General features: G+C 55.8%; 3 protein-coding genes and 1 long non-coding RNA gene across 31 annotated transcripts; 3 read left to right on the forward strand and 1 right to left on the reverse strand.

Annotated features, from left to right (window-relative positions):
• The first annotated feature begins 23,224 nt into the window (after positions 1-23,224).
• IGSF9B (immunoglobulin superfamily member 9B) lies at positions 23,225-75,096 on the forward strand. Of its 9 annotated transcripts, none has more exons than XR_010826144.1 (21): positions 23,225-23,470; positions 30,904-31,101; positions 31,738-31,884; positions 34,260-34,411; positions 35,609-35,726; positions 37,115-37,256; positions 37,378-37,523; positions 39,856-39,998; positions 41,726-41,866; positions 42,819-42,935; positions 44,774-44,924; positions 45,275-45,398; positions 48,267-48,442; positions 49,201-49,427; positions 49,548-49,632; positions 51,218-51,379; positions 52,131-52,176; positions 53,526-55,151; positions 55,282-55,559; positions 56,730-56,775; positions 64,025-64,100. XR_010826144.1 is itself a non-coding variant. In XM_066981104.1 (20 exons), exons 1-20 carry the CDS (start codon positions 23,407-23,409, stop codon positions 64,863-64,865), a joined length of 4,311 nt encoding a protein of 1,436 aa, XP_066837205.1. In that variant the 5' UTR covers positions 23,226-23,406; the 3' UTR covers positions 64,866-75,096. The 9 variants fall into 9 exon arrangements, 6 of the variants coding, with proteins under 6 accessions (XP_066837207.1, XP_066837208.1, XP_066837205.1 ...); XR_010826145.1 differs by lacking the exon at positions 55,282-55,559 and adding an exon at positions 64,642-64,656 and having other exon boundaries at positions 23,226-23,470; positions 64,025-64,146; XR_010826146.1 differs by lacking the exon at positions 55,282-55,559 and adding an exon at positions 55,601-55,925 and having other exon boundaries at positions 23,226-23,470; positions 64,025-64,115.
• A 1,666-nt stretch (positions 75,097-76,762) lies between these two features.
• On the forward strand, positions 76,763-82,969 carry SPATA19 (spermatogenesis associated 19). 7 transcript variants are annotated; one of them, XM_066981110.1, is made up of 8 exons: positions 76,763-76,921; positions 77,016-77,051; positions 77,224-77,388; positions 77,673-77,752; positions 77,844-77,921; positions 78,162-78,219; positions 78,268-78,462; positions 78,566-78,709. In XM_066981110.1, the coding sequence occupies exons 1-7, from the start codon at positions 76,844-76,846 to the stop codon at positions 78,457-78,459; spliced, it is 687 nt and encodes a 228-aa protein (XP_066837211.1). In that variant the 5' UTR covers positions 76,763-76,843; the 3' UTR covers positions 78,460-78,462; positions 78,566-78,709. The 7 variants fall into 7 exon arrangements, with proteins under 7 accessions (XP_066837211.1, XP_047919396.1, XP_047919399.1 ...); XM_048063441.2 differs by having other exon boundaries at positions 76,764-76,921; positions 78,162-78,256; positions 78,305-78,462; XM_048063439.2 differs by lacking the exon at positions 78,566-78,709 and adding an exon at positions 82,704-82,969 and having other exon boundaries at positions 78,162-78,462.
• A 12,919-nt stretch (positions 82,970-95,888) lies between these two features.
• On the forward strand, positions 95,889-431,852 carry OPCML (opioid binding protein/cell adhesion molecule like). 14 transcript variants are annotated; one of them, XM_066981359.1, is made up of 9 exons: positions 95,889-95,905; positions 139,697-139,902; positions 327,549-327,633; positions 410,014-410,246; positions 426,431-426,556; positions 426,779-426,913; positions 427,014-427,134; positions 427,477-427,628; positions 428,356-431,852. In XM_066981359.1, the coding sequence occupies exons 2-9, from the start codon at positions 139,842-139,844 to the stop codon at positions 428,454-428,456; spliced, it is 1,014 nt and encodes a 337-aa protein (XP_066837460.1). In that variant the 5' UTR covers positions 95,889-95,905; positions 139,697-139,841; the 3' UTR covers positions 428,457-431,852. The 14 variants fall into 14 exon arrangements, with proteins under 14 accessions (XP_066837460.1, XP_066837459.1, XP_066837455.1 ...); XM_066981358.1 differs by lacking the exon at positions 95,889-95,905 and adding an exon at positions 97,040-97,133; XM_066981354.1 differs by lacking the exon at positions 95,889-95,905 and adding an exon at positions 99,953-100,134.
• Positions 264,485-267,659, reverse strand: LOC106040600 (uncharacterized). The gene is made up of 3 exons (XR_007163191.2): positions 267,419-267,659; positions 265,813-266,328; positions 264,485-265,356 (listed from the first exon to the last, which is right to left on the reverse strand). It is a non-coding gene; the product is annotated as an uncharacterized lncRNA (long non-coding RNA).
• Positions 431,853-432,130: the final 278 nt, after the last annotated feature.

Consider the following 432,130-nt stretch of genomic DNA (forward strand, 5'->3'; position numbering starts at 1 on the left):
TTGGGGTGGGTGCCCCCATCCCCACGGCCACGAGCGGAGGCTGCACCCCACGGGGCTCCGCGGAGGAGGAGCCCCCCCCCCCCCCATTTAGGAACAAACCCAGGGGCTTCGCAGCTGCACCCTGAGCCCTGCGGCCGGGCACGGGGGGGAGGCCGCCAAGCGCCCCGCAGCCTCGCCGAGGCCCAGCCTCTCTCCCTTTTGGCAAGAGGGAGGCTGGAGGCGAAGGAGCCGGTGCCCGCGAGCCGAGATGAATCAGCGCCTCGCCGGGGCGCGGAGGCGAGCAGCACCCGGGCAGGATCGGTGCTTACTGACGGCGGTGCTGGGGGTGCTGGTTAGTCACCGCACCCACGGAGCCCGAGCGGATCGCTGCTGTCCTCAGGAGACACCCGAGGCACCCCGGGCACCAGCACCACCTGTCACACTCACAGCCAGGTCCCGTGAGAGGTTTCGGGGAGGCTGCAGAGGTTTTTTTTTCCCGATGCTGCCTGGGGTGCTGCTGCTCCTGCTGGGTGCTTGCTGTGTCGCTCAGTGCTGCAGCAGAGTAGCAGGGCAATTCTCGCTCGGGAGAGGGGAAACCGAGGCACGGGGGTGGGACGTGGCAGGGGGTGATGGCTGGACGGTGTCTGGCTCATCTGGTCTCCTAGGGACCAACACCTCTGCCCGCATCTGCCCCATCGGGAGGGATTTGTGGATGTGGGAGTGCTGCAGATTTCCGTGGGGTGAGTGAGATGCCAGCAAAGGGGTTAGAGGAGGGGGAGAGGAGAAGGGCAGCCCTTCAAGTGTTCAGCCGTGGGGATGCTGGGGACGCAGCGTCGCTGTCAGCCACCGCAGCCCTCCCCAGGGAGGACCGGCTCAAGAGCCAGGTGCTGGTGTTAAAAATCCCTTGGATGGGCGTTTTCCAGCTCCGCCATCTGCAGGGCCACAAAATGAGCACGGGATTTGCGATGAGATGTCTGGGTTTTTTTTTTTGGAATGATGCTTTAATAAGATCAAATGGGAAAAATAAAAAGGGAGCGAGCAGACTCATCCACTCTTCATCTGAAAGGCGACGCTGGTCGAGCCCGCAGGGATGGCGACCTGCAGCTGGCCCATTGTGATACTGGCTGCGTTCCTTTGCATCCTCCTGCGCGTCTGCCTGGCACAACTCAGCACCAAGTGGCTTGGGGAGCCAGGATCAGGCCCTTCTCCAGCCTGCGAGGTGGGGCTGGCCGTGCCCTGCTCGGGGGGGCCCAGGGTGCATCCTACAGCAAGACTCTCCGGCGTCCCCGTGGCGGGGCGAAGCGCCCTCCCGCCGACGTGGCCTTCAAAGCTGGGAAGCTCCGAAGTGCAAAGCCTTAATTAAGCAGCTCTTTGAAAGCTAATTTGAATGAATTTAAGTGGAGTCTCTGGCGGATCGAGGCTGGGCGGGAGGAAGGGGCTGAAGGAGGGAGCGCAGGGATGCTCTGCAGTGCCCGGCAGCGTGGGGCAGAGTGGTGGGGAGATGCTGGGGACCCCTGGAGGATGTTCCCGAAGTGATGGTGCCAGATTTGGGGCCCAGCCCCGAGCAGTGCGGTGCCAGGCGGGGTGCAAGGTGGAAACCTCTGCGCAGGGCTGCACCATGCCTCAGTTTCCCCATCTGCCAAGGCAGGAGCACAGCCACACGCTTGCCCAGCCTGGTGGCCACGCAGGACAGCGGGTGGCACCCACGCGTGGCCGGGGCCACCAGGGGGAGACCTCGGCCGTGGCAACGGGGCTGGGGCCGGCCACCGGGGTGGTTTGCCCAGAGGATGGCCAGGAGCATCCCTCACCCCTTGCTGTGTGAGCAGGGCGATGTCTGGGGGGGCTCCAGGGCTCCCCCCTGCAGGTCTCTGGGGAGAAGGGAGCCAGCTCGTCTGTCCAGTGTGCTCGTCTTGGCACGCTGATGCCTGGCTGCTGTCTCATCAGCTCATTAAAAAACCATCTCTCGCCGGCCTTCCTCACTGCTGCCAAATTCTGCATCGATGGCAGAGCGACGGCGCTGCCCCAGCTGGAAGGGATCACCTCTGCCATGGGCTGAGAGGCCGAGGAAGAAGGGGAGACGCTCCCCGGAGCGCAGGGAATTTGCTGGAGCAGGAGCAGCAGCCCTGGGAAAGCAGGCAGAGATTCAATTAGCTCGGCAGCGTGGGCTGGATCCTGCTGCTGGATCCTCCACCCTGCATCCTGAGCGAGTGTGATGGCCGTGGAGGTGGTGGCTGTTTCGAGCAGGCGCCCGGCTCCTCGCCTCTCCCCCGCTCCACGTGCCCGGCCGCTCGCAGGCAGCGCTGCCGCTGCCCTTCACGGGCACCCGGTGCCTGAGCTCTGCCAGCAGGCACCAGGGACGTGCAGGGGGATGAGAAGCTGCAGAGGAATCAGCATGGAGAGAGCTCGCCGTGCTCGGGGACATCGCACCCAGGCTCGATTTGGGCACCTGCAGCGTGTGTCCGGCTGTCCCTGCCCCGGGGTTTCCCCTCTCCGTGGAGCTGTGGGCGCAGAGGGACGCGTTTTAAACCCTCGGATGGGTAATAAATAGAAGCAGGCCCGGTGCCTTTTGTTTTGATTGATTCCATTTGTTCGGTATAAACAGCTCCTTCCCCTTGCCAAGGCTTGGCTCCCGGGGAAGGTTTGGAGGTGGCGTGGGTAGATGGTGCGCCCTGGGAGCCGGAGGGGACACAGCTCTCGTGCCATGGGGGTCCACCTGGGTGCTCCCCCTGCCCTGACCATGGCAAAATGGCCAGGGGTGAGGCCAAGCCTTAATTCCAGCATGGGGGAAACTGAGGCAATGACAGCGCTCCATGCCATCCATGTAGCATGTGAGGTTACCCCCAGGTCCCCAGCACAGGTCCCCCTGAGGGGACAGGTCACTGGCAGCCCTGTGCCCCCTCCTTGAGGGGATGCTCTGCCCCCAGGGCACCATCCAAAATTCTGGCAGCAGCAGGAGCCGGGGAGGGGGGACTGAGAGGCACCACCGGGAATCAGCATTGGCAGCCAGCCCCATGTCCCCCCTTTCCTGGGGGTCCTGGCACCCCCATTCCCGGCAGGAGGAGGGATGGATGCTCTGGGGACGGGAGGATTTAAAAGCTCCCTGCTCGGGCTGCTCCCCCTGCTCTGGTGCTGCCGTGCCCCCGGGTGAATCAGAGCAGCTGGGGCAGTGGGTGAGGACCAGGAGGCCACAGCTGCCTCCCCGCCACGCCTGCTCCTCGCCTCTCCTCTCCTCCTTCAGCTCCGCTTCATCATCTCCTGAGTCACCGCCGCTCCCTCCTCCGCCGCAGCCTCACGCAGCCGAGCGGAGCGGGGCGGCCGCGGGGCTGCCGGACAGGCTGCGGCTGCAGGGACCCCTCCTGCTTCCCAAAAGCAGCCCCTGGGGTTTTGGGGAGGGCGTGGGGGGGGTCTCTCAGGTTGTGCCCGCTCGGGTGCGCAGCGCTGCAGAGCATCCCCAAGGCAGGAGGGAGCCGGAGCCCCGTGCGCTGCCGGGTGCCCAGGTGGCTGCAGGGGCTCATGGTTGCCGCTGCCCGCTGGGGACAGGTCCCCGGGTGCTGGTGCTGCCTTGCAGCAACGCTGCGGATGTGCTGCTCCCCCGACAGGTCAGGATCCGGCCGCTGGCATTGCTGAACACACAGGGCTGGTGCAAATCCTGCCTCCGCACCTCCCGGCTGTGCCCCTGCTTGTCCGGGGATGCTGCGGGGCTTCATCCTGTGGATCCCTTCTGGCTGCTCGGAGCTGCACGGAAGCCCAGGCTGCCTCTCCCCCCGTGCCCCTGAGCAGCCTCTTCCCGGAAATAATCCCTTTCGCCGCTGACAATTTGTGCCTTATTAATTCTAATTTGGGCTTGCCTGCCTTTCTCCCGCAGCCATTGCTTCTTGCGCTGCCTTCCCCGTGGCGCAGCGGGCAGCAGCGGGGGCATCTCAGCCCCCTCGTCAAGCCGGGCTTTCTGCTCAGCCCCGGGCTTTCTGCCGGCTCCTGGAGCTGTGCTGGGGCTCTTTGCTGGCTCTGTGTCACCGTCGGGGATGTGCCACGGTGTCTGACAGCTTCTGAGCCCACGCGTCCTGCGGCGAGGAGTTCCCCGCACGGAGAGCCTCGCTCCGAGCCCCCCTGCTTGTGCCGCCCCCCAGCTCTGCTCAGCATCCCTCGAGGTGCTGGGCTCGGCTGCTCTGGGGACCTACAGATGCCACCTCCCCGTGGCAAAGCTCCCGTCAAGCTTTCCTGGAGCTCCCTGTCCGTATCCCCTTTATTTCTGCTTCTCTGGACCTGCCCAGCTCGGCTCTGTGCTTCACCTCCCTGCCTCGTAACTAGGTCACGGGGCCCGGAGAGCTGCAGCCGGGCGGGCGGACATCTCCCATCTGCTTTCTCCTTTCTCCTCGTCCTCCTCCCTCTCTGGCTGGCAGGGCAAGGAGGCCCTCCTGGCCCTCCTCTTCCTCAGGGCCGTGGAGGAGAAGGAGCCTTGGTGGCCTCAGGGCCGGCCAGGACCTCCTTTCTGCTCCACCCTTGGGTGCCCCATCCCTGCCCCTGCCCCATCCCATTCCCCCCTGCTCCCATCACCCCAAATCTCCCCCATCCGCAGGGCTTTGCTGCAAGAGAAGGACTTAGAAACGGGGCCAAATCCTTCCTGTGAGCTTCCCCTTGGCTGCATCCCCCTCTGCTGCCCCCAGGGAGCCGTCCTTGCAGCTCCCGGGGGCTGTCAGACACGAAGCTGAGGCTGGCAGCCCCGCAGAGCATCACCTGGGTGGCTGGACACCGTGCACTGCTCAGCACCCTGTGCCCCAGGCCCACGAGGGATATTGCAAACGGGAGGACGCTGAGAACAAAGCGCCGGGAGCCGCGTGGGGGCCGATGGATGAATTGTGTGAAGGTGACAGCGAGCGGCTGAGCGCCCGAGGGTGAGCTTGGATCTGCAGCTCGGGGAGGGGAGAGGCTGCTCCTAGGAGGGGGCTCGGGTGAGGACGCAACTCACCCACCCTGCCTGCAGCACCCGCCTCCAGCCAGCACTTGGGGCGACAACAGCTCCCGAAGCCTCGTCCTGAGCCCAAGGCAGGGTCTTGGCTTCCCCGTGCCTCAGTTTCCCTGTGCAAAAAGGGAAAGGTGCAAACCTGGGTGTGGGCGGGGTGCCCTGTGGGGGTCCCTCAGCATCACCGGGCTGCCCGCTCCGTGCAGCAAGGGCTCTTGCGCTGCCCAGGGCTGGGAAGGCGCTAGCAGCCCGCCGCTGCCTCCGAACAGGCGGCCCCTTGTGCGGCGAGGCCGGCCGGCGGCTCTGACCCTCCGCGGGGAGCGGGGAACAAGGGCGGCTGTGTGCGCCCAGCACCGCGCTGGCCCGCGGCCCCGGCACGCATTCCTGCCACGGGCTGGGCTTTCCGGGCTGCTGGGATGCACTGTGGGGCTGGTTGTGCTTTTGTTTGTCTGTTTGCCTCTTTTTTTTTTTTTTTTTCTTTTATTAGCAGCCTTTGGGTGTTGTTTTTTTGTTTTTTTGTTTTTTTAGCAATTAATCCGGGTCATGACTTTCACCGAGGCTGGAGAGCCCGGGGCTCATTAGCACCAGACCGAACGTCGCTGGAGATGCTCTGGGTGGCTCCGTGCCTCTGCCTGCTTGGTATTCCGGGCCAGTCGGGGGCTGCGGCAGCGGGAGCATCCCCATGGACCGCGGGCAGCATGGGGTGCGCAGGGTCCCTGTCCCCTGCAGGGACATGTCCAGAGCCATAGCACCAGTGTGGGACCGGGGTGGGCGCTGATTATTAGGACACACACCGTGCTGCAGGGTTCAAGGACTTCTGGGGGTCTCAGCCTCCCTGCTTCGGCTTCGGATTGACTTGCTTCCCTCTCCCATCAGCTGCTACAGTCCTCAGCAGTCACCTGCAGCTGCTGCCCCAGCACCAGGAGCAGCGTTTGGTCCAGCGTTGGGTTTTCCTTCCACGACACCTTTCCCGAGCTCCCACTGCCACCCTCCCGGCGCAGCTGGGTCCCCCCCGTGGGGACGGGGCGATGGGGACCGCCGGAGCCTCCCTGCGCTTGGCTGTGCACGGAGCAGCATATGTGCTCAGATCTGCTCCGTGCCTGCTGTTTATCCGCTTCCTTTGAGTTAACTTATGTTTCCATCGCTGCCCATCTGTCTCCTTCTCTTCCGCTCTTCCCTCGTCTCGCCGCACGCCGGTGCAGCGCGGGGTCCCCGTCCCCAGCATCTCCCGGCGCCACAGGACCAGCCGTCACTTCGCCTCCTTCCCCTGCTCCCCCACGGCTGCCTGCTCCTCGTGGCATTTTTTTGGGGGGGCTCCTGCTTTGGATGTGCCCCCGAGGCTGAGATGTGCTGAGCCCTGGTGGTTCCCCCATCCATGATTTACTCTGGGCTCACTTTGGCTGGAGAAGCCCCATCCCTCTGCAGGCGGGATGCGGTTCAGGCACGCAGTTTTCTCACCCAGCCCAAGCCTCTCCACCCCCACAGCCCCCGAATTTCACCCAGCAAAGCCTTTTCTGCTGGTGCAGTCCCTGCCCAAGCCCCCGTGGCCTTGCTCCATCCCTCCCGGCACCGCTCAGAGCTCCCAGGAGGGCAGCAGCCCTGAGACAGCTCCTGCAAAACTGCTCCCACTGGGTTTTGTGTCCTCATCCTGCCGCGCACGGGGAACACGGAGGCTCCCCGTTCCTCCTCTGTTCTCCAGCCTGAAGGCCGTGTGAAGCGTTGCAGCAGTCTCCGAGCCCGTTTCCTCTCTCTTTCTCCCTCTTCCTCCTCTCCCTTTGTTCGCCGCAGCGCTCCCCCTGCTCTGCGCACTATTTGCCTTTCAGATTTATTTGACTTTTCAGCAGCGAGGGAGGGAAGCCCCGTCGGCGCAGCACTTCCACCCGGAGATCGGCTATTAGGGATACCCGGGCTTCTTCAGGAAACACAAAGGCACCGAGTGCCATAGCCAGAATGCACCTGCTTTTCTTGCAGCTTCAAAAAGCCCTTGTGGCTGCTGCCTCCCACTTCTCCAGCTTTTATTTATAGCCTGTCTTGCTCTCGCTGCTTTTTTCTTCTCCTTTCCCCAGCACAGCTGAGCCGCTGAACTCGTAACGTCGCGGAGATATTTCTCCATCGGCTTCGTGCAGCCATTGCAAAGGACGCGGAGAAGAAACCGGGTCCATGCAGGAGCTCCTGGGAGCCTCGTTACCGTGCTCTTCGTTAGCACTGATCACCCTTTGTGGGTGGCCGGGGAGGGGCTGAGGCCCTGCACACCCGTGCCGCTGATGGTGCTTGGGCAGAGCTGGCTGCTTGCAGCCCCCTCCTGCAGCGAGCTGTGGCCCAGCTGGGGTTTTCTGTATTTTTTTTTCAAATTTTTCCTTTTTTTTTTAATCTTTCCAGAGTGTTGCTCGGTGCCGCGCCGATGGGGCCGGTGTTCATCTCTGCAAAAACTCGGTGCTCGCCGCGGCCGCCCGCTCCTCTCCTCCCAGGGGAGGGTGGCGAGAGGACACGGCAGGGGGAAGGGCGGGAGAGGGGGGCCGCGGACCGAAATAACAGCCAAGAAATTAAACAAAAACAACAACAACAATAAAAAAAACCCTATCACAAGGCGAGAGGCTTGCCATCTGCCGCGTGGGTGCCGGAGCAGGAGCCGCACGCCAGCCCCGCGCTGCCTGGGTACCGCCGGCGCCAAGTGACTCAGCACCGGGAGGGATGTGCTGGGATTCCTCGGCCCCGCGCACCCCGAGAAATGCCCCCAGCCCGCCGAAGGGACCCAAAAAGGGGGAAAAAAAGAAAAAAATCCCCTGGGTACCCGCTCGTAGCCAGGGCTGCGAACCCATCCTGCCGGGGTCGGCCCCTTCGCACCTCCGGTGGGACCTCGGGGAGGAGGAAATCCAGGTGGAAGCGGGGATTTTTCGCAGGAGCCGCGTTTCCATGGCACCCAGCAGGGAGGTGTCATCCACGGCCCTGCCGCTTCGTGGGGTCCAGCAGCGAGAGCAGCCCCGGAGCCCCCCCGTGCCACCAACGCCCACAGCCCGCGGGGCCCATCCGGTGGCACAGCTGCCACCCAAACGTCCCCAGATGTCCCCAGATGCAGGCTGGGCACTGCTCACCGCGATCCGTTTGGGGTGGCACCTGCATGGCTTTGAAACCCCTGCGTGCCCCCCTCCCCGAGCTGTCCCCTGGGTCCCACCGTGCTGGGGCTGAGCACCACCGGGGTGCGGGGCCGGCAGCGCCGTGTCCCCATATAACACAGCCCTCGGCGTGCTGGGGAGGGAGACAAAAGCCCTATTACTCACTGCCGGGGAGGAGCGCACGGCACATTACTCAGCCCCTCCATCAGACGGGTTTATTCTCTGCCCATCAACCTGGGGGAGCAGCGAGGAGGAGGAGGAGGGTGCCGGGGGGGAGATGGATCCCCCTGAGCGGTGACAGCCCCTTTTCCCCCCTGCCTGCGGGGTGCTGAGCCCGGGGGACACGGTCCTGGGTCACTGCCCCCCTCCAGGGACAGCTGGGGCAATGGTCCGAGCACAAACTGGTGCTGCGGTTCCTACTGGGGGAAAGGTGGGTGTGGGAATGGGGTAAATCTCAGCCACGGGGGTGGCAGCACAATGCTGGGGGGGTTTATGGAGGGGCAGGGGAGGAGGCTGGTGTCCCAGATGCCAAAATCCCTGATGGCTCAGGGCAGGGAGCAACGTGCTGGGGTTGCTCCTGGCCAGAAGGACTTTCCACGAGCTCCTGCTGGCCCTACAGCCCTATGTGTGTCCTCAGCGCATGGATCGAGGCACTGGTAGCATGGCACTCGGAGCTGAGTCACGGGCGAGGGATGAGCCAGCGGCGGATTTGCAGCTGTGCACTTCTTAACGGAGCAAAATCACAATCATCAATGGGGGTTCGAGCTGGGAAGGGGATTTTACGTGGGGCAGAGCATCGCTGCTTTAACTTGGGGGTGCAGGGAGGCAGGGTGATGGGGACAAATGGGGATGGCTTAGGGGACATCCGCCGGGATGGGTTGGGAGGCAGCAGCGATGAATGGCCACGACGAGGAGCACCTGGAGCCTCCAAACCCCATGGGGTCACAGCTGTGGGTGGTGAGCCCCTAAATAGGGGAGCAGGGACCCTCCCAGCCCCTCGGCTGCTCTGCACCACCTCCGCCACCCCAGGCTCTCCTGGCCAGGTACCGGGGACACTGCGGGGCTGCGCGACGAGGGGATGCTCAATGGGTTTGGGCAGCGCCACGGCTTTGGGAAACTTGCTGCCTTTGCTCCGCGTGCAGAAGATCTGTTTCTCCCTCCTTCTTTTCCTGCTCTCGGCATGTTTGTCCCCACCAGACCTGGCTGGGGGAAGCCCCCGTCCGTCTGGAGGCTGGGTACCCCGCGGATGGTTGCCCGAGCGACTCTCGCTCCCTGCAGCATCCATCGCAGGAGCTGTCGGAGCCATTAGCATGCTCTCAGTGCTGCGGTGCTGGAGAGCTGCCGGGGGCTGAGGGTCACCCGCGTCACCTTGCTGTTTATCTAGCAGCTCTGCTAAGGACCTGCTGGCATCCCCGTGTCCCGCTGCCCCCATCTCCTCATGTGCTGCCCTTGAGACGAGGTGCCCGAGCAGAGACCTGTGGCTGTAGGAGATTTGGTGGAAAACCAATTAGGATTTTAGAAGCAAAGGAGTGCTGTTAATTGACTCTATCCTTGCAAATTAATAAGGCGTCGATGCTATTGTTTAACTCTGCGTTTGGAAATTCAGGATGAGCCTGGTGATGTCTGGGGGGCTGAGAGATGAGCAGGGGGCTGCGGAGCAAGGAGCATGGGGCACGTTGGGGGCTGCTCTGTGTGCTCGGGGTATTTCCATGGGGGTATTTGCCTGGAGACTTCCCCAGGGGATCTCCAGTGGGGTATGCAACCCCTTAGGGCTGCTTTACCTCTCCTCTGCATCTCCCTATGTGCTTATATAGCCCGGTGCTGATGGCTGCTACCAGCTGACAAGGGCAGCCCTGCCCCTCTAGGATAAAACCGGCCGAGGTGTCCGGGTGCTGCGGAGGGCAGCCCGGGAACGGAGCTGCTGGAGCTGCTGTTGGGCTCTCCCGTGCGTGAGGATGACGGCACACAGGAGGGGCTGTCAGGGAGAGTGATGAACATGGGCGGACGGCAGCTGGTGTGACAAACAGGTTGGCTGGGGTGGGAGGCATCCGAAGGTGTTTGTTTTCCAGGGGAAGGGAGGCATCTGAGGAGAGGGGTGCAGCGAGGCGGGCGCTTGGCAGCGCTGCGTCCCCAGCGGGGCTGGGGGCCGACCCTGGGGGGTTCCCGTCGGGTGGCGATGACAGCGGAGGTGTTGGGGTGCCTGGCACGTCCCAAAGGAGAAGCAGCGTGGGGAGGTGGTTTCCCAGCCCCTGCAGTGGTCAGAGGCAGGATGAGGCGCTGGTCCCTTGGGGATGCTTAGATGGGGCAGTCCCATCTGAGCATCCCTCCAGGGAACTGAGGCACACTGCCCACCCCTATCCTTCTCCCAGCACGGAGCACAACTCCCCCAGACCATAATTCTTTCCCAACCTGTAAGGCAAGAGGTGGGCTGAAAACCCTGCTGATTTTTTTTCCCCTCTTAAGGACTTCTTTTGGTGCCTTTATTTTACTTTCTTTGCCCCCTAGTACCTAACCTGGCTTAAGCTGGGATGTTTCAGCTTCTTTTTCTGAGCCTGACCCACTCATGAACCAGCATTTTGTCACCAAATGACTTAATTTTGAGTCAAAAATATATCAGTAAAATGCATCTGATCAGTGCCATCTAAAAATAAGCAGCCTCTGTGGGTCGGAGCTCCAGCTGGGGAAGAGCAGCAGGTATCTGGGGCTGATTTATCTCAGGGGTGCCCGGTCCTCCTTCATTAAGCTGAAAGGCCTTCTCTTCTGCTTTTTTCCTCCCCAAAACACCTGGTTTTGGGTCTCAGCATGCCTCCCGAAGGGAAGCCCAGCACGGAGCGAAGACACCCGCTCAGCTCTCAGCTCCGTCCTCATCCCAGGCTGTGCGAGGGATGCCTGGAGAAAAGCATGAATCAGCCTTTCTCGGAGCACACGGCGTGACGAGCTCCCGGCAGCTCCCCCGTGGGTTTGCCTCGCAGCCCTGCCTGCTGCGGGTGGGTTCTTTACGGGGCTGATTTCTTTGGGCATCGCTGGCGAGGCAGAGCCACAGCTCCGGCGTCCTCACCGGGGGACGGTTGCGCACCAAATGCTTTTGCATCTCTGCAGGCGTTGCAAAGAGCAGGGCTGCATTCTGTTGCCATTAGAAGAAATAAAAATCAGGGTTTCTTTTTTCCCCTCTTTTCTTGCTAATGAGGAGTCAGGCACAGGTGGGGAGAGCAGAATGCAATTGGAGGCGGAGGACACAGCGCTGGGGATGTCAGCCCAGGGTTTCTGTCCCCAAACCACGGCACGGTCAGTGCCTGGCTGCTTTGGCGAGGCCACACTGCCTTGAGCCTGGTGCAGGACCCGCAGGAAAAGCAGGCAGCAGCACAGGGCACAGCGATGCCTGTGCAAAGCACGCGCAGCCCGCGGGAAACCCTGCAAGGCCACCGTGTCCTTGCCAGCTGGAGGTGACACAGGTGCGTGCGGCTGCTCCGCTGCTTTCCCTGGGACCCGTGCTTGCAGCAGAGCAGATCTCGGGCTCCCCTTCCCCGCCGTGCTGGGGGACGTGGTGGCCGTGCGAGTGCAGAGCAGTGGCCGGCACCGGTGGAGCCGCAGCACAGCAGGGGAACGGCGTTTTTTTGCTGCGACAGCTTTGCAACAGATTCTCTGGCGGAGCTGACTGCAAACTGCAATCCTAAACTGTAGGACGACTCCTTTTTCCAGCCTGGGAGTGTGAGAAACAAATTTGTTTGGGTTATAAAAACATATTAAAAAGCAACACATTTTGTTTTGCAATATACATAGTTCTTCATGCCAATTTTTTTCTTTTTTTCTTTTTTTTTTTTGTAATGAGTGCCTTCCAGACAAAGACGTTCCTTAATAACTTTTTGTGGAGGTAATTGCTGGGGAGATGTTTCGGAGCGCTGTGCAGGGAGCTGTCAGTCACAGCCTCCGCTGACGGCTGGGTGTCACCGGGTACGGGAGCAGAAGGCTGGGAAGTGCCTGGGTCCCTCTCCTGGAAGAGGAGCCAGTGCTCGGAGAGGTGGTGCCCGGCTGCAGGAACCGGGGTTGCTGGAGCAGCACCAAAGTGGGTTTTTGCTCACCGGGTGTGCCCAGAAGCATGAAGGTCTAGTGCCCGGAAGGTTGAAGTCTTGCTGTCTGTAGTTCTGTAATACTTCACTGATGCTGCTTAGCTCTGCCCCGGACCCTGGGTTATGATTGTCATGCTTTGAGGAGCATTTTGTGGGTGCCACCAGCCCCTTTCACCCCTGGACTGGGGGACAGCATCCTCCTGCTGGCTTGCTTCATGCCCAGGTGACAGCTCGGGTCACCAGCAAGGAAGGAACAATGTGCAAGGGACCCCCAGGAGCCGAGGGCAGGCTTGGACCCCGAGCCTTCAGATCTCAGTCAACTCCTCTAAAAGTCACCCCAAGGAGAGGGGCCGAGAGGCAGGGGCTGGGGAATGGCTCCGGGAGGCGGCATCTCCAAGGGGTTCTGGGCTCGCCTCCCCTCGTGGTGTCCGGCTGCCTGTAGCTGGTTTGGTTTTGTGTTTTTTCTTGGAGGAGACGCAGGAGAAGCTCAACACGTGCTGGTTGGAGCTCTTACAGCTGGGATCCTCTGTTAAAAATAAGCACAACATGTTTATGGAAGGCCATCCCACCAGGCTAACCAGGCACTGCCATCAATTCTTTGTCTGGTTTAGAAGTGCTCCATCTCCTCCTGGTTTCCTCGCTACAAGAGGTTAAAAGCAGAGTTTGGCACCGCTTCTTCCCATCAGCTTTGGTTTCATGGAGCTGCTTTTCCTCCTTGCCTCTCTGGGCTGGCCCTTGCCCATCTCTCCCAGGTCCTGCCATGCCCGTGGCCCATCTCAGGGGTTTTCGTGGGTCTGTTTTGGTGTTGTTGCAAACGAACCGATCGCAGCTGACCCCTGCACCATTTTCTTGGCAACGCTGTTTTCCCAAGTTGGCTTCAGCTGCTCTTCAAATCAAGGAAAATGCCTGTGGGTTATTTTTTTAAATGGCACTAACTTTGATTTGTAATTAAAACACACTCCATTTAATTAGGAAGGTACCACACAACCTTTAGAAACATGACTATCTTTATATATTTACTCCCATTGCTTGTGTTTTCCTTGGTGACTCGAGTTCCAATTAAAACAACCTCCTTATTAAACCGTCAGCTCTTAAATAAAACCCAGGAGCTAAAAATACAGCAAGGCCACCGAGTGCCCTCCCCATCCCTTCCCCACACCTCTCCCGCATATCCCTGGCTCGGTGCTCGCTGTGTTTGCGGGCAGAGCACCGACTGCTCCAGGTCTGTCTCCATCCGTGCTCCGATGGTCCCTGCCTGCCCCCTGCGATGGGCACGCTGCTCCTGCTTGTTTAGGGTTTGCTCCCCGTTAGGGTTTTCAGCTGCTGCGATCTCAATTCCCTGGCTCATTTCCTTCGAGCTTTCTCCCTGCGTAATGCAAAAACTTGCTGGGTTCAAATGCACCGAGAGGAGCCCAGCTGAGACGGGACGGAGGGGCTGGGTTGGCCCCAGCAGCGATGCTGCGGTGGGGAAGATCCTGATGCAAACGTTTTTGGGAAGCCTTTGCTGGCAGGAGGAGGCAGCTTCGCCGTGCAAAGCTCGGCTTGATGTGCATCCAGCTGTAATGTGGTGCTTGCCGTTGCTTTAGCAGGACCAAGGGGAACAGTCTGCTTTCGCTCACAACATTTCGGTATGATACATGCATTTGCAATATAGGAACAATAGCCGTCCTGCCAAGCTAAACATGAGCTGTTCCCCAAGTTGTTGGCATTTCGCTTTTTGCCAAGGGTCTAGAGAGGAGGCGGGTAAACAGCCATTAACTCTTAGCGGCAGCAGAAAGGTGGCAAGGAGAAAATGAATCAGAGAAGGAACAGGGCTGGAGGTGGAGGAACCCCTCCTGGGTTGCTTTGACATCAGTGGACGCTGACGGGCTTACCCTTGGAGCCAAAAGGGCTTTGTGCTTTGGGAAACTGAGGCACGGGCTCCACCAGCACTGCAGGGAGACGTACGGTACCCCAAGGACCATCCTATTGCCTGGCTTTGGGGCCAAATCCTGCACGGAGCTGGCTGGGACGGGATGCTGGGCTCGCCCCCCAGGCACGGCGCTCACCGGCGAGGTGATTTCCCAGAGGTGCTGGAAGTTGCCTTAAAGCGAGCTGTCAAAATGATGTCAAATCGCGCCTGGCGGGCTGCGCGGGCTCCCTCTCTCCCGATACATCGATGTGACAATTTTGTCAAAGCTCCTTTTTGAAAAGCTGTTTTGACGGGGTGCTAATGGCTCCTTCTTAATCAGGCAGTTGTGAGCGCGGACGTCCCCAAACGCATCGAGCGGAAGCCGCTGCGTTCTGTTATAATTAACAAAAATGATAATAATGGGCTTAAAGGAGAACAACCAAGGGGCTGGAGCATCTCGGAGCCAGGGCATGTTGGCAGCTCGTGCATTCCGGTGATGCTCCCAGTCTGCAGAGGCCCAAGGTGATGTCAGCCCATTTTTTGGGAACATTTCAAGGTGCGCACTGCACCTCTGAGGCTTTGTTCGGGGTGGGGGGTACAGGGCTGGGGCTGCCCCTGTGAGCAGGGAGCTGCCTCGGCTCGCCTTAATAAAATGCCAGGTTAAAAATAAAAATCAATAAACGTCAGATTACCGAGATGGGATTAATATCAATTTTAAAGAGCCCCCGAACATAAATAACTACCCGGCGTAGCCCAGCTAATGAGATTGGGAGCCTCAGCAATCAAGGCGGAGGATTAGAGATGATCAGAATAAATCCCAAATGATGAGGGGCGCTTCCAAAGTTTATCCTTGCGAGACCCCACCACCGTGGCCATGGATATTGGGGTCTGGGCACCAGCTCTGCCACCTGGCTGCGGCAGTGGGTCCTCGGTGCCTGCTTGGACATCGGTGCCGGCCGCCCCAAATTCTGCAGCCCCCTGCTTCTGTTGCACGCCGCGGTCACATCCCAGCTGTCCTGCAGCATCTTGTGGGTTCCCACCACCCTGGGCTCTGCTCGAGGCTGCAGGGGCACTGGGGACCCGTGGGGTGGCATTTGGACCTTGCCTGAAGCCTGCGTGCCCACGGCCACCTCGCCACCACCCTTGGGTGCCCCCAAGCACCTCCTGCAGCCACCCGTGGTCTCCAGCTGTGCTCTCCCTTCCCGGTTCCTGGCTTAATCCCCATGTGTGTTTTTAATGTCTCTGCGTGCCTCTAAGCTCTTCCGCACCCAGAGGCCAAATGCTCCTTGTAGGATTCAGACGGCTCCCCTGTGGATTAGATGGGATGGCTGCAAATTCCTTGTAATTTCCTAGCGCGGCTGTGTTATCTGCTCGGGGCTGGTGGGGGCTGCAGGGGCGGCCCCCCCATTTCCCATCCATGTAACACGTGCCGAGGGTTAGCGAGCGATCCCGTGCCTGGGCTCTGGTTGAATTAATCAGCTGGAGTCGGGCACGGGGGGGAGATTTGGGGGGGAATTCCCTTGATGCTGGGGCTTTCTGGGTGCTCGGGGTTGTGTGGTCCTGCAGATGCGTTCCCTGCCGGCAGGTCTCTCGTATGGAGCAGCGAGCTGGTGTTTTCAGGTCCTCGAAGGCTTTTGCCCTAACCATAAAAACCATGCACGGTGCTAGGGATGGAGAGCACTGCGTAAAGCTGGCCCCCCGGTGTTTGGGGTGCTGGGGCCGTGGTGTGGGGGCATCCCCAGCGAGGCCACCACTGCCTTCCCAGGGTGGGAGCGTGGATTTGTCTTTCTGATGCCTCAGTCAATGGCATCGACTGGGCTCGAGCGAGGGATCGATTGTAATTTGGTCGGAGGGCCCCACGCAGGGTGCCAGAGGAGTAATTAGAGCAGCAGGGGCGGCACGGGGCTGGCTGCTGCGAGGTCAGGGTCTGGTGGGGATGGGAGAAACGTCCTGGGGTCCCTGCAGCACCCTGGGGGCGGCTCCTGCACCCCCAGCAGCTGGGACACCCCTTGAAGACCCCGGGCTGGTGGGAACAAGGGGATTTCCATGGCTAAGGGAATCTCCCAGAAGCTTGGCAAAGAAAAATCATTTCCTTAGCGTGCTGCAGGAGGCTTCCCCCATCCCTGCCCAAAAAGAGGGGTCTGGGGACCCCAAGGACCCCGGGGGCGGGTGACGGGTCTCCCGGTGGGGACCAGATCTTGCTGTTCTGAGGGAAATAGGTGAAATTTCCCCGCAGCCCAAGGCAGCCAAGCAGCCCGAAGCTGGGATGCAATCGATGCTCTCGCACAGAAGCTGTTCCGGCTCTCCCTTGCCCTCGCAGCCTGCAGCTCGCTGGCAGATCCCACCCACACAGAGCCCGGCTGCTGCTTCCAGCGCTGGGGCTGCGCCGAAATGGCCTCGCTGCGCTCCCCCGGCGAGGATTTCTGCCTGTCTGGGCAGGGGGGTTAGCTCCGAGCTGTTCCACGCAGAAGGGAAGGGGGGCTCGTGCCTGACGGACACCCCCAGATTTCTCCTCCCGTGCTTTTTAGGGGATGCTGGCACCGCGCATCCCGGCCGGGCCCCGGGGGATGCTGCACGCAGCCGGGCTGGGAGAAAGGCGGGGGCGGCTTTCGGGGCTGGGTGGGCGGAAGGGAAGGGAAAGGAGGATGTAAACTTGGGGAAAAGGTCAGGCGCGCTATAAATAAGTGGCATCCGGGGAAAAAATGTCAGCGTGCAGCGGCAGTGACACACACCAGGGCCCGAGATGGAGAGGGTGCGGTGGCTGTGGTCCGATCCGGATGATCGTATCCATGGGGATTGGGGTAACGGGGTCTCGGGTGTCAGGGCACAAAGGGGACTTTCCCTCTGCTCACCAGCCAGGGATGGGACCAGGCTGCTCCTGCCTCTGCTGGGGGAGGCGGAGAGGAGGAGGCTGGGGAGGAGGAAGGTGCTAATAGAGACAGATGAGCAGCGCTTTCTGTTAAATGTCCTTATCCATTCTGCTCCAAGAGCTGTGCAGGAGGGCCCTGGAGGTGAATTTGGTGGGTCAAAGCACAGCTCTGCTGCTAGCTGGGTGGTTACTGGGGATGCTGCTACAGCCAAGCAGGGTTTGGACATGCATTAGTTGCAAGCTGTCCCATGGTTCAGCTTCTCGGGGCCCCAAAAACTGTCCTGCTGCTGCCTAACGGGGAAAAAAACATTTCTGGGTTTGGGTGATGGAGCGATGGGTGGGCAACCTGGAGCCTCAGAGCATCCTTGGGGGGTTTGGGGCTGGGGGCAGGCAGCAGCACAGGGTGCTGCACAGCCTGCTCTGCCCATGCTGCTGCCGGGACATCCCCTGGGCTGCGCGGTGCGCTGTGCTCGAAGGCTGATTGCACATTTGTCCCAAAGTGGTGTGACTCGCTGCCTAATCATCCTCCCCAGCAGCCCTCTGAATGCAGGGCTGATTGCTGCCTGCTGCGGGGGGAGCGGACTCGGGGCCAAGCCCAGCTGCGGGGAAGCGGTGCCGGCAGCCGTGCGCCGCTGGCGCCGGTTCAGCGGCGAGCTGAGGACCGGCAAACTCGCCCCTCGGGTTCGTGCCCGTCTGGAGCTGTGGCCTGCAGCATCCCGGGTCTTGGGAGGCACAGAGCGAGGAAGGAAAATCTCCCAGCTTCTTGCCCCCCAGGCAAATCAAAGGCAGAGGGAGAAGGGCAAGTGGGAAGTGGTGCAGTGGGTAACGAGAGCTGGGTTCGTGATTTCTGCCTGGGGATTTCCTCCCCGTCACTGCACTGCAGGGTCACCTGGCTGTCACCCGCAGCCTCCGGGGCCCTTGTGGCTCGGGAAAGGTTTTGGGCTGTGGCTGCGATGCCCTGAGCTCGGTGCAGGGCTGAGCCACGTGTCCTGGGGCTGTGTGCTGTGGGGCAGCGTGGGGAGCGGGCACGTGGGGTTTCCTTGAGCCCATCCTCGTGGTGTCTGGGCTGCAGCCGTCGGGGGGCCGTGGCCTCTTTTCCCTCTGCCTCCGCTCACATGCGCACGCAGGAGCAGGTAGCTGGGAGCATGGTGGCCTTGGGCAATCCCACCCCAGGTCGTTCTGCTCTGCAGGAGCTCGTTTGCAGCAGGCATCAATTTGCCCACCTAGCGAGGGGCAGCGAGCCGCGTGTCCCTGCCCGGGGCAGAGGGGAAGCAGCTCTGGCTGCAGGGACACGGCTCGTCCCTCCTGCAGGTTCAGCTCCCCATGCAGCCCCCGGGTTGTTCCATTTTCTGGAGGCTATCTCCAGGATGGGGGGTGGGGAGGTTTGGTTATTTGGTGCTGGGGACAGCCCCGAGACCCCGCTCAGCCCCCCGCGGTGCCCCTGCTTAGGGCCACTTGCAGCCTCCTCTTTGCAGCAGCATCACTGCAGCAGGGATGTGCACGGCTCCAGCCCCCCACCGCCTGCTCCCCTCCGAACAAAGGCGGCTCTGAGCCTCCCCTGCCTCTTGGCACGCTACAACAGAGCCCTTCTCTCCGGCAGCAAAAGCCCTTTCCAGTCCCCGAGCCTGCTGCAGCCCCCTTCCCTTCCCCAGCTCCCTCCTCCCCGCTTCCCCAGCCAGCCCTGCCGCGGGGACTGCTGCCAGCCTGGCACCTGCTTGTCCCCGTCCCTTTTTTGGGGGGATCCAGGGGACCTGATCCCCTTTTTGGGGGATCCAGAGGACCTGGCCACGGGGGCTGGGGAGCCCGGCTGCAGCCTGCGGCAAGGAGTGGCGCGGGGGGGGAGCGCTCCTGCCACCGGTAATTACCGGAGAGGCTGCTGCCACATGATTAGGGGACGTCAGCAGAGTGTGTCACTGCTGATGACACGCCGCATGTGCAGGGGCTGGAGAGGGTGCCAGGGCGAGAGGTTGGAGCACCGGGACTGGGCGCTGAGCCAGCCTGCCCGCCCGACCTTCAGCGAGTCACCCGTGCCTCAGTTTCCCCATAGAAGCTCAGCAGCTGCAGTGGGGCTGCGCCCCCCCCCCCCCCGAGGAGAGCTGCACGCTCCTGGCTTTTTTGGGGGGTGTTCTAGGGGAAGCCAGGACAAAGTGTCGTTACTCACGGCGATGACAGCGCCGATGACAAGTCCCCAGCCTCCAGGAGCACGTGCTGTGCCCATGCTCCTCGCGTGGGGCTGCGTTCCCCGTGCCAAGAGGCCCAGTGAGTAACGGGGTGGGCGGCAGCACCGGGGTGCTGAGTGGGAGCAGGAGCTTTCGCACAGCAAAAGCTGGAAAAAGTTTGCCCCATCTGAGGGCAAACCCCGACCCGCGGGCTGGGTGGGGGTCTCCTGCCCCGCCTGGGCTGCCTCTGCTCCAGCCCAAGGTCCCGTGGAGCTGAGCCCGGCTCCCCAAAAAGTTGGGGTGCAGGTGCTGAGCCCATCCCCAAGGTGGGGACACCTCGCACCCGGGGCTGCCGAGAGCTGCGTTTTGGCTGGAGAGGTGCTTGAGGAGATAAGGATGGGGTATGGCATTCCGGGAGCCAGATCCTTCTCGGAGGTTAATAAGACAAGACAGGCAATTGCTGCTGCTTGATACAGGGAGCGTCGTGTGAGTGAGTCTATTAGTGGGCTGATGAGTAATCAGCTACGTTGGAGACCTGCTAACGGGAGGAAAAAGTTGCTAACGTGACTCAGCTGACCCCTCTCCGCAGAAGTTAGCGTGTCTTTTCTGAAATACCGCAGGTGGATTGCTCCACGCCTTGGACGCGCAGCCGGGAAGGCATGGCAGGATCTTCCTCCTTGCTTGCCAGCTGGAGTCACGCGCCGGCGATGAGCCACCGGGAGAGGAGAGGGGCCGGCAGCTCTCGAGCCTAACCCCAGCCCCGAGCCCGTCTGCCTGCTCGTCCTCCGGCAGCTCCAGCGAGGAGCTTTTCAGTATTTCCAGCCCCGCTGTGCTGGCAGCGATGCTTCGGGCTGGCTCAGCACTTCGGCTCCCGTCCTCCCGCGTGCCTCGGGTGGGGATGGGGCAGGCTCCCTCCTCCCGGTCCCCTCCCGGAGCAGGGAGGAGGTGACAGCTGGGCGATGTGGGATGCTGTGAGACACCGAGTCCCACTTTCCAAATGTGGGCCGTTGCCTCCCGAAGTGCAGGAGGCAGCTCTCCCGGGAGATCAGGTGTTGCGAGACTCGTGACTGTACCATGCAAATGCTGGGGGCTGTGAATAAGCACGTACTTGTGCTCCACGTGGGCTGGAGATGCCGTGGTCCAGGCGGCACAGCCCGGGGCTCGCGCTCCCCGGCCGGGTCACGGCACGAGGGGCTGGCAGCGGAGCCACAGGCACCGGCACCCCGGGAGATGCTGTTTGCAGGTCAGCCCCTCTCCGACCGGGCAGGTTAATCAAGAGCAGGGCTTACATAAAGCACGCTGGGTCTCCTCCTGCAGCCCGTGCCCTCGCCGTACCACAGAGCCTCCCTAGGGTCAGCTTTTTTGTTGTTTTTGCAGCCCCAAATGGAGGGCTGAACCCAAAGCGTGCTGCTCTGAGGGCTGGCCAGTTCTGAATTTCTAGCCTCAACCTGCACCTCGTTCCTGTTTTTCTGGTGGCACCCAACCCTTTTTCCTCCTCCCTTGATCCCAGGAGCCAGGGTGCAGGGAGCTGGCAGCAGGACGTGGCCCCAGTGCCCCAAAGTGCAATGGGGAGAGCCGCGTCCCCAAAGTCTCTTGGCTCGAGCAGCGCCCTTGTGCTAGCTTGAGGATTCCTTCCTCTTGCAACTGTCAGTGCACTGAAAAAAGAAAGAAAATAAATAAAAAGCAATGACATTTTTATCCCTCTTGTTAGGCAAAGTGGTAAATTTATCGCTGGGCAGTTGTCAAGTGACTCAGCCGTACGCGGCGGGCTCTGCTCTCCATGGCTGCTCAAGGGGCAGAGGGAAGGGCTGTCACCGGGCGCTGCCCTACAGTGACTTTTTCCCCTTTTTTGTGGCCTTCTGAGCTGGGGAACAGCGGGGGTCCCCAGCCCAGCGGTGTGAAGGATGGATACCAGCAGAAAGCTGCTCCCAAAGCTGCTCCCCTTGGAAAGAGATGCGCTTTCCCTGCGGGGTGGGAAAGTGCTGACCCCATGGCGGTGGCACCGCTGTGCCCTGCGGGGACGTGTCCCGGGCGTAGAGGTGTGTGTACGGCCGGGCTGGATCTGACCCCGGGCACGGGTGGGCTGGCAGCTCCCTTGGGGTCGAGGGTCCGGGCGCTTCTTGCCTCGCCGGCTGCCTTCACCCGCACCCGGCTCCGGCACAGCCGAGTGGTGGGAAAGTACACGGAGTGCCCTGCTCATGTAAATAAACCCGGCTATAAATAGAGAGGGAGAGAAGTGTGAAAACAGTGGGGAAGGGATTTTATAAAACTAGCAAATTAGTCTGGAAAAACAAGGGTGTGAACCGGCAGCCGCGCTCCAACCCGAGCCCATATTTCCAGTTCCTTGATGGATGATGGGGCCGCGGTTGGGCGCGCGGCTTGGAGAGGTGCGGGGCTGGGTCGCCCCCATCCATCACGGGCGAACACCGCTCCTGGTGCCTCCCACCTTGGGCTGTGTTGGCGTGTGTGTAATCAATGCCCTTGGCGCTTACTTTGTTCTTTTTCAAATCATGGCGAAGCCCAACTAAAGCCATAAAGATCTGGTAACGCTGACCAGAGCGTGGTCCCTTGCAGACGGGCTGGCCTCTCACTCCCGAGCGCGCGGCACCAGCTCTCCCGTGCAGATTTGCAAGCTTTCACTTCAGACCCGAGGGCTCGGAGCTGAGTCAGGCTCTTCGGAGGTCGGGGGTTTTGCTGGGGAAGCAAACTGCCGGGAAGTCTGCACGAGCCGGGGCAGCGGTGCAGGCCCCGCGCTGCCCGCCGGCGTCACCGTGAGCGGGGCACGGGGTGCTCCCGGTGCTCCCCAGACCCTGTGGCCCTTTTTCCTCCTCGCCAGGGCACGCATGGGAAGAAGAAGGGGGAGAGCAGCAGCTGCTCGGAGCTCTTTCCAGATCCTCTCCCGATGGCTTGGGCATCGGGACCTGGCGAGTGCTGGGGACAAGGCCGTGCCAGGCTGTCCCCTCCTGGGCTGTCACCCCGGGGAGCTTCAGTGTCCCGTTTCTGTCACTGTCACGCTCCTGTTTGCCAACCTGGCATCGCCAGAGGCCTTTGCCGAGAGGAGAGGGATCCCACGGACCCGTTCCTGCCGTTTTCTGCGGTCTTCCAGAGGCGACGCGGGCGGCGCAGGTGGCGGTGACACGCGGCGGGTGACGCGTGGCGGTGACCGAGCTGCGTCGGGCAGGTGGCACAGCTGGTGCCAGGGGTGGCGTCGGCACCGAGCTGTGGTGCCGGCGGTGACGGCTGTGGGGCGGTGGGTGCGCGTCACGCCAAGCTGGGGCTGGGGCGCAGGTGACAGCGAGGTGGCACAGCGGGGCAGGTGGCTGATGCGGGGCGGTGACACGGAACCAGCGCAGCGACGCGGGGACGCGCACAGATGGCGGCAGGGATGTGGGCCCCTGCGGGGTGGCAGGGCCAGATGGCAGGGCTGGTGGCGGGCAGGGTGGCACAGGGGGACAGGGAGGTGGCGCGGCGTGGGGTGAGGTGGCACACCTGGAGCTGGGGGTGGCACGTGAGGGACAAGGGGGGTGGCACTGCGTGGAGGCAGGGGGCACGTTTGGGGATGGAGGGGACGCATTTGGGTATGGGGGCGGACAGGAGGGGACACATCTGGGGATGGGGGACGCATTTGGAGGCCAGGAGGGGACGCATTTGGGGGACAGGAGGGGACACGTGGGGGTGGAGGGGCCGTATTTGGGGACGGAGGGGACAGGAAGGGAGAGATTTGGGGACGGGAGGGGACACATCTGAGGCCAGGGGGGGACGCATTTGGGGACTGGGGGGGGGGACAGATTTGGGGGTGGAGGGCACATCTGGGGACAGAGGGGACACATCTGGGGACGCAGAGGACGCCTTTGGGGCCAGGAGGGGACACAGCCGGGTACAGAGGGGACAAATTTGGGACGGGGGGGGGCAGCGGGGGACACGGGGGGTGGCAGCAGCGCGGCCCCGGCCCCGCACGGCCCGGGCACTGCGCACCACACTGCGGCGCACTTGGGGGGGGGGGGGGCCGCGGAGCGCGCGCGCGCGCACCAGCCAACCCACCTTGAACCGGCCCCCCCCCCCCCCCGACCAATCACCGCCCACTCCGCCGGGGGCCGGGCCAATGGCGGGCCGGCGGGGGCGGCACCGAGCGGCTAAAGGGGCCGGGGTTAGGCTGCGCCCCCCGCGCCGGGCGGCGGAGGCAGGTGCGGCACCGGCACCGGCAGCGGCGGGATGGGAGCGGCGGCGGCGGGCGGCGGCCGGCCCTGAGCCGCCCCCTCCGGCCCCACCGGCCCCGGGGAGCCCTGTCCCGGCCCGGCCAAACCCGCCCCGCCCCGGCCGGGCCGCCCGGCGGGCGGAAGATGCGGCGCACCGGGGGCCGGTAGTACTATGATTTGGTATGTGGCCGCTTGGGTTGCAAGTGTGCTCGGCGCCCGCGGGGTGCCCGTGCAAGGTGAGCGTGCGGGGCGGGGGGGGGGGGGGTCCTTGGCGTGCACCGGTTGGGAGCGGGGGGGGGTTGCACCGGGGGGTTTGCGCCCGGATCGCGCCGGGGTTTTGCGCCCCGGGCTCGCCCCGCGGCGTGCGGCGGGGTTTTGGGGCGGGGGGGGGGGCGGGGGGAGCGCGCCCCGGCGGTGCGGTGCGGTGCGGGGCGGGGCGGTGCGGTGCGGTGCTCGCGGCTCGGCACGGGGCCGGTTTCCCCTCGGCGCTGGTGCCTGGCGAGCGCCGGGCGCGGTGGGGGGGGGGTCTCGGTGCTTTTTTTTTTTATTCCCACCTTTTTAGGAAAAAAAAAAAAAAAGGAAAAAAAAATTAAAAAAATAAAATAAATAGAGGGGCTGTGTGCTGTCAGGGCTTCGCGCCCGGCGCGTCTCCTGGAGGCGCCCCCCGTTTTTGCGGTGACCTCCCCGGAGGGCAGCGGCTGCGGGTCGGGGAGTTGGGGAGGCAGCAGCAGCGCCGAGCTGCGCTGCGGGCGCCGGGGTGCTGCGGGCGCTGCGTGTGTGCCTGCGTCCGCGCCCCGCGCTCGGAAATCCGCTTCGGAAGAAGTTGGTCGGGGAGAGTCCTCGCGCGGGGACGCGGCCGGCCGGGTGTCCCAGGGGGGTGCCTGTCCCCCCGGGGGGTCTCTTGCTCCCCGTTTTTTTTTTTTTTTCCCTTCCAGCCTCCCTGGGGAGCGGGACGGAGCTCGCCCTTCTCCGCAGGGCTGTGCAAGGGTAGGCTGGGAGAGCGAGGAGAAACGCAGAGGGGATTCGGTGCCTGCCCTCTCTGCTTCCCCTGCAGTACCCTGGCGAGGTCAGCGCTTCCTTCTGCAGCCTTTGGGGGTGATTTTGTCCCCCCGACGTCCCTGCCCCGGGGAAGGCATCCTTCCTCCTCCCCTCCCCGGGTGGCTGCAGCACCAGCCAGGGTAAAGTGAGGCGCAGGGTTGTCCAAGGTCAGGAAGGAGACAGCAGCAGGGGATCACCCTGCTTTTCCTGCTCTGCCTTCCCTCCCGTCAGCCGCCAGCCCCCAGCCATCCCCGCAGGTAGCAGGTGAGCTGCAAGCTGCCTGCGCTCTCCTGCTGCTGCTGCAGCACCGGCTCCCAACCCCGCCGGGCTCCCCAGCCCCCGGGCGCACCGCAGCCCACCCGTGGGGCTCCCCCCCAGCGGGTACGTGTGGGATTGGGGTCGGGATGGGGCTGCCCTAAATGGGGTTGGGGCCCCCCGGCAGGGTGGGCTGCAGGGGCGCGCGTACGGCGAGGCGCGTACGTGATGAATGAGTGTGCCGTGAGTAATGCGTGGGTGGGCGCCGCGCGCGGCGGGCGAGGGGGCGCTGCGGGCCAGCGCGTCCCCCGCGGGGACATGGCGCGGGGACGGGGAACAAGCGGGCGCTGCGGTGCCGCGCGCCCCCATCACCCCAAAGCAGGGGCTGGAGCAGGAGAGCAGGGGTTTTATGGTGGGGGTGGCATCCCTCCCCCCCCCCCTCAATTCCTCCTAAGCACGGTGGTGGGGGTGTAGGGTGTTGGGGACCCTGGTGGAGGGGCGGGAAGCAGGGACACAAGTGGGTGGCTGTCACCCCGCATCGCTCAGCACCGACTGGAGATGATGTTTGCAGGGGATGTGGCTGCGGGGAGGGAGCCCACGGCGTGTGCCGAGCCGCCTGGCTGGTGGCAGCGCCCCGTGGGTCTGCTGGTGTCCTGGGGGCCGTGGGCGTCCCCTGGGAGTGCTGCGTGGCTCTGCCCCATGCCAGGCTCTGCTGCGGTGGCCGCTGCGGTGCCGTCCCCGCGGTGTGTCCGTCCTGAGTCACTGCGCCCTGGGCGTGCGGGCAGAGCGAGCCAGGGCTGCCGTGCGCTGTCCTGCCAGGCTGGCGACGCTCTCGGGCTGAGATCTCCCTCTGCACGCTGAACACGATGCTGTTTTTGACACCCCTAGGCTCGGTTTCAACCCTCCCTGCCTTGCTGGGAGAGGTGGCCTTCCTCCCCCTGCCTCCTCCTCCTCCTTGCGGAGCTGGGCAGAAGCACGGTGCCTTGCAGCCCTGCTTTCCCCGGGCAGTCCCCCGGCCTGGCGAGGCTCTCCGAGGGCTTTCCAGGCGTTAATCCGCTCAGAGAGCGCACGTTATCCCCTCTTACAGCATGGGGGAGGAGAGCGGGGACGTGCCCGTGCCAGGGCGCGTCGGGAGTGGGTGTCGGGGGGAGGTTTAGGGGGGGCCCATCCTCCCGGCGTTCCCGTGGCGCTGTGACGCTGGGGCTTTCCTCCATCTCCCACCGGTGCGGTGTTGCAGAGATGCTTGTGGGCACGGCGTGCCGAGGGGTGGCTCGGTTTTGGGCAAGGCTGCCATCGAGGGGGCCGCCCGGCCCGTGGCGGTGACCTTGGCTCGGGGAGATACTTGCCTACCCGTGGCGGTGCCGCCGCTCGGGTGCTGCATCCCGCGGGCTGCCGCTGCTCTCCCAGCACCTCCCTGGCAAGGGGTTGGCTTGGCACCGGCGTTGGCCAGCGGGGGCTTGGCCCAGTTCCCCTTTTTTATCCTTTCCTGGAGGATTTTTTGCTCCTCTTGACCTGTTGGATGGAAGGGCAGGGAGGGGCGTGTGCGCCGTGGCGCTCAGCGGAGGATTCTCGCGGTGATGCTTTTCTGGCTTGGTTGCCTTTCGGCTTGGACGATGCGGCTTCCCCCGTGCTGGGAGGACTCTGCAAGCCTGCGTTCCCCTCCGGAGCTGCTGCAGGACAGGTCAGCGCGTTCACCTCCCTGCTGGAGGGTGGCAGCGAGGCCCTGGAGCTGGGCGAGCAGCCGGCGCGGTCCCTTCCCGCGTGGATGGAGGAGCCTCTCTCCCTTTCCTTCCCTTCCCTTCCCTGCGGCAGGCGTCTCCCGAGCCCGAGGCCCTGGGTGACCAGCTGGCCTCGGAAAAACAACTCCGTTCCTCCTGCTTCCTGCTGGAGAGGCTGGCATTCGTGGGAGGATTGCCTGAGCCAGGAACAGCGTGATTCAGGAGCTGCTGGCGGGCGGCTCGGCTGTCAGCACGCCGAGTGCTCGCATCAGAGTTATGAGCCGGAGGACCGTGACAGCGGCGGGGCGGTGGGACCGGGGCGCGGGGCTGCCGTGGGTGCGCGGGCGCCAGATGCAGCAGCAGGTCTCCCCCGGGGCCGTTCCTGCTCCGGCGGCTGCTCGGGGAGCTGCTGGTTGTTGCTGGGAGATGGCTCCCGGGAGGTGCCCGGCCGCTGGTGTCGAGCGCGGGGATGCACCAGCTCCGATCCCTCCCGGTGGGATGGCACCGGGGCGATGGGGACGGTGCGGTCACCGCCGGCAGGTCGCCTTGTGCGCTTCATCCCTGCACCCCCAATGGGTGGCACGGCGTTGGGTGCGCACCCACGGGTGCCGATGCGCCTGATGGGCACCATCCCAGCGGTGTCATCGCCGTGGGGCAGCACCTGGGCTCGGGATGGCACCGGCTGCTGCACGGGGCTGTCCCTTGTCCCCACGACGGGGTTCGAGCTCGCCGCCAAGCTGCTGATCCCGCGCCGCCGCCGCCTCTCCCTGCGTGACCTTGAGGCGAGTCGCTTGACCTCCGCGCGGCGCAGTCCGTCCATCTGGAAAATCGGGTTTAAAACGCAGGAATCTGGCTGAAAAAAAAACAAAACAGATGCTGCTTTGAAGCTGGGGGAAGGGGAGCGGGCTGTGTGGTGGCCGCCTGGGGATGGGGACAGGCAGTTCCTCTCGGGGGCCTGCGAGCACCCCTGGGTGCACGGGGGGTGCCGTGCTCGTGGCTTGCAGGGTTGGGCTGGCTCTCTGGGTGGTTTTATTGAGGAGCGAGCAGCTCCTTGCAGCTTTCTGCCTTCTGCGTGCATCCCGTGCCCTGCAGAGCTGCATCCCCAGCTGGTGTCCCGGTGCCAGCCCCTCCTGGCCCAGCATCGCCGGCTTCTTCAGAGCTCCTCAGCCTCTGCTTGTCCTTGGGGCGACCCTGCTCTTCCCTGGGATGCTTTCTGCTGGCCCCATCCTTCCCATCCTTCATGGGATGGGTCCTCCAAGCACATCCAAAGGGATATCCCCCATTTTTACAGCCAAGCCTCGTGCCGCCGTGGCTTTGCCTCCCTCTTTATGGGACAGGAGGGATTGAAAGCCCGGATCTGGGTGGCCCCAGCCTCGTTGGGAGCCCCGTGATGGCATCGTCTTACGTGATGGCAGCCTTCCCTCTCCCGTTGGGATGTGTTCAACTCCACCTCCACATCTTGTATTCTTGCCTCCTGGCACACTGTGTGCTTTTATTTTTCCTGGATCCGCTCTGATGACGAAGCCTGTTGATTGCTTGTTTTTTCTTTACAAAGCGCCCCCAGCTTGGTGTGAGCTACTGCTCCGGGGGGGCACTTGGGGTTCGCATCCCCGCCGTGGCTCTTGCTGCTGACCCCGTTTTGAAACCGCAGGTTAAGTCTCGAACCCCCCTGAACTTGGCTGGGAAAATCAAGCGCGTTTAAAAATACCCTTTCTGTTTGTGCTCTGTTTCTTCTGGCATCTGCGGGTTGTTTTCAAGCATTTCTCCACAAATGTGAGGGTGAGAATCACTTCTTTTAATGGAAAGCTGCAGTCTCCATTATTTATACGCTTTCAGGAGCTGGGGCGTCAAGGGAAGCCTGAATGCAGCGGGGTCGGGAGCAGCACCTGGGCTGCGTTTGTGGGTTGGGAAGGGGCAGAGCCCGTGTCCCTGACCCGACGGGTGCCCCATTGCTTCCTGATGGGCACAGAGCTGGGTGCTGTCCCCGTTCCCCTCTGGAAGTGGGGACGCAAGGACACGAGGGGGGTTCCTGCGTGCCCATCCTTGACGTTCAGCCCTGGAGTGGGGAACCCGTCTCCAGGACCTTCATTTTGGGTGGAAGAGTGCTGGTTTGGAGGCAGCGGAGCTGATTTGGGGGATGCTGGGGGCTCGTTTGCTGCGCTGCCCATCGCCCAGCTTTGTCTGCGTGGGGCTGAGCGCAGCCACGCGTGCCGTCACCCGCCGGCCTGCGGAGGGGACACCGGCGCTGCGAGCTGCCAGCACTGACCTATTTTTCCTCCACGCACGTTCTGGCGCTTGCAATCCCCAGGCCGTGGGTGTTCGGTGAGTGCTGGGCCTTTGGGTGAGGCAGGAGCTGCTTGGGGTCACCTTTGGGGGACCCGGGAGCAAGCGGCTTCCAAGCAGGAGCTCCCCAGGGCCCGTCCCCGTGGTGTCTGGGTGTGTGGCAGTGGTGAGCCTCACGGGCAGCGTGCTTCTGTATTTCTGCAAGCTCAGCTATGTGCAGACCGATGCTCTGCTGGGCTTTTGGGAGCTGAAAACCAACGTCCCGTCCCCCTGTGGGCTCGGGCAGGAGCGGGGTGCTAGGGGTGGAGCTGGGGAGCGAAGGGGTTCGGGCTGGCTGCTCCCTGCTGCCTCGGTGGTGGGTTGGTGGGGAGGTTTTGTCCTCTGCTGCTGGTGGAAAGCAGGGACGCTGTCCCTTGGAAGGTCGTGGACGATGCTGCGGCACCCGGCGGGGTGCTGGGGACCCGCTGGGGTGAGACAGCCGCCCGCGCCAGGGAGGCAGGGCGAGCGCTGTCCTTGGATGCTCTTGAGCTGCACGTGACAGCTGCCGGCCCCGCTCAGCGCAGGGGGGCTGTGGGCAGCCGGGGGGGGGGGGAATCCCAGTGCTCCCAGTGCCATCTCCGCTCCTGCTGGGAGGCTGGCTGCATCCCAAGGCTGCTCTGCTACCCGTCCCCTCCTGCTGCCGCGGCCGGGCACGTGCGGGTGGGAGCAAGGGCAGGGCAGCCCGGGGAGCCGGGGGTGCTGGCGAGGTCCCGGGGGTGCTGGTGAGGTTCCTGGGGTGCTGCTGGGGCAGGGCCGGATCCTTGCAGCTCTTCACCATCAGGGCAGAGCCGATGCTGTCTCTGCTGACAGGGTGCGAAAGCCTGAGCTCATCGGCGATGCAGCGATAAGGAGGCCCGGGAGGTGCGAGCGTGCCACCGGGGCGGTGCGAAGGGGGCCAAGGTGGCCCCGTCCCCGCCACCACCCCCCGCCTGCACGGATGGGGCCGGGCAGGACCCCGGCGGCAGGGATGAGCTCTAGCAAGGGATGAGCGCTAGCAGAGGGCGTGCAATGCAGCAAAGGCTCCTCGCGAGCGGCTTGCGGCGCGATGCCTTCACCCTCCCCTCTGCCTGCGAGCGGCAATCCGGTGCCGCAGGGAGCGGGGACGCCTGGCCTGACGCAGGGCCGAGGGCTGCCGTCCTCCCCGGGCACCCGCTTTGTGGCGCACCGAGGGGGGTCTGGGTGCAGCCGGCGGAGCTCCCATCCCGCGGGACACCGGGAGGGACGGCGGCACGGCACAGCTGGTGGTGCGCGCTTGTGCCGGAGCCAAAAATAGCCGGTGATGCTCGGCTCCCGCGGCGGGGAAGCGGTGATGTCACTCGCCGCCAATCACCGGCGGCCCCGAAGAGCGGCGCGGAGGAGTGGGAACGTGCCTCCCCGAGCATCCCTCCCCGAGCAGAGCATCCCTCCCCGAGCATCCCCCGGGGAGCGGGCAGTGGCTGGGTGTTGGCGGATGTTTGGGGAAAAAGGGGGTCCCCCCCCCCCCCCGCCGCGACGCGCCGGAGGAGAGGTGCTCGGCCAGCCCAAACCCCGCATCTGCAGTTTCGGGAATCCCCAGCCTGCAGTGCTGCAGGAAGGGAAGGGGCGTGAGGTGGTGCGTGGAGCTGCTGCGGAGCCCCGTGCTGCATCGCCCACCCCCACCCACCCCCCCAGCCCCGTCATATCGATGTTTTGGGGTTGCAGGGAGCCCTGAAAGCCCAGCCTGGGTTTTTCTCCTCGTGCTGGCTGTGCCGGTGCTTTCTCACTGCTGCTGCTCCCCCCTCCAAAGGCGTGAGCTCCCTTTCTGCAGGGGGTGAAGCCGTAGGAAAGAGGCGATTCGGGGCCGGGCACCTCCCTGCCCTGGTTCCCCGTCTCCCTTTTTGAAAGCTGTGCTGAGGAATGTGCCGAGCTTTGCTGCTGATGAAAAGAGCAGGATGATAACAGGCTGCAGCCGAGCTGGGAGATGCAGCCAGGGTGGAGCAGAGCCTTGGCTGAAGGCTGAGAGCAGCGAGTTTAATTGCTCCAGCCAGGGGAGAAGCGGGGTGCCAGAGTGGCAAGTCGCAGACGAGTTTCGAGCCTGGGGCTCTCGGTGACACCCAGGGACAGCGACTGGGCCACCTGGAATGGCTCCTGCGGGACAGCCACATCCCAGGGCATGCCACAGCTGCAGATGCTTGGCCCTGCTCACCAAACTCCTGTGGATTTTGGGGAGGATGAGGGGGTTCAAGCGGGTTTGCTTCTGTTTTTTGGGGTGGAGGAGCCCTTGGGGTTGGCACTTGGGCTTTCCCAAGGGGGTCCAGTGGTTGGCAGCAGGCTCAGCCCCTGCAACGGCCGCAATTTCTGCCTTCCTCCCCTTGCAGGTGCCCTCGGCTCGAGGGAGGAGCCCGAGTTTGTGACCGCTCGCGCTGGCGAGAGCGTGATCCTGGGATGCGACGTTATCCACCCGCTCACGGGGCAGCCGCCTCCCTATGTGGTGGAGTGGTTCAAGTTCGGCGTCCCCATCCCCATCTTCATCAAGTTCGGGTTCTACCCTCCCCATGTCGACCCGGGGTATGCAGGTGAGGCCGGGGGGGGCGCGGGGCTTGGGGGCCGGGGGGCCGCGAGGTGAGCGGTGCTGTGCCGCCGAGCGCGCGGCTCTGCTCAATCTGCTCCTCCATAGGAAACCGCGCGCGCTCTGCCTCTCATCGCTTTCTTTCCACCCAGTTGGTTTTAATTAAGCAGCAGCACTAGGAAGCCAGCTGGGCTGCGTGGGACGGGAGCAACCGAGGCAGAGAAACCCAGGGTGACGCGTGGTGGCGGCGGCGGCTGCTGCCGCTGCACCCCGGAGCAGCTGCGAGCCCGGGGAATGCTCGGGGGAGCGGGGCACGGGATCGGACCACCCCAGGGACATCTCCCCGTGGAGGTGGCCAGGAGGAGGTGGCAGGGCTCTGCTGGAGGTGCAGTGCCCACGTGGCTGCACACCAACGCGTGTCACCCTCCCCGTGTGGCTTCTGGTGGCACCTCTGAGGGCTGGGGGCGGCCCGCTGGGGCAGACCCATCGCCACGTGCTGCTGCCTTGGGGAGCCCGATTTTGGTGTTTGCAGCGGGTTGAGATATCCCCCGTAAGGATGCGTTTGTGGGGTTGGGGCAGCCGGTGAGGGATGAGGGGTCTGGGGGCCGCAGAGCTGATGGGCTGTGCCCTCTCCCCCCCGCAGGCAGGGCCAGCCTGCACGACAAGGCGTCCCTGCGCATTGAGCAGGTGCGCTCCGAGGACCAAGGCTGGTACGAGTGCAAGGTGCTGATGCTGGACCAGCAGTACGACACCTTCCACAACGGCAGCTGGGTGCACCTCACGGTCAACGGTGAGTCCCAAACAGCGGCACGGGGTGGGCTCAGGGTTCGTGGGCAGCTCTACATCCAGCCCGTTTCGGCGCCGGTGTCGCTGCTCCGTTCCGGGGGTGGCCCGTGGGGTGGGATGCGGCGGGGTGCTGTGCGCTCGGAGAGCGCAGTAGTGCTGGGAGTGGTCTGCGGATGAGCTGAGCCAAAAGGGGTGGTGACGGATAGGGGATGAGTGTGCTGTGGGTGCCAGGAGGAGGGCAGGGCTGCTCTTACGCTGGGACTTGGGGTCAAAATCAGCATCCGTCGCTTGCCCACCCCGTTCACATCCCCATGGTGAGGGGCCTTGCGTCCTTGCAGCGCTGGCGTTTCACGGCGGTGCATGAGGATGGTGCTGCTTGTTGAGCTGGGCTGCAGGGTGTGATTTTGTGCGTGGCTTTCTAGTCCTGATAGGTAACGAGGATGGTAACGAGCCCTCCAGGTTTGGCAAGCCCGACCGCACAGGCTGCCGGGGCTGGGGCTTGGCAGAGGGCGGTGCGGGAGGGCACCCAGCACCCGCAGAGCCGCAGATGGTGCTGGGCAGCAGTGCCAGGGCACGTGCGGAGCGAAGGCCAGGTCCCTGTCACCGTCACTGCCGTGGTTTGGGGCCGTTCCCTAGGTTGATGCCTCGTCCAGGGAGGACAGAGGGCCCCGGCGCAGCCGTGCCGGGCGCAGGATTGCTGCAGGGCTGGGGCGGTTTTCCCTTTGATTTCTGACTCACGCTGGACCTCGATTGCATCTGCACCTCCTAAACAAATGAGAAGCCGTCCAGGCCAGCTCCAAGCAGGAACTCCGCTTACAGAAGGGACAAACTTTTATTAGCAATCACGCAGTTTAATTACGCCAAGCTTGTTTAAAGGAAAAGACATCAAGAAGCAGGGCTGGGGCCGCATCTCCTCTTAACAAACAGATCAGAAAATCAAATCTTTGTTTTCTCCGAATTCAGATTTACTCCAATTACTTTTTCATTTTATTAGCGCCGCGCATTAAACTAATTAGCAATTTGTCGTCTTCCACGTCGGGAGACGTCTTTATTTTTAGCGGCAGCCACGCTTTGAAGCAGGACGCGGCCGTGGGGCGCTGCCGGCTCCTCGCCGCCGCCGTGCCCGACCTTGAGCGATTTATTTAACCTTTGGGGGGGGGGACGCTGGGGCTGCGGCGCGGTGCAGAGCTGCCTAATTGAGCCCAATTAGCGGGAAGGAGCTGCGCAAGCAGGGCTCGTGGTGGCGGGGAGCGCAGCAGCTCCGTCCTTGCCTGCTCCCCTGCGACGCGGGGCTGAGCTGCTGGTGTGCTCGGAGAGCTTGGGAAGGGAGGGAGGAAGGAGGAGGAGGAGGAGCGTGGGGAAAAAGGGAGGAAGGCGGCTCTGGTGGCTGGTGGGGCTGGCTTCATGCTCCAGCCGCCCGGGCGAGGTGCAGGAGGAGGAGAGGATCCTGCAAAGGGGCTGGGAGCGCTTGGGGAATGCCCTTGGGCTGCGCAGGGCGGTGGCAGGGAGCTGAACCTTGATTTAAAAAAAAAAAAAACCCTGCAGAGCTGCAGGCTGGCCAGCTCCTGGTTTGCCACCGGCTGGTTTTATATCCTCCTCCCTGCCCAGCCCCAAAGGGCTCTGGGGTGCCTGGGAGCTGCTGGGTGGTGCCTGCAGCGTCCCAGGCTACTCCGAGCATCCCGTCCCTGCACGGAGGGGTCTCAAAATGGGTTTTATTGGGCACACGCGGGTTTAATAACGAAATAATAACCGTAATCCTCCAGGCCCAGGAAACAGCTTTCAGGGGGAGGGCTGTGGCTTTCCCCCGGCGCATTAGGATGCTTAATTTTCTTAGGGGGGAAATAAAAAAAAATCATTTTGGGAGACACAAAATATAATTCTTTTTTTTTTTCCGAGCAGATTAAATTGCCAACCTGTCTTCCTCGAAAGTGGGCTTTAACAACTGCTGGTAATTAGGGGCGGGCTGTAATCCTGCCAGCCTCTTTAATCAGAAAGGAGCCTTTCGATCTGCACTGCGGTGTTTTCTTATGTTTTGACAATAGCAAGTTAATGTGTGATGGGAATAGGGGGCGGAAAGCTGCACATGGAGCCACTGGGGAGGAGGGTGCGGAAGGGGCTGGCGCCCTGGGGTGCCCTCCAGGGGTTTCTGGCTCTCCCCTTGACCGCTGGGCTGTAGGGCACGGTGGGGACAGCCCCTGTGACGTTGCTGTCCCCGCAGCCTGAGCCCCGTTTGCATTTCGGAGCCCCCTTTCGGGGACGTGGGGGCTCGTGGGGTGTCCCCAGCTTGCGTGTGGCCACCCCAACTCCGTCACCGTGCCACCACGAGGCTGACAGTGCGTGGGACCGGGGGGGTGACGGGGTCTCCCTCTGCCCCCCCAGCTCCCCCCACCTTCACGGAGACGCCGCCGCAGTACGTGGAGGCGAAGGAAGGCAGCAGCGTCACCCTGACCTGCATGGCATTCGGGAACCCCAAGCCCATCGTCACCTGGCTGAGAGAGGGAGAGCTGCTGGCTGCCAGCAGCAAGTACCAGGTAGGTGCGTGGCGGGGAAACAGCCTGGCCCAGCTGCACGGAGGGGGGGGTGGCACCCCACGGACCCCCCCCCACGTGTCCCTTAAATCAGGGACGGGATGGGTGACAACGTGGTGGTGGCAGCTGCGGCGTGTCTGCAGCCAGCCTTGCTTTCTCAGCTCTTCTCCCTGCTTCTTGGCCGTGGGAGAGGGGTTTTCTGGTGGTGGGGCTGCTGGGGGCTCTGCTGGACCCTCCCCCGGGTTTTGGGTGGGGGCTACGCCTTGGGAACGTGGTGGCTGTGGGGGGGAGAAGGGGGACGGTTTGGGCATGGGGGGCTTTCCCCGCCCCAGGACCCGTTTCCCATCCCAGAGGCTCCCACTCCTCTCCCAGGCAGCGATTCCACCCGAGCCGTAATTGGTAAATCAGGCATTGGAATCAGCGCAGGCACTAATGAGAGTAATTAGGAATCATTTGTTACTAATTGAAATAGAAGGATGAGGCAGAGTGAGCGGCGGGGAGGGAGCCTGCCTGGGAGCGCGGCTCTCGCTTGCTTGGGGGGGGATGCTGCAGCCCCTGGGGGTGACGCTCCCCGGCCCTTTTTTGCCGTGTCCCCGGGGTCCCGATGGGGATTTGGCCACTTGTGGGGCTGTGGGGCAGCGTTGTGGGGCCAGGCTGGGGCTGGCGGCTTGTGCGGGGCCGTGGGTCTCACCGTGCCCATGGGACGCGGGTGCTTGGCTTGGCTTTTGTGCCCCCTGCACGTCCCCAGGCCCTGATTGCAGCGGGGCTCGGCCGCTCCCTGGGGACACGGTGCGGGTCCTGTGGGATCGGGGCAGGCAGGGATCCTCCCGTGGGACTCCCCGCTCATTGCAGAGCAGAGCACGGCTTGTTGCGAGGCGTTTGGCAGGAGCGGAGCAGTTTGGAGTCTGCTGTGCGTCAGTCACTCCTGCAGGAGACGAATACGTTGCAAGGGTTTTTTTTATTTTTTTATTTTTTTCCCCCCCCTTGGCGTCGAGCAGCAGCGCGTGTGTTGGTTTATTAATATCGAAGTCTTGCAGAGTTGGGGAAGCCCATTTCTCAGCCGGCTCTAGCAGCAGCCGCGGCTCCTCTCCATCTCCACCCTCCCTGCCCTTGAGGAAGCGGGGAGGGAGCCAGCGTCCCTGTGCGGGGGGGGTCCCCGTGGGGTCCCCACGTGCTCCAGGGTCCCCTCCTGTTCCCCAGGTGAGCGACGGCAGCCTGACGGTGCTCTCAATCAGTCGGGAGGACAGGGGTGCCTACACCTGCCGAGCCTACAGCATCCAGGGGGAGGCCGTGCACACCACGCGCCTGCTCGTCCAAGGTAGGATCCCCACGCGGTGCCTGCGGGGTTGTCGTCTGTGTCCCTGGGGGGCTGGGGGGGGAGTCACTGAATGCACTGTGTCTCCGTGGTTCTGGGAGCTGGGAGAGGGCGGATTGCCCTGATGCATCCCGCTTTGTTCGTGGGGAAGGGGCTTGCCTGCATCCGGCTGATCCCAAGACACCTTCTGGTGCCAGTCCTGGGCTGGCTGGAGGTTGGGGACAAATAAAGCGACCGACAGGAGGGTTTGGGGATGGTGCTGGGAGGAGGCGAGGAGGGCTCTGACGGTGCCCTGATGTGCTCGGGGCCATGTGGGTGCGTTAGGGAGGATGTTAGGGCTGTGCCACTGCAGAATTATCCCCGGGAGCACCCCAGCTACCTACCCATGGCACGGCGGGGACCCCGAGCAGCGGGTGGTGCAGCCCCGGGCCGGTCCCCGGCACGCCTTGGCCGCAGCAGGCTTCCACCCCTCCTGCCCGCAGCCTTCCATTAAAAACGCCATCAATAAATAAACAAGGAAATGAAGCCCAAACCCCAGACGTTTAAATAACATCAGAGCCTGCCAGCTCATCCGACAGCACGGGGAGCAGGATTACGGCCGGTGCTGCCTCCTGCGGAAGCGGCCGGGCTGGGCACCCGGCCAGCACCGGCACGGTCCCCACGGCGTGTGCCTCCATCCCCCTCGTCCCCAGCACGGATGTGGCAGGAGATTTTGGGGGGGACCGGGATGGAGCTGTTAAAGCCAGGGCCGAAATGACTCGCCGGCACCGCGCCCGGTGCCCGATGCTTTGTGTCCTGTTTGTAGGGCAGAGAAATCCACGTAATTGGGGCACCCCGGTGGCCGGGCTGTCAGCTTGCTGGAGCAGCTGTGCCGATTAGCAGCCGGGCCATGATTGCAGCTCGGTTTTGTTTGGAAAGCGGGGAAAGATTGAGCATGTCACAAAGCGCCTCGTCAGATAGCGGTGATGCATGGCCGGCCTCCCGCTCCTCGGCGCTCGGCTCCCTCTTTTATTAAATCAACCTTTAATTAGGTCAACAGCTACCGGCAGAGAGAGGAGCTGGAGGTGTCCTGCGCTCCGCTGTGCGCCCAGGCAGCGAGCCGTGCCCCTCTCCGCTGTGTCTGGGCAGCTTGCTCTTTTCCCCTGGGTTGTTCCTGCGGGTGGTGAGACCAAGGAAATGTGCTCGGGATCGAGAGAGGTGGGAGCCTGTGTGCCCAGGGAGAGGCAGCAGAGCTCTGAGGGTGCAGGGATGGACCCCAGGACCGCCGTGCCCCTTGGGAAAGCCCCGCTGTCCTGGGGGATGGGGTCCCCCACGGCTCATTGGGCACGTTTGGGGGGATGCTGGCTCCAGCCCATGTCCCCACGGGGGTGACGCTTGCTCTCCACCCCCAGGCCCACCCTTCATCGTTTCCCCTCCGGAGAACATCACGGTCAACATCTCCCAGGATGCGCTGTTCACCTGCCAGGCCGAGGCGTACCCAGGGAACCTCACCTACCTGTGGTACTGGGAGGAGGAGAACGTCTACTTCAAGAAGTGAGTTTGGGACGGCGCCTTCCCCTCGTCCTGCGCCGGGGCTGCCCTCGCTCCCTGCTGCTCCTCCTCCGGCTTTCTCCCCCCCCCCCCCCCTCACCTCTCCTCCCCTGGTCTCTCGCAGCGACCTGAAGCTGCGGGTGCGGATCCTGATCGACGGGACGCTGATCATTTTCCGGGTGAAGCCAGAGGATGCTGGAAAATACACCTGCATCCCGAGCAACAGCCTGGGCCGCTCGCCATCCGCCTCCGCCTACCTGACGGTGCAGTGTGAGTGTGGGAAGCAGGGCCAAGTCCTGATGGATGAGCACGTGCTGGATGGGGTGGGGACGCCTGGCTCTGAGCCAGCCCGGAGGTGCTGCCATCCCAGTACGACCCACAGGGGGACTGGGAGGCTTGGGCAGCAGCCTTTGGGTGGCTCCGTGCTGGGTGCCACCACCCCGGGCAGAAGGGATCCCTCTCCTTTTAATGAGGGCGGGCATCTCGTGGGCGCTCCCAGGGCTCTGTTCCCTTTTGTTGTCCCTGCAAACACCCCATCAGGGCTCTTAATATCAAATCCCCGCTTTATTTCTCGGTATTTGTCGTGGGGGCTCGTTGCTGTGACGTGGTTTTCTGTGAATTTGTAGGGCTGCGTGTAATAATTTCAGGCGGTAACTGATCTAAACAAACGGAGGGGAACAGCTCTGAAAGGAGCGTTTCTTCCCACGCTTGTTCTTTCCGGCTCCCCCTGCTTTAATGGGTAGTGTGCCACCAGCATCCTATGGCATTCGACAGTAATGGCCCAAATTTCTGCAGTCTGCAATTGCAATATTGCTCTGCTGTAAAAGGCTGCAGTGATTTTATTTTATTATGAAAGATAGGCTCGAACAAACGGGGCTTGGAGCTCGGTTTCTGAAGACCTTTCAGCCTGTGACTACAGGCCCACCGCTGGGAGCTGCCTGTTAGTGAAAACCCCCACGTCCGCGGGGCGCTGGGGCTGGCGGTCCTGTGCGCTCCCTTAGGGCACGGGAAAAGGGGCAGGATGCGGCCGGGAGGACGGCGGCAGGGTTCCTGCTGACCTCGCAGGGAGCCTCTCTATCCCATTACCTCCTCCCCGGCTGCCCCACCACTTGATTACATTTCCCTAAGCCGGTCCCGTGCATGCTGCTCCCTAATCTGGGTTATGGGGTCAGTGCTGGGGTGCCCCGTGGCAGCAGGAGGTTTTGGGGAGCTGTTGGGGTCGCGTTTGCCATCCGGTGCTCACAGCTTTGGAAACTTGCACGGCTCCCGAGCTTGGGTGCTTTTACCTCAAAAAAGCTCCAGTGAGGGGTCTTAATTCTGGTGTCAGGCTTTAATAACCCTGAACTTTTTTTTTGCCCATAACTTTGGGGTAGGCTTTTAGCAAACTGGAGCTGGAATGGTTCTGAGCCCCCTCTTTGGCCAGAGAAGCCACAATGAATTTTTCTCATTGACTTTTATGTGTTCTCCTCGGTTGCGGGATGAGATTTCTCTTCCCCTCTGGGTTTTCTCTCGCGGATACCCTTGCCCTAGCGCAGAGGGGACAGATCTGCACATCCTGGGCCCTGCATCCCTCCGTCACCCATCCCTTCCATCCCAACCCCGTAGTTTTACCCCGAGCTTTGCCTCTGTGCATCAGCAGCACGGGGACGCCGCTCCCCAAAAAAGCGATTTCCTTCCCCAGCGCAGCGTAAGCCCCGTTAGGATTTTCCCGTAACCTTGTGCTGCTGGTGTCTAGACGAGATTTGTAGAAATACTCGCTCTCCTTATTAGAAGTAACTTTTTTTTTTTAAAAGCTTCTTATTAAAGAAAGTCTAGGTTCTCTCCAACCCACTCGCATTTAATTAAAAAGCTCTTAGAAGCGCTGTTAATGACACGTTCTAGACTTGAGGATTGCGAGACGTCTTGCTGCGTGGGTGGTGAAACGTGGGGAGGTTAGATACATATTTTAAGCTTTTTTGCATCCTATTTGGAAGGGTGGAGGTGGCTGATTTTTTCCACGCAACCCAGCCTCAATTAGGCATGGGCTGCGAGTACAAACAAATAGGAGGGAAGCGGCTCACGCTGGCCTGACCGCAGGTCCCTTCTCGGTCTCGGCTGCTGCCCTTGGTGTGTTTTAGGGTGCTGGGGTTGGAACAGTTTTTGTTTGCTGGGTTGGAGTTGTTTCCCCTATACACAGCAGGAGGAACAGAAGCGTTGTCGTCGCCTTGGGAGGCGCCTCCAGGCTTGCCCACAGCCTTTTTTTCCTTCTGGCGAGAGCGGGCTGCAGGGCGGTGTCGCTCGGGGTGTGGGAACGGGTGTTTGGTGCTGCCTTTTAAAGGCGGCTTTTAATGAAGCGCAGCTCTTAATGAGCTCCAGGTAGGGACCCACTGGGTGCAAATAAAGCCCCCCAGAAACTCCAGCTGTTGCAGTGGATGTGAGCGCGAGCCCGAAGATATCAGCTGGTGGGAGACTTAGGAGCATTTGGGGTTTGGACTCGCATTTAGGGGATTTGGACTCGTATTTGGGGGTTTGGACTCCTTGCACGAGCAGTATTGGTCCTCCGCAGCCGGGTGGGGAGGGAGACGGGCTCCTTCCCGGTGTTAACCTGGTGCTGCTCTCCCAGATCCTGCCCGCGTGGTGAACATGCCCCCCGTCATCTACGTTCCCATCGGGATACACGGGTACATCCGCTGCCCCGTGGAGGCAGAGCCCCCCGTCACGCTGGTCAAGTGGAACAAGGACGGCCGGCCCCTGCGCGTCGAGAAGGTGAGGGAGCAGCGGGGAGGGGGGGATGAGGGTAAGGGGTGTCTGTGCTGTCCTCCACCCGAGCTGCTGAGCCCCAGCCTTCGTGTCCAGGGAGGAGAAAGCCCCTGGGTGGGCTGACGCCGTTTTTTCCCTACCAGAGCAGCTTGGGCTGAGTTAATTCAGGTTCCTTCGGGCAGCCCACGGCGCCTGTAGACATGCTGTCTGAATCTCCCAGACCTCTGAAATGACCTTCCGATGGCCCTGTTTTCTTCCAAGGGCACCTAATGGTTAAAAGACCCTTTTAACAAGTCTCTGTCTTCCTGTAATCGTGCTTTGATAGTCTCAGCAAGGATATTAGCCATTAAATATTTAAGGAAAACACTCAGTATTTAAATTTTTTTTTTGTTTAAATATTAACGATCTGGAGTTTTCCCTTGGTTTAAACCTGCTGCCCGTGCGGGTTCTTGGTCGCTGGTGCCCGCGGCTTCTCATGTGGGGTCATCTTGGTGCCACCAGGTTTGGGGGCCCTCAGCCCTTGGTCTCCCCAGGGCCCAGCAGGGCTGTGTTCCCCTTCCGTGGGGTGCCGAAGAGCCTGAGTGGAGGCTCCTGGTCCCCCCCCCCAGTTTACAAAAGGTGTGAGCTGGGACTTGGCCTTACTCTGGCCAGGGAAAACCCGGCTGTGGCCATGCTCGGTGAGCTGCTCAGGTTTTTATCACAAAATGTCCCGCCCGTACCAGCGAAATGGCTCCTTTTGTTAAGTTAATTTTAAGAATGCATTTAAAAAGGAGGGAGTGAAGGGATGAGGGGGATTTTAATGTGTCTACTCAAGACATAGGGAGGTGAGGGCAGGCTGCTGTGCTTGCTGCCATGGCATCCTTCCTATGAGGTCCTTGCTGTGTGGCTGCTCTTCTTAGGATGTGGGTTTTTTTGTTAAGAGACAGAAGTCTGAGTCACAGGAGGCTTTTTTAATGAACACCAAACAGGAGAGCTTTGAAAGAAAAAAAAATCTTCAGTGCCTTTAGGCATGTGTTTTGCAATAGAATAGTTCAGCTGGAAGGGACCTATGAAGATCATTGAACCCATCTGTTTTACCTGAGGTACGGTACTGTCATTGAATCTGTTGGGCCACTTGAAGAAGCCTGACTGTATGTAAGGAGGAAAGCATCAGCGAGACAAACCCCTGCGTCATCGGTGTGTTCAGGGCTGGGAAATCCTTCCTGGGGAGCAGGCACAAGCTGTGCCTTCACCTCCTGCTCACCGCTGCTGGCGGGAGCTCGCCGGGTGTTCGGGCTCCGTGGGTGGCGTTTGTCTCGCCTGATTTTAGACATTTCCAGAGCTGATGCCGGTGTCGAGGACTAGTCATCCAGGCTGCTTTTGCAGTCCTTGGAGAGAGAGCAGTGCTTCCAGGAAACGGGTCTGTGCTCGAGCTGAGGCATCTACTCCTGGAAGGGATAAATCACGTCGCGGGGTTTACCAAAGTCTCCTGGTTAACTGGAAAAGAAATCTAGACCCAAGGCTGAGATGTGGATTTCCTTGCTGTCTGCACTCGGGCAGGCTGATCTCGCCTGCTTTTCCCCTCTCTGTGTTTGAGGAGGTGGCTTGGGTGCTGGGAATGGGACTCGAAAGCAATTTGGGCACCTCCGGGAGATGCGCCAGCCGCCCTGGGCTTAGTTTTTGGGGTTGGCTGAAGGGCAAATAAGCGGTGGTGTGAGCGGGATGCTGCAGCTGCCTCTTCCTCCCCGCCGCAGTACTCTGGCTGGAACCTGCTGGAAGATGGGTCGATCCGAATCGAGGAGGCAACCGAAGATGCTCTCGGCACTTACACCTGTGTGCCTTATAACGCCCTGGGTACGATGGGCCAGTCTCCCCCTGCCCGACTGGTACTGAAGGTAACGTTCCTGCTGCCCCAGCACATCTGCCGTGGGGGGTGGCCCCAGGGGAGCTCTTGGGGTGTGCAGGGGGCTGGGGTCCCGGGCTGGGTGCTGTGGATGTGTGCATTTCACCAAACTGTGCTACTGTGTGGCTGGGTGAGCCTTCCTGTTCAGCACAGTGCCGCAGAGGTAGATTACCGTTTTTTAAGATTATTACTATTTTTTTAAAGTCTGCCTGCAGTTGTCGTTCATTACCGAGTGTAGGTTAGTGGGGAAGTGCTGGCCCTTGTGTGTCAAACCAAAATAAGGTGCTGGCGCGTCGCATCGAGCCTTAGCAGACCTGCACCAGGACGCTTTGACGAAGCATCGTTCCCATCCCCGGGATGGCCTGTTTGCCAACAAATGTTCAGTCCTGCTGACCCGGGCTTGGATTTGCAGAGGATTTTAATAAAAAGATGATTTAAGCTGTAGAAAAGCTCCGTGGGCTTTTGCTGCTCCGCTGTAGCCACCGGCACTGCTGGAGTAGGAGCTTTGTTCCCTGAACAAAAAGACACATGTGAGCTGTGGCGAGGAGTGTTTGATTGCTGAGATTCACACGATAGAGCTCTGCAAACCTCCTCGTACATACACACATCCGCCGAGCTGACTAATCAGGCTGATATCTGATGTGACGTGGGCGTTGTTTTGTTTTTTTTTTTTTCCTGTTTACCTCCTTAAAATTTAAACAAGGTGGCTCGGTGGCTTTTCAGCAGAAACTTCCCTCGATGCGTGTGATTTCGGTGTGCCATAAAGCCTCGTTCGCACCCGCTTTCTGCTGCTCACCTCGGCCTTACCCAAACCACCGATGAATTCGTTTTGGGAGGGTTTGGTGGTGTGGAGCCGGAGGCGTGAGCTGCCAGGCGGGATGTTGGTGAGCGGTGGGATGTTGGTGGTGTGGGCTCACGCTCCTTGCCTTTTCCCTTGGCTGCAGGACCCCCCCTATTTCACGGTGCTACCAGGCTGGGAGTACAGACAGGAGGCAGGGAGGGAGCTGTTGATTCCTTGTGCTGCTGCGGGAGACCCCTTTCCTATCATCACCTGGAGAAAGGTACCCGGCCTGCCAGACAAATCTGCAGTGCCTTTGGCTTTTGGTGAATATTGCAGACAGAGAAGCCACACTCTGTCCCGGTAAGAACAAACTGCAGGTACAGCTGCTTCGCTTTGGGCTGAGCCACTGCCGTCCTGTCCCGCAGGTGGGTGGGGGAGCCCGGCTTGTGGCCACTGAGTTCTTTCTGATACCGTGAAAAAAACCTTCACAGCAGCATCTGCAAAGCTGAGCACTGCCCCCGCCCCGGCCCCTTCCTCCTCTTCCTCGCTGGCACTGCCTGTGGGACACCTTCCTCTTCCTCCTCCTCTTCCCGGTGAAGCTGGCACCGGCGACGCTTGTCCCTCAAGAGGGGACGTGCTACCAGAGCCTGCCCAGGGGGGCTCTGCCCTGGGGCTTGGCTGAATTTTTGGCAAGGGCCTGGACCTGTCAGTGCCTCCTTTGGTGCCCTGTGACTCGGAAGACCATGGGAAGAAGCTGGTTTAACCGTGCTGGACTGTACATAACGATTTGAGGATGTTTCTTCCTTTAGAGCAGGGTAGGGCCTGGTGTGGTGTCACCGGAGCTTTCCAGTCCCCTCTTCCCTTTGCTTCCCACCTTTGCTGCGCCCGTAGGAGAGCCACAATGCAGGGCACCTCCTGGGCTCTTTGTCCCACTGCCAGGATCTTCTCTCCAAGCCGCCTGCCCCCTTCCAGCCCTCCCAGGAGGGCTCCTCAGGATCCTTGCATCGCCCTGGGGGCACCATCCTCGCTCCCTGCAGCGTGAGGTTCTCCGTCTGTTCACAGTTTTACCAGCACAAGGAGGACTGTAGCTTGGGCAGATCTCAAGCGACCTACCTGAAAGTTGTTAGCTCTTTAGTTTTCTTATCGATCTTATTTTTCCTTCCTTCCCCGCCCCCTTCTTATTTAGGTTTCTTTCCAACTTCTTTTGTGCTTTCTGGCCCTCCTCCTCACATCACGGCTTTGGGCTTTCCCTCCCCTGCCTTCAGCCAGGGCTGGCTTGGGCTGAGAGGAGTTTCCCAGGGAAAGAAGAAAGCTCCCTCGCTCCCCACCAGCCCCCGAGAGCTGACCTGCCTCCTCCTGAAGGACCCCACAAGACCTGGGCCAGGCACCGGTAACCCCCGTGCCCATCCGCTCCCCCTGCGCAGGAGCGGGCTGCTTGCAGGCGCTGCAGGTCCCCGGAGCCCATCAGTGGGATCCACGCGTGAAGAACAGCCAGAGAGGACCGGGAGCGACGGGGGATTTGCACGGCTTCAGATACTGGGCAGAAACACGAGTTGTTGCAAGATCCATCTTTCCGCTCGGCTTGAGAGCTGCCAGGCACCTTCGTGCATGTCAGCTTCCCACGTGCCCGGGGTCCCTCCTGCCGAAACCTCTGCCAGGAGTGGTCCTGCCTCTCCTCCGCCGCTGGCTGGGGGCGAGAGGGGCCATTGGGACATCTCCTGGGGGCAGGCCCCCACCTCGGAGGGCATTTGCTGGGGACAGCTGGTGCGCCGTCCCCCGCGGCGGTGGCAGTTTCAGCTTTGGATGCTGGAGGACCCGGATCGAGTTCTTGCGAAGGTCTCGGTGCCCGTCCGAGCGCCGTGGGGTTTTTCCGCTTGTGTACGGGTTGAGAACACCGGCCCCCGTCCGCATGTCCCTCGCGTTACCGTGCCAGGTCCTCTCTGGAAACCGGGGAGACCTCGCAGGGAGCGGAGAGCCGAGAGCCCCGCTCGTGCCTGGTGGCGCCCTGTAGGCCTTGCAGATAGCTCAGTTAACGCGTTGCCGCCTCGCCCTGCTTGGCGTGCTGCTGAGTTGTGGTTTTTTCTCTCTTTGCCTTGCTCCCCCCGCTCCTTGCCCAAGGTAGGGAAGCCCAGCAGGAGCAAGCACAACACGCTGCCCGGCGGCACCCTGCAGATCCGCTCCCTCGGCAAGGACGACCATGGCGAGTGGGAGTGCGTCGCCACCAACGTCGTCGCAAGCATTACTGCCAGCACTCACCTTACAGTCGTAGGTACGGGCAGGAGGGGGAAACGGGGCCTTGGGGACAGCTGGTGGAGGGCACCGGGGGGTCACCGCACCGAGCAGGGTGTCACACATGGGATAGGGATGCTTCCCGTGGTGAGCGATGTCTCCTTTTCGTGTTAGTTACTGGTGGTGCTGCGTTTTCTGCTCCTTTATTTTGGCCACCTGTGGATGTGGATTAGCAGAAATCCTGCATGAAACAAAGGCTTTCCTATTTCGGAGGAGTCCCCTCGTATCGTGGCTGGGAGCAAATCCCTCCCAGGAGCTGTGGGGCTGCATTAATGCCAGGAATCCCTCCCGTGCCCCTGCTCCCGCTGCAACCCGTCTCTCTCCCCGCAGGCACAAGCCCTCATGCCCCCACCAGTGTGCATGTTGTGGTTGCCATGACCTCTGCCAACGTCTCCTGGGAGCCCGGCTACGACGGTGGATACGAGCAGACTTTCTCAGTTTGGTACGGCCCTCTGTGAGTCATCCCCGCATGCTTTGCTCTCTGCTTCTTTTCCTTCCTAGCCGACCCCAGCTTCCAGCAGCGGGGCCGTGCCGCGGCGGGGGGGGAACGGGTGGTGAGGGGCAACGTGCTTGGGTCGTGCCGTGACGTGGCGTAGAGCCCCCGATGCCCTGGTGCAAGCCCCGGCCCTGAGATGGGAGGGATGGGGAGGGTGGAGGTGGCCCTGGGCTGCTCCCTGCAGCTTTTTTCCATTTTTTCCCCACCTTTTCTGAGTGCAGAGGAGCTGCCGGCGCTGCGGTCCCCTCCAGTGCCTCGGAGAGACGGGCAGCAGTAGTGCTGTAGGTCTCCTGTGTTCCCTTTCCCTTTTGTGCTAGCCACTACATCTGTCTGCCCCAGCAAATTCTATTCTGCTTACAAGGGGAGACGCTTTGCATTCTTGTAACTTTGCCTCTGGCGTCTAATTTCAAGATAAACTGTTTATGAAGCTTAGCAGCCACGGAGAGGACGGCAAATGCAATCTTTAGAGTGCCTCCTGAAGAAATGTGACTAAGCAGAAACGATCTCTCCCTCCTCTCTGACTCCCCGGGGGCTGCTAAATCCCAGCTGAGCGTGCGACCAGCCGCCGGGCGGTGCTGGCCGGGAGACTTTGCTCCCTTAGCTGCTGGTACCCAAAGCAAAGGGGCACATCCAGCCTTCCCACGTCAGGGAGGGCGAAACGTAGCTGCAGCAAGGTCAGGCTCTTCTCCAGGCTCTGCACTCGTTGTCCTTCTCCTCTGAAGAGCCGTCCTTTGAAATGCGGAGGGGATGGCACCTTGCCTTTCACAGGCTGGTGCTGACGTCCTCCTCCGCTTCTTGAGCCTTTCTTCTCGCTCCCTTTCTTTCCTTCCTTTCCTTAATTTGCCCAGATGGGGTCTGCTGATAGAGTGGGGATTGGAGAGATGCTGCCTGTAATGAATTCTGTTCTCCTCTGGACTGAGGACAGGCTCGGCGCTCGCACGGTGGGGCCGGATAATTGTGTCGGGAGGCAGAGGACAGGAGATGGAAGAAACTGAATGAGCGGAAGAGAAAAATGAGGGAGCGAGTGGGGAGGAGTGGATGGAGTGGTGCAGACCTCACGTGGCTGCCTCTAAAAGCGTCCTTGGGAAGGACTGATCTGACCTCCTTGCTCCTGAGACGTGCCTCACCTTGGAGGGAGGTGGCAGCTGCTGTTCCCGCTGCCCCAGCTGCCTGCCCAGCCCTCTTTTCTCCAGACCCCCCACGAAAAGAGAGGCAGCCAGGGGCAGGGAAGGGCGTTAGGAAATTTACAGGGTGCTGTGGGGAGCCCGGGAAGGAGGGAGAGACCCATCTTGTCCTGTAGGATGTGAGTCCTTGGGGCTGTGCTGGTCCTTGGGCCCAGAGAGCCCAGGAGAGATGGGGATGGGGATGGTGCTGGGGGGAGGATCACGAGTGGAAGGTGACAGCAGAGCTGCTCCTTGCTTGGGTGCTGCTCTCTCGGCTTTATTTGGTGCTATCTGGAGAGCTGGCTGGCCAGTGGTCACGTATGTTCCTCCATGCTGCGGTACGGGATGCTCAAGCAAAGCATTGCTTCACCTCCTGGGGAGTCCACGCTTCCCTCCTGCTTCTGCAGTTGCTGGAAATGCTGTTCCTGTTCCTGACACAGCCAGGGCCACCGGAGCATCCCACCTGTGCGTGCGTGCCCCCTCGGTGAGGGCGTTCTCCCCCGGCTGGGGCGAAGAGCATTGCATCTACCATCCGCTCTCCCTGCCCACAGCAGCACCCAGGAGCAGGGACGTGACGACAGGGGGGTGTTAAATACTGCGGGATCACCTGCCCTGGGTGGCAGGCAGCTCTGCCGTGCAGCTCCTGGGAGCTGTAGTCCCCACCGGAGCTGTGGTGATTTCGGGGCTTTCCTGCCCGCAGCCTCTGGGTTTGGTCGAAGCACTCTGCACATGCGTGGCGCTCTGCCAGCCTGCTGCTTTCCATAGCTTGCTGCTGCCTCACCTTTTGCTCCCTTTACAGCGACATTACTCGTCTTTGCTCCAGCCCTTCCTACCCAGTGGGTTTCCCTGGCAGTGCACTGATGGCTATAGACATGCCTGCATAACTATGCAGAACAGACCTGCTGCAGTAATCTTTCCCAAATCCTCTGCGGACACGACAGAAACCTGCAGATGAGGGCTGGGGCTCGCTGGAGCATCTCTCTAGGACGTGCATGGGGTTCGGTGGTTTTTGCAGTATCACCGCAGTGCAGGGGTGCTGCTCTGAGACCCGGGACTCATTCACCAGGGTGCTTCCCCTGGTGGCTGTGACTTGGAGGTGGATGCGTGGGATGGCTCCGGATGCAGAAAAAAAGCCCTGGGTTTGTTGGTTAGACCCCTGGCAAAAATGGTGAGTTAGTTAACTGTCTCCTGTGGGGTTGTATGTACAGGGGTACAGCTAAGGGGATGCTGCTTTGCTCTGGCTTGGGAATTGTTGAGGTATAAACGAGAACAGGGCCCATCACTTTTGCATCACTTAAAGTGGAAAAAATAACCGAATTTGCCCTTTTGCCTTCGGGATCTGATGGAGATAACCCTTAGAGAGGGGCTGCTGGCCATGCTTTTGTATACGACCCTGCCATAAGGGCACAGGGGTTGCGAGACAGCAGGGAGGGCTGGTAGCAGTGCCCTTGGTGTGATGGGATGGTGCTCCAGGTCCTCGTGTGCGCTGACCCTGAGCCAGCTCTTGGGTGGCGAGTGTCAGCGCCACGTCCATGCACATCGCTGCTGCCAAACCAAACCATCTCTCGGGACAGCTCCATTATCACTCGAGAAGTTAACGCGGCATCGTCGTCCTCCCGGTTGGAGGCACCTTCCCTGAGGATGCTCTCCTCTCTCTTGGCAGGGTGAAGAGAGCCCAGTTTGGCCCCCATGACTGGCTGTCTCTCCCTGTGCCAGCTGGTTCCAGCTGGCTCCTGGTGGATACCTTGGAACCGGAGACCGCGTACCAGTTCAGCGTCTTGGCTCAGAACAAGCTGGGCACCAGCTCCTTCAGTGAGGTGGTCACTGTGAACACTCTAGGTGGGTCCTGCATAAACACTTGGGGCGGAGGGCGAGGGGGGCTTTGGGAGGCCCGCAGAGCAGGGGAGCTGGCTCCTTGCCACCTGTCCTGTCTGCTGGGATGGAGCTGGCGGCCGGCAGCAGAGGTTTCCAGCCACAGAGGTGTTTTTTGGAGCGTCCTGGATGAAACTTGTGGACTTTGCTGGGTGCTCAGGACACCTAAAAGCTTGTCCTAATGGTTCAGGGGAGGTGAGCTGGTCACCTTACAGATCTTCCTTAGGTTCATCTTGGGTCAGGAGTTATTAACAGAGCTCAAAACCACTTGCGTGCAGCTCAGAGCGGGAGCATCACAAAGGGCCTTGCGCTGGGTACCCGCCTGGGGGCTGTCTCACAAGTAGGTCGGGGAAGGAGGAGGCTTTCAGATGCTGTGCCCCTTTCTGTAGTCGGTGCATCTTTAGTCTTCCCCTTTTTGGAAAGCTGCCTTTGTGTCTCTGAGACAGAGCACGTGCTGAGACATGTCCTGACCCCCTGGGAGGAGGGAGCTGCTGCTGCAGTCATGGACTGTCTGTGCTGGTGCCAGCACGCGGGAGAGATCCCGGCATGCTGCTGTTGTGCAGGCTCACCTGCACCTCGCAGGACACGGTGTGCAGGTGCACGAGGAGCCCCTGCTTCGAAATGCAAGGGAGAGATCGTGGCTATCACCCCAGGGAGGAGAGCATCCTCTGCGCTTCCCTTACCCCCACCTCAGAGGCGCCTTGTTCCATCTTCCCTGTCCGCAGCATTCCCTGTAACAACTCCAGAGCCTCTGGTGTTGGTTACCCCACCGAGGTGCCTCACAGCCAACCGGACACAGCAAGGCGTCCTCCTGTCGTGGCTCCCTCCTGCCAACCACAGCTTTCCCATCGACCGCTACATCATGGAGTTCCGCGTTGCGGAGAGGTGGGAGATCTTGGACGATGCCATCCTCGGGACCGAGAACGAGTTTTTTGCCAAGGACTTGTCCCAGGTGAGCGGGGACCGACCTGACACTGCTCCGGCAGTGTGCGGGCACTGCGCTGCCTGCTGCGGCCCTGGGGAGGTGCTTTTTGGGGTGCTCCGCTTCTGACGGATGTGCTTGGTGTTTCAGGACACTTGGTACGAGTTCCGCGTCCTGGCGGTCATGCAGGATCTCATCAGCGAACCCAGTAACGTTGCTGGCGTGTCCAGTACAGGTAAGGGGTGCTGCTTCCTCTTCCCTCCCCGTGCCTGGCGGCCGTGGGACCGTTTCTGCTGTCTGCAGCTGGTGCTGTGCCCAGGCGGTGCAGCAGCAACACAGCAGCGGGTTGGGAGCACTGGGTTTGTGTTTTTGCCTGAGAACCCTGGCTGTGAGCTGGGCTGATGGGCACAGGCTTTGGATTAGTGTCCCGGCACAGCTGCTGCCCTTCTGATCGCAGGAAGCCTTGGTCTTGGGCTCTGTGCTGGAAATGAGCACTGCAGTGCAGGGGCTGATGCTGTCAGTGCTTTCCACAGCCAAGGGGAGATCTGGGAGGTGGTGGGGGAAGCTGTGGCCGTGCTGCCTTCCCAGCACAAACAGAGGAGGGGTGCTCGGAGCAGGCGAGGACAAACCCCCCGTTTGTTCCTTTCCAACGGGTGCGGTGCAGCATCTGTCGGAGCAGAGGGGCAGCTCAGCTCTGTGGGATGCCCTGAGAACAAAGCTGGGAGCCGGGCGCTGCGCAGCCTAGAAATGGAAATGAAAGGTGCAGAGAGGGAAACGCAGCACTGCAGTGCGGTGTCTGAGAGGGGAAAAAAAAAAAACACAAACACAGCAGAGCTTTGCAATAGGAGATGGTGACTCGCTGCAGCGTGTCCCCTGCACCCCGGTGCAGCTCGGAGGAGCGATTTTCAGCCAGGGCCAGGCAGAGCAGATGATGGCGATGGGAAGGGAAGGTCTGCAGGAGGAGAGGATGCGACGAGCCCTGCTTGTATGGCTTTCCCGGAAAAAAAGCGAGGAGCCGCCCAGCTCGGCTGCGCGCAGGAATGAAGCGGTCTCTCTCTGCCCCCAAGTGGTGCTGGCGCGATGCAGGGAGCCTGCTTGCTGCCGGCAGCCTGCTCGCTGCCCTCCCGGAGCTGCTGCTCTCCTCTTGCACGATGTTTCTGATGGGGTTTGACAGCTCAGGGTGCACGGAGCCAGCTGCAGCCTCAGGGTGTGTGCGTGCCCCGGCCCTCCTGGGCCGCTGTCTGCGGCTGAGCGCCAGTGCTCCCAGCAAGCAGATGCGCGCTGACCCTGTGCGGGTGCGTGGCAGGAGCACTGGTGTGTGCAGGATGCGATAACCGCTCTTGTGTCTGCAAATGGAGGCAGCTAAATAAGCTCCGGTGGTGGTTCTGATTCACTCGTGGCTAGCGAAGTGGTGTGATGAGGGCTCGGAGGGAGATACCTGGTGCTGCTGCAGCGAGTTATTACAGGAACCAAAATAACTGTGGGTGTTGTGCAGCTGTGTTCATCCGTGCATAACCGTGCATTTGTGTGGTGTGGGCATTTCTTCCCGATGTGTCCATCACCAGAGACAAAGGGTCCGTCCCGTGTGAGGTCGCTGAATTACTCTGTGTCGGCCTGCAGCAGCACTCACAGGCCTCCCCACGTGGGCTCGGTTTAAGGCAGGGTTTTTGCTTCAAGGTTATCCTCAGTACCAGGAGCGAGCGAGTTGCCTTGCGTCAAGACAGCTTTGCCCTTCAGACTGCAGCTGATCCCCTAGGGAGAAGCAGCAGGCAGGAGCATGTGTGTGTCTAACACCTGATGGCTTTTTTTTTTTTTCCCAGACGTATTCCCTCAGCCTGACCTGACGGACGAGGGTTTAGCCCGCCCGGTGCTGGCTGGCATCGTTGCCACCATCTGCTTCCTGGCTGCCGCCATCCTCTTCAGCACACTCGCCGCCTGCTTCGTCAACAAGCAACGCAAACGCAAACTCAAGCGCAAGAAAGGTGAGCCCGGCCCCGGCGTGCTTCCCTCCTCCTTCCTGTCCCCTCGTTGTCTCTCTCCTTCTCCTCCCTGGCTGCGTTGTGGTGGTAATGTTCTTCCCTGTCTGTCTCTTCTTCCACCCGTGCGCGTCTTCAGGTGAAGCCCTGACTTCATCCCCCAGCTGTGCCTGAAAGCGTCCGTGGTCGGGAGTGGGAGAGGAAGGGTGGGTGAAGAGGCAGCAGAGAACCCCTAGCCTGGGATGTCCGAGGGCGCGCTTTCGCGTGGTGACAACTCCTAGAGCTTGGGGGCTAGGGCTGGGATGTCCCCTTGGCCGGGGAGGGGACCGTGGCCCTCCCCGAGGTCCCCCTGGCGCTGGGCTCTGCCTCGCCTGCACGGGCAGTGCCCGATGGCCGCGCTAGGCTAGAGAAGACCCCATGAAGGAGACTCCGCCGCCCCACTTCCCTAAAGCTGGGACTGCAGCCGCCTTGCAGGAGCGCCCGGTAGGGAAACCACCACCCGTCCAGGCGGCCGGGGAGCTGGAGAGGGCAGGGGAATCGGCTCCTTCGCCTCTAGCGTGCGAGACTGCGGCCGCAGGACTGATAGGAAACTGTGACGGGAGCCGTTTGTTGTCAGCAACCATTAAAGCACTGGAGCGATGAAACCTTGGCCTCTTGTTGAGTGTCTTCTTTTGTGGTTGTGATGTTGTTTGTCTGTCTCTGTCTTGTTGCGCCTCCTTAGCGTTCTCTCTTCTTTCCCCTTTTTATTCTTTTCCAGACCCTCCTCTCTCGATAACCCACTGCAGGAAGAGTTTGGAGTCCCCGTAAGTATCTGTCTTAGATGCGGCACCAGGCTGTGGGTCTTCAAGGTGCCTCTTTCTACAGTTGTTGCAAAGGTCAAATGGAAATATCTGGCCTTGTTTTATTGCTTCTGATGGTTTGGTTTTCGTGTTCCCTAAACTTGCGGGAACAGAACGGTTCACAAGAGACAAACAGGCTTTGGAGCAGAAAGCAGCAGGGACAAACACAGCAAACTTTAAGACTTTAAGAGACGACCGGTGGATCCGTACACCTTGACCAGGTGGAAAGGAATTACACGCCCAGCTTGAAGTGGCTCCTCAGGAAACGGGCTACTGCTGCGTACGGAGTCCTTCATGCAAGCCCGGTGTAGTTTTGAGTTGTGCTGTTTGTTTTTTCTTGGGAAATTCAGACTCTTAACTGCTTATCTTGTCATTTCCCATGAAGAGTCCCCTGCCAAAGCCTCTTTCCACGTGTGCCCAAAGGCAGTGGATCGTGATGCTGCGCTAGCCACAACTCTAAGAGCCTGTCAAAAGCACTTGTAGGTACTAAACAGCGGGAGCATCTTCCCCATGGGAGTGCAAGAAAGAGTCTGAGGTGTGGACTCCTCACGCTTAGTCTCCTGGACAGCTGCAAAATGTCCCAGTGCTGGTGGATCTTAGTCTTGCTCTTTTCAGTTCATCCACGGCACTGAAATACCATGCCCACACCGTCTCTGTTGGATCTGCTACCTTTTGCCCTTCAATCCTGTTTGTCCAAGGCTTTCTGACAAGGGATGCTGTTCTGATGTTTGTCTTTCCCTGCCACCTCCGTGTCTTTTAAGGCTCTCAGCCTTCAATTTGAGTATTCTGAAGAGGGAAAAAGTTGATTTGAGATCATCCGTCGGCAGCTCCAAGTGAGATGCTGAGGTCTGCAGGAGGGGATGCTTATCTGACATCCCTCTGGAGCCCTAGAAATCGGGGAGCCCCTCCTCTTGGGGGCTTTCCCAGGTGTGGATAGCTCAGGTGAACGTAGAAAACTTTTGAAGGAGTTGGAAGTGAGCTCTGGATCTGTCTTTCATTTTGATGGGACTGTGGAGCTTGTTGCAAGGCACTGGAGTGAACTGCCAGCCCTAAGGGGATGCGAAGGTGTACCCGAGGAGCAGGTATGGTGTGTGGTGCTTCTGGCTCCTCTCTTCCACTTGCTTCTCGCAGCCTGTGTTGGAGCTGGGCAAGGCTCTACCGTCTTGGTAGTCCCCGCAAATTTCTTCTAGCAGTTCCTCCTTGGAGAGCTGGTAACGCTTTGTTTTCCGGATCCGGCAGCTCTTCTGGGCGAGAAGAGCTCGTTTCCCCTCGGTGACTGCCCCCTCTCTTGGTTTTTCTCCCCTGTGGTCCAGGTTGTCTTCCGGCAAGGTGAGTCCTGAGAGCATCCGCACGCTCCGTCCCCCCTCCGAGTCCTCCGACGACCAAGGCCCGCAGGCCAAGCGGATGCTGAGCCCCACCAAGGAGAAGGAGCTCTCCCTCTACAAGAAGACCAAGCGGGCCATCAGCAGCAAGAAGTACAGCGTCTCCAAGGCGGAGGCCGAAGCTGAGGCCACCACCCCCATCGAGCTCATCAGCCGCGGGCCGGACGGCCGCTTTGTCATGGACCCGGCGGAGATGGAGCCCTCCCTGAAGACGCGGCGGATCGAGGGCTTCCCCTTCGTGGAGGAGACGGACATGTACCCCGAGTTCCGGCAGTCGGACGAGGAGAACGACGACCCCGTCGTCCCCGCCTCTGTCACGGCCCTCAAAGCCCAGCTCACCCCTCTCTCATCCAGCCAGGAGTCCTACCTTCAGCCACCAGCATACAGCCCCCGGTTCCACCGGGCGCTGGAGGGTCCCGGCGCCCTGCAGGCCACCGGCCAGGCCCGCCCGCCGGCCCCCCGGGCTTTCCACCACCAGTTTTACGGTTACCTCAGCAGCAGCAGCCCCGGGGAGGTGGACCCGCCGCCCTTCTACATGCCAGAAGTCAGCCCGCTCAGCTCGGTCATGTCCTCCCCGCCTCTGCACCCCGAGGGGCCCTTCGGACACCCCACCATCCCTGAGGAGAACGGGGAGAACGCCTCCAACAGCACGCTGCCCCTGGCCCAGACCCCCACGGGGGGCCGGTCCCCCGAGCCCTGGGGCGGGGCTGAATTCCCCTTCGGCAGCCTGGAGGCGTCCCCCGCGGCGTTCCCCCCCCAGCTCCAGCAGTGCGAGGCGACCGAGGGCTCCCAGCCCACCGGTTGTCTTCCTCGGGGGCCGCCCCCTTCCTCTCTCCAGGTCGTCCCCGCGTCCTACCCGGGCATCCTGCCCCTGGAGGCACCAAAGAGTTGGACTGGCAAGTCACCCGGCAGGGGCCAACCCTCCGTGCCCCCCACCACCAAGTGGCAGGACAAACCTATGCAACCCATGGGATGTCAAGGGCAGCTAAGACATACCAGTCAAGGTATGGGCATACCCGTGTTGCCTTACCACGAACCGTCCGAGCCCGTCGGCCACAGCGGCACAAGCACATTCAGCCTGGACACCAGGTGGTACGAGCCCCAACCCCGACCTCGGCCCAGCCCTCGGCAGGTCAGGAGGGCTGAGCCCAGTTTACATCAGGTGGTGCTACAACCTTCGAGGCTTTCTCCTCTGACCCAAAGCCCCCTCAGCTCCCGCAACAGCTCCCCGGAGCTGACCGCCCGCGCCCGGCCCCGGCCGGGCCTCATCCAGCAGGCGGAAGTGTCGGAGATCACCCTGCAGCCCCCCGCGGCGGTCAGCTTCTCCCGCAAGTCCACGCCGTCGACCGGATCCCCCGCGCCGAGCAGCCGGGGAGAGAGCCCCAGCTACCGACCCACCACGGCCTTCACCCCCCTGGCCACCGGCTATTCTGGCTCCCAGGGCTCCTCCCTGCCCGCGGACACCATGGATGTTTTCGGAGACATCCCTTCTCCGAGGAGGGCTAGCGAGGAGATCCTCAGACCGGAGCCCACATCGACAACGGTAGCCACCTCGGGGTAAGTGCGTGAGACCCCGTGGTCCCCCCCCGCCAAAAACCTTGCCCCCGGCCCCCTCCCGCCTTTCCCTCCCTGCCTTGCCCCCCCATCCCTCCGACTCCCTCCCCACCATCATCATCCCAACTCGTAGGGTCGGTCTGGGTACGCTGCAGCATCCCTTTTGGAGATGGCGTCCCGCGGGCTTTGCTAGGACGTGGCTCTGAAGAGGCTCGTGCTGCGGGCGCAGGGTGCATGGCCGCTGCCCGAGCCGGCTCAGGGTTAGGCAGACGGCCTTCCCGGTGCTGCCGGCGCGCTTTCCTCCTCCCCGACCTCTCACGTGGGAACCGGGAGCTCTGTGACTCGGGCTGCGGGCCGTCTGCCAGGCTGGCAAAGACCTGGGCCACCGGGCCCGGCTCCCGGCTCGCGTAGGTAAGTGTCCTGGTGTCACCGGCGGTTGTTTCCTCTTCTAGCTGCTGGCTCTTGGCTTTCTTCGAACGTTAGGGCCGCCGCGCTTTTGTCTTCCTTCTGTTCCTTCCCGCGGAGTCTAGAGAGCTTTAATGCATGACAGAAACAGCTATAAAAGTCACCGCCCCATCTGCAAAAGGGATGCTGCAGCCCCAGGACGCGGGCAGGGAGAGATCGAGGACTTAGCCCCACCAGCAGCATGTCAGGAGAGGAAAAAAAAAAAACAAAACAAAAACCCCAGCGGAAATCAGGAGGCCGCCGGCACGCTCAGATCCTGCCCTAAAGAGGGATGTGGCTGCACTAGACAGACAGTAGCGGCTGGTTTTCCAGGTACCAGGGTTGCTCCAGGCAAAAGTGTCTTTCTCTCTGTATTTCTCCTCTCTCCCTCCGTCTCTTTCACAGCACCCTAGATCCCGTAGCCGTGCTTTCGTTCCATCCTTTCGTCTCGCTTCATTTCGGCTTGTTGTGTTGGGGGGGCCGAACCCCTCGGCTCGTGGTGGAGCCCCGCGGGGAGCCGGGGCGCCCAGCCCCGCGGCGCCGGCGCGGTCGGAGGCGTTCGGAGAAGAGCCGTGGTTTTTGGGGAGGGGGGAGGCAGCCTTTCACCCCGCAGCGCCCTCCGCATTTCACTCCCACCCTCTGGTACCTGGAAGCGTTTATGGCCTTAGGAAGTCCCTCCGGCACGGCTGGGGATGGGGTGCGTAGGGTGCAGGAGGGGCTCACGGGAGAGGCCGGGGAGGGAGAAGACCTGGAGGAGCCTGAGATGACTTCTGCGTGGCTTTTTTGGGAAGGCAGATCCGTAGCCATGCAGGCACGCACGGTCACGTAGGTCCACGTCTCCACGCAGTCTCAGAGCCAGGGCGCCCCGAGGAGCTCCAGGTGCAGGACAAGTCTGTGTTAGAGCACTGTTGTCCGTGCTTTTATGCAGTGTATCCATTCGCTTCGTCGATTATTACTTTTGTTCTTTTTCCTTTCTCTTCTGTTTCTTTCCCCCTTTCTTCTCCAGCCTTGTTTCGTTTGTGTTTCAGTTCGGTTTCTTTCCCTCCTTTTTCCTTTGGAGTTGTTGACGTGCTGATGTGTTGCGGAGCTCGGCTCCTTGCGGGTGTTGATAACTGCTTTGTTTTTGATTAATCTCAGCTATCTGGGCAGTGTTGTCGAGACAAGCTTCTCCTCAGCTCAATAGGTAAGGGTGATCCATGTCCGAAAGGATGGTGTGGGCGCTGTGGAGGGTGGCCGGGAGCGGGGCATGAGAGGGGACATGGAAGGGGCTTTTCCAATACCATCTCTTCCTTTAAAGGGGAATAAGGAATTGTAAAACACTAGGCAACACCTCTGGACGTACAGTCTCTGTGGCTTTTGGGTTTCCCCTCTCCCTTTGGGGAGGCAGTGTGGCTGGAGAGCCCGGTGGTGCAGCTGTATCAGGCGTGGGGTGCTCGTGGCGATGCTCACGTGTGTGCCGGGGCTCGCCGAGCTGATATCTGCCCGTGGCTGTGGCTTCTTTGGCAGAGGATGATGCTGGGAGGCACCCCTGGCTCCGGCAGGGCTGGTGCTGTGCGGCGTGGGCGAGGCGTGTGCTGGGACCTGCTTTCTCCAAAGCTCGGAGTCTTGTACCTTGAGCCAGATGAAACAGCCACCTCTGGAGCAAGCTGGCTCCTAACAGTGCTCCTGGGCTGCAGCTCCAAAATAAGTCCCAGTTCTGTTCCAGGAAACGGAGATTTTTGGTCCTGTTGTTACCTGGGTCTATTTTCTTCTTCCCAAGGTTTCTCTGTTATGGAAAGTGGGAGAAGCCTTTTTTCAAGGTGGTCTTTATGGTCGGCAGCATTGTAGCTACAGTTTGAGGCTGCCGGTGAGGTGCTTCATCGTTCCTGTGGCAAACAGAGTTGTAGCGAAAGCCCTCCCTCTCTGGAATACTCCTTGGAGTAATCTGTAAGACTTCTTCTGACCCAGTTGTAATTAAACAGCCCTAAGCAAATCTGTAAAGAGGCTCCCAACAAAATACCTCTCAGGGGCTCCCCGGTGGGGCCGGTTTTCTAGAAGGCCACAGGCATCCCTGGAACAGCAATGGAGCAGTCCGGGGATGGTTTCCAGACCCTATAAGCAGATAACTTTATCCTTTTTTCCCCTTTCACTAAAACTGATAAAATGAGGTGGGATAAATCTCATTCCCAACCCAGAGGAACAGAACACTGACCCATTCTGCTGTCAGCCGGGCTGGTTATGAAAGAAGAGGTGGGACTGCAGATGGGATGGTTTGTGGGGCCTGGCCATGCCCCAGCCTTGTTAGGACAGGTCTTCAAAAACAGAAGCTTGTAGCCTTGGATGGGAAGAGTCAAGGTCCTGGCTGATGCTCTCCAGAAAGCCTGAGGAGCCTTGCAAGAGTGGAAGGGAGCCCTGTGAGAGGGAGGTGAGGTGCCTGGGGAAACCGGGTAGATTATTTCCAGGAGAGGGGAATTCCTCCAGCTCACCTGGAGGGTTTGTCCTGGGGTGGGGAGAGCAGCAGGGGGAGAGAGGGGAGGAAGGATCGTGGAGCAGGTATGGGATGTGTGCTCCATGGAGGAGCCAAAAACCTCTTGGCACAGCAAAACCCGTTAGGTTTGAGCCTTCCAGTCTCCAAAGCTCTGTGCTTGGCCACCTTCTGTTCTCTTTGGCTGATCCCAGAGCAGGGTGTCCCATGCTGAGCCTTGTTAAAATCACCTGGGTTGTTCCAGACTTCTCGAGAAAGAGGGAAACCCTTGTGGCTGTTTTGTGTCTCCTTTATCCCCAGTGCTTCCCCTGATCCAGGAGAACTGGGTACCTGAGCGAGTGAGACCTCAGCCCAGCCTGGGTCAGTCCAGGCTCATGTCCTTGATTGGTGTGGCTGCTGCATGGGTCCCAGTTTGCTCCCACCTGAGCTGGAGGGGTTTGGGGAGCAGGGTCCCGTCATCCAGCAGGACGCTGGCTGGGGAGCAGCCCTCTGTCCGGCTCTGAGACGCTGCCAGGGGTTGGAGTTGCAGGAGCGAGTCCAGAGTCATTATCCCAAAAAAAGAGAAGCCATAAGGAAAATAAATCTCGCTCTAATAAGCGAGGAATCCTGTAAAGAGCCCAGCCAAGTAATTTCTTGATGATTTGGGGTCGTAAAATTTGTCAGTGGATGCAGAGCACCGGGATTATTTTATACTAGAGCAGCCAGCTCTCTGTACTGCAGCAATAAAAGCTGAGAGGAGGGGAGGGAGAGGCAGTTTGCGAGCTCGGTGGTGCTGGGAGCAGGAGCCGTCGCACGGTGGCTTTTTCTGGGTGAAGCCTGGGTAGTTTTTACTGACAAACAGGGATAAATAATGCCATTCGTGGGCTAGCACTAGCACTTTTTCATCTTCTGCTCGGATGCAGCGAGCGGCAACGCATCGCTTTAAGAGGCAAGAGGGCATTGTTGCCTCCCTGCAGAGGGAAACCCAAAAACCACAGACCAGGCACCAAGCCCCCGCGCCCCTCGGCATCGCAGCCTGCTCCGGGCGGCCCCCCCGGCCCCCCCTGGCCGGGGCAGTGCTGCTGACACCGGGAGCTCGCGGGCTCGGGCACGTCGGAGCCTCGGGTGACGCAGGGACGTCGGCGCCAGGCGTGCGGGAGGAGCAGCACCCCTCGCTCCCCGCTTGAAAGCAACCAGGTTCCCCTTTAAAGACTGTCCATGTGCTGATCCTCTGCATGTGTTTCATGCCTCCTCCCGCTTGGAGAAGTTGTGAGTCCTCCTGTCTGAGTGCGTTTTTCTTTCCTTTCTTAATTATTATTTCTTTCTTTTCAGTCTTTTTTTTTTCCTTTATATATTTTCTCACTCCTGTTTTTCATTTATCTTCCTCTCTCCCCCCCCTTGCTTTCCCCGTGACTGTATCCCCATTTTCTCTCTCCGCTCCAGTCCCTTTTTCCCTCGCCCTCTCTCCTCCCTGCTCCTCTCCCGTCAGCATGGTGGAGTCCGTGGTGTAGCCGAGTTGTGCTGTCTGCAGACCTGTAGGAGGGCCCCCCCCTTCTCCGGTGTGCCCCCCGCTCTCACCAGCCCCTTCCACCCTCCGGTGCCGTGGCTGTGCTCTGGGGACAGGGGCCGTGACCGCCGCGTTTCTCCAGCGCTGCTCGTGCTCAAGGATCTCAAGCGATGCGCAGTGGCGTCCCGGGATGGCACCGCCTCAGGGCCGAGGGCAAATTCCCACTTGCAGGACACCTTGGGGGATCCCACGGGGACTCGAGCTTGAGATGGAGCCTCGTGTAGGCAGCTTGGGCGCTTCACATGAGGAGGACGAAGGGTTGAAGGAGCCTGGCTGGGGCATGGTGGGCTCTGATGATTGCCAAGAGGATGCTCTGATGTGTCCAAGCTGTTCCTGGATGTCGCTGTCTTGGCTCAAGGAGAGGAGGAGGCAGGGGACGGGTGTGAGACCTCCAGGAGGGGACATCACGCGCCGTGTCCTTGAATGTCACAGCCTGTATTTTCTCATGGGTTCCCCCTTGTGGGCTGAAAAGGAGTAGTGATGCTTTTCGGGGCCTTCTCCCTTACATCTTCGCTTCAAATGTGGAATAATGTTTGAAGAAGGCATAGCTGAGATACGTGTGGTCTGGATAACTCTTTCCCTGTAGCCACCTCCTCCTGTCCTGGGGTGCCTGGAGCTCCCTCGGTACCTTTGCAGTCTCTCCAGGACCACATAATTCAGACCCTTTCTCGTTCAGAAGGGTTGTCCTTTGAGGACTCGAGGAAAATTCTGTGCTGGGTGTTTTGTGGCATCTCGCAGAAGGCTTACGGCAGGAAATTGTGTGTTTCTTGAAGCTCCTTTGCTTGGCAATACGCTGAAGTCTCCAGAAGTTCACCCGCCTCCCTCAACCTCTCGTCTGTCGGTATGCAGGATCTCTCGCGCACGGGCAGCTGCCCAAAACACCAACTCTGGGGGCAGGAAGAGGCTTTTGGCTGGGCTTAAAATGAAAATTAATTCGAATGAATCGGAGACCTTTGAAGAAATAAAGGGTGGGTAGAGCAGATGAAATTTGGCTGGTGAGTAGCGGTGTTTCGTCCTCCACTCCCTCTCTTCCTTGCCAGAGGTCAAACAGTATTTATAGTGACACATGGGTTCAGTGCGCTCGCTGTTGATATTTGTGTGCATAAATACAAGCCCAATTAGGGAGAACTAGTGGAAGCGAGCTCCAGGCAATTTCCTCATAATCCCTTGCGTAAATCTGTCTAGTTTTGTCAACATGCCACGGTCACTAGCAGCTTCTTAGAGGGGAAAAAAAGAATGGAAATAGTGAGAGGCTTTTACGTGTGGAGCTCTGGTAACAGTAGTAAAGTTGTTTGGGTGGTGGAAGAGGGATGCTGATGGACAGTGGCAGGATCTCTGAGCTCTCTGGCATCCGGGGCTTGGTGCACGTGAGCTCCACAGGCACGGGGCTGGAGCTGGAGTAGCTGAGGCTGTGACTGACCACGGACTTGCCCAAGTGCAACTGGTGTGCGGTTATTCGTGCCCAGTGGGCGTAAAATGGAAAAAGTCTGCTATTGAATGTTCCTGCAGGGATTACTGCAGGGATGTCCCATGCTCTTGGCTCTTTGGGTCGCTGTGGTCTTACTCCAGGCCAGCACGTGCCCAGGGTGCAGCACGGCGGCTGTCAGCGTTGGTGCAAGTCAGCAGGGAGAGCCCCAGCAGAGCTCGGAGCTGCTGCTGGCAGCATTTCTCGCTGGAGGCTGCCAGTACGTGGCAGCCGGGGCCTTGGGAAGAACACGTTTAGGCACAGCGACTGTACAAGCTTGTAAATGTCTTTCCTACAAGGGGAGGCTTGCGTGGATCCAGCCGGCAGGACTACCAGCTCGTCTGAAGAGGTGCTTCATCTTCGGCTGATGTGCTGCTCCGCTGGGAGCTGGAAGAGAGGATCGCCAGGAGCATCTCATCTACGCCGTGATGTCTCTGTGATGGGAAGCATGAAAGGGGCTTTTCTATACCCCAGTCGTTGGGTTCCCATTGCATCTGCTGTGCCCCAGCTGCTTCATCAAATGATGCTGCGCTTTCCTTGGTGCTCTCCAAAGCTAACAGCAAGAGGGAGAGGCTTTGTAGTCACGTGCATCTTCAAAAACAACCCCTTCTGCTCCTCACGGGGGAAAGGAACCCTTGGGAGCTCTTTGCCTGCGCCACTCCAGCTGAAGTGTGCGCTGCTCCAGCAGCCGCTTGGGATCTCGGATGGAAAGCGTTGCCTTTGAGCCGTGCTCACACCGGTGTTTTGTGGCACACGTGGAGACTCGCAGAGGAAAGCCTTCTGCTGGAGGGGCTCCCCCCGAAACCATGGGGAGATGAGGGGTCCTGTCCTCGAAGGTCACAGCACTCCTCGGTCTGGGTTTGCTCTTGGCAATGCGTTCATCTGTTTAAATAAAAAAGCACATATAGCCCAAACCTGTTGGTATTTCCAGTTTTGGTGGACAGTGCCTTAGCTGGCATCCTGCCCACAATCCTCATTTGCTTCTTATCACCTTCCTCGTCTGCAGCAGTGTTAAAAGGGGAAGGTGGGAGTGCCTTCCTTGTGCTGCTGTCACGAGGATCCTCGCTGTTTCCTATGCACATTTTTTTCAGCATGCCGTGTGTTTTGAGCCTGTCATGGTTATTCGCTGCTGTTGGCTTCCTGGACTGGATAATCCGAATTCCTGGAGTGAATAATCCAAAGAGCGATGAAGTGGGAACAGAAGAAAAGCATCCTGTGTTTGGGTGGAAGTCAGCCTGTTGAGAAGAAGGATTTGCCCTCTAGAAGATGTGGGCTCTTGTTCCTGCTGAGTCGCGCTCTAACTGTGCTGGGGATGTGCCACGTACTCGCTCCGTGCTGGTGGCTGACTTGGAAACTGCCCTGGGGAACAGCTTAGCTCCAGATTTCTGCTGTCGATAGCTCTGGAGGCATGAGGAGCTGCACACAGCTTCAGAGGCGCTGGAGGAGGAGGCTTGGAGCGCGCTGGCTGCGAGCAGGGGATGGCATGAGCTGGTGTCTGAGCCCTGCCACGAGCACAGAAGCCTGAAGCTCCGGGAGCTGCTGTCAGCACGGACAGTGCTATCTGTGTGACTGACTCAGTGACAAGGTTTGGGCACTGACCTGCAGTGACTGGGTTGTTAGACCAGACGTGTGCATCTCCTTCTCCGCAGGGTGGGTTGGGGTGAGCGCAGGCTTGTCGGAGGCACGCTGCATTAAATCTCCAGGTTCTCCTCTCTGCCTGGCTTTACTGCAATGGGAGGTGCTTTGTGGATGCTCCCCGTGCCACCTCTGGGCACCTCGTGTGCAGGTTGCTCCGATGACTCGGTTTGATCCCAGGTCGCTACCCGGGGCTTAGCTGCCTAGACTGACTTCTGCTTGCGTGGCCTGAGGTGCTTGTGGAACTCCGAGACGTGAAAGTAAAACTAAGGGGGAGGAGAGGGGAAGCAGGAAAAGAGGGGATGCTGTGGTGTGTTATAGATGAGAGCTGGACCAGCTCCTCTCCTAAGGAAAAGGTTTTCTTTTGCTGCCCTGCTCTCTACAGCGGTTCTACCTTCCACTCCTTGGCCAGGGAAAAACAGGTATAGGGAAGGAAAATAGAGCAAGAGCCCTTTGCGAAGGGGAGGCCACTTCACCTTGAGCAGGTTCCCGTACTGAATAGGTTCCTGTACAACAGTTACCTGGGGACTAAGTCTGGGAAACTTGCTTTTAACTACTGACTCTCCCATCAGAAAAATCTCTGTGCAAATCCCCTCCTTGTCCCTTGCAATGAAATCTCGTTGGCGTTTTTGTCTCCAAGTCCCGGTGCACCCCGTCCTGCCGGGCCAGAGCATCCCGCTCTCAGCGTTACAGAGCAGGAGCTCCTGTGCTGCTGTATCCTGTTGTCGCTTCTAGCAGGGACCTGGGAGCGAGGTGCTGACCCCAGCTGTGCCCTTCGTGTCCCTGTCTGTCGTGTGGCCCTGTTTCTTCTTTTCCACGTGAGCGGGGGCCAGGCAGGATCCCTGCCACCGTCCTGTTTGTTGCGCCGGTGTCACCCGCCCTTTGTCACACACAGCCCCAGTCTCGGAGCTGTCGTGCTGCTTCTCCGTCTCCCCCTCCCTCTCCATCCCAAGGGGTTTCCCACCACTTCCCAAAAATGCCTTATCGGACATGGGATCTGCCCCGTCCTTTGTGTGTAGCAGTGCTGGCGTGGCAGGCAGGTGAGCCGGGTGCTGGCTGCGCCCTCTCCGCACTTGGACTTTGCGACGCAGCTGAGCTGGGGGCACAAGGGAGGGGACGGTGGCGCACACGTGTGGAGCCTCCCGTCTCCTGCAGCGTGTGCCCAGCATGCCTGGCTGGCCGTGCTGCCTCCTCCCGGGCTTCTCACCTTTTCCTTCTCCATGGCAGAGCTGGCTGGGGTCGACCGCCCCCCGCCTGGGACGCCCCACGGTCCGAGCGTGGCCCGGAGCCGCTGATGGCGCGTGTCTGCTTTTCCTTTCTAGAAAACGTCCATCTCCGTCTGGGGACGCTGCTGCACCTGAGAGGCTCGAAGCTCTGAAATACCAGCGGATAAAGAAGCCCAAAAAGTCATCCAAGGGCTCCTCGAAAAACAGAAAACAATCCAGTGAGTGTGAGGACCCCATGGTCCCCAGCAGCGTCTCCTCGGTGCCCCGTGGACCGCTCAGGCTGGTCCCCACTGGCTCCAGCACTGGGTTGGTCTCTGGGCTCCTGCCCAGCTCCTGCCTCCCAAATGGATGGCTGCGTGCCCCCATGCTGTCCCTCCCTTGCCTCCAAACTACTCTTCCATCCTTTAACATCTACCCATCTCTAGTGGCTTTCCTTAGGATTTTGTGTTCGTTTTTTCTGCTGCCCAACCTGCTTCTTGCGTGGCGGAGCCCCCATCCTGACCTCTCTTCCTGTCTATCCTCCCCTCGAGGTGACTTTCCCTTTCCTCCCTTGAAAACACCCTTTTTCCTTCCAGCTGAAGTCTCCCCCTTCCCCACCTCTCGGGCGGCAGGGTTTGGGGTGGCACAGGGAGGAGGACCAGGACTCGATGTAATCATTTTATGGCACGCAGGTGGGTGCTGGCTCTCATCCGTCTGCCTTCTCTCCTCCGCAGACGGCTCTGCCTCCCAGGTTCAGCACCTTCCCAGCTCTCAGGTACTGTGGCCTGACGAAGCTGTCTGCCTCCGCAAGAAGAAGAGACACCCTCGTCAGGACCCCTTCGCCCGCCTCTCGGCGCTCAAGGACGACCTCTGCCACCGGCAGCTCCCCGAAGACCAGACAGCCATCCTCAACAGCGTGGACCACGACGACCCCAGCGGGCACGCCACTTTGCTTTAGCCTCGCGCCGGCCCAAGAAGGTTAAAAAATAATAATAATAATAGGGGTTTGGAGGGAGCTGGAGCCTCGTCTGCGTGCACGCCGGGCCGGGGGGTCATGGCAAGGATGAGCTGGGGGGGACCCTGGGGTGGGCTGGGGTCCAGGGGGGTTGCCTGGGGCTGCTCGGATCTGCATCTCCCCCTTACGGCTTCAGTGGGGCGGGAAGGGGGTGTTGCACCTTGGTTTCGGAAAAGATCTCCAGATGTAAAAGGCACAGGCGGAGCTTTTGACATCTGCTTCTGCAGCGTGCGCGTAGGTAGAAATTGTGGAGTTAAGCAGCTGGCCCTGAATCGCTGGAAGAAATGACGCGGGGCGTAATTAATTGACATGAAACTACCGGTCCAACTAACAACTGGTAATCCCCTGAATCTGATTATGATAGAATGAGACCAAATAATCCCAGGAAAGCTGTAATTGTGAAAATCTCCTTGCCTCCCCCTTCCCAGCCTCCCTTTATGTGAAGATAACAGCAACAACAATGTCACTGACATCTTTCCTTACCTATCTCTGAAAGGGAAAACCAGAAAGACCCCAAGGCTTCAAACCAGCCTGAGATTGAGAAATCACAATCTGTCTGTGCATATGCGTTTTAACCTTGTTAACGTGTGCCGAACACTTTGCAAGCACGCAGGTGTGGGACTGTTTTCACCCACGGGTGTCTTCCCCCCGAGTGTGGCTTGTGTCAACCTTGGTGAGGGTGGTTTTGATCAATTCTTCCCGACGCTCCGTGTATCACTAGCAAATGTTCTCCAGTGCCGTGCAGTGATGTGATTTCTTACTACGGTAACGTTTGTAAACTTTATCCGTAACTGCAGAACGGGGCGACGCCGTTGTAGGGGTGCGAGCGAACGGGGTTTGGCTGCGTAGACCCCAAAGCCTCTTGTTGGCAGCTCGCTGATCCCGAGCGAGAGCGGCTGGGAAGTGCCCGGCTCTGTGGCTCACAACGGACGGCTTCTCCGAGCAGCCTCGCAAAGCTCAGCCCAGCATTTCGCATCGGTCTGACCCGTGTTGCTGCTGGTTTCGCTGCGTGCCCCTTCCTCCTGCTTCAGCCCAGCTGCCCAGGCGACCTGCGACACCTGCTTTGGGACTTGTCCCTCTCTTTGCCCCGTCCCAGGAGACCCGCTGTTCCCCTCTTGGTAATGCTGTCCTAACTCTTCACCAGAATGTATTTCCTCTTCCTAGGGCAGGTTCCTTTGGCAATTGATGTTTCTCTGGGTTACGTAGGCCTTTTTTCGGCAGGGAAGCTGTAGCCTGCTCCGAGAACACCTGGCTTTGGCTTCTCTTCCCTGCTCTGCCTCCGCTCTCTAACTGCGTGGCCTTGGGCAAGTCACCGAACCTCTCTGTGCCTCAGTTCTCCCATCTGTAAAATGGGGATAAGTCATATCTGAGCACTTTTGTCAAGCACTTGGCTGTCCACGGGCTGCAAGTGCTACCTACGTACTGAGTGCTATTACTACCACGTGAACCCTACCTTCAAAATAGTTAGATTTTTTTTGAAGTGGTAAGATCAAACACTTAATTCAGGTTTGCACACTTCTTCCTCTCTGGTAAAGTGCTAAACCCGCCAGCCTGCCTGGGAATAAATACCAAGTATTTCCTGTGAGTATCCTTGCTTTAAGTGGATTCGGGCTGTGGAAAAATCATCAGGAGAATCCAAGAGCCTGTAGGCATTTCTTTTGCCATGGGCTTGCCATTTGCTTACAAAACTTTAGTTTATTCCCAGGTAGAATCGCCAAGAGATGCTCTGCCGTCTCGCCTTTAATTGTGGTTTGCCTTGGTTATTGCTCTTGCTGCTGGTTGAACCTCAAAGGGCTTCGATGTTTGGAGAAACGTGCGAGCTCTCGCCTGCCTGGCCAGAGTGAGGGGTCGGGGGAAGGCAATGCCAACAAGCCAAGCTCCCCAGGAGGTTTTAGGTATAAATCTGTTTGTCAGTCTGCCTAGAAATTTCTGTTTTTTCCAGAACGTTGTGCTTCCTCTTCCATCGGGATGTTCAGAAACCTGCGACAGTGGCAGCAGAGCACCACGTCTTTCCAAATCTCAAAGCCCTGACTTAGGTTCGAACCACTTGACAGAATCCTCTAATCGATAAAGAGATATTTTCAAGCTTTAACAACTTCATTTAGGTGGTCTTCAAACCGTGAGCGGATTTGTCTCGGGAAGGAGGGAGGGTCGCTTAGAAATGCCTCTCTCTTTAAGCCTGCATCAGGGCTCTTTTTTTATTTTGAGAACCTCGTGACCTGATGTAATACCATCAACCACCAGAGCGAGACTTCAACTTTGCTAACAGTATGACCGAGTGTTTCTTTTATTTGAGTGTGTTTTAGGGCTTTACCTAGAATCCACTTGGATCTGAATTGATTTAATGCCATTTGCCCGTTCGGCAGTGGGAAATCTCTGTCCGGGTGACTTCAGCTCACTGGCGTAGGTGTGAGAGGAGCTGATTTCTGCCCCAGACCGTGGCTGATGTTGCAGCGGAGGAGGACACGGGGCCGCGGGGGGCCGCATCCAGCCTCCCTGAGGACGCCCGATGGGGCGAGCGGGTGCCTCGGTCGTGGCCGCCCTCTCTGCGTGGACGTGAGCCCCACAGGTGACGTTCACCCCGCGCGGGGCCGGGGACGCTCCGCGGCGCGATGCCCCGCTGGGTGGGGGGCGCGTAGGCTCCGTGCCGCAGCTCGCTCGCTCGTCCTTTCGCTCTCGTGGCCTGGACCTCTCTAGCAGAAAGCTTCCTTTTTCATTTGAGTGCTTTCCAAACTATTTGCAATGCCCGTTTGTTACGGGCGAGGCAGCGTCTTCGGGCTCTTGAGGTTTTGACCTCGGGACCGTGCCCCCGTCCCCGCCGTAAGGAGGAGGATTTGGAGCGCAGGGAAGGTTGACGGAGCGCGCCAGCTTGCTTGGTCAATCTTTTGAGAGTTTGTTTTCCTTTTGCAGGTGTTTTGAGCCGATGGGCCCCCCTGCTTTTCATGGTCTTCGACCTTTAAAGGCTGGAGCTGCAGCCCTCTCTCTTTCAGCCGTGTACCTGCCACGCTGCTGGAGTGGGAAATCCCGCCAGGGCGCCTCGTGGACGCGTCTCTTCCCTAAACCATCCTTACCTCCTTTCCCCGCTAGACCGAGTTACCTTCTGATAGACTCTTGCCACGTGCTGGGCCGTGCTTTGGCAGATGGGCTCGCCTCTTGCTTTGGCAACTTCCTCGCTTCTCCCAGCTCTCTGGTTTCCATGCCCTTACGGGGTTTCTCTCCTCTCCTCCCGCGGACCTGGGACATCGAAGCTGTGTCAGACGATGCCAAACGTTTTCCCCCATTCCATCCCTGTTTGAACTCCGTTTTGTTTTGGTTGTTTGCAAACACGGCTGCTGCTGCTTTTTTCCTTTTTCTTTCGTGCTGCAAAATATATCTTGATTTTTTTTATCTTCATGGGCCAAACTCTCTTATTTTGTAAGCTTGTCCAAGGTAGATGGTTCTTGCTGCGTTGGTAAACGTGCGGTTCCTCCTTGCATGGCGCAGACGCGACGTGTTCCATTAGGTCTCACGCAAAGAGCTGGGCTGCGGTGGATAAAATGCTTCTGTATCTGACGAGGGCATTGTCCTTGGGCTGTGCCAATGTGTCCGTGCAGCGAGCACCAGCTCTGGGGGCCCGGTGCTGCTGGTGGGTGGGAGCAGTGCCCTAGGGGTTTCTGATGGGCTCTGCCTGCCGCAGCCAGGCTGAGAGGCTGGAGGAGCACCGAGGCTGCCGCAGGTTTGTTCTGCGAGCATTAGGAAGTGAGAAATGGGCAGCATAAGGCTGCCCCCAGCTGGGGGTGGATAATGTAGGGAGGTATTCACAAGGGTGTCGTGTGGACCCCTTGAAAGGACGGCTGTAGGGTGCCACCCTGCACACCCTGCCCGTGAAATCGGTGCTTTCCCTTTGCAGGCAGGTCTGGATGTGACGTGCTGCCTGGTTTTGTGGCAGGAGCTGTTGAGTGATTTAGGCCAGGTATTTTTAAGGTAACTTTGCTGTGCAAACCCACTGATGGTTTGTTTTTTTTTTTTGTTTTTTCCATGGTTTGGTTTTGCAGTGTTTACGTAAGTGAAAAGGCGAGTTAGTGCTGGTGGGGAGAGCAGGAGCATTTTCTGCTCGCTGGTAGGGCTCCGTTCCTGCGCCTGCCTGGGGCTGTGTACGTGTACTGAGATGGGGTCTGTAGGGTGGGAGCCTGCAGCTGTCTTTGCAGCCCTCTCATGGACTTGCACCCTGACTCCCCCTGGGCTGGAGCCTCCGGGAGGTGCCGGGGGCACCTCTGGCGCAGGAGGGCACCTTGCGGCGCCGCTGCTGTGGGTGGCTCCACGTGGAAGCCCCCCCATGCAGGATGGGACACAGTTTGCTCCCGGGATGCTGGGAAGTGTTTGTGTGGGTACCTGGTGATTTTCCTAGGGCAGGGAGCTCCCCGTTGCTGCTGTGTGTTGGTCACTTGGGGCTTCGAGGCCGTTCTGGGTGGCTGGTGGGCACGAGGCTGTTGCGTCTCTGTGCGTTCCCTTGTCACCCCATCCAGCGCCACCACGCTGTGCTTGTCACTGCCCGTCAGGGAGTTTTGGTAGGTACCAAACTGCAGGGAAGGGTTTGCCCAGAAGGACCTCTGCCTCGGTTTCCCCAGCTCTACAGCGGGAATAACAGCACTGCTGTGCCTACCTCCAGGGGTGCTGAGGGCTCAGCACTCCAGCTCACCGTCCCAGCAGGGCTGAGTCATGTCCATGGCACCTGGGCATGACACACGCCTTTGAGCTTACTGCTGCTCATATCCTGCAGTTTGGGTTAGGATGAAACCTGCCTGGCATTTTGGTTTCTCCTCCTCCTCAAGGCAGCGAGGGAGAATTTAGGTTTCTCCGAGTTCTGGGCTGGTTTCAGCGCGTGTTTTCAGCTGTGCTTCTGGGCTTGGGGTATTTTTTTGGAGAGCAGGGAGGTTTTCCTGGGAGGCCTGAAGGCTTGCGGTCTGCAGGGATTTCTCCACGCCCCGCTTGGGCTCGCTGCAGCCCGGAGCTGGCAGAGCTGATGCTTTTTGTGCGGAAGGAAGTCTTTTCAAGGAGCCGGAGCTAAAAGCAATGTATATATGAGATATAAATATATAGAGAAGTGTAGGACAAGGGTAGATTATGTATGCGAAGTCTGGTATATTTGCATGTAAAGGCTATGTTTGTCTATAGGGGGAGAGTGTTTAGAGCTCTATTGGTAGTGGGGGGGGGGATTGGGATGGCCAAAGTCGGGCAGGGGGTGGGAGCAGCCAGATTTGGGATTTGGGAACGGATGGGCACAGGGCACCTCTCTGCTGCCCCGTGGCAGCAGGCCTGCCCTTCACTGTGTCCCCATCCCTGCTATGCAGGACCAGGTTTCTTTTTTATGTTCCACCCCCCCCTTTTTTTTTGCTGTGTTCATTGTACGTGACTCATCACTGGGCCGTGATAATGAGAAGCAGGTAGGAGCGAGGGGCCTTTTGCCTGCATGTGGGGCATTAAAGCGGAAAGAAACATCATGTTGCCTCAGCTGTGGTGTCACTGCAATCGTTCAAAGGGAAAGCAACGCCGTGCAGAATCCCTTATCTAAAATCCACGCAGATGCTGCTCTCTGGTTACTCACGTTGAAGCATTTTGCTTTTGCATCTGTTCTTCCCAGAAGAGCGTGAGTCAGACGAGATGAGAGGGATACGGCTAAATCGGCTGCGAAGCGCCGCGCGGGCTGAGCCAGGCTGTCCCAGCGGCGGTTCCTCCGCGGGACGAGATGTTCTGCCTCCCTCCCAGGCACCGCATGGAGCCGTGTCTTTTTTTAAAACTCGTTAGCAGGACTTTTGGGGCAGGGGATTCATCCACTAAAGACATCAGAGCTCACCCGCCTGATGCTCTGCAGCGTCGCCGCTTTGCGCACCGAATCGGGAGCCCCTTGCAGGGCACAAAGGCAGGCTGGACCCGCTGTGGTCGCAGGCAGCGATGACGTGGGCTGAAATTGCAAAGTATGCGATGGCTCCGGGCATGGGGATGGCTGAATTTTTTTTTTTTTTGGATGCTCATCGCCCACCAAGGAGCCCATCCCCGTGCTGCTTGGGCACGGGGTAACCCTTTAAAGGGAATGTCGACTCCCATTTCCACCCTTCAGCTTAGTTTTGTTTTCTTTTTCTGGATGTCTTTGCTTCTCTTTGCCTGTCCTTGCAGAGGAGGAGAGGCTGCGAGGTGTAGTTGGTTCCTATGAGAGGTGATTGCTGAAATCTGTAGGGGAACTATCTGTAGGGGAAATACATGAGTCAGGTACTCCAGGGCTGTTACTGGATGAGGAAGCAGTGATGGCACGTGTGATTTGGCACCTTCTGTGCATGGAAGAGGAGAAAGCTAGCACTGACCTTTATTTCCATGACACCCACTGCTGCGTGGCAGAACTGCACGGCTTCGGGCTCCTGGGAGAGGCTGGAGGACGGAGCCTGCTCCCCTCTCCGAGTGACCGGGACGAGCTGGAGCCACACGAAGCAGTATTTCCCCAATTTCCCCATTTTTGTGTGTTTTGGCCTGGCAGGTTTGTGCTGTCTAAACTGCCCGTCCCTTGTCGTGTGCGGCAGCAGGTGTCTCGCCCAGCCGTGCTGGGTGACCTCAGGACGTGTGCCCAAAGCGTCCCAAATCCCCGGGGCTCTGGGCGTTTTTTTGATACGTGCATGGATGGATGAAGGACCGAATACGGGGAGGGGGCAGAGGGATTGCTCAGGGTTTGGGGGTTTTGGATGCTGCAAGCATGCACCGTAGTGGTAGGTGATAGGGGTTTTATACTGGTTGCAATGGGGCAGGGCGTGCGGTACGGAGGGGCTGGCATCCTGCAGTTTTTGCACTGGTCGGAGCAGGAGGGGCTCGTGCCTGTCCCCTGCGGTGTCCCTTTGTGAGGCTGGGGGCTCTGGGGACACCAGGAACCGGGGGGAGGGCCAGCCCCTGCTCACGCCACGGGGAGGAGAATTTGCCCAGGTTTTTGCTCTACCATCGAAATCCCGATTTCTCTCCCGGGGGGAGTTTTGTTTCGGTTCTCTTGAAGCTACAGGCAAGCAAGAGAGCTGCCGAGGGGGTGCCCATCGCCCAAGTCCCAGGCTTCAGCCCTGTGGTCTCGAAGCCCCTGTGATTCCCACCCACCCAGCACTTTGAAGAGAAAATGACCAGAGAAACGAGCCCCAGTATCTCTATCTAAATAAACGATATTGGTGTATCGAAACCGCGTTGTACATAAAATTATACAAATATATAGTTACTTTCTATTTTAGAAGGGGGGGGGGAGAATAAATATTTAAAATAATTCCTTAGTACTAGGTGTCAGAAACTTCTGTGCAGCATGAGAGAGGCTGTCAGAGGTGGAAAGAGTCTAAAACAGCGGGAGCAGAGCGAGTATTTTTACATTATATTGCGCTTAGGCTTCTCTGCTTCTCCATCCACCTATAAATAGACAAAAAAAATATATATATACAAATATATATATAAAAATATATATATCTAAGCCACATAGCTGTTTTATTTTTGTATCCATGCCTAGTGCTGTCTGAGCAATACGGTGGCGAGGGGGGGAGAGGGCTGGCTGAGGCTGGGGGCTTTGTGCGGGGTCTGCCCTCCGAGATGGTCTGCTCTGCTTCGCCTGCTGTCCCGCCGCGCGGTCGTCGTCGCTGCTGCTCGCTGTCGCCTTGCTGCTTCAGTAGAAAAAGTGGAAAAAAAAATAAAATAAAAATAGGAGCGGGGTGGGGGGCTCCCAGGGGAGCCCTGGCTGCTGCCAGCTTGACTCGTGCCGTGGCGAGGTGATGGTGCCCGGTGGCGCTTCCACGGAGGGGCACGCGTCTTGCTTTTTGTTTTTTATTTTTCGGAGAAACAAGTGGAATTTTAGCTCAAAGGGTGCTATTGGCGGTGGGGAGGACGTGGCTGCTTGCAGCCCGGTGGCACAGGACGTGGTGTGGGGGTGCTGTGGGGACGGGCTCCCCGTGCATCCCTCCCGTAGGGCACACCGCTGCCTCGCCGGGCGCTGCCGGCGACCCGTCCTCGTCCTCGCTGCCTTTTGGAAACCCACACGCCTTGGGGAGAGGGGGGCAGAGCCGGTGCCACCCCAGCGCAGCCCCCTCGGTGTGGGCCAAGGGGATTTGGTCCCTTAGGTGCTCCTGCAGTCCTGGCTGGGCGGCCTCGGTGCTGTCTCCCGGCGTAGGGCCTGGCCCCGGCACTTAAATACCTCTTTGGGAAGAGAAGATCTCGGAGCGTGGAGGCGGAGCGGTGCCGCGCAGGCTGCTGTTACCGGCACGGGTAACACGGGGGGGTCGGGTCACCAATGCCCTGCTTGGCACAGGGGGGACCCGTGCCCGCAGCAGCCCTTGCGGGGAAGGTGGTGGGGGTGCTCTGGGATTTTTCTTCAAAGCAATACAGACCCGCCACGTCCCCTGATGCTCGCCATGACCCCCCTGTTTCCTTGGGGTCACATCTCCCCCTGGGCATCCGCCTGTGGGGTCTGCGCTCTCCCGAGGCTCCAGCTGCGGTTTCGGCACCGAGCCCAGCCTGGGCAAGATGCTGGAGCCGTGCCTCTGCTCCCCTCTTCGGGGGCCAGGATTTAGGGATTGCTGCGCAATGGGACCAGGGGATGCTGCTCCCCTCCGTGGGCTCGGTCCCATGGCCCCGTGCGGGACCCCGGTGCTGTTTTGGGCTCAGTTCCCCCTGCGGAGGTGCCAGGCACGCAGGACCTCTTTTCTTCTGTCTCGCCGCGTCCCCAACCGACCGAGGCACGAATGTAACGCGTTTGGGAGGGCGAAGGGTGCCCGGAGCTGGCCCCCTGGCAGCGGCACCGTCTCCTCCGTAGGTGTCACCTGTATTTTCCATGATATTTCTGTCTTCTTCGTTGGGGTGGGTCGGGGGGAGGGTGTTTCTAAATATCAAGCCAAGATTTGTTCAGCACCACTTCTTGATAGCAAAGCGAAGCATGTTTGATGGAACTAACTTGCATTTATTAGCGGTAAATACATAAGTGAAGTATTTTATATGTTTAAAAAAGAAAAAGAAAGCGAAGGGACGGGACGTCTCTGCGGCCGCTCCCTGGCGGCGGTCGGGCCGGCTGGCTTTGGGGTATCTCTCGGGGAGGGTGGGCTGGGTCGTGGGCAGCTTTCTCCTTTTCCCCATCTCCCCTTGAATCACTTACAGAAAAAAAAACAGGAACAATGTTTACAAAGCACACTTTCCACAGTACCGTTAACCCTCTGGATGCCAAACAGACACAAAGAGCCGCTCCTCCCCTGGGCGCCGCGGGACCAAGGGGCGGCCGCGGGGCCAGCATCATCCCGCTTCCCTCATTGACATATTTATGTATTTTTTTTGGTACACACAACCCCGCTTCCTCCATCCGCCGTAGCTGAGCGCATTTCTGGGGGGGAGCTTGCTTCTCGCTGGGTATTTACTTCCTGGGGGCTTCCTGCCCCCTCCCAGGCTCTTCCTGCAGGGAAAGGGGCAGAGCTGCGGGGCAAAGCGCCCGTCTCTGCTCGGAGAGGTGTCAGCTCGGCTGGGAGAGGCCAGCGCCCTCCCAGATGCACTTTAAGGCCAAACTTCTCCCTTTTTAAAACTTTTTCCCAGCCACTTGGTGAAACAACCCTGCCTCGGCTTCTCCGTGGGGCCGGCAGAAAGCAGCCGGGGGGATGCTCCCGTGCCCCTGGAGGTGACGTGGGACCTTCTGCCCAGCTCTGGGGACCCTGCTCCCTCGGCGCTTCCCTTGTGGGAAAGCCCTCCAGGAACCAAACGGAAACACCGACGTTTCTGTAGGTTTCTCGAGCCATCCTTTGGGCATCCAGAGAGAATTTCATCCGCGCGCCAGCTCCCTAGGAGGGTCCCCAGCCCCCGTGGGGACCGCAGACTTTTTAACCCCCTTCGGTAGGTTTATAGTCTCTGAACCCTCTTAGACTTCCATAGGTAGGTCTTGATATAATTTCCTCCTAACTCTACAGTATTTTCCCAGCATTTTCTTTACAACTCAACAGGTCTCTGGTTGTGTGGGACAACTGTTATTATTTTTTTAAGAGTTCTCGCCTATTGACACACAGACTAGACCATCCAACCTTGTTTCCATTTCTCGAACGTCGAGTATTACGATGTATAACACACATTAGGGTGCTCTTTGGTGCTGTTTCCATGGTAACCAGTGGAACTGACTTTTTTTAATAACAGTAACAATAAAGAAAACTTTAGTAAACTTTAGTACCGCTGGTTCCATACTCTTTGTCGTCGTGACTTTTTTTTTTCCTCCTATTTTTTTTTAAAAAAACTAAAAGTTAGTAGCGATCAGCTGCTGAATCTCTGTGGTGTTGGGTGCTGCCTTGTGCACTTGTTGGCTGCTGCATGGGCAGCTGGAGGGGGTGGCTGCGGAACAGTTTTCAGCAGCTGGGTTTGATTTGTGTAGTTTTTAACTTGCACAGATGCACACAGCAAAAATAGCATTTGGTGTGAGCCCAGACGGCAACTAGAGGGTTAATTTTTGAACTTCAGGTATGTTCCTCAAGAGAAGAAAAAAATTAAAAATTAAAAAAAAAATAAAAAAAGAGAAACAAAACACTATTTTTTCAGTAAGCTTTTTTTTTTTCTGTAAACGATTTAGAAATAAATCTGAGACATGATGGTGCTGTACCAAAGCCTTATACGAAAACTTATTCTGCGCTCTGTATAATCTCTGTATCTGTATTGTTGCTCTCGGCCTCCGTTCTCGTGAAGGCCTCCGAAATGCCAGCAGCAGGGACCGGCGGTGGCCTCGCAGGTGCCACTTGGCACCGGGGTCCCCGGGAAGGACCCCGGGGCCGCGGGGAGGGGAAGCCACCGTCCGCCCTGCGCAGCACGGGGCAGAATTGGGGTCCTTCGCCCCCCTGTTCTTCTTCCAATCGGGTGCTAACCTGCCCTGGGCAGGGAAATGAGACCTCCTCGCTGTCCTCCCCGCCTGCCTCGGGGGGGTTTTTACATCTTCCAGCTTGGCCAACGCAGACCTCCCGGAGCCAGCCTGCTGCTGGGGGTGGCCCCGAGCGTCTGCTTTGATAGCTCTAAGCAATAAACCTGCTCTGCCAAGGCAAACCGGCCCCTCTGGCTCCTGGACTGGTGTTGGCTCCCAAGTAAATGCCGACAAGCCAACCAAAAGTGGAAGAGAATAGCTTGAAGCCCTGCCTTACTGGAAGTAGCTGGTCCCTCGGTCTCCACCTGCTGGGATTTTAAGGCCTGCTGGGTACTTAACAATTTATTGCCGGTAACATTGCATGTTCATAGATTGACTTCTTTTATTTTTTTTGTTTGTTTTCTCCTCTAATGTACCCACTTAAGAAATTATGGCGGTGTTGCAATGTTACGTACAACTAGCCATTCTGTAGGAGAATGATGGGTTTTGGAACTGATTAACTTGCTCCTCATGTAACATTACCCTGCTTCAGAAATGTTTTGTATTTTGATATAAATAAACATTTGCTAAAAAAAAAAAAATAATAATAAAGTCCGTTTGACGTCATTGAGTTGGGTTGGGGCTCTTGGGAGCAGACGGGCTGCTCTGGGGTTGTTGCCGGGGGGGCGGGGGGATGCTTGTCCCTTGGGGTCTAGGGGGGATGCTTGTCCCTTGGGGTCAGGGAGTCGGGTGGGTGCCAAGGCTTGAATTCCCTCGGGTGCCCTCAATCCCACAGCCACAGGGGTGTGATGGGGTGGAGGTGCTTCTCCCCAATCTCCAGCCCTGTTTCATGAGTTCTTCAGGGCAGATTGCTGGTGGGGCGAGAGGTTTGCTCTCTGCCACCCCCTCCAAGCGATGCTGCAGCTCGGGGCAATGGCAGCTTTGTGCTGAGCGTGGCAGGATTGGGCCCCCCCACCCATTCTCCCCGTTGCTCCGGGAGCCCCCTGGTGCTGGTTCCGGCTCTGACCCAACAATCCGGGGGTGCCGGCGGTGCCAGGGGCTGCCCCGGGGCAGGGTGCCCAGGATGATCGTGTCCCTGTGGCTGGCGTACATCGCGGCACGGAAAGGCACCGGCGTGCACATCCCCACCGACAGCGCACCGGTAAGCAGGGGGCGGCGGGGGCTGTGGCCCTGGCTCTTGGGGCACGTTTGGTCCCTGGGTGAGTCCCGGGGCTCGCCGGGTTCCCCTCTTCCAGGATGGCCCCGTGGTGGAGGTGGACGCGTTGGCCACGGTCAGTTGGTGTCTGCGCAAGGCGAAGACGAGGCAGGAGAATGCCCGCAGGGGCGCGGGGGAGCCTGGACTTTACGTCCAGGGCATTTTTTTGAGGACCGAGCCAGCACTGCGTGTCGGGATGCAACCCTTGGTGCACCCACAGCCAGCCTGCAGCTTTGCTCCCTTCGCAGGGTGAAGAGCTGCTCTCCAGGCTGTTCCAGAGGGTGCTGGAAATCTGGGCAGAGCCCCGGGCAGAGCCCCAAGGAGAGCCACGGGCAGAGCCCCAGGCAGAGCCCCAGGCAGAGCCTGCAGCGGCTCCCCCAGCCTCCCAGCAAGCCGATGGTCCAAGCCCCCAGGTCAGCACCCTTGGCAACACCTGGGACCCCAATAAACCCCTCTGGGGTGTCGGGATGGGGGGCCCTGGGGGGGCCGCCTGAATCCCAACATTCCCTAAGGTAGGAAACCCTCCTGCCTGCACCCTCAGAGGCAGCAGGCTTCAGCCACCCTGTGCCCATGCCAACGGGGCCCAGGGGAGGTTTCCTCACCCCCCCTTCCCACCCCAGGGTCCCTCCATCCCCTGTCCCACCCACCCCGAGGACCTGCTGCCGTGGTTAACTTGCCCCCCCTCCACTTTCCCCAGGGTGATGCTGACCGTGGGGTGCAGGCACCCGGGCAGGTCCTTGTGGAGGACAGGATGAAGGTCCAGTACTTGAGGTGGAGGTAAAGCCCTGGGGGGGGCACAGGACACCACCGGGATGGGGTGCTGGGGGCAGCGGTGGCTGGGGCAGCATATGAGGAGAGATTTTTGCAGCCAGACCCGTGTCCATCGCGTCTCGAGCCTGCTGGAGGGTGATCTGGTGGAGGACAGGAAGGAGCAAACTGAAAACGGGTGAGGTCCTCTTGGCGTGGATTTTTGGGGGGGCTCCCTTTGCCCAGAGACCCCCCACGTTTGTGGCTTTTGGTCCCTCAGTAGGGGAGAGGCCCAGATCCCTTTCACCTTGCTGTCATTTTGTCAGCCAGGAATTAAAAGCAGGAGGGCATCAAACCCTGGCTCCCTGCAAGGAGAAAGGGGGTGCCCGATCCTGGTGGGGTCCTGTGCCCCCTGCCCCGTAACCTCTGCTCGCCGCAGCGTGTCCCAGGTGCTGCTCCAAGGCATGCCGGACACCGTGATGGAGGCCGTGATGGAGGCTGTGAAGGACACCGTGATGGAGGCCGTGACAGAGGCTGTGACAGAAGCTGTGAAGGGCACCGGGATGGAGGCCATGACAGACACTGTGATGGACACCGGGACGGACACTGGGCTGGACACCGAGACGGACACGGGGACAGACACCGGGATGGACTCCGTGATGGACCCCATGATGGACCCCGTGATGGACTCCACGCTGGACACCAAGAGCCAGGTCCAGCTTCCCAGCGAGGACTAGGAGGTAAGCGAGCCCTGCCCCACTGCTCGCCTCCCCCAGCACCCCCCGTGCCCCTGCCCCAGCTGCTGCCACCTCTTCCCTTACGGCTCTCCGCTTCTCCCTGCAGGTCGCCGCTCTCCCCGCTCCCCTTCCCTGGCTGCATTTGGACCTTTTTGTCACCTCCGCGGTGCTGGCTTGCCCAGATGTGGCTCCCCCCCCAAAAAAAATAAAAGGCTGCGTGCACCGGCTGGGCTGCGCCTGCTGTGTCCAGGTGCCACGTCCAGGGCTGGTGGCCGGTGCCGCGGGGCCTCCAGCCCTCCTGGTGGCCGTGCCACAAGGCGGCGGTGCCGGCGTGGTGGCGGTGAGATGACAAGGAGGGGATGGGAGAGGGGAAAAAAAAAAAAGAGGCATCTCCGTGGGAGGCCTCCTACAGCATCGCTGGCCATGGGTTATCCTGCTGCGGAGCCGGGACGGAGGGGCTGCGCCGGTCCATCCACCCCTTTTCCCTTCACCATCCTTGCTGTCCCCACGGCACCAGGTCCCTCTGTGTCCCCCCAGCCTCCCTGCAACGATGGATTTGAGGGGCGGGTTGCTCTCTGGGAGGATGCCCCAACTTTTTACGCCTCGGTGTGTTTGGTGGGTGCTCGGGGCGGTGCAGCACCCAGCTCGGGGTGCTGCCTTTCCTGCTCAGCCCTCTGCTCACCGGGAGGCAGGGGAAGGCCACAAGCATCCCCCTCGCTGGCTGCCTTCCTCCTGCCCGTGGGAGGGGGTTGATGGGGTCATTAAGGAGCTCTAATCAAGCTTTGCTCCATGCCTGATTAAGCCCTGCGGGAAGGAGGAGGGGAACCAACGCGCCCACTTGCACCTGTACTCCAGGGGAAAGGAGTTGCAAGGAATTAGAGGGAAACAACCAGCAAATACGAGGTTTTTCAGCCGTGACCGAGGCATTTATGGAGCTAAGTGATGCTGGAGGAGCTAATTGAGGTGCTCGTGGGTCAGGGGTTTCAGTACAGTGGGGTGACAGCTGGGGCAGGGGCTCCCTGTGGCTGAGGAGCATCGAGGTGTGTGGGACCCCCGAGCTTGGCACCCCCAACGTTACGGGGTCAGCTCAGCTGTGCTGGTGGGGCTGGGGAACGCGCAGGTGCCCCGGGGTCACACGTTGTCCCTCAGCAGGACAAAATGCCTTTCAAGGCGGCGAGGAGAGCTCGGGCTGCCTGGGAGGGGTCTGGGCTCTGCGGCGCCTCCGTGGGTGCAGGAACTGAGCCTGGAGCCAGGGGGGCACAGAGAAGGTGCCCTGGCTGCGATGAGCCATGAATTGGGGCACTTCCAGAGTCTGAAGGTCCCCTTTTTGCAGCCAGGTAACAGGTTTGTCTCTTCTCCTCCCATCGCCAGCACCATGCATCCTCCTCCTTCTTCTTCTCCTCCTTTCCCTCCTCCTCCTCCTCTTTCTCCCCTTCCTTCTCCTCCTCCTCCTCCTTCTCCTCCTTCTCCTCCTCGGGCTCTTGTCCAAGGGTCTTGCCTAGCAGAGCAAAGGGAGGAAGAGGTCTCGTGGAGCCGAGGGGCTGCTCCGGAGGAGGCGCCGTGTCTGCAGGTGCCTCCGAGCGCAGGCACGTCGCAGCCCCTCGGGGAGCCATCGATCGGAGCGAGCGCTGCGGCTCTGACAGCGCCGTTCCTGCTCTGACTTCATGTTTAAATCATCGCTCTGGCAGCTCCGAAACGCACAGCCTGGGATTCAAAGTGCGCTCGGGGGCTCCTCCTGATCGCCCGGCTGGGGTGTGCTGCAGGGGGGGGAGGCAAGAGGGGGTGGTGAGAGCAGGGCTCTGGGTGCTTGGTGTCCCCAGCAGAGGCTGCAGGGAGGTGGGGGACGCTTGGGTCGCTGGTGGCCACTGCCCCTCCCCAGGGGCCCTGGGAACTCCTGCAGGGGAGCCCAGCTGTGTTTGGGTGGGGTTAGGGTTAGGGTTAGGGTTAGGGTTAGGGTCCTGCCCTTAGGGTTAGGGTCTGTGCAGCCCCCGCTCTCCTCCAGCGCTCCCTGCCTCGCTCTTCCCTGCTGCAAAATGGGAGCAATGGGGTGTGAGGACACCGCGGGACGAATTGAGGCAGTGGGTGAGGGAGGTCCCTTGCAGCTTTATGTTGAATTTCCGTGTCTGGCGCCTCCCATACAGCTTCACTTGTTCCTCCTGAGGAGACCAAAAGGGCTGTACACGATGTCAGATGCAACCACCAGCCCTGCCACGAGAGCTGGGGCCCCTTCCCCGCGCAGTGCTCTCCCCCTTAGCGCACACATCCCCAGGGAGCAACCTGTGCATGCCGCCACGCCGTCCCCCGCATCCCTGAGCACCACTGAGGCTGCGAGGGAACAAACATCCCTCTTGCACACTCAGGATCGGGTGAAAGGTGATGGGCAAGGCCAGGAGGCTCTCAGCCTGCAGAGCAGCAGCTGCAGGGTGAAACCCTCTGCCCTCGACTCCTCCTTCAGCCCTGGCCCTTCCAGGGGCTAAATCCAGCAGAAATCCCCACCACACGTTGCTGCAGGGGTGCCAGATGCCTGATGCTGTTCCCCACCCCGGGAAGCAGGCAGGGCTATCAGCAGCCTGTTGTCGAGGCAGTCCCTGTAGCATTTTTATCAGCATTACCATCCAATATTCCCCGGCTGCTTTGTCTTTGCTTTACATTTATCAATATTACCAGCTGATCCTCCGGTCCCCCTCCGTGGGTTTATTAATATTGCCCTCTGATCTGCGGGTGGCAGCCGCGCTTTATATTCCAGCCCCATCCCCGGCTCCTCCAAGCCCCAACGCCATGTTTAATTAGATTTTCATCTTGGCTCAGGCAAACACAAATTGAGCTCCTGGTATCTCCCGCGCAGAGCCGGTGCCTGGCCAAGGCAGACGCCGTCCTCCTGCGCATTAATATTCCAGCTTCATCCAGGGCTGGTGTGAATCTCAGGGCGACGCTGCCTCGGAGGCTCGGCAGCACGAAGGTGCTGGTTTTAAACCCCTCCCCATTTCGTGACATCTAACCCGGTGGGGAAACGCATCCCCTGCTTTTGGAGGGGTGCTCTCTCTCTCTTCTCATCGTTGCCCTGGTGTGGGGCTGTGGTTTCCCTGCCCCAGAAATCAGAAACTGAGCTCAGGGCAGGCACAGCTGGACCCCATCCCATTGCACTGCCCCTTCCTAGCGCCCTCTGCTCCTTAATATATATATATATCTATCTGGGGTTGGGTTTGGGGGCTAGCTGCTGGTCTCCTCCACAGGCTGGCAGCAGCTTTGCCAGATCAGAGGGAAGGGAAGTGGTTTGTGCAAAGTCTGTCACTTCCTGCAGGCACGAAGGGGACGATGATTGTTCTCCAGCTATCTCAAATCTTTTGCCAATTTTGAAGATTAAAAATTTCCCCTGCGCCTCGCAGATGTATTTGGTGTTTGTGCTCTGATTTCCCGCCCCGCTCTCTAGCAGGCTCTTGATTATTTTGAGTCTTATTTTCTTTTCCTCTGGTTTGCCTTTTCGCCATGTGTCCTTACTGGACAGCCTGTGCGCACGCTGGAGCTGCCCCACCGAGGGCACGGATCACCCCTGGGTTGCTTTCCTGACTCCTTCACGATGCAAAGATGAGCAATGAAATATTTTCCAAGCAGAAAAGTTGGTGCTGTTTAGAATAGTGCCTGGTGTGATGGAGGACGGTGTTTGCTCGTGGGGGAGCAGAGCAGGTCTGCAGCGTGGTGCAGCTCCGCGCAGGGCACCCAAAAGCTCTGCTTTCTGCAGAGCTCAGCCCTTTAGCTAAGTAGGCTGCACCTGAACTTTAAATTGACTTTTCTTAGCTAAGCCCTGAGAGGCTCTTTGGAGTTGCACAGTCTATTCTTTGGGGCTTTTAGAAGCCTTTGGTGGCTTAAGATGAAACTAGGTTTCCCCTAATCTCCCACAAAAGCAGGTCGGTTTCTGCCCTTCTCTTGCATCAAGGTCTTAGCTCTGTGCTCTCCTTCGCTGCTGTGTTTGTTTCAAAGACTGGAAGGAAACGCCTCTGAAATCTCCCCCTTTAAAATCCCAGATCCTCAGATAAAACCCATCAGTGGTGGCTCGGTGGGGAGGAGGTGGGATCCCCACGACGGGTGCGATGTCTAAAGGCTGACACCTTCCTGTCCCTGCTGCGGCAGCCCCAGTCCCCTGGTTTCACCACACCTGGGCCCACGTGAAGGCGTTCTGCTGGGTCAGCGACTGTCCTGAGCTCACCCTTCTGCTGGGGATACCTGCCAGCTCTTTCACTTTGCAGGTGCTGGGATCAAAACTGCAGCAAGCAAGCCCAAGGGCAGGCGGTGAACAGCATGGAGAGGCCAGGAGCCAGCAGGGCAGCGGCACAGGGACACCCTAAACAAGTCCCTGTCCCAAGCAGGACTGGGACCCCCCTCCCCGCCTCCAGAAGCAGGAGCTGTGGCTGTGCCAGGAGCATGGAGCAGGAGCTGGGTGCCCGCAGACCCCCACTTTGCATGTTACCGGGGACTTCATGAATTATGCAGCCGCCACAGCATGGCAGGACAAATCAGCTGCAACACGCAAGCACTAAAAAGCGTATTTATCTTTGCGTCCTATTGATTTATTTTCCTCTCCTGTTTTTCAAGCTCAGGAAGCTGCAGTGAGGATGGGAAAACAAGCCAGGCATTTGGGGGGCTCCTGGAGTCCGATGGGTTCCCCCTGCTAACCGAGCAGTCCCAATGGGTTTCTCCACTTCCAGGCTGAAGCCCCAAAGCTCAGCGCTGCCTTGGAGAGAGCGAAGTCCTCTGAGCAGCCTGGCGCTTGTTTCGATGGAGCAGGAGCCTGGGAATATTGCAGAGAAGATGGGATGAGCAGGATGCACCAAGGCATGCACAGCCCAGGGGCTCCAAAGGCTCCGTGGTTGCTCCTGGCATCTGTCCCTCTGCCCCCTGCCCCTGCTTTTTGGGCTCCAGAGACAAAGAGGTGTTACGTGTGTGTGAGCATCAGAGCCACAGGAGTTAAGGGAGTGATCTGTAGCTGGTTCTGGAGCACCGGGGTGCTCCCTGCTTTGCCATCGCTCAGCTTTTGGACCGATGGGAGAGGCAGGGCAGGGCTGTAACGCCAGCAGCAGACAGAGCCCTCTCCCACCTGGTGGGGATGTCCTGCTCCTCACCTGCCCTGCAGCTGGCTGGGAGCCCACCCTCCGTGGGGAGCATCGCTGGCACATTTGTCCTCATCCCAATCGAAGTGCGACCATCCGTTGCGACAAAAATGCCTTTTTGTCCATCCATCTATCCTTTCCGTTCATTAACTCCACCATCTGCTCCTTCCTTTATCTGCTCTCCCCACCAGGACTCACTCCCTCACTGCACTGTCCCCTTCCCTCTACACACTTGTCCCTTGGGGAAGGACACTGGGACCCCTCCTCACCCCATACCTCTGATCACGGCCCTGTTTTAAGCCTGAAATTCAGGGCTCCATCCTGAAGGAAAGCTCACAAGCCTCGCGGGGCCCCTCTCGTGACAGCTCTGAAACACTCAGGAACCCAAAAGGGGATGGTGCTGCTCTGTCCCTGGGCTGTGGATGCAAGCCCACGGGGACCACGTGGATCGGTGCTCCTCCTTCATCCCCCTCCATCCTCCCCAGCCCCAGCTCGAAGCTCTTCTGCCCCCCACAGCAAAGGTCAGCCGGGATCACACAGCCAGCCGGATGCCCAGATTCCTGCTCCCTGGGGCTAATTATGGAACAACGTCAGATAAAAGTCAACATATGTTGTAAAAGACACCATGTATCACTGCCTGACAGTTCTTAACAATGTGCTCATGTAACAGCTGTCAGGCTGCAATGCTCGAAAATGAGTAATATGTTGATTTATGTATATCAGAGCTGCCCTTACGCTCACCAGCGGCAACACGCGAGGCCGGCGCGGTGCCAGCTGCGTGGCGGTGCAGGGACGGGCTGCGATACTGCACCTCAAACACAACCCATACACGTGTGCAAGGCCCGTCGAGCTCTCCTTCTCCTTCTTCCCCTCTCTGTTTCAGAGCTCTTGACGCTCAGACCTCTTTGTTTTGATCCAGCCAAGCACCGGGCTTCCTCGGGATGAGAGTGGACCATTTGGCACCAGCTCGCAGCCCCGGATCCCCACCAGCAGAAACGTTTGGGTACTGGGATTGCTCATGGTTAGTGGGACATGCATTACCTGCAGAGATACTCAGTCCTATCTGTCCCCTTAGGAAAACCTGAAGCCGAGTGCTGGGAGACCAGTTTGCTTCATTCTTTGTGGCCCCAAGGACTCCGTACCTGGTGGCGAAGTACGGAGGAGTTGGGACTCGGGAGAGCTGCGCGGGGTGAGAGGTGTGAGCTGGCAGCAGGCGGCAGCTCTGCACCGCGGGGCTCTCCTCCGGCTCTGCTTTTTGCTCTCCTCTCCCCCGGTAAGATTTGGGGGGGGGCCCTCAGTCGGAATCAGTGCAGCAAAGGGCAGGGAAGGCCCAGTCCAGCTGCTGGCAGAGGCTCGTTAGAGGTTCACACTAATTAGCTTCAATGGGGGAAGGAGGTGGGAGCTTCCCCCTTGCCTTTATCAGGTACCCTCAGAAGGATGCTCTAGGGGTGCAGGAGTGGGCAAGGTGATGTGGGATGCACGCTTTGAGCAGACCCGGCTGCCTGCTGGCTGCTTGCTTGAAGGATCCAAAACTGAGTTGAGGTGGTGATATATTTTCAGCTCTCCTTAACGTCAGGAGACATCATTGCTCTTCAGAATGGCGAATTCTAGCAGAATTTACATCACCCTCCCTCTCTTTAATTTGTTCCAACTCACATGTTTCTTGTATGCGCATGCTAGTTTTCCAGCCTTTTTGTGTGGCTGTTTTCTTTTTTTATATTTTATTTATTTATTTATTTATTTTGGCAAATATGAATACAGATATGAGCTCTACTTGCTTTGACTCTCGTTTTGGAGCCAGGGTCTCACAACCCGTAAGAAGACCTCTAAGTTTCACATGCTACAGGGGAATGTGTAAATCTCGGTTAAACTGTTCATTTCATTGAGACTTGAGAATACAATGAAACCAGTTATGTCGTTCCACAAGAAGTAATAAAAAAGGCTGATGTTGTTCCTCAACTACCAGCTTGTGCTTTTAATCTGAAAAAAAAAAAAAAAGGAAAATTCCATTTATGGAGCTGTTGAGTAGGTTGGCCTGAGCCTTCATGAAACCTCACATCAGACTACATAAACCAAGTCTGTACAGCAATTTTCTCTTTATAGACTGATATTTACCAGCCTAGCAACTACTCTACTTTCTAAGTGAGTATATTCAATTTTTCAAATACATATTCATTATTTGCAAAGCTATTTCCACTCCCAGACTTTTGCTCCTTTGTCTGATTTCTCTTGGGGAATTTTTTAATAAGCAGATGTCATATAAAATATATTTTACATACATCTATTTTGGCTGTTTAAGTGGCTGGTCCTATTGTGCTTAATTCTAAATACAACTTTTAAATTAGTTAAATAAAAAGACAATTTGTGCCCCCTTTCTGAGGAAGTTGTTAACCAAAATGTTGGAACCTGCCTGGAGGCTTGGTGGTGCTTGTGGACCCTGGGAAGCTGGAGGTGAACCCTAACCCTAATGATAATTATGACCCTAACCCAACACATACATAGCCAAATTTTCCCATCGAAAAGTGATTAAAACAAAAACCTTTTGAAAGACCTGAACTCCCTTTGGAAGCCTTTACACAACCCCACACACAACTGGACTCTACGCTTTCTCTCTCCATACCCTAACAACCCTAACCCTAATTCTGGCCCAAACCCAACATGTATGCCACCAATTTCTCCCATCAAAAAGTGCTCACAACTCTTGCTCCACTTTTTTTTTTTTTTTTCCCAAATTCAGTGCCAAGCAGGAGAAGCCAGAAGCCGCGTGTCCTTCCCAGCGGCTCTGCAACCTCTGGGCTTCGCAATGCCCTCTCCAAGTCCGTACACGGTGGCCACATCCACCGCCACCGATCTGTGCAACACTTATCCATATCGTATTTAAGGCTGTCCCTGTGGGGGGAAATAACAACAGTGCTCTAATCTTTAATTAGGCAGTTAATTATCCTCAGGAGCTGTGTACTGCATTGCAAAGGGAGTTGTTGGACACGGGATGAAGACGCTTTGTGAGTGTGATAGAAGGCAAAGACCTTTCTCTTCATTTCTGCTGACGTTTTTTGCTTTTTTCTTCGCTCGCAGCCCAAATAATCCGGTTTAATCGCCCCGTAGCGCTGTAGGGCCCCAGCACAGGGATGGTTCGGGCAGGGATTTAGGCTCGGATCCCGGTCCCTGCTCCTGTGCCACCTCCGTGCTCCTTCGCAGGGACAGGAGCCGGGGGGACACAGCACGGGGGGGCTGCGCCACCTCTGCCGCCCGGCACAGGTACAGGAGCAGGGGTCACCCCAATTCCCGGCCCGACCCTATTCTCTCCTCGTCCGGGCTCTCCACCAGGTGCAGGGCTCCGCTTTGCCCAGATGAGGGTGCTCCAAGCCCGCAATTGCCCCCGAATAGCACTATGATTTCACCCCCCTGCCCCCAGACTCCATCCTGACCCAGGAAAGTGACCCCAAACCCATCCCATCACAACCCTCGTGTTCCCCCTACCCCCAGCCTCCCCTTTTCTCCCTGTGGGGTCACCCAGGTCCCTGAACCCTTTGCTCACAGGTAGCATCCGCTGCAAAAATCTCACTGGGAGAAAAAAAAATACAACAAGCATTGGGGTGGTGTCCTGCTGCTGCTCCCCCCTCACCCTGGGGGTTTTGGGGTCTGGGTGGAGGCGTTTTGCACTTGTAGGGTGAGTCTGAGCACAGCAGGGGGATGCAGCACCCCCGGGGTGGCTCAGCTGCTGGAGGAGCGTGATCGCGTTCGTCACTAAAAAGAGAGAAAGTAGAGAATCAGCACAACAAAGTTGACTAAACCAAATATTTCCATGCCTGTAGGAGGGAGCGGGGATGACTGGAATGCTAAAATCACCTCTATTTGCATCTTTTTAAATGGGAGCCGATAAAAGCAAACACTCCACCACCAATAATTATAATATTTTAATTGTGTTTCTTCAGGGCTTTTGTTTTTGCAAGAGACAAAGGCAGCGTTGCAAACTGGAGAAAACACAATCCTTGCTGGTGCTGCTTCAGCTGGGTCCCGGAGCACGCTGGCAGGAGGCCGCAGGGCTCCTCTGAGCATCCTTGGGGTCGGGGCCAGCCCCAGCAGCACATCGTGGAGGGGGAGAGAGGGGTAAATCATGCTCCTTTTCCTCACTTTGGGGTTTTGGTAGCACATCCCCCCATTTCCCTGCATGCCCCTTGCTGCTGCTGTACAGCATTTTTATTATGGTGGTTTTGGGGTCTGTCCCCAGTGCCCCCAAACCCCCAAAACCAAGGTTTGGGCGGGATGGTGGGCTTGGGGCCTCTGTCGGCAGGGAGCTGCAGCAGGGATGATGTGTGCCCTGTCCCCGACCCTATCCCTCCTTCTGTGAGAAACTCACTGACAAATGGATGCTAACCAAAGTGATAAACTGCATTTTCAGTTCTGACAGGGCTTTGGAGGTTTCTTTGGGGTGACATCCCCGTGCTTCTTTTCCTTAATGCCATTTTATGGGGTTTATAGGGTTACCAAGAAGCGTTCCCACACATCACCCTCAGGAACATGCCTGGTTTTAGGTGTTTTTTACTACAGGCTACCCAACGTGCCTGCGATTTCCCCTCCTGTCCCCACCTGTGTCCCCCCCTGCATTGCTCAGGGAGCACGAGGTGCCCACGCGTGAAACCTGGCTGCTCCAGAGCTGCGTGTCCAGGGGGAAGCAGAGCTGGGCTTGCCCTTTGCCACCCAGGGTAATATTTTTTCCCCATTTCTGGCTGGTTTGGGTGATATTAAAATATTTGGACGGTGTGAAAGGCAAGAGCTGGATTCCTGGGCAGTGATGCCGGGGAAGGTGTTCTGGCTGCTCATCTCCCCGGTCCCTGGGGAATTGCTCTATGTGCAGTGAGCATTTCCCAAGGGAATCGTGAGCAAGGGATGAGGAGAGCGCTCTTCCCAGCAGCATTCCTCCTCCTCTGGACCACAACTCACCCCTTTCCCAGGGGTTCCCAGCCCCTCTGTGTTGGGGTGCACCCCTGGGGTTTCTCTGGTGCTGCCCCCTGTACTTGGGGTCCACTCCTTCTGTCCTTGCTCCCTAGGGCAGCAGGGTTGGATCCAGCAGCTGCAAGGAGGGACCCTTTTGGGGTAAGGGGGTGTTAGGGTCTGTTCTGGGGTTTGGGAAAGAGCCAGGTCTGCCTACCTCAGTGGGGAAAGGGACCGAAGGCGAAGGTGAGCAGTGAGGTTTGAAGGCAGGCTCTAGCCTGCTTTTGGGTCTGCGGGGCTTCTGAACCGACCCCATTTTAACCAAGTTCAGGGCATCCCAAAAGCACAACCAGTGGCCCCCCACTTCCCCGAGCCCTCACCATGGGCTCTGCTCTTGCCCGCACCTGAGGCCTGAAAGTCGTTAGTCCAGGAGGCATAAATCTAGGGGAAAGCAGGGCTCATTAACTCCAGTGCCCATGGAATGACTTGTTTTATTTAGGTTTTCATTTCAGGAAAGAAAATTAGACTTTTTTTTTTTTTTTCTCCTTTACTGCTTCAGCTTGATATGAAGCAGTTTTTTTTCCCCATTTTCTTTGTGTCTGTCCGGTCACTGAGCTAGCCAAGGCTGCTGAGCTGGGATGGATCAGAGCAGGAGGGGATGGTTTGTTCTCTTTCCTGGGTGCCTGCGGGCTCCTCTCTTTGCCAGTCCCTTCCCCAAGCTCTTGGGACTCAGAACAGCCTCTGCCTTCACCCCACGGTGAGCACCAGGTGCTCCCGTCCCTTCCCCATCCATTTCCCTGCTCTCCAAAAGCAGGAGGGGAGCTGCTACCCTCCTGGCAAACCTGGCACTGGCCTCTGCATTCAGAAGGTGTCAGAAATGGATGTGCCCATTTCTTTTGCATTTCAGGTTAAAACACTCTGACCAGTTCACACCAAAGCACCCCCGTTTCCTTCCTGCAAACAACCCCCCGGCCCCATCCTGCCACCAGCCCAACACGTTTTGCTTGCGTGCGCTGCGACACACATACCGTAAGATATTTGCAGGGTCGAGGACTAATAATTTAAACTGCCGAGCAAAATAAATAAGTGTAAAGCAAAACCAAACCCAGAGCGCCACGAGAGCAGGCAATATTGTTTGCTTTTCAAATAGACACACAAAAAATACAAACAGTAGTGGGAGGATACAGAGATTAAAATTTTTATCAAAACAAAATACCAGCAATCCCACCAGGAAGTGGCGTTTCCATTTTGTGTGTGCACAAGATTAGCAACACTTTGCTGCCTGCTGTGAGCGGCCCTCTCCCCCTCCCGGTGGAAAACTTTGACAAAATTATCTTTTTTGGGAGGAAAAAAAAAAAAAGATTGAAATTTCCTATGGAAAATATTGACTTTTTAAATTGGAAACTGCCCCAGCTTTGGTCTGGAAGGCAGCCAGGAAACAATCCATTTTTTTTCCTTTTCCGATACAAAAATTGAAAATTTGAAAGGAAATGAGACACTTTCCCTGCAAATCTTTACGTTGTCATAAACCCAAAATCCATTTGGGGAGGGGGCTGCAAGGAAGGGAGAAGCGAGCTTTCCTCTAGCACCAGGGGGGAGCCGGGAGGCGCATCTCACCACCCCTAAGGCAGCACCTGAACTTCCAAACCCTCCTTTCTTTTGTGCGTGCATCATCCAGCACCCAGCGTCATCGGCAGGGGTGCTCGGTGTGACGCCAGCTGCTGCCTCGGTGCCAAAACCTCTCTGAGCCAGGATGTAAACGGCTTTGGGGCTTTTCGGTGCCACGTCCCCGTGCAGCTCGTGTCTGTGCACCCCTGGCAGTCCCCACAGGTTTTTCCCCTCAGTAGGGGAACGTTTTCTGTCCTGGCCTGTTTTTAGGATCCCCCAAACATTTGACTTCTGCAGTTTCAAAAGTGTTTTACTATATTTTAAGATAATATCCGTTCTGAAAGCAGAAAGATGTAAAGTGAGCAAAACTGGATTTATTTTCATTGAAAACAATGCTGAAATGGGTGGTTCAGCTGAGAAAAAGCTCAAGTTGATTTGTTTTTCAAATAACACTTTCTCCATTTAGCCTATTTCTACCACTACATTTTTATATTTGACCAAGTGGAAATTTTGGGGTAGGAGCAGAAGAACCCAGGCCAAGCCCCTCCTTACCACGCCGGCACAGGGCTCTGATCATTCCCCAGACCCTGAGGCCCCGCTGGCTCTTCCCACTCGTGCTGTCACGCATCCAAATCGAGCTCGGGAACTGGCTGGTAGGGCAGAGCTGGGGTTTGGGGCTTTCTGGACCCTCTGTGGGGTGACCTTGGCTGCTGGAGACCCTGGTGGGTGCAGAGCAAGCAAGCTCAGCACAAGGCGAGCCCACGGCCGTGCTGTTTTGGGTTGCTGACGCATCCCGATCTCAATCTTGCACCAGAACCCAGGAGCTGGTCCCTCACCACCCCCAGCCCTGTGGGATGAAGCTCCTCTAGGGCACGCATTCCCCCAGTCCCAGCCAAAGCAACGGGAGAGGCAGCGGGGCAGCTTTGACAAGCAGATCCCACCGTCGTCCTCGCCTTCCCCCAAACATTTGTTGCTCGCTGTGGCTGCGGGGAGCCCGCGGCGCCCATGCCCAGCCCACCGCAGAAGGCTGGAGCAGGCATTTGAATAATGAATTCTGTTTAAGACTGAAAGCTCGGAGATCCATCTGTAACAAGACTCGAAATAATTACAGCTGATGATTGCCTGGTACCTCAGCCAGAAAAAACAGAACAGATTTTGGCCGCCAGCAATTACAAGCAGCACCCGCTCGAGCACAGAGAGAACTTTCTAAACGAATTCATGAATACATTTGCTCGGGTTGGGAGCGATGGGGACGGCATTTTGGGGTGCAGGTGGGACCGCAGGGATGGGGGGTCCATGCTCACATGGCTCCAGCACCCTATCCCTTCAGGGCATGTGTCCCAGCCGTGCCTGCCCGCAGCATCATTTGGGGCTGGGAGGAGAAGGAATCGACCTTGCTGCCCCGGACCCGTGCCTTCCCACCTTTGGTGCTACAAACTGAGATGAACATTGGTGGTCATGTGAGGGAATGGGAGAAACACGGGGAAAAGGTGTATTATTTTCTCATCTCCACACAAAATTGCAGCTATTTTGTCCTCATCTCCCTGTTGCGGGTGCCCCGAGTGTTGCTGGTGGTTGCGCACTGCTCAGTTATCCCTGCCCGCCCTAAGCATGGAGGGGTGGGTGACCAGTGTCGGACCCAATCTGCCAAACATTTATCCCTGGTCCTTTTACTTGTTTTATGGCTTCATGAGCAAGGGCTGAGCACTGAGGAGGGCTTCTGTGTCCCGTGGTGATGCCCTTTGGTGGCTGGCAAAAACATGTGCGCTGCCCGCAGCAGTGCTTTGCATCCCCTGTGCTCAGATTTGCTTCCCGTGTAATGGCGATAATTTATCAGATAGTGAATAATACACTTTCCTTCTTCCGTATCTCTTCCACGTATCATTTCAACTAGCTGAAAATTGTCAAATTAGACTATTTTCCTTGACTGTTCCATTTAGGAGTGGGGGGAGCCGAAAGCTTTGATAATTGTGCTGTGCGCTCCATGCCCGTCTTGTAAAATAAATAAGTAAAAATGTTGTTGCCCAAGCTTTGAGGAACGCCCTTGCTGCTGAAGCCTCGAATTCCTCTCCTGAGGTTAGATGCTGATGATTTTAGCATGTGTTTTCTTTGCCTCTTAGAGCATGACGGCCCGAGCTTGGTTGAGATTGACACAGGCAAACCTTGGCCGCCGGCTTTGCGAACCGCTCGGGGACTGTAAGTACATGGCACTATCGCTTTTTCCCATGAGCCAAAATTGCATGTGCTTTGAATTGTCCTAGCGTAATGTGTCTATATTCATCATTGCTCCCTTATCTTGTTCGGCTCCAATCTACAAGGATCTGCTTAGCTCTCCTCTGCACCTTAAATTCTCTTTTATCTCAACTCGTGTCACCGCCAAGCCTGCAGGCAGCTGGAGCATCTTCCCGCCTGCAGCTAGAAAAAGCCCCAGTGGGTGAATGGGGCTCCCCGCTCCATCCTCATCCCCATTTTTTGCACCAAGAGCGGCAGCGTTGCAGCTGCACAGCCCCATTGGACCAGTTGAGGTGCTGTGGGTTGGTGTCAAGGCGGATGCGATGGTCTGCGGCACCTCGGCTTTGCTCGTTCCTGTGCGTGTGTCCCAGGAGGCTTGGGGGCTTTGGGGGTGGCGGGGTGAGAGCCTAACAAAAAGAACCCATTCAAAGAGGGACCTGGGTGCTCTTGGTTTTTCTCCTGCCCCCTGACATTATGAGATTTGAATTCATTACACGGTGAGAATTGGTGCAGCGCTGCATCGCAGGAGAGGAGAAAGCAGGATGGTGTTAGGGCAGCATAAAGGGTTCATGTGGGGGTGTCCCCACAGCTGAGAATTAGGGAGTCTCTTGGGGAGTCTCTTGCACTTGCACTTTCCACACAAGCTAATGCGAATGCAGGAAAGCACTTTGTCTTACGCCAAAGCAGCCATCCAGCCCTGAGTGAATGTGCAAGGAGGTTTTGCTGGTCCTTATGTTTTGAGCTGATCTTGTACTGCCAATGAGTTTTTCTGGGTCCTTTATTTCTGTCATATTAAGATGGGAGGATTTCTTCTTCATGGATCCAATCTATTTCCTCCTCTTCTGTCTTTATCACTCGAGCTGGTTAAGTAAAACAGAACCTGCAAAATGACTTGTGATGTTGGATGCCCAGTTTGAATTATACCTGAGCTACCCAGCCTCGTTCTGTGTCTCCATTATCCTGCTCCGGGACATTGCAGGATGAGTCTGCACCGAGGCACTGTCCTGAGCTGATCTGCCTCCCCACTAAATCCCCATTTATGCCCTCCTCATCGCCACCAGACAGGAGCTGCCTGGGCCATACAGGCGGCACAATGTTGTCGAACAGGGGCCCACAGAAAGAGAACATCTGGTTAATCGGTTCAAGTGGCTGGGAACCAGTTTACCGTGTATTAAGTATTCTTTGATTCTGTTTAATTGGGACATTGCAGAGACCCTGATGTCCAGTAATAAGGACAGTGGGAAGCTGATCAGACAGCTCGTTAACACTCAATTAATGTCGCTCCGTACGGCACAGCAGTAACTTTTAAAAAATGGATGTGTGCAGCCGAGGTGGAATTAAATTGCGATGGCAATTTCCAGAGTGCACGATCCGAGATTTCCACGTGGCGCAGTGTTAACTTTGTGCATGTGTGCAATTGAAGTGGAATTAAAAGTTGAAGTGCAATTTTTTTAGGTGAACGCAGTCACTTTACACAGTACAGAATTAGCTCATTTCTAATTTATAGGTGCAATTAAAGTGCACTAAGAATAAAATTCATAAATCTTTAGCTAACTGACCATGATTTTTCTGAAATCTCTTTTTGTTCCTTTTGATGCAGGCAATGTGGGCACCCAGTGTGCCTGGAATAATAATAGTTAGCTCTTTCCCTTCATGCTCTTCCTTGTCAATCTTCGTAGACTTTATTAATCTTATCTGGATGCAGTGGCTGTGTGTCTGTGGCGAGGTTGCATACCTGCAGCTCTACAGAGGTCTCAGCTCTCTGGGTTTGGCTTTCCTCCCTCCGGGTCACTTTGCCGTCATTTTCCCCCGGGCGATATCACATCCACGCTCGCATGGCGTGGCTGGAGGGGAGATTCCCATCTCTTCATCTCCCTAACGAGCTCCGGGCCTGCTAATGAGCCTGTTGCTCCTTAGCTGAGAGCCTCTGCTCCGAGGGGGGCACAGCTTTGACCAAGGGACCCGTCTCATCCCCGCTGTGGCCAGAGCAGGACAATTACCCACCGGGTGCTTCGTAGCGCAGCTCCCTCCAGCTGAGCATCTTTGTCAATTGCGATTCATTTAAGGGCCTGAATTCCCTACCTCCCCTCTTCTTTCTTCTCTCTTTTTTTTTTTTTTTTTTTTTTTTATTACATCTGCACGCTCAGTCATGCAAAAAATTACATGATTTCGGAGATTCAGCTGACTCTGGTCTTGGATGGCGAGGGCTGCTTAGTAGCGCCATCACCATTCAATTAGCCCCGGCGCACGGAGGAGATGTACCGGAATAACACGGCCTTCGCTTCGACACCGAGCACTCAGCGGAGAGCGTGAGCCACGTCCCAAGCCGTGGTGCTTGATATTAGGGCTGGCGAGCAGCACGGCTTGGAGGGAGCTGCTTCTCCTCTCCTCCTTCCCTGCCTCAATTTCCCCTCCAGTGTCAGGACATGTGGTTTCTGGAGATTTGGCTGGAAAGGTGGTTTGGGCCATCTTCATCCTCCCAGAGGACAAACGGGTATATCGGGGTGGAGAAGTGCTTCTGTGCCTCCAGCTCTAGGGGATGCTCGGACCAAGCACCCCCAGCCTCCCACCCCAAACCCCAAACCTGTGGCTGTCTCGTCCTGCCTTCACGGCGTTTAGGGGTGGGCAGCTGGCAGCGGGGCTGCGATGAAACACGGGGCTGTAGCCAGCTCGGGGAGGCGGCGTGATATTTCCCTAGCAGTTTATAGACTAGAAAAAAAAAAAATGCTTTTCCAACACGTTCCTCTCTTCACTGCTGAAAGCCTGCTGTTAAAACGCAGGAGCGGGGCGGTGGCTGGTGCCGAGGCCAGGAGCAAGGCGAGGCCAGTCTTGGGTCGGAGGCAGCTCCTTGGTCTCCCCTCCACGTGCTGCTAAACGCTTCGCAGGCCAGGTGTCGGCTCACAGCAGAAAAGCCTGTATTTTTAGCATGGCGATGATTTAAGTAAATCTGTTGCTTTGAAAGGAGGGGCAGAGGGCAGAATAAAAGTTATTTCTTCCCTTCCACCTCTCGCCCCTTGAGTTAGAGCTGATAAAAATCCAAAAGCAGGCCTGTGCTCCGCCAGGAAATCAGACTCCACTCCGCCTTTGCCTAGGAGCCGTGTGGATAAAATATTAAGCACTGGGGCTGGAGCAATGCGGGTACAGCAGGCATAATCAGATGAGTAGTTAAAGGTCTGGCATCCTTTGGGGACACGTGTGATTGATCAGCCCTTGCAAAAATAAATAACCCGGCTCTTCAGATCTATGTAGCAATTTTAAATTTTTAATAAATCTGTATGTATGGTGAAGGATAAGTCGTCACCCTGCACTCTGTGCCTGTGATTGTGGGTGAATTCATCATACTCTTCCCTTCAAAGGACTTCAGATCCTGCTGATAGACAGCGGTGGCGGCATTTTAAATTCTTTTCCCATCTTTATCTTGCCAAGGTGCGACAGGGAGCCAGGCTGGGGACCGGCCGTGCTTGGGATGCTCCGACGCTGACTGGGGAGAGGGGGGACCCCAAAACGCGGTGCCACTGCTTTTGCTGACCCTGGGCTTGCAGAGGGAGGACCCGAAAGGTGTTTTGGTAAGAAATCCTCACAGGCCTCTCCTGCAGGGAAGCGCACGGAGCAGGGGCAGCTGCTGGCACTGCAGCATCGAAATGATGCAGCAGCCTTCGGGGCACGGGGAAATCACGGGGAAATCGTGGCACCGGGCGGACGGCATTTGCAAACTAATTACGGCAGTGTCAGACTCTGCCAGCGTATCCCCCGCATGGCCCTGCAGGTGGGGGAGGACCAGGTGAGGGGCAAAGCATCCTTGGCTTGCTGAGGTGGGCTGCAGACAGCAAAGGTGGCAGGTGCCAGCCCTGTCCCGTGCCGACGGGGAGCAGATGGCTCTTGGGCTCTGTCCACCCCGCTGCGTGCTCAGGCTGGGGCACCCGAGGCCGTCACAGCCCAGGGGGCTTTCCATGGGAATGAGGAGCCGGGGACCTGGGCAAAAGGTTTGCTCCTCTTCATGGCAGAGGGGTGGAGGGGGAGGCTGGGGGATCCGGCCAGCTGCAGCCGGGAAGCACAGCTGTATGACTGCAAAATGGGCCTTTTCTGTGCCTACATGCCTCCTGCCTTAGTCTGGAGGCTGAGGGGGATTCCCCCTAGTTTTAAACTAGGTTTGACGGGGAAGACAGGGGAGTTGGAAGTGATAGAGAAGGGCTGGGGGGATATTGTCACTGCTGTCACTGTTGAAGATAGTAGGGAAAAAACTCTGAGTTGTCCCATAGGATCAGCTGAGGGCTCCTCAGAGAAGGTAATATTCCCAATACCCTGTCTGGAATCTTCTTGCGTCCCTCTAGGGGTAAACGAGCCTGCTGCTTGCCTAAAGTGCCTGTATACCAATGTGTGAAGCATGGGGAATAAACACGACGAGCTCGAGGTCTGTGTAGAGTCGCGGGGCCACGATCTTACTGCGGTCACGGAGCCGTGGTGGGACAGCTCGCGTGACTGGAAGGCTGTCATGGAGGCCTACGTCCCTTTAGGAAACACAGGCTGGGGAAGCGGGGGGGAGGAGTTGCCCTTCATGTGAGGGAGCCATGAGAGTGCGCCCAGCTCCACCCGGTGGAGGGAGACAGATGCGTGGAGAGCTTGTGGGTGAGAATTAAGGGGCGGGCTGGTACGAGCGACACCGCTGTGGGGGTGTACCACAGCTCACCAGAGCAGGAGGAGGTGGATGAGGCCTTGTACAAGCAGCTGGAAGCGGCCTCACAATCCCGGACGCTGGTTCTCGTGGGGGACTTTAATCATCCAGACATCTGCTGGGTAAGCAACTCGGCCAGGCACGCGCAGTCCAAACGGTTCCTTCAGTGCGTTGAAGACAATTTTCCGATGCCTGGGGGTCCTGGCGGACGACAGGTTAGCCGTGAGCCAGCAGTGTGCCCTCGTGGCCAAGAAGGCCAACGGGATCCTGGGGTGCATTAAAAGGAGCGTGGCCAGCAGGTCAGGGGAGGTGATCCTCCCCCTCTGCTCTGCCCTGGTCAGGCCTCACCTGGAGCACTGTGTCCGGTTCTGGGCTCCCCAGCACAAAAAAGACAGGGATCTCCTGGAAAGAGTCCAGAGGAGAGCCACAAAGATGATACGGGGCCTGGAGCATCTGCCCTGTGAGGAGAGGCTGAGAGGGGATCTTATCAATGTTTACAAATACCTGAAGTGTGGGACACAGAGGGATTTGGCCAACCTCTTTTCAGTGGTTTGTGGGGACAGGACAAGGGGCGATGGCCACAAAATGGAGCCCAGGATGTTCCGCAACAACATGCGGAAGAACTTCTTCACAGTGAGGGTGACGGAGCACTGGGACAGGCTGCCCAGGGAGGTTGTGGGGTCTCCTTCTCTGGAGATATTCAAGGCCTGTCTGGACGCCTACCTGGGCAGCCTGCTCTAGGGAACCTGCTTTGGCGGGGGGGTTTGGACCCGACGATCTCTTGAGGTCCCTTCCAGCCCCTACAATTCTGTGATTCTGTGATTCCCGTGGGCAGGGAGGTGCTGAGCTCCCTGGGCATCACCAGAGCATCACCAGGTTCCCCACCTCCCTGCCCAGGCCTGGCAGCACACAGCCAGGGGAACATCTGGACGGCGATTTCGGGACTCTCATCTTTGCAACTCGAAGCCTGGATGGCCCCTGTGGCTGGGATGTGCGTGATCTCCCTGGGAAGAGATGCTGCCAGCAGCAGAGAGCGATCAGCAAATGCTTGGTGTTCCCCATAGGTGCCCGTCCGTGGGTGCAGAGGGGTGCACGTGGAGAGGGAGGTTTCTCCGCAGTATCTGGAGCCAGATGAGGGGTGTTGGTTGGGTTCGTGTTTGTCTCCTGGGGTCTGAATGTGAGCATGGGCTCCCCAAGAGGTGTGCGAGCATCCTCAGCACCGATGTGCATGGGTGCTGCCCTTGCAGACACAGCAACGTGTCTCATCTCCTGGTCAGCAGCATTTTGTCATCTGCTGCAAAGATTAAACATTTGCTAGGTAAAATTTCTCCCGGCTGTGCGGTTAAAGAGCATATCCCTGCTTGGCGATACAAGTTCCATGCTTAATGGGGAGGTGATTCTGAGCTCAGAAAGGCTGAGTGCCTTCTGCGTGCGGGCAGGGACCGGCTGCGCTCCAGGCAGGTGTGTGCCTTGTCTGTGCTGGGCACTGTGGGTTTCAGATGGGGTGAGTGCCAGTGCTAGGGCAAGGGGAAACGCCTAGCTGAGCTAGGTCATTTGACATGACCCTCCAGTCCCACCGCCAGCGAAACGGGTCCCAAAAGCAAATTGCTGCTTGTCACTGCACCGTGAGAAGGAGCCTGACGCATCCCCAGGGAGCCACCAGTGATGTGCTGTTGTAGGGTCAGGCTCTGGGGCTGCACGTGCACTCCCTGCTCGGTGGCTTTGTGCTCCATTCCCATTTCCACCCACCTGGCCGGTGGAAAAGAAGCAGAGCCCAGTATGGTACAGGAGGCACAGCGAGTGTCCCCAGGGACAGGGGACAGCATGCACGGTGCTGTGACAGGCAGAGGGAGCCGCAGGCTATAAAGCAAAGTGAGTGAGCAGGAAAGGTGTCCAAAGCAGGGATGTGCGGGATTAGAGGGGCTGCTGCCTTCGGAGGCTGGGGGCAGCCCTGCCAGCAGTGCTGGGGGGACAGCAGCGTGTGTTTTGTGCACGTGAGACCATCTCTGGGTGGGTTTTTCTCCTCCCTCTGAAGCAGCCCCTGGTAGTGGTTACGTGCCTCCTCTTCTGCTAAAGCAGGACCAGATGTGACTCCCAGGGGAGTTGCTCCAGGCTGGTTGTATGGCAAACCTTCCTGCTGGTTTTTAAATACTCTCATCAGCTGATCCCTGATCTGGCAGCCAGATCTCTTGCTCAGGTTTAAATGAGTGATTGCATCCCTCCTGTGCTCTGTTTGTTGTCTCAATTTCTCTGATCACCAGCAAAGATGGTTTTTAGCCATTCTGTTTCTTGCAGATAATATTCCTCCTTGAGCAGTCCTGCTTTTCCATATTCCCTAGCCCTTTCTGATGTGCTCGATCTGTCTCACACAGCCTCCAGCTCCTGCAAAAAGACTCCAGCATCATTTCTCCTCTCTGCTTCTGCTCCTTGCTGGGGGCAAACTCTCAAGAGCTGCACAGCATCGCCCACCATGCGTTCAGTGCCCACAAGCTGTATGATGCTGAGCAAGCCAAAGAGGACTTCTGCAGGCCCTCCAGAGCTGCTGGACCCTTGTGGTTGAGAGGACCTCTTAGCTGGAGGCTTAGAGGGGATATGAGCTCTTTTAGGAAACCGTGGTGAGCACCTCAAGCAGCCCCATCCCTCCCCAGTCCCACCTGGGCTGGTGCAAGGTGTCAGGGGAAGGTCATACAGGTGGTTTTGCAGGCAAGAAGTTGTCACCTTCATTAGGTTGGCTCCAGATAACGAGATAGCGATGGGTGAGGACTAGTTGTGCAACCTGTCTGCAGGTTTTTATAGGAGATAACACAAATCAGCTGCAGTCCCGTTTTCACTTGGTGTCTGCACAGGTGGATTGGGTTGGCCCAGCTCAGGTTCTGGTCTGCCCCAGAGGCCGTAATTAGTGCTCTGGTCTTAAATAGGGGATGTGGTGCAGTGTCTGGGGTTTGCTGAGCTGCTTTGGGGGGATGGTGTGGTGAGGGTTCTGCCCCCCAAAATACCGCAAAAGGGAGTGGCAGGGAGGTGAAGAGGAGCTGCTGCTGCTGAAGATGCTGATTTGGGGGCGCTCCAGGAAGGACAGCAGTGAGGGGTAGGCTGCTGGTAACGGCAGCCCAGCCCTGTGCAGAGGTGAGTGGCTTTCTCCTAGCTAGTTATGATGGCACCGTGATTTTGGGCACGGTTTTGTGCCATGGCCACCCAACTTCTCCCTGAGGGCAGGCAGGCTGCAATCCCTGTGTGGCAGAAACCGTGGCATGAGTGGCTGCGGATGTTCTCTCCACCCCTCTTTGCATCCTTCCTCTTGTGAATGTATGTAACAGCTGCTTTTATCTCCCAGCTCCTTTAGCATTCCCCGCCATTTCTGTCTTTCTTTTTTTTATAAAAAGCAAATTTTTTTTTCAAATTGAATTGAGAGAGAAGGAGAGAAAGCAAGCCCAGATGCAAGTTTTTGCTCATGAAAGGGAAAGCATGGAATACAACAAATTAAATAGCCACCCGGTGAGAAGAAAGGAATCGGAGTGAAAAATGGGTTGGGGGGGAATAAAACCCAGATGAAAAAGGCAGGCTGGTGCTGGAGTGTGCCAGGCAGGGCTGGGAATAGAAGTGTAGCATGGTGGTGAAATAATTGTGCCCCTTCAGCTGAAGTCCACCACTTGCTTTCTGCCTCGCTAACCCAAGCCTGCCATCCTCTGTTAGCTCCTGCAATATTTTATCTGCCGGCTCCGGCTCTGTTTCACCGCGATGGAGAGGACTTGATTAATTAGAAGAGATCTCTTTTTACCCAGCCAGCCTGGCTCTGTGGGGGAAGGCTGGGAACTATTTAAAGGGATGAAGATGTACTGCAGCAGCTGCCATCTCTCTGGTTCCGTGCTCACTCACCTATCTGAAAATTCATCTCCTTTTGCCCTCTGCCAGTAATTCCCCGTGATCTCTGGTGCAGATAAATGAAAGCAGGGTGAGCTCCAAGGGTAGTGCATGATGTATAGGTGGGGCGTTTGGTGCAAGCCAGGGAGAGCAAGTGTGGAGAAGAAGACAGCAAGGATATCTCTGGATGGGGTTTGGGACTTGCAAAACTCACCTCTGCATTCCTTTTGTTTATTATATTGGAAATAGGGGTGTGGGGGCCGTGGGTCTCCCCACTTCCAGGACAAACCCCGCTGCCTGGAGTGGGTGCAGGAGCATCCTCCCTGTGTTTCTCGGCTCATTAAGGCCCAGCCTTGCCTTCAAGTGACACAGGTAATGAATCCTCTGCAGGGTGCCTGCTGGCTTTAATAAGCTGGAATGAACTGAGGGAGAGAATTAACCTGGCGGGATGCTGGGGATGTCTCCTCCTGTGCTGTGCGGGGAATCTTAACGCCTCTCCTGCTTCAGGAAGCACCCAGCAGCCCCAAACCCCCCTGGGACAGGGAGGGGTGGTCAGGGGGGCAGCACCCTGCTCGGGGATGCTCTCTGGACCCCGTGCCCCTTTTGCCAGGCGTGCAGCAGCTGGCCCTGCTGCCTTCCCTCCCCGTGCCTTCTGCCACCAGCTTTTCTCCTCTGGAGACCCAGAAGCAGGTAGGACTGACGAAGCTGTGTGCCTGTTTGGGAGGCATTTCAAGCAGCAGACAGGGCTGTTTTTGGCTAGGGCTCCCAAAGCCTAGTTTATCACAGCACTCGTATGCAGAGTAAGAAAGCCCAGTGCCTGAAAACCCTGTAATTATGGTGCATTTGGTTGGGTATTTTGGCTTTTTATTTTCAGTAAATGGCTTTGTAATGCAGACCCCTGCGGGGCACTCCCTGTGGGGCAGGCAATGTACTTAATGCCCTAAAAGCCAGTGGGATGCTCTGCTGGCTGTGTGGAGGGGCTGCAGCTGTGCTGGAGCTGCTGATGCTGCTTTATGGCCCTGAGCCCCCCATCCTGGGCTCCCCAGGTCCGAGGAAGGGGGTTTCTGTGTTGAACAATGGGCATTGCACAGGGCTTTTGATAGAGGGAGTGGTGAGGTTTTGACACCCCCCTGCTCTGTATCATCCTCCCTCTGTGCTGCTGTCACTGCATGTCCCTGGGAAAAGCTCCTGGCACCTGGCAGAGCCCCCGAGCGATGCTATGGGACCCCAAGATATTTGGGCAAGGCGAGTCCAACCGATGCAGCCCAGGACCTAGGGGAGCAGCGGGAAGGAGGTGAGGGACATCTGCGAGCAGGTCGGGGTGCTCGCGGGAGCCCTGCTTCTTGCAAGGCTGCTCAGCTTCCCGTGGGAGACCTCGCTCTGCGTGCGCATGGTGCGTGCATACTAATGCGCCCTGCAAGCCTTTCCCTGGCAGATCCTTTAAGAACAGACGTGGGTTTTGAGAAACCCTCGATGGCACCGCTTGTAATTATAATGTAATCGGCGTAATTGAGAGCCCGGGGCCCTTCGTAGAGGCTGATTTGCATGTTTGTAATGCTATATGGAGACTTGTGGGGTTAGCCCCCCCACCTTCCCCTGCCTGTTTATGTGGGTTTTAGGGTCCTTCCTCCTGCCTGCTGGTGGGAGCAGGGGTAGATGAGGGGGAAGGAGGTTTGCAGACGGTTCCTTGTGGCACCGCAGGTCCCGGTTCGGGGGCCACCGCAGCCATCCATTATTGATAACACCCCGGCTGTAATGAGCTCCCAGTCTGGATTAGCAAATCATTTGCAAGCCGATCTGGCTTTCCACCAGGCTTGTCCTCTGAAGGGTTTTCGGGCTTTGGGCTGCTGCTGCTAGTCATTCAGAGCAGGATGGGGTAAGGCAGAAGGTAACGTTTGCACCCCTGAGTGGACGTTTTCCTAGGAACAGTCCCGTGGGCGAAGCGCATGGTTAGCCGTGCGGTACAGAAACGAGAGGAAACAACCCAAATTACATGCGAGGTCACGCAGGGTGACTGTAAACAGCTCCCTGCAGCCTGAGCTGGCAGTCAGGGTACGGCTGGTGCTGCAGGGCTTGAGCAGCAGCAGCCCTGGTGGCCCCAGGGGACACGTCCTGCTCCTGTCCTTCCAGTCCTGGGTCTGGCTCCTGGGAGCAGGATGCAGCCAGGACCATTTTCATTCCCATACAGTGTTTTTTTGGGAGCTGCTTTGTGCATGGTCCTGCTCCTCGTGGGCATGGTCCTAATCTTCTGTCCACCTGGCCTGCAGAAGGAGAACAACCCCAGGAAAATGGGGTGGGAGATGCTCTTAAATCTGCTGGGGCTTTGGGAGGACACTGTGCTTCTTGAATAATGGCTTTTGATATGTAATAATATATTGCGCAGTTTTTGATGGCCAATATTACATTTATTTTAAATGATATAATCAGCCCTCAGTGTCTCAGTTGATTTAGTCAATTAAGTTTTTAACCTCATGTCTTCAATCTCATCTGTGAGTAATTTAAATGTGGTGATTTTAATGAAAGTACATCTACCTGTTCATTTATCCAGACATATCGTTGCCCTTTGGATCTTTTGTGTTAGGGACTGGAGGTGCTTTTTCCCTTCTTCTGCATGGAAATGTTTACTGGGGTGAGGAGACAATAAATTGATTGGCATTAGGGAGTTGATTTCTTTCTCAGAGCAATCCAAATATAACAGATGCAGCGATTTCCGAAGCGAAGTGACACGTACATTAAGGCTTTCAGAAAGGACAGCAGGCTTGCCTCTAATTCTGGGCTTGCATTTAAATCCGAGAGGAGACAGCAGTTATTACCTACCCGAAGCCGATATGTGCACAGCAGCTCTCGGCTGCTTGTGCAAATGCTGCAGTTTTTGGCCCTGTAATTGCGGCAGCTGCCAAAAGCTTGCTGGGAGCATCTCAGCCTGGGCTGAGGTTCACCCCCTGAGTCCCCTGTGTGGTTTTCTGCCTCGTAATGTGGGCTTGGGGGATGCAGAGCGGTGATGTCCCAGGGGAAGCAGTGTTTTGGGTCCTTGCTCCGTCTCTTTGCAGGCGGGATGGGGTGAAGGCTGGCCCTGGGGAAATGCTGGAGCCCCGCAGCGCTCGGTGCTTTCGGCTCCCATGAAATTCAAAATGAGAAAACGAAGCCAATGTGTTCCAGCCTTCGCGGGTGTTGCTAAGAGAAATCAAGATAAATGACCTGGCGCTCCTTGTTGGCTGGCTCTGCCTGCTCCCAGCCACGCTTACTCCTCTGGATGTAATTTTTTGGCTGAGCAGTGAGAGCTCAGCAGCACCGGCGCAGCCTGGGGGATGCACGGAGGTGTGGGGTGGGGGCACGGGGTCCTGCTGCGGGCATGGGAGCACCCCCGGTCCCTGGGGAGGCAGCTGATCTGGTGGGGTTGTCTGCGGTGAAGTTATTGGAAACCAAGCTCGGGAAGGCTGCTATTGGTGTTTTGTTCCCGTCTCATAGGCTGGCAATCTTAAAATACATTTTCTTTGGGGTTTTGAAATGAAAATGCTCAGAAGGGGCATTATACGTGGTTTTCTCACAGAAGGCAACCTCCCCTCCACCAGCCGAAAATACTTATTTTAAAATTTAGAGTGGAAAATGCAAGCAGTTTTTGATAAAAGCATTTCTATTCATGAGCAGTCGCTCGCAGAGATTTGCAAGAAATAAATAGGTTTTGGCAGCATAAAAGTCTGATGAACAAGGGGATGGGGAAGGTTTGAAACTTGATTTGGTGTTGTTTCATGTGGAATTTCAGGAAAAATTTTGCCAACAAAAGTGTCAGGGGATGTTTTTCTGCCGCTCCCAGGCCCAAGTCTCCTGTTGCTGGTGAGAGCTACGATGCTCGTAGGTTAATTATCCTCTGATCCTCTTTTTGAGGCCTCGCTCCCTGGAGATTTATCTCCATCTAGCCCTGGGACATGCTCGTTGCTTGCTGGCCGCATTGAGGAGTTTGTCTTGAACTCCTTCCAGCCTATTAGCCAGGTGAAGGTCGTCGTGCAGTGTCTCATTGGAAAGTCGATTTCTCCTAGGCTTTCAATACACGCGCCACCTTATTATTGCGCTTCTTAACGAACTCCGTGCGTACCGTAAGGCAGCGAGGTGCGGTGACATTGCCTGTGTCTGTCCAAAGCCACTTCTGCAGCGCTGAGCTTTTTGCTTTGCAGTTCCGTTGCTCCATTTCCTCCTGACGTGGACCTTGAGCAGAGGGCTGTCGCTCTCCTCGGCAGGACACTGGTATAAAGTCGATCACGTGCAGATGAGGGGGGGGAAATAAATGACAAGTGTGCCGGGAGTCCCCCGCAGCAGTTTCCATCCAGCATGACCCCTGCCGTGGTGGGGAGCATCTCCACGATGGCCTGGTGGCCAAGCCTCTCGCTCAGGTGCTCCTGTGCCAGGTTTCCATCCTGGTGCTGGGTCTGCCCTGCCCTTGCTCTCCCAGATCAAGCGTGGGGTCTCCTTTTCTTGCTGGTTTGGGGCTCTTTCTCCTGCTGCCGTGGGCGTGATGGAGCTGGCGATGCCTGGGAGTGCGAGCTGAGCTGGCAAGCCGGCCCCCAGTCAACCTGGAGCGGCAGCTACCCCGCGCATCTGCGCTGCCTCCCCTGCTCATCCCTCCAGGGCTGCTCGTGAGGAGGCTAAATCGTGCTTGAAGCCTGCATAAAGCAGGGTATTTGCATCTCTGGTAAGGAAAAGCTCGGAGCCAGGGACGCTTGGAGCTGCCTCGCTAGCTCCAGCTCGTCCCCCACACCCCATGTGTGTTGCGTGTACTCCCGAGCATGGAGGGGAGAGGAGAAGAGAGTTGCCCATGCCATTTTCTTTTAAACAGATTCAACTGTGGCTCTGAAAACAGAATTAGAGGTAGGGTTTAATCATACAAGCTCTGGAAATAGGGTAGATTATAAATCTTTTTAAGGAGGGTGGCTAAGCACTTTATTTGCTGTGCAGGAATCTTCAGGGGGTCAGATACCAGAGAACTAGATTTAAAGCTTTTAAATTCCTTCCCTTTTTTCTTTTTTGAAAAAAAAAAATGTTCTTTGACAATGCACGGTTGGCAAGGAAAGACTTTAAAGTGATGGTTAAAAAGACAGAAAGGGGGGGAGAGAGAAAGACGGGTGGAATGGAGATATTTGTCGAAAATAGACATTAATAATGTTGTGTTGACTTGTTCGGCCACTTTTAATCCTTAAAACACGGTTCTGCTCTGAGAATTGATTTTTTGGGGGGGGTGGGGAGACCTTTTGGTGGTTCTGTGCAGTTTTGCAGTGCCTTTGAGGAAGAGTTTGAGCGTACAAATGGTAGAGGTGCTGCCAGCCCCGTTCCCTCCCCTGCCTGCTGCTACCTCCAGCTGGGATCCCCCTGCAGATCCGTGTGGGTGCCGGTAATACCGGGCGCTGTGTCCCCTAATTTGGGGGGACCGAGGACACAACGTGTAAGCCAAGGCTGGCCTTAGTCTGGAATAGGGCTTTATTATTTTATTTTTATTTTTCACAGCTAGGCACTCCCCGTGTCTTGCTCAGGGACTCTCGCTTGTGTTTGCCCTGCGTTTTTCTTAATTTCATGGAGCCGAGGCGATCGATGGGGAGGCTGGGCTGGGATTTGGGGCAGCCCGCTGTGACTGATGGCCTGGGCAGCCCCGGCCCCGCTGCCCCTGTCGAGGGTGGGGAGCTGATGGGGCTGGGGTCGGTGCTGCGGGATGGGTGCTGTCCCCCAGGGGATGCTGCATCCCTCCTGTAGGGTCTTCCTGGAGCCCGAGGGGGCATTTTGTGCAGGTGGTGATGCCGTGAGTGCCGCAGGAGAGGAGCAATGGGATGAGTTTTAAACCTCACGAGGGCTGGGCTCTGCCTTGGGAGCCCTGGTGGGGCCGGGAGCAAGGCAACCCCAGGGACCCTTGCCTCTGGTGTCAGCAGAGCGGTGCTGGCGTCTCGGTGCCGTCTATATGGGAAATGTTGGTTTCCATAGGAACGGCCTGTGGCAGCGCTGGCTTTTGGGGGAGGTGGCATCTGGATGGTGGCAGGAGCCTGGCGTGGCTGCGCGTGAGCCTCTGGGGCTGAGCTGTGGCGGGGTCGCTCCGTGTGGGGTGACGGGAGGAGGGGTTTGTGTGGGTGGCTGTATAGGGGTGGCTGTGCAGCCCAGTCCTTACGGTGATGGGGCTGCAGGCACCTGGGACAAGGTGGTGATGCTCTGTGTCATCAGCACAGGCAGCCCCGAAGCACCTCGATCCCACTCTCTCTGCACCAAGGGCTGCTTCGGGCTTTTAAAAGGTTTTGCAGAGACCCCTCTGCATCCCTCAAGCAGCGTGGCAGCCTCGGTGGCCGACCCATCTCCAGAACCCGATTCCACCCAGCGGACAAGACAGTGCATCTGAGCCCTCCCCTTGGTCTGCCAAGCAAATTAGTGCTCCGTTAACTTAACGAGGACTCTCCTGGCCACCCTGGATGTGGGCAGTGGTGGGAGGACATGGATGAGGGAGAGGTGGGAGCCGAGAGAAGCTGCGGCAGAGCCCTTGCAGCTTTGCCTGGGGGTTTTGGGGTTGTCAGGGCTCTGTGCTGCTGCTCGGGTCAGTGTTGGGGATGGGCATGAAGGGAAGGGGTGCTGCCAGAAGCTCCGGGTGTAGGCAGTGATGCTGGGGACGCTGCGATGCTCCAGCCTTTATCCTTCACCGCAGAGCCCCGTGTCACTGCCCCGTGCCAAGGGGACCGAGTGGGGCATGGTGTCCCCCGGAGGGATGTGCCGGGTGTGTGGCAGCTCTGCCTCCGGCAGCACTGGCTCCCTGCCAAGCCTTTGTCTGTTGACAGAGGTAAATGTGCAATTTCATGGTTTGGTTCCAGTGAATTTAGCTGACAAAATTCATGAGCTGTTAGGAGGAGGTGAGAGGAGGGGCATGACATGAGAAAAACACAGGAGTCAGTGCTCACCGGCGTGGGGCCGCATCCGGATGGGGCTGCTGGCTTTGGGGACGGGGTGGGGGCCAGAGGGACAGGTCCCTGCCAGAGAGGGGACATTTGCTTCTCCTGGTGACACTGAACGTGCTCACATGGCTAGGAGATCTGCAGGGCCCTGCTGCCTTCTCAGCTGGCCTTGGGAGAGCCGTTGGTTAAACAGAGATGCTCTCGGGGATGGAGCCCAGATGCTGTGGTGATGGGTGCTTGGAAATAGCAGGGCTTGGCCTGCTGCAGGACCCTGGTGCTGTTCCTAAATAAGAATTTGTGAGGGTTTGGGGCTTGGTACGGAAACCCCCAAAATGAGCTCTGTTACCTGGAGCCATGCAGCTCCCCCGGCAGTCACCGTGCGGCTGCTGTTTGAGCTGTTCTTTCCCCTTGTATTCAACTTCCCCACGGGATTTCTTTGCAGACTGTCTCGTGGCTGCAGGAGCTGATGAAGGAGCAATGCAGAGGTCCCCCATGGCCCCCCCATCCCTGGTCAGCCCCTGCTCCCCCCAGCGAAGGCAAGGTTTCCCTCCTCCAGCAACCCGCCGCTGATGCGCCGCAGCGGGAACCCAAAGGCGAAGTGTCAGGAACGGTCTAAACAAATATTAGCCAATTAATATTACATGCGGGGGAGCTCGGGGGGAGGAGGAAGGGGAGGTCTCGCCGGAGGATGCGCAGCCTGCGTGTACCTGTCCTGCATGGCAATGCCTGAGAGCCCCGGGCAGCGCGGGCGTGCTCTGGAATGGCAATGTGGGGATGTTGTGCACCCTGCGTGGCTCGTGCCGGCTTCCCTGCTAGACCGGGAGGGGGCTGGTGTGTTTCCAGCTTGCTTACTGGCCAGAAAAGGCAATGGTGGATTTTACCAGGTTTTGGTGTTGCTCAAAAACCCCTCTTTATTAGTCACTGAGCAGTCTGTTGCTGCGCATGGTTGTTTGTAGGGTCAGGCCCTTAACAGGTACCAAACACCCCTCTTCCCAAAGGAAGGGCTGTTTATAGGACAGTGGGCTCCCAGGGGTGTGTGATCTCAGAAGGTTTGGCACCCTCCCTACCTCTCCTCCATGGATGTGGTAAATGAAGCCCAGGAGAAGCTGATGGAGACTGAACCATAGGGCAAAGCAGGCAGCCAGGTCTCACCATCATCTCTGAGATGCCAAAAACCTATAAAGGGGATGTGGTCCAGGCGGATGCCCAGTGCATCAACCTCGTGCTGGTGACCTCTCCAGCAGTGCTGTTGTTGCAAACAATCCTGCAGTTGCTCTCTGTGCTTGCTTACCATTGCCTTTGGGTAGTAATTAGTACCCTCTGATGGGGAAATAGGGCCTCGAGCTGCTGCATTCCCTGTGGGCCAGCGCGGAAGGAGGAGCGCGCTCCAGCTGTTGGTTTGCTGCTCTGGGGGAAGCTGGCAGATGCTGGGTGGAAATGACAGCTCGTTACAAGTCCAGCTGTTAAATAAATAAACAGAACAGCTCTCACCCCTGATTCTGTGGGTGAAAAAGTGATTGCAGGGTGGGCTTAATTAAGTGTGAGGAACACGGCTCACCAGCAGCCTGCCTCCTCTCCTGCAGTCAGGCAATCTTCCACTGACCTAACCTGGGGCTGTGGCAATTCAGAGGCAGAGAATTTGTGTGTCCATCTGACTGCATCGGAGCATGGGCAGCACGAAAGGGGACACGGAAATCAACGTACTGCTGCCTGGCTCCGTGTCCACCTGCCTTCCCTTTTCCCCCAGTTGTAGGCTCCCCAGTAAACGGGAGCTGTGGCTACTTCCCTGTTCTGCAGTGGTCACCCCTGATGTTGTCGAGTCTCTCATCTCCAGATTTGAGCCGAAGAGCCCAAGTTTGAGGGCAGCAGCTTGGTGCTGAGACAGAGGTGGACCTCATGGGTCCCTTTGGCTCCGGCCACTGCTCCCCCCTTAGCTTGGTGAACCTCATTTTGTAAGGAATTCGCTCATGAATGTCTCCCTGTGAAGCCATTGGGCTTTCTGGAGATCCTTTTGGTTTAATTGTCTGGTTTCTTGTTCTCAGCAAGCCTCTGTACATGATATATGTTGACATGCAAGAGGTAGGAGCCAAGTGGGGTCTGTGGTCCTTCAGTGTGGCTGGAGCCTGTCGGGAGGGATCTGCAGGGGCCTTGCTGTTGTACCTTGTGTTTGGGGCACTTATTGTACTTAATCACCCATTTGTGTTAAGGAACACCAGATTTGGGGTTCCAGCTGTGCTGCCACAGAAGACACTGCCTTGTTAATGAATCCCAGACTCTAAATGTCTCTGTGCACGCGGGGGGAATGGAAGCCCAGGGAGGGCAGGGAACTTCAAGGTGCCTCAGGAAACTGGGGGCAAGGCCGGAGCTGAGAGACGAGACCACCCGCAGGCCGCGCTGCATTGTACTCAGTCCGGTATCCAAATTTTAGTCTTTTAAGAGGATTATCAGGTGCCTGTTTGAATTACTCCGACATGAACAGTCAGTCAGAAAATGTACATTCATTTGAAAGGTCAAGTACATCTGATTTCTGCATTTGGTATGCTGGGGCTTATCCTTTCAACTCTGCCTCCCTTAATGAGATTCTTGTTTCAAAGTGTTGCATTGCACGCTCAGGATCTGCCGAAGTCAAGTGTGGTGAGGGTGGTTTTTGTTAACATGTTTACCCTTTCATCTGGCTGTCCTTTGAAAGCAGCCTTCGCTCCGTGCCAGACAATAGGGATGCCGCAGGACGGCCAGCCGGGGCGTGTTTGCCAGCAGAAATGAGCCTTTTTTTTTTTTTCGGGAGGAGAGATGGAGACGCGATAGCGAGGCCCTGCCACGCCAAGAATTTTGATTCGCGCCTGCGAGCGAATGTGACAAACGCATGCAAATGGCGAGGGGACTCGGAGGCGTCTCCGCTGCCTTCAGGAGGCCGCTGGCCGCTGCAGGTGGCTGTGGGCAGGCAGCGGGGTGCTCGCGGCTCCCTCGGAAACTGCGGCAGAAACGAAGCTGAGTTTGGCCTGGAATGGCAGAAGAGTGTTTCTTGATTAAATTAATGTGTATTGATATTTCTCCTGTTGTTTTGACTTCACAGGCTGTTTAAATTCAGTCTTGTCACAACAAAATACAAAGGAGGTTGCTCTGAGATTGATTTTTTTCTTTAATCCTGTCTCTGAAGAAGAGTGTTTTAAAATTTTATTTTTTTTGTTACTTCCAGGTTGACAGCCGGGGAAGGCTGCAAATGTTAAAACTGTTGCGTAAATAATTATGTTAAAATGTCGAGCATACATTATGGAGGAAGATGCTTGTTGATTGTAAAGCACGAATCAATTTTCTGCGTCACAAAATTACCGACAGCGGAGTTTGCTTTGGTGATTTATTCCCTCAAATGATGATCTTTGTGACTACCAGCGTACTTTCCCCGGAGAGTTTTCTTGATGGGTGAAGCTTTGGTTTCCCCTTTGTTGTCACTGCTGAAGTGCTCTCCTCCCCGCCCGCACGACGGTGCCCCCCCGGTTCTTAAAAGCAGAGCCTTTCATGCAAGCTGCATCCCAAAACGCTCTGCCAAGTTAAATAATGTAGTCACAAAACCAAATATTGAATAATGACTGAGGAAGGGATTAAGGGAGACAGTCGAGCAACAGAAGAGATGCTCGAGTGTTTTGAGCACAAGACGGGGAAGGCAAGGATGCTCACGGCTGGGCTGCGCAGGGTGCTGCAGCCCCCCAGGACCGTGTCCCCCAGCTGCAACCCAAACCTCTCTGCCAAGCCCTCCTTGTTTAAGCCATTTCTGTTGGAAAAGTCAAAAAGGTCTACAATAAATGTCCAGGTTTTGAGATGGGAAGTGTCAGTGGAGGTCTTCCTGCTTGGTTTTTAGGCTCTGCTACGAAGCAAACATTGCATTGTGCTCTTTCCTAGGGAAGGCTCCAGTGTGGACAGTGCAAATGACCCTAACCCCTGACTTGATTCTCATTCTGGGGGAGGATTTAAACAAAAATTGCCAGCAGGGAAAAAAGAAGTCACAATATCTTGTGAGATTCATGACATTTTGCAGTCCAGCTGTAACTTGTTGGGTGCAGTAACCACGTGGTAGGTAGTTATTGGATACTCGTTCAGTGAGAAATGTATTTACAGAACGAGAGCTCTTGATGTGGCACAAAACCTTACATAACTGGCTTTTGTATAGCTAGAAGAAAATCTAGGATTCCTCCAACACTAAGAGCTGGAAATTCAACTGGGAAGCCATGAATTCAGATGTCTTCTCTGTGATAAATTGAAAATCCTGGTGAGGAAAGGAGCATCCCTTTTCAGCCGTGGCAGCCAGGGCTGTGGGACCTTCTGCTAGATTCCTTTTTTTCTGGTCGGTCCAGAGCAGTTAGAAATGTAGCTTAGAATAAATTCCAAGGTGATGATTTACATGGCAGGTGACACTGGCAAGCAAATTATTCGAGGAAGAGGCATGAGATGGGATGTATTTACTGCCTGTCTGGGCAAATTATCCACTCTTAGATGTCAGCCGTGTGTTTGTGTAGAAAATGCCTATGTCCAAAATAGCATATAAAGTGGTTGCACGAAATGACAGTCAATAAAAAGCAAAACCTCTGTGGCTGCAGCCCCTGCACTGAACTCTTTTTAGCTCGCTCTCTGGAGAAACTGATGTCGGGGATGATCTGAAATGAAGGAGCTGGTTGTGAGCGAGCGAGCACACAGACAAATTTCATTTCCACTGCTGAGGTGAGACGAGCCCGGCTTTTGCTGGGAACAGGCGGGTGATGTGGATTTGTGTGGGCATCGCTGCCCGTAGCCCTGCGTGCTGTGGATATTGGAGCTGCAAAGGGCGGCTTCTCCTCTCGCCTCTCCTGCTTAACCGGGTTGTAATGTCCTGTCCCATGGGGGAAACCTCTCATTTGAGCTCAAGCAAATTACCTGGCGCTGGCTACTACTTCTCAGTCTCGTCAGGCCGGCTGTGATTTACTCTAAATATTTATCCCTCTTCACCTCGTGTTTCTGATTGATGAGCTTAAAATAAATGAAGTAAGAGAGCGAAGCGCAGGTGGCAAACTCTCCAGGCTGGTGCTGTCGGTACGGCTCCCGGGCTGTGATGGCTGGGGAAATGAAATGCAGTTTTCCAGACCCGACCTCCAGCACGCTCATCGTTTGTGACCTTTCTCACAGGGACTGCTGCAGGCCACATCTATTATGGAAGGATCGTGCCTTGTGTGTCTTTCCAGAGAAGTTTATTTTTTTTCCTATCCCTAGGTGGGTTTCGGGAGGATTGCTTTTTATTTGTGTGTGTGCCCACGGAGAGCTCAGGATCTCATCTGGCTTTTAAGCATACACTTCTGTTATCTAGCAGGTATTGTAGGTGGATGTGTAAATTAGCGTGCTTCTGTTTACATAGCAATGGATGTATGGTATAAAAACAATTTACTTGTAAAAGACTCATCCTGTCTCCAGAACATGTTTGAATCGTAACACAATACAAAGTAATTTAATCCCCCAAACCCATACGTTGTTTGCTTCTCATTTTTCCAGCAAATTTTACCTTCATCAAAAGATAAATCAATTTGTAGCAGCTATTGGCAGCTATTTAAGCTGGTGAATTGAATAGCTTAATTAGAGAAAGTATATTAAAGGCTCCGGATGAGGCTGACATCTTCGGTGCTTCCTCCGGGGCTCTTGGCGTGACAAGGATGCCTTGTGCTGGTGGGAGGAAGCTGCTGGGACCCCAGTCCCAGCCACTGGGAGAAAAAATATTAAAAGGGGCTTTTTGGAAGGGGTTAAGCTGCCATTTAGGAGCGTGGTTATTAGGGTAGGTTTCCCCGAAGCCATACTTTGCTGCAGGGTTTGCCAGAGCTGCCCTGTAAAGGATTTTCCCCGGGGTGGGTGCAAGTCCAGGGTACCTGGGCTGGCTTCAGCAAACATGATCTTGTTCTTGCACTGGCTGAGAATTTGCTGAGCTGAACTCCCCGAGGCGCTCAGCGTGTGGGATGGTGATGGGTTACGATAAAAAAAAAAACACCCTACAGTGTTCAGTTAATTTAAGCTTGAACTCGAGGTGCTCAGATATGTCGAGTTGATATTAGGATAGTCTTGCTTAAAAAAGGAAAGTATTGTCAGTGCAGACCAAGGCGTTATCCATCTGTTCCCGAATCTGCTGGCAGCCTGCGTTCGATGTCTCCGCTGCAGTCTGGGAACCCTGAAGTGAGGCAGAAGCTTCACGTGGGCAGCTCCTTCCCTGCTTTGCCTTGCTGGGGGTTAGCTCACACCCCAGCCACCCAGGCTGTGCAAATCGAGCTGTTCCTGGCGATGTCTGGTACCCATTCAGTGCCCTTCTGAGGGGCCAAGGCTGCAGATGAAGGTGAACTGCCAGCTAGGAAACCTCCTTGTGAGCAATGTGAGACCTCCCAGTGACCCCAGAAGCGTTTTGCTTGCTCTTAATGCTTGTAACAAAGGGCAGACCCCAAGATTTGTGCTCCCCCTCTTCGCATTTTTGCAAAGCTCCACTGTTGAGCGAAATTCCAAAAGTTATAAGACTTAGATAGGTCTTGTGATGGGCCAACACCTCAGGTTGCCTCGAGCTTCATATTAGTATACGTTTCTACATGTTTTTTCATTGCAGATGCACATTTGACTGCAGAATAAGCCATCTGTGCACATGCACCACGTGTGTGCACGCGTGTTGGTGCACACACGCACCATTATTCTTGCCTCCGCACAACGATTTCCTAACGATCTCTTACCCATCTAAGACAGATTGCTTTTCATGGTTCAGTGGCCACAGCTCAGACATCCATTTCAATCAATAAAACAGTCAAAAGAGAGAATAGATTTACTTGTTTCTGGTTTTTTACATTTAATTGAAAAATTTCGAGTGATTACAAACATAGATATTGTACAGATTGCAGAGTTTAGGAAGACAATAAGCATCAAAAGAAAAATCTCCTGAGCACCCCTCTTCTCCCTGGCTTGTGCCTGGTCGTGCAGTTTCTTCTTCTTTCTCGTGGCTTGTAAAACCTGGCTGGATTTAATGGGGTTTCACCCAGGCATTGCTTGAAGCATATGTGGTAGTATGGGATGAGCATTAAATCCTTTTACCTGTGACACGGAGGTGGTAAATCCCAAGAGGAATCCAGAGATGCCATCATCCCCTGAGCCACCCCACGGTGGAACGTGTGTGAGAGCAGACTGGAAAAGCTCACCGGCTCCAGCAAAATGGGTTTAATTCCAATGAGAGCTGATTGAAAAGCATTTTCAGGGGAAAAGTGGTTTTGGTCATAAATAGGGGGAAAAAAAATATCTTTTCCGTTGTATTTTCAGGGGGCTGGGTGGGAAGTGGTATTTTAAAGCTAAAAGTTGATGTGGAGACCTGATTTTGTGACTTCAGCCTGCAAATGAAGATGCTTAAGGAAAGGGACTTTTGGAGAAGGGATCAGCTGCTGTGTCCCTGAGATCTGAACATGGCTCGTGCTGTGTGTCTAACGTGTGCGGGCACCAGGCATGTAGACACTTTCCTGAAATGTGCGTGGCCATGCTGGATTCACGCATGGAGCAGCATCTGCCTGGTTTGTCGTGTGGTCTGCCACTCTCTGTCCCCCATAGTTTCCTAGATCACAGCTTGGAGCGATGCCTGGGAAACTTCCCTTTCTCCTGGGGTTCTTTGGGAAAAAGAAAAAGCCATCCTGTCTCCCTGGCTGTGAATTTAATAAACCTGGGGGCAGCGCAGCAGCTGAACGTATAAAAGTCATAGACTGTTAGCTCGAATATGGGAAAACTTTAAGAAGTCAGTGAGACCCCTGCGCTCCCTGCGAAATGAGATCTGATTTCTCTTTGAATTGTTTTTAATAGCTGGAATTACCAAAGATTGGTGTTTACCAGTTAATGGATTTGTGAGCAAGCTGCCTGTTTGGTGCCCATGGTGATATTGCTTACACCGGTGCTCACGCGATAACCTCCCGAGCGCGTGGGTCTGCTCACAAATTAAAGCTGAACCCGGTGTGCCGGGCGCGCTCTGCCTCCCAGACGGAGAATTTCCTGGATGCTTTTATTGTCATGTCTGATTTACTCAGCTTCGTTGCCTGCTGGAAGCGTATTTGTTCCGGCATGGGCCAGGATGTGGCTCCGGAGGAGTGGCTGTCAGCCTCCATCTAGTCAAGGGCAGCGGTGCCGGAGCGGGGCTCCGTCCTCATCGTCAAACCAGGCTGCACATCCTGGCAAGGAGATGCCGGTAGGCAAGAAAACTTGGTGATAGGAAGGTTGGGTGAGTCCCGAGAAGAAGGGATGGGCCTCGGTGTGGTTTTATTCACATAAGGCATTTTGGTCTTGCGTGACCCCGGTATGATGGGGACAACCGGGGAGCGCTGGTGGTGCGAGGAGTGCTGTGCTAAGATGCAATCAACCACGGCCCCCGTCCTCGTCAGCTTGCGGTAAAAACAATTTCCCTGCCACCGTGGAGGTTTTTAGATGAGTGGCAATTCCTCTTCTGCCATTTTGACTTTTCATTCCCGTAGCATTTTCATGGGTTTTGGGCAGGTTTTTCCCCCCGTGTGCACCCTCCCCGGGAGGGAAATGAACACCTTCAGGAAGAACAGACCCTCTGTGCGATTTTCTGTTTGAGCACACAATCAGATTCTTCTTAAGGAAGAAGCTTCAAATGGAAAACTCTGCCCAGCCCAAATTAGGGGGACTTAATTTACTATGGTAAAACACTTTGAGAGCCGCAGATGAAAACTGCAATTTAAGTGCCTAATATCATAATTATATACTGATGTGTTTTATTAATGGGATTGAATGCTCATAGCTTTGTAGTAATGAGCTTTTTTTGAAGATCCGCATAATAGAGTTTTCTGATGGTGAAGGACCCTGGCATGCTGTTCCTTCTCAAAAGCTCCTCGAAACTCATGGATTAGCCAGGGACAGGGTTAATTGTTGACTCGAGTAGTAATTAGTCGCCCATCTGCTGCAGGAGCCCTTCTTGGGGGGCAGAGGAACCCAAACTTCCTCCTCGAGGCACCGTGTGGATGATCCGAAACCTTATTGTGGTGGGACAAGTGACTCTTGAGCAAATGAAGTGTTTTGGGAAGCCTGGAGATGAAAGGTATCATGTTGACAAATTAGCACTTAGCAGATTGCTAGTATTAAAGATCTGTGGTTCTGAACACTGTGCACACTCAGTCCTTTGTAACATGGGGGAAGAAATAATTTTCCCATCCTGTAGCACCGTTTTGAATGCACTTCTGATAATGAATGGGAACAAAACATCAAAACCTTGAACGTTTTCGTGGGCCAAGAGATCCCCTCCCGCAAAATTAGGCTGGGTCAGTTAAAATGGTGTGTGTTTGTAGCTAGCATGTTCCACCATTTATCTGAAAAAAAAAAAATCCTGACCGATGATAACCTGGATTTTGAAAGGAGGAGAGACTTTGAAACAGCTTTCAGCTTTAAAGAAAAATGTTGAAATATGATATTTTGATTATTTCAGTTTTTCCATGTAGTCAGTTTATCACAACTGACTTTGCTGTGAATAAATTTTGACTTGGATAAATCAACTTGCAGTTTTAATTGTATTAACAGACACATTAATTATATAACTGTTAGTGCCGAAGAATTCAAGGCTTTCTAAGGCTGAATAGAGAGAGCAAAGAAAATAAAGTAGCAAATTGGAGAAGTATTGAGTGGGAACTGGATACTTCTTATTAGGTATTTTTTGACAGGAAAAAGTGGTTTGTCAAAAGACACCACAGCGTTCTTTACAAATCCTGCTTTTCTTCTAAACACTTCCCTTTTATCTAAGAGCATAATTAGCTTTTGTTAACTTCTGTATGGGCAGTTTTCGTTTTGCACTTTCTTTGGAGGCTGCGGCTGTTTTTCTAAAAGAGCTGGTAGTTCTGCTGCTTCCCTTGGCGCATCCTCAAGATGCCAAGTAATTCCCAGACTTCCAGCAAAAGAGAGATTCATGCTTGGATTGCCCTCACTAGTTAGGCATCCTTGATGCGTTTATTTAGGAAATGCAAAGTCAGGCTAGTTTTGCCCCTTCTCCCTTTGTTAATTAGCCCAACGTGTGGGGGTTATATTTTATACCATATTTTACAATATTTTAGTTGGTAACTTCGTGTGGGAGCCCGGCTGCTGGGAGAGGAGCCACAAGTGGCAAAGCAGAAACTTTGTGTTCCTGCATGGATTTTGTACTTGTTGATGCTCTTGCAATCTTGTCTATCTGTCTCAACCCAGATATTGCCAGAAATGATGAAACAACGTTTAAAGGAGGGAGCAAATGAGAAATCAGGAATGCGAAGCAGGCAGGCTTTCACCCAGTGCTGAGCGCATGCAGGTAGCTGCTTGTGTAGACGATGCCTTGTGTAAAATAGCAAAATCTTTAGAACTTCTTCAGGGCAAAACCTATTTCTGTCTTCTCAGAGCCAAGAAACCGTGTCCTGCTTTCTGCATCATCCTCGGTCAGCTGCATCAAGCTGGGGCTGGGCTGGGTGGAAGGCAGGAGGTGGCAGGACACCATCCCTTGTGCTCACCTCCACGCCCCCATCCCTTCTGCTCTTCTCGTTCGTGGTTGCTGTCAGTAATGAGATGGGATAACTGGGCAGGGAGACAGCTCCAGCACCGCCCTGTCCACCTCCACATTATCCTGACTTATTGCGTTGTAATAAATTGAACCATTCCACTTCATCATTTCATATTTGAGGAGATTTATAGATTGTCCTGGTGGCTGAAGAGGCAGTGATTAAAGGAGCAGTGTGCTAATGAATGAGCCTCAGCACAAAGCCTTTTTAATTAATGCACAGCCCAGGGGCTGTAAACGGCTTGCTGATAACAAGCCTGGCCCATTCAGGACATGAACTGACAACTTTGCACAAAATGAAGGCTTATGTGGAGACATGGGTATGGTATTGAAACGGCAATTAAGGCTAATAGGATGACTCCTCTGCCCATCCATCGCCGTGGTGCTGGCCCTCCTTCAGCAGTCCTGGCCCTCGCTCTGCTCGGGAGTAATGGCAGGTGGAGATTTCATTTGGCTCTTCCAACCTTTCCTCCGCGACTTAATTTATGGGCTGGCTGCTGCATCTGTTCCTTCGTGTGGCTCTCAGTCGTGCTAGACAAGGATTTTCACTCAAGGCCTTTCTGAACTTGCTGGAAAAAAAAAATTTCCCTGAGTCAGATGATTTTGTCTAGTGTTTTCTACTTTTTAAAAAAAAACTTTTTTTGATGGAGCATCTTGCTGGGAGAGGGCGGTGAATTTGTCTGCGGCTGCGGTCCGTCCATCCATCCTCCCACTGCAGTCCTGTCAGATCGCTCGGCTGTGCAGGGGGGGACCTGTGTGGATCCGTGATGGGAGGGAGGGAGATGAACACAGCAGCTTGCTGCAGGACAGCCTCTAACCTGTTGGGTTTTAATGGGTTTTCTGTCCCCTTCCTGCACGTCCTCTGGTTTGCGGTGTTTGAGTGCTGTTAAACAGGCTCCATGCTAGATATCTTGATGTGATGTGATAAGAGGCTTCTGTAAGGGCATTGAGAAGTGAGTCACAGCTTTGATAAACAGTTGTGATAAGGTGCAAGTACCCCCAGCACCAGCCAATCCTCCTAGGCACCTTGAGCAGCTGTTTATGCCAAATTCCCTGAATCTTCACCAATAACCTCCTCACCCAAGTCTTTCTGGTGCTGGCCGTGCTACAAATACCTTAATTCTGCCTGCACCTGCATGGGGACAGCCAGAGCGTGGTGTTTGTGGCAGAGCTTTGTCCTCGGGAAGCTTGGTGAGATGAACGCCGCAGGTAGAGGATCGTAACTCCGCAGGATTCAGTGGAGAAGCACGGGCTTGTGCCCAGCTCTGCTCGTGGTCCTCCTGCCGCGGTGGTACTTGGGTGCTGTGCCCCATGTCAGTCGTGGAGCAAAACTCCCTGAGCCCATCCAGCAGCATGCAGCTGTCATGAGCTGAACCAAATAACAGCTTTGCTGTTGTATGGGGCCACATCTCTGTGCTTGGGAACACTCTGAGCTTCCCCTGCATCCTGGGAGGGAAGAGGGACACAAAGCCCTCCCGTGTCCCATCTTACCAGGGCTCAGCTTCTCCGTTTCCCCTTGCCGAATCCCCAGCAAGTGGAAGCACCATTTTTCAGTAAAGGGTGTGGGGACAGGAGCTGGCAAACTTTTGAAACACAAAAGAGAAAAAAGGAAAATATAAATGATGCTGCCTGTGGCCTGCAGATTTAATGATATTTACCCATTTGATTGATGAAGATGATGAACGAGGCTTCGTGGCCTGTTGAGGGTGAAATGTCTAAGTACCAGGATGGAGAGTGAATCAATCACTTCTCTGGTTCCCCTGCCAGATGGGTTCATCAGTTAACGGCAGCTCCCAACAGGGTCGTACATTACCCCTGGCTGAGGGACGGCGTGTCAGCCGTGCCTGCTGACTCCTCTCTGCAGAGATCAATAACCCACGGCGAGGGGAAGCAACACAGCCTAAATGCAGCCGCTAAAACTGCTCTCCAACTTTATTCTTGTGTTAAATTTTGTTTCCTAATATACATGGTTCCCATCAAACAAATAGCAAGGGGTGGACTAGACCATGCCACGCGGTGCTGCCTTCCTCAGGGCTGGGTCCTCCACTGGGAGGAAGGTGGAGGAAGGTGCTGGGGGTTTGCTGGAGAATAGGCTGAGTAGTCCTCTGGGTGCTTGCAGTGGAACTATATTTTTTTGGAGGGGAAGACGTTTTTTTCATGGTGTTTATTTAGTATTTGAGCATTTGCTCATCATTTCCATGGCGAAACCCATAACTTCGTTGTGAAGACTTGTCCTGTCCCTGATTTTTGGGCAATAGGATTTGGGTCACAGAGGCTGAAATGTTCTCCTGCAGCATCCAGAGAACTCATTCCTTTCGCATCATGAAACCTACCCTCATTGTGCAATTTAAATGTCACATTTTTTGGGGGGGGAGGACTCTATCTTTATTATTTTGAATACTATTTACCTTGTGTCGGGTCCTCAGTAGAAGTAGGTGAAATATTTGTGGACATGTTGGTCAATGCACTTTGAAAAATAGTTGCACAGAACCACGTAGCAAGCTCGGGACTTGGGACGTTCATCAAAAAGTTTTGGGGCTTTATATTTCCCGAATTCTACCAACCTTGTAAGCCAAGCCATTGTGATTTATGGCTCTGTGTTACTCTCCTGTGGAACTCGCAGGATTTTGATATAAAATTCTCCTGGCTTTAACTGTCAAGTTTCACCTGAGTCCTGCTTGGAGCCCATTATTCTTTATGTTGTCATTTCTGAAGAGCCTTTTACAGCGGGAGCTTGCCGTTCTATAGCACTTAATAACGAGCAGGTTACACTCCCGAGTAAAGAACGTTCTGCTATGTTCAAACCTTTTACAGTGATCATTGCGCCTGTTGATGTCCGGGACAGATATGCAGAGTTCTTTGCAATGTGTTCGGGTAGGGAAGTGCCATTCTGCTCAAGTAGTTTTCGCTGTGATTTAACGCTTAGAGAGGTGCTGGAGGATTTTCAGCTATGGGAAAAGTCCCAAATTGTGTCAGCAGAGAACGGGAGGCTCCTGCCTTTGGTGCTGCGAGCTGCCCTTGGATGGAATCTGGCCCTCTGTTGGACTTGGTCTATTTAATCAGGATCCACTGGGGATCTAACCTTAATTATCTGGCCTTAATATGATGGCCTTAATGTCTTGGTCAGGCATAGGTGCTGTCGCATGCAGAGGTCCTTGCCAGGCATTAAGAACACGAGGGAGGAAAATGTTGCAGAATGCTAGAAATTAAGAGCGATGTCCTTGCAAATTGCATGTCCAGACCCCAAATTATAAGGAGGAAGATGCTGTTGGCCAGGCCTGGTCAGCGAAATAAAAAAACAACAGAAATGTCATGGTCACCTCTCAGCCAAGGGTGGCATGAACAAAAGGAAGAGAAGGGGTGATTTTGGGGCAAGGCTGATGGACAGGGATGTCTCAGCACTGGTGATTTTGTGTATTTTTTTTCCCTTCACTGTCTGTGCTGCAGACTCCCAGTGTGACCTTGTGGATGTTTTCAAATCTTTCTTTTCCTCTTGTATCTGTGCAGTGTGTTTAAGCTGCTTCCTGGGGCAAGGAGTGTGTCTTACAGTGTGTACTTAATCGAGATTTGACTCTCATTTGAGGTTTCTGGGCACCACTTTTGTTATCAATAATAATCACGGTAGCAAGAGACCAAAGACAAAGCAACAATTCCCAGGAAAAACAGAGCAGCAGTGTCCTGCTGTGTTGGTAATTCAGGGGTAAGGAACATAGATGGGACTTAACAAGAATCCAGGAGCACTGGAGAGCTCCGGACTGCAGTCCCAGGGTGGGCAGATAGCTGGTGTCAACTGGCTGTTGTAGGACAAACAGAGCTCCCTGAGCTCTTTGTGGGCAAGAAGAGGGGAAGGAGAAGGCAAATATTTCAGAGGGAGGTGTTCAGGAATTCACGGGGGCAGAGCAGAGCTCAGACTCAGCCTGGTCCAGCTGTGAGATGGGTCCTGAGTCACAGGTAAGGGTGGAGGAATTGGGGAGAACCCCCGTCAGCCCCAGGATATCCTTGCCAAGCCTAACTTGCAAATATCATGTGAATTAGAGCTTTTCCAGGTCGGAACTGCTGGCTAAACTCCACAAGTTACATTCAGCCCAATGCAGCCATCAGAGATTGGCTTAAACTCATTATCCTCTTTTCATTAGCATTAGCCATTAGCTCTGGTAGCCCTGTTATTGATATAAATGTCTCTGAAACCTTCTGAGCTCTTGGCTTCAACAGATTTCATAGGCTGGTTGGGGAAAGTGTTTCTTTTCATCAGCTCTGAATTTGTCACTATTTCAGGGGAATCAAAGGGGACCGCTTGTGTTGCGAGGCGGGGAGGATGGAAATACCAGATGTACTTTGTCTCTCTCATTCATTAATTCATATACATTTATCATAAGGCTTCCTATTTGTCTCCTTTTTAAGATAAATAATCTCAGCCCTTCCAATCCCTTGTCATACGGTGACAAGAGTGATTTAAGGACCTGGAAAAATCCTATATGACAATACAGCAACTGGTGTATTTCGCCTGGTCATCTCGTTTCCTGAGGGATGGAGCAGAAGATGCAGATGACCGGATTGAATATGTTGTTTTTCTGAAGACGCCCCACTGAGCAGTAACACGGGGACAAACGCACTGGTACACATCTGTCCAAACACTATTTTTCATTTTTTAACACATTTCTGTAGCTTTGGGCTGTGTTAAGTGTGGCTTGAGTAGGGAATAAGATTAATTTGGGGGGGCTGCCTGTGTAGCACCGTGGGTCCTGAGCCCAGAAGTGGATGCTGAAAGTGCCAGGGTCGTTCACAGCACGGGCATGATTTTATAACTCGAGCGAGGTTATAGCTGTGGCATTTGGTTAAGATGTGATATAAATTGCAAGGCGCCTCCTGGATGATTTGAAAGAGCTTGGCGGCCTTGTTCCTTTTCTCCTGGTTTGAAGGCTGTGCATCCCTTTTCCCCCCCAGACTACCTAAGTCTTTCTGGGGTTATTCGGGCAGGCTCAGCGGGGCACCGCTACTTGCGCCCCGGTTAGAAGCAGCTCTGTTTCAGGACGCTAATCCTATTGTAAACCCCAGCGCTTGGGTATCTCTAATAACAATTCCTGGCACTTGAATGGTGGCTTGCGCACATCCCTAAAGCCATCAGTAAACACGGAGCTAATCCTCCCAGCACCCTGGGAGCGGCAGGGTGAACAATTAGTTAACCTTTGGGCAACAATTGGCGTGCCAAGGGGGGGCTGGTGTTGTTTTCAGGGCAGGACGAAGACCCTGGGGGTGTCTGGGTGCCCCCAAGGGGTGTCTGGGTGCCCCCAACAGGAGTCCAGCCAGGAGCACAACTCGGCCAAGGGATGTCTCAGCACCCTTGCTGTTTCCCAGGTGCTCCCAGGTTTTTTTGTTGTTTATGAGCTCTCTGTGAGCTCAGACGGAACAAACTGTTTGAGAAATCTCTCCCTGCAGCCCGGCCTAATTTGCCCTGTCAATCCAGTGCTCGCCTTCCTTTGCTCGTATTTAGCGCCATTGATTTATCGGATGGCAGGAATATTAAGAACCTCAAACTATTAGTCCTGATTACAACTTCTTGGCGGCTTCATCACTCCCCGAGCCTCGCCGTGCTCCTGGCGAGACTTGCCCCTTCGCCGGCTCTCGAGCACGGGTTTTGCTGCTCTCCTCAATGCGCCGTGCTCTCAGGGAAAGGTGAGCCCCTGTGGCTTGGTTTTGGGGAAGAGGGGGGGTGGAGTGAAAGGAAACGACTTTCTCAAGCTGAGATAGACTCATCTATAGCAGAGCCAAAGAAATGAGGTTACTTGGGTGTTTGCCTTTGGAGCTCTCTTCATTTCCTCGCTGCTTCCAGTCCCTTTACTCCCTCTGGCTGCTGCCAGTCCTGTACTAGCACTAGCTCCTCTTTCCTGCAATTAACAAGCTCGTTAAAGATCTCAAGGTCTTTTTTCTTGGAGTGGCCTGCACTATGTCCTCCTTCTCCTCCCTTTTCTGGCTCCTGAATGCTTCCAGGGAGAAATGGGGTCTTCGCAGGCGTTTTCTCACTGGGAGCTCATGAAGCTCCACTGGAGAGCAGGAGCGAACTGCAAAGACGTGCTGCAGGAGCCCTGCTTTTGAAGCTGTCACTGGCCTGGATCGGGAGAAAAATAGCCTCAGGCAGCAAGGGGAGGGGGAGAGCGGGGAATTTGGGGTGAGAAAAGTGCTGAAAGGAACAATCTGCAGGCAGGCGTGCTGCAAAGGGGGGGATACGTGGGTGGGCAGCGGGCTGTGTGCGCATTTCCCAGGACCAGGAGGTGTGCGGTGGGGATGCTTAGCCCCAGACACGTGCTGCAGTGCGAGGGTGCTGCGGAGCTCGTAACCCCGTGGGTGGCTGCAGGAGGCCGTGTCCTCGCCTGCGCCGATGGATGCGGGGCAGAGCCCGGCCTGTGTCTGTCCAAGGGGCTGCACGTGCCCGGGCTGGTAATGCATGAGCTTGTTTGTGAGGAGGTGAGCCAGGGACTGCCGGTGCTGACAGCTCCTCCTGTCACCCTACCCTTCCATCTGTCCTCGTCGGCTTTGCCAACTGTCCCGGCCCCTTGCTCGGCTTCCTCTGTGGTCAGCACCCCGTGGGCAGGAGGAAAAGCTCCCCAAAAGGAATTCATTAGCGGGGGCAAAAAGGGAGAGGAAAGGCTTGTAGCTGAACCCGAAAGCACCACGCTGTTTATGCTGTCGGTCGGGGAGGCTCTTACCTCTGCAGGGCCTTCTCAGTGATGTTGGGCATGCGGAGATCCCCCAAAAGCAGTGCCCAGCTCCCTGCTTGGGGTTACCAGCTATGAAACGCTTCAGAAATGATGTCTCAGCCCAGGCTGCATTTCACAGTGGGGGGAGAAGAAGAAATAAGCTCCCCCCACCCCTGTCTGCCCTCAGTGAGGGGTCTGCAGCCCAGGCAGCAGGAGATGGATGGGTTCCTCCGGCGGCACAGCGCTCGGAGAAGCAGGACCCGGACCCCAGAGCCTCCTTTCTCCAGAGGCTTCCTGCTGAGACAAGAGCTTCGTCTCCGGGCCCGTCCGTCCTCAATCACTCGTGGCCTCAGAAATGTTTCACAGGCAGAGTTTCCAGTCTGCTGGTTTGAGCCTCGCTACGTCGTCTCGGCCCACGGCTGGGATGTTGTGTCCAGCACTAGGGAATGAAGAGATGGGCAGGTTGAGTAGGAATTCACCTTTCTCCTGACCTGCTTTGACTTAAATTTAGTTTTTTTGCTCTATTTCAGTCCCACTACACAGTTTGTGGGAGCACTGGTGCCAGCTGGGACACCAAATACCGATGTGATGGGAGCGGGCTGAGATAAGCCAACCTCGCTGGGGACAGTGGAGAATATTTGCTCTTTACTTGGGACATTTGGACCTGTAAATCTGTTGTGAACAATCCTTCAGTGCCCTCCCACACCTCGCGCTGCCCTTTCCCTCGGCCGTCCCCTGGTCTTGTGGCTCGGCAGACGGGAGAGCAGCGAGCACGTTCCTCACCGAGCAGCCAGCCTGCTTAAGGAGCTAAATTTATTTCATTTTCTAAACTGCAGCTGGGAAAAAATAAGGAGCCATTAGGCTGTCAGTTGTCAGAGCTTTACGGGAGCATCGACGCATCATGTTTTTCTTTACTGAGACATTAAATGTGTCGAGACCCATGATGGACTGCCTGGATCAAATGCAGAGGGCAGACGGGATGGCGAGCCGGGGCAGGAGGGCTTGCTCCGTCCTCCCAGCCTGTGCCAACTTTCCAAAAGGGAAGGGCCAAATCCTGGCCTCTTTGTGACCACACTGGGTGGCTGGGGTTCAGACGGGGTGGGGACGCCGCGACTGGGCAGGCTCTTGTAGTTTGAATTTATTTTTTTAAGAGTTTTTAGGATGCACAGAAACCTCCCCGAGCCCCTGATGAGTGGATTTGTGAGGTTCTCCCGTACGCGGTGTTTGGTCTGCATGCACGCGAGATGTATGGCAAATATTTTATTTCAGATGCTGGCATATTTGCACTGGCACTGACTGCATTACATGTGAGTGATGAAAGGCCCTGTATAAATACGGTGTTTCCATCGGCATCGATTGCATTAGGATTGCAATTACATTTGCAACGGAGCCGGCTGCGTTACGCGTGTCGTTACGTTGGCTGTCATCCTCAGAGCTTGCCCGTGGCTGGTTTTGTTTCCCTGGAGCAGGGACGGAGCTGTGGGGGTCAGGGTGTGCAGGGGCACCTCGGTGCTGTGCCTGCCCCGTGCCACCAGCCACGTGTCCCCCGTGCTGGGGACAGAGCTGGCTCCTGCCACTTCCCGCAGGGACAGCAGTGAGGAAGGAAGGACCTCCGGACTCGCAGGATGCCCTTGAAAAGTTCCTCCTCGCGCTCTGTGCTGGCCTCCTTATTACAGAAGCTAATTTCTTCGCATCATCTGGGTAGTAAAACGTCCTTCCTGCTTCGATTCAGCCTCTGTCTCATGCTGCCTTTTCTTGTTTAGCAAGGAGAGGTGCTGCGGGCTCGGGGGTGGTTTTGATATTTTCCAAGTCAATATCCCTTCCCGGTAAGAACAAGATGTGATCTCCGTGCGTGCGTGTCCGCGGGCTTGTGCAGAGGCAGCCTGTTGCTGGGAGAGGAAGAAAGGGACGTGCATTTCCCCAAAGCAGGCGGGGAGGGATGGCTTTGCCTTTTGTTGTTCTCTGAAGCTCGTGTGGAGGATGCCCTTTGCTGCCCTGCTCGGGAAACGTCGTCTTGCTTTCTCTGGCTGGACGGGAGGGAGCTCTGTGACTGTTCCTTGCCCGAGGCCAAGGAAGTCTCTGTTTCTAACAGATTAAAAGCAGCTGCCTTCAGCTCAGGCAGCTTTCCCCCTGCCTGAGCGGGTGTTAATGGGAGAGGTTACGGGGCGATGAGAGCGAGGGCTGCAGCAAGAAGGGGCAGAGGGTAGGGACGGTGGGAGATGAGGCGGTGAGAGGAGCGGCCATGGCTTTGGAGGTTTCCTTCAGCTGCTTTCTTAATTATGGAGGTGATGAGGAGCTGGCCTGGTGGCCCTGCCTTGGCCACCCCCGGCCCTTTGGAGGGTGGGGGCTCTGCCTCTGGCCCTCAGCCGCTGCCCTGAGGGTTTGCATGGAGAGAGCCAAAAAATAAAATCCACGAAGGGGTGAAAATGGTGAGGGGGAGGAAGAGAAGAGGAAGGGACACAAAATACACTCCCTCTCTGACAATCCACATGAGTTTGAAGTCAAAACATTCTGTGCATGTCTGCTTTTTTCCTCGCTCACCACCTGGTAGCTATTATCAGATGACAATTTATTCCAGGCATCCTCTTGGGGAGAGATTTCATGAGCAGAAAGATTTTTAAACCCGGGAAAGGGCCCTGCTGAGCCTCGAGTGGCTCTTGACTCCCACCCGAGCTGTGTCCCTTGCTGCTGGCTCTGGTCCCCTCGTGCCAAGCCGTGGAGCTGTGCCTTCACATCCAGCATCCTCCTCTGGCTCCGGACCAGCTCTGCAGCAGGGAGCCTTGGTGGCACGGCTGGGACAAGGGGGTAGGGGTGGTGCACGGGCTCTGTGGGTGTGCTTAACAAAGAATTCCCATTTTTTATAACCGCTGGAGGTACGGCGTGTGATGCAGATATAAATAGCTGGTGCCAGGGAGCAGCTCCTGCACCTCCCTGGACGGATGCTTCCCGCTGTTGTCTCCCACTCAGGAGTTTGTGGGGACAAATTGCTGGTTCGAGCAGCGCCTTTTGTCTTAGCTTTTGCCTTTGTCACAAAGGCTTATTAGTCAAATCATCAACCGCTAGAATATTACTTCGTTGCTAATGACACAGTAATGGGTTGCACTGGGATAACGCGACTCCAAAAAAGCCTGTATCTTATCACAGCGGCCACCTTGTCCCTGCGTGTTACGGCTTTCCCCTCGTCAGTGGGGTTGTGCTATCAGAGCATTGCCGTGCTGCCTTCCCCTTGTGCTCTCCCCGAGCTCCTTGCGAGCACCGCGCTGAATCCGCACGGGGCTGCCCGTACCTGGTGCCGGCGGCTTCGCCTCCCGGACGGTGAGAACAGACTCACTGCGCGTGGTTTGGTTCCCAGCGCGTGCACTCACAAATCACTTCGTTTGGTGGCGATGATGGGGAAAGAAAAAATCATCCCGATCGCTTTGAGTGTTATCCCATGATGAGCTAGTCAGAAATTAAAATATATATATAATTGTGACTAATTTGACGAGAACGTCCGTGTTTCTTGAGTGAGTTACTTGCAGCACGTAATACAACTGGCTTGAGTTTGCAGTGCACTTTGGTGCTGGTTCCCGAGCAGTCGGGCAGGGCCGTGCAGTCTGCCTTCCCAGCACAAATGGGGACAGCGCACATTAAAATGAATTCTGAATAACGTGGCCTTTATTGTCCCTCTTAGGGTTGGGGGGAAGATGCTGAGGGAGGGGAGGGGAGGGGAGGATGCCTTCAGGTTGGCTTGGCCCCAGCTGCCCTGCTCCTGCCCATGCATGTGGGACCACAGCCAGGTTGTCTGTGCCCACAAGTCCCGTAACAGCGACAGGGCGGGGGTTTGTCTCTGCAGGGTCCTCTTTTGAGATGGATTACGATGTGCTTTAATTTAAAAGGTGGATTTGCTGGCAGGCGGTGGATGAGGGAGCAGTGCCTATACAGCCGCCGGCCAGCCCCCAGTCACTGCATCACTGTGATGCTGGATAAAAGCAGCATGAAGCGAGGAGAAGTAAAAAAAAAAAATGAGGTGGAAGGAAAAAAGGCTGTAGCAAGACCTAGTGCAAACCCCCTCCTTGTCCCAGCTGTAGGGGTGTCCAGCGAGGGGGGCTTGGTCGGCAGGCATGCGGCTCTGCGATGGGGCTGCTCCCCAACAGCAGGAGGCAGAGCACGGTGCACAGCCGCTTGTTTAGAGAGCTTTGGTTTTCCGAAGTTCAAAATGAGATGGCAAATTGAATTTGTTCATGAGCACGGAGGCTCTCGAGGGATTCCTCTTTAATTCACTAGGCTTGCTTTAAGGGACTTTCTGTTTTAGCACAGAAAGGACGGGCTTGCTTCATTTTTGTTTCCTTCTTGCTTCCTTTATGATTTTCCCTTTCCTCATGGATTATGCAGTCTGTCCAAGAGCAGAAGTGTCCCTTCCCGTGGTCCTTATCCCAGTGCCAAGCAGTCCCTTGTCCCTTTGTGTGCAGGACTTCCAGGCAGGACTTCCCTGCAAGCAGGGGGCACCTGTTGAAGGGGATGCAGAGTGGGGGGGCTAGCAAAGCCCTGCTGTGCTTTTGGGGCTGGCAGAGGTTGCAGGGCCTTGGTCTTTCTCCCAGTTCTCTTTGCACCTAGCAGGAGCTTTTGGGGTGAAACACTGCCTCCAGATAGCAGCTTTGCACAGGGGGACGACGTGCACCGTGCAGCAGCACCCGGGCCAGCAGCAGTGCACGTGCTGCAGCCTGCCCCAGCGCCCGGCTCTTCCCCAAACCCTCCCCATGGTTGCAGGGATTAAAAATAACCACACACAGCTTTTGTACAGCTTTGGGAGGTGGGTGATTTCTGTTTTCCCCTCCCGTTTTCAAAATGAACACGAGTGCAGCTGAACAGGTGGAGATCTCCAGCACATGACCATGGTATGGTTTTGTCTCGCACTTAACCCGACAGCACCGCGGTTTGCTAAACTCAGGGGGCTGCTGGTTAAAGCCTACCCAGCGTGCGTTACCAACCAGGAAACCGGGTGATTTTTGCTGTGTTTTAGGTTTCGCTATGGTTTGAATGTCAGCCTGGATTTGTTGTCCTTCTGGGAGCGTCGGGAAGCGGCAGACGGAAAGGTGCAGCAGTAAAATTCATTGCCTGCCGAGCCTGACGGTGGTGTGGGTGTGAGCCCTGCACTTCAGGCAGGTCCTCGAGGTTGTAAACCCTGTGGAGAGGAGGCGATAAACCCAGAGGCTCCCCAGCAGACCTGCACCTCTGCGCCCCCCGCGCAGCCGGTGGGGCTCTGGTGCACACCAAAATGTGCCCTGGAAGGTGCTACTGAAGGACAAAGCCTGACGATGTTTGGATCTTAATGTTTTACAGCTCCCCTGCCTTCGAACAATGCCTAAAAATACAAGTGTATGCAAATTATAAACTAATTTAGATGATGGAGCATGGGAATATTGCTCATACTCCCCAAGCATGGCATTTCCAATCATATCTTCGTTTCGTTTTTAAGCAAAGAAATCATAATCTTGACATGTTTATCATTCAGTGCCTGCACCAATTATCTCTTTGGGTTCATTCTATAGTTCATAGAACTGATAGATTATGATCATGTTGTTAAGAGAATTGTGCAGTCATTATTCCTCCAGCTGGAGGAGAAGTTGAAAAACAATTATAAAGAATGATTCTCCTTTGGATTGCTTTCTGAGTTCATGAAATAGGCAAGTTCCTATTACCGGGGCCATGAGCTGCAAGGCTGCTGCCACTCCTGGTTTTGATCTCCTGTGATCCAAACCAGATGACTTGTAAAGCTGATTTTTCCCTAGCAAGCTTCAGTTGTAGTTATTATTTTTTTATGGGTTGATTTTAGAGAGACGAATGCTGCACAGGACCTGAAACCACGCAGAGGGGTGGTTTCCAGTTTAATTAGCACAGGGGCGGGGGGGATGTGCCAGCGGTTGCCTTTTGGGAAGTGACGGGGTGAGGTCTCGAGGCCCAAGGTTTGCAAGGAAACAGCACAGCGCTGGCATCGGCGTGTGACTTTGACTTGGAACCGGATGAAGCGCGGTTCCTTCAAATTAAGCCCTGCTCGGAGATTTGTTTCCTTTCACAGTCCTTAATGAGGCTCAGGGGACTGCGACCCCCAAAGAAAACACTTGCGGAGCTCCTGCAGAAGGAGCCCGCTGGGACTTGGGCTGCTGACGGCAGCAGCGTGCTCCTGGGGGAGAGCTTCCCTTTGATCCCCAGAAGGAGCTCTCTAATCCCTTCCATTAGCGCGTGTGAGCAGCCAGAGGCCTTCCTCCTGTGACTGATTGTCCCCAGAGGAATACATTCCCTTTCCGTTCCTTCCTTGCCCCAGCTCTCCGCGTGCGCTATTGAATTTGTGAGTTACTTGACCAGAAGGGAACAGGCTCAGACAAACAAATGGCTTGTCAAGGCATCATTGCCAGGCTTAGATTTCACCTCCTTGTCTCTCCAGGGCCTCCTTTCCCTTTCCTCTCCCAGCTGGTGCTCAGGGCACAAGCAAATGGCCCTACTCGGGGCACCGGCTGCGTGTATGCTTATCCGATTTGGGGCTGGCTGAAAACCGCCGTCCCCCAGGCCTTGTTTCGCCTTCTCCAGGCGGTCAATATTGAACGCGTGCGCAGATCTATTTATTTAATAACGCACCTTGTCAATATTTATGTAGCGTGTACGGGGCTGGGTGTTCCCGAGCAGTGTGGGCAGTGCCTGGTGCTCAGAAGAAGCTCTCCAGGAGGGGCTCGAGAGACTTTGTCATGCCTCAGAGCAGCAGCTCGCCTTTCTTTTCTCCATCCCCTCCCCAGAGGGCTGCCACGGGTTTTCCTCTGGGAAAGACTTTAGCCAGGAGACCACGTGCTTGCTGTGAGCCCCGGATTTTTTGGAGGGCTGTTAGTGTGGGTTTAGCTGCTCCATCCTCCTGTGCCAGCCCTGGGTGAGGATATTTGGGTGCATGCTCATGCAAGAGGGATGTGTGGCCCCAAACTACGCCCATGATTTAACACAGAAGCTGTTTTAATTGGGTGCTGCACCGGCGGTGCCAATTTGCCATGCAAAGCGTGGATCTTTCTCCTGGCATTACTGGGAGCATGCAGAAATGGGATCCCTCCCAGTCCCACCAGCGTCTTGGAGCTGCTGGTGCCACTGGAGCAGCTTTTTCGGGTGGAAGCAGGCAAGCCTGGGGTCCCCCCCTTTGCGGGAGGCTGGCCTGGATTTGGCAGCAGAGGAAAAGCAAGGGCTCAGCACCGGGGTACGGGGAGGCCGGCTGGGGGCTGCTCGCTCAGGTTTGGCAGAGGAGCCAAGGGTCCTTGAAACTTTAGAGGAAAGCTGGAGAAGCAAACATTTATTATTTCTGAACACCTACCACCCCGAGCTCCTGGAGCTAACGGGCTCCCTGTAGCTCTCGGCTTGTTAGTATTTGGTAGATGGATAAACATGCTTTATTTCTTTATAAAGGGGAAAGGTTGTTTACAAGTTTTAAAACAGAATGGAAATGCTGTTTTCCATCAGAAGTGTTTCGTGAACAATAACAAAATAATGTTTAAAAAGCCCTTGAAGTGTCCCTTTCAAATGAAAAATCAGAGTGCTGGGAAGAATATTAAGCGCTCACAAAAACAAGGTGTTAATGCTTATTAATGAACTAAGAAAAAAAATAATAAAATACAGTTGAAAGCAGAAAAAGACGCCCGGTGCCAAAACCTTTGTGAAAATGCTTGAGCCGGAATACAGATCTCCCCAGGAGCTGGTTGTGTCTCTTTTTTAAAAACAAAAAAAGGCCCCAAATCTCCCCCTGCTCCCAACTCCTGCGCTCGCTGCATGGCCACGGGCTGCCCTGGAAACGCGGGGAATGGCCCCGGGGCTGCAGCACCTGGGCAGGTGCCTCCCGGGGTGAGGAAAAACAAGCCCTGGGGCTTGGGGAACTGAGGTGCTGCCTTATTAATGAGGGTCAGGAGGAGATCTTTCTGGGTAGGAAATGCCCTGGGGGTTGGCTATGGGGTTCTTGCATCTTCCTCCGCAGCATTCAGAGCAGGTCGCGGGAAGAAATGCACTGGGGATGTGGTCAGGTGCTTGCAATCCTGTTTCTCCGAGTGTATGGCTCCTTTTTTAGCATTAGAGGCAGGGATAATATTCGTGGTGAATTGTCCTTTCCTCTTAATTGCTGTAGCAGGGACAGAAAAAGCAGCTTTTAAAAACAGACTGACGGCACGTGGTGAGTCAGAGCAAGGCTCCCTCGCCTCGAAGAGCAGGGCCAAGGAGGATGCCGGATGTATTTCCCTTTACTTCATGGCCAAACCAATTACAAAATAAAAATATTTCCAAGTGCCAGAGGAGGGAGCCAGCCAAACACAGGAAATCTGACAGATTTTACTTTTTAATGTCTCTTTTCCTAATAAAATGAGGATAAATTGATCGGAGCGGCACCGAGCTTTGCGCACGCGGCGTCTGGCACTTGCGAAGGAGTCGGTAAAAAACTGGAGATGGTGCCTGACTGGTGCCATGGGTGCACTTGCTTTAAATGGTGAAACTTTGTGATCTCTTATCCTAGAGGGCTGGGCTTGCTCTCTTTGCCCTGTTCACGGGCTCCGGGTAGTTTCTTGCAATAGCAGCTTCCCTTGCTGGGAGGGTTTGCACGGCGAGAGGAGCTCTGGTGCTGTTTGTTGGTGTGCTGGGGAGCGGGGGGACTGTGGTGCCGCCAGGAAAAGCTGGGGGAGGCAGGGAAAGGGCCATCTGGGAGATGCTGGAGGCGTCTCTCCTCCCTGCGGCGTTGCTGTCGCAGGCAGGGATGCAGTGGGAGAGCCGGGGGAAGAAGCGCTCTGCCCTGGGCGATGCAGGTGTTGCTGCAAGGTGGCCCTCCCAAAATGGCTAAATCCAGCCCCAAATCTCCGCTCTGGTATTAGGGATGGGTGAGAGCTGGCACTGCTGGGCTCTTGCCACTCGTCTGTGGGCCTCTCCTTTTGATTTACTTGCACTCCATCCCTCTGCAAATTCCCATTCCCCGTCAACTTGCCTCGCAATGTGCCGCATACGAAATGGAGGAGATAAAATTACAGAATCTCAGAATTGGCCGGGCTCAGTGCAATATATAACATACCAGATGGCACTACATGATGCCTCTGAAATATCTGTGCAATAGCATTTTAAGAAACGTATAAGTGATCAGGCAGCATATGGAAAATACTTTCTGTGCTGCGCGAGGGAGCGGTGCCCCCTCTCCCGGCACCTGCTCGCTTTGCGGTGCGCTCGAAGGGTCGCATCCTGACCCTGGTTGTGCCCGTGGAGCAGGGCACCTGAGCCGTGACGGAGGTCAGGATTTCAGCCTGATGTCCCCAGGTTTTGTGTCCCCAGCCCTGCTGGGTGCCTCTGTGCAGCAGCAAGGGCTGGGGCACGCCGCAGGGCTGGGTTTGCAGCGGCGGGGCGTGCTTGGGACGTGAGCTCTCTGCGCTACCCACGCTCGTGCAGAGAGGTATTTGGAGCTGTCAGTCTAGCGTGCTGTCTGTCTGTCCACCCACCTAAATGTCTATAAAAATCCAGGGTTTATTAAATGTCTGTGAGCCCAGGACAGGCTGAGTCCTGCTGCTGAGGCTGGGGCTCCTGATCTGCTTTATTCTGTATCCACGTGTTTGGCCCGAGAGGTTGGAGTCTGAAATGCGCACCTTGGTCCCCATTTCTGGGTTAACCCACAGAAAAGCCCAAAGTGGGAATCTTGCAGAACACAGACTTAGTTCCCTTTTTCATCTTCCCTCACTTTGTCCTCTGTTACCTTGATGGTTTTGTTTGCTGCTACGTTTCCCTTTAATCTGGAGCCCTCTGTTCTTACCTGAGCTATGGAGGACTGACAAGGAGAGCCACTGAGCACAGGGAAAAATGAAAGGGGCAGAGCTTAAAAAAATAAAAATGCTTTTTTCCCCCCTCTTATTGAAAAATACAAACATCCCCCTGTCCCTCCCCTTCCCCCCCCAAGCACACAGCCAGTAATTGATACCTGAGTTATCCTTCAACCATCTTATGGCTCAGAATGCACCGTTTCTGCTGTTTTTTTTTTCTTCCCCTCATTTTTTCCCTGAAGTTCAGTCATTTTGATCAAAGCTGTGCTCAGAGGCATTGTGGAGTCTCCATCCTTGGAAATACCCAGGAGTGACATGGTCCTGGGCGACCTGCTCTAATGTGAATATGGCTTTACCCCATGAAAGCCTTCATTGGGGTTGTGGGGAGGTGTGGAAGGTGCTCAGTCGGGGACGTGGCGATGGTCTGGGGACATGAGCAGCTCCTTGCTGGCTGTGCGAGGTGATGGGCGCGGGGCTGGGATCTGCCGTGGGCTCTTGGCCTCGCCGTGCCGCTGCTCCTTGCTCCTTTGGAGGCTCCTTGCTCCTTTGGAGGTGCCTCATCCAGTGCTTGTGGTAATGATTCGTGACGGGAATTAGTACCCTGTCCGTCTGGCCCCATTCTGCCATCTAACAAGAGGAGATAAGTGCACTTAACAACACACCAGCTCTTGTTCAGGCCCCTTCTTCCCAAGCCAGAATCAATAGCAGGTCTCTCCAGCTTTTAGAGACTTAGATCCAGTCTTTTCATCTCTCTCTCTCTCACTTTCCCCAAGCAGCACGTGCTTGATTTTTCTCTTTTTTCCCTTCCTTCACGCCGCAGAAATTTTCCCCTTCTCCCTTTCATCTGAGCCCGCGCGGCGCTGGCCCAGCCGGGGCTGCAGCTTGAGCGGGCGATAAGGAGCCCCGCCGCGCCCGGCTTCCCCCGTCCCCACCTCGCTCCTCCGGCCGCCTTTATCTTCAAAGTGCGTTATTACGAGCACTAATTAATCCTCCCGGCACCCCGCTGCGGGAGGCGAGGGAGATGCTCACCTTCACCCGTGGTGCCCGTTCCCGTGCCGGGGGGTTTCTCTCCTCGGGCGTCCCCGCTCTCTGCTTTGCTCGCCTGGGTTTTTGGGGAGCAGGAGCCCCTCGGGCAGGCCGGCAGGATGGGTTATTTCTGTGGTGGCACCTGTAGGAAAGCAGAAAGCCTTCAGTTGTCCTGTCCTCGGCCACGGCTGGAGCCGAAGCAGCACGAGGTGACGGCGGAGGCCGTGCAGCTGCTGGGGACAGCGGCGACGCTGCAGGAGTTTGGGGCAGATCCCGGTCTCCCTGGGGTGTCTGAGCTGAAATACCATCCTCTGGGCTGGGTGCTGAGAGCCAGGAGCCGAGTCCTCAGCTCAGCTGCCTTCGCCTGCGTTTTCTGTTTACTCCTTCAGTAGCTCCGAGTTCAGAGAGCCTCCTTTTTTTTTTTTTAAACTACTTTTTTTTTTTCTTCTTTCCTTGCATGAAATGCAAATCAATAGATGTTGTATTCACATTCTAACAAGATGTCAAGGAGAAAAGGGTAGCCTTTCATTCGGGGAGAGACGCAAACACGGGGGAAGGGGAGGAGGGAGCAGCGAGGGGACAGGAAGAAGGGCGGGGGGGGGCCGGGGGAGGCCCAGCCGCTCCTGGGGCCGGGGCTGCGGGGCTGCAGCTGCTCCGGGGCCTTGTGCAGGGCATCGCCAGGGGGAGAGCACCAGCTAGGGACGAGGTGAGGGAGGCTCAGCCCGTAGGCAGGCAGGTTTCGGGGTAATTCCTTCACCCCAGGCCCGTGGAGGCGGCTGTAGGCAGGGCGAGGCCTGGAAGGAGCAAGGGGCAGCCGCCGCGGTGAGGCCGTGAGGAGACGGCGGGGGAAAAGACCCCCTGTGAAAGGCTTGTAAGGCGGTGAGGTATTTACCCCCCCCGAATCGGGGTGGTCCCGGGTGGAAGCGTGCACCCGGCTTGGAAAAAAATACTGGAAATACGCACCGAAACCGCGCTTAAATGTGCCCGGCAGACCATAATGCCTCCTTTCAGAGCTGGTGCTGCCTGTCAGATGCGAACGTACACTTCTGATCCCCTGCTTGTTAAAAACAACCAAGCAAGGCCGCACATCCCCAGATATTCCCGAGAAGCTCTGCCAGCTAAGTACGTATTTATACATCTTTTCATTTGTCTTGGAAACCAGGCGAAACAGCCCGGTGCCCCGCTGAGCCCTGCAGAGAGCTGGGGAGCAGCTATAGATGCGTCTGCCCGACCAAAACGCGTTTGTTCCCATTTTGCAGGTGGGAAAGCGAAGGCATCGACGTGCTGAAGGCCTGGTCCCAGCTCGTACCCAGAGCTGTGCCCGGTAATTTAGGTGCCAGCCTAGTTGGCCAAAATAGATACAAGGAGACGAGCTAAATGTGCCTTGGGTTTGTTTAATAGTCACTGCAAGGTGGAGAAAAAAAATAGCATACGGGAGAAATGCTGTGGGAGGGGAAAAAAAAAAAAAAAAGAATGTGTTGTTTTGAAATTTGCCCAAATATAGCTTTTCAACTCCGGTTTTTGAAAGCAGAGCAACATGTTTGTTCTGAGCCCATCAAACATCTCTGTTAATTAGAAATGAGCTCTTTGTTCGTTTCCTTTGGTTCCTCGAGGATAACAATATTTCCTTTTGCCTCGGGTGGTTCCGAGCTCCCGCTGCAGGTTTCGGAGCTGAGCCCTGCGCAGCCCCGCTCTGAGCTGGGGCGGGTGTGGAAATCCCAAACGCCTCCGTGCTGCAAGAAGCTGGGTTCCCAACCCCCTTGTGATGCCTTTGGGGTCGGGGGGGGGAACTGGGGGAAGCTGGTTCACCTGAGGGATTTTGCTCTGTGCCCCCAAATGCCTCTTGCATTGGGAAGAGGGGTGCTGAGCCTCTTGGGCTCGCTCCAGTGGTGCGCACGTGGCTCGGGATGAGGGGAAATTCACTTGGTTGAATTATCCAAGCCGGCTGGGTGTCAGCGAGGGGACAACTCAGCAGAGAAGTGTTGCCATGCTCGTCTCACGCTGAACAAGGCTGCTTGTTTTTTCCTCGGTGCAGTGATTTAGCTCTTCCAGAGGTCAAGGCTGCCGCGAACAATGTAGCTTTACTCCTCCTGAAAGGAGAAGTCCCTCGGCACGTTTCCTTCAGCATGCTCAAACCCACCGAAAGATGTGGGAGACGGGGTGCCTGCCTTCAGCAGATGATGTGGGAACGAGGCTGAGTTAAAAGCTTCTTAAAAACTTGTGGTTTATTCATGGCGAGCAGAAAATGAATGGAGATTGAGGGCTAAAAACCAGAGGGAGTTTGGCCTGGCGTTTCCCAGCCCTCGCTGGGTGAGCATCGTCGGGGTGGCTTTGCACATGAGGTGCGCCCATCCTGCTCCTTGGGGTGCTGCTCTGGGCTAACTTTTATTTTTTGGGGGGTGGGGGGTGTGTTTTTTTCTTCTTCAGCTAATGAATTTAATGCAAAAAGGCGTCTAGAAGGAGAAGAGCCCAGGGAATGGTGGTGTGTGTCCTTGGGGGGGGGGGTCAGAGGTGGTGGAAGGATGCCCAGGCAGATGAGAACAGGGACCAAAGGGAGGAGCGGAACAAAACCCTGGGATGGGGGAGGACGGGCTGGAGGAGTTCACCACCACTGGTGCCAAAAAGCTGTGGTGGGTTCGCAGCTGAAATTCCTTGAAATTTTTGGCCTAAAAGCACACTTGGGCTGGCCTGCAACAACAAAAAGAGACCTTTAGCCCCAAGGTAATGGGGAAAGAGGTTGGTTTGAGCAAAACTAGCCGTTTTAGTTTGTCTTTCAGCCTTTTAAAATGCTTACGATATATTTTTAACAAAGCTGCGATGAATATGAAATAAGAAACTCTGTTTTTTAAAAAATGTCAAAAAATAAGCATTCCTTTTGGATTTTTTTTTCCACTTGGAGCCTTTTTTTTTTTTTTTTGGCAGTGCAGCAAACCCAATCCCTAGCCTGTAAATGCTTTGAGTTGGGGGTGGCTGTGCGAGGGGGGCACATCTCAGCTGGAAAATGTCACTCAGCCCCCGTGAGGGAGCTGTGGATGCAGCCAGGGAGCTATGGCACACGGCAGAGAGATGGACGGCCGCGGCCGGTGCTGCGCGTCGGCGGTGCTCGGTGCTCGATGTGGGAACGTGCTGAGAGGGTCTGGGGGAAGGCAGGGATCAGGGAGAAGCCGGAGGCTTGGGAGGGAGAGGATTGTGTTAAAAAGCTTGAGAAAACTCTCCTTTGCCTTGGTGGAGGCTGGATGGTAGCGGGCTGGGGTCAGGGAGAGTAGATACCCCGGGCTCCGCGTCCTTTTGCTGCTCGGTGAGCCCACGGGAGGGGAAAAACGCAGCTCTGTTGGGATGCTCGGAGACGGCTCCTTCTCGGTTCCAGAGATTTTTGTGCAAAAGCCTCCCACTCACGTTAAAAAGCCGGGAGCACTCGCCTCCCTCGGCTGAAAGGCAGAGCTGCCGGCGTGTCCCCGGGGAGGGCACCCTGCGGAGGGGCGAGCCGGGGGGCAAAGAGCTCTCAACCCCCCCCCCCCCGCAGCACACGCAGCACAGCGCGGCACCGGGCTGCTGGCGCTAGGGCACCGGTGGGACGAGCGCGTCCCCAACCCCGGCACGGTGCCGGGAGGGGTGCCCGGGGGTCGATGCCCACATTTAGGGCCCCGGTGGCAGAGGGAGCCCCAGAGAAGAGCGAGAGCGTGCGCGTCAGTCAGCAACCCGAACCAATGGGTGCCTGGTAGGAGGTCTGCGTCCCCGCTGCACCGACGGAGCCTGGTGCTCCTTCTGCTAGCTGTGCGTGTGTGTGCGAGGCAAAATCAGAGACACTGACTGCCTGCTCCCGTCTCTCTCTCTCTCTCTCTCTCTCTCCAGCTCGCTAACTCAGTCTCCCTCCCTCTGCAAACATTGGATTTAAACCTGCTCAGAATTCAGCGCAGACGAAAGCGGCAGCAGCGGCGGCGGCGGCAGCAGCAGCAAGCAGCAAGCAAATCAGCCGCTAGCCTAGCGCAGCTCCAAGATGTACCATCCTGCCTGCTGGATCGTCTTCACCGCCACAACTGCCCTGCTCTTCATCCCAGGTAGTGCGAAAAGCTTTCTCTGCAGGGGGCTGCGAGGGAAGCGGCGCGGAGGGTGGGAGAGCCAGGCGGTGCGTGCCGGGGGGACCCGGACTTCATGCCCACAGCGCACGGACGCCCGCAGGCAGCGAGTTGCTCTGCAGCAGGCATTGCCAAGCGCTTCCAGCGGGGTTCAAAGCACAGGGGCTGGCCCTCCCGGGTGGGTGCCGGGTCCCGGCAGTGCTGGTACCTGCGGCGGGGGCTGGCCGGCATCGAACGGTGTGCGCAGACCCTGGCTGGGGGGAGCCGGTCCCCTCTGGCTGTGTGTGATGGGGTCACGCAGCTTTTTCCCCTTCCAAGTTGGGCACCTCCTGTGTCTCTCCCTCCCTCCCGTGCTATTCCCCGTGCTCTCCCCGCGTCCCTGCTGATTGCTGCCTGCATACCCGGGTGCCAGCCTGCCTCTGCCCCTTGCTCCCCTCTGCAAAGTGCAAACGAAGCCCCCGCTGCGGGCACCTGCAGGAGCCTCGTCTGTCTGCGCCGGAGGTGCCGCAACCTCTGTGAGCTGAGCAGGTGGCTCCCAAAACGTGGGCTGGTCTCAACCCTGCCTCTCGCCAGGCCAGGGAGGATGAGGGGGAGATGCCGGGGTTTGGGTCGAGCGCTGGCTCCGCGCTGATGCTCGGCGGTGGGGCAGCGAGCGCAGCCCCGCGCTGCATCCAGGGGAGGGGGCGGTGGGGGCAGCCAGCAGGGCTGTGCGCCGGGGGGAAGAAGCCTCTGGCATTTCTGGGCGATGATGTGCACTTCTGGCAGCTGAAAAGATCGCAGTCCCTGTTCTGAACAGACAGGGGCTGTGTGTTGAGGCTCAGACCCGATCTCGACCCAACGTGCGTTTTTCGCGACTGTCAGCCAGAATTATGTCGGGCTCGGAAGGGCAGGGACGAGGCACGGCTGTAATTTCCGCAGCTTTCCGTGGTTTGGTTCCAGCGCTCGTCTGCGCGGGGCTGGCGTGCGTGGGAGGATGAGGCTGGAGGGGGAGAGGTTGGCGGTGCCACAGCCGTGACGAGCACGGGGGGGACTCAGCCTGCAACTTGCTTCTGGAGGCTCGTGCCACGGGACCGCGCACGTCCAGGGGTCCCTTGGCAGGGCGGTGCCACGTTAAAACTTGAGCTGTCAGCGCGGGAAGGAGCCGGGGACAAGGTCCCAGTGATGTTTGGCGTGATGGCAGCGGGGTCGATGTGTACCAGCCCTCAGAGGGCACGCGTGGGCTGCGGGACCTCCTGTGGCAGAGCCTTTCACGTGCAGCCTCCGGCTCTCCAGCAGCGCCTTGAGCCAAAATGGTGCACCCGTGGTTTAACGGAGAGCGTGAGGATGACGTGGCTGCGCGAGCTGCTCGTTTTTGGAGAATACAAGGGGGTCTGATGGAAAACATTACGACGCCTTACCTTGAAAAAGGTACGGCAGCGGGTTTTCCTGGCACGGGGGCAGCTTGCCTCCCCAGAGCTGTGCTGAGCAGAGCGCCAGCTCTTCCACCCTCTTGCCACTTGGGTCAAAATGGCAAAGAAATGGATGCGAGGTAACTCAAATGGCGGACCAGGCAGGGGGAATGGCAGTGGATGGGCTGCCATCGAGGTGAGCCGAACCTGCAGGAGCTGGCAGGGGCCTGGCATGGAGCGCCTGGCGTTTGGGTGCCCTGCTGCAGTTCCCTTTGGGCCCGGGTGCCTGGCCCGAGGCTCGTGCTGGCTTTGACCTCTGTGCGCAGCAGGGAGGAAAAAGGACCGCGCGTTTAATCCTCTGGCAACTTGGGAGAGGTTCCTTGATCTGCACTTTGCAGTTGTAGCTTTCCCTTCTTATTTATATTAAGCAGCAATATCTGCTTGGGCTCTGAATGTCCCCTGAGCCGAACCAGCCTAGGAATTTGCCCAGCCGGGCTCAGCCGTTAATCCATCAAGCTGAAACCTGCTGCCTGCGTTAGAGGAAGGGAAACCTTCCAGTGCTGCCTTCTCGGTCCTTTTCCGACCCTTGGGGCCCGCACCTTCCCGGAGGCTTTTAGGGCTGTTTATTATTTGCGAGCGTAATCCCACGTGTCTTGTGCAGGTGACGCTCCCCCGGGATATGCAGAGGCTGTTTGTGAAGTGCGAACTCTTTTCCTCGCCATTTTTATGTGAATCCTGCGGGAGTTTCGCACGGGGTGGTTAAAGTGAGAAGGGAACCTGCTTTTAGAAGGTGTAATTAGAGTGAAGGGAAACATCACAACTTGAAGGCTCCTGCAGAAAATAGCATTGCAAAGTTATTATTAGCTGTAATAGCTTATTTGCCAGTTTTTTTCCCCCTCTCTCTCTCCCACCCCTGTTCTTTTCTTTTCCCTTTTTTTTTCCGCTCTTACTTTTGTTAGGAAAGATGCGTTTTTCCCACCGGGGCTCGTGTCGTCTCGTTACCAATTCACTCTTCTGGAATCTAAAGACACGAAAGGTTAATGCAGTAATGAAACCCTGACCCCTCCGGTCACGGCTAGCGTCTTACTCTGCGGCGTTTTATTTCGTTGTAAGACAAGTTCCCATCCAAAATAATGCCGGAGCCTAACGCTGTTGGCATCTGATGCCTTTGGGGAGGCGGGTTCCTGGGCATTGGTTGCTCTTTGAGGTGGGCTCTTGCTGCTGGGGAGGATGCTGAGGGTTTTTAATGAGCTGCAGGACGGGGAGGTGCAGCGGGTAATTTGTTTGCCAAGCCAACGGCAAACGCTTCGAGCTGCTGGGGTGTTTTGGGTGCTGAGCAGGGAGCTGTACGGGGTGGGCTGTGCTAGGGGATGATGTGGGGTGGGATATTTTGGTTATTCTGCAGTTGTGGCGTGACATCATGGCTCTACAGGTGGCAAAAATCAACGCGCGTCAGGTTCTTTAGACATTTATATTGCTGCCTTTGCTGCCCTGCAGGCTCAGAAGCGTGGCAGTGCAGGCTGCGAGACGTCCTCCTGGGCATCTGGCAGCCCGCCGAGGCTTGCAGAGCTGTCCCAGGGCGCTGCTGGCACCCCCTGCACCCAGCACCTGCTTTCTGCACCCCCCCTGGTGACCGTGCAACCCCTCAGCTCGTGTGGGCTGTGCAGCTTTGGTGGTGGTTGTAAATTCGGTCTAAAATTAAGGAATAGACACTGCGGGGGTTAAAAATGCCTTTCGCTCCCAATTCAGGAGAGGTGGCCGGGCTGGGGAGCTGCTTCCCGTGGAGGCTGAGCGATGGCTTTGTTGTCCTCTCCGGAGCTGCAGTCTGTCTGTCCCCAAGCAGTGCCACGGCGCAGGCAGGCAGCCGGGAAACGGGGCTGAGGCTGGCCCCCAAATTGCCTCCCGGTCCCCTCTGCACCCCCCTGGCCGCCCCCCCTCTGCGGCAGGGGATGCAGGACTGGCGGAGGGCGGCTGATCCCTGCAACTAAACCCGAGGATAAGTACCTGGAGCACATTGGTTCCACCTTAGCGTCATTTCAGCGTGAGCGAGAGGGACTTAAAGGGATTTCCTGTGCTCTCCCAGAGGCCGGGGTTGGTAGTGGGTAAGGTGCCGCTGCCATCAGCCCTCCGTCACCCGGAGATGCTGGGGAGAGGTCCCAGCGCTGGTCAGTGCCTCCATGCCCTGGTTCCCATTTTCTTCCCTTTCCGGATGACATCAGGAGGGAACGTGATGGGAGGACTGCTAACGCAGGTTTTGCTCTGGGCAGGTTTTCACAAGAACTCTTTCCGGGGGCTTTGGGGCCGCTCTCTCCGGTGGCCGCTTTCCAGGACGCACCAAACTGGTGAATCTCGCCTCGCCTCTTCCAGCAGGTTCTCTGTGTCCCCTCGGTGCGTTCGCTGGCTGCAGCCAGCTGGGTGGAGGAGCCGTCTGCTGCCGTGAGTCCCTGGGAAAAGCTGAGAAGGGAGAAACGTTTTCAAAGGCACCGGTGGGAGCTGGGTACCTTAACCCCAGTGCCTTTGAAAATCTTCCCCAAAGGCCTGAATGTTTGGTTATGGTGAATTTCAAGCTGCAGAAACAGCCGTGTTTGTATTTTACACTTGAATTTGCAATTTGAAGGTAGTGCTCGGCTGGGTTAGAGCGCGAACCCCGGTGTGTTTGCGGGGAGGGGGGCGACCTCTAGGTGCTCCAGGCAGGCAGGTCACTCACCACCTTATCCCCAAAGCCAAACACTTGTGTGGGGGTGGTTTTTTGTTTTGTTTTTCCCCTGTAGCATCCCACAGGGTCATCTGGGTGCAAAGCTGGCTGCTTTCCCTGCTGCCTGTGGCCAGCCTGGGCTTTGCAGCCCTCTCCTTCTCCCACCCCTCTCCAGCAGCGCCGGAGCCCGGTCCCAGCTCTCCCCTGAGATGCTCCCAGCCGCTGGTGCGCGCAGGATGGGCTGTGATCTCAGCTGGCACCCTTCTCTTTTTTTTGTTTAACCTTAAAAAAATAACAGCTCTGCTGCAAAGCTCCTTCCCTCCAGTCATCCCCCCCTTTCTGTAATGAAGGCATGGTACTTATAATTACCAACGCAGCAACTGCGCGTACAGAGGTGGCTTTGACACTTGCTGCTCAGTGGGTGGGATTTTCAGGGAGCTCCTCTTTGCTTCTGACTTGGAGGAGGGAAATACTTCGCTCCTGCTTCCCAGAAGTGCAGGGACTGGGTTATCACCCTCCAGGGGTGGCCAGGCGAGGAGGCTTGTTGGGTCTAGAGAGGTCAGCGCGGCAGGGGATGCGCCGCTGTCACTTGTGCCGCTGTGACCTGATGGGGAGTTTGGGTTTGGTGGGCTCTGAGCAGGACCCTGGGGCTGGCGGTTCCCCCTGGTTTAGTGGGGTGGTGGAGGACGGTGGTGTGGGGCGCTGATTGGAGCTGCGCGGAGGTGACGCTCCCCTGGCAGGGTCAGGGATGCGTGGTTAGCAGAGGAGGCGTTTCGTCACGTTCATCTAAAACAAGGAGCGGGCTGGGAAAGGGACGTGGTGCCTCTCACATCTCACGGCCTGGGTCTGTCTCCGTGGGCCGAGTTTCCCAAAAGGGCAGCGGGGTGCAGCTACCTGCAGCGACCTCGGTGCATCCGTGGCCCGGTGGGGCCGACAGCCCCCGGGAGGAGCCGTGCTGGGGACGCAGGGGATGGGGACTTGGTGGTGTGCGGCACAGCCGTGTGCCTGCAGGGCACGTGTGAGATGAGGCGAGGGAAGGGGGAAAAGAAGAGTTATTTTTAGGTTTACTTTTCTGTGAATTCAGCGCTAGCGAGAAGTGCTGGATTGACAGCTCTGGAGACGGAAGCGCTCCGCACACCGCGGGGAAGGGGCAGCCCAGCACGTCCCCCAGCAAGGTCCGCGGCTCGGGTGGGGTGCTGAGCCTGGACCTCACCTCTCTGGAGAGTGAAACCGTGGGGATTGTCCACTCTGTCAGCCAGAGCTGGGGTGCTGCTGGGATTTAACATGGGATAGAAGCTGCCTGGGGGGCAGGTGGGGTTACCTGCGTGTGGTGTGGCTGCGGGGTCCTGCCTGGCTCACCCTGCGGTGACCAACCACTTGAGGACCAAGTAAGCCTGCAGCAGGAGGACCTCTAAGCTTCCTTCTGGTGCAGCAAGAACATTCCCGTTTCCACACAATCGCCCAGGCACGTTTCATCCCTTCCTTGCGGAGCATGGAAGGACGATGAAGTCTTCGTCTGGGGCTCCCAGAGCGGCACCGACTGGTGGGCCTGGGGGCAGCCGGGCTGTGTGCGCCCCCCAGGAGCCTTCGTGTGCCGTCCGCCGGCCCGCCCATCGCCTCTCCTCCCGCAACTGCTCACTTCTGGCTTTTGCCTCCCGTACTTGTTGCTATGCATGCAGCGTGTGGAAGGAGCGCCGGCGAATATAGGCCACACTTTGATTGTTCAGCAAGCTGGAAAATGATGATTATAATTTTTGACAGAAGGGAAGGAGGGGGAAGGAGATCTCTGGGCTTTCAAATCTGCTCTGTCATAAGCAGGATCTTGCGAGGGCCTTCTGATGACTTCTCCCTCCCCAAAGGAAATGGTGTTTGCATAGCAAGAGGGGTTACAGGAAAAATTCCTCTCTTCACAAGGACAAAACAGCGCTGCTTTCACCAAGCCTTCCACCTTGTGCAGCGGTCCTGTCACTGCACATAAGCACAACGCGGGCGGTGGTGGCCGGTAATTGAACGGGAAGCATCCGAGAGAAACCTGGAGTTGGATGCCGCTAAAAAAACCCCACAGTCCCTGACAAAGCCGCGTGCAGACATACCCCAGACAGGAGGCTGGCCACGTTTGGCTGTGCTGGCATAAGCATTGGGGCACATTTGGGCTGGACCTGACCCTACACCTCTGTTTTTCCCCTCTCCTGGGCGGCAGCAGAGCCCCTGGAGACCTCCACACTGCCCTTTCCCTTCTGCAGTCCCAGGCGCTGGCAGCTGGCGTTGGCCGCCTGCTCCCCGCTGCCCCAGCCCGTTTATTTATTTTATTTAATGGCTTTGGCTAATTTCCACCTTAATTTATTTTTTTTTTTTACATATTATTTATTTTAACGTGATCGCTTCTAATGAGGCTAATGACATTTAGTCTCCGCTACGGCGCATGTTAATTTGGGCACCGAAATGTCAGCGCGAGGCAGCTGCCTCCTATCTGCCCGCCACAAGCGGCACGGCAAACAAAGGGGCTCCCTCCCCGGCCGTCCCCTTCCCTCCTTATCTCGGGGCACCCAGGGACGGGACATTTGCCAGAGCCACCCTCCTGCTGTCCCACAGGCACCTTGGCCGCGAGGCTGGAAGGTGAGGGCTGCCAAAAGGGAACCTTTGGAGCGAGCCGGCGCGGCGTAATTAATCAGGTGTCGAAACCTCGGAGCAAAGTTAGCTTTGATCAGCGGGGCAATCTGTCAAAGAGGTCGTTCTGCTGCCCGTGGCGTTCTTCTCGCTGTCTCTGCCCATCCATCTACCTTGCCACCTCTCCTTTCTGTGGCCAAGGTGGCGGTCTCGTAGGGCCAGGTGGCACCGTGCATCCTACAGAGCCTGGGCCGGCATCTCCTTGCCCTCCCTGGCGGTGCTGGCATGGGATGGAGCGATGCGGGTGCTTGCTTTGCTGAAATGGGGTGCCCCTAACGCAGACCACCATGGTTTGGGGATGGTGCCACTGCTGTGGCATGGGGAGGAAGTCAGTAAATGTAGATGTTTGCTGCAGAGGTGGTTGAATGCTGCGGTGCAAACGGGGCTGGCTGCAGAGCTGGGTGTCAGGATCAGCCCCGAAGCGAAGGGAGGTGGTGCTGAGGTTGCAGGTGGCTGCAGGAGAGGCAGTAACTTCTCCGAGGTATGTCGTACTCGAGTCCTCTCAAGATGTTGAACCTTAGAAGCCCGAGCCGTTTTGCTTAAGAATGAGCCCTTTTTTCTGCAATCTGGGCCCAAATGCAGCTGAATTTGATCTGTTCTCCTTTGATCTGTTCCTCCCTCTCCATTCCGTGTACCAGGAACGGATGAAGATTAAAGTTTGTAGCTTCTGAGCAAACTAGGTTGCTCATCACTGCGTGATACCCAATTACCTGCTGGTACCTCAGGAGCGAGAAGGTATTGATCCTGCTTGGATTTGAACTTGTTGAACCGAAGAGCCCGGGTATTTCAGGCGCGTGGCTCAGGACGTGCCGTTTCCTTCAGGAATCAAAGCGCAGCTTCTGCACCCCGCGGTACCGCCGGTGGGAGGGGGCCTGTTGTCTCTGCCCTGTGGGAAATAACCAAGAAGTGGTAAATAATAGCATCTGCACTCCCCGAAGTGCAGGAGGGACGGGGCTGTAATGACTTCTGTGATGTACACGAGGAATATCTCCATTTTGCAGGAAATGAGTGCCCTGAAGCTGATTTTCCCCCTACGCCCATGGCTTTCTGTGCCCTCCTCCCTTTGTGAGAACCGCAGGCTGCGAAGTCTTTGATGGCGTCCCCCGTGTTGGTCTTCCTCTTGTCTCCTGCTGGCTGTGATGTTCCCAACCAGAAATCGCATTTTAATGCCAAATAAAAACAAAAATTCTCTCCAAATCGGGTGGAAAGAGAAGGCTTGAGGGACTGGATTGAAACGTTTCTGAAACGCGGTGGCACCAGGTCTTGCTTGTGTTTAGTGGTTGTTCCCGTAGCTCTTAAAACGCTTCACAAAGAAGAGAAATTTCATGGTCCCCATGTTTGCGGACAGGGAAGCCGAGGAATAAAGAGGGAAAATGACTCGCCTAAGGCGTGCACGGAGACACGTGTTGAAATACGCGTCCTTGCTGTAGCTTCAAATCTACGGGAGGCTCCTACACGTGTTCCCTTGTGAAGCAGCGAGCTGCGGCTTCCTCCTTTGAGAGCCACGAGAGAAAAGGCTGCGAGATCAGTGCGCTGGAGCCCAGCGCTGCTGTGCTGTGCTGATGTGGAGCTGGGGCACGAAGGGCTCTTGGGCTTGCACTTTGGGGACCGTCAGAGCCGGCAATGCCCTGGTCAGTGCCACCAGCAGGAGAGGCGATGTCTGGGGGTAGGCAAGCAGGAGCTGATGAGCAGCAGGCAGTGCAGCCTGTTTTTTCGGGTCAGTGGGCACCCTTATCTGCCCTCGATGTCACCAGGAGGGCAGCACGTCCTTGATCCCCCCGTCCTTCCGTGCCTCGCCTCCGTCCGCTTTCCTCGAAGCTTTGAAAGCGCCGATCTCGGAGCTGAAACCGGGAGGTGAACGCGGCGGAGATCTCAAGCACGCTCTTCACTCAACCCTGGGGCTCAAAATGGAAATGCTCTCTGCAATTTAACTGAGAGCACGCGTTTGTCCCGGTAATTCCTGTTGTGCTTCTGCTCGGTGTGCTCAAGTGTCCGCTGGCTGCCTCGGGGCTGCTCCTCGGTGCCTTCGCCAGCCTCTCCCTGCGGCCGGGGCACTTTATCTTTATGAAGTAGCAATAAGTGGACGGTATAATATATTTCACTTCTAATAAGGTGTTGCCAGTTGCGCACACTCCGCAGAGCAATTAGTGTCAAAAGCAGCTAAGCAATGGCGGGGAGCCGTAATTCGGCTGTTTACTGACGCGGAGGATTTATGGGCAGGCGTTGGGGGGAGCCGCGGTCGCGGCTTGGCCGGGGAGCCGGGAGGTGCTGTGCACTGGCTGCAAAACCACAAAAACCCACAAGCCTCCGAGCCCTGGGAGTCCTGCGGGGACGTGGCAGCTCTTGAAAGGCCGAAGCGAGCTGCCCCAGCGTTTTGTTGGCTCCAGGGTCTGAGGTTTGGGAGGAAGCCTCCGAAAAAGGGTGCTGAGCCGCTCAGATGTGCCAGCCAGCCGGGCTGGTGCCCAGAATCCAGGCTGGGAGGACCTGACTGCTTTTTGTGTTGTGGGTCTGGCAGCCCTGGGACTTTGGGGTCTGGCAGCCCTGGGGCTTTGGGGTCTGTCAGCCTGGAGCTGTGCAGTGTGATTTTGTCCTCGGCGCCCAGCGGGGAAGGGTCGCATCTGGATCTAAGCAGGACTTGGCTTGGTTGGCACGTGGGCATTGCACTGATCAACGTGGTGCCACCAGCTGGGTGGAGGTGGATGGAGAGAGGAGCATTCAGGTCCAAGCGAGGCTTTTTCTTTTATCCTTCCAGCCCATGAAATAGGTGGTAATGTCCAGGACTCGTTTTCTCTTTTATTTATTTGGGGTTGCCGTATGTTGGGCGCAGAGCTTCAGCGTGCCCGCCCCGGTCGGGCGCTGCTCCCCGTGCCTCGTTCCCGCGAGCTGCACGTCCCCGCCTTTGTGCGGGGGCTCTGTGATGGCGGCGGGCTGTGCGGTGCCGCGGGAAGGCAGTTCCTACAGAGGCCGGCCCTGCGTTGATCTCTGCCGAGGCAGGCAGCTCCGCGAGCCGCAGCAGCCCTCCTGCCCAGATCTAACCGGGCTCCTGCTGCTGCTGCTGGGTCGGGCTGGAAGGCTGCAGGCTCGACTCACCCTGGGTTGAACGCAGCATGAGCCTCCTGTAGCCCCCTTCTTTGGGACAGCCCTGCCCTGAAGCCTTTCTCTTCCCCCCCCCAGAGGGGCTAATCCAAGCGTTTGGTGTCTGACGGGAAAATAGGGGGTGTTGCTGAGCCCGTGCCCCGATCTGCTTCCCCTTTCCCCACCCCCTGTTTCGCAGTTCAGTGAAGTTGCAGCTCCTCGGGTTTGTTCTCCGAATTGAAAGCCTTCCATTTTCACACCTCTGTAATTGGTGCTATCTGTTGAGAGAAACTCCGCAACGCCAGCCAGCCAAGGTCAGGAGGAGCTGAATTGAATTAAAAGGAGGCGAAATTGGTTCAAGGTGGGCAGAGGGCCGCCGAGGGAACGATGCAATTTCTCTCCTCGGGGCTCCTGATGAGCAGAGAGAGCGGCAGCTTCCCCGCGCAGCCTGCGGGGCGCTGACACCGGCCCACCCACGCCTCCGTCCGCGCACGGAGGTGGGCACCTCGCGACGGAAAACAAGGAAATGAGGCCCAGCACCCCGTCCTTTTATCTGGTCAGCGGGACGGGGCTCGGCTCCTCTGGTTCCGTGGCTGGGATGCTGACAACTGTCACCGAAATGACCTCGCGGTGATTAAATACAGAAAGAAACGGGGATTTTAATAGGAAACCGAAGCTGCGATGCGAGCCGGTGGGGAGGAGATGTAAAGTGCCGTGCGCCGACCCTGCCCCTAGCTCCAACCCCAGCGCCGTCAGGCCGAGCTGAGGGGCAGGCAGATCCTCAGCCCTGCCGTCTCCTCTGGGTGTAAAACCGGAGAATTTCAGCTGAATCCGATGGGTTTCCAGCCCCGTGCCTTGCGAGGCTGTTGGAGATCGCTGCTTTGTACGGCGGTGTGTGTTAGGGGAAGGGATGTGAAGCCTGAAGCTCTTACAGCGCCGCTTGGAAGTTTTCCCACTATTTTTTTTCCTTGAAAAATGTGTATTTCTTCGCTCACCGAACGTATTAGCGCTGAGTACTCTGCTGGCAGAAGTTGCTGGGCTCTGGGAAGTTTGCTTGGCCAGAGGATGAGCTTTCGAGGAGCAGGAGGAGACCTGTCCTGGGCTTCCCGTCCCGCTCCGCCCTTGATCCTCAGCCCAGAAAGTCCCTCACCGGGCCGGGCGAGCGGCTGCAGCTCTTCCACCGGGTGTATAATTGGGGTTTTTAAGGGATTTGGCCCCAAATCCTCCCCAGCCCAGCTAAATGTCTGCGGCTCTTCAGAAGTAGAGCGGCGCTGGCCTGGCGAGCGCTCAGAGCAGAGTGGCTCCACCAGGACGCTGCAGGAAGGGGGAGAAGTTCCGAATGGAGACGTTCCAGGGAACAAGGGAGCGATTTTCCACCCACTTCGGAGCTGGAGCAAAGCCCTTGCAGCCTCTTTCTCTCGCTCCCCAGCTGGGCTGGCACGGGGGACGCGGCATTTCGCAGCAGCGGCGAGGAGGCAAGTGGCCAAGGGAGCCTTGGCGGGTGCCAGGCTGCCCAGCCACCGCTGGGCTCGGAGGAGCTGCTGCTGGCTGCGCTCGGGGGATGCCCCCAAGCCCTTTCTTTAATCCCCTGGGGGATTCGATGCTCATGGCCTCGCCGTGTCCTGCTCCCATCCGGGGCAGGAGCAGGGCACTGGTGTGGTTGGAGGCAACAGAGCGCCCCGTGGCTGCCCCGGCCCCAGCTCTGCCTCTCCCGTAATTTATACAAGAGCAAGCCGATGTTCCCTTTTAAATTGACAAAGGCAGAGAAAGGAGCCCGGGAAGCCCTCTGACCCCGGAGCCCTGGTCCATGAAAATTACAGGCGCTGTACAGCGCGTTTCCTCTTGATGTACTTGCAGTGGGGAGATGCTGGTTAATTTGCCAGGCCTCAGAGGTGACCTGGGTTTAATAAAGAGGATTAATGGATTTGAGCTAAAGGTCTCGGCTGCGCGGAGCTGATAGCTTTCTCCTTCGAAGACACCGCGGCAGGCTCGGCTCAGCCTCTTGCAGGGAAGGCAGAGGCGGCTCGAAAGGAGCGCGCTGCTGCTGCTGCCGGGGATTTCCTCGGGGGTAACCAGCAAAGCGCCAGCCCCTGCCTCGGCCGTGCTGTACGGCTCCTACCCAGGCTGGGGATGTCCCCATCCCTTCCCACCTCCCGTGCCCGTGTGCCACCCCCGGGTGCATCTTGTGCCGGTGCCACGACCGGGTGGTGGAAGGAAAGGGTGTGGCAGGCTTAGGTGCTCAGCCTTCTGCTCCTCTTGTGGGGTTTGACGCCCAGTTTGGGCTCAGAGCCATTTTCTTGGCAGCTAGCCGCCCCGGTGGCGGCAGTTCTAGGCTAGGTGATGGCAGCGGTGTCATCCGGCCCGTGTGTTCCTATGGGTGCTGGTCTCACCGAGCTGTGTCCGCGTCTGGGACCAGGACCCGCCGTGCTTCTCCTGCCCCATGTCTGCTCCGCAGACCGTGGGTGAGGAAGATGAGGCAACAAGACTGCGCTGGGCACAGCAGCGGTTGCTCACACTGTTTCCTACGCCCTCCGGGAGGAGAGGCAGGGATTTAGGGATGGAGACGGGTACAGGCCACTCCGTGGCAGTGGGGGCCGTGGGAGCAGTGAAGGGGATGTTTCAGCTGTGGGGTTGGATGCCTGAGCGTTGTCCCAGCCCAGCTGGGAGCGGGGATGTGGGTAGGATGAAAGTGTCTCCTGCTAGGTGGAGAGGGGGATCAGCATCCGATGGTGGTGTAAGGGAAGGTGCTGGCAGGGGTTTGGGCAGGAGCTATATGGGGGCTGTTCATCTTTGCGGATCCACGCTGCTCCTCCCGCAGGCACGCTTCTCCGCGCCACTCTCAGAAGGGTTAACGGCAGTGGGGTGAGAAGGATCCCACGGGGCTGCCAAAACCCATAGCACCGGTGATGGGGAAAAGGCTGAGCCTCTGCTGTTCCCGTGCCCCACTGCTGTGCCCCCTCTCTTCATGTTTCTACCCCTCGGGGAGCGACGAATTCCCTGCAGCGTCCCGCTCCCTGGCCCCGCAGTCGCTGGCGATGTTCCCGCAATAAGACAGCGGAGCTCTTCGGGAGGGAGCAGCCGCGGACGGGGCCGCTATCCCCGCCACGAAAACGTGTGCACGATCGATGCAATCACCTCCCCCTTCAGGTCCTTTTTGGGTCGGGTGGAAGAGATGCTCTGACTGAAACCCATTTATTGAGCAGAGAAGGTGCAATGAAATTACAAGCTGTAGCTTTTACCAGCTCCTGCCTTGTCTTTTCTTTATCCAACAGCCTGTCCGGTATTATGAAGCATTATTCTCTTAAAACTCCATTTCTCCTCTTTTCAGAGGGGTAGGTGAGCGCCCAGCAATGCATCCTCTGCCAGCCACGTGTGGGAGCGTTCAGCAAGAGATCCCAGCCTCTGGATGCTCTGGCATGGAGCTGCTTCGTCCCTAAGCCATTATTTATGTCTGCGGGGCTGGATACTGACCTGCTTTACCTTAGTGCTCATCAGGGAAATCCAAATGAATGATTTCCTTGCAAAGCTGAGCGCGAGGTCAGAGCCGAAGCTGTTTGCACTCTCCACGCAGCGAGTCCCAGAGCTCTTTAGGACAGAACGAAGGTACTAAACGCGGGGCGGAGGAATTAAGTGCAGGACTCTGAAGACGTGATTCAGCAAATACGCTTGAAGCTGATGCTCAGCCCCGTTGCGGGGGGGTTGTGCTGTGCTGCTGGGCCATAGCTTTGGGTGGAAACCAGCCCCGAGCATCAGCTTTCCTGGCCTTTCTGTGGAGAAGCCTGGGGAAAGGGAAGCCTGGCTTCCACCGCTGGGTTTGGGTCTGTAGTGACAAGCTCGTGGCTGGGCATTTTTCGATTAGGCACGAAGTCAAATTTCATCCCTTGGAGCAGCGCGTTATGGTCACTTCAGTCTATTTTTCTGGCTGAGAGCGGCGTTCCTTCACAAACAAGGCTATTTTCAAGCTGGTGCTGGAATGAAATGAAAAAAAAATCATGAGTTTGCTGTCACTTAATCACTCGCGCTGCTCCTAATAACCCGCCGCCAGAGCCCGGTGCGCCGGCCTGTCTTGCAAATAATCTGTAGTGCTCACGAGTGGCCAGGACGTGGCTCTTGTCTTGTGATGCCCCTGGAAAGGCAGCATCATCCCACGTCATCCTCTTCCTCAGGGTGCTGCGTCCCTGCTGAAGGCTCCTGATGTGACACAAGTGGTCTGGTTCAGTCCAGGCACTGAATTCAGCTGGGTGCAGTGTCCATTTTGGGCCACGGCAGCCAGTGGTGGGGATTTGTCCCGCACGCAGCCAGCAGCCCCGCGGTCACCTCTTTCTGCAGCAGCACCTTGCAAATGAGCTGCCCTGCAGCGGGGCTGCTGCCTTAATGCGTTCAGCCAGCACTGCCTTCCCTCTGCTGCTGCCCGTAATTTATCCCTGACGCTGTCCTGTGTTATTTAGCTCGCTGTTAGGGAATAGAAACGGCTCCTGTGAGGGACTGGCTGCAGGGCACAGCGTCCCCAGCACCAGGGCTGGTTTTTGCCTGCTTGCAACAGGGAATTGAACGGCCCCGATCCTGCTGCGCATCCCAGGCTCGCTGCCACCCCGTGCGTGGCAGAGCCTGGCCAGAAATTGCTGCTCACCCCTGCAGCAGGAGATTTAATTATCATTAGCTTAGCTTGCGCAGCTCCACGTGGTGTCGTGCAGCTGCAAGTTTAGCTGGGCCTTTTAAAAATCCAGCTGCAATGATTTTTTTTCCCCCCGTTTCCTTGTGGTTTAATTCTTTGCCTCTCACAAAAGCCTTGCTATCGTATAACGTTTTGGGCCACTTTGGCAGCGTGTTCGAAGGGGGAAGAAGATGCGTTTCGAGGAGCCTTGCAGCCCGGCGGTGATATTTAATGTTTTATTCTGTACCCTATCAGTTACACCGCGGGAAAAAGTCGGAAGCACCCCCAAATTGTCGTCGTCTTCCTGGCAGCTTGTGAGCAGGAGCCGGGGCAGTGTGGGACGGAGGGGAGCTCGGAGCTGCAGCCTCTGCTTCTCACCTCCCTCGGTAATCCCTCAAGTCTGAGTTCTGACATTTCCAAAAACTGCCTGGCGATGACTCAGGGCAGAAATGGGAGATGCTGACATTTTGCTGAGAAAGGGCAGTTCCCAACCAAACCCCGGGTTTCTGCTGCAGCTTCCCCTGGTGCTGTGGAGCTCCCCCCTGCCCCGTCCCTTGGGGGGGCTGTGGGGAATTTCCCTTTGCGGGGCTGGGAAGACCAGATTTCCCCCAGTTACCCAAATTTTCAAGCTTTCTTTGAGACCCCAGCAGCCTGCGTACAGGCTGGCAAAAAACCAGCCCAGTTTCTCCAAGAGACGGCCGCCTTTTAGCAGCAGGCTTTTTGTGCGTCGAGCGGTTTCCGCGAAACTTTTTCCCCCCGAAATTGTTTGATATTTCTGCTGAAAATCCACTTTTCTTGGGAAATCCTAGGTGGGTCTTTGGGCCAAACCCGTGGCGCAATGCCCTTTTTTTGGGGTGTTTCCTCCCCCTTCCCCACCCGTCCTGCGCCGCCCTCCAAGCCGCTTTACCCCCATCGCCAATAAAGGCAAACAAAAATTAAATCTATAATTCTCATTACTAATTCCACTTAATTAGTCACAAGCCAGCAGCCAAATTGGCTTTCTCATAATTATCAGATAAGCAGTAAGCACATCTCATAGATTATAATTAACACTGCTTAATTAAAATCTAATATACATGCACCCTTCCCTCAGCATATGCCTAATTGGGTTCATGAGCAGAGGGGGTGCGAAGCCCGTGTCCCCCCCTAAAAAAAATAACACAGAAGTGGCGCTGAGCGAATCTTCAAGTTGGTTGAGTTTGGGGAGCTCACGGTGAAGTTTGGTGGCATGCTGTGAGCCGGGGCTGGCCGCATCCTGCTGCTCCCCCCCCCCGGCCAGCACGCTCGGGCTGCGCTCTCGGGGGGCAAAATTAGCAGCAAGCTTGGAAAGGAGCCGAAAAGGGGGGGATTGGCGCCCTGAGGGGGTTTGTGCTGTCCGCAGCTGGCTGGGTTTTGGCTGTGCGTGGAGCTGAGCCTTGGCATCTTCTCCGTGCGAAGAGAGTTTGCTTAAAAAAGGGGGGGGAAAAGGGCAAAAAGAGGGGAGCTGGGTACACGAGCCCGGCTGCGCGTGCGCTGGTTGAGCAAGAGTTAGTGCAGGATGCCTGCGGGAGCCGTGGGATGGCTTTTTTTCCCCGTCCTTGCTCCTGAGCACCCTCCCTTGCCTTCTCTCTTCGTTTTCTTTGAAACACCTTGGCTAGAAAAAAGGCAGCTCCCTGATGGATGATGAACTCGTCCAAGACTCTCCTCTGACTTAAATATTTTTTTATTATTATTGTTATTGCTCCAGCTGTGACCTCTCCATAATCCCCCGTCTATGCTGGGCTCGGCAATAATAAAGCAGCTTGAATAAATTATACTTTCAAAGGCGAAGGCTGGATTTTTGGCGCTGAGCTCTGGAAATTGATGTCTCTCTTATTTCCTTCACCTGAGCGGGGTCGGGGGGAGCTGCTGGCGTCGCAGCTCTCCTGGCAACGGCGGCCTGGCCCCGGGTGAAGCCCCAGCTGGTATCTCTTTTCCCCTTTTCCTGCTGTGGGGAGGAGATAATGCTGTCGCCGGGGGGTGATCGGTGATGTCCGTGGCCTCCTGGCGCTTCGCAGATGGGATCTGAGCATCGTGTAGCAGGGGAGGGAAGGGAGACGCGGGCGGAGGTGGGAGAAGAGAGGGAAGCGGGAGGCAGATACGGGGAGATGAACGAAGCACTGCCTCGGACAGCCCCTGCGTCGGGGGCGAGCAGCTGGGAAGGGTCCTGCTGGTGACGGTCTCGCTCCTGGGGGCGTTGCTTCTGCTCCGCCGTCCCCTTTTGCCCTCCCCGTGTGGCTCCCCAAGTGGCACTGCTGATTGCAGAGGACCAGGGCTGTGCTGGGGGCAAATCCTGGTGGCTCCGAGTTGCTCGTTTGCTTGCTTCCCCCCTGGCTCTTTGTCTTCCTGCTCAAAAAGCTCTCGTTAGCCCCCACCCACGGGTGCTGCCGTGGGGCTGGGTGCCGGGAGGACCCGGGTCCTCTCCAGGGCTTGGTGCTCGCAGGGGAGAGCCCACGGGTGGCGGTCTGCACGTGGGGTTAGCCCTTAGCTCCTCTCTTCCTGCCTTTGGAAAGGGGAAAGCGGCACCTGGGCCGGCTGAGCTCCCTGGGGAGCCCCAGCCTGGCCGGGTGTCACGAGGGCCACCAAAGCCTTGCAGGAGGGGACTTGGGTGCTGGTTGCTGGCGGCACCTGCACCCTCCGACCTTGTCTCGCCGTGCAGCGAGGCCCCCGCTTTGCACAGAAGCTGCCACGAGAAAAGCGGAAAGCACTGCTCGTGCTGGTTATTAATTAGATCGTTTGCCTGCCGGTTTTTGCTGAGCTCACATCTGAGTGGGGAGTTCACGCGCCGTGGGAGATGGGCGAGATGCGGCCGCCGCCTGAGGGATGCTGAGCCGAGCACCCTGCAGCCGGGCTGGGGGCAGGAGCCTCTCCGGGACCTCGCTGCAAGGGTTTCGTCCTGGCGGCTGGCGTGGGAGCTGCCCTGGGGTCTGAGCCTCGCAGCTGCTGGGGCCCGGAGGGCATCGAGGAGCCAGGAAAGAAAAAGACCTTTAATGCGGCGGGAAGTAAAGGCTTGGCACGTGTGCTGGTGTCGGGGGAGGATTTGCGGATTAGAGATGTGTAATTGTATGTAGTGCATGACAAAACAAAATAAGTGGCAAGAAGAACTCGGTCGTATTAAGAATTCAAAGCGAGCATGAGGCTTTCTTACGTTAAAAAAAATAATAAAAAAGGCGAAACGTGTGAGGCAAAATCCCCGTCCGTCTCCGCGCGCGCCCCGCGCAGCGCTGCTGGCCCGAAGGTCCCCGAGGCTGCTCGTCCCACGGGAGGACGCCGAGGGCTCGGCACGAGCAGCTCCAGCGGCCGAGCACGGCCGAGCCCCGTCGGCACCCAGCCGGGCCCTCGGGCCCAATTCTGGCTGCTGTTACGCCGGCAGAGCTCAGAGCCCGTTTGGCGGCGGCGCCGCTGCTGAGCGCGTATCGGGGCTCCGGCTGGGGAGAGACGCGCGTTTGGAAAATGAGGGAGAAGCATGGCCGGGGCTTCCTGGCTGCTTTTCCTGGAGATTTTGGCGTAAATTGGATCGGCGGAAGAGCTGGGAGCAGAACCCAGGTGCTCTCGTGGCCCAAATCCCGTGGCAGGATGGGTCCCGTCCCCCCAGTCCCCCTGTGCCCGCTTGGTGCTCCAGCAACCGCTTGCTCGCAGGCTCCTGCTAGCCCGTGCGAGACAGCTGTGTGCTTTTTCCGTGGGGATTTCTTGCCATCATAAGATCTTCCCAGATTAAGTAAATAATTTCACATTAGCTTAATTAAGTCTAATAGACTCATTAGTTCACTCTTTGCGCACGTTCCCGAGGGATTGATGGCCGGGAACCGTGACGAGTTGCTGCGTGGGATCCCGGGGCACCCCGAAGGCAGCGGCGGGGAGCTGGGCTCCGGGCTGGGGGCAGCTCCTTGCTGCCGGGAGGCTCCCGAGGTGGGAAATGCCATCCCCTGGGGGCCTGCAGGCAGGATTTGCTGCTCAAAGGGGTGCTGGGTGCTGAGCTGGGTGCTGGCTCAGCGTGGGTGCAGTGTCCCGAGCAGGAGCCAGGCCCAAACCATCTCCTGGTGTCCCTACAGCATCCACGTGCTCGGGGGGAAGCCTTGAGTGGCTCTGAGCCTCGTGGCACCGTGAGAGCAGTTTGGCAGCCCTGTAGGATCAAGCTCTGGGGCTAATTTTGGGGTGTTTTTGCAGCACTTGGGTTGCTTCTACCTGATGCTGGCTTCGTGAAGCCAAGAGGTCGCTAAGCCAGCTGCGTCTCGGTGCGCAGGCACGTGGAGAAAAGTGAGGGGCCCCGATCTGATGGCAGGGTTCGCGTGGGGGCTGCAAGGGTGGGCTACGGCAGGGGCGGCTCCTGTATGACCCAAAAGTGCATGACCCAAAGGCACGGATGGGAGGGCACGGGGCGGCCAGTAGGGCACAGATGTTGATCTGAGCAGCGGGTGGAGGGGGGAAGAGGCTGAGGCTTCCCTGGGTGGAAGACGAGGGAAAGGCAAGAGCTGGGGGAAGCTAAAACAGAAGCGTGCAGGTATTTGCCCAGGGAGGGGGCGTAGCTGGTAGCTGTACGGGGGGATTTAGGCTTTTTCTGTTCCCTTCCTTCCCGGTGGTGTGCGATATTAAATTATACTGCTGCGCGCAGGGTGTTTTTGTGATGCATTTTAAAGTTATGTCAAGGGCATCGAGAGCATACGGGTAGGTGACCTCTTCAGGCGTTTGCATAAATCTAAATAAATAAAATCACATTGAGGGAGGAAGGCAGGGACCTGCGGATCTCCTCGTGCTCGTGGCAAGCTTCCATCTCCTGCAGACAATGCTGGGGGGCGGCATCCACCGAAAAGGGAGGCAGACAGCTGGTTTCCCTTTCAAAAGTGTCGCCTGTTCTTTATTTATAAAGAAATTATTGTATTTAAAGCAAATACTCATCTCTTGTAGCAGCAGAAGAGCAGAGATAGGGGGATAGATTAGAGGGAAGTGGCTCGTGCATATAAATGGGAGTTAATTTTCTGACTCTTTGGAAAAGTGAGCACGAGCTGAAGGCTGCGGGGTGGGGAGTGCCCGGCTCTGTTTTTGCCTTCAAAAGCAGCAGAAAAGGGACCTGTCCCTGCCTGAGACGTGGGCGCCGTGCGGGAGAGAGCTGGGGAGTCAGCTTTGGCCGATACTTTTAGTTCTGAGACTCGTGCCTCCAAATCCTGCCCGCGGCATTTCTCCCTGCCCCATGGCGTGGCGCAGCCGTGCAGGGGCGGCGGGGTCTGGCTCTGGCCGTGCAGCACCCCTGGCAGGGATGGGAACGGGGGGAAAACAAATGGAAATGGGAAACGCACCCAGCAGGAACCAGCTGGAGCCAGTGGAAAGCCTGAGCATATACCTGGAGAAGGAGAACACAATGTTTCATTTGTTTTGTTTTATTTCACAAGAAAAATCTTCACAGCCCAAACTGTCACTTTGGAAATAATTCGTGGCTGAGGATTTCAACACCCACTCCAATGATATTTTATTCTGACCCTAAACAAAATCAATAGCTTTTTTTTTTCCTCCTCCTTTTTCTTTTCCTTGAGAAAACAGTATTTTTCAGCTCAGTGGAAGAAGAAAATAGATTCTGCCCAGCGTTGTTAAAAAGATATTATAACCAGTGTCTCTGGAAGTGTAAAAAGTACATGATCTAATACATCTGAAGCAATTTTGAAAGGCTGCTTTATTTAGGATAATGGAGAAGCAGCAGTAAACCTCATAATCTTCCTGGATAGGGAGTGCAGCAGGGAGGGCCCAGAGCTGCGGCGCTTTGCCCTGGATGCTTTTTACCTGTCGGAGAGGCAGGGTTCAATCCTGCCTGGGGGTGTAAGGCAGGAGCCTGGGTGTGTGGGGCGGGGGGGGGGGGGGGGGGATTTGGGATGCAGGAGCGTCTCTGGGGGGGCGTAGGGCAGCAGGGACGAGGGGGCTCTGGCGCCGAAGCCGCGTCTTTTCATGTTGCCAAGCTCTGAAGGCAGAGAGGAGCCTTCAGCGATGTTGTGCAGTCGTTTGCTCTTCTTGGGAATTGCAGCGAGTCTTGTTTGTCGGGAGGGAGGGGGGGGGGGGGAAAAAAAGAGGAGTCTGGTGAATTTAGGAATAAATTATAAATTATTTTTTTAATAAATTATGAATACATTTTCTCTGTCAGGATTTGAGCCTCTCTGCTCTGATCAAAAAGTTTCCGAGCGTGTTCTCTCCCTGCTTACTCGAGCGTAGATGTGTGCATTTCTGCTTCTGATTTTACTTTATTTTAGTTTGATGAATTTTTTACTCCACCGCCGACAAATACTTTGTTTGTTCTTGACGGGCACCGAGGGAGGGAAGTTGTGAGCTCCTGCTCAAACACTCCGCCTGCGATCGGGGCAGCGCCCAGAGGCTGCTCCGTGCAGCCCCAGCCCCTCGGGGGCTCGGGCAGGAGCGGTGGGAGGTGGCGGGGATGCGGTGGAAGGGGACGGGGAGGAGGGATGGAGTCGGGGCGAGGTGGGCATGGCTCGTGCCACCGGTCCCTGGGGCTGCTTGGGGTGGGCCAGCAGCTTCCTGAGGGTGTTTGCAGGGTCCTTTCCCAGTAAACGCAGGGAAAAGGCACGTGTGTGACTTTGTTACGGAAAGTCTGGACTGGTTAAAGGCGTTGATGTTTCTCGTTTCTGGTTGCTGAGGTCCTGCGTCTCTTCTACTGCCTCCGTCCTAGATGCTCCTGCCTTTGCATCGGCAAATTTGCATTTGCAAACGCTGCAGCGTGCCCGGCTGCTTTCTCTGCTGCGCCCTCCGTGCAAGTTCACATCCTCTTGCCCCGTGCCCAAACCTTCCCGTGCGTGGGTTTCGCACCCACGCTGAGCTCTGGGTCTGACCCCTTCAGGGCCCTGTGCCCGCGTCGCTTTTCCACCCCGGTGCAGGGCAGGACCCGGTTCCTCACCGGCCCTGCCGCTGCCCAGGCTGCTGAGCCCGGTGCCCAGCAGCACGTCCTTGGGCCGCTCGCTGGCCTGGAGAGAAGGGACTTTATTAGCCTTCCCTCCGCAGGATGACAGGAGCAATCACTCTTGTGGGTTTTAATTAAAACGTTTAATTAAGCACAGTTCTAGCGGGCGGAAAAGTTAGCGCTGCTTCTGGCCAGGTCCCCAGGCTTGGAGCTGGAGGAGGTGGAGGAGAGCGGCAGGAGGAGGCGCAGCGAGCTGCCCGGCGGGCACGTCGCGGGGCTCCCGGGAGCAGCAGGGAGGGCAGGAGGTGGCACAGGGGAAGGCAGATATCGTGGGTGCTCCTCTTTGTTTTGAAGAACGCAGCTGCTGTAAAAAATAAGGTCTTGAACTGTGCTGAGGTTTCTTAAACTCTTCCTCGGTGGAAGTGCAAGAGACAGCGGTGCTTGGAGTGGCAGAAGAGCGCAGCCAGTGGCCGGGCTAATTGCATCGTGCTGGCTGCTGCTCCTTGTGGCTGGGCTGGCTCTGAGCTCTTCTGCTTGTTGCCTCGCAGTATTTGGAGCCACGGCTCTTCCATGCAGGTACATCCATGGCTTTTAAAAAAAAAAAGAATCAGAAACCACTTCCTGAAATAGACCGTGGGGAGGGAGGAAAGGAACCAGCGCGAGGTACAGCCTCTCCCCAGGGAGCAATTACCAGCCTGGGAGAAAGCTGCGAGCGCTCCGCTCCTTTCAGCGCCTTCCCGTGTGCGGGCAGCCTCTGCAGCTCCCGTCCTGCTCGCCCCGAGCAGCGGGGACACGAGGGGACAGCAGAGCGGGGACGGGGCCCCCCAGCTCCCCAGAGACCTCCCCGAGCACGGGGCCAGCGGCACGGCGCGCTCCCCGGTCCCTTACCCCATTCTGTCACCTCTCCTTAGGCTCAAAGGAGAGGAGAGCTCGGTGGATGCAGGAGCCCTTGGACGCCTCCATCCTCGTCTCACAAGCGCTCTCCTTCCCGAGCAGGCTTGCTCCTGAGGCACGGCCCCATTGCTGGGGAGAATAAATTGCAGGGAGTTTTTTGAAGTCGCCAAGAGCAGGGTGCAAAAGGCAGGTTTTAGCATTGCAAAAAGGGCTCCCGTGAAAAACGAAGGTGCAGGTTGCTTGCTAAAATGGGATGGTTTTTTCCACGCCGTGCAGAACTGCATTTTGTCTAAACCACCCGAAGCTGGCGTGGGTACCCCTCATTCCGGCCCCTTTCTGACCTGCTGTGGGTCCTGAAAAACCTCGTCACCCTCCTGGTGCTGGTGACCTGCCGCCAGCACCGCCGTTTCTCACCGTGCGTGGCCAGGAAGCCCCACGGCTGCCAACTTTATTAACCTCTAATGGATTGCAAGCCATTTCCCTTTTTCTAAATATCCCTAATGAGGCGCCGTGTCCTCACGTACCTTTAGGGCAGGGCTTTAGGACTCCTGTTGGCTGGGCGTGAGGTGCTGCCACCCCCAGGGCCGGTGGCCAGGAGCTGCCAGCAGGGCTGAGGTCGCAGGGTGATAGCCGGAGAGCTGGAGAGCACGGCGCTGGTGTTGCCACTTAATGCCTCGTGGAGCCGGGGGATATTTAGCTGGCTAGCAGAGCCGTGGGGTTAGAGGCGGAGGATTTTAAAGCCAGAGGGTCAGTGCAGAAAAGCCAGGGTTCGCGCCGAGTCGAGGGCTGCGAACGGCTGTCCCCGGTCCCCCGGTCAGCACCCAGCGCCGAGGTCGGCCTTCTCCATCTCGGAGGCAGGCTCCTCTGCTTCCCTTCTCCGTGGCGATCGCTGACGTGTTTATTTCTCTGATTAATGAACTCGGCAAATTAACCTCCACGCTGCTCTATAATTGCTATTAAGGCTTCAAAAATCACTTAAGCGTTTCCGGCGCTCGCGAGCCCATTCCGTCCGGATGGCCAGCGCAGCGTGCTGATTGCGGGGAGATAGAGCCAGTCTCCTGACCTCCACGTTTACAATTAATTATTGCATTCAGCACCCAAATTACCCCCAGACTCCACGTGCTCAGCTTTATCTCTCTGCACACACAGGCTTGGCTTTTAATTAAAGGCCCTTCAAATTAAATGAAAACAAATTCAATTATTGCCTCTCATTGGAACAGCTCACAGCAGACTCCTGACTACAGTACTTTGGTGGAAAACCTGGGGAACGTCGGTCTCCCATAATCCAGCGTAACTAAATTTGCCTGGTGTACTATTTTCCTTATCAGCTGAGCTGCTCCCTTGCACCGGGTCGGATGCCGGCTTGGTTGTTGCAGAGGAAGCAGAGTTTTAAGTGGTATCGCCCTCTCATCTGCGTCTTCGTACCGTTGACCTTCAAGGAGGAGATGCTCTCGGATGCGGTGGGGGAGCGGGAGCATTGTCGTTTGTCTTCATTTGGGCTGCAGCGGAAGGCAGAGGGCCCCAAAAATGAGGGTCTGGGCTCCTTAGGGCTGGGTACCAGGCAGCAGGGGGGTCCCAAGGGGACTGGAGTATATAGTCATATATATATATATACATACAGCTATATGGTCAAGTATATAGTCATATATATATATATACCTATAGTTATATGGTCAAGTGGGGAGCTCGGTGAGCCCCCGGTCTTCTTGAAGGGGGAAGTGTCTACAGGAACAAGGGCAAACGTTTTCCAGAAGCATTGTGACTTGTGCCATTGTAGCTGGGAAAGCATCGAGAGTCGGCGTTATTTCTGTTGCCCTTCTGCATGGCAAAAACCCAAGTGGCTGAGAAGGTTTTACAGCAGGTGGTCACCTTGGGAAAGCTTGGCTTAAGCAGGAGGGCTTGGCTGGAGATAAGCTTCCTTCAACCCGGACAGTGCCTCCTATCTCTTACATGCCTCGTCAAGCGATGCTCTTACCTCCCCGCTCCATCTGCCCCAGGGTTTTGCAGCTAGCAAGGCGCTTATCTGCCCCATTTTAGTGACCCCCCCTAAAAAATCCTTGTTCATCTCCTGTGTGAAGGAGAGGGAGAGAGAGACAGCGGCTGTGGCACTGCTCTGCCAGGTCTTTCTGTCCCCGTTGTTATTTTTTATCCCTTTGTGGAGTTGGTGCCATCATCTGTGCTGGCTGCAGCTGGCAGGGGGGGGAGCAGCTCCAGCCTCGCTGACACGGAGGGGGAAAGCGTCCAGCACGTCCAGCTCGGGGAGGAGAGGAACCCGAAGTCATCAAGCATGCCCGAAACCGAATGATAATTAATGTCTGGGGCAGGACTCTCTGGTGGTGTAAATTAGCGAAAGCTGCGCCGCGTTTTGCCAAGCACCATCAGCTGATGGTGTGCCTCATTAGCTTCACCCACGGCAAAACGTTCCCTGGCTTGCAGGGGCGGCCTGGCTGCGGGGCGGGCGGCAATAACACGCACGGGTGCGTCGGGGGGAGCGGGGCTCCAAAAAGCCCCAGCCTGGCGCTTTGCAGAGCAGCCAAAGCCCTCATAACTCTCCTGCTGCGCTGGAGCCTCTCGGCGCGCCGCTCTGGATGGTAATAACACAAGATTATATTGCTCTTTAAAAGGCCACGGCGATCTCCTCCGTGTTGCTCACAGCCAAGCACCGCTGCCTCGCGGTGATTGAAGGGAAGGCTGCCGTGACCGCCCGCTCCCCTCGTCCCTCTTAGCCCCATGCCGGGGGGCAGGATTGGTCCGGGCTCTGCTCCTCTGCCCTCCGGTGCTGTGCTCCACGCAGCCAGCTCGCCGACAGACCTCGTCCTGTGCCGGGGTAGCCCTGGTGGGTTGGGCTCGCAGGGCTTGCACAATGGTCTCCGCAAAAGGGTGGGTGTGGAGGAGGTTCAGTGGGGCCTCGAGACCTTGCTCTGGTCCCAGCAGCGTCTCCAGGAGCTGCACCGAGCGCTTGGTGCGGACGCTTTGCCCTAGGTGCAAGATCAGAAAGGGTCTGATTCGGGGCCGGGGGTTTTCCGTGCACCAGGGATGCGCCAGCGTTGCTCGGGGCTGGGCTCTGTGCTCGCTCTGATGCAATGTCAACTATCAGCAAGGTGCAGAGAGAGGGAGAAGCGCCTGCAAATAACCACGCTGCAGAGCAAAAACAGGCTTGGGGATCTTTTCATCCAAGCTGGGTGCATGGGGGGGGGGACCGCAGAGGGGGGACATGCTGTGAGAGCCTGGGCAGCTCATCCCACTGTCCCCAGGGAGCCCCCGAGCCAGTCAGTTTCACTAGCATTGAATTTTTGTGCTCCTCCTCGGGGTGGGACAGACTCGATGCCACCAGGTTGAGGAGCAGGGGCTGTTTCGAAGCCAGGCGTTGCTTTTTTTTCCTGTTTTGCTACCACCCGGCGTTTGGGCAATTATTAGTCTGGAGCAGTCGCGGAGGATTTTCTGCTTCAGTTCACGAGTTCCCCCTTGCTGCACAGACACGCTGGTGGGGAGCTGATTTTCTCTGTGATGTTCCTGCAGCTGCTGAGATGTCAGCTCGGTGTCCGGGGTACCGAAATGAATGTCCTCCCCATCAGAACCATCTGGAGTGCTTTAATAACACGGGGCGAGAGCCCAAGGTAGCGCTCCTGTCGCGGCCGAGGATTAAGATAGGACGTCAGAGTTCGTGTCCGAGTGTCGCGTTTTCCCTGGCCGTAACATCTTCCCATCAGCGCTCCGCGGGGCTTGTTAAATCCTCACCGCCCGCCTGCCGGGCTCGGCGGCGTCGGCATCCGCCTGCTGCCGCTGGGGGGAATTGGGCACGCGGGGAGGAATCGCTGGGAGGGCAGCAGGGCTCGGCCAGGAGCTGCTCCCATCCGCCCCGTGCCAGCTGCGGCGATCCCTTCCCCTTTGGGATCCCTTCCCCTTTGGGATCCCTTCCCCTTTGGGATCCCTTCCCCTTTGGGATCCCTTCCCCTTTGGGATCCCTTCCCCTTTGGGATCCCTTCCCCTTTGGGATCCCTTCCCCTTTGGGATCCCTTCCCCTTTGGGATCCCTTCCCCTTTGGGATCCCTTCCCCTTTGGGATCCCTTCCCCTTTGGGATCCCTTCCCCTTTGGGATCCCTTCCCCTTTGGGATCCCTTCCCTTTGCTTTTCGTTAAGTAACAGCAGCAATAAAGGGAAGGCTCCTCCAGGTGCTCGCAGCCTTTCCCCTCGCTGCCTGCTTGTCGCCCTGGATTTCGGCAGCGGGTGGAAGGAGCGCTGAGGTCTGAGCACGGGTTTGACGGCGGCTGGGTGCTTTTCGCGTGCAGCTGGAGCGAAGTTATTAGGCGTTTTGGAAAACGTTTGTTTGGGGCATGCGTTTGCCTTTGGAGGCCCATTACCGAGAGCCCGTGCTTTGCAGGGCGGTGGTGGCAAAGTGTGGTTTATAGGCCTAATGGAGGAAATTTGTCACTGGAGCAAGGAGGTGTGACTCTACTCAAGCTGGAAAATTGTCCCCCTGTTTCTGCGGACTGCTGTTTTTTTCTCTCCTTTTCCCCCCTTTCCTCTGCCATCCATCATCATTCAGCACTTGCCGCAGTGATTTCCCCAAAGTCATCTATCCCGAGGCTGTGCCATTAAGGCTCAGGCTTCGGTGTGATAGGTTTGTTTGTTCTTGGAAAGCTATAAATATTGCTGAAGCAATGGCTCGGAGGACGAAGCTGGCCTTTTTTTTGCGTGTCTGGATTCCAGGGGGCTCAAACTTAATTAAAAAAAAAAATAAGTGACCAAGCTGCTTTGACGCAATATATGGGGGTGAAGGTGTAGGGTAGGGTTTTGCGTTGCGTGTTGGGGCAGAAGAAGTCCCCTTTGGGTTTGGGCTGGAGGTGAAGGTGGTTTTGCATCCTCTTTGGGGTCCGTGAGGGGCTGCCCTGGCAGGGTGGCATGGAGGGGTTTCGACGGTGTCATATGGAGGGGTTTTGGCGGAGCGGAAATGCCTTTGAAATGCCCTGCCTGTAGGAGAGCCTCCCTCAGGGACATGGTCCCTGCGGCTCCTGCTGGGTTTGCTCCGCTGGGTTTGCAGCACCATGGCCAGGTTCTGCAGCGGGGTCCTGAACGTCCCCTGGAGGGTGGGTGTATCCCAGGGAGCGGTGCTCAGCGGTCACAAGATGTAATTTGGCCACCATTTTGTGCTTTACCACAAAGGGAGTCTCTCTTCTGTTGTATTTGCTTAGGTTTGATTTTTTATTTTTTTTTTATTTTCTATTTTTGCATAGCTATCTTTGAAAAGTATTATGTGGGGTGAGGGTGTAGCTTGCTTTAAGCCAGATTGGTTTCCGCGATGTGGTGTGCGCGTAACTTAGTCCTTAGAGTTACCGCCCTGCCGCCCGATAGTCTCCGGGGCGAGAGCTTTGCCGCCTGGCAGAGGCTGTGCCACCGCCGTGGCGCAGCGTTGTGGCCACGTGCGCGACATCTCAGGGGGTTAGGAGTCGTAGGCCAAAATATTAAACGGGATTTTCCGTGACAAGTCAAGCGTTGTTCTGCGGGATCCCCGACGAGAAGCCGTGGGGGTGCGGTGCTGGAGGAGAGCCTGCCCTCTGAGTCCAGGGGCCTTTTTCCCAGCAGTGCCAAAGCATCCTCTTGTGTTGCAGACATCCCCGCAGAGCCTGGAAACGGAGATCGCTGGAGTTATCTCATCAACCTTTCACTCCAGGGAGAGAAAACACGTCAGGGGAGCTGGCTGGGCGGGATGGCTTGGCCGGGCGCTGCTGGGCATGCTGATGACGGATGCGTGCAAAAGGGGAAAGAGAGGTTTGGTTATGGCCGCTTCTCAAACGGGTCTGAATCCCCCTTGTCGTGAAGGACTCGGTCAGCTCGGGATCGGTAGCGAGTTGTGCAGCCGGGGACTCGGGATTTCCGAGCCGTCTGGAGACCTGCAGCCACCTGGCCACGGGGGTGTGACGAGGATGCGTGTCGGTGCCCGTGTGAAATGCCTTGCTTGCACAACCTGGCTCGGGCTCCTACCGAAGGGCAGAGCAGCTCGCTAAGGAGCGAGAAACGACTCGTGAGCCCGGAGCGTGGCACTGCCACCGCTTCTGGAGGAGGAGAAGCCGTTGTGGGGTGGAAATCCTACTTTTTGGCTCCTCGCCACTGATTGCCTTTTTCTCCCCTAGGGAGAGCAGAGGCTAACTGTTATTTATCCCCGGCTTTATTAGCACAGAGGAGCAAGTGGACGCGAGATTGATAGGCCTGTGGTGCGCCTTTGCCTCGTTCGGAGAGGCACGGCTCTGGAGGCATTTGTGCGGTGAGAGATGGGCATTGTACGAGTGGTTTTGCTTTCTCCTTCCTCCCAGGAAGCTGGCGCCATAGTCTGCAGCTGTGTAGCGAAGCAGAGAAGAGAGAGAGATAAGATGGAGAGAGAGCAGCGTCGAGGAATGAGTTAGGCCTATAATAGACCATCTTCCTTGAAAGAAGCTGTTACTGAAAACCCTCCTCTATTATCGTGCACCGAGAGGAGAAATGAGGCAGTGGGCATGGCGTCGGTTCGCATTTGGAAGCTTCCACGTTGCAAATCGTTTAATGGGGTCCCCTCAGCACTGCTCATGTGCCTGGGAAGCGCTGTGCCAACAGGGTGCCCAGCCGGGCTGCGTGGCGTGGATGTGTCCCAGGGCTGGGGGGATGCCCGTGGGTGGCAGTGGAAATTACAGAGGGGGAGAGATGGGCTGAAATAGTCCAGTTTTGCACGGTTTTGGATGAGGATCAGCTCCAAAATTCAGCTTTAAGCTTCTGACGCAGGCTGGCGTTTCGATGGGAACATCTCAGCCTGCTGGGCTCTGGCGTGCCCGGGGCTGAGCGTCACTTAGACGAGGGCTCTCGGAGAGCCAAAGCAGACCGACCCTTTGGCTTCACCCACGTCTTCGGGTGTGCGAGGAGGTTTTGCCCGATCCCTGGTGATTGATGGTCCACGTTTCACACCACGCCACTTCGGGGAGTCCTGGCGATGCCTCTGAGCGTGAGCCCTTGTGTGAGACGCGCACACACGGGTTTACATCCCGCTAAGTAAAAGCAAAGACGAGAAAATCTTGCCAGTGAGTCCAAACTTCATTTTTCTGCCTAACCTGCATGCCGCCCAAGGCATGGCTAAGGTTAAATCTTTCCTTTTCATCCCCGACTTCTGCGAAGACTGGATGGCTTCGCTAAGTGTGATTGGAGCAGTTTGTTTTTAAGCTCCACATAAGCACTATGCTGGATTTATAGCGTTTTCATTCTTTCTGAATCGACCCGCTGGGAGCCATTAAACTTTTATTGCTCTCTGCAGTTGCCTGGCCGGAGCGGGATGGAGCGGCCTGCTGCTGGAAACGCTCCGTCCTCGCCTGCCTGCGTCACGCTGGGGAAGAGGAGAGGAAGGGGGACGCTGGGGAGATGCCTTCCCACGCTCAAGGCCACCCAGGGTTTGCTCGTTAGCTCCAAGGTGCAACGGTTTTCGAGTCCAGGAGGCGTAGGAGTCTGTCCTCCCCGAGGTCTGGCTGCCTCCCAGCTCTCCCCGTCGTTGCCCCAGCGCCGAGCTTGCAGGGATGGTTTCTTCCCTGGGTGGCCTAAGGGAGGCAGCTCAGCGTGGCGTGCCCAGCATCTCCCCCAAGGTGCTCGTCCGGGAATATCTGCTGCTCGTCTCTGAGAGCTGGCAATTGGCCTCTTGGAGATTTAATGCTGTTATTTTGTTCTCTCACGTAAAGAAAACTCCTGGAGTGAAGGAAGGGGGAGTAGCAGCAAAGGGGCAGCAGGGAGGTGGCAGGAGCGGGGGCTCCAGGAGCCAGATCCTCCGAAACCGTGCTCGGGGTGTTGGTTGTGCAACACAATCCTTCGATTTCCAGGCACCCTGGGCTAGAGAGTGCTGGTGCTGCCATTGAGACGGAAACAGGCTTAGGACTGCGTGATCTTCCTAATGCGATTCTCTCGTGCAGCTCGTGTTGCTTCTCGTGAGCACGTGTGAATCTCGTTGGGCTGGAAACCAGGGGCAGTTCCTTGGGCTGTAGTGCAGCTCTGGTCCCGGGTGATAGCTGGGATGGTGCTTTTGTTTGGTTAGTTGTCTGGTAAAATATGGAAACCCTGGGAGGTGAACACCTTGGTGCTCCCTGATGGAAAGGAGCCGGGCTGGCAGGCTGTGTATTTTGGGCTCTGGCAGCCTAAGCTCTGCTTCTCGCCCTGCCTGGCTCTCCTGCCTCCCCGGTGGCACCCTTGGGCTTCCTAGCTCCCCCAGTGCCCGGTGCGGGCTGACTGATGCCACGTGCCGTGCCTGGTGCTGGTGAGGACCTCGAAGCGTGTCCTGTGGAGCAGAGCTAGGTTCAGGCCTTTCGTGCCCTGGTTGCTGTCTCGAATGCAGCTGCTGTAGAAGTTCCTGGTAGGAATTCATCTCGGCAATGCAACCTGTGGCTCCTGTCCCACCCTGCGCACCGTACCCAGACCTTCACCACCCAGGGCTTTCTCTCCAGCAAGGTCCTTCTGCAATAGAAAACATCACTTCTGGATTTTTCTTCTTCAGCTGAACTTTCTGCAACCCTCTCCCTTGTTTCCCTCCTTCAATCCCGAGCGCGTTGGGTCCAGGATCAGAGCCCCTGGGGCTCTGGTGCAGAAATGGCAATTTTGGGCAACCGGAGTCCTGCGGCCGGTAATTGAGCAGACCCCCAGTGGACACTTTCCCCCGATGAAGGAAGGTTTGCGTTAGCCTCTTGTAGCTCAGAGAAGGCCAGGCTGGGGTACTTCTGCCGGCATGTTTTCTAATTTAATTACTTATCCTTGTCTCAAATTGTTTATGGTACACTAGGCTATTAAATGTGCCATAAGCAAATGGCTCTTGAAAGAGGAAGAGGATTTATTTGTTTTAGCAACCACTCCAACAAAAGTCTATTTCCTCAGCTAATTAAGATTCCATTCGCTAATTTAAATGTTATGCTAATTAAAGCATAATTCTGAAACTGTAAAAAGGAACTTAAAAAAGAAAAAAAAAGGGAAAGAAAGAAGCAGCAAGTAAGAAAGAAAACTGGTTGGCCTTTAGGAATTACACTGAATTTATTGCGTCGTTGTAACAATGGTGAGCAGAGTAATTATTTCATTTGCCTCTCATGTGCTATTCATGCCGTTGCTTTTATTCGTTTTCCCCCCATTCTCACACTTCATCTCATTAACACCCGTTCTCTCCCCTCTAATGGGCAGCGTTGGAGATGAGTTGTGGATGCGATCCTTGGGGCGCTCCGTGCGCTGCTCACAGAGGGACGCACGGGGCGTTTGTGCTCCTTCGGCTTCTGACCCAGGTGGCGACAGTGCCTGGTGGCCAAACTCTTTATAGTGACATTGTGTTCACTTTAGTTAAAATATAAATATTATTTATTTTTTTTTTGGAAAAAAAAAGAGTAGAAGGAGCAAGGTCCGCGGTGTTTGTTATTGAATGAGAGATCCAGCTGTACAGCAGAGACTGGCTCCTATTCTCCGTTTTTTACCCCTTGGCTTCTTGCCTCCCAACTGTTCACTTTCTTTATGTAGAAAATGGTATCACTGAGTTCCTAAAAGGCAGTTGTAATTCACCGAGGGCTTTGGTAAAGTTGTTGAGCTGAAACTTAGCTATGCAGGGGAGCAAGGGAAGGCCCGTGTGAAGTATGGGCACATTTGGACCTGGGCTTGCTGTTTTTCCTTTGGCTGTTGGTTGCACGCCGTGCACAGGAGCGCTTCCCCAGCCTGGCTTGTCCCACCAAGGCTTATTGCTGCCGGTGGCCTTCGTGGCCCTGGGGCAGCTGGGGACGTTTCACCTCTGGGGTCGAGGCAGCATTGAGCCCGCAGTCCGAGCATCATCTCCTTGCTGTGCCTTGCTGGTGTTGCATGGCCTGGGGTACCAGGGGCGAGACTCTGATGTTCGTTCCAGTTTCTGGAGACCACGATGCCAAGGGCAGGGCTGTCTGCAAAATGGAGAGGAGTGACGGTACTGAGAGCAAGTGGGAGCCCTGCTGGGAAGGAGATTATGGAAGGAGGGGGGGAGATGAAAGATGAGCATGAGGAGGCCTGTCTGGGAGAAACAGACAGTGAATACCGGCAAACCAGAGGTTGTAACAAACCCAGTTTACATCCCAGTATGTCTTCTTGCAGCCAGTCAGGCTCTCCACCTTCCTCCAGCTCTCCCCATCCTGCCCTGGCTGCGGCACCTTTCCCCATCCTGGCTGCTCCATCTTGGGTTAGAGGATCTGCTGCAAGTTGTTTTGCTGTGTTTCCTCGCTTTGTTAATATTATTAATAATGAAAAACAGCCAGGAGTTTATTATTTTGCTTTAATTTATGCATTTGGGTTTTTTTAAGAGGAAACCAATTAAGATTCTCTGATGAGCCCTCCAGCTTCCAGCAGCTTTCAGAAACACTTGCCATGAACCGCATTCAATCTGCAGCCAGTACCTTTGTGTGTGGTCTTGATAAGTAAATTTGGGTGCTACCGTAATCATGGAAATGTCTCCTTCTCCTTTTCCTGTCCTTCGCCAGCCCTAGCTGCTCCCTGCCAGGCGCCTTGTCCTGCAGGCTGAGTCCCTTGGTGGTAGGGATGGGACTGGAGCGAACTGGGGTTTGGAGAGAAGCCAGCGTGAAACTGGAGGCAGGGCTGGGGGACTTTCCGCCCTGCTCATCGGTGCGGCTGGGGAGTTTGTAGCTGGGGTGTGGGGCTCTGGATGTGGGTGGCATCCCCTTGGTGTGCGGGTGCTCCCGGTCGGACGCAGGCAGCTCCGGGGAGTTGTGCTGTGCCTGCGGAGCGACGGGCACTGAGCGGTGCTTGTTCCTGGAGCAAAACATCTTCAGTATGGTCTGGGTTCTCGTTCTGGTTCTGCCCCACCTTGCTGATGGCCAGAGATAAGTCGTTCTGCTTCGGTTTCCCCACCTGTAAAACAGGCTGTCAGCCCACAAGCTCTAAGTGCTGCGGTGCCCTGAACGGCCCAGGAGAGAGGCCTGCAAATGAATGAGGACACCGCCTTGTTTCCCATCCCTGCTCCGTAATTTCGTGCAGGCGTTGAGTGATTTGCAGATTTCAGAGGGGAGGGGAGAGAAGGGGCGAGAGAAACCAGTTCTGCGGTGACCGCGGTGTCCGTGCTGTGAGCCACGGGGCAGGCAGCGGGGCTGCAACCCGGCTGGGCTTTCTGCTGGCACCGTAAGGGTGTCTGTGCAGGATGAGCTGTCCCTTTGTGCTGCTTCGTCATCTTTGTTGTTCCTCTTCTTGGCACGACTCGACTCGCAAGGCTCTGCTTCTCCTCCGTGCCAGGGAGCCAAGGCTCACACGAGCACCTAGGAAACGCTCTTGGGCCCTTCCCTACAAACCACGGCGCTCTTTCTGGCTGGTGGATGAGCAGTTGGCTCGTGCCCTTTCCCAACCACCCGTCCCTGCATCCGTCTCCATTTCCCCCCCTGCAGCTGTGCTCCAGATGTGGAGCACCTCATCCCCACCCTTGCGCTGCTGAGCCGGGTCCCTGGGTCCGGCCCCACGAGCAGCACCTGCTGTTCCCGGCCTAAGCCACGGGTATATTTAAACCTTGATCCTGATGGGAAGTGACTGGTGATACATTAAAGCCATATGTTTTAGAAGGAACGGCGAGGACGTGTAAGCTCAGTGATATTCACATCTAGAGAGAGCTGGGAACTTGTAGTGCCACCCACGCCTGGTATTTCTGCTAGCTCTGCGAGGCTTACACAGCTGTGGAAGGCAGAGTGGGAGCAAGATCTTCTGCTTAAGGGATTTTATATAGAGATGGATTAGATAGATTTGATGGAAACTGATAGTTTATGAAAATGAATTCACCTGCATCTCAATTCAGTTCTTGATGCCAGGAGAGGAAAAAAAGGAGAAGAAAAAAAGGCGAGGGGAGAGGGGGGAAAAAAACAATGCAAAGTTAATTAAAGTGTTGTTTTGATGAGCTGGGCCACACCGCTTTCTTTTTAACCGTTTAGCAAGTGGATCTCCTCGTGTCGGGTTGCCGGAGAGGAGTAAGCGAGGCTCTGCCACTTCTCATCATCCCTCGTCGTCTCCGTCGCCTGCCTAATCGGCAGCTTAGGGGGATGAAGTGGGGCTGCGGCGAAGGAAGCGAGGAGAACTGCATCGGCCATGGGTACTTGGCGGCATGAAAAACATCGGCTGTAACGGGCGTGCTCATCTCCAAGGGTGTTGGAAGTCTCCCTCCAGGAGCTGGGTGTACGGCTGCTAGCTCAGCACCCAGCAGGATGGGGCTGTCACACTGCCCCGGCACGTTTGGCCCCTGGGAGCTTTGGGAGGGGGACTAATGTCGGGTGGGAGAAGAAAAACCTTCCCAAGGTGTTCCCCAGGTCACCAGGAAGATGGGAGAGCAAACCGGGAGCGCTGGGTGGTCAGGGAGGAGCGCAGGAGAACTTCCAGGGAGAAATGCCTTTAAAGCACTTCATAAATAGTCATACAACGAGCCCTGCAAGCACAGCGAGGGAAATAGGATTATCTCCATTTTGAAGAGCATGGGGAGAATCAGAACCTGATTTTTCAAAGGCTTTTGGTATGCAAAGGTAGTCCTGCCTTCAGTGTGCAGTCGAGCGTGGGGCACAGGCAAGGAGCGCGCGTGGATTTGCAGCAAGCCCATTAGGAGTGAGAGTTCAGGTAGTCCTTGCCTCTCAGCCTGAGCGTTTGCAGAGGAGGGGAGGTTCAGGTGCCTGGTGCTGGGCTGGGCCAGGAAACCCAGCTTTTGCCTCGCTCTGGGTGCTCAGGCAGCGGTTTTGGCCCCGGCAAGCCGCACAGCTCCCTTTTTTTTTTTGCCTTTTCTTTTTTTTGCCTGTAATAGAAAGCACGGCGAGCAGCCTCCGGTCCTGGGGAGCTTGTGTGCGGGTGCAGTTAGGTCCCGTTGTCAGGGAAATGAGGGCTGGGTTGCTGCGTGGGGTGTCATCAGACCAGGGAGATCCAGGAACTAAACCGTGTCCTTCGTTGCCATCTATTGATACTCGTGTTGCTAAATAACTCCTGGCATGGGTAGGCGCAGGCAGCTCCTCCAACTCCGCCTGACCTTAGGCAAATCACTTCATCTCCGTGCTTCAGTTCCTTCGTCTATACAACAGGAATAATAATCCCGATTTTCTCGGAGCCGGTGTTGCTCTCAGTATAAATATTAACTGCTTTGGGCAAGAAGCATCTCTGGGAGCATGTGAAGAATAGCGAGTGTTGGGAGGTGGCACTGCGTGTACGAGCAGGACGTGTGCTGCTCATACACGAGAGCGTTTTGGAAGGAGAATGGGGGAAAAAAAGCACAGAAAAATTAAGCTGTGTGGGTAAATTGGGGCATGTCAGTCTTGTCTTGGAGCGCGAGGGAAGTGACTCTGCCTGGTGAGCTTATCGGAGGGAGGGTAAGGGGTGATTTGGTTGTGGACTACTTATTTAAGGGGTGATTTGGTTGTGGTCTGCATATTTCTCCGTGGGGAAGAGGCTGCTGCAGATCGACAGGTCTTTAATCCAGCAGAAAAGAGTGCACAAGGATCCAGAGTTGGAAGGTGAAGCTGGACTCATTTACAGGAGAAGTGGAGCCCAATTTCTGAAGATAGGGTAATTAATCATTGCAACAACATACTCGGAGCCACAGCTGGGCTGACATAAGCTGTAAGCTTTAAGCTGAGACTGGGCAGGGGAGAGGGTTTCGGGAGCCACAGGGAAAGGCAGGAGCTTGGGCAGAAGCAGCTGGCTGCAGGACCCTGTGGGGAAGGGGGCGGTGCTGTCCCATGGTGCTGGCTATGGGAAATTGGGGTTTGCTTGGGTTTGGGGGGGATGGGATCACCCGAATTTGGGTGCCTGAACGGTGCTTGGAGGTCCCCAGGTGCATGGAGGACTTGCAGACGCACTAAGCACTGATCCCTGCCGGGCCTCCAGGCATCAGGAGAGCCATTGTGCCTTTTTTTTTTAAAAAAGTGCTTTTAAAAATCAATAGAAATAAATAAAAGGGCCATAAATCTGGAAAGACACCCGCAGCCCCCTCTGGAGCCCTCTGTGTTGTGGGGATGGGTAGGAAGGGTGGCGGAGCATCGATCTGCCCGAGACAGCCAGGAGGAGGAGTGCTGCCCGAATTTGGGGGCAGAGATTTCTTGAAAAACAGGAGCCCAAGCCAAGGCAGACCTCAACAGCAGCCCCCATCTTCGCTTCCCCCTCACTCATCTGCTTGGATTTGCTTTTGCAAAGCCTGAGCTTCCAGCTCTGGGGGCACGTGCTACTCCCAGTCTAATTTATTTGTGCTGAAGGGCGTCGCTTTCCTTCGGCATAGATGGGTGGAAGCAACGGGCACGTTCCTGTCGGGGGACCCATCCGGCTTTCTCTCATTTCTCTCCGCTTCTCGGCATGTTTTTGTGGGAATGGGTTTGGGAATACCCTAGGAACTTGGGGTTAATGATGAAGTGCGTTGTCCCGCTGCTGCGGGTTAACTGGGAAGCCACAGATTCATTGTCGGATGCGGTGCAGGAGGTCGCTTCCAGCGCTCCTTCGTCCGTGGCTGATGGTACAAACTAGTTACAGCTCTTAACCAGGGGGCTCTCTTGTTCCTCCCTCTCCATCTTCCTCTTGCTGGAGGCTGCTCCCTTCCTCCCTCCGGGGCACGGGGCAGCGCCCTGGGGCTGCCTGGTTTTGCAGCAAGCCCTGCGCTGCGCGGTGATGTTGGGCTGCCGGCAGCCTGCGGAGCGGAGCCCGGCTCCACCGCCAACGCTGCGAGGAGAGGTAATGGTAAATAACCAGCAGCTGGTGGGGAAGGTTGAAGGGGGGAAAAAAAAGTGAACACGATTTTCTGTTCTTTCATTTATTTATATATTTATTCCTGCTCCTTCCCTCGCCGCCCTGTGTGATGGGAGAGCAATCTCGCCGCTGGCTGCAGGGCCAGGGAGCCGTGCAAGCAAGCCGAGGGTGCCCTGCTCTTCTTGGGGAGGTGATGGGTATCCCCCAACAAGCTTCACGTTTCCAGGTATTGAGGGGGAGGCAAAAAAAAAAAAAAAAAAAAGCCAATCTGGCTCCCCAGGTAACGCAGCTCATTTTGTCAAAGGATAAGCTGGGAAGGAAAACTCCTGATTGCTGTTAAATGGTTGGAGGAGGGGAAAAAGGGCTCAAAACATCTCATAATGTCTGAAATAAATCTTTTCTTTTCCCCGGTCTTGCTTCCCACACACAAACAAAATGCATTTTCAAACCGTTCTTTCTGCACCCTTGTCGTCCTGGCGGCGATTTTCGTCAGAAGCCGTCGGGGGCTGGTGGAGACGTGGGGGGAAGGCAGTGTCCGAGCACCCTGCAGGGGCTGTGGGGATCGCTGCGGGCACTGCCGGCCTCTGCTTCGGGCCCTGCGACTCTCGGCTCGGCGCTCTGTCCTCATGTGTGAGCAAAACAGAACAGCTTCCCACCTTGCACATCCTCCTTGTCAAAACAGAGATGTTTTTCGCAGGACTTCATCCAGCACTCGCTTACCTCTCGCGGTTCCTCTGCTGCAGCTCGCTTTTCTGTTTTCCATCCAGAAGCGTTGCTTCTCTCTGCTTTTCCTCCTCCTCGGCATCTCTTTCTCATTACTGCCCGCTGGTTTTAGGGAAAGGGGAGGAGGCGATCCTGGTTGCCCTGCTGGTGCCTTCTGCCAAGCCCTGGGCTCACGCATTCCCACCCGGGCGTGTTGCAGAGTAGGGGCGGGAGCTGGCCCTGCTGTTGGATGGGACAGGGGGTGCTCCGGATCCCCCTGCACTTTGTGAAGTGTTTGTGGGGTCAGGGTGAGGTGCTGCGAGTGGGATGGGTGCTTGGGGTCTGTGCCATGGGGCACTGCTGGCGCCTCCCTGTCTGCAGGTTTCACGCCAGCACCTTCCAGCTCTGCTCGGTTTCCCGGGGCTCGGGAATGACAAATGTGAAAAGCACGGTTTAATTAAACACGCGATGCGCTGGCTCATTAAGTGGCTGCTTGGAGTGAAGAGGAAGCCGTGCTGACAGCCCCATCAGCCTGGCCTCTGAAGCAGCGCTGGCAGGAGCAGCGGCCGACGCGGTGACGCACGGCACGGCACAGTACGGCTCTCACCGCGAAGGCAAGTTTGGTTTTAAGCCCTGCCTGCAGGCGATGCGTTGTCTGCAGTGCCCCTGCAAGAGCCTGCCACGTTTCGTGGGGAGCTTTTGAAATCCCCATTCCCTTCACTGATGCTGACCCTCCGTGGTGTTCAGGGCAGCGTGTGCTGCAGAGCGGGGTCGCAGCACGCTGTGGCATTGCCCTGTCCACAAAAAAAAAACACAAAAAACCCATGTGGGTTTTGCCCAGTGAGGCTCTGGGGGCTTTTTGCAGAGCTGCTGCCTGTGGTGCCCACCTCTGAGGAGTCCCTGGGGAGGCTCCGCCGAGGCTGCCCGCAGATACCTGCCTCTGAGCCCTTCAGGAAGACGTGAGAGGAGTCAGAGAATCAAATGTCATCGGGGCACTGCCTCAAACAGCAAGGTCACCTCCGAAAGGAGGCAAGATTAAGAGGCTCTTGGGCACTTTTTTTGAAGCTGAAGAGTCCCTCGGCTCAGAAGCGCACCCTTGCCAGCGCGCCGCCCCCCTCTCTCAAAGCACAGGCGGCTCTCGTGACCGCGGTGCGTGGTGCCCAAGCCCTTTCCTTCTCCCCGTGTTGGGATTTGCATTTTACATGCAGCTAACCCCGGACCTCTGGCGAAGGGAGCCGGGAACGGAGGCTTCTTCTGAACAGTCGTAGGGAGATGAGACGAATAAGGTCTTCTCTCTGCTCTTTAAGGCCTCTCTTGCCTTTTCTTTTTCCTTGAGCCTGTGAGTGAAATTCCATGAGGGCTCTGCGAAGGAGAACTCACACAAGACTCTAATTTCAGGTGTGAATATGGAGACGTTTTTCATTAGGTAGCATATGGTGTTAAGGTTAAAAAAAGAGATGAAGTTTGACAGCCAGGAACAAAGCAATGAAATAATAACTACAGGTGGGCAAAGCCTCCAGCAGGGTTTGCAAACAACAAAACCAAGCCAGGGGCGGTTCACATCCAAGTGTTATTGTTACTTATTAGAGTTGGAAAATTTTGCAGGGGAACAGGTTTTTTTTTGATGGAAACTTGGGTGAAATTTCCATGGGAAGCCCTCACCTCACCTTCTGCAGGAAATCGAACATCTGTTAGGAGGAAAAGAAAAGCAAAAATTGAAAGCGGAAAGCAGCTGAGAAATGTGTGTGCTGAGAGGTGCATGGAGTTCCTCCTCGTTGCTAGTGCAGGGCACCGCAAATACCGACTGCAAAGGCTGCTGATGGGTAAGTGGGCTGCTGCTACCTCAACCTGCGCTGAGCTGGCCTTCGGCTCGGGGTGCAGGTCGCTGGCTCTGTCCCTGGTAGCAGGCACTGGTCTCACCTCCTGGTTACGGCAACTTTGTCATCTTGTGTGAAATAAATGGCGATGTTCCCACTTAGAAATAAGGGGGTGTTCCCTTGCTCCGTTCCTTTGGGGCTTTGAGGAAATCTTCTTCCTCCCCATCTGATGCTTTGTCCTTATCTGTTGGAAGCATCACCTGCGGTTGGATCTGGTTGTCTGCGAGGCAGCTCTTCTCTCCGAAATCTTTGCTTTCTCTCTGCCTATTAAAATGGGGTTAAAGATATTAATCTCCTCATTAAAATACCGGGGGAGATGCTGATTGAAAGCACAGGACGGGAGGCAGATCATCGCTGCCCGAGCGTTGCGGCTGGCCTCCATCCCTCCTCGGGGCCTGGGGAGAAAGTTGAGCTCGGGAGCTGAATGTCATTGCAGAGGCTCCGCTTTCTTCTCGGCGCTTTGAATTCCAGGTCCCGAGTGGCACCGCAATTTATGGTGAATATTTTATACCTCCAAATGATGTTTTGTGGGATTCCGCTCATCTCGCCTGCTGTGCCTCTGTCAGTCTCGGAGGAAGGCTGCCTTTGTTGTACGTGTCAGCCTGACGAGGCGCCGTTTTTCCAAATGGATAATTCTGTTCCTTTGCCATCGAGGAAATTGTTTCCTTCCTGGAAAGGCTGCTCTGCCGTTTAAACAAGGCTTTGGCTGCCAGCGAGCCGACTGGAGAAAACATGTCAACTGACGGCAGGTGACCTTGAGAAAAGGCACATATGGGTGGGAGTGGGGGTGGCTCGCTTATATTTTTTCCCGGTCCTCCTTTGTAGCACATTGTGAATGGAAGGAGCTTCAGTGGATGGGAAGGCAGGCGGTTGTGCGGAGCGTCGAGCCCCGCGTTGCTGCCCCTTTCCATCAGCAGGCACGGCAGCGCAGAGGAAGGGCCGGGGATGGTGCAGACAGCAGATTGCTCCCCAAAAGGGAGAAACCTCAGGGACTTGAAAAAAGAAAAACCGATGTGCAGCACATATTTAAATAGAAATAAACAGGAGGAGGAACAAGCCAGCAGAAAAACCCAAGTCAGGAGCTGAGATTTGGAGGATGCTGCTCGTCTTCTGACTGCAGTCGGTACCTTCAGCCTTCAGCTGGACATGAGAGGCGTGGGGCTGCTTATATCAGCCTGTCGATAGCGGAGCCGTTCCCCTCATGCACCCCAGTGATGTAGGAGGAGGATCGGACCCGGACGCCTTCACTTGCTGCCGTAAGGGCTGGAGCGATGCTCGCTGCAGGTGGCTGCGCCCCAGCGCCCTCGGTGTTGGTGCGCCCGTGAGGTCTGCAAAGGCTTTGACTCGAAGAACCCGTGGGACGAAAGGTGCCATAGAAACATGAGTTTTATTAACACCGTGGAAGGTTGCCAGTCGTAATTAAAGCCGTGAGAAGCTTGGCGGTTTCACTTCACGGAGCTCTGTGCAAATATTTCGGTTGGGTTCGATCCATGCTGCTTCGCAGCCCCTTGGTTTCACCTTGCGCTGCTGAGCGCCGCGGGGTCTCCTCGCGGAGCCTGGCCGAGCTGCGTGCGGTCAGAGATGCAGGAGGCGAGGAGAACGTGATCTGAAGGCTGAACGCCGGCCGCGTTCGCTCGCAGCGGGCTGTGGCTCGCTTGCAAAGTTAGGGTAAATTGGAGAGGAGCGAAGCAACTTGGAGAAGTCAGTCAAGTAGCGCCTTGTGTGGGCTTTCACCGGCATACTTCCCGCATCCCTCTCCGTCGGAGAGGAGGAGTGTGGGGAAGGAGGTGGGGAAGAAGCAGACTACGAAGAGGAGGCAACCTTTCGTAACTGCGCAGAGCTTTCTCTCCTCCTTCCCGGCTCTTGCAGCAAGCCATCTGCTGCAACTCAGCAGGCTTTAGCCGAGGCAAACTGTTTCTCCCCCCCCGCCCCGCCTCATGAATTGTTGCTTGCAAACTCAGGCAGGTGTCGTCGTGCCAGCCCCACACGCGCCGTTTAGGAGGACCGCTTTGCAAACACGGGGTTTAGAGACCTGGGTTTAGCTTTGTCTTGGCCTGGAGGTCCGGTCCGTGGGTGCCTGGGTTCCTTCATAGTCCCCAGAGAGCCGTGGATGGCCCAAGAGTTACTGCTCGCTTCTTGCATCTCTGGGGGCAGTGGAGGAGGCCTGGAGCCTTCCCTTGACTTGGCACCTAGCGTTCGGAAGGCAAAAGCTGGATGAGGTGACTCCTGGTGGGGGTGTAGGAGGGAATCTTGTTCCTATTTGAATGGAGGGGCCAACTGAGAGCTCTCTTTGGGCTCCCACACCAAAATGTGAATCAAGTCCCGAGGAATTCTCTTGCCCTTGGTGAATGGAGATGAAGGCTTAACCTCAGCATGGCAGAAACATTTGATAGAGGATACAGTAACGGTGACATTAGATTTCTGAGAACAGATGGATCATCCCCAAGATGGTGAGAGATTCCTCTCAATTCTTCAAGCCCTCTTTCTCCATACCGTTGAGCTGTTGGATCCAGCCTACGGACACAGTCCCGCCGATCTTCCCCTCTGTTTTGCTGGTTGGAGGTACCTCCACGTTGTACAAGGACCCTTTACAGGTGGGTTTCTTGCAAGCGCCGCCTTCTCCCTCGACGACAGCTCCCCAGCCGCTCGCGGCGGGGTTAAAAATGGAGAAAGAGCCGAAGAGCTCCTTCCTTCCATCTGGTGCCCACCTCTCCTCGCAAATCAGCCGGGAGTGCAGCAGAGCGGCTGCCCGCACTGCGACAGCCTCCCCGCAGCAGGCAGAGCAAAGGGGGCGCAGCTGAAAGCGCGCCCGTGGGAGGCTCGGTGGTGAGGGCGCAGGCGTTGCGGGTATTTTTAACGCCGCTCCCCAAACGTGCGGTCGGCGCCGGCGGGAAGTGCCAGATTGCCAGCCCAGGCAAGGAGCGCGGGCTTGCGGCTTGCCAGGGAGGAAACCGAGGCGAGATTTGGAGGCAGCGTGCTTTTTCGTAGGATTGCACCACGCAGGGACCTCGTGGCTGCCCTGCAGCCGTGTCTGTGCGTGGAGAGGGTCTGAGGGTGCTTCCATCAATACCGAGTCCTGCCCTGCCTGGGGACACCCCTGTTTGCCCCACGCACCTGATTCGGGGCATCCTTCTGCAGCGTTCCCATTTCTGCTCCTAGAAACGCCTGCTCCTCAGTGTCGATGCCTCACAGCCCTGCAGCAGGGTGTGACGTGTCCCTGTGGACGATTTGTGTGGCGCTGTGACGCCATCCAGGAGGGGACAGCTGATGGCAGGGCGCCGCCGCGGAGCCTGCTGCGACAGACGGGCTGTGTTGCCGGCTCCCGACCTAGAAACCAGGCCAGCCACCCAGGGGTGGGAAGCGCTGTTCCCCGTCTCGGGAGCGTTTCAATCTTGCGAGCTGAGGATCTTTTGATGTGAGCAGCTCTGCGGCGCAGCCCGCGCTGGCCGGGTGGTGTTGAATGTTTAAAAACCCTCGACTGCTTTCGCTGCAGGGAGAGGCACGGACTTGAAACGGGTTTGCAGTTCCTCCCGTGGCTGGGACGTGCACTGGGGAGGTCGGGGACGATGACACCTGGCAGAAGCCTGGGGTGCCTGTACCTAAAGGTGGTCCCGGTGCTGTTCCTCGGAGCAGTGTCCCCAGGGTGCTGGGCTGCTCCCCTGTGATGGGGGCAGGCTCAGGAGCGTGCCCGTGGCTGCTGACCCTTTGCTTTCCTTACAAAACCCCTGCCTTGTTTTCAAGCCCACCAGCAGCGCCTGAATATCTCCAACCATGGTGATAAAGGCTTGGAAAAAAACACGGAGGATTGGGAAGTGCCGTCCTTGAGGCACTTTCTTTGCCGTCTGGGTGCTGGCTGCTTTGCTGGGGCTTTTGGGGAGAGGCAGCCTCCTTTTCTGCACCCCTCAAACTGCGACACTTGCTCCCTGGCTCTGCCCTAACCCCAGAGAGCTCCTGGGGGGTGAGCGCCAGCTGGAGCCGTGTCCTTAGAGCCACCTCAGAAATGTAATTCTGAGTGCCCAGAGCTGTACATCGGAGCTGCCTCTCCAGCAGCACTGAGTGGTTTTTGGAGAGCCCGCGTGCACAAAATGCCGTTGGAGTTGCCAAGATGTTTGTCTGCTGCCTTCCCCCTCCAAGCACTTTCCTTGCTGCGAGTGCAGGCTGTTTGTCCGCAGCTCGGGGTGGGTTTGGGGACGGTGCCGTGCTTCGGTGGCTCGAGGAGGGCTTTGTGGCGTGGCAGGGCATGACCTTGGACTCCGACCTGGCCGGATCTTTGCGCAGCGCTTGCTGCCTAATGAGGCTTAGGCAGCTCTAATGCTGCACGGAGGATCGTTGGAGGAAGAGCAGCTATTATTGGAATCGGTGCAGATGATTCGAGAGATGATTTGCTCCTCTCTCAAAATACAATTAGTCACTTCCACCAGCACGGGGAGAGCAAGGGCTTGAACTATTTGTGGCTGCAGGCTGAGGAAGCTGAAGAGCCAGTGCTGCTGCAGCTCTGGCCCTGCTCCGGACGGCTGCAGATGAGCTTTGCCTCCCTGTGGCTGTTGTTGCTGCCTCTTGAGTCGTGCTCGGTGTTAACACAGCTGCCTTTTTAGCCCTGCTCTCCCTTACATTGGCAGTCATTCCCCTGGTTTCGGGTGGAGGGGCGCTGATGGAGCACGGAGGGGCTGGTTTTTGTTGTTCCCTATACCAGGGAAAAGCTGTATACATTTTTTGCCCTTTCCATCCCTCTGTGCTGGTGCCAGCTCTCCACCCGGGGCTGCTGCTCTTCTCCTCGGCGGGAGCTAAGGAGCAGCTTTGGGGCTGGCAGGCTGCCTGGCCGCCCCGCAGAGCCACGCTGGCTGCAGCTTTGCTCGTTTGTAGGTGAGCTCGGGCTCGGCTGGAGGCAGCGGGGCGGTGCTCCGTGCCAAGACATCGCCCGCGCGAGGGTTTTTCTGCTTTGGTTCCCAGGGCTGGGTGCCTTCAAGCAGCCTTCCTCGCTCTGCGCTGCACTTCTCCTTGAAACCTTCCCTCTCTGTTGGTCGCTCAGAAAACACAAGTACGTCAAGGCAACGGGTGTTCCTGAAAACCTTAATTAAGGGCGTTTTGCGACTATTGAGCTCCACCTTTAAAAACCAGCCTTGAAATTGCAAGACATTACGGGCACATCAAGGTTCATCATCTTCACTTTCTGCTTACAGTTTCTTCTTCTCTGGAGCTGTCGCTTCTGCCCCCTCTTCCCCACACCCAAGCCTGTGGGATCTCCTCGGGACTTCTCCAGCCTGCTGAGACCCTTCCCCTGCCAGGCTGGCTGTAAAAACAGGGAGGCATTTTTCTGCAGGTGGGATGCACTTAGGTCTGCAGGCTCCCGGAGCTTTGGCTCGTGCAGCATCCTTGGGCTGGGCTCGGCGTCGTGCTGAGCCGAAACCAGGTGAGATTTGCAGGGTCTCCCATTTTCCCCTTGGTGCCCCATGTGCGGGCTTGCACCCCATCCCGACGCCGTGCCAGCAGCAGCCCGCCTGCCTCCCCTCCTCCTCTCTTCTTATTATAGCAGCCTTATTGTTTTAAGCCATGAGCGTGGCGCATTGTGAGTTTGCATAAAGGCCGTTGTGGAAGGGAATTGCATTGTGTATCCCGGCTGCGTGCTTCCTTTTAAACCATAGCCCTGTCACCAGGCGGCTTTCTACAGGTTGGTTGCTGAGCGAACAGCTGAGAACCTGTGGGAAGACCCAAATGGCACTTAAATTATATTTGCTCTTTGATTTCGAAGACATTTAGTACCATTTAATAGAATCAGAATGCAATTTAACTCCGTGAAGTGGGGGAGGCTGCCTCGGGAGAAGTGACACTGCCAGAGCTGGGGAAACAAAAAAATTTAAGTGAGCAAAACAGCAGGGTCGGGTTTACTATCCGGATAATTATTATTAAATAAAGAGCAGAGTGGGACTGTGTCTGTCAGCTTCCCCGCGTGCTTGAAATGGCGTTAACCGCTTCGGCAGCACGTGAGGGGCTGGCGTAGCTGCGCCGTGGGGGACACCCGGAGACCTGGCGCCCGACGAGGCCGTGGTGATCAAGGGTTGGTGCTGAGCCAGAACGACCCCGGGGGATTTTCAGCTGGGAGCTGCTGTCGGTGCACGCTGCTCTGCTGCGCCCGCAGCGCTCCTCATTCTCTCCTTGCCCCACTGGTGTCGCTCCCCTCACCGCGTGGCACCAGCGCGTTGGTGCTGGTAGACTTGGCTCCACCGGCAGCTGGTTAGAGATAAAGCGTGCAGAAAAAGGGACGTATTTCTGAGGCAGCAGCAGTGCCCTGCTGGCTAGGCTCTCCAGCACACCCAGGAGGTGCACGGTGGGCAGGTCTGCCTTTCCAGTTCCCCTGGTTCCTGGCTTAATGGTGAGGTGAGGACTTTTTGTTTGAATTCAGGCAATTTTTAGTTATTTTTTGATATATTCATACTCTAAACTAGCTAGTTCAGCCTCTAGGTTTGGCAGCACCGAGTTCTCCCCAGTCTCTCCTGGACACCCCAACCCTGCTGAGATTCGGGTTTCGGTGGGCAGGTCTGCGGCACGGCCAGACCCCGCCGTGGGCACGCTGCTTCCAGCAGCCATTCCCTGCCTGGTTAAAGGAGATAATAACGCTTCCCTCCCTCGCCAACGGGTTTGCAGAGGACAAATCTATTAAAGATTGTGAGGCGCTAAAGATGCTTTGCTGATTGGGGCCACGCAAGTAGCGGAGGTAGCTGGCTTAGGAAAAGGTTTGCGGTTGAGAAATGACAAGGCTCTCTTCGTTATTGCCTGCCCGCTCTGCCTGGCACCTGGAAAGCGAAATGAGTTTTTAAAATTTATTTTTTGCCTTCAAAAAATAGAGTAAACTGGGAGATAACTTAAGCGCGGTGATAATACGTTGCGTTCCTTGACCGTGCTTTGGCTAATAGTCCCAACGCTGTAGGGAAAGACGCTGAGCTGAGGGGTGGGGAACTGAGGTGGGGGCATTTACCGACCCCACAAGGAGGTGGGGAGCAGTGCCATGCTGAGCCCTTGGCTTTTGCTGCCCCAGTTGCCCAGACGGGCAGCCAGGCACTGCTGGTGGACCAACAGGTCTACGGGTCCCAACATCTGTCTGATGGACGGGGGTTGTGGTGAGCAAAGATCTCCCCAAGATGTCCGTGGTCGTCTTCTGCTCTATCCAAGCCGTCCAGGTCGAATCCGTGATCATTGCAGCTTGGTTCTGGTGGGTATCAGCACGGCTGCGCGGGCACTGGCTGCTGGCAGCACCGCAGCCTGGCCGCTTTTGGATGAGTTCCCCCTGCAAAGCGTTGAGTTCCCGTAGAAGAGCCATGACAGATGCAGACACCAGGCCCACGTCCCTCTGCTCATAATAGGTGTGAATTTATGTCTGCATCTCTAAAATAGCTTGGTATGGCCAATCCTCCTGGATAAAGGCGAGGGATTGAATTATTACAAAAGGACAATTTTTCATTTCCTATAAGTGCCTTAATCTCATGAGTAAATATTACAGCTTTGTGCTATAATCCCTAAGCTGGTATATCTCTTCCCTTCCCAGTTACCTTTTGTGTTGATTTACATTTAATATGTTGCCATTAAATCTCTTTCTCTCTCTGAGGCCTATTATAAGTGCAGTATTTATTCTGTTGAGTCTTTTTTAGTCACATTTGTATTGTATTCTAATGTGCTCGCACAAAAGACCGCTGGGCACATTCCTCAGATATTTGCATCTTTTCTTCCCTACTTTTGTCTGCGCTGCCGAAAACACGTGCTATTTTGGCCCTGCACCCAGAGTGGCGTTCCTCATACCGACGAGACGCCTGGAGGAAATCCTCTCCGGTTCCCAGCCTCCTGGGCTTTCCTGGCCCCGCTGCCCCACGAGGAGCATCTCGCCTGGTCCGCCCGAACGTCCCGGTGCGTGGAGCAAGCGGAAGCACCCGGGGAGGTCTCCATCTCCTCCTTTCATCCTTGGGCTGGGGTTTTGTGCAAATCCACCCAGTCTGTGGTTCAGCAGAGGTTTTGGGGAGGTCTCCATCTCCTCCTTTCATCCTTGGGCTCGGGTTTTGCGCAAATCCACCCAGTCTGTGGTTCAGCAGAGGTTTTCAGTGCTCTGCTCTCAAAACCAGCGGCTGCAGGGCAGCGGCTGCGGTCCCTGCCCGAGCACCAGGTAGGACAAAACGGTTTTTGCCCACCTGCAGGAGGGAAGCCAGAAAGCGTCGAAAAGACGCTTGAAAGAAAACTTGCTCCTTGGCTCCGACTGAGGGTCTTTGCACCCAGCTGGCACTTCGGGAGGACAAAGACGCCTCTGTGCTTGCGCAGCACGAGGTAGAAGGTCTCAGGCGATTTACTGAGAAAGCTGGAGGCCAAGTTAGCGGGGTTGTCTGCAAACGGACTGGGGGCAGGGGAGCAGTGATGGGGTTTGTGAAGAATTGAAAGGTTTTTTTGAGCTGAGCACGCTCGGGGCACCTGCCCTTGGTGGCAGGATGGTGGCAGGAGGAGGCTGGGGTCGGGGTGGCGGAGGTGGATGGCCCCGTACTTGGGGGGTGAGGCTGGGGCTCACCTCTGCCTCCTTTTCCTCCCTGAAAAGAAGGGGGCTGTGGATGAGGTCCTGAGAGCAGCATGAAAACCTTTTCCTGCTCCTAAAATCCACCCTGGGCACTGCTCTGACCCTGCAGCCCGGCACTTTTTGGGCTGGAAGCGTGGGTACAGCTCAGTTTTGGGGGGGGGGTTGAGCGATCGGGGTGTATGCTGCTCAGGTTGCCGATTTCCTTGTGCAAATCCCAGTGTCCGGGTTCTTTTCTCCTCTGTCCCCTCGATGTAATTGCTTTGCTCCTTTCTTAAAGTGCCTGGATCTCCACAGATTAAGGGTGCTCAGCAGGAACTATTATTATTGTGATGTTTTTATTGCATAGAGAGACTGAGATATTAAAGGACTCCTTCAGCGTAGGCTCTTGGAGGTAGGGAAGATTGGCCAGAGCACAGCTGGGCAGAGGCCTCTGCCCCCAGGGACAAGCTGAAGCTGCGAAGAGCTGAGGTTGTCTGCCAGGGGTGGAAGAGACCCCTGCTTTTGCCTGCGGGTTGCCTTCAGGAGTGTGAACGGGAGGTTGGCAGCTCCTCCATGGAGCCTCCCTGCTGGTGGGGAGCAGCCAGAAGCTCCCCCGGTTCCCATGGGGCCCCTTGCAGAGGTCCCCTTGGGTGTGGAGCCGGGAATGAAAGCCTGGCCCACTCAGAAAAACCCCCGCAATGTGCTGCTTGTTGGTCCTCGTCGCGTTCAGGGGGTGCATCCTGCGTCCCCAGTCCCACACCACTGCCGCTTTTCCCGGGGACAGGCGGTGGTACGGAGCCGGTGCTGGTTCCCGTGCCAGAGCTGCTCCAGCAACGGTCGTGGAGCAGGCATCGCAGCCTGGCAGGCCTCCCCCTGCCTTCTCACTTCTGAGGGTAGGGCTCTGCAGGATTTAAAAGAAAATGAGTCCGTAAAAGTATCCAGGGGTAGCTGGAAGATGGCTGCATTTCTTCAGCTGTTCCAACGAGGCGTGCAGAAAAGGAAGAAAAAACAAACGTTGGCGGCTTGGGGGGGGGGGGGGGGGGGGGGAAGGACACAGAAACGCTGCTTTTATCTCCTTTAAAATAACCCCGCTCTGCCTGATTTTAAATCTTCCACTCTCACCGGAGTCGTTCTGCTGCTCGGTGCAAAGCTACCGGGGGAGTTGGGGGGGGGAGAGGGAAAAAAAGTTAATTGAATCCTTATGTTTGAGTGATGGCTACTCTGAGAGCTTGTCAGCCTGATGGTAAATCTTGGGGGTGTTAATTGCTTTGAAATCCCTTTCCTCTCCGACTCTGCTCGTCAGCAGCTCCCCACCTTCTGCAGTCCCCCCGCCGGCGCGCACGATCCGCTGCTGATGCGCAGCCCACGGCGCGGCTCCGAGCATCCAGGGAAGGCTTTGGGGTAAGCAGGAGAGAGAAGCCTTTGCCTTATTCTATTTCAAATGGCTCCTGTTTGCTGATAAGGTTAATTGATTTCTTTTGCTTTAATTAACGAAATTCAATTTCCACTTAATGAGAAAGATTTTTGGTGTGACACGTGTAAATGGCAAAGTGACGAGTGCCGGGCACGGCGAAAGGGAAGGGAGGGGGCGGCTTGTGTGGGGGCAGCGAGGCAGGGGGAGGCAGGGGGAGGTGATGCTGGTCCCCCCCAGCACCCTGCCCATCTCCGCAGCGAGACGCAGCCCATCGCTGCGCCTCCTTTGATACCCAGGCGCCTTCGTGTTGGTCACCGAGCGTGCTTTGCACTCAGCGTAGCTTTGACATGCTCTGCTTGAACCGTTTCCCCCCCGTTCGGTAAGGAGCTGCCCCTGGGGTGGAAAATACCCTCATTTTCTGCTTTTGGAGTGCGGAGGTGACACAGGCAGGGCCGGAGTGTAATGTCACGGGGGTAACTCTGCACTGGGGAGGGCAATAACTCCGCTGGTTTGAGGCATGCCTGCCTTGGGACCGTCTGTGCACCCTGTGGAATACCCCGCTCTCCCGTGGAGACCCTCTCGGACCACGGCTTTGAGTTATTTGGGAGCTGTCGCTGCCCAAACCAGTGCCCTGCCCAGTGCCAAGACTCAGGGGTGACCCCTGGAAGATGCTCCCAGCCAGCCGGGGGCAGCCCTGTCCCCAGGCACGGGGCCGGGTGCCCGCAGCATCACCTCGGGGCGCTGCAGCCCCTGCTCGCACCAAGTGGGCTCCTCTCCTGCTCCTCGCCTGCCTTGTTTGCACCGAAACTGCTATCAACAGGAGAGGGGGGGGGCGAGAGGATGGCAGAGAGCGCGAGAGAGTCACTTCTCATCAAGTTGATCAATCTTTCTGCTGTTGAAGCCTCTCAATGAGTTGAATGTGATTTTCTCTGCCTCCCGCGCAAGGTGGAAGTCGATCACTTTCAATTTTCAGCATGCAGAACAGGCACTCTATCAAGCTGTTGCCTCGCATCACCATGATTGCTGCTGGCGAGGGCTTCCAGCGCGCGCCGAGCCGCCGTGGCAGCAGCTCCCCCCGTGCCGGGGGGACTCTCGCTGCCGGCCGGGGCTGCAGCCCTGTAAGGTGAGGGCGAGCTCTGTGGGGCCGAGCGAAGGCCGTGGCAGGCTGCGGGGTGGGATGTGGGATCGGAGTGGTGTGGTCGCCCGGCCACCAAGGTGCTGGGGTGATCCTGCACTGGCTTCAGGGTGCGGGCGTGAGGAAGGTTTGATCTGGTTACCTTCCTGCCCGGGGTTTGTCGGGATGCTGTTTCGGGCGTGGGTGCAAGGCGATGCAGCTCATGGGGTGTGCAGGATGCCGTGGTGCCAGCCCTGCAGAGCCACGGGGAGCGCTCCCCTCTTCCGTTTCATCCTCCCAGCATCCCAAACCAGAGCTCCGACACCACTACACTTACTGCACATGAGCCAAGAAGCAGAAGCGTTTGGCCCTGCAGCTGAGGGGAAGGCAGCGAGCGGCGTTATCCCACCGAGCAGCTCCTGGCTGCCCCGCACCTTCCCGGCTCCCCAGCCCCGAGCCCCGAGGAGGGTGCTCCGGGCAGCGGCAGGGTTATCGGCACGGCGTGTCGGGGCCCTTGTCTGCGGCCCCGGGGCCGAGCGCGCTGGGAAGCCTCCTGCCCGCCGCACACAGGCCAGAGGCTGCAGATAAGGGAAAGTGATTTCTGGTTTTAATTAACTGAGCTTTCATTTAAGGATAAACAAAGGCCATGTTTGTGTGCTGACAGCTGGCTGTCCTTCTGGGTCAGATAAGAAGGCAAGTTATTGCCTCCAAGCTGCGAGAGGGACCAGGAGAGAGTCCAAGAAATGGGAAACGTGAACAAATGCCGAGCGAGCGTGCGTGCCGGCAGCCCGCAGGCTTTGTTGTGCGCGGTAAATGGCCGGCCTTGTGCCTTAGTCATCTGCCTGCCCCCGGGTAGGCAGTGTGGGAGCTGCGTCCTGCCATTGTCTGGGCAAATCCCCAAAGCAGCGTCGGGGAAGGTTTCCAGGGTTTGCTCTGCAAAGGCGGGGCCGTGCTGGCTTTGGAAAGGCCGCTTGTCCCTCCCTGTGTGAACGGCACCTCATCCAGAGCTCGCTGGCACCCTGTGCCCGTGGGGCAGCACCAGGGCTTCAAATCTTCCCTCCAGCAAAGGGATGCGTGGGCATTGCCCCCGGGCAGGACGCGTGCCGCGTTGTGCTTGGAGCCCAGGCGCCTCCGGGAGGAGCGGCAGGTGCTAGGGTAAAGCCAGCCTCACGTTTCGGTGTCACCTCCGAGATGAATTAAGTGTTCGGAGACCTGAGAAATTGCAGCATTCCCGGGCTTGTCATCTAAACAATTGTGCGCAGAGGGGGAAAATGAGCGCTCCCAGGTCGTCGGTAGTCACCTTCCGATGCCGGTAGGTAGCAGTTAAACTGATGGAGGAGCGAAAAAGCCTCTGGGCAGCTGATGGTTCAGAAATCCAGGCAGCCCACACCGCACCTCTCCCCAGCCTCGCAAGGAGCGGCACTTCGCAGCCTGCGCTGCCCGTCTTGCTGGGCTCTGCGTCGGCAGGGAGGAACGTGCGACACGACAGGGTGCGGGTAGGCTGCGAGCACCCAGCCGGCGGTGTCACAGTGTCACCGTGTCACCATCAGTGACCAGCGGGCACCGTCGCGGTGCACTTCTGGCGGACCAAAGCACCAGGACAGTCACCTGCGCGCCTCGGGGGCTCACGGCACGTGAAAGCCAGCAGCTGCCTGGCAGGGGCAGCAGGCACGTTGCTCGCTCAGAGCCTTCCCAAGCTTTGCTTTTAACAGGGTCAGGGAGCAGGGAGCCTTCCCGACTCCCTGAAATACTTCCTGAAATCTCCGCTGATTGGGTTCAGCGCCTGTCTGAGGAGCGTGCTGAAAGGAAGAACGCGCTGGATCTTTTCTAAGCTAGAATAGGGTTTTTATGTTGCGTTTCTTTCTGCCGCTGTCAGAAAGTCTTTTTGAGCAAAATGAACGTATTTGCTGAAAGTTTTTCTATAGGTCAGGGCTTTCGGTTGTGTTTGTGAGAAATCAGAAAGCAAAGCCCAATGATTTTCAGGCTGTGGCCTCAAGGAGCATGGCTTTTGTACCGCTGCCCCTTTGTAACTAAAATAAAGTGGAATTTCTTAACTAATTTTTTTTTTCTGGGCTTTTTGCTTGTTCTTTTTCGCTAGAGAGGGAGAGAAGCAAATATGTCATAGATGACTGTGGGTTGTAGAGGGAAGAAAGTTTGTTTTTCCTCTAATCTTCAGCAAAACAAGTTGGCGGTTTTGGTCCACTTGTAGTCTTGGCACATTTTCTCCCTGTGCCTAATTTAAGGTGACCGCTGTGAGATCCGCTCTAGTTTCACATTCCTCAGCCTTGTGTTTTTGCACTTCCAAGACTGTGTGATGGATCTTAAGGAGCCTGCATTATGCAGCCCTGTATCCATCTGTTGTCCTTACAAGTTAAACAGCCTGAAAAAAATGGATTAGAGCCTCAGCTCCTATAATGAAGCAGCAATTTGTCTCCAGATCCTGATCCAGGTGTAGCAGAGCTAACGAGCTGGCTGGCCTTGAGCATCAGAGAATGTTAAATACGTTTTTTGGTGGAGGAAAGCTTGAGCGGAGGTGAGAATACGGGAGGGAGGGAGAAGAGGAAAGGAAATGGGATGGGGCCGTTCCCACTGAGCACCAGCCGTCTGCGGGGAACGTGCCCCCATGGCAGCCCGTTGGGCATCGGGGGGGTCATGGCTGGTGCAAAATCACCTTATAAATGCACCCAGGGTGGCAGGGGCTGTCCTGTCACCTCTGTCTTCTTGCTGGGATCTGGAAACCTCGCTGTCGTCCCTAGGCTGTCTCTGAAGGCAGAGCTGCAGGCAGCTGGGAAATGCCCAGTGGTGCCGTGCGTTAGCGGGATGGGGGGAGAAAACCCCACTAATCACACCGGGTTGCCTTTCCTCCCGTGGGGCACAAGGGCTCGCCTGGTATCAGGGCTCTCCGGCAGGGTGTAGGTTAATGGAGGTGGTCCCCCAGATCTGCTCCGGCTGGCTTGCAGGGGAGAAAGCAGGCTGTAGTAAACCAGGTAAAAATAAACCGGGTGGAAACGGTGGTGAGGAAATGAGGAGGGGAGAAGGTCTCGTCCCATTATGTGGGAGAAAATACCTCCCAATTAAAGAGAATGAGCTGCAAGCGGTAGGTGTGGGGGGAGAGGGGAGAAAAACTCGTGCAGGCTCCTGGAAGAAAGAAAGTCGTCTATGGTGGGGCTGATTTGCCCGCAGTGGAGTGGCGAGAGGAGAGGGAGGACGGCTGGTACGATCGCTCTGCCGTGGTGAGGAAGGTTTGGGTATGAAAGCAGGAGGAGGAGGGAGGGGAGGGACGGGGAGGCCAGGTTGATGGAGATCACGTTCCATTCAATTTGGAGAAAAGGAGAGAGAGAAAAGAAGATGAGCCTGAAATGAGGCTTAATTTTAATGAAGGAAAATTCTCCGCTAAGTAAGGAGAGTGGAAAGGGAGGGGAGAGGAGGCTTTGAAAATGATAGGAGCCTGACATGCTATTGTGGTGGAGAGATTTCCTTTTCTTTCTTTTCCCTATGGCTGAAAAATAATATATGTATAGATAAAGACGGTGGCAGGTGGGGGAGAGAGGAGAGGAAAGATCTAACAGATGAGTCGCAACACCCGGCAGGAGGTGCCCTTACGGCAGGGGTGGTGGCCCCGCGGTGACACCGACGTCCTGCTCAGGACTCCGGGCACGGGCTGCACATCGCTCCCTCGTGGCCGTGTCCCCCATCGGTGCCGTGCCGGGGGGAGCTGGGCTCTCACCCCAGGCGTTATCCCGTTTCTTTCTCCTGGAAGGGTGGGGGACGGGTGCCAGCAGCCGCGGCGCAGGGGAAGGACCCGCGCGGTGCTGGGCAGCCGTGCGTTGCAGCCGGTGCCTTCCGCCGAGCAGCTCCCATCGCGCCGCCCGGGGTGGGTTTTCTGCCGGCCCCCCGAGAGCGGGCTGCACTCAGGATGCTCCCGCTGCTTCCCGTTAGGAAAAGTTAAAAATACATGAACGGTTCTCCTTGCATTACTCCTTCTTTCGAGCATGGCAATTACGGTGCCTTGCACACAGCCGCGGCACGGCCAGGACCGAGGGGAGGTAGAAGCGGGGACGCTTGGCAAAGCGATGCCTCCTGGCACTGCCACAGCTGTGAAATCCCTCCTGCAGCGGCAGCTTGTGGCTCTGGGTGCTGGTGTAGCGACACCGGGAACCTTTGTGATCCTCTGCTGGCACCAGCCCTTCAGATACGCTTGAAATGTTTGGCTGAATACCTGTTGCCTTTGTCGGTCTGCATCGTAGTCCTGGCTGCCCTTGAGTTGGTGGCGATTACTGAGTATTTACAGGTTTCATTTTAATATATTTCTCAGATTTCTGCTCTTTCCAAAATCCCCCACCTGGCCTCTAGATCGGGGGCGCACAGGCTGAGAGCAAACAGGGGAGCGTGCTTCCAAGCTCATTTCCCGTTCTGCACAAACCACGTTATGGGACTTGGTTGGCTTAGGGCTTTTTGCGAGAAGAACACATCCTCTGGGGACAAAGAAATCCATCCTGCTTCAAAACGCATCCAAGTTTGTGAGTACAGATCCAAATGCTTGGCCATTTGCTAATTCATCCTCTCGCTCAGGTGATTTTCGTGCCGCAGACATCTTGTTCTGTATGAATAATGCTTAGTAGGTGTTAAAATAGTATTCGGATAAAGCTAGCCGAAGAAATAGGAGGCAAATTGCCCAAATTTGCCGGTTTCTAATCAAGAAGCAAAGCGGCTGCTGGGCGCGAGCAGGTGGCGAGGAGCAGAGGTGCTGCTCCCGCGGGTGGGAGGCCGTGCCCGACAAAATTCTGACCCTGGGTGGTAAAGGCGTGTAATCAAGGGGAAATGCTCCTTCGGAAAGAAGCGTGATGATTTTGCCCCACGTCTCCTGTTTTTGGGAGGGGATGGAAGTGGGATAAGGAGGTTTGCTCCCCCCCGTACTTGATGGGTGCTGCTTGCTTTGCGAAGGGATGGAGCTCGGAGGATGGAGCCCCTCTGGGGGCTCAGGACAGGTTGCTTTGGTCGTGTCTTCATGATCGGATGCCATCGTCCTGTCTGCAGCTGACCCTGTGTGGGTAAAACCTCCACCTCCCTCTTACAGGGCCTAAAAATGCATTTTGAGAGCGTCTGAGCCGTGACTTCTGGGAGGTGGCTCTGAAATGGGGCAGGGCCCTCCCTCCCTTACCTCATCTCAGGCTTGGGACCTTTTTTCTCCGTAATCCGAGGCGCTTAGATCCTCGATTTGGTGTGGACGATTCCCTCCTGCCCCCTGCTTCCCACAAATCCTTTCCCTTTGAAGTAACACCTGCTCATATCCTTGCGTCTGTCGTGGGGAGGCAGAGAGATCTCATCACGGGGAAATGCAGCCCCCGCCATCCCCCCCACTGCCACATATCCTCTTCCAAAATACTGCATAATGTCAGCCTAAATCCTTATCAGAAATTTTAATGAGCAAAATAAAACCTGAAATCTGTGTGATTAAAATCAAATCTTCCCTCTTCTGCTCTGCTGGAGCCGGCTGCCAAAACAGAGCCACGACGCTGACAATGGGAGGCCCCTTGTATTTAATTACCTCCGGCTTTAGTCGGTGCTTCAGATAGACGTCCTCTGCAGCCCCTGCTGGGGCCGTGGGTAACCTCGAAGAACAAACGGAGGAGAGTTAAAGTGGTCTTCGCTAAAATATCTGGCGAGAGCTGCTGCTGCTGGAGACGAACCCTTCGTGGCCCGCTTCTGGCCCCAGGGTAAGTCCAGCGCCTCCAGGGCTCCCCGGGGACTTGAGTTGGCCAACACTGGCCACCAGCTGGTGATGGCTGCTGGGTGGTGGCCTTCACTTGACCCTTACGGGAGACTAACGTGGGCGATGGCTGCTCACAGCGTCTGCCCTGAAGGTACTCCGCCTGTTCCCTCACCTCTCTGCCAAGTTTCCTTTGGCTTCCCCCTCAGCCTTGCAGCACCCGTGCTGCTAGGTGCCCGGCTGTCTTCTTGTACCCCACAGAGGTCCCTGTCATCCTTCAGCAGCTACCTCTAAGGCCTTGAAGACCTAGTGGATATAGTTGCCACCATCCCAAGGCTTCTCCCTTCAGACCCAAGTTGTTGGAGGATCACCAAAGGGAGGAGAGGAGGGGAGGGATCCTGGTGGCCTGTGCCCATCCCTTTGGTGCTGCTCCAGTTCCTCATCCCTGCTCCATGCACGACAAATCCCCCTTTCAGCCTCTGTCTTGAAAACGTGGTGCTCCCCCTGCCCCAGACTGCCTTCCAACCTCTCCGGGACACTTTTTGCAGCAGCCTTGCCGTCCGTGTGTGTTTCAGTCAGTTAATTGACTTATTCCCCTGTTACTTTCCTTCCTGGATTAATTCCTTGGGTACCTTTCAAAATCGCCACCTGACTCCACCAAAGTCCCCTGAGTGATGTCTTCGCCCATATCCTCCGTTTGTCTCCTTCCAGGAGGCTGTTTCATTTCATTTGTCCTTCGAATGAAGCAGGAGCATATTTCATGAGCCGTAGAATTGAATCAAATAGAGGAGAGCAAGGAGCACTCACCTGAGCTCCGACCTCCCCCCGTTAGGAAGAGGGAGAGATAATTAAAGCAGCTCGGGAGGTGCAGCCAGCCCGCGGTCCTGGCAGGCATCCTGGCTGGCGATCTGTCTGCTTTGCCCAGAACGCAGGAGGCTTAAATTTCCATAATTTAATGGCACTAATAGAAGAACCTAGATAGAAACGAGCTAGAACAAATGCTGGGACGTGAGCGGCAGAACCTCGCTGGCAATGACCTTGCCGCATCTTAAAACCCGCTGAGCCGCGGCGCCGTGAGCTGGGGAGGCAGCGGTGAGGTGGCTGTGTGCAGGTGGTTCCTCGTGACATTGCTCACGAGCACTTGGGGCTGTCATTGCGGCTCGTCCTGTAGGCAGCTGGCTCCCAAAGCGTGGCGTGACGGTGGGGTATCGACTCCTCGCTGCTCTTCCGCTTTGTCTTTTTTTTTTTTTTTTTAAATTGAGAGGCAGGAGTAATTATGCCAAGATTAGAGCGCTAATCATCGCTTGCAAATGGGGGAGTCGTTGCTGGAGAAGCAATAATACATTGAGAGAGGGTACGGAATGACTGACAGCGCGAGTCGGAGAGGAGCCGTGCAACTGTCATCCCTCCAGCATACGTCTGCCTGACCCCGCACGTCTAACGGGGCTGACGTGTGGGCAGCGTCGGGGCAGAGCTGAGTCAGAAATCTGTAAAAATCTTGGGAGAAATCCTGTCTCAATTAATGTCAGCGTGGCCAGCTATGCTCCCCGTCGCTGCAACTAAATGCTCAGCTTGTTGAGCGTACTGGAAGGGAAACGCTCCGCGTCTGGGCTCGTGAGACAGCTCTGTGTGTGCTTCGCTTCGCGTGCTCCGAGCTGCCTCCCAAGGATGCTGGGCTGGAATAAAGCCTCTCCTCTCCGAAAAGGGTAGCGAAACCGGGTGGGAGAGGAGGGCTTTGCACGGGCTGCTGTTGTACAGTGCATTGCCTGCAGTCCCCTCGGCTTTGTGGTTTCTGCAGCAAACCTTTTCATCAAAAAGAGCAGAGAGAGGGAGAGGTCTTGCTGAAATTGGTGCTCGCTGTTTGCCTTCCCCTGTAAGTAAAAGCCCTCGGGGGCTGGAGGTGTAGCCAGTTCCTGGAGGACCAGGAGGACTCCTTCCTTCTAATTTCATTTCAGTTGATGATGACAAAATATAAACCCACAATTATATCCGCATTAATAGGTACAGATGCACACGGTCACGGGGGCTGTTGAATTAAAGTCCAATCCTGCCTGGTCCCGAGTGCCTTTCCTTCCTGCTGGTCGCGGGGGAGGCTCGAGAGTTTGCGGGCTGTCGGGGGGGGTTCTCAGCATCTTGCAGGGTTGGGGCTTTTAATTTTGCAAATCATCAAAGGCAAACCAATCCATCAATTATCAACGCTTCAGCTTGCTGCTGAGTAAATGAGAGTATTACCGTGTATCAATTAGTGGCATCTGATGCCCTGAAACGATAACAGAGGAGCCAGCTTCTGAGACGTGCCTGGCATCTGCGCTTTGCGTGCCCGCCGGCTGCGACAGCGGGTGCCCAGGGGTGCCGAAAACTGGCAGTGAGCCGTGGCCTGCGTGGGGAGAGTGTCTGCGTGGTCTGTGTCCGCCTACTTTTCAAGTGGCTTGGCTCCTGCGTGCCGTCGGGCTTCTTAATGCTTTATCAGGCTCCCTGGATGCTGCAGGGTCCCTTCGGTGCCCAAACCTTTGGGTTTACCTTCGCCCCCCTGAGCTGGGGGCAGTTTGCAGGCTGGCACCCACATCACTGTGGGATGTTACGGGATGATCCTTATGGGTCCCTTCCAGCTTGGGATATTCTATGTTCTTGGGCTGGTGTGAGCACCAGCCTTGGCCCGTTGGACTGTGCATGGCTGCAGGCGATCTAATTATTCTTGGGATACTTAAGAGAATTTTTTTTATAAGGCATCCACTTCAGTAATATCAAATCAGCATTAAATTCAGCTAAAGGAGAAGCGTTCCTGACCTCGCGCTCCACAGTCTGTGTCCTTTTCCCCTCTCTCCAAGCCTCCGTGTTCGGGGTGTGACATGAATAAGTTCGTTGCAGATGCTAAGCTGGGTTTCCCAGCCCTTCCCAATTCCTGGGCGCTGCAGACCCAGCGCCAGGTCCTGCTCCCTGCCCCGCTCCTCGGTGCTCGTTTGTCCTGCATCCCCCGCGGCTCATCACCGCCGGGCTCTCATTATATGCATGGATCGATGCGCTCCTTCTCCTCTTATTTATTTATTATTATTTTTCTGTGCATCGAGCAGAGCTTGGTGAGTATCACTTTTTTTTTTTCCCCGCTCGTTTGCTGGATGGAAAAGTTCCTTTTAAAAGAAAAAGGTAGGAAAAGACACACAAAGCTCGGCCCCTCCTGCAGAAAGCCCCACTGTTTTGTTTTGATTTCCTCCATTTAAATATGTTCCCAAAGGGTTTAAATAAAACAGAAGGAAACTCTGAGGCAGGCCTTTGAACTGAGTGCTCTGCATGTTTTCGTGCTTCAGCATTTTCTCAAGTTGTTCTTTTCTTCCCCTTCCTTGAAACGATCAAGTGTGTTCAGTGCAGGAAGCGCTTTGGGGTCACCAAACCCTTAGTTTCTAGGGAAAGAAGTCTGATAGTTCAGGTTTTTTCCCCTGTGGTTACAAAAAATGAGTCTTGCAGCCTCTCCTGGGCGGGGTGGATGGGTGCTGCCGATTTAGGTTCACATTGCTGCTGCACGGAACCACGTAACCCAAGTTAATGGGGTTGTGCCGATGACGCAGATGTTAATTCCGCTGCCTGTCTCGTATAACCTCAGATGCATTCTGTAAACATTTCCCTCTTGAATTCCTCTTACCGGCACCTTTTAGCATCTCCCTTTTTTTCTTTTTCAGGCTGGGGAAACTGAGTCACAGAGCTCGGGCTGCCCAGCCTCGTGCCACGGGTGGTGTGGGGTAGGGTGTCGTGTCCGTGCCTTGGGTAATTCGGGGACGTTCTTGGTGACCTGATGCCGATCATAGGAGAAACCTTCGTGCACATCCAGGGGCACCCAGCAGCTTCCCAGCTCTCCTGGGATTTCGGAGTTGTGCCTAACGTGCGGTAGCCTGAAACATTCCCGGCGTGTTGTGTATCTGAAGAGTAGTCACACAGCACTTCTCCTAACAGCTCCAGCACTGCACCTGGGGGATTAGAGCTGATCTTTGTCACAAGTGTTTAGTGCTTGATACACACGTTTATTATATATTTCAACTAAATTGGAGTCAATAAACTATCTGCATAAATATAATGTATGTGAACAAAACGCGCATCCCCTCCCCAGATAAGCTATTTGCTATGCAGGAGCTCTGAAGAGTTGCAGGGATGTCTGATTCTTACTTCTGTTGTAATTGGCATTAAAATATAATACCCTCCCTTCAAAGAGAGGCTCCCATACTGTGAAAATGCCTTTTCTGTCCAAGCAGGGGCCAAATAATAGCAAATTATAAGCATGGAAAATATTTAGAACAAAAAAAAAAAAAGAGGGGGAAAAAAAAGAGGAAAGAGGACTCTGAATTATCAGAGCTGATCCATAGCTTGCAGTCTCGTACAATTTGTCTTTTGAATACACCGTATGAACCAGCTATGAATAAAATCAGTCAATTTAACCCAAAATCAATGCTCTTTTGTAGAAGTGCTTAAAATCTAAGTGGAAGGGAAAGCTTTGAAGCTGCCTTCCCTTGGTAAACGCAGCACTTACTCAACGTTTGATTTCAGCAGAAAGTCCCTCGGTCTCCCGGTGCCCAGCACAGTACCTTCATTAGAAAAGCTGATGAGTAATTAGCAAATGTGCGGAAAATGACTAAATTAATTTTTTTTAAAGGAAAACAGTGTTTTTTCCTTTCCGTGTTTGGCACATGTGGCTTCCACGAGCCCTTCTGCGGTGCCTGTGCGGGAGGGGGGGGTACCTCTTCCCTAGGGAGCGTGCGCCGGGATGGGGACTTGTCAGGGGCACGTGTCCCCTGGCATGGGCTGGTAAGGACCGCGGTGCTTCTTCTGTCTGCTCGGTGCCTCTAGGGAAAAGCCCGTCGCTTCTCCGCCTTGGGATTGCTGCCAAGGCCGGGAGCGCTGGCAGCCCCTCGGCAGGTTGGCAGCCTGCGTCTTGGTGCGGGATCCAGGCAAGGCAGGTTGGCTCCCGCCGCCGGATCGGGGCCCGCTGCGTGATAGAGACGTGCAAAGCGGTTCCCTCGCCTTCCTGCCCCCAAGGGGAGCTCGTGGGAGCAGGGGTGACCGCGGCGGAGGTGCTGCTCGTGCCGCGGGGCTCTCATGGCTTCGAGCCCTGCCCTTGCCCGCTGGCCGTTGGCTTCGCTGGCTGGCGACCGCCGGTTTTATCCGAGCCAAATTCGCAGCCCGGGCGAGATGCTGGTCCCTGCGCAGTGCAGATGGTTGAAACCCCATTGAATGAGATGTTCAGAGATGGACAGGGTGTCCCAGCCAAGCAATCGAGCTGACAGGTCACTGCAGAGGTGCGCAGCGACCCCAAACTCTCTGTTTTAAGGCCAAGTCGAGAGTGCTGGGACTCAGCAGCTGTGATCTGGCAGGGCTGAGAGGATTAAAGGGCTGCTTGCTGAAATCATTTTGCCCCTTCTGCTGCCGTATCTTGGCACCCCAGGCTTGCGAATGTGCTGTCTCCAAAGCACCCTGAGGAGATCCTAACCCCAATGGCAGCTGAGATCAGAGAGGCTGCGAGATGTGCTCGGAGCAAAGCAGGACCGCTCCTATCCACAGCCCCGGCTCCCGATTCCATCCGTAACATCTCTGATTGTCTCGCTTCACCCGTTTACCCGTTACATCAAGGTGATGAAGGGTTTTGCATGAGATGCTCACAGGATGATAGCTGCGTTAAGGCTGAAAGGGTCCCTGCTGCCTGGAGCAGGTCCACGAGATGGATTTACTCCACCTGTGGTGCCAGGTCTGACTGTGCTGTGAACGTCCACGTCTGGGGAGGTGCTTTGGCAGGGTGAAGCCCTGGGGGGCCTTGAGCGAGCTGCGCACATGGGGAGGTGGCGAGGGAGGTGTTGGGCCTGCTCCCGTGAGTCCTTGGTATCGATTACTGGAGCGAAAGGTTCTGTTCGCCCTCTTTGTGTTGATCAATTGTTGATAAATAGCTCGGCGCTGTAATGGATGTGGCCATCACAAGTTTGAACTCACCCCGCAGCTGCCAAATGTGACGAATTCCTGATGTCTGCGCTAATTTATACAAACGCTTTGCAGTGCTAGAAGAAATCAACGTATTGGGAGCACAAGAATTTGACCAAAGAGGGACCAGCTTTTCTCTCCCTGTCCCCAGAGACCTCGTGGTATTTCAGTGGTACTCTTGGGCACTGCGATGGCCGTGGCATTGACGCGTTGAGATGTGCAGCCCGGTTTTGAACCAGTGTGGTCGAGCCGCGCGTACTTACAGACATCAATGCCTGGAGACCCCAGCCAAAGCCAGGGTCCTGCGGCGTAGCTGCTGTATGCACACACAAGAAGACACAATCTTCATTTCAGAGAGCTTCCTTCAAAATAAACACAGCTGCTGAAGGGAAAGCATGGAAACACTGGCGTGCCGCGGCTTGCAGAAGGGCGTGCAGCTGCTTGGTAGCGTGGCCGTGAGTTTGACCTGGTCTTTCAGGCTTTGTCTTCGCTAGATCTGCTGCGTCCGGCTCCCAAGCTGGCAGTTCGAGCAGGTTAAAAAAGAGAAATAAAAAAGCAACTCTCGCTAAATTCCCCAAATAAGAACATTTTGTGGCTTCGCCTATTTATAGCTGTGTGAGTGAAAGCAGCGCTCAGTCAGAGGGACGTTGGGAGGTTAATATGTGTACAGCTGGTTTGGCCAATTGATTTCTGTGACCATTAAATTCCACTTCTGAAAGCCTTGCATATACATTTTAGTTGATACGTCGTGCATGGTGGCGTGCTTGAAATGCTCACTGCTCAAAGCTTTGTTTTTTTATTTTTTTATTTTTTCTGGTTTAGAGGCGGTAAGATGTTGCTGGTGAAAGGTGCTGGAGATAAACACGGCAGGGTTTTCTTTTCGTTGTTGTTGTTTTTGCGTTTTAATTGGCTGGCAACTCTTCCCATTTCTCCCCCATCCAGTCCTTATTTAGTTCAGTGTGTAATTCCATACACAATACACACACGCTGAGGTGTGGTTTCAAGGTCTTAGTGTGTTTAGCAAATATTTCAGCCGAAACGATCTGTTCAGCTGTTACATTGATTGCCAAGATTACAGCACGACAACAAACATTATTTGGGGGATCGGAGACGAAATTACAGCCCACTCTCTCCGGCGTCTGCAGCGAGGAGCAGATGCACCGTTAATTTCGTGCTGCAATGTCCATTACTCCACGCGGCGGAATCGCAGTGCATTAGCATCGCAGCCAGCCGTGCCTGATGGTGCCGTGGCGGAGGCTGTAAACCCCACTGCTCGCTGGAAGGAGCCATGCAATACCAGGGTATTTTTTTGGGTTTTATTTTTTAACTACAGAGGGCTGCGGCAGCCGGGGCCAAGGCAAGGAGAGCAGAGCAGGTGGTAGAGGCTGGCAGCGCCTTGTGAATGGCTTGGATGCAAAAAGTCACTCTGGAAGTGGTGCCAGACCCACAGCCTCTCTGCTGAGTGCAGGACAGCGGCGCTGGCCGTGCTGGAGGTTGTTTTTTCCATAGGAGTAGCTCCTCTTGGCCGGCTATAACAAGTGTGATGATAAACCTATTTATTTTGGACGCGGGAGTGATGGGCAACGGGGTGGCTCTGAAGTTGGTGCAGAGCGAGCCCCGCTGGAGGAGCCGGGCTTTGGCGTGGGATCTGGCTCCAGCCCTGCAGGACGTGTGAACGCTGCTGACACAAGCTGCCCCCGAGAGCTGAGCTGGCAACAAACAGCTCCAAAGGCAGTCGAAACCTGGCCGCTGCGAGCCAGCCTGCCTCAGTTTCCCCCATTTATTGGGTTGGGCTGGCAGAAGGTTGCAGACAAAGAGGACGACCTCCGTCAGGGAAGGGAGATCTGCCTTCCTGCTGGCTTGCGCCGTGGTGCCTTCCCTAAATACACGCTTTTCACCTCTAATATAGAAAGAGTAAAATATCTACTGCAACACATGAAGCTGCCGCATGCAGAATGAGGTCACTGCACTTGAGCTTGTTAAGAACTTTTTTTTTTTTTTCACGGGTTGGAACTTGAATATCAACTGTGTAGGGGCTGCGGCGGAGAGGAAGGGAACGCACAGCCTGGTGCACGGTTCTGCCTCGAGGTTTGGGGCAGGGGCTCTGCAGTCCCAAGGACAAAGCTGGCACGGATGCTCTGACCTTGAGCGAGCTGATTTGCCGCGTTTTAGCTCAGCTTCTTCCACCGGAGGAAATTATTTCTAGTTGCAACATTTCTGAGGAGGGTGAACGAGATGCCCCAAAATACTGGGCTCGACCTCAGATCCCTTTTGCCTTCTCTTGCCCCTTCTCTTGCCTTTTGCTGTGCTAGTCGAGGAGCACGCGTGGCCGTCCCTGCCTGCACAGCGTGGTGCTCCTGGAGGAACTGGAAGCAGAAGGGATCAGTTCTTCACGCGCGGGGCAGGCGCTGCTCCGATCCTGCCCGATGCTCTCCTGAGATTGCTGGCAGAGATGAGATGCCCTGCTAGGAAAGTTGATTTAATGAGATTTCTGCTTCTGTTCTGATGCTAGCAACAGGGTCACCCTTCTTATTAAAGTTACATTTATTGATAGCTCTTCAGGAGTCTATATAGAGTTAATAAGTGGTTAGCAGATGTTAGAAACATATTGCAGATATTAGTAGTAGATTGGTATAAATCCATCAGTAGATGATGCTGCTGATGGCTACGCGCCATGGTTATAAGCTGAGCACTGACTCATTGGCCGAGTGTTCAGCAATCCATTAACTGGTAACTATTTGCCTTGCTTAACTCCCTGCTAACCAGCAGAGAGCCCCTCTCCGGATCGTCTGGCCCGAAATATCACGAAGTACACCGATCTCTCAACGCCTCTGCCAAAATCTTGGCTGCGCCCGTAGCAAGCGCTGTGTAAATCTGATTCATGCCGTTGCCTTGGATCCCTCTTGGAGCTCCCTCCGCAGCCCATCGCTCCCGTTTGTTAAGCATCTTTGTCCTGCCGGTGACAGAGGTGCAAGGTGATCAAAGGCGAGGAGAAGGAGGAGGGAGATCAAATATTAGGTTTCTGAATGTTTTCTGCTCGGTGACAGGGAGGGAGCGGGAACGAACGAAGACTACGGATCCAGTGGCCGATGCCGCAGCTTTCAAGGGCTTTGTCTTCCAAATGTCACCAAGTAAATATAAAACGGGAGGGAAAGAGGAAAACCCAACAGCAAGAGGGGACACATCACAGTCCTGGCTCTTGCTAAATGACACGCACCGAATGCTAGATTGTTTCGGTGCCTTTTATAGGAGCTGCTCCCATCTCAGCGCAGTTAATGAGTATCCAGCTTTCGCTGCCTGCTGGGTAATGTCAGCTCTGAAATACAGCACAGCCCGTCTGCGGCAGCCGCTCGAGGGAGCAACAAATACTGCGGCTGGGCCGAGGCGGCCGGCTGGTGGAGGTGGGTCAGGGTTGCTCACTGCGGCCCCCACCTTTTGCTGAGACTCGTGCTCCTCGGGGGCAGTGGGGAAGGATGTCAAAAGTGGCCTTGAGCTGGTGCCCAGCTGTGGTGCGCGCTGGGGCCGCGTCCTTTGCCGAGCTCGGGAGGTGTTCCTGCCTTTCTCTGGTTGCCCCTTGTTCTTCCGTGTCCCTCTTCCTCCAGCCCAGCTGGAGGCCAGCACAGGGATGTCCCTTACGGGTTTTCCCCTGCGTCACGGAAGGTCTTCAAAGCATTTAACCATCTCGGTTTATCTGACCAGCATCACTGTGGGGCTGGTGGCAAGGCAGGAAAGCTCTGCTGGAGAACCCTCATCGGGATGACTCACGAACGTGTAGACCTTGCATTGACATTTCTGATTTCCTTCTTTTCTGCGTGGCCAGCCTGTAGTTAAAATTTCTGCTCTATTGTCCGCCGTACCGTTGATTAATCCATTCATCTGCAGAGCAGATGATGTGACCCAGGCGGCCCCAAAGTTTCCCCGGGGTGTGCCATCCTCCTGATGACCGTGCTCACTAATTACCTGCGGTGCGGCCGGTTGGGATGTATTTACGAAATCAGTAGGTTGGCACGGTGGTGGGGTGAGCTGGGCTGGGGCTGAGCTCTGGGAAGTTCTCCCAAGGAGAAAAACCCAGGCGACAGCCACTGATACCCCATCGCTCGTAAAAAAAAGGAGTCGGGAGCAGGGTGAGGTGTTCCAGGTGCTGTTGCCCATCCTTTATCCTTCATCCATCCTTCGTCCAGCGTGGAAGGAGGTTTCTCCTGGCCGGGCTGCTGGTCTGGCTGCTTTCTGCTGAATAATCGAGTCAGCATGGGGGAGCGTGGGTGGGTGTAATGTCGCCTGTTACCATAGCATCTAAGTGCTTCTGAAACGCTAATGTGTCTATGAAATGGGTCGGTGTTATTATTCCCATTAGACAGATGGGAAACTGAGGTGCGGAGAAATCAGGAGCTGACTTGGGCTCAGTGATACTGCCACTATTTTGGGAGCACGGACCCCGCGTGGAAACCGTAGCTCTCAATTAAATGCTGCGCTCCCTCCGCGGCGCTTGGGAGGGTTGGGTACTTGTAACGGGGGGGCCTTCAAATCCAGGGACAGGCTCTTTCAGAAGCATTGTTATGGTTGCACTCGTTTGCAACAGTCACAATGGCCTACTCTTCGTTATTTTCTGTATTTTCATAATCCCCACTTGTAGGAGAGATCTCCAGAGCGGGAATTAGTGACCCCGGCAAGGCGACCTCTCACCCTTTTCACCCAGGGCACCTGGTTAGCTGATGCGAGGGATACTTCTGGAAAGAATTGTTTGGAGCCCCTAATCCATTTGTTATTTATTTTAAAACATTCAGGTATTATTTGCCTCTTTTGAGCCATCCTGAGTCTTAGGCAGTTGACATTATTTTGTCCCTAATTACCTTTATTTTTGATGAAAGGGAAGGTAATCAACATCCAAAAGTACCTGAAGTCAGGCATTTCCAGAATTTGTTCCTTTCCAGGAATTCTGTTTATCATGACTCCAGCTTTTTTGTCTTGTTTGTTGTTTATTTGTTTTGATACTTTTTTTTTTTTTTTAAATCTATATAAAGCTCATTATGTCTTTTATTTTAGCAATTTATGTATTTTGGGTCTGTTTCTCTACCACTGGTGTCTGGAACGAGTGGGGATGCTTATATTGAATTTCATGCTCACTTATGCCCCAGCACAGGTTTTGCTTAACTGGCCGACATCGTTTTAAGAACCGTGGATGGTTACATATTGTGCTTCCAATTTCTGCTGTCATCGTGGTGGGATTTTTGTGGATTTTGAGCCATTCACAATAACCATAGCATGCTGCCAGTTTATTACCCAGGCAATGTTTAAAATACCTGCGCCTTGTTAAAGATAATAAAGTTTTAAAGTGGTTTTTTTTTTTTCTGTTGGAGTGTCTTGAGCTGTAATGGCCTTTCTACTTCTGCGGAGCCCTCGGGTGAAGGAACGATGCGGTTGTTCCTCCTGCTGAAGGAGCCAAACCAAGCCACATTTGCCAATGTCAAATTGCTCGCGAGCTGTTTGACCTCCTATTTACTTCTAATTTCTGCAAGCTGTTAGCAAGAGCTACACTAAATCAAGCTGTCATTTGATCTTGGCTTCTGCTACTGTACCTGAAAGATTTTCTACTTATGAGCATCAGAGAGGAACTGCGCAAAACTCCTTAAGAGCATATTAGAGTTTACAAAGTGTGTAGGAAGTTGTTCATGGATATAAGTGGTACAATTTATAGAGCAGGGGCTGTGGGAGTGGAGAGAAGAGAAGACAAGCTGGTGTCTAGCCTGAGATGCTCTTGCAGGGGGAACGCAGCAAGGGAAAACAGGGACTTTAAAGCAGGGCTTCACCTGGGAGGCGGCAGTGGGATTCCATATTTATGCTCGCTCGATGATTTCAACAGCAAGTTTGCACCGATTACAGGTTTATGAGATTTATTCTTTTTCCCTAAGTGCTGGAGCTGCAAAATCAAGCTGTATTCACTCCGCTTCTTAGCTCATCACTAATAATAAAGATCCTGCAGTCGGAGGGAGGGTTGGCAGTTGTGCTGAGGACGGTCGGCGCGGAAGCCAGCGCTAAGAGCGAGAACGCGTTATTGTTCGTGGTGAACCATTGTACTGACATAACGCCGCTCCTTCAAAGGCTCCTCAAGTGTTGCTCGATTGTTCGGCGTCTCAGTATCTCCGTTAGTGAGCTGCCGCTCGAGATGTCCTGCGGTGGGGGAAACAGAGGCCGAGGGAGGGAGGGAAGGGAAGTGCTGGGGTTGGATTGCCAACCGAAGCAGCAAGCCTGCGCCGTGCGCATCGGAGCGGGACGCGGGGGGCTTGCTCCGTGGCTTTGGGCTGGAAGCGGTCTCATTTTCCTTCGTTCGCAGAATTTCAGCCCAATGCTGGTCTGCCAGCACTCGTATGTTATGGTAAATAAGCACTGATAGGGGCTGGATGCAAATAGCTTAATAAATGCGTGCGTGATGGCAGAGCAGCGTGCATCCCAGTCCTGCTCCGTCGCTCTCTAACTACTGGAAGCCCACCTTTGGCCAGTAAGCAACTCTTTTGGAGCATTTTTTAAAAGCGTGAAATTACAGTGATGTACCTGCACTTGGAAAATAGCGGGCAAAAGGTGTTGTACAGAAGACTTACTCTATTAAAGTGTTTCTTGATATATGTACATATAAAAAACGCTGCAGAAGGCAAAGCCATAACAGGTCCCTTTAGTAGGTATTTATGGCCAGGTTCTGCTGTATCGTCTTCCCCATCCCTCTTTCTGTCTCCGAGGACCGTTTTGCAGACACAGTTTTCAAAGCAAGCTGTCCATGCGAAAACAACCCGTGGAGCAGCGTGTTTCGTGTGGGCACGACCACTTTGCTGGGCGTGGGGAAGCTTCTGGCGTGGGGCTGTAAACGAGACACGACTGTGCGAGATTGCTGGCATCAGAGAAGAGTAAATCCTTCTGGAGGGCTAACGCTGACCCCGAGCGCAGGGTCTGCTTGTTCTGCAGCATGAGGAGAAGGGGACCAACAAAAGACAGAGCTGAAATGCGAGATAGGGCTGGGAAGGAAAGCTCCTGACCTGTTCCATTGTGGAGATAAGTGGGGTATAAAATTGGGTCCATATTTAAGTGTTCACAAATGTAAGGGGGAATTGCTTTTCAGGAATAAGGGCACGCTCTGGCCAGCACCTGCTGAAGTGCTGCCGTGTCTCCTAATTGGGCTGTTAAAGTGTTACAGAGCACAGAAGTGGTAATGACCTTCCTTGAAACAAAGCTTGAGAGGAGAGGAAAGATGTGGAAGTGTCTCAGCAGTCTGCGGCCGAGTGCTTAGCACTGGGCGCTTGGATATGGGAAAGATGAGGGCGATATCTGTCTCCAAAGAGATAGCAGCATTGTGAAAACACAGCAAAGTAAATCACCGCTCCCTAAGCAGAGCCAGCCCGTATAAATCAACAATAATATCTCAGCCCTGGCTGAGTGCACGTCTGAGACACTGTACACAGCTCTAGTCACCGTGTTATAAAGAAGGAAATTACAAAATAAGAGAAGGTGAGAATTAGGGCAACAGGACCAGAGCTCTGTGAATATCAGATTTTTTTTTTCATAGCTCTTCTGAACAATTGGGGTCAGATTGTTTTTGATTTTTTTTTATATAAAATCAAAGCAACACCCAAAATGAAATACCAGTCGAAAAGAAACAAAGTGTTTCGAAAAAAATCATGCCCTTCTCCAGGCATGGCTCTTATTTTTCTGGAAGCCAAAAAAATGCTCCGAGGAACCGGTATGAATTCCTTCGGAGTTTCAGCCGAGTCTGGTGTGAGTTTCTGGTGGAGCCAGTTCTCCCTGCCTTGGACTCCAAAATAAAATGGAGAAAGGATGGTGGATGGGGGATCCAACAGACCTAAACCTTATCATTTGTGTAACATCCAGAAGGAGAGGAGTGTGACGGAGGACAGCAGGGCTGCATTGGTGGCGCTGAGAAAAAGCCAGTTTGGGCTGCAAGGGGGTTGGAGAAGACGAGGGGAAGAATTTTAGAAGTTGAGTGTACCTGAACGATATGCACGTAGGCGGTCACGACTTCTTACATGATGAAATAAATCAGTATTTCTTACCAAAAAAAAAAAAAAAGGAAAAAGGCTGGCTGTATTTGGCCTGGATGGCTGCAACAGCGAAAGCCCGGGCCAGCGGGTCTGGGATGTGAGAGACTGCTGCGCTCATCGTCTCTGAACAGAGAAGGTGGGAAATGCAATATTGCTGAGTGATATGTTCATAATAAGACTCCTTTATTAATGCTCTGTAATGACCTTGCTGGGGCACAGTTGAGTGCCTTATCATCTGTCCTGATCTTATTAGAAGCGTCGGCAGGATTCAGTGTGCTGGAGTGCAAGTTACTCTTTATCTCGGTTGCCATCAATATCGCGCGCCATAAGCGTGTAGTCATGATGGGCTTGTTCCCAAGGGCCTTGGATGTGTCTGAAGCCCTCTTCGTGACTTGTTATTTTAAGAGTCACATTTATAAGGAAAAAAATAGATAGTTGCAGCAGGCCAACAGCGTCTTTCCTATCAACAGCAGATACATCACAGATAAAGCACCCCTTCTCCTTCCTTTTCGTCTGCCACGCGGGGAAGAAATCCCGTTGATTCATGGGCTGGGAGAGCTGGGGTGGCCGTGGTCTCCAGAGCCCACTCATCACAGATATTAACGGGGCCAGATGGAGGAGCGGGTCAGTGCTCAGCCGGGGCTGGAAGGAGCGGGTGTCACGGGGAAGAAAAACGAATGTGAGGCCGGGAGAAGGAGGTGGGGGGATTTCTGCAGGAGGAGGCTGGGGGAGAGCCGAGAGGCTCCGGTATCTGCACGGCAGATATGAGCAAACGTCTTCTGCCGTTGTAAATGGGTGAAATTGAATTGCTTGCTTGCTTGTAAATTTAAAAAGATAGTGTGTTTCTATCAATAACCGGAGGCTTAAATAATAGACTTCGGTCTGGCTACCAATCTCATTTCCCCATTTAGGGAGAAAGTCTCTTAGAGCAGCGGCAAGGGGCTCCACGCGGCAGCGTGTAGCTCTATCTATCACGCACCTTATCGGTGGGTGTACTACATGTTTTTGTACAAAGTCATCATCTTTTCCTTTGTCTCTTCATCCTCTTATGTGCTTTAATTTGTGGTTTCTGTAATGCTACTTACCGGCAGGCAACGTGGTGGCTGAGCCCAAAACATTACTCAGATGCAGCCGTCGCAAAGGAGCTGGAAGGAAAGCATGGGTGGTTCGGAGAGGGCAAACATTTGGGTTGGCACGTCTGGGTTTTACCTGTTGGGCTCTTTCTGACTACCTGAGCTAATCTGGGCCATAAAAAAGCTATGGCGTTTATTTGTGCGTTTATGGAACGAATGGGGAAGATGTCTGTGGATTTCCCAGAGTGGCTATAGGAGCTTCTGGGGCCTAGAAATAACCAAGTCTTTCTCCGTACCTGTGCCTAAAAGTGCCCGGTAGCATCCCCAGCTTGGCCTAATGTTGTATGTCCCGGCGTTGCTTTTCCAGGGAAGGCAGACCGAAGCTGGGACTGTTGCAGGGCAAGAAATCCATCTGGTGGAAGCTTGCTGCGTGCCGGCTAAATGGGATCGTAGCCGGGAGCTCTCCCGTTGTCTTCTCAGCTGCGCCATTTTGTGCCCTACTGACACCCTATTAAAACAAGCACGAATTGAGAATTAGTGCAGCACAGTGGAAGGGAAAGGCAAAACAAGTCCGAGGCTCCAAACAACAAATTATTCTTGAATCAAACATCTCATTAATGGCTGCAGTGTCGCCACTCTGCTTTGCATAATTAAGTTTCATGGGGCGTTACAATTAACAGTTGTGCCGCAACGTAGGTAGGAACAATCTCCCGTTTATTTACCCTGGCTGTATCTGAAAGTGCTGTGTGGTGAATAAGACGCATTTACAAGTAGATTAGGGTGCATTCTGGGTCATAAATTGAGTAAGGCTGTAATTGCTTTCCAACAAAGGAGAGCTGCAAATAAGACAGGCCGCCTCTTTTTTTTTCCCCCTCCCGAAACCCCTTTTTTCCTGTTGATGTGTGTCTGAAAATTCTCATCCTGAGCTAAATAACACAGTTATGGCATTGAAAACCTTGTAGAAGCTTTTTCAACTTGACAGCTCCTACTCTGTAATATTTCAAGGCATATTTTCCTATTTTCCCCCTTCTTTTTCTTCCTTCTTGAGACTCCGCTGCAGAGACTTGCTTTAAAACCGCATATTATGGCTTTGTACATTATCAGTCAAATATCTGCGTGTGCATCCATGATGTTAGGGAGGGGAGGGGGAGAGGGGAGCTGCTTGGGTTTCAGGCACTTGGAATTAACTGGGAAAGAAGCCAAAATGTCATTAGAAGCACTTGGATACGGCAGAATGCAAACCACCTCCAGTCTATATTCAGATGCTACGGCAGGACCAGGAATTAAACATTTATCAAGGCAGGGGGATTAAAGCCTGACCAGCAAATGCTCTTCTTCGTGAAGGGCTTTCCCTGCAAGGAAGGAAGGATCCGGAGGGTTAGCAGCAGCTCCACCAATAACGTTTGCACGCCGTTGAGGAGCAATAGAAGCTCTCACCGTCTAGAAACTCTCTAGGCCAAATGAGCTTTTCTTGCTTCAAATATTTCTTAATCGTAGTTTCTTATAGGATTATGAAGAGACTGGTGGAGAATTTAAAAAAAAAAGGAAAAAAAGAATGTTTTTTCAGCCTCGCAAGTATTTCTTGGGTGGTTGGTAAGATTTGGAGCTGGAGCAGCTGAAAAGGGAGAGAAAGATTCAGCTTCCGACAAATTCTGCTCCTCGTTATACACTTAAGGAAAAGCTGCCATTTCCTGCTAAAAACCCATTTGTCTTGCAAATTTCTGTAATGAGCAGATTTTGGAATAAATACCATGTAATCTGCAGTGACAGTTCTCTCATTTCTTTTTTATTAGTTCAATCTTTTCAGCATCTGAAACACATAGCAGCGGAGTCTCAGAAGAGGGTTAGGCAGCTCGCTGGGAGTTTTTTTTTTTTAACACCTTGGCACGCGGCTCTGCCAATCGCTCTCCAATTGCATTCCTCCCCTTCCCTCTTTGTTACCTTCCATTTATTTATTCAATTGTGTATTTTAGCAGCATCTGTCCATAGCCCCAGGCACCCTTTAAGTAATTTAGAGTACACACAGTCGCACATTAACGAGACGTGCCCTGTCACATCATCCTCAATTCCTACAACAGCCTACAGAGCAACAGCTGGATGGGTACAGCCACTGCCTCGCTCACTTTCCGTGTTCCCAGATGCCTGGGAAAAAAAAAAAAAAATCTGGAAGGGTTTCCTGCCTGTCTAGAGGGGACATCTATCACGTCTTTATATTTATGAAGCAGATTTGTGATGGGGATAGGCAGCAGTGGAATTTCTCTCTGCTCTGCAGAAGGTCTGACTGCTCTTTGATGGTGAAGGATTGACGGCTCGTGGTGCTTCTGGTTGGGTTTGTCCCATGGATGTGGGCTGGGTGGGATGTCCCCAGCAGGAGGGCGAGCTCAGGAGCCGGGGGTCCCCTTGGGGGCTGTAGCAGGTCGTGTAGGGGCTTCTCTGCAGGCGGTGGGGCTGGATGGGGGCTGCACCCCATGGGGGCTGGCTTTGGGAACGGCTGGTGGGGCGCCCTGCTTGGCGTTGTGCCGTGCCTGCAATGGGACGTGCAGGGCTGCTGGTAGGGCACAAGTGCTGCAAGGGAAACCAGAAAGCGTCCCCGTGTCTGGTTGGGTTTTGGGACTGGATGGTGGCCGAGGAGCTGTGCAACGTAGCGGGAGCTGCCTCCGATGCCGCATCCTCCTCTTCTGCAAGCCCGCATACTGGGGTGGAAAAAGCAGCTAAATGAGGCTGCGAGAAATAAATAAGAAAACAAACAGCATGCAGGGTGGCCTTTGTAACAGTGTGCCATTCACGCTGACCTTTGCTAAAGTGTGTTTAAAACTCGAGTTTTTCCCTCTGTGTTCACTCTGGTTTAAAAGCAAATTCCATCGCTTTTTAAATGCGTTGTCCTAGTGCTATAAAACTTGGTGAACTTTAACGTTTAATTTTTTTCTTCTTTTCCCTCACAGGTAAGTGGCATTCATTTATTGTTGAACTACTTGAAGGCCCACAGTGGGAGATGTAAAACATCCTTGCCTGGTTGGCGGTTCCTTGGCAGGTAAACCCGAACCTTTTTATTCCTTTTTATTTTTTCCCCCCTTGTCCAACCCAAGCTGTTTTCTCTTTCTTCTGATGTTACTGAAGCGGGCTGATGCTGCAGGGGAAGGGCGTGAAGGTGTGCGAGCTTCATTCACAGTTCACCGCTTTGAGGAGTTGAGTTGCGATCGGGATTGGCAGCGCCGTCTGCCTCCTGCACGGGGTCGAGCGTCGCAGCGCGGGGAAGTGGAGGTTCGGCGTCCCCCAGGAAGGTGACGCTCAGCCCTGCTGCTCTTGGGGCCAGCCGAGTTTTAGAGCAACTCCGCAAACTTGTCACCAAGCCCACCGCTGTCATGCAATCGGGATTTTTCCGCCCCCAAACCAGGGACTGTCGGGATTGCACTAGGCAGGGTGGGTTCCCCAGGGGAAGCGCCGAGTGAAGTTTGCAAAGCTTTGGAGCTGTGTTTCCAGGAAAATGATGCTCGAACTTGCTCTCACCTCCCTCTGACCACCCGAAGCACCTCTGTGGTTGAGCCCCAGCAGGCAGCTCAGCACCACGCAGCCCCTCGCTCTCTCTCCCCCCCCCAGGTGGGATGGGGGAGAGAACTGGGAAGGTAAAAGTGCCAGAACTCGTGGGTTAAGATAAAAGACAGTTTATTAGGTAAAGTAAAAGCCACACACGCAAGCAAAGCAAGGAATTCATTTGCTGGCAGACCGGTGTTCAGCCACCTCCAGGAAAGCAGGGCTCATCGTGCGTAATGGTTTCTTGGGAAGATAACTGCCATCACTCCTAGTGCGCTTCCTTTCCTCCTTCTTTACCCCGGCTTTCATTGCTGAGCGTGACGCCCTGTGGTATGGGACATCCCCTTGGTCCTTTGGGGCCACCTGTCCTGGCTGCGTCCCCTCCCCGCCCCTGGTGTACCCGTTCCCCTCGCTGGCTGGGCAGTGCAAAGAGCTTAAAACTCCTTGCCTCTGTGCGAGCACTGCTCTGCTACAACGAAACCATCGGCGTGTTATCACCGCTATGTACATCAAAAATCCCAAACGCAGCATCCTGCAAGCCTCTTCAAAGACAATTAACTCTGTCCCGGCCAAAACCATGGCAGCAAACACGCAGCATGTGCGTGGTTTCCAAATGTTTCCCTTGTCCAGCGATTTCCGTGCTTTGCAGCAGTTTTCTCCCTCAGGCTCTCAGAGCCCCAAACCCCATGCAAGTTTTATTTTCTTTGCCCAGAGCTCGTGGCCCTTTTGGGTGCCGCTTGCGGGGCGGGCAGCGGCGTGCTGGGCAGGGCTGGCTTTGTCACATAACTCAGTGGCTCGTTCCCAGCGCGTCACTTGTCCTCGGGTTGGCGCATTATCTCGCCCTGGCAGACGCGGCGAGGTAGAAATACAAGGCTATTTGCAATGAGGTTTATTAAGACGTGCTTTAGAGGCAGTGTGAGGGAGCGCGGGCTGGAAATGTTAATCGTTATCTCCAGCAATGCAGTGACCTGCCTCCCGCGCTGCCCCGCGGCATCGCCTGCCCCGTGCGGCTCAGCCAGCATCGCTGCTGGGGGGAGAAGAAACTTTCCCCCCCTGGAAAAACACCGGCTCCTTCCCCATTTGTGTATGGGGGAGGCAGTGGAAAAGAAGATATTTAAAAAAAAATAAAAAAATAACTTTTTGGAGCTGGCAGTTGTCGTGCGTGGAGAGCGATGTGAGGTGTGTGGGAGCAAATGGTGCTGCGCGGCTCCTGCGCTGCCTTTCCCCTCCTGCTCCGCCAGGAAAGCTGTCATCATTTTTCCCCTTTTGTTTTAGACTTCTGTGAACCAAAAGGGCTTGAGGATTTTAATGGTCCATCTCAAAGATTGAGAGGCCCTTTATATGTCAAGCCACAATCCCATCCCAGGCTGTCCTGGCCTCTGTTTGATTTTATGAAGCTTATTTTGGATAGATGGTATTTTTATAGCTCCTGCCTTGCTTCACCGATGGCCGTATTGATGTAGCGCTACAGGACAGGGCTAATAAATAGTTTATAAAACTGTAGGTTCATTCTCCCAAGTGATCTACGGCTGCGTCTGAGCAGACTGCAAATCACAGCCCTGGCGAGTCCCGGCCTGGGGCGAGCGGTGCCGTGCCGTGCCGAGGGAGGGGCAGAGAGAAGCAAATCCCTCTCCATCCTAAAACTCACGCCGAGCTTCCCCTGTGGGTGCAATTCTGCCCCACCAGCAGATCGGGGAGCCCGTGTCCAAGCAGACTTCCTGACGTGCCCTTGGGGGGATGCCGAAGCTTTGGAAAGATTTTGCATGTGCTTAGGAAGTTGTGAGCAGGGCTGTCACCTCTCCGTGCCTTTCCTTGCTGCCTCGGTGTGTGCCTGGGCCCTGAAATTCCTCTCCGTTTCTGGCTGTCGCCCATCCTGGTCCTTTGCTAATGAGACAGCTCTGCCTGTACCCTGAAGCGTGCAACCGAGCCCGGCCACTGCTTCTGGAGCTCCCCGCACCCCGTCCCTCCTGCCTCCCCCCCCCAGAGCCTCATTTTTATTCCTCCCACCCACCGAGTTTGCTTCCAGAGGGCAAATTGTCTTGCTTTTGGAGGGGATGAAATTGCACAGCGCGGAGGATATTTGAAGTGCGGCGCTGGGGGCAAACCGTCCCCTGCCCTGCGCTCTGGTGTCTTCATGCTTAATTCCGCCTCGGATGAAATTCTGCCAGGAGGTTCTCCCAGACAGGGACGTGGCTCGCTCTGCCTTGACGCAGATGCAGGAGCTGTCGGGATGGGTTGTAAGGAGCGTGCTGTTGGAGCCTCGCGCTCCTTGGTTCCCCTTTGACGTGCCAGCTGCACCGACCGGGTTTTGTGGTGTAAGGAGAGGAGAAGCAAGGGGTGGGGGACAGCTCGGTGGCTGGTGGCTGATGGGGGACAGCTCGGTGGCCTCCTGCCCTTGCTTCTGCTCTTCCCAAGCTGCGCCGGGTACCAGGCCACCCGCCTCGTGCTCAGGTAGGCAGCTCTAATGGAAATTACATTCTTTATTGCTCTCATTTTACACCGTGAATTTTTAGGCAATTAATTAGAGGCTTAGCAAGGTTTCCACGCAGTCCTGGAGGTGGAGAAAAAGCAGCTGACCTTGTCCAAGATGTGAATCAGCCCTGCGCCTTCCCAGCGACGACAGAGGGGCTGTCCTTTGAGCGCAGCCTTCTTCTAAAAATGTTTCACTGGAATGTGGGTGAACAAAACTTGAGCCCCCCTTTCACACGTGCTTGGGTGAGAGATGCGGGTCTTAAAACCGCGCACCTCCCTCCCAACGAACCCTTCCCCTGGCTCGTTGGTCTGTGCTGTAATCGACGCAGTTACGAACGCATCCATCGCTGCTGGAACTGGATGCTTGCACCAGGCGTACCTAAAAACATTGAAATCCCCAGGGGCAGCTTTCCTTCGCTGCCGTTTTCTCGGGCTGCTCTTAGGGCGCTGCTGGGCATCCCCGCTGTCGCGTCACACGAGATTTTCCCCACCTTCCCCAGGGGTGAGCGTTTCACTCTTTGCACAGAGAGCAGGCAAATTTTCTCCCCCCCCACCCCCGGTGCGTGATCCTTCTGTGGGAGAGAAGTGGCTGCTCGGGGATGGGGTGACCCGAGAGGCTCGGCGGGGGGATGTGGTTCCCACCTCCACTGGGGCCCCGCAGGGGGTGAACTCCCTGCCTGTCCCGCCGTGTCCCTGCCGTCCAGCTGTGGCAGTGGCTTGGCCCCCGGTACTTAATGCAGGTGGTTTTGGTGCCCGGGTTGGGGTCTGCTGGTGCAGTGCTGCACCCGATGGGATTTGCAGGAGGGCTTCACCCGACCTGTGTGCTTAGGCAGGGGGATCCTTTGGGTCTCTGCTCGAAGCACTGGGGTCTTGCTTGGCTTGTTCTTCGCCCTCCATAGCTTTTTTACTCCTTCCTGGGAGCTGTGTGTGTGTGCGGGCAAACCCCCAGCTGCCTGCTTGGATCAAAGGCTGCGTCGCGCTGCTTCCTGCCGGGTAGCGGAGCCGCAAGCCTCGCTCCCTCCTCTCACGTTGCAATCGTACCAGGCTCGGGATGGAGGAGTCAGTGAGGCTTTTTCGTCACGGATATCGGTGAGCTCTGTAATGGGATCTGAGGAGGGACGTGAGGCATCCTTATTAGTCGGTATTCGACGAAGCTAGGTGAGGTTTCTAGAGGCACGGGTTGATTAAATTGTGTGCAGAGGTGAGGACAGACGCACGCACACGCGGACCTGCTGGTCTGTGCGGTGCCATCGCATGGGGGTGCCGAGCACCCCCTCGGGGTCTGTGCTCGCTTTGTGTGGGTCTCGGTGCATTAGGTAGCCAAAAGACTTGTCCCCTCGTCGATGGGGATTTTATTCCCTTGCACACGGATCAGAAGAAGAAAGCCAAACCAACCCCCGGCCCTCCTACACCCACCGTCCACACCCCGCTAGCGTTTGGCAGCCGATGAAATATGAAAGCCATATTTTGCAGCGCTGTGCTCAGCTACCGCGTTGTCCTTTTCTTTGGGAAGGAAACGCAGTCGGGGAGACATATGGAAGCGCTTGTTCTTCTCGTTGCCATGGGTATGTCTTCGGAGCCTGCAAGCACGTGGCTCTGGGTGCCTGGTTTTGGCTTGCTCCCCTCGGCCCCACCACTGCTGCTCTGGGTATTGCTGGTTGCCGTGCTGGGCACCCCTCCCTCTCCAGTGGGGCTCCATCAGGCTTCTCTTACTGCTTTTTTTCACTGATACGTGTATAATTTGAAGGCCAATTTGGCGATTACCACCTCGTTGCTATTGCCACGGTGTTATTAGAGGTGCCTGTTGCCGTCGCTGTAGCGATGAGCATGGCTCAGCTGCGGCTTTGCCTCACGTGGGGAGGTTTGCCTGGCTCAGGGGCGCTCAGCCTCTGTTTTCTCCAGGGCGAGCCTGAAGCACCCCAGATCCCAAAAAGGGATTTGAGGGCTGTGGGAACGGCCAAGGAAGAACCCGAGCGCATCCCCAGGGGTGGTGTATCCAAGCAGTGGGACCTCCTGAAGAGAGGCTGGGGCTTTTGAGGGAAAACTGGCTAAAAGGGAGCAGAGCCTGGTACGGGTACAGCTTACTGCAAGCACGCATCGTGTTTGACGTGAGCTTGCACAGGGAAAGGTGAGAAAAGCCCCACGGGGGCTGCAGTGGCTTTTCATTTGCGCCTTGAACCGGTCCAGGACAAATTGGTGTAGGAACCCTTTAGCTGTCCCTGCTTGTTTTGTGCATTGTTATAGCTGCTTTATGGTTGAATTTAAAAGACTTTCGGTCTCCAGATAGCTCAGCTGAATGTTTTTTCTTTAGTGCTGTGCATGAAAGAGAAGCACGGCGCTCCTTCCAGCTCCACAGTAGAGTGCAATGAGAGGGAGGCTTGGAGTCTGTGCATTTATTAGTAGCATTAGGGCAGAGGAATGTGCACACATACCCTGCCAGCTCCATGCTTTAAACTGCCATTTTTTCCCTCAATTTAGATTGCTCTCACTCTTTCTGTTCTGATACAGGAAAGTCCCAGCATGGGATGATGAGATCAAGTGCACATCGGTAGCAAATGCAATTTGTAAAGCGTTGGTTGTATAAATGACATTGTGTATAAAAGAAATGTTGCAACACAACCATACTAATGCAGCCATGTGACACCAATTTAATGCATTTTCCCCATTAAGCTGCTTGTTCAAGACATCTTTCAACCATTTTGAGTACGGCAGTGGTGTGTAAGACCTCTATTTTCCGAGTATTACTCATTTTGCAGCTAACAGATGTCAGAGTATATTTGTCCCTTATGGAAAAGTCCCCGTAAAGTTCAATAGGGATTAAACTTGTCAGGCTCTATAGAAACATAACAGGATTCTATGGAAATGACTCTGCAATCCTATAAAATTTAATAGATAATCTCCTCGTCTCTGGAGGTATTTTAACTCTTGCATAATTGTGGACCAGAATAGAAAATCTCCATTAAATTCAACAAGATGGTTCAAAAATCCTATAGGAAAATGATCATTCTCTATTAAAATCGGTAGGACTTTTTCATCAGACCGTTGGTATTCATCGGGAGGTTTTATTCGTTTGCCAATCCTACTAAAAAGTGTTTTGTCAGGAGGCTGATACTTGCTTTGTTCTAGGGAACAGTGATTTGTGCATAAATGATGCTCGTGTCCAACGCTCGTATAATTTACGGCGAGGCGCTGAATCCCCTTTCAGAATAACTGGAGCAGGGTGAGGTTTTAAGCCCTGCGGGGAGGGAAGATTTTTGCCGGGGATTTGGCGGAGGGTCTGCCTCGCCGAGGCACCTCGGTGTGCTGCTATTATGTTGTCCAGGTCGTCAGCAGCTGAGCAGCAGCCCGCAGGCAGGGCGTTGCGTGCGCGCACAGATGTGCCACAGACACAAGCTTTTCTCTGTCATCTCTCTGGCTCCGGCGCCGCTTATCTGAAGTGCTCAGCTCGGGATGCTGCAAATTAATGTGGGATCGAGGCTCTGTTTCTGTTCGACTGCCCGGCTCGGGTTTGAATGGCTCTGCTGCCTCTCGCAGCTGCATTCGGCTTTCTGTGCTGGTGGTGGGGAGCGTGGGCTCCTCCGAAAGCCAGGGCTTCGCTCCCGGGGGTTGTGCTGGTGCCTCCCTGCTGGGGGAGCAGAGCCAGCAGAGGGGCTGGAGAGGTTAATTCCAGAGAGAAGGCTCTGCTTGGTTTCGGGGTGAAGAGCCGCCCCTGGAAGGATCAGCTCCCTGCTCTCCAGCCTCGGCAGGTGCTGCTGTGCATTTTGATGAAGGCAGAGCACCGAAGTGCTGCAAAAGGCATCCTGCAGGTCACCTGCCCGAGGTGCCACCCCGGGGAGCTTCACCTGGGAGCTCGCCCGAAGGCGGTGGGGACGCCTGGGCAGGGGCCGGGGGTGTGGGTGATGCTGGGGGGCTGAATCAGAGAGGGGCGCGCCGTCCCTGCGGCAGCCTGACACGGCAGCGTGACTGCTCCTTTCACGGTCCGTCGTGTGGGAGGATGAGTCACGGCGGAGAAAGGAGCCGCTGCCTCCTCGGGGGGTGTTTACAAAGGATAATTTCAGCGAGGAAGGTTGCTTTATTTTGGCGAAGCGCAACGAGAAGAACTTTCTTGAAAGGATGGCAAATCAACCTGTCGGCTGAACGCCAGCGATGTTGGTGCCATTGCCAAGGGCAACGGCATCCTGTGCTGTGATGTAGTACAAAGCAAAGGGCAACGGGGCCGTATTAAGGGGCAGGGCTGGGCTCGGTTTCATTCTGACGTCCTCGGCCCCGCTACACACGTGGGGGGCAGATTCTGGGTTTCGGTCTGTCCTGGAAACGCAGGCCACGGCTGCAGCCCCCCTGCAGCAGGAGGCAGGTCGGAGAGAAAGGTTTGCACAGCGGAGGCTGCGCCGTGGGATCTGCCGATAAGGTTGGGAAGGTCCGTGGCCGGGAGAAGCTTAATGTCAGAAGGTGAAGGTCAGGACGTGCCTCCTGGTGGAGTGCTGTGCGGGGAGCAGGAGCCCCGTCCGATCTCAGTGCCCGCATTCCTTCGCACAGCCCCCGTGCAAGCGTGCGCAAAGCCGGGCTAGAAAAATCAATTGACACAACAGATGTAACGGTCTCATTTAGTGGCGAATGGAAACGTGTGTAAATCTGGCATTAAACATGAGTTTACACTGCTCCCCTTCTTGGGAGAGCAGTGATTGACGGCGCTGTGTAAATGACATGAGCACGCAGGCAGAAGCAGGGAAACATTTACCCTTCCGAGGAGCGTGTGTACATTGGAGAATTGCTTGCCTTGCCACGAGCTCTAACGCACCCGGAGGGATCACTTCTCGCACAGCTCCTTGCCGCTGCGTACAATTAATACCGTGGTGCGTGGAGAGGGAGCCCTGGCTTGAGTAAACGGGACGGAGCGTCTTCTTGTGAGCCTCAGCTCCTCGAAGGTGCCGGAGCAAAAGCTCTCCCCCAGATGCCTCGGCAGCAGCGGGTTGTCAGACTGCAGGAGCGGGGAGGCCGCGCGGGCCCACAGGGGCTGCTGGCTGCTATTACCGCGCCCATCAGACAGCTAGTCCGAGCAAAATCCAGTAACAGCCATTTGAGATTAAATTCGGAGCACTTGAGTAATCTAAAGCCAGCAAGGAGTCAGTGTCTCAGCAGTCAGTCGAATGGTCTGGACTGTCATCTTATTAGAGGGAGAGAGAAACTTTGATTTAACCGAAGACCCTTAATTTTCAAACAAGGAGGCAAGCCAATAAAGTTTCCCGGCTCCCACTGGCTGTTACCATTTCACGAGACCTTCGGCTTCTGAAATTCGTTGCTGTCTTCAGGATCTGGACTTGTCAGGCAATTTCCTTTGACAGGAGGTTCTGCACAAATCAATTAATGGAAGCAGGGGTGGGGAGCGGCGGGCTGTACGGAGGGAAAGTGCTGCAGCCGACTCCCTGGGATTAAAGACAAAAAAGTTGTCATTAGCAATGTCTGTGCATAACCGTACAGGAAGGGGGAAAAAAAAAAAAAAAGAGAAGAGAGCTTGATAGAAAACCGTGCTGAAATTCCTTGCAGCAGCAGGGACTGGTTTTGTAGCTCTCCTCCTTCTTTGCAGAGGTCTGGGCTTGCCTCCTGCTCCTCGGTGCCGTGGCAGTGCCACTGTCACCGCCTGGTCCGGAGGGTACGTGTTGTGTTAAATAGCTGCCGTCGACATGTTAACTTATCAGAGCCTTCAGAAATGACTGGAAATTAATTGCGAGCTTAAATACTTCCTTGGCCTTTAGCTCCGCGCCACACTGAGTGCAGCAAAGGTTTTGTCTCATCAGAAAGATATTTTTTTGAAGAGGGGGAAGTTGTTCTTTTTCCTGCTGGAATCCATTTTCCTTTTAATTGCTTTGTGCAGAGCTCCGGCCCCTTGCCAAATGTGAAAATCAGCCATGGGCCTTTTATTTATTTAACTATGCATTTATTTTTATTGCAAATCCCCGTTTCCTGGCTGAGGACGAGGTCTTTTTCGCCCTCGGAGGTGGCGCGTCCGAAACAAGCCCCGGTGACCCCTCTGCTCCTCTCCACCTGTGCAAACCAAGGGGGCTGAGATTTCCAAGGGATGAGACTTCGGCGTGGTCGCTCCCCCTTCCCTGCCCTGCCTGGGGATGTCCCCTCCCTCCTTGCTGTCCTTGCATTTCTTGCCATCATTTCCACGGCGAGCCCGGCGTCCGGCACCCGGGCTGCGGGGCTGCGTCCTGCCGCACAGCTCGCCGCTGGAAGGAGTGACCCAGAGAGATGGAGCTTTTTCGGACAAAGCAATAAACGACGGCTTCCCTAACGGCGTGCCTGGCTGCTAATCCGCTCTGAGGAGGGCTCGGGTGTAACACTAGCGAAATATTCACTTTGAGGCAGATTATCTAAGGGACTCGGATGCCCCCTATTACCATAGTGTCTGAGCACCTTGCAGGTTTCGAAGATGCCTGTTTGCACGTTAACCCTGTGAGGCAGGGCTGAGTTGCCAGCCTTTAGTTTTTAAAGACTGGGAGCTGGAGCTCCAGGAGTCTGGGGAAAGCTCGGTGCGTGGGGATTTTGGGGCTGGAATGGCTCTTTTGGTAAGAAACGTTGCATTTATTTTCAAACAGTGGTGCTGGGATGACTTGTAGGAAGGTGGCCGGGCTGAGCCGTGGGCGTTAATGCCAGGACTACGGGGTGCTGTGTCCCTACCTTTCACGCCCCGTCTGAACGCGTTTCCTTGCTCTAGGAGAAGCTGATGCCTCCTCCTCGGCTGCCGTAAATCAGCCCAGCTCCGCTGCCATCAGCGCAATCACCCCGCAGCTCTAAAGCTCTCCTGGATGCTCCAGGAGCTCCGGGGTCCCATAAAAACCATGTCTCCTTCCCCGACATGAAGCCGCCGGCTCATTTGTCCCAGTTCGTGCCAGTCCCGTCACCTGGAGACTTCTTTTCCCCACCTATGCCGAGCTGCAGGAGGGTAATTTACTGCCCCACGCTGCTTCCTTTATCTCCGTTTATACTCGCTTAATGTGGTTGGGAATCCACAAATTCCCTTTTACGCTGTTCTGAACGTAACCTACTAAACCTTAATCACGGTTCGGGGAGTAGTAATTCTTTCTGTTATATGACTCTCTTTTTATTTTTTCTTATATAATTTTTCCTTTAAGAAAAGATCATTAATCCAAGTTTCTGAGACTTCCCATCAATCTATAATTGAATCATATAAAAAAGACTTGATTTTACGTCCATATAAGAAAGAATCCAATTCTCTCTAATGTCTGCAGATTTATAAGTCTTAATCTCCAGATTTCTCTTAATTTTTTTTTCCCTAATAATCCAGCTTGTCTGGAGTTATCTAAATTAATTGTGAACTTTAATATACTGTGATCTGAGCAGATCAGTTATCTTGTCTGCAGAGGAGACGCCGGCAGCTTAACAGGGCCATCTCAGAGGGAAAACAAACCCACTTCTAATAGCTACCTAACCTTGGTGTGTCGGAAGCACCCCTGGCAGACAGCTTCAAAAGATGCTCGCTTAATTATTGCATTTTAATCGCCGCGGGGCTGGCCGCTGCTAAGGCTCTGCCGCTCTCTCGCTGCCGTCACCTTCTTTAAAAGCCCAACGGGAGCAGGCAGTACCTTGCCAGCTCGCCGCCTGGGAGGAGAAATTCGGCCTTTCCGGCCATGATGTTGCCATAAAAGTGGTTTCCGAACCCCATTTGGGTTTTTGCTGTTTCGCTCGAGGCGCCTGCGCTGCTGGTAGCAGCAGCCCCCGGGGAGCGCAGTCGTGGGGGCGAAGGGGCTGCGGTACCCGGTGCACTGCACCCGTCCTGTGGCACATTTCGGGTGGGTTCTCCCTGCTGCGGGCGCTGAGGGCTGCGGTTGTGGATGCTCCCCCTGGTTTTGGAGCCCCAGGGCTTTGGCTGGTGCAGCCTGGCCCCCCCTGGGCTCAGGGCTCCCCCCTCGGAGCCCGATGGGCGCGCTGCCTCCTGGCCAGCTGGATGCTGCCGGGGAGGGAGGCGCAGCGAGGTAATTGTGCTGTCTCTGCAGACAGTAAATTCCAGCCCGGGTGTCCATTTTGAGCCTGCTGTTTGGAGACTTGACAGTGGCACGTGTGCAGGAAATTGCTCTGAATCCCTCCCGCCTCCGCTGTCTGTCCGTTCCTGGGAAAGGTGTTTAGAAAAGCGATGTCTGATGTTTGCTCTAAGTTTCTTGCACCGGGAAGAGGAGCAAAACCCGGGGCTTGCCGTGCGTGCATTTACCAGCTTCCATCCCTCTCTTCTCTCGTAGACTCACAGTCCCATCTGCTAGAGGTTTCTGGAGCTGTTGTGCTTTTTTCTCTGTTTTCGTTCCGTGCCCGCGCTGCAGCTTCAGCCTCTGTAAATGAGGCGTGTGGGTCTGGTAGCAGGTCTCCTGCTGTCCGTCTCTCCTTCCAGGCACACTGTGCTCATTCCCTTCTCCTTAGCCCTGAGCATCTGGGGGAAATTTCACCCTCGGTACTTTGCAGGGCACGGCCAAAGGCAAAGCAGGACCAGGGGAGGGCTGGTTTGGGGTTGTGCAGGAGCTCGGAGGGTGGAGAGTGAGGCTCTGGAGACTCCAGCTCTGCGAGGAAAGAGCGAAGCAGGATTAAAATCCTGGCCACGGCTCCCTCCGTGTGTTCCCCTCCTGTTGTCTGTGAGCAGGCTGTATGTCTGGATACAATTACCCAGGCAGCCTAATTACCCCCTGGCTCCCAGTAATGTATCACTGGCTACCGGAGGAACTCCTAGGTCTGCTGGAGGTAAACCTGCTGCTCGGGGCGGCTGCGGTTTTCTGCTCCTTTTTATTTTGTTCATCACTTTCCCTCCCTCCCTCCTTCCTACTCCCTTCATTGCTTTCTGAGTTTCAGATGGATTATCCAGATTGCAAACTCCAAACCCTCTGCTGCCTGCCAGGTCCTTCTGTTCCCTCCCTGGTAATTCCTTAAAGCAAACGACGCAGCTCGCTCCTTCCACGGCATGGACCTGGGGGGCTCCCTTGGGTGGAGAAGGTGCAGGAACAGCTTTGGTGCCATCCAGGTGGCCTTGGGGCCATGCAGGTGGCCTTGGGGCCATCCAGGTGGCCTTGGTGCCCTGGGCTACGGGTCACTTGTTGGGCCACTGGAGGCTCTGCTGATAGGGGAGCATTTATTTGGTTGCAGGAGCCTCAGAGCATCACTGTCTCCCCAGGAGGGATGCCTCCTGGAGGGGCCACTGCTTCCCCCAGCACAGCCCTATGGCTTCTCCCTCCAGGGGATAAAAAGAGAAAAAAAAGGTATTTTTAATCCCTTTTATTTATCTTTGGGCTCAGGAATCTGGTTCTTCCCATGAGGAGCTGGGTCTCCAGCTCGCTCCTTTGGCTTGGCAGAAGGGGGGTGTTGTTCTCCGTGCTGGGAAGGGAACCGAGGTGAACATTTTCTTTCTGTATTGATTAAAAACAATAACATCCTCGAGTGATACTGAGCTTCATTAGGTAGAGGGAGAGAACAAAAGGCAGGTTTTTTGTTTGCTCATCAGCATCGTGGGGCTGTGCTCTGTGTTGCCTGCAGAGCTGGGAGGGAAGCGCACTTAATCACTGCCGCGGGGGGGGTCCACCGAAAAGTGCCTGTGCCCAGCGTGCGTTGGCAAAAATAAATGACTTTCCTGGCTGGGGTCAGAGGGGAAAGCAAAGCAGTGTGATCTGCTGACGGAGTGACCGGACTGCGGGTAGAATAAATGGATTTTAGCCTCGGGACACCGGGCAGGTCGCTGTGCTGCTGGCCTGCCTCAGTTTCCCCATCAGCGAAGCTTGAAGTGTTCATTCCAGCACTCCCCCCCTTTTTTCTTTTTTTCTGTGTGTGATACTTTCTAGCTGGGAACGCAGGTATGACATCCACACACAGACCTGGCAGATTTACCCTGTTTCACTTTAGGTGTATTAACCTCCAGGTGATGTCCCTGGTGCCATTAGGTGGCGGTGAGGCAGCTCAGGGGGCCCCAGCCCAAGAGCTTTGATTTAAAAACCCATACAGGGGGGCACAGTTGTTAAAAACTTTCTTGTGATTATACAGCCCCGTCTTGCTGGTGTTTGCAGCGGATGATGGATGACTACTGAACAGCTGAGATTCTTTGAAATGTTCTGCTTGCTGTCAAGCCCTGTCTTTTTGCCTGTCTATCCATCTTCTCAGAATAACTGCGTTGCGCAGTCCTCCTGCACACGTGTTCGCCTGGCTCCGTGGGGAGATCCTTGAGCGGGATAGCTGCAGGACTGCGAGGATTACGTGATTAAAAGTGGCGTCTGTGGTGCTCTTTGTGAGGGTCTCAGCAGCTGGCTGGGGTGGGTGAGCCTCCCCTGCCCCCTTTATGCACCGGGAAGAGCCCAAAATTGCGCAGCGAGCCAGGAGTGGTTTGGAAATGGAGCTCGATGGTTCTTTGGTTTGGAAATGGAGCTCAACGGTTCTCCCATCCAGGGGTTGTGCTCTTTTCTAGGACTGGGAGGAGGAAAGTGTACTTCAGAGCAGGTAGAAGGGGTGTGGGGTGGGCCCTGGAGGGAGGCTGGGAGCTGTGGGATGACAAACCAAGTCACCGCGCCCAAGCGTTGGTGCCGGCTCCATCCTCCTCCTCCTGCTGTGCTTCTCTTTGTGCTATCCCTCTGGGAGTCCAGCTTCAGGATGGAAGAAATTGCCTGGAAAAGCCATCAGCCCACTTCTAATTCCCTTCTGAATTGTTGTTCCGGGCTCTGAACCTTTGCATTTAAGCCGGCGACTTTGGAATAACAATTGTTTTCCACCATGAGCTGGCGCTTCCAGCTCAGAAGGCTCCCCTAGGTCCGGCCACCTCCTGGATCTGGGCTCGTTTTCTCGCTCAGGTTGTCTGAAGGAGCTTTTTTCAGGCGTTGAGACATGGGGGTGCCCGTGGAGCAGCCCCAGCAGGGTCTGGCAGGCTGCAGCTCGGTGTGCCGGAGAGCGGAGCCGAGGCAGAACAACGTGGGTGACGGCACGGAGCCGTGCTCCGCAGCTCCGCTACCTGCAAGCCCCTCGGGGTGCCCAGCTGCCCCGCAATTAGGTAATAAAAATATCAAATGGCAATGTAATATTAAATATCATGAGGAGAGTGCCAGCCATGCTTTCCCAAACCCCCAGGTACTTTTATTTTAATTATAGGGTTGGAAGGTTCGGTGTTGTTTTTTTTTTTTTCTCCTCTCGGAGTTTTATTCGAGTAACTTTACATGAGCAAAGCTGCGCGAGAGAGCTCCTCCGTGCTCGCGTTTGTTTACCAGAAAATGTAAATGTGTGGAGCTTGCAGAAATCCTTACTCCCCCGTGGGCAGTGCTCCCTGCCTTCGACGGGTAGGAAGAGCTGGGTTTGCAGCCAGGGCCAGAGCTGGGTAGCGGGGTCTTGTGGCGCTGTAGCAAGTGCCTCTGCAGCACGCTCCTCGCTCTCCCCTTTCTCAGTCTCCCGGATGGAGATGTTGAACCTCACCTTCCTCGCTCCGGGTGACGCTCGCAGTTTAATTAGCAACTGCCACTTCCTTTGACGTCCCCCCTCTCTTTGTAGGAAAGGCCCGTAGAGCTTCATGGCTGCTAATGAACGCCTGGGGAAATGGCTCCTCGAACATATGGCAGGGAACATTTCCGGGGGGTTCGTTGCGGCCATCCCGTCAGACGCTGTGACGGGGAGACGATTCCCGTTTTGCTTTGGGCACAGAGCTCACACGCACCCGGTCTGTAACGCTTCCGTGGGATTTTTCCGTGGAGATGGAAAGCGTGCGAGGAAAGGAAAAATACATTACTGATTTTTAATTATTTTTAATGATTGGTTTGCTTTAATAACCTGGAGCTTTGGGCACAGAACAGAAGTCTTTGCTTCCCATCACCTTCTCCCCCTTTAGCTTGGGGTCCTCTTCCCTGGTCCTGACCCCCTGCACTGCTCCGACAGCTCTGCCGTGCCCGACACCCCGAGGACCGAGCAAAGCTCCTGTGCAAGCACCCGTGCAGCCCTTTCCCCTGGCCAGCTCCAGCACCGGGGTGCAGGATTCGGCCCGTCGTGGCAGCACGGCGCGGGGAGAGCTGTTACCGTGCGAACAGCCGCCGTCGCCTGTCAGCGCAGTCATATCCTTTGTCGGGAAGATAAACCGCGGAGTTGTGCCGCGCGGCGATCGGGGCCTGATCAAAACCTTGCGCAAACTGATGGGATCCTTCAGCGGCGTCTCAAAGGCAAGAAGCGGTGACAGCAGGCAGGCTGGAGGGCTCCTCCTCGTTCTCTGTCATCCTGCCTGTAGCTACGTCTGTCTGCCTGCCGCGAGCCGTGCGGGAGCCGGCGCGGGTCCTGCTACTGGCGCTGCCCTGGTGCTTACTGGTGGTGCAGCTGCAGGCCTGGGGATGGCAAAGCTTGGCGGTTTCCATTGTCACTGCAGAGGATTTCGTGTGCCTTTTTGGGCCGGTGAGCAGTGGAGAGTCTCCTTTGGAAAGCTTGTTCCAGAGACTTGAGTTTCTGCTGAGCTGGTGGGGAAAGGCGCCAGCCTGAGCACAGCACCAGCCAAGGCGCTGGCCCCGATACCCTCAGTATCTGTTCATCCAAATGACCACAGCCCTGTGTGAGGACCTCCCCGCGAGCCAAAAACCCCACCAGGTGTCTGTAAGGCCCGTATCTGCTGGCTGGTGACCCCTGTGTGGATCGCAGGGCACGGTGAGCGTGTTCAGACCCCTCGTGGCAGCCCGGGGGGGACGTCCTCTCGCTGCTCCTTTTAGGATCCTCCGTGCCAAGGTGCCCAGCTCGTAGGTGCTGGATGAAAGTGCTTTGCAGAGCAAAGCCTCTTCCCTGCGCACCACGCTCACTTCTGAAAGATGTTGCGTAAGCAACTTGGCAAGCAAGTAAGTTTTGTATTTAGATTGTAATTGGCTTTAAATTCCAAAGGTCCACTGCTAATGATATTCAGAGCGGTTTAATTAAAGGGGCACTGTCAAGTACTTCCTTTATAGTTTCTCTTTCTTGTGTGCTCTCGGTTGTAATACCTTTTTTTTTTTTTTTTTGCAAGCTTGAAGGTAATAATTAAAGTAATTCTCTGCTGATTTTGTCCTTTTCTATTTGGCCAACTTTGATCCATTATTATTTTTTAATGGAGCCGAGATTAACATGGCCACTTTTGTTCCGCCACCACCTCGCTTCGAGGCGGCGTCTCCTTGTGCTGAAACCTCTCAGCCCTCGTGCCGGAGCTCCAGAGCTCCACCAAACCACCTCCGAGTTGGGAAGAATCCGAATTTTTGGAGAAAGGGGTTGTTTTGAATGCCTCAAGGTGAGGCAAAGACAAGCCTGTCCCCTCCCTCGCTTGGAAAGCCCGTCTTTGTAAACGTAATGGCATTTCCGGAGAGAAAACGCATTCACGAGGTGTCAGCTCACAGAAGGAGCAATCTCATGATCTGAGTTACAAAAACGCACAGTTCCAAGCTGTCTCTTTCCAGTTTTCAACCCCAGGCTTAAATCAGGGATAAACAATTTGTCTTGGGCTCCAAACTCCCCCATTTCAGTGCTTTTTTTGAGGGAAACGAGTAGGGCTGAGGGATCGCAGCTGGGTGCCGTGCAGTTCAGCTTCCCCGGTGCCCTTCCTTGCCACGTGTCCCCTCTGCAGGACGAGACGTGTGTGATGCCCGGGGCCAGAGGAGAGCTGCATGGTGTGAGCACCCACCCTCTGAGAGCATGGTGGGACGGAGCAGCGACGCTTTGCCCTGGTTTTGGGCTCCCATGTGGCCCGTGGACCCTGCGAGATGAGTTTTGAGGGAAACGGCGAGCGACCCAAATCCTCTGCATTCAGCCTCCGCTCCGAGCCGCTCTGCTTCCTTAGTGCAGCCGAGTGTGAAGAGAGCTATTTAGATCGGAGAGGATAAGGCAATAACCATTTTAAGAAAGATATTCGCAGTGGGTCAAACTTTAAACAATGGGAACGTTTCCACATGGCAGCCTCTGCCAATAATTGCTTGTAATTGCTTTCCCTTCGGCGCTGCCTTTGCCCTCGTCTCTTTTACGGGAGCTGCAGAGCCGCTGTCCTCTGCCCACCCCGCTGGCTTTCTCCCCACCCCGCGCCGAGCAGGAGCACGTCTGCAATAGGTTTTTTTTTGCAGACACTGTAAATCGCTCGATTGCATCTAGAGGGATAAAGAGTTCCTGCTTCCTGTCTCCCGGATCAAATTATTTGGCAGCTGGTTATTGCGGCAGCAGTGAATCCGCGCAGGGTTGGCGTTGGGGTGCAGCCCGGGAACGAGCTGATGGAACCAGAAGCTTTTTTCTTCTCCAGGAACAGGGTGTCTGAAGGGGGGTGAGCACGGGGAGCAATGTGGGGAGGGGTCCTGCGCCTTCCTGCGTTGAGTGTGAGCACCCCCGGCCTTGCTCTTGCACGGCGGGTGTTTCTGAAGGTGCAAGGAGACCCCGCACGTACCCGCACGGAGTCAAAAGTCACCGAGCTTTGCGTTGGGCTGTAGACATCCCTGAAGCTCAGCCCCGTTCCAAATCCAGTGATGTTTGGGGGCGCTTTGGGCTGGAGGTGGTGGCTACGTGGGTGACAGCGTGGGGACATCCTCGTCCTCGTTCCCTGGTCTGTGCCTGCCCTGGGCTGGGTGGGCCAGCCCCCCGAGCCGCGCTCGCCTTTATCCCATTAAGCCCGGCTTCCTTTTTCTCTGCTGAATCAATTTCCCAGTCGTTAAATGCTACCTTCCTCGTGCTAATCATACAATGGGACCACTAATGAATGTCTCAATTATTTAATGTTTGAACTGAGTAATTATTTTCTTGAGGTAGCAAATTGAAGTTTTGAGGAGGAAAAACACAGTCTCCCTCCCTCCCCCCCCCCTTTTTTTTTTTGCTGCTACATAATTAAGTAATTGTATAGCCAGTGATTTAATAGCTACACGATCAGGAGTGACATATTTTATTCAGCTTAAGCAGGAGTGTCTCATGTCTCCTCTTTTTTTGCTAGGAGAAGCCCTGGCCACCCCCTGGGAAGGCAGGGAAACCAGCTGCAAAGCCTCCCCACTGGCTCTGCGGCATTTCTGTCGGCATTTAAGGATTTTCTCTGCTGCACTGAGCCACCTCGCGTGCTGGCTCCCAGCGGATGCTTACCTGAGCGTGGAGGTTGCTCCTGGGCCGGGAGGGATGCTCAGGGGGTTTGCTGTGTGCTCGTGGTGCTGGGTACCATCACCATGCCCCAACCCCCCTTTGAGGCTTGTGTCCCATCCTTCCCACGTGTGTCAGGGCTGCACCTAATGCACTTTGTGTAAGGGTCTTGCACTTTTTTTGGCATGAATCCGGATGGAGGGCAGGAGCCCAGGCACTGAGCATCATTTGACCTGTGGGTGTGAGGCAGGGGACACCTTGCCGTCAGCGCAGGGCATTGGTCACACCATTCCCATATCGTCCTGCTGCCAGTGAGAGGTGCCAAGCTTGTGAAAACTTCCCTACTCGTTTCAAATAAATCAAGAGGTTAGGCACCAGGGAATTGCCGTGCTCAGGGGCTGAGACATCCCGGGGATGAGAGAAGTGTCTAAGGAACAGGCGTGTTTGGCGTTGACTGAGCGTAAATCCTGGTTGCCTTTGCTTGCCGGAACACCAGCTGTGTGTATCGGGGACGGAGAGCAGGGGAAGGGCTGGGTGATGATCCCTGTCCCACAACCCCACTGCTTGGTGTCCCCCTGGTGTGCAGACCGTGGCTTCTTCAGCACTGGGCGATGTTTGCTGGTGGGACTCGGTCTGTAGCTTGTCAGCAGTGCCGTGGGCGCAGAATCTTCCTGTAGCCATAAAATACCCGATAAAAAAAAAAAAAAGGCTGATGTCACGTTCTCGTTCTCCGCTGCCACAGACTCGCAGGCAGGGCAGGATTGTTCCCTCCTGGGATGAGCACAGCGTTACGCTCTGTTCCTGGCGCGAGCACCCGCGGCCCCGCAGCCGAAATGGGCTTTCTTGGCTCCATCCTCCTGATTTCCGTCAAGTTCCCGACAGCCAACCGGTTGGCGAGAGCGCTGGCAGAGGGGGAGCACAAATGTGCTGCGAATAGGCATCGGAGGGAATTCATTAACAGTACTTAATTAGCGGATTCTCAGTGACAGCGCTCCGGGGGGGTGGGAATGTGGGTGCGTGCAGCGCCGGACCGACGGGAGCCGGGTGAGCATCCCAGTGCCCAGGTGGGTGTGAGGGGGCTTTGTGCACGCCTGAGCCTCGTGGAGGAGCCGCCTGCGTGGGGACAGGCAGTGGCTTTGCACGGATGTGTCCCCACGTGGCCCCTCGGATGGGGTCGTGTTGGCCTTGCTGTAGCCTCAACGCCGTTCGGTCCCTGGGGATTGCGCAGCCCTTAGGCGTGGTGGCCGCCCTTTCGGAAACTAAAACAGAAAATGGAAAACCGAGGAGGAGGAAACCAGGAGCAGCAGTCATGCCTTTGCAACCTTTCTCCAGGTATTTTAAAATGCTGCTTTCTGCTGTCCTTATTTAACACGCACATTGTAATTAAGAAGAATTTCCTGTACTCCTCTGGGGCTGCTGAGAAATCCGAGTGCTCGAGGGTTTTGTATGTTATGTTAACATGCTTGTTACGAAGGAGAGGTCTCTGCAGAGCCGAGCAGGGGCCCTGCGATGTTGGAGGACCTTGGGAAGCACAGGCAGGTGGTGATATCCTGCAGCGCGAACCGGGAGGGTGCAAACATCCTGCTGGGTGCTGCCGTGGTGTCTTGGGGCCTTCCTTTAGCAGAAGCTTTGCAAGGAGCAGCCACGCACCGTAGGCAGATTTCAGCCCAAAGCTCAACGACGGTATTGACGTTTTGGGAGGAAGAAGGGACTGGGTTTCTTCCTGGAAAATCAGCTTCTTATTTTTGCTTTCTTTTTAGTTCATTTGTGCACAGCCAGGGGTTAGGTAGCAAAAAGAAACTTGGGGTGTCTTCATCCAGGACCATCCTGCTTGTCGCCGAAGGTCTCCTTGTGGGTTTTGTTTCTGCTTCTTCCCAAAGGTGAGGGCTGCAGGAGTCCCCGGTTATCTTAATTTCACCTTGCGTTTCCTCAGCCGCAGACTTGTGGTATTTGGCTTTTCTCAGACGGTAAAATCTGAGATTTCACTCGTGAAGGTTTCACTCAGCTGAAAATCCCCGCTGAATGCCATCTGAATAAGGGGCATGGGATCAGACCCCTCGTTCAGATCAGCGTGCATTCAAAAATAAAAAAAAATAATAAAAGAAAAAGAGATGAACTCTCAGCCCGTGAAGAAAACGTGGTAGGGGGATAAGGGAGGAGGGGGAGAGCTGAGTTAATGGAAGAGAGACATCTGCAGCCTGCGCATGGATGAAGGGAAAGGGAACGTATCTTGCCTCGTCCTCCTGGGATTAATTTTGAATATCAAACGCTTGATCTCAAGCCGTTCCTTAGGCAGCCGGTCGTGTTTCTGTGAAAGCTGTATTTTGAAAAGAATTTTTCTGATGCCTTAAAACACAGGAAAGCAAAGCAAATGACCTTATCCTGCTTTGCATTATGTCACACTTGATGATATTCTTTTGCGGTACTTGCAGATAGCTTGACACATCGAGGCAGACAGCCCCTTATTATTAAATCTGTTTGCAAATGTGCTCCGATTGCCCTTCACATCCGCCCCTGGTTATGAGCGGTGGCAGCCCGTGGCTGTGAATCGCAGGTCCCCCCGAACACGTGCCGTGCTGCCTCCCCTTCCCCAGCCTCTCCGCTCGTCGACAGTTTGGGAATTAATTAAACGTCTGGGGGAAACCAGAGCGCTTTCTCCTCCCTGCGTGGTGCATTAGGGATGGATCCCGTAACGCTCCCTTCCCATGGGTCCTCCTCGTCCTTTTCGGGCTCGGAAGCCAGCCGAGACGCTGCCCTCATTAATCCTCCTGCACGGCGATCCCATAAGCGGCGCCGAATAAACCCTCGGAAGCTGTGTCATGCCTCCCTTCGCTCTCGGTGCGGGGTCAGATGAGGCCAGTGGCACTTTTTGCTGTCCGTCAAACCTGGATCAATAGTGCCTCATGCTGCCGGGCCCTGCTACTGCTGCTGCTGCTGCTGCTGGGGGCTCCTGCCCGGAGAGGTGAGGAGCAGGGTGAGGAGCACCCTGGGGGCCCCGATTTGGGTCCTCCCCGGGCAGGTCTCCGCTGGGCAAAGCGGCTGTGCCTGGGTCAGCATCCCCTAACCTGCTCCAGCTGCTGCCATTTGGGGCTTGCAGGGAGATGGGCGGCCTCCCTGCGAGGGGAAGAGTCCTCTCCGGGGACGACTAAGGGGAAATCCTCTTTCCGAACTCCAGGCCACGAGTAGTTGGCCTCAGACCTCTGTAAGGAGCTGGCATGAAATAAATACCAGGCTACCCAAAACCGCAAATGGAAAGGGCTCCTAGGGGTTTCAGTTTGGCCTCCGTTCAGATCCTAATAGATTTTGATCCTATAAGCAAGTCTTTGGACTTCAACGCTTGTGCCCGTGCCTAACGCCGCTGCAGAAGCTGATCATCTCCGGGCATCACCGGTGGTTCGTGGCAGAGGCCCCCAGAGCGGGCTGTGCATTCCTGCTGGGATGCCCCGCGCTGCTTCCAGACTTGTTGGCTTTCGGTTTCATCGAATACCCACTTGTCTTTTCATTACTGCAGGATGAATATAAGGTACCACTTAACCTTGATTTTTTTATTTATTTATTTTTGTTCTACAATATTTTTTCTTCTTTCCTATCCCTCTTTTGAATTACACACCCCTTGTTTTTTTTTTTTTTTTTTTCATTTGCCATGGAAATGCGTTTGGGATCAGATTTTGTTGTTGTTTCCTCCTTCCCCTCTTACGTACATCTATCTGTCTGAGACCAAAGATGATATTGGACGTTGGGAATGTTGTTTTCCTCTGTAACAGCATCGCAATATTTCCAGTTATTGTTGTCTCTCCCTTTCTTCATCCGTTTTGCTTTCTTGGCCACCGCGGTCTGTTGAGCAGACGTTTTTGTTAAGTTGTCCGCAGTGATGTCTAGTTTTTTTCTCTTTTTTTTTTTGAGCGGTTACAATTAAGTTAGAATCCATCAATGTGTATGAATTGTTGGAAATGTTTCTTTGATAGGCATTACCTTGTACTTGTCTGTATTAAATTTCAGCTGTCATTGTTTTCTTAATTGCCTGTGTTAGATAATGTTGAATTTCCCACAGTCCTCTCCTCCTGCCTAAAATGAATAGCGTTCGGATCACAAACGCTTCAAACTTGACACCTTTTTTCCCCATGCCATTTAAAACCTCACCCCGCGGTGGCTGATTTAATCTGCTATCAACGTGCGCTCGTCTCCGTAGTCATGGTTTTCGTGCCTTTCCCTCTCACCTCTAAAGGTGGAGAGGTGAAGATGCAGTGGGAGCAGGGCAAACCCTGCAGGAGCTCGGGGGCTTGGGTCTGGGTTGTTCCCGTGGGCTCGGGTCCGTGCTTCTCCCAGCCGAGGGGGCTCGAACCGAGCTAACGCGTGTTGTCACGTTTCCTCCAGGCACGGCAGACGTAGGGTCTGCCCGACGCAGGGGTGGACGAGCCATGACTCAGGTCTGGCTTTGATTTTTCACTCTGCCGCATCCCTGCCTTGACAAGCTGCTGCCCTCCTCCAGCTGTTGTCTGCTCCGCGCGTCTCACGCTCCAAGCTCCCCGTGGGAGTGACGTCCCTTCGCCAGGCAGCTGCAGGACGGCGGTTTTCATCTTCGGAGCCTGCTGCTTCTTCGGGGGCACCGGTAATTATTAATTAAGACATTTTTGCAGGTCCCATAAATTATACCGCCTTTCTGGAAGGTATTGTCGACGTCCTCAAAGAATTCTAATAGATTAGAGAGGTGCAACTTTATTTTGTGGAAGCCGTGCTGTTTGCCGTGTCATGTTCATCTGGGTAGTTTATTACAACCTCCAAGCCACTAATTTAACAAGTTTGCTTAACGTTGAAATAAGCCTTTGAAGTCTGGCATCATCCGTTCGCTACCAAAGCAAGGTGCGATCATTCCCATGCCAGCAAAAATTACCGAGTGAAATTGTGCGGTAATTTTAGTCTCGATTTAGTTTCCAATCTATGAAAGTTTCTCGGTATTTTTAAATGACATGGAAACATCTACTCTGCTCTGTCGCTGCCCAGAAATCCCCACTACGAAGCCATTTGGTAGCGTGGCATTTCTAGGAAACGTGCTGGAGCTTCTCTCCCTTTGCAGCACCTCTTTGGGAAGGACCTGGCCGGCACGTTAGCTGCCTGGCAAACTTTTAGCCCAGCCGTGTCCTGCAGCAGGGGCTGGGGGGCCGTAAAGAGCTGCAGACCCCCCCTGGCAGTGCCCCGGAGGCAGCCAAGGGCTCGGAGTTTATAGACCCATCTGCGGGAGGACGGTGGCAAGCTTGCTGGTTCAACAAAGCTCGGTTGAGTCCTTCCTAGTCAGAGTAGCTCCAAAGTTAATCACGGGGAGGTATGTCGGTATTTTTATCGCCGCATTTATATTTTATGGAACCATCTGGTCCCGTTAAAGCTCTGCGAGTCGGCTTAGGCTGTACCGAGTTCCCAGGAACTGAGAAGAAGAGGAGCAAGAGTACGTGAGGTGCGGGAACGAAGCATTTCTTGTAGCGAACACCACCTAGGTATACCTCGACAGGCCCTCGGGGAGAGGAGCAGTGCAGATTCTGAGTGCAGCATTTAAATCCAGGCACCAGCAGTAATGGGGCTCGGTGCTGGGCCCCCCTGCAGGTAACTGGTTTTCCAGCTGCCCTGCTCCTGCCAGCATCTTCTCCTCTGGCGTCATTCAGAGGGAACGAGGCCTGGGTGACCCTTTGGGAAGGTGGCAGTGACACCTTGAGAAACGGCCAGCCTAGAGCACGAGTGCCTTTCGCAGGCAGCCGGTGTAACGAGCTGCTGCAGGACACGAATCCCTTCGGCCGGTCCCCATCCCCGTGGGGCGCACGCAGCGGTGCCACCGCCTCGTTCCCCCCTGTCCTTACCCCGTCCTTCCCTCTGCTGTCAGCTTTTGATAAAATCACCGCTGTCGGGAGCGGGGCTGAGCCCCTCGCAGCTCCCCGCTCGGGTCGTTGCTCCTGTTCCTCCCGCGGGGACGCTGGCGGTGCCAGTCCTGCGAGCGGAGCAGCTGCGGCGTTACGGAGACTTGGAGCTCTCCCGTCCTCGCTGTGGTGTTTGCTTGCCGGGAAAGCTCTTGGAGCCCTTCCCCTTCCCACACGTTGACTTTCCAGGGCTATGGCCTGGAAAATGGGAGCAGAGGGGTGTGCGTGGGCTAAATGAGCTCCTGCTGGCAGTGCCGGTGGCTTTCCTGGAGCTGGCCGCGCTCAGCGAGCTCTGGTGGCCGTCCCAGTGCCACTGGGCTGTGGGTCCTGCCCAGAAAATCTGCTATCCCTGAGGCGTGTGGTGGTAGGGAAGGAAATCGTGGGTGTTTTGGTTTTTCGTGAGCACCTCAGGTGTCATGGTAATTCGACAATGAAAACATTTTTCTCTCCGCTGCAAACAAAACTTGCTCTTCCTAGCTGGATCCGACGGTCCCCTGCAGATTTGAAAGGTACAAAACAAAACTTTTATTGATTTCTGCCGGAGAATAGCTGTGTATTTCCTCTGTAAATGCTTCTGCAACCCCCTGTGGTTTATCAAACACCCCTAACCCGGCTCCACCACCTGCTCCCGCGTTGGGATCCCGCAGCCCCAGTCCTAGGTAACCCCTTGCTCCCCAGAGGTCCGGGATGGGCGATTAGGGCCTGAGAAGCCCCTTGAGATGCAAAGGGAACCTGCTAATTCCTTACAAAGGGAGGCTTTTGCCAACCCAGGGCACCTCCTCTTTGCAGTAAGCGGTGTTCGGTGGCGATAACTTGACCTAGTTTATCTGGGTCCTGATTTTCCCTCTTGCCCCCGAGCTCCTCGGGGCTGCTGATCACTCTGCGGTTTGGGGCAGCCGCTTTTAAGCGGTTCTGCCCGCGTCAGAAGCGAGCCAATAATTCAAGTAAGCAATTTATTCATCGAGTCCAGCAGCCTTAAGCTCAGGGTATATCTGCTGGGCAAGCTGCTATTTCCTTCAATTTATTAGTCTCGGAGTAATATGCTAATATATATTGAGACTCCTTTATTAGAAGCATTTGTCACTCAGAAAGCCGGGCTGCTCCAGGTGACTGGTGGCTGCCGGTGTCCCCCCCCCGTGGCAGGGCTGCCCTGAGTTTTGGGGGAAGCATCCTTCCCCTCCACAAGCCCAGGTTCTCTGCAGGCTTTATTTTCCCTGCCACTCGCAGGGGCAGCCGCTTGGCGAACTGCTCCTGCGGGGTGCCCAGTGCGTGAGATGCTCCCGGGGCTGGGGACAAGAAGGGCAAAAGCTGGTGGGTCCTGAGAGCAGCACGGGGGGCTTCACTCACTCCCTGCTCCTCCAGACCCGGGGGAATCGCGGCTCCTGTTGTTATTTAAGTGGCTTTCCAGCTGCTCCTTCCCGTCCTGTCATCTCGCTGCCCATCTTTGATTAATGACCGCACCGTCCGTTCCAGTGCTTCCCTCTCTCCTTCACTTAATTCCCCTTTTTTTTTTTTTTCTCTCCTTCCCCCCACCCCGGCTTCTATTTTTTTTAAATTTATTTTTTTCTTGCACAAACTGCTGATCTAAATGTTCGAAATAAATTATGCTGAATAATGGATGAGGACAGCTGCATAATTTATAGTGCCACGGGGTGAGGTGATGCCGTGCGCGCTCTCTCTCTCTGCTGCCTGTCCCCTGTGCCACCCCCTGCCCAAGGGCCTGGTGACACCAGATTTGCTGCAGACTGTAGCCTGGGGATGCTGGCCCCTATTTAGATCCTCTATTAACTCAAAGAAGCGATTTAACATCCCAGGATGGGTGTGCTTGTTCCTTTTGGGGTCTCGCTTTGCCCCAAGTGTCACCATGAGAATATCTTTGGAAGTGCTGCTGTTAGCGTGCTACGTTCTGGCACGTCGAGGCATTTCTTTTTTCTGTCTTTCATATTATATTCTGAATTTCTCTCCATATGGATATCAGATATAATTATAATATGTTGAAATGAAGTACTTCAACCTTATCAAAAATAACATTTTGATAATTTTTCTCGGAAAATGTCAACACAATCAATAGGTTCTTGCAAACGTTTTGATTTCATTAAATTCAGCAGATTGTTCTGCTGGAATGTTTTAACCCACACTAAATATCCTTTTTTCCATATTGGGATGAACTTAGATAATAAGGTCGCCTTTTACAAAGCCACATCATGATGAAGTGGAGCTTTTTAGCAGTAACCCTCCAAGTTCTTTGGTAAAAGGGAGGAAAGAGTGGCAGAGACGACTGAGACGGGGAAAGAGAAAGGGATAGGCAGAGAGACATCATTTTTCTTTATCGAAGTTTATTATTCCATCCATTCGCCTCCGTCTTTTTCTGATGTCTTGTCCATCAGCCACTAAAACCTAATTCCGTGAGAAATAAATACAACTTGAGTGAATTAAGTGAAAAGGCTTCACAGAACCCAATTACTCTCTGTCCCCGGGACGCTGGGGAGCAGAGTTCATTTCCCTGTAATGAACAAAACGGTGAGTGACAGCCTGGCAAAACGAGCCGTGGCGCGGAGCTGCTTTCATCCGCGGGGCTGGGGAGCAGCTGGGAAGAGGTCCGGCCGTGTAGACGTAGGAGGGGATGCTCAGGTCCTTGCCTTCCCCTGGAACATGCTCGTTTTGCTCCAGTTTTGCTCGTTTTGCTTTGCAGTCTGGGTGGAGGGGTGCAAAAGTCGTGCAAGCAAACGCAGAGGAGTGTGTATGGGAGCTGGGAAGTGGCACGGCTCAGGAATTGAGCTGGGACGCGGGACTAATCCCTGCTCTGTCACTGCCTTGACTGCGTGACCTTCAGCAAATCATTTTACAGTCTGCTTCTCTCTTCCCCAGCAGTGCGTCATTTTGCTCACTCTTCTTGTCTGATTGCAGGCAGGCTTAGTAAAAGATTTTGTTCCTCTGTGTGTGTATTGAACTTTGCACAAAAGCCTCTCATTCCAGCTGTTGCTGTAATACAGGTAGTGCGCTTTTTGAGGAAAAGGAGCATACTAGAATAAAGCAGGAGGGAACCCGCGCTGAAACCCTCCACTTCTTTTTCTGCACTCTGTGTGCGCACATGCGGTGCTCCATGTTTGTAGTAGGAGGGACTAAACCCAAGAGCTTTCGGATGGAAGCATGCAAGGAGATCAAGAGGGTTCCAGTTCTCAAAATCAGAGGGGGATGGAGGGGTGTAAGCCTGGTGTAACGCGGTAGTTGGTGCCTTTGCTGGTGACTGCAAGCCGAGTTGGTTGCATTTGTTGCTGCCATGAGATGAGGATGAGTGAGGCATCTTTCTCTTGGATGCATGGGCATTGCTCTTCTGTACAGCTCCCGAATGCTCCTCCAAATCCATAGGGGCAGGATACTGAAGCGGATGGGCTCTCGCTGTCCTTGCAGCACGTACCTGTTCCCTGCTGCGTGCTGGTTTTAAGCAGGGCTGCCTGCAGCAAGGCTGAGCCAGCAGAGCTTGTTTGCAAGAGTCATCGTGGTGCATCGAGTAATAACTGCACGAGAGAAGGAACTTGCAGTGCTTTATTATGCGTGGTATCCAGCCGGTGAAAGACAGCTGCTGCTGCTCTGTGGAGTATTATATCCCCATAATCAATATCAGGGAGGAGGAACCGTTGGGCAACCTGTTCCCTATTATGGGCACTTAGGCAATGCTTGGGTTGACAAAGAACCGTGTACCAACTGCAGGCAGCACATGTTCAACATGCTCCTCGTATATCAGGGAGCGCTCCAGCCAAATGCCCAGATGCTCTTGACAGCTAACTTTGGAGAGGGGAGATGACAAAGCAGCCTTTTCAGCCTCCCTTTGCTCTGGATGCTCGGCGATCGGCTTTGTTCGAGTCTCGCGACCCAGGGCAGGGAGGCGGTAGTCGCCTGCAATTAAGTCAATAAATATCAGCCACGCGGGCGGCTGGAGTGGTGTGATCTGATGTCAGGTGTGAAGGACCGGGAGGCAGGACTGCTGGGCTATTTTTCTGGCGCCGCCGCTGATTCGTTTTGACTTTGAGCAAGTCATTTAATCTCTCAGTAATTAATCCTATTCATACAGCTAAATTGAGTACTGCTAGGTACACGAGTTCTCACTGCAGGCACACTGTGTCCATTCAGGAAATCACAGCAACACCTATAATAGCGTAGAAGGTGTTTGATTTCAAAGTAGCCCGTGTCCTGCCACTTGAATCCTTCCCGTCAGATACCTCTGAAGGGCCTGGGGCCAGGCTCCGAGCAGCTCTGCTTCCTTGCTGCAAGGAGGAAAGATGCCTGCTGGCCAGAGAGGGGAAATATTTCCCCGACCTTGGCAAAGAAGCGTTAATGAAGTTCACGGGGAGCCGGGGAGGGATGGCACTAGGAAATGGCAGATAACTCGTGCCCTTTTAGGACCGATCTGCTCCGTGGCCCCTTGGTTTGAAGCTGCTGTAAGAGCCACGGGGCCGTTTGCAGCGCACGCACGCCCGGCCCTGGGCTCCTGTGCCGACCTGCCCTCCCGCCTGCTAATCCGGGCACCGCTTAACCAGGTGGCTGCGGAGTCAATGGGAGAGCAGCGATCGCAAGCGGGGCCAGCGCCTCGTGCTGAATGTTTTTATTAGCTCAATACAAACTGCAGCAGAGCACTTATTGATCCTGGTGATCCATTGCCATAAGTAACAGCATTTGTAAACTTTTGGGGAAGCAGAAGTGGTAGGAAAGCCTGACGCACGAGCCGAGCTGCTCGGGCATTCAAATTGCCTTCACAGAGAGGAGGATTTACTCTCGGAGACTTGACTCCGGGCTCTGCTGGCAGCTTAGGAAAGGCCCGGCCAGCAGCATCCGATCTTTCTTCCCACCTTTTGCACAGTTTCGAGACAGCTGCGAGTGGATGAAAAGAGCTGCAGACCCAGTCCTTGCCCCCAGCCCTGCGGGTCCAGCACCGAGCTGGAGGCCGAGCACGTACTTCTTAACCTCTGTGCTGCAGGGCAGGATGGAGACCTCTTCATTCCCGCCTGCCCAGCCTGCAACTAATGCCCTTGGCAATGCTTTCTTGTGCTCACAGTGAGAAAAATTTTAGATCTGTGGACCTTTGGCTGCAGGGCTTCGCTCAAATTCCCCTGTACTTACTCTTACTCCTGGCAGACCCGTGTAATTGAAGTGTGCCTCTATACATTTATTCATATATATACATATATATATATTGTATGTCAGTCTGCTGCCAAATGGGCCACTTCATTGCCTAAAGCCATCACGCGGCAGCCCTGTTCAGGGCATTTCATTTACCAGCCGTGGCACCGCTGCCCCGTTGGGGAAGTTTCCCCATTTTTTGGCTGTTGTGCGCGGAGCTGAGCGATGCGAGAGGCCGGGGCTCTACCAAGATGGAAAAGCGGGATAAGCATCTGGTTCCTTTCGCTCCGGAAAAGTGCAGATCTCTATCGCCCGCGGGAGTTTCAGCACTAAATAGCGGCGGTGGCTGCGCTGCGTTCTCTGGGGGAGCGATGAGCTTAATGCAAAGTCCAGGCGGTTTAAGTGGGATTTAGGAATCCACCTGGGAGCCATGGGTGCGTGCTTTGTTGGAATCAGGATTTAATGCCGGCGTTCCCCCAAAAGGCTTAGAAAGTTTTGTCTGGTTACATGGTTTCTGAAGGAGAAAAAATAAAAAGCTGTGAAACCTCCTATAAATGCATTTTGTTGGAATAACAGGGAGTTTGAGCTGACCAGCTTTTAACTTATTAGGGACTATGGGAGGTTGGAGCTAAGCAGAGGGTGCTATCATGAAATGAAACGAGAGATATCCCCTTCTGTGCGACTTTTACCTGACACGGAGATGTCAGTTTGTTCGGTACAATTTAGGAACACACATCCACGCATATTTTTTCTCGCTACATCTGACTAGTCAAGCTGTTTGGAGGGCGGAGCTGAAGTGACAGCGTGTGTACTTTTAGAGATGCTAAATTGCGTTTAGAAGAAGGAGTTGGGAACAAAAAATGAATAAACGGCGAGGCAAGGTGGTACCGGCAGCACCGCCTGTGAATCACCCTCAGCCGTGGATCCCGACTCGTCTTTGTAGGCACATCGACCATCCTTCCCCTCCAGGTCACGCTTCCAGGGCATTTCCGTAGTCCTGTCTTCAAATATTCTCCCCTTTGCCTCTTCCCTCTCAGACGAAGGCAGCGATGGCTGGTGGAATAATTGCTCTGGGGATAACGCGGGGCTCCGAGCTGGACCGGGAGCCATCTGACACTGCCTTGCCTCCAGTCCTGCCCTCCTCGGGGAGATTTTAAGTGCGCTGGATGATGGCTTTGCACAAATTCCCAGCTGACGGGATGCGTGTTTGGGCTGGCTGGCTGGGCTGGAATTCATTAGGAACTTTTGTGTTTGCAGCTGTCTCTCGGATTATATCTTTATTGATCCTGCCTGCCCATGGCCAATGGGAAATATGTGGAAATGATGAAGCTCTTCTGAAAGGGAGTTCATAATCTTGCTCAAACAAAGCCAGGCCCCCGGAGGGAAGGATGAATGGCCTGTGTGTAGGCTATTTTGAGACGATATGGCTATCGCATCTTGTTCCCCTTGTTTTAGTGGGATAACATTCAATTACCCCTGCCAACAACAGCTTCCTGTAAGGGTTGTTGAGACAGCTCATCGCTTGCCCCAGTGACTCCCAGTGAGGGATACCAGCGGCTCCCACCAGCTCTGTGCGGTTCTAGGACCCTGATCCCGTAAGGAGATCGGGGGCAAGTCGCTTTGTGTCGTGGCAGGGTTCGGGCAGGAGCAGAAGGCATCGATGCTGACTGCGGGATGAGAAGAAAACGGGTCGAGATGGATTTTCTGCTCCCTGCCCGTTAGGAGCAGGCCGTCCTTCTCGATCCTTGCAGCACGGGGACATGTGGGAGGATGATGAGATGGCTCTGCGGGGTGCGAGGGGCTATTTGGGCTCTGCTGACCTGCCTGCTAGGACTGCCAGGCTCCAGGAAAGGGGCAGCTGCCTCGGGAGGAGAGCTTTTCCGCAGCCCGCGTCGCTTGTGCGCGTGTGTGCGGGCGGAGGGAGCCCTGCAGAGCTGTCAGGAGGTAACAGCTTTCACTTGCTATTAGCCTGGGCTGGATTCGTGTGGGCACCCGAGAGAGGGAAAGGCCCAGCAGCCCCATATCAATGCCTGACAGCACCTTCCTATTTGTATACCCAAGCAAGGAGACAACCTGCGAGACAACTGCACTTAGCCCCTGCCAAAGCCAAGCGCCGGAGAAGTCCCTGATGTATTTAGAGAAACACGCTGTCTTGCCGCGTCTGCTTTGGAGAAACCTTGCTAATCCTTCCTGAAAAGCCCAAAGGGGAATCCAAAGCAGCTTTTCATTAGCCAGACAAGCCCTACAAGTTCCCCAGCAAAATACAACACCGATAGGGATGCCGGCGCCTGCTGCCGCGCGGGGCCGGGTGATGGAGGGGAGGCAGCGGCAGCCTTTGCTGTGCTCTGGCGGTGCTGTGCGTGCACGGAGAGGGCTGTGGATGCCTGTGCTGCGCCAGGAAGGTGTGTGTGATCACTGGGGGCTCTGCAGTGTGAGCAAAGGGGGAGAAAAATTGGGGTTCCTGGGGTCTCCTCCCTGGGACTGCGCAGGCACCATGCACTTTGGGCAAGAGTTTGCATTTTTGCAGGGTGGGAAGGGGCCAGCTCCTGTCCCCAGGGGCCAGCTCCTGTCCTGGCTCACTCTCAGGGAGTAAGACCAAAGCCTTTCCACTGCTGAGAGGGGAATCTGCCATCCCTGCTCCTTCGTGCAGCTGCCCCAGCTGCTCTTGCTTGCAGCAGGGACGAGGACAGCAGGCGCTTCGAAGTAATGTGCTGGAAAACTCAAGTGACTGCGTAGACTTGGAGCCAAACCTATATTTGGTGATTTTAGACTGATCTAGACCCCAAAATAGCACTAGTGGCTTTTCACTGCCTGTCCAGTGTCATCTTTCCCCTCTTATAACTGTACTGAAGCACCAGGCACCCCTGGGGCCGCAGACCCCGGCAGCACATGCCTGCTCGGGTCCCACAGGAGCGTGTCCACCTCCTTCCCGGACCTCCCCGTGACGAACATCCCTTGCTGCTGCCCTCGGGCAGGGCTTCCCGTCGTGTTCCTCTCCGTGCGTGCAAACAAGCTGCCCCGACGCGGCGCCTGTACGGCAGAATTACTCCATCCATTGGCCTCGGCAGCGCTGCTTCTTGCTGAGCCCGTCCAGCTAGCGGAGGAGCTGCGTGTGAAGCAGCCGACGTGCAGGGCGAGCACTTATGCAGACTTCCAACTGCATCAGAGAAAGGGTAGGAATTCATTTCCCTGTGAGGCTAGCTGAGTCAGTGTTGATTGCGCTGTATATCCTCAGGACCTTGAGCAGATGAGTGCAAGCAGCAAGGCCATTAGCAAGGCTGTGCACATGTAAATATCGTGCCTCTTGCTTTCAGTTGTACCTGCTGCGTGCCAGCCCCTGGGCCGCTGCCTCTGCTTTCCCCTCATCTCTCCTAGCTGAAAGGCCCGTGAGCTGCAGCAGGTTGGACTGCGGCGCCCTCGGGATCAGGCTAATAGGTGATGCTAACAGGTTGTCAGCTCTGGGGCTGCGAGAGGATGCATTTCCCAGGCTTCGGGAGCTAAATCCGGATGGACGTGACTCGCATGTCCGCAGTTCCCCCCTCAAGTTGCGAGACTCGCAATAGCAGGGACGGTGCCTCGGTGATACCTGCAGGCATGGCATAAAATCATTGTCGGCGGTGGGAAGTGACTTTGCTGCGCGGATAAAATCATGTGAAATTACTGTGGGGTAAGAACACTTTGTTTCAGTCTCCGTCTCCCAAGGCAGCGATGTTGGAAACGTCCAGATTTGCCAGACCTGCTGTCTGTGCAGCCATTTCAAACGCTGGCTATTTTTTTTTTTCTGTTGTTTTTCATGGGCATACCTGTGGCCTCGGGGACAGGAGTTCCACTAAAGCAGATAAAGGGCTTTTAAATATGCAGGCGTGCTCCCACAGATGTGTGAGTGCCTGCTGAGGCAATTTGGTGTGATTAAAAATATAAATCCTTCGGAGGCCAGGAGAATACCTGGGCGAAACTAAGCCTCTGCTAAAGATCTCCGTGTGCACATATATATATAAATATACACATATATGCATGAATCTGTGTGTGTTTGTATATATACTGGTATGTATAGGTATGGGCATGGATGTATAGGTGTCACCTTGGGCTGTGCAGGCGAGCCAGACCTGCCCATCGGGCACAAAGGCTGATATTCTGGAGGTGTAGGTGTGCAATAAAAGACCTTTCAGTGCTGGGGGAAATCAAATAATCTTCTGCAAACACAAATGCTTCTGGACTGTGATTACCCTAATGAGATCGGTTAATCGGCTCCGACTGCGTGCGTCTCCTTGCCTTTTCTCGAGGTGTTTTTCCCCAGTCCGTTTCCCGACGGATTGACGCCCGAGCGCCTTTGTTGTCGGGAGCTTGTCATTAGCGCTCTGCGTGTTGCGCAGAATTTGGGCTAACCTGCGCTTTTCTGGCCATGGGATATTTTGGGGAAGGTTTATGAATTTTATGAGATGGACCCAAGCGATGATAATGAAGACTTCAGCATGGTAAAAAGACCAGGAGGATGTTACGAACCTTGACATCTCCCCCACTCCGGAGGCAGCCTCTGAAGTCATAATGGTGGAAAATTCCTTGGAGAGCACGTCACAGGGATTTGTTACCTATTTTCTGTCGTGCCTCCTCTTTTACACCCTCTCCCGGCTTGGGAGGGCTGCAAGCTGTCTGTAAAGGAGAGCAAAATCATTTTTCTGGGCTCAGGGAGCAGCAGCCCCTCAGCTGCGGTACTTGGTGGGGGCAGCGCACGCGGTGCTGATGCTCTGAGGAACCCAAGCACCTTAGGGTGCTCTGGCAGCCCCCAGGCATCAGCGCGTACCTGGTGGCTCTTGGCACCACATCCCGCAGAGGAAGGTGCGTGGAGCCCGATATAATCATCTGCCTGGGAAGGATTTTCTTTGCAAATCTCAGTCCGTTAGTGAGCGACTTCTGTGCCAAGGCGTAAGGGCTTATATCCCTTATGCATTTTTATCTCTTCTAATATAACGATGAGCTTTTTTTTAATGGGTCTCCTCTATCTCTGACTCCTGTGAAGCTTTATTTCTGCTCTGCCGTCGTTGCAGAGCTCCAGCCAGGCTTGGCAGGGGCAAGTGGGATAAAAAGCCCCAGACCTGTGGCGTTAGGGACATGCTCCTGTAGGCGTCCTGAGGGCACAGGGTCTGCACCACCACACCGCCAGTGAAGTAACCACACTTTGTGTAAACTGTTTAACCTCTTTGTACCTCTGTTTATCCTTTATAAAAAAAGTGTAATACCCGCAGAGGTGCTGAGAGGATCAATTACTGTTTCTGTGCTCCGAGATCCCCGGATAAAAGGGTAGAGAATTGTCCTGCCGGCCTGCCTCAAACATTGTTTTCATTAAGGTTAACACCGCTCGGTCAACAGAGCTGCTAAAGCCAGGTCAGTGTTTAAAAAGCGATACGTAGCTGGGATCCGTCACGTTGTCTCTGTGTAGTGGGCTGCTGGGCAGTGCCCAGTAACCGGCCGGGTGAAGTGGAGCATCCCGCTCTCATTGCCCGTCGCTGGCTGTTTGATTCGTGGCGCTTAGGTCTGTGGGAGGATGATGGGGTGAGCCTCGTCGACGTTCCTCGTCTCAAGGGCGCAAAGGGAAGGGGAGCAGCATCAAAAACCGTGGAGACTGCTCAGGCCAAGGTGTGCAAACTCGGCTCTGTCTCGCGGTCCCTCTCCTGCACCCGGAGGGGGCTCTGGTGGCTGGGCTGGGATCCTCGCGGTGAAATAAATCTCCCCGTTGCCCGCAGGCAGTGTCTGCACACGTTTGACACACGGTTATGAAATCAAGGCTGCCGTATCTAGCATCACGGAAGCGGAGCGCTTTTGTTCCCGGGCTCTTCAGGAGCTGCACTCCCACTCCCTGTCATTGAACTCCGTGGGGATGGCGGAGTTCACAAGGGGAAGAGTTCTGGCTGTGTCGCATCCGCTGCTCTTTAAATTTACTTTGGTTTTTGCTTCTTCACATGCTCCCAGACCCTTCCAGGCCAGAACCTCTCAAAACCTCCTCCTCCTCCTCGCTTATGGAGGCTGTCCTGCAGCCTTGACCACATGAATAGTTTTTTTTTACTCCACACCTGAGTTTTTCTTGAGTTATTCTCAGCTGGCACAAACTGCCTTGCAGATCCCACTGCTGGAGGAAAATAAAGGCTTAGCAGCCGACAGCCAGAGCTGGGTCTTCGTCTGAGTCAAATGTGAGTGTGCTGAGCTGAACTGGTTTTACACTGCCGGAGGTTCTGGCCCATGATCTTCGGTGATCTATCGCAAATCTGAGGCTGATTTAAAATTACGAGGCCTGTCTCAAACTTGGCTGAGCACTCGGTATAAATAGCTCAACCTTTGGAAACCCGCTTCCATTTCGTCCTTGCTGCCCGTGCAGACATAACTCTCGCTTAACACTAATGGTTTGGTAACAGAAGGGATTTTTCTTGCCTCCAAACACCGAACGGAGCAGCTGTCAGTGCAAACAGGGATTTGCCACCTTCCTGACCCCCAGTCCTCTACCTTAAAAAGGGAAAGTGAGAGATGGGGGCTCTTTGGAAAGAATTTTGCTCAAGCTTGGAGGTCTTGTCTTTGGCGAGGGCTGGGCAGGGAGGCAGACCTTGGTCCCTGGTTTCACTCCATCATCTTACAGCAGCTCCCCTCAGCTCTGGAAGAAGCGGTGCTGGCACCGTGTGCCTGGCTGTGCCCTTGCAAAGTCCCTGATGGCAGCTGCTGGGTGCTGAAGTGCACCCGGGGGGAGATGGGGACGTTACGGCCGGGACCTGCCATGCTCACAGAGCCCCCTGCCTGGCAGACTTGAGTGAGCTTTTAGCTCAGGCTGACGTTTGGATAACAGGTAGGAAAGCCAGCCGAGTTTCTGAGAAATCCCCTTAGTCTCACAGCATTCCCTGACCCTGTATCGGTGCAGGGGACCTGGCGCTGTCCCAGATATTGACAGCAGCAGTCAGATTTGGTGGCAGGGGGATTGGGTGTGCTCTGCTTCGACATCTGTGGGGTCAGCGCAGGCAGGCGGGGGCTGGGTGCCGTCCCTAACCCACACAGCAGGGACTAACGAAGACGGCTCCATCCTTCAGCTCTCCGTGGCGCGGCAGAGGGCATCGCTGCTGTGCTCCAGGCAGGCGTGAAATGACGGCGCCTGCAAGCCTTTGGCGGCGGGTTCCTGCCCCCGGGAGGTACGTACTGAGGTACCACTGACTCGCTACTGCTCTCAGCTAAGTCCCAAGGAAATCCCATCCTGCCCACCAGCCAGACAGGGAGTCTGCGGGATTTCTACCAGCCTGGAAATAATGGGAGAGTAACACCAATTAAGAGAACAGGCTCAGCCCGTCTCCCGCTGCTCGGCGGAGAAGATCAAGGCAGGTTTGTCGCTGTTTGAAGACCGGCCTTTGAGAAAATTGCCAGTGAGGGTGTTCTGAAACAGCTCCAAACCTTGTAAGTTGCCGCTGCGATGAATACAAATAGGTGAAGCGGAGTTTCGTCTGAAGAGGTGCCAGCGGGGCGCAGCCCCGTAGCATCGTGCTGGGGGGGTTGGCACCCAGCACCGCGGCGTGGGGCGAGGGGGAGAGCCCTGCGTGGTGCAGGGCAGGGGGTCCTGGCTGGCCAGAGGGGAGCCTTCCCCTCTGGGAAAATGCTGGGGCAGGAGGGAGTGGGACCAGGGTGAAGGCAAGGCTGTTCTTCGGCTTGGGCTTGAGGGGGAGAAGGAAGGGGCCCAGGGATGGGGAGGAAGAGCTGTTGTTCCCGTGCGCTGGCAACCTTCGTGCTTTGGGGGGGGGGTTGCCTCGCCAGGTGATGTATCAGAGGCTGCCTCGTGGTCCACACACCTCCTTCTTTGCCTCTTGAGTCTTGCCGTGAGCCCCAAACGACCCGTTCCTTTGCCGTTCTCCTTCCACAATGCCCTTACTCGCACGTGGATCCTGCACTGCAGACGAGTTTGCCCCCCAAGATTGCCTTCATCCTACACCTTCTGGCACGGGGCGAGGGCTGAGGAAGGCAACGGGGATGGCAGGTCTGCATCCACGTTAGCCACACGATCCGACAGCCTTGTCTCCCCCAGTAGGTGAACACAGAGCCGGCACTGAGCCTGGCATCCCCCAGCAGAAGCTCCCTGGGAGCGGAGGAGAGCTGTGAGAACATCTCCATCACCTTGGTGCCTCGTTAGGGAACGCCCACGAGCATGTTTTGGTGCTTGGGCCGACGGCAGAGCGTACAGCCTCATGTAGCATCTCTAGCTGGGCCTCTTCAGCTCTTCATTGTGTAACGGAGCACACAGATACACGTTTTATTTCCAAACCACGGGGCCACCAAGCCCTTATCTCCATCACCTGAGCTGCCTTTGCTTGCCTGCATGCCAGCAGCCCCGTACTGGCAAGGAGCTGCTGGGGCAGCACGCTGACTGCAGCCCCGGCTCTTCGCAGCCTTCTGGCGCTGGGTGGAGATGCCCAGAGCAGCGGTGCCTTGCCGTGCCACCCTCTGACCCGGTGGTTTAGGTAAGGAATGGTCGCAGAGCTCGCCTCGCCAAAAGCCAAGCCTGGAAGATGGCTCCGGCAGTCTGCAGGGCGGAATTAAACACGTGCTGCCGCCTCTTGCAGGCTCTTGCTTATTTTGTGCAGGGAGGGAGGGGGAGAGCTCAGACGGAGACGTGTCTCAGCAAAGGCCAGATGGCCCAAGTACCGAGCTCGCCGTCTCTTACCTCCTTACTGAATAAATGAGCGGTGCAGGGAGCAATTCGGGATGTGCAGTGCGCTCTGCTTGTACGCTTCCCAGGAAAAACTGGGTTGTCTGAGGCCGCTGGGGTCAGGTGGATGTTACCCTTATACCCTTTTGTCTTGAGATGCCGGATAATTTATGCAGCTCTTGATCAGCCTCTCAGTACTAGGAGATTCAGCAGGGATAGCTAGCTTGGGATTTCTTTCTTTTCCCTGCTCCATGTTCATTTAGTTCGGTGATTTCTTTCCTTCAAGGAAGCCTGGGCTCGGACGCAGCATCTGGGCTTTCAGTGAGGTCCGCCTTTATTTGCTGGCTGCAACAGGCATTCGGTTCTCCAGCTGTGGAAGACAAAAGCAGAAGCAGCCCCCAGCATTTTGAAGGCTGGCTGGCGAGGGCGACGGGTGGGAAATGGCAGCTGCAGGCCGGGATCAGAGGCACGCCGCCGCGTCGGGAAGGTGTCGGGCAAAGTTTTCCTGGTGTCGAGCGGCTCCAGCTGCCGGGGATGCCGGGGGCCCACGCACGCGCCGCGGCCGGAGGGCGGCAGGCAGAGGCGACGTGGGGAAGGGCCAGCAGCTGCTGGCGGAACGGAAAACGCTGACATAAATTAATCAAACGAGGCACCTCGCGAGATTGAATTAGGTCCTGATTTATGACTGCAGCGCTGCTGCTTCTGCAGTTCCCGTGTTCCGCGCCTGTTGCTCACCCCCCGATTTATGGGGAGGCCGCCTCTGGGAAGGGGCCCTACGGGAAGGAGGGTGGTGGGTGGATGGCGATGCCAGCCGGGCTAGCACCGGCCGCCAGGCCGTGGTGTTCCCCAGGACTTCGCCTGTTCAGCTGCTTTGTGAGCTCAGTTTCTAAGCATTTTAGATGGATTGCACAGCTCTTTAAAGGGTGATGCCTGGAAAGGGAAGAGAGCCTCCACTCCTGCATCGTGCTCATCCTCTGGGTCCTGCAAGAAAGGCCTTTCCCATCCCTTTGGGTCGGGCCTGGTCTCTCTTCCAAGAGAGTTTCCACCGTCTGGGACCCAAATCCATTTCTATTCCACCCGTCTTGAGCTGCGGGAGAGCTCCTGTAGCTGCTGGCTTCCTTATCACGTCTGTAGAGCAGCCCCTGATTTGTCTGGACGTGCCCAATACGTTCGCACGCTGCACAAGGCAGCAGGTCACCGGAGCATGAAGGGGGCTGAGCACCAGTGGCTTCTCTTCCTTTGCGTTCAGAGGGGAGCGGGGTAGCTGGAGGAGCGTAATGCCGAGGCGCTTTCGGAGATGTTTATGGGGACTTCACTCCCCACGCGGGGGGAGCGAGGGCAGGTAAAGGGATTAGGGTGAAAACGGAACGCTTTGGTAACGGAGGAGCTCAGAGCAGAAGGCCGGGGCGCGGATGCTGCTGGGCAGGGGAGGGAAGGGATGCGGGCGATGTGCGTGGCCGAGGGCTGCCTGGTTTGCTTCCCCTCGTGCCACCCAACCACGTAGGATTCATTCAGCTTCTTTAATTCGTGTAGGAAAAGCGTTTCCCAAAGAGCCAGCCCCTTCCCTGGCGGAGCGTCCCTCTGCGTGGTGCCCGGGGTGGGGAACCGGAGGACTTGGCTTTAGCAGGAGGGCAGCAGCCCCCAGCCTTGTTTTCAGTGATGCTCCCTGGGTACCCGATGTCAGAGATGAAGAATAGAAACAGATCTTCTGTCTTCCTGCAGCGTATTGATTTTTTGCTCCCTGCTCCGGCCTTTCGCTCGTCCTTTTCAGCAGCTGGTGGTGGAATGAAATATAAGGTTTGAAAAACTAAAAATACAAAAAGTGACAGCTTCATTGCTCCGAGTGATGGTATTTCAAGGGGAAGCGTGACCTGAAAAAACGGAGACGCCGCCGCCCTGGCCTGCCTCCTCTCGCTGGGCGAAGAAGGGAGCGGGGCAAGGCGGGGGGCTCGGGGCCGGGGTGCTGAGTCAGGCTGAGGAGCGCTGAGTCACCGCGGAGCAGCAGCCCTGCTCCTCCTGCTGGGGCAGGTCGGGGTTGTTTGAGAGGTTTGGGAGCTGGAAGGGAGGTTTGAGGCCCCAGGACGTGGAGCGAGCTGCTCTTGTCCGTGCAAGACGTTCGTGGGCAAGCGCCCCTGTGCCTGGTAAGAGATATGGAGGGGGCTCGCGCCCGACCCGGGACCCTCAGGTGGGGGGAGCTGGGCTAAACGCGCACAGCGTTGCTTTACGTCTCGCACCGCCCTACCTGGGGCAGGATTTGGAGGCTTTTTGCAGCGCTCTGAGTGGATACCAATTAGTGACTGCTGCAGATCACCGCAATGTGGCAGGCTGCGTTTGGTAAGAGAGTGCCCAGCAGGATTTAAATTACTTGTCATTTGCCTTGTTTTGCTTGGCCATTTGAATGGTTGACTCTCTCTTAATTGCTGTCGTAACCACTGGGGTGATGTGCTTAGAGGGTCTTGATTGGATTCCCTTTTATTTTTTGGAGGAGGAGGGGGGAGACCCTGGCAGATGCAGCAGAAATTAAGCAACGGGAATTAATTCCTCTGTGTCATTACAGAGACAGGCAGTGCAGAAACGAGAAATCCCTCGAGTTTTCCGTGTTGGGGAGAACTCAGCGTGGGGTTTGGGTGGCGCGGGATGGCGCGGGGGTGTGCAGATGTATGGCAAGCCTGGCTCCAGCCCTGCCAGCCTCCCCGGCCAGGCTTGGTGGGCTCACGAGCTGAAGGCAGAAGCGTGGTGCCCAAGGAGCTGAGGATCTGCGAGAGCCCCTGGGATTCTCCGTGCCACGCCGCCCGAGCCCAGCGCTGCGGTGCTGCTCTTATTAAACCCGCTGGCGAGGAATGGGACGTGACACCTGCGCGTGTGATTCAGATCGAGTCATCCCATTACGCGGCGTAAATCAATAAACAAAATGTAGCCACTGACAGCATTTACAGTTCCCCCTATTACTGCCGAGCAGCCCATTTTCTGCGCATGAAAAAGGCATTTACACCCCATTTAGCTGTGCTCTGATGCGGGATCCTGTTCCCCGGCAGAGCGGAGGCTTTGACAGGTGACGTTAGGAGGGGGGGAGATCTACAGCGCTCGTTTGCAGGGGACCTGAGCAAGGGGTTGTGAAACACGGCTCGACGTGGTGGTGCCGTCCGTCACCCCGCCTGGCGTTCTGCGGGGTTGGGAAACGGAGCTTGGACACGGCAGGGGCGATGTCGGGGAGGCTGGGCCGCCGCCGTGCTGGTGTTTGCCAACAATTTGCGTCCTCGGGGAAGAGGGAAATGTTGGGTTTCCCCCTTTGTCCAGGCTGGAGAAATGTCTTTGTCCTGAGCTAAGCGACGGATAGGGAAAGACAGACAGGAAAAGACAGAAAGGGAGAAGCAGGCTGGGAGACGTGGCTCGCGGAGCACCTCAGCTGTCTGCCTTGATTTTATTTAATGGGCTCTGCAATCTGCTGATTAATCTGGTAATCAGAGCAAATGTTACAGTAACGGCTGGCAATAAAAATATAACCTAAACTAGATACAAACCCTCTTTTTCTTCTTTTTTTTTTTTTTTCTTCTTTTTTTCTTGCCGAGAAATTGGCAGCCGATCTCTCTCCCCCTTTATGAGAGACGGCGGGAGGCAGAGAGAGATGCGGGCGGTGGGAACGCGTGGTCCCTGCTGCACCGCGCCACGGCTCAGAAAATATCCCGGCTGATGCTGTGGGGCCGAGCAGCTCCTCCACCCCAAATTTAGGCCGACAGGGCTTGGGCACAAGCAGAGTGCCTGAGATGGAGGCAGAAAGGAAAGCCTTCTCCTGGAGACACCGGGCACCGAATCGCACAAGTGGTTCGTTGGGGTGGGCGTAGGCAGGGATCGGGTCAGCTGTCCTTGGAGCTGAGGATTGGCGTTTTTGTCTCATTTCCTGGAACGCCACCAAATCTCTGAATTATTCCAAAAAGGGCAAGAAGGGCAGCCTTTCCTCTCCGCCTTTGTTGTTCGCTGATTTTGTTTGTGTTTTGCTGCTGCAACCGGCTACGTGGATGAAAAGGGCAGCTCGTGACCAAGAAGAGAGACAGAAAACAGGAGCGGGGATTTAGCAAAAAGTACCGACTGTTACCACTTGAGCGTCATTTTGTCAGGCTGCGGACTAAATCTAGGCATGTTTTCTACCTTCCCGATCCCATTTTCCTGCAGATTTCCACTAAAAAGTCCCCTAAGCCCCCAAACGCAGCTTGGAGAGCGAGCCAGCACTGGATGCACTCTATTCCCATATGCTTCGCCGTTCCAGATCTGCTTCCAGTAAATCCCCTCAGCAACTGGTATTGAAGTCTGCCTGGCTGCCACTCATCCACATCTAAGGCTGAGGTTTATTTATCCTCCGCAATCCCCCCGGCGAACGTCTGGGGCAACAGCACTCCTTCCTCCCCCCGGCTCCCCGAGCTTTTATCGTACTCCTCGGGGGAACGGGGAGGCGAGCAGCCTCCGCGTGCTGTGCCGAGGGCTGGCGGGGCGTTATCGGGGTGCCTACGATGGGAAACCGGTGGCCACAAAGTCGTCGGAGCTTCTGGAAGGTGACCTGGCACTTGTGCAGCGGGGAGTGAGCGAGCGAGCTGCCGGCGCGTTTGCCTGCCAGCGCACAGCCCTTGCACCCTCTGGCACCGAGCAGCGTCATTAGCCGTGCCTGATTTCGCTTTGCCACCTTGGGAAAGGTGTTTCTTAATGCCTCGGTGTCCTGCCTCCCCTCCTCTGCCCTTCTTCGGGCTGCTGAGCACCACGTTTCAGCTCGGAGGGGCCCGCGCCGTTCTTCTGCATCTTCCCCGTCTTTCTTTGGCTGCCTATCACCTTTTGCTGCCAAATTTCCTGGACTGTGAAATGAAGCTTTTATTATCTTCCGAGAAAGGGGGGGGGACAGAAATTAAATTAGTGAAATTAGAAAGATGATGATGATGACGACTGTAACCTAACTTCAACCCTTTTCATTACGCCTCACATAACAAGACAGCAGGCTGTGTTCTGGGGCTTCTGCTTGGATTGTTGTAAAGAACCCAACTTTTACTTTCAAATTAACCTGTCAAATCAGATATTTATAAAGGAATTGAAGGCAGGAGAATGAGGGTCCCGGGTATTCCCACGCATCAATTAGGGGGAAAATTAATTACAATTTACCAGCATTGCCGCGTTAGCACTCCCTCGGTTAGCGAGCAGATCGCTCCGCGCTGGGGGAGAAGTTAAAAGCCAGGGTGCGGAGGGAGCGGGGCCCCGGCTGGCTCTGCAGCCTGGCAGCCTCGAGGATGGCCATTCGGGGCTGGTGTCGCCCACCGAGGCTTGGTTCCCACTTGGTTTTGGGGCACCGAGTGAGGTGTGGGGGTGTAGGGTGCTGCAGGATGGTGATTAGAGCTTGGTGGAGCCTGTAGCTTGGGGCTGCGGCAATCCCGACCGTGGGGAAGGCAAAAGCTGGTTGTTGTCGGCGTCTTTATCCCTTCCTTGCGCTGCCTCCCTGGCTGATGAGGTCCGTGCTTGAACCCACTGCTCGTGATGGGTGGCGGGGTCTGCGGCACGTGGAGGGCCGCCGACACGCCGTGACGCTGGCAGGGATGGAGGGAGGACAGATTTCTGTCTGTCTGCAACGTGCCGCCCGCGCTGAATGGTACAGGGGCGGGGATGGCTTGGAGGAGGACAGGAGCCTTTGGAGAGCTGTCCTTTGTCTCTTCTGTGCGCTTCCCTCCGTGGTGAGATAGCCACTTCAGTGCCACGTGCACCCAGAGGTGGTCACCGTGCTGCGGATGGGATAAAAGCAAAATTCTGCCGCTATCCCAGCAAGGGTCAGAGCGGGGCCGGTGCTCTGAGCCCATTGCTCAGCCTCGCCCTTTGCTGAGGCTCCAGCAGCCGACGCAACGTCTCTGCCTATGGCCGGGGAGTCCCGGAGGGCCATGAGATCTTGTGCGTGTGTTTATTCTGGGGGCTATTGAATATTTAATGCGCCTAAATTAGTGCTGCGAGGAGCTCCCAGGCAGCGGTTCCCCCGGCGGCTGCTAAATGGGACCCAGGGCCGCTCAGCAGCCGCCGGGAGAAATCGCTGCAAAGCTGCCGTTGATGGGAAAGCCGATATCATCCCCGCGCCTCAGCGGCGGTCCATTAGCAATTTGCTGCTGTAATAAAAGGCTGCGGCACGGGCAGAGGCCACGGGGCGAGGAGAGGCCCAGGCGGCGCCCTGCCTCCCGCGGGTCAATCCGAGCCCACTTTATCCTTCGCCCCCGGGCAGCTCCATGCCCGAGTGGAAGCGGTTTGGGCGGAAGGGGGAGGTCAGGGGGGTCTTTTTGGGGGGCCGGGAGTGAGGGCAGGCAGGCTGCTCGCTTGCTGCGGGAGGAGGGATGGGTTTCACCAGACTTCCACGAAGTTTTGGGACGGATGAAGCGGGCACGCGGCCGCCTGGCGAAGCTCTGCTGTTTGTGGGGGTGGCGGGTTTTAATTCCCGGCATCAGCTGTGAGCGACGATGAACTTCTTAGGCTCAGCAGGACCCGACTCGGAGGTCGCGCTGCAGGCAGCGATGCAAAGTGCGGGCTGCGAGTGCAATCACACAGCGCTTGAAATCGCCCAGAGAGGCAGAGTTAGCACCCCTGACAGCGCGGGGCGGTGTGGCTGCTTTGTGTCCGGATAAAAGAGCGACCTGTGCCTGCGGGCCCCTTCCCAGGCAGCTGGGGTGGGGATATTATTCATATCTGCCCTGGGAAGGTGAGACGAGGTGTGCGTTTTCTCAGATAAAGCGGGTCAGGCTGCTTTGTGGCCGGGCTGGGCCTTTTTGTGCCAGGGATGCTGCCGCGGCTGTGCCGGACCCGGCCCCAGCCCTGCTGCTGGGCAGGAGCCGCCTGGGTGGGATGTGCCCTCGTCTCCCCCAGCCTTTTGTTGTTTTTTTTTTTTTTTTACTGTATAAAATAGCTGTGGTTTGATGTGCTCAGGGAAGCCAGCGTGGAAGGGATGCTGCCCTCCAGCCGTGAGGATCAGCGCGCTGCGCTGCGCTGTCGGGGGCACAGCAGCCTCCACCCGAGGAGTTTTTCCTTAACCTAATTTATCGCCAGTTAACGCAAGCTTCTAATCAATGACGTGACGAAAGAAACAACAACGAGGCACTAAAGCAAGCGCCTTTCCTCCCCCTTCCGGGGCTGCAGTCCCGCGGGTGCACGCGGTGGGCGCGAGCAGGGAACCTGGCCGGGCACGAAGGGTGCTGCAACCTCCCCGCGGTGACGTCCCGCTGCCTGAGGTGCAGAGGTGGCTGCTCCCCATGGGCTCCGGGGACCGGAGGGGATACAGGGAGCAGTGTGGAGTCAGCCGAGATGAGTTCGGGCTACGGCAATAGCAAAGCAGAGTCTTAATTTTGGGGGGGAAATGCTGGGGGCTGCTTGGCTGGAGTGCCCGGGTCACTCCTCCCGCTGCATCGCCGAGCCTGCGGGAGCGCGGGGAGCTCTCTGCACGAGCACGGGGAGCTCTCTGCGGCAGCTCCAGGCTGGTGTACACCCGTGGAGGATGCGGCTCTCACCACCACGGGCCTGGGGAGGTTGGGAAAGGCAGCGGGCGAGGGGTGCCGGCGGCGCGAGCGTCCCCTGACAAGCTGTTTGAAGCCGAGCTGATCAGAGGAGGTGACGGCCCCGCCACGTCTGGGAACAGTTTCCGTGTCTTCCTTGCTTGACAGGAGGAGTTTTGAGTCCTTTAATATTTGATGCGTTCTGCCTTCTGCAATGTTTGGCTTCTGCGTTATGGGTTTTGGCTTTTATTTTTTTTATTTTTTTTCTTCCCTCTAACCTGCGCCGCTGCCTGCTTGCAGCGGGCACAGCAGCTCTCCGCGGGGGTCAGGGACAGGGGCAGCGCGGTGACATGTGACGTGCTGGGAGCTCTGCCTGGCCGGTGAGGTTCCTGCTGCTTCTCCCCGTCCTCCTCCAGCCACCACCCTTCTGGCAGGAGCTAGGTGGCCGTGTCCTTCCCGTGTGCAGGGGGGATAAAGGGACCCCACTGCCTGCGTGCCCGAGCACCAGGCTGCAGGTGGCCCCGCGCTGTGTGTGCTCAGGGGTCTCCCAGCGGGTGCAGCCCCCTCTGGGTGCCCACCCTGGGGAAGCGAGGGGCTGAGCGAGCTCCGGCTGCGCCGCAAGTCCCCTGGCTCCTTGCCTTTACGGGGGAAAAATGGATGTAGTGCTGTTGCACGAGGTGACAACGGGGTGACAGCGCACAAGGTGACACAGGGTGCCCTCGGTGTCCCCCGGGCAGAGCTGGCATCGGGGATGTTGCCACTCAGAGGCTGGCACTTGAAAAACCTCCTGCGTGACCGGGATGCTAATGAGGCTTTCCGTCCTCCCCCCGTGCCCGGTCCCCTCCCGGTGGCACCGCGGTGTCACGCTGCGTGGAAGGGGGGCGGCAGGGACGAGGTGACCTCCTGGGAAGCCGCTTCACATCCTCCTTCCCCAGCCCGGCCCCTGCTCCCGCAGGACGGTGCCCTTCTGGCGGCTCTGTGGGAGCGTTTCCAGCAGCTGGGCGCCCCTGGGCTCGGCGCTGCAGCTGTGCCAGGCGCAGAAGTGACACCTGCAGCACGCCGTGCTCCTCCCTGGTCCGGCAGCATCCGCCGCTGCAGATGGGCAAAGCTCCCACCTGGAGAGCAAATCTGCCCGCAGCTGGGACTTGTTCTGCTCCCCCGCCAGCTGCCTTCCCTCTCCTGGCACAGCCCTGCAGAGGGAAATGTTTGTGCGTCTCGAGATGCTGAGCTGCAGCTGTCTGGGAGAGAGGAGAGGGCAGGCAGAGTGCGTGCTGAAGTCGTTCCGGGAGCTTTAGGGAGCCTGCGTGAAGAGCAAGCATCACGTTCTCCGGCTTTTTCAGCGTAAATCATGCGTGGCTTGACGAGCCTCTGCCAGCTCCTTGCAGGCAGGACAGGGTGCTCAGGGCTGCTGTGCTTTTCGGATGGGGTTTTGGAGTAGGACTGAGCTGGGAACGTGGTCCCAAGAGGGGCTCTGCTCAGCAGCATCTTTCCCAGAGCCAAACCCGGTGATGAGGAGCGAGCGACGTGCCAGGCTGCGTGCTGGCAGGGCGAGCTTGCCTCCGTACAAAGGCTTCCTCTCTTTGACATAAATTTAAGTGGGTGCCGCAATTACTGCGGGCTCTGACATCTGAAACGAGCGGAGCCACCCTTGCTGTAATTCACTGCCAGTCTGATTACAAGGCAGAGCAGGGAGAAGTCAAATTATCAAACGAAGCAGAAGGAGAAGGAGAGAAGTCATGCCTTGCCTCGTGGGACAGAGCCCCTGCCGTGCTCAAGTGATGTTCGGGCTTGGGTCCGGCACCTCGGGCATTGCGGGGCGGTGAGGCTTGTGCAGGATTTGGAGCTGTGGGTGCCAGCTTCAGACAGCCCAAAGCAGAGGGAGTCAAGGACGCGCGCTAGCAGGCAGTTGCATGGGCAAATTACTTAAAAAACTGCTTCTGGAGAAGCAGGGCTTGCGGGAAGCACGTGGGGCTGGATGGAGACGGCCGTCGGTGGCGCCAGGTCAGGCGCACGCCCCCTGCTCTGGGCGCACCAGGCGCGATGTGCCCGAGCTGTGCCCAAAGACGCCCGATAACCCAAATCCAGCTATGTGAAGTCTCTGCCAGCATCTCCCATGGGATTTTCCTGGGATCAGGGCACCGATTCTGCCCCGCTGGGAAGAGCAGGGCCACCGCTGAACCTTCCTTCTCGCCTGCTGTGTCCCCCCCTCGCCCCCTGCGCGCTCACCGGAGCCGTGCGGGGAGCAGCACCGAGCCCTGGGCATCCGTCGCTCCTCTTCTTTCCTCTCTCTCCTCCTTTTTCTCCTCCCAAGGTGCATTTCTACATCTGTTAGACATGGCAGCGTTCCAGCTCGGTTAATTACATTCTGCTTACCTGAATTCCCCGTGTAATTCCAGCTGGAGAGCGTTATTCTTCGCTGGCTGGCCTTAAAGAAACACGGGCGGCGGAGGGGCTTCGAGACCCCTCTGCTCCCGGGTGGGAAAGTGCATTTCGGGCTGCTTTCCTGGAGCTTTCCGCATGGGGGAAGCCGGGTGGTCGTGGCAAAAGGTTTCAGGCCCAGCGTGGTGCCTGTTTGCTCGCTGCTTGGCTCTGGGACGGATCCAGGTCCATCTGTCCCTGCGAGCAGCCGGCCAGGGCCACGGTGAGCGCAGCCCTCCCGAGCAGCCCTGGGAGCTGCGGGCGTCGCAGGAGGTGAATGAATGCGCTCCAGAGCTCCTCTGATGGCTGAGTGGACAAGATAAGGCGATACTTTTTTTTTCTTATTGGCCCAACAGATGAGTTATTAAAGCACGAGCCTTCAAGCAGCGCCCGTGAGCTGCATGGACACAATAGAGCGAGGGTTTCGTTACTTGGTGGGGCGCCGCTGGATCATGGGCTGCTGAAAGGAGCTCGGGGCTGATCTCGTGCACCGGTTGTCGTTCTGCATTGCCAGCCGGCCGGGCGCTTTGTCCTGCACCAGCTCAGCACCTCTCCGGTGTATCGTTAGCAAAGGGGAACGGTTTCACAAGTGTCGTGTCGGATGATGAAGTTATCAAGGTCCACGCTTACTTTGCTTGGGTTCTGGGCCAGCCCCGGTTCAGGTGTTGTTGGAGGCAGTGGGTGTGATTTTTTTTAGCAAAATCATTTATCCACTGCGTGCCGGATGGGACAGCCACGCGTCCCGATGTCCCCAGAAGAAGAGGAGCTGAGGAGGCACTGGAGGCCCTCTCTCCATCACCGCGATGGCCCCTTTGAGGCAGCCAGGCGGGGGTCAAGGCAGAGGAAGGATTCCCGGAGCCCCCACAGCAGCACCCCTCAGCCCAGGGCGAAGCCTGGAGCCTGCTCACCGCGGCCACAGGCAGGGCTGAGCTCCAGGAGCACCCCTGATGGCCTCGTGGAGAGCCTGCAAGCAGCCTCCTGCCTTCCAGGGCAGCTCCTCTGCGCCCGCCTGGAGCGGTGGCGCCGAGCACATCTCCCTTCCTGCCCCAATCCCCCCCAGGATGGGCAGGGATGGCAAAGCTTCATCTGCCTACGTGCACGGCTCGCAGAGCCCCTCGCTGAGCCCCTGCTGTCCTCCAGCTCGGTCACTCCCTGGGGGAGCTCAAAGCCACCCCGTGGCACCTGCCTGCTCCCCTGCAAACCCCTCTCGGCTGCCCGCAAGCACCAGGCGCTGCATTCCTGCTCCAAAGCAGCAGCTCTTCCCTCCAACTGTTTTTTTTTTTTTGCACTCCCTCTGGAAGCCGATGTAATCTCCCTCCTTATTGACACTCGCTGCGGATCTTTATTGAGAACGCTGCCCGGGGGCGATGCCCACAGCTCGGGAGCTGGGCCCGGGCCTTGCCGGAGCCCTGTTATTTGATGCTGGGATCGCTGCCTGCTCTCGGGCTGCCTGGGAGCAGTGTCCTGTGCTGGGACCGCGGGGTGGGACCTCAGCAGGGATCCTCAGGGATGCAAATTGCTGGATTTGAGGGATTAGGGGCTTCTGAGCTATTCCTTGCTCTGGCATCCCAGCCTATGAAGAGCAAAGGCTCAGGGAAGCTCCTGTTATCCCCCCAGCCCGCTCTCCCCAGCCTGGGGTTCAGGGCTGCTGGCGATGGGGAGGATTTGATATTCAAGGCGCAGGGTCAGGAAAGCATCATCTGGAAGGTGTCAGTCCAATCTCACCGGCCTTTGTGGCTTTATTTATCTGAAATCCCGCAGAGCCATCCTTCACTGCAGCTTCTATCGAAATCCATCTGATTGTGGTGTGGGTTTTGCAAGGTGTTTTTTCCTTAAAGCCCCAGTCCCCGCGCGCCGGCGATTGCTCAGGAATCCCGGGCTGTGTCCTGCGTGTAATCAGCAAGGGGCCTCACGGGGGTCTCGGGGTGCCGGAGGGCAAAGGGGGAGAGCAGCTGAGGTACCTGGGGGGGTCGTGGGTGCGCTGAGCCCTGCGTGGCAGATTTTGGGAGGCACCTGGGCACTGACCACGGTGCAGTTCCCCCTTTCGGGCGGCGCTGTGAGCAGCATCAGGATGTGACGAGGTGGCTCGTGCTGAGGAGTGGGTGTCGTGGTGGGGCTGCGGCAAAGGGGCTTGGCTCAGAAGACGCTCGGACATCCTGAGGGGGGGATCATGCCTGGCACCGAGCTGCCCTGAATGCAGCACGAGTTGCGGAAGGGATGGGGGGACTGAGGACCCTCTGGAGGTGATGCCGAGCTTTCGGAATGAGAAGAATCCACACTTCCAGGCAGGTTGTGCCGGCGGGGTTTATTTCCCGAAAGCAGCTGGCTTCTGTGCCACCGAGGTCGTTCGTGAGATGCTCGGAGCCAAGTCCCGGTTGTTGTGCAGGGTAATCGGCCAGGTGCCTGTGCTGAAAGTGGGCGTGAGCGGGGCCCAAACCTAACCCTGCAGCGGGAGCATCCTCCTCTCCCTGCCCTCCTTGTTTTAGCTCATAGCTGGGAGCTCAAGGGCAGCGTGACCCCTGCCCCCGAGCACCTGGGAGATCAGGACGCGGTGTGCAAGCTGGAGACTGCCCAGAATCTCACATCTCGCTCTGGTTGTTGGGTTTTAGGCAGAGACGGGGCAGCTCCTGGAGGCGTTTGCAGGCCCTCGGCAGGTGAGGAGCGCTGCAGCCCGTGTGGGATGCTGCCCGTGGCCGCGCCAAGGAAGGAGGGTCGTGGAACAGCTCGGCGAGCTGGCCGGCCCTTTGGCATATGGCAGCGTTGTGCTTGGGTGCCTCGTTTTAAAGAATTATCAAGGAAGCCGTCCATCTGGGCCCCCCTCGCCGCTGCCGTGCACGGTGGGGCGCTGAGCAGATGGTTTGCAACAAAACAGCTTCAGAGGAGGAAAGGGAAGGAGCCTTGTCCAAAGTGCCGCGTGCGGTGGCCGTGGCTGGAGCGCTGCCTCCTCCCGGCCCCTGGTGCCACCAGCAAAGGGCTCATGCAGGGACATCTGCCCCGCGGGCTGCAGCAAGCAGGCTGGGCAGCTGCCCAGCGCCTTTTTCCTTGTGCTCGTGCCCCTGTAAAGTGCCTCACATCCGCACCGTCAGGGTTTTGCTCACAAATACAGCCCCGGGGATCCGGCCGTGCCCTGCCCGTCCCTTTGCGCAGAGCTGTGCGAAGCAGCACGCCGATGCTGCTCGGCACAAACCTGCATCCTGCTGCCTCTGGAGGCATCGCTGAGGTGAGGAAGGTCGAGGAAGACACGCTGCAGCTCCCAGAGGAAGGTCCAGGCAGCTGCTTCGCTGTCCCGAAGTCTGCTTCGGTTTCGCTGCCGGCGTCATCATTTCCTTGCTCCCTCCTTCGCCTTGCAGGCAGTTCTCTAGAAAAGAAGCTTTGGGAGTACAGGATCCTGGGTCTGCAAAGAGCCCCGAAGCACAACACCGGGCAGGACCCTCTTCATTTTGCGGGGACACCCCGACATTCACACACGGCCACATTTTCCCTGTTTTGCTAGCTGTGGCGGGTTTGCAGCGTCACGGCTTGGGCCATTTACTCGGCGCAACGCGCGATCGCTTCGCAGAAGTCAGCGCTGAGTAGGTTAGGGAAGGGCTGGCCTGCTTCTTGCCTTCCCTGAGCTTTCCCTCAAAATCCTTCATCCATCCAGTGGCTGACCCCGAGCTGTGACAAGCACACAGCTCTTGCCAATACAGCGGCGACTTGGTTTGAATAATATCTGACAATTACGTGCTGGGCCCCGGCACTATGCAATATTTATGCGCGCGCCTGGCCTGTAAAACAGTGATTATCTAAGAGGAGTAATTGTTTGCAATCTTACACTGGATTTCTTTTCTTCTTTGGCCTCAGAGACCCATACCAGTAATCAGTGGCACGCGTGCAGCTCTTCAGCTGCGCGCCAACGCCAGCCCGGCCATTAGCACAGCGGGGCACCGCGGCGCGGAGCGCGGCCCCGGGCTTTGTGCGGAGCTGGGGCTTCGGCGGCAGCACGGAGCTTTCCTTCCTTGCCTGGGGCTGCCTGAGAGCTGGGGATTAGGAGGCAAGGGGAGGTAAAGGGGGTCCGCTGATTCTTCCCTGCTCTCGCGAGTGAAGATGGGGCTTTGAAGCAGCGAAGAGCAAGGTCGTGGTGCCAGGAGCATCCCTGCCTCTCGCCGCCGTTCCCTCTTGGGTGCATGGTGCTGGCGGTGTGCTGGAGCGGGGCTGTGCCGCTCGCTGGCGGGGTGGTGAACGAAAACCAGCTGCCGCTCGGCTTTGCTTTTCTTTTCTTTCCCTCCCTGCCTCCTCTTCTTCCTCCAAGTGCTGGTTGCCGTCACCCCGGGCCGGGGAGAAGCCGGAGCTGCGGAGACAAATGGGTGCTGTCAGGCTGCAGGGCTGGGCTGGGAGGAGAGGGCAGCGAGCCAGCCTGCCCTGTGCTACACGGGGGGGCTGCAGGGATGCTGCTGCCTGGTGATGCACAGCACCGGCAGGGGTTACTTGGGAGAAGTCTCTGTTTCGGGGAGAAAAGGAGCTTTTCCTTGTATTTGGCTCTCTGCACCAGACAAAAGGGTTTTGCCACTTCCACTTCAGCCCAGACTCACAACAGCCTGGTTGCAGCTCGCTGGGACCAGCAAAACTGAACCCGAATTTGGCCCAGAACGAATCCTAGGATAATTCCCCCAGGGGTGCTCGTGTCTGAGACGGAGGAAGGCTCCGAGGACCGGGAACCACGTCTCGGTTTGTCTCGCAGCCTGCAGAGACAACCGATGTGCCTGGTCAGCAGAAGAGGCGGCGAGGCCAGGCTTACTGCTGCCACAGCTTGTTAACATAAACTAATACAGGCTGCCGTGTTGGAGGCAGGGAGATAGGAGGGAGAAAAATGGGAAGCGTGCGCAGGAATAAGGACCCTGATAATGAACCTGGCAATGAGAATGCAAAGCAAAACAAAACAGGAAAAAATGCTTTTGTTGGAGAGCCCGGGGGTTCTGCCTGCTCTAGCTTCTGGCTGGTTTTCATCGCTGGGTTTCTCTGTGGCTGTCCCGCCTGGGATTTGGGTTTCCAGCAATCTGGGGTCCTCTGGGAGCTGTGGGAAGAGAGGAAAGTCCCATGCGGGGCCCTGCTGCCACCAACCTTGGTTGGGTGGCGATGCCCCATCATCGCAGTGGGGCTGCGAGCAGCTCCAGCTTTACAGACCAAAGCCGCCATGGCCTGGGCAGGCTCCTGCACCATTTCCAGCCCGTGCAGGGCCAGTTGCCTGTTGCAGAAGTAGAAAAGCCGGCGCTGAAATGGCTCCGGGCTCCGGCAGCAAAGAGCAGGGGCAGTTTGCAGGGCGCCCACCCCGGTGCCGCGGGACCCGGCTGTGCCGGAAGGCAGCGGCGGTTTTACGGAGTGCGCCTCCGTGCCTAAAGGGTCCTGGCTTATCACAGGTCCCTCAGCCGGGGCCGATTCACCTGTTTTTATGGTGGTGACGGAAGAATCCAATCTGCAGCCTGTAGCCGGAAAGCTGGGAGCCACGCAAGGCCGGCTGGGGAGGAGAGCAGCCTTTATTGATGGGCTGGGCTCGCGCAGGTTGTGTGGGAGGAATCTTGTTAATGGGCCCCTTGGGCCATTGCCTCCCGACTCTGCCGTATCTCCTTATCTACCAGCCACAGCTCAGAGGGTTTCCCGGTTTATTTATTTATTTTTTTTCCCTCCTCTCTTCTGGAATGAAAGCTGCTGCTTGCAAGGGCTGTGCAAAGCGCTGCAGGAGCGGCTGCTGCGGGGCTGAGCCTCCTCCGGCTGCTGTCCGTTTTCAGAGCCCTTTTGGGAGCTGCCCCACCTCCGGCATCGCCCTGTGCAATGCCGCGGGCTGCTGGAAAAGATTTTTGGGGTTTTGTGACGTGGCTGCCCGTTCCCTGACATCACAGAGCCTCGGCTCCAAGGTGAGCAGGGCGCTCCCGCTGGCTAGCAGCCCCTCCTGGTGCTGGTGCGGAGGGGCGGAAGGACGAGACCTTGCAGGAACCCTGCCGTGAGCTGGTGCTCGGCGCCGAAATTGTGATGGACAGCGGTGGCCGCGCTCCGAGGTCTGAATTCCCCACCCGTCACCGCGTCCAGCTTTCTGCTGGGCAAGGGGCTCTGCGTCGCCGGGTGCCTGCATCAGGCTCCAGCCTCCCGGCCGGGTTTTGATAATTAATTGATAGCTGGAAACGTCTGACAAACAGACAACGACCAGCAATCAAACCCGCTCACGCAGGCGTTAACATTTCATGGGCCTTTCTTGTTTGTTTGCTTTTAAATCACAAAACACTGTGATACATTTTTAATCGAAAGTGCTATTGGCTGTCTCCGTCACTATTTCAATAACTTTCTTGGTAAAAAAAAAAAAAAAAGGAGTTCAATACAGCAGCATAATGGGATCTTTTAGGAGGTGGCTGATAGGTTTCTGACAACCATTTTCATTTCTACAAAGGACGTTTTTGTCAGGGAGATATTTATTTAAAAACATGCTTATTTGAGGAAGCACGCGGCGCTCTCGGGATGCTCTTTGATGGCTCCGTGCGGCACCGCGCTAAGCGAGGGGCTGAGCAGGGGAGGAATTTGGGGGGGGGAGGATGGCTCAGCCACGTCCTCCCCTCGTGCTCGTGATTTCTTTGCAATCCCGCGTTGCAAGCGGCCTTCGGGTGCTCTCGGAGGGAAATCCTCCCTTGGCAGCCTAAAGCCCGGACTCGCACATGACTCTCTTATCTCGAAAGCTTAACTAAGGTGGTTTTTATTTTTTTTTCTCTCCTCCTTTCAAGGCAGGAGATGAAAGGCGTGTTTGCGTGTCTCCGTGTGTGTATGCAAGCGCGGTAAATAGTGGGTGGGGAATATTAATACCGGGCTAAAGCCGTCCCTGGCATGAAGCACGGGGAAGACATATGTTGCGACAACTTTCCTAAGGGGGTTCTGGCCAAGGTAGATACCAGGAGCTCCCCGGAGGGAAGAAGGAGGGAACGACAGCTCTTTTCTCTCCAAGACTGATGTAATTAAAGAGTTATAATGTCCTTTAACTTCCCTGCCCTTGGCACTGTTGTGCGCTGGCGAATTTATTTATTTTTTTTTTTCAGCCCCGGTGAAGCTAATAGGCTTGGTGCCGGGGAGGCAGGAGGCCCAAGATGCAGTTCAGCATTGCAAACGGGGGATATTATTCTCTTTCCCTCGGAGTGCGCCTCCATCCATCTTCCCTCCACGCCTGGCGCTGTGGCTGAGCGTGAGGTTAAAGTCCCCGTCCTTCCAGCTGTTGCTTAACGTGCCGAACCTTTAAGGGGAATCTTATTTTAACTTAATAGAGAAATAAGTTGTACATAATCCTTGCAATAAATTCCCCTCTGATCTGAAGGAGAATCTCGTGGGGTAATCCGTCCGCCCAGCCCAGCCCAGGTACCTGCAGATTTGTGGCTGCATGGCTTAAATAATAACACTAACAATAACGGCAGCAATAATATCCTTTGCTGCTGTCCTTGAGTGCCAAAGATGATGGAAAATGAAGTTGTAGATAGCGGGAGATGACAATGTAAGTATCCTCTACCCATCTTCCAGGTTATTAGCAGGTGTCAGTCACTGGAAGCAATCTAATCATTTCCAGACGCGTCCTCCTGCCCGTGTCTCCCAGCGTCAGCTGCGGTGCTGTGGCTGCAGCAAGCAAATGGTTTCTGTCGGCCTGGTTCCCGTGTCCGTGCAGACCCAGTGGGGAGATGTGTGTGGCCACATGGGGTCACTGGGTGCAGGGGTCCTGGCCTGTGACAGCGCTCCTGCTGGCACCCCAACTCGTGCACAGCACCCGTTGCTCCTCTCTTTGTCATTGTGGAGTCGCACCACCGCTGTTGGTGGTGTGCCACCCTTCATCCCTGCTTAATCGGAGCAAGGCGGTGATGGTGAGAGCATAGCGTTGGGCTGAGGGAGCGTTTCCCTACCCACATCCCCGTTTGCACCACCCCTGTGCGCACAGCGGGCGTTTCACGACATCTTTAGGAGTAATTCTTTCTGGGAATCAGCACCTCGCTCCCTGTGCGTCAGCAACCGTCACACTTCTCAGGACCAGTCCTCAGCAGACCATGGGGCGGCCGTGCAATGGCAACGACTGCTCAAAGGAGGGGACATCGGGGTGTGCAGCCGGGCAGAGGGATGGTGTGGGTGCTGCTGGTGCCCCCCACGCCTTCCCCGCGGGGTCCGGCGGCTCTGCAGGACCGGGGACCTGCGCAGGTTCATTGTTTTCCAAGCAGGTGGTGCTCCGCGAGCTTAAAGTGAGCACCAGATGGGCAGAGATGATGAAAGAGGCATCGGCGTGAAAGGCTTCCCTCTAGGGTGTTAAATATTACATTCACCGAGTCCGCCGAACTGTTGAAACCAATAGAACTAATTAGGGAGCCGATGCCCGGGAAGGACGCGCCTCCGCTAACGGCTGAAAGAGATGCCAGATCATACAGCCCCCTGCCTTTGCATGCCTGGCTGTCTCGTGTGAACCTGGTGGGCAGGGCACGTGGCACGGTCAGTCATTTTGGGGACGGCACCAGAAAGCGTCCCCAGGGCCCTCCCTGCGGCGTGGATGCGTCCGAGCCCGAGGGCTGGGAGGCGGAGGGGCAGCCGGCTCCGTGCAGCGGGGTTTGTTCCCTTCTCACCTGTTAAGCTGATGGAGGGGACCTCACTGCTGCTTGTGTGCCTTCGGAGAGCTGGCTGGGTCCTGTGCTCGTGCACAAGGTCCGTGAGGAGCTGCTGGGGGGGAGAGGAGGAGTGGGGCTTGCTGGGGCCACACGGGGCACGTCCTGGGGTGCTAACATCCCCGTCGTGTGGCTGCCACCCTGGTGGTACCGCAGCAAGAGCATACTCCTGTGTTCTGGTGGCAATTCAGGGTTTAGAAGCAGAAATACCCGGTGAGCCCATCAGCACAGGCTGTGCTCCACATACACGTGGGTTTTGACGGATTTGAGGTCTTAATGCCACCTCTCGCACCCTGCTCCCCGGGAGGACCTGAGCGGGGCGCATGGGCAGCGCTGCACCCCGCGGCCCCAAAGCTACTGGAGCCTTTCTCCAGGTGTGCCCGCTGCAGATGCTCCCACCACGGCACGCAGGAGGATCGTCTCGTCGTCGTGAGCAGGAATAAATCCATTACTGCGCCCTTGTCAGCCTGGGGTCCTATTCTCTTAATGGGCTTGTTAAGAGCGTGCACGCCAACAGCTGCCCTAAACGAGGGCAGAATTAGCCAAGCCAGCCCATACCATCTGTGGCCTCAGCCAGAGCTACTTCGTGTCTTTGTGCTCTAAGTGCCCCTCTGCCTCTCCCTCCCTGGCAGTCTTTGCGATGGAAATAATAATAATAATAAAAAAAAAAGGAATTAAGACAAGTAGGCAAACATAAAAATGAGTTGTTGCGTGGCGTCTGTGCAGATTCTGATCTCAATGTCAAGAGAGCATCGTTCCAGCCTAATGGCATCTCTTCGCGAAAGCACTCTGTAGCAGTCATAAATAAACATGCTGGCTGAAAGGCACGATAACAAAAAATGGAAACTGAGGCACCCGGGCTCTTTATTGTTGTGCAAACAAAGCATCTGTGATTAGTAAGAACAGGGGAGAGGAGAGAGGAAAAATAAAAGGCAGACGATTGTATTGCTGCCTTGTCCGTGTCAACAGGATCTGGCTGTGGTAGGTTGACAGGTTGTCTGGATAAATACTTTGGGGGCAGAACATGCATTTGTGATGGAACTTTCTTTTTACAGCCGAGATCAGGAGCTCCAGAGGTACTGTCAAGGACGGACGGAGCTCTATAAATCAGGACAGGCTTTTTTGTCTGTCTGAAAAGTCTTATCTCGGAGTTCGTCCAGGCAATTTTTTGAGGTCTCTCTAGCTTCCTCCCTTCTCCTTATCAGAGCGGCACAGCTTTAAATGCAGATAGATACCCTCTAATGGAAGCACAAGCCAGAGCCCTCACTCCTTGTAAGTGCCAGCTCGTAATTTAGTTGTGTGCCCTTTGGCACTGAGGCATCCATCAGTAAGAGCGGACCCAGCGTCCCCTCCGGACACGGTGGCAGCGGGGGCTCGGCCTTGGCACGGGGACACCCAGCTCATGTCCTCCCTTGCATAAGCAAGTCTGTAAAATGGGCTGGGATTATATTATTATTATTATTATTTATTTTTTTTCCATGCAGTGGTGTTGGGAGGATTAGGGAACGATAAGGAAATCCTGTATGTGCGGCAGCAGGGAGGAGATGGGCAGCGTTCCTCGCTGTCAGGCGATTCCGTGAGCAGCCATTTCTCTGAATCCTCTGGGTTTGCTCTCGCTGTGCCTCTTTTTGTATGGAAACAAAACGTGATTTGTGAGCTCGGGAGGAGCGGCCAACTCCTGGCTGGCCAGGGGCTGCAAGGATGTCACGGGATTGAAACCAGAGCTGCCCGAGCGAGCGAGGATGAGGATGAACGGCGAGGCACAGCAGGCTGCTGCCGCTCCGAAGTTTCCTCGGGGCGGATCTGCTCAGCCGGCCGGCCAAACCCGAGCCCTACCCACACCTCACATCCCTCTGAAGTTCACCTGCCAGCTCCCGCGCTCCATCTCGCCGTCTCCTCTAATGAAGAGCGCGCCGCTAATGGCGACACTTCACCATTCCGGACAGCTCCCGCCGCTGCCGTGCCGCAGCTCCAGATTGTTAATTTCCCTTGCTTTCCCCCCAAATAGCATTTTGCCTTCTGGCTAAAGCAGCGTGTTGCATCAGCCCACCAGCTCCTCACCTGCGGACATGTGAAGCGGGTTTAATAGGTTTCTTCTCTTTGCCCCACTGGGCTGTGACCGGGAGGGAAGGCAGAGCCGCGTGAGCCGCTAATTGCTTTGGCCCTGCAACTCCCGAGCGATGAGAAAGATTAAAAGGGAAGGAAAACAGCTATTATATCTCTTTCTTGAAAAAACTTGCGGCATGAAAGGCTCATTAACATCATTAGTGTTTCATTAACCTCTAGCCAGACAAATAAGCTGGAGGTAATTTAACAGTAGAGGGAAAAGGAAGAAAATTAAAAATTACCCAGGTGTAGGTGACATTCTCCAGCTCACCTCCGCGGCGCGGTTGGGGAGGTGGCTGCAGCATCCCCGTGCCAGCCTGGGGCTTGGAGGGGAGCCAGGGCGCTGCCTGCTCCGCAGGGCCGGAGGTAATAGTGAGCGGGGAGAGGCTTGGAGTGGGACAAAACGGAACTGGTCTGAACACGGCAACGCCTGAACATCTCGGAAAGGAGCACGGCTCCGCGCAACGCCAACTTCGGGAGATAAAAAAGAGGGGGAGGGAGAGAGACAACAACACCAAAAAGGAAATCAGTGGCTGCAAAATGACTTAGTTTGAGGAGAATGCTCTCTCCCCTTGTTATTTTTTTTTGCGGGGGTTTTATCTGACTTTTATTTCTCCCCCGGTTTGTGAGGTCCACCCCCGCCCCGCTCACCGAAAGCCCATATGCGTGTGTACACACAGCGATGTGTTTATGTACATGCAAACACACACTGCCTGCTGCTTTGTGCCAGCTTCGTGAGCCCAGTTGTAACTCAGCTCCGCTCTCTGTTGCCTTTCCTTTAGCGAGACCTTAAGGGAACGTTGTTGGTTCCTCCCCGAAATCTGAAGTTGGACTGAAAGCATAAAGCAGTAGCAATGCTTTTTGCCATTTGTCGTCGCGCGCTCTGGTAGCTTCCAGAATTGCCTAATTAATCTGGGTCGCCCATAAACATGGTGAAGGCAGTTTCTGCCTCTCAGAGAGGAGACCCTACGGGATGTTACCCGCGGGGAGAGGTTTCTCCCCATTTGGCTGATCCCCAGTGGCAGAGAGACGGAGGGGGCTTGCCCGAGGTCACCCAGAGGAGGCTGTGCTGGAGCTGAGCACTGAACGTGCTCCCGGCGGCTCTCCACCCCGTCTCTTCCCCTTGTCCTCCGGGCCCACAGACCACATCCAGCACGACCTTGCTCCTTCCCGTGCAAAGTTGGCCTGGCTGCAGTGGTGTGGGTTTGTGCCGTTAGGGCCAGCAGGTTGTGGTGTTACGGGGGGTATCGCTGTCGCTGCGTTAGCTCTAACCCTGGCTCCCCTATTTACTCCAGCGGTGGCTCTGAGTTGCCTGATTTCCATGGCTCCCTTCTCCCTACCCGTGAAATGTGGCTAATTGTTACTGCTGTGCGGATTAGCGCTTACAAGGAGCTTTAAGCAGGAAATACCCACTAGTGCCAATCTGGGGTCTTTACCCACTTTTGCCCGGTGATTACCGAGACGAGAAATCTCAGCGGGCGGCTGTTGACGTGAGCAGGGGTTGGGACCGAGCTGTTGTGTTGCACAAGGAAGGGATGGGAGAGGCCAAACAATATCACACCGCTAGCTCTGTGCACTCAAAGTAGCACCTTGAGCCCTTGAACCACTTGAAAACGTGGCAGCTTTTGGAGTTAGAGGCAGGTTTCTGTCTGGCGTGAGTCAGTCTGAAACCTCCGTGCTTCACAGGATCCCGAAGCAGCCCGCAGGCACAAATAACCTTTACGGTGAGCTCTCCGCTGTTCATGTACACTTAGCTTCTGCTGCTTTCTGTCGCGCTGTGCCTGCGCTCTCGTTCCTACGAGGATGGAGCAGTGGACAGAGCAGGCAAAGTTTCCCCATAAAAGGCTCTCCCGCGTGGACTGCAAAGGAAAAAAAGCATCACTAGGAAATGGGAGCTGCATGTTTCTGCACCCTGCCCCAGGTGCAGCTCGCCCATCGGTGTCTGTGCTGGTAAGGACTGCGGCAATGCCTCTGTCTCTGTAAGCCCAGCAGAGCCCGACCCGCACCCATCCTGGGGAGCGATGGCTGGAGGGGGGACGGGGAAGGTGCTTCCCTTCCGATGTAGCCTCCAGCCCTGGTGAGACACCCAGCTGCAGCTCCTGGGGCTGAGCAGGCGACAGGTACAGCTGGGGACCTCACGTAGCCACACCTGCAGGCCCAAAGCCCAATTCTCACTTTAGGCAGGACAGGCAAGTCAGAAGAAGCCCAGGAAATGCCTTTAAGCACCTCCAAATTAGCCTATATAATCCCAAACTCAGCCAAATCTTGCAGACAACCTGGTATCGAGGAATTGAGCCGAGACTTCTGCCAGTGGGCGGTGATTTTTGGTGCATATTTGGCTGGGCGGCCTGCAGGTGAGTAGTTATTAAAAGCTTTCTGAAAACCGAGACCCTTCTCAGGTAATGCTGGGTGAACCCTTTGAACGTGGCAGTGGTCAAAATTACCTGGAGAAACCTTGGTCTTAGTTTTGCCATCGTGAAGCAGCACAGCCTGAAACGCTACAGAGCTCGTTTTGTTGCCATCTATCTGTGCTTCTATCTGTGCTTCCCTCCCATCCTTTTGACAAGGGTGGGTAAGCAGCCAGGATTTATCCTTCCCACCTAAATCTTTGTCAACCCGTGCAAGAAACCCAGGAAATGACTTGACAAAAATACAGAGTTCACGGAAATTATTCAGCCCTCCAGCACTCAGGTTTAGGTCAGTGTAAATTTGGAATAAATATTTGTTCTGGGTCTTATCTGAGCCAAGCTGATTCACCCAGCAGCAGCTGATAACTCTCCTTAAATTCATTGCAGAATCAGCTTCTTCTAAGTGCTTATTCCCCCTTCTCCCCCGTGTCCGTGCCTGGGTTCCTTATCGTGGGGTGGCACACACGGGCGCCAGGTTGCTGACAAGCTCTGCTGGGTCCCTCTGCTCCGTGATTGTCGCCTTTTCCAGAACAGCTCGGTGGTGCGCAGAAATTGGGGTTGCTGTCGGAGGGCTGGGATCTGAGCCTGGAGGAAATAACGGGTCTGGGGACTTGCCTTGACCTCCTCGGTCATCGGGGTGCATGGGAAATTTTGTTTTAATAGGGTTTCATCAATGCATTAGGAAAAGGTGTTTCGAGTTTCCTTTAAATCCACTTGTTTAGCTGGTTTTCGCTGTCTTTCCACTCCACTTTCCACTTCCAAGCAGATTTTTTTCCCCCTCTGAACCTAAGCGTTTCCTTTTCCAGCCACAAATCCCTTGCTTGAGATGGAGAGCGCTTTGAACGGGGCTGTTCACCCATCTCTCTCTCCACGAGCAGACCGAAAATGAGCTGAAAACCAGGAGCTGCACCCCGGCTGTGCCCCCCCTCCCCGTTTCTTGCACCCCCCTTTTGCTTTGCGCCGCGCGGGGGCACGGGGGGGCTGCGAGCATCCCTGGCTGAGCCTGGGGACGCAGCACCATCTCGCGTCGCTCCGCGGCTGGCACAGCCGAGCACAAAATGCGCACAGCAGCGCCCGGGGGGAGGAAAAAAAGGGGGAAAAAGCTCTGCAGGGAAGGTCCTGGGGGTGTCCCGGGGGGCACCGAGTGGAGCAGGAGCCGGCCACGCGTCCTCGCTGTGAAAAAAGGTTTAATGATATTCTTGGCTGCATCAGGCAGTGTTTTGGCAGCAGGTCGGGGGGGGGGGGGGGGGGGGGGGTGTGATCCTGCCTCATGCTCAGCACCGGCGTGCTGGGTGCAGGTCTGTGCCCCCCAGGAGGAGAGAGCCCACCATGGGGAGCTTGTTGAGGTCTGTAAATACCCAAAGGGACAGCAGAGCCTTGCTGTTTTCGGTGGTGCCCAGCGCCAGGACAAGAGGCACTGGGCACAAGCTGGGGACGCAAGGGCTTCTGTCCGAGCATCACGAAAATCTTTTTTATTGTGCAGGACCTCCGGAGGTCCCTTACAACCATCCGTGACCCTGCCTGCTCCTCCTGGGGAACCCGGGGGTCTCGGCCCCCATCACCAGCCCCTTTCCGCCTGCCCCGCTCTGCCCTCGCAGCACCTGGACCTCGCTTTCCTCCTTTTTTTTTTTCCATCCTGGGTGTCAAGGGCAGGGACGCCCGCAGCCTTCTGCTGCCCACGGGGGTGCTGAAGGGTTTGAAAGTGCTGCAGCTGTCCTGGGGAGGTGGGGTTGCGTCGGGCTCAGGGTGTGCAGAGGTGCTGAGGTCCTTTTGCTGAATCCTTTTATACCGGCCTGATGTATTTATATATGTTTATATATACATATTTACACCTGCCTGAAACAATAACTGCAAATAATCGAATTAGGAGGCCTGTTCCGATTGGGAAATGGGTTTCAGGGGTACGTAGGACCCAGACTTTATCACACTGAGGAACAAGGAGTTGCCGCACTGCCTAAGGCTCCAACAGCTGGGGGCAGGGGGAGGTTTTCTCCTCTGTAAGGCTGCTGCCCTGGAGGCCAGGACGCCTGGAGCTGGTGGGTTAAAAGGGTTCCTGATGAAACCAGGGCTGGGGGCAGAAGAAAGTCCGAAGAAGCTGCTTTTGATCAGCTACTTTGAGCAGTACTTCTGGTGCTGCGAGATGCTGAAAGGGAAAGGCAGCGCGCAGCCACGCCATGCATGCCTCGTGCTGAGGGGCTGCGAAGAGCAGGGCTTGCACCTGGAGGCCTGGAGGTGGCAGGTCTGAGACGCAAACAGTATTTCCTCTGCTGGCAACAGCTGAGCTCAGGCTGGCGATGGGGTGCTGCCGTCCCCAAAAGATGGGCTCGGTCCCTCCCTGGGAGCAACCCCCTCTTAGGGGAAACTGAGGCACGTTGTCTGGAACAGCTGCCTCCTTCGTAAGGCAGCTCTGGGCACTGTGGGTGTCAGTTCTGAAGGGTTTTTGTTAGATTTCGTGCTCCATCTCCGGGAGCTCAGCACCCCTGGGTGCCGGAGCCGTGCCGAGCGGTTAACCGAGCACCCAGCGCGCCCCTGCGCAAGGCGTGCAGAGGAGCAGGGGGCTGGGGAACCCACGCGGGTGGCAGCTAACGCATCACGCTGAGAGCCCCCATTCGTCACAAGCAGCTCTCGCCGCGACACGGGACGCACGGGCACCCCGTGTTGCGTGCTGGGTGCTGCCGAGCCGCTGCACTGCTGCGTGCGGCTGCCTGGCAGACAGCTGGGCCGTGCCCTGCGCCACCTCCTGGTGCGCAAATCCTCCTTGGCATCTCCCCTGGCCGAGGGTTCTCGGAAAAGGAAAGGGTGGCGGGGTGGAAGCCTTTGGGAAGCTGCCTGCAGCATGAGGGATTTAAGACAGCGAGTTTTATTCAAGCAATACATATATATATATATGTATTTTTTTTTTCCTGAAAAACTGTGAAAAAATATCAAAGAAAACATTTGGAGAGACAAAACCCAGCCTCTCCCCAACCTGCGAATGTGTTTTTGTCTCTTGTGCCTGAACTGTGATAATCGTGTTTGAAACGCACCTGCAAATAGACGATCTTTACGGATAGAGCCCCAGAAGATGAAACTTGTGGTTTCAGCGAAAAGACTAAAATAGCCTCATGTTTTCCCCTTTATTTTGGCATTCTGGCTAGCGAAGAGTCTGTTATTGGCACAACGCTACCTGGAAAATGCCAGTCTGGGAAGCATCAGCGTGAACCGGTTCCATATTTCTGGGGGCCAGATTGGGTAGATGGAGAATGAAGATAATTCCCTTTATCACCACTTTTTTCCTTCATCGTGGCATTGCTAGACAGCAAACATCTTTTTCTTGCGTCTTCTTTCGATCCCATTTTGGGAATCGCGTTGTCTAAAGGCTTAATTGGCAGCAGGGGTGTGGGAGGGGGAGCTGGAGGGAGGTAGCGTTTGGGGTGGGATGGAGAGAGGCGCCGAATGGCTCGGGACTGCTCTGAGCTGGGACTTTCGGGGCTCTTTGGAGCCAACTCCACTGATGCACCAGGGAAAGAAACTATCTGTGCAATGCAGGAACTATCCAGGTGGCGAAGTTTGCTTGCCAAAAGCCCTTCCCAGGAGCTCTCCTGTGCTTCCCAGCCCCGGAGCTGCCCTGGGGACCAGGCAGGGCGTCCGTGGGTCCCCGACACCCGCGATGGCGTCGGGGAACTCGCAGGCTCTGCCCAACGCCCCGCAGCAACTCGCTGCCGGAGGGCCCCAGGCAGGAGCCAAATTGGGGCTGGATATTGACATTGAAAGTTGGCTTTCTGAAAGGCACAACAGCCTTTGCTTGCTGCAGAGCTAATTATTATGCAAATTCATGCTAATAAACTCTGCCTTGCATGTTGTCGAGAAGCTGCCTTCCCCGGTTAACATACCAGTAATGAGAGGTAGATTTGTAATTCAGATGCTGGTGGTAATATCCTAAATTACTCCGCGCTATAATGGACTTTATTTCTTTCTCCCTTCAGCTCCCCCCCAAGTCCAAATGTCAATGCAAATCAGTTACAACTTTGCATATTTATTGCAGATGTAGTTATCGTTGATACGGGGTGAGACCCTCAGCCAAACATCCCCCTGGTCCTGCCCCGCTGCCGGGGCTCGGGGGCACACACGGGGTGGTTTTACCTGGCCAGCACCAACCTCGGAGGGTGTTCGGCCACTCTCCACCCCTCCTGCCGTTCTGTGCCCTGGCTCTTGCACTGATTTTGGAAAGGGGAACTTTGTGGCTTGTTTTGGGGAGTTTTTGGCAGGGGGGCGCTGGTGGCTGCGGGGCTGAGAAACCCCCAAAGGATGCGCTTGTGCCCTGCGGGACATCCAGCCCCGCATCTCCTGCCTGGTGCCTTTTATTCTGAGGAGCAGGGAGCGCTTCCGAGGTGGGGAGAGCATCTGGTGTCTTTTTATTCATTAATTCACTTCCTCACCATCTTTCAGCATGTGGTTTTACATGACTGCTTATTCCCTGAGTTGGTAGAGATAACCAAGGAAGCACGGATCATTTCCAGACTCAGCTAGGATTTAGGCCTAAAGCTAGTGAACTGAGGCTTAGATTAGATGGCATCAGCCCTCTGTAATCTGTTTTTGTAAGATTTTGGCCCAACTTTGTCATCTTAATCAATGGAAAATCATGCAAGTCAGCTGTGCTTGACGTCTCAGCTACCGTTGGGCCGCTTCTGCGCCAGAAATACCCTTCTGTTACTCAGTGTCCCATGCATCCAAAATGTAAGCGCAGGTTTCTGTCTGGAACTACGAGCCCGTGCTCCGAAAGCCCTGTTCTAGGGCCATATGAGAAGGAAAAGCAACCCCATCCCTGTGTCCCACAGAGAGCGCTCGGTCTAGACAGCTGCCACCCTCGGATTTGCTCCGTTTAAGGTGGACGGAGCGACGCCACTCGCTGGTGCCCGAGGGTGTTTTGCTTTCGTTCAGGGAACATTGCCAAAAGAGACAAAAAATTAAAAAAAATAATCGATTCATATTTGGTGTTTCTTGGCTTCCTGGCTTTAGAGCTTTTGAGAGGGGGGAAAAAAAAAAGGAATAACAGGAGTAAGATGCTGGCCTGCGGTAAGTGATTGCAGAAGGGAAATCTGGAAATATCTTTTGGGGTGGTTGCACGCAGAGGAAAGCTCCCCGGTGCCTGCTCCTGCCCAGCAGCACCCGGAGCACCCCGGTCCTGCAGCGGTGGCCTTGCAGCAGCTCCTCTGCAGGTGGCAGCAAGAAAAAAGTGGATTTCAGTGGTCCCAGACAAACGCGTGTTGGAAATGCTTGTTTCACGCTTAATTTCTGCTCCGTTTGTGCAACGGCAATTTAGGGATGAAATTTTGGGTTAATCAGCCGAGAGCCCTTTGTCTCACCCTTCCTTAGGAGTAAGCCCTGAATCCTGCAGGAAATCAAGCCCAGCATTTAGGAGAGGCTGATAGGATGCTGTCAGGACACGAAGATGCTGCCTGTGGAGATTCTGAGGTGCCAGCAGTTAAATCTCAGCTGGTTTCTTCCACTGCTCCTTCCCCTGGGGACCCTCAGTGTTGCTTTTGTACCCGTTCCCCCTGCCTGTCACCCTGCCAGAGCCTGTCCCCCTGCCTCAGAGGGCAGAGCTCGGATTTGTATGTGCCGGTTTGCAATATCAGGAGGAAGGGAGCACACGTCAGGCTGTGTCTGAGCTCGCAGGTGCCCAAATCCCAAAGGTTTTGCCCCATCTGCCGGTGTAGTTTGCAGCACACCAGGAGGAAGGTGCCAGGGGTGCTGGCAGGCTCCTGCTCTCACCCAGTAAATTCGTCTTATTACTTTGCTGTAGAAGAGACAGCTCCAGAGCTTGGGGATATTCATGGCTCTCCAAACCCTTTACTTCAGCAGGGACAAATTGCCTTTTGGGGGGAGATTCCCCACTGCTGGCTCTCGGGGCAGTACTTCGGGAGGGAGCGTGCAGAGGCAGTGGTGTGTCTGTGTTGGTGCCAGTGCTCCCGCGGAGCTCGTGTGGCCCTCGTAGGTGACACATTTCCTCCTTTGGGCTTGCTGAAGCGTGGGGTCAGTGTGCACCCATGTGAAATAGCACGGGGGAGCAGGGAGGCTGCTCTGGGGCGAGCTGGTGCACGAGTGGGGGCAGGAACAGGGGCATCCCCATGCCTGGTTGAGCCAAGTGCGGAGATTTTTGAAGCCTTTGAACACTTTGACTTTGCTTCCATTTGAATTCTGGCATTAGAGCTGTGAGAAACCAGCCAGGCTGAGGGTGGGGAGGCTCCTGGGAGGACATGGGGGCTGCTCGGCTCCCCCCAGCCCTTCTCTCCTGCCCTCCACCAGACCTGGCACCGGGAGCGCAGAAGTGCGGGGCCATTGCCCGGTGCCCGGTGTTAGCTCTGAGCCAGCTCACGGAAGGTTTTGCAATTATTTGGGGATGCTTTTGGGCCACGTCTGGCTGGTCTGCAGCGTGCAGTGCCGCAGCTCTTCCACACGGTGCTGACAAAACTCCACCACACCGCCGGCTCACTGCTCCTCGCCACCAGCACGCATCGCACCGCCACCAGCCCGCTGCTGCGCTCCCCATCCCGTGGGGTTTTGCTGGCACGGTGGGCAAGGCTGGCTCTGTCCCCAGGGCAGCGATAACCGTGACCCCGGGGATGCAGGACAGAGCCAGAGCTGCCTGCTTGGATGCTCGGGCTTTGTTTTTTTGCTCCCTGCTTGCTGTGGGCTCTGGGGGTGTCCTGCTCCCCTTGCTCTTGCTTTGCAGCGTCAGAGTGGAGAGGCCACCGTGTGCTTTCTGCCCCAATTCCAGGCCAGAAGCTGAGGCTGGACGGGCACAGCGATGCCCCAGGCAGCAGGGTGCAGCCAGAGGACAGTTTAATGTCCTACAGGCCCAGGAGGACTCAGAGGCAGCAATTCTGCAAGTTCCCACGGTGGCACAGGGGGGTGAAATCTCACCTCTGTGCCCCGTGGCTTCACCAAAGAGCCAACCTCCCTTGGAGCATCGACATCGGTTTCTTAATTGCTTCCTTAACTTTGTTACCCTTCTTCTGTTGGCAGTGCCCTGAAGCAAGGAGTCCCCCAGGTGCATTAGCTCTTGCATGCCAAAATTAGCTGCTTTTATTTAATTTTAAATAAACGTAGCTTCCTTTGAGTGCCTCCCAGCATCTGCCACAGAAGGGGGCAGAGGGACCGCTATGTAAATCTTGCATGCGCTGTTCCTTAAAGAGCCGTGTATAATTCGGACTTGTGAGAGTTTTTAATGTTTCTTGCAGGTGTCCTCCGTGACCCTGTGCCAGTCACTGTCTGCGGCTCCAAAACGCGGCTCTGAATCCTTCATCTCCCCGAGCTGTGTCAGTCTGGGCTGCTCAGAGCCTACGCGTTGCGGGGCGGGCACATCAGCTCTGGTGCACACTGCGCAGAGCTCGAAGTGGATTTTGGAGGTGCTGCAGCCCAGGCTGGGTCAGGCTGAGCCCCAGGACTGGTTTTTCCTGGGCAGAAGTGCACGAGAAAGGCAGAGCAAGTGGCCCGGAGGTGCCTCCTCCGCCCCTCTGTGCCCACATGGCCTTGGGCAGGGCACTTGGGAGGTCCGTGCCTCGGTTTCTCGCTGTTTGGGGTCATGATGCTGAACCAGAGGGGCAGCGGGTTGGCAAAACGTGTAGTCCAGCACTATGAGGACGTGGAAATGTCCGGGAAGAGAGGAGCCGGGAGGGACGGGGCCGGCAGGTCTCTCCCCTCTCCAAGTTTACCAGGAGGCAATCTGGGGGCGGCGTGCCTGCGCGTGTTTTACATAGGGCGTTAAAATAATTTATGGAGAGCTTCTCCCTTTCGGCAGAGGAGGTGGTCAAGACGAGTGAATAAATCTTTAAAAGAATAATGTTTTCAAAATCAGGCTCCTTGTCCTCGAACCCTTTGATGTATGAGAGCAATAGTAGGTAGGACACATAGTGAAATATACATGAGATCTCCCTGGAAGAGAATAGCGGAGTGGAGAAAATATTAGTGTTTACATCAAAACTCAATTGGAGCACTCGTTTCAAGATGATAGTTTATTATCCCGAATGCAATTTAGTCCCGCAAGGATGTTTCTTGTGTGTGAGCCGCGTGGGCTCGCTCCCAACCTCCTCCCCTCTCCTCCGCCTCGCTGCACCTGGGCGCTGCCGCCCCGAAGGATAATTCGCTCCCTCCCTCTCGCTGCAATTGCAGCCTCCTGGGAAGGGAGTGGGAAGGAAGAGCTGGCTTTTGGCAGCTTGTTTGTCTCGTAAATGCCACGGGCTGGCATCAGCTCGAGACATCTTGACCCCAGGGTGGGATGGATGGTAGGGGATGAGAGGATGCGGAGGAATTGCAGATGGAAGAGGTGTTTGGTTAAGTGGAGAGCTGGGTTTCGGTGCCTCTGCTCTGCCCTGCTGCCTTCGAAACCGAAGCAGCAGCAGTCCACGTAGCCGTGATAAATGGACGGGAGAGGCTCGCTCCTGCTCTCTGCTCTGCCGGGAGCTTCACGCCTCTTTGCTGAGCCTGGACCGCAGCAGGTCACCGGCGGGCTGTCGGGTGGCTTAATGCTGCACCACGCGACGGGGGATTTGGAGAGGAGAAAGCTCTGCCAGACCTCTCCTGCCTCTAACACGATGAGGACAGGGGCGGGCGGTGTTTCCAGACCGATGGCGCCAGCCTCTTCTACTGGAGACGCAACAGAAGCAGAGGTCTGCAGCCCTGCGGGGTGCACTCGCGCCTTTATTAGCAGCGGGTGCACAGTGTGACTTTCAAAGGACAGGTGGCAGGTATCTTTGGTAGGGCAGAGCATCCTGTAAGGCCTGCCTGGAGGAAATAGTTCCCCCAGACCATGCAGGTACCCATGGCAGCTTGCATGGCCTGGCTGTGCGCGATGCCGCAGCTGCCTGCAGAGCCCTGAGCATCCTCTGCAGCGCGGCTGGGCTGGGAAACTCTCAGTGTCCAGCTCAGCCAAGGTGAGGAATATTTTAAAGCCTCCTGGGCATGCAGTGCAGCAGAAGTGTATCATTCTGTTCACTCTTCTTCTTCTCGGTGCTCTTTTCTCCCGGTTATAAAGAGCAGCGTCAGAAATCACTCCTGCCTAGTGCATTTTTTCCTGCTATATTAGCCGCTCTGGATGGTGGGGACCTAAGCTGGTCTTGAATAATATTGGCTGTAATCTGTGCACATTTCCTGGGCTTGCAGTTGATGTGATTCCCCAGGGCTGGGGCTGTCAGGGCCGGCAAGTGTGATTTGCTTTGCAGGCAGAGGATGAGTGCCCCGAGCAGAGTTATTAGTTCTGCCGGCGGCTGCCGTGCGGGGAGCCCACGGGGCCGGGCAGGGATGTGTCCCCTAGGACGGGCACTGTCCTACCTGTCCCCTCCTCATCCTCTGTTTCCTAATGTGCAATTAGTTCTGTGCATGTAAATGACAGAACAGGAGAGAGGGAGATAAGTTTGATAATAATAATAAAAAAAAAAAAAGAATAATTTATTCTGCTGCAAATGCTTTGTTTTTTTTTGTAGCCCTGTTTCCCTCAGCAGCCCCAAGGTGGGAGGGAGGGAGGCGGTGATGTGGGCGCTGGGCAGAAAATGGGAAGCTAGGAGGAGATTTTCAAAGTCACCTGGGAGATGGGGATGCTCAGTTGCCATTAATTTTAATAAGAACAGGACATCTGTCTCGTCGCTGACTTTGAAAATATCAGCCCAAACTTTGCCTAACCCTTGGTTCCTCCTCCACCTGTTGTTATCTTGTAACGTCGCTTTGATGGCATTTAGCAATAAAAGCAGCTTTTAAACACGCGGGTGCTTCCCAGCCAGCTGCAGCGGTGGATTTATAGGGACCTTGTTAAAGAGAGAACAGCTTTTTTTGTGATTTCAGATCTGCTGCGAGGCAGTGGAGAGAACACTCCTCGTTTTTTTCAGGTGATGAAGAGATCAGCCACCGTCTCGGTAGCGTAGGGTCAAGAATATCTCCGGTAGATCTTTATTCTAAAAACCTCCTGGAAGAACACTCCACTTCCTCCTGGTGTAACTGCTCAGGAGCAGGCACGAGTTTCTTACGGCATCCCTCCCTCCTCCCTGCCCCGTGAATTTTCCCTTTCCTGCACCACCCAGCCCAACGTCCTTCAGCCAGAGATCCTGGGTGATCCTTCCCCAGGGTGTTTGCGACTTCCTTGGGATTTGGCATCCGCAATTGGGCTCTGCCGCACCTCCCATGCCCGAGTTACTTCTCCAGACCCATCCCCAGCTTCCTTGCAGCCCCGCGGTGGTCGGCCTGTGTTTGCCCTGTGATTGACTGTCTGTTTGCACACCCTGCTTCGCGGTTCCGCTGTCTATCCGCCGTTTGATTTCTTCATCCTAAGTGTATTACTTTGCAGCCGTCTATATTGAATTTCATCTTGCTGATTTTTCGGCTGTTTGTCTAATTCATCGTGAGTATTTTGATTTCTAATCCTCGCTTCTGGAGGGCGTGCAGCTCCTCCCAGTCTAGGCTCATCTGTGCAGGATCCGATGTGTTTTCTGCTTTATTGTCCCCATCCCCGCTGAAATGCAAACTGAACGGACCCCAGCCCGGGGCAGACAGGGGAACCCATGTGAAATGCCCTCCCTGGGGAAGAGCACGTGCTCGGCAGCTCTTCCTCCGGTGGGATTTCCACCCGTGGTGCAGCCCGTGTCGTCTTCCCTAAGTTCACTTGTAGGACGGTGCGAGATGCTTTAATGAAGCCAAGGTATATCGCATCTGCTGCCCTCCCCCCCGGATCCGCGAGACCAATTACACCGTCAAAAAAGGAAATTAAGTTGGTTTGACATGATTTGCTATTGACAAATCCACAGTGGCTGTTTCTTATCACTCCATTATCTCCTCAGTGCTCCCAAAATTGATTGCCGTGTAATTGGGCCACGCGTCTTGCGGAGGATAGGGCAATATGTGCACAGCCTGTCGGGCAGCGAGAGAAGTTGAGGCGAAAAGCTCTTTTTCCATCAGTTTTCAGGTTTTTCAGCCCTGGGTGTGCTCGGCATCGCTGTCATGGGAAGGGTGCTCAGTGACGGTGCACCCGGCCGCGAGCACCTCACTTGGAGGAGAAACTCTTTTGCACCAGCCTGGGTGGGCACCTTGGTCATTTCCATTTTGTCAGTGTCAAAAAGGCCTGCTTTGTTATTTAGGGATTTATGGCATCTCGGGGAAGCTCCGCATTGACCCAATTTACCCCATCGACTCCTAAATCCCAGAGGACCATGAGCAGGTATCGAGAGAGCTGCTCGTGCAGCTCGTCACCCCGCGTGCATGTCCCTGCGGTCCCGCCGCGCTCTCCCTCCCTGGCTCCCTTGTTTACTCTTATTATGAGCACCACGATTTAGTTTTATGACCCAGCGATCAATTCTCCATCAGGAGCCCTGGAAAGGCTACTGATGTGTTTCCAATAAATGGTACGTCAAGGAAAATATATACGATCCTGTCCTGTCACCACCTCGTTTCCTTCTGCGCGGCACCCAGCCTTCGCAAACGTTCCTGTCCGTAGGATGCAGAAATGGGAACGCGACGTTAGTTCAAGGCATGGCGTGCTGGTAACGAGGGGATATCGATTCCTGGGAGAGGAAATCCATGCAACAGGCAGCTGAAAGCTGCATTTCGTAGAGCAGAGCCCAAAGGGTGTGGGGAGGAGCGGGCATGGAAGGAAAAGAGGGCACTTGGGCTCTCTGGGCGCAATGGAGCGATGCTTCTGGGCACCCCGGGGATGGCCGTGGTGGCACCGGTGGGGACATCGGTCCCCTGAGATGTTGCTGCCATGCCGGAGGTTTGCAAAGAGCAGTGATGTCAGAAACGCAATGAATGTCAGGGAAAAGATCTGGAGGCTGATGTTAATAATTAAGCTTTTCTAATGAGAGCATCCGTTTTCCTCCAGTAGATGGATTCAGCCTTTCCCGTCCCAGTTCTGTTGTGCAAACTGAGCTAAGTTTTCCAGCTGCCTTTGTTGCTGGGGACAAAACACAGCGCAGGCAGTAATTGCCTCCTCTCGGCCTTCCGTGATGGACAGGCCAGAAGAGGACGGGAACAATTATATTTAATGTGCTCGCGCTCTGCGGGAGCTTGCTCCTGCCTCTGCGAGCCTTGGGCTTCCTCCTCCGGCAGCTAGACGCCAGGGATGCTGCAGCTGGGCGAGCGTTGTTGAGCAAAGTCCTTTCCGAAAGCAATCTGGGTTTTCACTTGGATTTACATTTGTGATGGTAGGAGGAGGGGACTGGAAACAGGAGCATCTCTCGTGCCCCACTTTTTGTTTTTTTTCTTTTCTCCCCTTTTCCTGGGGAAAATCCAACCTAAGACATTTTGTTTGAAACTGGCACATCAAAACATTGCAAATGTGGTTTGGTACAACACACCGGTTTGATGAAACAAAGGAAAAAGTCCCTGTTTCTGTATTTCAGCGTTGTGGAACTGATGATTCCAGAAAAACCTTTCAACTTCTCACCCTATCGCAAGATGAAAACAAATGTTGAACTACTGAGATTTCCCAGAGGAAGGAAATTCTGCTTTCCTAACACCTCTAACACTTACTTTTTGTTGTAAATCATTTTGAGCTCCACAGATGAAAAGCTCTTGGTAGATGCAAAATATTGCTGCTTTTTATTTTATTTATTATTCATCATGATAGTTCATGCCCAAGGAGGAATTCAGATTCTTTCCTTCTTTAGCTGCTGGGACCTATGAAAATCACCCAGCTATGGAGCCCGAACGCCTGTAGTTGCGGAAGAAATGGGGAAATTCATTAAAATTTCATCCTTTCTGGCTTAAAGTGTTTACTTTATTTGACCACCTCTGCTGGGGGATGTCTCCTCGCCCCCAAAGACCCGGTGGGCTCCGCGCCGCGAGGACCGGGCGCTTCCTACGTGCTCTTGGCACGGGACGGGGACCCCCAGGGGAGCCGGGGAGGGGGGAACAGCCGACGAGCTTTGCTAATTGCCAACTGCTCGCTGGATTTGCTTTGGCAGGAGGCAACCGTAGCACCTGCTCCCCGCCGGTCTCGGGAGGCGCAGGTAGCCGGGAAGTGGATATTAAAGGACGCCTGGCACAGCGCCCGCGCGGCGGCAGAGGGGAGGGAGCCTTCGGTGAAGTTTCCCCAAATATGCAATTAATTTTGACTTAATAAGACATTTATTGTATAATAAACAACAACCGATTCATGGAAAAATATTTATCGAGGATTTACGGCTAGGTAATGAATTTGTAGCTCAGTTTGCTTCGACTAGATTTATTTACATAGCAGTTAAACCTCAATCAATAATATGCTTTTAATAATCACTATATTTAAGTGGTATTTCAACAATGCTCTGTAATTAGGCCATGAATTCTGCTGTAATTCTTTAGATTTAGTATACTTTGGGGTTCAAAGTCTCTCCTTGATCGTGATGCCAGTGCTCCATTAACATTAATTAAGTGCGTGCCAATCAAGCAGAGAACAAACCTCACCGTGTGTGATCCGGCAGTGAATAGAAATAGGTTAGCGGGAGGGAGGCAGCTTGGGCTTCTTGGGATAGAGAGCAACTGTTCCACTCCAGCATCCTTCGCTGCCTTATATATATATATATATCCTCAGGTCGGTCATCACCAGAAATTGCTCGGGTCCTGGGGACGTAGGGCATGGATCAGCTCCTGCACGGGTCAGTAGAGCCCAGCGCTCCTGGTGGGTGCTTTTCCACCCACCTGCGCCACGCTCTCCTGTGATTTGCACCAATGTGGTACCCCAATAAAGCTGTATTTGCCTTTGAGATTCAATTAGTGGTTTGTGACCACAGCTCTGGTCAGGGGAAAGGAGGCCCCCGTGAGCTTGGGTTCATTCTTTGGCCCCAGGAGTGCCCTGGGGCTTGTTCTCTCTGTGTCTGGGCAGGGGTGCTGCACCGGGGAGGACACGGGGTGCTCATCCTGCTCCCGGGGCAGGTGGCGTGGAGGTCTCAGGGGATGGGTCCTGCCCTTGGGGGCCGTTGTAGCTCCAGGTGCAATGCAAATGACTGCAGGAGGGCTGGCGCTTTGCTTCCCTCTACCTGAGATAATTTTAGCTTGGCTTTTTAGTCTGGTTTAGTATTCCGCTGGGCGAGCTGATAAACATGAGCGTGGAGTGGGTGCACTTTAGAGCATGATTCTGCAAAGTTTTCCTCTATTTGCAAGGCACTTGGAAGTCTTTCTAGATGAATAATGCTTTAAATCCACATTTTTCTCCTGCTCTTGGTCTGTCTGTCTGTCTAATCTCTCTTTGTCTGGGCAATTGTGCCTCCTGTCTCTGTCTGCAGCCGCTGATAGCGCTCCTGAGATAGATACGGGTGTGTGTGGTTAGAAGACGTCTCCTGCATTCCTCTCCCACAAGGGACACTTGAAATGGCTTAGGAAAAGAAAAAAAAAAAGCCAAAAATATGGCCCTTCACTCCCCTGCTTCTGCCTTATTAGAACAGTGCCCTAGGCAGGAGTGCCGCCGCGCTCGGTGGCGGGGATGGCAGCGGAGGAGCCGATGCGCTGGTGAATATTTATGGCACCTGGAGAAAAAATTCAGCACAAAGTACTTTTTAATTCTGTGAATCGTCTCGGCTGTGCTAGCCGGAGGAGGGCAGGAGGCGGGTGCTGCTGGTGCCCATCCGCCCGGCCCCTCCTGGTGCCATGGGGCAGAGCCCTGAGCCCTTCGGGTTAAGGGATGGGCGTGCGAAGCCCCGCACAAACTTTCCCCGGGAAGGTGCCGAGACGGGAAGCGAAGCAAGGGAGCAGACAGGCAAGAAGGATGTGTTATGGTAATCGTTCTTCTTAATTGCTTTGACTCCAATGACCACTCATTTCTTATCCTAACAAAGACATGACATCCATCCGGTCGTGGCAGCAAGGCAAATCCCAAAGGTGGTTTCTCTTCTGGCTCTGTCGCCGACCCGGCCCGCCTCGTGCTGCTGTGTGGCAGGAGATAGCGGGGTCACACCTGGGGTCACAGTCCCAAAGGGGCTCTGTCTGATGAGCCCCGTGGGATTTTTAATTAGACAGGTTCCTGATGAACCCCGTGGGATCTTTAACTGGACAGGATCGTGCTGCTCAGCTCCACAGTTTGCACCGATTCCTCGGTAATCCCATGAGAGGAGCTGGTGGAGAGGTGCCTGTCGATTTTGGGGCTGGGTTTGATCCAAAGCAGGGTAATTGCAATGCCTGTTGCGCTCTGTGCCTGACACTTCGAGGCTTAGAAATGTGCCATAAAAGACCTGCGCACGGGAACTTGACTCTGAATCCAAAGCGAGCTGCAACTGGCAGAAGTGCAGAGCGTCGGGCTCAATCAGATGCATAAAGACAGGCAGGCAAAGCTGAGATGGGAATATGTTGCTTCAGCTGCGCACAGAAAGCTGCTGAAATTTTCCATATCAGAGAGATGCTTTACAAAAAGAGAGAGTCTGGCCTGGGGTTTGCAGGGAGGAAAACAACAGTGATGACGATAGCAACAACAAAAAGCTCCCTCTGCTTTCCACACTGGTGGGAATTGCTTGTTTATTCTCTTCCAGTGGCTTTCTGAGGCAGCGTTCTCCATTTACAAGTCAAAAAGCATCTTCCCATTTGGCCCTGGTGTGGCACAAGCTCTAGCAGCCCCCTGGGGACGTTGTGTGCCACCAAGCCACCCGTGGCAGTGGGTCCAGCCCGGCTGCATCGCCAGTGCAAGAGGAGGGCTGGGGATGCGTTTGGGCCGGGTTGATTCCAGGGCTTGCAAGTGTAGGACTTGGGGCTGTCTTGGAAACCCCCCGAGCTGTAGGGGAGTGTTGGGCAGGCTCCGAATTGGGCTGGAGACCTTCAAAAGCAACCCAGAGAGGAGAGAAAGGTGCAACATTGCCCTGCAAGAGGTTTTAAACTCCTCCTAGCCCTCCAGTCCGAGCGGGAGAGGTGTTTTAGGAGGGGAAACCTTCGTGGCCAGCTCCCTTCTCCCCAGCCTTGCAGCCAGGAGGCCGGGCTGGCCGGACACCGGCCCCGGGAGGACTTTGGCCTCGGTGCTGCATTGTCATTCCCCCGGCGCTGCGGCAGCGGTGGACACTCGGACATCAGTTGCATTAAACATGGGGTCAGTCATCTCCCTGCCTTCATTCTTTGTCTGTAATTCTGCATCTAATGGCAGCAATTAGTCACTGTCCAAGAAGGGATGAGCAAGCTCCTGGCTTGTCCCAGCTCTCTGACGGATCTGCTCCTCCAGAGGGAAGGAAAGGTCATTAGCAGAGGGTTAGTTATTGATCGGCCTGGGGGACAGAGGGGGTCCAGAGGTGAATCTCAGCACCTAGCTTAAGTGATGGGCAGGAGAAAGGAGAAGAAAAATCGGCTGGCAGCAGCCCCAGGGAGCCCACAGCCACCGTGCCACAGATGCAAAGGACAAATGCTTATTGATTGGAGAGGTGGTTTTGGATGTAGGTTATTTCTTTTTCCTCCGTAAAGCGGGGACCAATTATGGCTTGCGACTGGCAGAGACAAATGCCGCCTCGCCCAGCCTGCATTGCCTCGGGCCAGCCTGCCTCTCCTTACCGTGTGCTCGCAGCTGGAGCCAGCACCCTGCTCCCCAGGGTGGGCAGGGGGCTCCCAGCGCGTGTCCCTGGGGGAAAAGGGGCTCAGGAATGGCAGCTGGGCACCGCCAAACCCATTGGGAAACTGCACCAGTCTCCTTACTCTTGCCTGAGTGTGAGGCTCACACCCCGTGTTGTTATTACACCCCGTGTTGTTATTACACCCTGTGTTGTAACCCCTAGCCTCCCTTTTGCTTCTTCCTCCTATTTTATTGTTACCACCTGGAAGGAAGCAATGATGTCCCTGGAAGGGGATGGGGCAGGCTTCGGGCACGCACTCCTCTGCCTGCTGGGCAGAGCTCAGCTCTGTGCTGCAGCTCGGGGCTTGCCAAACGCCGTGGAGGAGAGCAAATAAGGAAGACGTAGCTTTGGTCGAGGAAAACCGCAAATCAAACGAAGCCCTGAGCGCCAGGCGGGGAAGGAGCCGGGTGCTCGGGGCAGTGACAGCGCAGGATCCGGGGCGGCATCGATGATTCGATCAGCTCCGCTCTGGCACTGACTTTAATTAAGTTGTGCAGCAGATAGATTATGGCCATTACCGAGTTCCTGGGAAGGAGCTGGGAGTGGATAAGGGCGCAGGGCGGGAGAGGACTGAGCTGCCTTTGGGGTGGGAGCCCGGGGGAGGCTGCTTGATGGCTTGGTTGGGCGCACGTCAGGGCCCGTGAAATGCCTGCCGGCCACCTCTTCCATCACGGCCGTGTCACAAAGAGGGATGAGGTTACCGACCGCGTCCACGGGGCTGATAAATCACAGCCCCCGGGCCCGGCGCTGCGGCACGCCGCCCGGGCAGAGCCTGGTACCCCTGGGCTGCCCTCCGACCGCTCGGGCCGGACCCGGTCGCTGATGAGCGGTCCCAAAAACCCATCCCGTGACCCCTGAGACAAGGAGGTGCCCGAGGGCTGCCCACGAAGACGGGGCACAGCAGAGAGCCGACCAGCCTACCCAACCCTTGCAAGCAATGCCGCCCCCGTCCCTCGGATGCCCCATCCTGTGGGGACGGCCAGCGGCTCGGGTGGAAAACGGGTTGGCTTCACCTGGAGGAGCGAGGTGGGACACCAGCACCCTGCCCGTGTCGTCTCCGCCCTGCGAGTGATGGAGCACGGCCCTCTTGGTGGTGATTCTCCCATCCTCGGGGGCTTCTTCGACCTTCAGCACCAGACGGATGGTGCTGCGGGCACGCCGGGGGGCGGCTCGGGGAAGCGCTGCCTTCAGCGCGGCTTCGCCCTTCTGATTTATCCGGGGGAGAGAGCGGTGCTGATGCACGCTGCCGCTCATAGATTATCTTCGTTCCGGCAGCAGGCAGGCAGACAGGAGAGGTAAACGGAGAGCCATCCGCTCCCCTATCCGTCACCTTCCCTCCGGCAGCGGCGGTGCCTGCCGCGGAGCCGTCTCTGCTGAGGGAGCTTTCCGTCTCCATCAAACACCGCAAAAAAAAAAAGTCACATCCTGCAAGCGGGTTCATGCGTCTCTCCGGGGCCTGGCGTGGCTGGGTCTCTCCCCAGCCTCCCTGGAGGGCAGGGAGGGGAGGACACCAAAATGCCGGAGAGGAGACAGGAATTGTCCTTTTGGGGTGGGGGAATTGGGGTCCAGGGCTCTGTTCAGCCAGGGGCTGAGCGGTGCTGGGGCTCGGGACACGGCAGTTCAAGCAGAGGAAGGTAAATCGAAGGCACTGGGGCCTCGGAGTGATTTCTTGCCTTGTATTTTTTTTTTTTTTTACCCTCTCCTCACTTCTCAGGCTGTAGTTTCCTGAACTGGGATTAATCCTACTTACTGCCCTCCTCGGGGAGCAGGGAGGCTCATTCTGTTCATGTCTGGAAAATGCTCCGAAATCCTCTGATGAAAGGCAGTTACAGATCACCAAGGATTTTCAGGATTCCCGCTTTTAAATAAATAGACGGGCTGACAACTGGTGGGAAGAGGCTGAGGAGGTGGATTTGGCAGCCGAGCCGTGTCGGGGCTCGGGGTGCTGGGCAGCCCAGCAGTGGGGTCCCTGCCAGCTGCCCCCAGCAAAGGGCATAGAGGAGCCGATTTTTGGAGCAGAAAGCAGAAAACCCTGCACCGGCACCAGGCAGGAGCATCTCGGGAGGAGGGGGGTGGGAAGCCTGAAGGCAAGTTTTACCTTTCTTCTTCTCTCGCTGCCTCGGAGTGCATGAATTATCCAGCCTTGGCTGCCCGGAGACTAGGATCAAACCCACACGTGGGGAGCTCGGGCTTTGAGGCTGGGCAGAGCGGGGATGCGGCGCGGGCGGGCACGGAGGCGTGAAGCATCCCTCGTGGAGAGCATCGTGTCTTCTGGGTCCGAATTTAATTTTAATTCCCTCTTTTTTGGAGGTGGTGGTGGGAAAGTAGTCATGCTTTAGATCTCTGTACGCTTATATATATATATTTATTTATATATTTACCAGCTGTATTCAAAATGTGCCCAGTAGCCCAGACATAATGAGTCTTTTCCAGTGCAGAGCGTGCAAAGCCCAGCTCTGCAGGATCCCAGGGCGGCGGCTTTGCCACGCGTGGCGGGCAGCTCTGGATGAAGTCTTTCCACCCAGACCTCCAGGGAAGATGCGAGGCTGTGTATCCCAGTCCTCCGTGGGCTCGGGGGGCTCCTGTTCCCATCACAAATCCGATCAGCATCCCGTGGCCGACTAGCCTGGCCTTTGGTGCGTTCAGAATCGCCCTGCGGCATGAGATGAGCAGAATTTGAATGCCTGGTGAGCAGCAGCACATTGAGTAGAAGCAGTGGGATATATAACCCCAAATGGAAATGATTTCCACGGGTAGAAAAAAGAGTGGACTGTTCTGAGCTACTGCGCTGGGCTGCTCGGTTTTGCATGGCAAGGACTTGGAGGAGAGAGCTTTATTCCGAGAGCAAGCTCGAGTCCAATCGTTAGGAAAGAAACCTACTTAGAAACAGCCAAGAAGTATAAAGATCAAAGTTGAAAATCATTTACATTTCATCAAGAGCTTGTGGAAGAAGGAGGAGAAAAAAAAAAACCCTTCAGTTATGCTGTTTTCTCAGTAAGAGGATATGATTTAGAATAGGAGGAAAACATGCAGAAATTGACGTTTCCCTGTATTTTCAAAGTGAGAATCGACTGCTTAGCCAGAAGTGTTACTTGAAGTGACATTTGTGGACACGTTGTGAAAATCCTCAAGCAGCAAAAAGCCGCGTTCAAGACGGCCACCAAATGTCACCGCCGAGCTGGCGTGCGCGCTCTGACGGCAGGAAGGCATCGCGGTGCCCAGGGAGACGTGGTGGCCGCGTGTGCCCCAATTAACCCGGCAGCAGGAGAGGGGCTGTGGCACGGGCAGAGGACGGTGCAGGCCTGGAGCAGATGATACTGAGGCTACCTGCAGACGTGGCTTGGTTTTGGGTCTCCTTTCGGTCTTTGGTGTCTAATATTCGGGGCAGGGAGAGCTGGGGGCACCCGGCACGAGGCGCTGGGGACTCCAAGTGCCACCGTGGTGCAAAGGGAGAAGCAGACGCGTGCAGTGCCTTGTTGGGAGGCAGTTTGTCGTCCTGCCCAACTCCTCTGAACATTCATTGTTTCGCTATCTGTAGCATTTTAATGCCTTTATAAAACGTTTCCTAACGACAGAAAGATAATTTGGCTAATGCAGCTCTGCACAATTAGGTTCCCTAGTTAACATCATGTTCCTGCGTCAGATGCCCTTTCATCTCCTAGCCTATTTTTCATACCCTCAGTAAATATGTTTAATAATCAATTGGCATATTATTAACGCACAGTAACGATCCTACTAAATCGAAGCTCAATCTTTATTTGAGACACTTACAGTAAATATTGACTGTTCTGCAGAATTATGGCACGGCCCTGAGCAGTCTGTTCCAATGGGAACTGGATCCATTTTTTAATACTAGTTATTGATTTTCAGCGAGCAAACTGCCTGGAGGCATCTGTGGTTTTCTCCTCCCTTGCGAGCTGTTGGGGGGTGATGGACAAGCACCAGGTACACAATTTCCATTTGCTCCATTAATTGTGCCATCGCCGGAGTGGAGCTGGGCGCTTCTCCATCTCCCTTTGGAGCTGGCTGTGCCCCTGCAGGCTCAAAGTTTCCTCTCCCTCTTTGGGATAACCAGGCTGATCGGTCAAACCGTACCGGGTTTGGTATGGTTTTGGTATTGGTATGGTTTGGTAGGGTTTTGCTATCGGTCAAACCAAACCCACACCCAGGACTCTCGGACATCCATCCATAGGTGTCCTTTTTGTTAGGAAGACTTCTTGCTCCTCTCTATATAGAGAAAACGGGGTTGTGTTGGTGGGAAGGGATCAGTCGCACGGGGTGGGATGTGCAGGGGCAATCACAGCCCTAGGAAGGGAGCTGGCAGTGGTCTAATGGGCAGGAGTATGTATAAATCCTAATTATTTCTGGGTGTGAAGGTTTTGTGTTGGTGTGCGTACGCGTGTCCTCACCGGCATAGCTGTGCTGAGTTAATGTGCCTTATGTTAGATGGATCTGGGGGGACAGAAAAATCCTGCTTTAAAACTTTAATGGCAAAATCCCAATTTTTTAATGTTTCCACGCTCCTGAGATAACAGGGAGAGGACATCATTGCTTCCCGTGCCTCAGTTTCCCCTGTGGTCCTGCCTGGCAAAGCCATACAAGCCCCTTGCCGTTGTCACGCACCCAGCAGACAACTGCCCCTGCCAAGGAGCCTGCTGAATTTTCTGCCCCTAATTGCTGCTCAGGAGCAAACCCAGCCCTGTTTGGTCTTTGGCTGAAGGCTCCCTGCCAGCTCCCATTTTCCTCCCCTCCTGTGACCTGTCCGCATGAGGCCTGATGAGAACTGGCACCCGCTTCTCCCCCCGTGTCCTTTCGGGCTTCAGGCAGGGCATCGCCCATCCCCGGTGCCGCAGGTTCCCGAGCGGGGCAGCTCGGCACGGGTCGCCTCACCCCAAAGACCTCGGACTTAGGTCCGGCAACTTCTGCTGGGGTTTTGGGTGCTGTGTCCTGCTTTGGGTGCCCTCAGGGCAAATTGCATTGGATCGAGTGCCCCCTTCGCACCTGGTTTTGGAGCTGGGATTTGGGAGGGTGGTGGTTGGGGCGGTTTTGGGGTGGTGGTGGTTGCTTTTCTGATTGCAGCTTGCCTTTGCTGGCCTCTGAGCCCTGTAGCAGCGCTGTGGAGCCTGTAGGGCTCTGGGGAGGGAGATGGCCTCGTGGTATTGCCATGATGCGGGACCTGAGAGCGATTTCCCATCCCCAGGAGCATGCCAGGATGGTGATCCCACCAGCACGACTTGTTGGGTTGATTTCCCCGGAGGAGAGGGTTTTAGCTCTCCCCTAATGCTTACAAAAGCCGAGGGAAAAAATGTTATCACCGCTTTTCCCTCGGGTGGGAGATGGAGATTAACCCTGTCGCATGCAAGACCTGTTGCCAAATGCCTTGAGGGGAGCAGCCAAGGCATTGTGCACTGTTATTATTTTTGCAAGAGCTCTGTGCTCTTCCATGGCGAGAGGTTTGAAAGGAAGGCTGGCCGTGGGTTATGGCATGGCACGTACCCTGCCCACGGGGTTATTTGGGGTGACTTCCCACACCCCTCTCATTCCACCCGATGTATCCGTAGAAGCAAAGCAAGCTAGGGGGGCACAAGGCTCGGTGCCCGTGCATGACTGCAAGCGGAGGTGTCCGTTCTCCATCTGAATCCTGGGGAGCCTCCAGATGCAGACAAGCCCTTACAAATGATGCCCCTTAACGACCGCAGCTAATTGCGGGGCGGTGGGCTTGTCCCCACGCCCACCGCCGGGGAAGGCTGCGCCTCGGCCATAGCTCATTGAGATGTGAAGTCCATTGGCGTGGCTGCCTGTCTATGTATATTTATGTAGAATACCTCGCGTCCCTGGAAGGTGCTGTTGCTTGTTATTTTGACTGATTACAGGAGAGTGACTGTACTACAATAGCAGCAGCCACTCATTAGCTTTGGCGTAGCGAGAGAGAAATCAGCAACTCATTCCAGCCACATCCGCCCCTGGAGGTGAATATTAAACAGGAATTGATCCCGGGTAATGAGAACACAGCCCGGACTGCTGCGATTAGCACCGGTAGAATTTTAAATAGTTAATTATTACAAAAGGCAGAAGGAGCGTGAGTTGGGGGGGGAGTTGCCTTTGGGGTGGCGGGCGTGTGTTAGGGGACGAGTTCGTGTTGTTGCGATGAGGTTTTTGTTTTGGGGGGGATGTTGGGGGTGTGGATGGGTCGCAATGGGCAGCCCTGTCCTTTTTGGGGGGTTCGGAGGTGTGTCATGGAGCAAACAGGCTCATGGGCGTGATGGGCAGGGGTTCAGGTTGCTGCTGGAGAGGAGCGCGCGGGGACGCGTGCATGCGTGCTCCTTCCTTTGGGCTCAGGTAAAGCCCCGAGGGCTCGGGGCAGGCTGAGCTTTTTGGCAGGCAGCGGGTCTGGAAAGCTGCGATGGGAATATTTTAAAGACAGCTCTTCTCACGTTCCCCATCTCCGCCGGCGTCCTTCTGCTGGAGCTGTGCAGAGACAAAGGGGAGGCGAGAGAAGGTGGCAGGTGCCAGGGGAAGGCACGCTGCCTGGAGCCTGGGGAACCATCCAGCTCAAATAAATATCTTTTAAAAAGAGAGGAAGAAAGAGAATTTTGCCCTTCTCCTCACCCCACGCCTCCCAAAATACCAAATCACCATGATTAAAAATTGACTCAAATGGACAAGCAGGCGCGGTAATTGATTGTGGCCTTTCATTCTTGCAGCCACACTTAATTAACCTTTAGACTCAAATACCAAGCGCTGGTTAGACAGAAAGGTGTGGGCAGGGAAGAGGAAGGCGGTGCCTGTTGGGAGCCCGGACTGCAAGGAGTCCTTCGGGGTGAGGACGCCCGGGTGGCACCGGGATGCTCCGGGGATAACACGAGGGTTGGGAATGGAGGTTTCCCTCTGCAGGGCTGCAGAAGGCAGAACAACTCAGATCTGGCTTCCCCCAGCGTGGTCCAGCTGGGGATGTTTTTGGGATATTTGGGTATTTATTGCTGTCGTGGTGCTTAGGGCCGTAGTCAGGAGCCAAGCTGTGCTCGGGGCTGTGCGAAACACGGAGCAGCCCCGGTGCCATCGAGCTGACGGACTCTGCTCCGGTGCTTTTGGCTTCGTGCTGTGAGTGCTTCCTCACAGCAGTGAAAAAATAGCACCGTAATTTCTGGCGAGGAGAGCTCTAAACGGACCCGCCAGGAGTAAAAAGCTGTCGAGTGAAGGCTCCCCTTATTTCCAGCGATGTGTCAGTCTCACGGTGCTGAATCTGGTGGTTCAGATGCTTGCAGAACTGTCTTGCTGGGGGTGGTTTCCGTTGACCAAGGGCAGCGTCCCGCTGTGTCTCCCCTTAAATCAGCCCCCAGAATCAAACCACGAGCATGCGGCAAGCAGGGACAGCTGTGGCCGTCCCTTTAGTGAAGAGCTCAAGAATAAATGTCCTAACGTGGGGTTCTGTGCAGCTTGGTCTGCCCACAGTGCTACCTCCGAGGCAGGCTTTCACAGACTTCTCCCGAGGATCTGAGCTTTTATGCGTGTGATCTTCAATGCAGAGCTCCTCTGGACTCCTTGCAGCATGGTTTGTCTCTGCTCCGTGCACTGAAAAAGCGCTTTGACCCGGGAAGTCGTTGCCAGCAGCAGATGGAGTGGACCTGCAGGCCAGCCTGGCTGTGCCCTGCCAGACGCTGGGGTTGTTTTGGCTCTAAATGCTGGGGTTTAAGGAAACTCGGAGTCCGCTCTGCAGCTGGGGGTGCATCAGAGGAGACGTGGGGTGAGACACAATGCATCGAAAGGGTTCCTGTAGGAACAGTGGCAGCTCTTGAATACCTGTGGGAATCCTTTCCTCCCAGCCATTTGGATGCCGCTGAGGAAGCCCGGACCCAAAGGCTTGGCCAGGGTTGGGCTGGGCGCGAGCCTGGGCCCTGCTCCCCCCGCAGGCTCCTGTCGGGGAGCTGCGTCCTCCCTGCAGCTCTTTCTGTATGCATCGCCCCGCCATCGGGGGCCTCGGGAGGCTCCGAGACAAATTGCATTTGTGCACATCAGATGGAGACTTTGGGGGGCTGAGCGGGAGCTCTCTGCCTTTTGTCTTTTATCATTAGGAGTCAGGGATGGAGGTGACAACGGAGCCGTGTATGAATGTGAAGTAAACAAAGCTGCGTGTGGGTGTGATGACATGTTTCTTTTGTCCGTAATGTATTCATCCTCCAAGTGCTCCAGGGTTATGCATTTAATTTGCTGTGCAGTTGGCAGCTTTAGAAGTGCTTAAACATCCAGCTACCCTCGCCTAAAAATAACCGAGAAGAAAGCCTGTGTTTTTCAGGAAGAGGGGTGGGTCAAGGAGACAGGTGGATTCGGCAAGCCAGGGATGCAGCGCACAAACCTGACAGGCCAGCCACTTTTCTGGTTATTTTAGTCTTTTCTGCTTCCCTTCCCCGTTGAGAAGCAGCTCTGGCCATGAGTGAATACAGCGGCAGGAGTAGGATGGGCTTTTTGCCTGCCTCCCCGGCTGGGCTCCCTGTTTCCAGCTTCACATCTGGTCTTTGCAATTTAGTTCTCACTTCCCAGCACCGTGGGACTCGGCTTTCACAGAGACAGAAAGCGAGGTGTCTGTCCTGCTACGGAGAGAAGTAGCTGGGTGCTTAGAGCTGGGATTTAGAAGATTTGGGCTTTTAATCACTCATTCTGCTCCTGTCTTTCGGTGTGATCCCAAGCTTTCTGGGCCTCTCAGCAGCTGTAATAATATCGCTTCTGCACAGGGGTGTTGTAAGAGTAAATATATTAAAGGTTTGGAGGCATTAAGGTACGGTGGTAAAGCAAGGGGACACGCACTCAGATACCTCAGCAGCTCCAAAGCTAGAAGAATGCAGCCTCAAATTTATTATTTTAATATCTCATGATTTCTGAGTCAACCAGAAGGGTCTGGGCTGATGTTGGCACAGAGATCTCTGTCTTGCCGCGTGACCAGGGCCACCGGAGCTGCTTTGGTGGCACTGTCGGTGCCGTAGGGTCCCAGCTCTGGGCCCATGCTGCAAGTTTCTGCAGTACCTGCACGGTGCCTTCCACTGTGCACCACTGGCACGACCCGTGCTGGCCATTTTGTGAGCTTTATGGCATCCCTCAGTGTTCTTCCTGAGTGTTTTGAGGCAAGCAAAGGCTCAGGGTCTGGGAGGTAGGTTGTAACGTGGATTTCATCAGAAGCAGCCCCTGGAGGAGCGTCTCCAGCTGCCAGTGCCCGCAGTGCGGCTGGTTGGGGTGCTCTGGGGTTTGGGGCAGGGATTTGAGCTGCTTGGCACTATCCAGAGCCTGTCCCACAGGGGTCAGGGCAATGCTAGCCAAAGACATCTTAAATCCCTCTGTTTGTTGAACCTAGCAGGGACACGGGCTGCGGCAGAGCTGTGGACTTGGTGCCCCTTGCGCAAGGGCTGCTGCCCACCCAAATTCAGCAGCTGGAGCAGTTTCTGAAATGCTGCCCCGCGTCTGGGCGGCTGCTGATGGGGGCGAGCTTTTGCTTCAGATCCTACAGAGGTTGGAAGCTCAAAGCCTTGTGAGCCCAGGGCCTGAACCCCCAGGAAGATTCAAATTCCCCATCCCTACTTTGCAAAAGCGCTGGGAGTCTGTCTGGCAAGACAGGTTCATTAACAAATTAATAGAATAATCAGCGGGGCTTTGTGTGCGTTTTGCAGATAAAAAACTGGTAACAGCATTCTTTGACTCTTTAATGGGTTGATAAGAGCCAACTATCTGCTCTGTGGCTGGGCTAATCGCGGAGATAACCGAGGTTAAATCAATTGCGGGGCTCTGGTGTGGGGATTCGCGGAGGGAGCTGCTTTTCGGGATGCGTGCAGGGGGAGCCCGAGGTTTTTAAGCACGATAAAAGGGAAAAGGGCAGCGAAGGGAGGGAAACGTAATGCTGGCTGTGGGGACATTTCGAGGAGCGCTGTGCGGGTCCTGGGGGACCTCTAGGAGGTTTCTGCAGGTAAAAAATAAGGTCGGTGAGGTTGCGGGGAGCCCAGCCTGCTGCCCGTCCTTTTGGCTGTGAGCGGAAAGAGGAAGGGGGTTGCAAACCTCTCTGCCTGGGGGCTGGCCCACCGTGAAGAGTCCCGTAGCTGACACCATTGACAGCCTTTTGCCACAAATTAGACCCGGAGGAAGGGTTTTTTCTGCCCAGCTGAGAAACCAAACTGCCCCCGGGCATGCTTTTTGCAGGTCCCAGCCCAGTAGGAACCCGGTGCCCCATCCCCGAAGCCCAGCAGGGATGGAGCTGCTTGCAGGTGAGGCCAAGGTGGGCGGCGCATCCCATCCCTTGGGTTAAATCAGGTGTCTCAAAAGGTTTTTGAGCAAAGACCCCAGCCTGTCTCCTCTCCACAGCCCTCTGTGCACCTGCGACTTGCTGCAACTGCTTTGCGCGTAGGGGAGCCGCGTGCTTTTGGAGAAGCATCATTTTACCTTCATAAATTACAAACGTGCGCGCTTGAAATATTGATAGCGCGGTAAAAGAGATCCTTGGGCTTGCCTCGGGAAAGCAGCGGTGCGGAGCAGTCGGGATTCGCGGCTTGTTTTGCTTCCCGCAGCCTCCTTTCCGGAGGTTTTTCGGGGTGCACCGAGGGACCTCGATGCGCGTTGGGCTGGAGCTGGAGGACTCGTCCTCACGTCACCTCCCTGCTGCCTGCAATTTGCTTTTCACAAGCTGCAGGAGCGGGCTGCGGAAAGTGGCCGTCAGGGCAGCGATGGGAAGCGCTCGCCTCTGTCTTTCCCTGAAGGGCTATTAATTTATACAATATTTGCTTTGTTAAAGAAAGGACATTGTCAGGCAGCTTTCAAGTGATGTGTGAAAGTGACTCTAATAAGATGTTCTGGGGAAGCCTGCCGGCAGTCCCGCCTCTCCTCCAAACCTCTCCAGATCTCCTTTGAAAGGAGCATCGGCAACCTTGATCCTCCTCCTCCACTAGCGGAGGCACTCGGCGCACTCACTGCAAACTTGCACGGCCCCGGGAGCTGGGCTCGGCAGATAATTGCCGGGAAGAGGAGTGTGAGCAGGGCTTGGCAAGGAGAAGGGGAAGGCACGGAGAAGGGGAAGGTTTCTTTGCAGGTGCAGCTGCATCTCGTGCTCGGTTGCGTCAATGTGGCTTGGAAGGGACAGCAGAGCCCTGTTTTTTCTGCCACCGAAGGATGTGGGGCAGGGTCGGTCTTGCAGACTGGTGGCTCCCCACTTCCAGCAATGCATTACTGGGGAAGGACGGTGCCACACTATGCCACAGCCACCAGCCTTTCCTAGCCCTGGTGCTAGGCTCCGTCTCTGAAGGGTTTTGGTGCTCCCCGGGCTCTCCCTGCCCTCCTTGCAGCGTGCAAGCGCCCGCCCAAGTTTTAACTACCGGGATTTAGCTGCTCTCGCTCGTACACCGCCTTTCTCCTCTCCAAGGGAAAGCAGGCAGTGTGGTCGGCTCTGCCCTTGAATATCTGCACTACACCACTCGCTGTGCATTCGCTATCATCTCCAAGACTGGGAGGAGGAATGGGGTTATTTAAGGTGCTGCTTGCATCCTTTACTGGGCTGTTTCGTTATGGGAAATGCAATCGTTCCCTCAAATATAGGAAACTTCTGGTGCAAGGAGGTGCCAGGATCGGTGTGTGCCACCCTGGGCACGTGTGTGTGTGTGTGTGTGTGTGTAAACCTTCTGGGCTAGCGCTGTTGTTGGGATTTGATTTTGTTTTTTGCAAGTGATGCAAGAATTAATTACCGATTCATGAATTAATACCATGCATTTCCATCCCAGGACCTCCAGCCCCATGAGAGGGGCTAACGAGGCTCGAAGGCAGGGCGGGCGTGGGGTTTGTAGGGTGGGCAAGGGGCTTTCAGGGTGGGCAAGGGGTTCGCGAGGTGAGTTGTGCACCACGGGCAGGGCGAGCGGTGGGTCTGGGCTGGCCGCATCCTGCTGCGGCTCCTGCTCCTCCTCCTCCTCCTCCCCGCTCGCTGGCTGGCGCGGAGCTGCCAGCCCCAAATGACGGGCAGGCCCGGAACAGAGCAGGGCCTTAATAAAACATCAAACCCCCTGGAATCCGAAGGGCCAACAGAAATGGGAGATAAAAGATGATCACATGCCTGGCTCCTCCGAGCCCCCCGGAGAGACGCGCGCACCCCGGGGGGTGTTAACTTGGGGAAGTGACTTTTAGGAGATGCTGGCAACCAAGAAAAAAAAAAAAAGGAATAAATATATACACATAAATAGGTGCAAGTAGAAAACCCAAGGACTTGCGAGCAGAGTCCTGGTGCCTGCTGCTGCCCGTGGCCCCCCTGAGCCCCAGCCCCCCTGTAGTTCTGGGGCAGGAGCCTCCCTAAAAACCCTAATAATGTTTTTTTTTTGTTTGTTTGTTTGTTTTTTTTCCCATAAGGGCTCTGGGGCTGTTGGGAGGCTTAATTAATTTGTTAAGATGTTTTCCATTGTTACTGTGCCTCCCCTCGAAGGCTCCTGACAGTAAATTCTTGTCAAGTGGAAGATCTAATAAGTGCCAATTATTGAAGTTTGCTAATTGCCAGATAATAATAATGCTGACTAATAATGCTTTTAACACCGCCGCGCATTTTGAATGTGGGTGCATGTACCACAACACCATTGATTTAAATTGTAATTTCTTCTGTTTTGCAGCTAAGTGGGGTAAAAGTCAGGGCGGCAGTATTTATTTTTTTTTGGCCAAAGAGCACGTTGTTCTCACCCCTCTCCATAAAAACCCGCTGAGTTCATAACCGGGCGGGCGGTGTAAAAATAAATAAATAAGCGCGTGGGGATAATGCATCTCGAAGAAGCGGTTCGTTCATTTCCTTGACAAGCGTAATTTCATTTTAATTATTTATGATTCTTCATAGCCCGCTAGTAAATGTTCTGTAGTATATTTTGTAAAACTAATGAAGTCTGAGTAATGGGAGACCCAACTTGAGCCCCGCGCGGAGCAGAGGGAAGAGGCAGCTCGTCTCTGGTGTCTGGTTAGCGCAGCGTCGGACCGGAGATGTTTTGCTGAATTATTCCGTGTAGATCCCGCCCAGGCTGGGACGCCGGTGCTCTGTACACGCCAACCCCAAAACTCTGGGGCTCGTCCTAAAATCTTTGTGCTTTTTGAGGCGCTGGGATGGGACGGAGCTCGTGGAGAGGGGCGGGTTGCGGAGCCTCAGCACCACGAGCATCCCGTGCTAACCCTCGTGATGTGCCAGGCTGCTGGGGATGTTGGGAAGGATTTTTTTTTTTTTCCTCCGAATTACTCCTTTTTGATATCTCCTCCTAAACACCCCGGAGGGTGAGACGGAGCAAGGAAGGAGGCTGCTTGCTTTGAACTTCCCCCAAAAAGGAGCCCGGGGGGGGGGCAGTGGGAGCATCTCCTGCAGCTCGGGATCCCCCGGGGGCGCGAGGGGATGCGTTTTGGTGGGCATGGACCGGCCTCGGCCGCTGGCTTTTGAGGAGCACAGACGGATCCCCTGTGCGGGCGTACCCAGAACAGCGCGGGGTGCTGAGCGGAAGCCTAAATTTAAATGTTAAAAAGCTTTTGTTCATTACTGGTGGCATTTCCTCCCCCTCCCCATTTGTCACTTGGAGCGGAGCTGTGACTCTTTTAATATCAAACAAATAATAAGCTCCCTCTAAAGTGATTTTTCTGACAAGGAGCTCAATATATTAAACTTTATCTATATTTTAATAGCCAATTTCACACCAAACTGCCTTCTTAATAATGTATTTACCACCTGGGGATATTATTCCAACCCATCTGGAAAAAATTGGAAATTAACTGTCCCTAAACTGAGTCTGTGTGTGCTTTAGATGCAGCGGAGATAACAGCGGTGTCATTCCTAGGGGAAGTGGGGGAGGAAGCTCATCAGGCACCGAGCAAAATGTCAGCAGCAAAGGCGAGAGCTGGGGGGGGAAACCAGGGCTCTGCCTGCAACGGGGGGCACCCCAGGAGGATTCAGCGCCCGGGGAGCTGCTGACGGCACCTCGAGGGGCTCCTGGGCGCTCAGGAGCACGAAGGGTTTGGTTTGCAAGGGTTCGGCGTGGAGCCAGGGCTCAGAGGAAGGCGAGCGCCGTGCAGGGCACTGCTGCTGCGGGTGGGAGCGCAAGGGGTGGAGGGGAGCAGTGGTCCCCCCTCGGCGGCTGGGGCTGTGGTTGATCAGGCAGCTCCTTTAACGTGCTCTGCTTTGGGGTGCTCCTCTCTGGGTCCTTCTGGTCCTTATCTGGATCAGCATCACCCGATTAAACTCGGTCAGCTCGCAGCTTCCACTCTCCACGTGTACGTACAAGCACGTGCGTTTGCATAAAGTCACTCCTAAATCCCCCAAATAGTTAGTGGTGCTGTTCATCTACTTCTCGCACTTTGATGGGTCGATCATTTCGGCTCCGTTGGCGCTAGGTGCAGCATAAAAAAACACTTGGTGGCCCCTCGTGCGCATGCGGTGTCCCTTCCTGGTGCTGGAAAGGCTCAGCACCTCTCCGGTGATGCTGCTCGTTCCGGGCTGTCCACAGCACCCCTGGTCGGGGACTGCACTGCCGGGGCATTAAGACCAAGCCAGAAGCAGGTTTTTCATTCCCCACCAGCAAAAAGCCCTTCCTGCGCCTCCCTGGGGCGTGTGCCCCCGCAGCAGGCCGTTTGGGTCAAGGCTGTTTGCTTTTTCTTTTTCTTTTCCCAGATCTGGTCTGCAATAGCCTGTCGGCCTGGCTCGTAAAGGGCTGGTTGCGTGCAGGCATCAATGCCAGCGTAGCAGCGTGGACCTCCCCTGCACCGCTCTCCTTGGTAGAAAAATTGCAAAGAATTCCACTGTTTTAAAGTTCCGTTTGAATTTTGACTATTCCGAGTTTTTTTTTTATATTGTTTATACATTTGTATGACACGTCACCAGTGAAGCAGGTTAATCCTTGCCATGTTTTCTTTTGTTTTTAAAATAATTAAGGGCAGCTGCTACTTAAAGTCAACCAAAGCATCCTACTTCTCAGATAAAAGTGCCTTTTGTTTGTTGTTGTAATGAAGCAGTTTTGACATCGAGATGAAAGCCGCTGCTGTTTGTGTTGTAAAAATGGTTTTGACGCCATTTTTGAACAATGTCAAACTGTTTCCTTACATTTAGAACAAGACACGCTTTGATCTAGGGAAAAAAAAAAAAAAAAGATGTTTCAATCAGAGCTAAGCAGCAGCAGCCCTTAATGATTTTAAAATAGGATCAAATTGTAAAAATGTTTCAATCACTGTGTTATGTCACATAATGACATCCTTCTAGCTGTTCCGTGTGATGTTCAGCGTTGCATTTAGCATCGTGAAATGTTGTAGAAATAATTCAAAATAATCTAAAATGCTGAAACGAAATACTGAAATTGCAAAGTGACTCTTTAGAGTGTCAGAAGAAAATTCGGGTTTCTGGCATTTTTTGGAGTTGTTGAGCTCATCAGAAGCAAGCGCGCGTGCGCATTTGCGTTTCTGCATTCTGAAACGGAACAAAACCAAAGTCGTGGAGAAGTTGGAGGCACCTTGGGAGGTGGGAACACTCCGAATCGACCCGTGGCAACGCGGAGAATTCGTGTACTGCGAGGGGAGATGCTTGGGCGGTGCAGTGGAGCTCTCCAGGCCGTGGGATTTGCACATCCCGGCGCTCAACCGGGCCCTTTTGGGTGCTTTTGGGTGCTTTTCAAAATTCCCAACCAATTTGGGGAGGCGAAGGAAGGAGGCGGCAGGGTTTGGCTTTGCATCCCGCAAGGGGCAGGGCGCTGCGGTACCCGGCTCCGTGGGGACACCCCAAATCGTGGTGCTGCTGCTGAGCGCCTGGGCGGGGGGGTCCCGTCGCTGTCCCCGCATCCCCAAATCGTCAGCCGAGCGCGGAGACGTCGTCTGACAGACGGGTCAAGGAGGAGAGGTGCACACAGGCTGCCCTAATCCTACGAGGGGAGGCTGTGAGCGCTGATGGTTACCTGGGGACCCGGAGATACCAGAATCCCTAACTTAATCAGACAGATAACGGGAGCGGCTAGAGATGAGGCAGGAGCAGGAAATGCCAAACAATAGGAGCCAGCCCCCCCGGGCCCCCGTGCTGTGCCTGAGATAATAAACTATATAAAAATCTGTCACCGTGCGATAAGTGATGAATTAGAATCAATTATATGTTTAAAATAATAGACCTCCCCACGGCGCTACCCTCCGGAACGGGGGATGGCTCCTGCCTGGGCTCGGTGGCATTGACGAGCGGCTTGCTGGCACTGGCGCTGGTGGAGAAGGGACGCTCGCGGCCCCTCGTGCCATCTAAGCTGGCAGCAGAGCTTTTGCCGTTCGGTTTCGCATTTATTTCCCCCCCGTGCAGCGCGGGTGGTGCCGTGACCTTCAGCTCCCAGGGTTTGCAGGCTGAGAAGCCACCCGAGGAGCGCGGCAGACCCTGCTCCATCATCCTCTGCAGTCAGGTTTGGGCACGGACCAAGCCCCCTTCCGAGCCCCCTTCCCAGCTGAGGGTTTTGCTGTCCAGATTGCAGCCCGCTGCTGTTGGTTATTTCGGAGACTTACCCTTTTTCTTGCGCGTGGCCTTGCTGCCGCCCCCTGCGTGGAGCAGCTCTGTCAGGAGAGCTGTGGGCAGAAAGCCACAGCTGCCTGCAGAGAGCCGCCCAAAAGCCAGGGGGACAGCTGAAGGTGGGAAAATGTAAGGCTGACCCCAGGAATGATGTGTGGTTTGCAAGTGCTGGCCTGGCACAAGGGCTGAGCGTCCTGACTCACCGCGATTGCAGCAGGCACATGCCTGTGGATGTGCACGGACAGGGAGGAGCGCGCCTGTCCTGTCGGTGCTTCTTTTGGGTTGAAACTGGAGATGTTTGGTTGTCTGACCATGCTGCTTGCCAAGGGGGTCAGGAGGGGGCCTGGGGTTCACCCGGATGTCTTTTTGGTTGGCTGCTTTGCTAAGCGGGCGAGCCTCCTGTGCTTGCTTTTCCTGTGCTTGCTGGGCTCCGTCAGCACCCTTCCTAGGAGCGCTTCCAACCCCAGGCTGTTTAAACACACCCCTAACCCCGCTCAGGTGTTCTCAGGTGGGTTTGCAGCGATGTATGTTGCTCTAAAGCCGATATTTTTCCCACTGAGCTCAGGCCGAACTCAGGAGGTGCGTGGGGAAGGAAAGGGCACGCAGGCTGGGGCTGAGCCAGACCCGTGCAAGGGTTTGGTGCTGCCTGGGGTCGCTGGCATTGCCAGCCCTGCCGTGCCTCCCCATCCCTCCCAGCTCCATCCAGGCACAAACGCTGCCCTTCTCCACCCAGACCCCTTCCTTGCGGCACGCCAGGGGCTTTCCCAGCTCCTGCACGGACAGGAGGGAAAACACTTCTCCTGCACCAAAAGTCACGCTGGAAACCTGTGCCTGGCTCGCTGTGTTATTTCGTTAAATAGCACAAGTTGCAGCCATAAAGCCCCTGGAAGCCTGCGCTAAGCAGGGGCGCTGGGACCAGTGCTAATGGATTGAAGTGAGCGGCTCACCAGCCACAGGGGTGCCCTGGGATTTCCCTTCTGAATCTTATTTACATTCGGACTAACAATAGCTCCCAAGCCCGGCTATAAATAATTTCTAGGAAAGAGTTGTCTAATTAAACGTACAGCAGCAAAGAAAGTACTTTTAACCACAAGGCTGGTGTCCTAATGAACGTAATCACTGGATGGGGACAGCTTAGGAAACAGAACTTGACATCTCCCTGCGGAGGCAGAGAGATGGAGGGGAAGCATACTTGGGGAGAATTCCCAATCAATATTTAATTGCATAGCATGTAATCTGCCTTAGTACTTTTTAAAATAAAAATGAAACCCCCGCGGAAACCGGAGAACCTTTAAAGCAGATTTGAGGAGGGGGAGCCGCTTTTTTTTTTTTTTTTACAGCTGCCCGGGGAGGGAACAGCATCTAGCTGCGTCTGTGGGCATGCAAATAGTTCATAAAAGGCTACGGCCCACAACGCGGCCCGGATACGGGGTTTGGCAGCGTGGATTGATAGCCGTCCCCGTCCTCTGTGTCCTCCTGGTGCCTCAGTTCTGTCGTCTGCCAGCAGGGAATGCAGAAATCCCCCTGAAGCTCACGGGCGTCCAGCTGCGGATTGCGTCTCAGAAATGTTTTGGGAAGGAAAAGGAGTTACCCACGCGCACCGTGCCTCGTATCCCAGCAGAGGGGTGCTCAGGAGTTGTTTGCCAGCCAGCCCAGGTTTCCCGTAAGGGAAAACCCAGAGAGTGGTGGGAGCGGGTGAAGGGCAGAGGCTGTGTGCTGCAGCGTCCCGATGGCTGTGAGGCTTCACACCAGGTGTGAACGGAAAAATCCAGCATGGAAAGGTGCCCTGGGGACTGTCCTGCCGCCGGTATCCCACAAGACCGCTGCTTGCAGGATGGGGCTGATGGAGAAGGAGCCATGCCCGCTGCCCGTTGCATTTATAAGGGCATGAAAGCCTGAGTCTGGGGGTAAAATAAAAGCGTGGAGCTCGCTGGCAGATCGTGCGTGCTGCCTTGTGCCCTCCTGCGCGTTTGTGCCTCCCACAAGGCTGGGATGTAAAATCAGGGAGCCGGCTGGCCTACGTTAACACGTCCCCCGTTGGAGATGCTGGTTTATGCCGGTGGGACCATTTTATTTTCCATCAGGGAGAACTGGGGAAGAAAGCAGCCCTGAAAGGCAGCTCCCCTCAGCCTGTGGCCATGGGAGGTGCGCAGCGGGGGTGGCGGAGGCCTGGCCGGTCACTGCCGGCCCTTGGCCAAGGCGGGCTCCGTCCCCAGGAGAAAATCTTCCATCTCCACTGCGATTAATCTGATCGGCCACTGGATGTCAATGTTGCCTCATCCAATTACAAGTGGGAAAAGAGCCGCGGCTCCGGGACGAGCAGCACAGGAGTAGCAGGGGCTGGTGGTGGTTTCTTCTGCAAAGTTGGCAGCGAAGCAGCGCAGCGCAGGGCCGGTGCGAGGGCACCGCGGAGAAAACGGTCGCTGCTCTCGTTTCGCTCAGCCGGGGCGGGACTCGATCCAGGCTGCCTGAATAATTACACTAAGAGGGACAAAAAGCCTCAGCAGAGTGCAAACCTCCTCCCTTCGTGCCCAGCTCGCTGCGTGCTCGGGCGCTGGGAGGTGGCGGCGGCCCCCGCGCGATGCTCAGCGCGGTGGTGACGTGTCTGTCTCCGTGGGGCTGGGGGCAAGGAAGGTTTGGGGACGTCTGAGCAGAAAACACGGCTCTAGCAGCGGGGGGATTTACAGCGGAGAGCCAAAGCAGATCTGGATTTAAATTTTGCAGCTTGGCCTCCCCTCCGTGATCCATCTTCCAGCCAGTTGCAGGGAAGCACAGGCAGCAGCTGCATCCTGCCAAGATTCATGAGCAAGAACGCCTCTCCCCCACCTCCTCCCTCCCTCGGACAAATATTTTAAACCCAGGCCACATTTTCGGAAGCAGGTGCAGCAGCCAGCCTCTCCCCAGCCTCTCTGCGGGCACAGATGGGGGCAGCTCGGGGAGGGGTGCGAGTCCTTGGGACCGTGGGGGCTGGCTTTTGGTGTGGCTCTATATACCCAATATATATTAGATTTATGTACCAACTGGCTGTGGCCAATATACCCAATTTTGGGGCGGGTATATGGCTATGACCCCCCTGGGATGAGCAGGGATGGGGTGAGATGCGTCTTGGTGCTCTGTGGCATGGAACAACTTGATGCAGACCTGCCTGCAAAGATTTGGGGTGCTGAAGCCGTGCGTGCTCTCCCCTTTTGCTGGAGCAAGGGGAGTGAGATTGGGGTGCTGGAGAGGGCTCCTTGCCCTTCCTTGCACCTCTGCAGCAGTAAAAGGGAGGGCATTGCTCCCCCGAGCTCCCAGCCCCCTGCCTTTTTCCCTAGCAATAAAAAGGAAGGGAAATGGGACTCGTGGTTTCCATCCCTTTGGAGTTACTCGCCCTCCTTTCACATCGGGTTCATTTGCGCGCGTTAATATCTCAAATTTAATGATAAGTCTAAGGGAATTCATTTAGAAGATAAATAAGATGTTATTAGTACATTAGTGGCAAAAAATGTGCAAGGACACTGCTAATCTAAGGTGAAAATGCCTTCCTGAGCGAAACTTAATTAGCAGATTGTGTTCTATTAGTGACTTTTATGGGAAGTTCATGAAAATGGATACAAATATGATCCAGGCAGCCTCTCCTGTGAAGTGGGAGCCTGGCTGAAGGGTCCTGGCTCCCACCACTCTCTCGGCAGGGATGTGGTTTTCTGCTTTTAGGGGCAGTGGCTGGAGGGTGCTGTGCACGCTGAGGATGCTCGCAGCAAGTGATATGGGGTGGGGGAATTGGAAATGGTTTTCCCTCATTTTTTCTCCTACGTTTGAGCAAGCATCTGGTCGGAGCTGCTTTTCCGTGATAAAGGCAAGGGTGGTTATGGGACCCCCTCCATGCATCACATTTTCTGGTGGCAGAGGGTGCCCGTCCTGTCTGTGCTGGGGGATTTACCAAGAGAAGGGGCCCAAGTGGGGCCAGAACATTGTGGGGCCATCGCAGAGACTCGGTGCCAGCCTGCCATGTGCCGGCAGACCTCTGGTCCTGGAAGCCTGGCGGTAGCTGCAGGGGATGGATCCTGTCCAAGGACATCATGCAGCTTTTAAAGAGTCCCCAGCAAGCCAGAGGGTGCCGTGCGGCTGTCACTGCCGGGCGGGTGGCCCCTCTCCTCCTGGCATGCCCTGCAGAGCCGGTAGGGCAGCGACACCCACGTGAAGGAGCCACGGAGGTGACATCGATGCGTCCTCCTAGGTTTTGTGCTGTGCTTCCCGAGCTGGAAAACATTCCTGTGCCACGTGTGGTCCCAGAACCGTACGGACGACTTGGGAAGGAAAAACGTCTTGGGATTAATGAAATGAAATGGAAGGGCTGCTCTGATTTTGGTCTTTCCTCCTGCTTCTGGAGCAGCTGCCACTGGCATCAGCGCCTCTGCTCGCTCTTTGGCCCCGTGGCCCCGGTGTGACAACGGGAGGTGTCCTGGGGGATGCTGCTGGCTCCTGCTCATGGGACCAAAATCCAGGGTGAGATTCTGGCCTTGGTCAAAGCCAAGCTGCCATTGGGGCGGCCAGGAGGTCTGGCTGCTGCAGAGAGAGGCTCCGTGGGCCGAGAATTAGCGTTAGAGCAGTCGCGTGCCCTTAGCAGACCTGTCCCATCCCTTTTATTTGTGCAGGATGAACCCGGGGATCCCTGCCAGGCTTTTAAGGCTGCGGAGGAGTCCATTAGTTCCCATTACCGATGCAGCTGGGGGTTCAAAAGGCCCTTCCCTCCTCCCTGCGGGCGCAGGAGCATCCGTGCAGGATCCGGCCCTTGTCGGTGGCTTCACCGAGCAGAGGCGGAACAGCGAAGCAAACGCACGGGGAGTCATTATTCATGCAGATGATCCTCACAATTCAATAGAGGTAATTAGGGGAATGATGGAGGAAATTAGCACTTTCTGTGGGTTTATTAATATTAATAAAATGATTCCACGGTTAAAAATAATAATAATAATATTAATAAAATAAATACAAAACTGCAAAAGAGCCCTTTCCAGCTACTCGATGTGAGCCTGCTGCAGGCAGCCGTCAGTGGGTGGCTGGAATTCATCGGCAGAGCCGGCGTTTTTCCCTCTTGAAAGGTGTCACAGAAGTGATGGAGGTCCATCACAGGTCGTATCTGGTCTCCTGCATCAGCAGGAAGAGCTGGAGCTCAGCAGCTCCAAGCCTGTCACGGTTTAAGAAGCCTTTGGACTGTTCTCTCAGTCGTACGGTCTGAGTTTTTGGGTAGACCTGTGCGGTGCCAGGAGTTGGACGCGATGATCCCTGTTGGTCCCTTCCAGCCCGGGATATTCTATGATTCTATGAGCTCTTTCTTCAAGGCACCAGCGATCTTGGTGGCTTGTCTTCAGCGTGCCGACAGTCTTGAAAAATAGGTTTGGATGTCTTCCGAGACCTGCCTCTGATCCTCGTGCTCTCTTGCTTCTTCGCTTGCTCTGCCTCTCGTTATCCTAGCGATACCAGCAAGAAAAATACTCGCATTATCCCCGCTTGTTAGAGGCTTGCTCTGAGGTTTGCTCCAGGGTCTGCTCTCCCTGTCCCCTCCCGTACCGACCACGGCAGGGATCTGTGGGCTCCTGCCACCGATCCGCGGCACGGCCTTGGGAAAAGTGCTTCATCCCTCTGTGCTGGGTATGCCGGAGAGTTTGGGGGCTGTTATTTGCAGAAGGTGAGAAGATTATCATATTAAAGACGGCACTATGTTATTAATGAAAATACATGACAAATGTATTTAAACGTGTAAAACTTTAATTAGAATTTTTATTATTAAATATTGCTGAAAGTGCTTACCACAGCCCTCCGCTTTCTTTTGAGATCAGGACTTTTCCGGTTCTCGTGTGCTGAGAAGGGAATTTGAGGTGAGGAAGGGAATAACTGGTACCAGGGACTGGGACTAACCCGAACCCGAACCCCAATAACTGGGACTTTTGCCTTGGATCCTGGGCGCAGGATTAGGTCCCGCTGTGCCCGTGGGAATACTTGGCTAGACTCGGCCCTTTTAGGATGGCGTTGATGGAGTTTTGCAGACATCAGAGCACTTCCTTGCTGGCGGGGAGGGACATCTGGAGACGTTTGGTGTAGGGCCGGGAGCTGGGCTAAGCTCAGTGGAGGCTGCAGGGGGCTGCGTGAGAGGTGAGGTTTGGGCTTGTGGCTTCTCCATCCGTGGGAGGTGCGTGCACCCAAAAAACTTACCTGGGGAGGAAAAAAAGGTGCTCAGAGCCCCTGTCCTGAGCTGGCACTAGCTGCTGAGGTCCCAGGCTGTGTGCTCTGTGCCCCTTCCTCCCCAGCACACCCGGCACCTCCCTGCTTGGGGCTCTGGGAGGAGCTCGGCTTGGTTTTGCTTCTCCCGGGGCCGTGAAGGTGCTGGCAGCAGCTCTGTGCCGGCTGACCCCATTGCGTTCCCCTTGCCCTGCGCGTGCTGCCGGTTCCCAGAGCCTCCCCCTGTCTTTATTTAAACGGGGAAGGATCAGAGCGGCTGAACCCCTTGCTTTAATGACAGATTCCATTATATTAAACGGTAATTGCGGGAAAAAAATCAGCGTGTTCCTCTAATTAAAAAAAACCCCACAGCAAGATGTGGCGGCTTTCCACTCAGGTTTTGCGTGTGATCCCCAAAGACTTCAGCACCTTGTCCCCGGGGTGCTCGCACCGCACCCACCTCTGGGGCTTCGCCCCCACGTCCCCAAGCGCTGCAGCTCCGGGGTCAGGAGCCAGCCGGGTTTCCCTCTCCCGTCCTCTGGTGTGGCAGGAGCCGTGCCCAGCGCCGTATATCCTGTGCTGAGGTGGCAGAGCTGGGAGGACAGGCGGATATTTTGATTCCAGGGAATTTGCAGGGCTGGCAGTTTTAAGGGGTAAGGGGGGAGGGGAGGAACCCTATCTCCCAACTTGTAAATTAAGCAGATCTGGTCGGGAACTGTCATCAGAGGAGAAGAAATATGAAACCTCTGGGGCCGTGTATGCAGAGTAATTTTTCTGACTGTAACTCTACTTAAAAGAGAGGCTATGATGAAAATGCTTAGAGCATTTTAAATGGACCCGACAAAGATCTGATGCAGCCCCAGTGAAGTCTCTGCAGATCCTTTCGGGTGCTGGCTTGCTCTACACTCGCTCGTAGCAGAGCTTCGTGCACGGCTGAGAAATGAATCGCCTCCTTCTCCCTATTAACCAGAAATATTCAGAGATGAAGGAGGAGCAGCAGTGCTTTATTCCCAGTATTTATGTCGGTGGGTTGCAGTGGAGCAGAGCGAGGTCAGCGGTGCCGAGGGGAGGCACCGGGGGCTCACCTCCCACCTGGGACCAGGACGTGGGGGGTCTCCCGGTGCTGAACCCCCCGAGAGGAGCTGACCTTGAAACGCAGCCAGGGGTGTCTGTGCTTGCCGGGCTCCCTGCGAGAAAGCAAACCGGCCTCAGGAAAGATTATAGAGAAGGTTCATTTTAAAGAATTCTTAAAAAAAAAAAAAAAAAGAGCAGGAACCTTACAGAAGCTCAAAAACGTTATCCAAAATGAACTCGGCTTGGGAGGAAATCAGCCCCAAAAAAGCAGCAGAGATGCATGGGGACCCCTTGGGGGATGGGTGCGTTCCCCCCCCTGCTGCCAGCCCTCCTGCCTCCGGGCTCAGCTCAGACAGGAGCCGAGAGCTCCGACGAGTCCATCAGCGAGATGTTTTGAAGGCTTGCGTGCCTCGGGAGAGCAGGCACGTGTGTAGGTGCAAAAATGAGCGTGTCAAGGCAGAGGCAGGCTCCCGGGCTCCTCCAGGTCGGTGGTAGACGGGGCGAGGGATGCGCTGCTCCTCGGTGCATCGCTTGGGAGGTTCGGGGAGTCCCTCGGGACTCAGCGCCGTGCTCGGGAGCAGGATGGCTGCACCGGGAGCATCGTCCCGGGCAGCACAGGGAACTGCCTTGGGTTTATTCGGAGGGGCACGGACAGGGCAGGGCGGCCACCACCGTGACGTGGTGTTTTGGAGAATGATGTGCCAGGCTGGCCAGCCTGGTGGGGCTGTCCTCCTTCTGCCCTGGCATCAGCCGTCCTGTGCCGGGGAGGTTTCTAAGTGCCCAGGGCACAGCCAGAGGTAGATTTAGGGGGAGCTGCTGCTGACCCTGGCTGCAGGAGCTCAGTGAATGCCCCAAATCAGTGCCCCGGGAGAAAATACCAAAGCTGGGCTTGGTGGCTAGTGGGAGATGGGGCAACAGGACGAAATGAAATGTGGCATCTAGAGTTCTCCTCGCTCTTCCTGCTCCCCTCCTGCCTCCCCTGGATTCCAGGGCGGTGAGGTTTTCACCCCGCGCATCGGGAACAATATCTTTGAGGAGCCTAGCAGCCATTTGTTTTCCCTTTAATTGGCTAGTGGGGAGAAAATAACGAAGGGAAGTCATGCAGGGGAAGTTCTCATCGGTGCCGTTTTTGGCAACAGAGTCGCAACATCCTAAATTTATTTATTTAATTGCGTTATTAAAAGTATAAATAAAAATAAATCCGGGAGAGCAGCCGGATCTATGCTTTGCATCTCTAAAATAGAACCATAAATGCCAGGGAGCACTGGGGGAATGATTTATTAGCCTGTTATCATGAGTGACTGGGACGCTTTCGATGGAGTCCTTGCTAATTTCTAACAGCTGCATTAAATCACAGATGCTATCAGCTATTATAAAATAATCACCCAGCGGTCTGCAAACCAGCGCGAGCCCAGGGTCAGTGCTGGAGCCCTTCATTTGTTTCCCATCTCAGCCCCTCCGATTCCTGCTAGGGGGAAATAAATAGGACTCGTAGTGGCCTCGTTTTATCATCCAGAAGTTGACAATAAATAAAACCTCCACAAACCTTTTTCTAAAAGGAGTTTGGGGCTGGAATTTGCAACTAGAGGAAAACCTTGTTTTGCGCTTAAATACGGCCACGCGATGTCAGGGCTCCTGGGTCCTATTTCCAGCTCTGAAGGGGAGCCCGCGTCTGCTGATTTATGGGGCGGGCTGAGGCTTGCAGGGCTTCTGCCGCAGGCGGGGAGGAGGGAAGCAGGTCGGGTGGCATTTAGGGACGTCTGTCTCGGCTCCTCCGTGCTTGTTCCTCCGCGCCGTTTCAGACAAGTCACTTAAATTTCCCTGCAGCTTGACTGCCTCCCTCTCGTTTGACAAATAACGCCTGTGTTTATGTGGCTGGGCTCCAGAGGGGGTTAATGCTCGGCCTGGAAATCTCTTTAGAAGTGCCAATTTGTAGCGGCAGAGGAACAGCAACCAACAGGAGAGTGTTTCTGGCCCAGGAGAAGTTAGCAAGAGGCTGCTCATCGGGACAGCGGCGAGCAGCAGTAACAGGGACACCCCGAAAGGGCGAAGGAGATGGGAGGGAAAACCACAAATGAATAAAAATAAAGCAGTCAGGAGGCAAATGCCACCCATCTGCAACGCTCGTATTTTCCTTGGCGGCTCTGCTTGCTGCTACAAGAGCTGCTTAACGTGACAAATGCTGGCTCTAACAACGGCGCACGGGAGGCGACGCGGGCATGGGGGTGAGGAATGGGGCTCGTGGCTCATCACCTTGTCTGACACCCGCACCTGGGGATGAAGAGATCGGGGTGTCCTGCACCTTCCCACCTCCAGCCTGGGGTGTTTGTGGGTGACCCAAACTCCTGGTGCCAGCTCCGGGTGCTCCGAGGCACGGGGACGATGCTCCGAGGCAGGGATGCTGCGCGGAGCGGAGCCCTTGGACGGGCACCGGGCTTTCAGGATGGTCTTGGGCGAGCCTTCCGTCTCCCCAGACGTTTTTGGATGCCTTCGTCTTCTCGTGCCTCGTTATCCCCCGTGCCAAACGGGCTAACAGGCTTTGCAGCCTGCGGGTTGTTTCCTTGCTGCAGCATCGGAGATTGTCGGGTTGTCAGCAGCGCGGAGATAGCAGGGATTGCTGACAGCGAGCAGAACGGAGCTGGTGCTGTGTACAAAAACCTTGCTCAGCCTTTGAAACTGCAGTCAAACCCTCCCCCAAGGTTACTCCTGCTCATAAAGCATGCTTAGTTTTCTTTGCTGCAAACCTAGATTTAAATCCCAGATTCCAGGCAGACCTGGGCTTTGAAGAGAATTGGGTTGGAGTCGGGAGCGAGCGGCTCAGGCCAGGCTGACTCTAAAAGATGAATTAAAGCTGACCCGGGAAGATGGAGACGCTCGCAGTCACACCTCGGCTTTGCGGCTTGCATATTTATCTCAGCGTGCCCAGTGCCACTGGGAATAAATCAGCAGCGGCACGCGCGGCGCAGGGCCTGGCACTCGCTGCTCAAACCGAACTCCCCGGGAACTTCTCCAGACATTGCAGGAGCTGAGATCCTTCCCTCACCATTTATTTTTTTCCCCTTTTCCCCCACGCTTCAGCCCTTAGAAGAATTTCAAAGGGGAAAAACCATCATCTGCGCTGGCCGCAGAGAGAAGAGCCTGGAAACCTGGAGAATTTTTATTTCTCCGGGGACTTGCAGCCCACGAGGCTCGGGTGGTTGGGGCAGGCCGAGGAGAGGTGCCGAGACCTTTACCGGCATAACACAACCCCTGGCTGTGCCCAGCAGCATCTCGGTGCTGTGCAGGGATGGGGAACGGGTGCGTTTCCCCCTGTTTTGTGGGGCTGTGTTGCTGCGTGGGGATGTTTGGGACCGTCCTGCCCAAGAGGAGAGGATGCTGCAGGGTGGGAGCATGAAGCGCGGTGCCTCCGCTCTCCTGCCGCAGGGCAGAAGCTGTTGCTTGCAGAGAAAAATCAGGTTTTCAAGCTCCCATCCCTTTCCCTATAATTAGTCAGTTATATTTTCCCCTCCCTCCCTCTTTATCTTTAGATCTTGCTGTCTCGGCTGCTCTGCCGATGCCTCGGCAGCCTGAGGTTTGCTCTGGGCTGGCAGAGCTGTGCAGGGCACCGGGGCGTGCAGACGGAGGTGCCTGCGTGGCCTGAGGATGGGCTCGGTGCTCAGCCCAGGGCAGGGGCTGCCTGCTCCTCCCGCCCCCCCGAGCACGGCAGTCGGTTGTGCCTGCCCAGCCAGCACCGAGACGGGTGGCTCTCGTGTCACCTGGCCGGGAAAAAAGGGCAGAGCGTGCCGGGGAGAGAGGGCAGAGCTGCTTTTCCTTTCTTTGGCCTTCCGAACGTGCGCTGGGGGCAGCGTTTCTGAGTCTCCCAGGGCAGCCGAGAGCCCGGTGTTTCCCTGTTAGAGCATCTAGCGTAGGTGGCACAACTGTGCTCTGATCATTTAGACGTCTCTGTATTTTGTAAATAAGCCCGGAGGCTACGCGATGGCATCATATTTAGAAATAAGATGAACAGGGCTCTGCGCTATCTATTTATTTGTTCTTTCATTCATTCGGTTAAGAGCTCACAAAGCGCTTTGTGAGCATCCATAAAATGAGCCTTGAAATGCTCCCAGGAGGTGCAAGAAGCGTTTTCGCTCCGCCGGGCTGACGTGGGCACCTGAGCGAGCCCCTGGTGGGCTCAGGAATAAATCCCAGCTCCCGATTTTTGTTTCTAGCCTGTAACGGGAAGACTTAAATTCACATTGCATGCCCATGCCGAGCAGTGCCGAGCCATTTCTGGCCAAGATCCTCTTTTCCTGCGTTTCTTCTGCTTCTGGACTGATTTGGGAGCCTCGCTGTGCCTGCACACCTTGTCGCAGTGAGAAGTCACCAGGAGGTCCAGGAGCACGGCTCCAGTGATGGAGAAACCTTGTTTATCCCAGGGTGGCTTTGCTCTCAGAGCTCACTCCCACCTGCACTTCTCATTTGAGCTCCCACACCTCGCAGAAGCTTTCAGACCCGTCCGTGCTCCTGGTCCCCTGGGGTGTCCTCAGCTGGAGACCTCCACCCTGTGCCCAACCTCCTCCCGGGTGCTGCCTCCCTTCTCTCTCCACCTTTTTGGCTCCGGGGCCACCAGACCACGTTGCTGCCCTGTGCTCGAGCCGACGAGAGCAGGGGGGGGGCTGGCGGTGCCGCTGCCCTGCTTGCAGGAGCTCCTCAGCCTCTGCTGTGCATAACCTACTTTCTGCTCCGCTCGCTCTAAATAGGACACGGGGCCACGGCACGGCAGGGGCAGTGCGCGCACAGGTACCTGCCTCACGCTCAGCTTCCCCCGAGCAGCCCCGGGATGGAAAAGCAACAGCCTGGGGGGTGGCACCGGAGCGTTTTTCTCTTTCTCCTTGTTTTCTTTGTCTTCTCTGATTCTTCTTCCCACTTGCTCCAAATCCCTCCTTTAGTCCCCGGTCTGATTTTCCCGTACCTGGGCTTCCCACCCTGCTGGCGGTGGCGCGGAGTCTGCTGGGGGCAGTGGTCCCAGAAGGGTTTCCTCCGGCTCTCCTGGGGCTGTGCATGGGGCGGGATTTGGGAAGGGGCTGGTGGAGCCCCGAGGATCTGCAGCCCCCTCGGCTGCTGCCGGCAGGGGCTGGGCAGGGTGATGGGGTGGGTGCTGGTGCCACGGGGTGGGTTTGCAGTGCAATAATGGGGTGGGTTTGAAATGTCATAATGGGGTGGGTTGGCAGTGCCGTGGGGTGGGTTTGTAGTGCTATAGGGTGGGTTTGTAGAGCTATGGGGTGGGTTTGTAGAGCTATGGGGTGGGTTTGCAGTGCTGTGGGGTGGGTTTGCAGTGCTGTGGGGTGGTTTGTAGTGTTATGGGGTGGGTTTGTAGTGTTATGGGGTGGGTTTGTAGAGCTATGGGGTGGGTTTGCAGTGCCGTGGGGTGGGTTTGCAGTGCCATAGGGTGGGTTTGTAGAGCTATGGGGTGGATTTGTAGTGCTGTGGGGTGGGTTTGCAATGCCATAATAAGGTGGAGTAAACCAGCCAAAGCCATTGTGCATCATCATTACCCCAGGGGTCCAGACCCCTGGAGTCCCATTAGGGTTCAGTTGCCCAAACCCCACTCCAAGCACACCCTGCTCTGCCTGTAAAGCAGAGACGACGCCGTTTGCAGAAGCTGCCGAGGAATTGCAATGTTTTTGTTGCTCTGTTTGGCAATCTTTTTTTCAAAACAACGTCCTCCACGTAGGGGGCTGAGCTTTCTCGTGTTTTCATATGGAAATGCTTTGGTAACGAAGGGAAATGTCGCATCTGTAATCACCCCCCTGACCTCCCCTCGAGAGTGGGATTTTAAGGAAAAGCCCACATGGGAGCTGAAAACTTGCCCAAACGCACTAAATACCAGCAGCAATGGCAACAACAAATCTTGGCATCGTAAAGAAAAATCTCAACATTTTGCTTTCCTTAGGAAAAAAAATAATCCTGGATTGTTGTCAGAAATGCTGCTGGAAAATGAAATCCTCAGGTTTCAAGCTTTGTGAGCGATGCTGCGATGGGCTCGGCACGGCTCTGCGTTACCTGGGCGTCTCTCAGCCTCTTTGAGGTCTGCTTGAGCAGCGCGGAGTGTTTTCAGGTTTTTTTTTTTTTTTTTCTTTAATTTTCGGTGTAATGGGGAGGCTGCTTTTAACTCTGCAAGGTGGGTGTCGTCAGAGCTGCCTCCTTTTAGAAATTCGGTTGTCAGGTTTTCCCGTGGTTTGAGCATGCCATATGTCTCTGCTTCAGCCAGGGATTTCAGCTGCACGCTGAGCATTAAGTGTAGAGCAATCCCATTAAAACCAACAGCCATCGGGGAGAGGTTGAGCCTGGCTTTGCACGTCCTCCTGAGCCCCGACCTGCCTCGCCGTGGCTTTAGCGCGACCCGAGGCTGGGCTTGGCTTCCATAAAACCTTTTTCGGGGGGTTTTATGGAAGCTGGGAGGATTCGTGCTTGCGTGTAGGGCACGGGGATGGTGCCAGAGGGATGGCGAGCTCCCCCAGTCTGTCTGCCCCATGGCTCCACCGAAATACGAGCAAATTTGCTCTGGTGGTGCTGTGGATTTGTCCTTGCTGCTTCCCAGCTTGTCTACAAGCGCTTTATGGCACGGTGGGAGTGTGCTAAGCCAGCCAGACCCCCCAAAATCTCCTCTGCATCCCTGCAGCCGTGAGGTTCAAGCAGTCGGAGGGGATGACTGAGCAGCTCGGCTCGACTTTGCATTTTCTGCCGAGGCGAGCTCGAGCCCCGCGATCAATTTGAAGAATAGGCTGCATTTTTTTCACAATTACCTCAGCGCTTTTTTGCTAAATTCATGCGATAAAATGCATTAAATGTAACAGCACGGAAAATAAAAGTTCGGTTTGCGGAGAAATCCTGATTTAGTGTGAAGATAAAACAAGATAAAACAACTGGAGAAATTAAGTGGAATAAATAAATCCTGCCCGATAGAGCCGAGGGTGACAGACAGGGAGGGGAGGAGAGGTGGACGCGCTTTGCATGGCGAGCTGCTGGTGTGCGAGCAGCTGGGCAGCGGCCAGGCCAGCTGCTGGATGGCTCTAGGAAGGCTTTCATCCTGGAAGGGCATTTTCCACGGGGAGAAAAGGTTTGGATGGTGCTTTTTGCTGCTCCTTGTGGGGTTCAGAAGGATGCTGTGTGCTCAGGGGTGGAAGTTGGGGTGCTGCTCGCGCCGTGCCGGTTGCGTATCCCCAAACGCACACCAGCCCTCTTGCTCCCGGGCTCAAGGTACCGAGTACTCGTTTTTGGGGGAAGAAACCAGCAAACGGGGAAAGCAAGAAGCAGGGCAGGGTGTGGGGGAAGAGGTGTTGGGATGAGTTGCCAAATCCGCCGGGTAAAAATTAGCAGCTGCAAGTGTGCAAGAGAAAAGGTGGAGAAGGAAGGGGGTAGGGACAGATGGAGAGAAGGAGGGAGAGAAAGAGGGGGTGGGAGAGAAGCGAGGAGGGGACAGTAGTGCAGAGAGATATTAGTTAAAAGCCCTGTACCCCGAGCCCAGACGCCATCTGCATGTAGCAGGGTACCAGGCTCCAGCTCTGTATCTGCCGGGGAGGATCGGTGCGCGCCTTGGCCAGCCGCCGTGCCCACCGTGTCCCTGAAAAGAAATTCCTCGTGCCCCAGCCGGGCGCTCCGTAAAGCAGCCCCGTTTTTAGGAAGCACCGAGCAGCTGTCTGCGAGCAGGGGACTCGAGAGCAGAAAAAATCTTCTCTGGGGGCTCCGGAGGGAGAGCTGGAGAACTTCCACCAGCGCTGGGGGCGAAGCCCTGCGAGCAAGGATTAGCTCTTTGATTAAACAAGCCCGCGTCCTCCGAGGACTGCTCTCCCCTGCAGCTCTGCTGGCTTTTTCTCCCCTGGGTGAAGCCTTAACCCCTTCCATCGCAACAGGGCTGAATGGCTGAGGGAACCAGGGCTCAACTTGGAAGAAAAAAGAAAGCTGTTTCCCGTGACCTTCACCTGAAGATCCGCAGTTTTCTCTGCCTGCTGGGGGCTTTTGGCGAGGACGCGGTGGCTCGCTGTACCCACTGCTCGCTCGCTGCTGCCCTGTGTCCGTGCTTCCCCTGTCCCAACCTGCTCTCATGGGCTGTGAGCGCCCGTGTCTTGCTGCAGAGGAGTTAGCAATAAGCCTTGGGGGCTTTTTTGGCTCCTCTGGGTGAAGCTGTGTCCTGAAAGGTGCTTGTGAGCGGGGCGGTGACGCTTGGTGGCCAAGTGCGTGGGGTCCTGGTGCCCTGGGGTCTCCCCACCTCTCACCGCGTTGGATCTCAAGGAAGCCAGACCCGCTCCCTGCTGCACAAACAGCACCTCCGTGCTTCCCTGAGCTGTGTGCAGCAGGGGGAAATAATCGGAGGCTGGAGACTGAAGTCCAACGTGGCCATGCGTGGGTCCCGGAGCCCGCGGGCTGCTCCGCGGTGCTGTGCAGAGCGGTGCTGCCGAGCGGCTCGGCGGCCCCCGGGCTCCAGTCCCCGACTAATTACTTCTAGGCCTGTACTCTTGACATTTGCAAGCTCCTGATTAGAGCAACGAGGGAGAAATCTCCAAGGGAGATGGAGGCCAAACTGCGCCACTAATAAAAGCTGAGATTGACAATCGGCTGGGAAGCCAGCGACGGGGAGGTGGAGGGACTCGTCCTTGCAGTCTCGGTTTCTTTCTGAGCCTCTGGGATGATGAGAGAAGGTCAGGGCTTGTTAACGTCACCGTGAGGAGCAGGATCTGCCACGGCCATATGCCCGATGCCCCCAGGGCTCGTGCCAGCCTCCAAGTCCCTCTCAGCTGCGTGATATTATTAGACATGGACCTGCGCTGAGGCCACCTGCAGAATATCCCGTACGACCTCAGGTCTGCAGACTGTCTAGGTACAAAGCTGGCTCTGCTTCCGTGCCTTCCAGCTCGGTGTTTGGACCTCAAACCTGCAGCCTCCTGCGTTTTGAAGTCTTCCCTTTGCCCTTTTCTCCCGCACGTGCCAGCATGCTCCCGTCTGACACCACGCAGGAGGTGATGGTGACCAGTGGGACCCGCAGGTGCTGGTGATGGGACGGGCCAGGAGAGGATGTTGTGCTTGCTGGTGCCGCTTTTGGATGACGCTCCCAGTGCCGAGCATCACCACGAAACACCCCAGCTCTCGTGCGGGACACCAGGGTGGGAGCTGCCCTGGGGGGGACGTGGCAAGGCAGGATAAGGACTGATGGGGCCAGAAGCTGGTGTGCAGCGGGGACGTGCCTCCCCGGGCACGAACATCATCCCCCGTGCTCCCAGGGAAGGAGGGAGCTCGGCTGCAGCGAAACCTTTCTCCCCTCCTTGCATCTCTGCGCCCAGGTGGCCTCGGGGCTGAGCGTGGTGGAGGCGCGTTGCCCGCGGTCCCTGCAGAGCTGCTCCAGGCTGCTGGGTCCGTACCCGGTTAGGCAGGGATTTGTTCCATAAATACGCACAGCGTTGCTTCCCCAGCCCCCTTGTCCCTCCCCAGTGCCCCACAGAAGCTCACCTGTGCCCAGCTGTCTGCCGCAGCCAGCTACCTCTTTACATCTGTTCGTGGAGACGTGTCTCTCTAGCCCCCGCAGAGGCTCTTGCTGAGGCAGCGAGGCTTTTTCCCCTTTAAATCTCCCCTTTCCCGAGCTGCACCATCTCTGGCAGGCTTCCTGCTGCACGTGCTCCGTGTCCGTGTCCGCAGCTCCCTGCCCCGAGGGGCAAGCACCATTTCGCCCAGCCGAGCTGCCGGCCCTGGCAGCGTCCTCCCCCTGGAGCTCATCCCGCTGCTGGAAGAGGCTCGGCAGCGCCCGGGCTCGGGCTCTGCTGCTCCTGGGGAGCCGCGGGGGGTTCGTGCTGCCTCCTTCCCACTGCAGCCACGGCTCCTCTGTGGGGAACAGACCGGGCAGGACACGGGGTGTCCCTCCTCCACCCCAGCGCTGGGTGCACGGCGAGGGTCAAGCCAACTTTTTGGCGAACGGAGAGCTTTCTGGTGGAAAACTTAGCCCTGCTTTTCAGTGCTTCCTCCTCTCGGCTCCCCGAGTGCCCTATTTATCCAGGCTGCCGCGAGCGTCCCTCTGGTGCCTGCAGCCATCGCTGGTGCCGGGAGCCGGCGTGCGGCTCTGCAGCACCAGCCTGTGGCTAGGGCTGTATTTAGGGTCTCTTCATCCCACTGCCGCGTACAAAGGACCTGCAGTGCTGATAGCGAGGCTTGGGAGCACTAAATAACCCTTGCACATCTCTCCTCCATCGGTTTTAGAAGCCATGCATGGGTCTCTGCACCAGGTTGGGTCCACAGATTAGCTAAAACTCTTCCACTGGCCCTTACACTCCTCCCGTAGCCCCTGGAGGGGCTTGATCCCCATCCCAAAATTCACCCAGCAGCCCGGGGGGGTGCCTTTTGGGTTGAGGCACCCAACGAAGCCCTCGTGGTCCAGCCCTCGCTGGGCACGGGGAGCTGTGCAGCACGGTGCGGGGAGGCAGCAGCGTGGCGTTGGGCCCCTTTTGTTGGGCGCAGGGATGTGTCCGGGTGGTCACGGGGGTCTCGGTGCCCCCACCTGCTCTTTGAGGGGATAAAGGGAGATTTTGGGCCGCGTCTGACCCAGGAGTTTGTTGACGATGTCCCGGTGCGAGCGGTGAAGCCCTGCAATGTCGGAGCGGGGACGGGGCAGGGGGATGCCCTGGGGCTCCCTCCCCGCCCGCCCCACGCTGCGGGGCCCCAGGGCGCCCCTTCCCCTGCCCTGCCCGCGGGCGTCCTCCCGGCCCCTCTGTGCCGCACACACGCGGCGAGAAAACCACCCCAGCCCCGCACGCAGCGGGGAGGGCGCAGCAGCAACAGGTACCTGCAGGGAGAGACCCCCTGGGCTGGGCAGGGGAGCCCCCCGCTGTGTATTTTTTGGGGGGGGCGGGAGGCAGCGCAGCGGTGCAGTGCTGCAGCGGGGGGCCGAAGCGGCCGAAGCGGGGGGCGCGGCGGGGGGCTGGAGCGGGCGTCCTTCGCCTGCCAAGCACGCCACCGCCACCGCCACCGCCACCACCGCCGCCCCGGGTGTGCGGGTGCGTGCGGGAGCCCAAGTGGCGGTCAGCGATGGAGCCGCTGCCATGACAACCCCGGGAAGTCAGCCTGCGTGCCGCGCGGGGATGCTGGCGGCCGGCGGGGCTGCCATGCTGCCGCTCGCCCCGCTCCTGTGCTGAGCGGGCACCGGGAGGGCGGCCTCTGCCTCCGGGCTCTCCTCCTCATCATCCTCCTCCTCCTCCTCATCCTCCTCCTCCGAGGCTCCGGGACCCGCTCGGAGGAGCCGGGGAGCAACGCGGTGGGGACGTCGCCTGCAGCTCCGCGGGGAAGTTTCGATCTTGCGTCAGAATCGGCGTTTGGGGAGCTTGTGCTTTTTTTTTTCTTTTTTCCCCCCTGCTTTTTTTTTTTTCCCCTGCTTTTTTTTTTCTCTTTTTTTTTTTTTCTTTCTTTTCTTCTCTGTTTTTTTTTCTTCTCTGTTTTTTTTTCTTCTCCGTTTTTTTTTTTTCCCTTTTCCCCTCTCTTATTCAAACAAAAGAGCAGCAGCCAGCCGGCGACCCAACTCCGAGCCCGTTTTGCTCCCCCAGCCTGCTTTTATGGCCGCCCTCCCTTTCCTGCCAGAGACACTTACGTTTCCTCCTCGGGTTATAAACTTTTGATGCCAGATCTCCGCAGCGCGTGCCCGACTGAATCTTAAAGTAGCGTCTCGAGCAGGCACAGATCTGTGACCTTCATCTCTTGCTCTGCACCTTCTCTCCTCCTCTTCCTCCTCCCCCCGGCCCTCCCGTCCTCCTCCCTCACCCAAGGATACTGGGGACTCCCTCCGGATGCCGCTCGGCAGGCTCAGTGCTCGCAGGCTGCCTTTCCAGGGGCTCTCCTGATCTCCGTGGAGCTCCGCATCGCTCGCCTCCGCGCCCGCCCCGGTGGTTTTGCTCCCCCCCGTCCCCACACACACGCACCCCCTCCCTCCTCTCCCCCCCTTTTCGCTCCTGGTGGCCTTGTCGGGTGTGTTTTTTGCCTGGTGGAAAAGTCCCTGCTGCCCAGGATGGGGGTCGGTGGGTGCTTAGCCCTGCCCTGGAGGTGCCTAGTCGTCCTCTGTCTCAGGCTGCTCTTCCTTGTGCCCGCAGGAGTGCCCGTGCGCAGCGGAGATGCCACCTTCCCCAAAGCTATGGACAACGTGACTGTGCGGCAAGGGGAGAGTGCCACGCTCAGGTAGGAGCCGCTGCCTTGGGGGGGGCTCTGGGGGGGGGCAGGGTGCGGGGGGGGGCATGGAGAGGTCTTGTCTGCGCCTTACGGGGTGGCCGTGCGCCGAGCGGGGCTGCCGGAGAGTCCTGGGACCCGCTGGCGACTTCGCATGCCGGGGGCTCGTCGTGGTGGGGGACCCCCGGCTCCGGGGAGGGGGGAAGCGGCGGCAGCGCGGGGCTGGCAGCCTCCTGCCGGTGCTGGCGGGGGGCTGCGGGTGCCAGACGCGGCGCTGACAAAGGGACCCGGGTGGCAGACGGTGACTTAGCGCCGCTGCCGCGCCTGAAGTTGTCTCGGTGCGTGCGGCGGGCAGGGAACGAGGGGGGGGGGTCCGCGCCGTGCCACCGCATCGCCAGCGGGTCCTCGGGGCTGCCGCGCCTCGGAGGTGTCAGCGCTTCGCCCCGATCCCTTTATAGTCTCCGCACGAATCCGTTAATATCGAATCAATCTTTTACTCCAGGGGTGCATCTTATGAATTCTGATGGATGCTTTTACCTTGCGCGCTTTGCTGTAGGAGAGACGCAGGCAGCTCGCCCGCAGACGGGCCGCTTCGAGGCTGCAGAGCGCAGCAGATATCCCTTTGCGTTTCCTGAGCGAGTTACAGGTGTGCCCGCTGCATTACCCGTGTAGGAGATCAGCTCTCGGTAGCCATCGCAGCGCTGAGGCCGGAGGAGCAGCCCAGGGCTGCGGGCGGCGCTCAGCTCCTGTCGGGGCTTGGGGTCGCGCCGTGGTGCTTCAGCCCTGGCACCCTAGGGAGGGCCTGAGCCGGTTTGGGTGGCTGGGAGAGCACCCGGGGATGTGGGGAAGGAGCACGGGGATGCCGGGCGGGGAGAGGAGTGAGTCCGGAGGAGCCAGCCTGCTGCTTTCCCTGCAGCAGCGAGCAGCGTGCCCCAGCCCCGGCAGCGCGAGGCTGGCTGCTCCCTCCCTCCAACCCGGAGCGTTGGGGCTGCAGCAGCGGGGAGCAGCGGCTCTTCCCCATGCCAGGCACGGGGATGGCACAAGCGAGCCGAGTGTGTCACGCTGTCCCTTAGCACCTGAGCCGTCCCGGGGCTGCGAAGCTGGCGCTGGTTCGAGCAGAGGCTGCTCTGCTCGCCGGAGGCACGGGGGTCCGGTGGGCTCTCCGTGGCCGGCGTGGTTTTGTAGAGGGTGAAACGTTTGGTGCGCGGTGTGATGGTGGGAAACAGCCTCTGGCTCGAGGTTCTGTGGTGCCCACACCCCGTTGCTTGGTTGTTTGTCTGCCTGGGTGGCAGGGATGTTTGGGTACGGTGAGTGGCGCTGCTCCCCAATGGCCCCTCTGTGCAGCAAAGCCCCAGGGGACGCTGCAGGCGGCCCCGCAGGCACTGTGGGCACGGGGGGATGCTAGATTTCTGGCCAGAGCTAGAGATAAGTCCCCCGACGTCCCCAAACAGGGCTGTGGCTGTGCAGCCCCTGGGGACGTTGCCCATGCCAGGCTCCCCGCCTTGTGCCTGCGGCTGGGGCCACGCGGGGACCCCGCTGCCATCGCCCCATGGAACGGGGGCTGTGACGGAGCACGGGGTGCATTTCTTCATGCTCTCAATAACTGAATTGCAACGATGATTAACCCGAGCTGGACTGAGCAAGGCAGCCTAAAGAAGAGAGGACAGCCCCCAGAGGGATGCCTTCGGCCTTGGTGCTCCTTCCCTTGCTGTCTGAATTCCTTTTGCCGGTGACGTTTGGGGTTTGGGGCTCCCAGAGGTGATGCTCGTGGAAGGCAGAGCAGAAGCAGTGCCTGGGGGTGAGCGGTGCTGGGGGCTGAGCCCCCACCCCAGGGACCCCACAGCTTTTGGGCTCGGTGCCGGCCGAGGCTGCCACCAGCAGAGGGCTGACTTGGATTTCCTTTTTTTGTTTTTATTTTTTTTAAGCTTCTGGCCTCTTTTCTGCGCTGTTTGTGAGAGGGGATGTTTGTGAAGCAGCCAGCCCCGGAGCGGGGAGGGTTCAGCCTTCCTGTTGGAAACTCAGCAGCTCCCAGTGGGACTCTGAGAGCTGGTACTTAGAGGAACCCCTGTCTCCAAAACCCTTTCTCTCTGCCCCTTTCCCTTCGCAGCATCCCCTCCTGCCCCTGCTCCCTGGTGCATCTTCCCCACGCTCTCACCTCCTCCCTTTTCCTCCCCAAGTTCAGCTTTCCCTGCCGCAGTCACTCCCAAGCTCCTGGCCTCCAGCTCCCTTTTCCCCTCAGCCCCCCATCTCTTCTTGCACTGCTGTTCCCAAGGATCCCCCTCTTCCCCGCACCCCATTCCCCTGCTGCTGCCCCTCTGCAGCCTCTGGGCCACCACCCCTCTTGTCTTGGGGCTCAGAGTTGGGAAAAGCATTGCAGGCACCAACCCAGGTGGAGCGTTACAAGGATGCGGCAGGGGGATTTGGGGGCAGCAAGCAGGGCGGTGGTGTGCCGGAGTGCCGTGGGCAGGCTGCAGGACAGCCCCTGGGAGAGCTGCACCAGGGCTTTGCTGGGCAGGGAGGTCCCTGCGTGGTCCTCGGAGTGGTTTTGGGTCACCAGGAGGTGGTGGCTGATGGTGGACGTCCAGCGCGGTTTGCCCCTGGCACACAGCGCGGTCTCTGTGCAGCCAGGGAAGGAGCAGACGTGGTGTCCCCTGCTGTCCTGCCTCCTCACGGCTGCTTGGGGCTGGGACCAAAGAGAGCCGAGACCCCCAAATCCATCAACCCCCAAAATCCTTCTCCTTGCACCTGCAGGGTTAGCCCCTGTCCCAGCTCTTCCAGAGCCCTCCAGAGCCGCCGTCAGGTCGCGAGGTGGGCTGAGCCTCCGAGCCTTGCTGGCTTCACCAGGGCAGGTGGAAGCTCTTTGCTTCCCAAAATCGGGTCCCTACACCCACGTCGGGCTGCAAAAGGAGACGTGGGGAAGAGCGGGACCACGCGCTAGCGGTGGGGAAACCTGGAGGCTTTTCAGGCTGGTTGTGGTTTTCCTGTATTGGATTTTGGGTGCGTCCCTCTCCATCTCTCCACCCTTTTTCCTAGGGAGGCTCAGCATAATCCGTGCAGAAATGAAGGCTCCATCTGCAGGCAACTTCTAGGTCATCTTAGATGCGCAGCGAACGATTCCCCGGCTTTAAGCAGAGACTGTTGATAATTCACTACTTTTTATTGTAAGAACAAACGATTCCCATAACAGTCACGCACCTTTCCTCTCCGGGGAACTCCAGGCAGTTTGCAAATTCTCTGCGTACTATTAAAACTAAAATCAAGCTTCCTGCTCTCTGACTCTGAGATACAAAACCCGCTGGGAAGCGGGGCAGGTGCTTGGATGGCAGCAGTACCCCATGCCGCGCGCCAGTTGGGGACACGACGTGGAACGGCGAGCACACCAGTAACCCAAAGGCAGGGAGGTGGAGGAAGGTCATGGTTTGATTTCCCAGCTGGGGCTTGATGTGGAAACAAGGATTAAGTTTTCTTTTTTTTTTTTTTTGCTTTTTGGAGGAGTGCTGCGGAGTGTCTGCTTGGTACGGAGTGCTTGGATGCGTGCCCCGTGAGCCAAGGGGCACAGACATCTGTCCCCTGGGGTGGTATGGGGGTGTCACGGGCAGGTCCCCAGCATGTGCAGCAGTCCCAATGGACTGAGACTTTGTCTTTTATCCTGTCTGGGAGCATCTTCTCCATCACGGGGTTTGAGCCTGAGTGCAGAAGCGATCCAGGCAGCGACTGAACCGCAGGCGGTGCCGCTGCGGTGGCAAATATTCAAGTGGTGTAAAAGCGGGGATGTATAGTAAACCGGGTCGTATTGCTGTGCCGCCAGCAAATCGACCTTTTATAACAAGCATCAGTACAGTTCATAAAGACGTAAAACAACAGCTGCTCGAAATTTCAAGGCTTTATGGTTTTATCTGTATTTAAGAAATACTGGCACTTTTTTTTTTAAGACAAAGGCAGCGCGTATGGGCGCCTGGAGGGAGAAAATGAGGCAGGGTGCCTGGGTTTTCTCCTCGGCTGTCATCGCAGGGATGCCAGGACGTGAGGAGGCTCCTTGGCTGCTCTCTGCCTCAGTTTCCCCATCTGTAAAATGGAGCTGAGAGCAGCTGTTTCTCAGAGGTGATTAGAGGAAACGACTGTTCAGAGGTGGTGATGAGATTATATGAGAAACATTAGGCATCTTCACCTTCTCCCTAAGCAAAATAATAGGGATGCTTTTTCCCTGTGTTTAAAGGCAGGTTTTCAAGTGAAATCCCCTCTCCACCTTCCCACTCACTGCTGGCAGGCTCAGGGCCTCTCTCCCGTTGTTTGTCCATGAAGGGGACCAAACGAACAGGGTAGCTTCGCTAATTCGCTTTGAGGAGTCCGTGACTCGCTGTGTTTTGTCAATTAGCGAGCATGAGAACAATTCCAATTAAAAATAAAAAGCCCGAATAAAACATCATGAGATGCTGGTCTTCCATTTATTTTTGCAATTATAGTTTTAATTATTTCTGACAATGCTTTTTTTTTTTTCAGTAATAATCTACCGCAGTCTATCTCTCAGCACACGACGAGGCCTCGGGAAAATACAGCCAGCAGGAGCAGGCAGCAGGACCACGGGCTCTTGGCATAGGCCTGGGAAGTCAGAAAATCAGATTTTTTTGGCCCATTTTCCCTATTGCTGTCATACATGGGCTTGGTCCTCAGTTCCCCTACCTGTTAATGGGGGTTGTGAACTCGCTGCTGCTAAATCCTCGCTGGGAAGTGGGAAGAGGCTGCCGCGTTTTGTGTGCGAATGCGAGAAGCGTGGGGATTAGCGAGGAGCAGATTACCGAGGACTTGCTCCATCGCTGCCCCCTTCCTCCCCCTCCTCCCCCAAAAAGTTTTCTGGAGCAGCTAAATATATACCTGCCGTCTCCAAGGTAGAGCTCGCGGCATGTCGGAGCTGTAATTGGCGACTCAGTGAAATTACAGCCACGGATTCTGGCATTTGGATCCTCCTGGCTGGCATAATAATTTCTCCCTAGGTAGCTGGTATTTAACTTGTCTTAGCTGCTCCCGATAGTTATAATTACAGTGCCCGCTAATTTCCCTGAGCCGCTGCAGCCGCTGAAGGGTGCCGGGGGCTCCCTCCACGCCAGCCCCGTGCAAAGACGCTGGTGCCCAAATGCAGAAGCCAGCAGCGTTGGGGCTGGGCGGAGGATCCGTCCCCGTCTTGGTGGCAACGCCACTGGTTCCTGTGGTCCATACGGAGAGCTAGAGCCCTGCTGGATGCAGACCGTCGCCAGGAAAGCGCGTTTTGCAGAACGCAGCCTCCTGCAAGGAGAGGAGGAGTTGTCACTTGCCGTCGCCTCTCGAAGGGCCAGGCCACGAGTGCTGCTGCCTAGCGAGGAGCCAACCTCCGTGCTAAGCTGCTGAGCTCCGCTAGCCAGAAATAGTCACAAGCAGCGATATTCAGCTCCGGGGGATGAGGCTGAACTGTTAGTAATCCTTTCACTATAGCGTACACGAGAGCTTTTTGCAAGCATAATAAACTCCCCTGGCTCGCGAGCGGTAATAGCTGTCCTTCCCTGGGTAAGGCACGCTGCTCGCCGAGCGCCGCGCTTTGTTTCTGGGAAGGGATTAGGTGTTAACGCTGCAAAACGAAGCTGGGGCGCAGCGGCTGTCGCTCACCTCCCCGCTTGCCCAAGAGTTTCTCTGTTCCCTTGACTGCTCTCGCAGTGTGCCGCCGCAGCGCAGATCCTGCCGTTCCTCAGCCCTACACCGCGGATGCTTTGTACAACAGCTGGACATATTGTTTTAAGTGATAATCTTTAGATACCGCAGCCGAGCAGACAGTTCATAAGGAATATCTGATTCGGTGACTATCACTTCTCCTTCCGTCCTTGCAAGCAGCCTTTGAGGGTTAGGATGTACTGTTTCTTCTGCTTTTTTTTTTTTATTAATGAGAAAAATAGTTCCCCTGCAGCCCCCGCCGGCAATTTTAGCCCGTAATGGGTTGTTTACCGCTGGTTTGGCTGGGCGGTAGGTCCTGTCTTCCTTCCCAGAACCCTTCAAGGTCAGATCTTCAATGCAAAAGACTCACAGATTGCGTTTCTGTTTTCCTATGAATATTGCCCAAGATTTGCCTACAACGAGTTGTTTCCATGACTATGCTAGCGGATGGGCCTGTTCCTCAGGACACAAAAGGGTCTCAGAGTCTGCTGAGGGAGGAGGAGGATGGAAACCCCAGCTGCTGTGGAGTAGGATCAGGGCAGGCGATGGTGAGTTATGCAGTAAGGTAACGAACACCCCAGGAAGGTATTTGGGGCTGTCTCCAGAGCTGAGAAACCCAAGGAGCTTTTTCTTCTCTCGGTGTAGCTCGTGTGTGCTGTCACCTCCTGGCTCCAGGAGAAGAGAGGGATGGGAGGCCGGGAGGGTAAAAGTGCAAGAAGAGGGAGAAAAGTTAGGAGGAGAAAAGGAAAATGGTAGGTGCAAGAAGGGAATGAGTAAAGGGGAGGGGGGAAGGAAAAACAGAGTGAACGGAAGCAAAAATCATGACCGGTGACTCCTGCTGGGGAGTTCGGTGCTGAGCGATGAGTTCCTAAATCAGAGGCCATGGGGAGAGTGCGGGTGCAGGTCCGTGAGATGAGCAGGCTTTGGTTTAAGGCAGCCCCCTGGTACCCTCATCCCGGCAGGGCAGGGCTTCCCCACCTCCTATTTATTTATATTTTCCCCTCTGTGTGCATACGTGTGTGTGTATGTATGTGTGTATATATATATATATATAAAATCTAACAAATTTCTAACCCATATAAATCCAATTACCCATGTTTTGCCTGCAGGGAGCGAGGGGAGATTAATGCTTGGTATTTTGGCAGGAATGTAAAAAGAAATAGGTGGTAATAACGATGAAGGCTCGTAAAAAGGAGCCGATGGCCGTGTCTGCGCCCGGGCACCCGGCCGTGATTCTGGTGGGCACCGTCGCCCGCGGAGGGGCAGGGGGGAACAGGAGCTTCCTGGGTACCCAAGCACTCGTCTGGTGGGAGAGAGGTGGTGACGTTAACGTGACCGGAATGGAAGCTGGTGGAAAAGAAGTGCTGGGTGCTCCCAGGGCCCCTTCTCGTAGCGCATCCCGCGCTCTGCTGCTGGGTGAGTGATGCCGGCACCGTGGGAGCGCGGTGCTTTTATCCCCGTTTTGCAGAGAGGCGGGCAAGTCCCGAGGAGGAGGAGGAGGCTTTTTGGGAAGGAGAGATGGAGCTAAGCTCCCTGCAGCTCTCGGGAAGGGGACGTTAGCCTGGTTGGAGGATAAGCAGTCGCTGCAAAACCATGCCCGTCGCTTTGCAGCGCTGCTTGGCTGTGTCCCACGTGGCATCTCGGTGCAGGATTTGTGCCGTGGTGAGCGCAGGCACCCTTGTAGGTGCTCGGGAGGATTTGGGGAGCAAAGGAAGGTTGTGTTCAAGTGCTTTAGCACAAAACAAGAGGGCAACGGACCTGAATGAATGATGGGTGCTCCCGAGGGATGTGTTGAAGGCTTGTAGCCGTGCCGAGCAGAGCCTGGTGCTGCAGTGGGGACCTCGCCACCCTTCCCGCGGGCACCTCTCCTCCCTGGGCTCTGACACGTGGGAGCCGCTCGTCACCCTGCACTGATACCCTCCATTCTGTCACCCGGGTGGCTCTCCTCTCGGGCAGGGCGCTGCTCTTTGCGTCCCCGGCACCCCGCGCTGCTCCCTCCCCTGTCACCCGCGGTCACGTATTAATCACGGCTCGGATATTGCATCCCCACAGCCCTGCCTTGCCTCCCCGGCTGGCTTTGCATCAGGCTCCTTGCTCTCCGTTTATTACCACCACCAGTTTTATAACCCACTTTATCAGATGACTTTTTTTTTTTTTTTTTTTTTTTTAAAGAGCACAACCCGTGAGCAACTCATCATTTCAGAAAGAGGGAGAGAGCCGTGAGCAGGGAAGAAAGCCTCCGTGCTTACACCTTAAATGAAGAGGCTGCTTTACAGCGTTGTTGCATTTAATTCAATCAGGGCGGTTATAGCCGAGATTTAAGGTCCTTTGTGCGATCACAGGAGCTGCTCTGATGCAGCAGCAGGTAGAGGAAGAGGCTGAGCCCATTTCCAAGGAGACTTGAAGTAACTGCTGGAAGCAGCCAGGCCTGGGGCTTGCTGCAGCAGCGGCTCCGTTCGGGAGCTGTTAGCATTCACGTCACATCTGATCTCTCCCTCCGTCACCCTCCCTGCTCTTGCTCCTTATTCCAATATATCCCTATAAGAGGAATTGATTAGTTTGGCTCTTTTTTTTTTTTTGTTATAACTAAGGGGAGGGCCGGTTTTAATTAATGCTCTTAACTGTATGATAATTGCGCCGGCTGGTCCCAGCGCCGGCTGAGTCACCCTCTCCTCCCTTGTTCCCGCGAGGAGACCGTTTGGACTTAATTAAAGTTAGGGACCCAGGGCTGGCGGGAGCAGCAGGAGGCTCGCAGGGCTTTTGATGAAATGATTGCTGTGGGGGAAGCGTCGAGACACGAGATAGATCACGACGCTGAGACACCGTGACGACTGGCTGGTTTGACCACCTGCATAAAACAGGCTATTGCCTCTCAGCCAACGTGTCCCACCTCGTGCCCGTACGCTCCTGGAGGGGACAGCACCTTGGCTTTTGGAAGGTGCTGGGCCGTGGGCTGAAGACATCCAATGCTGACAGCACCACTGGCCCTTGTAGGCACACTGCGATGCGTCCCTATCGCGTTTCCACCCTGTTTTGAGAAGGCACCCATGGGTCTTTCTCATCTCTAATTTCAACGTTTGTGCCTGCAGACAGCGCTGCCACCGCAGCTCAAATGCAGCCCAAGCAAGAGCTTAACAAGCTCCGAGAGCTGTCCGGAAAGTTATCCTGACACCAAGTGACAGACTCGCAATTGATATCCTCCGGAGACTTTAAACTCACTTCCACGAGGTTTCCAAAGCTGGTTTTGTCTCGTACCTGCAGAGTCCTTTATCTGCTGCGACGCCTCCCCTGCCTTGCCTCATTGCTCCTGACGTCCCTTTTGTTGCCTGCTGCGGCGCGGGGACGCGCCTCTGAACGCGGCAAAACTCTTCGGGCGGGCTCCTCTGGCTCTCTGCTCCCCTAGGAGCAGGTCTGCTCTGCTCTCTTGCTGGGTTCCCATATACCTGGGCTGGGTGCTGCTCCCCCTGGCTCTGCAGGGAAGGCTCTTGGTGTCCTGCACGACTCGCACGGCGGGCTTGGAGACCTCGTAAATCTCTTGGCATCACTTTTTGTTTCATATGGGGTTCCTATTCACTGTGAGGTCCCTTGCTCTTCCTCCCAGGCAATAGGGAACGCCACCTGCCGTGGGGTGGCTTTATGTCACCCTTTGGTGACAGCTTGAGGCCAGGTCCGTGACACTGACTTCCACCCGAATCCTTTTATTTATCGGATTAGCCTTGCCGGCCCCCTGCCTACGCCACCCCGCTCCTAGCCCACGGTCCCAAGCCAGGAGCCATCGATGGTGGCCAGCACCGCAGGGCCCTGGCTGCGGGATCCCCTCGGGGACGAGCTCCGGCAGCGCCCCATGCTCCGTCTCGCTTTCGGAAACCCGGGCTTCGTCCTGCTGGTGCTGAGCTTGCGGCGGCTTTTCAAGACTGATGCTGCACTTAGCGGGGTGCTGCCAAACCCACTGAGTCCGGCAGGTTATTTCCCTTCAGAAGCCATTTATCTTCTCCATTTCAGACGCAAGCTTCAGTCTCTCATCTTTTTTTTTTTTTTTTCCTCCCACGCCGAAGGGGCTCCCAGCCCTCCCAAATAACTCCCGGGGTCAGCACCTGCCAAAGGGCATGGGGACACTGTTGGGGAGCGGGTGCCAGGCACCCTGCCCTACAGGTGATGGGGTGGCAGGGCTTGGAGGGCTCCTGCAATGCTGCCTGACGTTTATTGATTCCTTTCTGTTTATTATCGAGAGGGAGATGGCTCCAGACTTCAGCCCGTGCGCGTTTTTCCCAATGAGGTTTTTATGGGGAGGCTGCCCTCCCCGCGGGATGCCAGCAGCTCCCGGGCTGGGTTTGGAAGCTTTATTTTAGCAGGGGATTGGCAATTTGTCTGCGTTTCCCAGGAGAGGCATGGAAGGAGAGAGAAGCCGAGATGCAAAACTGTAGATGGAAAAGGTTGAGAGCACCTTGAGCTCCGCCACTGCCTCTCACTGTGCCCTTGGGCACCTCGCCTACCCTGGGGCGTTGATTTCCTCGCTTAAATAGCAAGGGCTCCCGAATTCCTGATCTTTGTTTGTGTTCTCCATAGCAGGGGACTGAGATCTTTAGCAGGGGGTTGTACGTAGCCAAGCGCTTTGGAAAATCTCCCCCAAAAGTTATCCTCAAGAGCAAGGCTCTTTGTCATTAAACACCAACTTAATAACACAAGGGAAAGTGTGATGGTTATTAAAGTTTAACAACTGTGTATATCTATTACCTAGCTGTTAAATCTTTATATGCCTTAAATAATCAATTGATATTTAATTAGCATATAGCACTATTGCTGCCTTCCTAAATCTATAATGATAAACCAAGTTACAAGTTATTGGACATTAATTACTAGCTGATGATTAGAAACAGCAAGGCATTTACCAGCCTCATCCTGGCTATAATACGGCGTGTCCGCCGCACGCTGCCGAGCTAAACTGCGCTCACTGTCTCTTAATAATCAATGGGTGTTTAACATGCAATATTTGTCTAATTAGCACTAAATTAAATCCTCATTGACAACACTTCAGGGTAAGAGATCTGCATCAAATATGATGGATTGGACACGGAAGGCCCGTTACTGGGAGCAGGAGATGCGCGTGTCATTTGCTCGGCTTGTCACGGCTGGCACGTGCCTCCGTGTGAGTGTCAGCCTGCTCCTGGGGGGACGGGGGAGCGAGGGATGCTGAGATGTTGGAGTGACAGTCCTGGAGACCCCACGTCCCTCTGCGCTCCGGTGATAGGTACCAGCGGCTCTTCCCGGCCCCCTCCCTGCTTCTCATCCCGCTTCACCCGAGGACGAGCTCCGGGGTGGGACCAGGGTGGTCTCCTGCCGTGCTTCGTGCTCAGAAAGTGCTTAAATCACCCTGAGCTCCTGGCGGGCCGAAGTGACGGCTGCTGGCTCCTGTCCACATCCTGCCTCTGCCCCGAGTGTCCCTGTGGGATTTGAGGGAGTCGTTCAGTCGCCTTGTGCCAGGAGATTTTCCAATGAAGGGTGGCAGTCCCTCTTGTCCCCCTCTATTTTGCATCCTGCACGCTTGCACGCTCGCTTTTGGGGTGTCTCTGCGGTCGGTGGCCTCATCTGGGTGATGAGGGGAGGGGAGATGCTTGCGGTGTCAGCCTGACTTCACGTCTGTGCTGCTGGGCGGGGGGTGGGAGCAGCCCCGACGCTCAGCAAAGCCCCGGGGGGGTGGACGAGCCCCCCTGGGGGCAGTCGGTGCGGGGAAGCGCCTCGCTGCACTTCGTCGGCAGGGCACGCGTGGAAGTTGTTCTGCGAGAGCAGCGGGATGGATTGCATGGCCTCCGGCTCTTCCTGCGAATCAGCCTGTCCTTCACACTCAGCGTGGATGTAATTAACTGTGCTGATGGGATGTTATGCCAACAGCAAAGCAGAAAACACCAGAAAATGACTCAGAAGCAATGCCGGGGCCGTTCGGCATGCTGCGCGGCGCTTCTCCTGCTGCATGGCGTGTGCACGGGCACGGCTGCAGCATCCCCCTGCTTCCGAAGGAGGGCAGGGGCAGTGCTCCGGGGGGGGCAATAAAACACAGGCTGGCTTTTGGGGAGGCTCCCTGCAGGGTCTGACGTTGCTGAGCTTCCCTGGAGCTCTTCGGTCGGCATCCAGGTGAGATGGACGGTCCCTGAGAGCTGCTCCTCTCCCTGGCTGCACGGGGGGTGTTGGATGCAAAACTTCCAGCTCCGTCCTTTCCGTCCCAAGAGCAGATCCCTGTTTCGAACTTGCTTTTCTTTCTCTGCCCCCAAAATCCTGGCTTCTGCAAAGTGCAGAGCCTTGCCAGGTGGGACTGACGTCTCCGGCACCCTGCGGGAGCTGGGATGAGAAAGTAGGGGAAAAAAAAATTAAAATGACTTCCAATTAGCAATTGAAATTGTTCTTAAAGAATTTGCCTATTCTGCAAGGAATGTTTAGTAATTGATAGCAATTTCTAGCAATTAAATACAAATTAATTCGTGCTACTGAGTAGCAGCTTATTTATGGCTCTGTATTTATGGGCACTCCCTCTCCTTAAAAATATCATCGTTGCTTTTGATAAGTAATTAGAGTTTACTGAATAATTTCCCAACGTAGGTATGAATTTTAAGTAATTTTTACTACCAAGCAAGTGTTTCATTGTACTGCTGAGTGAGGGATTATCGTTATTTATACCGGGGGAACGCCTAGAGGCTGGGACGGGCGCTGTGTGGATGTATGGCGAGGAGACAGTCCTCGCCCGGAATAGCTGCCAGAGGTTTTTATGTCGCTGGTCTCCGTAGCAGGCTCCCGAGGGTGCTTTCCAATAAACAGAGGCTGGCGTTCTCCCTTTGCTTCTCCCAGCACCTCTGCAGCACGGGCTGCAAGCAGTGGCTTTATTTCCAACCCTGCTCCCCTTTCCTCCTGCTGGGATGAGCGCTGCTGCTGGGGAACGGGCATTTCTTGGGGCGGGAGTCACGGTTAACCTCATGTGAAGTGTGGGATGGTGAACAGAAGTCACAGCTTTTGATCAATTCACTGATCTTTTGGATTTGAGGTGCCTTCTGTTTGCCTTGTACTTTTTTAAAAGACTTCCAGGTGATGTCAGATCATGGCCGCAGGCTTTTAAAGGTACCCCTGCAGTTCCGCACATCCACGTCAGCCTTGCAGCAGGTGAGACCCTTGTGCCTCGTGGTTCCAGGACGTGCGGGTCTGGGGGCAGAGCAGTGACGGGTTTGGTGTGCGGGTGGGAGCTGGCAGCGTGGCACCGGGCTTGGAGAGGGCTCTGACCCTAAGAGAGTATTTTAGGAAGTCTGTGCATCCCAAACGCCTTCCTTCAGGCCATGCTGGCTCCCCCTGTCCCTTGGGGGATGCTCGGGGGCAGGACCCACACAAGGACAGCGTGCAAGGGAGAAGAGCTCCAGGAGAGGCGTTTGCATTAGTAACACACGTGCTCCCCCTATGCAGCAGCCCAGAAAAGTCTCAATGTGTGCTGCTCCGTGGTTCACCAAACGTGGCAGTCGTCTTAAAAATGCTGCAAACCAGAGGAGCTGGACGGACTGGGGGGGCATGGAAATAAAAGCACACGCGGGGAGCATCCCGGGGAGAGGAGAGCAGGCATCTTCTGCTTGCTGTGACGTGGTGGTCGGGAGCTGGCAGCAGTGCTTGGCCTTGCGGGGTCACTTGTGGGATGCTCAGAAGTGCGGGCTGTGTGCCCAAAATGTGCTGTAGGGGTCCTGGGGTGGGACTCGCTGCCTTCACCAGCTGCGAGGGGGAGCGTGGGGACCTCAGAGAAATGGATATCCCACGGCACGTACGAGGGCAGCAGCTGTAGGGGAAGAGAGTTGGGATTTACGGCATATACGTTATAGCTTGGGGGTTATTTGGGAGCTTTGGGGCTGCTTGGGCCCTTCGGAGCATCTCTGAGGTGCTGGGACCCGTGGCTACTCCTGTCCCCTTTGTCACGGGGTCGGTCCCTGCGTGCTGCTGCGCTGCCTGCTCTGGCTCATTTCTGGCTTCATTACCGAGCTTGATTAAATGGTACTTGTACAGGCGAGGGTTGGGAAAACACACAAAGGGACTTTTTAGTCATCTGAGGCACTCAGATACTGCGGAGACAGATGCTGGAGGGATAGAGGGAGACGGAGTTTGACGTTGCGGCTGCAGCAAGGAGATGTGACCCGCTAGGGCAGCGGCCTCCCGGGGTCCAGCGGCCTCCGAGGAAGGGAGGAGGTTGGGACAGAGCCTCGGGACCTGGAAAAGGCTTCTTCTGGAGAGGAAGGGGGCGAACTGGACGGCTGTCCTGTCCGTGAGAGGAGCTGCGGACAGCTTGCTCTGAGACGTGGCTTTGGAAGGATGTAGGGTGGGGAGAAACTGAGGGTGGGGAGGTTTTGGCCTCAGCATCTCGCTTCTGTATCTTGCTCTATGGAGCCTGTGTGCGGCTGTGCGCGTGTAGCCAGCGATACCGCTCACGCTATCAGTGCACAGAGCCGGATTTAGCCTTTATCTCGCGGGCTGTGCAGCTGCTGTGCCACCTCCGCACGTACCCAGCGCGTGGGGTGATGCTAAGGAAGGGGACTGCTCTTGTCACCTCTCCACAAATCCTCAAGGAGGGCACGGTCTCCTGGTCTGTCGGCTCAATCTTATCTCTGGTTGCTTTTGTGAGGCTTTGGGGGCTGGAAAGGCTGCAGAAATGATGGCAGCTTTTATTGAAAGGGAGCTGCCCGGGCTGGAACAGGCGCAGGAGTGACTTTTAAGGGTGAGGAGCGACTTCAAACCAGCGTGCCTGTGGTCCTGGACTCTCCTGGCCTGGCAGCCTTTAGTGAGATTTCAGTCCAATTACTTCGTGCTGTCCTTCCCCTGCCGGAGGAGCACGGAGCTTCCCTCCCTGCCCATCCGCCCGCCTTGTAGCGTGCTTCTCTTAAACCTTTTCCTTTTACACCTTCCCTGCTGCTGCCGGGGTCTGGGGCACGGCGACGGCTTTCATCTCCTTTCTTGTGATGGTTCAGAGCTGGTGGCTTTTGGCCTCTGCTCTACAGGTTCGTTAGGAGCTGTTTGTGGCGTGGAGGGGAGACGCTGCGGACCCGTCGGGTTAATCGGCCGCCTGGCTACACGGGATGAGAGCCAGCGGCCTCCAGGAGCTGCGTGACAGCGCCGCTCTCGCCCCGCGATCTGAGGACGCTGGCACTTGGTGCCAGGCCGTGGAGATCTTAGGAGACGGGCGAGACTTTCAAGTGCAGCCTCTGATGGCCCCGCTCTCCCTTCCGGCAACTCGGAGACGCTCGCTTGTGTGATTAACTCCACATTCAGAAAGTCACTGCCTCTGCAGAGCTTCAGGACTCAGCCGGCGCTTCTGACTGCCTGAACGCCCTGCAAGCCTCCAGACAAGGGTCAGCGAGGCTGCCGCTGTCAGAGGAGCTCAAAGGCTCCAGGTTTGAAAGCGAGAGCACTCCTCGGCTCTTTGATAGCGGAGCCAAGTGCCTGCTGACTGCGAGGGGCGTCGACGGGGAGTTTGGGCAGCCCGGCGGCCGCGCTCGAGCTCCTTGCGCACGGAGCGTGGCCGGGCAGCGCCGCGGCGCGATGCCAGCAGGTGTCAAAGTCACGGCGTGGCGAGCGGGAGGTCTCCAGGGATGGCCGGAGAGGCTCAAAGGCTGCGTCCCCGGTGTAGGGACGAGGAGCTGGCCTCGCCGAGGTGGGGAGGAGGGAGCCGAGCTGCCCCAGTCCCCGCTGGCAGAGTCACGGTTAAGCCCCGTGGCAGGATTGCTCACTGGTGATTCATCGGCGCTGTGCTGCCAGCTGGGGCGGTTCTCCCGGTCCTCCTTCGCCATCTGCAGCAATAACAGCGGGGACAGGGGAGGGGGAACCAGCCCTGCTGCCCCTGTGTCATCCCCAAGGGGTTTTTGGTGGCTCTGAAGTGCCGCCGCGTGGGCAGCCACCTCGGCCAGAGCTGGGGACGAGACGAGGGATGGTGCGGAGCAGATGCCAGAGGCAGGGATGGCGGTGCCGGTAGTACGTGTGTGGGGGAGCTGCTCTCTGCTAGCCCTCATTTTATGGCTCTCCAGCATCCCGTTGACCACATGAACCAAGGGACGGTCCCCGTGTTGGGCAGGGGACACTTCAGGGAGCAGGTGGATGTGCGGACGGGGGGTACCGAGGTTCCTGCCCGTGGCTGCAATGGGATTTTGCCCTGGTCCTTTTGGCGCTTTGGAGGAGAAGGCTCGAACCATCTCAGAAGCAGCACCTGAGCTGGCTGACCCTGCAAGTAGATTCGTTAGGTCAAAGCCTCCTCTTCGCTGCTGTCTTCCTGACAGCAGCCCGTCCCTCTGCCAAATAAAAATTCCACGCACGGAGCCGGTTAAAAACATCAATTAGCTCTAAAACAATTATTATTTTTTGAAATGCCATTTTATATATGCAATAACACAACACAATAATCCTGGGTTATTTAACAGAGCATTTACCATGAAAACAGTCATTACTCTTTAAACGCCGCTGACTGTACAAGCCTCTTAACATTAAACGGCAAGTGAGGCAGAAGTCTTGCCGTCAAAATGCCACGTTCCCCAGAATACATTAAAGGCACTGCTGCCAGGATGCTCCCTGCCTGGCTGAGAGCCTTTTCCCAGGTGATTTTCTGTCGCTGCGGACCTGCTTGGGCACGTGTTGGGGACGGGGTGTTGGTCTTTTTGGGCTTTTGGCCTCTCTTGGGGTGCTGCAGGGGACTAATGCTGTAGGGATCTGCAAACCAGATCTCCTACAGCCTCCTCCTTGCACTCCAGGGCTTCGCTTTCCAACAGGGGTGTCCCCAGGCGATGCTCGTATGGGTCAGGCCAGCTCTCCTACAGCCCCGCATCCTCCCTCGAGCCCTCTCCCCGGCACCGCCCACGTCTCGAGGGGCAGTCGCTGTGTTCTTTATTGAGCCTAAACCCCGCAGATTTAGCTAACTTAATATTGTCTGTGGGGCCTATCGCGCCGCACAGATAAAGTCGGTTTTGCTGCTAAGTCAATAATGGATTTCATGGAAAATTCTGCTTTTTCCCCCCGTTTTGTGGTTCAGGGGAATTGTGCTGGATGTATAGTATTTACTTACTTATTAGCCCTCTCCCAGATACCTGTCACGAGCCCGGGGGAGCAGACAGAAATACCATTCTCAGGCTACCCAAAGCCTTTGGTTTAAGCAAAATAGTTGTGTTTAAAGATTAATTTAAGATGCTTTAAAAATTGAACAAGGCCATACATTTTTAATATTGATTGATATTATTATAAAAGATTCAGCTGCAACTCTTCTCACCAGGACCTCTCTCGGCGCGCAGACAGCGCGTTTGTCTGCGAGGGACACGGCTTAGTTATTTTTAATCTCCGAGCCTCGCTCCTGTGAAATTTATGGGAAGCGTCGCCTCGTGTCTGGCACTGCAGGGCTCCGCGGGCAGGAGCCTGGGACGGGCTCGGGAGGACGCGGGGAGGAGGTGAGGCTGGGTGAAGGCTGGTGGCGGTGGAAGCCCACGTCCCTGCCCGACGGGGGGAAGCATCACGTAGCATCACGGCGGTGGGAGCAAAACTTCTCCTGCTAAACTCTAAGGAACCCCAGAGCAGTAAACACCGAGGAGGCAGAAGGTAAAATCTTCCCGATGTTTGGCTGTATTTCTTTCAAACCTCCTTTATTATGACTTTTTCTCTTTATTTCAACTTATACGAGGTAGAAATGGAGGCCAAAAGAAATACTATCACAACCCCCAGAACCGGATCCTCATTTGGAGGGACCTCTTCTGATAGCTTTTGGTTTGCGAGCTGGAGAGACAAAGCAGCTGCCCCAGCCCTGGAGGAACTGAGTTTGCTGCTGAGGAATAATTCTCCAAATTGCATTTATTTCACAAGCGTGAAAGGTCACAAAGTGAAGGGAAACAGGAACTGTATTCAATTAGACAATTCGATCAAAATAAATCTGTCAAGATGGCATTCCTGCTGAGGAATCAATTGGCCTGGAAAATGAAGGCAGCTGCTGCTGCTGTTGTTATTGTTGTTGTTATTATTATTATTTTAAATTAGCTCCAGTACCTGACACGAGTACCTGAGTTGGAGTGCCTGAGTGGTTCACATCATCTATCACTCTTATTTGATATTAATACATCCTCCTCCGCCTTGCAGTTAGTGCCCTGTTAATAGCCAAGTGGCCCCAGAGTGTTTCCTGGGAGGTTGATGTGAATGATTAGTAATGAGAAGGGATGGCGAGGCTTTTCTCAGACAGAAGGTTAAGGAAAAAAAGGGGGAGAGAGAGGGAGAACAAGCAAGCAAGCGTGCAGCCGGCGTGCTTGGTCGGGTGCATTTCTCGGTGTGTGGCTCCAAACCAACCCACCTGCTAAATCTGGGCTCCTCTCTGCTGGCAGGTCACAGCAGCCAGGGTACCCAAATATCTCTCGATGCAGGGAGGCATTCGAGCAAGAATCTAATCCCGTTGACATCAGGGGGAGTTAAGCATGTGCTAGAAGTAAAGCAAAGGTTTAAATTCCTCCCCGAGCCCGCAGCAGCATGTCAAGGCTGCTGAGACCCCCGTGGGGATGGGGATGGTGGAGGGGGGCTGGAAGCAGCGCTCGTTTGGGGTGTCAGCACGGCTTGGAGAGCTGCGGGGGGTGAAAGGGCTGAGAAGGGGGTGAGGCACACGGCTGGGGACGGGGAGAAAGGCTCTCCTCTCCCCCCGGTGCTGCTCCTGCCTTCCTGGCTCAAGCTGGCTTTGGAGCATCGCGGCTGTTCCCCGTGTGTCCGTGGTGAAGGTGAAGGTCTCTTTCTGGTCATTCTTTGCTTGTTTTCCCCCCGGCAGCTTGCAAACCACCCAGCCCTGTGCTGCTGTGGTCGGCGTGGTGGGCTGGTGGTGCTGCAGGAGGACAGGGAAGGGGGCCGGGACTATTTGCCCCCTGGTTTGCAAGGTGAGGAGAGGCTGAAGTGGGCAAAGACTGAGATGAGCTGTGCCGTTAGGGAATAAATAAATACGCAGGGGAAGAAACGCTCCTGTCTGAGAGGTTGTGAAGCCCTCAGAGCCCACTCCATCATCCGAGCTATTTAAAACTTGACTCGATAGAGCACCGGAGAATTCAGCAAGGAGCCAGGCCTGGCCCAGCTGGGTGCGAGCCTGGACAACTCCGGCAGATCCCTTTCAGCTCTGCTCCTCCCTCCCCGTTGCCGTCAGCCCACGGCTGCTGAGCCGGCGTCGCCTCCCCGCTCTCCCAGGGATGCCCCCTCTTTGAACACAAAATCCAGGGAAATCAGACGTGCAGGTTTCCAGGGCTGGCAGGGAGAAGTTGCTAGGAGTGTCTGGGCTTCGTGTGATGGGAAAGGCGATGAGAGAACTTCCCTTCATCTTTCACCAACTGGGTTATTTTTCTTTGTATAGGGCAGCTTTCAAAAAAGAAAAGGAAGGAAGGAAAAGCCACCAACCTCCTTTAAAGACAGACTTAAACGTGCTGCTTCCCAGCCGCCTTCAGCTCGCTGCCCCTCATCACGCAGAGGTGCTGGAGCAGCCCCGCTCCTCCCCTGCCCACGGCTCCGTCCAGGACCCCATCCTGGGATCCCTGGGTCCTAACACCACAAAAACATGTAGGGTCGGCTGGGGGGATTTGGGCTGCCCCCACCCCGGCTGCTGGTTTTTGGCTGTGCCCACATCTTCGCCCCCAGACATCCTGGTGCTGCCGGATGGATTATTTTCGGTCTCTTCCGTAGGTCTTACACTGCTGCTGAGCGTTATTTGGGCTCGCCTTGAGGCTTTGGGGAGGGGGACACGTATTTCTGAGCAAGACCTACTTCACAAAGCCGTGTGCAGGAGATCTGGCCGGGATCGCTTGGGTGTGCCGCAGGGGACGAGGGACGCTGGTGGTTGCATCCTCCTCCTGTTGCTTGCATTTTTATTGACTGGTGATGACAAACTGGTTTATGGACAGATCTTTTATGCCCGCTAGGACTCGGCAGTTATTTCGAGATGATGCTTTGCCTCAGAATCTTCCTTCCTTCATCCTTCATAAATCTTAAGCAAGGCTGCTGCATTCAGTCCGAGCTTAATATTCCTCTTGCAGATCTCTGCACCAAAATGGCTGCAGCTGAGCAGGGAGCTGGATGGATCCCTCTCCACCCTTTTGCTCTACCCAAAGGGCAGTTGTGAGCCTTAACATCTGTAAAGGATTGTGAGAGCCTCGTGTGGGGCAGGGCGGTGTTCCCTTAGGGGTGTCCCGTGGGGGACGCAGTGCGTGGGCATCAGGCTCCTTCCATCGGGTGGTGTTGTGGGGTGGGGATGGGGATGATCGCTAGCTGGAGGAGGCTGAAGGACAGCGATGGGGAAAAGAAGGGTAAAAGGAAGAAGAGTAAGGAGGAGATGGAAAGGGAGATTTATTGTGCAGCTGTGTGTTGCTGTTGTTGGCTTTTTTCAAGTAGAAAGCAGAGGAGAAAGAGTCCAGCCCCCTCATTTCACCTCTCCTCCACTAATGCACTCAGTTGCAAAGGACAAATCCCATTCACTTGGCCTTTCTCCTCTCCTCATTAACTCCCATGACCTTAGGGCTGTGGTGAGAGCAAAGCGTTTATCCCAACAAAAGGATTATCAAAATAAATAACCAGAGTTTTCAGAAAGGTCATGTCCCTCGCAAGCCCAGGCAGAGGCAAAAACCTCTGTGCTCAGCTGAGTTTAGACTGGCTTTTCTTCCCAATGTCTCAGGCGATAAATCCCGCTTGCTGTCACCTCACCCGTGAGCATCACCTCCCCTCTTGTCCTCTCAGCAAAGCTGAAGAATATTTCACAGAGATTGGGACTCTCAGCGTGGCTCTGCTGTCCTCATTCCCCTTCCCAAAGGCTTCTTGGGGGCTCTGACCAGCAAAATGAGCCCCGAGATTCCCCCTTAGCCGGTCACTGGGGCAGTCTTCCCGTAGGCAGGCTGCGTGAGAGGAGATGGCATGAGCTCAGACGGGATAAAATGTCTGAGAAATTGTGCCGGAGCTCCTTTGGCAAGCTTTCAGTGAATCCTCATCGAGCAAGGAAAAAAAAAATGCACATGGGTTTATCGGGGGGTTAGCCTTCTTCTGGTTTCATTTCGGAACCACCTTGTCAGCATATGCTCTGCAGACAGCCCCGGACCTTGGGGGGCTTTAAAATCTCTGTGGAAGCTGCTGGCTTTTGAGCAGTTCTTCCCTGTGGAGCAGTCGAGGGCTCGCTGCGAACTATGCAAGCAGGCGCCGGTCCATGTGCATGTCCTGGGATGGGCTTTGGGGCTGGACCAGGCACCCTGGTGGGTCAGAAGAGCATGGCCTGGGGAAAAGCTCTGCTGGGGACCGAGCCAAAGCTCTGGGGTTGGTGCTTGGAAGGATTTGAATGAATGAGAAACCATATATATATATGTACGTATGTATTTGTGTGTGTACACGGCCGTTTAGGTGGCTCTAATACAAGCCACGAAGCTAAAGCTCCCGGTTCCGAAGCCGTCCCTCTCGTTTTGCTGCCGTTCAGGGTTGTTCCAGGTGCCTGGCTCTGCTCTGGTTTTGTTCGGGCTGGGCCCGAGGGGGCACGTCGTGCCCTCAGCAGCGCAGACAGTGCCTTCCCCGCCAGCTGGTCCTCTTCTCCGCATTTCCGACAGCAAACAGACGTGTCTCTTAGGTGCTCCTGCTTTCAATTTCTCTGAAAAAAAAACACAAACAAACATAAATGGTTGGCTGGTGCGAATGGATTTGGTTGCTTACAATCAACCCCGGCGCAGACTGTCAGCAGAAGCCAGCGCAGAGAAGTTTTGAGAAGGGAGAGCTGGGGCGCTGCGGGCGCAGTACCTGCCTGCCGGGGGAACGGCGCCGACTCACGGCTGGAGCCCTTGGCACATCGCAGCCTGCCTCGTCCCAGCCCGCCCGGCGGCTCAGCCAGCCCTGCTGCTCCTCGCGGCTCCGTGCAGCTGGGAAAAAAAAAAGCACCTGGTTTCTCTGCTGCTGCCCGAGCGAAGTGTTAGCAGGTTGTATCCTCCCTCCCGTCTGCCTTCTTCACACCTGTGCACCGCAGAAATGTCTCCTATCGTCATGTGCCCCCTGAAACTCTCCCAGAGCGGTTATCTATTCCAGAGAAATAGCGGAGGATGTGATTTGAGGCTGGCAGCCTCCCCCCGTCTTTCATCCCTTCTCTTTGACATGATTTAGCATCTCAGAAGTTGTAAAGAGCATCCCTCTTTGTGTAGGTGCACCTGCTCCGTGTGCGCGCAGGTGGGCGGTGTTGTTGTTGTCATTGTGCAATTTGTGAATAATTCACCAAGCAACCGAGAGGACCGTAAAGCTTTAAATTATTAAAATACATTCCGGTTCGGAGGAGAGGTGCCGGAGATGTTTGCTTTGGCTGGGGGCTCTGCCTCGGAGTCGGGGTGGCGGGAGCAGGAGTGCCTCTGGAAGGACTGCGATGCTGCAGATAGGCTGGCGGTGATGTATGGGCTGGCAGCGCAGGAGCCAGCTAAATAAATAAATAAGGAGGTCCAGATAGGCACCAGAACGAGCCTGACAGCTTTCATTATTTAAACTGGAGATGCCTTTCCTTGGGAAAGGAAAAAAATGACCTTTTGTTGCATTGCCAGAGAAATGACATTTTCTTGCCTCGCCTCCCCCTGCTCGCTCGGAGGCAGAGCAGCGGGCACTTCCTCTCCGGGCTCCCAAGAGCCGGCGCGGGGCGGCGTGGCCGCGGGTGGCAGCACCCTGCTCGGTCCCACACGGGACAGGGACAGCCCCGGGAAGCACCGCTGGTCCTGCTCGTGCAAGGGCAGGTGGTGGCGAGAGGGCTTTGCTCGCCGATCTGCACCAGCACCGCAGGCGGGGAGGTTCCCACCCACGTTTCTGCCCCCTGATTTTTTTTTTGCCGATGCTTTTCCGTGTGTATATTGGTGCCGCTGCACGACGGGATCCCTTGGATTATGCATTGCCTGCCCAGCCAGCAAACCCTGAGCCCGGGCCAGGATGCGCAGCCTTGTGCTCAGCAGAGCCTCAAACTCCACCTGCTTTCGGCAGCAGCTCGCAGGAAGCGATGCGTGGCAGGGAGGAAGGCAGGGCCCCAGCCGCTCTGCATCAAGCCTTGGGTCGCCGTCGCGTTTTGGATGGTGGCACTGTACCAGCCGAGTGTGATCCAGTGCCGAAGCAGAACCGAGTGCTGCCATTTAAGAGGTTTAGTGTTCTTCTCTCCTTTTTTTTTTTCCTTTTTTTTTTTTTTCCTTTCAAGCATGCCGAGAGCGGGGAGTTAATTCTGGAAGCATCACTTGTGCAAGGATGTTTCTGGCAGGCTCAGGGTTGCTAAGTGTAGCTAAGTGCCTCAAGCATCCGTAACTATTCTGCTCCTTGCTTTTCTCCCCAAAGAGAAACTTTCTGAAGGGGAAGAAGGAAGCGAGCGCAATCAGCCGTGCTAGATAATACCATAGGGTGCTGCAGAAGGGTGCCACAAACCCTGCCGCACGGGGGGCTCGGGCAAGTGCCTGTGCTGGTTTTTTCCCCTTCTTTTTCCTCCTTTCTTGGCCTGGGATAAGACTCAGGCAGGGCTCTGAGCGTTAAGCTGCTTTGAACCTTCGCCTGACGTCTTTCCCTCCAGCTCTGCATCTGATCTCCGAGTCCTTTTGCTGGCATCTTTCAAGCTGCAAAGGGTTTGCAGACGGGGGCACGGAAAGCCAAGCTGCTGAAAACTTGGTGCAAGCGCCGCAGCCCTGGCTTGGCACGAGGTCACTTCTCTGCTGCTCGTTTCTGGGTCTGGGTCGGGATGCGCAAGGATGGGGAGCTCCATGCGTCAGCCTCATCAGGCCGTGGCACTAAATACAGGTCTACTTGCTTTGTCTCTAGTATTCCCCCAAAATATCCTGTGCTTGGTGTGTGTTCAAGAACCAGGTCACTGGGGTGGGATCGGGCAAACCTCATTTCTTCTCCGGCACTGCGAGGTGGTTGGTGCAATTGTAAACTCCGTGTGAACGAGCTCATTTCTGGAGTGATGCGGTTTGCCTCTGATGTTTGCAGGAAGGATTTTCTTAACTATTTAAACCCGGTAAATTGCAAATTACTTAACAGCATGTTTCTGAGCGGAGGTATATAAAGAACGCTCCAAACCCTCTAAGTGGCTTTTAACAAATACAGATTTCATTCTCTATTAGGATCTTGGAACTGGTTTCCAATGCGGCTAATACTGCTCGTCGTAGCTGGTTTGGGTCCTGGTGCTGTGAGCGCAGGAGCCAGCCCTGGGCCACGCTTGCTAAATCCCAGAGCTGCTTCACTTTCACGGCTGCTCCTCCTTGCTGGGTTACCTGGGGCGGTGGGTTAGGCACGTGCTGGGCTGAAAAGCATCTCTGGAAAGGGGCACTCATGCCCTAAAGCTGCACGCATGTCCCAGCCCATTGAGCAAAGCAAATCCCCTCTCCTTTCCACCTCCCAGTCCTATTTCCAGGGGCCCGACAGGGAGCGAAAGACACGAAGCCCCCTCTACCCGCCTGCCTCTTGAGCTGCAAATATTAATAACAAGCTCTGGCTCCTGAGACCGTCCTCCTAGAAGCTTATTTATACCTGTGCTTAGTGTTGATTCAGCTGCCTTGCAACCATTGCTCAAAATCACGAGAGGCCTTAGAGAGAGATGAGAACCTTCCTCCCCAGCTCCTGCCCCTCTTGCTTCTTTATTTTCGCCTCCTGCTTCTTGAGCAGCCTTTCCCATCCTGCTCGAATCGAAGAGGAGAGAAAAGGCACGACAGGTGCCTCCTCGGCCTTTCCAAATATCCCACCGTCGGCACATTTGTATTAGATATTGATTTCTGTTTAATAGAATAAGCCAGGAGAAATCACACTCTTTGTTGGCGTTCAAAGGATAAACCATAAAAGCCATTAAGAAGTACTGTAAGCGGCGGGATGATTAATGAGACTTTAGGTGCATTCTACTGACTGCTTCCAGATAATGTCTTTGAAAGATCCCGTTGCTTCTGGCTGCAATTCAGAGCTATTTATTTGCAAGGTGAAGCTCGCAGGAGCGGCGCTTCCAGCGCCAGCCCTGCCCGATCCCGTTCCGGAGACAGCCTGGATGCCCCTGATTTCCCAGCCCTGGAGGGCTCTTTCTGCTCTGCAGCCTTGCTCCGCGGGCTTGCCGACATCCTCGGGAGGTCAAGTGCTGGAAGACGATCCGTCTGCCCTCCAAACACTGCTCCGTGCCTGGGGCGTGCTGCTGCTGCAGGGAGGGCTGTAAGGCGGGCAGGCAGGAAGCCCTTATCGGGGAATATCGATCCTATTTGGCTTTATTTAGTTATTTATTTTTTCCTGGTGGGAGCGTGTCTTTCCATGCTTCCTATCTGGGGCCGGGCAAGCTGTCTGCAGTCCCGGCAGTGGTTGTACACCCGCAGTACCCGCTTGGTTTCGTCCCGGGCAGAGCTCCCAGCTGTGTCCCATCGCATCCGGCTCCTCCGCCCCCAAAAAACAGGCTGTGCCTCCTGGGTGCAGAAGCCCTGCGTCCTTGCACGGCCGTGCCCGTGGGCTCCTCTTCCCCTGCAGCCCCCGGGAGTGCTCTGCTGAAGCACGGGAGATGCCAGCACAGAGCCCAGCAGAGCTGGAGGTGAACCTTTCCTCCCATCCCTGTCACCGCAGCTCGCTTTGGATCATCTCAGTTGGATTTTATTCTGAATTAGACTTCCCAGCCCTCGATGGGGTGTCATCCCTTCTGGGGCCGTAAACTGGGTTTTACAGGAACCACCCTTCCACCCACGGCTGTGTTTTTTGTTGGTTTTGTTTTTTTTTCCCCTTGGGCGGTGGAAGTGACTGCCGCCACGGCCGTTCCTGTTTGTGTCTACCCTGAGCCCACCTGTGGCAAAATAACAAACAGAACCCAAGGAAACAGAGAAGCAGAGCAACAAAAGCCACGCTTGCAGTGATCTTTTTTCCTCCCTCGGTGCACCTGGGCCTCGTGGGCTGGTGGCAGGGACGTCACCAAAGACTTGTGACGGCTGCGAACCCACCCCAGACGGACCAAGCTGAGAAATGTGCTTTCAGAAGCACACGGCCCCCTGAATCCCCATTCCCTCTGCTAATATTTGACCAGAGAGCCTTGTAGGTGCCGGCACCTTGTAGGTGCCATCTATCAGCTCTGCTCGCAGAGGACACCGGCTCCATCCCAGGCAGCCGCGAGGCGATGGCGTGGCAAAAACACCCCGAGGGGCAGCCCCACGGCGGCGTTTTCCATCCCGTAGCACAGAAGACCTTCCCTGCCTGCTCCTGCGGGGGAACGGGCTGCAGGTTCGCCTTCATGGCTTACTCATCCCCGCTCCCTGCCTTCGTTCCCTCCCATCCCTTCCTCCCCGGCACGCTGCGGCACGCAGAAATACGGCCGTGCCAGGGCAGGGTATGGGAGGCAGGGATTTTGTGTCGAGGGAGCGCTAGCTGCAGGAGTTTGTCATCAGGAATAATAATAACCAAATGATGATTGGCAAACGGGCGTTGAGGGGGTAATGAGGATGTGATCCAGAGCAGTAGAGCAATAAGGAGGGGGGGGGGAGCAGGCAGTAATATCCTCTCTGTAATGAACAGCAGCCAGAAACGCAGCCGCTGGTGGTGGGAGGGGAAGGACCCCGTCCTGCCACCTCCTGCCTCCATGGCCAACTGGAGGTGCTGCAGAGGCAGCCCTTGGGAGAAATCCCCCTTGGTGAAGCAGGGGGCTGGTTTTCCCTGGTGAAACTCTGCTGCTAAATTGCTGTCACTGCTGTAATTCTCTCCGGCTCGCCTTCTCTCTCCCCGCACTGCCTCCTTCTCCTGTTTTCCTCCTTTTTTTTCGGTGGGGGTTCGTCCTTCTCCCTGCGCCTTTCCTCCATCTTTGTCTTGCTCTGTCTGTCTCTTCCCATTTTGCTTTCTCCGCTCTCTGTCTCCTTTATTCCCTCTAATTTCTCACCGTTTCTCTCTCCCAAGCCCTCGCTCTCCTCTCTCAGCATCCTCTCCCTCCCCACGGCCGGGCTTTACGGCCTCTCCCCGGGGCCCTCCGCTCCGCCAGCCCTTCCTGCAGCTGATTTATCGCTCTCGCTGCCTCACTTGGAGGAAACCATCACCGTTTTCAGCTCCTCCAAGATGCTGCCGCAGCCTCCGGATGCTGCGGGCGCAGCGCTGGGGTGCCCAGAGGCATTAAAAGGGCACGGTGCTCGCCGGGTTCATTTAAGCGGCGTGGTCAAGTGCAGCGCTTTGTGCCTGTTACCTCTCCTGCGGGGGCTGTGTTTAGAGAGGCGAGCTTTATGGCCTTTTGGCTTTCAGCAGCCTCTCCTCTTTATACCTGCCCCCCAGACGGGAGCTCTTGAGCAAGGTGCTCTCCAGGCTTTGCTTCTTGCGTGCGTTCCCCTCTTAATAAGCGAGAGTTGGCAGTAAAAACAGCAAGCGGAGAGACGTGCGGGGCTGGGAGCCCCGAGGTGGGGGATTTATACTGTTTATGAGCTCCGGGTTTGCCTCTGCCACTGACTGCTGCCGGAGATTTAGCAAATCCTTTAATCTCTCTCCTTCCTCAGTTTCTCCAGTCGGTTAAGTGAGGATAATGAGCCATAACTAACTTGCAAGCTGTCGAGGGAACGGTTTAATTAGCGGCTGATCTTGCTAGGTGCTGTGGGGCTTGGGTTCGCGGGGCGGTTCGGGAAGGCAGGATCAGGCACGAGAAGGCTCCGAGGGGCTCAGGACCTGCGGGCTATTTGACTGCATAAGTGCCTGCGAGGATCCCAGCCGCTCCTACAGCAGCTCCTACGGCCCCCCGTCACCTCCCAGGGGATGGAGGGTCCCTGGTGCCCTGCAGGGACCCCGTGGCATTGAGTGGGGACCTCAGGGCTCCTGGGCTCCGCTCTTCTTGGCCGTGCCCGGTGGGACAGCCCCGTCCCCTCCCTTCCCGTGTGCAGGGGGTTAATCGCCCGGTGCATCTATCTGCCAGCCGCTCGGCTTCCCAGCCAGCGCCGCGCTTCCAGGAATAGAGAGAGGCTCTTGGTGCGCAGCGCTCCGTCGTAAATCCAGAGAAGAGAGGGAGAGAAAGAAAACGAGGAAATCTGCTCCTTCCAGCCGTCTCTGGCTTCCCTGGCGGAGCAGTACGGTGGTGTCTCTTGGAGAAGGCAGGCAATGAAGCGGAGGAGGTGGAGGAGAGGTGGTAGATGGATGCTCCCCAGCCCGCTGGGTAGCTCACCTGTCCCCAAAATGGGCATCCTCTGGAGTTTTGCTAGCACCGAAGCAAACCGCACCCACTGCCTTCCCTGTCTCTTTGCCTCAGCCACTCCCTTACAGATGCAATTATATTTGTCTCGCACCATCTTTTTTTTCTCAAGACGAGCCCATGCTGACAAGTGCCTACAGTCCCCTTCTCTCTTCCCCTGCCCAAAATCCAGCAGCAGCACCAACAAACCAGGTGAACGGCAGCCGCTCCCATCGCATCCCCACGACTGTCCCTGGCTTTGTTTTACTCCTGGCTGTTTTCTTCGGCAGAGAGGTCACAGGAGCAGGGCTCTGCCTCCCTTTCCTTGTCCTCGTTTTCTTTCCTTCTGCCCTTTTTCGTGCATGTACGTGTGTTTGTGTAGAGCAGAGCATGCGGCGTGTCCTGTGACACTGCTGTCCCCAGATCCTCAGGGATCCTTATCCCCAGCTCCACAGGAGTCCCACGGGTGCCCAGCTTGTGCCAAGGCTCACTGCCAGACCCAGCTCTGTCTTTTCTCAGCTGTCCATGACTCGGTTTCCTTTTCTGGCCCAGCTGGTGCCTCCTCTCTGCCCCTCATCATGTCAGCAGAGCACTGAAATGCCTTTTGCATCTTCCCGGCTGCTCCAAGTAGGTGATGTATATTATTCTCTTTCATTGTATTTAGATATTGCAGGGAGAAACATCTCTGTTTCGGTTGTGAAAAATACATACGACGTTGGGAGCGGTGCTGCATGGGGGTATAAGGAGGGGTCTGATGGATGGGGGGGTCTCTGGAGACCCCCAGCTTGCCGTGCTGTCCTCGTGGCACGAGCAGTCGCTTCTTGTTGCCTACGAGCTCCACGAGAGCTCTGTCTGCACCAAGTCCTGCCTGTGCTCCTGTGGCATTTCACTTAAAAGCTTTGAGAAGCAAAGAAACTCTTGAAATCTCACCCCGGAATGACCTTTTTTCCCCCCCCTTCCCTTGGGCAGGCAAAGGGCACCGTGTGACCCGTCCACTCAATCCTGTAAATCGTTTTTGCAGACATATATAATATCAGTGAGAAATACTTCATCCCTTTAAAGAGAAAAACAAACAGTTTCTCTCGTCATTATACAGTTTCCAGGAAGAAAAGCACAGTTGGTATTGACAAAGCTTAAAAAAGAAGGGGGGAAGAAAAAACAAAACCCAAACCCGAGATGCTGAACTCTCCCCAAACAACTCGCCTTTGATATTTGCAAATGTGTAACCCGTCCTTGTTGGCTGTGGTGTGAACTCACACTGAGTGTGGCTGGGCTCCAGCGGAGACAATCCTGTCCCCAAACAGGTAAGGTCGCACTGCACGAGCTTGTTGTATGTGTCGGCACCGAAACGTGGGTGCCAAATCCCCCGTTTTGGAGATTTTTGATGCTGGTTGCATCCAGATACAGGGCACTGACTCGAGAGGGCGTGCAGAAGCAGGGGGTCAGTTCCCTGAATCTGCCCTCTCTCTTTTACTGGGGGAAAATCATAGAATAACTCAAGTTGGGTATTCTGGAAAATCTGGGGAGCCGTGCCCCAGGGTTCAAAATGCGACGGGGGCTGTTGAGTGCATTGATCAGGAGGGTGCTTCATTGCACCCTACAAAGTATCTGAAGCACGCGTGCTCGTGGGGTTGGCCATGCTCCTTGTAGGCCACGGTGGGAGCTCTGAATATGACCCTGCACCAGGTTCCTGGCTTCGAAATGGCTGTAGTTAGCTGAGCTATCATGAGCATCCCATTCAAGGTGCTCGTCTGGGGTTTTGCATAAGTGCTGCTTCGAGTGGTAGTGTTTTGTCACTCAGAAATTCCCTCCGCATCAGCAGGGATTGATTTCAAGATGTGAACTTGACTTCTTCTGCGACCTGTGGTTGACTGTGTGCTCCGTCGTGTTTCAAAGCACTACGAGAGCCGTAGAAATGCGAGGCCTCGTCTCTTGCCGTTGAAATATTTTCATTCCTTCCCCTTCCTGGGTTTATTGCCTTTGAGTTGTGCTCATTCCTTTGAAGTAGGGATGAATTTTAGCCACAGAATTTTGTCTCGGGGTGTAGATCCGCACTCAAAGGAGGGAAGCATTCACTGCATTTTCTGTTCAGTCTGTTAGAGAGTCGGACCCAAGCTGTGAAATTCAGATGTAAATTCCTCCTAAGCCTAGCGACCGCCAGGCATGGTTTGATCACCCAGCTTTTAAGCTGAAGAGCACCAGTGCCGGGGAAGGGAAGCTCGGGAAGCATTCCTGAGAGGGAGGAGTGGCTGTTGGCCGCGATCCCCCTGCATCCGGAAAAGCAGCTGGGGTGAGATTGGCGTGCCCTGGAAAATGCCACGATCCTGCCATTGCAATGAATGGAAACGCCGCGTGGGGTTGGGCTTGCAGAGGCTGCTTCTACCTCGGTGAGATGAGTCAGTGATGGAAAAGAAATGAAAGGTTTGGCTGTAGATCGTGGGAGCCAGCTGGCACTCTGGGAGGGGGAAAAGACCGCAGGATGCCCCGTCCCCACCCGGGAGGTGTCCGAAATGAGGGGCTTTGTCCCCTCGTTTTCCTTTTTGTCTTCTGGCTAACCCCCTGGGGTGGGCAAGATCTCCACGTGGCCTCGGGGTGCTCAGGGCTCATGGAGCTGCCCTCAGCTGGTGGCTAATTGGTCGTGGCCACAGCTCCGGGCTCATTTATATCCACAAACAGGATTTCCAGGAGCTGGCCGGCTTCAGTGCCTGCTGCCGAAAAACGGAGAGGGAGAGGGGAGCAGCAAATGAGCCGTGTAGATGCTGGAAAGAGAATTAGCCTTTAAGAGCGTTTTCCATCGCGAGGCAGTAACGTGGCCGTGGTAAGAGGGAGCACGATGTTGACAGCACCCCTCCAGCAATCCCTCTTATTTACTCAGGGATTGAGATGAGTTTGTTCTCTTCTGGCGGATCGAAGGCTACAGAGATTGCGCAGCCTCCTAGGGTGTATGGCAGGGCTTAATAACAAAGGATGAGGCACGTCTTCAATATTACACAAAGTTACCAGACTTAAATAATAAATGATGCAACATTAATCAAGGTGTATCTGAAGGGAGAGGGATGGACGTGGCAATCCGGTGAGCTCGGGAGCAGCTTGGCAACTGTCAACACGCCACAGAAATGAAGCCGTTTGTAATAAGCAGGTGGAGAGGATTCTCTAGGTATTTTTCCTCTTACTTTAAACAGTGTCATTTGTTCTGAGATGTCGTGTTAAATGATCAAGAGCTTCCCGGGAAAGAGACTGGAAAAGGGCGAAGACTTCTCCCGGTGAAGCCCGGGGGCTTTGTGGCTGCAGTCCTGCCTGGCGGGTGGAGGAGAGGAGGGAAAAATCAAGTGCGGAATGAAGCCGTGCCCTGTCTGAGACATGGAGCAGCCTTCCGCTGCCCCTTTTCTCATCTTTTTCCTCCTTCTGTTCATCCCTGCCAGCCCTGCATTGCCTTCACGTATACACGAGGAAGGGGAGAGAAGTGGGTGAGTGTCCGGGCGTTCATCCCGTGGAGCTCGGTGCTCTTGTGGAGTGGCAAGCCCAGGCACAAAATCTCCCCTGATCATTTCCACTTAGGCAGTTCAGCCTCGTGGACCTGGACGTTCATCGTCCTTTGACTTTGGCTTTGGTTTTGGGTGCCTGGCTCTCTGATTCCTTTGCAGATCTCGGCTCTAAGCCTCCTGTCTTTCCTCTCCAGTGAGGGCTCTCTTTAACCTTTCCTCTTGTCTGGAGGAAGAACATCACATTAGCCCATGCACGCAGATGGAAAATTGAATAGGATCTTTGCCCTTTTCCTTCTTCTAACGTAGCGACTCAGGGATCCCCTGTAAAGGCTGGATTTCCCTTACGAAGCACTCGGCGGCAAAAGACATACAGGGTAATTGGAAAAGTAGCCAGGTTTGAGATTAAAGTTGTTCCATCAGCTGAGACGTGTGTCGCAAGCTTCCCCTCCAGCTGATTTACATAATGCTCCTAACCATTTCGGGAGGAGCGTTGGGAATCCCATAATGCAAATAACCTCCGAGCCTATATAATCAAATGCCTTCACCTGATCCAGGATGAGTGCAGGAAGAAATTTGCCACATGTTTTACCCAGCTCAGCAATGTCTCCTCTGCAGACGGAATTGCTAACAATATTCCGACCTGTTGGAGCACAACATTGAAACGTATAGAAACAAGACCTGCAGCCACGTTCTGCAATTCAATCTCGTCTTTATTGCGGCAGTGGAGGTGTGCTGCATATTAGCGAGTATTTTTTCCCCCTGACTAACCTTGGCTAGATCTCATTACCAGTCCCTGGCTCTGCTCAGAGTCGGTCCGTGTGGGTCCTCGTCCCATCGCTTTGAAGGTGACTGTCTCCCTGTCCTGTAGTGACTTGACATCAGATCCCGTAAACCTCATCCTGCAAAAACCTCTAGCCCGCATTCCCACCGATGGCCAAGCAGCATCAGGGCTGGTGGGAGATGATGTACTGATGTACTCTTACTGCCTCTGGATGGCTGCAGACTGATGGTGCTGCCCTGCCTTCCGCGCCCCCGCGCAGATTTACCCCCGCTGAGGATCTGCGCTCTCATCCTTTCTCTCTTCACTTTTATCTTCCGGAGGAGAACAATATATCTCTCACCCTCGTGGTAGTTTCCTTTCCGTTCCTCGATTGAATTATACAGAGGGTGCACTCGAGTGATTTTTAAATCTAAATGAAAATGTAAAGAACCCTCCACCGTAGCACCAAGTCCTACAATAAGGCAAATTGTTTAACTTCTATGCACCCCCATCTGGCCCTAATTGATTCTTGTAACCCAACTGCGATTTCTAACATGTTCTAGTCAGAGAAATCTACCGGCACTAATTCAACACGGTGAGCGCTGATACGGCGCTTAATGTGACAATGAGATCAGCTTCCCCTCCGAGTACCGCCCTGCCCGGCTGGGATGCAGCTCCGGGGCAGCAAGTGATGCTGGGGCGGGCTTTTGCTGGAAAATGTGTTTCCAAGCATGGGAAAAAATACATTTTTTCTTCCTCCTCAGCTTCTTCTCTTCCCTACCCCTTCGTGTACGTGCAGCTCCTTTCTGTCCCAGCGGAAATCCCCCGGGAGGAGGCTGCTCTTTAGGGAGCAAAGATAAAAAGCTTTTTAGATGAGCCTGTGTTCACCATACCCCCGCTTGTGAACCCCGGGATGTTTTGGCATTTGGAATCAGTGTGTGGCTCGGGCAGAGGTTGAATCCTGCGTCTGCGGCGGCTTCCCTGAGCCTCAGCCCTGCTGTGCACAGCGGGGATCCAGGGGCTGTCGTCCAAGGATGCTCTCACTCAGCATTACAACTTGTATCCTCTTGAGCCGTGCTATGAATAGAAGGGTGGCTTTTCTTCCTTCTTTTTTTTTTTTTTCTTTCTTTTTTTATATATTTTTTTTTCCTCCACTGTGCTAAAAATTTTAGGTTTCTGCACATCCTTGGCTGCTTAATAAATGGGGTGAGAGTGTGGACCTCTGGGCCTCATCCAGCTCTTGTCTTGTGACCTGCTGGGAACAGCACGATGCCCCAGAATGAATTCAGCCAGGTCTTTGGAGCCTCAGAGGAACTGGCCATAATTCCTTTATTGCTACGTCTTTCTGGAAGTATTAATGCTTATCTCCTTGCTCTGGGCCTTGGATGTTGGCAAATTGGAAGCCGCTTGCCCCGATCATCATATATTAAACGAGAGGAGATGGGGCTGGTGTGAGTTTATGTTGGTGGGAACGTATCCACAAGGCTTTTCCAGTGGAGAGGCGATAAGTCATGGGAGAAACCCTCGTGGAGAGTGGTCTTCGCGGAGGGGAGGAGGATTTCTTGCTGCCTCCGTACAAAGGTAAAAGCAATGCCCTGGGGCACCACGGTGCTGGGGCCGACGCTCCCCGTGCCTGGCATCAGTGCCAGGGTGGTGCTGCCGCTTCTTGGTGTCCCCTTGCTCCCCACCTCCTCTCCTCCAGGAGGCATTTCGGTGCTCCAGGGCTGCCTCCCAGGTGGCGTGGCTCATCTGGGGAGCCAGCTCCTCCTCTCCCCGTGCAGACCTCGTAACGCCGGCTCGAGTTGTTTGCTGGAGTTTTCTCTTCAGGTAACTAGGCTGAGTTTCGCAAAAGTAGGAAAAAACAGATGCCGGAATCTATGGGAGATGAGATTTACATACACAGAAGGACTAAAAAGCTTCATTTTTGTTTGTTTTTGTTCCTGTTTGTTTGCTTTCTTACTTTTCTGACTGTTTTTCACATTAAAAATTCAAGATATGTCTGTCTTCTGTTTTCTGGAAGGCTCAGAGGACATCTGGAGAACTTGTTAGGATTATGTTGTTTGAGAGATGATTTCTTTGGAGGACAGAGGATAGCTGGCTGTTTGAAACCCCACTTTGGGGGGTGGATTTTGTTGTCACCTCTCTTTTTAATGATTTTTTTTTTGGAGAAACCCTCTTGAGAGAGAAGTCCTTGTTAAACCCTGCACCTGCAAATAACAGCTCAAAAAACTTCCAATTTTTGGGGACCTCTAATGAGTCTCCCCGGGAGACAGAGCTTCATATTTCTATTTTGTCTGAGGTAATATGAAAAAAAAAAAAAAGAAGAGGAAAGCAAACTATCGAAAACATTTTTTCAGTTAAAAAAAAAAAGAACAGGCAACCTCAAACCCTACCTTTCTGTATTCACTGCTTGTAAGTGGGAAAAAAAAGGCAGCACCCCGCTTTTTTCCATCAAGCTTCTTCTATAATGTATTAACAGAGAATTATATCCTCAGTATAGGATTATTAAAAAAGAAGAGAGATAAAAATGATAGAAATGAATCCGTATGCTATTATGCGGATGACAATAGATACACTTAAGCCTTCCAGCCCTGACCTTGGCACATGTTTCATCTCAACTCTTGGAGAGTCTGAAATTGATACCCTGACACTCACCATTAATATGAAGAACCATCAGCTTCCCCGACAAGCACGAGGGGCTGGGAAAGGGTTTTGCCAGTGCTGCGAGGGGCAGAGCAGGACCTCTTCTCTCGGTGCAAATCCCTATATTCCCCTCTGTGATTTTATTTTATTTCTGTATTTTTAGTTCAGCTCGTTATAGAAGGTTTTGTGTGAGGAGTGCAGCCAGGTGCGGGGGTCCCTTCTCCCTGCCCCTTGCCCCCAGCCTGATGGTGTTCAGGTTTGTACGAGGACAAACCTGGGCAAGCTGTGGTTCCAAACATGAGACCATCGTGGCAATGCGAGGGGGCCTTTGCTGTGGCTGCCCCATTATTAATGGACAGCTGGGGGCAGCTAGAAAAAAGACTGTACGGGGACAAATGAGACTAAAGATGAAATTATTGTTATTTTTTAATAGTTATCAATATTGGTCTCCTGTTGATGTCGATGGGATTTCACCCCAAATCTGCAGGTGGCTGTGAACTCTCCCACTTGTGCCCACAAGGAGCGGGTCCTGGGCAGCATCCTCCTGGCCAGGACGGGGGCTCTGCCTGCCCTGTACCCTGCACCCTACAAAGCTTCCCTGGCCTCGAGCTGCCGGACACCACCGCCAATTCCCACAGCGCGCTGTTAAATCGCGTGATGGAGGCAGAAGGTTTCCATTCTCCTTCCCTCAGACCAAGTTTGTTTAGCCCTTAAGCTACTGTGAATGCTGAGAGGGAGAAGGAGCGGCGTAATGTAGTGACATCTCTGCCGTGTTCCCGCTAATGCAGGTATCATTTGATCAGCGTGATCCTCCGCAACCTCTTGCGAGGATTAATAATAAAGAGCACTTCGCCGGAGCGAAACCTGTGGAGAAGGAGACTTTGTTAGCGGGGTGCTTGCGGGCATCTCCGGGGGAGCTTTGCCCCAGGGATGCTGCCCAGGCTGGGAGGACGCAGGGACACCCAGGGAGGGAAGGGGAAGGCGCCGTGCCAGCTCCCCTGCCTTTGTGCAGAGGGTTGCAAAGCTCCTCGAGTCCCCCTGCACCTCTCCAGCCCTTCTGTGGGGGGATCCCTCCGTGCACCCCAAAAAGGAAGGGTTGGCCACTGCGCCTCCCCACACTTCTGGGCATCCCCGTGGGATGTTCCCCTGCTGCTAGCCAAAGGTGGCACCGGTGATGGATTTGGGGTCCTGGTGTTAGCAGGACACGCAGGGCACGCACAGGAGGACCCATCTCCAGAGACCTCGGCGTGGTGACTTGGCTGCCTCTATGCGCCACGTGTGCTCCTGTCTTTCTTTGTCTCCCTTTTTATTTATAACCTTGTTTGGCTTTTTTTTGGTTATTATTATTATTATTATTCCTGCTGAGCCATGAAGTCGTTGAGGAAAAAAAGATACTAGGGCAAATGTGTCAGGCAAATTAAATGGGCTTGTTATAATCAGCTGCTTCTCCCATATCCTTCGCTTTCCGTGGCTCGCTCTGTCCGTGGTCCCCATGTACACAGCGATGCTCTCCCTCCTCTCAATTTCAGTGTCAAGAACTTTATTGGCATGACAAGATATACTGTGTTGCTGGAGTTAATACAGTCTCAAGTGTGTATGTCTGAGAGAGGTTTTCACAGTAGTAATTGGGTTTTATACAGTGTGTCCAGTTCTATATTTGGCGGCCGAGGCGCGGCTATATCAGGAAGCCATTTCTGCCACCTCTGCTGGAATTATGCAGATGCTTTTCTTCCCCCCCTCACTTTTCAGAGCGAAACCTGGGTGGGTTGTGCAGCCTGCTCCGCGCCCACCCCGCTGCGTGGCCAGAGGAGGCCCCCAGGCTGAGTCCTCCAGGCAAAACCGCCTCGGTTGCCAAACTTCTGGAAGGCAGCTTTTAATTAAATGCTCACTGCAGAGCTGCTCCTCCTTGGGTTCCCTGCGCCTCCGTAGAGCCAAAACCTATCCAACACCCCCTGTGCTCCCTGGGGAGGCTCCAGTGAGGTTCCAGGGCTGGAGCAAACCCCCCCAGCACCACCACAGGGCAGAGCTGTGCCGTGGCACATGGGCTGTTTGCAGAGCTAAGGAGCAGCCGCGACCAGGGACAGGCAGTCCACGAGACAAGGAACCTCTGGTCGGGGAGGAGATGAAAGGCGCCGGCATTGGAAATAATTTTATTTCAATTAGATTTTAATTAGTCGCTGTCTCCAAGCCTTTGGATCGGACGCCAAATAATTGAAAAGCAACAATATTTGCATGTGGCACCTCGAAGAATAGCTGCATCTGATCTGTGGCAGGGAGGCTTTGGGGAGATAATTCCCAAGGTCAGCTGCTGCTCGCTGGTGGTTCAGCGTGGGCAAGCTTCTCGCAAATAACCCGCTGTAGCCTCACGCTAATTTTACAGTAAATTAATGCCGAGCCGGCATTTGTATGGATTTAATTAGCAGGCAACACAAACTTTTATAAACCTTTTGCAGTGGCAATTTAAACCTGATTGCGAAGTTATTAAAGGCAACCATGGCAGGCTGCTCTAGTAGTCTACAGGGACCGAGGCACCGGGGCTGCACAGCATGGCTGTGCTCCTCGCAGCGGGACGGATTTGTGCTGGGCAAACCCCGCTGACTTTTTGGGGAGGTGGCGGGGTCAGCAGAGGGTCTGCTGCCTGCCGGGATCGGCTCCGTCTCCTGGAGGGGCACAGCTTGGCCGTGGGGATGTTCCCCCCCGGTTGCATCCTTCTGCCCGCGCAGCAGGGGTGCTGGGTCTCCAATCTGCCTTCCCACTGCTCCTCTGCCCGTGTGCAGATGCGTGCTGTAGGGTTTTTACAGCAGCTACAAAGAGCTGGGAGGCGGCGTGGTGCAAAACCCCCGTAAAGGCGATGATCTCCTCTCTGCACGAGGAGGCAGCGCAGTTTACGAGTAGGTCGGTCGTGTTTGGCAGCAGCGTGTTCGTGCGGTCCCTGAAGAGGGCTGCTAGAAATCACAGGATCACGAGTTTCACAGTGCACATCTATAGCTGGTGTCACGGAGAATTAAAATAAGCAGGTTAGTAGCCTCGGTTGGGCACGTGGGTTACAGCTCCCGTAATTCAGGGTGGGCTTGGATGCCGCAGCTGAAAGCAAGGAAGAAATAAACCTTCATCAGCTGGAGGAGGCTGGAGGCTGCATTAAGGACATTAAAAATAGACATACGCTTCGGAATGATGGGGCCCAGCATGGAGCACTTTTAAAATGCCTGCAGAGTGGGGCCGTTCCTTATTTCGCAAATAATTGCATTTAAATATATGTATATAAGGGGAAATGCAGTTCTTGACAGAATGGATTTCGTTGCCAACCGGCCCGCTTAAGAAACGGGAAGGAGCAGCCTTTAATTACCAGCGCGGGCTTTGTGTGGCGATTCCAGGACACCTCCGTAATCAGCCCGAGAGATTCTGCCCTCCCTGCCTCCCCGAGCACGGGAGGACAATGGCAAGTCATTAACGAGCTGTAATGGGAAAAGCCCTATCTAACCGCTGCATTCCCTTAGCGAGGCCGGCCGGGTGGCTAGCACCCGGCGTACTTGCTCTCCCCTTGTCTCTTTGCTAATAACATTTCTGCCGGAGCCAGGAAAACACCGGCCAGGTGCTGGGGCCGCGCTTGGCTTCTGGTGCCGCGCGGTTGCGTGCCGCGCCGTATCTCGCCGGCTCTCGGGTCGCTCCACGGGCCTGCGTTTGTCTGACTTAAATGGGAGCAGAGCCTGGCCCGCCTCGGCCCCCTTCCCCGGTGGCTCCGATTAAGGATTGATTGCTGGGATTAATTTGCTGCCTGTAAGAGGTGTCCAAGGACAAGCTCCTGTGCAGCCAGGGGAGGAAGGAAGTAGGGAGGAGCTGATGGCTTCAAAGGGAGCTTCATGTTGGCAGCCGCCTTCCTTAGGGTGGCCGAGGGGTGCGAAACCCTTCTGGAGAGGTTTTGGTGTGGCTGGTTGTGCCTGGGCAGCTGGGGGACCCCCAGCCCCTGGTTATCCGCCTTATGTCTGCGCAGCCTGGTTTTTGGAGATGCCGGGCTGGCGTTTTTCACGCTGATGGAGTCTGTTGGGTGCCCGGCATCTTTAACGTGGGGCTGAGATGTGCACGAGGCGAGCACCTGCGTGGCTCTGAATGTCCAGGAAGGCTGGCACCCATGGGAGACAGACACGATTAGGTCGCTCACATCCTCTGGGGAGCTATTTTTGAGGCCCCGGTCAGAAAGTGCCCACTTTGAGATGCTTTTACAGGTGCTGGTCTTTGAGAAAGCACAAAGTAGCAGGCTGCCACAGCCCAAGTCCTTCTCCTTCCTAACTCACCGATCCCTTCTGCAAACCTGAGCCCAAATCTGGAACGAGGCAAGGTGGGAAAGAGGAGAGTGCTAAAAAAGCAGGCAATGCAAGAGCAGAAGATCTGAAAGATATTTCCAGATGGATGTGGGTAGGAAAATGAGAGAGAATGCTATTTGCAGCTTGCAATTAAAATAAATCTGAGCAGGAGAGGAGATGGCAGTGCTGAGTCTGTTGATGTGTCTGATGAAGCAAAGCTGATTCACCTAGAAGTTGACACAGCTGTGTTAATGTGCCTGCAAATAGCAGCTCCTGTCTGCCTGTGATTAAGCCTCGATGGAAGGCCAGCCTGTCACCTGGGGGTTTATGAGGGCCGATGCCTCCCCTTTGACTGGAGATGTTTATTTTTTTTTTGCTGGGTTCCCATGCTCATGCCCAGCTCTGGCTGAAGGAGCAGCGGGTGCCAGGGCGGTGTTTTGGCTCCAGCTCTGCCGGCCGAGCGCGGGGCACATCAGCTCTGCCCTTTATTCACCTCCCGTCACTTTATTTTGCAGGGACACGTGCACGGAGGGACGGAGGTGGCTTTTTGAGGCCCGATTGCAGCGATTTACCTATTCGCTGCCATGAGCACCGGGGAGGTGTCAGGCGGGGGCTAGCAGCAGATGGATGCACAAGGCACCGAGCAGCAGCGGCGTGCCGTCAGCCAACGGTGTGTGTGGGGCTTGGGGAGCAGAGGGCGGTGATGAAAACCCTCTGCCACGGGGAAAAAGGGCTCGGCTACACCCCCTGCGCGCTCTAAAAATACCCCTTGGTAATCAGGCTGCTGCTGCTGCGCCCCGTTGTGCTCTCCCGTGCTGCTCATCAGTCCCTGGGGTATAAATAGCAGCTCCTGCCGGAGCCGCTCGGGCTCGTTCCGACATCCCGGTGGCTGCAGCGGTGCCGAGCTGTGGTGACACGGATACGGGGCTGGGACACGGCCCCAGGAGCCAAGCTCTGCATGGGCACAGGCTGTCATAGGAGGAGGAGGAGGAAGGGAGCAGGTACTGCTACCCTCCAGCAAGAAAGGGCGAGTGGGCGGGAGGAACACGAGGGTGGGGAAGATAAGGTTGTGCGTGCGTGGGGGGCCCAAGTGACGCTTTTTGAAGCCTTTCTGTTGCCCAAGCTATCACTGACCTTCTGATCTGTCAGAAATTAGCTTCCCATATCCCTCCCCACCGCACATCCTTCAGCCCCCAGTGCATCCCTGCGTGGCAGAGGAGGCATGGAGCAGGGCCGGATGTTTTGTGCGATGCCAAACCCCGAGAGGAGCAGGGCTCGGGGCGAGCTCCCAGTGCTGCCCGCAGGACCCGACGGCGGAAGAGGGAGATGTGATCTCAGTTTTTCCAACATGTCAGGAGTTGTTACAGAAAAGAGGCTGATCGATCGCTCTCCACGTCCACCGTGAGACAGCGCAGGGAGGAGCTGGATTAATTTGCAGCGGGGAAGATCAAGGTTAGATATTTGGGAACAGAATCTCCCTGGTGGCGAGCATCACAAAGTCCTGGGAAAGGCAGCAAGAGAGGTTCGTGAGCCTTGCTGCTGGGGGCTTGTGAGAGCATCGTGGGCAGATACCTGCGGAGGAGAGGATGGCTGCAGTTGGCACGATGATGGAGCACGGGACAGGGGGCTTCACGAGGTCCTTTTATGAATCTGTAACCGTCAGCACCCCGGCGTGGTGTTATCCCACACCGCTGGATGTGCACGCAGCAACCCAGGCTGCTGCGACACAATGCTTATTAAGCAATTACGAGGGGAAGTGGAGGGGGTGTCGTCAAACTGGCTGCTCTGCAGATTTCCTGTGCAAACTGTCTTGCTGAAACCCAAATGTCATCAGTCATCAGCAGCTGAACAGCCTCTCCGAAACCTCCAAGTGGGACGTATGCACTGGTTCATTACAGCTGTCATCCTGCTGGTGCTTGGTTTTATTTGTGGCGGTGGTGTTGTTCACAGAGAGCCTCTGCTGTGCTTTTTGGGCATGAACACTGACTCCGGGGGCTGAGCTCTGGAAAAGTTTCATCTGCTCCGAAGACAGACGCTGTGTCAGCACCCACCACGGTTTCCTGACACCGTGCAGGGACAGCAGAGCTCCACGCAGCCTGGGCTCTCTTTGCAAGCACCTGGCAAAGGCCAGGCACCTCCGTTGCAGCCTCCTTGCTTGCTGTGGCTTATTTGCGAGGTCTCAGAGGAGATGTGGGTTTGCAGAGGGCTTTGAAGCGGTCAGGAGATGAGGAAGGGACAAGCATGGGTTTGCAAAGCTGTGTCCTTACGGTAGCTCTGGCTTGGCTTTCCCCTTCCTGGTGGAGGTTTGTAGCAGACAGGGGGCCCATCCTGCCCCAAGAGCATCCCCTTGGGGGGGTGACAGCTGTGACAGTAGCTCCTCCAGTTAATCAGAGGCTTTTTGCCTGCAGGAGGGAATTTCTGGAGCCCTCGCAGGGAGCGTGGAGCACAGCATCTCCCCTACACTTGGATACCTGCCTGAGCCTTCCCCCGTGCTCTGTCCCAGGGTTAAAGCATATTCCCCACAGTAATCAGGGAGGGGATAAAGAGTGCAGCCAGGAAAGAGGAAACCTAATGGGTAGGTAATTAAAGGACATGCCAGGGGATAGATGAATGAATAGAGAGGAGGGAGGATGCGGAGGGGCTATAGAAACACATCAATACATGTATGAGAAAGGCAGAGATGGAAGAGAAGATTAATTTATGATTGTTCCTGTCTATTATTAGTCTGAGTCACAGGCTCGGAGCACAGCAGGAAAGTTTCCAACCCTGCCCCGGTGCCGTAAGGTTAACACAAGGCCAGGGGCTCCGCTGCGACCCCCAGGCTCGGAGCTGGATTAGGCTGGGGGACATCGAAGGTGGGAAGATAGGGGAGCGAGAGATAAGGGGGTGAGCAACAGGGCTGGGGGCTCCTGGCTGGGATTAGTGTGTGATGATAAGGGCTGGCTCCAGCTCAGGGTCACCAGGGAGGCATTATACCCGGGCTGGAGGCCGTGGAGAGGCATGAACCTCTTATTTAGAGGTTAGCGGGGAGAAGACAGCACCTTGTTGCTTGTTCCAAGCCCCTCACTGCCCCAGAGGAGCTCCGGCAGCTGGTGGCAAGGGGAGGTTTCCGAAATCTCTGCGCCCCAGGGACTGCTCGTGGCCTGCGTCGGTCTGGTTCGAGCAAAAAGTTTGCATAAAGTCGGAGGGTGGGACACAGCTTGAGCCCCGAAGCCAGATTTCCAGGCAGGAGTCAGGGTCTTGCCAGAACTACACGATCCTGGGTGGTAATTTTGCACAATTTAGGGGGTGATGCCTTCAGACACAAGTCCTGCTCTGGAGGCTTGACCCAAGAGGGCACGGTGCTCAGCGCTCGTGTGCTGGGGAGGACGAGCATGTATCGCAGTTTGTTTATTCCCTCTTTTAATAATTGGCTGATTAAGTTGCATTTTTATTTGGTTTCAGGGGCAATCAGATTGAGAGCTGTAATATCCACTCACACCTTGTAATTAGCAGTAATTTCTTCTCTCTCTTCCATGCGAGGCAGGTTGGGGTGGGCAGAGGCAGCCGGGGAGCGCAGGTGAGTTGGATGGGAGCACTTTGCATAGTCACGAGCCGAGGTCGAGCCTGCTCCTTGGCCGGGGCAGGACCACCAGAGAGGGAGTTACTGGTGGGGAAGGGAGAAGGGGCGAGGAACAGGGGGAAAATCCACCTTAAATCCCAGACAAAGGCGAGCCCGGCAAAGTGTCGGAGTCAGCACAACAGCGCGCGAGCCTAATTACCATAACGATGTGAAAGAGCCCAATCAGCAATCTGGGGCTAATCTTTCATGTATTACAGGTCTCTCTTTCGTAGTGCTCCACAGCTAAATGCATTTTTAATGAAGATATTCCTAGACTCGCAGATAATTTCCCACTCTTTACAAGGAGGGTATCAGAGCTCATTAAGCGGGTCGTTCTTCTTTTTATATATATATATAGCTATGAGTGTGTATATATATGTGTGTACATATATATATATATATCCCAGTTCTTTGGGAGGCCAACATTGGTGCCGTCGGCAGCAAAAGGAAGCCATCCCCTGCCGCAGATGGAGGGAGGGATGTTACGGCTGGCAAAGCTTGCTACCCACTTCTCCCGTGGGTTTGGGTTCTCCTGCCCTCTCCATGTGGTTTGCATGCCCCGTGGCTAACGTGGGCAGGGTGGGAATGAGAGCAAATAAAATGATGGCAGGAATGGGAACTGGGGGGCTCGAGGCAGAGCGGGGATGGGGTTGGAGCAATGTTAGCGGTGAGCAGCGGGTGCAGCCGTCACATCCCCAGCTATGTCTTTGGAGGGATGGTTCTCATAGTGTTGCTCTGGTGGTCGCTTCTCCTTCTGCTTTGTAGAGTGCTGTCAGATGAAATCTGTCTGGAAATGAAAGGGGAAGCTGGGGCTGGCCTGGAGATGAGGAAAGACTTGGGAAGGCAGCGGGGTCTCTCCTGCTCCCCGTGTGCTCCCTGCGGAGGCTGCCTTTGGAGCAGCAGCCAGCTGGCTCCTGCAGGCGGAGGACACGGAGGGTTTGTTCCCAGTTATCTCTGTAGATGGGGCCCAGTCCCAAGAGGGGATGAGGATCCACGAGGCAAAATGAGGCCAGGGAAGTGCTGGAGAGAAACGGAGTGTTGATCGGCCTCATCCAGCGCCGTGCCTCCAAGAGGATGGTGCTGGGATGGGCAGCACAGTGGTGCTCAGCTCTAACCTGCCTGGCGGAAGAGCCTTTGAGCTCGAGGGAAGAAGGTGGAGCCCAGCAGTAACCCTGGGGGCTCCTTCCCCCTGGGGTTTAGCTTGTGGACCTCAGGACAGAAGGGCCTCCTTCCAGCTTGCAGTGGAAACTGGCTTCTGTTTGGCTTTCTTTACGGCCTCGCTTCTCCTTGACACTGGAATTGCAAGCAGCTTGTGTGGGTAGAGGGAGGCAAGGGGCGAACGGCTGCTGATTAAAGCAGGACCAGAGAAAACGTCCCACGGAGGGTGCTGGGAACAGTCCTGGGGGAGTTGCATCCATCTCGTCCCTCCTAATCCTGTCCCAAGGAGCACCCGATGTGAAAGCAACTAAGGAGTGCAGGCAGCAAGGGGTTAAAGAGGTAGAGGAGAGAAGTTTGCAGGGATGGCAGACACCCCCAAGGATGATATTCTCTCCCTGCAGTGGGCCATGGATCTGTGACCAGAGTCGCTGAATCTTTTCTAACCAAGCAGGTAGGAAATGGCATCATGGAGGTGCAGGGGACAGAGAAACTGGGGTGACAGGAGGAGTGGGGAGCTGCCGGCCCCTCTCAGAGGGGTTTGGAGGGGCCAGCAGGAGCTGCCTGCTCAGTAATAGTTTTCTCAAGCCTCTTCCCTTTGACGGTCCTAAAGCCAGCCCAAGGGGCTTTAGCTGGATGCGGCTGTCCAGTTTGGGAAGGCTGAGTCTCTCCTGACTTGTGCTTCGAGCCTCAGCCTGTGTTGTCTCCTGCACCGTGGGCAACTCTACGTGCCCAGACCAGGTCTGGATTCGTGGCTGTGACCAGGAGATTTTTTCTCTAGGTGCTCCCACTGGGGTGGACGGGAAAATCTGCGATGGGCTGAGTATGCGCCTGATTTTGCACCTCTTCTTGCAGATGCTTCTCAAGCTGAAGTCCTCCAAACATTAGGGTTTTGCCTGGGTTGGGCTAAAAATGCATCGTGGAGCTGGTGCTTGCGATGCTGAACTGATACTGCGCGAGGAGCTGGTGTCAGTGCTGAGGGATGACCGGATAATGCATGTGCTCCGGTGGCTGCTGTAAACAGCCAGCTACTGTAGCCGGGTAGGTGTTATGGATTAATTCGGTAATTGGCCCATCCGGAGCGTCTGCTTGCGGTGTCAATTTATCTAGGTAGCCACCTAATATCTCAAAAGGAGCTTTAGGAAGACGCACGCAAATAGCCAGGAAGGGAAAACTGGAGAGGGCTCATTTAGCAGGCAGATGGAGAGGAAGGTCACGAGACGAGACGTCGGGTGGGCTGCTAAAGGGTTACTCTTAAGCGGATAGATCACGTGTAACCTGGCCTTGCACAGGGGAAAAGAGAAGTACCAGAGGTACAGCAGATTAAACAGAAGACAAAGGCGAGCGTGTGATTACAGCCTCCCCCGTCCTGCTTTTCCCTCGCCCCATGGCGGCAGCTGCATCTCTCATTTCTGCCTCTAATTTCGTCTCTGTCCTCAGCCCCCCGGCTTCTCGGCGGGGTGTTTTTAAAATATGATATGATTCTGTTGCCTTCTGTGTTTGGAGACCCATAGCAGGCACTGACCTTTCAAGTCTCTTCGTGATTAAAGTTCTTATTAATTTCCTGTGGGGCTGCAGACACTCTGAGGCAGTAAAGTGTTGGGAGTTCATTAACATGTGGGGCTTTAATTAGTCGGCAAGAAATCCGTCTCTGTCCTGATTTGACCAAGGAAAAAAGACAGGGGGGAAAAAAAAAGCGAGAGAGAAAATGATGTTGAAGTAAAAATAGTGTCAGCAAATGTCTTCACAGTAGGAATAGATTTCGAGGCTCACGATGTATTTATCAGGCACTTCAGACCTGCGTGCGTCTTCCCCACGCACGCCGTCAGTGATGGCCCTTCGTCTGGAGCCGTGCTCGCAGCAACAACTGTCCCACTGGCAGCACGTAATGCAGCAAGGGGACGGGGAGAAGGGCGTGGGGCACAAGCGAGCCCGTGCCGCAGCGCCCGTGCAGCCCGACGCTGCGAAGGGGAGCATCGGCAGTGCTCGTGCCAGGCTTCACGCTCCCAGGTGTGCATCGCCCTCGCTGGGAAACGAGGCGCAATGAGCAGTGGTGCACTGGGGTTCGACCCTTTGCCCATGCACCCTTTTCATACCACACGTGGCCTCACCGTGAGAGCAGGTCTGGAAGGAGCTGGGGGCACAACCGGGCACCGAAGCAGCCCGGGAGGAGCTCCAAGCACGGTCTGCCTGCGAGCACGCCGCCCACATGTGGCCCTCCTCTTTATTTAAACCTCTGGCGGAATAATATATGTTTGATTGCCCAGTTGATCTATTTGTGACAAGTGTTAAAACACATGTGCATTGATTTTCTTTGAGGAGCGTATTTCTAAGGGTAATTTAATAGTGGTATTGAGCATAGCTTTTACTGGCCAAGGAACAGGCGGAGGGAGGAGGGGGGATTAGATGAAGAAGAGAGAGACGCTAATGGCGTTTTCGTAATGCAATTGCTTAGGTCAGTGAAAAGCTGTCACAGTTTAATGCACTTGCTTGTTGGGGATGTTATCATATACAGGATTAAGCCATTCCACCACATGAAAACAAGAGCAGCTTGTTAGCGAGGGAAGCTGTTAAAGAGCTGCTGTGGCAAAGCTATGATCCCTGCGAGAAGGGAGCTGGGAAGGTGGGCTTCTCCCGCGGCCTCTGCAGGGAGGTACTCATCCTCTGGGGCTCGCTTGTGTTTTTCAACCCTTCTCCTGGAGGAGCTGGTGCCTGGTATTTGCACAAAGGTGCCAAAAGGGTCACTAGATGATAGGAGCAGATCGCCTCGACCCTCGGTCTGAGACCCGCCGTGCCGAAATTACCAGCAGTGCCAGCAACCCCGGGCTCTGTGCAGCAGCGATGCCGTCCAGCACGCAGCAGTCAGGAGGCTCCAACTCCCGCTTGCGTCGACTCTGCAGGGCTGAGAAAGCATTACAAACTTGCCTGTGCCCCCTCAAGCCGGCCGATCCAGCTCCCGACATGTACGGGGAGCTGCTCGCTGGAGCAGGATGGGAAGGCGGTGTTTTTCCCATTGCCATTTTTCATAGCGAGGTTGTATTTTAGTCTATCCCCTTGCTAGCACACAAGCTCCTCTCTACCATATATAATATTTAGTACTCAGTCCGGTCTAGTTTGAGATGTCGAAAACAATGGAGCATCTCCTCCTTCCTCCCCGGAGATCCTAGCACAGCCGTGTAGATCTCGGCACCGAGAACTTTTTCCATATTTATACTTGACCTAAATTCTCTCTCTCTCTCAAATAGCCAGAGTTTCAGCCCTCTGGCATCTATACTTCTTCCTTAGAGTTTTCACACTTCGGATACTTACGGGTTGGAATAATATCCTACCTTTACATGTGTCTTAACCAAGCTATAAATCTCACTAGTTGACAAGGTTACTGTTATCTGGCTTCTGCCATGACCCTCTGTTAAAATACATGACATAAATTACACAGAACGGATCATACAGGCCATTTTTCCTCATACGAATCCTGATAAATATTAATGGTCCAGTGCTGTAGCGTTGCACCGTGGTAGTAGCGGAGTCAATGAGGTTGATCCGAGGCCTGATAATTGCTGGTGGACGTGGACCCCAGGCAGGTGCCAAAACAGCACACCCTGTACGCGCGGTGCTCCTCTGGAGCTCTGACTTGTGTCTCGGGTGGCTTTTTTTGGCCTCTGCTTCCTTGAAGTCTGTGCTGTGGAGGGGAGCCGTGGCTTGTATCAGACAGAAACCAACCCAAGACCCTTCCCATATTTAAAGCATGTCAGACCTCCCCTGCAGCCCCCGTAATACCGGTGCAAAGCGAGCATCCTCGCCGCCAGCAGCTGGGCAGAGCCGTGCCACCCGTCCCTGCCCCACAGGTGGCATTGTGGATGTCACCTCTGTCCCCGCACCCACGTCGCTGCTCCTCGCCCTCACCCTGGGACCCGTCAGCCCACACCTCCCCTTATCCCCCGTCTAAATTCGCAGTGCCTGCCTCCTCTAAGTGGCACTTTTACGCTGGAAATGTGAATCCGGTTGGCAGCATCGGCTCCGTCATGCTTATCAGAAATACATTATCAGAGGGGGATTAGACAGAGCCTCGCGCTCGTGTTGCTGTCCACACCGGGCAAGTAATGAATAATGAAAATTCCCGGGACCGGAGACAAACGCACTTGACAGGCAGGGAAGCGCCCGCGCCTGCCTTTCACTCACTTTAATGTGACAAACATGGCTCCTTCGGAAAGCTTTCCACTCCATTCACCGTGGCGTAGCTTGTTCTTGTTGTTTTCTTTTTTCTTTTCCTTATTTCTTCCCCTTCGTCCTTCCACCTCCCCGCTGCCCCAGCCCCTGCCTCCCCCTGTGGCTGAGGACGGCGTGAGGATGGGTGGAGGAGGTCACCACCACCACCAGCCTCGCGGGGACAGCGCTGTGGTCAGCTCACCTCGGGACCGTGCATGGTTTGGGTCCTTGCCTGCTGGGAACGTTGATGTTGTGGAGTTTTTCCAACCTTAATGATTATAGGATCCTCTCCTGTTGTTTGTTAATAAGCTTAGGGTTGCAAGGTGCAGCTTCGGGAGGGGATGGAGCATGGCAGGCTTCGTGCTGCTCTCCCAGCTCTCGCTTCTGGGGTTTTGGTGCGGATCAGAGGGAAGGGACCGCATCTCCCAGTGCAGTGGTGCTGCATCCTTCAGTGCTGACCCCCACGGTTTTGCTCCCTCCTTCCCCAGGAGCTCTAGGTCCGTGCCATGCCCTGAGCTGCAGATATCCCCGTCGTTTTGGGTCCTCGCGCTTTTCTCAGCACTGATGGACGCTGTCTTATTCTGTCTCGTACCACCAGCAGCATCTCTCTCGCCTCCCTTCCTTGGGCATGGAGAGAGCCTGCCCTTCCCACGGGGCTGACCGTCCCCTTTCAGCTTCACCAGGCATGTAACGCGTGAGGACCGATCTCCTTTTTACGGTCCGTAAATGAGAGGTAGCAGCAGGTCCTCCAGCAGCTTTTCTGGGCTCACGGAGAGGTTTCCTGCCATCGCTGCCCTCCAGCTGCCCTGGGCTGTGTGTGTTACGTATGGTTCCCATACAGGGGAGGATGGATGTGGATTGTGCAGTGATGTGCAGCCTTGTGCAGGTCATTACAAGCTGTTCTCTGAAGGACCTGGCTGTGCTGTAGCCTTCTGCAGGAAGCTGTAGCTAGACTGGAGCCCTTGTCCCAAATGAGCCTGCCAGCAAAACGGGGCCGTGGAGACAAAGGGGTTGCTTTGCACCCAGGTATGGGATTTTTCAGTGCTGAGGTCTGGCCTGCCTCTAGTCTCATGTAAATCAGCCGTGGCAATGCCATCTGTAAAGGTTGTCTACACGAGGCGAGGCCCCAGCACTGGGTATTTTTCCTGCACTTGTCATCTAGAAGCATGCAATAAATTTTATGGACCGGGGTTTATCGAGCACGGAGGAAGAGGGATTGAAGTGGCTTGCCTGAATGTGAGGCTGATGTTCTGGAGAAAACAAGCGCGTTCAGACGAGCGCTTCGATCGCTCACAGCCCACTTTCTGGGGGAAGTCAAACGGCCGTGTCCCCAGCCCGCATCTCCCGCAGGGAACAGAGAGCCCTGGTGCCAGCCGTCCCCCGCCGTCACCTTGTCTATCACGGGCGACATCTGTCTCTTCCCCAACCCGTCTCTTTTAAACGCATCCAGCCCGCTGTTGGGAGGATGTCTCGGCTTGGCACCGGTGGTGACAATCGCTCCTGACGCAGCCTTCCTGGACGCGTTGCACAAACTCTGTGACTCCAGCTTTTCCCCCAGCCCACCCAGCGGGGAGGGAAGGAGCTGTGAGCCCGCGGCACATCTGCTGCGCAGTGTGAGGCTTTGCCAGTGCGATTCCTGCTAATTAATGTCAAACTTATTTTAGCAAATAATGCACATTATCTCGTCCTGCGGAAGGGGTGGGTGCCAGCGCTGACGGCAGCTGCTCCGGAGGAGAGGTGTCTCGAAGCGCTGTGCTGTGGGCACCCGGCGAGGCGGGGATGCTCAGAGGGGTGGGAGCATCCTGGGGTTTTGTGTCTGGGGCAAATGGGCTCCCGCGGTGGCACTTTCACACCTTGCCAGGTCATTGACAAGGAAAAACAGATCCTGGAATTTTAACCACCCCCGATGTATGCACACAGTGTGCTCCTTCGGTGTTTTTTTCCGGAGGAAGAGTTCAATTTGCTTTTCTCTACAAGCATCTCATCCTAATGTACGGGCATCGGAGGGAGGGGCAGGATGAACCCCAATCTCTTCCTCTTCTGGTGCTCTGAGAGTTCGTAGCTATTACTTTTTGGGGGGGAGCTTTGGAAGCAGGGCTAGCTGACCACTCCTCGGTTCCCTGACTGTCACAGAGCGGAGAGGAGCCGGTGATTTATTGTGAAGGACAAAAAAAAATCAGTCTCAGGCAATGCTGACAGCATCGCTTCTGCAAGCTGAGACAGCTCACCTGTTTTAGCAGAGCTATTATTTCAAACAATGCCACCATTAGCCGGCTATTATCATTCCCATTTTTCATAAGAGCAGATTGAGGCATGGGGAGAAAACAAGCAAGTTAGATACCCTGAGCCAAAAAAATAGCCAGAAGTCCTGGCACCGAGTCCTGTGCTTTTGTACTGTTTTGACTGCGATTCCTCTTTGAGGTGACAGCTGCAGGGACCTCCTTTCTCTTTGCCCTTTATCAAGCTGATAATGGCCAGCCAGTTACTGCAATCAGCATCCGCGCTCACTTGGGGCTTTGTGCCTTCAGCGCAGCCTAAATGCGGTTTTGTCCAGAGAGTTTGAATTTAATTATATTCTCCTCCTATAAGTCTCGCGCAGCATTATGCCATTAATTGCAGAATCCTTTTACCTTTTAGGACAGTTACTGTCGAAGTTAATGAAAGTTATTTACTGTCATTAATGGCCATTTCCATTACTGTGCCATTTTTTTTTTGTAGAAACCACCCCAAAGGTGGTGCTCAAGGCTGGGGGACCGCTGGAGGAAGCCCAGGGTGCTGGGATAGCCCGGAGGACACGCTCTGCTTAATCGGAGGCACAGAAAGATGGGAGAGCTGGAGAATTTGGGACTAGAGCTAGGAGCAAATTTTCCTTCCAAACGCTTCTTCCCCAACAGAAAAAGGCCGCCTTTGTCAAGAGAGACACTGACGTGTGAAACATCTGTTGTGTGCTAAAAAAAGGGAAAAGGCTTATAGAAGCAAAAACTCTAGAATGTGATTTCCCCATCCCCCCTCCCCCTGCTTTTTAAGGCAGCAAAATGGGAGCGTATGGGACAAAAATAATAAACGTATGAATAAAGTAGAATGATTTTCTGGCTGGGCAGCTGATTATTTTTCTTTTTTTCTGAATATGAGATTTGGTCCGGGGGGATGTTAAGGGAGGTAAAGAGCGATGAGGGCACAGCTGCCTCCCCCAGCCACTGGGGCTCAGCCTGGGCACCCAGGGTCTGTGCCCAGGTTGGGGACACGGCTGCTGGTTTCCCCTTTGCCACAAAAGCTGAGCACGTATCCAGACACGTGGGCAGGATGCTGGCACGACCGCCCGCACAGGCTGCGCTGGTCAAGGGCACGCAGGACTCGCGTACAGCAGATGCAGGCAGCCGAGTCCCCTTCCTAAAACCCTCCAGTCCCCTTCCCACACCACTTTCCAAGTTCACGAGCACACGCACACATCCGTAGATCCTCAGAGTGCCAGCACAGCCCCTCTGTCCTCCCAGCACAGATGTAAGAAAACGGAACGCCGCCGTGATCAGGCACAGGGCTCAGCCAGACGAGCACCGACCAGCCCGTTTTGGACTTTTTGTCCCTATCTCCTGCTTTGTTCCTCCTGCTCCCTTTTCCCCCTGCACCTCCCCAAGGCTTTGCAGAGCTTCTGCACCCTCCCAGGCTGGCCAGGTTCCAGTTGCGCTTCTGGGAAGCGGCACCCGTAGCTCGTTAGCCCACTAATTAGCGTGACTGGGAGGTCTGTTTCTTGTGGTCGTCTCCCACCTTTAAAGTCCTCCATCAGCTAGCCCTGCTGGAATGAACATTCCTTTATTCCCCCCTAAATTAATGTGATGGGCCAGACGTGGCTCCTGCCACCATCTCCCTTTCTCCTTGTCCCTTGGCAAAGGTCCTGGGCGAGGTGCCCGTGGAGGGCAGACACTTCCCTTGCAGGGGTGGCATCGAGCTGTTTTACACCAGTGGACCAGGCAAAGCCCTGCCACCTGGAAGAAGAGAATCGCAGCGCCAAAAGCCGGCTGAGCATAGAAATAACCAGAACGCTGCCCTGCCCCATGTAACACCACAGCCCAGGGGGCTCCCAGTAGGCTCCTGGGCTGGAAAAGGGACACCAGGACGGAGGTGAGTGCCCCCGAGTGAAGTGATGCTGAGTCGAGGTTCTCTGTGCGTCCCCTCATCAGCTCCCCGTGTGTACCAGGAGCACCCCATCACCGTTTGCTTGCTGTCCTGCACTGGGGGGACCCGGGAAGGTCCCGGGAAGGTCCCATCGCAGCACGGAGCTGTTGGTGTCTCGGGGAGGCGGGCGGCACGGTGGAGCTGGTGAGGGCCGAGGGCTGAGCACAGGAGGTGCAGCGCTCAGCAGCGGAGCTTTCTGCCTCGCCTGGAGCGAGCGGTGATATTTCTCCGCGGCCCTAAAGGGGGGAAGAGTGAAACCGAGAGCAGGAGCTGTGCTCTCCCGTAAGCGATAGCGCGCCGTGTGGAAATTAAATGTCTCTCTCTGTCTTCTCCCTGCCTGCTGCTCGAGCTGTGCCTTGGGATCGTCTCGGCGTCGCTGCGGCCCCATCGCCCTGCTGAGCCCTGTTGTGGCCCCAGTGCTGCTGTGGGGTGGTGCCGTGCGGGGTCCCCGGGCTGTGGGGTGGTCGGGGAGGCGGGGATGGGAGCAGCATTGAGGGCAAGACGTTGTGCTTGTCTGATCTGGGGCTTGGAGAGCGTTTTGTACCTGTTTGCTAAGTCCGTTTGTCACTGTCCCTTCACCTCCAGGCGAAGCGGCCTGACGTTTCAGTCGGAGGCCGAATCTGTCTTCGTAGCTTGAGAGGGAGGGAGAGAGAAGCAGCTGGGGGCCTGCAGGAGACAGGCATGATGCGATAGGCCTCCCCGAGTGCAGGCGTGACAGCGACAGCCGTTAGAGAGATGGCCTTTGCCAACAGGTGGCTGAGCCTCCATCATTCCTCCCCGGCACCGCGCGCCAGCTCCTGCTCCGGCCACTCCTCATCCTCGGAGGAGCAGGAGGCACCGGGGGGATCGGTGGGCTGGGGGCAGCAGGACCAGATGCTCCTGTGGGTGATAGCACCGAGGAGCGGGCAGAGCTCTTGCTCTCTGATCCAGGCCCCCGGGAAGGCAGGAGCAACACCTCTGCTGCCCCCGGTGCCAGCTCTCCTCCCCGACACCCGGCTCCGTGGCATGGCAGGGGGCATCCGCTCCCCCTCGGGGGCTGGGAGCTCGCCCCTGGCATCCCGGCGCGCTTGCCCTTGGAGCTGCAGCTTCTCCTGCTCATTAACTCATAAATAATAGGGACCAGCAGCGTTCAGCGCTAATTAATTTTGTGAACTGAACCAGGGTGAATGGGGTAATTGCCCATGGCGTGTGCGGGCCGACAGGTGAGCCCTCCTGCTTTCACCCTCCTTGTTTACCAGCTTCTCCGTGTTTATTTTAAGAAGCATTTGGTCCCTCTCCGTGTGAAGAAGGAGAGCCATGTGATCCAGCCCAGAGAGAGCGCAGCAGGCGCTGAATATTAAATTAAAACACATCCTCGCTTATACACAAAAAAAAAAAAAAAACAAGCTGGAAAGGTTAAGAGCTAACAGAGATCCTCAGAACAGCCTCTGTCTGTTTGGAATGAATTAATCAGACCATTAAACAAATCTTTTAATCTAAAGTATCCCTTTCATTTCAGTACTCCGTAAAACAAAGTGACTGGAGTGTTGATGGAAGCATTTGCCATCGCTTTGCCTTGTGCCGCAGAGGCTGGCGGGCTCTGTGAGTTTTCCTTCCTTTCCTTGTCGGACAAGAAAGGAGCTCCTTGTGCTGAGGAGCTTCTCCCGTCAGCCCACAAACTGATTTACGGGTCACCCCTTGGGGTGTTCGGATGAAGGGGTGTGGGACGGGAGGTGCGGAGAATTTCCCTGGTCCCCAAGGTGCCAACTCGGTAGCTCAGGCAAAAGTCGGTGGCGTGGCCGAGGCTGCAGCTGGCAGAAGGGTGATGGGTGGCCTCGGAAAACTTCGTGGCGTGTTCCGTAGGCATCGACTTTTCTTTGTCGTGGGGAGTGGAAAAAGCTCAGAAAGAGGCAACTTCTCAACGGGGATGTATATTGGATGGAGGTAACGTGGAGCAGAGGTCTTGGTGTGGGATATCGAGGTCGTGGAAGAGGAAAGTGGCTCCGTGAGGGTTCAGAGGGGGTTCTCCAGGTACAGGGCTCCCCGGTCAGCCCCAGGGCTGGGGAGGGCAGATGCTGGTCTGCCGTGCCACCCCGGTTATAAACGGGACCACGGGCTTTCTTCGGGCAGGAGAGCAGCATCCCTCCTGCTGAGGGTCTGCGAGGATGAATACAGGGCGAAGCGCCCCGAAACTTGCTGCCATCGACAACCTAAAGGCTGGCACTTTGTGGAGCACTGAACCAGGGCCTCTGGCGTTGTGTTTTTCAAGGGATGCGCAAACCTGTCGGTGCTTTGAGCTTCCCGATCCCCCAGCCGTAACCCCAGCCCGAGTGGAGCTTTGGTCTTCGGGGTGGCACTGCGAGAGGACACAACGCTTTGCGGGGATGAACTCTTACCCCTGGACTCTCCCCGTCTGGCACTGCTTTAGGGGATTTTTAAAGCCCTTTCTGAAGCCTTTCCCAGCTGCACGTCCCAAAGCACAGCGTTGTGGGTGGGTCGGAGCTGTGTTAGGGGAGGGAGATCTTGGCGCGGTGGCATTTCAGCGTGCAGCACCCGCCTCCCGCTGCCATCAGTCAGCGAGGAGGCGCAGCCCAGCCTCTGGGCACGTGCTGCTATCACTGGCATCTGCGGGGGAGGCCGAGATAAAGCGAGGGCAAATCCAGGTAAAAGCAGGCAATCCTGTTTCAAAATCAAATGTATCCTCTTTTGTTTTTTTTTTTTTTTCATTCCTTCCCCCTTTCTAATACACTCTTCAAAGCTCGCTGAGATTAAGTGCACGATTTATCTTTGCAGAGTTTGAATTTTAAAAGGAACAGCCAAGTGTGTGATCGTATTATTAATATTTATACCTCGTCACCGAATGTTGACAGATTAATTATGCAATATGGTATAAGAATCAGCAGGCAGCGTGGGAGGGTGGTGGCAAAGTTCATGTATTAATAACACAGCGGGGTGGCTCGCGTGCTCCCTGTGTGGCTCGGTGTTAGCAGCGCTGCATCCCACCTGCATCGACGGCACCTCTGTCCTGGGCTCAGCTCCTCCGTAGGGCTTGCAGGGACGCTGGCACTGCCACTGGAAGGGGACAAAAGCACCAAAGGTTGCGAGGTCCCAGCCCCTTTGCACCGCCCCGGGAGCTTTCTTGGGCACGGGGAGCTTTGTGGCTGTTCTTGACCTGCTTTGGGCACGCAGAGCAGCAGGAGGTGACTTTGTGCTGTAAATAATCTGGGTCAGGAGTTTGCTTGCTCCAAAGCTGTGGCTTTTGTCCCCAAACCCTGCAAATCTGCCCTTCCCTTAGCAAGCGGTGTCTTAGCAAGTGCCCTTTTCACCAAAGCTGCTTCTCTCCGCCATAGCCGTGGCGGAGGATGCAGTGTCCTCTTTTGGAGTCTTGACCGGCACTAAGTGCTTAGGAAGGAGGTTTAAATCTTCTTTAGTGGACACTTACGAAATGGCCTGCTGTACGGGAAGAGGCTTTTCCTTCCCCAGGAAGCCAGCTGCTGTCATCAGGCCTGGCGTGTGATGGATTTATAGCCCCTGCGGTCCAGGCAAGATACGAAACTGTAACTGCAAGCCCTAGGGGAGGGAGTGAAGTCGTTCCGACAGCACCCTCCTCTTGTCCACTGCTCTGGAAAAGTAGAGGTTGAGAGATGTTTTGGGGTTAGGCTGTGGGTAAATAAGAGGTGCTTGTTGTGCCTCTGCACCCTCCTTTGCAGCAGGATCTGGCCCTGGGTGTGCACACCTTGGGGATGCTGCGGTGCCCTGGGGCAAGGGGGACAGCTAGCACCCCGGTCATCCTCGGGGGGAAGAGAAACTCTGCTCCTGAAGCCCTTGCAGGTTGCTATTTCCATCACAGCATCTCCCTGCTGAAACACTGCTCTTTTTTTTCCTTTTCCCCCAAGGAATCTTTATTTCTCTGCATGTCTCAAGGGAATGCTTTGTATGAAACAATTTGCTTGATCCATCCCAAATAATTTCAAGCGGTGTCTCGGGTCAGGACACAGGGGCGTACTTAGGCTGGTTGGAGATTTCTTTGGGGCAAAGCCCTGGCTTCTCGGGAGGCAGAGAAGGGGCTGGAGATGTCGAGAGCAAGCACGGCTCTTGGGCTCCTTCTGTCCCTCTTCCTGCTCTACCCTGGAACAAACTCCTGGGCACAAAACTGCGCCTGTGTGCTCGGCTTTATCGGGGGCGGCCTTTGTGGAGATCTGCAGAGTTATTTCAGGAAAGCTATCCCGGCTCCAATGAGGTGTTTAACCCCTCGAAGAACAAAGAAAACCGTTTAAGGTGGGCTTTTGAAAGCCTTTCCGAGGATTTGGATTCTCAATTTCCATTCAAATGAACTTTGCCTCATCCCATGAATGCGAGCGAGAGCGCAGCTTCCAAATGCCTCTTTTTACAGCCTCGGCCTTTCTTTTTTAATTAAAAAACAGATAGAACAAAAGCACAGCTGAGTAAAGCACTTGAGCACATGCTTAAAGTAATAGATTTTCCTAGGCTAAGCACATGCTTGGAGGTCCTTCAGGGCTCTGCTCCGTGAAATTGGGGTCCTAAGGCTAGTGGTGCAAATCCCCCCTGTATTTTCGTCCCCAGAAGCAGTTGGGTTTGGGATAGCCCTCTCCCACCTCCCCACGAACATCTCCCCAACCTTCCCAGTGTTTCAGAGTCACCACCAGGCCCTTCTGTGGTGTCCTCCCTGTGTGCACCAAGCATGCACAGCTCGTGCCACAACGGCTGCAGACAGTGCCCGTGTCACGCAAGCAAACCCGTGATTTGTGTTCCCTTTCCCATTTCGAGGCTGGGGATGCGGGTGGAAACAAACAAACTTCATTTTTTAGCCTTGTGCTTTTTGGGGGGAGGAAAGGCTTGCTGAGTTGCAACAGGGCGTGGGACCTGTCTCATCCAGAGCAGGAATCGGGAGCTTTGTGGGTGCTGGTGTGTGCAGGCACGCATCGATGCACGTGTCATGGCATACGTAGGCCAAAGGAGGAGATATTGAAAGGAGAAGGACTTCTTGCAGGCTCCTCGGGGTGGAGGTTGGTAGTGGGACAAGGGTTTGAGATGCTGGGGGGAGCCTGCGCTTTGTCTTCCCGCAGCTCTCTGCTTTGGTGCTAACTAAGGAGGAGTCAGGAAAATCTCAGCGGCGCAGAACGTGCCCGCGCTGAAGTCGGGAGACTTTGTGCATCACGTCGCTGTCTGCCAGGATTTCTTTTTTTTTTTTTTTGAGGAAGTCAGCACGAAAATGAAAACTTCTGCCTGTGTCGGAGCGCTGATGGGCGCCGTGCTCTGGTTTGAACGCCATTTTAGTTCCTTCAAGAAAAATAGTTGTGTGCGGTGTCGGTGCTGGGAGCTAAAAGGGCCACATTGATGTGAAATGTTTTGATCCACCCCGAGCAGGTTCTTGTCTCAGAAACTTGCTGTGTGAACAATTTCCATTTTTATGGGTTTCTTTCCTAATTGGGATGAAAACAAACACAGAAAGCCTCGGAATCGGTTGGAAAATGAGTTTTCCACTAACAGCAAAGTTTATCTCCCTCTGCGAGGCCCGGCAAGATTTGTCAGCAGTATCTGTCAGATGTGCAGAGTCCTTAAATAAACGGCAATATGGAAATGCAAAGGGTTGCTATTAGCAAATGGAAATTGGGAGCAAGAGGTGAGGGGAAAGGAAATGAAGGTCCAAAATGCCAGCGGCCAGACTCGTTCCCTGCAGCTCCCCGATCCGAGCTGGATGCCTCTCGCCGTCCCCTCCTGCCTTTCCCGACGAGAAGCGCCGGATAATTAATTTCTTCCGGCCGCGACCCGCCTGCCTCTCTGCTGCCCACCTCCCCCGAGTGACTGCAGGCGCTTTCCTGGCCCCGCTCTCCAGCTTTCCCCCCCCCAGGCGAGGACGTGGTGGCTTGGCAGGGAGCAGATGGGAAGCCCGTCTTGTAGGCATCAAGCGCAGGAGGCTCGGTGCTGGGCTCTGCGGAGGTCGACGGCTCCCAAGACCCCGACGTGTTCCAGGGAGCGTCTGGGAGCGGGCTGCTTGTCCGTGGGAAGGTGGCTTCTGCTGGCGAAGGTCCTTTACCAAGTAGCCCTCAAGGTTAAAGTTAGCTGCTCCTTCCAGATGGTCTCCATCTGATGCATCTCATTACGGGGCTGAGCTGCCTCGCAAGCCCGGCCTCCCAGTGCCAAGAATAACAAGGAATGGAAGCCAGCAACAGCGCTCGCTGCTGTTAGAAGGGCATAAGATGATTTAAGGGTCAAGACAAGACCATATGGCCCATCACGGTCCCATTGTAACAACCCGGAGGAGTACAAAACAACTTGCGTTAGCAGGCATCCTTCCTGTCAAGGCTGCTTGCTGTAACCTTTGCAAGTTCAGTTCCCCAGCTCCTTGCTCCAAAATATGCCCTGAGCCGCTGGATGATGCTCACGGGTCACACATCCCCTGGTGGGGTGCTGAGCCTGGAGGAGCAGAAGCATCCTAGGGTGCTTTCTCTTTATTCAGAGAGCGTGCTTGCTTCTTAGCAAGGTCTGCTTGGCGTGTTGGTTCCTCCCTGGGCTCTGAACAGACCTATGAGTGTTGTCAGCAGCGTGCCTGGGTGCCTGGCCCTTGTATTTATGACTGCTCAGAGACCTGTGTTTTATCCCAGCGCATGCCCTTTGGCGGGGGTGGTGGAAACACTCATTTTTGGCTCTCTGAAACCATCTGAGCACAGCCAGTGCCGCGGCCCCTCTTGCTCTGCGTGCTGCCGTGTGGCGTAGAGGGGACGGCAGCTTCACCGCTCCCAGGGCTGATGTTTGCCCCGCTGACGTGGGGAGGTGGTGGCACTGGGGTGGCCTCGGTGCCTCCTCGCCCCAGCTCTGGTCCCTGGCCCTGCCTCGGTGGCAGCTCCCCGCCGGGCCAGCCGTCGTCCTCCGCTCGGCACTCGTCCCGCAGTCCATTTGCCCAAGGGAACACTTACAGCACTGACCTTAAAGAGCAATTTCGGGCAGGCATAGAGCAGCTCAATTGTTCATAAACCTGACATTTATGTCTCGGAGATTCTTCCTCTGCAGGATGCACTGCTCTTTATGATTTTATCAAATAAAATGCCCCTTCACCCCCAGCCAACCTCTTTCTCCTTCCCTGATGCTTTCGCAGGGCAATCACGAACAGAGAGCTTGAAGGCATCTGCCTCTCCTTAACGTTGTGGCACGGGGAAGGCTAGGGAAATTGTTGTGTATGCGTAGTGTGAATTGTTAGGACTAGGCTTTGGTCCTCTAATGTTGGTAATTACAGAGCACGGATTATGGCCTTGCACTTTGCATGCTTAGAGGAATGGAGTATTAAATGCAAACAGATCAAACCACCTGATGGGCCCTGAAAGTTTATTCCCGTGATTTTCTCTGCCCCACGAAAATGCTTTCCGTGCTTTCAGTTCCTTCCCCCGTTCTTTATGGGATGAAGCCATGGCCGCACGGCGGGTTTGCAGAGAGCACCACGTGTGTGAGCCGACACAACATTACTGCCATCCCAAAATAGCCGCTGGCCGGCGGGTAGGAGAGCTAGCTGGCATGTGGGGGCACTTCTTCAGCTTCTGCTCGTATTTAAATCCTGCAAAGCCTGAGTAAACGCAGCAGACGCAGCCGGAGGGACCTGCGCGAGAGCAGCCTGCGGCACGATGCGCTGCGGAGGCTGCGGCATGGCCCGGACCCCGCGGGGACAGCAGTGCCCTGAAACCAGAGTGTCCTGTTGTTATCCCCCATCCCTCGGTGCCATCCCTGTCCCCCAGCTCCTTCCCACTCGGCGTGGGCTGAGCACGGCCCCCCTTCACCGCACGGGCACCCACCGGGTGAGCAAACACCGCTTGCTCTGCTGACCAGGGCACCTTCCATCACATCCATTAATAGCAGCTCCACACGGAGAGCTTGCAACCCTGCAAGTGTTAATTAGCTTTCCCCCTCCTCCCGCCCGTTATTTTTCCACCTCACTCTTTAGAAGATCTCTGAACCAGGAGATCAATGCCTCCTGCTAATCGGCTCTTCAGCAGCTTAGAGAGGCACCACGGCATACTCATTTTAATTCTCCTCTAACACCTTGGCTAATCATCCTTCCCAGCCCCAGAGCCCCAGGCAGGCGGCGCGGCGAGAGGCTGGACGGGAGAGCGCGATGTGCTGGTGCCCGCCTCCTCCAGAGCCCTGGCAGGGGCTGTGGTGGGGAAAGTGGGGTGCAAGGGGGCGAAGCGGAGTCAGAAAGGAGCAGAAGGTCACTTGGGATGAGTGGTGTGGTATGAGTGTGCAGACACGCGAGAGATGTGTCTCCTCAAATGCTTTTCTGCTCTCTGTCTGCGTTGCCTCCTGTCTTGTCCTGTCCCCCAGTGGCTGGAGACATCGACTGCGGTGTGACACGTACCTGTAATAACACAGGTACTGATCGCTCCTCTTCTCCTCTTCAGGAAAACGGGCTGTAGGGGCTTGCTGCTCTGTGCTATCGCTCCTCCTCAGGCTTTTGGGCTGACTTCAGCAGGGGCCGCGGGAGTCAGGAGCTCTCCCATCTCCCCACAGCCACTCGGGTCCCGGTGCCGCGTCCGTCCTGCCCTCCCCGGGATCGGGGCTTCTTTGGGGTCACCCAGAGATTTGTGCCAGCATCCCCCCCCCTCCCCAGAAACCAGAAGCCTTGGGGCTGGCTAAACAGCTTGTGGTCCCATCCAGGTCACATCGTGCTTTGGCTCGTGGGCTGGTGCTGGACCACCTCAACATAACAGCATCCCTTCCGCGGAGGGGGGACGGTGTCCCGAATTTAGCCCCCAGCCCCTTAGGAAGCCTTGCCATCCCCGACTGCTGTGATCCAGCTAAATGGCTGCGAGCCCGCGTGGAAATCGGAAGGCATGCTAATGAGCCGCGTTGCCAAAACCAGAAGGAACAAACTCTACAGGGAGTTTGTACTTTTATTTTTTTCCCCGCTACCCGAGTTCAATAGCAGCGAATTGCATATTTCTCTGAGGCTTCTCAACAAACAATTTACAGTGTAAATATATTTGTTGGCATGCAAATCACTCTGCATTATGAGTCTTGATTAATATTATAATGTGTTGATGAAAGCCTGTAAGTGGTTCTTGGAACTGAGGTTCCTGACAAAGATAGGCTGTTTGGGTGCCCAGTGTTTGTAGAACATTAGATTAGGGTGGTTTTTTTCCTTTGTTTTTGGTTTCGTTGGTGTTTTTTTTTTTTCTTTCTTTCTTTTTTCCTGGTGTGTTATTTAATGGACTGTTCCCCCTCCTCTGTTTAAGACGCCGAATATGAAGTGGCAGTGGCACGCTTCAAACCACACAATTAATTAACGCCACCCATCTCATCCCTGCTCCTGCCCCCCATGGGTGCTGCCCCCCCACCCCTCGCAGCCCAGCCCCTATTTTGGGTGCTTTTCCCCTCTTTTTGCAGCCCCTCGCACCCATTCGCTCCTGCTGAGCGTGGAGAAGTGCCGTGGTTTTGTGTCTTCCTGCAACCTCCCCATCTCACCGGGGCGGAGGGATGGTTAATTAGTCGAGGCTCAACAGAGGCTGGGGAGCTGAGAAGAGAACCTGTGTGAGGGAGGTGGGTGGACGTGTGCCTGCGGGGTGAGGTTTCTGCTCTGTGCGAGGACAGAGGCCGTGTCCTCACGCGGTGAGCAGCTGGGCCGCGTGTCGGTGATGCTGGGGAGGGACGCGCCTCGAAGCACTGGGGGCATGGGGTTATTTAGCGCTTCCTGTGCTCGCTGGGAGCCAGGCTGGTATCTGAGCATCCAATTGGCACGAGGACCAAGCCAAGCAGACGAGGCTTGATTTCACATGGAGCCGTCCCCCTGGGCTGTGCTCCCCTGGGACTCTCCGGTGTGGAGGAAAGTTGGTGCTCAGAGGCGACACCAGGAGCCTCTTTCTCCTCCAAGCATGTTTTTATGCTCCCCAAACTTTCTGGGGCTGACCGGCTTTGAAGCAGCACCTTCCCTCCGTCCCAGCCTTGCTTCTCTTCCCCTGCATCCACCCTTCGTGATGGCTCCTGGAAGTCCTCAAGAACCCAGCTCTCCCTCTCCCACCCATCTCCTTGCCCCAGGGCGGGTTGCTCTGGGTGCTGGCTCGCCCCTGGGAAAGGGACGCCTCTTTTCCAGCCCCTGGAAGCAGCGATAGCAGTGACAGGCTTGGGGAGACCATTCCGCAGCCACTAAGCTGTGTGACAGCTCCTCTCCTTGCCGTTTTCCTGCTACCCTTTGCAGCCGAGCTCCCAAAGGTGTCAGGACAAATGCCACTCTCGTCGGCACGGATGCGCAGGGAGATGATGCCCAGGCAGCCGGGCAGGGAGGAGCAGGGAAAAAAAGGCGAGGGGGGGGGGAAAAATAACCCTCTTTAGCAGGCAGCAGCAGAGTGGTTAGTGACAGCCTCAGGTTTTGACCTTTGTTAACTGCTGTTTTGCTCAGAGAGTGACAGGAGCACTGCGAAATACGGAGTTTTTCGCTTGTACCGCTCCGGAGAGCCGTGCGCGGCGCTCCGCTGTGACGTGCAGGGTGGGGAGCGCAGGGAATGGGACATTTTGGGGCACCTTCTCCCCCTTTTGGCGGGGTCTTGTGCTCGAGCTGGCCCTGGGGCTCACCCCCTCCATCTCTCTCTAGTCCTGAGCTGCAAGCTGGGGAAAACAGAGGCACCTACAGAACAGAGAGAAGGGGGGAAAGGAGTGAACAAGCAGACACGCGCCTTAAAAGAACATATTGCCTTTTTTTTAATCCTTTTTTCCTTTTTTTTTTCCTTCCTTTTTTTTTTTTTTTTTTTGAAAGCAGCTGTGCCTTTTTCCAGCACTTTTAAATGGTTGCCAGGGAAACAGAGCAAGGGAGAGTGGATAGGTTAGATGGATATTGGACGAGGCTAATGCACTTGTTTCAACCAAGAATTGACAGGTGCTTAGGACACCGAAGGTCCTGATAACTCCTCATTTGCAGAGCTCCTTTGCAGAGCCTCGAGTACCTCCCTACCGCCGTTAATTGTGTTTTAATCATTTGCAAATTATAATCCATCTCCATCAGGGGATCTCTAATGGTGGGTTTATGGAGCGCGTCCGCATGTTCCTTAGCCCTTACGGGACGCTGGGGATGAAATATTTGGTACGGCGCGCCCCGCCGGCGCGGCTGGCGAGACTGTAGGGGAGTTTGATGCCGGCGGAGGTCCCGAAGGAGAACGTGGGAATTGCAGCCGGGCGTCCCAAATGCACCGTGACACCGTGCAGGACACGGGGAGGGAGTTTCGCATGATTCTCCGTCAGATTATCCCAGCGAGGAGGCTGGCGTGGGAGAGGTGGCGATGCACGAGCCGCGTAGCGCATCCCTGCCGGCCCCACACGGCTGCTGGGAGCAGCATCCCCGGGTATTTGCAGCCCTGCCTGGCTTTTTCACCTTCCTCTGAGTCCAAAAACAAGGGTGGATGCCTCGCGATGGATTTTGGTGCCGTCGCAGTGCTTCAAGGGCTTTTTTTCCCCGTCCGCTTTACGTTTTGTTTTTGCTTCGCGTCTGTCTTGTCTAAAATAGCAGCTCCATCTACGGAATAACCAAGGGGCCTTAAACTAGGCTGTTCAGGATGAGCGTCACATCTGGTATTTGCAAAACACAGCAAGCAATAAATAGCTACAGTGTCATAAAGCTCAGGCTCTGGAGAGCCAAGGGTGCCTGGTGAGGCTTTTATTGTATTTTTTTTTTATTTTTTAGTGTTTTCCTGGGGTGGAAGGAAGGTTATTGATTTAAAAAAAAAAAAAAAAAAAACAACAACAACAACAAAACACACGAAATCTCGCTTGCATTTGTGCACGTGAAGGTGGAAAGGAGTGATGGTGAGATGTGGGGAACTGAGGGCTGGCTCTGTCCTTTGCACCCCGAGCCCCGTCCCGCAGCTCCGTGAGCACTGATTTTACCCCAGCGGTGATTCTTGGGTGACTTCTGTCCCTGGGTCCCATTTTGGGGCACTTTGCCCCCATCCTGCCACCCGCGGGAGCGCTGCCCCTCCAAAATGCCCAGCTGAGGTCCCTCCCGTGCGTTGACACCCAGCAATCAGCCTTTTCCCGAGCAGCTGCGAGCCCCGGAGGGAATCGGTTTCCTCTCTGCCCAGAGCCACAAATAGAGCTGCTTGCTGATCCTTCTTGTCAGCGGCTTCGCGAGTCTGCAATCTATCCATCACGGCTGAGTGATGGGTACCAGGCCACAACAGAGATGTGCAGCGCTCATGTCCCTATTATGACATTGTCGGTGTCACAGCAGAGCATGAGGGACTCGGTAAATGTCACTTAAGGTATTAGAAAATGACTGTGCCTCTGCTGAGCCATGGGTCCTGATCCAAAGTGCTCTTTCCTCCCAGCAGCCCTGAACGCGGCGTCCTGTCTTCCAGTGCGGGCTCTCAGTTTTGTGTTTTTCAGTGCAAAATGGGGTTTTAAATGTGGAGACAGAGGCAGGCTGACAGCCCTGAGCCACAAAGCCCTCCAGCTATGACACAGCTGCCGGGTGAGCACAGCTTCTGCTCCATGCACAGCTTTTCTCTCCCTGTCCTCTCTCCTCCCCCTGCTCTGTTTGGTTCTTCTTGAGCACCTCGGCTTTGAAGGGAGCCTGCACTAGCGAGAAGAGGGGAGCTGGGTCCTGGTTACCTGCTCCGTCAGGAGACATTTGGGCATCCAGCTCCTGGAGGCAGCTTCAGCTCCCGTCCCTTTCATGTGGTTGCTTTCTCCTGCCCAAACCCATTGATCTCAGGGTGAGGATGCTCACGCTGCCCCTACAGCTGGTTAAAGTAGGTGCTCCCAGGAGGATGCCTGATGCTAGCTGAGCTCTTCCAGCAGAAACTTTAATCCACAAAGACCTTGTACCTGTATGAAAGGACTTAGGAGGAAAGGCAGCAACCTCTGTAGCAGCCTGAATTGTTCCTCTCTCTGTGCCGTTCCTCTCTCCGTGTCTCGCTGCTCCCGTGGTCTTCTCCCTGCTTGTCTCGGCAGCCGTGCCTCGTGGCTCCCCCGGAGCTGGCGTCGTCCTGCTCGAAAGAGAGATCAGGACTGGGAATGGGGAGGAGGAAGAGGAACGATGGATGAGGCTCTGGCTGGCCAAGCGGGACATGCTCAGCATATTCCAAAATAATTCAACATCATCTACTCTCGGAGTTTCTTACGGGGAGAAAAAAAAAAAAAAGGCAAAAAGCAGAAACCCCCTTGATGGGATGGTTAGAGCTTGAAGTTTCTTCTCCCCCGAGGGCAGCTGCCTGCCGTCCCCGGTTCTCTCTGAAAACCAAACCTCCGGTGTGGGGTCGGCGGCTCTGCCCCTCCTGCAGTGGGAGGCGGCCGCTTCCCTGCGGCCCCTCAGCGCGCCGAGGGGACGTAATCACCACCTAGAGCAGCTTGAAGGACATCAACACGGGAGCCGGGAGGACGATTTGTAGTGAATAATTTAGTGGATGAATTTAAAGCTTTTGTTCTCGTTGCAAATTACCTGTGAACTGTATGGGAAGGCTTTGATCGTACAAATTCATTTTACATCATCTCTATCTGCCAACATACCCACCTACCCGCTCAGCTGCTGTTTTAACCGAGCGCTCTGCCTATTTTCCCGTGCTCGTTGCTGGGTTTTGGGGACGGGCTTTGCCGTGAGGATGCTGTGAGCTTTCAGAGCCAGCGTGATAGCAGAAAGCTGCCTGCCCACAGAGGTTCCTGGAGAGCCCCAGGAGCTCTGTGGGACTGATATGGTGTTTGTTCCTGCAGCCTCCTCCCTGTCCTGTAACGCTGCTTGACGATGTTGGGCTCTTGGTTGCATCTTCACCTCGCTGACCTTTTGTCCAAACAGGCTGTATGGAAATCCTGCTCCGAATTAGTCTCCCTTCGGAAGCAGACAAATTGGTGAATTCCTGCAGCGAAGAGCTGCGACGTGATGTTAAGAAAGGGAACTCGGCCCTCCCAGTGCTTCACTCTGGGTTTTAGGTGGAAGGGGCTGGTCTGCCTGGGTGGGGAGGCAGATGGGGACGAGTGCTGGTGTTGGTTGAGCAGCTCCTGCCTTTCTCCTGGTGCCCATTTTCAGGAGGATGCCTCAAAATTGCCGTACCCGAGTGCTGGTGAAAGGTGATGGCTGAGGCTGCATTCCCACAAGACCTGAAGGAGGCTTCAGACCCCCACGGGGCTCTGGGGAAGGCGTGGGTGGGAGCAGGTCCTCCATGGCTGCTCATCCTCCCGCTCCTCATCCTCCCGCTCCTCATCCTCCCGCTCCTCCTCCTCCCGCTCCTCATCCTCCCACTCCTCCTCTGGATGCAGGATGAGTCAGGGCCCCCGCGTGCAGCCTGCGGTGCTCCTGGTGCAGTCGAGACCACCTTTCTCACTCCTCCCTCCTTCCTCCGTCCTCCCTTTCTGGGCTGGTTTGGCACCAGCCGCCTCCCCTCGCCGGGTGCCAGCCTCCCCACGGTGCTGGCGCGGGAGCCTCACTCCTCGGGGCCGCTGCCAGCGCGCTCGGCTCCGTTTCTCTTTGTCTAATTGACGCAGCACCGTGCTGCCAGCCCTGCCATCAGCTCCAGAGGCGTTTCCTCGCCCACTCCCAGCACTCTGGCCCCGTTCAGAGGCTGCTCCCCACATCCCTGGGGCTCGCTGAGCAGATCCGAAGCTCCCAGCCCTCCCCTTGCGCTCTACCCTCGGCTGCAGCCGCGCAGCCTCGAGTTTGGGGCTAGGGGATTCAGCAGAGTGCAAGTGAAGGAGGCTGCAGCCTGCCCGAAGAGAGCCACGTGAAATGAAGTTTTATCTGGCTCCGAGATCGAATTATCCTTCTCGGCTTTCGGGGAGAGGACTCGCCGCAGCCCCGTGCGAGAGCTCGCCGCCTCCTCCTCTCGGTTTATATCCCCAGTCCCCTGGCAGACGCTGCAAATGCTCGCTCATCAGGGCTTGCTCTCCGTGCTAATGGCCCTCTATAAATAAGCCCCAGGAACAGTGATAGAGAACAATCATAAAAGGCAGGCGCATAAATTAAAGCCGATGTTATAATAAACTAGACAAGCCCTTCATCGAGGGTTTTATGTTTCTCCTTGAGTCGGCAGCTTTGCCAGGAGAAAATGATGCCTGCGGGCGTGTGCCCATTCCTCCCTCTTCCTTCTCTGTACCTGCTCGCGTGGCTGTGTGCATTCGGGTGGCAAAAATAGCGTCACCATCCCCCCCCCCCCCCATTTTTTTTTTGTCGTTATGGGTAGAAAAGACTGCAGGAATTTCCCAGAACAACCTTGGAGAGGTGACAGGACTGCAGATTAACTGTCCAGGGTGGCTTTGGCCACTCTTTTCAGCTTTCGGGTAGCTATAAATGAAATTTAATGCCCCTTGATGGCTGCGATTGCTCAGAGCTCAGCCCAGCGCCTACAGAGAAAGTCATCGCGTTCTCCTCGGCGGGCTGTGGGTCAAACCTGTGTGGCTGGAGGGAGATGCCTGCGTGTAAAACAGAATTGTCTTGGTGTGGGTGCATGTGTAGTACCTCCGAAATGGTGGTCCCTCGCCCCAACGCCTCTCACCGGCTGGGCACGTGCCGGAGGCTGGCAAGCTGCCTTTCTGTGGGCATCCAGAGTGCTTTGCTAAGTAGATTGCACCCAAACTCCTGCCCTTGCTGATGGGTTCGTCGCCTGCATCATATCCTGGAGCCCGAAGCCAGCAGGGGGGGGATGCATGGATCTGCCCACTCCCAAAATCCGACGTCCCCTCAGTGCAGCCATCCAGGAGGTGTTTCGGGTTTTGCTGCTGGTGCTGGTTTGTTGATACATGCCGAGGGTATACGAGAGGTGCGATGGGGATGCTGCGGGCAGAATGAGGGCTGCCAGGAGTGCTTAGTAGGTCCTGCAATGTGGCACGGTGCTGTGGGGGGACTTCGTGCCCCATCCAGTCTGCTCCCAAACTCTGTTGGGACACCCTGAGCCAGGGTGCGGGCTCCAGCTCCAGACCCATCCCTGAGTCCTTACAATGAAATCCAGACAATGTCCCGAAGGCAACAGGTTGGAGGCAGGGAAGACACAGCTTCCTGGCGGCCCAGCAGGCTCTCATGGCCTGAACCTGCCACACGTTGGTTTTGTAGGGCTGCGTTTGTCTCCACATTTTCGTTATTTAGGAAGAGAGGAGGAGCAGGGAGCAGGGATGTGCGCAGGGGAGATGTCACCCTGTGCCTCTTGCAGGAGGCTGTGGGGACAACAAGGAGGAGAATGCCAGTGTCTGTCTCCTACTTAAGAGGCTCAAAGCAATTCACAGCTCAGCTCGGGGATGAACACACCCCCGGGCACACGCACAGCACCCTGCAGCAGCATCGGTGCAGAGGGACAGCGCTGTGCAGTTACACGCAGCTGTGGGCAGCTCCGAAGCATCCTCCTGGTACCCGAGCGTCTCTTCCCTCTGTACGGATTTTGGGAGAGGCAGCACAGCCCGTGGCAGTGCAGGGAGGCAATGGCAGGGCGAATTATGTGCAAGGAGGTGTGGTGAGGGTGGAGGGAAGAGGGGGAAGGAAGGAGACGAGCGAGACAAATGGAGAGGGAGGGATGGGGGCAGGCGGGTAGGCTCCACTTTCTGCTCCCTGCTCCCCTGCGAGCTCCAGCCCGAGCTCCCCCTCGTGTTCAGCCTCACATATTTCTTGCGACCGACCTCTCCAAGTTATTTAATGCAGGGATTTTCAATCTTTCCTGCCTTGTTTGCACTGGAGGAGCTGCAGCCCCAGTGGGCATCAGGCAGCTGCCTGCAGGCTCGCTTATCCCTGCTCCACCCCAGCCCAGGCATCCTGCCTTCCCCCCGGCAAAGCTGGGGTGTCAGAGGTGTCTCTGGCCGTTCTGAATATCCAGGCCAGACCCACACACTCGCACAAGCTCCATTGTGAGCAAGAAATCCTTAATTTTGAGCATTCAAGGAGGGGTTGGTGCTGCAGAAACACCCCAGTGAATGTGGTGATGCTCAGGATGAGCTCCTCTGGGAGGTGGGCGCATGAGCCTGACATGTTGTGGTGCCGTGCCATGCCGTGCCATGCCATGCTGTGCCATGCCATGCCATGCTGTGCCATGCCATGCTGTGCCATGCCATGCTGTGCCATGCCGTGCCGTGCCGTGCCGTGCCATGCTGTGCCATGCCATGCCGTGCCATGCCGTGTCATCCCTTCCTGCCTGCACCAAGCTGCACAGAGCCAGGGCTGTTGCAGCATCGGTTCCCTCCGGGGCTGCGTGGCCGCTCCCTGCTGCCGCCGCTCGTCAGCCCCTCGCTGGTCTCGCGCGGGGTCGTTTTCTGCTCCATTTCCTCCCCCAGCCTTTGGATCCCCCCCTCCCTGAGCTCTCTGCTGTCGCCTTCTTAGTCATCCCGCCCGGGATAAAATATGACTGCAAGTGAGAAGCACTGAGATTGCAGCTCCCCTCGGGGACAGCTTGCCCACATCACCTGTCGGATCGAGAGCCTGCATGTCCTTGGAAAAATATGTATTTCAGGCCGCCGGGGTGCTAATTTGCAAGGCCCATTACTCAAACGAAACATTAAAATGGCCGTCCATAAACCAGAGCCTTTATTCGTGCCTCCCCCTCTGTCTGAACTCCCCTCGCCAGGTATAGGCTTCCTGTCAAGCCTAAGAGCCAAAAGCAAAGATTTATCGATAGGTACCTTGACTTCAGCTTGCATTTTAATTATGTCGCCGTCAGCCTGTGCCGAGAATAAACTCGATGGCTATTGTGTTATCCTCGCTTCATCTCTCTGGATAAATGCACTGGGAGAGACGTGGTTTTATGGAGTCCCTACCAGGGACCCGCTTGCTTTCCCGTGCCGTTCCCTCCGTGTAAGCCCAAGCATCGCCTCGAGGCGCCGGGGCCGAGCGGGTTTTTTTTTTGGGACAGGAGGCAGAAAGCAGTGCCCGGCGGGGCACCGGAGCTGGAATTGCTTTTTGGAGGGCTCAATTTCACGCTGGGAGCGAAGCCGCGGCACGGCGATGAATCGAGAAGCCACGCTTGTCAGGGAGGAGATGCGATGAACTTGGGAGCTCGGTTGTTTATTTTCCGTATCTCTTTGCGCGAGCGTGTGGGTATGTATAAATATTATTCGCATGCGACAGACAACACTGGTGTCTTTCTTAATATGGGTGCAAAGTTTGACCTGGCACTCTCTGGTGGAAGCGATGCATATTTATTAGCGAGGCGATGGGTGGGAATTAATCCCTCGCTCGGCGTGTCAGACGCTATCTCAGCAAAACGGGGCTGTTATTAAAGCAAACAAAGGCGAAAGCAGCCCGGCCGTGACCGCCTCCCCGGCTCTGACTTTGTTACGGGCCAAAGAAGAGGCGCCCTCGGCGTGCAGCCAGCCCCGGGTCTGGCAGCCAGGTCCCGTAGGCTGGCCCTGCCTCAGTTTCCCCACTGGTAGCGATGCCGCCAGGCCTTCCCCATGGCCCAGCAGGGGAGGGTGGATGGCTCTGTTCATTAACACGCACAAATTGCTTTTGATATTCCTAGATGGGAGTGCTACGTGTTGCTATAACATTGCTGTACCTCGTTTGACTTCTTTTTCTATTGCAAGCCCCCTCTTGATCCCGTTACCTGCAGTAACAGTTATCTGGCTATATTTTATCATCTGAATATTTCAATTAAATTACTTTAAGGAAAAAAAAAAAAAAGCCTGCGCCGAAGTTGGAAATGATCACTGTATCACTCCAACTTTCCTCCATTCCCAGAAGGTTAATTGAAAGGCAGCCATCTTGGTGACGTTTAGACAAATGAGGATAATTATGTGTTCTCCAGCTCTTTGAGAGGTTAATTGCTTAGATGTACGAAGACTTGAAGAACAAAGAAGGAATAAATCAGAAGCAGGACTATGATCTGATAATGCAATTTGGTATATTCATGTACAACTCAAACAAATAAACCCCCCTAATTGCAGGAAGTCGTTGGGCTGCGGGGATGCCCCGCAGGGCGCCCAGGATCAGGCACCCGGAGCCGGGATGTTGGGTGAGGACACGTCCCTCGAGGGATGGAGAGGCCTCCTGGCGGTTGCCTTGCTCTGTCTTCTTCTTGCATTCTGGACATCTTCATCTCTTGGTGCTATGGGGTCTTCTCCACGGACACGGGGTGTGCTCTGGGCTCTGGAGAGCCCTGGTGGGGGAATGGGCTGGGGGATAGGACGGGAGGGCTCGAAGCTCTTCCAGCCATCCTCAGGTGCTCGCTCTTGGGGTGCTTTAAAGGAAATATTTGGGCTTTTCTGTGGGCGGCTGATCCATGTCAACCTGAGCACCTCGACCAGATGGGATTGGGCAGCATCAGGCTTTTGTAGGGCTCTCCAGCACCCCCGCTCCATGCTTGTAAAGGATGCAAAGAGCACCCCCTAGGTCAGCCCGTAGCCCCCATGTTTGACCCCTGTGGGATAACCAAGCTCTTCACCGAAGCACATTTAATTGGCACTGCTGGTTTATTCGTTTGAGTCCTGTGTTAGCATCACAGTGTTCAGGAGCATTTATTTCCAGCAGATCCCCCTTATTGTTCTCCCGCTCTTTTGTGCTGACAAACCCGTAGGAAAAAATATTTTCCGTTCCCGAGCGTTGAGACGTTAGCACCGCTCCCGTGTACGTGTACAAATACCTCAAATATACAAATCCAGGTGTGTATCTCAAACATACGAAGACGACGGGACGTCGTCTGGCTCCTCGCTGCCTCTTGCTCGGAGCTGCCAACCCCGCTCTCCGAACCGGCGATGAGCGAGCGGGTGCAAAGCGGGCAGGTCAGCGGAGGCGCGGGCGCGCCAAGCCGAGAATTTCCTCTGGTGGGTTATTTTATTTTGCCTAATTGTTGGTGAAATTTCTGCAAATTGGCAATTATATTCCTGGGCTGATTGCTTACCCGGCTAATTTGCAGAGCTCTCATTTGGCAGGAGTGCTTCGTAGCGTTCGCCATGAAATATGGCCTCGTCCTCCATCGGCAGAATTTCTCTCTTTTTAGACATTATTTGTTCTGCCCGCGGGGCTTTCACACGTGAAACCTTCACACGGAGGGAAGTTATTTTTTTTTTCTCTACTTTCCCAGGTAACGGGTGTTCGGGCACTTCCGTTCGGGGGTGCTGCTTGGCAGTAGGTCCGTCCATGCGTCTGTCCGTCTGTCCGGGGTGACCTGATGTGCACGAAGCCACATCCAGGCTGCATTTTGCTGGGGCGGGCAGGGTGCAGCTCCACGCTCGAGGAGTTCAGGTTCTTATCGAAACCTCCAGGCTGTGCAAAACGCCAAGCCTTCCAGCCGGGCAAGGATCAAATGCTGTCTGATTTTTCAGCCGTGAGGGTCAGGGAAATGGTGCTTTCTTTTTCAACCCGGTGGGAGCTTTGGGGTGAAACGTCTTCATCTGGAACCTCTTCCTCCCCCCGCTCTGTCTCTGGGGAAGTTCGAATTGATTTCAAATGGAAAAATGCCTCCCCACACCTAACCTTTGAGGAGTCCTGAGCCTCAGTCTCCAAAGCACCGGCAAGTGGTTTTTCCGCCTATCTATCAGGCCCGTCTGAAATTGCAGTTTAATTCTCCGTATTTGCTCTTGTACTGTGTATTAAGATACAGCGAGTTTATCCAGCAGTCCAGCTGTTTTGAAGATAATTACTACAGAACTCAACCTGATGTAAAATAATCCTCCCGGGCAAGCAGCCAAGCGCCTGAGATTTATCCTCCAAAGACTGAAACCTCTCCATTACCCTTAAGAGTCGCACAGATAGGAGCGGGTGTCTCATGACAAATATATTTTTGTGGTAATTAACGGTGGGCTGCGAGAAGGGCTGGGGTGTCTCTCGGTGGTGTCCAACCTCAGGATACTTTCTCTTTGCGTTGATGGATGCGTGGAGCCTTCCGTGGGTGCCAGCCCGTGCTTGTGTTGAGGGCTCACGCCGTGCTTTGGTGGCAGCTGCTCGAAGGCAGCCCTCGCGCTGTCCTGGCCCGATTTTCCCTCTTTGCCATCCAGGGACAGCTGTCGGATCAGTTTGCTCAGGCTGCACGGCGGCTCCTTCCATCTCAGGTGTGCCCTGGCCCGCGTTTTAATCAGCTCGCCAACATCCTTTCTTCTCCTGCAACCGCGGGACACCGCCGGAGTCGTCAGAGCCGTGCCCGCGTTGTCCCGGGTTGAAAGCGGCGGCGCTGGGACCGTCACCAGCCCCACCAGGACGGCTGAGTCATAGCGGTCGGAGCCCGGCATCGCCACGCGTTAATTACCCGTACTTAACTGCATGGCTAACCGTGACAGCGAAACAGTTATTTCTGTCTCTGCCTGCCTGTGAAGGTGGTGGGAAAAAAAAAAAAAATCAGAAAAGGGAGAAAAAAAAAAAAAAGCGCTAGCAAAAAGAAAAAAAGAAAACCCATCCCAAAACCCACACCGCACACGTCGAAGGCTCCAGGTTCTCGGCTGTTCGGGGCTGCGAACACCGTGAGCAATAAACTCTGCTTTTCTTCTCCTCCTTTTGATTGAAGAACACTAGAAATCAGGCAGGGAGCAGGTGCTGCATTGTGTTAGATTAGCACTGATTGAATTCTTACACAGGCGCTGATTGAGGCGCGCGCGCCGCCAGCGCAGGGCTCGGTAAACACCGGCGTGCCGCGAGCCTGGGGGGGGGGACTGCAGGATCGGTCCCTTCGTCGAGTCCCTCGGGGCTGCCGAGAGCCTTGGCAGGACTCTCCTGGCATCTTTTCCTCTCTGTTGGGCTACGGAGGACGAGAGTGGGATGAGAGGAGAGCTGGGTTCCCTGGTGAGATGCCACCTCCCTCCCTGCATGGTCCTGGGGTGCTCCCGCTGATGCTTTCCAGGAGAAGCAGCGATGCCCTATGGTAAATGCTGACCGAGGCTGGAGGTCTCTTTGGAGAGGATGGGAGGATGCTCAGCTCATCTCTGCCTTCCTCGAACCTCAGTGTCTGTGAGGCCGTTCTCACCTTTGTCCTGGGCCTGATTTTGGGGAGAGATTGCAGTTATTTAGGTGCCTCTCTGGGCAAGAGAAGGCGCCGCGCCGGGCTGCTTGCAAAGCCCACACCACCAGGGCAGGGCAGCCCAGCTGGGGCTCCGTCCAGAAGCATTTTTCCTGGGCTGGCTGCCCGGCTCGCTGCCTTCATTTTCATCTCCATTCGGGAGATCAGGTGTGGCTGCACGCATTGACTTATTCCGATGTTAGCATTTAAGTGCCATCTGCTCTATAAACATCCCCATTGATTTGCTCTATCAAAAGGCCTCCCACTTTATTTCTTTTGCCGCCGCCTCATATTTTCTTATGAAGATTTCTATTAAGCTAATAACGGCTGTCGGCCCCCGGGGGCTAAGGCTGACTCTTTCTGATCCTCCCCGCTGCGATGGGTGTGCGGACACAACTGGACCGAGCAGCACAGCGGGGTGAGGAGCGAGGGGAATTCGGGGCTGTGGTTAGAGACTGGTTGTTTGCAGCCCCGCTCTGGTCCTGAGGGCAGAGACCATTGCTGTTATCCTCAGACCGGCGCTGCGTTTCAGAGCAGACTGAAACAGTCTGGAAACACAGGAAGGGTTTTAGCAATCTGGGAGCAATCTGGGACGCACTGGGATGCACTGGGAAGGAGGTTGATGAGAGCAACCAGATGCAAGTTTCCTCTGGCTTGGGTGTCACAACATCACGGACCCACGTGCTGGCTGGTGGCCCCAAAAGGCACGTTTGTCCCATGGGAAACACAGGCAGGCAGAGCTGGGGGCCGTACACACGGCGGGTGCATGGATATCGCCTCCTGCTGTAGCCCTGGGAAGCTGCCACGGGGCACGTTTGCTCAGGAACGATGCCTGGGAGCACAGCGCCTGCACCTCTGGGTGGTTTCCCACTGCCGTGGCGGTGGATGGATATATGGTGGCACAGATGTATGGAGAAATGTATCCTATAAACACGGATTGGCAGAGATATCACCAGAAACAGGTGGAGAAGAGAGAGACGAGTGCTTCTTATTTTCATACGTGTTCCAAACAAGAAATTAACTGAGGCACAGAGCATCTCAGGGAATAGCTCGGGACCAGAAGTGGCCCCAGGAGTCAGAAATCTGTCTGGTTGTCTTGGCATCCAGGCCACTTTTTTGCTAAGGAGGGAAGATGTCCAAGCACAAACAAGTGTGCAGAAGGAGATGGGACTTGGTAGAACTCAGGAACAACACCGGAGGTTGAGAAACCTGCGTTCTGGGTGTTCGTAGGGGAGGTTTGGTGTCAGCGCTGCCTCCAGGCTGTGTGCAGGGCAGGAACGTGGTGGGTCCCTGCAAGAAGGGGCCCTGATCCGGAGCTCCCTGGACTTGGTACAAACATTTCTGCAGGCTGCTGGGGGGGTTCTGAATCACGGATGTGTTTTCTCATCAGAAACTCACGTTTCGAAGCAGTTGTGGAATCAAACAGGAGCTGGAAGGGAGCGTGCCCGGCGCCCGGCCCCGTCTCGCTGATGTTGTCGGGAGGCATCGCTGTGTCTGTCCCTGCAAGCTGAGCATAAAAGAAACGAGAAGTGAAAGAAGGGCTTTAGGAATGAGAAGGAAAGCCTAACTCGCCTTAAAAGAGCTGACTGCGCTTGCTGGATTTGCTCGATTCGGAGCATTAATTCAGAAAATCCAGTGAAGGGCTTTGGGGAGAAGATGCGGGCACCTCGCTCCTCTCTGCTTGTCCCTTCCCCGTGCCAGCAGGATTAGTTTGGGAGCTGTCAGCAGCACAGCTTGGCCCGCGTTGGCGTTGGCATCATTACCAGTGAGCCTACTGGAGGCAAAAGAGTTAAAAAAAAAAAAAGAGTTAAAAAAATGGAGTGTGGGAATGCCAAAATCTTGGACATAATCTGCCTACAGCCCTTCAGACCTGGGGGAGGAAAGGGACTGGAAACTGGTTTGAAATGGTAGAGACGTAAGGTTTGTGCTCCAGCCACGGGGAGACAGCTTTATTTTGCTGTGTTTGAGGACTGCTTTAAATCGTCCAATTCAGGCTGGTGTAGAAAAGCAACATTTGAAAGGCATCAACGCCAAGCAGAGCTGTGTATCATTGAGCAATTAGAGCGAGCTGAGCAGCAGCGGAGCTGTTGCCTGAGGACTGGGCGCAGACCCCCCCCCCCAAATCGATGTCTGCTGGAGCTTGGCATCAACCCCAACCTCTGCAGCCCCCCAGGTATCCAAAAGGCTGCACGAAGCCCCAGGGTATGAGCGTGCCACAGAGAATCGGTGCTGTTTTGTGCGGTTTCACCCCCTCGGGGCCTCGCGGCGAGAGTTAAGTCTTGACTTGTGATGCCTCGCAAAGACAGCTCCCGCCTTCTTCATCATCTTGTTATTATTCTAATGTCTGGGAGCTGCAGTCATGGACCAAAACACCATTAAACTCTCTGAAATGGAGTAACAAGACAGCCCCGGCCCTCGCAGCCTTATTATCTTTGCAGATGGATATTTTATATTTAGCAACCTCTAATGTATCAATTTGGGCTTTGATTTTTCACGGGGAGCAGCTTCTATATCTGGTGCTGGAGAACGGGCAGGCAAAAACGGTGCCGCGGGGGAACCGGCGGAGAGAAAACCTCCCCGGCCAGCCCCGCCGCACGGCATCCCGACGGGGATGGAGAGGAGGGTCCCGAGGGATGCTGGAGGACAGGGGGGGTCTGCTGAGGGGGGAGGATTTGTGGTGGTCCTCAGCTCACCTGAGGGCGCCTGGGGAATGCTAGCGGCACGGTAGCGGTGGGCCAAGCAATTAATTAAACTCGCAGAAATTGAGAGCTGGCGGTGCAGGGCTTTGCGGGGGGCGTTGGGCTGGCTGGTACGCGGAGCAGAGGGAGTAGGAAGGGAGGCTGTGGAAAAAATAGTAGAAAACATGGAAGTTTAGGCTGGCCGTGGGGATGCGGCTGGGACGTGCGCTGGTATTGCTATGGAAATCGCTGTTGCTGCGTCCTTGCCAGAAGAGGAGCTGTGCCTTGGAGATTCCCGCGTTGGGCAGGATTGTGTTGGCCCTAAAAGAGGAGTTTTGGTCTAGTTGGAGGGAGCAGGGTTTGTCCTAGAAGGAAAGACAGGGCCACACAACCCGAGTCTGGGACCCCGGAAGGGGTCTGCGCATCCCAAACGGGGTGGGCAGAAGGAAAACCACGGATGGCCCAGACTGGAAGAAGGGTGCCAGCAGAAGGGACTGGGAAATAAGACGAAGCGCCTCCTGCCTCTGCCTTGGGAATAAATACCAGGATGACAGTGACGGAAGCCCAGCCGCCGCGGTCCTGCCCTCGGGGAGTTTTTGTGCGAGACCCGCCGTCACACGCCGCAGATGCCATTGTACCCGCGGTTAATTTGACGCTTTACATTGTTGGGAGAGGATTAGAGGAGCTGCGTGTTTTGATGGCCTGTTTCTAATTTGCATATTTAACGAAGCGGGAGCTCAGCCAGGTTCTGTTCTTTTGTGTTTACTTCTGAGGAGCTGTGTTTATTTCCGATGATTACAAATAAATCTCCTCTGCCTTTGCTCCAGCCGCCTGGAATAAAAGGCATTCAGAGCCCGTTAGCTCTGTAGCTGGAGCGGTACTGGAAAAAGAAGGAAAAATCCCAGCAGGATTCCCCTGCAAACATAACCAACAATTGCTTCTCAAAGCCAGAGGTGCCTGGGAGCTTGCTCTGCCCCTCGGACAGGTGCTTTTGGCTGGAAGCCTCCCGTGCCAAAGCACCATGCCACCACTGCCGGGGGGCTTCGACACCCACACAGGGGCTGCGAACCTTTGAGAGCCTTCCTGACCCCCTCCGTGTCTGGGTGTCACAATAATACGGGCACCCCGCGTCCCTGCACTGGGTGCCAAAGCCTCCTGCACCCCGGTGTGAAACCGGGGCAAGCTCAGCCCGCGGACCCCCAGGCTGTGCTCCTGTCCCCAGGACAGGGTCCTCTGCGCTGGTGTGGCTCTGAGTCACTTCTCCCTTGCTCCCGATCTGGGTCAGATATTTTAGCTTCTGAAAACTGGGTCAGCTGGCGAGTTTGCGACTGGTTTTGGCATCTCCATTTGTCATTTTGAAGAGACACGCTGCCTACAGGAGTGAAAAATGGTTTGGGGCTGAAGGACTGTAAAAGTATTTAAAAGTATGGATTTGTTTGTTTGCATAAGGAAGCGGGAGGGTTGCAGGTCGATCCGGAGCTGAGCATCTCCCCCGAGGCTCTGGCTCTTCCCGTAGCCACGCTCTGCAGGTGCAAAAAGATTTTTCTGGGCTGCTTGGGGTGCACAGCACCATTATGTGTGTCCCGAGCATCCCATCCCTCAGGAAACTAGTACCAAAAAGCCTCGTGCTGTCCCTGGTGCGTTATTTCCCTCCCCGCAGCGCAGGGGTGAGGGCAGCCCTGGCTCCACTCCGCACAGCCGCAGGCTTGGTCCTGGTGCTTGGCCAAGCCACTGCTGCAGGTAAAACCTGAGACCTGGAAAGAGAAAGGCTGGGAACGAAGACAGCGGGTGTTATTTCACGTCCCGTGCATGGGGAAAGTGCTGTCGGTGTCATTAATGAGGCTGGGCAGGCGCCTGCCGTGGGAGCAACGCGGGGGTCCCTGCTAATAGGTGCGGGAGGAGGGGGGCAGTCACACAGTGCCGCCAAACACAAAGGCCAAGCTCGCGGAGTTATTTGTATTGTTGACACTAAGTGAAATAATTCCTCAGAAAACTTCAGAATTAGCATTTATGGATGAGGAATGGGTGCAATTAGAGGGGAAGCAGCGGAGCGCCGGTACCCCCAGCTCCCTCCTTCATGCATCTTCCCACGCTGCCGCGTTTGGGTTCATCGCCCCTGTCTCTCACGGGGTGCTGGCGTCGGTACGGCCTCTCCCGTCCCTCTGCGGAGCGGGGGGATAAATACGGGGCCGGGGAGATGTCACCTGCCAGAGGCCACGATTGTCAGGGGGAGCACGGGGAGGAACGGAGCTCGGGCAAAGCACAGCATCCAGGTCTCGCCCCTTGCTCCTCACCAAGCTGGTCTGGTGGAGGGCGGACACAGTGGGAGGCAGCTGAAATGCTGCAGGCTCCGAGAGGTCTCTGCTCGGAGGAGACGATGGTCTGAGTGGGGTGGACGTGGAGCAGACGGGGTGGGGTGCACTGCGTGAAGACGGGCTGCAAAGGGGAGCCGGGACGGGGCAGGTCCGGCGTGGTGAGGGTTTGGGCTGATGCTTGCGTCTCTATCCCGAGCTATTTCCCCTGCCTCTCTGATGTGTTTTTTTTCCAGGTGAACCAAGGAGACAGGAAGGGGTTATTTCCCTCCTGCCTGACACATCCTTTATTTTCTTTTGTCCCTTCCGGACTCGTAACGGAGCGATTCTTCTGGAGATGGATATGGTGCCTCCAGGAGACTGTTAATGTGGGTTTGTCTTTGTTCTTAATTAGATCCCTTCAAGGGAAAACCTCCTGGCCTGCTTTATTATCCAGCTTTGTCAGAGCTTGTCTGCTTTATCTAAACACTTTGAAGAAGTCTCTTTACCTGTTTGCTTACCGGAGACATTATCATAATCCTGGTCAATTGGAAATGGGTAGCAAAGACGGCTCAGCAGACGAGGGAGTGCTGGCGGCTTAGCAGCTAATGGATATCGCTTTCGGAGCCTGGGAAAGAAGTTGGCAGGGCGCTCCTCGTGTCGGGGTATTTATCGGTGTGTGCCTCTGAAGTGCTGATTTCCAGGGCCCGGGAAATCTTGGGGTGGGAAGGAGAGGTTGTGTGAGAAGGGAATGGCAGGCTCTTGGTGCCAGCCGATAGACTACATTTTTTTCTGCTGGCTCTGATGGGTCGCCAAGAGGGCATGGAGAGCTCGCTAAGGGTAGGTTTTTTTTGGGTCCAACCCCATCTGCAGTTGCAGAGCAGAAAGGATCTGCTGCTAAATGAGCTACCGAGCAGCAGCAACTGAAGAGCGGGCTAGAGGAACGGGGAGAAGGGGCTTTTGTCTCATTGCTCTCAGCGTGACTCTGCTCAGAGGTGTTCCCAAGCCCGTCGCCGCGCTGAGCATCCCCGGCAGCGCACAAAAGGCACCCCGCGTGCTTCCTCCCGTCTCTGTAGGTGCTGCTGTATCTGCGGCGTGCTCTCGTGCCCCAGCCCTTGTAGAAATGCGTGCCTCGGTAATTTCTGATGAAATCTGGATGACTTTCCCTGAGCTCTCTTTTCTTTGGAGAGCAAGCCCAGCCCGTTCCGTGGTAGCCCTGTGTGCATTGCAGGTGCCAAATGTCATACTCCAAAGCAGAGAGGCTCGGTGGGGGTGGTCCCTGCCTTCACTGAAGCATGAGGGCTTCCCTCTCCTGTTTACTATGAGTTTTTTTTTTAAGAGCAATCCCATTCGTCATGTGTTATAGGCAAGGGAGGGGGATGCCATCCTCACTCTTCCCCATGGAGGACATCTGCCCGTGTTATGGGACTCACCGTGGCCCCATGCAGGTGTGGCTTCCAGCCTGAAATGCCAGAATTTGCTGCAAAACGAGCAGCCCCTGCTGCCAGGGGGCATGTACCAGCCCCAAACACCCTCAGAAAGCGTGCGATGAAGCCGGGCAGTGGTGTTTGAACGTTCCCAGAGACGGCACGAGCGCGTCTTCCCTGTCACTTCAAACCCTAGTCCTTGTACTTCACCCCTAATGAGGGGACCCGGGAGTACCTCGGAGGGCTTTAGTCTGGATATTTATACGAGCGCAGACATGCAAGTTGTCTGTTTTACATATTACTGCCCTGATTTTTCAGTGCACGCAATGAATAATTTACAGAAACCGTGTGTAAGTATCTCTTTATTATTCATTATAATGAAGTGAGACAGCAGTAATAGTCCACTAGACTGAAATCCCCTAGGGCTGAACTTAACTAGGCTGCGCTTAGCTCTCCCCCAGTTAATTTGAGTGGAGGGAGGGCTCCGTTTCCCAAAAAGGACGGTGCCGTGCGCTTGGCACGAGGCCACCTCGCCGAGCAAGAACGGGCTCGGCTCCATGCAGCTCGCCCAGAACACTGGCCCCAAAATGTGAATTTCTGCCACGGGGATGGCACGAGGGTGCTCGATGTCCAGGCAGGCTCCAGGAGGGCTTGCTGTGGCATGGCATGGCCTCAGGACCTTTGGGCTTTCCAGGAATCCACGTGCAGTGTGGCTTGTGTGGATGTACGGCTCCCACAAGGGGAAAATGCCTTCTTTGCAGGAGGATGTATGGCTTGTGCCTCCGAACCGAGCGTCCAGGAGGACCCCGAAACACGCCGAGTGCCTCCCCTCCACTCTGCCCGATTAATAATCTGCGTCGAGCTGATTAATAATCTGCACGGGGCTGATGCTTGGCAGCCCGGCATGGGAGGCATATACCACCCCGAACCTCTGCATGAGATGGGGACGGGGACGGGGGCAGCCCCCCTGCCTGCCTCCGAATTTACAGACATGCAGAGAGGGACCTTCGGGAGCTGTTTGGCTCACTTCAGGTGCCTTTCCCTAAGATCTCGGCTGCACAAAGCTGCAGCCGCCAGCACGAGCTTGTGCCTAGGGTTGTTTTTCTGGCTTGCTCTCACACCAAGAGAAAGCTCTTCGACTGCGGTCCTTGGGTGGGAAAAGCAAAGCTCCCGAGAAATGTTCAGCTCTTAATTTAGCCAAATGCACGGTGGTTTGGCTGCGGGTACTGCGGAGGCAGCGAAGGCCAGAAGTAAATAGATCGAGAAAATCTATCAAATGGAATGAAAAAGCCATGTTCTTCGGGAACATTTTAATTCCACTTTTTTCCCCCCCCCCCTCTGTTCTTTGCCAAGCGTAAGTCAGCACCGCGGACTGGAGCTCCCCAGCCTTCACGTGTCTCGTGGCGGGAGCAGGGAGGGAGGGAGCCAGGCAGGAAATAAATAATTGAAATGACTGTGTTGTGTTTTCAAGGCACTTGTAGGATTTACAGCTGCTTATCCAAATGTTCCCTTCTCTTCCTGCGTGCTGGCTCGCCGTCTCTGGCTGTTTCGCTCCTTCCTCTCTCCCCGCACGTGCGCGTGGCCCCTCTCCCCCGCCGCGGCGGTGTATATCACACCGGGATGGCTCGAGGGCTGTGCTGACAAGCCAAACTGTCAGCAAATTTTACAGCTTCATCTGAAATCCTCGGCGAGCAGGGGGTGCAGGAAGTCTTTGCGGTGCGCGGAGGTCAAACGTAATGGGTTTTTCATCTGCGCCTCCCCAGAGCCGTGGAAAAAAATAAAATAGAGGGAACCTGCTGGTTCTGTGAAATTTCCAGGGATGGGGGATGCGCGGTGCTGGCGTGTGGGCATGGTGTGTGGGGGGCACATGGGCTCCTTGCTGGAGGTTGGGGCCGGGGAGCTGGTGGTGCAGCTCCCATCCCACACACGTCCCCCTTTTTGGAGCCGGGATGCTCTCCACGAACGCTGGACCAGTTTGGTGACCCTCCTGCTCTTCCTTCGCAGGTGTACCGTGGATGACAGGGTGACACGGGTAGCGTGGTTGAACCGCAGCACCATCCTGTACGCTGGCAATGACAAGTGGTCTATAGACAACCGCGTGGTCATCCTCTCCAACACCAAAACCCAGTACAGCATCAAGATCCACAACGTGGATGTGTACGATGAGGGCCCCTACACCTGCTCCGTGCAGACAGACAATCACCCCAAGACATCACGAGTCCACCTCATCGTGCAAGGTGAGTCGTAACGTTCGTGGTGCTGTTGTTGAGCCAAGCTGGAGGGTGTCCAGACTGGCTAAGGGCTCGGAGACCCTCTTGGTGGTGGAGATTGAGGCATCAGACCAACATCCATTGCTTTTGGTGGTCAATAGCTGGGGGACAAGGATCGGGACAAGTGTTCACTGTGCCAAGGCGAGATGGAGACGTGCTTCTGCACCTTGCTGTGTTGTACGGTTGTGACATGGGGAGGAGAACACCTGGAAACTGAACTTGGGGCTGGCTCCCTCCTTCTCCTACTCCCGTGCCCATCCCTGCTGTGCACAGGAGCCGTGGCTGCCGCTCGGTGCACGCGTGGCTCAGGGTTGCTGCAGTGGGGAGTTCTTACGAGGTGCTTCAGGAGAGCCGAAGGCAACTGCACCAGGCTGCGGGAAGGAAAGCAGATTGTGTGAGCAGGGCTGCAAAGAGCTTTTGGCACAGGGCTTCGTAGGGGGGCGTGTTGGCATAGCAGCTGCTGTTGGGTTGAAAAGCAGCATCCCTGAGTCTCTTCCCATGGGGAGGATCTCGGTGCTGGCAGATCAGAGGTGCCCTCAGCAGTGTGGGCTGCAGCGAGCCTTTCTGAGAGCCTTTTTTGCACCGTTTTTTGCCTGATCCTGGTCAGCTGGTTAGTCCCCAGCCCACCAGCTTGCGTCCCTCTTCCCCAAACCCTCCTGCCTGAGGACGCTCCCTATGGAAGCACACCAACCCTACCCTAGCACAAGCAGTGGGTGCACCCTTAGGACATTGGGGTAAGGGATCCAAACTGCTCGAGCCCACCATCAAGGCGACCCCATGGGGTGGTGGGGCTGGCCCAGCTGTGAGCATCACCAGGACATTTCCTGGGGGGGGGCTCCGTTGCTGGAGGTCTCTGCTTGGCACCCCAGCTCCATCGGGTGTTGCCTCCGATCCCGGCTCCTTTGCACCAGCTATCGGCTTTTGTCCGGTCTGTAGATTAATTTTTCAGAGTTAGTGTTAGTTCAGGTTAGATAAAGATAATGAAAGTTTCCTAATCCTCTTAAAGAAGATTTATCTGGCTGAGTAGAAAGCTCTCGGAATACAATAAAGCGTGTATAAAACCAGGACCTAATCTTTCCTTTAATTTCAAACAGCTGATGGGTATTGATTTTGCAATGAGCAAATCTGAAAAATTTCTCAGCCTCAACATGTGTCTGAGAAGCCTCCAACACGGATATGTATATATTTATGTATCCTTCTCATTTGGAAGAGGCACGGTTCGATTACGGCCACTGATCAAAGCAGGGAAAACCTCCCTCGGCCTGTCAGCTCCCCGCGAGGTACGGGCAGGCGTGGGGGACGGTGACGTTGGGCATCTTGCTGCTTGCACAGGCTGCTCTGGGCTGGTTTCCCTGCCAAATCGCCGTGGGATTTAGTGGTGGGGCTCCGCACCGGTGATGCTGGAGCAGAACGGGGAGGGCTTGGCTTTGAAAGAGGGGAGCAGAGCACGGAGCATCCCCTCCGCCCCTTGGTGATTTACGTAGGAGCCGTCCATCTTCAAAGTTTAATCGGTTTATTCTGTCTGCTCTCTAATCATGCTAATCCATCCAGTCAACACCTGTGAAGTACCCGAGCGCTTTCAGCCTAATGAAATTAACACCAGCCGGCAGCGCCGTGCAGCCCCGACAGCCCCTCGCCCTGCAGAGGCGAGCTGGGACGGGTGGGTTTGTGCCGCCCCACAGGGGCCTTCTGCCCAAGAAACCCCTCTCCCTGGCTCCCATCAAGCCACGGTGGTTTCCCCAAGGATTTTGGTGGGGCTGGGGGGTAGCAATTGCACTGTGGACCACCCGGGGAGCACCATCGAGGCAGGGCTGGTGCAGCACGTGGGGATGCAGCAGAGGCTGCAACGAGCACGTTAGCATGAGAGCAAGAGCGATTACATCTCCTCCTCTTCTTCTCCCCTCTTCATGCTCCAGCTCGCAATAAATCTCCGGCACCTAACGCCCAATATCTTGCCTAGTAAAATCCCCATGCGATTATCTTATCTCATTAAAGCAAGGCCAAAAATCCTTTTATTCCACAAAGACGCTGGTGCCAAGAGCCGCAGCGGCGAGGAGCGGAGGGGAGCAGAGGGAGCGCAGGCTGCAGTGCAGCCGTTCCCTGGCCTCGGAAGGGGGAAGGCGAGGGACAGTTTGCATCCGAAGCGACTGCCTGGTAGCAAGGCTCAAAGCACACAATTTGCCTCATTTGTTCTGCCAAGAAAATCCATCTGTAGATGCCACCGTGCTGTCTTGTGGACAGGGTGGCAAGGGAAGCAAATCCTGCTCTGTTCCCGCTCCGTCTCCAGCACCACTGCTCAGCGCTGCTTTGTGGTGGCTCAGAGCAGGAGGCACTGCCGAGCAAGGCAGGAGCTGAGGGAGAACAGCACAGCCCTTCGCTCAGGGAGCAGTTTTCGTGCATGCAGGCCATGCAATTGCCCAATGCCCCCTTTCTGTCCAAGCTCTCCTGGCATTAAATATGTGCGCCAAGCTCGGGACCCTCCTCTGCAGAGGAGGCGGCTGTCCCGGCGGCATTCCCCACACGAGCAGGCAGTGATGACCAGTTAGCATCCGTGTTCAGGTCAATTAATTTATATTTGTATTTTGCAAAACTAAAAGTTGCCCAGATAGATTATTGATTCTTTGTCCCTGTGTTCAATTTGGTTTTAATTGTGCTACTGCAGGGCCAAACCTTCCCTCCTAGCAACCCGGCGATAAATCTGCCAGTGAGTCACAATCAACAGTAAATGTGTCTCTTCGTGTCATTATTAATATGTCTCTTGGATTGGTTCATTACAGCAGTTAACAGTGGTTTATAAGAGCGGAGATGGCGGGCGGCCAGCGAGCTTTTTTCTCTCCCCTTGTATTTTTTCCTGGCGGCTCCCCATGACGACAGGACGGGTGCTTGCAGGCATGTGAGCGGTGTTTTGGCATGTCAGCCTGTGGTGGGGAGAGTCCTGAACATGGAAAGGTTGGGATTTCGTGTAGTGCAAGGAGAGCGTGAGCTGCCCGATCCTCCTCTCATCATCAAGAGCCTGACCGGGGGGTGCTGTGGGGCCAGGGGCTCCTGTGCTGCTCCCTCTGTCCCCGGTGAAAGGGAACCTGAGTGGACCTCCCGGGGGAGAATCGAGGGGAGCCTGCACGGCAGGGTGGCTTTACTGGCACTAATGGCACCAAAGGAGCTCTAATTCCTCCGTCAGAGCAATTAGTGGAAGGCTAAGCCTGCACTGAGCTGTTGATGAATGTAGCCAGGAACTGCGACTTTCGGGGAGAGGAGTGAAGGCAGGGTCCTCTGGAGCACGGGGACGGGTGCACAGGACCTCAGGGACCCTTCTTGTCCCCAAATGTGACCTCTTGGAAAGCCACCACCTGTCCTCAGAGGGGCAGTGAGCCAGGAGACCGCACCACGTCGCACTGCAACATCGATCTGGTGCCAGGAGTGCAGGCAGGGCACAGCCGTGCCTCCTTGACCCGGGCTGTTGCAAGAGCCAGGATGTATTTCAGGCCTGAATGCCGAGCTCAGGGTCGGTGCTTTGGAAGAGGCTGTGGGTGTTAAAGAGCAAGGCTGGCGTCCTTCCGGCAGCAGAGGATGAGGAAGGGAGGGAGGGAAGGCAGCAAAACGCAGGCAGCGGCGGGGCGAGCGCTGCGGCAGGGCGAGCTGAGCAGAGCGGAGAGGGTAGGAAGGACGAGGAGAAGAGGTAGGAGGAGGTAATGAGAAATGGGATGGAGGGAATGAGAGCGAGCCTTTCCCGAGCGCAATAAATGGTTAATCAAGAAGTTATAGTGATGCTGCAGAGCCAGGCACAGTCAGGCGGTGCCACTGACGCAGCAGAGCATCCTGCAGGCTTGGTGGGGGACTTTTCTTCTGTGGCTGGAGAAATGTGGGATAGCGTTTGGGCTGACAAGAGACGCTGGTGGGACTTTGTAGATATCTGCTAACAAGGAATATTTTCCAATTTGCAAGTATTTCTGAAAAATCTGCTGGCTGACAACGCCGTGCCTGTGTGCCGAAGTGGTTTCGCGCGGCGCGGCGTTGCTTTGGGATCAGAGCACAGCGGCGGGTGGAGAGCTCAGCGGCGACCATCAATACTGTCCACCCGTACCAAACAGTGGTCGTTGGTATTCCTCAGATGTCCTCTATTTCTGATTTATTTAGAGAACCCTCCTCTGTACTGCCTTAATCCCACTCACCATAGATTTTTCATTAAAGCCTCTCCCGGCTGTCGGCATCGTTACTGTTAGTTTCTGGTCGGTGCAATCCATTTTCCTGTCTCGGCGTTTCGCTGCTTTCCTCTCCCCACGAGCCAGGGCGGGTTTTGGAGGACCACGGCCTTTGTTCACGGTAGCAAAGTGCCGTTGGGTGTCACTTGGCAGCAGGTACCTGCCAGATCTGCTTACCCCGAATCGGTCCCGTCTCACTTGTCGCATCCTCCGCCTCTCGGAGTGACACCGAGGCGGCTGCAGCTCTTCAGCAAGCGTCTCTAAAGCAAATTGAGTCTTTATTTTTCCCTTCTTCCTGATAACAACTGACTTCTCGAGTCTCTGAAAGGGCAACCCCCCCACCAGCCTCACGCCGGTCTCCCCTAAGACAGGCTGTGCTGCAGGGCCCCCCCGCCACCGCCGCTTGCACAACCGCTGCTTTTAAACTTGCTTTTATCCTGCTACCTTTGATATCCAGGCAGGAGCTGAGACTGTGATACTTATTAAAACCTTACCGGGAGGCTGTACAGTGCATAACAAGGCAAGAGGAGCAGCTCAGCCTTCTTCAGTCGTAGGAAAGACCTGATAATGTGCTGTAAATGCAGAAAGTGCTTCACACGAGTGTCAGTGCTGTTGCTTATTATTAGGAGAGTTTGGCGGAGGGGTGCGCACGTGGCGCACAGCAGCGGCGGCTCAGCCTGGAGAAGGGAAAGGTTGGGAGCAAGCAGCAAGGCAGAAGAGCAGGATGCGGGAAAAGAGGAGATGGGTGAGGTGCCTGCAGTCAGGACGCGTTTGGGGAGGGGGTTTGGGGGTTCCTCTGGCTGGGGGTGCAGGTGGAGGTGGTCCACGGGGAGCTTCCAGAATCTCCAGTGGGGGATGAAGAGCAGCCCGTCTGGGTGGGCAATGTCCGGATGGTGTTGTCCGATGCCAAAAAGGGTCCTGCCACCGTGTTCAGTGGGGCCGGGATGGCAGAGTATGTCTGGGACTGAGGGTTCGCAGGGAACGGGAAGGAGTCTTGGATCATGCCACTGTCTCTGTCTCGCTGGATGATGCATGGTGTAAAAGCAAACCGTCCCTTTTCTGCCTGTCCTGAGTGCTCCACTCACTGTGGTATGGCCCCCAGCAGCAAAATGGGGCACCAGGAGGTGCTCCCCTCCTCGCCCCGAGTCTTGGAAGGCCGTGGGCTCAGCCCAGGTCCTCAGCACCCCCCCAAGCTCCTCTATTGGTATTTTTCAGAGAAGTGCGCAAAAATTGATGCATATTGGCTAAAATCGCAGGTTGGGACCACACAGCGACAGGCGGAGGAGGCTCCTTGCTTGCTTTTTCTCCCTTCTTGTTGTTCAAACTGCTCATCAGGTGGGCTGGCAAATGGGCCAGCAAAGTTTGGACACACTCTGTATCCGAGCGCATCTTCCCCTTCACTGCTCCTCGGGGTCTAATTAGGTGTTTGCTTGATGACTCTGTTTGGAGGATAGGCTCCGGCTAACCCTGACTGCACTGGGTTAATCGTCCCGGTGGGGAAAAGCAAAACGGTGATTTTAAGCAGAAAACTCTCCCATAGTTTGGCTTCGTAGCAGTGGGGTTGGAGTGCAGGAAAATAAAGAGAAAATCAAAGGGCTTTTAAGAGGAAAAGGAAAAAAAAAATCACTTAGACTGGAAAGAACTCTTCCCAGCAGGAGCAGAAGCCAAGAACACATAATGTCCGTGGCGGTTAAACTAATGTTTCACATTTCCTTCTCCGGGGGTATTTGCTCGGGTGGGGGTGGGGATGGAAAGGGCCCCAACCGGTCGCCGAGCAGTTTATTGAGCTGCTCGCTGGATGGCACAAGAGGGGAAAAAACGAACCACGAGCGACTGCAGAGGAAAAATCAATTAGTGCAGGCACCGGTAGAAAGAAGGAGGGGGAGATGCTGGAGAGAAAAGAGGGTTTTTATCGTTCCAGGGTGGGGAACCTTTGAAAAGTGCCGTGTAAAGAAGTGAAAACCTCTGCAAGTGGCCAAAACCTGGAAGTGGTTCTCATGTGTGGCATCGCGCTGCGGGAGGCAGGGTCTGCAGAGAGGGGTGGTGGCGGGGGGAGAGGAGAGGGGTCATGCAGTGGTGCTCTGTAAGGTGTCATTGCGGAGACGAGATGCTTGCTTTTCCCCCCGTTATGGGCCACGGAGAGCCTCTTTTGGTGTTCCCAGACCAGGAGAAGAGCTCACGTCTTATAGCCGACAGCGTTTCTTGGGAGCAGGGAGGCGTCACCTGTCAAGGCACGGTGACACCCAGCCTTCAAGGAGAGCACTGGAGGCTTGCCCTGGGGTTTTCCATTTGCACCGCTATTTCCATATGTTCACCTAAACGGAGCCTGTGGGTATAATTGTAATTACACAGTGCTTGCGGGCTCAGGGTTGTGGTGCTGGAAGCAGCCGGGTCTGGTCGCCGCCGGCACCAAGCAGGGCTGGCCAGGGAAGTGGCAACGGGAACGGAAAGGGGATGGAGAGGAGTTCCCAGGGATGGAAAGGAGTGTCTGGGAAAAGGACCAAGGCGTAAGCAAAGGGGAAAAGAAGAGGCTACAAAGGAGCAATGGCTCCCCAACTCACCGTCCCTTCCTCCCTGAAGAAATGGAGAACAGACAAAGAGCACAAAGACGTAAAACGTGGGAGATGCGGCAGGTACTGGAATTCAAAGCCAAGGAGAGCCCGGAGAAAAGCAGGAAGGAATAGCAATGAATGGAGAACAAGGCAACTGGAGGGGAGAGAGAAGAAGAGAAGAAAAGCCCAGAGACTTGTACAACAAAGAGACGAACGAAACGTGCACACGCACCCAGCATCAAAAGATCAGGAGGCAGCAAAAGAGAAAAATGAAAGAATAATGAAGGAGCCGTGGCACAAAGAGGGGGGTGGTCTTGAAAGAGAAAGAGCTGGGCTTGCAGGACGAGAACAGCACCTGCTGCCATGGGTTTTGTGAAGGAAAATGGGATTGCCAAAGAGCTGGTGGCACCGTGAGATGCCATGGCATGGCAAAGGAGGGCAGCAGGGCCCCTTCCCCTGGTGGGGTCCGAGCAGTGACCTCCCAGACAGAGCTGCTGGTGGTGACCAAGCTCCCTGGCCAAGGGAAGAGCCGTGGGATGGTGGGAACAGAGCTCTTTGGTGGAGCTGGGCACGAGTTTGATGGGCAAGTGCTGGGGAAGGAGAGCGCGGTCTGCTGGGGGGCTCTGAGGGTTGTGGCTGGGCTGGGTGCCCACGAGAGCAACACCAGTGGTCTGGGAGAAGTCTGGGGAGGTGCAGAGCTCCAAAAAAAGAGTCCAAAAAAGCATGAGAGCAGCCAGAGCACCAGAGACATGGGAAATATGGACAGGTTGGGTCTTGTTCAGTGGCATTAAGGACACTCATGACCTTAATTAAGGAATTAAGGAGGCTGGTGAGGGCGGGTGTTGGAGCAGGAAAGCTCACACGTGTCTGGTGTGTGCACGGCTGTATGTGCGAGGTGAAGGGCAGCAGAGTTGGTACAGGGAGCAACTGAAGGGTTACTGGAAGATGCTGAATGCTGGAGATTTGATGTCGCAGTGGCACGTGCCAGGAACCTGGGGCTTTCATGTTCCTGCTGTACATCGTGAAGGGAGAGCAGAGCATCCTCCAAGTGGCTGGGATAAAGCACTAGCCCAAAATCCAGCTGGGTGTATGGAAGAGGACACGACTTTCAGCTGTAGGAAGTGATGGGGAGCATCCCCTGGCTCCTCTTCTCGAGGCTTTTTAAAAGGAGGAAAAAGCCCCCAAAAGCAGCTGGCAGCGGGTGGGTCAGTGCGGCGGGCATCGGGAGCCGGTGGAACAAAAGAGCGGCGGCAGCTGGATTAATTACCGCAAAAAGCAAAATCGGCAAAGTGGGGGCGAGAACGGGAGAAGTTGTTTCCTCATTATATTCCCAAACAGAAAGAACGTTTTTATCGCACGCACAAATAGCTCCCTGGGAAGCACTTTCACTTCCTAATTGTTCATAAATTTACTGACAGGTGGTTACACAGTAGGTATACCACTCGGAGTTTCGGTTTTATTGCTTTCACTGTCTCAACGCAAAAACCTAGAGAAAAAGGGGTGCGCAGGTGGGAGACGTTGCCCAGCAAAGGCAGCTAGATGCTTGTGCTTAATTTTCCAATTTCTCGTTCACGTGAGTTCCTCGGCACGTCCAGATTTTGGTTTTGCTGTGATGAAGGGGTCTTTGTTGGTTCGTTTACCCTATTGCTTTGTCTCATGAAACGTGGTTGTGGCCTGAAGGTGTCATGTCACCCTGCATGGTGCTGGTGGTTTCCAAATCATCCAAAAGGGGGGGCACACGGTGCCATGGGAAGGCTCTGACACACCTGGAGACGGACAACATGCCATGTAATGCTCCCAGGCTCTGAAGGCATCTGTAGGAAGGTGGTTGTGGTCGGTTTTCCTTTTTTCCCCTCTCTTTGGCTGCGCTCAGATCGCTCTCTGAGTGCAAAGTGCCTCATCTCCGTTGTGAGATGATTTGTCTGAAATGTTATGGGTTATGATGCCTGCCCAGCCGCTCCATGCAAAGCGTGTTTTACCATGGGAAGGCAGAGAAAAGGCAGCATTTAAGAGCAGGAGAAGGGAAAAGGGAAAATTCCCCCCCAGCCAAAGCGCTCTCGGCGCGCGCAAGGTGGCAGCGTGACGTGCCACTCGCGGGACCGAGGAATTTGACAAAAATCATCCCCGTGCCCGAACTATAGCTGTCAGATGCGCTTAATCTATTATGTCGATAAAATCAACTCTGACGAGCCTCTCAGATTGTGCTGTCATCAAAATTGAGCTGATGAGAGGTGATAATCCTCGCTGTCGACAAGCACCACTTTGGCACAGCTCCCAGCGGTGCCCCCTTCCCGGGAACCGGGCAGGACGCCGGGCGCATTCGCACGGGTCACCCGTCATGGGCAGCCCCGTGTTGGCCACGGGGATGGGTGTGTATCCCCTTCTGCTGGCCGCCAGGCCTTCTTTGTGTCCCTGATGGCTGTGCTGAGGTCTGGCTGTTAGCCAGGTGAAGTAGGGGTGAATAAGAGGACCAAACCCCAAAACCCTGGGAGAAGCGAGGCGGCACGCAGGGACCCGTCTCTGTTTGCTGACAGGGACCGGTGCCGTCCCGCTGTTCTCCCCATCTGCAAAAGGAAGCAAAACTTGAGCTTTCAGCATATTTCCCTCCTTTGTGCTGCCTTTCCTCATGCTAATTAGTCCTTGCCCGGTGACACCTCTGACAGCTCCATCCTGCCCGTGCCGGGGAGGCTCACGTGGAGCTGTGGGAGCGTGGGGTGGAGGCAGCTGGGGGTGCTGGGAGGGAGGCAGCAGGAGAGCCGGGGTGGGGGGGGAACCAGAGCCGTGCCAGGGTACGATCCTGCTCCCTGCAGGGACAGCACCTCGTGTCGGAGGGGATAGCTGGGGAGGGGACGGGGCAGTGCGAGCCCTGCATCTCCCCCAAAAAAGAGCAGACACGTGAAGCTTTGGGGCTGGGCCATGTGGGACGGTGCCCGTGGAGGTCCTCACGTCCCCGCAGGGCACTCAGGAGGAGACTGTCCCCTTTGGGGGACAATGCCGAGGCAGGGGTGGCCGGGAAGCCGTCCAGGCGCCCATCTCGCTGCTGCAGATGAACCGTCCGTCCTCACCCATCTGGCAGGAACGAGAGGGAGAAATGTGAATAGCAATGGGAGGAGATGAGAGGTCCATAAATACTGGTGCATAAATAAAAGCATTAACATTTAATGAAAGAGGGCTGCAGCTCTCCTGCCAGATCCGTCTCTGGCAAGAGGGAAGGGAAAAGCCTCCTGGTCAGGGGGCAGCAGGGAGGGGGTTTGGGGAGTCTTGGGGAGGGCACACAGTTTGTGGCATCGTACCTGGGGCTGCCCATGTCCGGCACCGCAGCATCTGGCGGAGCAGTGCTGCACGTTGGGCTGCTCTTCGGGGTCATGCCCATGGCAGAGCCAGTGTTGGCATCCCTGGCTGCAGCCAGCCACCACCTCCGACCTGCGCGGCATGTGAGAGGGGGCCCTTTGCCGTTTTTCTTAGTCTCACCAGCACGCAGTGCTGCTGGTCTGGTGGAGAGGCGCTGTGGTGTGGTCTGTAAGGCTGCTGGGAGGGTGTCCTCAGAAAGCATCCATCGGGCTGAGCAGATTTGAGCCCAGGCTCTTCTCCCACTGGGTTGCAGGGGCTACGGCAGTGTTGTGGGGTGTCTGCCCTGTGCATTGCAGTGGTGCTGTGCTGGGAACATTCGCTGTGCCGTAGTGAAATGTGAAGCTCCAGGCAGGCTTTGGGTATATTTGGTGGAGTTGTTGGTTTATTTGTGGAGTTTTTTGCATCTGGGTCGTGTTGCAAGGGTGCTGTGCTTAAGGGCTGCCCATGCCCAAAACAGGCCAAATGCAAGAAGCGTCACATCCAGGTGATCAGCAGTGTCCCGTGGGTCCCCATTGCCATTTTGCACAGGTAACTGGCTCTTAGCAGCAGGTCAGCTCTCATTTTGGGATGGGTGGCAGGGACAGGGGCTGTCTCGGGGCATAAAAGCCACCGAGTGCTCTCGAGCAGCCCCCTGCTGCAGGATGCCGGGCACTTTGCAGAGCCCGCAGGCATCCGTCTTCTCCTGCCACATCCTAGGTGTAGGAAGAGGTCTCTTTGAATGGATTAGGAGCTAATGATCTGGAGGGACATCCGTTGTGTATGTCAGTGCTCGCTCAGCCTCGCCGCTCCATGGCGTGCAGCATTAATGAGCTCGTGGCTAAAAATAGCCGGCCGCACTCCCCGGGCCGTGGTGGCGAGTGTTCCTGGTAGGGATCTGGGATACGGAGCGGCCAGGAGCCAAGTCAGCCCCTGCGTGTTTGCGTGGGGTCGATAATCAGGCAGTGATTACCGGAGAGCTGCCTCTCGCCGCGGGGGTTAGCAGGGAAGGGCCGTGCCCCTCGCCGTAGCCACCCCTCGTGGTATCGGGGCGTCTCGCAGTGCCTCGCGAGCTCTGAGCTCTCCAGGCACTTGGCAAGAAGAGCAGTTTGCTGCCGAGCAGGGGCATGAATGGCGCCGGTGTCCAGAGTTTGGGGGAGCCCTGGGGGCTGCCTGCATGTGCTGGGGATGGATCCCCAGCTTATGGCACGTATGGCCCCCAGCCGTGCCGGTGTCACTGGTGCGTGAGGCCACGGCCAGCCCCACAGGGCCACCAGCGGCTCTGAGTCAGGTTGGGCAAGCGGCATGGGCGTCCCCATGGGTGTCCCCCCTCCGGGTGTGCACAGCTTGCTGGTGGCACAGGACCAGCACCATGTCGTGGTGGAGAGCACCAGAAACTGATTTTGGGTGCAGAGGCTCTCCAGCACGGCGCAGCATCGTGCAGAAGGGCACACAGCATCTCGCTGCGGCTCGGGGTCCAGGAGGGCAGGGAGGTGAGGGGAGGCACGGGGTTTTACAGGCCCCACAAGCATCAGCAGGACCCGGTGTGCCGCAGTCACCTGGGCCCGATGTAAAATATTAATCGGCACATCGGGCAGTGTGGGTCTCGAGCGGTAAAGGAAGGAGATAAATCACGGGCTTATTGTTATTGAATTTAGTGGCATCACTTTCACATTCAATTTCTCTCGCCCGCTTTCTGAACAAACAAGAAATTACAGCCCAAATGTATTTTTTTGGCCTAGTGAACATTATGCATTAACTTACCCCTGATTAATATTACACGGGGTCGACGCAATCCTCCGCGGGCTGCTTGCCGCGCCGGCGAGACCGCGAACCAACGCGCCGCTCCCGGCTTCCTAGGGATTTACTTCACATTCAATTTGCTCCTAGTAGTGGGCTTTTAAATGGAAAACAAGACTATTAATAAGGGGGTAGAGCTGCAGCGCTGCCGTGTTGCCTTACCCCGTAACTCTCCAAGACAAGCATCTTGCAGCTGTCCCACGAGCACGCTGTGTGCCGGGGGGGGCTGGAGAGGGTCCCCCAGGGTGGGTGATGGCCACATCGGTCCCCAAAGTGACTGTGGAAGGCAGCTGGAGATGGGGCTGTGCCGTGGTGACCCCCCTGCAAGCCCTGTTTTGTACCAGTGGTAGCCAAGGACTGCTAATTTGGGGCAGGGATCTGTGCCTCTTGAACAACTGAGGAGCATCTCACCCCTTTTCTCTTAAATATCGTGTTATCGTTGTGCCGTGGGCTAACAAGAGCCGGTGTGTGAGATGTTGTAAAGTGTATTATGTGTGTCAGGAGACAAGAGGCAGAGCAGGCACTCCGCGTACTTGCTCGAGCATCGGCCCCGGTTTTGCTGCTTCTCTGCTTATTAACACGTTTGCCCAGGGATCATTTATTACGTTCTATATTTAGTGACAGGAGAGTGTCATAAATGTTGGATATTATCTGCACAGGGGATGTAGGACAGGGGGAGGGCCCCCAGTGATAGCTGCGGAGAATCAAAGATAAGCCAAGAAAAGCTTGCTGTTGACATGTAAATGAGCAGGGCTAGCACCTGCAGCAGTGCTGGAGGATGAGAAGTGTGAGCAGGGTTCTCCGTCCTGGTGCTTTGGGGATACAGGGATGCATGGGAGTGGGACCGGAGAGCCTTTTGCCTCCGTGCCCATGGGTAATCTCAAGCCACAGCAGCTCGAGCGGGGTGTGCTCTTAGCTGTGGCCGTGCGGGTGCCGTGCCCATACCTGCATCGTGGTGGTGTTCATGGGGAACGGCTCATGGGGAAGTGTTATGTCGTGTTTCTCATGAGTCTCTGTGATTCTCATGTTTCTCTCTGCGTCTGTGTTTGCTCCTGGCCTCATCCTGCCTCCCAGCTCTCGGGTCCTGTTTGCTGACGGCATCCCTGCGCAGCCCCAGCTCCCTCCTGCCCTGCTCATGAGTTAAAGCAAAGGCAAAGGCAGCCTGCCCTTGAGGCTGCGTGCAGGGGAGTGCAGTTGGTGGGATCTATAGAAATGTAATCAGGCTCCTTCGATGTCCTCCTGCGAGTCCCTGTAACCTCGTAGGCAATGATCGCTGTCGTGCTGGGTATTGACCTGGCCGGCGGCCCCACGCTCTCCAGGGGCACCACCCCCCCTGCATCCCTGATGGCTCTCAGGAGCATTTTTGGTGGGATGAGGTTGGGCAGCAGCGTGGCACGGTGATGCAGTCCCGTTTCCCTGGCCGTGGTCACCCTGGCCCATCAGGGCGTCTGTCTATGGGCTGATTGCGCGTGGCTGAGTTGGGATCATGCGGTGGTGCGTAGCTGTAGGAGCAGTGAGTACTTCGTGCTGAAGCATTGCTGATGTAATGCAGCTGCCTGCGCTGGGGCTGAGCTATATTCTGGGTCGTCCTGCTTGCCTTGGATTCCATTAACAGTTTTTTTGCCTGCCCTGAGCATGGTTTTAGCTCCTTGCTCATAGGTGGTTCCAAGCACGGAGCAGGGGAAGCCCCAGGAATGAGCTGGTCCTGGTCTGCCCCATGCCCACTGCATGACGGATAAAGCTGAGCGTTGTCCCTGGGTGCTGCCGGGATGGAGAGGGCTCTGAGCAGCTTTATGTGCTTGGTGTTGGGTTGAGGTGTCTCTAAACCTTGCCCAGCTGCAGTTCCCAACACTGGGACAATCGCTGCTTCCCTCCCCGCGTGACACCTCCGTGCCCTGCAGGAAAGCTGCCTCCCACCTGGGTCTTGCACGAGAGTCACTCTTGTGGTCACCGTCACCTGGGGGAGAGGGCAGCTCTGACGGGAAGGGGCAAAGAGGCGCGGTGCCTCCATCGCCTTCACAAGGCCTCCGTGGCTAGCCTGAGCTGTTCTGCTCGTGGGCCACGGGCTGCGGAGAAAGGGCACTGCGGCAGGGGGCTCCCAGTTACCTGCATGACATGGGACCTGCAGAGCACCAGGGGTGGCCAGGCTGTTTTTCAGGAGCAGGCAGCCGCCCAGTTTCTGGGTGCAGCTGCAGGCAGCAGTCCTGCTGTCTCACGGGACTTTTGGGTGCCTGCATCCCCTTGCCCTCCCAAGTCCCACCCGGCAGCCCCAAACCCATGCTGTCAGCAGCAGGGAGAGGTGCAAGGACGCAGGTGGTAGCACAGAAAGCTCTCTCCTCATCTGACCGAGGAAAGGCACCCCAAAGGGGGGGGTGTCTCGATTCCTTGGCACGTTGTTCCCATGCCAAAGGTCCCCGCAGCAAGAATCGCGGCGAGTCGGCGGGGTCGGAGCCTGGTGCCAATGTCTGGCCGCAGAGCGAAGCTTCTTGTGTCAGGGCTGACAGCTCTCTGCCTGCAGAGCAGGAGAAATCCCAGCTCTGTGTCTGGGTTCCCACATGTGCGGGGCCCCTTCCCATGACAGACCCGTCGGGGACAAGCCGTCGGAGCGTGCCGCCCGCACTCGGAGCGCTAACTACATTTTTCACCGGTTGCCGGCGCACACTTTTCATTTTTGGATTGCCAGTCTCCCCTGAAGGACTCAGACAATCTCCCTCTGCTATAACAGACTGTACTTCTATATTAAAGTGTCAAGTTGCTGGGAAATTTACTGCCTCGCAGGGCCCATCAGGCGGCGCAGGCTCGGCAGTGCCTTCGCCAGGGGGCTGCGCCGGGGAGAGGGCTGGCTGCGAGCGCACGACAAGGCAAGCCCAGCCTTGTGGCCACCTGGGAGCAAAAGGTGCTCTCGGCCTGTATTTTAACCCTTCTCTTGTGACTTTTAACAAGGCACGGGCATCGGTAGTGGGTGAGCACAGCAGGGCAGGACCAGCCGGTGGGAGGGTGGCAGGGGCTGGTGGCAGGGCGCTGCCCTAAGGACGAGCTCCAAACGCGGTCGGTGGCTTAGGTGGAGGGGCCGTGGCTGCTGGCACTGAAGTGGGCCTGGCAGTGCCATTGTCCTTACGGAGAAGGACCCACGTGCCTGGTCTGAGTGCTAAGAGCATCACCCGGCCGGCACGGGGCTGTGCGTGCCCTTCTGAGGCTTCTTGGGGTACACAGAGACCGCCGTGGGCTGTGTCCCCTGGTCAGCATACCCTCCCATGCGCTGCCCCATCCTTGTTTTTCTATCTGGGCAGCATGAGCTGCTGGGGGACAACGCGTCACCCCTCGCTTGGCATCCCTCGGCTGTGTGGCCGTGGCATCCCTCCCCTCTGAGGTGCAGGCAAGGCACCGACTGGTGGAGAAGCTGTGATATGTCACACACCAGGCTTCCCGTGGGGCCAAGAGTATGGAAAAAATGAGGCAGCAGCCTCAGTGGGGCCGGGACGGTCCCCAGGGATGGGAGGAGAGAGATGAGCTGATGGGATCACATCCCTTCCTGGGGCTCGATGGCGATGTTCTTCTGGCAGTCAGCCCAGCAAAACACGAGAGCCCCCAGCAAAAGGGTTGGGCGTGCGGCACCACGTGCGCCTGGGCTCATGGCATTGCTCGGAGAGGGCTCATGGGGCACAGCACCTGGCACGGCCGGGGTGGAGCTGGGTTTAGGGAGAGCCGTTCTGCATAGTTGGGTCAGCTCCTGGGGGCGGCATCCTCCAGCCCCACGGCCCAGAGCGCCAGAGAATGGCGTCGGCAAACGGGATTTAATTGCTTTTTGCCAGCGACGGGGATATTTATGGGTTTGGAGAATGCCAAGTTATTTATTAGATGGAGTATCAGGGGATAGACTAATATAAATCACGATGGCCGGCATTGAATGGAGCAGACAATCAGTAATTTAGAAAGCTTTAATAAAAATGCTAAAATATGAGAGCTGTTGGCGGTCGTAACGAGAATCGGTTATCACGGCGGTGCCCGAAGCAGCGGGGGCTGGTGATTTGGGGTGGGTGGGCAGACCCCAGGGCTGTGCTCAGGCTGGTTAGGGATGGCATTTTGCAGGTGTGGGGTCAGTGCTGGGGAGGAAAATGGGGCAGACGCCGATGGCTGATGGCAGGCTGTCCGTGTCAGAGGCGGGGGTGGCATGTATGGCACGGGCACAGCGCAGCAGACCCGCTGCACCGTTTGGGTGGGTCCCAAACCTGGGCGTTGATGGCCCCCCCCCCCGTTGTCGTGTGCCTTGCAGTTCCCCCCCAGATCGTCAACATCTCATCAGACATCACCGTGAACGAAGGCAGCAGCGTGACCCTCATGTGCCTGGCCTTCGGGAGGCCGGAGCCCACCGTCACGTGGCGGCACCTCTCCGGGAAAGGTGAGGGGAGGCACGGGGATTTCGGGAGCCCCCCCGTGCTGGATGCGGGGTGCTGCTGGAGGGAGGGCTCCACAGCTCCTCCTGCTGGGGGGGCACAGCTTGGAAGGGATGCAGGGGGCTTTGTTTGGGGGTTGGTTTGGGGGCTGTCAGGGGTCCAGCCCAGGGGGGCGAGGTGTTGGACGCTGTCGGTGACGGTGCCCCGTGTTTATCCACGGCTCCCAGGACAGGGCTTTGTGAGCGAGGACGAGTACCTGGAGATCACGGGCATCACGCGGGAGCAGTCCGGGGAGTACGAGTGCAGCGCTGTCAATGATGTGGCCGTCCCAGACGTCCGGAAAGTCAAAGTCACCGTCAACTGTAAGTGGGTGGGGGGGTGGGTGTCCTAAGGGGGGGACGTGGCAGTGGGGTGGGCGCGGGGCCTGGCCCCGGGGCGTGACGTGGTGTGGCGTCCCCGCAGACCCGCCGTACATCTCGAACGCCAAGAACACGGGCGCCTCGGTGGGCCAGAAGGGCATCCTGCAGTGCGAGGCCTCGGCCGTCCCCGTGGCGGAGTTCCAGTGGTTCAAGGAGGACACCAGGTGCGGGGGCACGGAGGATGCGAAGCGGGGCGAAGGTGGCCGAGGGAGCAGCACAGAGGGTCGGGGTCCCAGCACCAAGGGGGGTCTTGGGGTCATTCCTCCAGGGATGGTGGCACAGGTTGGGAAGGTGGGGATATGGCCGGGGCATCTGGGGGAGGAAAGCGGGCTCAGGTTGGAGTGAGAGGTGTGCTTCTGGTGGCATGGTGGGGTGAAGGGGTGGTCATGGGTGGCTCCTGTGGGGCTGGTTGGGGTCTGAGTGCACGTGGTGCTGGGCCAGGAGGGCTTTATTCTCTTCTCGCCCCATCTGGGGCTCTGAGCAGCGCCATCCACCATTCCCTGCAGGTTAGCGAACGGGCTGGAGGGGGTGCGGATCGAGAGCAAGGGCCGCTTGTCGACGCTGACCTTCTTCAACGTCTCGGAGAAGGACTATGGCAACTACACGTGTGTGGCCACGAACAAGTTGGGCAACACCAACGCCAGCATCATCCTGTACGGTACGTGCTCCTGCTTTTTGCACCTCGGCACGGCAAGGAAGGGAGATGGCCATGAGCAGATAGCAACATGGAGCAGAGCAGCACGGAGCAGAGCAGAGTGGAGCTGGCTGCTTGTTTATGGGGCCGGCCTGGTGATGCGTAGGATGGAGCAAGCCCTGAGACTCCCAGGGACAGTGGGGGGGAGCAGATGCACAGATAGACAGAGAACAACAAGTCCAAGAGGGTGAACAATGAGTGAGGGGACAGAGCGAGACATGCGCAGGGATGATGAGACACAGCTGAGAGAGGGAGGGACAGAGGGAAAGGGCTTGTCTCCTTGCCCCTTCCTAGCCCCAGGATGAAGCCCCAGGGCACTGCTGGCACCCTTATGGCACCCAGGGCGATGGGGATGCCTGCTTCGGGCCACCACAATGCTGCGCTCTCAGATATACCAGGAACAATGCTCCGACCCTCATGGCACAAAGATGCCCACCGCCACCAATTGCCACGGTCCCTTGGCACGCTTGGGCTGGCGCTGCGGGGTACACATGGCACATTTGCAGGCTTCCTGCTGACCCAAATGGGGACTTGATCTCCTCCTGCTGGCCCCATTTGCTGCCCACCGGGGGGGGGGAAGGGGATGGGGACACAAGGGGACAACAGGGCTCCTGCTTGCATGACATGACTGTGTCCTCTCACCTCCGCCCTTAACGCTGTCCCTCCTCTTCCTCTTCTCTCCCCCATGCAGGGCCCGGAGCGGTGCACGACGGCGGCAACGCGGCATCCCGGGTGGCCACCGGCCTCTGCCTCTGGGCCGCCCTCCTCGCTCGCCTCCTCCTCGACTTTTGATAAGGGAGCGGAGGGTCCCGGGAGGCCCCGCCGCGCCTCTGCCCCGCCGCGGGCTCGGCCCGCCGGGACGGCCGCCCGGGGACTCCTCTCCGTCGGACGGGCGCCGCGCCGGAGGACGGGGAACGGCGCCGAGGGGCCGAGGACGGCCGCGTCTCCCACGTGCCGGGATCGTTCTCGCCGCTGGTTACGCTGTACAGACCCCACCACGTGCCACCAAGACTGTCACCCGCCACCGTCGCCCGCCCGCCCGCCGCGAAGGGCGATGCCGTGCCGAGCCTTGCCCGCTGCCTCGTCCCTCTTTGCGCTGAGCTGGTTGCGGCTGATGTGCCCTGGGGATGTGGTCCGGCGTGGACGGGGCTCCCCGCTGCCACCCGGCAGGCGTTTTGGTGGCATCGTGTCTGACACGGGCGCGGCACGGCGGGGGCCGCCTGGACCGCTCACCGGGGATGTCCATCTCGTCGTTGCGTCAAGCCACCTGCGCGCCCAAACAGACCCCGAAGTTGAAGCCCTGCGTCTCTGCCTTGCGCCTTTTCGGTCCTGAATGTGATGTCTCACCACCAAAGCTCCTCCCTGATCATCTCCTCACTTCTCCGTCCCCTAATGCTCCCCTCCAGCACCACGGCCCCACTGCCCCGTCCCTGCTGACTGCCCAAGGATGTGGCCCAGCTGTGATGCCCACCGACCCCTTCCAGCTGATCCAAGCGAGGGGCGATGCTCAGTCCCCGAAGGACCACGAACCTCCCACTGCACTATCTCCCAGCTAACATCATCCCCGCGGTGCTCTTGTAGGCACGAGGCTGCCCTCCTGGGAACATGAGTCCTTGGGGTCGCCACGGTCCCTGCTTTGCTCCGGACCCCTGCCCGCAGCACGCGGACCTGCCGCTTGGCTGTGGCCCTGACACCGTGCCTGCGTTTGTTTGGAGGCTCCGTGGAGCAGGGCTACGTGAGATGCTCACGGCATTTCCAGCCACTTGCTCAACATGAGAGCCAAAGCACCACAGCACCAAGGCTGGAGGGAGGCACTCACCAACAGAGGAAGGCACCAAACACCAAGCACGGCCACTGCGACAGCTCCACCACTCCTGTCCCGCCCGTGCGCACCCGGAGGGCTGGGGCCAAGTGGTCCCTTCCTTTGGGTCAGCACAGAGGCAGCTCCAAATCTCCCTGAGGGCTCCTTGCCACGACCTCCCCACATTGTTCTGGCAGCTTGAGAACTGCAGGAAATGGCCGTGGGGCTTCTGCGATGGCTTTGCTTGCGCTGTGCCCGTGCCCCTGCCTGAGCAGAGGCCACAGTGTTCAACTGTCCGGAGGCAGCTCGAGCGCCACTGGAAAAATTGTGGCTATCAATTTGCTGCACCTACATGGCAAGGATGCTTCTGGAGTCCCCAGTTCGCCGTTTCCTGACCCTCCTGCTGGAGGCTCCTCGGACACCAAACCATGCAGACAGACTCTTCTTTGCTTCCTGCAAGCCTTCGGCTCTCTCCCCTGCCACGCACAACGGTCACCCCAGAGGGGCCGTGTCAGCTCCCTGCCTACAGCCCCCAGTGCCTGACAACACCCCATTATGTGATCCCCTTCACCTGGTATGAAGAGAAACCCCGAGCCTTCCCTGCACTCCAGGATGGGAAGCTTTGGGTCCATGCTCCGGGGACAGACCCTCCTACTGCGCTCCAGAAATGTCACGGCTGGCACTGGACAACGTGACAAAGGGACAAAAACACCACCGAGGAAGCACACAGTGTGTGTGTCCCCCAACACCCCCAGGAAATGATGCCTCCCCCACTTTTCTCTGTTTCTTCTCCCTTCTAAAGATGGCGCAACAGCTGCGGCCAAGTGCGCATTGTTCCCATGCAAACTCTGCCATTGCTGAAACCTCCTCGCCACCCTGCCCTGCGTTCTCGCCCACAGAAAAGAAATGAAAGCCTGGCGCAGACCCCACGGCATTCCTGTCCTCGATGCAGCGGTGCCCTGGCCTCATCCCTGGTCTCTTACGGGCCGTCCAGGACCCGTGCAAACAAGCACACGTGCGATGCTACTGCGAAAGGAGTGGCAGCTACAGCTGAAGGGATGCAGGGCCCTGCACCTGGGACACTCAGTGTGCACCACAGCTCAGCTACAAACCCCGTGTGGCCTGGGGGCACCCCTCTGGTTTACCTGATGGGCAGGGATGTGGCACAGCACGGAACTGGTCACCTCCACGTCTCGTGCTCCTTGTGGCTCTGGTACGTTCTCCACCAGCATCCCGGGAAGGAGCACGAGCAGCAGTCTGGTCCCATCCCCTGGTCCCGGGCACCATCACGGAGGTGGGTGGCACCGTCTCCAGCTGGCACAGTGGCCCGCACCTCCTTCCCCAAAACCCCACCCCAGCCAATCGACCTGCAGAAGAAGTGACCCCCCACCCCCCCCCCACCCGAAGCAAGGCAGAAGCATGCAAATGTTCTCCCACCGCCAGTGACACGTCACCCGCAAGGAAATAGGCATAACCTCCTCGAGTCCTACCTGGCAGCTTCATCTCCTGACTCTCCAAAACCACGGGGGACATCCAGAGGGGCTGGCAGCCCTGCGACGCTCCTGCTTGTCACCACGCTTGGCAAAGGGTGGCCTCAACTGAGCGAGTGGCCCCTGCTCAGCCCTCTGCTGCTGGGGCCTCCAGACACATCGCTGGGGTGCAGGAGGTGCTTGGCAGTGTGTCACTCCAACACCGGGGCTGGTCTGCATCTCCCCATGATGGCCCCATGCCGCCCTGGCACCCCCTTGTGCCCCATCCCGTGCCCCTGCAGCCCTGGGGGAGCCCCCCCATGCCCCCACCCCCCGCCCCCAGCTGGTGTCCTCTGGTGCACGGCCCTCGCTTGGCACACCGCTCCGGTGCCCTATTTCTCTCTCTCCCCGCAGCAGAACCGCTGAACTAGCCCCCGACACGAGGCCAAAGGGCTGTGGCATTTCAGAGACAAGAGGTGACGACTACGAGACGCCCCGAGGCCGGACGAAACGGCACCGGGGCCGCCCCGCGCTCCCCGTTCTTCTCCTCCCCGGGTCGGTTTGGGCTGGCTTCCTTGTCCTCCTCCGTCGGGACGGCGTTCGACTTTCTCGTGCCATGTAACGTGCAGTTGTGAGGAACGTGTTGGCTGTCCGAGGCCGTCGCCCCGCCGCGCGGGCGGGTGGCAGAGCCCCCGCACGACCGCCGCTCTCCGCGTGCCGCGGCCGGATGGCTCGCCCCTGGCGCCCGACGGCGAGGACGCGCGGTCTTGAGTTTCCGTCGATCATTGTATTCCAAGGGTGGCTATACTACCTGAGATTTGTGCATGTTACATTGTAGTTGTAACCTTTTCTAATTCGGCAAGAATAAGAGATGGTTGTGATTGTGCAGTGTATCAATAAAGTTTGACGAACTTTGTACCCTCGGGGCTTTGCTTCGCGGACCGCGCGTGCCGTGGGGAGCAAGCGGGGCTCCCGAGCAGCCGGTACCTCCGTGCCTTCTGCAGCCTCACCCCACACTTTGTTGTAGCCTCATTCGGCTCCCAAATTATCCCCGTACTGGCGCTGCTTCCAGCCCCGTGGTTTGTCTGATTCCCGACCGGGCTGCTTGCTCTCTGCCCTGCTGCCATTCAGCTCCTCCCTTGTTCCCGTCCCCGAGCCGGTCCTGCACCGGAGGCTGCTGCTGCCCCAGCTCCTGC

Source organism: Anser cygnoides, chromosome 21 (assembly GCF_040182565.1).
Source record: "Anser cygnoides isolate HZ-2024a breed goose chromosome 21, Taihu_goose_T2T_genome, whole genome shotgun sequence".
Classification (NCBI taxonomy): Eukaryota; Metazoa; Chordata; class Aves; order Anseriformes; family Anatidae; genus Anser; species Anser cygnoides.

Excerpts from the sequence above, each read along its gene's own strand:
- IGSF9B (XM_066981104.1), top strand. The coding sequence starts at position 23,407 with ATGATTTGGTATGTGGCCGCTTGGGTTGCAAGTGTGCTCGGCGCCCGC. Across the intron at positions 31,102-31,737 it reads TGTCGACCCGGGGTATGCAG|GCAGGGCCAGCCTGCACGAC; the intron begins GTGAGGCCGGGG and ends TCCCCCCCGCAG. Across the intron at positions 42,936-44,773 it reads CTATCATCACCTGGAGAAAG|GTAGGGAAGCCCAGCAGGAG; the intron begins GTACCCGGCCTG and ends TCCTTGCCCAAG.
- SPATA19 (XM_048063439.2), top strand. The coding sequence starts at position 76,844 with ATGATCGTGTCCCTGTGGCTGGCGTACATCGCGGCACGGAAAGGCACC. Across the intron at positions 76,922-77,015 it reads TCCCCACCGACAGCGCACCG|GATGGCCCCGTGGTGGAGGT; the intron begins GTAAGCAGGGGG and ends CCCCTCTTCCAG. Across the intron at positions 77,052-77,223 it reads AGGTGGACGCGTTGGCCACG|GGTGAAGAGCTGCTCTCCAG; the intron begins GTCAGTTGGTGT and ends CTCCCTTCGCAG.
- OPCML (XM_066981352.1), top strand. The coding sequence starts at position 274,962 with ATGCCTTTAAGCACCTCCAAATTAGCCTATATAATCCCAAACTCAGCC. Across the intron at positions 426,557-426,778 it reads GCGGCACCTCTCCGGGAAAG|GACAGGGCTTTGTGAGCGAG; the intron begins GTGAGGGGAGGC and ends CACGGCTCCCAG. Across the intron at positions 426,914-427,013 it reads AGTCAAAGTCACCGTCAACT|ACCCGCCGTACATCTCGAAC; the intron begins GTAAGTGGGTGG and ends GCGTCCCCGCAG.